Below are 526,460 nucleotides of genomic sequence, written 5' to 3'. Positions count from 1 at the left end.
CCAGGAGGGCTAACTCTAGTACACCCGTCACGTTTTTCTATTGGCAGAAATGGATTCATGGGCAAAGGGCTTTGACAGAATGATTCTGGTGCACCCAGAAGCTACAAACCTCTCGGGCCTTTAGAAGAACTTGAGTTCCCAGGAGTCTACTCCTGAGATGGACGTGTCCATGCGGAGATGTACGGAAAGAACGTGGCCGACTCCCCTGCGTTCTTGCCCGCTCCCCTGTGGATGGGAGCAGGTGACAACCTCAACCTCCCCCTGGGAGCTGGCCAGGGGGAGACAAGCACCTTCACCGTCCCAGAGTGAGGAGACACTGGACTTTGTGCCCACTTTTCTTGAATCTTCAATATTAATGTTGTGTTTACATTGATGAGAACAGGGGTTATCGCCCTACCTTCTGCTGGGCTGTTTGTATTCAGTTGCAATGTGACCAGCAAAAGCTGCAGCAAATAAATGGAAGTACAGACTGTTTCTTCCTCCAGTCCTCTCCCGCTCGTGTGAGATGCTACCGAGGCACACTTTGGCATAGAAAACAAGAGCAGCGTTCCAAAACTGCCCCTTCACACTTGTTCCTCCTCCACGCTAGCTTTCTTATCACTCCAACCTTTTTTCTGTTCCTCTCTTTGTCTGAGTTTAGATCTCACTTCATCCTCTTTCTGAAACCATTTTCAAGATTTTCATTTCACTTCTGCCTCGACACTGATGCTAGCTGCTATCGCAAGCCAGCCATGGGCTAGCCAGGTAAATCATATTCATGTGCTGGCAAGCCAACATCCATGTAGTTGGTGTGGAGCCCCACAAGGACCCGATCTATGAGACCACTCTGGGTTATATGGTCAGATTGCTGCATCGCTGAAATTTACACAAAAATCAGGAAACTTACAGTGAGGACCAAAGATACATTCGGTATATACATAGATGTGTGTGTTTGTGTAAGAGAAAGAATGCACATAGGTGTATCACCAGACAGTAAAAGATGATAAAATTGTTTCAGAATACACGTTGAAGTCCCCTGCAGACTCACAAGAATGAGCTATGCCAGTCTCTTTACAGTTCCCACGTCCGCTGAGCCCTGCTATCCCTCAGGAGCTTTTGAGTGGTTGTGAGCTAGTTACCAGCAGACAACACTGCCTTCTCCCTCCACATACACCCAGAAACTTTCTTCCTTACGTAGGACAAATATTAATAGATACACTGATAGCAGTTTTTGAGATAGTCATACTAACTACTGGAGCCAAGGGAAAATCTACTGGTAGCCCTGGTATCTCCCTGTTGAAAATCAAATTTTTATTCCCTGCAGCTCTTGTCTGATTCTTTTTGGCCTCTCACTCAGGCCCAGCCACGTTGCTTTCACTTGCATTTTTATGGGCACAGCTAGTCACCATATAATCTGTCATCCAAACTGGGTCACTTCTAAAAAGGAAAGAAGGTGCTAATTGCTCTGAGACAATGGGTATAAAAGTCCGTGTCCTTTGGCACACACTGAATTTACCAAAGCCAGAGACTGACACTCCTCCCCCAACAAGAGGGAACCCTCTTTTCCCCAAAGACAGACACCTGACACAATAAGCAGATCTCACTTAAGGCTAACATTCAGACATTGGCTGGTGCCCAAGTTCAACGCAGAGGCTGCCAGCCCAGTGGAGGCTGTTCTGCATAGCCAGCGGCATGAATTGCTTCTGGCCTGCACTGGGCACTGTGTGGGGAGCCGCAGCCATTTGGGCAGAAGTAACTACAAAGAACATCCATTCCTTCAACTCCACTCCCTGGGGATGAGCCAAGCTCTTCAGTGGGTTACACTGATGTCTTCATCCTTCAGTACGCTAGTACCAGCTTGGCTTTCAGTGGCGGAGGACGAACGGGATCTCTTATCGAAGGCCCCTGGACACTCAGTGTCCAGGAGAACAGAGGCTTGCTGAGTAACCTCTAGCACAAGAACCCTCTGCATGCTGCACTCCTGGAACAAGACTGCAGAGCAGTTGTTATTGCGCCTGATGTCACGGAGTGCGCTCTGTGACATGAGCCCCCCCAGAGTCCACACTCGGTGTGTGATCTGACCAGATGTTCAATCCAGACATACTGAATGTAGGCTAGAGGATTTGAACCCAGAAAGGAAGATACTCAGATTTCTAGTCTTCCTCCTCCAACATCCATGCAGTAATAGAGTCCAGACAGCAGTCTGTCCCAGATATTTCCAATCTCGCTATACGCAGACCTGGGTCATCTATAATCTCTCAGCTACCTGGGATCTCCTGGACTCCCTGAATGCTCCTGGTAGAGTCCTTCTTGTAACTTGCCCTCTTGGGAACCATATGCACGTGCTGCCTCCCAGGGGTCTCTGACCGTGTTTGAGCCGATTTACAGAGCACAGAGTTACTGAGTTAACTAATGGCTTCTTTGTGCCCCCTCATGAAAGGACAGACCCGACTTTAACTCTGTCCCTGTCAAAGGCTTTACTGTCTTTCAGTTAAGGCTTCATTTGTGGTTACTAGGCCTTCAGGGAGTTCTGTGTTTGTGGAAGAGACGTGATTAAAATCCCTCTTAGAAACAGCTTCTGCTCGCTTTGGGTTAAGACAACAAGCACTACCATTTATTGAGCCACGTCTTCCATGGCAGTGGGCACTGGTGGACCCTCGTGGTCATCTTACAAGGAAGGAATTATTATCCCTATTATTAATTAAGAGAAGAAATTGCTCTGTCAGAGAAATTCTGTGATTTGCCTCTAGTTCACATAGGTTGCTCAAGAAGGTGCCAGAATTTGAACCAAAATCTGGCTAACTTGAATAACTCATGGCTTCACACCTACACATGTTCTTGCTTGCCTGTCTTGTAGTGGAAGAATTTTGCCTAGTGAACTTTTGCAGTCACAACCTCATACAGTTCATGGCTTCTCTCTTCTAATAATCCTAAGGGTTTTGTTTCCAGTTTAATGCCAGTGAAGTTCACAAGATTCCAGTGGCCTGTCATACACTTTAAAGAGGTTTTGGGTACAGCGATTCTGACATCAGGGACCTCATAGTCTTCATCAGATTAGTTCTTAGTAAGTGCCCTTTAATTTCAAAAACTGGCTGGTGTTAGCTAAGAGGAGGTCATGGGGTGCCACAAACAGAGGACTTGTGATTGAGTGTTCAGTGAACTTGATCATTGCTTTGCTCCAACACATTCAGATAGTTTTAAGAATCAAAGTGTCCTGGAGCAGAAGAATGCTATTAAGTTCTGGGAAAGTTTCCAAAGATTTGGTACCAAGGCCACCTGGTCAGTGAGCCTTTATCGTGGCAGGACCTGATTGACAGGGCTCACTCACGCAAGATTGTGTCCCATATTCCTAAGTAAGCTACGCTGCAGTGATACCAATAGATGTTACAAGGTCCATCAGAGACCACACCAGACATAAAGATGTTAATCCAGACACAAAAGACGGTAAAGCGGAGAGCCTTTATATGCTGGCCAGCGACAGCAGCCCCAGCAAGACGCTGAATACTACTTCGCCAAGCCTTTAATGGAAAGGGGTTTTAAATGCTAAAACCACATCCTGGGCAGTAAGAATAAGATAAGGCCCCGAAAAACAGGACACAGTTTCTGAGCTATGAGCACAGACAGTGCAAGTGGGAGCCGCACAGCTGTCTATGGAAGTGAAACAGCAGCTGTCAGGGTGGAGGTTGATGTGGATACGGTTGGTGAGAACCACAAAGCTGTGCTCTTAGAGTTGTTGCTCGTGGGGGCAGGGCTTGGGTCAGTAGGAGTTTAAGATGGAGTCACAGTTGTTCACAGCCCAGTAATGCCCTGTAATGCAGTGGGGTGCAGGGAGGTGGACCATCACAGATGGACATCAGAGTCCCAGTGACATCAATAATGTAGTTACCCTCCTCATGGTATCTTTTTGATTTCCACAAATAACTTCCCAAGTATCCGATCTGAGACAGGCATCCTGAATGCCAGGTACCGTCCACTTCCATGGACTACACAATTAGACAACGGAAAGTAGGCACTGCTAAGGCAGGTCACACCTGGTTAAAGTCATAAAAGCAATGTTAGGTTACTGTCTATTATCTAAAGCTCTTCTGTTAATTTCCTAACTCAGAGAAGAACTGTGGGAAACATATAATATTTTTATAGGCCTTTCATTTACACTGACCTGTTACTAGAATTTTGCCCTGAGTGCTTCACAGGTCTCCACAATTGTTTCCTGAAGTATTTTGAGAGCGAATTACAGATACCAAGCCCCTTGAAATTGAAGTACTTTAGCTTGCATTTTTTTAAAAAACGCAACATGTTCTTAAGCAACTTTAAAAACTCTGGCAAACAGAGTTCACTGATGAGTTTCTTGTGGTGCAACCAATTTTGAAACCCACACTTTCTGATAACATGCATTTCTGCATGAACACTTCAGCTCACTTTACCCTAATACCAGGATCAAATCCACGATCACACACTACATTGCATTGTCTATAATCAGGAGTAATTTCTCAGTTCTTTTTGTTTCATGGAAATAATTTTTTTTTAATTGAAAAGACAGATATGCAGAGAGAAGGAGGGGGAGAGAAAGATCTTCCATCCACTGGTTCATTTCCCAATTAGCCACAATGGTGAGAGCTGAGCCAATACGAACTCTGGAGCCAGGAGCTACTTCTGAGTCATCCACGCAGGTGCAGGATCCCAAGGCTTCGGGCTGACCTCTACTTCTTTCCCAAGCCACAAGCAGGGAGCAGGATGGGAAGTGGAGCAGCCAGGATATGAACCAGCCCCTGTATGGGATCCCGGCATATGTAAGGCAAGGATTTAGCCACTAGATTATTGTTTCAAGACCTGGTTCTGGTTTTTATTTACTTTCAAGTGAAAGTTACAGAGACAAAAGGAGAGACCTTCCATCTATTTGTTCATTTCTCAGAAGGCCACAACAGCCAAGGCTGAGCCAGGCCAAAGATAGGAACTTCCTCCAGATCTCCCATATGGGAGGCAAGGACCAAAACATTGGGACCATCTTCTGTTTCTTTCTCCAAGCCACCAGAAGTGGATTAGAAGTGAATCGGCCAGGGCAATGACTTGGTGCCCATGCAAATATTTTTAAATGGTAAACCAGTTGTTTGTTTCTTCGATGTTTTGAGTAAGAAATAGATATATATATGCAGGGCAGCCTATAAAATAAATACATATGCGAATGCAATTATTGAGTTCATTAATATTTGGTAGCAGAATATAAGAAAATTGTGGCAGGTGCTGTTTAGAAGGGCCAGATTCAGAAGTCTACAGCCATACCACCCTGAATGCACCCGATCTCGTCTGATCTCGGAAGCTAAGCAGGGTCGGGCCTGGTTAGTACTTGGATGGGAAATCATCCATGTGCAAGTCCAGCTGAAACAGTCCCAAGGGTGGGATCCCAAGACAATGCACACTAACCTACTATGATGTGTCACTTAGTTGTCCTATCCACAACAAAAGTTTACAAGTTTCATAGCAACCTCTCGGATCATTGCATAATGGAAATGTTTGTGTGTGTTTGGATGGGTTTTTACCACATGGGAGTATCAATGTGAACCTTTTCAGCTTTTCAACATTTCATAGCTACTCATAAAATGACAAGGTAAGGGTTGTTGACTCCTCTCAACTTGGTGCATGGGCCCGCATGGGACAGTCCATTAATATTCAGCTTTGAATCTCTGCTTCCACTGGAATGAGTGAACACTTGGGGAGAATTGAGTGACCTGGCTTCTTATCACCTCCCCCCTCCAGTATTAAGATCAGCATTTTAGTATTCAGTTCCTTAGAAGATGAGAAATGTCTTCTAGACATAAGCAAAAGAAAAGTACTTTACTCCATGAATGCCAACACCCCAAAAGTGGCAGGGCTAAGAGGCCTCTTTGTGCGTACTGGGACGGCCGTCTGGCCTAGAGAACCATCTCTTCTCCTGGCCTGTCGGGGCTGTGTCTCGCCAAGCTGGTCACTCAGATTCCTACAACCCAGCAACACCTGCTTCAGGAATACGTTCAGTGTAGTACACACATTTTATACTAAACAAAAGGCAGTTCTGAGCTTGGGAGTTTCATAAACCCTGAGTTATTTGAACATAACCCAGACCTAATCCATTGGGAAAACATAATGAAAGGCCTGAAGTCAATCGTGTTTCTGAACAGTGTTCAATGTTTTGAACATTGTATTGTGCAGAGCTTCCTGAAAGTACTAACAGCTACCACCTGCTATGGGTATGTGTCACTTCTGTGGATTGTAGGAGTCCTGTGAGAGAAGGGATTCTTATATTTTTTTTTTTTAAAGATTTATTTTTATTATTTTTTCATTGGAAAGGCGGATATACAGAGAGGAGAGACAGAGAGGAAGATCTTCCGTCCGATGATTCACTCCCCAAGTGAGCGCAACGGGCCGATACTATGCCGATCCGAAGCCAGGAGCCTCTTCCGGGTCTCCCGCGCGGGTGCAGGTTCCCAAAGCTTTGGGCCGTCCTCGACTGCTTTCCCAGGCCACAGGCAGGGAGCTGGAAGGGAAGCGGGGCTGCCGGGATTAGAACCGGCGCCCATATGGGATCCCGGGCGTGCTAGGCGAGGACTTAGCCACTTGCGCCACCGCGCCGGGCCCGGGATTCTTATATTTTAAAGGATTTATTTACTTTTATTGAAAAATCAGATCTATATAGAGAGAAGGAGAGACAGAGTGAAAGATCTTCCATCTAATGATTCACTCCCCAAGCGACCGCAATGGCTGGAGCTGAGCTGATCGAAAGCCAGGAGCCAGGAGCTCTTCTGGGTCTCCCACACGGGTGCAGGGTCGCAAGGCTTTGGGCCATCTTTGACTGCTTTCCCAGGCCACAGGCAGGGAGCCGGATAGGAAACAGGGCTGCCAGGATTAGAACCAGTGCCCACACAGGATTCTGGCACATTCAAGGCGAGGACTTTCGCCTCTAGGCCACCACACTGGGCCCAGGGATTCTTATTTCAAGAATGAGACCTAGTGAGGTGATATCATCAGTGGAGTCATGAATCAAACTATTTTCTGATCCCAAGACTATTCTGTTCAGCTTTGGTAGATGACAGTTTAGGGTCAATAAGCATGCAGTGCATTGGCTGCTAGGAGTCCATCTGCTATTCTACAGGTGTTCCCAAACCTGTCCTAGACTACGTGAGACCCCACAAGCTCCATCCTCTTTCACAGCTGAGTCTAAACCCTGTCCTTCAGCTGCTTGATGGTCACAGACCACTCTGTATTACACAGAGATGATGAGTCCAGGAATGGCACACCATACGGGCATGCACACACCACGGTGCACACACAAGTCAGATTTGCACAGAGACATCGATGTTTGATCGCCTGCATTGACAGGAAATTATGGTGTAGCAAGGAACTGATTTTTCTCCCAAATAACCTCTGTGTTGTTTAGATGTGTCATGGACAGAAATGGAATCTGCCTTTTCTACCACCTAGCCTTAACATTACTTGTCAGTGCAATTAACAGCAAGACATAAACATGGGAATTAGGTAAAACTTTCGGCATTCCTTAGGATAGAGATAACTTTTTTAATCAAGCCCTGTGTATGCACTGTAGGCTTCGCTCTCTGTCTCTCACCTCACACCTTACTCTGTGCCTTTTTCTCTATGACACAGCTATCTCTCAGTCAGTCTTCAGTTTTCACTTTGAGTGTCCATCTTTGAAGAAAGCAATTGTGGATCCCCTCTGTCCGGGTCAAAACCCATAGGGGCACCTGGCAGCTGTGTTTCCCATCCAGCTCGTTGCTCGTGTCCTGGGTAAGCATTCAAGGCTGGCCCAAATCCTTGGGACTCCGCACCTGTGTGGGAGACTCCAAAGAAACTCCTGGCTCCTGGCTTTGGATCGGCTCAGCTCCAGCCATTGCAGCCACCTGGGGAGTGAATCATTGAACAGATCTTCCTCTCTGTCTTTCCTCCTCTCTGTGTATTTGACTTTCCAATAAAAAATAAAAATAAAATCTTTTTTTAAAAACCCTACACTGTACACTCTCACAGCACCAAGTATTTCTTCAGAACACCTGTCACGGATGAAGTTCACCTTTGTTCGGGTGATATTTGTTGGATGACTGCTTCCCTAAAGCTCTCAGCTCCTGAAGTGGGTGAGAACCAGAACTCTTTTTCTTCCCCCAGGATAGCTCAAGATCCTAAGAGGCAGCAAGCCCTAGAAAAGAAAAGGGCTCAAAATGGAAATTAGTATTAGTGGGAAGTGGAATGAAAAGTTAAGCTTCTTTGGGTGCAAGAACATTTTGAAGCCTGCGCATAGCTGTTTCTCAATACACGTTTTCCAAGAACCCGTTAAAGGCCCCTTGTGTGTGTGAACTGAGTAAATCAAATGGACATGGCGTCTCTGCCTGCCCATCTCTGCACAGCTACTCCTCTTCCAGCAAGCTGCTCCTCTTGCTGAGCCTCCCCTGGCTCCTCTGAGTTGTGGAAGACCTCAGAGGGATGATTCCCAAATCCTGGACAGTCCCTACACCAGGAAGGGCTGTTTAAAGAGTTTCCATGTCCTCAGGGGGAAATGTGCAAGGAAGGGGAGGATTCCTTCGGACGCCCTTGAAGTTCCAGCCGCTCGCCTCCCCTGGCGAGGTTTCTGTGTGTACGGAGTAGGCATACGTACAGCAGCTCTGGCTTCAACTCAGCTTCTGAATTTTGTCTGAACTGAATCTGAATTTACCAGCTGTGACTCTTAGTGGGAAATGATCATTTAAACTCCCCAAGCCTTGTTTGTAAAATTAGCCCAGAAAGACATGACGGTATTTTAAAAATTTGGTGGAAGCTGAAATTAAAGGATGGTGCACCAAATGTATGGTGCACAAATGTATGGTACACCAAAATGATCTTTGGATTCATTATCCACCAGCTTTTTGAATTACCCCTTCAGGTTGCACAGAGCTACCATGAAGGTTATATGACAATGCGCTGGACATGTATCGATTGCAGCACTTAAGATACTGTTTGAGAGACCTGCTTTCATGTCACAGCAGCTGATTTGAGCCATTTGCAACCTAGCATCCTGCGACTGTGTATCACAGGAAGGCAACACATGGTGACTCAAACACTTGGGTTGCCACCACCCACAGGGGAGAGCAGATTAAGTTCCAGGCTCATGGCTGCTGCCTTGCCCAACCCTAACTACTGGGAACATTTTATTTGATGATGCAGCTGTCAAAAGTGAAGTTGGAAAATGGACGTGATTCCAGAAACTCTTCAAAACAGCCGAACTCCTCACTTACCATCCAGGGTCTTTTGTCTCTGTCTCTCCTTCTCTCCATAAATCTGATCTGCCTTTCCAATAAAAAATAAGTTTTTTAAAAAAATCAAAAATAAAAAAGACAAGTATAGCTAAAAACAGCTTAGAATTCTAAGACTCATGCTATGGTTGGAATGTGTACCCTGAAGCTCGTTTAGGTATGTCAGGTTTAGTTCCCAGTGTGACAGTGCTGGCAGGAAGGCCTGGCAGGTGTTAGGTTGTAAAGAGTTTGGGTTGAGTTCCTGGCTCCTGGTTTCAGCCTGGTTCAGTCCTGGTTGTTATCCCCATATCAGGAGTGAACTTGAAGAAAGTGAATGAAAAACCTTTCTTTGTCTCACTCTTTCTTTCTCTGTCTTACCTTCTTTCTTTAACTCCGCCTTTCAAAAATAAAAATTAAAAATATAAACAGTAGCTTAAGAAACAGACACTTCCATAGTCGGTATCTTTCTTTGCTCTTTATGTTTTTTTTTAAGTCTTAAGATTTCAGTTCATAATTTTATTTGCTTGGGGTTGGCACTGAGGCATACTACTTAAAGCTGCCACCGGAAGTGCTGACTTCCCAATTGAATGTCAGTTCAAGAACATGATGCTCCACTTCCGATCCAACTCCCTTCTAATGCACCTGGGAAAGCAGGAAAAGAATACCCCACTGTTTTGGCCCGTGTTCCCATGTGGGAGACTAAAGAGAAACTTTTCACGCGTCTTTGGACTGGCCCCAATCTGGCCATTGGACCAATAAGGGGAGTAAATTAATGGACGGAAGATTTCCATCTCTGTGTCTCTCTATGACCCTGCTCACACCCCACCAACATGTAACTCTACCTTTTAAATGAGACAGATTTTTGTTTTGCTTTTTGAATAAGAGTATTTACCAATTTGGATATTCAAATAAAATATTGATTAAAAAAACAGATTTATCAGTGAAAATTATTTCCCATGTTCCAACAGGATATAAACATGTCATGTGCAAAATTTTAACTTTCATCTTCCAAATGATAGATGCATTTCAATCCACTCTTTGGTTGAATGTGTCTGTGGAAAATATTTCTACATGGTTGGTAGCAGCGTTGGCATGTGATCTCTCAAACAGCATCTGTAATATATTCCCGGTTTCTTTATCTGAAGGAGGGAGGAAACGACCAGCCACGAGGGTTGAAGCTCTTCACATTTTGGTCTGCTTAGAAAGTTATTTTGTGCTATATGTTAGAAAGTAAAGTTCTTTCGACTGGAAATGATAGATTTCATTTACTCAAGATACTGACTGCAACTTTGAAATATAACCAATCTCGTCTAAGTGATTGAAGTAATCAAGACAGGAGGAAATGTCTCCTTCATATTCTCATCCTAAAGAGACAGTTTATGAATCCCTGTGGGTCAGCCTGAAAAATGTTGTCTTATGCGCTTTCCAAACATGTCACACTGAAAAGATGGGCAAAGCCTGGCTGCAATCCAATGGTAATAAAAGTTTTCACAGATTCTTTCAACTTTGGATCAAGACTGAGAGGCATACAGTTGGCTACTGTTTTTTTCCCTGTGAATAAAACATTTGCGAAAAGCTGTGTGCACAGTTGGGCTGGATCATAGTACATGGTGTACTGTCCTCCACCAGCTTGCAGAATTGTTTCAATTTTGAGTTAAGGTTTCCTTTTTTTTGGAAAGTCAATAAATATTTATGGAACCAAACTGACGGATCTCTACAATTGTATCTTGTTATGTGCTTGTCACTACATCGCTATTTTGTTATCTTTTCGCATCTTCCTCTTTTTTGAGAGAACATTTTAAAATGCATTCTCAGTTTTAAACTGATTCAATGTAGTTCATAGGCAGAATTCTAAGAATGTAATGACCTTGCAATTGCAAAAAACACTTTGTAGTTTTTAGATCCAAGTTTCATTTTCAAAATTTATATTTTATGTATATAGTTTTCAGAACATAATGATAGTATACATTCCTTCTCCTTTATGCCCACTCTCTCACTTTCTTTTCTTATGTTTGCTCTATTTTTTAATAATAAAAAATTCCATAACTAGACTTATTTTGCCCTGAAGACACTCCACCCCTTCCTTTTTCAAAACAAACTAGAGGAAAGGCTGGATGTTGTATTAATGAGTTTGTAGACAAAGTTTATAGACAAATTGGTAAGACAGCCATGTTTGAGAGTACTTTGATATAGCTTTTCTAATTGACACTGTGTTTTCTTTTGTTGCTAGATTACTTTAGTTATATGAAGTGAACAAAGTTCATGTAATTCACAATACACATTTAGGACCATAGTAATACATTCGCCCTACGCACCCCCCCCCCCCCGCCTACATCCCTCACCTCTCCTCATCCTTCTTGATGTGTTTTTAAGATTTATTTATTTTACTTGAAAGAATTCTAGAGAGAGGGAGGGAGAGACAGAGACCGATCTTCTATCTGATGTTCACGCTCCCAAGTGGCCATTGTAGTCAGACCTGGGCTGACCTGAAGATGGGAGGCAGAAACTTCTTCCAGGTCTCCCACATGGGTTCAGGGCCCCAAGGACTTGGGCCGTCCTCTATTGCTTTCTCAGGCCATGAGCAGGAAGCTGCATCAGAATGGAGCAGCCAGGACATGAACTGGCACCCATACAGGATACTGACACTGCAGGTGAAGGATGAGCTTGCTACACCATGACTCTGGTCCCTTGGTCTCCTCTCCTCTCCTCTCCTCTCCTCTCCTCTCCTCTCCTCTCCTCTCCTCTCCTCTCCTCTCCTCTCCTCTCCTCTTTTTCTTCCCTTCCTTTCCTTTCCCTTGCCTCAAATATAAATTTCATGGATACAGATTGCTTTTTTTTTGTATTTGATGTCTTGGTTGCCACAGATAAGGAAAAGTACATTATTTGTTAGGGCTGACTTATTTCACTAAGCATGGTAGTCCCCAATTGAATCAATTTTGTTGTGAAAGTCTGACTTAAAAACAAAAACAAAAAAAATTTTACGGCTGAAGTAGCATTCCATCATCTGTGTATACCGTGATTTCTTTATCCAGTCATCAGTTCATGGACACTTGACTGATTCCATATCAGCCTTCGTGATGTGAGCTGCAATAAACATGGGAGTACAGATAATTCTTTCATATGCAGATTGCATTTTTTGGAGGGGGTTGGTAAATTCAGAGGCACAGAATGGCTGCGTCATATAGTACATCTATTTCTAGATTTCTGAGAACTCTCTATTGTGTCTTCCATAATATTCTCTCTAATAGTGCATCAGGATACTTTCCCCCTGCACCCTCACCAGTATCTGTGCATTTTAAATGCTGGATGATCACCATCCCAACTAAGGTGAGGTGAAACCTCATTGTAGTTTTTATTTGCATTTCCCTGATGGCTGTTGATCCTGAACATGTTTCCACGTGCCTTTGTCACTGGGCAGTGTGTCTATTCTTATAACTGCCCTTTGATATGTCTTGAAATCAGGTGTTGGAATGCCTCCAGCTTTGTCTCTGTTGTTCAGCATTTCTTTAGCTATTCGGGATATCTTGTGATTGCATATAAATTTTAGAATCATTTTTTTTCTAGTTCTTAGGAGTCTCAAAACGTTAATTTCACTGATACAGGCAGGTATTTTAATGGGGTGGGACACACTGAATCTGTAAGTTGTTTTGGGTCGTATGGACATTTGGTAATTCTTTCACTTCATGAACCTGAAAGATTTTTTCTTCTTTTTTTTTTTTTGGTATTTTTTGTTTGTTTGTTTCTCTTGTTAATGTTTTGCTATTTTCATTGTAAATGTGTTTTACATTACTGGTTAGATTTACCTCAAGGTACTTAAGTTGTTTTGGTAGCTATTGTGAATGGGACTGGTCTTAGGAGTTATTTCCTATCCATGGCACTATTTGTGTATACAAGGCTATTGATGCCTTCAGTGTTGATTTTGTATCCCACATTTTGCCCAACTCTCTCATGAGTTCCAATCATCTTAGTGGAGTCTTTTGGTTTCCCTTTGACCATATCATCTGTAAACAAGGATAATTCCATTTCCTCCTTTCCCATTTGTATTCATTTGATTTCTTTTTCTTGTTTAATGGCCAAAAGAAGACTTTTCTAACAGATGAGGCTTTTCTTTGGTTAGGTGTCCACTGAGTATTTTTATGTTCCAGTGTGCCATACATACTCAGGCAGTTGATTTAGTGCTTTGATTTGAATGTAAATCAGGTGCTGGAAATTCACCAGCAGCTACAATGCTGCACATTCTACCATTGATAGTACACAGTATGCAAAAGTATTACTCAGTTAAGCAAGTTGCAAAGGGGTTTTTTTCTAAAACTTTATTTATTCTTATTGCAAAGTCAGATATACAGAGAGGAGGAGAGAAGGAAATATCTTTCATCCTATGATTCACTCCCCAAGTGAGCACAACGTCCGGCACTGTGCTGACCCGAAGCCAGGAGCCTAGATCTTCTTCCAGGTCTCCCACATGGGTACAGGGTCCCAAGGACCTGGGCCGTCCTCAACTGCCCTCCCAGGCCACAAGCAGGGAGCTAGATGGGAAGCAGGGCTGCCGGGATCAGAACTGGCACCCATATGGGATCCCGGCGCCTCCAAGACGAGGACTTTAGCCGCTAGGCCACAGCGCCAGGCCTGCAAAGTTTTTTTTTTAAACCCTTATATTTGACAGGCTTTTCAGCGTGAGTGTGATTTGTACATTTTGCACAGTGCCTTTGTAATTTTGAACTCTGCATGTAGATTTAAAAAATTCGTAAGTTGTATTAGAAACATTATTTGGTGCAAGGATTAGGAGGAAATAAATTGACTCACTTGGCAGAGGTGAGGGGTCTTGTGGGCCATCCCCATTGTTGGGTCTCCATGGTGGTCGACCAGCTGCTGGTGGCAATGGGCGCTCTCGCAGCTAGATATCCAAACAAGTTCTTGTTTCATTTGAAAATGCTGCGTGTCTGTGGCTATGCCAGCACTTTGCAAGTTTTCAAGCTTGAAAGTCCCTGGACAGGAGAAATAAATAGATTGAATGTTCAATAAAATACATTTTAAAGATACTTATTACTATCTTTTTATTTATACTTTTCATTTCTTGGCTGGAGATTTACTTTCATTCTGTTGTGTGGTGACTTCTTCACAATTTATAATATCACTACAGTTTTCATTACTTTTGTGCTTCAAGAACTACTTTGAGTCGGCAGTACATTTTTAAAAGAACATGTCGGATCATTGCATAACACAATAGAGTAACACTGAGGAAAATTTAGTACATGAGAACAGCCACTAATTGTGCAAAATATTACATAAGGGTTTAGTGGTACGCTTTTAAAAATATATTGATTTTAAGAAACAATAATATGTCTATAAAAACAATCCTACTTAATATCAAATAATTTAAGAAAATAGTTTCTTGATTTTATTCTGACAAACTGCTTGCAAGGTAACTGCTCTGCTGGGTGAGGAGTGTGCTCTTAGTGCCCAGGGAGGTATGATGGATGGGGTGGAAAAGAGGGAGGTTGGGGCCTGGAAGGCAACATGCCATGGTTGGCCAGGATCAACCTATCATACTTGTACTAAGGGACAGAAAGAAGGAGGTTGAAACCATGACTGGGCCACCAAGTCCCAGGATCTGACAGCATCATTTAATTGTAAGTCTCACCACTGGCAAGGACTGGAGGAGGCCATTGACTATCATGTAGGCCTAGACCTCCCATGGGAGGATGAGAGAGGGGAAAGCCCATGGTGGCTCCGGGTCCTGTATAAAACCATCAAGCCAGGCAAAGAGCCTTTCCATTTCCTCCTATCAGCTTCTCTTCTCGACTTGTGTAGACATAAAGAATATATGTGATTGTGAACTAGAGTCACTAGGCTGTGCTGTGGAACATTTGAACGTCTTCTTTGTAACTAGCCGGGTTTTGGTACCCATTGATCAACCTGCCTGTCACTCTTCTTCCTCTTTTCACAGCCTCTAGTCTTTAACTTTCCCATATGAAGAGAACAGGCAGCAGTTGCCTTCCAGTGTCTGGCTTGTTTCATTGACATAGCAATCTCCAGCTCCGTTCTGCTATAAATGTCAGAAGTTCCCTGTTTGTCATGGCTGAAGAGCATTTCTTTGTGTGTATGTATTTGTGTATGTATTAATTTTATTTATCCTTTCATCTGGCAGTGGATACCTAGGCTGATTCCATATCAGCTGTTGCGGATCACACTGCGATGAACGGAGGAGTGTAGTTACCTTTCAAATGCTGATTTCATTTGCTTTGATCATATTCCCAAGAGAGGAATAGCTGGGTCATAAAGGAGATCTGTTTTAGGTATTTTGAGACATCTCCACACTGTTCTCCACAATGGCTACCCTAACACACATTCTCACCAACAGTGTGTTGGGGTTTCCTTTTCACTACATCCTTTCCAACATTTGTCCTTTTTGTATTTTTGATACTAGACATTCTTATTGGAATGAGATGATGATCCTGGTAGTTTTGGTCAGAATCTCAAATGTACCACAGTATTTCAAAAAGCCCATGGAAATGGTATTTAGAGCTTATGTTAGCACAAACATTTTTTTTTAATTTTTGCATAATTTTCATCATGCACATTTTCCATGAACTTTTTGAAGGTTCCTTCATACCCACAGAAGGGAAATTTGCCATATTAAACTGGAAAAGACAGATTTGAACGAGAAAAATTTAACTTAAGATTATCCTGACAGATTAGAATGATAGGTCTAAATCAACAAAGTGAATTTGTGCAGGATCGAACATGTGTGTCTAGGTTCTCATAATCAGTCATATCAGTTCAATTTGAAGGAGACGTAATTCTTGTAAAAATGAGAAACAGGATATTTGTAGGATCAAAAATCTAGTTTCAGCAATTCAATTTTAGAGTACCAGTAACAGTAAGTTACACAATACTGTTTAGACATTAATATAAATAATGCAATGGTAACAATAATCACAAAAGCACTTCATAATGTAGTGTCATAAAGAAGGCTTCATCTTCTGCTCATCTATTTCCCCCCATTATTGATTTCAATATGAAAGATTTCTCGTGGCCACCTTTAAAAGCACAATGACACAGTAAGAGTAGTCTGTGTGAGATGGACCAACATACTGAAAGCTAGAGTCCAGTACGGAGCCAGCAGCTTAAGAGATGGCAGCAGAATCTCCATGAACTCAATGAATAAGGCTCAATGTGTGCATAAAGACAACCTTTACCTAAACTAGTTCATCCAGTGGAGTCCTCTAGATGCCCGCACCGGTTGGTTCCTTAGCCCTAAGGGCTCACTGGGAACACCACTGTGCTTGGGAAGTCTTCACAGCTCTCTGTCCTGGTCTTCAAAGTCAGATGGTCCTGTTCCAAGTCCTCATTTAGTTTGGTTATTTGTATGTACCTCATGACACTTAGCTTCTTTCTAATGTTTGTTTAGTCATCTTTAACTCCACTGAATAAAACACTTTTCAGAGTTTCTAACTCTGCTGTTTTGGTCAATATTTTATCCCTGACACATTGGAAGGGCTTGGTAAAAAAAAAAAAGGAGGGGGGGACTAATTAAGTTTGGTTAAGTAAATGAATAAGATTGATATTCAGTCTGTTTCAGGAGTTAAAAATCTCATAGTGTGTGAGTAGGGGTACCCAGACATGCATCCAAATAATCTCCTTTCAAATATTTTGGGAAATATTCTTGTGATTTTTAACTGGGCAAAGATCTAACATTTCTTCAAATCATCGAAAAGATTGTTATGTAAACAGAGTCAACATATGTGATGTTACTCCAGCAAACTATTTCCCATCACATATAATGCAGGTGATTTCAGCTCCAAATAGGATTTTTCTTTAAAGAAAAAAAAGACACAACAACATCATTGTGGTTCAATGATGGCATTCAGTACCTTTGCAATTTCTTGTCTTTGGACATAAAACGTAACCGTAAAACAGTCAGAAAAAGGATCCTGAAGAGGAAGGAATAAGTATCCAATCACGTTAGCTCTCAAACTTTTATTGTAGCAGATACATATAATACAAAAGTCATCATCTTTGCCACTGGACGGTGTACAGTTGAATAGTGCTAAGCACATTTGCACGTGAAACAGCTTTCTAGAAAATTTTCACTATACACACATGAACTCTGTACTCGTGACCACAATTCCCAATTTCTGCCCCATAATCACTCTTCTGCTTCCTATTTTTGTGATTCTGGCTTCTTCAGATGTTCCATATAAATCCAATGATACAGCATTCGGTTCCTAATAGCCCAGACAGACGAATGTGCACCTGACACCCTAAGCACAGGTTTCAGAGACATCACTTGTGCCAAAAAGTTACTCTCCCACTAACTCCCTTCCATTTTGACCCAACGGGCTGAATGGTGGATAAAACAGGGCTGGAAGAGTTGGGTAACACTGGATGGTGAGTCAGAAGGCTTAGGGTCCTGTTCTGGCTCTTTTTAAGACAATCACTTGGCCTCTTTGAGTCCCAATTTTCCCACCTATATAATGGGAATGGTTATCCTTGCCTTTATATCTTGGGAGCACATAACAAGAATTGAATTAGAAAACTGCTGTGGGGGCCAGCACAATGGCTCAACCGGTTAATCCCACGCTTGTGAGTGCTGATATCCCAGGTGGGTACTAGTTCGTGTCCCAGCTGCTCCATTTCCAATCCAGTTCCCTGATTGTGATCCTGGAAAGCAGTGGAGGATGGGCCAAGTCCTTGGAACATAGCACTCATGTGAGAGACTCAGAGGTGGCTCCTGATTTCAGTTCAGTTTGCTTGTGGCTATTTGGGGAGTGAATCAGCAGGTGGAAGATCTTTCTCTCTGCCTCTCCTCTGTAAATCTTCCTGACAAAACTTTGGGAACATTAAGCCACTTTACAAGTTCAGACAACTGTCATTACTTCTTCTGGGAATGAATATAACTATGCTTCTCTCTCTTTTTATTTTTTTTAAAACACATTTTTAAATAGGTCTTTTATCTGGGATTGGCAAATTAAGAGACTCCAAGGGTATTTGCTAACTCCAGGAAAGAGCTTGGCTGATGCTAATGCTTTGAAGAATCAGGAGAGTTGACCGCAAAGCTGTTTTTGGGTGACCAAGCCCTTCTGTCCCTAAATATTTATTCCAGAGGAATGAGAACAGATGGCCAGGCAGGCTGCTAGCACATGAATACTCACAGGTGGCTTATTCAGAAAATCTTGAAATAGGAAACAACCCAACTGTCTATCAACAAACACATGTTTGCAGAATTTTGTTGAATGCGTGGAATGAAATACTGTTCAGCAACAAAAGGAGTGGATCACTGATACACATAACAGGCATGGATCTCATCGACATTACGCTTACAGAGGAAGAGAAGCCCAGCCCTGGGGACGGGCGCTGTGGCACAGTGGATTAAGCCACTGCCTGTGACACCTCATGTGGGCGCTGGTGTGAAGCCTTGCTGCTCCACTTACAGTCAGTCCAGCTCCTTGCTAATATGCTGGGAAAGCAGTGGAAGATGGCCCAATGCTTGAGCCCTACATGTATGTGTGATGAAGTTCCTGGTTTCTGGCTTTGTCCTGGCTCAGCCGTGGCTGTTGTAACCTGAACATGCTACTTCATAACCTGAAGTGAAGCAGCAGATGGAAGATCTCTCTCTCTGTTGGTCTGTCTACCTGCCCCACCACTCTCTATAACTTTGCCTTTCAAACAGATCTTCTTTGAAAGCCCCACATTAAAGACAAGTGATTCTGATAAGTACACATAGAGAATCCTAGAATATGCCAACACCAAATAGATTGCCAGAGCAGTGATATAAAGAAAGATACTGGTTAAAAAGAGAAATAAGGAAACGTTCTAGGGTGATGAAATAGTTTATGTCTTGTTAGCTGTAGAAGTTAAATAAATGTGCACATTTGATCAAACTATGCTCTTTAACCTGTTAATTAAATTATGCTAAAGGAGGCTTATTTTGAAAGTATATTTTAATACTAAAGCCTCTCATAAAGTCTTTAATGACTAGTATTATTTCTGTCTTCTAACACTGAAGTCTTAAGCACTGGCACCTTAATGATGTGACTATTTGGAAGTAGGTCATTGTAAATCTGACTAGGAAAACTCAGATGAGGTTGTATAGGAATAAAATGTGCATCTAAAGCAGTATGACCTGAGACTTTCTAAAAGGCAGAAGTGTGCAAAGAGTGACATGCACATGGCGGGATGTGGGGAGGGGTGTGTCATGTGGAGACAAAGGCGGGGACAGGAGCAGTGCTAGCCCAAAGTGCCAACAATGGCCAGCCAATCACGAGGCCTAGATCCAGAGTCATGGGCCACATTCTTCTTGCCAGTCCTTGGCAGGAAACGGCCCTGCCAGTATCACTTTTTTTTTTTTCGTAATTTTAATCCATGTTTAATGTGGATTTTTTGGGGGGTAGGTGGTGGTAACATATTTTTATTTTAAACAGGGAAATCAAAAACTACAGCTATATTGAAATGAGGCATTTAAAGTGGTGGTGCTCTCATCAATATAGAGTTTATGGAATCTGATGTTTCTGTAAGATTTAATTATATATTAGTTTACTTGAAAGGCCAAGTTACAAAGAGTGGGAGAGACAGAAAGGAAAGAATCTTTCAGCTGCTGGTTCTCTCCCCACATGGCTCCAACAGCCAAGACTAGATGAGGCCAAAGCTAGGTTCCTGGAGCTCCATCCAGGGCTCCCCCATGAATGGCAGAAATTCTTGAGTTTAGACCATTTTTTTTGCTACCTTTCAAGGCATGGTAACAGGGAGCTGAGTCAGAAGCAATGCAGCAGAATTTGTTGGCTCTTGTGTGATGCCAGCATCATCCACGGTAGCTTAACCCACTGGCCCCTGGGTCTAACAACTCTAGAACATTGGCATTCAAATTTGGCTATAGAGGTGAGAGCACATTTAGAATTTCCACAAATCATAGCAGTGTACTTCAACTTCATGATGAAATGAAGACTATTAAGGAATTTCTGTGCTTTCAAAATATCTCTTGTTCCCAGATAGAAAATTGCTAACAAAAAGTGTTTGCTATATAATTTGAAAACATTTAATAAATGATCTCAAGGAATCAGGAAATGTTTTAGCAAATTATTATTCTGATCTCTAAGAGGTGAGAGAAGAGATGAATTAAACAGCATTATTTGTTATTCTACTAATATTGTATATTTCTACCCTTCAGCACTATGAGAAAAATACAGAGATGGGAGATCTTCCAGAAATTCATGGAACATGTACCTTATATTTAAATTCTTTTTCCATGGTTGTTTTGGAGTATTTTAGTACATTTCAGCTGACAACCTCCACTCCCTCCCACCCCCAACTATGTGGGACTTTATTTCTGAAGTCTTAGCAAGCTTGTCTTTCCCCTGGGGCTTAGTTTTCAGCCTCACTGCTTGTCAAATCCTATGTGTGGCTGTTGGGCAACATCAAGCTCTGCACGGCAGGGAGGGGTGGGAAACAAAAGATGTAAGAATCTCCCTCCTTAGGGAATGTGTACGTAAAAACATGGAAAAATATTTCAGTTCCTGGAGGGAGTTCTGACAGAATATCCACGTCAATACAAATTGCCTGAGGAAACTTCAAAACAGAGCTGGAGTAGTCATTTATAGTGTGCGATCCACTGGCCAGGAGAATCAGAATGTATCTGCCTTTCCACACAGTCCAGGTGCAATAAGAAAATCTACTTGCTGAGGTACATTAAGATGAGAAGACTGATGGGTACCGATGAATTGTCTACCTTCATATTTCCCCCTGATCCCTCGGCCTCCAGAAATGATCACTCCACAGTCTTCTTCAGAATTCATTGCTGAAGTATTTCACATGTAAATGAGGGCAAGTGGCATTTGTCTTTTCGTACCTGACTTATTTCACTTAGCATGATGCTCTCCAGGTTCCTCTGTGTTGTTGCAAGTGACAGGCTTTCACTCCTGTGAAAAGCCAAATAGTATTCCATTGAAAAGACGCATCATTTTCTTTGATGGTGCACTGGGCCTCCTCAGTGGGAAAGACGGAGCAGTGGTTGGCAGGCCCAGATGTACATGGACAATGTGGAAGCCCATTGGCATCTGCAGAGGTTGTTGGTACCATATAGCAAAGGAAAGAGGGCAGAACAAGTTGGAGAACCACTCCAGCCACACGATAGCAGCAAATGTCTAGGTGAAAGGAGACTCTAAGTCAATGGACACTGGAAGGGTTTCCTCATCCTTGCACTGGAGAGATCAATAGCATTTCGGCGCTATCACAACCACCTGGGCAGAACCCTCAGAGCATGTGCCACATTGGGGACCCTGGGTTGATACTGGATGGCCATTCCCCATCCCCGGGTACTGAGGTGGTTGGGAGGCTGGGGATGTGGCTTCTCCCCTTATCTCACTTCTTCCCCTAGAACCAGGAAGAAAGGATAGAAAATTTGGAAACAGCAAGCATACCCACTTTTCCCTAACCCTTGATCTTTCGTATCCTGATCAACTATGTGAACATCATCAAAAATAAAAAAAAAAACATAGGATGCTGGACTGTCTGACATTGTCTGTACCAGCAATGTCAGGTACACTTAAATAACAGACTGATGGAATTATAACTCCTTATGAAGGACTATACTATTGTAGCAGCATGGGGAAAATCTGTCAGGGATGGAGCTTTGAGGGGAAATCCCAGTCTATATGAAACTGTACCATAAAATTCAAAAATTCAAACTAAAATTAAACAAAAAAAAATCACCTGACCTACAGAGTCAGGAAAAAAATAATTTAAAAAAATACATTATTGTTTCATTTATACACTCCCTTAACAAATACTGATGGGGATCCTTGCATATCCTCAGGAACTGAATTACACACTGGAAATTCAACAGTGAGAAAGGTCATATTCCTGCCTTGAAGGGGCAGGGATTGAAGGAGATGTATTGCTATGAGGGATTGCAAGCTCTCCTGATGAGAGCTCAGAGACATCTCCACCAGAAGTCCTAAAGAATCAGGACAGGCTTCTCAGCTGTGGGATGGAGAGTAACATGATGTACACAGGTCCAACATGAAAGAGGACATGTGTGTTCCAAGAAGTAATTGGCTCATTAGAAATGAGACAGGAATAAAGGGGAATGAGTTTGGGTGATGGGGCTAAAGAAGCATGAAGGAGCCTGAGCATCCAAGGGCTTGCATGTCATAACCTTGTGGATGCTGGACAAGGTGAATCTTCTTGGGAGTGCAAGGCATGCCCCTCACAGCGGCCCATTAAAGTTGGACGTGAGTAGGTCCTGATGCTAAGCCAGGGAGGTCCTACCAGGAAACAGAGGCTGAGTGACTCTTACCCAGGAAAAAGGAGACAAGGCACGAACCAGGAGCCAAGTTGTCTGTTAGGGATTCAAAGAGAAGCCAGGGGTTTCTAGTTCTAGGGGAAGCAGGAGATTAGAACCGGCGTCCATATGGGATCCTGGTGTGTACAAGGTGAGGACTGTAGCCACTAGGCTACCACGCCGGGCCGTATATTTATATTTTTTTACACTGTCTCTCTTTGTTCATTCCGAGGATATTTTTTTCATGTTTGCGCTTTCTCTATCTGCATCTAGTTTGATTTTAACCTAATCACTAACATGATTATTGTAAGAGTTCTTTTATTTCTTGAAGTTCTGTCTGTTGCTATTTTTAAAAACCCTAAATAGTGTTTTCTAGTTTCTCATTTGTTAGTGTTTTTATTTATTATTACTTCATTTGTTTTAGATATACTTACATCTCCTTTAATTTATTAATTCAAGCTTTGGGGAAAGGATAATTTTCTTGTTACCATATGCTCTCATTATAGTTAATTTCCTCTTGCACTTTACACATTTTTTTCTAGTAAATTCAACTGTAATAGGATTTATTCACGTCTCTCTTTTTTCTTGCTGGAGGAAAGAACTGTGATGGCTTATAGCTCTCAAATGTAAAAGATACATGAGAGGCAGAAAAGTGCGTATGTCTTTCTGAGAGACAGAGAGAGAGAGAGAGACTGTCTTCCATCCACTGGTTCACTCTCCAATCACCACAATGCAAAATGAGTGGGGCTGGACTACGCCCAAGCCAGGAGCCAGGAACTTCTGCTGGGCTTCCCATGTGGATGCAGGGTTGCTTTTCTAGGTGCATTAGCCAGGAGATAGATTGGAGGTGCAGCAGTTGGGACTTTGAACTGGTGCCCGTATGAGAGACTAACATGTAGGCATAGGTAACTGATTTACCAATACTGATATTAATATCTTATGGATGACTTTATTATGATCTCTTCTTCCTACAAGTAAATTATAGCAAACTTGAGCCAACAGCTGGATCTTCAACAAGTTCACATGCTTGCGAAGTTTTCTGTCAGTGGAAGGATTCAAGCAAAACTGTATCATGTCTAGGGACTCACTGGAAGGATTTTTTTTTAAGTGTTGAACTAGGAAGATCATATGGTCCAACTCTCACCGTCCATGGTATTTCCTGCTGTCCTGCATTGCTTATGTCTTTCAAAGCCTGTCCACATCCAGATCTCATCTAATCTTGGGATACTGATGACACAATGTCCTCTGAGCTTCTAGTTTTAATTCTCAGCCTCCTGCTTGGACATCTGGAGAGCATTTTCCCTGAGACACATTCAGAAGGCATTGGAGACTTGTCAAAGTATCCCTTTTCCATGCTTGGGACAGATCTCATTTTTGGAGAACCTGTCATAGCTGTCATATCTGCTCACTTCCTATGGTCACAGCTCTTTAGATTGGACTGGTGCTGGTGTTTGGCAGGAAAAGTAGTGACAACATCCACTAGCACCTTGGTGATTAATCTTGGTCCCTTGATCTCAGCAACAGTGAAAGCTCAGAAGTTGTCAAAGCTGGAGTTCAGTGTTCATAGCCTGCTGAGACAAAGGTTTGGAATTCAGTCTAGAAAGAAAACTGCTGTTGTACTGCAAGTTTCAGTCGTAGTACTCATTCAGGGGGAAATATGTCTGGTTTGTTTACACCAAAGAAGAAAAATAGATGCATAGGGGCAGTAAGGCACACATATGAGAGAGACAGAGAGCCAGGGAGAGAGAGAGAGAGAGAGAGAAAGAGAGAGAGAGAGAATGAGACATAAATAGAAACAGAACATATGAATTAAGAAAGAAAACCAAGCTGCTAGCTACTGAGGCTATTATTGCTTTTGCAGGATGATGCTGTTATTAACAGTTGTAGCAGACGGTCTGTTGCAAAGTCAGCCCCACAGCTCCCCTTCCGTCGCTGTTCCTCTCTTCTGCGATGTGCTCTTCACACACGCACATCAGGAGGTGGCGTTTACTTCTCCACCGACGTATTAGTTTCCTAGGCTGCCATAACAAATTAGCACAACCTTGAAAGTATAAGACAACAGATTGTTCTCTCATAGTTCAAGCAGTCTGGAATCAGAGTGTAGTAGAGTTAGTGGCTCCTGGGGACTCTTGGTAGAATCTGATCTGTGCTTCTCTGTCTCAGCTCCTGGTGGTCGCAGCAGTCCTTGGCATTCCTTGATACACATGTGTATGACTCTGCTTTCTGCCATTATCATCACAAGGTCATTTTATCTGCATCTCTGTGCAATTCATCTTACAAGAATATCAGCCATTGCATTTAGGGCCCAACATAACCCAGCATGATATTAACTAATCCCTCTAGCAAAGATGTCGTAAAATGAGAGCAAATCCTGAAATTCTAGGAAAGGACAGGAAATCCCCAAGTCATTTGAGCAAAAGGGAGTCAATTCCATGGCCCCAGGGTTGGGACAAGCTTGGTGCACTTAAGAAATAATAATAAAAGATAGACAGGCATTCTGATCTCAGTTGTACCATTTATTAGTGTTCTCACATAACTTCTCTGAGCTCACTTTCATCGTCTATAAAATGGGTGTTGAACATTCCTTCCAAAAAGTTTTTGAATTTCATTGAGGAGCTGATCTATGAATTGCAAATGCAAGCTCCAACCCCAGGTTTTAAAAATACAGTTATTTTATTAGAACTTGCATCCTCGTAAGTCCTGCATTTCAGAGACATAATCTCAGAACATCTGGGATTCCCAAATTCCTACGTTTTGTCACAAAGTGCTGGGCATATGGATTAATGTTCTTTCATCAATCATTTCTCCTACAAAGGTAGGCCTGACCACGTGATTGGCCTTGGCCAATGGAGTGTGGTCAAATGTGATCTATTACATCCTGGAGGAGCATTGGAAGTTGGTGATTGGTATGACACAGGCTCCTTCTGCAAGCACCTTCACTGTGCAAATACACACTGCAGAGAAGTGTGTAACTATTGGGCTCCTCAGTGACTACAGCCTGCAGAGGCTCCTTGCAATACATACTGGACACTGAGCTCTAGGAAGACTTGTAGATTCATCTGCTGAATAGGGAGGTAGTCATTGTCTCACGAATGATGTGTTTTTTAGGGCATGGGGCCATTTTGGCCTACAGAAGTCAATAGAACATAAGAGATTTTGGCAGGCATAATTTCCAAAATATTTAGCAGCCAGCATGATAAGACACCAATTTGAATGGTGGAACTTGTAGAGATGAAACAAAGGTAGGGCTTAAAGAATCATAGTTAACCCTTCTAGTATGGGATTTCCAGGGAAAGGAATTGGAAATAGGACAGCAGTAGGACAGTTAACAACCTTGGAGCAGAAGCTGTGTACCAATAAATAGAGAAGCACTTTGATAGTTTCACTATCAATGTCAATATAGTGTTGGGCTGTGATTGACTGACAGCTGCAATTAATTGCTGGCCTAAGGTTTGAATGCTTGGAGGTGCATTCCAGCCTACGACCTCTTGGACAAGTTCTTTCTATGACTAGTTTTCTAACCTGTGAAATCAAGGTAATAATAATAACAACCGTTTCCTATAGTTGATACTAGACTTAAATGCTTTAAATTCAGCGGGTAGATTTCTAACAGTACCTAACATGCATGCGTGTTTGTCAATATTGATTGCCAACATTTGTGCTTGCAGCTCCCCTCTGAGATGTCCCTGTGTGTGTCTGACCGAGGAGGCATGTGGCTGTTCCACCCTCTCCTGTTGTTGATAGCCTGTATCTTTCATTCCTCTGCCTGTGTCATGGTTGGGTGCAGACGACATACAGCTACTTCTGCTCTGGGGTCTTGCTGCCCTGCTGTACTGTCTGAGAAAACAGGAATGGCACAAATGTCTGTCCTTGCCTCTCTGTTTGTCAAATGAGTTATGATTCTTTTTTTTTTTTTTGGCGTCCAATTTTCTTTTTATAAAATTTTTTTTTTAATTTTTTCTTGGAAAGTCAGATATACAGAGAGAAGGAGAGACAGAAAGGAAGATCTTCCACCTGATGATTCATTCCCCAAGTGGCCACAATGGCCAGAGATGAGCTGCTCTGAAGCCAGGAGCCAGGAACTTCTTCCAGGTCTCCCACATGGGTGCAGGGTCCCAAGGTTCTGGGAAGTCCTTGACCGCTTTTCCAGGCTACAAGCAAGGAGCTGGATGAGAAGTGAGTCCATCAGGATTAGAACTGGTGCCCATATGGGATCCTGGCGTGCACTGTGAGGACTTTAGCCACTAGGTTACAGCGCTGGGCCCCCAATTTTCTTAAAGATTTATTTATTTTTATTTGAAAGGCAGATTCATAGAGAAAAGGAGAGACAAAGAGGCAAAGAGAGAGGGAGAGAGAAAGGGACAGATATTCCATCTGCTGTCTCACCCTCCAAATGTCCACAATTGCCCAAAGCCAGGAACCAGGAGCTTCTTCTGGTCTCCCATGTGGGTGCAGGGGCCACAGGAGTCAGGCCATCCTCCGTTGCTTACCAGGTTATAAGCAGAGAGTTTTACTGTCGTCAGAGTGTCTGGGACATAAACTGGCCTCATATGGGACGCTCCAGGCAGTGGTTTAGCTTGCTGGGCCACCACTCTGGTTTCACTGTGTCTATTTTTCCTTTAGGAGACTGAATTGTGTTTCTCTGAAATCCATAACTTGACTGCAATGGTCGGAGCTGAGCTGATCACAAGTCAGGAGCCAGGAGCTTCTTTGGGGTCTCCACATGGATGCAGGATCCTAAGGCTTTGTGCCATCCTTCACAGCTTTCCCATGGCTTGAGCAGTGAGCTCAGTGGAAAATGGAGCAACCAGGACATGAATCAGCACCCATATGGAATGCTGGTACTGCAAGGTGGAAGATTTGCCAATTAAGCTATCATGCTCGCCCCAAGATAGTGTCTTTAAGAGGACAAGGACAATTGAGTTAAACTTATGTTATTAAAATAGACCCTTGTTGAATATTTCTTGGCAATCAGAACACTGGCACAGAGAAAAGAAGTCCATTTGAACTTGTGTTGAGAAGTCACTTACAAGCCAGGGGAGAGGTCTGAGAAGCCACTGCCATCTAGTTCTCGATCTTGGGCATTCAACCTCTGTAAGTGTGAGCTTTGGATCCATGCAGGTTGTGACATTTCATGATGGCAGCCCTGACGAATGGGATTCCAAGCTGGGCGGCACCTTCCCCAGGGACTCTCCGCAGCACAGGAGCTTGGCACTGTCTCTGCCTTTATCTTATTTGGAGAGCGCTGCTCTTACCTTCTCAAGCACCTGTCTGTCTCAGAAACATCACCACGCATTCCTTATGGTTGAGTTCCCTCCACAGCCTAGATAAACATGAGGCAAAGTCAACAGGATGGGAGGGATGCAGGTCAGAGGGTGGATGAAAGGTGGGGGAAAAAAGCAGGATTTGTAGAACTATGACATCTAGATGCACAGGCTCAGCAGAGAATAATTGTTCTGCAAGTCGTAGCTGTTATTATTTCTTCTTCATCATTGCCATCATCATCACCATCACCACTAACCTACCACACTGGCTGTAAACAACCTTAGACAACTTTCTGTGCCTCAGAGTTACCGCCCCCGAACGCCCCCACATTCTGATGTCTTTCTTCTCACAGCCTATTCAGTATTTCTCCTTGCACACCCAGATGTCTGCACCTGCTTTAAAAACAAGCTCCCGATGAGGTTTAGCAGTCCTTGGGAAAATGAGAATGTGAATGAGCTGTAATAACTCAGGATTCAAAGCCCATTCTTCCTTGGAGCTCTGACGTTGTTTCGGAGGCCTGGGTGCCTACAGCCTCGTTGATGGATAGTGCACAGGCTTGCCACGTGAGGCATGAGCACGGGATCCTATTCCCTGCTCTCGGAAAGATGGGTTCTGTTTGGTGTACAGTTGCTTCCTCATTTTTCTGCATCATTTTGAAGCACAATCACTACATCTAAAAGACTTACGCTTCCGTAAGTCAAGCACCTTGCAAAATGGTAGCCATTACTCCCCTGTTTTTCACCCTGCCTTGCCTATAGGCCCCATTTATCTGCGGCTTGTGTGATGTGCAGCTCTCTTCTCCTCTCTTTCGTTTTCTCATTTCTGCTGCCTGAGCGCTGGGGAGACCATTCTGTAGGGACATACTTCATCAAAATGGAACACAGGAGCCAAGATGAGAAGGCTGAAGGGGGCAAGGTCTCTTCAAGTCCAGGAGGAAGGAGGGATTTATCATGAGCTGGTTTGCTGCTCACCTCCTGCCAGGTGCCCAGTTTCATGGTGCATTTTGCTCGGTCATTTGTTTGTTACCTTTCTCCCAGAAGATGAGCAAGAAAGAGCTCTTCCTTGCCAGGTCCCCAGATGACATCCACAGACCTGTCATTTATGGGAAATGTTGCAAGTCAGTGGGTGTGAGCCACTTTGATGGCGTTCCAGCTCTTAGAACAGAGGCATCTGCTGGGTGTAGAAAAGCTATCCATCGACCTGTGCTTTTCTGAATCATTAATATACCACTGGCGTTTTGACAAATGGGCACCGAGCTGCAGCCTCCGCCACTGGGAGCAATCTGTTTTGCAGTCCAAGAGAAACAGCTGTAAACTTTGGTAAAAAAAAAAAAAAATCTTTTGTGTTGTGTTCAAATGTGTTTTAGGTAGAGACAGCCTGGGGAACGGAAAAGCATGGTTTGGCGAAGCAGATCTTGGTTGCAACCCTGGCCCTTTTGTTTGCTGGGTGGGGGTGAGCCAATTCGCTAGCAATAGCCTCATTTGTAGAAAGGGAACATGTATAGGCTTCTTTCTGGGTTGTGGTAAGGATTAGAGACAATGCTGTTTAAGTACTTGTCACAAGGTTGTTGTGTAATTCACTGTACGTGGCTTGAGCATTGAGGTTATCACAACAGTGGTGTTAGTGATTGTAGTAACAGGGAGGTTACAGTAGCAGAACAGTCACGCATTACTTAACAATGGCTATACACTCTGAGGAATGCATGGTCTGGCCATTTCATTGTGTCTACCTCACACCATGCTTCCCTGAATGACACAATCTCAGCACACCTGGTCCATGAGGTCTAGCCTCCTGCTCCCGGGCCACCAATCAGTACAGTAGGTTACTGCACTGAATGGCGTGGGTCATTGCAACATAATTGTAGCATTTGCGTATCCAAACATAAATGGGTCAGTTAAAATACAGCATGAAAGATATAAACATTATCCCTCTTGGGGCACTTGTCATCAACAGCGCTTACAGGACTTGAGCGTTTCTGAGTGAGTCAATGAGCAGTTGGTGAGTGGACATGAAGCCCTACGGCAATACTGTTCAATGCTGAAGGCTCTGCACATGCTATCTACTTAGCAAAAAATGTATTTCCTTTTTCCATGGAATAACTTTCCTTAGTTTGGTGTAACTTTTTTATCTTATAATTTTTTTAATCATTTAGCTTAAAATACAAGCAAACATGTTTCCTTTCTTGAGATTCTTATCCAGCAAGCTATTTGCAATCTTAAAATAGTTTACTTTTAGGTTTAAAATTTTATTTATTCATTTTATTATTCATGATGAAGTTCCATAGATTCTGGGATTTTTCCTTCACCCCTCCCCAAACCTCTACCCCTGCTAATTTCCCCCGTGTCGTAAACAATAGTATAGTCTTTCACAATCAGTCATAAGTCCATCATTCTGTTTTTTTAAGTGTATCCTGACATTATAGGCATGAATAATGGCAGAGAGTCCAGCATCCTATTGTCAAGATACATTGAACAATTTCATTGGGAGTTCACCTTTGATTTGGAAATAGAGATGTATACAGCATTGTATCATCATATCTGGATATGATAGCCTTTATTACACAGTTACTATATATCCCTTTAAATGAAAAGCCACAAATCTAAAATAACACAGGAAGAAATATTGAAAATTTACTATGCCATGAAGTTAACATACTACTGAATGATCAATGTGTTGCTGAAGAAATGAAATAGAAAATCAAAGAACTTTGTGAAGTAAATGATGCTATTGTAGCACCTATGGGTCAGTGAGGAAATTAATAGGAAAAACAAAAGCTTTTTTAAATGAATGAAAATAAAAGCAAACATTTCAAAACCTCTGAGATGTAGCAGAAACAATATTGAAAGGGCTATTGATCTCATATTTTGCCTGAAGTTTGCCTTATATCAGAGAGAACATATGATTTTTCCCTTTTGGGATTGACTTATTTCACTGAGCATAATGGTCTCTAATTGGGACCATTTGGTAGCAGATGGTAGAATTTAATTCCTTTTAATAGTTGAGTACTATTCCATGGAGTAGACATACCACAGTTTCTTTATCCACTCTTGTTTCCATGTCTTTACTATTGCAGACTGTGCAGCTGTAAATACAGGATTACAGATCCCTTTCTCTAAACTGTTTTGTAAAAATCAATAACCCGAGGTAGGCCATTTGATACAGGGAAGTCACTGGTTGTGATATCTGCCTTTGGAGTGCCTGGTTTGAGTCTTGGTTCCTCTACTTTCTACCCACTTTCCTGCTGTTGCACAACCTAGGAAGCTGCAAATGCATCCCTACCATTCACCTGGGAGTGCTGGGGTAAGTTTGAGGCTCCTGACTTTGGCCTGGGCCATCCTGGGCTATGGCACACTTTTGGGGAATGAAACAGTGGATGGAAACGTCTCTCTGATCTCTATGCTTACCTCTGTCTCGATCTCCGACTCTAGCTCTGAGTTCCATCATCCTGAAATATGTGTGTGTTTCTGCCTTTCAAAGAATGTGAAAACAGCCAAGTAAAAACACCATTTAGAAGAGACAGATGCAATATCCTAGGCCTACCCAGATTCAAGGTCATCAATATCATTGTCTTCTATTCCCCCTATCGTGTGCCACCGGAGGGGGTCTTCAGGGGCAACCACGTCTGATCCACAAGGATCTGCATCTCTTATAATCATGCCTTCTTCTGGGCACTCTGAATGATCTATCAGAGACTTCCTAAGAGTTAAGTTATATATATAAATAATGACAGGAAGTATAGGATAGTTCTTATGTAAACCAGAAACATGGTTGTTTATTACCATCATCAAGTATTAAGCACCATGTGTCCACATAATTGCATACACTATATTTTTATACCTTGCAGCATGCAATAGGCTTGCTTAAACTAGCAGCACTGCAAACACATGAGTGTGTTTTGTGCTTTATTGTTATGGCTACGACTCAAGAGGTGATGGAAATTTTCCAGGTCTGTTACAATATTATGGAGTATTGCCATTCCGTAGTGGGGGTTCATCATTGAATGAAATGTTGCCATATGCTGCATGGCTGTGTAGGTATTAATAGTAGCTCTTGTTGTAGTGGAAAAATACAGAGTGATGGAAATGCTGTGTGAGAGCCAGGAGTTTTAGATTGTACAAGAGAGGAGTTAATGCACTGAACATTGGACAGTCTGGATTCTTCCAGTGTTCACAGCTCCTCCCATTTTGTGAGTCAGTGTAGGAAAGCAGAAGATTTAATAGTTCTCTCCAAATCTTCATCTGGACTTTTCCCTTACCTGCAATAACATATACGTTGAATAGCAGATGGCTCTCCCTTGTTTTATGTGATTTAACTGCTACTAAAAATAATAGCAATCTGTGGTTATATTGAGCATGTGCTATGTATCAAACACATTTCAATTTTACACATATTGCTTCATTAAACCCTCACAAGTACCTTGTAAAATATGTCTTGATTTTATTCCTATAGTTAGGTATTGAGGCATGAAAAAATTCAATATCCTACCCAAGGTTACAAAGGTAGCTGAGGAAACAGAATTAGAACTCAGGCAACTCAACTGCAAAGCTGGTGTCTAAACACCTGTAGTATGCATGCTTCAGTGTTGCTGTGACGTCTGAACCAAAATGATATCACCTGTGTCAAGCCCTAATTTAAAAATAAAATAAATCAAGCTGGGAAGCTATAAAGAAGAGGATATCAGGTTTACATCTGTTATCAAGACCTTGTTTAAAGACCAAAGCCACCACCACTTGACAGAAAATATTTTTGCAAGGATATCTGTCGAAAGCCAGTCTGTTTAATCTTGGATTGACACCAACCTTGTGATTGATTTTTGCAGCCAAGGATTTTTATTTCAAAAATTGCTTATGGAGGATACTTTGCCCTCCAAAGCTTCCCTTTTGGGATGAGATGGCTGTGCCCGATCTCAAGGCAGCTGGGTCGAAGTCACGGCTCCAGCCCCTGTCTCCAGCCACCCACGAATGCAGCCCCTGGGAGGTGGTGCAAGTGGCTCAGGTCCACGAGGAACCTGGATTCATTTCTGGTACAGTCATTGCCCTCAGTCCAGCCCTGGCCATCGCATGCTATAGAATGAGACTCATTTGATGGGGGCTCTGTCTGCTTGCCCTGCTGTTTCTAAAATGAATAAAAAACCTAAAATTAAATAAAAACTTTGATGCATTTTATTCCCCATGTCATATATGTGATTTGCTTTGCTATGTACATACTCATGGTAACGCTCTTCCTGATCAAATGTATTAATTTTTGGAAACACTCTGCTTCAGGTTGGCAGTATAAAACTTGTGCCAACCTGCAGGTTAGGGCACATAGCTTTTTTTTCATATAGGGAAGATTATTTATGTTTCTGTGTATAGTCTGGTGTCATAATTTGCCAACAGTTGTTTGGCACAGCTGGGATGTCAAAATATAAGGAGATACGGAATGCTTTTATTTATTTAACCAGTCTACCCATCCAACGGTCAACCAATATTTATGTGATACCCAGTTCTTAAAATGTGATTTGTTTTAGAAGGATAGTTAACTGTCCAGCTATTTTTAGGAGAGAGATGATTTTAAGAGCAGGGCATAATTACATTGGAGGAATTATGACATGATACAATGGAGAACAGCCTAGAACTTCATTTCAGGTCATCACATTTGACCATGAGGAGTTACAGATCCCATCTCTGGGTCGTCATTGACCATCCTCCTCTCTTTGAGAGCATATTCAGCTCTTTATACCAACAACGAACTTTAATAATTCCTTCAGTGTTTCTGTGAGCTCATTGAAATCTGTGGCACTTTCAAAGTTCTCTAGGGTAGCCTGGAAAGTATTGTGTCAGGATCCCTCGGACCCAAGCCAATCACTTTCTGTGGTAAAGCTCAGCCTATTTTTACAAGGGATCTTCTCTCAGCGGTTGGCATAGGTTAAGAACTCAAAGCCAGTGCAGGCGTTTTGCCTAACAATTAAGACACAGGTTCAGGTGTCTGTAACCTGTATTGGGGAATGTGGATTGGAGCCTTAGCGCCACTCTAAGTCCCAGCTCCTTTACATGCTGGGAGGAAGCAGCGACGGCTCAGGCGGTTCCGTCTCTGCCACACACATGGGAGAGCCGCATGGCGTTCCCAGCTCCTGCCTCAGTGCTGCCTCCTGTTGTAGGCATTTGAGGAGCAAGATGGTGGATGGGTGATCTTTGTTTCTATTTGTCTCTCTATGCCTATAAGATAAATGAATAAAAACTTTAGAAAAACAACCTAAGATTAGCCCAAATTTACCTACCATAAGCTTCCTCCATTCTTCTAGAAAAAAAAAGCATAATATCATTTTAGAAATGCTAAGTCTATAAGTGCTGGTTCCTGCCCTGACTCTCAGGGTCCTATTCATCTGCTGCCTTGCGAAAACAGGGCCTTCACGCAATCACTATGTACTCACCAGGGCTCCTGAGTAGGAGAGAGGAGGTGCCAGTCTCTAAGAGGTAGCTCTTGGCTTTCAGAACTCTGAAGGTTCCTTCCCCTGTGCCACCAACGCACTTTGGACTCTGCTGGTTGTGAGACTGTTGTCAGTCAAATCGCTTTTCTTTTGCATGCTAGTCTGTTCTAATCTCTTACTGCTGGTAAGGTTTCGGGTTTGCCCTTGATGTTCAGAATTTTTACCACGATGTGTCAAGACATGGGTTAGGTTTTCTTTTATTCTTTTCTGAACTCAGTTACCTTTTTTTAAGCTCTCTATCTCCATCTATAAAGATGATCAGCTGTGATCTGCTGAATTGCTACCTCTTTTCCACCTTTGCTATTCTCTCCTGCTGAAAACTGTCTTTCTGAATTTTCCGTTGGATGGGTTCTGGTGCCTTCTTGCGTCTTCCTTTTCAGATTTCTCACAGTTTTGTTTTCATGAGACATACATCATTTCCTTGTTTGTATTCTGGTTTATTCTGTCTTTACCTGTGTCTAACTTGTCATTTAAATCTCCAATTTATTTCTCAATAAATTGTATTTCTGTATTTCTCAAAGCGTTACTTGAATATTTTTTCTTCTTTTCCAAATATGTATAATTTTTTTTTGCATAACACCTTTTTTATGATTTCCATTCTATCACTTTGTCTATACATTGCCATTCTGTGTTTTCAAATTATCTTCTTCTATTTGCCATTTATGAGGTGCTACTTCTGTTCGGGTCCTTCATGAGTATTCATTTTTAAATTTAATTTACAATTTTAAGAGATATTTGTGCTCATGATGTTGCTCCTTTTATAAGAGGCCCTTTCATCATAGAAATACTGAAGTATTCTGCAAGGTGGCTTTACGTAAGTAGCTGCTCAGATTCCTGCAGTCACCTAAAATCAACAATAGATTTTTGCCTTTCTTTCTGACTTGGTGTTTTCTGGATTCGGGGAACACTGTGCATTCAAAGACCTACCATCCATTAGTCAGGCTTGACATTTATTTTTCTGATGGTGACTTTATTTTCTCATCCACAGTTAAAATCTTCCCTGAACTGCAGATGGCAGATTTTCCCATTTTGTTAGATGAGCTAATTCATCCAGGCTCCTATCAACAGCCCCTGTTAAAAATCATTTCACCCCATCCCACAGCCCAACGTGTGGTTATAAAAATCCCAGGTCCTATTTCTTCAGATCAATATTTAAGATCAGTGATCCCATGGCCCAGTGTAGCAGCTCCTCACTCTTCACTCTTCACTCTTCACTCTTCACTCCTCACTCTTGCCCTAGCTCCCAGCTTTAGGATTTCTTAGATATTACCTTAGGCGTTTCTTCCTTCTCCTTTTGAGCTCAACATAAAAGCCAATGGCAATGCAGTAATGCAGAGAAAGTGTATATATTTAAATAACAATGTGTGCACAGCAAGCTAATCTTTGTTTGCTGTGCTGGCATTCTATATGGGCACTGGTTCATGTCCTGGCTGCCCGCTTCTAATCCAGCCCCCTACTTATATCCTGAGAAGGCAGTGGAGGATGGCCCAAGTCATTTGACCTTATGCACTGAGATGGGAGACCCAGAAGAAACTCCTGGCTTCTGCCTTCAGCCTGGTCCCAACTGTTATGGCCATTTGGGAAGTAAACTAAGCCAATGGAAAGTCGGTCTCTCTATCTCTTCCTCTCTCTGTATCTCTACTTTCAAGGAAATAAAATAAATCTTTAAACACACACACACAGAGTGAGCTGTGATTTTCCCTGGTTTTCCTCTAGCCAACGCTTTTGGCACTAAGAAAGCCCCAATGCCATGGGGCTCCATCTGCTGAATTATTGGAAGAGTCAGAGATACTCGATTTTCAGAGCCAGCATTGATAGGATTTACCAAATTCACATCCACATAACTTCCATCAGGTTACTCTGACTTCTAGGTACTCATCAAAAACAGGTGTGTAGGGGACAGGTCATGTCTGCATCATCACAGACATAGACTGCGGTGTCGCAGGCCTGGGGAGCATCGTTTAATGGGAACTGCAGTCAGGCAACATCTGTCTCTTTATTATGCCACTAGTCCTGATTGTTGTGTGTGGCCATGGATAATGATAAACCCAGCAACTTTCATGGACTAGGCTCTTACCTGAGTGCCAAGTGATGCTCTCAATGCCTCACCATGTGTTTCCATTTCCCTCTTTCTTCTTCTTCTTCTTTTAAGATTTATTTATCCTTATTGGAAAGGCAGATCAGATTTATGGAGAGAAGGAGACACAGAAAGATCTTCCATTCACTGATTCACTCCCCCAAATGGCCACAATGGCCAGAGCTGAGCCAATCCCAAGCTAGGAGACAGAAGCTTCTTCTGGGTCTCTCATGTGGGTGTGGGGCCCTAAGGCTTGTGTCATCCTCCACTGCTTTCTTAAGCCACAAGGAGAGAGCTGGATGGGAAGTGGAGCAACCATGGACACAAACCGGTGCCCACGTGGGATCATGGCCCTTGAAAATGGAGGATTATCCAGTAGAGCCGTCACACTGGCTCGCGATTCCATTTCATCTTCTCCACGTAGCACTGTGGTTCAGCAGTCTACACAGTGTAGAGAAGCAGTGTTTTAATTTAAGCATCCTGATGGCAGAGCTCTGTGCCCACATAAGTGAGCACTTCATTACTTATAAATATCTGTTGAAAGAGTGGGTGGGATTTGGTGGAAGGGAGTATTATTGCCATCATCATCATCATCATCTTTGGAGAAGAAGGATGCGTTTGAATGAGATCCTAATGGATGCTGGACATGCAGGAGTCCCTGGAGCAAAAAGCCCATCAAGGAAGATGCCAGGAATCAGCCAAACCCTAAGGTTTACATTTTCAGATACAAATGTAGCCAATTGTTCTGTTTCACACTGAGCTGCAATCACACCATTTGTGCAGCTCATTACTGTGGGACATTTTCTTCCGTCTGCTGCTACTTCACTGGCCAAATGCCTACAAAGCCAGGGCAGACCAGACTGAAGCCGGGAGTCAGGACCAGGGACCAGGACAGAGTGTGAAGGAAGAGCTCCAGAATCTACTGAAATAGAGGGGAAAGGCCATGAACTAGGGAATGATAGAAACTAAAGTTACCTGGGACTTTCAGGGTGAAGAGACCCCCTCACCACTGACCCCGGTATCTGGGTTACATGCTTCTAGTCTTCTTTCTTCAAGAATTGAAGTTGTAAGTACAAGCTTCCTTGGATGAATCAACATTTGCTAGATATTTACGTCCCAGAATAGCAGCATTGACAATGTATATAAATCTCTGAATAAATCATCCTTCTTACAGAAAAAAAAAAAAAAAGGAGCCAAAATTTGACTTCAAAATGGTGCTTTGATCTCGCCTCAGCAGGAAGCCCTAATAGAATGATCCAGATGCGCAGGGGAAAGAGAGATGACGTGGGGTGGACTGAATGGCCACCTCCTAGACGCCCAGAATGGCCTCTGCTAGAAACGGGAGCAGCACATGCTTTGTTATCACCATCGCGCATGGAAACAACAGGGGCAAGGACAGACAGAGAGCAGGACAGAAAGAGCAGAGGACAGAATGAAGGACAGACAGAGCGGAGGACGGACAGAGCATAGGACAGACAGAGCAGAGGACAGACAGAGCGGAGGACGGACAGACCTTATACGTTTGATACAAGGAAACATCAAAATGTTCACGAGGATAGGATGGGAAAAGAAATGTTTTGGTATAAAAATAGTTAAAATTAGGGATGACTTTATTTCTGTGCATAAACATTGCCATGAACTTTTTAAGAAAAAACCTCTTGATAACATGGATTTCAAAATTCTTGGCTGTGAAATAGACTTGATCTTTATTTTCTCATGGACTTTTTATTTGTTTTTATTAGAAAGGCAGATCAGATTTACAGAGACAAGGAGAGACAGATAATCTTCCATCTGTTGGCTCCCTCCTTCAGTGATCACAATGAGTAGAACTAAGCTGATCTCCCACATGGTGCCAGGTCCCAAGACTTGGGCTGTCCTCTAGCGCTTTCTAGTCTAGTCTAGGCTACCAGAAAGTGGAGCAGGCGGGACACAAACCAGCACCATACAGGATCCCATCGCATGCGAGGTGAGGGTTTAGCCTCTGAGCCATTGTGCCAGGCCCAAATGCTTGAATGGGAATGAGAAAGAGGGTTTGGTGGATTCTGAATATCTGCTTCCACCTGTGTGTGGTGGGAATGTTAATAGGAGCCCTGACTTTCCAGTTTGGGGAAGTCTGTTTCCATTGGGAGTGAGAGAGCAGATGGGGCATAATCGGAGTCTGATGTTGGCTGTTAGCGTGAGAGGCTGGATCCCGGACAGCAGGCAGGTGTGTGTTACCCAGACAGCAGGCAGGTGCGTGTCTAAGACCAAGCATTAGCACTTGGCTGAAAGCATTTCCAGGGGCTAGTGGGAGCCGGAGGAGGGAAGCCAGGAGCGGCTAATAAAACCTGCAAGATCTGGGAATTGATTCTTTCTCTGTGGCTTCCTCCTTGCAGAGCAGCCCCCTGCTCACAGGCTTCTCGGCACAGCCTCCGTGCTGTGCGCAGGCCTTGAAAGCTTTCTAAGATCATCCCTCAATGCCTGTCTCAGGCTCAGAGAAAAGAAGAAACACGGTCACGGGCAATTTTTACAGGTCAGAAAAGCCAAAAGCTTATGGCCAAGCTGTCTTCAGATGGAAAAGGAGGGCGGTAAGGACCTATTTTTTTCTCCCTTTTACTCTACCTGGTACCCTTAGCGCCTATTGTGATTCTTTCTTTATCCTTCTTATTATTTTTTGTTATTTTTCTTCGACAATTTTTTTCCACGTTTGAAAGAGCTGTTAAAACAGAAAAGCAATGCTGACAGCATAACAAACATACATTGTTTTATCACCTCACTTCTGAACTTGTACATATTAGCATAACATCTCTCCCCCAGAGAGATGGTCATTTTTAGAAAATGACTTTTGCTGGCAGCAAACTCAGTGAATTTCATGCTGCCTGAACCACGGGTCACCTCACACGTCCAAAGAGGCCCTTTTTTGGTCCTCTTTCATTCAGACAGGTTAGTGACCCTCCCCAGAGCCCATTGCCATGCAATTCGAGCTCAGTTCCAATTCACAGTCAGTTGTACGACATCAGCGGTTATCAGCTTGTGTAGAATGCTGCAGCAAAATTCAAGGTTACAGTGGACTTTGAGTGGGAAGGAATTTGAAAGTCTTTTTTTCTCCTCTAGGAATATTCCTACCGGTGGGGAGAAGATTCTGGTTTCTTTGTGAGAGATGTTGGCAGAAGGGAAACATGCCATCCCAAGTTTGACCTTGATTGCTGCCCGGAGCTTCAGACTGACTACCTGCTCTGTGGGCCAGTTGGACAAAAGGTCCACCAGACGTGGGGTCTGAATTCCGGCAGTTTGAGCAACAGTCAAGAACAGTAGCGTGGCACTTTTGACCGTGGCTCAGTGCCTATGTTAAGAAGAAATCCCCAGGAATTCCGTCCAGTGGGATTTAGGGAAATGACTGTGGACAGAGAGTCCAGCGTGTGTGAGGGTTTAGGAGTCCCTTTGCCAACACGTGCCTTTTGGCTCACAGTTCTGTTCTTTTGGCACCAGTGAAGTCTCAACAATGAATGCACTTAAACATTTTTCATTAAAGAATAATTAAATACATTATTTAAATAATTTAGGTAAAGCCTATAAATTATTATAAATTGTGTGTAAAACCTATACACAACAGATATACATATATAACTATTGCATATTTAAACACTTTAGACAAGGTATCATGTGAGTATACTATTGTGTATTTTACTTCTTTGATCCATATTATGTTTGAACTGCCTGTGTTGTTGCTCTACTTCCATGTATTTCAAGCTTCATTGTCAACCTGTTTTTTAAAAAGTTTTATTTACCTGAAAGTCAGAGTTACTGAGGGAGAGAGAGAGAGAGAGAGAAAGAGAAAGAGAGAATCTTCCACCTGCTGGTTCACTCCCCAGATGGCTGCAAGGGCTGTGAGAAGGCCAGGGCTTACTTAGCCAGAAGCCAGAAGCTTTTTCAGGTCTCCAATATGGGTGCACAGGTCCAAGCACCTGGGTCATCCTCTGCTGATTTCCAAGCCATGTTAGCAGGATGCTGGATTGGTAGAAGAGCAGCCGGGACTTGAACTCATGCCCATGTGGGATACCTGCATTGAAGGTAATTTCTTGACTAATCATACTGCAGCACTGACCCCCTGGATTTTTTTTAGGATTAAAAAAATAATTTGAAAGGCAGAGTTACACAGATGGATGGAGGGATAGAAGAGAGAGAAAGAATGAGAGTGAGAGAAAGAGAGAGATATCTTCCATCTGTTAGTTACTCCCCAAATAGCTAAAACTTTTGGAGCTGGAGAAAGCCAAAGCCAGTAAACTGGAATTCCATCTGTGTCTCCCACATGGGTGCAGCCACCCAAGCACTTGGACCATCTTCTTGGACCCAGGCACATGAGCAGGACCTGGGTCAGCGATGGGCCTGGGTCAGCGATGGACCTGGGTCAGCGATGGGCCTGGGTCAGTGATGGACCTGGGTCAGCGATGGGCCTGGGTCAGCGATGGACCTGGGTCAGCGATGGTTTGGGTTGATATGGGATGTAGACCTTATAAGAAGAGGCTTAACCCAGTGCAGCACAGCCGTGCGGTGTTCACCGGGAGGGCTTGCTGCACAAACTGCCGAGTCCGTGCGTGGGGTTTCTGACTCCGTGGGTCTCTGGAAGCACTCAGGATCGCACGTGGTTCCAGGCAGTACAGAGATGGCAACTTCAGAGAACTGCTCATCCGTGTCCTCAGATGTGCCGGTCCGCTCCCTTCCTCTGCCACCTTTTATTCCTGATTCTATTACTATTGGTAGGCGTTTAGATTGTTTTCAATGCTTTTTTTCACTAGGACTGCATGTTGCTGCAGGAGCATTTTGCCGGGAGAGGAGTTGCTTGTTTTACTCCGTGCATGCTTGTTACGGAACTGCTCGTGTTCTGTGCTGCCTTACTCTCCCGCCTTCGTGAAACAGTCTCCATGGCTCCACATTCCCAGAACTTCTTGTGAAAAAACTCCTGTGAAAGGCTCGCAAAAGGGGGGCTCCTCTCTTCTGACATGCAAACATAGCCTGTCTTCATTTTTGGACCTCCCAACTTTTTTTTTTAAGATTTATTTATTTTTATTGCAAAGTCAGATATACAGCAAGGAGGAGAGACAGAGAGGAAGATCTTTCATCTGCTGATTCACTCCCCACATGGCTACAATGGCCAGAGCTGAGCTGATCGAAAGCCAGGAGCCAGGAGCCCCTGCCAGGTCTCCCACGTGGGTGCAGGGTCCCAAGGCTTTGGGCCGTTCTTGACTGCTTTCCCAGGCCACAAGGAAGGAGCTGGATGAGAAGTGAGACCATCAGGATTTGAACTAGTGCCCACATCAGATCCTGATATGTGCAAGGCAAGGATTTTAGCCACTAGGCTACTGCACTGGGCCCATGAACACCATTTTTACAAGGCAATTAGTATCCACGTAAGTAATGACATCATGCCAGCCCCAGGTGCTTTATGGAGGTCCCATGTACCCCATAAGGATCAAAATGTTCACAAAAGTAGTAAATCTCCCCGAGAAGTTTGGGGCAGCTAAAATGATCCTGCTTCAAAACCAAATGAGGACTGTGGCTTAGTGAGCTAGTCCTCCACCTTTAGTGCTGGCATCCCATATGGGCACCAGTTCAAGTCCTGGCTACGCCACTTCCAGCCTACCGCCCTGCTTGTGGTTTGGGAAGGCAGTGGATGTTGGTCCAACGCCTTAAGCCCTTTCAGCCACACAGGAGACCCAGAAGAAGCTCCTGGCTCCTGACTTTTGGCGAGGACTTTAGCTGCTAGGATACTGTGCTGGGCCCACCTCCCAACTTTTATGGAAGAGTGCAGAAAAAAAGGGTCTTCACCAAATGCCAATGCCTCGATTTTAGATTTCTAAACCCTAGAACCTGAAAATGTGATTCTAATTGGAGATGGAGTTTTAAAGAAGTGATTGAATATTACTGGCATCCTCATAAAAAGAGATTAGGCTGCAGGGAGATGACTGGCCATTGCAAGCCAGTGAGAGAGGCCTTGAAGAATTCGGTCCCATCGCATCTTCATCTTGGACTTCCAGCCGGCCTCCAGAGAGAATGCATCCCTTCTGTTTACGCCCCTACCCCATGGAACCTCATCATGGCAGACAGCAAAAGAATGCGGCCCCCTTGGGCATCTGCTTGTCCACATTTTGAGATAGTAATCAGCGATAGGAGGTATGCGATACAGGGGGAACTCACGGACAGGTGTGAATTCAAGAGAGCTCCACCTGTCCACCAGAGGGGCCTGGCCAGGTGAACCAGCATGGTTGTGAGCATCTGACGTGTCTCTGTCTTCCAGGTGTGAGAGAGCTGTGGGACACAGGTGCAAGCTTGAGGCGTAGCACAACCAGTCTGTGGTTGTCAGGAACAGCTACTTCAGTGAGCTTGAGGCAAAGTAAATTAAACACTGAGATGGCCAAGGTGAAGTTCAATGCCAATCAGGATGTCTCCCCTGAAACCCTCCACAAATGCAGTTTGGCATTTATATGCAGTTACAGAGGACGGGGAACCAGAGCTGAGCCAATCCAAGCAGCACACAGGTCTGCTTCCCCATCTGTCAGGGACAACTGAAAAGAGTTTTATTTTGTAAGACCACTAGATGTCACTCTTGTGCCACCTTGACCACCATCTTCAGGAAAGCGATGCTACACACAGGGCAAGAGGGGTCAGGACCCATGGGTCCTGTCTAAGTTTGAGAAGGCAGTGATGTAAGGATCCTTGCCACACAGACCAAGGTGGAGAAAGAGTTGAAAGGAAAGTCACAGACTCCTAGATCTCGAGCATAGAGCTCTTCATGACTTTCTCAACTTGGCAGCAGACCAGAAACATCGGAAACACTTTAAACAACTGATGCCTGGGTCCCACCCCCAAGAACTGCTGCTAGCTGGCCTTCTTTCTGCCTTGCTCTTCCATGAGTTCTGGGGTCTGGAGACTCACTCCAAGGACTGTGGGAGCAGGCCTGAGAGCCTGTACGTGTTTCGGTCCCAGGACTCACTGACGTATAAGAAACCTGCCACCGGGAGGTGACCTGATGGAGGAGCTTGGGAAACCCTTCTGTTAGGACACAGTCCCTGAAAGTGAGCTCAAGAAGCTAGACTGGGAGCAGCCCGGACCAGACCAGGTTACAGTGTCCGCAGGTGCATGTGTGGGTCAGGTCTGGGGGCAGGCCAGGCTGGCCAACTCATAGCACTCACTGGAAGATCTGACAATAAGGACGGGATGCAAGACATGCCAGATTGGGCCACAAGAGCAGCCAGATGACATTAGGGCTGGGACTGTGGGCAGTACAGCTGGGCTAGGCTGTAGCACTCACCAGCGTGAGCTGGAACTGTGGGTAGGCTGAGCCAAGCCAGGCTGCAGCACCCAGTGAGGTGAGGTGAGACGCGCCAGACTGGACCACAGCACCCACTAGCACAGGTAAGATCTGGGATCAAGCAGTGGGTGGTAGCGGGAAAGGAGAGAGCAAGACCTGGGGCAGCAGAAGCTCCCCAGTGAGGAGCCACTGCTGCTGGTGAGCCTGAGAACTGAGACCTGGAACAGACCAGGCTAAGGGCTGCAAAGCCTGTTGGCTTGCATGTAAGCTGCGTTGTGGGAAAACCCATGCTGGGTTTAGCAACCATAACCACCAGTGCATGCATGAGCCAGAGTTTGTGCAGGAATCAGCTGGCAAGTGCTGGAGATAGGGGCCAGTCCTGTCAGGTTGGACCACAGAACTACCTGGAAAGTGCAAAACCTGGGGCTGGGATCGGGCCTAGTAGGGAAACCCTGGGCACCCCCTGATGGGCTGTGCTGGGGGCAGCCGTGGCTAGACAGGCGGTGGCACCTGCCAACATAAATGTGGGCTGGATATTGAGGTTGGTTGGGTTGAACTAAGCTCTGATGCCCATTGATGTGTATGATAGCTGAATGGGATGTGGGACAGACTGGAGTTATTGGGAGCCTCTCTGTCTAAGCTGCAGTTCCTACTGGTATGTGAAGGCCAACTGTGCAGTGGGCAGGGTTAGGCTGAGCTGTAACATCCATTGGTTTGCGTATGAGATGGGGCTGGGGACAGAAGTAACCAGGTTGACTGCAACCACCTATGTGTGCTTAGGCTGATGTTGGGATGAACTAAGTAGACCTCCAAATAGCTGCTCACACAGGAGTCAAGTTGGGGTCACCTCTGGCAAGGTTTCTTTGGGGACCCTCCCAACTGGACCACTGGACTCAGAACTCCAACCACTGCAAAAATCATAGGATTTATGGACTCACTGTGGAATGCATGTGTCAGAATGGAGTCTGCACAGTTGTTGGTGTCTGGGCAGTGAACAGCATGCACAGATGTTCATTGGGGACATGACAAACAGTTCACTGAGGCCTGCAGAGGACATCTAGCACCAATGAGGGCAGAAAAAAAAATTGGACAGCTCCTGTTCAAGTGTTGACAGTGAGTATCTGGGCAAGATGGACTATGTCAGCCAATGGACCTTGGAAGGATTTCCTTGTCCCTGGAGCAACAAAATCAACAGCATTTCAGAACTATGGAAGCCACTTGAGCAGTACTCTTGAAGCATACTCTATATCAAGGACCCTGGGGTGACATCGGGTGGCCGTTCCCCATCCCCTGGTCCTGATGCAGTTGGGATGCTGGGTGCAGCTTCTCCCCCTCCTCCCCTCTTTCCCCAAAAGTGGGAAAAAGAAAAACTGGATACGGTGGTTTCTTCCACTTTCCGCTATTCCTTGACCCTTCGCACTCTGGTCCGTGGCCCACATGGGCATGCCTCCTTCTTGGCTGTGTAAACACTACCTAAAATGAAATTTAAAGCAAAACAAAAAAAGAGCTGCTGTTGCCCTGAGTAGTTCGAATGTAGGACCCAGGCTATGATGGAGAATCACAGCTATAGGTTCTGACTGTGACTCCAGACACTGTACACGGGACACAAATTTATCCATAGATTTGTTTCTATGAGCAGACTAGAATAAAGAAATATCAGAAGAGTTTTTAAAAATCAATTCTACCGTATCATATTTTCATGTTTGGATTTGATTTGAAAGGTGTCTACTAAGCGTCCACTAAAAAAATTTTTTTTCCCACTTATCATTCAAGAGGCAGAGAGCCCTCATCTGGTTCCCCTCCCAGATGCCCACAGCACCTGAGGTTGGGTCAGGTGAGAGATGGGATTTAGGAATTCAGTCCACATCCTCTATTTCAACAACAGGAGCACATTCATTGGAGGCCTTGTCAGCTGTTTCCCAGTGCCTGGGTTAGCAGGAAGCCTCACTCTGGAATAGAGCTGGGACTCAAAGCCGGGTGCTGCAACAGGAGATGCAGGTGTCGTAACCAGGGTGTTAACACCTAGGCTACACGGCCAGTCCTGAGCACCTGTTTTGCATAGGACTCTGTGGGAAGCTCCTAAGCTGCTGCTGTCTCTGAGGAGCTCCAGTGGTGGAGGCCGAATGTTGCAGACCCTGTCTGCTACCTCCGTGGGTATCTCTACATTCCTAGCCTTCCTCATACACGGGGGAAGTCAGAATCCTGGGAATAATGTCACAAAATTATCATTTTAAATATGATTCATTGGAATGCTAAGGGAAGTATTACCTTATGATTTATTTAAGCCAGAAATTCTCAGAAGTCAAACTGGTAGAATGCATAGTGCATATTGCATTGCAATATTCTCTGTGAAATGCTGACCTGGGTCATTGTATCTTATGTACTGAGCATAAGGTAACATTGAAAGATCATGCCACACCAATAAAACCATGCAGAAATTTAAAAATCCAACAGTTGGTATTTTGGCTCACAAATCTGAAAGTGAGCAGGACAAAGCCTAAATAATGAGCGCATGCACAAGAGAATGGAAAATAATTTTTAAAATTGTGTATGATCAGCCGTTCTTTGATTTTAAATTTAGCATTAGGGAGCATAAATGTTCATATCTTTTTTTTCCCTAGCAGACAAGCACAGCATATCTCATGAGATAAATGTAAATTACGAGAGAAAATTACAATCTTTCAGAGTGTTTAATTGACAAACACAACTTGATCTGCAGCTTCTGGGTTTAAATTTTAGGAAGCCAAGTGCTCTTTTTCTTTCTTTTTTTTTTTTTTGTCGCAGAGTTGATTTTTTTCAGGGAGACTGTAATTTTTTTAAATGTGAAAACAAGTTATAATTTAGGGAAGTGATTTTCCTGAAATCACACAGCTAATTTATGGCAGAGTTTGATTCCTGGTGTACTGTACTTTACATGACTCTGATTCAAAGGAAATAGAAATAGTTAAATGTAGCTCACACATTCACAGGCGAGAGTCAGCACTCAGAGTAGGCTATCCGCTGTAGTCAAAAGAATAAGAACCTCAAAAACTTTGTGGAAACATGAAATTGAAGTTGAGTTTTAAATTTCACTGACAGTGAAATTAAAGTGCTGCAAATAATTTTGACACCCACAGTTTTTTTTCGTAATATGTGGAAAATTTAAATTATGAAAGTGTTATGCATGGGTTTCCACTTTTGTATGCCAAAATTCATTCTATGAAACTACATTTTCCGTGAACTGTTTGAACTACTCCCATGTGCATCCATATCCCAACTTTGAACCTTCCCTAATCCCCAAAGCTGAACTAGAGATCAGGGGAACTGGCTCTTCCTTGCCGGAGCTGCTTTCTAACTATAATATGATCCTCATTGTCTATATAGGATTAATGTGACAGCATATGAGATCATGGGAGCTTCATGGGCTGCAACATGAAATGTACTAGACCAGGAGCTGTGTTCTCCTACCTAGTCAAAAACATGGCCAGGGCACAGGCAGATTTAGTATGTTAGCAAACCACACATATTGCCTTCTCTTTCTCAATATTTCATTACAAGGAACTTTCCGCTTGGAAAAATTGTACCTCTAGATGCATTGTAAACATTCTTGTAACCGTGCCAATCTATTCAATTATTTTCAGTTAGTTCTGAGATGTGAAAGTTAAAGTTTGTGTATTTTTTTCCTCCGTGATTTGAACTGATGGGCAATAGTCAAGGAAGTGATGCTTGCAAGCCACCCAATGTGCTTTTTCCTGGTACAGATGAGGTGCTTAATAACTGCTACTTTTTAAATGATCATAATATAATTTTTTAAAAATTTAATTTTTAATATTGTTTACAGAATTGAGAAGGATGCATTCCCGTGTGAGTTTCCAATGAGGGCGGGGAGGGCGAAAGGTAGGTGGGACACAAGCTTCAGCATTTTTTTTTCTGTGTCTGGGGAGGGAACTGTGGTTTAGGGAGAGCTGGCCACTCCTTGCTGTCAAACTACATCAGCCCCCAGGGATGGGGGACCATCATTTGATGACCTCTCAGAGACCCCAGTGTGGGGAGCAACATTCCAAGGATGTGGCTTGAGTGGTTTTTTTGATAGTTGTGATACAGTGTTGGTTTCATTGCACTAGAGTTGAGAAAATCATTCCAAGCTCTACTGGCTGACCAAGTCCATCTTAGTGCATCCCCAGGCCCAGGAACATGTTACAAAGCTTGGCCAGAAGAGTAGCCCAACCTGTTCTGCTTGCCATCCTCTGATAAGACACTCAGCATTTCAGCTGACCTTAATGAACTGGTTGTATGTCCCCTGTGTGCATCTGGGCATGTTGACCACTGCTCAGACATCAGCAACTGAGAAGGCGCAGTCCTGACATGTGCACTACAAGGCATACCTTACCATATATTATGATTTTTCCTGTGACCAGGGTTTCAGTCCAGTGATCTAGTCAGGGAATTCCCCAAGAAATCGCACAGGGATGACCTCAGACTTGAGTCTTATGTGTTCCAACCAGTGCAGGGTTAGGTTCACTGCTTCACCTGCACCAACCAATCCACATACTGATAAATGCAGCTGCCTGCCCAGTTCTGTCCCCAGTCCCATCTATCACGTGAATTGATGAGTGTTGCTGCCTAGCCCAGCCCATCACAGGCCTGGTCCTCAATGCACACCAGTGGGTGCCGCAGCCCAGTTGAGATGACTCCCAACAACTCCCACCAGATCCCCTCTCTAGCTCCAGTTTTTGAGTGTGCCAGCATGTGCTGTGGCCTAGCTCAGTCCATCCTGTATCCCATATAGTTCTCATGCACACCCATGTGTGCTGCAGCTTAGCTCAGCCTAGCTTGCCCCCAGATCTGACCCACACATCTGCCATTGGGTGCTAAAGCCTTCTCCAGCTGGGTCCACACACAACTCTGGCTCTTGCTTTTACCAGTGGAAGCAGCAACCTAGCAGCACAGTCCTCAAAGTCCCCTGCCAGGCCTGTTCCCAGAAATGGATCTTGTGTGTGCTGGCAGGTGTTACTTCAATCCAGCCTGGCATGGCCCACACGCATTCTCAGCTCTTGCTGGTGGGTGTTGCAACCTCGCCCGGCAGGGCATGGCCCATACACTGTCCTGGCTTTCCTTTGTGCCAGCAGGTGCTGCAGCCTGGCCCAGCCCACATAAATGCTGACAGTTGCTGAAGGCCTTCTGGACTTGGCTTGCCCCTCAGCCGCAATTATTGTGCTTCCCAGGGGGTGCTGTGGCCTAGTAGGTGAGTTCCCTAGTTACCCTACAAGACCTGCTCCCAGCCCACATCTCACGTGTACTGGCAGGTGTTATGGCTAGGCTTTCATGGTCTACCCTCAGTTCAGGCTTTTGCATGAGGCAGTGGGTGCTGCAGTTCGGCCTCCCTTGACCTCTTTCCAGCCCTAGTTTCCATGAGCATCAGGTGGCTTCCTGTCAGGTAGATTCTATGGACCAGCTTGGCTCAGCCTGTCTGCTCCTCCAGCTCTCCATACAAACTGGTGACTGCTCCAGTCCCACAGAGCCAAGTGTACAAGTCCCCGACAAAATCTACTCTCTATGACGCAGTTGCTATACATCCTCTTAAATGAAAAGCCATAAAGCAAAATCAACAACAGGAAGAAAAATAGCAAATTTACCACACCATGAAGTTACATAACATGCTACTGAATGAGCCATGTGTCATTAAGATATAGGAATGTGCAAGACTTCTTAGAAAAGTCACCAAAACAAAGGAAGTCAAAGATAAAATAAATAAATGGAGCTACAACAAACTGAAAAGCTTCTGGACAGCAAAGGAAACAATCAACAAAGTGAAGAAGCAACCGACAGAATGGGAGAAAATCTTTGCACACTACGCTACTGATAGGGGACTAATTTTCAGGATTTACAAGGAGTTTCGGAGACTAGATGGCAGCAAAACAACCAGAACTAGGAAGAAATGGGAGAAGCCAATGGACAGACTTTTTTCAAAGGAACAAATTCAAATGGCTAAGATGTGTGAAAATTTGCTCAGGTTCCCTAGCCGTCAGGTAATAACTGTTCCGTTTTCCTGGAACGTAGTCATAGGTCTGGTTCATCTACATGTTGCCGATTGCTTCCTAGGCGTTTGCAGGACAGTGGCGAACCCAGGCGATTGCATCATTATTTGAGCAAGTGGTGTTTTACAGGAAAATGTCCAGGGATCGTTCATGGTTGAATTAAACTTCTGCTGTACTATGGTCAATGCTGAGAGCATATCCACCCCACCTCACTTTGCCATATATTTTTGTGAAAATATCTTTCTATACATGTGATATAGATATTAAAGAGGATACTTGTCCTGGACCTTCGGAAGTAAATAGATTCATCAAAGATCAGGGACATACACATCCCAGGCAGAAAGGCCACGCATTTCTGTATAAGTTTTCTTGGTATGAATTATTACATATGCATACATACATATGCAGATATAGTCTTTACTTGACTGTGGTAGGGATTCAGAGAGCTAACACGTGTGTTAAAATACTAACAGAAGCCAACGTTGTAGTAGCTGTGCTGCAGGTTAAAATGCCTTTCAGCTGCTGTGCTTCCTATCCAGTTTCCTGCTAATGTGTCTGGGAAGAAAATGGATGCTCTTTCAAGAATGTGAGCACCTGCCAACCATGTAGGAGGTCAGAATGGTGGTCCCGGATGCTGGGTTTGGCCTGGCTCAGACCCATCGTGGACATTTTCGGAGAGAAACCAGCAGGTGGATCTCTTTCGCTGTATGTTTCTCCTTCTCTGTTGCTTTGCATTTCAAACAAATAAAAGCATCTTGGCAAATTATTGGCTATTATTAGTCAACACAAGCTGCATTATCTTATTCACTCACTTAAATGTGTAGCATTTAATATTGGCTGCCCTTTGCACATTTTTCTCATTAGAAATAGCCCTCAGTGCTGCACGCTTGCTTGGCATTGCCAGTTTGAGCAGAAAGCTGTTAGTGATGCCTCCTGGTCCATGGTGAAACCTGCAGGCTAAGTCTTCAGGAAGAAGTCAGAGGGGGAGGTGGGATGAATTTTGTACTTTGGTCTCAAAAACATCGACAGATATTCCTGTAATAAGCTGGAGGAGAAATATGCAAAAATCTCGGACTTAGTCTGTAATCCTACAAAACCTGACCTCAAGAGCCAGCTGGAGGGGCTGCCCTAAATGTATCTTGTGGGTAAATATTAATCTGTCATCAGCAGGTTGAACCACAAGTCAATATTTGAAGAGACAATGTACCATTTAATTAAGGCCCTCATAGAGAGAACAGTGACAGGGAGCCTAACCTTCAGTCCCACAGCTGGGCATCTCATAAAGACTGAGAGTCAATCACCCACAAGGATAAAGACTTTTGTCCCGAGAATGGCTGGTAAGAGACTGACACAGGTTGTGGGAGCCAATGGATGCTCTCTTGTTTCATATTTTTGCAAATGTTTGGGAGTATCATTTCATTAATTTGGATACAAAGACGTGGTGCCAGAGATATTTTGAGTTTTCTCTCACTGTCTTCCAGGGCTATTGCTTTGGGGGACAGAATAAACAGAGAAAGAAAATACCATCTAGGTCAAGGTTGCCTCTTATGAGCTGCTAGATGATCCAGCTTGGCTGGAAAAGTGAACAGGCCAAGGCAGAGGAAGGATTTGGAGAAATGAGATGGGAGAGAAGTTGGGTAACAAAGAATGGACTAATTAGAAATACTTTTATGTTATTCCTAGTTAGAATGTTCTGTTGGGCTTGAACCAGCGAGCTAGTTCCTAATGTGTACAATGGCGCAGGGTGTTGCCCAGTGTGGGGCAGTCAGTCTTTAGTGGGATGTTTGTTACACGATGCTTTTGCCTAATAAGCACTCAATGATGTATTGGATCTTGAGATGAATGAATCACTGATTCAAGAAACCTTGTTGAGTGCTTATCATGTGTTCTTTCCACAGACAAATGGATAAAAATTAAATTCCCCTTTGCCTCCAGGGGCAGCAACCTTCTTAGCTGTGTGGTTCTTGCTGCCTAAAAAGTTGAGAAGCTTAGATGGCTTCACCACCTGCTGCCCCAGCTCAGTGTTCACCTGACTGAATCGGGTACTGAGGGAAGGGCTGAAAATTCAGTCCGTCTCATTCTAGAGCCTATAACTTTGTTAGACCAGATCATAATTCTACCAGTGCAGCCTGCATGTAAAAATCAAAACAAGCAAGCACTAACATTTCCTTTTGGCTTTTTGAATGAAGGTGTCTGGTCATTGGTCAGCCTTATCCTGGTGTCAAGTGCTGTCTATGCAAAAGGAAGCTATGTTGGGCTCCCAGGAATGACTGGACCCCCTGGACCCCCTGGATTTATAGGACTCATGGGGCCTCCTGGTTTACAAGGTGAGGAATTAGTTTCTTCTGCCTAGTATTTGTCCCCTGATTCTTTAGTTTTAGTGACAGAAGCCCTAACTCTCATCCAGTAACACTAGGTGTTGTGGATAGAAAAAGTCTGGAGATAATGCGCAGCTATAGAAATGGGTCCCCACTCAGGGTGGCAGAAACTCAGTTTAAGGGAAACCACCCTGGTTGTAGATTTATACCAAAGGATTGTGGTCCATATGGTTCCCAGATGGGGGCAGGTGCTTAGAGTCAGTGTCTACTGGTAGATCGCCAGGTAAATAACAAGTAAATGGAATACGATTCTAAGTTCACTACTGACAAAGAGCAAGATCTCACTGGGTCTTAGGATCCCAACAACACTTAAACACTAGAGAAAAAATGAGACTCAGTGCTTTCCAAAGCATCAACCTTCTTTGTAGCTCTTGCCTGGTCATCCAGAGCTTCTGCACATCTCAGTGTGCCTGAGCCATGAGGAGACTCTCAGACGAGTTCATAGCTCCATGCTGTCAGTTGAGTGGCTGCCAGCATTGACTGATGTCTGTGAGGGTTGGGTTTGGCAATTCACACATTCTCTTTCCAATCCCTAAAACCAGACATCCAGGCTCTTTCACTTATCAATATTAGTAAGGCAATGTGTTTGCTTGTTTGTTTGTTCTAAGGTTAACCTTTCTTTTTTAAAATAATATGTATGTATTTAAAAGGTGTGTGGAAAGAGAGAGAGAGAGACTGACTTTCTGGTTCACTCTCCAAATGGTTGCAACAGTTGGAGCAGAATGAGGCCAGTCTCAAACCAGGAATCAGAAGCCTCTTCCAAGACTCCCATATAGTGGTAGGGGCCCACAACCACACAATAATGAAGTGAGAAGTCACTGATGATTAAATGGGGAACTATAGCCCTAGGAAGGCTAACTGACTTTAGCAAGATCACATAGCTGGTAGGTTTCATACTTGGAACCACTTGAATCATGCAGCAAAGATGAATAATCTCTTAACGATGATATCAAAATAAAAACTGGGGAAATTCCTTGCTGCAGATGAGGTATCATCTTCTTATTGACTGCAATAGTCTCCCAACTGACACTTTCCCATGTTCCAATGGCTGCCAGGTAATCCAGGACTTATGGGACCTCCAGGACCTACTACAAAATGCCCCTGCAACAAGTCAGCCTTCTCCGTGAAGCTCAGCAGCAAGCTGCCAACACCTGCTGAGCCTGTCACCTACACAGAAGTGCTGTACAATGACCAGGGGGACTTCAAGGAAGACACGGGGGTCTTCACCTGCAGGGTCCCCGGAAATTACTATTTCCACTTGGCTGCAGAGTTGCAACACTGCAAGATGACAATTTCGCTGAAGAAGAATCAAACTGTAGTCTTAGAAAAACATCAGGCCACTACGAAGGAGTACAGGGATCTTTCTGGTAGCTTGGTGCTACCACTTGGCATAGGTGAGAAGGTATGGCTAGAAACACAAGTGGAATCTGGGGAGACTGAGCAAGCCAAGGTTACAATTTATTTCTCTGGTTTCCTGACATAGTTTTGTCTCCACCTAGGGAAAATGCATGCTTTATGATTTTGCTGCTTAAACAGACAGAAACACAAAGAAGTAGCCAGCTGCTATATACCACATTTAGGCCTCTTTAAGCTTTGCTTGTCTTAGGACTTTATTATGAGGGAACAGGTAGATTTCATCATGGTGGCATTTTGCCTTAGAATTATATTTTAAAATATTAAAGGGCAAGTGTTTCATGCAAAAGCTAAATTGATCCTTGGAACACGCAGTTCCTACATCATAATATCTAGGTTCAAGTCCCACTTCTGCCACTGTATTCTCTAGGACATAGCTCAAGTCCTTGGGTCCCTGACAGCAATATGAAGAGCAGGTTAAGTCCGGGTTTCTGGCCTTTTCTGGATTCAGCCTCACCTATTATACTGAACTAGGAGAAGGAAGATCTCTAATTATCATTCTGTTTATTTTTCTCTCTGCTTATCCAATGAAATCAAAATGAATAAATATTTTTAAAAACAAATCATGGAATTATTTCATTTAAAATCACTCTTCTTAGTTAGCACGGCCGTCTTTCTCCTTGTCCCCTGACCTCTATGACTGGGTTCAATACCTCTACAAGTGAGAAGAGACAACTACACTTTGAAGAGCAAAGGAGGCACCAGTCTGTTGGCATAGTGGCACATTAGGTTAAGCCTGCAACATCAACACCCTGTGATGCTCACCAATTTCAGCTCTGGTCTTTGCTTTCAGAACAGCTCCCTCTTGATGCGTCTAGAGAAGCAGCAGTAGATGATCTAAGTGCTTGGGTCCTTGCTACCCACATAGGGTACCAGTCAGAGCGGCAGGCACTGGCTTCTGCCTGGCCTACCCTTGGCCACTGCGGCCATTCGGGAAGTGAAGCAGTGGATGGAAGATACCGTTCTCTCTCTGTTGTCTCTCTATAATTCTGCCTTTCAAATAAATACATAAATCTTTAAAATAAAAGAATAAACAAAAGCATCTTATAAAATATCAGAATCTGTCAATGATAAAACTCTTACTAAAAAACCCGAAATTCTCTTAGTCTTATAAAATTATTCTCCCTGCCTTCACATTACCAAGTATCAGCAGAACATATCATTCAGTAAGTATAAAATTTCATATTTAAAAACAACATTAGTAGAGCCTGGCATGATAGCTCAGTAGCTCCCTCCTCATTTTGCAAACCCTAGAATCCCATCTGGGTGCCGGTTTGTGTCCTAGCTGCTCTACTTCCCATCCAACTCCCTGCTTGTGGCCTGGAAAAGCAGTTGAGGATAACCCTAAGCCTTGGGACCCTGCACCTGTGTGGGAGATCCAGAAAACGCTTCTGGATCTTGGCTTCGGCTCGTCCTCTCTGTCTCTCCTTCTCTTTATCTGGCTTTCCAATAAAAATAAATAAATGTTTTTTTTTTTAAAGGAAAACAACACTAGCAAACTCACTAGCAACTCTATTCAACACTACACTGGAAGGACTTCCCCACAGGATAGAGAAAATATTAGATATATAAAATTAGAAAGAAACAATCAAAATTTATTCACAGTATAGTATATGAATTCAAGTTATTCCAAATCATCACATTTTCAAATAATTCCAAATTATCAAATTAATGATACCTGCTTTAGTATTTAGGATATAAAATCAACCTAAAAAATCAAGTTATGTTTTATGTGCCAGAATCAGTTCCACAGAATATGAAATAAAAGAATCTCCCATTAAAAGCCCTAGAGAATATATTCAATGTATTTACCAATAAAATCACTCAGACTGTGAGGCCTGTTATGAAGGGTATTATAAGCTTTCATTGAGAAACTTTTAAAAACCTAGATGAAGAGCAACTGTATGCAGAGATGGAAAACTCAGTCTTGTATTTTCTTCAAATTGGTTTACAGAATCAGTGCATTTCCAGTATAATAAAAAAAAAGGATGATATGTGAGTTTCCATAAATATGCTTAGAGTACAGCCTTAGGTAACTTGTGTGCATATTCAAGACAAAGTTGGAATGCTTTCAAATAGGCAAGAAACAAACCAATGCAGGTGTGTGGTAACATCATCAAGATGGCAGACTGGAGGGTCCCATTCCAGTTCCCCCAGAATAAGTATTTTTGCATACATCCGTAGAAACAAGTGAAGGCCTTGAGACTCCAGCTGGATCCCAACATCTCAGAGGCTACACCCGCAGACTCACACCCAGGTGGAAGATAGGTGACATGATCTTAGAGAACCAGAACCAGATATGGCCTCTGTAGTCTGGTGACTGCCCTCTAGCCTAAAATCACCATTTAGCAGGCGCGGGAGGATGCACATACCTCATGTCTTGGGAGACAAACCTACCTATCTCCATCTCAACTGCCGACCCTGCAGCAACATTCTGACCAGCTCAATTCCCTCCACCCTCTACAGCAGCCTCAGTCATTGTGCTCGTCAGGGGACCTGCCACGAGCCACAGTCCTCCGTGTCCCTGGGTCAGGCTTGGATCTCAGCCCCAGCTCAGGGCAGAAGGCAGTTCTGTCTGCCCAGGAACCTGGAGGAATGCATGTTTGTTTATGCTCCCCACTCCATGATGATGACCTGACAGCCCTGAATTAGTTCTGAGAAATCACCAGATCCTACTGGACTGTGGTATGAGAACAGTCCCGCCACACAGAGTCACTTCAGACTGGCCAGCTGAACTTGGTCTTACTGTAGATGTTGAAACAGCTGTAATTTACCTCCAAGATCCTCAGAACTGTGACCTAAGCGCAGGCCTACTGTGACGATCCCCTGGGAAATCTATGCACCTGTGGTCTTACGACAGCGCTAAGGACCTTAAAGCAGCCCTGTGACTCAAACAGAGCCTCTTTTTTTAAACTTGATTAATTTATTTTATTATTCCATGATACAATTCAATAAGCTCCAGGATTTCGCTTCCCCACCTCACTTCCCCCTGCCTTAGTTTCCCCCATACCATCGCAGTAGTAGAGTCATTCACAATCAGCTCTAAGTCCATCTTTCTGTTATGTGCATCCTGACATTCCAGGCATGGATGCTGAGATCCTCTGCTAATGGATGAGAGCAGTACTGCCTGCCCAGACTTATCTAATAATCTAGCAGGAGCTTTCCAAGAGACCTGGAGGGAATTTTCTCCTTTTGTGCACCTGGTAACAGGCCCGCCTTGGGCAGATTCTGAAGTGGCCCCTCATCTTAATCCTATTCTTGTGAGCCATGGGCCTGGAGACTCTTTAATCCACACGGGAACCATACAGGCTTACGAGGTAATCTCTATGTAGCTATTAGCAGACTTCTCAACAGAAACGTGGCATACCAGCTGGGAGTGGGATGATAAACACTAAGTTTTTTTTACAGGTGCATAGCATAAATACACACCATTTTGTCAACTAAAAATACTTAAAAATAGGGGGCCAGCACGTTGATATAGCAGGCTCTTCCTCTGCCTGCAGCACCAGTTTGTGTCCTGGCTGTTCCGCTTCTGACCTAGCTCTCTGCTAAAGGCCTGGGAAGGCAGCAGAGGATGGTTCAAGTCCTTGTGCCGCTGCAGCCACATGGAAGACAAGGCTCCTGGGTTAGCGGTCATTTGGGGAGTGAACCAGCAGAAGGAAGATCTCTCTGTGAGTCTCTCCAGCTCTCTGTAAATCTTCTTTTTAAATAAAAAATATTTTAAAATTAAGTCATTGATCAATTGAAAGTATAAAAATAAAAAAAACAACTTAGAAGCACTTTACAGGAGAATAGATAAAATCAGCCCATGGCATACAACACAATAGTAAAATTCAATCAGTGTTGCCTTCTCAGAAGGCACTACTGCGAAGTGAAAGCAGTGTTTATAAAACGCACTTACCCATCAGCTCCCATTTTTACACATTTGAAAAATAGGCAAATCTAAATGGCATGCGTAAGTGCTTCATGTGTAGGTGTGGAAATGAAAATGAAGATGGAAATAGGTTGGGCCAAATGACCTTTTGTTCTTTAAGAAGGCAGTGTGATCTGCTCCGCGTGCTGTTGCAGTCATTGATTGCGTTGCTCATTCATCATGCTATTCTTTTCTATCTGGGTAGTTCACAGTTTTGTGATTTAGATCTAGGATGTTTGGTCACAACGATGCCTTTTGTGTTGCTTAGCAACTCCGTGCTGTGCTCCCGTACTCACATTGCTTTCACACTTCCATTCTATATCCAGCATCTTAGCACTCGTGCTTGTTGCAACATTTTTTATTTTGCTGAGAGCGGAAAAAAAAAAACAAGCCGTTAGCAGTGAGTTGTCAAAGACTTTCACTCCACTCACGAGTGTGCACCTGTGCCTTCCTTCCTGTTAACTCAGGATGCCTGGACCTCTTTCACTCCACTCACAGGTGTGCACCTGTGCCTTCCTTCCGGTTAACTCAGGATGTCTGGATCCACTCCTTGCAGGATCTCTGCTCACGGGACTTTATCCTGTTTCCCCAAACTACCCATGAACCTGTTTGAGTAAGTCTGTTTCACACTCTGTGTTTTGTTGTCATTCTCTACTAAGTCAATCCTTTTGTGTATAAACACATGGCATTCACATTTCAAAGAAAACATTTCCTCTGGACTCTGGATGATTCATGCCGCTTGACCTGGCCTTGTCTTAAAAGAATGCTTGCAATGAAAGAACCTCAACTGAACTTGAACTGTGGCAACGTAGCAAGGTGGAGGAATCCACCATGGGGGGAGGGTTAGGGAAGAGGTAGGGAGAACCCAGTGCCTGGAAAACGGTGTATCTGGCTGGTTCGTGTTACAGATTTCTTTGAGCCTCTCAAAAAAGTGAGGATCATACTTCCAATCATTCCCATTTTATTTCCAGTCTCACAAACCCAGCATGGCCAACACCAAATGCCTGGTCTGTCCGCAGTCTCCTCCATAGATGCCCGTGGAAACTTTTCAGTACTAAGCCATTCAGCCACACTAATTTTTTCTGTCATCTGCACAGCACTTGTTTGCCAGGAGCCAAATTTCTCTTCATAAGAGATTTTTTTTTTCCCTTCAAAAGAGACTTTTAAGAAATCTCTATACTGCTTTCCATAATGACTACACTAATGTATGTCCCATTAGCAGTGTGTAAGTGTCCCTCTTACTGCACATCTTCAACAGCAATTATGATTCTGTGTTGGATACCAGTCGTTCTGGCTGGGATGAAGTGATATCTTTGTACTATTGGCTTGCACTTCCCTGATGGTTAGTAATATTTTTTTTCCATGTATTTGTGTTTCATCGTTTGAGAACTTTCTATGAGATCCTCTCCCTGTTTTTTTCTAAGTTTAAGTCCCATGGCCTCCCAGGGTCCCAGGTTTCATGACTGCAATTGGATAGATCTAGGGAAGAGCATGAAGGAATGTTTCTGTCTTGCGTGGGGATCCTCCTTAGCATCCACACAGAAAGAGTGCCCGTCCCTCTCCTTCATCATGGGAGAAAAATAGGATTGCAACAGAGCACCCTGTTACCCTGTTTCTGTTTTTATGTTCAAAAGTTTGTGGTTGCGTGATTTGGTTAAGCAATTATTTCCCGAATGCTTATTTAATTACCTCCCAGAAGTGATGGACCTGATTAATTTTTAGTCAGGAAAAAAAATCGAAAGGGTATAAGGTCAACTGTTATTGCAGGGCACATCTAAGAATGAAAGTGCTCATCCTATAATATTTTTATGTGCCAATTCACTTCCTAGTATGAAGGGATTTGATAACATCATTCATACTTTTTCTATCATTAATTATTTTTTCTGTGTTAAGTTAAGTTACAGCTGTGGTTCTGGATACTTTTCCCTGCCTGTTAGTCATGTCTAGCTTTGACTTCTGTACTTTGGAAAGTTAATATCAGATGCACAAAGAAGACCATTGTATGTTCCTGATATGTTGGTCCTTTCATCGTTACGATTCTTCCTTCCTTGTATCTAATAAAATGTTTTAGAATTTTGTTTGAAGCTAAGTTTAACAGCACATTGTTGGTGTGTGCTGTTTGCCTGTATCATTCTCTATTCCTTGGCTCCCCGCTCATATTCCATCTATACCTATGTTAGATCATTTCATATGGTCACAAGGGTCATGGAAGCTTTGTTCTCTTCTCTCGTGGTTCCTCACTCTGTTCTTTGGACACCTGTTACTCTTTATTTATGGGTCCTTTCCCTCTACCATCTGCAATCTGCTTTGAGTCAATTGAGCGAATATTTTCACTTTGGCATTTTGTGCCTCAAACTTTTTTTCTGAATAACATTTTTATTTCTCTGCTACAATTCCCTCTCTCATTTCCTATGTCCCTTCATTTTGGAAATATTTTTACAATTATTCTTCTTCAATCTTTGTGAATTCCAACATTTGAGCCTTGGTGGAAGTTGATTTCCACTGACTGCTTCCCCTGCAGTCATTGAGTGTGAGTCCACGTTTCTGTTTCTCGGTGTGTCTTGTATTTTTTCTTCAAATGTGGACATGTTAAATAGTACCTCCTTGAGAATCTGCATCTTCTTTTCATGTAGGCAGTTTACATGTCAGACTCCAAAGTGTGAACATTAAAGCCGCCTACAATCATTGCTTTGTTTCCATTTTTCCAAATCTTCCTTGTTAAAATCAAACCTCTGTGGATTTCTCCTATGACAGAGTAATCTGGCCATTAGTCAAATTTGTAAGCAGATGTGGTACTCCGATAACTCCCTTGCTTAACTCTCATATTCCCAGACGCCTCTCTTCCTAGCAGATCTATATATATATATATGTGATAGTATGATATATATGATTATTTAGATTATTTTTTTCTACATCTGCAATCATCTGACCCAACTCTTCACTCTTCTCCTCATTCCCATGTCTCCCTTTCCTTTATCTCTGCTTCTCTCCTTCTCTGCATGAGCCCTTTAGCTTCCCAGAAATACATTTTTCTATTCATTTTTTAAAGATTCATTTATTTATTGGAAAGACAGATATACAGAGAAAAGGAGAGACAGAGAGAAAGATATTTCATCCATTGGTTCACTCCCCAAGTGCCAGCAAAAGCCAGAGCTGAGCCAATCTGAAACCAGGAGCCAGGAACTTCTTCTGGGTCTCCTATATGGTTGCAGGGTCCCAGGGCTTCGGGTTGTTCTCCACTGCTTTCCCAGGCCACATGCAGGGAGCTGGATGGGAAACAAACCAGAGCCCATATGGGATCCCAGTGCATGTGAAGTGAGGATTTAGCCAATGGGCGATCATGCCAAGCCCAGAAATTCATTTTTTCTGTTTCTGGGGACAATGTACCACATATACAAGGCCTTTTAAATCTCCAACATCATGTCTCCAGGACCATGCACCTGCCCTGAAAACAAGCTGTTCTTCCTCTGGAATCATCCCCACGCTTACAAAAACCTGGATGTTCAAGTTCTAGTCCACTTCAAAAATCCACAGGTGTCTTCAAGAAAAAATTCGTAAGTGGCAACTTAGAGCTTATAGCTGGTGGAATCTATATCCTGTGTAATCTTAGTCCCTGCAGTACTCATTGCTTCCACAGCTCTCTAAAGCCTTTGACATGTGCATTCCATATTTTATCTGGATCTTACATCATCAGCAGGCACAGTCAGATGCTGAGCTTAGTGTTCTTCCTTAAATACTTTAAAAGTTACATTTATGTGACTTCAAAATTAACTTCTCATGTAAGATGCTTGTATGAACATCAATCAGAAAGATTTATAACACCGCATGCTTATTCTAACAAATGATTGAGATTATGTAATAACTGTTTATAAAAAGATAACATGTCTTTCATTGTAATATAATCTTGGCAAGAAACCCAAAAGAACCAGACATTAACCAATTGGCTTAATGGACAGATGGGCTTGGTTCTGCTCATAGCAATGATTGAGTTTCATTAAATAAGTCAGTTGCTCATAGGCCACACTCTTCTTCCTCATTTTCTGTGTCAGTCAAATTTAAAATTTATGATGTTTCCCTTTCCATTTCAATATGCTTAACTTCTATCCTTCTTCATGTAATATTTTTTAAAGATTCATTTTTTATTTTTATTGCAAAATCAGATATACAGCAAGAGAGAGAGGAAGATCTTCTGTTCGATGATTCACTCCCCAAGTGACATGCAGGGAGCTGGATGGGAAAGGGAGCTGCCGGAATTAGAACTAGCATCCATATGGGATCCTGGTGTGTTCAAGGGGAGGACTTTAGCCACCAGGCTACTGCTCTGGGTCCCTTCATGGAATATTTTAAAAGACAAAACTGGTTACAAATTCTATTTTGACTCTTTTATTAGGAGGTTCATTCTCTCCCCTCAGTGTATACTTCAGTGGTATTTCAGACCTAGAGGGGGCATGCTCTGACAAGCCAGATCTTGGTAAGATTGTCACGTTGTCACCTATACAACAGTAGATAGGAGACAATGAGACTGTATGTTAGAACAATGAGTGGATTCAGAAGCATTTTTTTTTTCTGTGAGCTATAACAGAAGCACAGAGGCCTGTGAGCACGTGATAGTCTTGGGAGGAAGCTGGCTGTGGGTGTAGACAGATGGGATGGATCTTCCCCAGATGGAAGAATGGGGTCAAAATCTGGGACCTAGAGAGGAGGAGCTGCTGAGGATTAAGCAACAACATTCCCCAAAATCATAATCCTCTTCCTCCTCTTCAGACAGAGCTCAAGTATGCATTTTGCACCCCAAAATATGCATGTGAACACATGTATTCAAAAAACATAGTGTGACTTTAAGCAAAGTTGCTACATTTCTCGGGGATATTTGCTTTTACACACTGTATTCCAAAACTGAACTTAGGAACTGCTAAAGGTTGTTGTTAAGACTTTTCGTTCGCTCTTTAGAAAACTTGCTAGCCATGATCTAGAAAAGGAAGGACAGTGCTTCATTTTCCGTTGTGAGACTTCCACTTAGATCTGACTTCTTGCCAAAAGTTCATGGAGTGACATACTGTTGTATACCATGCGTGAATTTCAAGGTTTGTTATACAAAAGGAAACGTACCTTTTAAACCTACTTTTTACACAAATGTCTTTAAAGTCTCCTTATGGTATAATTCTGGACACTTGGTAACTTTCAAAAAAATGGTTCATCAGTCAATGCGATATATATTTTTATTGCTTTTAGGATTACATTCACATTGATAAGAGAGGCTGTTCCAAATGGTATTCATTCAATGGACACAGGGGAAAAGATGAGATTGGGGGTTGTTCTGACAGTTCTGTCTACTGGAGGAATTTAACTGTGCTGTTATTCCTCAGCCAGAATGATTTTCATAGAGCAAATAGCCAAAGAACACACTTTGAATCAATCCTTTCTCAGTCTCCGTAGCATCTAGCTTGGATTCCAGCCAGACCCTATCTCCCATGACCAGCTTTATGATGGCAGTTCCAGACACATGCTGGTTGTTGTCCTCAGCCCTGGCTTCCTTCTCAAGGATATCAACACCATTTTTCACCAGTGCTAACTTGACAGCCTGCTGATCCAAGTCAATATCAAAGCCAAAGTGGTACACGCCAGGGTGGGTGCAGGTGAATACTCCTGTGGTAAGGTTGAAGTGGTCCTCTTGGTTAAGTAGCACTTCTGTGAAGATGATGGGCTGGGAGGGGGCAGGGAAGAGACCCCTCTGCTTCACTGTGAAGGCAGGATTGGGTGAAGAACATTTCTCAATGTCCCCTGGAACTCCAACTAGGCCTGGTAGTCCTGGTAGTCCTGGTAGGCCTTGTAGTCCGGGTAGGCCTGGTGGTCCGCGTGGTCCTGGTGGTCCAGGTGGTCCTGGTGGTCCTACTATGGTTGGTCCTCCTAAACTCTCATGCAAAGAGAAGAAATAAGAATTTTGTTCACACTTGTTATAGTCCACGAGTTCCTTTACTACTTGTCCATGTTGACTGTCACTCGCCCTTCAAGCATCTTTTTAGGCCTGCCTCTCTTTTCTAAAGATGTCTGTCTCTCCCAAGTGCTATCTCAGAGGCAGAACCCAGTGCTTCCTGTACAGAATAGTGATTCTTCCTGTCTGTGTCTGAGACACACACTGATCTTTAACTTTATTATGAGCCAGTGCCTATTTAATTTTCTTTGTAAAGTAGCAGTGCTGAATTGGTACTCATTATCTGAAGCAATGCTTGCATAAATAATTGTTTAACTTGCTGCTTCAAATTCACTGCATCTGTAGGGATCCTATGCTTTTATTATCATAGACACCAGTTACAGGATTCTCCTGGGAAGCATTGAGAGTAATCCAAGAAATGTATCCTATCAGAGATGAGAGATTTTGAGAAATGTTGTCTCAACTGGACTATGTCAGATTCAGCTAAAAAATTTGTCGATAATATGGTGCCCTGACTAGTAATGCTGCGGCATTCTGAATTGGAGTTTGGGTGTAGGAGTCATAAACATAGAAATCAATGGGTTGAAAAAGTGTGCAGATAATTCTGATGCATAGACTGGCTTAGGAACTACAGATGAGGGATCATGTCAGTGAGCAGTTTCCAATGAGGCTCACTGGCCACGCAAGCTCTCAAACCCGAGGGCTGGTCTCCTCCCACTGTATTCGCTATCACCCCAGGATTGGTTCACAGGAAACCCACCAGTGCATCACTGATACTTATGTGTTAGCAAAACCATACGGTCCCAATTTCAAAAGTTCATAGACCTAAATGCCATCTTTTCATGTTGTAGGTCATACATTAGATAAGCCTCAAACAGTGGCTTCTTCAGAACATATTCCTGAGGTTGTTCTGCAGTAAAATCTCAGCATCTATTTTCAGAGACAAGCTGTTCTTGAGAATGAAAATTCAGGACTCTCCCCACTCCCACCCCCAGAAAATTCCACTCTTGGTTGTGACTATAGTGGCACCAGGGATCATGGATGTTTCAGCAAAGGAGAAGCAAGGCACCAACAATGCAGTCTGAAGGAAGTCATTTTCTCACCTCTTGGCCCAATGGGAGCATTACAGGATCTTGACATTTCTGGATCACCAACATCAGCCATGGTGGATAAGACAGACAAAACCCAAATCCACACATCTGTAGCAAAGGGTCAATAGACACAAATGGAAATAAACTCACAGATTCTGCAGCTCCTCTTGGAAAATTACATTCTTAGCACTTTTGTAAAGGGCAAATTCTCACAAAAGCAGCAAGTTAAGGTGGAGCTTGAGCATATCGATGCCCTCCCTCCACCTTCTTTCTTGATGAACTAGAACCCGAATCAAAGGTGACCTATAATTTATTTGTATTTGAAGTTGATATTGCTTACTGAAACTTGAGCTTCTTGTAGCCCCTGACGCTTTTCTCTCGGACACTCAAGCCTCCTGTCTCTTGAGGTGGAATTAAATGAGAGTTCTCCACGGCTCACATAAATGAATATGGAGAATTAACCCAAATAAGCCACTTAAAAATTCCATTACAACTGACCACTTCTAAAAATTGTCCTTGTATTTGCACTGTGAACTTGTTTTCATGCTTTTTTTAGGAAACAGAGGAGCAATCACTCCTTTTGGTGACTTCTCCCAAACTTTCTTCAAGGGCCTGAGGCATCTTCTCTTGTGCTTCACCTCCTTATCTGCTCCTCCTGTTCCATTTACTATCTGGGAGGGTGTTTGAATTAGAGCTGTGTCTGCTTCCTTGAAAGGGGTGACAAACCACCTTACAGGAAAGAGGAAACTACTGACCCATATTGTATTTTGCAGTAAATTTTATTGCTGTACTTATTTCTAGGTGAGTGGAAATAGAACCATAAAGTGAATTACCTACAATGGCAAATTACGTACAGTGAACAAATTCAGCAGTAGCACAGTCTCCAGTTCTCTTGATTCCAAAGCCATTCACTTTACTATGAAGTTGTGAAACACAAAATAGTCATTGGAAATGATGGGTGTTTGGGTTTTGCTTATTTCTTTATTTTAGTAAAGGCATATCACATTTCCAAATCTTGCACCAGGTTACGGAAAATGTAGTCTAAGCCAAAGTGACAAGCTGATAAATGCACAGTCTTCCATGGTGAAAAATATCAGCATTTAACAATTTTGTTAATTCTTAAAAACACTCTTTTCTGGACTTTGACATGGAGAAAGCAAGGGTTGCCTGAAAGGGTTGTGGTGAGGATCACTGACCATTGATGACAGACGAGTTGACCTGTAGAACCTATGTTATATCTTCAGACCACCGTAACCCAATCAATAAGCAGATCTAATACACTTCGATGACTCAAGGTAGCACACGCCAACCTTGGCATCCGTCGGTAATCCTGTGTCTCTGGACATCAAAGCAAGCTATCTTTTAATTCCACTTCTCCACACATTTGTAAGGAAAAATGCGTTTGCAGCCTAGATGGGAGAGTTGGCACCTCTCTTTGGGAGTGACCAGAACTTCCAAACACTAGGAGTTTGTCTCTAAGGGCTGAATCCACCTTTCACATCACGATGCAACTTCTCTAAGCATTAACATTCAACTGTTAACCTTTTTATTGGTTACAATGTCTTTTTGTTATGGCAGAGCTTTGCGGAGGTTGATTTTATGTATCATAAAACTCTGTCATGATAAGCAAATAGTTCAGTGACTTTTAAGTAATTTGAAACTTGTACAACCAGTGCCAACACAGTGCAATTTTTGAATATTTCTATCACCCCAGCCCCTTGTATCCATCCACCTTTTGTAAAGTTTCCAGATAAGAAAGTTGGTTGATTACGACTCATGATTTTTCTGGTGCTTCTTATAAAGCAGAAGAAACGTCATGAGAGGAAAGTCACATTCATCTTTTCACACGTTTCCCAAAACCACCCAGAGGGAAATCCCAACACTAGCTTGGATCCCTTGCTAGGAGCCTAGCCCAGGCTGTCACTGTGTTTCCCCAGGGCTTGCAGCTAGAGCAGTGCTGCGACTGCCTGGAAAGAAACAGCACTGTGTTTCCAACAAAAGTGACTAGATCACCTACCCTCCTCCTAACCTTCCTGGGCACAGCTACCTACATATCTACATAGGGGAAGACTGTGACCAAAAACGTTCATGATTCTGAACATGGCAACCCAAAGCATCTGTCCAAGTTATAAAGGGATCCCATATGGGCATAGGTTCATGTCCCAGCTGCTCCACTTCTCATCCAGCTCCCTGCTTGTGTCCTGAGAAAGAAGTAGAGGATGACCCTAAACCTTGGGACCCTGAACCTGCATTGGAGATCCAGAAGAAGCTCCTGGATCCTAGCTTTGGATTGACTCATCTGTGGCTGTATGACCACTTGGAGAGTGAACCAGCAGATATTTCTTTGTCTCTCTTTCTCTAAGTAAATCTGCCTTTCCAAAAAAAAAAAATAGATAAATCTTTTTTTTTAAAGTTGCAAGGTGGTTATGAAAAATGTGGAGATCCGCTGTCTTCATCTTGCTCATCTATTTTCCATGACAAATTGTCAATGCAGCAGAGATTGGTGTTGCATCCATCACTGTAGAGAAGCAACAGAAACCCAGGAAGGGGCAATGGCCACATTCCTCTCAAATCAACTAGTTCTCAAGGAACCAATCCCTTTGGAAAATCCCTCTCTGAAGTCTAAATTGATTTTTTAAAAAATAAATCATTCAACAGTATCAGGGATCCTGAGTCTAAAGGGAGATACGTAGACTCATGAACCACCCTGCTGAACTCTGAAAACACACACACACACACACACACACACACACACACACACACACACACACACAAAATACCATCAAAGTGCTGACACAAAATAAAACTCAATTAAGGTCCCACTAAAACCATAGCATTAACTTGGTGCAGCAATTTTATCATTGAATTCAGCATATGTTTTAGGATACTTAATACTGAATTTGTGGCAGATGTTTATGGAGGAAATTGATTATGTCCTTTTGAGTCACCTATGTGAAAACTCGGGGAAAAACTTTTGTTCTGTTCAAGACCTTCAAGTCCATCTACCTTTCAAGCAAAACGTTGAATGTATGGGCTTATCTGCATTTAACATATGAATGGTTTTGCCACTGGGACTCTCAGGTTTAAATATTTGGGTAAAATTTCAAATTGATCTACAGACCAAGCAACCAAGGCAAGAACATTTTAACCTGCCAATCTTCTGTAGGTGTTTGTGTTGTCTACATTTTCTTCATCCCTGATTTTTATCACTTCTCATTTCAGTTACAGCTGCACACAAGCGATTTTAAATACTCCAATAGGGAGTATTTAAATGTCACAAGGAAGAGTAAATCTGGGAATGAAACAGGCATAAATATTTTTTCCTTGGTCAAGGAGTGAGAATTTCAAACTGAAATTAGTATTGCAACAAATACCGTCACTGTTCAGTCTTAATTCCACATCTTAATGAGTTAACTAATGAAAGAAATCAGAAAATCTTTAGGAGATGCAAGAGGAGTGTACGAAAAATGCACAGGAGAGAAAAACGTGAAAGGAACTTCCAAAGAGGAAGAAACGACCCAGGGAGAACGCGAGCAATGTAAGATGGACAGAGACAAGGAGTCTCTGAGCTAGCTCTAAAACAGCCCTGGGTACAAGACAGGCCCAGGACTCTGCAGGCGGTGACATGTGTGCTTGCAGGGATCAACATTCCAGTATTTGGTGATAAACCACAGCATCCACTGGAGCACACACGCCCTACTTGAATGTATGGCACGTTTGCTTTGTCTGAGCTAAGTACACACTTTCAGCATAGGTTCTGGCCTCCATTCAATTTCCATTTCCCTCCTCTTCCTAACTCAATATCTCCTTAGGAAGGCGCACATGCCATCTATTGTTTTGTCCTGTGTCTAAGATAAAATGTAGCTCAGGATGGTGAGGAATAAGGACACCTACCTATGATGGCCATGGAGGGAAATCGCCTTCCTTGCCCAGGCATCCTGTAATGTAGATCTGAGTCTTTGCGATGGATCTGTCTTCCGTTGTGCAGTTTCTTTCTCTGCTGCTTGCTTTTGAAAGCTACAGGAAATTATACAACAAATCATTTTTTGTTAATGTTTAATCTGTTGTCAATAATCTTAGCTGGTTTTGGTCCAGACTAAACTAGTTGCACGAACTGAAATTCAAACAGAGGCTCTGTTTGTTATTTTTTCTTTTTCTTTATCTTTTTATTTTGCTCACTTCTTTTGCAATAATTGAGAAGGGTGCTTTTTTGTGACCTAAATTCATTCCTGCTATTGACATTTTACATATGCTTTATTGTTTATGGTTTAAGCATGTTATATTTGGAATCACTGAGTGGATAAACCATTAAAACAGTATTTCATCTCCTTCTAGTCTTTTATTATTATTTTTAATTTATGTAACATTAGAAGATTTCATATTTTTATAATACAGGTTTAGAGCATTTGTTCCTCCTTCTGTCTCTCCCTCCATCCTTTCCATTTTTACCCTTATTATTTTTTCCCAAATTATTACAACAGCACATTCAGTTACCTCACAGTAGCAAGCTTACATTTCCAATATTTAAAGGAAGCCATCTCATAACAAGTAGAGGAAGAAGAAAAAAGTAAGATAACGTCTATTAAAAATAAACTAAAATAAAAACAAATTATGCTATTTCTCATTGACACTTGGTGTGTACAGTTAATTCCCAATATGCTGATCTCATGTCTAGAGATTAGGGTGTGTGTGTGTATGGTTTACAGATTGGAGAAAACATATGTTTGTCTTTTGGGGACTGGCCCATTTCGCTGAGCCTAATGATTTCCGTCTAGGTCCATTCTGTTGCAAATGACAGGATCTTATTCTTTCTCATGGCTGAATAGTCTTCCATAAGGTGTATGTACCATATTTTATCACACTTGATCTTAGCCAAAAGGCCAAGAGGCAATCTCACCATCTTTTTTTCATTCAGTCATCAGTTAATGAGCATCTGTGTTGGTTCCATATCTCAGCTCCTATGTACCACGCTGTAGCAGGTAAGTCTCTCATATGCAGATTTCATTTCTCTTTATGTGTTTTTGTAAGATGTTTTATAAACTTATATCTTTAAATGTTAAAATAAATTATTTGGCTGCTTCTTATCATTATCTTTTTAAAAAGGTTTTTATTTTTATTTATTTATTTATTGTGGAAAGGCAACTATACAGAGAGAAGGAAATACAGAAACAGCTTAGGTCTGCTGGTTCACCCCGCAGGTGGCCACAACGACCAGAATGAAGCCAATCTGAATTCAGGAACCAGGAACTTCCTCTGGGTTTCCCATGTGGGTGCAGGGTCTCAAGGCTTTGGGCCGTCCTCTACAGCTTTCACGGGCCACACGCAGGGAGCTGGATGGGAAGTGGAGCAAGCAGAGCATGAAGTGGTGCTCATCTGGGATCTTGGGGTGCAAGGCAAGGATTTGGCCACTGGACTATTTCACCTAGCCCTTATCTTTTAAAGTAATCACTTGAGAAACATTTTATATTGCTCTACTAATCCACCATTTTTCATTATTTCATAAAAATCTGAATTTCCTTCTTAAATATTTCAGGATAAAGTTTTCTGCATGTACATAACTAGGTTGGAAATTTTCATCACTTCAAAATGCAACTCCATTATCTTCTATATTTTGTAATGTATTTTGAGAAATCAACTGTTGTTTTTCCATTTAAATGTGGTATCTTATTTTTCTCTTCTATGGAATTTTTTAATGTGTCTAGTCAAAAAACCGTAATTAGCATTTAAAGGGAGTATCAAAATGCTTAATAATATAAAATTAGGCCTTGCACACGTTAGCTCAGCCATCTCTTTCTTCGCTGTGCAGCATTGTTGACGGTGCTGTGAAAGGGTACACGGGGAGAGGAAGGTGGTTTTGGGAGAGTCAGGAGACTGTGCAATGGTACTGTGTTGGTGTGAGCATACAAGAGCTGAAAACACAAAGAAGGGAAGACTTCAATGAAGACAGAGCAAAAGAGAAGGGCTGTGACATGTAGAACATTATAAGCCATGCAAAACATTGTGTTTTGAACTGAAAGAAAAGGGAAGCCACTAAAAGATTTTAAGCATGACAGAATGTTCATGTGGAGAAGAGAAGATGCATGGGTGGTAGACTGGCTCTTGGATCTGTCAGTGGATGATGTGAACTGGTTCAGTCTGATCTGCCCCTGACCTGCGCCAAATTATGTTGGTGGGTGTCATTTCCTGGCCTGATCTGGGTTGCTCCCTACCGTGGTTCTTGCGTTCACCTGCAGGCACTGTATCCTGACAGAGGAGTTCCCCAAGCTCCTCCATCAGAACCTCTACTAATGCCAGATCTCGCGCACACCAGTGAGTCCATGGGCCAGCCCTACTTAGTCCACTTCCTGTCTTAGCAGGAACAGTGGTCTTCCTGACCAGCCCTCACCCATTCCAGTTTTTACTGTTGGGTGTTATAGCTCAGACAAGCCTGGCCTATACCCAGAAACAGCTCACATTTGGCTCAGCAGGGGCAGAGAACTAGCCCAGCTTGTTCACACCTATCCTGGTTATCACAAACACCAATAGGTGTTGTAGAATGCTCAGTCGGGCACACCTCAGATCCAGTCTACACTTGTGCCAAGGGACCCTGCAGCCACACCCAGACCAGACAGCAGCCCCCACTCTAGCCCTTGCATTCACCACTGGGAACCACAACCCAGCCAAGGTATCCCCTTAGCTCCCTAACCTGGCCTGTTCCCAGCCATAGACCTTGTGCTAGCCAGTGGTTGCTCTGACCCAGCTTGTCATAGTCCCTCCGCTATGTTGGCCTTTGCCTTGGATGTTGTAGCCTGGCATGACCCAGCTTGCACCCAGTCCCAACTCTTTTGGCAGGTGCTGGAACCTGGCCCTGCTCAGTCTGCTCCCATCCATGGCACATGTAAACCAGTAGTTGTGAAAGCCTAGCCTGGCATGGCCTGTGTTCCAGCCTGGTCTTTGCACTTTCCAGTAAGTAAAGGATTGCTCGGCCCCACCCAGTTTGTCCCCTTCTGAAACCACTCCACACACTTGCCAAAGGGTGGAGCTACCTTGAATGATGGACATTATTATGGGAACTACCAGAACTGGAGACTTCTCAATTTTGTCTACATTGACAAGAGTTGGCAGAATTTGGATGGCATAACATCAGCATGGTCATTCAACAGGTTGAACTTGTAGTTAACATTCATTGAAAAGCTAACATTTTGTGCCAAGATTATTTCAGTCACAAATGTTACCAAATAGTCGAAGAGGAAATAAACACAGAATTGCACATTTACCAGAAAACAGGCATAAACACTTTGCAACTCACCACCCACATTTACCTAATCTCCAAATCAGGTGAATTCTCAGTCATAGAAAATAATCACATCCTGGCTTTTGTAACAAAATGGATGCAACTAAAGATCATTATGCTTATTGAAATAAGCCAGACTCTGAAAGCCAAATATCATACAGTTTCTTTGATTTGTAGCTGAAACAGAGTACAAAAATGTAACATGTGAGCAAAACTGACTTCTTGAAATCTGATTATTGTTCACACTCCCGGAGAGGGGCAGTTGTTTTTCCTTCGGTTTGTTGGATTCTTTTTTTTTTAAACTCGTGACTATAAAGCAAATTGAAATTATATTAATATAAAAATTTAAGCATAAAAGAAGGAAGGGGAGGAAGAAAAGAAAAGAAGAAAAGAAAAGAGAAAGCAAGAGAAATACTGGGGTGTAAAACTGTATGAAACACATGAAATCTGCTTATATAAATAAAACATTAAAATATATAAAAAATAAAACTGCAAGCCAGTGATATGTGAATATCAACAATATAACACACAGACGGATGGGGTTTACTGCAGGAATGCAAATTTGTTTTAGTATGTAAAAGTCAACTACATGAACTGCTTAGTAATAATCTCATAATAATAATACGATAATAATAATCATATAATGATAATATGATAATAATAATCTCAATAGTCACAAAAGCATTCAACTTAGTTCAACTGCTGTTCACAAAAAAATGTTTTACCAAATTAAGAACAAAATTGAACTTCTTCAGTCTGAGAGAGTGTACACAAAACCCTAAAGCTAATATTATACTTAGTGGTGAAAGACTAGATTCCATAAACCCCTCCGATGTGGAAAGGGAGGGGAGAATTCCTCCTTCCCCCATTCAACATAGCACCAAATATCCTAACCAATGGAAGACAGCAACTAAAAGAAAGAAAAGTCATGAATATTGGAGATAAAGGAATTGACTTCATTGTCTATGTTAGTATTTCAAGGTCTCTGCCAAAAACTAGCTAGAACCATGCTATTAGGCCCGACCACTATAAGATCAAAACACAAGAAACGAATCATGTTTCTGTACAATGGCAATAAACATTCAGGAATTGAAATAAAAACACAGTATCATATATTCAACCTCCCCCAAAATGAAATCCATATATAAGAATCTAGTCAAACCTATCCAGGAAATGCATGCTGAAACTCAAGTGCTGATGAAAGAAATAAAAGAGAACTAACTAATACAAATGGAGACATAAAACAGCTAATGTTTCGAAAGACTCTATGCAGTAAAGATGTCAACTGTGCTTAAATTGATCTAAAGCTTTACTACATTTGCTATGCTTCCTACCCAAGTAACAGCAGAATTTTTCAAGGTACAGACAACCTGATTGTGACATTTATATTGAAAGGGAAAGGAACCAGGTTAGGTAAAGCAATTTTGATAGCAAAGAACAAAGGTAGATAAATAATACCTGAGGACCCAAAGACTTCCCAGATGGCCATCTTAAGAGAATATGGTATGACATGCAGGCATTTGTGTAATATAGAAATACACCCTCATAAATACAAAAACCAAGTAATTTACCATTCCATTTGCATGAAATCCTCAGAGTGATAAAGTTACAGCAGTAGGGAGAAGATTGGGGGAGTCAGTGACATGTTGGGGTGTTACTATCTGAGGTCGAATGAGGGCTTTTCTCTGGACTAACAGGACAGAGCTGTGTTCTGATTGTGGTGACAGTCACCTGAACTTACATGTGTGACAAAATGGCATAGAAATATTACCAAAATAGTGCATGCTTAAACAGATGAGAATAAAATAAGGTCTGTAACTAGATTGGTATTCTTCCAATATCAATTTTCTGGTTTTGATTATTACATCGTGTTTATGTAAAACATTATTGCCAGAGATGTGGGATGAAGGTAAATGGAAACTTTTGTTACTATTGTGTAAAACTTTTATGTGGTTCAAATTGTTTTAAACAAAATTTCTAGAACATTGTAACATTATTAGTTATCTGGGAGAAATAAAATAATATCAAAGTGTACCCAACACGGTCACTAAATTGGCTCAAATTAAAATCCTGACAATACAAAAGTTACTTGAGGATGCAGCACAATTGCATCACTCATTTATGGTCCTTGGTGCTATAAATTGGATTAATATCTGAAAGTCTGAAACCAATTTACTAATCTTAAATCTGTATCAATCCAATGATTCTTAAATTCCGCTCAGAAGCTTACACATGAAAGAAGTGAGTCTAAGTTATAAAAGACGGCTGTGATATGTATGTAGCAGCTTTGATTAATAAAAGCTTACTCCTGGAAGTCATCCAACTAACCATCAACACAAGAGTATGTCAGGGTCAATCAGACAACAAGAAGATGCTTAACGGAGAAATGATTTTATTAACCCACACAAGGGCCATCATCCACACTTTAGTGATGACATGCCTTGCCTAAGAACACAAAGCTTCTTCTACCGCAACAGAACCTGGGATGCTAAACAAAGCTTTTATTAATCCTTATGTGGATTTTCCTTGTGATAGCAAAACAAAAGACGAAATGGAGCAGAAGATAAAACATAGAATCTTAATGTGCTGTCATTCATTACTTATAACTCAGGGACAGAGAAGAAGATATGTAATGAAGCCAGGGACGTTCTCTCCCATTATGTGTAACCAGAGAGAGGCACAAAGGAGAGATAGCACTGTGGGGTTCAGTCTGCTGCTTGGCGTTTCAAGGTTACTCACAAGCCCAGGTGTTCCTGGCTTGTAAAGTGCTCCCTTAGGCACCAATGCACTCAGCTCCTTCAGAGTAAATAAAGAAATAGTGATATATTACACAATGAAATACTAGACATTTCCTACAACAAAACACTACACTGCTGTTATATAGACATTATGATGAATGAAGCATATACAAGGTGGAAGCTTATATCCAGATATTATTCACATGAAGTTTAAAAGGCAGAAATAATATCTGATTCTGTTGAAAGTTAGAATGATAGATGAAATACCACAGATGTGACTTTAGACTGGGAGAGAAAAACAGAAACTTCTGGGGTGATGGAGCTGTTTTGAAGCAATGGAACGTCTCTAAATGTTTAAGGTACACTCCTTCAAAAATTTTTTGGTGATAGATGTGTCCTTGATTTTTTTTAAAAAAAATATAACGATTGTCCAAACTCTTGGAAATAATGTTCTTCCCAGTTTAAAAATCAGAATATCAGGTTCCTTAGAAAGGAGTAAGAGTATAAAAGTAGCAAGAAAGAATGTTTCATGAAATATAAAATATATGCTGGATAGTCTCACAAATCATATGTTTATGTAATTTTAAAGATTTATTTATGGTGTCAATGCCATAGTGTAGCAGGTTAAGCCTCTGACTGCAGCACCAGCATCTCATGTGTGCATAGGTTTGAATCCCAGCTGCTCCACTCCCAATCCAGCTCCCTAGTAATGGCCCAGGAAAGCAGTGAAGGATGGCACAAATGCTTGGATTGCTGTATCCATGTGGGAGACCTGGAAAAAGCTTTGGATCAGCACATCTCCAAAGATCACAGCCGTTTAGGGAGTGAACCAGGAGGTGGAAGTTGTTTGTCTCTGTTTGTCTGTCTCCTTCTCTCTCTATTGTTAATACTGCTTTCCAAATAAAAATAAGTCATTTGAAGAAAATATTTATTATTTAAAGGATGATAGATGAGAGCAACAGAGGAAAGGGGAGCTAACAGGGCTAGAGAGAGGGAGAGATTGATCTGTTGGTTCATTTCCCCAAAGGCCACAGTAACTGGGGCTGGTCCACACCAAAGCTGGGAACGCAAAGCTCCCCCTAGATCTCCTACATGAGTGGCAAGGGCCCAGGGATTCAAAGCACCTTGCACAGCCTACCCACTGGATCTAAAGTGGAGCAGCTGGGATTCAAATCGGCATTCTGATATGGGATGCCAGCAGTGTAGGCATAAACTGAGCCCACTGCACCACCATGTGGGACCTGTACACAACATTTTAAAACTTAAAAACTGCTAAGATGATCCAGCACCATTCTACACTTGTGGGTGGGAGAGAAGCTTGGTCAGTTGATGCGGCTCTTCGGCCTAGAGATAGCAAACTTAGGTTTTGAATCCACATCAATTAACTTTAAAAAAAATATTCATTAATCAAAGTTACTTCCTTTCATAATTTCCCTTCAACTTCAGAAGAGCATCATTTGAATCAGAAATTAGGGCCATATTTTATGTTCAGAAAAGGGATTGATGTGTGATTTTGAAGGCTTGTTCTGGGAGTTATGGTTACTGACTGATATGCTCGACTTTCAAAGCATTCTAATTTCAGCACTGTCATCGGTCATGTTCAAGTTGATGGTGTTTCCTCAGCTGAATTGCTCTGGTAGCTTCAGATAATTATAATCTTTACAGTTTATTAAGGAGGGGCAGAAGATTTATTGCTGCCCCCAAGGATCTGATAGTCTCACAGAGGGGACAATAAAGCATATGTATTAATAGAAACAAGTATAATCAAAGTATATTGGTATAATTGGTTTGATATCTTGGAGTCAAACGGAGGCTCCTGTGCTAAATAAAAATCCTCAGGGCAGTGGAAAAGAACATTTAGATAATGCAGTACTTAAACGCTTACTGATTCATTCACCATCAAATAGCTATTCATCATGGATAAAGATACGCTTATTTATACAGAACAAAACATGGATCAGCAAGTATTTAATTATCATAGATTACTCAGTATTATTCAAGCCAACTATTAAAGATAACCACTAAACAGAGGACAGGATGCTGCAAGTACAGAAGACATAACTTCTAAAAATGACATCATTTGAGGAACTGCTGCTTTCAAATAGGGTATTATTAGCTCAGATGTTTTGGTGCTCGGTAGGAAAACATCCCAACTTGAAGTGGCTCATCGTCTTCGGATGAATGACAGCTTTGGCACATGTGCCTCTTGATGGAATCAAACACGAACATAACTTGGATTTCTCGGTACTGGGAAAATACGTTGTTATTTGAGCAAGATGATAATCTTATGTTCTCGAGAATGACTGAGCTGACTCCTAATCGATTTTGGCACTTTGTCCGTTTTCTTCTGTCCCAGGTTCTTGACTCCTGGCTCTGTCTGCTGCGTTATTTGCCGCTCATGTCTCATCTTCAGGACTTCCTCTGCCATGTGGACCTCAGAGACTCCCGGTTTTCCAGGAAAAATAGGCATGCCAGGTCAATAAAATAGCCTATTTGTTCTGTTAGCCTTCCATAGCTTTTCTTTGGTTGAAATGTGTCTAGACTCGGCAAAATTTACTGAGGGACCTGATGACACTGAGGGAAACCACTTCTTGATAACAAATGACCATGAGTTCTTTTGCTCAACTCTGAAAAATCGTAAGATACTGCTTCCCGACCTGTCTCTCCTTTTTGACTTGTCTCCTTGATTTTTGAAATTTTGTAATGATAGGTTGATAGATTGATTCCTCTCAATATTTGTTTTTCGAATCTCTTAAGGCTGAAGTCAAAGTGAACTTTTAACCAGAGCAGTTAAACATTCAAATAGACTAAGGAAAGTTGACATGCTGACCTTTAAATGGAAGTGTTTCTGTTCATTGCCCTTCCAGTAACTACTGTGCATTCTCATGGTCAACCCTGGGTCTCCGAAACTGTTGAACTTTCTATGGATCCTCAACTCCCTGCTGGTTAATTCATCAGTATCCCTCTTTGGCCACATCTCTGACTATTCCAGATCAAAGGAGATAGAAGAACTGGAATAAACCACATTTCCAGTAGCCTCAATGCATAATTTCAGACTGGAAACCTGAGGCTAGGGAGGAGAATTTTAGTTGAACCCCATAGGGGCTCATGTTACTTCCTTCATTGTAGCACATTAACTTCATTTATGAGTATTTCTGTATTCTTGACTACCAGTATTGTTACTCATCTTTGCATTGATAGCATATAAAGATTTTTAGGGAAGTTTGTTCAATTTTAATTTGATTATTATTAAGAAAATAGTAAGTGGTTACCTAATGTGCACAGGCTAAAAGTATTATTGCACTTTATATTCATTAGTTACCGAAAGAAAAACTTATTTGTCTTTTTGGTAGCAGAGTTCAGAAGGCTGGTAAGAATAAAAAGGGCTGGGACCAGAATCTTTCCTCTCTTAATTCAGTTTGTGCTTTAATAATTACTTTCTCCACTGACTGGATTGAACGGATGAATATCCAAGGGATCTGATTTTCTTAATTTTCCCATGTCTAGCCCAATTTTTCCTTTTTCTTTTCACAGCCAAGTCTTATACTTGATCAGCACGTAAGATGTGGCTCGGGATGCCTGGATGTGCGACGCCGCTTAGACCAGAAGTTAGAAGGGCATCGTTGTAGTTGAGATCTTTGGGTTATGAGTCGCATAGCATCATTCTCTCCAAGGCCTTGCCACCTGTCCCTCAGTGGGACCAGGCCCGCACCACACGCTGTCAGCCCTCCGTCCTCCCCGCCCTCCTAGGTCCTCCCCGCCCTCCTAGGTCCTCCCCGCCCTCCTAGGTCCTCCCCCGCCCTCCTAGGTCCTCCCCCGCCCTCCTAGGTCCTCCCCCGCCCTCCTAGGTCCTCCATCCTCTCTGCCGCACACTCAGCGTGAAGGTTTCCCGGTGTGCAGGATGTCTAACTGGAAACCTGCTCATTGTCATCATCGGTTTATCCCAACAAGAAACTATTCAGTGATATGAAATCTCCTCTTCAAATATTTACCTCCAGTTTAAACAGAGACACAAGTGAGGTTAATATTCAAGCACTCCCTCGGTTCAGGTCATTTGCCCTGGTCCTCTCCGGGTCCAGGAAGCCTGAGATGCAGGGAAAGTGTGCTAGGACAGCAGCTGATATCACACGGGGAGCTTGTGTTGCACGCTGTTCGATCCCTGAAGCTTCAGTCCCTCGGCCTGAATCAAGGCCACACAACACATCTCCCCAGGCAGCAATCACGGTGTGTGTCACACAGTCCTGTTCTGGTGACCTGCGCCTGTGTTGCAAAGTCTCTGCATACCATTATGTACAGGTGATACTGCGTATTGAATGCATTAATGAAAGAGAAATTACAATTTTAACAGTGAAACTTCTAAATGAAATAATGTAAGGGGATGTTTAAAAACACTCAAGACATACTTTGTTTGCTATCATGTTTGACAGTTCTGACATCCACAGCTTCTTTTACGATCCATAAAAATACTGAGAGAAAATTTTATTATACCTATTTTCAAGTGGGAAATGAATCCAAAAGAAATCATTTAAAATGCAGAATCACTTAATTCAGCTGGAATGCTGTAGATTCTCTTAACCCAGTCATTTCCCACTACAATCCAGAGTTATTTCTAATTAAAAATGAACTGCCTCGGTCCTGGAGGCATGGCCTAGTGGCTAAAGTCCTCGCCTTGAGCACATCGGGATCCCATATGGTGCCGGTTCGTATCCCAGCAGCTCCACTTCCCATCCAGCTCCCTGCTTGTGGCCTGGGAAAGCAGTCAAGGATGGCCCAAAGCCTTGGGACCCTGCACCCATGTGGGAGACCTGGAAGAAGTTCCTGGATCCTGGCTTTGGATCAGCACAGCACCGGCCGTTGTGCTCACTTGAGGAGTGAATCATCGGATGGAAGATCTTCCTCTCCGTCTCTCCTCCTCTCTGTATATCTAACTTTCTAATAAAAAATAAAATAATTCTTTAAAGAAAAGAAAGAACTGCTGATTGAATCAGGGATATATGCCTGCGACCATACTGGAGTTCTTGCATTAAAGCTTCAGCCCTACTGCCCATTCCAGTTTTTCACTAATGCAGACCCCAGGAGACACTAGGTTATGGCTCAAGTGGTTGGGGCCCTGCAATCATATTGGAGACTTGGAGGAGGCTCCTGGCTCCTGGCTGCAGATCAGCTTAGCTCCAGCCATTGTGGCCATGTAGGGAGTGAACCAGTGGATGGAAGATCATTCCCCCTCTGTCTTCTTCTCTTTATAAACCTGCTTTTCAGATAACAATAATACATCTTTTTAAAATGAGAATAAGAAAGGAGAGGAAGCCATGCAGGTGCAGTGGCAGGCAAGGTCGGTTAAATGGGAGAGTCTGCCCTTTTCTCTCCCTGTTCCCTCCCTGCACATGTCGCTTGCTCCTGGCACATTTCTCTTGCACCAGCAACTGCCTAGTAAGAAAATCTGTTCGCAAGGGCGACAAATCCCTCTGCTGCCGCTAGAGGGTGCTCAGACTCCGCTGATCCAAGCACAGTCCTCTAAAAGCCCTTAAAGTGAACACTGGTGGTTCAAGGAAGGAGCCGCAGAGAACCAGCAGCCTTCACAGCAAGATCCTCCTCTGGCTGGGCAAAGCATCAAGGACAAGGAATTCTCGCAGTCAGCGGGTCCCAGCGTGACAAGCATACGGCTTTCATCTGGTAAGAAGCCTTGGAGACAGAACTGACCCGTGCATTGTGCAATGGTAGGTGCCAAAGTGGTCGCACTATGTAAGAACTGAATGAGTATAACTACCATGACGTGCCCAGCCTCTGTGTGTGTGTGTGTGTGTGTGTGTGTGTGTGTGTGTGTTAGCTTATTCAGGATGCCTAACTCAAATACTATCCCTAGTCTCCACATGCAGTAGGAGGAGTTACATTCTATCACATTTTACGCACATGGAAGCTGAGAGGCAGATAAAATGAATAACCTGCTCAAAAGAAAAGAGCCTCAGGTGTGGCAAATCCTCCAATCTGTGATTTCTCCAACTCACCGTGCAGCCCTTCACTCACGCTCTCAGGAGGTCCACCACTTAATGAAATAAGCGTTGGTTTACCGACCGGAAGCCACAGCAATGCGTGATGGAAATCCAAGAAATGCAACCCTTGGGAGTTCATGGACTCACAGAACGGCAGACCTCAATGTCCACTTGGTGGGCATTCAGTTCACAGCACGAAACAGTGAGTGACTGGGTCACAGGTTCAAAGGAACCTTTGCAGCTCGGCTTGAGTGATGCCTATGGCGAAGCAGCCTCTGCCTCACTGATACATCCCCCATCAAGTTCCTATGTCAGAAGCTGCCGGCGTCCAGCTCCCGTCTGTGTCTAAGGACATCCTTGTGATCCCACAGCACATGGCTACTGTTCATTTGGCACAGCAAACTTCTCATGCACTCAGTGCTCATTAAGAGTTCTTACTCTATGATTTATCATGTCTGGGATAAAAGAAAAATCTGAAGTCTCTCACTATTACTTGACAAGATACAGGTTTGAGTCTTACCACAATTGTAACTGCCTTCCTCTGAGTCACCTGCAAGGGCAGTTGCCAATGATCAGCAAATACCTATTCACGTTCAAAGCAATTGACCCAAACTCCATTTATGATCAAATAAACCAAAGAGTGTGACTTAGATCTGAATTAAAGCTTTTTCCAAGACTCTCTTTTTTCTACAAAGGTGTATTTATTTTTATTAGAAAGGCAGATTTACAGAGAGAAGGAGAGAGAGAGAAAGATCTCCCATTTGCTGGTTCAGTCCCCAGTTGGTTGCAATGGCTAGAGCTGAGCTGATCTAAAGCCAAGAGCCAGGAGTCTCCTCCAGGTCTCTCACATGGGCACAGGCTCCCAAGGCTTTGGGACAATCTGCACTACTTTCCAAGGCCACCAATAGGGAGCTGAATGGGAGATGGAGCAGCTGGGACATGAATCCAGTGCCTATACGTGAATCCTGGTGCTTGAAGGGGGAGGGTTAGCCAATTGAGCCATTGTGCCATCCCTAACACCCCACCCAAGAGATCATTCTATAGTGAGTTAACTGTACTCCTGCTGGAAGCATTAGTTACATGTCACATCTGGGCTGTGACCATATGTCCGTATCTGTCTCATTAACAGGAATTTGAAGGCAGGAACTCCACTCATCTTCACTGACTCAGAACAGTGTGTGATTTACATACTAGATGATCAATAATATTTTAGGTCTCCCATGGTCAAGATCATGCCTATTTCATTTACATATGTGGACCTGACACCTAGCCAGAGATTAACTCATATCTGTGGAATAAACACGGAACATGAATTGACACACGATTTTAAATAATCTCTATTGAGCATGTAGTATGTGCCTAGAACTCTCGCATTGGATGAGATCGGATGTGTTCAGGGTGGTATGGCCATAGACTAGAACTCTTGTATTAGAAACAGTTCTATCAGTTCAACATGAAGTGTCGGTTCATTAATTTGACCATTCAGTATGACCCAACAATCTAAAGTTGTTTACTGTAAACATAAGGTATTAGTCTCTTTTCACAAACACTGCTATCAAGCCACTCCTCCACCTTCTCTGGACTGTGTACCGTTTGGAGGTTTAGCGGTAACATTCTAGATTTATTTCTTTTACATACTTTTTAAATTTATTTTGAAAGAGTTACAAAGACAACAGGAGAGACAGAAAAAAAAATCTTCTACTCACTAACTCATTCCCTGCCTGGCCACAGTGGCCAGAGATGGGTTAGGCCAAACCCAAACCCAAACCCAAACCCAGGAGCTTTATTCGGATCTCCTGCCCGGGTGGCAGAGGCCCAAGCTCTCAGGGCATCTTCCACTGTTCTTTCCAAGTCATTACTTGGGAGCTGGAGTGGAGGTGGAGTAGCCAGGACTTGAACTGGTGGCCATAGGTAATACTGCTACTGCAGACAGCAATAGATTTGTCTAGATTCATTTCTAACACAATGTAACTTGCTCCTTCTGTCTTTTATGCCGGATAACTGATAGCTGAGTGAATCCTGATTCTGTATACAAGCTCTTTGCTCTCACCCCAGTCTTGGTGCATCTTTAGATTTGATTAGAGAGTTACCGTTGCTCATAGGAAACATTGATAATTAGGCTAAACCGTGTAAGACCTCGGCCAGAACCCTGCAACAAAGGTTGCTTTTCTGCCAGCTTCACCAGTCCATGAGTCAGCATTCTCAGTACATAGCCATTTCGTTATGGACAGTAATGCCATCAATATTTTACCATTGATTCACAGAGGCCAAACGAGATTTTTAGTCAATGTCACATTAAAATCCACATGCTCTGTTTCTCCAACAATCCATCTGTCCTTCCTTATCAAAAATCAGTCATTTTAGTGAACTTCTATACTTCTTTGTGAACACTAAGCACTGGAATTTTTTCAAAATTCTGTACCATCTTGATATCCACATCTCAACTCTGCAGAAACTTCCACTAATCTCAATGCTTTCAATAAACTTATGACTTTCCTCTTTGATTTAAAAATGAAAAAAAAAACCATTTTATCTTGTATTCTAACCATCCCCAGTCCCTTCAAGGCCTCTAAGAACTCAGAAGATACTCTAACAATTCCAGTTTCCTTCTATCCACGTATGTCTTACATGATAACTACAATCCTTGCATGATAACTCAAGGAAATGATGTATAACAACTATGACCAAAGGCCTAAACAAAACTGTATGCATGGTCTAGCTAACATCTCTTTTTTTTAAAAAAAAATATTTATTTTTATTGGAAAGAAAGATTTATGGAGAGAAGGAAAGACAGAAAGAAAGATCTTCCACCTGCTGGTTCACTCCCTAAGTGGCTGCAATGGCTACAGCTGAACTCATCTGAGGCCAAGAGCCAGGAAATTTCTCCACGTCTCTCACATAGGTGCAGGGACCCAAGGCTATAGGCCATCCTCAACTGCTTTGCCAGGCCACAAGCTGGATGGGAGGTGGGGCAGCCAGGACACAAATGTGTCCACATGGGATCCCGGCTGTTGCAAGGTGAGGATTTAGCCACTAGGCCAACATGATGGGCCTATAGCTAACATCTTTTGCTCAGAATCTATACCTGCTTCTCTGATGGCAATCCAATGCAATGCCATCCCTCTTGGCTCTCACCTTCCTACTGGGAATGGATATACAGTGTAGTGTTTTAACGTACCTTTTGGAATGCCTCTAGCCCCTATTGATGCGCCTGGGTTTCAGTCCTGACTCTGTTTCTGATTCCAGCTCTTCCTGCCAGTGTGCACCCCAGGAAGCAGCTGAGGGATAACATGCTTAGAATCCCTGCAATCTCAGTTTGGAAAGGCCAAACTCAGTTCATGGCTCCCAGCTTCAGCTCCAGCCCAGACTCATGATTCCATTCTTGGGAATTTGTGGAGTTAACCAATATTCTGACTTCTAGAGTCTACCAGTGTGAAGAAGTCACACAAAGTTTTAGTTGGACAAACCAAGTTTACTGCTCATTGCCAACAGCAACATGTGGGAACTATTGGGTCTTATTACCAAATGGGTGCTAGAGAAGACCTGTAGACCTTGACTTTGGTTGAGTGGTATGGGGAGGTTTTAAGAAGTGGAGTCTTACTCTTGATTGGAAGCTTTAGAAATTAGAGATTATTTTATGCTTGAACATCTTAAATCTCCACAGGGAAAGAAGCCAAAGCTGTAATTGAAAGCTACAGCCTTCACTCACACAACTCAGAATCCTCGACTATTTTTGTGGTCTTGTTTTCATCTTGCTCCATCATTAGCTTAGAATAGCTTTTGCCTGCTGTTGCTGTTTTTTTGGAAATTGTATTCCACACCTACCATTGTGAGTACAGGCCGGCTCCTTACAACCTCAAGACCTATCCGACAGCATCATGTCAGCTTCAGGATGCCACAGATTTCTTTTCTCTCTCTTGCCATGTGCTCCACAACGCTTTCTTGAACATCTACTCTAGGCCAGATACTTCGCATGGATTTGCATTTCATAAAGTGGAAAATAAACGCGTCCATGAAATAGGAAAGGCAACTGCAAAGTTGGCTAAGTTAGAAAAGTAGGAGGCAACATGGATTTCAATGAAAGAGCAACTTTTGGCGGTCACTTAAAGTAAGGTTAGGGAAAAATCTCACTGAGGAATTGATATATGCAAGGAGAGCTTAAGGATGAAACGAGACCGGCATTTCAGGTAGATGCAAGGGCCAGCGTAGGCAAAGACTTGAGATCGCACAGAGACAGAAGAAGCTGTGTGCACTAGAAGATGATGTGGAAGATGAAAAGAAAACTCTGAGTCAAGATTACACAGACCTTTGCAGATTCTTATCGGGGATGTTAATATCCCAACTCCTCATGTCTTCATGCAAAAATACATCTGGGCTCTATCTGACTCTCCCTCATTCTTTTCCATGGGACATAATGCCTTGTCTTATGTGTGCATTTTAATGTGTGGACTGAGCACTGGTCTTTCCTCTCTTCCCTCCTCAGCATCCAGAGCACCTTGAGGAGGCAGACATTCTCTGTTCCTCCTTGTGTAGCCTGCATGAGGGCCAGCCCTTACAGAGGCAGCCTCTGAACCTGCCTATGACAGGGTCATCTTAATCCAGCTGTTGCAGTCCTTAACTGCAGCTGCCACAGAAACAGTCTAGGCACTTCAACAAAGAAACATTCTTAGCCCCCAGGGCTGGAAGTCTGAGATGAAAGTGTAAGTAGCTGTGTTTCCTGCTGAGGTCTCTCTCCATGGCCTGCAGATGGCTGCCTTCTCCCCAACGCCAGGAGCCCAGAACTCCACCAGGGTCTCCCAGGTGGATGGTGGATTTCAAGAACTTGAGCCATACCCAGTCTGTCAGGATACATCAGCAGGAATCCGGGTCTGAAGTAGAGTAGCCTGGACTCGAACCAACACTCCAGTATGGGACCCAGACATCCAAAGCAGCAGTTCAATCTAATATGCCCCTGGAATATTTATTTTAAGCCATGAATCTTTTTATAGAAAGATTTATTTTTATCAGAAAGACAAATTTACAAAGAAAAGGAGAGACAGAGAAAGGTCTTTCAACTGGTGGTTCATTCTCCAAAGAGGTACAGAACCAGGCTAGGAGTTGGAGAGTGGCTCCAGTTTCTGGACATAGCCTCGCCTTTGGAGACGCTTTGAAACCCAGCATGCTAGGTTCCATAAACAACTGGAGTATATACTAAATAAGGGAGGTTACGTGAGTGGCCCAAAGGAGCAAGTCATGGAAATGGCTGTGTGACTCTGAGCAAGAAGCAACCTCTCTTGACCTCAATTCTAAATTGGGTAAATATTAACACCTCCACACTAATTTTGGGTGGTAGGGACACATATGTGCATAAATACTAAGCTGAGTTCCTGCCACATGGTTAGCATTCCAAGCAGCCCCTAATGACAGCTGGAGAACTTTTTCATGATCAACCATTTCTTTCCAATAAGCAAAAATGGTAAAAATGACGCCCATTTTCAAATCTATCTCCCCCTACCACTCGCCCGAGTCGTGAGACCTGGTGCATTCACAGTGCAGCCCCTCCTCTTGCCTGTCTTCCTATCTCCTTGTGATGTTGAGTTTCCCCCACCAACTGTAACACCCGCTCTGCAGACATCATGATTAGTATTCCTGGCAGAGAAGGCAGGCAGTCGGGGGTAGGTTTTGATGGGGGGCTGTGCTTTTCGTGGCTTCCAGTACTGAGCAGAACGCAGCTTGCAGGCTCCCACTTCCTGCCGCTCTTCTGAGGCTGCCTCCTCCTCCAGCTGCCCACAGTTTGCACACGAGCCCCTCTGTGCCTTAAGTGTCAGAAGAGCTCACCATGGAGTGTGTTGGCATCTTTAGACACCAGGCCTTCCCAGCTCACTTCTTTCTTTCTCTCCTGGGTTATTCGTACTCTTCAATCAGGATTTCTTTTCTTCGCAGTGATCTCTGCCTGTGTTCCAGGTCTGTTCTTTGATTTCATTCATTCAAGCAGCACTGCCTGAATGAATCCCATTTCATTCCCAGACCACAGCTTCCACCACCCTGACAAGGGTAACATTTGCTCCCATCTTGCCCTGGCTTTGTATGTGACAGATTCTGTACTTCATATTCTACAAGTGTCATCTCATTTCCTCCCAGCAAGCTCCAGGATGCAGGAACTGGATTTGTCTTCCATAAATAACTCTCAACAATGCAGATCTATACCAGGAGAACTTAAGGAGCTCAAATGAAGTGGAGAAACTGTCTTGAAGTCATAGAACTAGCAAGGAGAACCCTTGCCCTTTGTTAATAGGATTACTTCCAACTTCCTCTCCATCACCTGGACAGGTTCATAGCCTCCTACCTGGGCTACCTGACCACTGCGGCTCCCCGCCACCGATTCTGAATGCAGGCAAAGTGTCAGGAACATAAATATGTCATGTTATTCCCTGGCCTAAACTCTTCAGCTATTCCTTAATGGTGATGTGTCAAATCCTTAAATGAGTTACCCCAAGCTTGCCAGCCTTAACCTCCACCCCATGTTCTATGTTCCAGCTCTACTGAGTTCCATTTGTCCCTCAGCCAAACACTCTTCCTCACCCACCACCTTCATCCCTGGGAGAGAATCAAGGCATTTTTCTTCCTGTTCTGGTCAGACTTTCTTCTTAAACCCCTGAGTTCCCAGGGAATTTCACATATTTGCAAGAGCCTAACTGCAGCATTCAATTCATCTCAACTCCCTGCACACAAGGAGATCGATGGGGCAGCGGACCCCAAGGAACCTGCTCAAAATCAGACATCTCCCATGCAGGTTGGGATGCCAAAGCACAGATCCCTCTGACTGTAGACATGCTGGTCTTTCCTCTGAGTTTTGTTACAAAGACTGTTTTCCAGGTTGCAAACAACAGCAGGCGAATGTGACTCGAGGCGGGGATTATCCATGAGGCTGAAATGAACACAGTTCTTAGAGGGAAGGACACTTCGCCTATGTCTTTGGAAAGTGGGAAGATCACACATTCAGCTCTCACGTCAAGGTTGGCTTCTGCTTTCGGATGCAGGGTCTTTCCTATGCCTACTTTTATATGGCTTTCATTAAAGGAGATGCTTTGCGAATGCCTATGGCAACGTCCTACAAGTTGACATGTCTTTAGCGAGCAGCGGTGGGGGAGGGGAGTGGAGTCAGTTCTAAGGAATCAGAGGCTCAGAAGGGAGGCATGCTGGTGAACAGAATGGACTTTATAGAAGGCACAGGGATCCCAAGGAGGCAGGATTCAGAATGGCCTCAGGAAATTCCCACCATCTCCCCTTCCTTCCCCACCATCACCCTCACCCACTCACTTGGGGGGAAATAACAGAGGTTTAATAATAACCACAACTTTAATAACCCTGGTTAGGGACTAGATGTCAAAGGTCACTAGTGCCCTGCTCAGCTCCTTGTTTTTTGATCCTAACCCGTTTAGCATCCCTTAAAGTATGAGCCACACATCACACAGCCTTCTTTATCAGCAGAGCTTTTCTGCTTTCCTCTGTCTCACATGGAATTTTCCCCTTTGTTGTTTTATTATCTAAGCAATACATATTTATTATGGAAGATTCAGTCTCACAGAGAAACAATGACTCAAACCACCATCGGCTTGGCACTGTGACTGATGACCAAATCTGCTCCTATACCAGAATGCCAAAAACCGCCTGCCAGTTGGAAAGCCTTGAGTAGCAGGACTGTGGCTACAGCCAGCCGTGTAGGAAGGAATGGGTTGGGAAAGGGTCCTGGTGTGGATCTGGAGCTTGGAGTTGGGTTCCTTGCTTTGCTGGAGGTGCAGGAACCATCCCTGGATTCATTAGAATCCTACAGACAGACATTGGTTTGCCCACATAGCTGAAAGCCTCAGGGTTGGCTTACCCAGGAGTCTCTGATTCTAGTTGGTCATGACCCACCTCTGCACCTCAGTCAGGCCATTGAGCAGACCTCAAATCCACACACGACCATGTCAAAGGGTGAGATGCTTTATTTAAAGATGAGAGCGATGTGTGAAAAAAAAAAAGCCCTAGAAAGTTTTCTCTTGCATCTCTTGATTGTAATGGATGCCTGTTTCGCAACTAATCCTTGTGGCCACTAACCAGGACAGGCTAAGTTCTTCCAGAGAGAACTAGAGTGCAATTTCCACGACTGGCCTGGACTAATCAGGCCCTGCTCCCATGCAAATGGTGTTGAGTGCCACACTGAGAAGTCAACAGCAATTGGGTGATCTTGGACTATTCAGTCTCTCTGTGCATCAGTGTTTCCATGTATGAAATGGGCATAGTCTCTCTCCTTCTCTCTCTCACACACACATGCACACACACATAACGCTGTAAAGTACCTGGAAGAATTGATATCAAACAAAAAAGACTATGCTTGACTTTCAATAGGAGCTCTGGAAGTGAAAAAAAAAAAATCTTTGATGAATCCATCCATTAATTATTCAAGGTCCTGAAAGTGAGACCAACCAAATGGATGAACATTTCCTTATCCTGTTTTGCCTGGGCTTTTTGGTAGAGGACTTCAGAAAATCCTTGAGATAAAATCAAAACCCAGAAGTTTACTAGAGGAAAGCCTTCTTCTGAGCACCCACACCTGGTTGGTTTTGGGAAGAGCTTGGCCTCTTGAATAAGACCTCCTGAATTGGAATCCAGAAATGCCATCTTCCTGGGTTTATCATCTTTGAAATGGGATCTCCAATTCCCAGCTTTGTCCACTATGAAATGGGTCAGGGACAGGTAACACTCACTTAAAAACTGTGTTGGAAGACATTAATTTAAACACGACCAGCTTATATATTCCTTGCCGTAATCCCATCTTCTAAGCACTTTCATTATTCCATTATGTAAAGATAAAGAAAAACGAAAGCTTGGAAAGATGAAGTCCCTTGCATGTAAGTGTGGAACCAGGAGTTCAACACAAGTTGAACAAGATCAGGCCCTCACGTTGGTCAAGTTCATTGCCCTTAAGGTCTAATAGCAAATACCCCCAAGAGATTCAATGGCATCACATGTGTATAGTGCTAACAGGCCCTATAAATATCAGCTATTATTATCGTTACTGCTTTCAAGTGCAGTGATGAAAGATATCTCCATGCAAGTTCCACATGTCCACCTCTCTGAGAAAGGAGGCGTCCTCCTAGATATGAGACACTTGCATGGCCCTGTTGGTTCCCGTGTTTCCCACAACAATCCCCAACTCCTTCCCTGACCCCAACCTCCCCTACCTCCACTGTGCACAGGGACAAGCCTCCAGGCCTCAGCTCCTGCAACCGTTACCTCTTCCCTCCACCCATGGGTGAGCTCCTTCCTGCTGCAGACAGATCATTCTATCCTGTAGGCCCAGGAGCCATGGTGCAGAAGCTTCAACAAAGAAGAATGGGCATCCTTTTCAGTAGTGTGCCTTTATCTGCCTCTCTTGTGGATTTGGGATACAGTACCATATCTTGGTTATCTTTGTTTCTTGAGTGAATATGAACCAGTGTGAGGATGGTTCCTGTGCACCCAACAAAGCAAAGAACTCAGCTCCAGGATCCAGATCCAAAACAAGGTCCTTTCCCAACCCGTGGCTGGCTTTAGCCACAGTCCTGCTACTCAAGGCTTTCCAACTGGCAGGCGGTTTTTGGCATTCTGGTATAGGAGCAGACTTGGTCATCAGTCACAGTGCCAAGCCGATGGTGGACACAGTGCCAAGCCGATGGTGGTTTGAGTTGTTGTTTCTCTGTGAGACTAAATCTTCCATAATAAATTAGTGAATTAGAGTCACTACCTCTTGAACACCAACTGTGTGCAAGGTGTCACCCTAGCACCCTAGATATTTCTTAAAAAAATTTTTTTTTGTTTATATGAAAATCAGAGCTACAGTGGGAGAGGGTGGGAGGGAGAGAGAGAAAGAGATCAATATTTTCACATACTAGTCATTCCCCAGACTTCCAAAGACAGCACTGAGCCAGACTGAAGCCAGGAGCCAGGAGCTTTCTTTTAGGTGTCCCACATGAACGGCAGGGACCTAAATACTTGAGCCATTTTCTGTTGCTTTTTACCTAGGCAATTGGCAGGGAACTGGATGGGAAGTGGAACAAGTGAGACAGGAACTGACATGCACACATGATGCTGATGCTGCAGGTAGCAACTTTACCCTGAAACCTTGCAACCATGCCACACCTGCCCACACCTGCCCACACCTGCCCGCACCTGCCCACACTTGCCCATACCTGCCCACACCAGCCCATACCTGTAAAACACCTGCTCACACCTGTCCACATCTGCCCACACCTATCCACACCTGTCCACACCTGCCCACACCTGCTCACACCTACCCATACATGCCCACACCTACCCACACCTGCTCACACCTACCAATGCCTACCCATACCTGTCCATACTAGCCCACACTTGCTCACACATGCCCACACCTGCTCACACCTGCCCATATCTGCACTACACCTGCCCACACTTGTCCACACCTCTCCACACCTGCCCACACCTATCCATACCTGCCCACACCTGCACTACACCTGTCCACACCTGCTCACACCTACCTCACCACCCTACATATTTATTTTTTTAAATAAAGCTTTATTTTATTTTTTATTGGAAAATCAGATATACAGAGAGGAGGACAGACAGAGAGGAAGACCTTCTGTCTGTTGACTCTCTCCCCAAGGAAGTATTTCCTGTCACCAGGAGGAAAGAAACAAAAAGCTAGAAGCACAGCTGGGTCAAGCTTAAAAATATATTCAAGAATTAAAAGACACTATTAAAAGACCAAATATAAGGGTTATGGGAGTCACAGAAGGTGCAGAAAGAGAAGCTGGGTTTTCAAATGTATTTAATGATATAATGAGGAAAAATTTCCCCAATCTGAGAAAAAATTATGAAACAACATCCAGGAGGGGCACAGAACTTCCAACAGGGTTGACCAAAAGCAATCTTCACCAAGACACACGATAATCAAGCTCTCTTCAATCAAACATAAGAAATAACCTTTAAAGTGCACATGAAAAAATCAATTGACATATAAAGGAATGCCAACTAAATTCACAGGAGACCACTCCCAGGAAACTCTACAGGCCTGAAGAGGATGGAGCAACATATTCCAGTTTCTAAAAGAAAAAATTGTCAGCCCAGGATAACGTATCCAGCAAAGCTTCCCTTTGCCTTTGAAAATGAAATAAAATTCTTCCACAGTAAAGAAAAGTTAAAAGAATTTGCCTCTTCCAAACCTGCCCTATAAAGGATATTTAAAGATATTCTCTTGACAGAGAAGAGGAATAGTACCCACCAAAACCAGAGGCAAATGTGAAGAACATCCCAGTAAAATAACAAGAGAAGCAATGAACAACCCATTGCTAAAATGACAGGACCAAATTATCACCCATTCATATTAATGCTGAAGGCGGATGGCTTGGACTCATCCATCAAATGTCATGGAGTAGTAGACTGGATTAAAAAACAAAACCCACCTATTTGTTGCCTACAGTAGACTTATCTCACCAACAAAGATCAGTGGAAACTATATCTCACAGATTTTTATTTTTTTTTAGTCTCATCGCTTCAAAACACTTTCTTACTCATTAAATTCTTCGCTGAGTCATAGTCATACAGTAGCATCATTCTCTTCAAGAAGGTTTTTGATTTTCTTTTTCATTTCTTCAGTGTCACATTAGTCATTCAGTAGCATGTTATTTAACTTCATGGTGTTTTTAATTCCTTTTTTTCTTTCTGTTGTTGATTTTGTATTTTGGTTTTTCATAAGGGGATATATAGTAACTGTGTGATGGAGACTATCATATCCAGATATGAGGATACAATGCAGTATGCATCTCTACATCCAGATTAAAGATGGACTCCCAAAGAAGCTGTTAACTGTATCTTGACAATAGGATGCTGGACTCTCTGCCATTGTCCATGCCCACTATGATGGACATATGACTGCTTATGAAAACTATACTACTGTAATAATAGTTCGGGGGTGGAGTGACTTGGAGAGGGGATAAAGGAAATCCCAGGGCCTATGGAACTGTATCATAAAATGATAATAATAATAATTTTCAAAGAAGTAAAAAAGATTTTAAATATGCAACTTGGGTAAATATAGGGGGTGAAGATCATCATTGCAATATGACCTGAATTTTCTAGGAATTATTCTTGCTGCTGATATTGGGAGTTCTCGGGTCAAGGACCATCCTTGTGAATGATCCTCCCCAAGTGTAGGAATCTATGAGATAAAATCCAATCTGGGGTTATTCCTGCTGTCTTGGAAAAACCATACAGATGTTAAAATGCTGAATTGTCTGAGGAAAATTAATTTTGACCTAATTATTGTGTACTGATTTCTTTTTTTAACAAACTTCAGACAGAAGTGGGGGAATCTATAACAGATTAAAGCAGCTAGTCAAACCCTTTTCACTTGGACAGTTGTGGATGCTCCTCATTCTGAATGCTTGCTCAGAACAGCCCTTCAGGACTTGGTCCAGGGCTTATGCTGTTGGTCTTCTTTCTCTTGTTCACATTCTCCCTTTATACCCTATTCTGCAGGATAGTGAGATTTATTTTAATAAAAATTTTTACTTATTTGCTTTATTTATTTGAGATCTTGAGAGGCAGAGAAAGGGAGAGACAATCAGAAAAATCTCCCATCTGCTGGTTTACTTGCAAAATGGTTATAACACCTGAAGCTGGACCAAATTGAAGCCATGTGTCAGAAACCCCCAGTTTCCCAATGGTTGGCTAACATCCCAGTGCTAGAATCATCGCCTGTTGGCTCCCATGGTGAACATTAGCAGGAAGCTGAACTGGGGTCGTGTCAGAGACTGGAACCCAAGCCACTCCTGTGGGAGGGAGGTGGGCATCTCAGGTGCCCACGAGGCCAAACACCCAACCTGGGACAGAGTTCTTAAACGGACTCTGTCTTCTTCACCTCTGTGTCCTTGGTCATTTTCCAGATGCCTGCACAGGGGAAGTGTCCAACCAGTGAGTGCTGATTGAACTTGACCTAATTGAGTAACAACTGCCCTAGGCCATATCACAGTCACTTCCTCTGCCCTCATCATCACACATCATCTGGATCGCGAGAGTGAGCTGGTGGGGGGACCTAGTCTTTGGATGTCTGTTCAAGTACAGCACAGGAATGCCAGGACCAGAGAATGCCAGGGCCAGGTAGCAGCCCCAACATCATCTGTACCGACATTTCCCCCCTTCTCAGCTGAAAACAGGGAGACCCAGAGCAGTTGTCGAAGTTACCTCATTTGTGGGCAGTGAAGCTAGGACAAAACCTCCCGTCACCTGGCTTCCAGCCCAAGCTCCCTCTGCATGGTCCCCAACTCCCCCTGTTCTTGAAGATGCATGCCCCTCCTTTCACACTGACAGAGAACCTTCATGCTAGGAAGTCCCATGCCCTCTTCAGGCAGGGGAAGCTGCATACGGCCCAGCTGGAAAGAGCTCATTTTGCACTTTACAGCTCCTGGCATAAACAGCTCAACTCAGGGAACAGCAGCCAGTGCTCCACCCCGAGGGTGCTGACTCACCCCTGCTTCAGCTGTGGGGCTTATTTTAGCCCCCACGTTTCTGGAGGAGGGGACAAGAACACAATCAAGGATCTGTGGGAAGAGCCTGGTGCCCTCAGTTCTCCAAGGAAGCCTCCAGAAGCTCCTCTCAGTCCCAGCTGCTGTGGAAACCCATGGGTGGCCGGGGTGGCTGCAGACCTAAACATTGCTCTAAGCAAATCTGATGTTTGGACATTAGAGTCAGGACAAACAGATGGACTTGGGTTGGTTATTGACACAATGAAGAGTTTCTCTTTTCTCTGTGTGTTTTTTATGGTTATTACTATTTTCCATGATGTGATTTTGTAGGTATAAGGATTCCCCCACTACCTCCCTTTCCTCTTTCCCTGTCCTCCCTGCCCCGACACCATTATTTTCTCACATTATTACAATAGAATAGTCCTTCAGCAAGAGTCACAAATCCAACATTCTGCTATTGAAGTGTATCATGGCATCATTGTAAGTATTGGCAATGGTGGAAAAATCTAATATTTTCTTGTTTTTACTTGTTTACTTTCTTCTAGTATCATATTGTCAAGGTATATTGAACAGTTTCATTGGGAGTCCTCTCTGCTCTGATGATTCAGGAGCAGAGATGCATACTGCAATGCATCCCCACTTCCTGACACGCAAGTCTCCAATATACAGTCCATCTATGAGAATATACGTGTGTATATATGTTTACATATATGTCTCTTTGTTTTATATTTTGCATGGCATATGTACCATCTCTCCCATGGGTATTTCCTACTAGCCTAGGACCACAGGGTTCATTCTGCTATCCTCTGTCAAGCCCCTAACTTGTCCTGTGTGACTTGTCATATGTCCAGGAATGGAAGGAAACTATGGAAGGAAAGTTGGAGCTTTCATATTCTGTCTGTACTCACTTGCCCATGTTAGTTTCCTATTGCCAAGGGACACAAATTGCCTCAAACTTAAAGGTTTCAAACAATACCCACTTATCTGGCTTACAGTTCTAAGGGTCAGATGTGCAGATACAGTATGGCTGCTCCTCTGCTCTGATGTCACAAGATGGACATGACTGTGTCAGTACTTCTGAGACATAATGCACTTCTGAACTCATTCAAGTTTTTGATCAAGATCAGTACCTTGAAGTTGTAGGACTGACGTCCTGCTTTCTTATCAGGGTTTTTCTTACCAATGAAGTGACACACCCATTTTTGGCTATGTGGCCCCTAGGTTCATTTATTAACACAGCCGTGACCTCTTCTTCTAGTGCAGCAAAAGCACATCTCTGATTTCCGTTGTGCCCAGTCGAGCAAACATCTTCATCCCAAAAGCCCAATTGTTGCAATCATGCTCATCTCAAATGATCTTTCTTTCTTTGTGTGTGTCGTAGAACACAACCTAGACAAGGGACCCGGGTTGGAGTTCAGCATGGTGTCTGTAAATAGTCCTGGTTCAAGTAACAACTGCTCCAGTTATAGTATAGCTTCCTGCCAATGTGCTTGGGGAAGCAGTGGAGGATGGCCTACAGGTGCCTGAGCCCCTGTCACCTACATGGGTGACCCAAATAAAGTTCCAGGTTCCTAACTTCAACCTGGTTTAACCCCAGTCATTGGAGCCATTTAGGGAGTCAACCAACAGATAGACTCTCTCTGAAATTCTAATTTTCAAATACTTTAAAAAAATTTTTTTAAAGACATAGCCCAATCATTTTTTTGCTTTCAGGGCCAGTTTCTTACTCACCCTTGGCATCTGAAAAATGGGCAGATTTCCATCTGGATACAGTGAGAGATAGCCAGCAGGTGGCAAGGCATGGAAAGGGGGAGGAGCACTCAAGCGGTCGGAGTGTGTGAGCATCAGTACCAGGACAAGGAAGTGATGGGAAAGAGCTGAGGTGTAAGGGTGAGGGTGGGAGAGGGAGGCAAGGATGGGAGCTGCTCGCAGGTGTGAGGCAGGCAGGAAAGAATCACAGAATTTGGTGGAGGAGAAATGAGAATGCGAAAGGGAATTAAGAATTAAAAAGGGGAAAATTTGAGAAGCACTGATTTGTATTACAAGTTGTATCCCCAGGAAACTCTTTAAAACAGTGACAACATAAATTGACTTGTGATAATGTTTATTTCTGGGCTGTCTTTCTTTAGACATGACAGTGTGCAGAGATTGGGCCCAAAGACATATCCGCCGGCTACATGTGTAGGTATGTTATCTTACTAATTAGGCTGGAGAAACACGGAGCAGCAAGTACAAGGAGAAGCAGACATCTTCACAGAAACGTGCCTCTCACAGCACAAGATACCAATTTTATTTGTTAAACCAACTATATGCTATCTCATTATCAAAGACTGATGCCAATTCACCGACATAGACCCCACTTGGGAGCCCTTCAAGGTCAAGAACTGTGACTTGATCATCTGTATAGTTCCTCATCCCTGGCATATTGGAATGCTTAGAAGAAACAGCCCTGAACCCAACCTGATGAATAAATATAACCGCTAACCTTTACAAGAGCATTAATAAATGTAACGACTAACCTTTAGAGAGTCTTGCAGCCAAACCTACTTGATTAATAAATGTAACATCTAACCTTTAAATTACACAGTTTTAAAGAATAGTCTAAGGTGCTATTATTTTCTCTGTTTTAGTGATGGAAGCCAAGGCACAGAGGAGGTGAACTCAGGGCTCAAGTTCCTGCAGCTGGTAAACTCTGAAGCTGGAAACTTAACAGAGGCCTCCAGATCTTTAGCCCACGTGTTTCAGTTGGCAAACCTTCAGTTGGCAAACAACGAGGCGACTCCACTGTAGGTGTGCTGCTTCGGCAGGAGAGATGAGCCCCAGCAAGGGGGGTGAGAGCAGTTCATGTAAGGGCTCCCTGGACACCACCTATCTTTTTTTTTTACAAGCACAGAATGTGTGGTGACCTTTAAGTCCTTACCACGCAAAGGTGCCTGATGAGGCAGCGGCCGCATGTTACCAGTGTCTCAGAATAATGATCTCATCAGGAGCAATTCATTAGATTGTCAGTGTTAATATCCCTGCTGCATTTCGTAAGTTGAACATATATACTCAGTGGTGATACCTTAGGCATTACTCCCAGACCTGACAAATCAAACCCTGTTTTTAAACAAGATCACCTGGTCATTCACGGTCGCATCAAAGTTTGAGCCGCCTAAGCCATATTACCTCAGCAGGTGCTGCTCAACAAAACTTTCTGCACTGATGAAAAGGTTCTGCATTTGTGAATAGTCCAGTAGAGTAGCTTCTAGCCACATGTGGCTTCCAAGCACTTGAGTCATGTTATTAAACACTTACGGCCAGTATGACACAAGGAAGTGAGCACTTTATATAGTTTTGATAAACGTAGATTTACACAGCTGCATGCGGTAAATGTTCACAATATTGGATAGCACAGAGTATAAATTTATTGTGCCCTGATGTTTTCCTCAAATTCAATAGTCCTTTCTGGGGAAGATTTGTTTACTTATTGAAAGGTGGGGCTGCAGAGGGAGAGACAGGAAGAGGAGAGGGAGGTTGCACATTCCTGGCATACCTCTCAGATGAGTGCAGCACCAAGCAGGAGTGGGCCAACCTGAAGCCAAGGTCCTGGAACTCCATCGGAGTCTTCCCTGTGTGTAGTGGGATCCCAAGCATTTGAGCCATCTTCCACTGCTTTCCCAAGCACATTGGCATGGAGCTGGATTGGAAGCGGAGCAGCTAGGACTTGAACCAGTGCTCAGCTGGGCTGCTAACATCACAGATGGCGGTTCATATGTGCAGCAACACAATGCTAGCCCCAGAATTCAATACTACATTAGCAAATTTTAAATGGAAAGTCCAGTCTTGGGAGCAGCCATGATACACAAATACAGTAGAGAATTTTGTCTTCTTCTGGCTTGGACCAGAGCATCAAAGGGGACAAGGAAGAATTGCTCATGAGGCATTTTGAACCCTGACCAGCTTTGTGGCCTGTCTACCACTTCCTTGCTCATCCAGCAGCCGGATATTGTCATGTGATCATCTCCTGGCCACTTCGCTGCAGCCAGTGCTACCTGCCCAGAGATGCCCTCAGTAGCAACAGAAGCTCCCACTTCTGTTGACTCTTACACACTTGGCCATCCTTCAAGATAGCCCTTGGGAGAGTGTGCTGCCAGTATTTCACTCACTTGTTTGTGAATGATCTCACTTCCACCAAGGCTTTATAAAGGCAAATTCCAAGTGCTGAGGACATAAAAAATGGAAAATTGGTTTCAGTGGCTTTGTGTATCTAGTTTTATGGTCATGACTACCAAATAATTAACTCCGTGTTATACACCAGAACCACTCAGAGCACTTGACAAACATTTAGCTTTCTCAACAGCCTTAGAAATCCATGATGCCATACCTGTGATTTCTAGTGAAGAAGTTGACAATCAAAAATTAGTACAATCACCTTCTCTTACTTGGTCTAAACTCTTAATTCTTGTTTTAGCCTAGATGCAATAGAAACCACTGAAATATCAATAGATCTCCGTTCTGGGGGTGCTGGAGCTGCCCAAGCTGAGACCCAGCGAGAATGAATCATCTCTCTGGATAGAGTACCACTCAGAGACTATGAAGATCCAGTGCTCTATACTCACTTATGCTTTTCTTAGCCAAAAACAAAAATCAAATTAAAATTGATTGTCTCTTTTGCTGCTCCCTTCTGCCATATTAATTCTTTAATCTTCATGATAGGTGTTGGATGCACACCTTGGAGCTGTTAACATCAATTGTTGGAGTATTTAACATTCTAAAAGAAATTAGCTGTCTGCTGAAGAGGACTCCAGAGGGTAGAGGAGCAAGGCAGAGGGACGGTGTGCAAACATGCTGCCATTCTTGTGGGAGTCAGAACTGAGCAGCTTTTCATGGTTTCTTTTTCAAACTCACCCACTTGTCGCATCTTCCGTGGCTGTTATGGTTTTCTTGGCTTAAATCTCAAATGGGTGCTCCTCGGCCATCTTTTCCTCTGGTATTATGCTTCCTCTGTGGCTTAGCACATCCATCTGGTGGCTCAGGAGACACGAGGGTCCCAGGTGAGGACACAAGTTAGAACACTGAGGGGTAGCATTTAAATAAACTCTCTCTATTTTGTTGGAAGTCCCGGCACCAGCAATCTCGTGAGAGGTCTTTGGAGAGCCCTCAGCCTTATTTAGCACAGGACTAAAGGCAGCCAGCTGCAGGAGCAGAGTTAATGTGGCTAGCTCTTTCCTGAAAGCACTTAGAGAATTTCAGCATGAAGTTCCTCCAGATCTTCCAGAAGGCTCCAAAACATGAGTTCAGACGCCTCGAGAGAGGTCTTTAGCCTTGCTCACAGCTTAGCCCAGCGCAAGTCTTTAAACTTTCTCCTCTGCATCTGCATGGATTGACAAAAAGCCACAGATGAGCACTCAACCAAAGGCATGCTTCCAGCATCTCAGAAAAGAAGGAGGAAAGTGATTCCAAAATTGATTCCACATCCAGAAGGAAGTAAAGCAATGGAGAATGAGATAAATCCCTGATTACACCCTCAGGACCCCTGGACCCAGCTGTGCTTGAAGCATGACTATGTTGGTGGAACGTCCCAGTGTTAACAGAATTCAAACCCCATATTCTTACTTCTTTGTCTTATTTTGAGTTGAATGAGCTGTCAATTACTGTCCCATTCTAACAAATTCTCTGTCTATATGTGGGTGACCTCTAATGGCATCTCCTATTCTTATCTTTTCATCTGGGTAGTAAATAACCTACTTTCTGACTTCTCTTGAGATCCTCAGTGGTTCTTCAAAAGAACGCGGCACAAACTGAGTGGCCCTCCATTCCCCTCCTCCTCCTTCCCTAATTTATTCCTCACTTCCTATGACCTGCTTCTTTGCCAGTCTTCATTTTCCTGGTCTGGTTTAGTTGCCAAAGACAACAGTTGAAGTTCCTATTAGATATCCCCTATTAAATATCCCCTAACCCTATGAATCTACTACACCCTCTAAAACTTCTGAATTTATCTTCTTATCTTCAATCCCACTTCATTTGGCACCTTAATTTGGTCTATTGTGGCCAAATGATCTTCGACCGTTTTACTCCCAGGCGTGAAACTCTGACTGCTCTCTGCACATCTCCCTAGCTCACATGTCACCTCATGGCATTCAAAATAAACGTCCTGTCTTCTAGCAGGAGTCGATTCCACTTACCATTCTTCTGATCTCCTTCTTTGGCTCTTGATAGCCCCCCTCCACCCACACCACATTATGCCCTTCTTGTCTTTTTGTTCCCAGCATATTTCATGCAGGTCATCTCCTCTGTGCCTTCGCACAGGCACAGGTGAAACTGCACTGGTCACTTGTACCTTCTCGCCAAAGCTCTCTGTACTCTACAATATAGAGTCATTTCTTGCGTGCACCCCAGACACGTTATACGAAATACTTTTTTTAAAGATTTATTTATTTGTATTGGAAAGTCAGATATATAGAGAGGAGGAGAGACATAGAGAAAGATCTTCCATCTGATGATTCACTCCCCAAATGGCCACAATAGCCGGAGCTGAGCTGATCTGAAGCCAGGAGCCTGGAATCTCTTACAGGTCTCCCACACCAGTGCACAGTCCCAAGGTTTTGTGCCATCCTCAACTGCTTTCCCAAGCCACAGGTGGGGTGCAGGATGGGAAGTTGGGCTCCTGGGACATGAACCAGGACCCATATGGGATCCTGGTGAATGCAAGACAAAGGACTTTAGCCTCTGGACTACTGCACTGCCCCCATGAAATATCTTTTATAGAACATTTTTACTCCTTATAATTGTGTTTTATTCAATGTTTTTTTATTTCACTAGGCTTCTGAGAACTGATTAAGCATTTGGACCAGGAGTTATTCATCTTTGTATTCATGAACTAAACATCGGGCACAAAATAGAGGCTCAAGAAAAATTTAATGACTTCAATTGAGATAAATGAGTCACTGGATCTTCTCTCTGAACTTACTTTCTTGTGCTACCTGTTTACAAGTCCTCATTTATGTACATGTCAGAAAATAAAGTATGAACCTGTTTATAAACTTGTACTATGAACATACCACTGAGTCCTAATACCTTGGGTAGCAGAAAACAGTACATTCATTATGTTATCCTTGCCAGAGCAAAATAATATTACCTTTAGTTCCTGTTCCATATTTATCACTTACTATATATAAGAGGTGGGAAAAACCAATACAGATCTTCCTATGCCTGTATCAGTTCCCTCTTTGAAAGGTGACATCGCAGGCCCTCTCTTATAAAACTGGAGGCTCTTCTTTTCCATTTGGACCATAACCTTGGCCATATCCATTCATTGACCAATGAGAGAGCAAAATGTACAATGTAAGCATAGGTTGAAAATCACAAGTAGTGTTACTTGTTCTGGTGACTCTTGTAAACTCTGTGACAACCATCACGTGGACAAGGTTAGCCTACACTATGTCTCTGCATAGGGCTCAATCATCTTTGTCGCCCTCGACAACAGTCAACACCAGCTATTAAATAAACGAGACTCTCCTAAGCAACCAACCCACTGCTGATAGCAGAGTCTCTGAATTACTCCACATGACTACTGTAGACATCAGTTGCAGTAGAGTCTTAAAATCCCTTTCTAAGTTGAGGTTAATTTAGATCCATATTCTATTAATGTATATAATGTGGCACTGTTTCGGGCTGTCTTTTCAAATTATTTATGCAAATGCTCCTGGTCTTAGAAGTCATGGGCAGTTTTTCATTTGCTCAGTAATGACAGAATGTGAAAAGATAGACCAAGTCACTGGGCTCCCAGAGCAATTGGAATGCTGGGAGTATCCCCAGGGAAGCTGGGGTCCAGTACAGTGAAGGAAGAGCCACAAGGGCAAATGCCAATTTCCAATATGCTTTCAACCTGAGCCTGCATCGTATTTTCTGCTGACTTGCTGGCCTGTGAAAATTATAGGCCAAAGTTACAGTTAAGTAATAGGGAGATAAGGTGTACCTTATGATGGGGATAGCTGCCAGTTCAGCCTCCAAAGAAATGAGAATACAGAAATAGAATGTTTGTCATGATGAATGTTGAAAAACAACTCACATTTGCTTCATCCATTTCTTACCCATTCATTATCTCAGCAAAAAATGAGAAATTGGGCATTAGCTCCTCTCAACAAATAAAGAAATGAAACTTGCAGTACATAGGACTGAAGGTGGAGGGCTTGTTTCAAAACAGCACAGAGACTGATTCTGTGTCTAGATCCACAGAGTAGCATCCAGCCATCTTAGGGGAAGGAGAGGCCCAGTGGACTCCCACACTCCTACACTCACTGCCAGGAAGGTCCTGAATTAGTTATGAATGCATCAGTATCAGACATTCCAGATATCTATTTAAAGCCAAAGGACTCAGGGTGAGCTGAGGATTGCAAAGGATGCAGGACTGGAAGCTTGGGCACATCCTGCGGAAAGTACTTAACTTTAAACTTCCACGAGGTGCCAGACAACATTTCTCCAAAGCTGGTCTATTCACTTTGATCTTACAGACATAGGTGCAAAGGCTCAGAAAAGCTAAATCATCAGATAACCCCAAAGATTTGAGCTTTGTATCCTTCTTGATATAATTCCCAAGCTTGTGCCCTCAGCATGGCCTGGCCCAGTCCAAGCAGGGATATTTCAGGTCTGGTCTTTCCCAGTTGGGCACATCTGGCTTCCCTTTTGGGGGTGAAATAGATACATCTGGAGCTGAGTCAGGGGAGACAGTGAAGATGCCAGATGAATTTTTGATATGAGAAATGACGGCAGGAGCTGGAGTCAATCAACTTGGGAAAGAGAAGACTCTAGGGATGCGTCTGCCGTCTTCACATATTTGAAGGACTGTCAAGAGAAGGAGGGATTGTGTAGATTCTGAAAGGCCTCTGGGGACTAGAAATAAAGATGATGGATGGGTGGCATTGACAGGCAGAGAAGATGTCAACTCAATCAAAAGGAGACTTATCTACCAGGCAGAGGCAGAGAGGGGCTGCTTTGGGAAACAGAAAGCTTCTCTCTCATTACCAGAATGGCCAAGGACTAGTAACCGGACTCTATGGCAGCATGGCTATGGAGGACGTTCAAGGATTGATGGTCAGGAGAACCCAACTGCCCGGAAGGCCACTGACAGCTCAGGTAATCTGATTTTGGAGTCTGCTTATCCTGTCACTGTTATGGCCCAAATATGGCTGGACATACCCATGCCGTTAGGAACTGTAGCCATCATCACATCATATGCCCTCAGAAGGAGCAGTCATCTTTACGATGTTCTCCAAGGCTCTGGGTATGGTAACATCTCTAGTGCACATTCTTCGTTGTGCTATAAGAAGGTCAGTCATGTTTCCACATGAAGACTCTGCTCATAGCTGCCACCTTGCCAGGTACACTCTTCACCCCATTATTACCCTTCCAGTTAAATCCCTGATTTCCGTCCACTGGTCCAAAGACCCTACTCTCAATGAGACCACCCCTGAGAGTCTCTACAATTGTTACCCACTCCTACATTTCCCACCTCTGAACACCCTAAGGCTGCCCAAGTATTTCATTGTGTTTATAATTTTCTCATGGCCTTGGTATATAATTATTGATGGTGTTGTGGCTTGCTCTCCATCTCTCCAAACTAAGCTCCATGAGGACAGGGATATTCCTGGTCATTTTATCTATAGTATCAGACACTGAGTCCTCATGTTTAGAAAGAATGATCAATGAATGAAAGGAGCTTTCATTTTTCACTCCCCTATTTGGGAAAAGGCTATTTAGCAGGCCTAAGAAAAAAAAAAGGCAGAAATGAACAAGCAAAATGTTACCTCCACATTTGACTTGTTGCCAAGGAACGGATGAACTTGATGGTCAAAGGCAGCAAGAAGAGTTTTTTGTTTTAAGGTAAGCATCCTCAAGAAAACAAAAACTGTACCATCTGCTGCAAGATTGAGTTGGCTCTCGAAGAACCCTGATGTCTAAGGTGAGGACCAGGACACTGCTGCAGCCTAAGAGAGACTGTCGGACAGTGGAAGGACCTGAGTCACAAAGAGCACTGTTAGCACCAGAACACCATGGTGGCCTAAGCAGGGCTGCTAGCAATCACAAACCCTTTACTGAGAAGTTAGTCTCTGCTGGGCTTGCTTTACACTCTTTGTAAGGACTGTCTCTTTAATCAATGCTATGTGTCAGAACCCACTATTATTCCATTTGATAGATTTTAAAAATGGGGCATGGTAAACGCATTAATATGCCCCAAGTCATACAACTGTAAAAACCTAAACCTTAGTTTCTGGAAGGTTGTATGGCTCTCTAAGCTCGTACTCTAAGCTATCAAGTTCAAGTTGTACCAGCTGCGGGGGGTGGAAGGGGCAAGGGAGGGTGGAAGAGTGGAAGGGAAGGATGGAAGAAAGGAAGGGAGGAGGGAGAGAAGGACGGAGGGCGGGAAGGAGGGAGGGAAGGAAGCAGGAAGGAAGGAGAGATGGATCGAGTGTTAGTCTCTGAACTGTGTGAGTAACCATGACTGTCAGACATCTCTGGGGTGTCTGAGCCCACACCTGCTCTGCCAGGAATGGGGCTTCTCTTCAGTAGGCAGCAGAGCCAGCCTGCTTCCTGGGACATGGACACTTTCTGAATAGTGTGGCATTCAGCCCAAGCCAGATTTCCTACTGGCACAGACAAGAGAGAAACACTAACATTTGGACTGTGTTTTTAAACTTACAAATAGAAATGTTTTTATTTGATCTTCACAGCAAATATGTGAAGTATAATAAGCAGTGTCTGCTGAGGCAGGGAAATCTATGTCACACAGTGAGTGAGCTCTGGAGTGGAGACTCCAGCCCAGCCGTCCTGAACCTGGTCCAAGGCTTTCCTCCATTATAGCGCTGTCTAGACCACGCTGCTTCCAGTCTATGTAACATTGGATTTGAGCATCTGTGTTACGGATCTACAATGGAGAGAAGTTGAATGAGATACAACCATGACTATGTCTTAATTTCCAGTGTTCAGATGTAAAATTGGGGAAAGAAACACCTACGAGTCTTCTTATCCACAGATTATCCGTTGTATGCCATGCGTTGGCCTGTGCCACATAGTACAGCGGCCAGGGGGTCCATGTGACAATTGAGCAGTTGCACGTGATGAATATCATGGAGGAACTTGCTGATTTTCCTTATTTTCGGTTACTCTGATTTTTAAAGGAGTGGATCTACAATGTGTTTTTTCCCCCTGATTTTATTTTACATGTCTGTGAACATAATACTTATACATTTCCGTGGCACACAGTACGATGTTCCCACACAGGGGTGCAGTTTAAGCAGATCAAATCAGGCAATCACGTTCCCATCTCTTTAACTCTGTGTTTGGACCTGCCAGCACTCTTGTAAGCTGTATCGCTGTGAACTGCAGTTCCGCCTCTGCTGCAGACACCATCTCACTGGGTTTACACGCTCTCATCACCCACCACAGCCTTTCCTCGCTCCCCCCGTCCATATCGGTCACCAATAAACACTGTCCCAAATTCAGATCGAATTTTCTGGCTTAATGTCCACGAATGAGGGGGAACACACAGTATTCATCTTTCTGTCTGGCTAATTTCTCTTAATATGACTTCCAGATCCATCCATTGTCCTACAGATTTCCTTCTTTGGGGATGACTAAAATACTTCTGTGTCTGTGTGAGAGAGAGAGCGAGAGAGAGAAAGAGAGAGATTCTATCCATCCATTCATCGACAGACTCCTAGGTAAACCACACACTGTAAATAGTGCCACAGTGATAGGAGGGTCCAGGGAGCCATCTCTGAGAGGATGCTTTCATTTCCTTCAGATGTGTTTTTGGAAGCAGGATAGCTGGATCATGTAGCAGATCCACATTTTTATTTTATGAGGAACTCTTCCGTGTTGTTCTATATAATGGCTAAACTAATTTGCATTTCAACCAAATGTATTTTTGCTAAGCAAAATGTTACTATTTTTATCTAAGTGTTTCACTGTAACCTTGTATTACGTAAATGGTACTATTCCATCGTAATGTGTTTGCTGAGAACCGATATTGTCTCCACAATGACAGATAAATATATCACCGATCTAGACAGGAGCCATGAATTAAGTTAATTTTTTCTGCACAGTAATGCAGTATCATAATATGTATATTTGGCTATTTTAACAAATCCATGTACTTTGATAACCTTGTAAATATTCATTAGTAATTAAATTCAAGTGCTTGCTATTGTTTCAATTATAATGCAATTAAAGCATACTAGTTTTAAAAACACGGTATTTTTCATTTGAAATGAAGGCAGACTACTAATGCCGAAAAAGTAGGAATATAGAAACTAACAGTGTGATCAAAGTAGAAAAACAAAAGCAAACCACTTTAAAAAATAGTAAATTCTACAGCGAATGACAACTGCAGTCCACTAAAGTAGAACAAATTACAGAAGCTCCCTGTTTTGCTTTTTAAAAGCTAATAGGTAACATTGAGAGACATTTAATTTACAGAAAATACTTGGTGAATTTAACAACTTCCTTCTCAGTAATCAAAAACAACTGACAAGATTCGTCATCTGACAGAATAAACATCAATCAAAAAAATTTAAGTGACTTTTAGCAGAATCCAAGCTTATAATTCTGGCCAAGCATTCAAGGACTTAGATTCTATTTTTATTTTATTTTCATTAGAAAGTCAGATATACAGAGAGGAAGAGAGACAGAGAGAAAGAACCTCTGTCTCTTAATTGACTCTCCAAGCGACCTCAATGGCCAGAGCTGCGCCAATCTGAAGCCAGGAGCCTGGAGCCTCTTCCCAGGCTCCTACATGGGTGCAGGGTCCCAAGGCTTTGGGCCGTCCTCGTCTGCTTTCCCAGGCCACAGGCAAGGAGCTGGATGTGAAATGGGACTACCGGGATTAGAACCGGCGCCCATATGGGATCCTGGCTTGTTCAAGGTGAGGACATAAGCTGCTAGGCTACTGCTCTGGGCCCAGGACTTAGATTCTTATTTACACAGAGACACTTGGAGCCATTTTGCTTTATATAGAGATAGTAAAGTGAATTATGAAGACATTCAAAACAGCTCATGGAAATGGAGTTAGAAGGTAAGTTTTACCCTAGTCAAAACAGTGCTTTGAATCCACATGTGTTGTTTTCTTAATTTGCATTCTCAAAAACTTTTAACAAAAGCAATGCATGAGCTTCAAGATTTTCTTGCACCAAAACAAGCATCTTTCATCTCATTTAACTATGAACTTTGTAAAGTGTCCTCATATTTTACTTATGGAAATTTTGGTACAAAACAATAAAAAAAATGCAACATCACTATTTTTGATAAGTGCAAAGTCTTCAGTTAAATCAATAGCCAATAAAAGACAAGACCTCTCCTGTGACATCAGAGATCAGTTCATTTAGATATGAAAAATTACAAGTGCTTCATTTCAGTTTTAAACGATTTGAGAAATAATGGATGCACTGCTAAATCACCACTTCGGGTACCCATTGTCTCAAGTTTTTTATAAAATTACAGAAAAGAGCAAATAAAATGTCCCCCTCTAGACCAAGACATGGATCTTATGAAATATTTTCAAATCTTTGACATCTGTCAAAGAAGAATTTTACGTGCTTTGAAAGAAGTGTCTCTATGCTGGTGAATAACGTACCGGTATCTATTTAAGTAGGTAACTTTAAAAAGTCTTCCATTTGTTGGAACTTTGAGGAACAGGCTGGTTCCGTCTCCATTGCCTCGTTTCACAGATGCATATCAAAATGATCTGCACTACTCAATTTTCAAAAGCATATTCTCAAAATACATCATGCATAACGCTTGCCAAAATGCTTTAGTTCATACATATAAATGTGGTGGAATATTGCCAGCTTATGGGTCTGTTGAACAGAAAAGAAAGGACAGTTGAAATGCGGTGTCGTGTAGCTTTCGCCAGTGGTCAGCATTTGAGCTGTGGACAGTTTGCGAAAATCCTGCTATCTTGTTCACTTCAAGATCTTCTAAAAACAAAATTCGCTAAATCAAAGACAAAAAATGGCAATTATATTATGATTATATTTTCTGATATCACACTACACATGAATAAGCTAGATTTAAAGTTTTATAAAAAGGAAACATTTATTTCGAGATTGAGCAGGACCAGTATAAGAATTTGCTGAAGTTTAAAACGTCATGATAAGAATTAAAAATAACGACGTTATTCATTTTTATAATAATACGAATCAATCTGCAGAAGCTTCCAATTGACTGCATTATGCATGTTGACTGAAAAACTGCAAGAGTTTGAAGATTGTTTTACTGCCATTGGTATCTCTAGGACTGGTGTTTTAATTTATGCAATCCCCTTTTGAGTCCCACATTAATGCTGAATTGGCGTAAGTGTTGGTGAATTTATCGTGGACCAATATCCTTTTAAAATGTATCTGCCTTAGATTCAGAGTCCAATTAATTGTTCTAAAGATGGATGGACCGATTTTATCCGTGTGGACTTCATCAAATGATGATAATGTTTGTTATTTAGCTCAGCATTTAGAAAACTTTTAAGTAGGTCTGGAACAGTTTGAGTATGTGATTCTGCACTTTTGTTGAGAGCAGATTTTATAAAAATCTAAGAGCAGATGAACTATTTCTGTTAAAATTATTATTATTTTGGGGTGGGGTAGCTTAAACAACATAAATTTATTCACTGGTGATCCTGGGGGTCAAAAGTCTGAAGCCACGGTGACGGTAGGCTGATTTAGAGGTAGGGTGGACCTGCTGCCGGCCTCTCCCTCAGCTGCTGGTGCTACCGTGTGTCTTGAGCATCCCTTGGCTTTTGAACACATCACTTGATACCTTATCCTGCCATCACAGCGCCTCCTTCCTTGTGAGCCTTGTCTTTGTATCTTCAAGGGGCCTTTTTTTTCTAATATTCTTTAAAATTTTTTCCATTATATATATACATATATGTATATTTCAAAGTATATATAAACATATTTTCAAATTATATATAAATATATTTTTTCAAATATATATTTGAAATATATTGCATGATTCTGTATAGTCTAGGATTTCCCTCCCACCATTTTCCACCCCCCAATTGATTTTTCCCATGATGTCACAACTCTTCATAAACAGTTACAATTCCATCAGTCTGCTATTTAAGTGTCTAGACAATGGGATGATGGACTGTCTGAGACTGTACCAGTAATGTCGGGGCACACACTTAAAACTATTTTTATGTATTTATTTCTATATTTGAATGCCAGAGAAATAGAGAGAGAGAGAGAGAGAGACATACAGAGAGAGAAAAGAGAAAGAGATCTCATATTTGCTGGTTCACTCCCCAAAGGGCCACAGTAGCAGGAGCTTCATCCGGCTTTGTTCATCTGCATATCTAACAGGGCCACAAGCCCATCCGCTGCTGCCTTCCCAGCCACATTAGCAGGGAACTGGATGGTTATAGACCAACCTGGGCTTCAACGAGGGCTCCCATGTGGGATGCCAGGATAACAAGCCATAACTTAACCTGCCAAGCCACCAGGTTTTAGCACCAAATTTCTCTTTGAGTCAGAAACCTGTCTTTGGGTCACTACTTTAGCATCTATAAAAAGTCTTTTTTCATCCAGCTTGCCCCTCGCATTACAAGACTTGGGGAACTCAAATGTTGAGAAGCAATGATGAGTCATACTGCTTTGACTTATTGGCCTTATGTATGAAGCTTAAATAAAAGCTGGGTTTCTAGACAGCCCACATGCAAATCTGAATTCTGAAATTACTGTGTGATTCTAAAGATCGACTTATGTGCCACATTGATGAGATTTTCCCTTATAATGGAAATAATAATACTCACAGCATGTACTGTTGCAAAGAATTAGTATGCCTGAAGTAAAACAAGCACTCAAATCATTTTAATCTTGATTACGTGGTTTTAAATTTTATTGATAAACCTCCTTAACAAAAGGAGTGCAGAGAAACATTAGTGAGAATTATAGCATGTAGGATTTTCAATGTTTATACTCAACATTCAGGATTTTCGCGTATCAACTCATGCTCACCACAGAAACCCTCCTCTTGGGTGGAAGTGAAATGATTTGTCTGCAGCCACACAGTTCAAGAGTAGTGGATTCAGGAGGACACTCTTGCAGTGTGATCCTGGTGATGACACTCTTGAATCTTACCAGATTCACTTATTTTTCACAATATAGATTTAAAATTATAGGGATTCTACCATTCCTTCCGTATTGTTTTTGTTGTTGTTCCAAAATGATTACAATAGCATATTACTCAGGTCACAGTAACAAGCTTAACTTTCAGATGTTTTAAGGTATCATGATGTAACAACTAGAGGAAGAAAAAAAAAATAGCATGCAATAAAAAATAAACTAAAATAAAAATGAAAATCCTGCTATTCCTCATGAGTACAGACACTTGCTGCATAAAGCAGTGAATTCCGAGTATGATAATCTCACAGATTTCGTGCTGTGTGTATTAGTTGTCACAGATCAGGGAGAACGTGTGTTATTTGGGAACTGGCTTATTTCACTAAGCATAATGGTTTCCAATGGGACCATTGTGCTGCAAATGATGAGATTTTGTCCTTTTTACATGTTTCAGTCTATATGTACCACATCACTTAATGGGCATCTGGATTGGTTTCATGTCTTGACATTGTACCTCTATGATCTTGGAGCCACAGGTAACTCCCTCATATGCAGATTTCTATGTTCTCTTCTTAGAATAATGTGGGAGAATTTATTCACCATGTATTCAAAATAATTTTCTTTGAGAATCTGCTGCAGGCCAAGTCATAATTCAGCACTTGAGATACAAGACTGAAAGAAATCAATTTGATTTCTATGGATATACAGTTTCTCTTAGCATTTTTGTACTAAGGCATATGAATAAGTAATGTTTCTTTGGTATTTGTGTCTTTATGAAACCTAAAAAGTTAGTTTTTACTTCTTTTACCTTCTCCCATTCAAGATGAACATATTCATGTTTAGAATACGAATAACTTGTCCTGTTCAGGAACATGGACAGAAGATAAATCCTCGCGCCCCCTCCCCACCCCCAATCTTCTGACAATAGGAGCATAACTGAAACCAATTTCTTTCACAATCTCTGAAGCTCTGCTTCTTCAGAGCAAACACGCACACATCCAATTAGGCGTCTCAAGGATCTTTAGAAGAGTAATAGACGCTACCAAATACACGTCTCTGGAGCAGAGAAGGAAAATGACATTCATGAGACCACATAGCTGAGGCCAGGAGTCAAGTTCCTGGAACTTGACTGTTTATAATGAATCCCTTCTCAAGTGCACTGTCACCATCAAGCAGAATATTGTGTGCAATTTTAGCGACATGACTACGGTGGCTCCTTAAGTAGGAATTAAGGGAGCGTTCAGAGATTGTGACTTAAAATGCTTTATCTGACTAGAGGGATTTACTTCCTAATTCTATTTGTTGCACACTATATTATATTAATTACCCATTGTATTGGGAAATCTGGGTTAAAAATAAAGTGCAAGATTACATAGAGGACAAACAGATTAAAGTTATTACTTTCCCTGCCTTGGACACGAGATTTATTTGACCTCACTGAACAAATTAGAATTCTTTCCGGCCTATCCACATTATTAGGTTTGATACAGCCTAATTCTAACATTCTGTAGGAAGGTGACTCACTCCCAATAAGCGTGTTATCATTCTCGAAGGACTTGTCCAAGCTGGGTGATATCATCTTGTCTGGAAGCTACATTTTCGGAGAGTAATCCCAGAGCTCAGGAATGGAAAACTTTGCATTCATTGTGATTCTCTGTGTCTGTTCAATTAAAGCAGCTATGAGAGAAACCTTTGAAAGAGAAAGAATGGGATTCTGTGAAGGATAGAATTCTAGATTTAATCACTCGAGTCCATATTTATGATGATAGTGCAAAGCTTCTCAAAGGAATCCTATGGCTATAAATCAGGAACATCATGAATCCTTTTCTTCCAACAGCTGCTCACCAATTACTCAGGTTCTACCACCTACAACCTATGAAATCATGGAAAGCTACTGATATTCTTTGAGCCTCAGTCATCTCATCCGTGTAATGAAGACTTGTTTTACTTATGAATCCTCACTGGGGCATTGTGGGGAAGGATGAAACAATTTGCCACCACGTGGTATAGAAGAGTGGGAGGCAGAAGCAGAGGAAACGAGACACAGGTGACTGATTCTCTTAAGAGAGTTACATTTCCTTATTAAAAACGATGTTTGTTACCATGAAGATTCTCCTTCCACTGCAGATTCAATTCTTCAGCTCTCCTCATGGAATAAGGTCTGACCATCTTTATCACCTGTTAGCTGCCCAATCATTCCCCTTCCAAAGCTTTACTTCTTCAGGCTAAAGAAAGATAGTTTCCCCCTCTGAAGTAATGGTCTTCACTCCATCCTGGTCAAGAATCTAGTTAACTAGTCAAACTTTAAGAAGCAGGTGTTGCATCATGGTTGATAGAGCTGGCTCTAGCCTGGGACTGGGTTCTGCCCTTTATTATGCAAGTGGCTATGGGCAGGCTCCGTAAGCTTTCTGAGTTTGGCATTACTCAGCAATAAGGTGACGAATGAGCCTTGTTGCTATGTTATGATACTTAAAATGCCGATTAGCGTAAAGCTGTTAGAACAGTATTTGAGACACAGCAGGGCTCAATCAAAGTCATAAACACAGAGAACATGCTGGACCAGACATAAAGTAGTCCCGTCTCTTACAGTAAATGCCTCTTTGACTTATTTCCCAGATGTAATTCTAAATAGAGAATCATTTCTTCTCTGTAGATCCGTTTGTCAGGCAACCATATATATTATTCTTTTCTTCAGGATAGTGCCTGTTCAGGTGATGGCTGCTACTGTCGTTGGGATATGGGAGAAAATCCTATCAAAGGTCATTTATGTAAAATCTCTATGGTAAAGAATGAGAGATGAATGAGCATCTCAACAGAGTCAAAAGAAGAGAGACAAAGCAGGTGCCAAACCCAGACACATACCCTCTTCCTAATACTTACAAAATACTACATGTCAGCTGACTCAAGCCAGTCACCCTGACTTCCTGTTGATTTCAGTCTAGAGTGTAGGAACACAATATGAATCACCAGACTCAACAATGAATAGCCTGAGAGAGGTTGAGGTGAGATGGGGAGAATTGCCAGAAGGAAGTCTCCCATTAGCAGAGGCAGTGCTCCCAGGGGAGGGTTATAAGCATTTAGCACCATCGCTGCGTGCACAACTGTGATGTGTAGCGTAGGTAATAACCACCCCTACACACACACACACACACACACACACACACACACGTGATGATAGATTGATCAGAATGCTTATATTCTCTCTTCCATATCCTCCACTCCTCCTTAAACCTCTTGCTTTTAACTTTTTCAGTAACACATGTAGTTTGGCCTTATTATTTCAATGTTTAGGGTCTTGTGCTACAAATTCAAAAGGATGTGCATTTAGAAAGAAAGGCTTAATCAGTTTATGTCCCAGCTGCAACATTTCCAATCCAGCTCCCTGCTGATGGCCTGCAAAATTAGTGAAGGGTGGTCCAAGTCCCTTGGACTCTGCACCCACATGGGAGACCTGGAAGGGGCTCCTGGCCTCAGATTGGGTCAGTTGCAGCTATTGTGGCCATCTGAGAAATGAACCAATGCATGAAGATCTTTCTGTCCTTCTTTCTGTCAACCTGCCTTTCAAATAAAAATAAATCAAGAAAGAAAGCAAGAAAGCAAGAAAGAAAGAAAGAAAGAAAGAAAAGAAAGACCTAGAGGAAATGATAAAAATTGCAAGGGTTGGATATAGGGGGAGCCTAGGGAGAAACTCATGAGATAAGAGAGGATAGAGGGGAAGCTTAGAGATTTTAGAAAATTGATCTTTATACCACAGATCCCTTCTGTTGTTCTTTAAAGGAGCCAAGTGTACCACAAACTTCTTTTGAAATTCCTTTTCACTGATACACTGGACTTCTTTTGAAAAAAAAAAATTTATTTATTTGAAATGAAGAAAGAGAGAGAGATTGTCTGTTGGTTCGCCCTCAAATGGTTGCATCATTTGACACTGAGGCAGTCCAAAGGTAGGATTCAGGAACTCCAAAACCCCACGTGGGTGGCACCTTGGCCATCCTCTGCTACTTTCCCAAGCGGATCAGCAGGGAGCACGACTGGATTTGAAGTTGAACAACCAGGCTTGAACTGGAAACTTAAGCTGTTGCACTAACAATGCCAGCCCCCTAGATGGAACTTCTTAATATATGACATTAAATATTTAGAGATGTGTCCAGGGTCCAGTAATCAGCGTTATGTAAGGGCATACTGACCTGTAAAACTTCAACTAGAGATCAGGATGTGTCAGGCCTTTCATTTTGTATCCAAACTCTACTAAAGAGTTGTTGGGGAAGGCAAATGAGAAAATCTTAATAAAAAGGGTTTTTTTTTTTTAAACCTTGAGTATAACTTTCAAAAGGAATAAAACAAAATCTTCAATCTCTTTCCGAACAGAAGTAGGAGGCGTTTTGCCACCATCCCAGATCCTTAAGGGAGAAGAAAGTCGGTCAATGGATGATGATCCATTTAAATTGGATGAGAGTTGACACACTGTTTCCATCACCAGGAAAATTAGGAGCTGTAATGATAGGAAATGTATATCCCCAGAGACAACTGCAGGAAATAAATGATTTCTGCTTTGTTCAGAAATGCCTGGGCTATGTTCACAGCAGGGTGCAGATAGAGTGGATGCCAGCACTGGAACTACGTGGGACGGCGTTTGACAGCCAGGACCATGAGTGGGTCAAAGCATGAAGGAGACAGTGTCTTGGGACTGTGAACTGTGGCCTGGGTGAATAATTCTGAGCTTGAATTTACAGTTGCTACAGAGTTAGAACTGGCTCCCTAAGAGAACAAGATTATTCCAAGCTGAGAAGTGGTCCATTCACTCACATCAGCCCAGAAGCCCCTCAGTCCAGGCCATATATTGGTATCTTCAGGGAATGTTTATAGAAAGATAGAAGTGACCTCACCCTTAAGAGATCTTATTCAAAACATCTCAAGTGAGGCCCAAGCATGGCATTTAGATAAGCTTTTCAAAAGGTTCCAATAGAGTATATAAGCCAGACTATGAGAATCACAGGTCATGTGATCATCTCTCCTCTCTCTGACTAGTCACTGAAGGAAAGGATTCTCCTTTGCCATAAACTGGTCAACCCAGAATTTTTATCCATTTCTACAGAAAATTTTGTCCCAACAGAATAAAAATCTTCCAGCCTATCTTAAACTCAAATGTAGCCTTATTTTTTCGGTTTGCAAGTCAAAGACTTTCGGTTTGCAAGTCAAAGAACTTCACTGTGGACACAGTAAACACACAAAAGGCAAACGCGAGGAATGTACACTGCCTCATTCATGTCTTCAAGCAAGTCACGCCCTTTTTGACCCAGGAATGAGATGTTACCAATTTGAAGGAGTGGAAAACATTGTGTGAGGAGTACAGGCAGGCAGAGAGCAGATGCAAGAATCCCGCTAAGCATCAAGGAGGGAGACAGTTCTGATGGCTGCTTTCAGAGTTTGGGCTCCAAAGGAACAGTAGTACTCCCAGCTGAGTATAGAGGAGCAGAGCTGAGCCATAAATGCAGGGGAGACAATCCAGTGACTCAAGTGGCAAGAGTCAGGAGTAGTGTGTGCACAGAAGTTGAGGTCTTGGTGTTACTTTGCTATCAGAAAGACATCTCCAATTAGTAGGACACTGGCTCCCATTGGTTACGGAAATATTGAAAATATCTAAGGACTTAGTTTAAAGTACAGGTGCTCAGGAACTGCCATAATTCTGTTCCTTATCATCTCCTTTCTTATTTATGCTAGTTATTCAGTCTGTAAGCATATAAAGTGCCTACTCTGTGTTTACTCATATGTTCATTGTGTGAGCATAGTACCTGCCCTTGTCTTGTTCTGTCTCGTTGTCTAGTGAAAGGCCTGAAGACAATGTCCCTTCATTAGAAAAAGAAAAAAAAATAGTGGTGTGTGTCTATTATCTGCCAGGCCGAGTTACACTGGGATGGATGATTAAGAAGCACATTGCCTGTTCTAAGGAGGTCTAGATCCTAGTGGGGGAGCCATCCAAAGGTAAGTCATAACATGACATCTTTGAGGATAGACTTGACTTACCTACTCTACCCACCTCTACTTAGGAGCTGGATGGTCAATCCTGAAGCACAGCCCAGTCACTATGTTCTTTTTTTTTTTAACCTTCAATACAATGTCTTCCCCCCCACCCAACACTGTGTCATTTGTTGTTGTTGTTGTTGTTTTCTGTATCTGGGGTAGGGGGAGAAACAAAGGGAGAAGCCCCACCCAGCCTCCCATCCATCCCAGGTCCCCAGTGTGGGGCATGCTCTGAGGGTCCTGCTCAAGCAGTTTTCATAATTCAACAGTTCTGAATTGCTGCCAATCATGCCGTTCCAAGCATGATGAAATCTCTTCAGAATCCATTGGCTGACATAGTCTCTTCGTGGTTGGGGTCCTGAGATCAACAGTTCAGTTGGAGGGATCTCCAAAGAAACTTCGTCTGAGGTGATCCCAGACCTGATTCTTGTGTGTGCTTGCCAGTACAGGGTCCAGCACAGTCTGTCACCCCAATCAGCTTATGCACATTCTGGTGGTTGCAATTGTTGGGTCAGTTCTGTTTTCTGCAGCCCTGTCTTCCACACAAATCAATGGGTGTTACAGTCCAGCTCGATACTATATTCTTTTTAAAAAGATTTATTTATTTACTTGAAAGGTAGAGTTACAGAAAGAGTCTCTCTCACACACACACACCCACACACACATTAAGACCAGGAGTGACATTCCAGTTTCCTATGGGAGTACAGGGTGCTAAGTCATTGAGTCATCTTCCCCTGCTTTCCAGTGCATTAGCAGGGAGCAGTGGAAGTGGAGCAGCCAGGACTCTGATATGGGATGCTACTGTAGGAGGTGGTGGCTTAATGTGTAGCACCCAAAACACCAGCAGGCCCCGGTGCTCCTGAAGAGTCAATAAATAATTCTTCTCAACTTGTAGCTCTTCTTTCCAAAGAGATGTCTGTAGACTCCAGTATATAAGTGTCCCAGAAAGATGTTTTAATAGTTAAATACCTTTGAAAGCTCTAGAATAAAACCAATTTTTTAAAAAGCTTCTTTAATGTAGAATTGTCAGAAGCACTAAGAATAAACCAAAATACTTGCCAATCTCCAGAAGGGGTGGCAGTAGCATTAGAGTTTTCTCATTATTATTTAATCATGAACTATCTGTTTCTCCTGATCCTCTTCCTCCTCTTACCCCATGTGGTTGCAGAGTCCCAAGAACGTGGGTCATCCTCTGCTGCTTTCCCAGGCCATAAGCAGAGAGCTGGGTCAGAAGTGGAACAGCTGGAACACACACCGGTGTTCACAAGAGAAGCCGGAGCTGGGGGGGGGATCACCCTGTGACACCACTGCACTGAGCCCAATACATACTATTTAGGAATTTGGCAAAAATTTAAAACAAAATTTGGCATAACACAAGATTGCACACAGAGATGCACACAGGCAATTTTTTCTGTTTTTTATTGTTGTTTTCTGGTTCTTTTTTTTTTTTTTTTTTTAGCGCCCATGCATAAGGAAAAATAGGCAGCATTTCTTTCAGTTTCTGGCTTATTCAACATAATGCTCTCCGGTGGCAACCATTTTGGTGTGAACCATAGATTTCCATTCTTTTTATACCCAAATAATATTTTATTGTATATGTGTATCACATCTTGTTTATCCGTTCATCTGATGACAGAAATATTTTTTTGATTCCTCTTTCGACTATTGTGAGCAGTGCTGTGATATAACCAGATGTAGACTTGCCGTATGAACCAGCAATCCCATTAATGGTATATATCGAAACGCTATGAACACATTGTATCAAAGTGACACCTGCACCACCATATGTGTAAGTTGTCTTTGCAGCCACTTCACTGCTCAAAATGCAAGGTTCCTGAATTCCTGAGTTCCCTTTAGCTTTGGTTTTAGTTCCAGCAACCCTGGTCCTAAGTTGCCGTCTTTCTACCTTGGATTTAAATCAAGTGAAGCTTCCCCTCTGTCTTGATCGGCTGCCTGGGAGCACAGCACTGGAGATGCCATTTGCAGAGGAAGAATGCACGAAGAGCCAAGAGTGTGTGGGGAGCTGTGAACACAGCCTGAGAGGCACGCTGCAGCACCTCTAACTCCTCAGTACACTTTGCTCATCTCGCTGTTGTAATGACACCTCAAAAAGTTTGCAGAAAATGAAATCTAAAGTTAAACTTAATAGGGTGCATTTAAAAAAAATTCATGCATTATTTTGTTCATGTATGAGTTTTCCATGCACTTTTGGAGGAGCTGTTGTAAAGCAGGCTGATGGGTACCTTTGGGAGAGAGGACAAGGGTTGCTGCTTTGAAAGTGATGAAAATCCTTCCATACAATCTCAGGGAAGAATCCACAAGCTCATCTGTCCATGGTGAAGTGACCCTATCACAAACACCTCAGAGATATTTCAGTACCAACCAATGCAAAATTCCCCTCCAGAAAAAAAAAATTACTGTTTCCTGTGTCCCACCTGCCTGGAAAGGTAGACCCAGGTTTGGTATGCCCCAAGTGAGCGCCACGATTGTTATTACAAAAAAAGAACAATATCAGCATGCAGAGAAAACTTCAGAATGCCTGGGAGGAGTGGTTTTGAAATCATGTAGATTCTGATCCAGTTGCTGGCTCTCTTTACAGAGTATGACTTGGAGTGTCGTACCTTCTCTGAGGATCAGAATTCTTGTTGTCTACTCGGAAAATGGGGATCTTAGCATCTACCACAGTGTCATCAAAAGAGATAAATAAGAAAATGAAGAGTGAACAACCTGGTACACAGTGAATCATGAGCCTCACCATTGTCATACTCATTGCTCAGGCTGGGGATGGAGTCCAGGCCTCTGGTAATGCCACGGCAACTTGTTGCTATGACTTGAAAGGAATAACCTAGTCTTCCAACAACTCCTTAGGAACTACTTTGTGATGCTGGTGAGAATCATGTGAAACTTTCACGCAGCATCTGTAGATCTAGCAGCACTGTCAGGTGCATTCACGCAGACACTATAATACACGTGCTCAGAATGGCCAGATGGAAACTGCCACTGGAAGGTAATCTCTGCTCTTCCCTCTGCCCCTTCAGGAGCAAGGCTCCTTCCTTGGTGCCAAGGAGATCCCCAAGGCAGTTACAACTCAGCATCAGCCTCCCAGAAGTTTAAGAAGTGAGTCGGTGTGCTCCCCATAGAGGCCTGGAAATAGTAGTATGCTCACTGTTCAGCAAGAATGTACTCAGTATGACCAGACACCTAGAACTGACTCTTTCTGCTATACCCAAACCAGGTGCTTCTCTACCACCTCCCCCATAACACACACCACAATTCAAATCCGATAGGCTGGTTTCTATTGCTACTTGCGTCTGCTTAAAATAACTGAGCTGAATGGAATCTTAGAAATTTTCTCTCTTCTGTATGTCAATCACAATGAAATAAGGTGGTTTTTTTTTTTCCTTTAAAAAAATCAGTTCACTCTCTCTGCCATTCCCTCCCCGCACCCCTCTTTTCCCTATTTTCTCTGGCTCTCTACCCTAGGCCTATTCCCTGCTCACACTCTGGGCAGTGGCCTCTGAATCATTTCAGGCCTGTCCTAGGGCACAGGGAAGAACTATTCTAAATCACTGACTGATTCAAATCCCTCCTCTTCTACATAGCAGGAGCAGTGACCCAATGAAGGGAAGCAACTAGACTCCCACTATAGGTCTCTTCCTTCTGCCCAGAACTAGATAGGGAACCTCTCTTCAAGTTACCATCCTAAAATTGTTCTAAAATGAACAATTTACAGCACTATTCAGGTAACAAAGGAAAAATGCAAGGATTGAAATTTTGAACTAAGTCTTAATTATAGCAATAACAAGGCAATTTCCCAAAAATTTATTACAGAGAAAGCTGAAGGTCTCCTTTGAAACCCAAACAAAAACTTGTGAAATGAGTCCTCGTTTTACATTTGAAGATCACCATTGGTTGTACTTTTTGTGCCCTTTTAGTATCTGTGGATGTGTGGTTTGCACAAATAGGCAATGCATATTTTCCCTCAATTTGATCAATGCACTCAGAAATATGGCTTAGCCATTGTTCTTATAGATTGGTTACAATTTTTAGTGTTTTCTAGTATTTCACAGATATAGATATGACATTGTGAGCTTGCCATTCCCTTGTTGACGACTGTTAGAGGGTTTAAAACAATGCTGCATTGGATATCATTATATACTGTGCACATGAATGAGCATGTCATTAGGCAAAGTTCTTGGAGGCAAAATAGCTGGGTCACAGGATACAAGCCTTTAAAATTTTAATATGGCCTCACATCCTTTCTCTTGATGCACATTGGTCTCCTGAGGGTTGCTCCTGCCAATTACTCCTTCCACATAAAAGAGGAAATGAGATAAAATATCTGCTTGATTCAATAATGCCACATGCACAGAGGCAGATGGGCCTGGAAACCAGAGCATGCACAGAATGGCTAAGCTTCTGTTGAAGGAATTGAAAGGTGCCCAAAGTTTTGACCCAGAGCCCAACGTCAGTCAGTCTGCAACAATTCCTGAGACCTTTCCTGAGTGTTCGGACTTTGGGTAAAACATCATCTCCTGAGGCTCTTGGGAAAATACCAATATACTGTCTCTAGAGGCCAACACATGGGCCTAAATTAACTCATCAGTTTAGCTAACAAAAAAGTGCAAAAACCTGGATAGACCAATTCACTTGTCTATGCAGCAACGATATTAACTTGCAAGGATTTTATGAGATAAAATATATAAAATGCCCTTGACAGGGCCTGCCAAATAGTATGTACTCAATATAGGGTGGTTTTAAAAATTGGCTCAGAAAAAGAAGGAGTGGAATAGATCAACATCAAACTCAGTAAAGGGTTGGCATTGGAAAGCGATAAGGGAAGGTTCTAAATTGGTCTTCTCTGCATTATTGTCAGCATGGCTCCCGAGAGTTCATCTCTCATGTTCCAAGGCTAATGATCCCTCCGGCCCTGCCAGCTTCATCTTCCCAACGACCCTCAGACACAGCCATTGTGGAGAGGTAAACAATGCAAAAAAGACTATCTTACGGCCCAGAAACTCAGAGTTGAGATCCAAGCAAAGGTTTACATGGTTTCAAAATCCTTCCCTTTTCTTCTCTGGTCTCCAAGTCAAATGTTGAGACTTAATTGGATTCTGGAAATTATCTGTCTTCTCCAATGTAACTTACCTTAAAATAGCCAGAGTTAGTCCTATCTGAAGCAACACAGAGTCGAGGATATTTTCAGAAAAAATATGATCAAGAAAATTGGGAGGCTGGTTTCTTCCCCCTAGTCATAACTTGGAAGGGAAGAATCAGAGAAACATAGCAGGTACAGTGTGAAAGAAGCAGGAAACATGGCCTGGATCTCTAGAAGAGAGAGAAGGACTTGTTGGCCACAGGAAAGAGAGCAAGATCTTAGCTGATAGAGGCCACAATGGACAGAAGTATGGGATCATATGTTTAAGTTCCCGAATCCCTAGATAATAGCTGTGTGATCTTACACCATTGTGTGTCTTTTTAGTTCCCAGTTTTCACACTCCGTGGAATGAGAGTATGAGACCTGTTGCATCGAAGGTTGGTTGGTTGGCAGAAGTCAATGAGCAAATGATGGTAGCATGCTTCTCATAGTACCTAGTGTATATGAGTCCTCCATGGCAGTTGTCACAGTGAGATGATGATTATGATTAACACCATGATTCCAACTGTTTCCACACAGCCTTCTTATGATGCATAAGGTTGCCAGGGAAGATCTGCTTGAATGGGAGGCCACAGTGAGATCAAACCTTCTAAGAGAACCAAAGAAAAGACAAGAGGGAGGACAAGAGGAATTCATGCTGGTATCTTCAAAGCTGGCTCCAGGAGTACAGGAGTAGAGCCTGGCAAATGCCAGACATGGTAGGTGCAATTACGGAACCATGCCCTTCATCCAATGTAGCAGCTGACGTGGTAGGTGCAGTTATGGAACCATGCCCTTCATCCAGTGCAGCAGCTGACGTGGTAGGTGCAGTTACGAACCACGCTCTTCATCCAATGTAGCAGCTGTGCTTGAGATAAGTAAGATAGGAGCCAGTGTTGCACAGTGCTCAGCTCCACGCTCTGACTCACACACTCCCTCATAACCTTGGGCTCCACACTCTGACTCACACTCCCCATCACCTCTCCAGGGGTGTACTGATTGTCTGGGTTTTAAATGGCAAGAGGTTTGCATTCATCCTTTTTTAAGCAATCAGGGAGTTTTTCATTTATTTAGATGAAAGTTATATGAGCAATGATTCCTAGGACCTATTATCTTCCAGACATACCACTAAGAACCTTATACATTTTACCAGGTATCCCCACAACTATTACCCTGCTTTAATGTATGTGGAGCCTGGCAAAGGGTTTTCTCTGAATCAAACACAGCCTAATTCCAGCTTTCATATTCCCAGCCATGATGATATTTGCTTCTCCATGTAGAGGAGGCAAACGAGATCTATTTTCGGGTTTGCCTGGTGGCTAATCTGACAACCGAGCTTGGTTGAAATGACAGAGGTCCAGCTGGAGACCAACATACGCAGAGGCATTAACACATAGATTCATGCCGGAAGGAATAAGACACATGAGGTATTGGCACTTTGGCTATGTCACCCTGTGTTGGAAGTTCTGGGACACTAAAAGTGTCAGTGGAGAGCTAGAAAGATTTCAACCCAAAAGAAATTACCTCTGGATGTCCAATCGCACACACTGGTTCTAATACAAACACAGCAGGTTTTAGGGATGTGGTGTTTGCCAAGCACTTTCATGTCTAACCTTCGCAGCAATTTGGAAAGCCTAGTTAAAGGATCCTATTTTTACAGGTGAAGAAAGACCTCAATGCTTGGTGACATGATGAGAGTGGCTCAAGGCCAAACAAGGAGACAAGGAGCTGTGCATCTGGGACTCTCATCCCAGCTCAGCAGTCCTCAACTTTGGCTGCACACTAGTGCTATCCGGATGGCTGACAAAATAGACATCTTGCCATACCATGGCCCCACTCTCTGTTTTGATTGCCGTGACTGGGGTTTCCAGGGCAGTGGGTGCCATGCAAGTAAAGTTGTGGAGTTGGTGCTAAAGTCCACTAGCTGTGAGACCTGGACTCATTGGATGGTATCTGCTCCTTCTTTGTCCTCCCTGCAGCTGCTTCTGGGATTGGACAATACTTTATGAGTGATAATGCACAATTAATTCCCCCACAAAGAGAAGCACTCACTGACATCTGTGTCTCTCTAAGGGGACTCCGAGGAGAAACTTAGTTCTCTGGTTGCCATGACAACCCTTTGCGATGTCAGCAAAAATATGCTATAAAACAAGCCAGTGCAAAACCTCCCAAAGTCTTCCGTTCAGAATCTACCTCAACTCCAGAATGGGCTGTGTTACAGCTGAGCTTTAACTTAGGAATTCTAGAAAACAACTAAAATGTTAGGAAATTCTAGGCACTCCCTTTCTTTGACCAGGAGTCTGAGATGAATTGCCTCACTTTGAGGGCTGGAGTAATGGTTTTAGTTTTTCTTCTGTTCTATCCTTGATTTGTCCCATCTTCATGAAAGATTTTTTAAATCCAAACAGGAAACCCATACAGGTTCACTGGTTTTTCTTGGTCACCGCTTTTGGACAGACTCCAGAATCTCTTTACTCCTTCATCTGATGGAGTTTTGCATTTTATCACCTGAGGCATGTTGGTGTTTGTATCATCTCCCTTAACCTATACATTTCAAAGTCTAATAAGTCATCTATAATTGTGTGGATTTTAGGCATCATGATGGATTGGTAGGGGACAATGCTAAAAATCTTCCTTATGACCTTGGATATTTTTGCCATGGATGGACAACTAAAATGACTCAGCTGTTGTTCAGTATGGGTTAGCCCTCACTGAATGAAAAGTGTCCTGTATTAGGACCTGGGTTGCAGTAAGAGCTCTGTCACTGGCACAACATGAAGCTGCATCAATCACAAGTGTACTTTGACCATTCTTGGTGCTTCATCACTCCCCAAATGGCCACAACAGCCAGAGCAGAACTATCCAAACCCAGGAACCAGGAACTTCTTCTGGGTCTCCGACATATGCACAGGGTCCCAAGGCCTTGGACCATCCTCTACTGCTTTCCCAGGCCACAAACAGGGAACTGGATGGGAAGTAAAGCAGTCAGGACACGAACCGGTGCCCAAATGGGATCCCAGCAGTTGCAAGGCAAGCAATTAGTTGCTAGGTCATGGTGCCAGTCTCTAAGTTAATTTTCTAAAGAGCTTTGGGGAAGCCTCAGTTTCTTCGTCTCTATACAGAGTTAGTATATTTGGGTATCTGTGCCTGGTACACAAAAGATACACATAAATGATCACTATTATTGCATTTCTGTTTATTTAATATTTATTTACTCATTTATTTATTGCATTATTATTGCACTAAGAACATTTTTAATCTTCCTACCACACAGAAATGTGTATGAAATGAAAGTTATAGGAAAGAACTTTATAAATTATAAAATTTACGTACAAGAGGGATTGCTCATTCTTCAAAAACACATATCATTTTTCGAACACTATCACCCTCATCCTCTGTGGGCTGGATCTTACTCGGTAATCAGAGAATGGGGTTGACCTTTCACTGAGTGAAAGGGAAAGTCCTGTGATGCAGTGTTGCTTCCTTTTGCTGAGTCAATCAGGTTCTTAGAGAAGTAACCTGGGTGTTGCACACAAGAAGGAGTTTAGCAGAGTTTGGCAGAGCTGGGAGATTCACACGGCTCATGACCAGCAGGATTTTCAGGATGCACCTGCTGCTGCCATCACTTTTGTAAGCTGTCTCATGGCCAGTCTCTCTCTTCATCTTTGCCATTCCCTGGAGTGGTAGAATCCTGAGAGTAACATGTAATAGCTCCAATTTATGTGACACGCCGGCCTCAAGGTTTGGGGTGTGTGAGTGGGAATGGGCAGCGTGACTATAAAGGTCTAGGGGATTAGGAATTGCCAGGGCTCCACACAATGAACACACACACATATGGAAATACCAACAGGAATATACAGATCTTCCAGGAAGCCACCATTTGTCCAACTCTCATTTTACTGATGAAGTAGGTTCAGAGAAGCTGTTTATAAAGTTAGTGTCACATCTCCTGTTCCTCCTGAAAACGGAGTGATTTCCAAAATAAAAGTCATTTCTTCTAAAGCAGGGAGTGGAGGGGCAAAGGGGGCTAACGTTAGAGGGTGAATATTTGTGTTTGGTCCCTTTTCATAACCTGAACACAGTGTAAGAAAAAGGAATGCTGGAATGCAGCTGACCTCCAAGTGCTGACGGGAGAATCTCATTACTGCAAATCCCTTGGTGAGATCTACTGAGAACCAGCCACACTTTTCGATATAAGCCATTAAGCTCGCCTGCATCTAATTGCCTTTCTTTTCCTCATTCATAGTGCAATAAAAAGATAATTTTCTATGTCCTCATTTTCCTGGTTTCTCCTGTAAGATTCCGTTTAAGTTTTCTCCTTTCTTGAAACGGCTGGCAATGAGGTTTTCCTGATTCATCGACTACGTACAAACATCCCTTCCACGCTGTCCCTAGTAACTTTCCTGTAGGTGCCTGGAAACCAGCAGTTACAGTTCCTGTGGCTGTAATGTAACCCCAGGTTTGAGCATCAGGAAGAGAGTTGGAGGGGCTCTGCTCCGAAGCCCCGAGGGACACAGAGGCTTAGAAAGGATCTGCCAGCCATGTTGGCAGAGGCAGGGGCTGGGCAAAGACCATCACCAAAGACCATGTCTCAATTGAGATTTTCTTGGTCCTCTTACTACTTCTCTGGATCCATCCAATCTGGACAGAAACTGCGAGGAAGTTTCTCGAAGGGGTCTTACCTGCCTGGACTTACACAATCTCTTTAAGAAATTGAAATAACTGCTAACATGTAAAGACCTGTAGACTGCCTGTCATCTACATTTCTGAACCTTTAATAAAACCCAGCACGTTTGGTAACTCTTGACTCTGTAATGGTCTGCATTGAGCATTCATGTTTTCCTTAGCAAGTGTGCAATCTCTGCTTGCCTCTGCCCCTAACTCTCCTGCCAACTTCCCTTGGCACATTACAACCTCCCTGGTCGTACTGGAGCCTGGGACCTCTGTGTGGTCTTTCACCCTTTTTGATCTAAGCCCGGGGTCACTTTCTCAGGGCCACCAAGAAGTGAAGATGCCCAAGGACCTCTCCCCTCCGCCTTAGCAGAATCCTCACTCCAGGGGAGGCTCATGCTAAACACCCAGGACACGGTCTTCCTTCCTTTCCCACCCTCATCTCCACAACCCAGTCCACCACCACCAAATGTCCTCTGGGGTCTGCAGCCACCGGTCCCCATCTTGCCAGCAACTGCCTGATGTGTTGTCACCCCCCACCCCCACACACACACACCTGGGCTTGTTACAATGCTGCTCCTCTGGTCTTCCTATTCCTGTAAGAGCCCTGCCTTTCATGCAGTTCCACAGGGTTCTAGGAGAAATTTTTGCTCAGTCTACCTGGCCCACATCTCTCTGGTCCCGGTTCAGTTGTCCCTTGCTTGCTGGCCCTACAGTCGCCTTCCCTCTGCCAAGTCACAAGGTCACGTTCTCATTTAGTCAGCTTCTCCTCTCCCCACACCTTGGTGCTTAGAGCTATGGGATTGTTTCACATCACCTAGTTTTGCTTGGGGATTTCTTGTTGTTAATCCTGTATCCCCTCCTGCAGCCCACGCAAGCTCCACCAGGGCGTCAGGCTCTCTTGTGTCCCCTGGAGTCCCTGGCGCCAGCGCCTAGCACGCAGTGCGCAGACTGGGACACCGGCTGACAGGTGGCTGGCTGCTAGCTCTCCCGGAGGGGTCAGGTGACTTGTTCAAGGCTGGCTTCCAAGGACGCTGCACTCTTCGCACTCCCCGAAGGGGGCGTCTGGACGCCCCTGGGATGAATGATGACCTCACTGGATCGCCGGGAGAGAGCGCCTCGAGTGGGGAAACAACTTTGCGTGCGCGCAGAGAGGAGTGCGGCGGTCGGAGGCGGGGCGGGGCCCCGCTGTCTGAGCCAATGGTGCGCCACGACGCGGGGAGGCCGGGCCGCGGGGAGGAGGCGCTGGCGCGCGGCAAGGCGCAGAGGCTGAGCTCCAGGACGGCGAGCGGATCAGCCGCGGCTCTCAGGCAAGCTTGCACGGTAAGCAGCACTCCGCAGCAGAGGGGTATCTGGCAGCAGCAGATGGAAGTCTCCCTCGCCCCCCGCCACAACCCCGTGCTGAGACTGCTGGTGCGTCCTGGCGCCAGGCTGCGTCCCAGGAGCTGCGCGGCTCTGTGCAGGTGCGGGTGCGCCGAGGGCCCGGGAAGGAGGCAAGGAGCTCTCCCTCGAGGAGCCGCGCTCCCTCTCCGGGCTCTGACTGCCAGGACTCGTGGCTGCCCGTGGGCCGGGGAGCCTCTGGGGCTGCGCGCAGGACCGTGGCTCCTCACTCCACCCAGCGGCCCCGGAGAGGAAGGAGCTCGCAGCCCTGGGGGCAGGACTTCTGTGCCCTACCAGCCCCCATCGTCTGCTGACCTCTCTTGACCTGTTGCCTTGGGGCTGGGAGTCAGCCTTGTCACGCCATTTCTGATTTCTATCCCTGTAGGAAGCTACCTGGGCAACAAGCTAGTAGCGGACGCTAGTACTGGATACAGCGAGTTTCCAGGTGCTGCTGCCCTAAGCCCTAGCGGCAAGCCAAAGTGCCTTGGGGCGGGGAGGTGGAAGGGAGTTCTGGGGACTAAAAGAGACAAGAGGAGGAACAAGGCCAGGGGGAGAGGAAGACGATGGGTCGATGGGTCGTGGAGCCCAGAGGCTTCACTGAGGAGGTGACCATTGAGTGGGAGCTTGAAACAGAAGCAGGGTTTGCCGACTGGGGAGTTAATGGAAGAAAAGGCACTGCAGGAAGATTTTCTGTTGTGACCGTTAAGGAACTGACAAGGCCAATGTGTTGACTCAGAACTTCAAGTATTCCAGTAGGGACTGACTCAGAAATGAGCTGCCAGCATGGTTGGGGAGGCTGAGATGCAGGCAGACCATAACCTGTGGCTGGGAAATAGTTAGTTAGACCTGTTCCGTGAGAGGAGCCAGGGTCTGGGAGACAGGCTTCCGGGGCAGGCTTCCGGCCGCTCTGTGGACAAGAGGACGGAGCCCTGAGCTTCAGAAAGCCCACCAGTCGTAGTGACTTGGGGACTGGGGTACAAATACTGTGGCTCTTTACGGCTGGCTGTGTGGCCAAGATGCCTGGCTTCTGGGCCTGTCCTTGTGTGGGGAAATGCCTGCTTCTGCAACCTGCACTTTTTTTTTTTTCAACATGGTTTCTGGAACCCATGGCCTCCATCTCTCTGGACTCTCTGTGGCTTCCTGTCTGTCTCAGATACCTAGTCCGTGCTGTCAGAGGCAGGACTGTGTGTAGGTTGTGGAGTAAAATGAGCAAGAGTTTGCTGGGGAGTCAGACCAGAAACTCCCTTCAGCTCTGTGCCTGGTTTCCAACCTTTCTGAACCTTTGCTTCTCTAAAATCATCAGACCCGTCTGTCCTAAGCCCAGGTGCCCTGCAAGACACTTGAAATCTGGAAATTTGTGTGCAGGCTCTGTTAGGGGCAGTGGTTCCAGGGATGGGCAGAGGCAGTGTTCTATGATGCGATTCAAGAGAGGCCCCCAACCATCTCTTGAAGGGAAGGGGCAGGTCTTGGAAGCATCCTAGCGACAGCAGCTACAGACAGTAGCTACAGACATGGCCGCAGGAAGGGGCATGACTTTGGGTCCCTCCAAAGCAGGTCACTTCCTGAATAAGAGGTCAGCTGTGAGCTGTCAGCAGCTAACGCCACCTGCAGCTGGTGTGGGGAAGGAATGAGGGTCTTGGTCTTGGAGGATATCGAGGGTTGTACCATGGCATCCACAACATTACCTGGCAGAAAGGCCTTGGGATGTCAGTGATGGTGCTTGGTATGGTGGCTGGAGCCTAGCGCACACTGGGGCAATGCTCATGTTTTGGGGGCCTGTGTTGTGGAATAGCAAGTAAAGCCATCACCTACAATGCTGGTATCCCATGTGGGCACTGGTTTGAGACCCAACTGCCCCACTTCTCATCCAACTCTCTGCTAATGGCCTGGGAAAGCAATGAGCATGGCCCAAGTCCTTGGAGCCCTGGAAGACCTGGATGAAGATTCTGGCTCCTGGCTTCTAGGTGCATCTTAGATACACACTTCTCTTCTAGTTGTCTAGTAGGTCTTAAAGCTAAATGCTTTTATTCTCATTTTGTAGTCAACCAATCCTTACCAAAACTTGGCAGTCCTCAGTAAACTCGCAGTTATAGCAATCGCTCGCAAGTATAGACTTCTTACACATTACACAAAGTGCTTTCTTTCATTGATGAGTTGAGGAATTAATAACACATTCACTTAGCCTTTTGCTAATTCAATCAACCTATCATAGGCTTGTCAAAGGCCAGGAGCTGTCCTAGGTGCTGGGGACATTGTGTAGTCCACTAGGGGAGAGAGGTGGACATTAAGTACTTTGATTCCTCAAAAGCAAGCATGAGGGATGGAACATTGCTTTGCCAGGATGTAATAGAGAATAATAGGATCCTTGCCCACTTGAGCCTTCTTATCCTTCTGTTTTAATATAACCTCGGAAAGGCCTTTTGGAACATCCTTTGTATAGCATGCTCCTTTCATTTCTTTCTTCTTGCATAGCACGTCTATATCTATTTAGTAACATCCCTGTTTTTGGTCCTTTTCTCTAGAATATGGACTCCAGGAGGCTATACATTGCTTTATCCTAAGAGCTGAGCACACATTTGATTTTACTTCTATTTCTCGAATAAGTGAAATGAATGGAGGTTGGATCTGCTTTACTGGCTAGTCAAGGACAGCAACTCAGAGGAGCAAAATGTGTATTTTCATCTAAGGGATGAAAAAGAGCCAACAATTCCAGGATCAGGAGGCAGAAAGAGCAGCTTATTCAAGTAGTGGAGGAAGGGAGTCCTTTGTCATGACAGCCTAATGAACATCTTGAGATTGAAATTGATGGGCCTTCAGGGGGGTCGTGCTGAGCTTGGGTTTTATCCAAAATGCAGTGCAGGCATTGATGGACTAAGCCTAGCAGTGATCTGGTATAAAAATGTGCATTTCTTTGTTGATGTCATACCTCCAAGAGGCAAACTCCATGAGTGCTCAGTAGTAGGTCCAGCTTAAATGTATGGGTGGTCTGGTTTATGTTCTTAAAGGATCCAAGCAACTATCAAGTAAAAAATGGAGTGAAGAAAGAAAAGACTTGGATTTTGTTACCAGTTTGGAGAAAAGAGGTTGATGTCTGGGCTAAAAAAAGTCTTGGAGACAGTAGAAGGATTTGAGCTATATTTTGAGTGTCAAATGAGTGAGGCTTGCCTTTGGTTTAGGTTGGGGGGTGCTTGGAAAGACAAGGCCCAGTGATGATGGCGAGGCTCTGAAGACATCAACGCAATGGGGGCACATGAGTGCTGCAATGTTATCACCAAGGTACAGAAAGAAGAGCCAAGTGCTAACTCAGGCCACAGCGGGGATGAGCCTTGAGAATGTTATGTAGAAATGCAGATGGGGGAAGGCAGACACACAAGTCACATTGTGTGTGGTTCCTGTTATAGGAGACAGAAAACAGAAAGGTGTTGGCCTGGGGCAGAGCTGGGAGGGTGAATAGAGTGTGAATGCTTGTTTCTGGAGTGATGGGAATGTTTTGGGACTAGATAGAGGTGGTGGTTACAGAGCATTGTAAATGTACCAAATGTTGCTGAATTGTACATTTTCACATGCTTGTAAATTTCATGTCAAAATTAAAAAGGATTGGGTGGATGGGAACACCACACACTTAATGAAGGAGTCTGGGTGGCATGTAGCAGGTAAAAATCACTTATGTGTGGACCTCTGCAGGCTGCCTGCTTTGCGTGTGAGTCTGAGCTGCGGAGGTAAATATGACGGTGGTCAGCTCTTAGATGTCGACCACCCAAACTGATGCTTTCTAGAGGGACAGAGTCTAGAAGGGAAAGTCACAGCCTGGTTATTGTTTAGTTTGATCCCTGTCACTACCTCTAACAGGTTTCCCTTGACTTCATTTTCAGATGAGAAAACAAACACTCCCCTCCCCCGTCACCCAGATGAACTTGCCCAAGATGGCTTGTTTTGTGGGTCTCCGTGTTTCTAGTCTTTTGCCTTCTCCATTTCAGCATGATGCCATTTAGAACTTTAGCAAACACTTTTTCTTCCCCATCCCTCTCTCCCTCCTGCCTTGCTCCCTCCCTGCATTTCTGAGTATTCATGCATGGCAGGAACCATTCTGAGCATTTGTTGGTGCAGAAAGTAAACATAGTTCTAATCTCCTGAAGTTTACCCAGTAATCCAGCACCTGTAGCCCACTGATACAGGAGGGCTTGAGAGCACAAAGCAGGTGCATCCATCCCAGGCTTGGGAATGGGATGGCAAAGTGACAGTTAAGCTAAGACTGGAAGCTGAAGCGGAATAAATGGTCTTGGGGAAAAGACTGATTCTTTTTCGGGGTGGGGAAGGGGATGTGGGTGGGTAGTTGGGATTCATGATTGCTAACCTGTGCTCTAAGAACTCATTTTCCTCCTCAGGTCTCAGTTCTTCACAGGTGATCGGCTTCTTCCAACATTTAGAGGATCTACAGTTGTTATCATTCTGCCGGTGGCAAACCAACAAGTGGTTTGGTTTGACTTTAAGCGAGAGCCTCAAAGGGGATTATCGGAGTAGGGTCAGACAGCCTGGCCTATAAAGATGTCATCTCTCCAGAGAATGACTTGTCGTCTCTAACCTTGCTTCTGGTGGAGCCAAGGAGGACCGCCACTCAGTATAGGAAACCAATGATGTGGTATAGTGTGTGTGAAAACACGTTGCAAATGCTCAGGGAAAATATCACCTCATTCAGAGAGGAAGGGTGGTTAACAGACCAGGATTCCTGTACCATGTGCATTGTTCAAGACAGCCACATTCTCCCCCAGCATCTGATTTAGATGGCTAGATGTGGGCCGCGGGTGATCTGTATGTTTAGAAAATACCGCTGGGGTTTCTCATAAATCAACTCAGAAGCCATTGCTTTCAGTCCAATAGTCTTTGCTCTGATGAGCTTGAAAGAGTTAAGCACCTAGAAGCAGAGTTTTGCCTTCTAGGAATTATTAGCCAATGACAGTGCTGACCGGTGATGTAATGTCTTTGGCTGGCACTCCATTGGTGAAGTGTATTGTTTCTCTTGTTTCAGCTGTGTGAGGAGCAGAGTTGCAGCACAGGGGTTAATAATTCTCTGGCAGCTGATAGAGCGCTCTCGTTCCCATTGCTCTTCTAGGTGTGAGTGCATAGCAGGGCCTGGCAGATTGTTGCCCTTCTCCTTGCAGTAACAGCCATACTCTCCTCCTCCCAAGCAGAGCACATGTCCCTGTAGTACTACAGAGGAGGAGGAGGGGGAGGAGGAGGGGGAGGAGGAGGGGGAGGAGGAGGGGGAGTATGCTTTAGAGAAAAGAGAGCCCTTTCAAAGTTCCACACTGCCTAGTGTCCTTGCCATCAGGCATGGGCACAGCCCCAAGTCCCCCTGAATGAACCGCGAAGCTGCCACCTGCTTCTGACTGTGGTTCAACCTGCCGGAGTCCTCATAACCAGGAGGTGAGCCCAAGATTTTGGAAGAGGGAATGGGCCTGGCAGGGAGGAGCACTGGGGCAGGGGGAGGAGCAGGCCTTGACTGAAGCTCAGGCTTGGGCTCAGTCCGATGGCTGCCTCTGGCATGCCTGGACAGATGAGTCTCCTGTTTCCAGGTTCATTTGCAGAAGCGCACAATGTGAGGCTTGGATGGAGGCCCTTGGAGTTCTGGCAAACCCTGCCTGGAGCATGTCACCAGGAGCTAGACACAAGCATTTTCTCGGTGTAGCGTTTTGTCAAACCTTCCCTTGAGGTGTGTGCTCTCCCTTGGGACTCGGGGCAGAGTAATGCTGTATCTGCAGCCGTCAGTGACCCAGGTTCCCTCTGTTCCCTTGTTGTATTGTTGGGGCTCCTTCTTCAGTGTTCCAGCTCAGCTGGTGGCCCTTGGTAGACCCTAGGCTGATCCAAGTATCTTGATGGGTCACAGGAACTTAGTGCACGGTGTTGGATTCCTGTGTAGTAACAGCCTTTCCCTGTGTGTTAACAAGCTGTGCAGGTGTGCTTGTGTTCCATGCTGGCCTCTTGGGGCTACGGAGAGGAATCCTTTCTTTCTGTGTGGTGGTTCTCTTGTTGGTGTTTAACAGAGCATGGGCAGAGGCCCTAGCCTGAAATTTCTCACTTTGTTCCAGAAGGGTCCCGACGCCAGCTCCTGTGCATCCAAATGCAGATTGTAAAGAGTACAGCTGGAGTAGCACAGGGCAGCAGAGTAGCAAGGCAAGGCGACTGGCAAGAATTCTGATTTGCATCTCACTGTTAATTCAAGAAATCCTTGCATTTCCTAGACCTGTTAGGATAATTACAAGGTTCTGCTGTTTTTATTTCTCCCAGCTTGGCTTTCAGTGTTGTGTGTGTGTGGTGTGGTTGCGGGGGGATTCTCATTCCTTCAGGGAGCATGAAGCTTACAGAGGGTTCTCTTTGTGTGTTGTGTGACCTTGGCCTTTGCTGCCCTGGGTTCCAGGCCAGGCTTTGCTGAACTTCAAGGTCTTTAGAAGCAAGTACAGAGCCCTTTCTGAGTCTCAGTTCCCTCAGTTGTAAGTCACAGAGGTGAGAGGGAGATGGACCAGACGGCTTTTAGAGTCCTTGCAACTTGGCTGGCTGGGTTTTGGTTTGTGATCTGCCTTTCGAAACTGAGTCTGTGGAAATAAGTTCAGTGGGAAGGAATGCTTGAATAAGAAACATGGAGCTCGTGTCTGCTGGGTGCTTTTACACTTCCCTTCATCGTTTCACCCTCTCAATAACCTTGGAAGTGGGTAGAATTGACCCCATGCTACACGTGTGCAAATCACGGCTGAAGAGGTTCGAGAGCAACCCCTTAGTAAACGTGAAAGTTGACCTGTACACCAGGGCAGGTGAATGAAGATGCTGAGGCAGCAGCACGTGGCGGAAAAACTGTGGGGCTTTGGCTAGAATCCTGGTCTGCTTTTGTTTCCTTGCACGCTCTTCTTTGTAGTGGAAATCATGTACTGATTTTGAGATGGGCTTGCTCAGCCAGATTGTTGAGCGCTACCCAGCTAATGGTCTGGAATGACTGCATATGATCAACAGACTCTACAGATCTTTGACCAGGGACTCTCAAATTGTACCCAAGAGCATAGAGGCCCGCAAAATGAGGTGATTTGCTCTTTGTTAATTGTTAAGGTGAAAGATGGTAAGAAATGGAGACCAATATTTCTTATCTTGGGGGCTTGCAGTCATACTGATTTATATTTTAAAAACCACACCTTTATTTGGAATCTTTGAGACATATTGAAATGTAACTATCACCTCTCTTATAAGGACTGGAGTAGACTGATAGTAAAATTCCCCTGTGTTCTGACCGTGGCATTGTGGCAAGTGTTTGAGTCATGCAGGCAGTAGGCAAGCTGAGCGGAGAGCTGTTCACCTTCCCCAAAGACACTCAGGATGCCCAGGTGTGTTTCCTGGAGGATCCAGCTTCCGAGGCGTCCCTGTGTGGCTGGTACCTCATCTGTGCCACCAGAGGAGCTTGTGCCACATGACATGCGATTCTGTTCTTTCTCTTTCCAGCTGAGCTTCATGCTCCCAGAGCAAAGTGTTGAACATAATTTTGGAAGTTGTGCTAATGGAAGGAGGGTGTCAGTGTCTTAGATGTGCAAAGGTGTATATGCCCCAAAATAAAAGCCATCAGGGCATTAGTCAAAAGTATAGGGCAAATGCTTGCCGCTTTTCAGGACCGATGTAAGGTTAGGAAGATATCACAGCTCTAGGTTTAAAATAGTCCAATGATTATCATAAGAAACAGGCATTATACTCACGCTGCTGAACTAGATTGTGAAACTGGCAACAATGGAGGGGAGAGGAATGGGAGGAGAACAGAGAGCCGACAGAGAAAAAACACATGCCAAGAGTGGAACCGTCCAGCGGGAGAGTCCATCTCCTGTGCCCCAGTTATCAAAAGTGTGCAGAATACTTCAGCTTCTTGGAACTTGATCATGGCTGGCTTGCCTTCTAGATCTAAGATTTGTTGATTGTGGAGCAGGAAAGTCCAGCATTTGCATTTTATGCCCTCTTTGAGCTACAGAGCCAGAGTATGGGGGTAAAAATCATATGCAGCCAGAAGTACCCTTGAACATATTTTAATCACTAAAAAGTACATTGTGTAGGATTTTTGTGTCTGTAACCCTGAGAAGTAATTTCTGGACTAACTAGAATGCAAAACACTGGTGTATAAAAAAGAAGTAGGAAAAAGTCAATGTGCAATTGTCAATTGTCGCGGCAGTCAGAGAAGCTCTGTCTGAGGAGTTAACATGGTCAGCAGAGCCGAGACGTGTGGGAGTGGAAAAAAGTCTCAGGCAAAGGCAATGGCAGGCGAACCCCAGGGAGGCAGAGGATCCTGAAAAGCAGGTGGGATGGAGACTCTTGGCTTTGGAAGAAAGTTGGATTTTATTCTAAGTTGGAGTCTCCATCAACCAGGTTATGTGCTCTTTGATTTCAGTTTAGTTTTTTAAAACTGTTCTGTGGTAAAACCTACTTTGTTTAGCATGTTCTATGGCTTGTAATACACCTGTCGATCCATGAAAACTGCCACCAGCGCAGCGAGGACATGGGACAGTTCCATCATCCAAAATCCTCCCTCGTACTGTTCCTCTGTGGTCACAGACTCCCCACCTCTCACCCTGGGCTATCACTAGCCTATTGTTCACCACTGTAGTTGTGACTCATCAAGGATGAGTCACAGGAGTGGAGTCCCACAGCATATAACCTTCAAAGGCTGGCTTCTTCCGCTCAGCACAGTGTGTGTGAGTTGCAGTGCACTGAGCAGAGCCTCTACTTGTGTGTGACACGAGCATGCTGGATGGATGACGGTTCAGGTCCCACCTGATCTGAGTCAGTTCCCTGATAATGGCCTGTGAAGACAGCACAAGATGGCCCAGGTCCTTGGGTTCTCACCACCTATATGGAAAATCCAGATGGAGTTCCAGGTTCCCGGATTTGGCCTGGCCCAGCCACAGTTATTTCAGCCATTTAGGGAATGAACCAGCAGTTGGAAACACTTTGTATTTCAGATAAATTGATACCTTTAAAAAAGATATTTGGGCCCAGCGGCATGGCCTAGTGGCTAAAGTCCGCACTTTGAACAATCCGGGATCCCATTTGGGCACCGGTTCTAATCCCGGCAGCTCCACTTCCCATCAGCTTCCTGCATGTGGCCTGGGAAAGAGTCGAGGACGGCCCAAAGCCTTGGGACCCTGCACCCATGTAGGAGACCTGGAAGAAGTTCCTGGATCCTAGCTTTGGATTCGCTGAGCTTCAACCATTGCGGCCGCTTGGGGCCGCAATGAATCATCAGATGGAAGATCTTTCTCTCTCTCTTTCCTCTCTCTGTGTATCTGACTTTGCAATATATATATATATATATATATATAGATTCATTTTAAAAAAAGATTTCTTTATTTGAAAGCCAGAGTTTTAGAGCTTGATTGAGACAGAGAAAAAGGAAGAAAGAGAGATAAATGATTCTTTTGTCCACTGGTTCACACATTACGTTAGCCTTCCTAATGGTTTAGTTTTATCTCCTCATGGGGTTCATTTGCATCTCTTCAATTTTAGGTGATGTTGAGTATCTTTTCACACGTGTAGTTGTTGTCCATACAGCCTCTCGGATGGAGCATCTGGATCTGTCATTCATTTGCTTATAATTGAATTTACTTTTCATGTTGCTGAAGCTTTTTGTACTAACTGTAACCTCTGGATACCAATGCTTTGTTGAAAAAGTGATTCGCAAATATGTAGCATGTTTCTAAAGAATCATGCTGGATGATGTTTAGTAAGGAGCTTTGGGAGGAAGGGTGAGAAAGGGCGGATCGAAGAGTGGACCACTGCAGTCCGTGGATAGAGATAGTGATGATTGGTCATGGAATGTGAAAGAGGCAGTAAGGAGTTAAAACTTTAAAAAAATCTATCAAAAGCAGAGGTACCTGAACTTGGTGATGGATAAGATGTGGAATGTGAGGAAGAACTGGCAACACAGCTGGAAGTGCTAAGAATTTAAATGTGACTCTACCATAGTCTTCCCCTTAAACACCTTGTATTCTGGTGATGGTAGCTTTCCTGTAGACAGTTTTTCTGGTGCATGGCCAACGGCATGCTTGGGTCTTGGGTCAAGCCTTTGAAGAGCACAGGCAATGTATGGGATTAAGCTGGAAAAACTGTTCAGCATGCAGGTCGCTAAGCTCCAACTCCCAAAGGAGGGGGCCTGTGGAGAGTGGACACCCAAATCATTCTGTAACAGTGAATGGTTGATTATCTGCCAAAAGAAATCCCAGGGAAAGGCTGGGGAGATTTAATAGAAGAGACCATGTCTGATATGGAATTTTCTCATTTAGTAGCAGCAGAGTTAACCCAGAAAAAGTTAGGGAAGCATAGCTAGGCAGGAGGGGAAGCAGAAACCAAAGCTTGAAAGTATGATAAAGAGTGGCCACCAGAGAGTAGAGTGTGTATGTGGTGTGCTGATGATTGGTCAGCATATGTGTCTGCTTGGTAATGGGATGGAAGTCACATGACTTCCTGTACTGTTTCTAGAGTGAGTGAAGCCATGCACCCGTGTCCTAGGAATTAATGAGGTGCCCACCATGGAGGCTGTCCCTCTAAATCAGATAGGTGTGCAGTGCCATTTACTCAATGCAGGGTCTCAGGTGAAGAAGGGGCTTGGAGAGATGCTGCTTCCTGTGCTCGTTGAGCTGGGTGTGATGGTGTGCAGGGCTTGGCAGAAGGATGCTCTGCTGAGTTCTACTTGGGGTGTTCCTTGAAGCAGATCACACACTGTCCAGCTAAGAATGCCAAAGCTAGCTCTTCCGCTCATGCAACCATCCACGTCTGTGCACTCACTCTGTGCAGGTGTGGGTCAAAGCATTTTGCATGAATTCATGCATTTCGTTCTCTCCACAAGTCTGCAGATGAACTGGAATTATTAGCCCTATTCTATGATGAGTCAACAGAGGCACTGGAAGGTTAATGGCTGGTACAAGCTGAGAAATAGAACTGGGATAGCCAGCAGAGTATTTTTGACTTCAGAGCCCATGTTTTAACTAGTACGTTGTACTAATTTGGCCAGGAAGGGAAAAGAGAATATGTCATGGCCACAATACTACATTTAAACCCATGTAGTATTTTCTTTAAAAAAATTCATTAATTTTTTTTAGAAAGGCAGATGTACAGAGAGAAGGAGAGACATAGATCTCTGTCTACTGATTCACTCCTCAAGTGGTAACAATGGCTAGAACTGAACCAGTCTGAAGCCAGGAGCTTCCTCCAGGTCTCCCACACGGGTGCAAGGTCCCAAGGCTTGGGCCGTCCTCGACTGCTTTCCCAGGCCGCAAGCAGGGAGCTGGAAGGGAAGCGGGACTGCCGGGATTAGAACTGGCACCCATATGGGATCGTGGTGCATTGAAAGCAAGGATTTAGCCACTAGGCTCTATTTTCATTCTTTCTGTGTAGCTAACAACAGCATAGTGTATCTTTTGTGGGGCTTGAAAAAACAACAGAAAGTATTATAATATTATGATACCATTACATGTTGTGAAATGTGGACTATTTTGCCCTTACCCTTTAAATGGCCTGAGATGGCTGTGTTTCTAATGCTTTTCTACACCTGTGTACCCCCACCCCCTGTGTTCTTCTGCTTTGAGCAGCCAGTAGACTTTTCTTTAGGAAAATTCTGTTATGACTTACCATGTCCATTTGACTAAAGTATGTGCCCAGCAATACCTGGGAAGGATCACATTCATACACTTTCATATCATCAACAATTATTTAACTATACCTATCCATTTTCCTTTTTCTCCGAATCATTTTAATCCACCCCTTCCCAACACATCATACATTTTCAACTTATCACCCACACTATTTCTTTAATCCATACCTAACTCCCAACAAACAACACCAACATCCTAATCCCCACACACCTACTTTCATAATCCCATATTCAAATCCTTCCTACCACTTTCATTACTTCCTCATCCATACAAATTATCCCCACCCTAATCATCTCTCTTTCTCTCCTCCCTCAACCCACCTTTCCTTCCCCACCCACACCTACACACCACAACCCTCCCCATCCCCTCCCCAAATAACACCCCAACCCCCCCCCCCCCCAACCCATTTTCCCCTCTATAGATTCAATTTCAGAATTTGAATAATCCCCCCACTTAACCCTAACTTATATCCCCTTCCATCCCTACTATTTTTTTTCTACATCATATCACATATTTACTCCTACAAACTCCCAACCCACATCATCTTTCTTTCTTCATCTCCAAAACCCCTACCTCAATCAACATCTAATCTAAAACACCCCCCCTTAACATATTCCAAAAACCACCACCTACTCTCTTTTCTTTTCCAACTACCTTTCCATCTACCTTCCTCCCATCCTTCCCCATCCCACCCCTTATCCTCTTCCCTTCAATATATTCATTATCCTATTTATCTATACATATTCCATAATACCCCATTGACTTCATTCTACCCCTCCCTCCCATCTCCCTCCTTTCCACATTATATTCCTCTATAAATTCCCATATTACCCTTATCCTCCCTCAAACCATCTTCATTCATACACATACTCTAACAAAAATTAATACTTTATAATTCCATCCCTCTTATATCAATACATCTAACTCTTTCAACCCCTCCTTACCATCCCCCCAACACCTCCCCTACCCTCCACTTCCCTAAACCACATAATCTTTTTAACAATTCTTATCACAATCACCATACCTTGCCTGAACAATTCCTAATTCAGAGCCATCTGAAAACTATTGATGGGAGAAGTAGATTCACTCGGTTCTTGGATTGAAAAATATATTTTCAATACCTGCTGGGTGCCAGCCCCTCCTGGTTAGTGTTGGGGGTAGGGTGGTACAAAATGAAACAGAATCCCCTGTCTTCACATGGACCATATTCAAGTTGGACAAGGGGGAACAGAAGCGAAACACCACAGAATAAAATAGGAAGGGACTGCAAGACCTTCATGGAACACCCAGGGAACGCTTGGTGAGTTAACCAGCAGGCAGAAGGTCCCTCTTCCCCTTTCCTTCACCCCCTTTGATTTTCAAAACAAGTAAGATTTTCTTTTTTTCTTAATGTCATGGAAAAATATAATTCAAATGTAGGTTTATTTTGGTGCCAACATTTTTGAAATACCTGTGGAATTCTTTCATTATACAGTTTCATGAAATGTTGAAGACCCCTCAGTTATAGCAAGTTGGAAGATAGGAGGTTCCTGCTGTGGTGTAGCTGGCTAAGCCTCCAGTTGTGATTCTAGCATTCCATGTAGGCCCCGGCTTGGGTCCTGGCAACTCCGCTTCCAATCCAACTCTGTTAATGTGCCTGGGAAGGCAGTGGGGGAGGGCCCAAGTTCTTCACTGCTTTCCTTGGGCACATGAGCAAGAAGTTGGATTGGAAGCAGAGCAGCTGGGACTCAAGCTGGTTTTCCAGTATGGTATACCGACATCATGGGTGCTGGCTAACCTCACTGCATCCCAACACTGGGTTCCCAGGGTTGCAATTGCTTAAAAGGTGACGTATGAATAAATTCAAAGACAGAGACTAAAGCACCTGTCAGGCAGCAGCGTTGTTGAAGAGCTTTGAGCGTGGACTTAGGGCAGGCCAACCTGAATGTCACCCCTGGCTCTATCTTGCTACCTGGGTGACCTTCCACATGCTCTCTCAGCTCCTTGAGGATCTGTATCCTTATCCATAAAATGTGGTTGGTTTGGGGCTGACATTGTGGCCTAGGAGACCAGACCACTGCCTGAGATGCTGGTATTCCTTAGGGACACTGTTTCATGTCTTGGCTGCTGCATTTCTGATCCAGCTCCCTGCGAATATGCCTGGGAAAGCAACAGAAGATGATCCAAGTGCATGGGCCCTTGTACCTATGTGGGACACCTGGACAGAGTTTCTGACTTTTGGCTTGGTCAGGTCCTGGCTGTTGCTGCCATTTAGAGAGAATCACTGGGTGGAAGCATTTTCTCTCTCCTATCCTCTTTTTAACTCTGCCTTTCAAATAAATAAATCTATGAAAAAAAAAAAAGCAACAAGTGTTATTGGTTTTCCATGAGGCCAGAGGGAGACTCTCTACTAGCTTTGAACTTGGTGCTCAGAGAGGACTCCTGAAATGACCCAGCTTGCTAATGCTGAGTGGGAGCCTGGGGACACACCACTGAGGCCTAGAGAAGGAGAAGGTGCCTGGGAGGCCTGCCCCAAGGCTTAGCAGCTGGATGTCCCAGCCTCAGGCTGCACACAGCAGCACCCTTGGGATTCAGGGCAAAGTGGCCAAAGCAAGCTCGGGCCAGGCCCCCAAGCCCCCTGCGTCTCACACAGCCTGTCTTGGGGCTCAGCTGATTCTGGCACATCCTAGGCCTGGGAGAGGTGCGGAGTTCTGATCCAGCTCCTGACCAAGGGGTCTCCTTTGCCTATTGTGTCACATGAGCTGACTGTTGCAGTCTGCTGGATTCTCTGCTCCACCCCTGGCTAACTTTAATAAAGAGGGGAATCATGGGAGACGAGGCCCAGAGACCCAGGAAAGGTTCCAGAGTTCTGAGAGCCTGCCTTCCTGTGTCCTGGTCTGCCCAGACCCCGTGGTGGAAAGAGGCTTTCTGTGCTTTAGAAAATGAGGTGGAGGCAGAAGAGGGCCTTGGCGGCCAGGTTGGCCAGGCGGGCCTGCCTTCAGCACTGTGGCCAGCAGGTGCTGCAGACAGCACTGCTGGGTGCAGGGGCTGGAGGAGGCTGCTATCTTGGCAGCAGTCTCTTTCTCAGACTGTGAAAAAGCCTTTCCTCGCCTGTCAGGGAGAGTGGCTGGGGGGTATTTGGAGGGAGATCTGATGCCAGGATGTGAACGCTCTGCTTCCGCCTGCCTGTCGCATGGCATCAACCATGAGGTATCATGGTGCCCGGCCTAAGGGGGCATTACTGACGCTTGACTGAGACGCTTGACAACTCCCAGGGCTCACAAGAGGCTCCTAGGAAGGGAGCTGAGGGGGGGCAGAGGAGAGGCAGGGAGCCCCTGCTGAGAAGGGGAGCCAGCAGCATTCCCACTCACCCCTTTCATCCTTTCCCTTTCTGCTTCTATCTGCTTAGTTTTTTTGCTTTTATCCTTGTTGAATTATTTCATCCAATCACTGCATTCTTCTTTCCTTCCTTTTGTCATACCTGTCATCTTTCTTCGTTTCTTCCTCTCTTCTTTCCTGCCTTCATCTACTCCTCTATCAGTGGCTCCAGTGTTTGCTCAGCTCTCGCCTGAGCTAGAGATGTGGGGAACCCCTTCCCTGTCAGCTGGAGGGAGCACCGTTGCTGTGGGAAGAGACGGGAGAAGAAATTGGCCAGGCCCCTGGCCTTGGATCCAGCTGGTTGGTGTTCAGAGGCAGCTTCTGGCTGTTAGCTAGAACCGCTGATACTGAGCCCTCCTGAGCCTTGAATGCTTCTGGATCTTGCTAAGTTAAGTGCAGGGAGTACAGGAGAGCATGCAGGCAAGGTATTGAGCTGCGTGCCTGACACAGGAGTGAGACTTCAGTAAATGTGGTTGTACGTAGAATCTGACAAGTAGAACCACAAGTCAGGATGAAGAAAGGTAGATAAATAAACTGTGTTCCTGTGCCTAGTGCTTGCCCTTGAAAGGGAAAAGCTAAGATATACATCTGAGTCCTTCGTTCTGCAAAGGAGAGAGGCAGCCCCAGGGTGGGTGGGGTGGAATGACTTGCTTGAGGGAATGTACTGGTGTGTGTGTGTGTGTGTGTGTCTGGGAGGGGAGGGTGGGAGCAGCTCAGAGACTGGAGCTGGAGCTGAACCATCAGGTCCAAGTGAATCCACCTTCCTGAGATTCCCTTTTCTCCCTGTGTTGAGCAGGGGTAACAGTGAAGGAGTGCTGTGCAGTGGAGGCACCAGCTCCCTCTCTCCGTCTTGGGTTCACTGGCGGGGATCCTGTGATCTGGACCACCAAAAGACAGACCCACAAGAGAGGAGCAGATGGGAGTTTAGTCATCCTTACAGTGTGTACACTTGTGAAGGACTCAAGATGATTTGCGCTTGGATTGACTGGCATCTTAACATTCCAGCATTCAGAGCAGTGGTAAGACGAAGGCAGATGGCTTTGAATTTCTAAGGTGACAAGTGTGGGGAAGAGGGAAGGGATGGAAGGCGAGAGCCAGTCGGTGTGGGTTCTCCTGGATCCCCTGTGCTGGCAGAGTTGACCATTATCTCCAATGATTGACTTCTGACTTTCCTGGTAGGATGTGCAGGGGAACATCATGACAATATAAGTTTTGTCTTAGGCAAATGGAAGGGGAACAGAAGGTTTCTCCCACTCCACCCTCCTCACACCCAAGATTTATTTCTTTTTGGGTAAAAGGCAGATTTATAGAGACAAGGAGGTATGGAGAAGGTCTTTTGTCCACTGGTTCACTCCTTACATGGACATAACAGTCAGAGCTCGAGCAGATCTGTAGCTGAGAGCCAGGGGCCTCTTCCAGGTCTCCCACGTGGGTGCAGGGGCCCAAGGACTTGGGCCATCCTCTGATGCTTTCCCAAGCCATGAGCAGAGAGCTGGATCTGAAATAGGGTAGCTGGGACCCAAACTGGCACTCATACGGGATGCTGGTGCTACAGGGCAGACGGTTAGCGTGTTGAGCCATGTCGCTGGCCCAAAGGACTTTTGCTTTCAGCTGAAAATAATCCTCATCCCAAAGTGCTCTTTTGCTGAGTGCTGTGTTCCAAGCCCCCGCATCTGTTAGGACTTGTTGATTTCATGTATACACAGGGCTTAGAACACAGTCTAGCACCTAGAAAGCATTATGTAAATATTAGCCTGGTATTATGGCTGCCATTATTATTACTGTCATCTTCATCATCTTTGGAGCCACACAGTGAGCCAGAGGTGGCAGCCATCCAGCTTTCTCTAGCACAAATGTACACACCATCCATACCCACACAGTTCTACTCACAGTGGCCACATGGCTGTGTGCTTCCCCACCTGCCAGAGGGGAATGTGTCCCCATAGTTGTAGTTGAGCCTGCTGTTCCTGGAATTTGCTATCGATTGGGTTTTTTGTTCTCCAAGGTGAAGGGAGCTGCCGATGCTACCCTGGAGGGCTATCCCATAGGCATGGGTTTCCAAGGCAAGCCCTGGCAATCCTGGGCACCAGGAGAGGAGAAAAGAAGGTAGGGCAGCAGGCAGGCAGTATCAGAGCTGCTACTATAATACATAGAATTAACTCCTGGTGGTGTAAATGATAAGTAGTTGCTCATTATTTTGCTAATTTGACCTCAGGAAGGCTGGGAATTGACTAATCTTGGCTGGGCTCATCTCACTCCAAGGTGGAGTCGGTGAGAAAGAGACCGGACCATTATAATCCGATGACCATAATGGACAAAGCAATAAAGCTGTCTCCTTTATTTATACAAAAACCTCACAAGTTTTCACACAGACTTTTTACGTCATGGTCAAGTGGGTGTTTCCAAAGATGATTCTGCCAATCGTTTCACTTTGAAGCATTCTGACCTTGCATCCAGGAATTCCTCAGATGACAGCACCTGTTAATCAGCAATACATTCCTGCTGCATTTCTCTTTCTACAGCTTATCATTTAAGGGAGAAAAACATAAAGATGAGAAACAACAAACTTTAAGTGTAAGTCCCCACTACAACCGTGGGCTTAACAACCCCCTCATTCATTTGAAAGCATGTTTTACAATCTTAGTGCAAACATCCTTGAACTCCTCCAGCCAAAGGGTCATGGGAGTGGCCAAGACAGCATGACTTGTTAACGGCTGGCTCACCAAGACGTTGTTAATGACATTAGTTTCTAAGCTCACATCCGTTACAGAGACCATCTCACAAGGGCGAGCATCATTGCATCAAGAGATTTTTAGGATTTTGTCTGTGAAACTGCATTGAAGTGGCCGGAGAGACCAGGCCTTGCTGTACAGCTGGGAGCACCTTGCAATCAGGCCAGCAAAGAAGCCGTTCTTTCCACATCTTTGTGTCTTTGATCCCAATGACACAAACGCTGGGAGGCCTCCTGGCAAGCTAAGATGCCACGGCTGCCAGCAGCCCTGTTGTGAGCAACGGGCACCAAGGGACCAGGGTGGCCACTGAGCTGCAGAGAGAGCACTGTGTAGTAACAGCTTCCTTGTGGAGTTGTGCTCTGCCTTCAGAGAGACAGCCCTGAGCTGAGCCCCTGGTCTTGGCAGGTGCTGTGAGTGGGGCTCTGAGTTCTCTGCCTCAGTGCATCCCATAGTCACTGTGTGGATAACTCATTGTTACCCTGCGGCCTTAATGTAGATGGCTGGGGGGTTTGGGTTTTTTCTGGTGGAATATATTTCCTGTCATGGAGGGAGTAGTTGCAAACAAAGGGAAGCACCCCCGGAGCCTCTCGCACAACCTGTCCTAACACTCTAGGTGGTTTCAGGAACGCAGAACGAGCTGTTGGTACAGACGGCTCACTGACCTACACATCCTACTTTAGGAAACCCAGATCCTCTGTGTGTGTGTGTGTGTGTGTGTGTGTGTGTGTGTGTGTGTGTGTGTGTGGTGGGGACTCCCAACAAGCCATGCTTAAGCTGACTGATACTGCTTGTAGAAGAGCACAGCCTGTGGAAGTGGATTTGCACTCAGCAAAGACAGCTTTCACGAGGCTGTGGTGGCTGGGAGCCCTATGGATTCTGCGGTCAGCGGTCCTGCATGGGAACCCGCTGCCTGGGTAAATGCTCGTGGGGCCTTCCTGCTGAAGAAGTCATGCATCTCTTAGTTCTGTCACTTGAGCGATGTGACATGTAGCTTCCCAGCTTTCTCCCTGCCTCATCAATATATGGATGAAACTCAGGCTGTGTTATCAGAATGAATTTTTAAACTGTTAGTGTTGCAGTTGAGATACTCAAATGCTGGCACCTAATGGGGGAGACGCTCATTGGGCCCACACTAATATAAAAGCAGATGTTCCTTTGAAGGATTCCAATCTGGGTTTAATTTGGATGTATGTGTCAGACCCCTGTGGTGCCTACTTTCCTTTGTTCAAGCACCCATACAGTGTTTAGAGAGCTGATTCCAATCCTGATATTTTAAACACTCAGCACATACTTCTTAAGCCCCGGCCTTATGCTGGACACTGCTCTTAATGAATGGAATACATCAGTGAATAAATTAGATGGGGGTCCCTGAAGTCAAGGAGCTCATGGTTGCAGCGAAAATAAGAAGGTCACCTGGTCTGTAGGAGGTGACACGTATTATGGAAAAAAGGGACAAGTAGGAAGGATAAAGGAGACCCAGAGAGTCTGGTGGTGGCCGCCAGAGGGGAGCCCTCACGGGGAATGGGATGTTTGAGCCAAGAAGTGAAGAAGGTTGGGGTAAGCCTGGCAGGTGTCTGTGGAGGATCCAGGTGGAGGAAAAGCCAGTGTCAAGGCCACTGCCTCACAGGAACCCTAGCTGCTGGACAACTCCTACTTCTGTTTTCTTGAACACACACTTGACCTTGCATGCAGCCCACGAAACAGTATGAAGTCAACCATTAGAGACAGTGTTAAAGGTCAAAAAGCAACTTCACGGTGGAGGGTAGTGGGAGAGCTGATAAACCAGGTGCGTATCCTGGTGGATTTTACATGAATGTGTTAAAACTCCGATGCCCAGCAAGTCCACTTCACCCTGTGTTAACTTTAAAACAATGCGTCTTGAAAAGCATCACAGGACAGGTCGTAAGTGTCATACTTTGCAGATGTGAGAGGCAGAGCTGCCTACCAGATGGAGATCCATCCCAGAGTTCATGGATGAGCATGTGGTCAGCCTTCTGGCCTTAGTAGCCTGTGGAACAACCAGCACAATGGGCACAGCTCACACCAGCCACTTGCCTTTTGCCTGCTGTTGCCCTAGATACTTTTTGCAAGTACAAAGCCGTTAATAAATCCACGTGAGATCTCTCTGTGTCACCTGCATTTGACAGATGATGAAACAAAGGCACAAAGAGACCAGGTCACTTTCCTGAGGCCAGGGAGGTGATTAATGATGGGGATTGGAACCCAGGGTCCAGTCTGTTAACCTTCCTGCTTTTACTGTCTACATAGCTGTGTCCCAGCATGCTGGGGCTGTGGTGAATCTTACCTCTGATTGATAAGGGAGCTTACGCACTTGGAAAAGCTCCCTTGTTGTGTGACTTGAGTTCATAGTAGGTATAAAGGCGGGGTTTTAGGACTTTTGTATAACCAAATCTTGTGCAAAGAAAAGTCTCCACTTTTTGCCTGCTGGGGTCCCCCAGATGTCTCCATTTGAGCACCATGTTGGGTCTCAAATACCCAGGGAGAGGATGACTGTGAGACCTTGAGCTCCCCCCTTGGGGGAAGAGGTGTGACCCTGCTGAGTGGCAGGTGCGTCGGGGTGCACATCTGGTTAGCCCTCCTCTTCAGGTACCTCTGTGGCATTTCCCTGTGTCCCCTGGCGTCTGAGTTTGTTTTCCAATGACAGTGCCCTGATCTTGACTGACAAGGCCAGAAGTAAGGAAGATGGATGTGGAAGACTGTATCTACACCATCAAGCCTGTTTCCTTGGTAAACCGAGAGGATTGCACTGTGGGATGCTTGGTGGCCTCCTGACCCACAGAAATGATTATGGTTTGGTAATCTCACTCTGCTGCTGTCTGCAAGGTTGATTGATGGGTTAAGGCGGGAGGGAGGCAGGCAGGAGGTGACTGCACTCAGTAGGAGGAGAGATTGAGCAGCATGTGAACTACCATGGGGTTGATGGAGAGGAGAGGAGGATATTCTGGAATTGGCAAGACCCTGTGGCTGAGTGGCGAGATCCCGTGAGGGTTGGAGGGAAGCAGAGTGAGCCGTGCAGTTTCTGGCCTAGGTGGGTGAAGGTGTGGTGGGGCGGGGAGCAGTGCAGACATTGATGAGAGGGCGGTGAGGAAGTGCATCTGGGGTATTTGTGAGGCACTCAAGCAGAAAGGTCCACTCTGCCACCAGGAGGCTCCGTCGCTCACCACCTGCACAAGTCGCTTATGCCACTGTCAGGCAGCCCTGGTTCTTACTCAGTGACTCCTGCTAGCATGTAAAAGCTGCATACATAGAATTTGCACCTTACTACCACTTTATGGCTTATACATTCTGATAATTCTCTAATCCTTTGTTCTGATGAACCATTCCTGGTCATCTTCCTTGTGCCATAGCCTAAGTATGCTTGCAAAGTATGCTTGCCTTAGGAAACATTTTCATGTTTCTCAACTGGAATGGTTGCTCCTGCCCTCTAGTGGCCAGTGGTGGACCAGCATGGGATGTGTTTCATTATCGTGCCTGATACATCTCAGTACCTCTTTCGTTGATCTTCCTTACCAGCATCCCTGTCGTCTGCACCTTGTTTCTCCATAATTTAAGTTTAGCATTATCCAGCAGAAGAATGGCACAAGCAATGATCACTTACCTAGAGGAGAAGACCTTGGAAATTGCATCATCCCCTACTTTTCTTTCACATTTGTCAAAAATGGCTCCAATAGTGTCCTAACTGGTCTGACTACTTCCACACACTCTTGACCTTTGGGGACTATGTTCCAAGACCCCCAAGTGGATGTCTGTAACCATAGATAGGCCTGAACCCTATCTGCACTGTTTTTCTACCCATATACAACCTATGACAAATAGCACAGTAAGAAATTAACAGTAATGGCCAATAATAAAAAATAGAACATAGTGTATTAAGAGTTATGGGAATGCAGTTTCTCTCTCAAAATAGAAGTTGCATTTTCGCCTTTTTCCCTGAAGGAGGCATGTCCTGTTTCTCTTTGGCACAGCCATACTTTTCAGGCACTGTTCAGCAGAACAGGGTGACTTGAAGGCAAGCACTGAGACCCCATGGCAGAGTAGCCCAGGTGACGTGGATACACTGGCAAGGGGACAATTCAGACGCTGGGTAGCACAGAGTGGTATACTGGGAGATTTTATCGTGCAGCTTGGGAAAAGACTTGCAGTTTATAGAGTGTAAGAATTAGTCATTTCAGAAACTTCTCACGTCATATTTTTGGCCTGCAGTTGTCCACAGATAGCTGAAATGGCAGCAGGCGAAACTGCATGAGAAAGTAAAAGTGTGTGTGTGTGTGTGTGTGTGTGTGTGTGTGTGTGTGTGTGTGTGTGTATGTGTGTGTGTGTGCACGCGCGTGCATGCATGGTCTGTTTCCCAAACCATGGCTGGGCCAGTTGGTCATCTCTTGCTCTGTTATCTGCACTCTTCTAATGACATGTCACAGCTGAATCAAAGCCAAAATTATTTTCCATAGAGCCCTCATGATCGGAACGGTCTCTATTTAATCCTTTTCAGGCAGAACTGCCCTTTCTTCAGAGGTGCTTAACTCCTTCCTGTCCGTGTCTTTCAGCCCTTCCTGTGACTCACAAACAGAAGTTCATCTCTTGGAAAGATGTGAAAATGTTTTCTACTGACACGATTTTTTTCTTTTTTTTTTTTACATAATAAATTCATTTTATTTTTGATGTTTACGTAGTTGAGAGGGATGTATGCCCAGATGGACCACTGATTGCAGGGGAGGGTTGAGAAAAACGTGGATGAGACAACTGCCTCCAGTCTCCTTTCCTCCTCCTCTACCCAGCGAAGGAGGGCTGCTCCCAGCAACCCAACTGCATCAGTACACAGGAATAGGAGATGGCCACCCGATGTCATCCCAGGGTCCCCGACATGGAGCACTTAGGAGCTTACTGCTTAAGTGGTTGGTAGTTCTGAGATTCTGTTGATTTCATTGTTCCAAGGTTGAGGAACTCCTTCCAAGTCCATCTGCCAACATAATCCACCTTTCAGTCTCGTCCCAGATACTTGTTGTTAAAGCTTGTCTGTCCGGCAGAGCTGTCCAGTTTGATCTGCCCTCCATGGTATTAGATGTCTTCTGTAGGCCTCAATGAATTGGCATGTACCCCCTGAGTGCTGCGTGTGCTGTCCACTGCCCAGGACTCAGTAACTGTGGAGATCCAGTTCTGACACATGCACTCCACAGTCAGACCACAGATTCTGTGGTTTTCCTGTGGTTGCAGTTGAGTCTAATATTACATTTGGGGAAGGTCCCCAAAGAAATCTCCCCAGAGGTGACCCCAGACCTGACTCCTCTGTGTGCCAGCCAGTGTGGGGTCCGGTTCAGCTCATTATCTACATCAGCCTACTGGTTGCAGTCACCTGGGTAGTGTTCCCAGCCCCATCTCATATGCAAACCAGTGGATGCTATACACTACATACAAAAGTTAACCCAAAGTGGGTTAAGACTGAAACATAAGCTCTGAAACTGTAGAACTAAAGGACAAGTCCGTGATGTTGGTCTAGACAACTTCTTCCCATGTACCCAAAAGCACAGGTGACAAAAGTGTGCGCTAAAGGGGGCTAAGCTTTGAGACTGTAGGGCTGAGCATCAGGGATCCCGTGTGGGGAGAATGGTGACTCTTAAAAACAGTAATGTATTGTTTAGTTCCAAATTGTTAAATGTTGTCATCAAAATTGATAAGTATGAGGTGATGTACTTATTAATTAGCTTGATTAAGCGATTCCAGAAATGTAGACATCTATCACAACTTCTCATTGTACCCCATAAATAGGAACAATTGTGTGTCAATTAAAACTATGATCTAAGCAAGTTCCTCCTCTAGGAGGCCTTCCTTGACCATCCTAGCCCATCTGTCTCTATCGTAGCATCCTCTATGCTGCTTTTCTTTTTGAAGATTTATTTATTAGGCAGAATTACAGAACGAGGAGGAGAGACGGATTATAGCAGATTATCTATCCGCTGGTTCACTCTCTAAATGGCTGTGATGGCCAAAGCTGGGCTGATCCAAAACCAGGAGCCCAGGTGGCTTCTTCCAGGTCTCCCTCGTGGGTTCAGGGCCCCAATGTCTGTAGCCATCCTCAGCACCTCTCCTGGACCATTAGTGGGAGCTGGATGAGAAGTGGGGAGCCAGGTCATTAAATGGTGCCACTGTGGGACCAGCACTGTGAGTAGAGGCTTAGCCTGTAGCATCCTAACACTGGTGCCCACCCTGTGTGTTTCTTAGCGACACTTATCCCAAACCGTAAATGTGTATTTGTTCCTTTTACTGCTGTGTGAGCAGTACTGAGGCCTGGAGTGGGGAGAAAATGCAGGGACAACTTCTAATCCTGGAGTTGGTCAAAAGACCGGGCAAGGTGAAACTGGAGTACAACTGGCCAGAGTTCCTAAAGAAGGGGTTGGGGGATTGTGAACGTGGGGTCATTTCACACTCCCATTTTAGTATCTTTTCCATCCAGGACTTACAATGTGGAGGATGCTTGGCTCCTAGGATGGCTCATGGCTTGTGCTGCACTAACCTTGCATGATTGCAAGTTTGGGGCTAATTGTCTGGAAAAAACTGTGTGAGGATGCTGAGAGAAACAGGTGCATAAGAGCTGACTCTGGGAAGAAGGGAGCAACACTAGGAGGTGGGATCCACATCTGTGGGACTCTTCCCTTGAAAACACCTCCCAGTCACCTGGTGTGAACAGCTGGGGCGAAAGCAGACAAGTGCCACATGTTGCCCTGGCAAGAGTACAGAGTGGCAGGAAGATGGAGAATATCTAAAGAGACGCTGAGCTCTGTGCTCAATACGCTTAAGAGTGAAGACTCGGCAGTAGTTCTCAGTACTTAAAAAAAAAAAAAGAAAAGAAAAAGTTTATTTCTTTATTTGCAAGACAAACTGGCAGAGGAGAGACAGTATTCCGTTAGATATTTCTGTCTTACTGCTTCAAATATAATTCAGTGTGTGATGACCAAACAACATCTGTAAGGTCTTCATCTTTTGACATACACTAAGGTAAAAAATGTTTTTAAAATTTTGAGAAGTAGAGACACAGAAGGAGTTCTCATTTATTGGTTCACTCCCTCAATGTGCTCGGTAGACCAGGCCAAAGCCAGGAGCCAAGAACTCCGCTCAGGTCTCCTAAGGAGTCGCAGCTGCCAAAGCACTTGGGTCATTCACCGCCTTCCAGGCATGTTGTCAGGAAGCTGGCATAGAAGTGTAAACTGGTCAGGACATGAACCGGGCGCTCTGAAGTGGGAGGAGGAAGTCCTAGGTAGCAGCCTAACCCGCTGTGCTGGAACACCTGCCGTGTCAGAGTGCACTGTCTCGCTCTTTCTGCCCGGTTCTGCTTTCTGTACTTGCCCACCCCCGTTGTTCTGCTTGCAGGTTCCTGGGGCAGCCGGACTTTCCCACAACCCTCCCCACAACCGCTCTGTGCCCAGTGGAGAGTACATTCATCAGGATGAACCTCAGTGAATTTCAGATTCTGAGCAGGCAGTGCCTAAGTGGTGAAGACACTGATTGGGGTGTCTATCTTTGCAATTTTGAGATTGACAGAGATTGTTTTCACAGGAAACACAAGAACGTGAATCTTCAATGGAAACATGATAAGTTGAGTTCACTTTTTTATGAACTCTTTTGGTGAAGTCCTACTTCTAAAAAAAGAAAGAAAGAAAGAAAGGGAGGGAGGGAGAGAGAGAGAGAGAAGGAAGGAAGGAAGGAAGGAAGGAAGGAAGGAAGGAAGGAAGGAAGGAAGGAAAAAGGGAAGAAAGGAAGGAAGGAAGGAAGGAAGGAAGAGAGAGAAAGAAAGAAAGAAAGAAAGAAAGAAAGAAAGAAAGAAAGAAAGAAAGAAAGAAAGAAAGAAAGAAAGAAAGAAAGAAAGAAAGAAAGAAAGAAAGAGCTAGAGACTGGGAAAGAATGTTTGCAGTGTAAGTGTCTGTCAAAGCCCTTGCATCTAGAATGTGGCAGGAGCTCCTGCAAACTCACGATGAAAAGAAAAAGGACAACTTCTGCCCAAAGTCATCCGTGGTCTACAAAACTTGGAAAATGTAAATAAGTGGAAAGAAAAAAAGAGACATGTAATTACGTTACCAAGATAGAATCACTGTGCCGTCTTTATTTCCAAATTTCTGTTATTCCGCTTTTGCGTGGTGAAGTCATGCCATGCCTACAATTTTATACCAAGATCTGTTTCAACGTTCCAACGTGACGTTTGTTGAATCGCTCAGTTTGTTGGATCTTGGTTATCCGTTTTTAATGGTCACAATAGGTTCATTGAGCGAGTCTGCTTTGGTTTATTTGCTGATTGTCCTGTGGTTGGCTGCTGAGCCACTTTCCACTTATTTGGTGAGTGTCACTGCCACAATGATAAACACATTTTGCCTCAGGCGTCTTTTCCTGTTGTTTAAATGCTTTCCTTGGAATAGAATTCCAGAAAATGGAAATCAGAGGTTGACAGGGTGTACTTTTCACACATGTGGCCAAATTCCTTTCCCAGAAGATGTCCGGGTGCGCGCTGCTGCCTGCCACAGGGCAGGAAAGGGCTGTATCTGCTCGCAGTCAGGAGCAGGTCATTTCCCCTAATGTGTGTGTTGGCTTGTTTCCAACAGGTAAGCGGAGGCAGCTGAAGCCAGCCCTTGGTTATGCCAAGTTCCCTCTGCTCTGCATGCCCACAGTTTCTCCACTCACTCCGCCCAGTGACCCGTGTCACCCACTCCCGACCACGTGAGAACAAGCCATCTTCAGCTGATCGCAGCCATGAACTTCCTCCGCCGCCGTCTCTCCGACAGCAGCTTTGTGGCCAACCTACCCAATGGCTACATGACGGACCTCCAGCGTCCAGACAGCTCCATCAGCTCCCCTGCTTCCCCGGCCACGGAGAGGAGGCACACCCAGCCCCTGGCGGCCTCCTTCTCCTCGCCAGGGTCCAGCCTCTTTAGCTCCTTCTCCAGTGCCATGAAGCAGTCCCCTCAGGCCTCCTCAGGGTTCATGGAGCCCCCAGTTCCCTCCACACCTGTTGTTCAGAGGCCCCGGGTGCTGTTGGTGATCGATGATGCCCACACCGACTGGTAAGTGGGTTCTACACCTGTGAGGCCAGGACTGAGATGGACTCATCCCGGCGGAGGTGGGAGTGGGAATGGTGGGAGGAAGGACAGGAACCAGAGGGGAGACGTGAACAGCTCAGGTGACATCAACCTGGCTTAATGGAAGGGAACTGACCATTACCAAGTGCCATAATGACTATGGCTGGGCCACACCAAAGCCAGGGACCTGTAACTGTGTCTTGAGTTACCTGCATGTGTTGGGGGACCCAAGTCATCACTTCCTTGGGTGCGTCAGGAGGAAGCTGCTCCAGCGCTCAATCCAGCGCTCTGATGTGGGGTGTTGGCACTCTAGGTGGTGACTGCCCCTGCCAGGCTGGCCCTGCGTTCACGTCTAAGGACTGTGCCTACACAGATCCTCAGTGCTCACCTACAAATGCAAACTCTACTGAGCCCTGGCTGCTAGGAACGTGCTGCAGTTCTTTGGACAGCAAAGCCCAATCAGAAGGCAGGCGAGACTGGGGTGTGAACATGGGCTATTTTTCAGTGTTTTGTCACAATGACAAAATACCCAAGAGGCAACTGACTTTGCGAAGAGAAAGAATTTATTGAGCTCCTAGTTTGGAGGTTCACTGCGTTGGCCTCTGACAGAGTAGCAGATGGTCGTGGTGAGGGGAGCAAAGCAACTGCCTGGACCCAAATACAGCTTATCAAGGAGCCCTCTGAGACCCAGGATCCAAGTGCACACCAAAGAACCTGCCATCAGGCCCTGCCTCCAGATGTTTCCCTTGCCTCCTGATTGTGCTGCCCTGGGCCTTGGGGAGCAAGCCTTCAGGGCATGCACCTTTGGGGGAAATCCAACTGAACCCCAAGCCGTACCAACTTACTTACAGGATGCACTTGCTGCCAGCACCCGAATGTGTTTGCATAGAGCCCACGGGATATGTAACACACTTGGGGGCATCCGTGCCACAAGGCCTTTCTAAAGATGGGGAAATGTCTGCCATCTGTGACATTTGCCAGACTGAGCTCTTCCAGTCTCACTCAGCCACTCCTTGCTCCTACTGTGAGGTTGTTAGGAGGTGACAGCAGCCAATAAAGGCCCCAGCCCTTGTCCTCAACCCTTAGGTCTGCCATACCTGTATTTACAGCCCCATGCTATTGTGTACAGCTGTTCTGCTGGCTCCAAGACAGTCTGCTCCACACCAGAGCTGGATAGAAATAACCACCTTGCAGCCCTCCTTCAGCAGAACACTCCAGATGGCAAGCTTGCAGGGACAGAGCCTGACTCTGATGCTGGGCCAGGCTAATGCCAGGAACCAGGAACTTCATCTGGATTTCCTGTGTAGATGGCAGGGCCCACTACTTTCCCAAACATGTTAGCAGGAAGTTGGATTAGGAGCGTAAAAGCCAGGATTTGAACTACCATTCGTAGATGTCAGCTTTGTAGGCAACAGCGTAACCTGTACCTTATCAATATCAACCTCATTGACTTCCCGATTTGATGTCTTCTCGCCCAACATTGGGCACACCAGATAAGGTGGATCTCCTGGGCTAGGTCATTCCCTGCCGGTGCTTGGGTAACAACATCACATCTTGTTGATTTCTGCGATGTGTGTAGATGCACTGTACCTGTGGTTAGAATACACTGAGTGGCCTCTGCCACTGAGTGAACTTTACATTTGACTTTGACCCCAACTGTTTAACCCACAGGGCTGGCTGACGCATAAGTTTTAGGTTTTGCATGCCGAGATTGGCCAGAGAACTTTCTCACCAGGTAGTTCAGTTTTGTACCATCTACCTACTGTTTGATGAGATGCTTTTTAAAAAGTGCCTCAATTATTTTTCATTGATCATGGCCATTATTTGTTATTATTGTTTGGTTTTATTAATGTGAAAAGCAGAGGAATGGAGAGGGAGATCTTGCATCTACTGGTTCATTCTCCAGACAGCTGTAACAGCTGGGTCGCACCAAGCCAAAGCAGCATCCCAGAAGCTCGAGAGGGTCTTTCCTCAGCTTAGTGGAGGCATCAATAGCCAGGAATCAATTGCAGACAGAGAAGTTTTATTTGTGAAGTGACCAGGCGAATGTAGAAAGAAGAGGGGAAAGGGAATGACATCTCCCAGGAGAAGCCAGGAGATGAAGTGCCACTTGAAAGGACAGCGGGAGAGAGACTGAAGGTTTTCACGAGGGTCTTTGGATTTTAAGTATTCCCTAATTGCTCCTTGTTTAGGCAGGAACCTATGGGGAAGATATTCCCCATCGATGGTCTCTCAGCAAGTTAGGAAATGGCTGGGCAATTGGAGGTGTGGCCAGGATTTTAGCAGGCTTGCACAGGCTCAGTCTGCATCTCCACCTGGGTGGCAGGGTTCCAGTCACGTGAGGTGCACCTGCTGCCTCCATCCCAGGTTGTGCGTTAGCAGAGCCTGGACTTGAACCCAGCTGCTCTGAGACAGGATGTGATGTCTCGAGTGGTCTCTTTGCTGCTGCACCTGCCCTCGTTAGGGCTTCAAGACATCAGTCTTTGGTTCTTGGTGTTGTTCTTGTCCCTCTGAAGGGGAGAAGTGAGAAATTGAGTGTCCCCCCGCCACACACACACTCATTTGTCAGTTGCATCTGCCTATGTGCCTGTGTGTGTTGGAGGTTGGTGGTCTGGGCCTCCCTCCACGTCCCTCCCTTGGCACGTCCTTCCACTCCACACACTCGTGACCTCTCTACAGCGTCATACACTCCCACCTGCTCCAGCTTGGTGCTGGCTGCCTCAGCAGCTCAATCCTGTCCTGTGGAATGGCAAAATACAACCTATTCCAGGCCACCGGGAGTGGCCAGCAGGTGGCAGGCCAGCCCCACGGTGCTTGGACAGCCATGGCGAAGGAGCCGCTGTCACAGTTCAGTCCTTCCCACTGTGAGGAGATTCCTGGTCTGGACTGAGAGGACCCAGCCCCTTTTCTACCCTTCTTGGCCCTGCCCATGACCCCTGTCTCGGGCTTCCAGGGCTGAGGCCTGGCAGGTGTTGCCAGAACCCACTCCCACCAGCCTTCCTGGGGAGTCCGACTTGCAGGACTAGACCAGCCTGAGCCCACCCCTCCCCCCGGGGGTGACCAGTACCTAGCCAGAGGCCTGGGGGAGGGCATTTGTCTTCTGTGAGACATGCTGGGGTTGGTCTAAGACTGCTATTGCTGGCCAGCACTTTGAAGATGTTGCCTGCCTCAAGTTGGGGCTGCCCAGGAGGTTGGCTTGGCTAGGACAACAATGCCAGGGGAGCATGTGGGGTCAGCCCCGCCAAAGGCTGGGCATTTGAAGCTGCTGCCGTGCCCTGAGATCCCAGGGCGCAGGAGCAATCAAACTCAGGAGCTCTAAACTCTATTTCAGTCCCGCTCTGCTGCCCCGTGCCGATCTCACGTCTGGAATCCAGCAGCCTCAGTGGCTTCGGACATCCTACTCCCTACATCATCTAGCTGAAACATACGTCACTGACTCCTTACCACCTCAAGTTCAAGGTCATAGCATGGCCCTCCGCCCTCGAGCTCTGCTCCACTTCCAGAAACAGCAAACAACTTGAACTTCTCAAACACACCTTTGTACTTTAGCATATTCTGTACCCTGTGACCTGACATACCATTCGCCTTTTAAACGTTTATTTGAAAGACACACACAGAGAGAAACATCTTTCAGCCACTGGTTGATTAGAAAGCAACCTTCCATCTGCTGGTTTGCTTCTCAAATGCTGGGAGTACCTAGGTCCGGGTCAGTCCAAAGCCAGGAGTCAGGAACTACTCAGGCCATAACCTACTGCTCCCCAGACATGACAGCAGGAAGCTGGGTAGGAGGGTTAGGTTCCTGGACTCAAACGACACACACCTATATGTGGCTTCATCAGCTGTGTCCCAGTGCCCGCCCCGTCTGTTCCTGTGTTATCCACTGGACTGACTTCCACACATCCGTAGTCACCTGCTCAGGCACCCCCTTTTCTGTGAAGACTTCCCTGCCACACCCCATTCTCCTTGCTATAAAATCAAACCTGCTTATCATTCGAGGCACCTGTCACACTGCGTCACCAGGATCTCTTCTGTGAGAACAAGGCTGTTCCTTGTTCTCTGTCTGCCTGGCGCTGTACACATCTAGTTCTGTTAGCCTATGTCACTGTCCCCGTCTCACTGTGATAGGGATTACGTTTCAGGAATATGATGGGGTGACATGAAATTGACTTTGCCCTTTGGCATTAGCAACATAGAACATTCCAGAGTGCCTCAAAGAATTCATGGAAAGATGGAACTAAAAAATACGTTTGAGTGCAGATATTATTTTTACTCCATAGAGCTCTCCTAAAACTCGTAGGAACCGCTCAACATCATTTCTTTCCATTTTCCATAAACGTCCTAAAGTACTCTTTTGTGTGCTTGAGTGTTTTGTGTTTTTGTTCACCTGCGTGTGAAATCTTGGCTCTCTATTTATTCACTGTAGAGCTGATATCTGAGACTGTTTGAAAAAGAGGCAGGGTTGTTATTGTCTGTAGAATGTGCCAGAAGCCTAGGTTTCATTTTCAAAATAAAAATATTTAACAAGGCTCTCCTCTCCCATTTGCCCGCCCCACCCCCAAAGTCTGTAATCGAGGTGGGGTTGGTCCCTGGTCTCAGCTTTCCTGGAGGAGGGATGTCGGGGACAGGTGGGAGCGCTGAGGGCTTTACCCCAGCCCCTTCCCCAGGGGCTGCTGGAGCCCAGCCTCCTGTCTGCTTTGACTTGACTGGTGGCCTCGTTCCCAGAACGTCTGCTGTTTTCTTTCAAAAATGAGCTATTGTTACCTTCCTTCCCTTGTATTCCCCGCCCTTCCCTCTGGTTTCTGTTTTATGAGTTGGTGAAGAGATGACAAGGGCATCCTCAGTTGGAAGCATTCCTTAACCACCATCCTTCTGGCCTATGGCTTATCCGACTCGTCTTGCCATTGAATGATGGTCGGTGAGACCCGTTCATGTGCACCTATGCCTTTCAGAGTTCCCAGATTACGATGCCAAGTGAGAATGGTGCGTCAGCCTCTCCTGAGTGGTGTCTGTGTGTGCCAGTGCCTGGAGTAAGATGGGTAGCAGGAGTGTAGGGAATTCAGCTGTGGGCTGAATCTTTGGGAGGTAATGCATTGTTGGCAATGATCACGTTGGGAGTGTGACAGGAAGCTGAAGAATGGCCTCAGTTGTGTTCTTAAATCCTTTCCCCTCTCGTCCCCCTGCTCCTTGGCCGCAGTAGAGACCTTTACACCACAGATAGCTGCTATCAGTTAGGAAGAGAACGGGTTGTTAGGCATTGGTTGTGCGTTGGTGCTTCCTGGTGGATCCAGGGGCAGTTTTCCTACTGAGGAAAGAGAGCAGAGTCACCACACACCTGCTTGGGGAAAGCAGAATAGGAGTGGGAAGGCTGGTACATAACCTGGGTTAACGTCTAAAACGAAGTGTAAGGATACTAGGGGATGGGAGCTCCTGTGGCCATGCGTGGTGGCAGTGCTTCTGTTGACCAATCTTTAGCATAAGATGATGCTGAAAAGTATCAGTTGAATAAGTGAAGGAACAATGAAATTAATCAGCTGTGGATGCTTTGAGGATGAGCTCATGTCGTTGTTATTGTCATAGAGCAAATGTGTGTGCAGTTTGTACCACCAGACATTGTGTGCTCATGGCTTTCCTGAATTCTCTAATGTAGTTTTGCTGATCACTGTCAGGGGACTTTTGCTCTTTCATACCTAAAGACTGCAGCTCTCCACCCCACATCCTAACAGATGGTGGCTGGGGTTCAGCTCCAGCTGGACAGAGGAGCAGCCTAGCTTGGCTGTTCTCAGACTTCTCTCCTCATTTCGCCTGAAGTCCAGGCCTTCCTCTGCTGCAGGTGAAAGGACTGTGGCCCATCCCAGATATGTGCTCACACCTGTACGTCGTCGGCACCTGAGAGCAGGATGGAGGAGCACGTGGCCTTGCTCCATGCCGCAGTGTGGCAGCCATACTCAGGATCCAGGTGACCTCACCCTTGGAGGGAAGCACCCCACCTTGATTCAATGGGGCATGCTATGCTGGAATGCTCCAGGAAGCCAGGGTCAGGGGAACTCCTTGGAACCACCCAAGAGATCTCAGATAGGACCTCTGTAGAACTTGTCCTTGACTCACAAAGAAGTGTTTTCCTCCTCTCAGAGTGGCAAGAGTTGCATTTTTCTGCTCTTTTCCATGTGGCTTGCGAGTTCCCAGTAGTATAGACATGTTTCCTCGGAGACGTAAAAAGTAAAGAAATAGTAGTAGTGCAGGGAGAGTAGGGACCTGGGGTTGGCTGAAGGGTCGAAACCCCCACTCTGCTCCTCACCATCTCTGTAATCTTAGCTTTACCTGCCGGGCTGCATTCTCTCTCCTTTATTTAAGATTGATTTTTATTTATTTTGGAAAGGCAGGGTTACTTTGGGCCTCGCATGTATGTAATGAGAACCCAAGTACTTGGGTCAGCTGCTGTTGCTTCTCCCAGATGTATTAGTGGGATGCTGGATCGAAAGTGGGGCAGCCAGGACTTGAACTGTCGCCCATATGGAATGCTGTCCTCACAAGTAGTGGCTTTATCCACTAAGCTACAACACCGGGCCCTGCCTGTGTGTGTGTGTGTGTGTCCGTGCATTTTAAGATTTAGTAATTCACTTGAAAGGCAGCATGATGATGGCTGGGATTGGGGGAAACGGGGATCTTCCAACCTCTAAGTTTACTCCACAGATGTTTGTAGCTAGTCCAGGTGAAAGCAGAAGCCTGATCCTGGAATTCTATTCAGGTCTCTGCTGGCAAGGACCTAAGCATCCCCCAGGTGCATTAGCAGGCATTTCTAATGGCTGTGGGGCAGCCAGGGCTTGAACCAGCACTTCAGTATGGGAGGAAGGCACGCAGCCACTTAACCAGCTGCTCTGTCACACCAGCCCCATTCGCCCATCCCCTTATAGTGGGATTATGACACGACCACCTGCCTTGAGCTACGGGAATCTGCTATTCCTCTGTAACTGACATTCTTCATTTCCCTGTGACAAGGGCACAGTTTACGCCTCCCGATTTGAACTGCCATGTCCTCGGAGCCTAGCACGGCGCTGCAAGGGAAGATAGATGGATGACTTGATGAATGAATGCATGGATACTTTTGCCAAGTGTTGTTATTGGGTTGAGTTCAGAAAGGTCACTCTCCTGGGGCAGGGTCTTTGCAGCTGCCCTGGATTTCATAAAGACCACCAGCCCCTACCATTGCTGTTCCTGGACTTCCCCTCTTCCCTGCCCAGCTGAGCCCTCAAGAGCTGCAGCTTCACCTTAGGGACCTTTAAGTCCCTAAGGGCTTCTGGCTGCTTTGCCCGAAGAGGAGTGTAGCCACCTTGGAATGCCCCTTAAGAATTTGCAGGGACCTCCCTCATTGTCCCCGTGATGGCATGTTGCTCCGATCTGTGCCACCTTGGTGGTGGGATACAGGTGTATAGTCAGAGCTGGCATCAGGTCAGCAGCTCTGGGGAGGGTTGTGAGATGTAGCAAACAGAAATATAGGTGCCCAGTGAATGCCCATCAGATGGCCGGCATGTATAAGTATATCCCATGAGGTATTGCTGCAAGGCTTACAGCACTGCATTCTTTCTCATTCATCTGAAATGTGAATATAACAGGCGTGCTGTGTTTTGCCTGACCATCTTACTGTTGGGGAATGACAAGAAGTGATGCAGCAGGCCTGGTTCACATAAAGCCAGAGCGAGGCAGGCCTTGGAGTGTCCAATGCTTCCTGGTCAAGGAACCAAGTGAGATCTCCAGATTGGCCCATTCTCAGCAGCTTTCCCTGCCCATGATGAGGCCCTTCCATCACCAACAGGGAGGGAGCAAAGCCCAGTGGACAGGCTTGAGCCAGACCGCCTGGGCACTGTGGGCTCCAGTCCCTGGTCTGACGCTCAGTTATGTGACCTTGGGCAAGTCCAACCTCTGAACCTCACATTCCACAGGGCCGTCCAATGTCTTTCTGGAAGAACAACAGTCAGGAGAAGAGGTAAGGGCATGGGTTGGGGCAGAGACATGATTAGCTAGCCATAATGGACCCTGCTGGGGTAACTGTTATTAACAATTAATTGCAATTACTAATTGCTTGTGAACATAATAGATGCAGGCGCCAGGGGGAAGGAAGCCACTTGGCATGCGTCTCAGTGCTGCTGGATGTGCTGAGAGCCAGCTTCCAGAAGCCCTGGGGGAGGTGCGCCTACGTCCTGGCACGCTGGCAGTGGTCACTCCCCTTGCTCCCAGGGGAGACCTGGCTCTGAGTCGGTCCCCACCTCCAGGCTTTGGTTGGGAGGCTTCCAGCCCACAGCTTCCTGTCGTAGTTTGCATGGGGTAGCAGAGTCCTCATGCCTCTCTCCACAGTTTCCCCACCCCTGAGTCTCCTAGAACAAGGGCAGGTATAGGGGAGGTGTGAGGAAAACCAGGGATTTCTGAGATAAATGCTGGGGCAGGGGTGGGAGGGGAAAGGTTAGGAAAGGACCTGATTTAATGGAGGTGAATCTGTCCCCTTCCTAGTCTTCATTTAGTAACCCAGACAAGCCACCCAACACCACCCTGAGAGGCTCAGAGCTTCTGGACCCATTCTTTTGCCCCCGGACACCTGCCCCGCACTCCTGCCCCTCCCTGCCCCCTGCCTTCCCTAGTCCTGGTGCCTGGGGGGAGGGGAAGGGCCCTGGGCATTCTCCAGCAGCCTGCCCAGTTGCCTGGAGACAGCTCCGCTTTCCCAGGCCCGGCCCCTTTTATCGGGGAGACAATGTGCGCACACAGTGAGGGCCTTGTGTGGCACCCCAGCCCCCTGCGCTCTGACTTGAGGAATTTTTCAAGTGCTGACCTCTCTCCGTGAGGTCTCCATGCTGTCCAATCGGAGGGCCTGCTACTCTTGCTGCTTCCTACCCAGCTCTGGTCTGGGGAGAGAGGGCGGGAGGTGGGATAACAGTGGAGGGCTGTTCCCCTCGCCCTGCTAAAGTCTCAGGGGAGAGCTTCACCTTCAGAAACTGGGCCTGGAGCGCTGGGGAAAGGTTTTGGAGCAGCAAGTGGGGGTGGGGACTTTCTGATGGGTTCTGTGTCTTGCTCAGTCTCTCTCCTCTTGCTGCCTTTTCTGAACAACTTGGATGATGATATGGGGGTGCACTTTCCTCTCAGGACCTATTTCCCTGTATGTAAAACAATCAGGGTAGGCTGAGATCAGGGTCCCCCAAAGGGCTGTTTTCATCAGAATCAAATTCATTTGCCTAGGTACCACCCTGCACCTGCTGGATCAGATTGAGGTCTTTGTAAGAGAAAGTAGACTCTGACACACTTAGCTGCAACAGGGCCTTACGGGAAATCCATGGAGAAGTTTCCAAAGCAAAAGAAAGTTAGGAAGAGCTGTTTTGGCAAGATCAGGCCCTGGGCTCCACCAGGGATTCATGGATGGTCTCTGGATGAACCAGCCCCTGGCTGCTGCCCTCCTTGTCCTCTCTGCTCAGAAATGCAATTTCTGCAGAAGCAGAAGCCTGGCTTGTGCTACTCTTAGTTCTGGGGACACTTTGGGACAGTCCCACAGGGAGAGAAAGCGGTTGGTTTCTCTTAGCACAAATGCAAATAGAGGCCTTGCTACCAGACAAAGCAGGAGCGGAGACAAGACAGACCAAACCCAGACGGGTCCTGAGGACCACAGAAACCCAGGCACTGGCGTGCAGTTCAGGAACTATTTTAAAAAAAGTAATGTGAAGCCAAGTTCCGAAACCAACACCCAACTTGTTACAGATAGCTCCCAATTGGTAGAACCAAGACCAGTGGGAGAAACAGAGGGAGACATTTTTCAACTCACTCTGTAGAAGTTGCGTAAGTAGACAAGGTGAGGTCACCCATAGGCCAAGAGGACTGCTTGGGAAGAGTGTGGGCACGCCATTGTTTGCAGGTGTTCGGGCACAGCTTGGTTAACTCACTGGGGAGGCTAGTGGAGGAAGGGCAGGGACTGTGATGGGATCAGGCTGCATACCCTTAGAGGCGATGCGGGCCTTACGCCTTCCAGCTTCCCCTCCCTGACCTGCCTTCTCCTCCTCTCGTGCCCTTGCGCTGCTTTTCCTGGAGAAATTCAGCAGCTGCACTTGCGAGTCTTGCCTCACCCGCCACAGCGTGACTTCCTGGCCCAGGGCCCTCCAGGTGACCTTCCTGAAAGGGGGAGTCCCTCGGATGTGCAGGTCCTCTGGAGCTGCAGTCTTGGAAGCTCCACCTTTCTGTGCTCTGGGGAGGCCGTTCTTGGGACAGATGCCAACCTTGTTGCAGAATGTCTGTTCTTCCCCAGGCCTGTGCAGGCCTGCCTGAGACATCTTTCCTGGGCGAGAGGGCGGCTTGCATGGTGGCGAAAGAAGAGCTACTGCTTCCCAACCTCTTACCCTGGGTTTGCAAGAGGGGCTGGAGTGGGAGTTTCCTGAAGCTTTATACCAAGTGCAGTTCCACCTTCAGAAAGGGCTTAGCTAAATTAAGGGTTTGCTCATGCAGCTGCTCCCCAGAGCCAGTCGGTGATGAGCAGGTGGCAGAAAAAGCACAGGTGTAGAAAAGTACTTGCCTGGCCTGAGGGTAATATCAGCCACATGCTGTGTGACAGGTGCTGTCTGCTGCTGGATTTCAGCTGCAGAGACAACAGAGCTGTGGGGACTGGACCGGGCCTGAAAAACCCATGACCCCTTCAACAGCAGCAGCAGCTGCAAGTCACTCACCCACTTTGTGCCGTGTCGAAAGAAGGGCTTGCTGTTCCAAGTTGCTGATTTTCATGGAAGTCAAAGTCCTGATTTTTAGATGAATCTTTTTGTTTAGAAGTAACAGGGAGCAATGTAAACTCAATAATGTGAGACCTTGACTTCCATGATGTCTGCCACTTGGCAAGTCCTAACAAAGAGTAGTCAGGGTAGCCATTCAGTCCCGTTCTTCTCCTGGGACTATCACCCAGGTGGACTATATGTGGCTGTTTTGATCTGGGCAGTTCCGAGGGTAGGTGAGTGGGTGGATGGATGAGGGAAAGCTGAATGGATGGATGAATTAGTGGGTGAAAGGATGGATGGTTAGGTAGATAGATGAGGGAAAGCCAGGTGGATGGATAGATGGGTAGAGTGATGGATGGGTGGAGAGGGAGGGAAGAGTGACCTGGCGGTTGTGGGAAGGATGCATGGGTGAGAGAAGTGCAGATGGATTGGTGAGAAGTGTTCACAAACACCCCATGGGATTTGACATTGCTCCCACTTCCCTTCTCTAAATATTTTCATGTTCAGTCTTCTCCTAAACGATCAAAATCTCTTTTCTGGAATGATCAGGTTATTAGTCATTTGTACATGGATGGGAATTACTTACTGGTGTTTGAGTTTTCCTGTAGGTGTTTCTGCAGGCTGTTCCCTTAATAAGTGGGTAAAAAATGCAATGACTTAGCTCTAAAACATTAAATTTTGGTGATAGGAAGAGTGTGGAGTTCCAGGCTTTGGGACGAATGAATGTGATCCAGGGTTGTGTCTTTAGGGAGAAGAGTGGAAGAGGCTGGAAATGGCAGGCTGGCCTGGCCTGTGAAATCACAAGGCATGGCTGATGGCTTGTTTTCCCTCATGGTCTGTGCTAGGAAAGACAAGAAACTCATGGCAGGTGGATGGGCAGACTTCCATTGTTGTGGATGGATACAAAGCAAGGGTCTATTCTGGAACAAGCCCAGCAGTGCAGCTTCCCCCTCTTGCAGAGGGAAGGTGACCAGTCCCTTCTCCAGGAGTTCATCCCACTGGATGTGTTGTTCAGGACGGGAGGGAGAGAGATGAACATTAAACACCTGCCATGTGTACAGCTGTGTTCTTCACATTGCAGCGATGTTGGTCTAGGGTGCTTCTTGGTAATAAATAGCAGAGGGACAGCACCTGGTCTATGTCCAGGCTTAGTGGTCACTTAGCCTTTCTGTTCTCTGGGGAACTACAGTGCCACCCTGGCAGGCACCCTGTGAACACACCCTTGGCCTGGACATTAATATCTTCATTTACTTCTATTGACAACCTGTGAGCAGATTTAATTTTTTTACAGTTTTTTTTTTCTTAATTTGAAAGGCAAAGTGGTAGAGAGGGAGAGATACAGATCTTCCATTTTCTGAGTCATTCCACAAACAGCTGCAAGGCCAAAGGCCTGGGTCAGGCCGAAACCAGAAGCCTGAAGCGTCTTATGGGTCTCGCATACAGGCCAAACATCTGGGCCATCTTCTCCTGCTTTCCCAGGTACATGAGCAGAGAGCTGGATGGGAAGTAGAGCAACCAAGACATGAATTGGCACCCATATTGGATGCTGGCATTGCAGATGGCATCCTAACCCACTGTATCACAGCAACTGGTCCCTGATTAGATCTTTTTATCCTTATGCTTCATGGGGGAAAGAAAAACTTCCAATATCATGTAGCATATATCAGAGCTGCCCAATAAAAGCCTGGTCTTATACACATTATTTCTCTGCTTTTAGGGACACACCCTAGAAACATTCATCACTCCCCAGGTGCCGTCAGCAGCTGCCCAACTCCATGGCTTGTGCCTTTCACACATACACATGTATCCAGATCCTGCAAAGCTTGTCTTTATGTTTTAGGCCTTGCCAAAGAGCAGCTACCAGGTATCAATAGGCTGGTGAGAGATCTGGCTTACCCCATCATGAAGTTGGTCACTGACCGAGACAGAGCTGGGTGTTTGTGTGACTGCTGAGTGTGTGCATTGCCCATTTGCTTATCTGCCTGTCTTGCTAGGTAGTGAGCACTGGCATGGCTGGGCATGGCAAAGTCTCACACTTGTTCTTTCAGAGCCTACAGCCTTGGTGCATAGTAGGTGGTTAGTCGTACAGCTTAGTTGTCCCTCGAAGAGGTCTGAGGTTCCCTCATCCTAGCCTGAATCACCCTTTTCCTGGATCAGTCCTGTTTCATCCTCTCTTTACACCCGTGAATGCCTCAAGGGTGAGGTCTGTACCTGCCCTCCCGCTGCCACCCACCCATGCCTGGTTTCTGTGAGGTGTTAAAACAAGGGAGTGAGTAAAGGTCCAGATCCAGCCTGCCAGCATCTCCTTCCCTCCAGCCATCTGTGGCCAAGGAGAAGGGACATCAGTGACATCCCTTGGCTCAGGCCCCATGGGTCTCCCAGGGCAGAGGCCCCATCTCTCGCATGCTCACCAGAGTTCCCTAATTGCACAAGGGACCGACAGGCTGACTTGGGCAGCAGGAAGGGCCCAGGAGGTAAGCAGGCAGTGATGGTTCCACAGTGGGATCTTGGGGCTCCTCTCCGTTGTAAGGGACTCCAACTGGCCAGCCCACCTGGGACCCCCCATCCTTCTAATGGGGAAAACTCACTGTGTGTTGCTGCTCTCTGTCTCCTGCCTGGTCTGTTGTTCCCTCTTACCTATCCTCTGCCTCTATTAAGGTCACAAAGGAACAACAGATATGCAGCACCCCAGATATGAGGCTCTGTGTCTGTCTCCTGCATTGTAATAGGGGTGTCCTGACCCCTATGTCCTTGGAAAGGTGACTGCAAGGCCCAGTCACGTTGCCTGCACCTGGCAGGGGTGGGGGGTGCTGGATTGATTGGAAGTCCCTGCACAGACTCAGGTGGCACCTGTGTGTGCTGATTCTCTTCTTCAGTCCTGCTGCAGGGACTTGGGACCTCCTCCTCCTGGGGTCTCCCTCACATGCCACACCCCACCCCCTTCCAACTTGGGATTTCCCACCACAGGCGGTGCCGGGTTTCTAATATCCTCTCTTCTGGTGCCTCTGATGTGGCAGTAAAATATGAGACCACCCACTGAGATAGAAGCATGGTGGAATCCAGAGTTCTCTCCACCCCTGCCCTGTACCCCTTGGCAAAGCCAAGTTGTGATGGATTGGCTGAGGTGTTCAGGGAGCTCGTTATGAGAATGAACATATTAGGACATGATGAGAAGGCAGCTCTTGCAGGACAAAGCCCTTGGGCACAGTGGCTCCATCCATTTTGCCTAAGGTCAAACAGCCAGTCAATTATGGAGGCAGCAGCCCCAGCCCCCACAACATCTCGAATTCCAGACCACCCCTGCTGTTACCTCTGCCAGACGGTGCTGTTCAGAGGCTGCTCCAGGCTGAATGAGCCCCCGGCAAGGAGGCAGCGGTCTGTGTGGCCCAGCAGCAGACAGACTTCTGACTCCTGGCCAAGCAGGGGGATGGACCGCCTGACCCTCAGCTTCAGCTTGCGTCTTCCTTCTGCCAGTTCCACAGTCAACATTCCAGAGATGGGCAAAACAAAAGTTTCTAAACTGGGAAGGTGAGGTCTCGCCAAGGCCAGGGCTGCCTGGGTGGTATTAGACTCAGGTTAGAATCAAGCTGAAGGCTGCCAGCTGCACAGGTTGGCTGTGATGCACAATGACCCTGCCTCCCCGTGGTCTCTGTAGATCTGTGAACTGATTACAAGGATGGACCAATAGATGGCAGTAAAGTGCCTCAAGGAAGGGATTCCTTGGGGACCCATCTCTGGAAGACTAACTTAGCAGATCAACATTTATGTTTTTCTTTGAAGGCTTATACATGTATTTGGTAAGAGTGACAGAGAAAGAGAGGAAGAGACAGAGATCTTCCTTCTATTGGTTCACTCACCAAATGGCCACAACTGCAGAGACTGTGCCAAGCTGAAGCAAGAAGCTTCATGTGGATCACCCATGTGAGTGCATGGGCCCAAATACTTGGCCCATCTTCTGTGGCTTTTTCCAGGCACATTAGCAAGGAGCTGGATCACAACTGGATCACCGGACACAAACGGGTGCCTGTGTGGGGTAGTGGCTTTGCTGGTGGTGGCTTTCCCTGCTGGCTTCCAATCATTTGTGTTTTTATTTGAAAGAAAGAGTGATGGGGAGAAACACAGAAACAGAGGTCTTCCATTCACTGATTCAGTTTTCCAAAGGGCTATAACAGCCAGAGTTGAGCCCAAACAAAGAGCCTAGAACTCAGTTCAGAGCTCCGATAGGCATGGCAGGGCCCAGGCACATTAGCAGGGAGTTGGATCAGAAACAGAGAAGCCAGGATTTGAACCATTGCTCTGTGAGGGGATGCTGATGTTGTCGGTGGTGATGTAACATCATTCCATAGCCAACAATCACTTGTGATACTTGGGCTTGTACCCAGCTGGAGGTACAGGGAGTACTTGGAGCTTGCAGACTAGATGTGCAGGGCAAGTGACAGACCGGTGACAGGTAGTCAGGACGTAGAGTCATCAAGGATAGAATGGTATGAGGTGGAAATCCTGCAGGGATGCTGAACTGGTTATGGTGCTGTTGAGGAAAGCGTCTCTAAGTAGGTTTCCCTGGTGAGGCTCTTAGAACCTGAGAAGGAGGCAGATGGCAAGAAAGCATGGCAAGCTGTGGGGAGAGTGTGTGCCAAGGCTCAGGAGCATATGAGCAGATGATGTGTTTAACAGATCACAGGAAAGTATGTGTCCATGGAGTAGGGGGCAAGCCAGAGGAGAAGGGGGCCACTGATTAGCAGAGGTCAACTCACAAAGACCCCTGCAGGTCTGAACTGACTCCTGAAGATCTTAACCTAGGAGACCACTTGCAGAGGCTGGGTGGTTTTGAACAAGCTTCTCCATCAGGAACAGGTAGGGCATGAGTTCAGTGGTATCACTTCTCAGCGCTGCTTAGAGAATCACATTGATAGGAGACTGGGAGGGACTTGCAGCTGTGTGTTCTAGTTACCCATTCATTATGGTTAGCAGCAGTCAGCACTCATTTCATCAGAGGGACGGATTGCAATTGCAATTTCCATTGCATAATCCCTGTGAGAGTAAGACGGTGTTGTGTGTGGTTGTGTGTCCCCACCACATGACACTGAGGAAGGAGAGATTGAACAGCTGTTGGTTCTTGATTGTTGTGAAGCCTGTATCAGGACCTGGGAACATCCCGACAAAGGAGGTGTCAGGAACTCTTCCCAGTACCTTGTATACTTGGTTTTCTTCAATACTCTCTATAACCCTAGGAGGAAACTAGATCATCATCCCCATTTCTCAGTTGGGAAAATTGAGGTATCTGGAGGTTGAAAGATTTACCCAAGGTCACACAGGAAGAGAGTAGAAGAGCTGGGGTGATGTCAGCTCTGTGTCCTGTGCCCTCTCCTACCTTGTGGTGTGAATGAATGGACTCTGGGCCCTTCCCTGATAGATGGTGTTACCAGCTGATAAAGGGCACAATAGACAGCTGGGAGGTTGAGTTTTAGGCTGTGTGGGAAGTTAGCAATAGAGCTGAGTTGCCTACGCCTGTGGGACTCCAAATCTGTATTGTTCCAGTATGGCAGTGTTGGTGGTCATAAGCTAGCACACTGAGACCCATCTTCCATCTCTTATATCAGAGCTGGAAGGAAGCCTGTCCTGGTGGCGGGGGTGCTGTGGTCCTCTCTGGACAGATGGGGCAGTCAGCAGAGGGAAGTAGTCACAGCCAGAAGGATGCTGCAGGTACTGTCTCAGTCCATACTCTGTGTTCCCAATCCCAAGAATATCCTGGCCCTATTCCAGGGCCTCCATAGGCTGATCTTGTCTATCCTTCCTGGAGATGGACAAAGGAAAATCGTTGATGGGGCAGGGAAGGGGTGAATAGAGAAGGAATAGATGAAGCTTCACTATATGGTCTGAGCCATCCATGGACTTACTTGCATGAGAAGCTTATCGAGCACAATACAGAGAAAATGGGTGGGCAGGAAATCAGGGAGGGTCAGAGCTTAGGGCTAGGAGGCAAGAGCTGACAATGCTGTGACACAGTGTTCTGGGTCGGACTCCAGAGAAGTCTAAATTCTGAGTCCACAGGTCGTGAGGATGCTGTATTTGTCAAGGATAGAAGAGACATGCTTCATTTGAAGGTTTGCTAGCTTTTCTTCTCCATGTTGAATGCTAGATGTGTAACATACAGGCCTTCACTTTTTGTTCTGCCCCAAGCTCCGTACTTGGTAAAGATGGATCCGTTCTCATGTCTGGAATTTGCCAGTTGTACCTTTAAGGACTCAAGATAAAATGGACAAATCGTATGCAGTATCACCCTTTGAGTGATGCTGGTAACACACAAGTTTTTCTTGAAGGCCATTGCTAGGGGGGGAAGCACAAATTTTGTTTTCAAGTCATCCTAACAGTTTCTGTCCCATTCATCTTCAGCCTCACTGACTTTAAATGAAGTGATTTTACCATTAGAACTTTCCATCAAATCTGAAGTGAGACTTGGGAAGCAGGATTTGTAGGAAGGACCCTGCCCTAAATGCAAAGGCTGCAAATGTGGAACATAACATTCATGTTCCAGGGGAAAAAATAGAAGAAGCCAAGAAGAAAGCCCCTAGATGTAATGTTTATAAAAATCTTGATTAGAACTCAATCGTGGCTGCACCTGCTGGGGAAGTTGGGATATGCATTTGAAGTGCCAGTGTATACACTCTCTTACTGTGGGGAAAAGGGAGAATGAGTGTTGGAAAGCAAAACGCTGGCTATGCCAGGGAAAGTTTGTGGAAGTGCTGAACACAGTTCAAAGCAAGTGACAGAACCTTTCATTTCCTTGCCTTATTTGAAGCTTTATTTTTACTTAAGAGGCAGAGTTACAGAGGGAGGGATGGAAAGAGGGAGAGAGAGCAAGAGAGAACTTCCCCACACTGATTCATTCCCCAAAAGGGCTGCAACAGCCAGGGTTGGGCCAGACCAAAGTGAGGAACCTTGGAACTCTATCTGGATTTCCCAGTTCTTGAACAGGGATCTGGATCAGAAGCGGAGCGGCTGGGAATTGAGCCACATCCATATGGGTTGCCAGTGTCCTAAGTGATGGCTGAAACCACTATGCCTCACCCACTGCCAGCCCCAAGAACTTTCAGTGTGATAATACCAACATCAAAAAGTGCAAATAAGACCTCTCGGCTACTTTTGGTTTGTGTCTGGGAGTGTATCTTGATCTGTAAGCACCCAGATGTTAGGTGCTGTGCAGTTAAAACCCAAATTTGAATCAATTTAGCAAAGTATTTAGTCCCTCTGCGTTCCTATTTCCTCATCTTCAGGATGTCAGTAATGCTATCCCCTTCACAGTAGTTGTTATGAGTATGAAATGAGAAAGGCTATGTATTATACCTTGCAACATAGTGTGGGTGCCAAGCATTCAACAAACATTTATTTATTTGCCAATTTTCTGTTTGTCCATTTAACAAATATTAATTGAGGTCCTATTGGGAATAGGCTGATGAATACGATTAATTGTTCCTGCTGTGTTATGGTTTAGTGGGACACACGTGTCAATTATGGCGAATTATGATTATAATGAATTATGGTGATGGTAGGATAGAAACAGAGTGTAAGGAAAGGAATCTATCGGAGAGAGGAATTGTGGGTGAGGATTTGGGGACTTAGGGAGAAAAACGGACAAGCGGATGCCATCGAGAAATCATTACCGTGTAGACTAAATGGAGATGGGCAGGGAGAAGGGTGCTGGAGGAATGTCTGTGTTTCTTCCTGGAGCCATGGGTAAGTGTGGATAATTTTTACAGATGAGGGCAACAGAGGCAGCGAGGAAAGAGAGTTGGTGGAAAGAAGGATAATGGATATGTAGATGGGTGGAAGGAAGGAAAGGAGGAGGAGCAAAGAAAGGGTGCTTCATTGGACAAGTAGGGAGAGAAATAAATAGATGACTAAATTGGTAATACATCATTGATGGGGTGAGTATGCTGTTATTCAAATACTGCACTGTTTATATAATGGCCTTTATTTAATACTTGAAATAACCTTACCACATGTGGCATAAGTGTTAACATCTTTCTTTGACAAAAGATAGAGTTGAGTCACTGGGAGTCCAAGGGACTTCCTGGAACTTCTTGTGTCTTGGGGCTGGTATTGTGGCACAGCATCTTAAGCTGTTGCTTGAGACACCAGCCTCCTGTGTCAGATTCAAGACTGGTTTTTCTGTTCTGATCTAGCTCCCTGCTGACACCCAAGGACTGGGCACCTGCCACCAACAGGGGAGACAGGCGTCTATTGTCTGGCTTCAGCTTTCCCAGATTGGCTGTTGTGGCCAGTTAGGGAATGCACTAGCAGATTGAAACCCGCTCTCTCTTTCTCTCTCCCTGTCTAGGTTGCTCTGCCTTTCAAATATGCAATAAGTAAATCCTTCTAAAAAATTCTTTCTCTTAACAAACAAAATGAGAGTCTCCAGTCTCCCTCTCCACTCTTACCTCTACTACACACTAACTTCAAACAATGAGAAAAATCAGCAGTTGAGCTGAGAGGAGAGGGGGAAGGTGGAGAATGGGAGAGGGGAAAGGCTTTTGGGCAGAGAAGAAAGTGAAGTGGTGTGCATCCTGACTTAGTAGCTTTCTTTCTCATCTTTGCAGGTCTAAGTATTTCCAGGGGAAGAAGGTGAATGGGGAGATTGAGATCCGAGTGGAACAGGTAGGTGGGAATCTGAACACTTGTTTCCCTCATTAACTGCATCTTTCTAATACATCTGTTTTTCTCAGCTTTAACCTCATGGCTTAGTAAGAGCATCTTACTATACATTTAGTAGAGTGTTTAAATATGTCCCAGCGTGGGGGCCTACTGCGTTCTGTGAGATAGCTTCAGATAAAACACGTCCTTGAGATCACATGCTTCTACACAGTCTGCTTACAGTTTTAAAAGCATCACATGTTGATACTCTATATTCATTAAACCAAGAAACTCTTCAACCTCACCAGAGGACTGGATTTTTTTTTTAATGAATTTTAGCATCTTGCCATTTTCACTTCGCAAGTATGCATATTCAGGCTATTTTTTAAAGCAAAGGTGGATATATTAATATCACATAATGTAGAATTCATGACAAAGATGAAACAAAGTATATATAAATATACAAGGGTATAATTTGATGAGGACAGTGTTTTTATATATCTATGTACCAAATAATAGGGCAACCATTTCTAACTAGATAGGTAGATAAACAAACACAAATGCATACCCACATATATAAATTTATATAGAAATGCATAAATTAAATACATACAACTTTCACATATAAGAGAAGATATGGTACTCGTGTTTTCTGTCTGGTTTATTTCCCTTAGCATGTGGTCTTTATTTCCTTTTATTTAGTTGTGGCTGTCAGGACTTTTTCTCCTGTTGGAGTACTTTTTCCATTGTGTATGTATACCACATTTTCTTTATGCGCTCATCCATAATATCTAACTTGACTCCATCCCTTTGCTGTTTGTGAATAGTGCCTCCATGAGCATGGACCTGCAGGTATCTCTCACATGCTGACTTCATTTCCTTTGACTATTTTCCCAAACAGGGAGTTGAGTGTGTTGCACTGTCACCTTGACCTTTTGTGCAGTGGGGGTCATTCCCATGGGCAGCCTTCATTTCCATCTTGTCCTATTATAATGAGTTAATATTACCAGAAACATTCTTGCTTACGCTAGAGAGTCTCATTAAATCAGAATTATTTGGTTCAGTGATTTTTCAATGTTTCTGGTTTAGCAAACTTTCTCCAGAGGAAATACCAAGTAGAATGTTAGGGCTCCGATGGAAGTGGGCATGGGAAATTCAGGTCTGTCTGTTCCTTGCTGCTTGAGATGGGCCTCAAGGAATCTCCTTGGAGCCACATTTGCTAGGGATTCAGACCCCTGGTACTCTTGTTTTCTAGATGTTGAGTGAGTGACTTAATCTCTTTGTGCTTCAATTTCCTGTTGTTTTGGATTAAATTATTTCAACCCTCAAAAGAGATTGGAGCTGTGAATACTGCCTGTTGTTATTCTCACCATTAATGTCTAGGGCCCTTTGCTGTGTGGAAAGGAGTATGGATTTGGCCAGGTCTACACACAAAGCAAGCCACGGCAGTAGGAGCGAAAGGCCCGGGCTCCTGACTGCGCTTCCAGTGGTCCTCCCATTCCCTCAGTGAGAACATCCCTAGGTCGGCCACTGTACTTGATCTGGGCAGATCCCCACAATAGAACTTAGGCCCTGGAACCTCAGTTGAAGCTCCAATGCCAACGCTATGCTTTTCTGCATTGTCTTTGTCGGGCCATACTTAAGCTCTTTCCATTTTAATTTCTTCATCTGAACCATTGGAGTAATAGTGGCCTCAGCCTATGTTTGTATGGATGTGCAAAGGATTCAGTGAGTTAGTGTAAGAGGAGTGTCTACATCAGTGCCTGCCACATGCAAGGCACCCATACATGCTACCTGTGAGCATCGCCATCATTCCTTCCTCCTTTTCCTCCTTTTCCTTTTTCTTTTTCTTCCTTTTCTTCCTCCTCTTATTTTTGCTCTTCCTTCCTCTTTATCTTCCTCCTATACTTTCTTCTCTTTTTTTCTCCTCTTCCTTTCTACTCCTTCCCCTCACTCTCCTTTTCTTTCTCTTCCGTCATCATCAGCAGCAGCAGCAACAGCGGCAAACAGTTAATAAGGTGACCGAAAGACCATGTTATTAAATGAATCCAGAGGAGTTGTGTGTGTGTGTGTGTGTGTGTGTGTGTGTGTGTGAAAGAGGAGAGAGAGAGAGAGAGAGACTGTTCTCTCTGCACTCTGAGCTGTGTCCAAAGAACAGAAAGGCCTTTTAAGCATCAGACCAACTTGGCTCAGTATTAAAACACCTACACTTTTCATTTCAGTTTGATCCTGTGACTTTCAACTCTGTCCAGTATCCACTGATTTTCCTTTCATGACAAAGGATGGTTATTTTTGTTGGTTTTACAAATATTTGTCAAGTATCTACTGCGCTAGCCTGCTAACATGTGGGGAAGGAGAATATAGGAGCCCTGTCCCAAGAAGCGTTGGTCCAAGAGAGGAGGCAAGTTAGGTCTTGCTAGAACATCAACCCAGGGAAGGCAGAAGCTCAAGCCTTGTGCTGTGCTTGATGGGAGGGTGTGGTGTACAAAATGAACTGTGGGATGGGTAGGATTTCAAGAGCTGGAGATGGTGATGTGAAGAATATGGGAGATGGGCATAGTGAAGACAAAGGCAAGGAGACCAGAAGTCTGGGATATGAATTAGTGGGGAGTCTAGCTTGGTGGCCCCCAGAAAAGAGTGCTTCCTCTTGTCTTGCATCCCACCTGTTCCTCCTCTTTATTGCCCCCTTTGTGGAGTGCCACCGTATACCTTTCAACCTTAGCCAGAACCTGCACAGTGCCCTGGATGGCCCTTTTCTCCCCTTCCCCACCACATCCATTCAATGACCAAATCCTTTTGACTCCACCTCCCATAATTCTCTAATCTGCCCATGCCTATTCATCCATTGCCAAGGCTTTATTTTGGCTAGACCACTGTCAGCTCTCATTCAGTCTTACTAATTACTAGGCTCTACTCCATTTTTCAAAACATCCATTTCCAATTTACTCTTCATTGCAAAGCTGGAATAATCTTTCTAGAAAAGCAAATTCAATCCTTCAAATAGTTGGCTTTAAAGTCCTCTCCTTAAAGACTCCTTCTTGGATTCTTTTCCTGATGTATATCAGATAGCTTGATGACCCCCTCCTTTTGCACCTCAACATTTCCTTCCTAAGTATTATCGAAGTTTAAAAACATATTTAGGGTGGGACTGTTTGCATGCCATTATCACCCTGGCTGCTTGGATCTCACTTGGTTAAACAGTGCAGGACCTGGAACAAACTAGGACTGAGGGAAATATTTGCAGAATGAATAACTGATAGATTCCTCAGATTCCAGGCTCCTTGTCAGTTTCCAAGGGCGATAAATCATTGCTTCTTAATCTCCCCTGAAAAATCTAAGTTTTTCATAAACCATCTGGCAAATGCACATAGCTGGCCCTGTCTCTTCCCATTTGTGGAGTCCCTGAAGCATGCATTCATTTCCCCTTTTCTCTCAGTGCTGCCTGTAGCCCAATGTGTAGCTACAAGAATCTGTGAGCAAGAGTCACAGAGGGAATTGCCCACAAAATAACTTACCCAACGGGCTTGGGGATGCTCAAGATATAGGGCTGCTGTCACGCTGGAAACTTGACTAATCTAGAGTCATCCAAATTGCCAGCTTTTTCTCTCCACAGAGGCCAGAAGATGAATGAGCCAGGAAACCAATTAACGGATCAGTTGGGCATTTTTTCTTTCCCGTGGAAGACATACCTTCCCAAGTCTACATGGGAGCCCAAGTGGCTTGTCTTTTCCTGTCTGGGTCAATAGGTTGGTCACATCTACAGCCTTCCACCCCCAAGAACCTCATCTGCGTCCTCCAGCACTCGGAGAAAGGCCTAGGATGAAAGCCACTGTTTAGTCTGAGCTGGCCTCACATTTTGGGAGCTTGTCCTCCCAACTAAGTCCCAAATTAACCAGATAATTGCACTGTCTGGGTTTTGCTGGACACAGCAAATAAGTTAGTTGTCGTTGGCCTAGAGGAAGCCTCCACCCCTTCTCTCCACCTCTTGCTCCCGATTCAAAAACTGCTTGCCTGTGCTCTTCCTGAACTGTGGTTTTGGGGAGGTCATTCTGGGGAGGTCAGTGCGGGGAGCTGCAGCATTTTATACTCCATTACCCAGAATACCCTTTTGGCTCAGTAGGGCCTTACAGGAGTGTCATAGTGGAGCCAGAGAGGGTGGTTGGCATGTCGGCATCTCAGGTGTTTATATTTGGGACATCGGCTGTTTTTCTCCGAAGGTGCAAGTCACCCTCAGTGGGACTGAGAGTGAGGTTGATGAATGAATTGTCATTAAATTGGCTTGCAGTTGTGAGAGAAGAGGGACTAGGACTTGGCAGGATAGTGTCTGAGGGTCCAAAAAAGAGAAGACTGAGCTAGCCATCATCAGTCATTCCATAGTCTTTACTGAGTGTTCATGGAGTTACAGTTGCTTAAGGAACGGTGATATCATGCTTCAGTCATGGAAGGGCAAGAAGAGGTGCAAGCGTTCCCCATAAATGACTTCAGTTTATCAAGCTGGCCAGACCACAGGTTTCCATGTGGAAATCTGGTAAGTGGCTCCAGTTGAATCCCTCTCCATGTGTTGGAACTGGGATGAAATTAGGTAGATGTGTGTGTTTATCTCATGCTCCTAATATATTTCTTCATCAGAAATATCTATTTTTTGAGAACAAAGATTTGATTTTTTTTCCTTTAGCGTATTTTAAAAAATGGAGACCCCATATAAATTGAGTATTCTTTATCTGAAAGACTTGGGACTAGAACTATTCGAGATTTCTGATCTTTATGTAATAGTTGTAGTACGCCTTCTGCTTCAACTGTGACCCATCACCCAAGAGATCAGGTTTGAAAATTTTCAATTGTAGTGTCACTTTTGGTACTCAAAAGATTTCAGATTTGGGGTTTTGGGTTAGGGTGGGGGTGCTCAATTTGTCTTTTCTCTTATGCCTGTCTTCCTTCTACCTTCTTTGACAATCTTTGTTCAGATAGACCTTAGATATAGATCTTATGTGATCATGATGACAAAGTGAGAATTTAAGAAATGTCATCAGCAAGACGCAGAGATGGAGGTTGGATGTTCAAGCAGCTGAGTGGATTGGGAACAGGCTGAACATTATCTCCATGAAGGGATGGTCACATGATGGAAATACTTGTTGAGAAAAATGTGTCTGATGGTTTGCCAGGAGGCTCTGCCTGAGGCTTTTTTCTTTCTTTTCTCTCTCCCCTCCCTCCCTCCTTCCCTCCTTTTTCTTTTTTCTTTTCTTCCCTTTTATCTTTCTACCTTCTTTCCTTCCTCTCTCCTTCTCTCTACTTTTCTCTTTTTTCTTCCCTTTTCTTTCGTTTTTCTCTTTCCTTCCATCCTTCCTTCTTCTTTCTCTCCACCTTCTCCTCCCTCTCCCCTTTCTCTCTCCCTCTGCTTCTCACATAAATTATTTTTAAATTCTCATTTTGCTCTAAGTTTCTGAAGACCCCTTGTATTGGGGGAAGGACAGATGGCGTGATCATTAAGATTATGGTCGCAGAATAAAACAGGTGGACTCTTAACTCCACCATATCTTAGCTTTGCTGATTTTTTTTTTGTACTTACATTATTTCTGAGCATCAGTTTCCTCATCTGAAATGTGAGAATCATCTCCCCCTAGAGTTACTCTGTGGATTAAGTAGGTTAATGTTATATGCTGAGCATCGTTTCTGGTGCACATAGTAGGTACTCAATGAACAGGAATGGCTACTACCCCCACAAAGCATGAAGTCCATTTGGGATGCATTGTCAAGTACAAAACTTAGAAAGCAGGTTGGTGATGTCATGAGGCCACTGCATGCGTGTAAAGACACTGTGTGAGTCAGGCACTACAGACAGATATCATGGTAGTATCAGACTGTAAGGGAATGGTGGAGGCCTCAGAAGAGCAATTGAAGTAAAAGCTGACTAAAGCCTATGGAAAGAGAGGGTCTGATGAGGGTTGTTGTGGATCGCTCTGACCAGGTTGCAGCTCCCACTGGTTTGCATGAGGGACAAGTATGTGGTGGGCAGGATCAGGCTGGGCTGCAACACCCATTGGTTTGTGTGGAAGAGAGGGCTGGAAACAGAACTGACCCAGCAACTGCAACCACCAGCATGTACATAAGCTGTTTGGGGTGTGACGTATTGTGCCAGACCGTGTACTGGCAAGCACATGCAAGAATCAGGTCTGGGATCACCTCAGATGAAATTTCTTTGGGAATTCCCCCAACTAAATCCCTGGACTAGAACTCCATCAGTGAAGAGAAGTGCAGGTTCCATGGTGTGACCGTGGAGTGCAATGTCAAAGCTGAGCTTCCCAAGTGGCTCAGATGGAGCAGTGGACAGCATATCCAGGTGCACGTGGAGGATATGGCAGTACTTTGGAGCCTGCAGAGGACACCTGGTACCACAACAGAGGATGGAGGACAGAACAACTCGATCAAGTGTTGGTGGTGAATATCTGAGTGGAGAGACTCTAAGGAGGACTCTGTCAACCAGCAGATTCTGGAGAGCTTTCATCATGCGTAGAGTGGCGAGATTGACAGTAATTTGACACTGTCAAACTTCCGAAACCTCTTGAGCAAAACTCCTAGAGCATGACCCAAAAAGGGATCCTGGGGTGGTGTCAGGTGGCTGTCCTCTATTCCAGGGTGCAGAGGCCTTTGGGAGGCTGGGTGTGGCTTCTCTGCTTTTTCCTCTTCTCCCAGATACAGGAAGGAAAAAAAAAGAGAATGTGGAAATAGTGATTTCACCCACCTTCCTGTAGCCCTCGAGACTTATCACCCTAATCAACTATCATCAAAAATAAATAAAATCAATAAAAAAAAGGAAAGAGAAGGTCAATGTAAGGAGCTGGAAATGATTACCCAGAGAGTAAGATTTTGGTCAAGTCTTTTTTTTCTTTTTTTTTAGATTGAGGTACAGAGAGAAGGAGAGACACTGAAAGAGCTTTTCCATCTGCCGGTTCACTCCCTAAATGGATATAATGGTCAGAACTGAGCCAATCTGAAGCCAGGAGCCAAGAGCTTCTTTCTCATTCCTACTGTGGGTGCCAGGGCCTGAGGACTTGCATCCTCCATTACTTTCTCAGACTATAAGTAGGGAGCTGGACAGGAAGTGGAGCAGCTGGGAGACATGAACCCATACCCATATGGGCTACTTGCACCACAGATGGAGGCTTAGCCTACTATGCCCCAATATGCGCCCTTCTTTGTAAGTATTCATCACTGAGCAGATGTTTGATGCAGCAGATCTACCATCTCTTCAGTACTTAAAATCTTCTTACTGCTATGATGGGTACCATAAATGCCTTCCACTTACAAAAAATTGAGACTCAGGGTTAATGACCTTTTGTGGCAGTCCATACTATTGAGTGGCAGTGGCCTGCTGTTCAAATCAGCCAGTCTGACTTCAGAACCTTCCTGTTAGCAACTCCTTGTCCTATGGCAAATAGCAAGAGTGGCAACCTTTGGAGGCAGTGCTGTATCACAGCAGGTGATCACATATTGGCACCCAGTTGGTCCACTTTCAGTCCACATTCCTGATAATGGGCCTGGAAGAGAAGCAAAAGATGAGCCATGAGCTTGGGCCGCTGGCACACACATAGGAGACCTACAGGAAGCTCCTGGCTTCTGGCTTCAGCTGTGCAACCTGGCTGGGGGGAGAGAAGGACACACTTTTCTCTCTCTTTCTCCTCCCTCTCTTTTCATAACTTTGCCTTTCAACTGAATAAATAACTCTTGAAAAAAAAATAGTAACTAAAATGTGTTGGTTGAAGTGTTTTACACATCACATTTCATTTTTAAAAGACATTTTATTTATTTTTATGGGAAAATCAGATATACAGAAAGGAGGAGATACAGAGAGGAAGATCCTCCATCTGTTGATATACTCCCCAGGTGGCCACAAGATCTGAAGCTGAGCCAATCCAAAGCCAGGAGCCAGGAGCTTCTTCCAGGTCTCCTGTACAGGTGCAGGGCCCGAAGGCTTCAGGCCATCCTCGACTGCTTTCCCGGGCCACAAGCAGGGAGCTGGATGGGAAACAGAGCTGTCAGGATTACAACCAGCACCTGTGTGGGATCCCGGGCTTGTAGAAGGCGAGAACTTTAGCTGCTAGGCTATTGTACCGTCCCACACCACATTTAATTTTAACCATGTCCTTTTATCTCTCTGGAGTGGATACTTTGCAATTGCATATGAAGAAACTGGGTCCCAGAAAGGTTAAATAGCCAGTAGAAATGACTCATAGGAGGAATTTGAACTCAGGTTTCTGTGCTATACCACTACCTCGCATTGTTTCTTTGGAGTTAGCATTCAGGCTAACGTAGGAGATGGTGTCAGCTAGTTAACACGGAAGCTGTGGAATCGTACTCAGCAGTGATGAATGCCCATCTTGGGAAGGTAGGGAATCTCCCGTTCTTAAGATGACACGACCTGCAGAAAACTGGGTAGCTGATCTGGAAAGTACTTCATAGGAAATTCATGCAGGTGATGCCCTCGATTCATTTTACAAATTGCTTTGGGGAAGTAGCAAAAACAACACTTTTCAACAGTTAACAATGGAGAAGGGATCAGATGAAAACTCTGCTTCTGATTCTGGAATCCAAATATACTTCTCTTCCCCCAACTCTAGTCCACTTTCATGGAGTGGACTAATTACTAGCTCCTTGAGCAACTTTGTAAGAGTATATTTTAAAAAAAAAAAAGTTAAGAGGTTTATTTTTATGTATTTGAAAGGCAGAGTGAGAGAGGAAAGAAAGGATCTTCCATTGCCTGGTTCGCTTCCCAAATGAGTTCAGGGGCGATAAAGCTGAGGTCAAGGAGCCTGGAACTTTTGGTCTCCCATGTTGGAGGCACCAGCCAAACACTTGGGACTCTTGCTTTGTTAGTGAAATGTGGAGTTGGAAGCGGGGCTCAGACTGGTACTCCCATAGGACATACTCCAACCTGCTTTACTTGTTATTGCTTCTGGTGGAGCATCCCTAGTTACTTCAGAAGCAGAGTACCAGGGAAGTCCGGAGTGATTGTGGAAAATGAAATGAAACGGTGTTCACTTGGGTACAAAAAAAAAATGAGATCCACACCTAGAGAGATTTCTATTGTTCATGGAGATGTATGTTATCAAAAACAATGGCGTGTACATTCACTAAGAATCTGAGGAGTGTAGATTTTAGGTTTTTAGCTGTCATAGCATAGGAGAGAGTGTTAAAGGGTGGGTGTGGGGCTGAGTGGCAATGGACAGTGGCTGGCACCATCCCGTAAGGTACTCGGCAGCCATACATGCCCTTTTGTCTACCCATACTGCCCTGCACTGACTGTTAACACACTGTATCTTGAGATTGATTCCAGGAGCATATGCATAGCCACCTCATTCTTGCAGTAATTGCCTAAGGAAATGGCAGAATAGGTTGAGCTAAAATTTCCTTCAATAGGCAGCAGTAGATCTCTGCTGTCCCATGCAGTTCTTAGCACATCTGTAGTGTCCATTTTTCGAACTACCATTCCAACACTATTGTATGTAGTGGCTACTGTGATATGCCTTGCAGAATGTATGTTGTCATCCCTCCTGCCCCACCACTGTTAGAACTGGTTCTGGAAGACTTCCAGAAGTATCTCGGGTAAGGAGAGCTGCCTTCTTTCTTCGGAGGGCAGCTTGAGTCAATGAGCAGATATGAAGACCCAGCCTTCCCACCAATGTGGGACAACCCTGAAGGCCACCTCAGCATCAGCAAGCCTCATGAACTCTGTGATAGAAGTTCTCAAAGCACTCCCTGATGTGTTTCCTCCAGGCCACTGCCCATCCCAGCCTGCTTTGGAGACGACACCAATTGCAAGAGTGCATTTGCAGTTGGCATTGATGTTGCCAAGTCACCCTCAATCAGGGTCATCTGGATGACCTTCCTTGTGGATGTCAGGGGATTCTCCATGACCTGTGAGTTCTGCAGTCCAGCCTGTAGAGAATGCTTTCCTGGTTCCGAGCCAGGCGCCTGTCTGACCTCTCAGGAGTCTATAATGCGTTCTTCTTCCTGCTCGACTCACTTGTATTTCACATTTACCCGAGTTTGGCACATCTCGGCAGAGCTGGGTCCGGCAGAACCCTGCCTGCTCTGATCCACTAAGCCTTGTTTTGTTAACGCAATCCTGCAAGATTTATTTGTTTGGCATAGCTTGCCCTGACCTCAGACATTCTGTTTTGTGTTATTTGTAAAAGTGTATAGGTCTCCATGGAGGCCTTTTTCTTTTTAAATCTAAGTACCAGCTGAGGGAATAAAAAACACACACACACACACACACAGGTGGGATTCTTGGCCATGTCAGTTGAGACATAACTCATTAAGGGAGCAAGATTTCTCTGTTTAACCGTGACATGCTTCATTGTGGGTTTCTTGGATTCCTGGGTCCTTGTTTAGAATCACCAACTTAAGGAGACTCTAGAAAATGGAGAAACAGGAATAGTGGTGATGGAAACAAGCTTTTGTTGAGCATTTACTGTATGCTGTGTGCCATGTGAAGGGCTTCTGTGCATCAACTCATTTAATCTACATAGTATGCCTGAGGACACTGAGAGCTTACATTAAGTCCCTCTACTGGATGACAAGCTAGTGAGAATATGGTGGAGCTGGATTTGAACCCCAGGCTGGCTGACTCCAGGGTCCTAGTTTTTATCCACACCAGAGTTTTCAGAATAGAAGTTGGTCTTAAATTTGTCTTCAATAAGACTTCCGATCTTTCCCCTGGGTTCCTTCAAGTACATAGCCCACTGTCCCTCCCCATTTAACTCCACTTTTTTGATCTACTGGATAAATTCCTATGGAATGTTATCCCGGCAAAAGATGCCTCTTTTTCTGATTGACGTACCTGGTGCTTGCTCATGGTTTGATGTGGCCAGCTTGTTGCTGCACAGCCTGGCTGTGAACAGTTCTACTTGTTCCTTGTCTCCCCAGAGGGTTAATGATCATTATTGCCTTGAGCAGCTGTACAGCTGGTACCCACACGAGTGGGATGCTGTCAGAGACTCCAATCCCAGCACCGCCTCTTCCTGAGCGAGTTTGAGGACATAATCTGACATCTCTATTTCCTCTTCTTGGAAATGATGATGACAAAAAGAAGTACCCTGAGAGTTGATGAGAAAGTCCTGCAAGCATTGCCTGGTGCATACAAAGTGCTGGGTAAAGGACTACTTTTACTGTGGCATCGTTCTGGTATTTACTACAGAGTGCATTTGAAGTTCATTCTCTTGGGTCCTTCAGAAATGGGAAAGATGTCATCTGCACTCTGAAGAAGTGCATGGCGCATTGGCAGGATGAAAAGTGTAAGGAGCTCATGTCTAGAAGTATGTTTTGATTACCAACATGCATTTCCCCATCAGTGGATAACAATTGGTACCTGATCCAAATAGCTAAGATTTCCTTGATAGCAGATAGGTGTACAAGAGATGCTTATGAGGGCATGGAGCATGTGACAGTGGTGGAAGAGTTGCTGGGGATCACCTCACCAGCTCCCCCTGTTTAAATAGTGGGTAGGTCGGGGAGGGAGGTGAGACAGGCTGGCACACACATCAGGTGGTTGTTGGGGTACAGGGTTTGCAAACCCGGGCCCCCACCATAGATGTCCCTGTTCTTCCTATCCATGACGTCTTTTGTCCCTCCCCTCTTCTAAGGAGCTCTTTGTCCCTACCGATGGCTTTGAAAGCATGAAGTTGCCATTCTCTGCATTTACCAGAAGGCATCTAGGATAGACCACTAAGCCACAGCCAGCAGCCCAAGCCAAGCTGCTGCCATGGAGGCCAGGGAACACTGATTGTAGGCATGGCAGTGACTCCCTTGCCTATTGGCTGATCTTCATGTCATCTCTGCTTTCTCCCCACCCAGCACCTTGGTTTGTCCACACCACCTGTAAGGAACACCTCCCAGCTCGTGGTCCCTGGCCTCCAGCCACCATGTTTAGTAATACACCTTTACCCTGCCATTCCACATCATCCACATAGGTCCTGGCCCTGCTAAGACCACAGATACCTAAGCCTCCAGAGGAAATCAAGCAGACTGTTCTACAAGATGACTCAATAGCCCTTTGACTTTTGCGGGGGGATACATAATAGAAAAACACTGAAAGAAACAGAACTTGTCTTACATCAACCTGCTTCTTCCTTCAAAAAAACACTTCCTGAACCCTGTGCTGTACGTGATGGCAGAGCCTTCTACTATCAAAGTCTTCATTTGGTGGGAAGATACACATGGTGGGCAGTGGCCAGAACATACTATGGCAAAGGACCATCATGGAAGTTGGTCCAGCCTTTGGGTGTTCTTAGGAGAGTCTTCCCTCAGAAGGGGTTAAGGCTAGTCTGTCTTGCAGAGTGAATTCCTTCTCACGTAAATGCACTGTTACAAAGTAGGGAGATGAGGCCACTTGACATTCTTGGCCTCTTCGGCATGTGGCTGTTTTCCTGTCTGCTTCTCCCGTGCTGTGATGTGGTCGGGGAACTCCTCATCAGAGCCAAGCAGATGTTGGTGCTATGAGTGTTACTCTCCAGAATGATGGGCTAAACAACCCTCTCTTCTTTGCATGTTCACCAGCCTCAGGTATTCTGTTGCAGCACTAGCAACTAGGTTAAGAGATCAATACCATTGGAAAGTGTATGCTGGTGCCGGAGTTGTGGCATAGCAGCACCCTGTATGGGTGCCAGTTTGAGTACAGGTTGTTCCACTTCTGATCCAGTTCCCTGAAAATGGCATGGGAAAAGCAGCAGAAGATGGCCTGAATGCTTGGGTCCCTGCCATCCACGTGGAAAATTCAGACAAAACTGGTCATCTGGGGAGGGAGCCAGTAGATGAATGCTCTCTCCTTTTGTCTTCCTATAACTCTTCAAGAAGAAGGCAAGTGTGAATGTCTTAGAGGCAGTAAGGAGACACATACTGGGCTCTTGAAGCTTTGGAGTGCAGCTGCGTCAGTGGTAGTGATGGGTTGGGTAGGAAGGGTGGCATGGGCATGGAGGCAGAGAATTCAGCTCTGGATTTGGAGAAAAGGACACCTGAGCTTTGAATATTGGGCCTGAAGTTCGTGAAAAGGACTAGACGGCTGTGAAGGGACTCAGTTTGTTGTGTCCTTGCTGGTACGTTCTATGACAATATTAGCATTATTTTTCTACCTGTAGCATCTGTTTAAGGGTGACCTACTTTCCTGGAAGTGGTACAGCCCACATGATGTGTTTGGGCTGGCATTCCTTAACAGTGAGTTCTCGCCAGCCTCCTCCTATTCCCTGAGTCTGGCCACTGGCCTTGACCCGTTTCACATCCTGGCTTTGTGATTCCTCAGGCCTACTTGTAGTCTGCTCCCCATCTCCTGGACCCTTCCTTAGACCACTCATCCAGCATTGCCCTCAGCTTTTACCTGTCTGCTCTGCAAACGTTCCACCAGTTCCATTGTCATCGTCACCATCTGGGTCCTGGCCCACTCCTTGGTGAGAAGACTTCCCGCTGGGCTCTTTCCAGGCCTGCCCGCAGCCCTTCCCCGATGTGGTTTCACCCTGAGCTTTTTCATTTCAGTGGGATTCCAGGGTTATTAATTAACCCAGGGTGGAACCTGTTATGAAACATCCCAGAAAACTGGAATGAACCAAAGAGACTTCTGAACTCACAGCAGGGAGAAAATGCCTTGTAATTGACTTGGATGACTTCGCCACAAGAATCTGTCTGGCTGTTATGCTAAACTGGAAACTAATCTATGGGATTGTCTGAAAACTCTCCCAGCCCACCCTGAGCAGGGTCTCCCGAGAAGGGGAGTGGGGCAGACACACAAACAGGACTCATGCATTGAGTGGCTTCCTTTGGATCATAACCAGTCTGCCCAGATTTTCTGGACTGGAGAGAGAGCAGGAAGGCTGAGACCCAGGAATACATTTGTGTGCTTTTTTCTACATGCATGAGAGCTTTATGAGATGCAGTTTACCTTAGAATGGAATTGAGCCTCACCTGGGTTAGTCTTGGACTCTTCTCTTCGAGGTGTGCCAAGGGTGGTGTGAGAGCTCCCGCTGATGGTGTCAGTCCGTAACAGGTGTACAGCCTGGACTCTGATGAATGCAGTCATCATCTAAAGCCACATTGAGTGTCAGGGCACACTCTGAGAACTTTCTGTGTGTTAGCTTCTTGCATCTTCATCACTACCCCGTGGTGAGTAGGTACTATGAGCCCTCTCTATTCTCCAGAGGAGGGCCCAAGGCCACTTGGCTGACAAGTGGCAGAGCTGGCATTCGCAGCCAGTCTGTCTGTAGCTCTAGAGCTTTATGCTCTTTTCTCTGGAATGGTGTAACCTGGAAATATCTGGTTCTTCTCAGACATACAGGCTAACCTGTGCCTTAGGACTGTTCCTGGGCAGGCAAAGCCCTCTGTGAGCCAGCCCGTCTGCCTTCCCTATTCTGTCTCCTCCCACCATGCACCTTTGGGGTGTGGTCCTAGTGAACATCTGTAGCCCACCAGCCCCCATCGTCCTACCACCCTGTAACATTCACTCCCCTTGCACCTCCACAAATGCAAGGCTTTTGTCTCAGCACCTCCTTTTCTAAGCTGTGCTATGAGTTCTTCAGGGTAAGGACATTCCTGGGAGGCTTCCCTGCATCACTTCTGACTAGGCAGGGCAGGGAGCTTGGACAGGAACTGGTGCCCACATGGGATGCTGGCGCTTTCAGGTGAAAAATTAGCCAGCTGAGCTTTAGCACAGATTACTACACATACCTTTAAATCCCCATTCCCCATGAACTTGTTGGAATCTTCTGTTTTAGGACAGTGTGGTATGGTGGTTAGAGCCATGCTGTAGGATCATACAGGCAAGGGTCTGAGTCATGACAGCTGGAAAGAGAGCTCCTTGGGGATTGTACCTCCAGCAATTCCCTAACCAGGAAGTCTTCAGTAGGATCCTCCAGAGTCAGCCAGGCCCTTGAGAGAGGTGTGGTTACCACACCTGTGCAAGGCCAAAGCCTCAGCACATTGCCGCGTTTGAAGACAGTGCTTTAATTGACAATTCAAACTTATGGAAAATCCAGAATTTAAGCAGATCAAAAAATAAAGATGGTTGCTCTGCTAGGTACATAGCTGAAAAGCCCTAAGCCCTTTGATCCTGCAAAAAAACATGTCCTGAGTTGCCTCCTTTGACTGCCTCCTCAGGGCCAAATTTCTCCTGCAGTTCTGCCTCTGCTTGCCTTCCAGCATCTCACTCTGCCGGGATCCCATTTGCGGGCCTGTTTGTGTCTGGCTGCTCCACTTCCATTCCAGCTCCTTCCTTGCTTATAGCTTAGGAAAGCAGTCAAGAACAGCCCAAAGCCTTAGAACCCTGTTCCTGCAAGAAGCTCCTGGCTGCTGGCTTCGGATCAGCTCAGCCCCGGCCATTGTAGCTACTTGGGGAGTGAACCAGCAAATGGATGATCTCACTGTCTCTCCTTTTCTGTAAATATGTCTTTCCAATAAAAAAAAAAACTTAAAGAACTAATTCATACATTCAAAACCCTTCAAATCAATATCTGCACATAGCTAATGTGCTAACAAACTGTTATAGGGATGCGTGTTTGGTGTGGTTGATATGTCACTGCTTGGGATGCCCACATCCCATAGTGGAGTTCATGAGTTCAAGTTCCCGACTCCAGCTTCCCACTGACGTGCACCCTGGGAAGGTTCAAGCAGTTGAGTCCCTGCTATCCATACGGAGTCTTGGAGTGTGTTCCTGATCTCTGCTTTTGGCCCTGCCCCACCTTAGCCATCGCAGGGAAATGGGAGGTGAGCCAGTGGATGGAAGCTTGCTCTGTCTCAGAGAAATCCGTAGCAACAAGAAGCAGGTTGTAAATGTTTCCTCGTCACATAAGTGCATCTTCCTGAATAAGAAGCACAAGCCTGTGTCTGGGGTGATCGCTACTTGAAGTGCTCTGGACAGAGTTGCTCCATGGTCTTCTGTCCCCCTTCCCTGACCAAGTACGTTGGCTTCTGCTACTGACAGTCTTGTTGCTGTTGTTTCTTCACCAGAGGGACCATGGCCACCAGCACTGCCAGCCAGTATGGTCAGTGGAGTCGCAGGTGTCACAGCGCAGGTGAAGGTGCAGAAAGTGGTGTGAACCCCTGTTGCCAGGCCACCTCATCATTCTGGATGAGGTTTTCAGACGCATGTGGCTGCTGTGGGTGAGGAGATGGGGTGGATTCTTTTCCTTCAGGGATTTTCCCCAAGCCTGCAAAGTCATGGCCTATGTCAGTGAGCTGTGGGATGCTGGGCGGTGGGGAGGATATGCACCCCGCCCCCACCTCTCTGGCCCAGCCTTTGCTCCTTGCTATGAATTCCATCGGCTTGGATGGCTCTCTTTCCCTGACAGTCTTCTGCCATCCTCTGTGTGGATGAGGAAGGCGCAGGTTGGCCCTAAACCTTAGCAGAGGCATTCAGACTCTGAACCTCTGTGACCCTTGGGCAAGCAAATGAGCATCTGAAGGGAGGAACTCAAACATTCAAGCACAAGTGCCCGAGGAGGGAAAAACACCCGTTCGCAGGGAGGCAAGTGGCTGTGGAGTGGCCTCCCTCCCTGAGCCCTGCCTTGGTTGGGAGCTGCTGAGCGATGGGCGTCTATGGGGTACCACATGGCCCAGAGACATGATCAGAAGCCTGGAGGCACTTGCAAATCTGCCCTGGGAAGAGAAATGAGCTAGGTCTTGTCTCCGAACTCCCGGAGCTTGCTCCAAAATAAACACATAAGCCACGCCGACAGGAAAAGCAGGGGCCTTTTTTCATCTTCATTTCAGAAACTCCATGTGTGTGTTATTTTAAATAGGCGCCAGCACATGAGGCGCTTTTAACGAGATTGGAAACAGATGGAGCCCCCGAGGCTGTTCAGTAGCTCTCAGCAACTAACATGGGAAGTGCTAAGCTATCCTGGGTCCAGGCATCGTTCATTTTCTTGTTCAAGAACAAGTCCAGCCAGGCCTTTCATTCCCAGAGAGCAAAGTCTGCTTCCTGCATCAGGTGTGCTGGCTGGCCTCGGAAGGAAGTATCTCCTTTGTGGTGTTTAGTTTGTATTGACTTAACCCTTGGGCAGCGTGGGAGGACCGAGTGTTGTCTCACCAGAGCGGTGGAGCTCCGAGCCTTCCGGATTTAGCTTAGCTTCCATGTTGGAAATTGGATTGTGATGGCAGACAACTCACATCTCCCTCAACGCCAGCCTCCTTCGTGTGGCTTAGAAGCCTACACAATCATGCTTCTCTGAGCCCTTCCTGACCCTGTCATCATGCCGTATTTATAAGAGACCGCTTTCTCAGGGGTCTGGAAGACCACGGAACCCATGCTTGGGCAATGAAAACGGTCCAGCTGCCGTGACAAACAGTATGATGATTCTACAAAAATGATACACCATAGAGCTCCTGTATGACCCGGTATTTTCCTCTGCTGAGCATTCTTCCCCAGAGATTTGAAAGCAGGGACTCCAGCAAATAATCGCACACCCATGTTCTAGGCGTGTGGTTGACAAAGTAGAAATAACCCAAATGTCCACCTGTAGACCAGTGGATGTACTGGAAGTTCTATATCCACACCGTGGAATGTTACGTAGTCTTGAAAAAGAAGGAAATTCTGATACATGCTGTGACATGGAGGAAACTTGAAGATACTGGAGACGAGATAAGCCAGATGAGGTGACTGGTGTGTGAAGTACCTGGAACAGCACAATTTGTACACACAGAACTGAGTAGAAATTACTAAGGGATGTGGACAGGGAAAGGAAAAGTTACTGTTTGGTGATACCATGTTTTGGATAGGCTGTTGAGAAGTTTGAGAGTTGGACTGAGGAAATGGCCATATGACAACTCGACCGTACTTCATACAGTTAGGCTGTACGCTTAAGAAAGATGAAACTGCTAGGTTTTACATTGTAAATGTTTTACAACATTGGAAAAATGAAACAACTTTTTAGAAAATCAAGTGAGCACAGCCCAGCCCAGCCCAGCCCAGCCCAGCCCAGGGCCTTTGTTCTCACTGTCCCCTGGCCTAGAAGGTTCTTCCAGCAGCTCTCAGGACTCAGGCCTGTCTTATGGAGGTCACTTTGGGTGTCACATCCTCAGAAATGCTGCCCATCCTGTCTGATACTCCTCAGTCACTGTGTAACACTGCACCTGCTTTCCTTTACTTTTGTGTGTGTGTGTTTACAATTTATTTGAAAGAGTGCATGAGGTTTCTAGAAGTTCCCCCATAACAACCAGGACTAGGCCAAAGCAAAGATAGGCATCTGGTATTCAGTTCACATGTCCATATGGATGGCAGGAGTTCAACCACTTGAGCCATTGCCTGCTGCCTCCCAGGTCCACGTGAGCAGGAAGTCAGGATCAGAAGTTAGGATGGGACTTGCACCCAGGCCTTCTAACATGTGATGCGTACATCCTAACTGGCAACTTAGCCTGTGCACCAGATGCCCTCCACACCTGGTTCATTGGCCACCAGAGTTTAGCTCCTTGCCCCCTCAGCCTGGCAGCCTTCTCACAGTGTCCAGCACTAATGCAGAAGCAGCCTTAGGAGCAGTAGTTTCTTTGTGTTGGCTGTGTTTCTGAGCACCACCCCCCCCAAACAAGAGGAAGTGACCGGTCCTCAGGTGTCCCCTGAGAAAAAGGGTGTCACATGGAGGGGAGATGAGACACCAGCACAAAAGAGCTCTGCAGAGAGGACGTGTCCACCCTGTGAGTTCCAGGGGAAACTGTTCTCCTTCCAGCCAGAAAATGGTTCTCAACCTTTAGATGAAAAACATAGAAATAGGTTTAAGAAGGCTGAGCTTTGAGCTTTTCAGAGTGGTGATGCAGGCAATGTTGTGCTCATCACGCTGTAACTTTCAGTATGGAATATAAACCAAATGACGTAAGCCCAGCCTGAGCCTCTTTGCTTAGTCTGCTTTGCTCCAGTCCACAGGGCTGAAGTCAGAGATTCTGGCACAGCAGTAGCCCTGGTGCATACTCAGCCCAAGGGCTCCAGCCACACGTTCCCCTTCAGCGTCTCACCTACCAGAGATGCTACTGAGAGCTCCAGTCCTAGGCAGTTGGGAGGGCTGTGGGAAGGCTTTCCACGCTGAATATTTGGCTGACTGGTTGACATGAAGCCCTGTGTCAAGTGCACAGCCCCCGCCATTCTTTTCTTTGTAGCTAAGCTGTGGTCTTACACATCTCTGAACCCTCATCCTGTCCATTGCAGATGTCTGAAATTTGTTGTGGAGAACGAAATCTGCCCCTTGCTCTCTCACCCCTATGAGAGCGCTGGGAATTGGAGAGCGATGAGGCCATCGTGGTAATGCCATTCTGACCCCCTTAAAATGGCAACTGTTTTCTTTCTCCCTTCCTCCCCCTCTTCTTCAGGACATTATTAAAAGCTCCTTCATCCTTCAGTATCCCTGGCCTAGAGGGAAACAGATATTTGGCTTTGGTTCTTGAGTGCTCCCTTGCTTTATTCAAATCACTGAGCAAATGCCATCTTTTCCCTGCTTCCTGGCCCTCTGTCCTCTTGACCAGGATTTCTTTTTGCTCCTCTGGCACTAATGGGCTGTCTCCCTGCTTAGCACACAAACTGCATGACCACACAGGTTTTTATCTTATCGTCACTGGTGCGTCACCCATCCCTAGAGTAGCTGTTTAGTAAGAATGTATTAAATGGATGAACTAATGATTGCAGTCAGACTGAAGTTCAGGTTCTAGCCCTTGTGCTCAGTGGCCATGTGATCTTAGCCAAGTCAAATGCACTCTCTCTCTAACCCACAACTTTCTCATCACTTTTCTTGTATCAAAAAGTTGCTGTGGGGCCTGACATAGTTACCTAGTGACTGAAGTCCTTGCCTTGCAGGTACCAGAATCCTATATGGGTGCTGGTCCCAATGGCCCAGTTTCCCTTCCAGCTCCCTGCTTGTGGCTTAGGAAAGCAGTGGATGATGGCCCAAAGCCTTGGGACCCTGCACCCGCATGGGAGACCCGGAAGAAGCTTCCGGCTCCTGGCTTCAGACTGGCTCTGCTCCAGCCATTGCAGCCACTTTGGGAGTTAACCAGCAGATGGAAGATCTTCCTCTCTGCCTCTCCTCTCTCTATATGTCTAACTTTCCAATAAAAAAAATTCTTAAAAAAAAGTTGATGTGATGATCAATTTAAAAAACTTCAATGTGATCTTTACTCAGGCACCTTGTTGAGGGCCTTTGCAAGGATGAGATCATTTAGTGCTTAGCACTGCTGACTGCTGTTAGCCAAGATGCGGGCATAGAAAGGCTAACTGTGACCAAAGATCTATAGCCATAGCCAGCAAGACACAGAGCTCCATGTAAACCCACAAAGCCTGATTCTGCCAACCCCATGGTGTACCAAACTCTATGTCACTGCAAATCATATATACAAATGGCATGGGAAACTGCTTAATTTGAAATATTCTGTTACTTGAGCATTTAGGAATGTGGGTTTTACCATTCTATTTTTTCCTGGGTTTTATGCTTCTTTTGACACATTCATGGATTGTTTGTCTCTCCCACATCCGCAAGAATGTAATGATTTCTGGAGGGGAAGAGCTGCCTTGGCATCCACCCACAGGAGCAGGCAGGTAGGGCAAGACTGGCCGATTAGCCCCACTACACATCCTGACCCCGCAACCTAAGGGGGTTGCTGTCGTGCCGGGGCCACTCCTAAGTGAGATTTCCTTGTCTGGAATGGGCCACCAAGCCAGGCTGCAAACTTTGAAAGCCTCTATTGTCTGCTAGGTGAGTCTCAAGCAATGGAAAAGAGCTCAGCCTCAGGATGCCAGCTAAGGAAGTCGCTGAGCCCACTCCCCCCCAACCCTGGATGCTAAAAATATAGCATGTGGCGGGAAATGAACAGGAAGCAGTTCTTGCTGGCTGCAGGCCTTGGGCAGCTTGCCAAGGGTTTGCCAGTAGCTTCAGGATAGGTGGGAGAGGCAGAGTGGAGAAGGAGGGGCAGGGGTCTGCACTGTGCTGCAGACCAAGGTGCAGAGGATGTGGGGAAGCAGACAAGGGTGACTGGCAGGCACAAGCAAAGAAAGGCCACCGGGAGGCTTTGAGCCAACCATGCCCTGCCTGTTAATAAAGATACTCAGGTAACCAGCACCCTGTGGTGCACTGTGAGGGTGAAAGCCTGGGTTTGAGTCCTAATGGATAAAATCATCAGGATGCTAGCAGGTGCCTCGTGGAGGGCTTAAACTACCTCTTGGGACATCCAAATGCCTCATTAGAGTGCCTGTGTTCTGATCCCAGCTCCGCTCCAATTCCAGCTTTCTGTACCTACTCACCCTAGGAGGCAGCAGGGGATAGCTTGAGTACTCCAGTCCTTGCCACTCATGTGACAGATTCCTATGAAGCTCTGGGCTCCCGACTTCAGCTTTGTCCAACCCTGGCTATTGCAGACATTTGGGGGCTGGAATATTTGTTTACTTATCCATCTGTCTCTTTGCTTCTGTCTTTCAAATAAATTTTCCCCCAGAAAACAAAAATGATCAAGGTGCAACTTTGGGCATTTGGGCACATCTGTGACAACTGTACAATAAAAGTTCATATATTCAGTGGTATAGTTGTCCTCCCAGTAGCCAGGAGGGATTGGTTCTGGAATCCCTAAGAATGCCAAAATCCATGGATGCGCAATGCCCTTTTTAAAGAGGGGCATGGTATTTGCATATAGCCTACATAAACACTTTGTTAGATCTTAGGTCATTTGTATTACTTATACTACTGAAGACGACATAAGCTATATGCCAGTGGTTGTTACACTGTGTGGCTTAGCGGGTAATGACAGGCAAGGCATCTGTGCATGTTCAGTATGGATACAGTCATGGCTTTCCTAACCACACATCGCATATCTGCAACAACAACAACGTCCTAGAAATGTATTTTAATATTTTCTCTCTTGAGTTGATTGACTGGGCAGGCAGAGGACACAGGTGTGGCAATAACCAGGCTTACAGGAGGCAGTGGCAAGAAGCTCATCAGGCACTAGGCTATGTGGGACCCGATGAGCCGCATGGGGCTTGGTTCTTATTATTGCTGTTGCCATTTCTCCTTGTGGTGTATCTGTGGTTCTGAGAGAACTTAGGAAGTGAAAATCATCAGTTCGGGCAGAGTACTGATGGTTTTAAAGAATTTAATGACACAGCTTCATTCCCAAGAGTGAATGTGTCAGTATGCCCAGGATTAGGGTGGAATTTTGATGATAATTTGTGTGGAGCTCAGGAATGCCCACATTCCATCTTGACACCATTCACCACTCCCCCATCCCAGGTTCCCAGGGCAGTTGGAAATGCAAAGAATGGGAGCCAGTAACAGTCAGAACGACATTCAGCACCTGCCTCACTCGGGGCAAGATGCTTAGCCGCAGCTGGGCCAGCTCCCTGAGTTTAGGCTTCAGACCTAATTCCCATCATGGATGTTGTGAACTAGACAAATGGCTCCTCTTACCAAACAGTCACTTGACATAGCAAGTGCAGTGATGAGAAATGGGAGAACAGAACATCCGGCCTCCTGGGCCTCCCAGAATGACTGCTGCCCACTGTGGGGTTAGCAGAGGGAGGTGCTGAGAAAGATGGAAGCAGGAGTTACAGTGCTGAAGGTACTGCATAGGGTAAATTAACACTGAAACCACCAAGCTCAGCAGGCACTCAGCTAGAAAAGGTGGATCCCAGAGTCTCAGCTGACGCTGCCTTCCAGCAGGTGGGCTGTCAAGATGCTCTAAGTCGACTCGTCATCTCTTTGTGGTTACTGTGTGTTACTATGCACAGTTGCTCATGATACACGTTTTTGGTGAACTTCTTGAAGATTCTCTTGTATGCATGCATTTCAATTTTTTTTTTTTACCAGAACTGTGTCCCTTAACTCCATTTTCCATGTGTGTGTATATATATATATATATATATTTTTTTTAAGGTATTCTCGTATGTCTTCACTAGCTGACAGGAATTTTCCATATCTTATCAGTCACCCTTGGATTCCAGACCCATCTGTCCACCAGCATTTTGCCTTTCTCAGAAACTCTGGACAATATCTCTGTGTGTTGAAATCTTCCTTGAGTCTTGCATCACGGCCAAGGTTGATAGTGGCTACCTTCACATTCCCACACATTCTTGTCTCTTCTGTACATTCCAGATAGTCATCCAATTTTGAGTCCCAAATTCAGTTCTTGGCTCTTGATCTGTTAGCCCACAGCCATCCTTCAGCTGATTTTCTCCGTGATGGCACTCGCCACTTGCTAGGCTGTCATCATCATTACTATTATTGTACCTACATTTGTTAGTAACTGGATATGAATGCCTCGTGCTTGCAGGAATATGATCTCCTTAGCCTCATGGACTTACCAGGTGCCTGTGCTGGTGAGAATGCAACCCAAAATCATACAAAAAAGTGAGTACGTTCCATCTCTATTGCCGTGTGTGTATGTGTGTTCCCATATGCATTCATCCATGTCCAGGGGGGCTATAGTGTTATGTGTAGGTATGATTCCAACCTTTTCTATCCTCTTAAAACAGAGCTTGGAACTTAGAAATCCTGCATGCCTGTTTGTTAGGAAGTATCAGATTACTCCACTTGTCTTCAGAGTTTCCCCAAAGATGCCTATTCCCTAATCCTTGGAACCTATGAAAATGAAGTTGTAGATCTGATTATGATTACAGATTTTAAGATCTGCACAATGTCCTGGAGTAGACTTGTTTAAAAAAGATTTTTATTTTGTTTATTTGAAAGCAGGGTTACAGAATGGGGACACACGCACATACACACAGATCAAATTTGCATCCACTGATTCACTTCCCAAATGGCTTCAGATCTGGTATAGGTAAAATATAGGAGCCTGGAGCTCCATCCTGTCTCACATGTGAGTAGCAGGGGGCCAAACACTTGAACTATTATTATACACTGCCTTCCCAGGTGAATTAGCAGGGGGTAGAATCATAAATGAAGCAGCCAGGGTTTGAACCATTTGTGAAATGGGATGCCAGCATCACAAGCATCACAGGTGGTGGTTTAACCCACAGTGACCACAGTGCTGGCCACAAAATTAATGCTGGTCTCTTAAATTAAACTTTCATCAGTTTGAGTCCCAGCTGCTCAACTTTTGATGCAGTCCTTAGTTAATGTGCCTGGAAAATCGGTGGAGGATAACCCAAGTGCTTGGGTCCCTGCACCCAGGTGGGAGACCAGAAAACGCTCCTAGCTGCTGGTTTTAGACTAGGCCAGCTCTGGCAATTTAGGCCATTTTGGCGGTGAGCAAGTAGATGGACAATTCTCTCTAATTTTGTCTTTCAAATAAATGAATAATCCTTTTTAAAATGTTACAGAACTTACTGGTGGGAGATGAAGATGTGGCTAAACAGGAAGTCAGGCAAGTTCAAAGAGAAGGAAGGACTCCATGCAGTATGATATGACCAGGGAGGCAGGCAAATCTGCCAAGAAAGCCAGCACCTCGACCTTGAGATTACAGAGAATGGAGTTCTCCAACAGCCAGAATGATCTCCCCATAGATCCTATCCTAGAGTCTTCCAATAAAAGCCTGTCTGGCCAACACCTTGATTTTGACTTTGTGAAATGCCATGCAGAGAAACCAGCTGAGCCAATCTGACCTCCTGACTTACAGAGCGGTGAGCTAATGCATTGGTGAGATCTGAAGCCATTAAGTGTGCAGTCATTTGTTGTGACAGCTGTAGAGGACCAATATACTCTAGAATGTATTCATGCTCCCTCACGGAGAAATCAGAGTCTTCGTGAGGTGTCTCCAGTCCAGCTTTCCAGCTCTGTCTTCCATCGTGTCCCTGCACAGATTCCCCGTCTCAGCTACACATGGCATCTCATCATTCCATTGACCCTAAGGTTCAATGTCTGACCTGTGCTTTGGCTCACAGCAGTTTAGCTTATGTCTATCCCCTCTCTGCCTGCGAACACCATCTTTATGCTGGTGATCTGCTGCTGAATCTGACAGTCTCAAAAGGCAGGTTGAAGTATAAGCTTCAAAATATACAATTTGCACTATATTTAACAGTTATTGTTAAATACCTGTTGTGTGCCAGGAGCTGAATATAGAAACGTGAATTCGTGCTTGGTATTTCTTCTTACAAGGTGAGCTGTGATAATAGATTTGTCCTTTGGTGATGCAAGAAAAAAATATGTAAAGCTCCAATAATTGAGTCAATTGATGACAACTCTGTCACTATAAAGATGAGAATTTCAGTGAACAAAGTGGGGGGGCTTGTCTAAGACCATACACCGGGTCATTGTCAAACCCACAGTTTAGGATCCTGGTTCCTGGTTTTCATGGCCAAGTCCTGTTTTACTCTGTGTTTATTTCTCTGTGCGCATGTTTAATTATAGTTATAATCAAATAGGAATACTCAGGAAGTCCTGTACAATCAGGTGCCATCAAAATCCATGTTGAAAACCCGCTATGCCTGGTTTTACCAAAAGTAGCAAAATACCAAGAGTCATCTTGTGTATTCCTGTTTATAGCTCATATACAAAGTATTTATTTTCATTTGTCTTTAAAAGTGTGTTAAAATAGTATCCTATACATGTGTACAGCTGTTTTCTCTCCTGAGGCAGAATCTTGGCAGTCAAAATGCATATAGCCATCATAGTTTTCCAAAGCAATATATTATCATATACATGTTTTCCCCTGCTTAAAAATGGAAAAAAAAAACTTTAAAATGCTCCTCATAGAAATAAATTGGCAAAACATGCAAGTGAAAGAGTGGGTTTAAGCTTTCAGCAAGGCGGGAAGGAAGTTGATTAGGGAATGCTTAGAACTGTGATGAAATGAGAAGGTTCATTTGCACAGCAGAGAGAAATTTGTAGGTGTGCATGAGCGTGGCAGCAGTGGGCTGCCGTTGGCTCTGCTGCTTGATGCTGGCATGGCCCAATGGAACACGTAAGCTTGCCGCTTCCTTTAGCTCCCTCCCGACTGGGGCTGGTGCTAAAACGCTGTTGGGAATTGTTTCCATTGTCATGAGCTGAAGTGAATGAGCTCTTCCTTTCCTTTACTTTCCGCTTTCTGTTTAGGAGAGGTGGGGATTTCCTTGAGAAGTCTGGCTGCAGTGCTCTCTGTCTCTCTCTGTCTCTCAGAAAAAAAATCAGACAATGTTTAGAGCCTGTTTGTGAAAAATACAGAGGATGAAGCAACAGCACATGAATTCCAAAAAACAAACTCATCTTTTAATTTCATTGCCTATTAGCATTTCGAGGTACCCTCATCTGAAACATATATTCCTCCTTTTTAACACTGAAAAAGAGACAAGCCAAAGTATAGAACGTATTTGCAAATGTGTTACAGCTAAGAAAAAATTATCTAAATACAAGAAGGCTTCAAAAAGTTTGTGGAAAATGGAACGAAAAGTTTATTTTGTATAAAACTATTTTTAACATTTGTTAAAAGTAAGTGTAAAGTAGCAGAAAGAAGAGCTAAGAGTAGGAGGGAGACAGAGAGAGATCTCCCTTCTGCTGGTTCATTTTGCAAATGGCTGGGCAGAAGCTGAAGGCAGGAATTCAGTCTAGGTCTCCCATGTGGGTGACAGGAACCCACATACCTGGTCCACTCTCCTGTGCTTTCCTGGGGATCTAGAGTACAAGTGGAACAACCAGGACTCAAACTGTGGCTCCCGTGGAGTGCTGACATTACGCCATAATGCTGGTCCCACAAAAATATTTGGAATCCATGCATGTGAGAAATCTTCACGGAGTTTGTGAACATGCATGTTATGTAAAAGATATACATGTATTTCAGTTTTGCACCAAGATACTTGGAGTTCTATTACCATTAACTTCTTGAAGCTCTTCTATATTCTGGTATACCTCATACAAATTAATAAGATAAATTCAAATAAAATACACATAGAATCAGAAGACTTCAAATGGCACTTTGCCAGTGAAGTATCTGTTAAGCTTTCAAAAGCTATTCCACACCATTAGTTATCAGAGAGATGCAAATTAACACCACAATATGCTACATTATGCACTCACCAGAATGGTTAAAATATAAGACATTGACATTCCTACGCATTGAAGAGGACTTGCAGAGCTGTAGTTTGTTCTCTTCGTGCTACCTAGTGAGGAAATGGCCTAAAGGACTTTGGAAACTTCTTGGTTGGCATCTGTCTCGTAAAGCTGCTACATCCACGCCTGCTGTACAGTCCAGCAACTCCACTCCTACACCACAGGGTCAGCCCTCAGACACTGTACTTTTTGTCTCTTGAACTTCTGTTTTTCAGCCTTTTCGGTTTTCTTTCCTTGTGTTAATTTTCCTCTCCATATCCGTGACATATGGAACATATCTGTCATGGTTGTTTGACCTTCCAGTTTGCTCTTCCCCTCATCTTTCATTTCTGAATCCTTCTTATGATCCTGTTTCCCTGTGTCTTTGCATACCTGTTTATGACTGAATGACATCACTAACATTGTGAATTTTGTGTGTTGGGTGCTGGATTTGGCTATATTCCTTTAAATAGTGGTGTGCTTTGCTCTGGGATGCAGTAAGAGTGACCCATTCATGCCTTGCTTTGAAAAGCTTTCCTTGGGACACACTTAGACAAAATGGTAAATCATTCCACTTGATTTGGGACGGGATAGAACCGGCACCCATATGGGATCCCGGGTGTACAAGGCGAGGACCTTAACCACTTGCGCCACCGCGCCAGGCCCCCCCAAGGATGTTTTAATCCCACAAGTGTGAGCACTTTGTGTGTGCTAGCTGGTGAGGACATGTGTGGGCCCTGGAGATTGCCGAGGCTCCTGTTTTCTGCTGGTTCATTTCCTGGTCTTGGGTCATTGGCTTTTTTGCATGCTCTGATCAATCTTCAGCCGCATGCTTTCAGACCCTAGGAGTTCTTATTCAGTGCCGCACCGTCTCTTCCTGCACAGATTCTCTTCCCCCAGCTCCCTGGAATTTCTGTCTCTGTAGCCTCATCTCCGTAAGGCTGATGAGCTCCGTTGGCCCTTCCCACGCTGCCTTGCAGCCTGATTAGCATCTCCAGGTAGTAAGCCTGCAGAATTACAGGGATCACTTCCTTGGCTTCCTTTCTGTCAGGGATTGTATTCCTGAAATGCCTGTTGTCTAATGGCTGAAAAGTGAGACTTTTAATGTATTCTATCTGGTTTTCTCCTTGCTTAAGATAGGTGTGTAAATACAGCCCCTGCAGCTTCACTGCAGCCATAAGCAGAGAGCTTTATATTTTATTCCTCAGCTGTGTATTTTAAATGTTGGAGGGAATTTCTCTCTTTCTGGTTATATAATTTTTGAGACTTTCCGTTTACTAAGAGAATGAAGTATTTGAAAATGATGATAGATTACAGAGGCGCTGTTGCTTTGTCCCAGACTTGTATAGATGTTTCATAAACATAATCTTGAGTCTTCATAAAAACTTTCTAAATGAGATTTGAGTGATCCCACTGTCTCCATTTCAGAAATGTCACATTGAGGTTTAGAGCCGTTAATTATTGACCAAATTCATCAGCTGGGACATTGAACCACTGAATTCTGGGAGTACTCGCTGAATCACATCACACTGCCTGATGTACACGTTAGAAAAGGAATTGTATCAGAGACATTGGAGGACAAAATGACTTTGAAACCATAAGGCTAACTCCTGCGGAAAACTTAAGTGATTCTCATAATTATATTCTCTGGTATTAGTGAGTAACTCATTTGTTACTCTGTGTCTGTGTGTGTATGTGTGTGAGAGAGAGAGAGAGGCATAAGTGCATATATTTGGTGAAGTCAATAATGGAGCTTTACCTGTCCTCATTGTTTCTTTCAGCCCTGAATGCAGTACTGAATTAGCAGTAGCGACTTGGTACGCAAGATACCACCATAACAAATGAAAACAAAAATAGGAGCTGAAAGCAACAGTAATCAATTATCTAGAAATCAGAGGCCAGAAATCCTAAAAGAAGATGTCAACACACCCCCATCCAGTCTCCAGGGAGTGAATCCTTCCTTGATTCTTCCGGCTTCTTCCATGGCACCTGCTCCTGGGCATGACCTTGACCTCTGCCCTCCATCTTAACATGGCCTTCTTTCCTATGTCTTTGTCTATGTTCCCCTTTGTCATCTCTCATGAAGCTTTGTCATTTGCTTTAGGGATTACCCCGATCCAGGATATATTACCTCAAGACCCTTAATTATGTCTGGGAAAAATAGTACTATTTTCCCCACACTTTGCCTTCACAAGTAACAGAGCTTGGGAACTGGACCTATCTCTGTGGGGAACACAGACAGTGTAGTCTGCTAGATTTTCTATGAGACTCATGAAAAATGACTGTTCTCTAAAAGACACTGCTAGAAAACCATCAAACCGCCTTGAAGAGACGTCTTAGCCACTTCTGTGTTCATTCCTGTGATTGTTGAAGTCTTTGGAACGTTAACTACAGAAGAAATCTCTTTTTCTTTGCTGCCTTGATTCTCTGCTTTGCCCAGTAGAAGTCTGCTACCATGCACCCCGGACATTTGCTTGCTGTAATTATTCATAAACTAAGATGGGGAGATAGTGCCAGACACCCAGGTCTGCAGGACGGGAGCTGATTGAGCCTTGCCACCTCGTGTGACTTCTCTGCAGTCATCCCTCCTTCCGCTGGGGTGGCAGGAAGCTCTGCAGTCTGTGTCACTTTGGAGTCGGAGGCTTCTCCTTCAAGCTTCTCCTTCACTCCCTCCATACGCGTGGTGACCAGCTATCTGGTTCTCAAACTTTCTTCTGGCTTCTCTTTCTCGACACACACAAGAGCAACTTTGCTTCTTAATTCTTTGTGATCTGGCCAATTATGTCTCTTGAGCGTGATGGGACTGAATTTCTGAAGCATTAGGCATAATAACTAGGTCATTAGCACTATTTACTAACCTGGACTCATTAACAGTCATCTTTTCTTTTCACTTTGCTGCGGCATAATGAGGTTATTAATTAAAGCCAGAGACAGAAGGACTCTGGGTTTGCTTAAATGCCATCTGGGGAGCTGTGCAGGGCTTTGGTTGATTTCTGTTAAATGACTCCAGGGGGATACATTTAAATCCCCGTGAAATATTTCCTTTCCATGTACACTCGCTTTGTTCCTTAAAGAATTCTTTGCTCCTCCTTTTTGGCGCCTGAAACTCCCAGTTTTAGAACCCACCTCATGCCACAGGCGCCTGAGTGGCAGAGGCAAGGGAGAGATGCAGGCAGTGCAGGCTCTGGAGCCAGTCGGCCTGGGTTTGAATCCCGACTCAGCTTCCTGCTGTGTGGCACTGTGCAAGTCAGCGGATCTCCTTCAGCCTCAGATCTCTGCTCTAGTCTAGTAGGAGGAATCTGTGAATTCTCACATCAGAATTCAGGTGCTTAGACTAGGACCTGGCACAGACTCGTGGGTGTTTGTGTCATGCTCTTTCATGAACTCTAAGGGCGTTGCTTCGGACCTCTGCTGTGTGTGAGGCACAGTTTAGTGTTCTGTACTTCGAGTGATGATGTTACTGATGGCTTTGTCACTCTCCTTAAAAATCTGTATGTGGATCCTAAACCCTGGTTCCTCAGAGTGTAGCCCAATTGGAGACAGGGTCTAAAATGAAATCATATGAACTAATAGGAGGCTGGTAGTGTAGTGCTGTAAGTGGAACCACTGCATGCAATGCTGGTATCCAACATCAGAATGCCAATTTGAGACCCAGCTGCTCTACTTCTGATTCAACTCCCCACTGATGTGCCTGGGAAGGCAGCATTTGACAGCTTGGCCTGGATGGTATTCCAGGTCCCTGGCTTTGGCCTGCACCTGTCTGATCCATTGCAGCCATTTGGGCAGTCAACCAACAGACACAGGATATCACTCTGTGTGTCTTTCCTTCTCTCTGTCGTGTTGTCTTTCAAATCAATCCGTCGGCAAATCTTTACAAATAAAAGGTAACCAAGTTTAACTGAGATATTTAAAATCCAGTGGGCATATGACTGGTGTCATAAATGATAGCATTGATTATAGAGATGTGTCTAGAGTGGAGACATCAGACACAGGGCGAAGATAGTCATCCATGAGGCCTGGCACTGCCCCTTTCCTTCCCGTCCCTCAAAAAGAGCCACCGTTGCCAGCACCTTAACCTTGAATTTCTCCCTCCAGAGCTGTTGAGGACAACCAACATTCGGGCTGGCACATACGACCTCCTAGACAGAAACTTCATGAACACTCAGTGTTTTCAGAGCCTCAGGAAAGGGTGTTTCATTCCTTCTCACTGAGTTGAATGCCTACTTAGACAACTGTGACACAAGGCAGTATGTCAGTGCACAGACATGGCGTTTCTACCATAAATGTATGGAGGGTTGAGGGTTGTCGGGCTGCTCATGGGAGGAGGGCTCTGTAACCAGAGATCCTTCACCGCAGGGCATGATCCGCACCACTGTGCAGAGTGAAGCTAAAGAATCAGATGTTATGTTGAATAGTTTACTGACTTGGGAGTTAGACTTGTTTCTTCTACCTCCAAGGAGACAGGAAGTGTGTCCTTCTATCAGACTCATGTGGGTTTCAGTTCACTTTTTCATTTTATTTTTTAATTAACAATGTTATTTATTTGAAAGACAGAATGAGAAAGAGTGATTGCTTGATGTTCGCTCCACTAGTTCACTCCCCAGTATTCCCCAGGTGGCTGCAGTAGCCCGGGCTGGGCCCAGCCAAAAACAAAGAGCCTGGGACTCCATGTGGGTCTCTGGCATGGGCAGCAGAAGTCCAAGTAGTGTGCCCATCATTTTCTGCTATTTTTCCAGACACCGTAACAAGGAGCTAGATCAGCAGTGGCTTAACTCACTGTACCACAGTGCTGGCTCTATTTTTTTAAGCTTTAAAAAAGATTTATATATTTGGAAAGCAGAAGAAGGAGGAGGAAGAGAGAGACTGAAATAGAGATTTTCAGCACTGACTTAATCCTCAGATGCTATAATAGCCAGAACTTGGCCAGACTGAAGCCAGGAGATAGGAACTCCCCCTGAGTTGCTGCGATGGGTGGCAAGAGTCCCAAGATTTGGACTCTCCTGTCTCCCAGGAACGTTGGCAGGAGGCTGGCTCATAAGTGCAGGTTGCAGAAACTCAAGCCAGGCACTCCAAAGCAACAGTTGAACCTGGGGTGCCACAATACCCTCTCCAATTTCAGCTTTGATTGTGTTTGTGAACATGTCACCATGGCTCACCGCACCTCAGCTCTATCATCTTTCAAAAAGGAGATGATAATCGCATCACATCACTGATGTTCCGTGGTTGTTAGGAGGTTCACGTGTGTCCTTGGCAGGTGTCAATGCTCAGGGAAAAGTGAATGGTTGCTGGTACCGTTGGATCTGACTGATCCTCTTTGGGTTTTCTTTCTCTCAGGCTGAATTCTCTGAGCTGAACCTTGCCGCCTATGTGACCGGGGGCTGTGTGGTGGACATGCAAGTCGTCAGAAATGGGACCAAAGTTGTGAGGTAAGCAGGAATGGACTTCAGAAAACCTGCTGACAGGTGTGCCTGGGATATGTCACAGAGCCCAGCTGCTGCCCACTGCGGCCAACCTAGCTCCTGTACCTAGTATACTTTACAGTCCAGAATTTGGAGGTGATGACGTACGTAAGAGGGGGAAGCAGCTGTGTGGTCCTGGCTTCCAGTTGGGCTCTATCCTATCCAATTAGTTCGTTTCCATTGTCCTCTGCTCATTGTGAGGTTAGCCACAGTAAAGTCAGAGGCTGCCAGTGTTTCTGTCAGCTCATGTGTATGGCAGTCCACACAGTCAATTCTAAAGAGCTGAATAAACATCAGGTTTTGTTAGAACGAACTGAACACAGCAAGAAGGCAGACTAAACTTGAGAACTTCTCCTGCAAGTACATCAAACAGAAAAATACTAGTTAAGAAATATCTTTCTTTTCAATCTGTTTATAATGAGGGACAAAATTGCAAGAATTCTGCAGAGGTCAGAAATGACAAGAAAGTAATAAATCCATAGGTGATACAAGGGTGTGTATAATCCATTTCTACTTTGTTGGGGAGAAATAACACACCAAGTCTTATAAGGCTCTAGTTTTGGAAAGGAGGGGAAGTTTGAGGAAAGGCTGGTATTGATGGCAGAATGTAGGCATTCTCAGGATGTGGGTAGAGAGATAAGACCATCAGCCTTGGCAAATGAGGGAAGGCCCCTAAATGGAACCTGTTTGCGAGATTGTGATGATTCAGCTAATTCCACCATCAGTTACTGAGTTCCTGCCAAGTGCCAACAAGGGCATGTTGTGGCTTTGTCTGTTTTTAAGTAATTGTAGTGAGAAATGTGATGTGACAGTCAGAATTACCCAGAGAAGAATGATGGGCAAATGGAAACTTGTCTCCTGAGAGCATTTGCCAGTCTGCCAAGTTTGAAGCATTTTTTGTTCCTGGGGAGTGTAGTGGGGCAGGGGAGACAGACACTTGCTTCCAGAGGCACACAGGTAAGGAGGCTACTAGTGGATCCTTGTTTCCATAAGCTGCGGGACTACAGCTTGAAGGGAACATGAGTTAAAAAGAACTGCAGCTTGAATTTCCATTTGAATGACTTAGGCACTCCAGGGCAGAAATTTGAAAGATGAGGTAGGGAAGCTTCTTAACCCAGTATGGCTGGTGTCCTTGTAAGAAATGAGAACTTTGAACACAGAGACAAGACAGGGGTTGGGGGTGGAGGAAGCGAGTGATGACTGGAGATAGAAATTGGAGTGATGCATCCATCAGCCAAGAAATTCCTTGATTTTCTGGCACTCGCTGAAAGCGAGGCCATAACCGCGGAACACTTCTTCCCTCAGACCCTGCGTGCGGAAGCAACTCAGCCAGGCCTTTGGCCTTAACCTTCTAGCCTCTAGCCCTGTGGGAGGATACATTTCTGTTGGTTAAAGTCAGGGCCAAGTTTGTGCTACTTCATTACCACAGTTCTGGAAAACAAAGGCAGAACTGCTGCTTCCGTTTTTAACATGTAGACCTCAGGGAATCTTAAAACCTCATCCCTTACTAGGTCTTCAGGCAGGGGCTGAGGCACTGAATCGTTTGTGGGTTCCCCAAGTGAGTCTAACCACTGCTGATCCCAGAGAGTCAGTTGGAGCAGAATGAATGTGCACCAACTCGCAGGTGCTGATGCTGCTGGTGATGGTGGGAAAAGACCAAACTTTGAGTAGCCAGGCCTGTGGAGACAGTGCCATCAGAGATGAAGCCCTGGGTTCGGGGTGGGAAATTCAGTAGACTCTTTTTCCAGCTTACTACCCTTTCCGTAGTAAGTCCTGACTGTTGAGCAGTACATTCTTTCAGAAACACCAGCACTGTGAATAAGGCCATGATCTTGAGTAGTCTTAATCTCCAGGGAAAATGATGTGATAGTTAATGATGTGACACCTGTACCGGGCTAAGGAGCACTCATGTAGCTGGAGCAACATTATTTCTGGCATGTCTGTGGGGTGTTTCTGGGGGAGGCTGGTATTGAGAAGATCCACCCTCACCAGAGTGGGGAGGCACCACTCAGTCCATTGAAGGCCTTCCAGAATAGAACCAAAGGCACAGGAAGAACTGAATCCCTCCCCACGGACCTGTCTCTTCTTCCTGTAGGAAATCCATCTTCTGATGCTCTCAGCCCTGGGAGTCCTGCATTCGGGAGACTGGTCTGGTGGGGCTCAACCCTGGTGTTTGGACCAGCAGAGCCACTGGTTCTCAGCCTTCCGCTGTGGACTGGGAATTACACCATTGGACCCCCTGGTTGTAAGAGCTATGGACTTGGACCCAATTGTACCATTAACCTTTGTGGTTCTCCAACTAGAAACTAGCAAATCATGAAACTTAGCCTCCATCATCCTGTGTGCCCATCCCCATGAGTCTCCTGTTGTATACTGTCTATTGTTTCTGATGCTGTGGAGATCCCTCATGGACTCAGGTGAGCAGAATGAGAACAGAGAAGACCACTGCTGCTTTTGTTCAGCCTGCATTCTTTCTGCCTAAGAGAACAGCACCTAGATTTTCCACTGGATGACACCACCTCCCCTCTATGTGTTGTGTACAGCCAACAGCACAAGGCCAGGCTTAACCAATTGGACTATCACATGGTGACCTAACCCAGGCCCATGAGGCTCCATGGTGAGAGTTGCTGAACTTGGGGAGGAGAGGCACATGTGTGCTGGAGGGGTGAATGCATGCAGCTGCTCAGGTGGCCCTCTTTCTCCTTGAGAGAACAATCTTGCAAGAATGAAGCCAAGGCAAAGCACAGCACAGCCAAGAGTGAGAGAACAACACCCGATGATGTTATTCAAAGCTCTGGACCTAGTCTCATCCCCAGACCGGAGCCAAAGCAAATCCTTTTTTGTTTAAGCCAGCTTAAATTGCACACTCAAAATTCATGAATTTTTATTTATTCAACAAACACCTTTGTTGTATTTCCTACGTGCTAGGCACTGTTCCAAACAATTAACATAGATTAACTCATTTCATCCTTTCGACAGCCCTAGGAGGGGTGTACTATTATAATCCCTGCTCCAAAGATCAAGAGGCCCAGAACACCAACAGACTCAGTAACAGAATCCAGGTCCCTAGCCAACGAGTGACAACACCAGGATTCCAGCCCAGGGAATCTAGCCTCAGAGCATGAAGAGGCAGTGAGTTCATCTCTGAGAGTGGTACCCAAGAGGACAACTGAGCTGTAAGAAAAGTGTAGAGGAAAACTGGACATATGACTTTCAGATGGGGAATGAGGCGCACTCAACTGCCACTTACTGCTGATGGCTCCTTGTATCCTGGGTCTGTACAAAGTGCTTTATGAAAAGCATGATCTTATCTAGCCTCTACTAGTCTGTGCACTTGTCTAACATAGAGGGGCAGCATTGCCTGGTGGTGACAGCACAGACCACAGGGCAGACAGCAGGGCAGGGGTAAATGCCCTGGAAGTGCCATGATGAAAGCCCCTCTATGAACATGGGACGAGACTCTGGAATAATACTTCTGATAGTAACAGTACTGCTACTATTTATCATCACGATAGCACTGCCCCTGATTATCATGATACTGCTCCTGATGGCACTAATACTGATACTCCTGTTCAAAACAATACTACTACTGGTCGTCAGATTACTAATGATAGTAATAATACCACTGATGATCACAATGCTAATGCTATTGATAACAGCACGATTAATCATCACATCAATTAGTACAACCATTATTAAAATTATTAAGTTAATCAATAATAATTATTATTAATCACCACTGTTGATCATCACTCCTACTGATAATCTCAATACTTTCACTGATAACAATAATGTTACTGCTGTTGATAGCAATATAGCTCCTGATGTCAGAGAACTGCTGATAGTAATAATACTACTAACTCTACTACTGATAGCAACAACACTACCACTCTTGGTCATTGCAGTACTGCTACTGGTAGTATTATTACTCCTGCTGAGAGTAACATTATCTCCTAAGAGGACTATAGTGAAAATTAAATGAGTTGGTATATGTGAAGTGCTTCGAGCAGTGTCTGTGATCAGGATCATTGCTAAATTAAGCACTAATACTTGTTAGTATAGCTCCATTTGACGGAGAAAGAAACTGAGGCACAACAGCTGAATCATTTCTGGAGCGTTTAAGTGATTTACCCCCAAATCACACTTTTAGGAAGTGGTAAAATTGAATTGGAATGCGGATCTCAGAGTCTGTGACTTTCCAAGTATCTTGACAGCCTTGCATTTTGCCTTTGCCCGCTCTGGCATGGGGTCCTGTGGTGCCCACACTAGGCTGGCTTGAGTGGACGTGGAGTCTGTAGGACAGGAGCGGGAGGTGCAGATTTCTGCAGGTAGCAAGCACCCAGGACAGATGTGTGGTCCTTGCTTAGTCGTCTAGGGCTTAGCCCCCAGGAGCTGGCTCTCTGGGCTCTCTGTGTGTCATCCCCTTAGCCCTTAGAGGTATATGCGATTCCGTGTGTTTTTTGTAAGGGTTAGAGGAGATACATGTGTTTGTTCCTTCGTTACACAAACATTTACTAGGTGCCGTGTTTCAGGAGTCATTTAGGGTGCTGGGATTGTATGTGACAGACATCACACAATAGACAGAATAACCTCCGTAGGGTTTACATGAAGACTTGGCTGGGTAGCTACTTGCAGAAGGGTGTATGTGGCTAAGAGAACATGAAACATGGAGAATCTGACCCAAGAGGTCAGACTGCGGTAGGGCTTGGGTCAGTGGTCCAGTATCACACACAAACTGGTTATGTTGTCAGCATTTGCAGCAATTAAATCAAATGAAATCCCACCTTTCACCTAGGCCAGGATTGGGGAGTAGGAAATTGCCAGCTCAGCTCAAGTGCTTCAGAGAAAACCGGACAGCCAGGGTATCGGAAAAGTCACACATTCCATTTAGGAAGCAGAGTAGGGGCCATCCCAGGCCATGCTAAAACTCATGCTTTGTGGATGATCCTTCTGGGCCCACGTTCAAGTGTTGTTCCATCATGGAGTGGCTGTAAAAAAAAAAGTGGGGGTAGCCGTGGCCATCCAGACAGATGGTATTGGAAACACAAGACAGAAGAAACCAAGAATGAAAAACACACCCAGGGAAGCAGGCGTTAATGAGGCCCCAGCTAATTACAGCAGCCCTGCTCTGAGTTGGCAGCATTAGCCAACGCTAAATTACAGGCACTTGTTCAGACCACAGTGACAGAGTGTGCATCCGTTCATTAGAAGGTTGAACCTTGGAGAAGGAGCCAGAGTGCTTTAGGAACCCAAGACCTTGAGGACAAGCGTCAAAGGTTCCCCCACCCTGCCGCCCCCTCATCCCCAGAACCCCTGGCCCAGGCTTGCTGTGTGCAGGGAGGATATTTGGGGGAAGAAGGAGGTGCCTGGGCTTGTCCCAGTGACAGTGATACTTCATAAAGTATTAGCATGCCAGAGAAAGTGGAGTCCCATTGACTTCTCTGCATATCCCTATTGTATAGGTGGCAGAACCGAAACCTAAGAACTAGGGAAGGATGACTTGTTCAAATCCTAGCACATTTAGCTCCTTAGCCAGGATTGGCTGGAAGGGCAGTGGGGCTGCCGAAATACGAACTGGCACCCGTGTGGGATCCCAGTAAATGCAAGACGAGGATTTTAGCTATTAGGCTATCACACTGGGCCTGAAAAACATTATTTTTATAATCATTTTCCTTTTTCTCTTTTCTTTGCATGTGTGATTTCCACAGTTTTGTGGGCTTCTTAAACTGAGATGACCATTCATGCAACAAGATTTGGCTTTCCTTGCTTTGTTTTTGAAAGACAAAGAAACAAATAAAAAAAAAATCTCTCATCTACTGCTTTATTCCCCCATCGCCTGCTGGGCTGAAGCCAGGGCAGGCCCTGGAATTCTGTCTGTGTCTCCCCACGTTGGTGGCATGAAGCCAGCTACTTAATCCACCAATGCTGCCTCCTAGGGTTTGCATTCGCAAGGACGCAGGAGTCAAGAGCTAGAGCCGGATCTCGAACCTGGCGACTCCAGTGTGAGACTGGATCAGTCACCTGGCTAAATGACCAGCCTGACCAACATGTTCATATTGAGCCAGTTCAGAGTACCAGGCCGATTCCAGCCAACAACAACCACTGCATACAATTCCTGCCCCCGTTTCTGGGCATGCATGTTTGAAATACCATTCCTTTTGCCTCTCAAGGTTTCCATGCCCTGTGAGCTGCTTCTTACTTCCCTGTCCTTGATTTGTTAAATATGTGGCAGGCACAGAACGTCCATTGGTGGACACGAGGTCCCTTGTGGATCAGAGGTTTCAATTGCAGAAAATAGACCACAAACAGTAGGCAAGTGGATATTCTAACAGCCAGTCCCTGGAAAGTAAGTGAAGCAGAGGGCACAGAGCTGCTGGCTTTTGAGGTGAAGCAAGCAGGGAAGGCCTCCGTGAGGAGGGGACTTAAGAAGACAGTGAAATAGGTTGAGTGGAGCACCATGTAGCTGGTAAAGCAAGAGCTACCCTGCCCATCTCATGTTGTTGTGTAGACATGGGCACATCTTGGGTGTCAGAAAAGGACAAAGAAGACAGTGGTCTTCTGAGCTTGGCCTGTCTCACAGCCCGCTAGGGTCAGGCTTCCATGGCCCATCTGTGCACCCTGCCCTGATGTAGCATTCTTCCCCTGAGCTCCCAAAGCAGCCAGCTCCCACCCAGGTAGGCATGAGACTTCGGAACCCAGAGCTCCCTTGTAGAGGTAGAGTAGCTGACCTTGGTGGGTCCCGGCACTGCATACTCCAAGCTGCAGGTCCTTGGTTAAGTCTTTTTGCTGCATCTTTCTAGCTCTTGGCTTCTGCAGCTATAATATGGGGACACACACCTGTTTGTGTGTATGTGTGTGGTGTGTATACAACAGATGGAAAAGTGTCTGCCACATAATTCTTAAACTCACTAAACCTTTGCACTGAAGCAGGTCTACACAGCTGAACATTCTCACCCTTCTACTTCTTCTCGAGTTTCTGGATTGTCCACTCTGGATTGGAGTGCCCACTCTGGCTCTACTGCTAATTTCCAGCTTCTTTCCAGCCCAGGCACACTCTGGGAGGCAACAGGTGATGGCTCAGGTTATTTGGGGCCCTGCACCACATGGGAGGGAGACCTGGATTGAGTTTTGGGCTCCTGGATTCAGCCTAGCCCAACCCAGGTGGGTTTGGGCATTTAGGAAATGAACTAGCATACGGGAAATCTCTCTCCTTCTTGCTTTCTATCTCACTTTCAAACAAAGAAGTAATGGAAATTTTTAAAAAACAAATGTTTTCTCCGTGAAGTTACCTTGCTAGTCCATGCCATTCCCAACTCTAGCTCCAGCAATGCAGTTTTTCCCTTTTCAGTATTTGCCACTGCGTAAGATGATAGAAAGATAAGGGCTGACATTTTGGCAACATGGATTAAGATCCCACCTGCAAAGCTAGTGTTCCAGTCCTGGCTGCTCCACTTCTGATCCAGCCTCCTGCTGATGTGCCTGTGAAAGCAAAGGATGGCCCAAGCACCTGGGCCCTTACCAGCCACGTAGGAGATTTGGATGGTGTGCCTAGCTTTGGCCTGAGCAAAACCTGATTGTTGAGACCAATTGGGGTATAAACCAGCAGATGGAAGATCTTTCTCTCTGTGTTTTTTTGGCTTCAAAATATATAAGTAAATACTAGATTAAACAACTAAACAATATAATAGGTATATTGATAGATCCATACATACAGAGGTTATGAAGATACATGCAATAGACTAAATATGTTCTATTATAGATTTCATAACAGGGCTGCAGCAAAGGTATAGTATAGCTCTATGCAAGACAAGTTCAGGAGATTTTATTGGAGACAAGGCGCATGGGGACCAGGAGTTGGTTGTGTCTCCGCCGTGTTCCTGATGTCTTTGCCCATTAGCTTCCTGGTGCTGGAGTGTGCAGCAGGTACAGCCATGCACCAGCACTTCCCCACAGCTGTGTGTTCTTACTGCCCTGGTCTCACTCGGGGGGGAAGTTGTTGTTTGCTTCTCCACATCGTCTCCTGGACAGAGCCTTCCTGGAGGCTCAAGCTAAGAACTGTTTTTTTCTGAATCATGGCCCCAGCATCTGGCACGGGGCCCAACTCTCTGCTGAAGGCATTCATGACTGTTCGCATGAATAAGAATCCCACAGTTTTGCAGAGTGAAAAAGCTCAGTGCCCAAGCACTCTCCAGGCTCAGGCACCAGACTCGCAGATAGCACTGGGCCCTTTTCCTTCTGTCCCTACGATGGGAGGGGCGGGGTCCAGAGGCCAGGCACATCAGGTCATGCAGGGGCCTGACAGGGCAGCCTGAGGGTGGTGGGAGGGAAGCCCTTAGGAGTGTCTCCGCCCAGGGCCTCTGCCCTGACCACAGCAGGATCCCTGGGGACTGGCAGAGGTGGGGCGTGGGAACGGGAGGGAAGCAGCACAAGAGAGAGACAGTGTGAGTCTGGAAAGAAATGCCAGGCTCCGTTGCCCATGCCTCGGAGCCAACAGTCCAGCCGCCAGGTCTGCCAACTCCCCTGGGAGAGGGAGCCTGGGGTTGGATGAAGAAAAACAGTGTCGCTCCTACTTCCCAGAATCGCATAAATTGAGGATGAGAAGGACCTGGGAGGCTTTGGGCCAAGCCCTGCTGACCCCGTGCCCTTTCCCACGTGTTCTGGCCTCATCCTGAGATGCCTCCACTACCTTCAGGGGACACACTCCCACCATGATGGGCCCATGGGGGTGAGAATCAGTCCAGGGGCCTCTTCACCCCTGTGGTCCTGGTCTCTCCTCATTCAGAAACGATCACCTTTTACTAACAGGTTCTTGGCTATCCAGAACTTCTCCACGGCAGGTAACTAACTGCATCCCCTTGGAAAAGGAACTAGGAGTCCTTCTGCTGAGTTCACACAGCTGGCAAGGGGAGGCATGGGGCCCCAGCTCTGATAGGGCTACAGAGATCCTCTGTTTTCCACCTGCATGGGATGCCTCGATGCTGCAGGAATTCTTGTGTAGGTGCCAGGGGTCCCGGTGTGAATGTTGAGTCTCCACTTGTTGTTTGTGGGATTTTGCACATGTAGGCATGTCTCTTTGACCCCCGGCTTCCTCTGCCATGAGATGGAAGCCATGCCTGTTTGAGGACAAAGTGAGGAAATCTTTCCACTGCTAGTATTCCCCACATAGCAGATGTGTCCTCATTAGTATCCCTCTATCCCCATCTGACCTTCATCACTCCCTCACACACCTGCTCTTGCTTACCCTCCCGGGAGAGATGCCTTAAGCCTCCACTTGACCTGGGCAAGACCATGCAGTTATAAGAGCCTCTGATGGCATGAGGGTGAAGGGGTGGTACACTCAGAGTTTACTCAGCCTGACTTGCTCATCATTTAAATACATTTATTTGCTTCTTCAGGACTGTTGGCACACTGTTGTGATAACTTTAAACTTTCCTCTGACATGAAAAATGTAGGGACTCCTTGTCCTACTTAAGAAAATGCAGATGCTAAGGCTTCATCCTCAGACAGACCAGTTCCTGGATGGGAAACAGGAACCTGCAGATGATTCAACTCTACCAAAATGGCTCAAATACCAGGAAGAAACACTATGAAACCACAGAACAGAGAGCCCCAGCAGAGCAGGTGGACGTGATCCACTCGGTTGTTTGGCTCTGTATGCACTTAAAAGAAATGGTAGCAATTGTAACAAGAAAAAAAGAAATGAACTCACCGAGCAGAAGTTATAGGCTAAAAGGCTGGCTTGGGGCAGTACTGCGACACAGCAGGTTATGCTGTCAACCTGTGATGCCAGCAGCCCATACAGGGGCTCTACTTCTGAGTCAGCTCCCTCCTTCCCACATGAGGGCAGGGACCTAAGCGCTTGGGCCGTCTTCTGCTTCTTTCCCAAGTGTTTCAGCAGGGAGCTGGATCAAAATGTGGCAGAAGGTGGCATGAGTGCCTAAGCCCCTGCCACCCATATGGGATGCCCAGATAGAGTCCCCGGAACCTGGCTTCAGCTTGGCCTAGCCCCTGTCACTGTGGCCATTGGGAAGCGAACCAACAGAGAGAAGATTGCCCTGTCTCTGATTTTTTTTTCTTCTGTAACTCTGCCTTTCAAGTGAATTATTTAATCTTAAACAAATTTTAAAAAATTATGGGTCAAGCAGCTCCTGATGGGATTTTAGCCCGCAGTGTTGTCCTTTCGGAGTCCATTTCCTCGCTTGTGCATCAGGGATGGCGATTCCGGCTCCACAGCCTGGTTCATACAATCCAAGGAGACAACATGCATGAGTGTGCTTGATAGAGCAGAAATTGGCACAGAAACATCAGATGTTCAGAAAGATGAACAGCTTTCTCCTGGGCCAGTCCATCTGTTTGCTAATGGTTTTGTTGCGTTCAGCCTTGTTCCTGGCATTCTGGAAGACACCTCGTGACCATTGTAGGGCTCATTTTCATGGTAACAAGATGGCAGACAGTCAGCCTTTCCTTGAAAGAGGCAGCATCAAACACCCCTGGGCAGGGTCTTTGCACCTGTTATTCCTCATCCTAGGAGCCTTGTCTCCTGCGCCTTTCCAGGGCTCATCTCTTACTGCCTTTGCACCTTGCTCTACTGCTAGCACTCTCTTCTCCGATGTCCCGTCCAGACTGGCCTCCACTCCTTTGCTTATCAACTGCTCTCACCGTCACTGCCGTGTCTGTATCTCCTGGCCTGTTTCTCGTGGGAGGATGTAAAGTGTCTGAGGGCAGAAATCTTTCCTGTCTCACAGATCACTCCAGAATGAATAGCAGATTCTTACAGCTTGCTTTTTAAAAATTCTCTTTGCCTTTGAGATCACTTCCCGCTACTGGGAATCCCTGCTGGCAGGCAGAGGTCAAGTTGCTTTCATTGTGGGCGTCAGCAGCCACCAGCTCTTAACACTGTGTTTCATATTATTGGTTGAGTACTTGGTCTGAATCCTTTGCCTTGAAGCTCCAGGTTGGCTCTTTGGCAAATTCCTCTCACCTGTCTGTTTTGCACAACCAAGTCTCCTGTCCATTCATGCGCTAAGCTGGTGAACCACTTGCGTTTCTTCTTTAGTCCTCAAGGTCAGCCCTCAAAAGGTGAACCGATCCTGTCCCCCCATCACAGCTGTGGTCACTGAAGCACAGCTGTTAGTTGCCTGAGACCACTCCAGATGTGGAGGGGGAGGCAGGTTCAGGCACAGACTAGCTTGTTGCAACGCTGTGGTCTTAAGTGTGCTCCCACACTGATGCCTCCTTGGAGCTCAGTCTGCTTTCAGTTGCACTGTGCACATTCATCGTATATCCTGTGAACTCAGGTTTTTTTTTTTATCGTTTTGGTCCTTTAAGCCAGCTCTGTCACTTGCGTGGAGCATAGCGTCAAGCCTAGGAGGCACAATCTGAGATGTCTTCTTGCCTTTGTGGATGAACAGTGAGCCCTGCTGGGAACCATCACCTATGGGTTCCCCTACCCCAGAGAGGGAGCGCCTGTGGCCGTGCTGAGCCTTTCCATGGGGTCAATATAGAATGAGCCCCTACCCTGTACTGGGTTTTCTGCCAGCCTTTTCCTCACACACTGTGTTACTTCCTGGCCTTTGCCCATTTCACAGATGAAGAAACTGAGGTTCCCAGAGCTGTGTCACTTTGCTTTCAAGGAGCCCAACAAGACAGTCAAAACACCTGATTGGTCCCTTGTATTTTGCCCTCTATGCCTACAGTCCATCCTTGACATGGCAGCTATAAGGAGAGACTTTCTTCTCACCTTTTTTTTTTTTTGGTAATGCATGTATTTCAAAGAAGTTTGAGGTTCATGGCAGAGCTGACCAGCCTATGCCAAGCCCCCATCCTCGCTCTGCCCCATACATGCACAGCCTCGCTCACCATTCACTGCTGAAGCAGTCCCTCTGGCAGCCTGTGTGAACCTGCTCTGAGCCCTGACCGTTGGTTACCAGCAGTCCTGCGTTTCCACCAGGGTCCTCCCCGGCATGGCATGTTCTGTGCATCTGGATGCATCGTGCCGTGGGCTCTCCGTTAGCATACACAGCACCTTCACTTCTTCTCCCGAGTCTCCTGTGCTCCACCTGCTCACTTGCTCCACCCCCACCTTCCTCCACTTTGGGCAACCATTGGTCTTCTCGCTGACTGCATAGCTTTGCTTTCCCAGGATGCCCTGTCATTGGACTCATCCGATGTGTAGTCTCTCCAGAGTGGTAGCTTTTAAACCTCTAGTTTGATTGTGTCGCTCCATCAGCTTCAATCCCTTGGCACCGCTCTCGTACTCCCAGGGGAAAGAACATGTCTTTCCTGCAGTTGCAGTGCCCTCCCCAGTCTGCTCTCTTAGCTGCCACCATGCCATCTCTTTCTCCCTTGTCCCCCATTGTAGGCCCCTTCCCAGATTCTGTTCACTTTGCCTGGAAAGATCTTCCTCCTTCATAGAAACTGCTTATGCCAGTCACATGTCAGCAAGCATTCACTTGGGCTACAGCCAGTGTGTCCAGCACCTGCTGTGTCTCAGGCAGCTGGGCACTTGGCATGTCTTTTTCTAGTTCTCGTGTGTTCTTTGCATGATCAGTTTCGATCAGCTGCATTTCTTAGATGTGGGATTAAGGCTCAGAAAGGTTCAGTAGCTTGCCCAGCGCACCACTGCTTCTGCAATCTGGAATTGGTGTTTGAATCCAGCTCTGTCCACAGCTGAAGCATGTGTTCTGACGACCGCACCATACTGCTTGCTTTTTCTTGCTACTAAGGCAGGTGTCTGGGACTCTGAGGGTGCCATGGCATGCAGGGCACGCAGCTTTCTGGATGGGTGGGCTGGCGGCTGGTCAGGGGTCATGGGGAGGTTGGTGCCATCTTAATGCTGTACAGCAGTAGCCCTGCTGTTGAGCCCCCACGGCGTTTGTTCACCACATGATGGTTTGGCTTCCATTCAGCTACCCGGGGAGAGCCATGCAGCCATCCTTTATTACCTCCTTTGGCGCTGAGAGAAAAGAAACATCAATAGATAAAGTGACTTGCGGTTGGCATTTGCTTCCTGACTGTACAGCCTGCCTCCCCTCCCACCCCTGACTCGTTCCCTCACCCAGAGCCAAGCTGAGATCATTCTTTGTCTCCCTTGCAAATTCATTCTCTCCCTGCACTTCTCACACCAAGACAGGAGGCAAGGTGATGGTGTCAGGTGGTACAGCTTGTGCACTGCTCCACGACAACAGGGTACCCTCCAGGTGGGCACTGAAAGGCCACCTGTGCTCTGCTCACCTGGGCTGCAGCTGGGCCTGCTTCTGTACCATTTCTGCATTGCACGAAGGAAGTTGTCTTTTAACTCAGCAGCAGGATACAGCTTAGAGCAAAGGAGCATCAGATAGCCCAAGGCCCTGACAGCCAAACTCTGCTTCTCTGTTTGGAGGTCCTCATTCATGAAGAAGCCTCTGCCCTGGCCCCTGCTGACTCAGACATCCTGTATGCCTGAATCCCCAGAGCCGATTTTAGCCACCCTTCTGTCCAGACTGGGAGTTGCTCAAGTAGGTCCTTGCAGACAGTATGTTGCCCTCTGAGGTCAAGAGCAATGAGGTTGAGGCAAGAGCTGAGACTACAGGTGGCCGTGCAGCTGACCACACCTGGATTCAGGGCCTTCCCTCTGCCACTGACTTGCTGTATGACCAAAGGGCACTCGTCTCACCTCCCTGAGCTCCTTCATTGAGAAAATGCCTGTGATCTGTTGCCGGCTCTGTGGTGACCAGTGTCCTAGACAGTGGAGAGATGAATTCTGATTTCTGGAAACAGAACTGAAAACTCAGAAAGGTTATCTGAGTGAGTCAGCCCGGGTCACAGGATGCTACATTACCAAGGCTGCGCTCTCAAAAGACTTTATTTTTAACAAAAAGATTTATTTTTATTGGAAAGGCAGATTTACAGGGAGATATTCCATCCGCTGGTTCGCTCCCAAAGTGGCTGCATCAGCCAGAGCTGAGCTGATCCGAAGCAAGGATCCAGGAGCTTCTTCCAGGTCTCCCATGAAGGTGCAAGGTCCCTGGGCTTTGGGCCATCCTCAACTGCTTTCCCAGGCCCCAAGCAGGGAGCTTGATGGGAAGTGGAGCAGCCGGGATCTGAACCAGTGCTCATATGGGATCCTGTTCTTTCAAAGGAAGAATAGGACCCTGAAAGAACTCTTTAAGGATGCAGAAGGGAAGAGAAAGTGCCCAATAAGCACCAGCCAGCGATGTCAGTGGCAGCTCCACCTTGTGAGATACAAGTCCGCCCCACTGGAGGGAGTGTTCCACAAAGCTTCTCTCTTTCATGTAGTTCTTGAACCCTGACTCACAGAGGCGCCTCCTGCTCCTTCTTAGATTGCTGAGGGGTGGTTGTTGAGTGGGTAGGAGTCCAGCACCCCTCCTCCATATACTGTACCCAGATCTACTCTAATCTGTGTCTGAATTGCTGTTCTGAATCAACAGTTGCCTGAAAAAGTGCCCACAGCCTCATTCCAGCCATTTGGTTTCAAACAAAGTGTCACAGAGAAGGCAATTAGTTTGCATCAGACCCACACTGATGGGGGAGCAGGAGCCTGTGCCAGGGCAGGACAGTTTACAGATTCCCAGGGCAGTGGCATTCTGCTAAGCTGCCCATGAGGTCTTCCTTTCTTGCTTCCCCCAACTCAAGCACAACCCACAGAATCCCTGTTGCTCACATACCCAGAACCCCTCCTTCTAACGTGCTTTCTCCCAGTCTCTGAGTACACTCACGCCTCCCCCTTCCTTGCAAGCAGATGCTGACAGGTACCCCAAAATTTCAGGCCCAGCAACTGAGGCATCACCCTGCTTCACAAAGGCGAGTCATGGAGGTCAGCCTCGCTGGACTCGGAGGGGAGCGCTGACAGGTTCGTGGGACGCATTGGAGAAATGCTAGACTATCAGCATTTAGAAATTTTGGGCTATCAGCCAGGCACAGAGCCAGCCACATTTCTGCCGGTGGCATAAGGAGTAGATACAGCAGAATGAAGGTGTCTTTAAAAGCCAAATGAAGACATTGTTCATTGAAGACTCTGGGAGTGCAGATAGAGCATGTGTAATGGACTTGGGGGACTTGGCAAAGACAGCTCTTCTGAAGTGTCTCTATGATGAATCATTGCCATCCACTGAGGCCTACTGCATCTCCCGAAGCCCACTATATGCTGGCTGGTTCTGTACAGTTCTGTGTCCTGGGATGATCCACAGGAGGAAGATTAGAAGTTGAGGGTCAGGGGATGCTTCTCATGGTCATACAAAGGAACCAGGATTTGACCATATTTCCCTCACAAGTTTCTACCTTTTTTGTTCATTTCTTTAAGATTTAAAGGCAGTGTGATAGGGAAAGAGAAAGGCGATTCACTCCCCCCAAAGTAGCAGCAATGGCTGAGGCTGGTCCAGGCCAAAGCCAAGAGCGTCTCCCCATGAATGGACAGGCCCAAGTACTTGCAATCTCCATCTGCTGCTGCTTTCCTGCAGGCATTAGCAGGGAGCTGGATCCGAGGCAGAGCAGCCAGGACTTGAACTGGCAGTCTGATACGGAATGCTGGCATTGTAAACAGCAGCTTGATTGTAAACCCTACCTTGATGACTTCTTATCAAGACAAGGTCCTTAGTCTAAGATTCTAAGATGTAAGGACAAAAATAAAGCAAGATGGTGGATTTTGATGAAGAATTTAAAAAATGTTGAAAGAGTTAGGGAGAAGCAGAGAAAGAGCCTCCATCTGATAGTTCACTCCCCAGATAACCATAATATCCAGCACTTGGCCTGGTTGAAGCCAGGAACCAAGAGCTTCATCCAGGAATCCCATGTGGGTGGCAAGGGCCTCAACAATTGGACCATCTTCTGCTGTTTTTTCCAGGCCATTAGCAGGGAGCTGGACCAGAGTGGGGCTTCCAGGACACCAACCAGTGCTCATATGGGGTGCTGGCATCACAGATGGCAACTTAACCCACTGTGCCAGAACACCAGCTCCTGATGGTCACTTTCTAGATACTGTAGTGTGAGGTGTACAGAATGCAAAGCATGGGGATCCTTAAGTCATCTTGAAAATCTCTAAGCCTACACATTAATTTAGATTGTTAGAAGACATTACCATAGCAATGAGACCCCAAGGGTGTTGGCTTGTAACAGATGCAACAGAAAGGCTGGGCATGCCCAGGAACAGTCCACCGGATGGTTGCTTTAGGCTCGACCTGCCCTACCTTGATATCATATGCTGAGGCTGGCTCATTCACACCTTCACTGACCTGGGTTCACGTTCCATCTCTTGTCCCATCCGACAGGAGTGTGGCCTCCCTCCCAGAGCATCAGTGTTGAATTCTGGGGAATCACTCAGCAGCCAAGGCCAGGGTTCAGCAACAAGCTTTCTCTGTACAGGGCTATGTGGCAAATGCTTTCAGCTGCCACCGTGGTGCAGCTGTGTCCCTGTTGGCATGAAATAGGCATATGAGTAAATGTAGTTGTGTTCTAATCGCACTGAATCTACACTCACAGGTGGTAGGCAGGGGCTGCCATGTGGGCCATTGCTTTGCCAACTCCTGGGAAAAGGTGTAACTTCTTAGATTTGGGCCTCTTGGATTTGCATCCTGGCTCTGTCCCCTACTGACTGTGTGGGCTACATTGTAAAGCCTCTATGCTTCCCACTCACCATTTGTATAGATGGGGGCAGGGTGTGTGAGTAATAACCCTTTTCTTAAGGAAAATTGAAAAGAATACAAGAATACGATGAAAACCCATGTCTGGCACCCTATAATTGTCAGCCTGTGTAGCTGTGAGTTGCCCAAGAAGATGGTGCATGTGAAATAAGTCATGGTACCAGTGCTCGCCTTTTTTGGTAATGACTTGTAAGGATCGGGTGAGGTCATTCATAAAAGACCTACTTGGGGTGGGTGGGAGGGGGTTTACATGGTTCTGATGCCATTTTCTAATAAAAACACAAAACCAGGTGGCCAGACTGCAGGCCATAACTTGTTAACGCGATCTCTTAAAATATTTCACTACAGTGCTATTTTCGTGATTGCTTCGTTTTCTTGGCACTCTCTTCTTCTTGGGTTTTGTGTCTGGACTGAGTGGTTCACTCCTCTCCCAGCCCAACAGAGCTAAGAGCTGTCCCTGGCACATGGCAAGCGTTCAGTTTATGCTGTTGAACTCCTGGGAATGGAAGCTAGGATGCAGAAGCTCTTCAGGCCATGGGACCTGCCACTACATGAGCCACCATGCTTTTGGGCTCACGTGTAGGAATCACATCTCTTGGGTCCACATTCTAGCCCAGCCTCTAGCTTTGTGACTTCATTATTTTTTTCCTTTTTGGGAAATATTTATTTTGTCATTACTTCTTTGAAAGAGTCACAGAGAGGGATAAACAGATAGATTTTCCACTTGCTAGCTCACTCCCCACATGGCCACAATGGCTGGGGCTGGACCAAGCAGAAGTCAGGAATGGGAAACTCCATCCAGGTCTTCCAAGTGGGTGACAGGGGGCCAAGTACTGGAACTGTCTTCTGCTGTCTTCCCAGGTGTATTAGCAGGACTCTGGATTGGAAGTGAGCAACTGGAACTCAAATAGCACTCATGTGGGATACCAGCACTGCAGACAATGCTTGACTTGCTGTGCTGGAGTATGGCCTCTGTGATTTCCTGACCTTTCTGTGTAGTTCTCTTACATGTAATAACAGGGTGATTGCGCCCAGCCTGTAGAGAGACAGAGGAAATTTGAAAAGGCTGGATTAGTCTGAAGTGCTTCAAAGTATCTGGCATACATGGTGAGCCTACACTAGATACTGGCATCTTTAGGGGCACTGGTGGACAAAGTGACAGAAGTGAGTTAGAACCACGGGAAGCACTGGGTAGAAGGCTTCCTGAGGAGGGGATTTGTCACTGTGTAATCCTTGGTGAGTGTTGGAAGCATCCACTGAGCTTGTCTAAAATCAGGTTCCTGTTCCTCACTCCAAAAAGGTTTTCTAAACACACTCATTGAAGGTGGTGCCGAAGGTCCCGGGAGCACAAGCTGAGAAATGCCAGAACCTTGATTTCCAGGCAAACGCTTTGGAGCCTCCTGAGAACAAGCAGACTGGCTCCTTCCTGTCCAGCTCCTCCGAGGGGGCTCTGCCTCCAAGTGGAGGGGGCTAGCATCAGCTGTTCCCAGGGCCCCCATGAAACCTCAACCCTGTTGTCTCTAGGGGCAGCTTAGGGTATTAAGGGCCCACTCATGAGAGCAACCCTGCTGTATGCCCTCAGTGGACAGGGCACTTGTCTGCCAGCTAAGGCAGCTAAGTGGTCCGTGACGATTGCCGGGCAGCACACCCTCAGAGGGACAGACAGCTGCTTTTCTTCCAGGCCTGGGGACGTGAAGGCTTCCTGAATCTTGGGCTGGAGGCACCTGTACAGGAGGGAGTGGTAAGGAGGAAGGCGGACAGGCTTTGCAGCCATGTAGACCTGCTTTGAACTCTGGTGCTCTGGTACTTCTCAGCTAGGTGGGAGCCTGGGATAAGTGGCTTCCTGGCCCTGTGCCTCCTGGAGGCTTTTTTCTTTAAACAGGAAGAGTTTTGCATCAGCCCCCTTCCTCTCTGCTCCCCTCCACGCACACACCCGGCAGAGCATCGTGACAGCTTTGTGCATTCAGAAGACAAAGCGCCCTACTAGCATCTGATACACAGCACCTGCTCAGAGCATTCAGGGGTCTGGAGACTCAGGAAGTTGATCTGGGCATGGGATGGACAATAAGGAGATCATCTCCTCAGTGCCCGACCTGCCTCTTCTTGACCTTATAGGTTCTGTGCCTTTCTCTCTGTTCCTCCCAATCGGGGGGGGGGGGCGGGTAGGCTCAGGCCACAAGCTAGAGTCATCTTCCACATCGCTCTGTCACTCAGGAAATTTGCAGAAAACTAAAGGCAGAGAACTGTAGCTTCTCCCTTGACTCTGAGTCCCTAGTTGCACCCCTGTTTGTTTGGTGATTGCATGAAATAACACAGAAACATGTCTGACATATAGAATGCTGCCGTCTCCTTTGAGCTGATGGCAAATTAGAGACAGCAAGACGCACCAGGCGCATCCAGTTCTACCCTGTGGTTTTAAATGGATGAGAAAACTGAAGCTCAGGGGGAAGTGGCTCAACTTTGGGATCCTCGTCCAAACAGCAGAAGGCAGAAGGTGGAGATGGTTTTCACAGTTCTAGAAACAGTCCATACCTTACACATGGACAGATAGACAGGAAAGAAGTGAATTTGTTATGTGCAATAGCTCCTGGGAGCTGTAACACCTGTGTTTTCCCCCAACACTGATTGCAAAAGGCTGAGCTCAGGATACCAGGGTCGGAACATATCCCACAGTTGGGGAGAACCAGGTCCCACGGGTAGCAGAGAGGAAGGAAGAGATTGTCCTACTATCAAATCTAAAGACCCTACCTGCCTAGGGGACCCTTTCTGCTTGCTTGGAAGAGGGTCAAAAAAAAATGTACTGTATATGTAAACAGAAGGCATCTGAAACACACACTCTGTTTCTGCCATGTCTGCCAGGCTGGTGATCTGTTGTGAACAGACAAAACAACTGTCAGGGTCCGGGTTTGTCAATTTCCCATTGAACGACAAAGAGCCTTACTGATAATGCAAAAGCAAGCAGAGCTTATTGTGTCAGCATGCTGGAGTCAGACTGATCTTAGGGCACGCAGACCAGCCAAGGAGGGGTTAGACCCTGAACTAGCAAAAAGCTAGAGATTATATAGGCCCCTTCGGTCATTACATGCATCATAGCCCGCGCAAATTCAAACGCAGCAATCAGACACGTCAGCTTTAGGGCTTCCAGGTGCAAACAGTCCACTTCGTTCCCAGACACATTATCTTTAAGGCCCCTCCTCTTCCTGGGACTGTATGGTTGTGCGACTGTCCTCCTGCACCTGGGTGCATTCTGCAGATAAGGCTTGTGACACTGTTCACAAGGTCACAGAGGGACAAGGAACACATTTATCGCTAAGGTGGAGTTTTCCCATGGTCCAGACGCATCCCGACCTAGCAAAGCAGCAGCTTCTTGGCACGAAAGGGCCTAACATTGCCTAACGCTAACATTCTAACATTCTAACAGACTAACATTATACTACCATCCTAACAAGGCTCACTTGGCAGTTCCGCCTGGCATTTAGCAGATGGTCCAGGGGTCCATCCTTTGGCTCTCTCACCCCTATATCTTCAAAATCCTGTATCAGTATCTACACCTGCTAACAAGCAGAATTAGTGAAGGCCCAGGAAGGCTTGGAAAGACTTTTATAAGTCAACCCTGACAGAACCATGTGGTATTTAGCACCCACATTCCATTGGCCAGAAAAGTCACATGACTGTACCCAAACACAAGGGCTGCTGGGAAATGTAGTCCAGCCAGATTCCTTAGTGTGGTGGGGAGTGGAAGGAAAACATATTTTGCTGATGAGCCTCCAGTCTCTGTCATATTTTGTAATGTTGAACAGGTCTCTTGTATTACTCATCTTTAAATGCAAGAAATAAAGCCTGCCTGTGGCACAGCCTTATGCAGAGGATAGAGGAAAATAACCATTGTGACACGCTCCAAAGCAGTAAATGCAGGTGAACTGCAATACATGCATTTCACCTCCTCCAAAATGTCTGGCTTAGGGCCAAGTCTAGTAGGTGCAAAATAAACCATTGTACCACTGGTGGCCTTCCCACCAGCCTCCTGAATGCCCCAGCCAGCCGGCACTCGGTTCACACACACATCTTTTCGACGACTTGCCCATTGCCATCCGTCATTGCCCATTTCCTTTGCCAGCTATGCGCTGGGACACAGGAAGGGTTTTCTCTGAAGCTGGAGACATCCTGAAAGGATGAGGCCTCCCTTCTCGGGCCTCTGGATGGCTGCCCATTGCACCTCACATTCTTTGCAGCCTGGAGGCCGATGGTAACCATGAGCTCCCTGAGGAGTAGCCAGGCAGCCGGCGATGGAGGTGGCTGTGGAGTCCGAAATTTGGGGCCTGGGTGCTTCATTCTTTTCCCTAACCCACCTCCCCCATATCCAGTGTTGCTCTGAGCTGCTATCAGAACCTGAGATCATTGGCGTGCCTGGCTTCCTGTACCATGTATTGAGTTGGATGCAACTGACATAGGCTGTCCTTGCTATGCAAATAGCTTCTGCTTATTTAATATTGGCCATGCACTGGGCACAGCAACTGACTTTGCCTTTGTGGCTTTTTGAGATAGTTAAGAATTCTGTACCCATTTTAAGGAGGAGATGACTAAGGCATAGGCCATTCTCTGGCATTATGTAAGGTTGGTCATAGGAGCACACTTCCAGTCAAGGCATGGGTTCTGATCAGCTGTTGTCCCCGTCATTCGCAAATGTCCACCAGGCTCAGGGCCTGAATGTCAATGATTCTGTCTTTGCTTGAAAAATAGTATAGATCTGTGGTTTAAGCTTGTAGCTACTGAGTCCGGACCACTGCTGGTTAAAGCGTGGTTCTGGCACTGTGAACTGTGTACAGAGCTGGGAAAGTTATTATTATCTGCCCTTAGCCTCAGTTGCCTGCTCTGTGAAATATGTCTAAAACCACCAAGTTGTTTTTTTTTCTTTGCCCTGCCAGGACCACTTAATTCAGTCTACCAATCTATGATCTCTGCCTTGGGTATATGCAGATCAGCTCTGTTTGCCACTAGACATTGAAATGACCTTGTGGCAGAGGCCACGAGGAAATCGGAAATTGGAAATGTGGAAATTGGAGTTCAGAACATTTTAGTAACTTGCACAGTCTCAGGGTGTACCAGATCTTTGGTTAGAACATAAGCCTATAGATCTACCCATTGACCTCATCCTTTTCTATTTGCATGCTTTATAAAAGCTAGTCTTTTCAGAACCTAATGGAGATACTTCATAATGGAATGCTCCACTGTGAAGCAGCCTGTTTTCTCATTAAAAAAAAAAAACATGTGCTTTTATAGAAGAGTTTCTTGTGCTTGAGGTTGTGGAGTTTGACCAAGAGCAGGTGTTTGGAGAAGTTGACCAGTCTTGTCTGGAATACCCCAGCCTCAGTGTGGCATGACTGTCATCCCGATCTCTTTGACTCTTTGTTACTGCCCTCTAGCACTTAGAAACATTCTAATTTCAGTCTTGCTCCTGGACGCAACCCAGCCTGGGAACAGGGAGCTGTGCAGCCTAACCTTACTACAGTGGTTTGAGATGGCTTATATCCTGGCTTATCTGCCATTGCTATACTAGACTCCAGGGTAGCACATAGCTTGCTTAGAAATTTATCCCCAGAGTCAAGCCCTGTGCTCAGGCAGTGAATGCTTGCTGGGAACAGCAGCCTCCCAGGGGATTGCGTGAAATGTGACTCCATTAGCTGCCCCTTGGTGAAGAATTTAGAGCAGAATTGAGGATGGGGCTGGCTCCTGATACCTTCCTTACCTTCTGCAAGCTGTACAGCCTTGAAGACCTCATAGAAGTCTCTAGACCCCTCCTAAGAGATGAGCTACATAGTTATGCGATTCAACTCTCCACAGCAGCACAACGATGCTGCCTGGCATGAGCCCAGCTGTCCCTAGTGATTTCAGCTCTAGCCAACAGGGAGCCCAAGGAATGATTGGTTAACCTTGGAAGGCAGAAAGTTCGTACAGCCCTGGGGAACCCAAGTTCAAGGTCTGGAAATAGACTGCTTAAATCTGACTCCTAGAAGAGCCACTTCCTGGCTGTGTGCCCTTGGATAAGTCATTGCAGTCTCGCTTTCTTCACCTGTAAAATGGCAGCTGACATTTGAGGGCTGTTCTTGGGATTCAGAACAGGCTGTGGTGAGTATGCCATTGTGCAAAGAGTGTTTGCCACTTAGCAAGATATCTAGTACAGCAGGAGGTGTGGCTGAGCAAGATGAGAGCAGCAACCAGAGGGGAAGGATGGATGGCTGCTGGCTATGTGATCGGGCCAAGCATTCACCAAAGCCAAAGAAAGGACCAGGACTTACCAGGACAAAGAGGGTGGCTTCTGAGGCAGGAAACACTAAGGGCTGGTACTTGTGCAGCACCAGCTGAAAACCACACACTCCTCTACCTGCTTGAAGTGCATTCAGGGATATGTACCCAGGGAAGCAGCAGATGGTACGTCGATTATTTAGGTCCCTGCCACATGGGAGACCCAGACCAAGTTCCTGACTTTCCTGGTCCTTTGCCTCAGCCTGGCGCAGTAGCACATGTTGCAGGCATTCTGGAAAATAAACCAGCATATGAAAGATCTTTCTCTCTCTCTCTCTCTTTTGTCTCTGTGCCTTTCAAATTAAATTAAAGACTCAGCAAGTACCACTATTGAGAATTGAACCCAGCTCTCTATGGTTCCAAAGGCTATTTTCAAACCCTTTTGTGCAGCAAAAATGTGTCATTTTGTTACAGTTGTCAATGTCTAACTACAACTGCATGTCCTTAAAGTGCCTTCCTAGACTTGTCATCCACCACACTTCCACTTAGGTTGACCAGCATGGAGACTGCAAGTTGCATTATTTTATCACCTGTATTCTCCTCTCCACCTGCTGCTACACACTCATTGTTGAGTGTTATCAGTACTGAAAAGAGACAGCAATTGGATTCTGTCTCTACATTGGTAAGTCAGACATTTTCCCTTGCCATCATGTAGCTTATCATCTCAGGGGCAAAAAACAAGCATCAATCAAGTAACCAAATTGCCATCTTAGATTCTAACTAGGAAACAAATAGGCAATGAGTCTTACCCTTTGAAAATACCAAGTAAATGCTGTTCTCTTGTCTGGGATGGGCTGATCATGCTGATAGCATACACTGGCAGGGCTTTATCTCCTCAGGGGAAAAGTACTGTGTGCCAGACATTTCACTGGGAAACTAGGAGCCAAGTATGTATATGCAGTCTAGAACTTGTAGTGTAATGGGAAAGCTTATATGCAATTTAAGACATAAAAGTACATTTGCAGAAGTTTCTGTAAGGGGTCAGTTCTCTAGAAACATCTACCCATGTTTTGTTCACTGTTAAAACCCTTTAGAGGAATGCCTGCCACATGGTAGGCATTTGGTAAGTCTTTATGACCATGGGTTTTGAAGGATGAGTAGAAGTTTGTCAGGAAATTGGCCTAGGTCCTAGCCGTGACTAGGATGTTAGATTCCATTAGGGCTGGAAGATGGAGAAGGGTCTACTCATAAGAAGTGTCTGAAAAGATGGTCCTGGGCTGAGACACTGTCCTCAGCAGCCCCTCACTCTGGCTGCCGAGGACCATGATTCAACAGCAGAAAACAGACTTGTTCAAGGCCTCTGATTGACACTGTCAAGGTCAGGCTAGGAAGCCAGAATTTTGTCTCCACTCCTGTGTCCTTTCCCATTGTATGCTTGGTTTCCAAGTCTTTACGTATTGAACTTTAAGTAGCAGAACACTTTTTTCCCCCAAATAAGGGTGCATGTGGATGGCCCCAGGGTTGCCTGAGATAAAGCTTGTGTAGAGTCCATAGTCGCCATCTCAGGCCCCGGCTGCCCACTCCCTGCATGTATTTGCTTTCTGTGTGCAGACTGTAAACACTTCCCAGTCTTAGGAAAGTTCTGTGTGTAGGCTTCTGTCATTCCCCAGCCTCTCCTTAGCAGCAGATTTTTTTCTGTGAAGTCACATTGCTAAGTGAAGTTCTTTGCACAGTGCCTGGAACACAGTGAGTGCTCAATAAATGTTCATTATTATCCTTGTCCTTTTATATTGGCTCAGTTCATTGAAATCAGAACAGTGGAGAGGGGAGTGCTATTCTAGAGGCCACTTGCTGTGAAACAGACCTAGTGCTATGGACCAGTAGGTCAATTTCCCCAACTGGTTTAATCCATCTTTGTTTTGAGGCTGGGGGCACTGACACTCGGAGAGGTCAGCCACTTGGTCACACTAAGCTAGGACACGAACCCCAGTTTCTTGACAGAAGGGTCCGTGTACTGCAGGACACGCATACAGAGGCACATGCACACAGAACACCTGTCGTTCTTTCTCTGACTCAGACTGGACTGTCTGCCTCTGTATTCAGTTCTGACATTGATGCAACTTCTGTATGCACCGACTTTTTACTGGGCACCTACTGTGTGTCAGGTACTCTTCGAAGTCTTGGGAGTCCTGAGCAGATAAGAACAGAAGACCCTGCCAAAAGCCAATGCAGTAAAAATAGATTGACAGCTCCCAGGTGTGTCATGACAAAGGTAATGGGGTTACCACAGGAGAGGGGAGAAGGAACTCTGGGTGCACGTTACTATTCCCATTATACAGAAGAGGTAGATGAAAGTCTTGGTCCCAAATCACACAAGCAAACCATAAATATAGCTAAAAGTCATCGTGTGCTAACTCCATGCCAGGCATTTTGCATTCATTCACTTAAATCCTTCCAACACTCCTGTGAAGTTATAATTTATTATTATCTTCATTTTCCAAGAGGGACCTGAGTCATGGAACATGAAAGTCGCTCACCCGAGATGAAGGGCCAGGAAGTGGCCGAGTCAGGCTCGGAGCCCAGGCTGTCTGGCTCCAGAGCCTGTGTTCTCAAGCCTTTGAATTCTGCTCTCACCGACTCCTCGGCTGCCCGAGTTTGTAGTCATTGGGCACCTTCTCTCTGCGTCACTGTGTGAATGTCAGGACTGCCCTGGGAAAGCCAAGAGCCACTTCCTGAGCAGGGACAGCCTGCACACCTCCACTCCTCCCTCCCCACCCCCTTCCAGGAAAGCAGCCTGGATCAGAAAGCTCACCCCTACCTGTCCGTTAGTGTGGGCTTTGCAAGGGTGGGCCTTGGGTCCCACGAGGTCACAAGGAAATTCATGCCCCAGGAGTCCCAGGGCTCCCAGGAGGAAATCAGCAGCCCAGCCAGCACCAGGCCATGATACTCCTATTCAGGAGAGAGAAGAGGGAAGGGCAGGTGCCCCGGCGAGTGGACAGTTTAAAGATCCACAGAGAGACAGAAATCTGTAGGGGATCCCCCTCAGTCCAAGATCTTAGAGAAAGAAGGAGGGTGAGCCAAGCCCTTTTCTGGTTGGCTGCTGGGTGGAGAGGGGTGGACAAGTTGCCAAATGTCCCTGGAAAATGGCGACGTCAGAAGCCACAATGCTGTGGTGACCTGAGGAATGGGAGACTCACCACAGGCCAGCCTCCACAAGTCTCTGCTTTGCAGAATGAGACCTGGGCCCCGCCTTGGATGAAATGAGGTTCTGGATTTGGAAAGAGATCAGAATTCGGTGGGATCAAATGTGGAAATAATTTCACTTAATGTTTGTTCTTTCTTCACAAAGTAATTCAAGGTCATGAAAAATAGGTAAAACCTGTTACCACAAAAAGAGAAAGCACGAATTATTAGCTTTTGGCATTTTGTATTCAATCAATTTCAAATCCCGAGGCCGTCTTTAGAAGACCTAGCTTCTTGACCAACCATATCATTATGGTTTTGTCACCTTCTACTTTATCTGCTTCATCCTCTTTGGGTAGCTAAGTTTTAAGCTGCTTATCTCCAGCAATAATGAGCTTCTAACTTTATTTGAAAAAGCAGAAGGGTTCTTTCATTCTCAGCCATCAGTGCATGTCTTAAAGTTTCAGAGGCATGTGTGTGTGTGTGTGTGTGTGTGTGTGTGTGTGTGTGTGTGTACGCTAAGCCAGACTAAACTCCCAGAGGTTCTGATCCATGTTGAGTTATTAGCAATAAATTCCACTCCTTGAACATTTTTCTATGTGCCAAACACTGTGCTGAGTGCCTTACTTGGATAACTCATTTACTCCTCCTGTCATCCCTGTTGCTAGTCCTGCCATGACCCCTGCCTGTACACGGAGCAGAGAGATTAAGGAGCTGTATGGGTGAGTGGTGGACCTCAGGCTGCCTGGCCCCACAGTCTCCGCTCTAAGCACTGACCCTACTGCTTCCCTTTGAGCTCTGCATCTAAAGAACGCTTGGAAATGCCCGGTGGTTCCCCTCTGAGCTGCTCCCCGCCCCACTCCTTCCTCTCTTTGTATTAGGGAGAAAGGATGTTCTGGGATGTGAGGTGGTTCATGGTCGGGAATATTCTTGGCTGTGAGCAACCAAAAACCTGACATGTGCAGGAGGCAGAGGCAAGAAAGACATGTCTTCTGTGACAACAGTCTGGGTGTTTCTAGATTGAGTGCACGAGAGCATTTGCCACTGAAAATCCTGGCTTTTTGTGTCTGTCTCCTTGGGCATGTTAGCATATTGAGTTTTTGGTTTCATGATTGACACTGCAGTGTCTGTGTTAGTATGGATTCTCCAAGTGAAGCATGGCAGCAGTAGATAGATAAGTAGGTAGATAGAATCATGCTCACGTACATACATACATATCTAGGGATGTGATTTACTGTAAGGCATTTGTTCAACAATTGTGAAATCTGAGCCTAAGAACCGGGAGAGCTGATGATGGAACTTCCGGTGTGAGTCTGAGGCCAAAGTGGAAGGAGACTGAGAACTCAACTTGAAGACAATCAGATGGTGAGAGTAACTTCTCCCTTGGAGTCTTTTATTCTGTTTGGTCCCTGAAAGGACACAGCCAGCAATCTCCTTTCCTCAGACCACGCTTTCAGTGTTCATCTCAGCCAGCAAGATGCTCATCTGGGCACCGCACGGCCATGGACCAGTCAAGCTGACACGTTGATATAAGCATCATACTGTCCCAACCTGGTTTCCAGTGCTGGAAGAAGCAGGGCTAGTGCCTGGTCACTCCTCCCTCCTCATGCTGCTTCTGTTTGGGGGAACGTGAGACCGTACCTGGAGATCACTAGATCTCGACTTCTGCCTCGCTGGGCAAAAGGAAGTCGCTAGCTTTGAGAGAGCTTGGGAGAAGTCAGTGTCTGTGTTACTGTCCTCTACAATCAAGAGACAAAGTGGCAGCAGGTTGAGTTGTTGGATTAGGCAACCAACAGCATTCATCACAGTCTCTTATGCAGTTGAAGAGTCAGTAATAGCAAAGTCGAAGTTAGGACCCTGAGCTGTTTGCTTCTTTCTGTAACAGATACAAAAAAAAGAAGGACATCGTACGTGCCAGTTTCTAATTTGGCGACTGAAGCCCTGGTTCCAAGGTGGTCCTGTTTCCTGTTTCTCAGCAGTGATTCCCCCACTGCTTGCTGTCAATAAAGTGTGTGCGAGAACAGAAGCCTTGGTCCTGGGGTCCACTCTCACTGGCTACACAGATGAGCCAGCCACAGGGACCAGGGTCTAGATCGCTCTAAACTAAGACTGCCCACTAAAGCAGACACTTGCTGAGCACCTACCGTGTGACCATCACAGTAATAAATGTGCCAGTGTTGCAAGAAAAGAAGGTGTCATCATTGCTTTTGGTGAGCTTATAGCCTGGTGACACCTGAGGAGTAAGGCAAATGCGTTTCACTAGGGGCAAGAAGCCAGGAGACAGAAGTATATGCAGTGATGTAGATGGCCAGGCTAGCTCACCTGCCGCCTCAAAGAGGCTTTATTATTATTATTGTTGTTGTTGTTGTTACTATTATTATTTTTACCAGGAAAAAAGATGTTATGCTGAGTCTGGGAGCATACATGAGCATTGCCAGGCAGGCAAAACAAGAAAGAGCATCCAAGCCAAGAGAAGACCCGGCATGAAAGAGTAGACCAGTGGGGTTCACTCGGACCTCACCCAACTCAAGTAAAAATGATCTGTCTACACCTGCTTATGCTCACATCGCTGTCAGCAGCCTGCACAGGCTTTCCCTCATGGGAATTGCAAGATTTCCAATCTTTTCCTAGTTCTACTCATTTTCCTAATTCTCACTCATTTTTAAGATGCTATTGAAGGATTCTCTTCTCAAAGGAAACTGTTCCCAACCAATGCAAGCTTTCCCCTTTAGGCTCCTGTGTCAGCTCTGTCTTTTCCCTTGATGTGACTGCGTGAGTCTCTTTCAGGACTCAGTGAGCACCACACAGGGAGACGTGTATCTCTTCCACGTCCCCAAGATCTGGTGCAGCCACTGCTCAGAGTGTATTCAAGGAGTGGTGTGAATACCTAAGCCCTGATCATGCATAGCAGACACTCCTGTCATGTAGATGAGGGAGCCCTGATCATGCAGAGCCGACACACCTTTCCTCATGTAGATGAGCAGTGATCAGAGTGCTGGGCTCAGCTGAATCTCTTGTAAATTCCCACCACCTATGAAAAGCTAGATAATAAAAATTCTAGATGCCTCTATGTTGGCATGCATGTACTTTCGAAAACAGTAAGTGAAAAAAAAAAAGATTACAAACTGATACCTATGTGTGATTCCATTTTACTTAGAAATATATCCGTTTCTGGGTTTGCTTACTTATTGAAGCATGGGAGGAAATGCATTAATCTGTGACCACGACCTTCGAATTTTGGTGCTTATCCTTTCTTTACCCTCCTGGTCTGCAGACTTTGCTATTTTTCCTTTGAATAAACACATTGTCGTATTTATTAGCAGAAAAATCCCTATAGAATTCACTTATTATTTTTTCCTTTGGGGGCAGAATTCTGGACCCTGAGCAGTTTGTCATACTCCCCTCTGAGCTTGCCAGCTCTGGAAAGCCAGCTCCCGGGAGTCCCTTTGAAGTAAGGGTATCTGGGACCAAGGGAGGGGGCACAGGGCAAAGGTGGGTAATTGGAGTTGGGACCAGGGCAGCAGTGAGAAGGGAGCTGTGCTAATTTTAGCTTCTCTGATAGAGACCGGTTCCAAGATTCCTACGATGTCCCCTCGCACGTGCTTAGCTGTGACCCCCGCTCCCACGCCAGTGACTGCAGCCCTGACATAGACACAGCCGACTTCAGATTGCAATAAAATGCTTGAGATCTCGGCTGCTTTAAATAGAGGTGTTGCGCACCCTTTGGGATGCCAGGTCTGGCCGAGCTGGGGGTCTCAGCACTTAGCCCACCTTGAGGCTCCCAGCTCAGACTTCCACCTCACTGTCTGGTTGTCCTGGTGCCCCATCCCTATGAAGTCTTCCGGTTTGACCCTGGGATGCTATTGTAGGCATGACTCGCTCCCTTTGTCATTGAACCACTTCCCTCTCCTCTCACCTTTAGGATGCTGAGTTAGAACAGATTCTAAAAGTCGATTTTACAGGCCCTTTATAGAATCATAAACAGTATCTCTAAGTGACCTTAAAAATAACATCAAACATAACAGTTCTGTTTTATTTAGTGTCTGTTACATGCCACTCATGTTACATACACCATGCTTAAAATAGCCCTGTGGATGGCAATATCTGTAGATTGAAATAGGCACCTGCCAGAAGGCGGTATATGGAAAAACAGCCAGTAAGTACATGAAATGATATCAAGAGTGTTCATCACCAGAAAAGGGAAATAAAAACTGTAAAGAGATAGTAAATTAAGAAGACTTAAAGGGATAGTAAATTAAAAAGACTTGATGTAGGAGTTAAAGTGCCACTTCTGGTGGCCATGCATTCCGGTCCCAGCTCCACTCCTGGTTCTAGCTTCCTGCTGACATACACCCTGGGAGGGGGGGGCGGGAATGCCCATTGTTGGGTCCCTGCCAGCCATATGGGGCACCTGGATTGAATCTGAGCTTCTAGCCTCTTCCTGGGCCACTCCTGGCTGCTGCAGGTGTTTGCAGAGTGAATCAATAGATGGGGTCAAACTTTGCCTTTCGACCTCTATGTCTCTCTGCCTTTCAAATAAAACTAAATAACTAAAACGTAAACAAAAATAGTAATATGGTGCAAACGGTTGGCAAAGATGTGGAACAACATGAACTCTCCTGGATGGCAGGAATGTGAAACCGTAGAACAAGACATATTAGCTCACAGTTTCTGTGTCCTGGGTGTGGTCTGAGCTTTTTGTTCTGTACACATCCAAACCGGCTCAATGATTTCCTTTCACAACTTACTGCTTCCATGGAATGGGGGGTCCTAAACTCATTCTTTCCTCTCAGTGTCTGTCACATAGGATGCTCCCCAGTCTGCACTGAATACTGCCACAGTTCTCTTGGCTGCTGTTCTTTGCAAAGAGCACCAGGTGGGAATTCCCAGCTGTGGTTGTGTATTGCAGTTGACTGGAGATCTACCCCAAGCCCACCTCACACCACTTGTATCCGAACATCTGGGTGTAGGTGAAGAGTGGGTAGGACTAGGTGTGAATGGTTGAAGAGCTCCCCCAGAAGATTCCAATGTGCAGCCAAGGTGGAGAATGACTTGGCATTGAAGATGCTTGACCTGTTGACTACCAACCCTGGCCAAGAGTCACAGCCCCAGACACAATGGGTAAAACCCAGATGGCTTGTTCCAAAGCTGCCGCTGCTGCCTTCTGCTTGTGTGATGGCCATGCAAGGTAAGCTGGAAGCAGCCACATCCTGTCTAAGAAGCTCTTGTCCACAGTTGAGGGTGCAGCTGGAAGTGTTTATGCTGCAAAGCTGCTCCGGGTGATGCTTCTAAAAATTATTGCCATATGTCTCTGGGAAGGAGGGCAGTTGCCTGCACCCTCCACAGCCTCTTACCAGAACTGCTCGGTCTTTGCCTGCGGGGCCCCTGGGGAGCTCCCTGGAATGGTTTTGCTGAGCACCCTAAACACTGACCAGACCCTAGAAATGCAGGTATAAAGATTTATTTATTTTTACTGGAAAGGCAGATTTACAGAGAGGAGGAGAGACAGAGACAAAGATCTTCTGTCTGCTGGCTCAATCCCTAAGTGGCCCCAACAGTCATAGCTAAGCCAATCCAAAACCAGGAGCCAGGAACTTCCCCTGGGCCTCCCACGCAGGTGCAGGGTCCCAAGGCTTTGGACTGTCCTCTACTGCTTTCCCAGGCCACAAGCAGGGAGCAGGATGAGAAGTAGAGGAGCTAGGATATGAACTGGCACCCACATGGCTTCCTACACATGCAGGGTGAGGATTTAACCACTAGGCTGCTGCATTAGGCCCAAAACATAAATAATTTTAAAAAATCTGAACTATTTCAAGCACAAAGAAAGACACACCACACATACACACACACACACACACACACACACACACACACACACACACACACACACACGGTGACAGACTGAGGAATTCTCATTCTGGAGCCAGGTTGCCTGTGATATTGGAGAGGTTACTTAGCCTTTTCTGTTTAGTTAGTTGGTTGATTGATTGGTCGATCGATTGATTTGGCAGTCTGAGTGGCAGAGAGGAAAATATCTTCCATGCAGTGATTCATTCCTCAAATGGTCACAACAAGCAGATCTGGCCATACTAACGGTAGGAGCCAGAAACTCCATCCTGGCTTCCCACGTGGGTATCAGAGACCCAAGTTCTTGGACCATCATTTTTGCCTTCCTAAGTACATTAGTAGGAACCTGGATTGGAAGTGGTACAGATGGGATTTGAATTGGCAAGTGCCATCTTAAACTATATGTGCCAAATCACCAGTCCCTTGGTCTAGTTTGAGCACACACATACAGCACCTGCCTCAAAGGGCAACTGGCAGAATGCAAGAAAAGCTCTTAAAACAAGTGCCTAGTGCTGCTAAGCACGGACTACAGTTCTCTTTGGTTCATAACTGACTTTGTCAAATCTTAACATTTTGTTGCGTTTTAATGTTTGAAAAAAAAATTATCAAAAGATGAAGAGAGAGAGGGACCAATCTTCTGGCTCACTCCCTAAATGCCCACAACGCCTAGAGCCAAGCCAGGCCAACGTCAAGAGTCAGGAACCAGGAATTCCATCTGAGTCTCCCACAAGTGTAGGGCAGGGACCCAAGTCCTTGAATCCTCCCCTGCTGTTTGCTGGGGTGTGCATTAGCAGGAAGCCGGGAGGAAGCAGAACTGGGACTGAAACCAGGACTCTGATACGGGATGTCCCAAGTGATGCCTTTGCCATTGTACCAAATGCCCACCTCCTTCATTGATACTTATAAGGACCTCTGTGTATCACTCCCCCTATGCTGCCCACTAACAAAGAGTATACTTTAGCCAGACAGGAAGGGTGGCAGAATCTACCACAAGGCACAGGGCATGCTCCGGCATCTGAGACCCTCTAGGGTGGTAGGAGGAAGTTGACTGGCATCAAGAAGAATGTGAGTACAACGTGAGAGCTCAGGACTCTCGGCCCTCTCCCCTCTGCCAGGAAGCTCTCGGGGTCCCTTTGAATGGTTCCCTCTAAAATCCAAGGTGTACAGTAGAGAAGCCTCACTCACTCTTGTTCCTCAGCCTGGGAAATGCCGTCATGAGTGGACTTCACTCTGAGAGGCGGAGGGAGGCCGAGGACAGCGGTGGGAAGGAGCTTAACTCACGAGGCCCGTGCCACCTCAAAGCCTGGAGACCAGATGTGCGCCATTTAGATCCTTGACCCACACTGGACCCTGGGCCTCTCTGGGCCCCTGCATCTGTGCACAGCAGCCACCTTGGCATCATGGTCTTTTCTGGAAAGTCAGCATCCTCCTACCACGTGGACGCATCCTGCTGAATGAACTGATAAGCAAGCCCCAGCAGAGCACACATGAGGTTTATCAGACCTCATCGGGGGGGGGGGGAACAGACCGAGGGTCTCCATGTGTGAGCGCCCTGCCTGGATTTGTACTACTTTGCTGTCACCCCCCGGCACTGCCATCATTTTTTATCTCAGAATGGGCTCCCCCACTCCCGCCTCAGCCCCTCCCACATCCGTTCCAGCCGCTGCAGAGGAACAGCTGCTCCGGCCCGTCTCTCATCAGCTGCCTTATCTCCCTGATGAATAATGTACCTCTTCCCTGTACAGCGGCAGCCTGGCAGGAGGCCCACCCAGGGCCGAGCAGGCTGCTGACAGCTCATGGGCCCAGGCAGCTGTCGGAGGGGGGAGCTGCCCCAGAGCTCTGCCTGGGTGAGAGCGAACCCTTCTGTCTCCCCAGAGACTAGAGAGTGGCAGCCCCACCAGCTTGGCCATCCCCAGCACATCCCTCTGAACCACTGGGCTGGGTGCTGAGAAAATCAGAGGCCCCAGAAATGGCCCTGCCCTTCTGGGGGTGGAAGCCTCTTTATGGGAGATGAGGCTTGCACCTGACAGTACTGACCTCTGTGATTACTAGTTGTTTATTTAATGTTCACTTTATGTGAGATGCAGAGGGAAACAGAGACGTCCCGTGTGCTGGTACATTCACCAAAACCCCCGCAGCAGCCAGGGCTGGACCAGGTCAAAGCCAGGAGCCCAGAACTCAATCCAGGTCTTCCACGTCGATGACAGGGATGGCAAGCACTTGAGCCACCACCTGCTGCTTCCCAAAGTGCACCTTAGCAGGAAGCTGGATCAGAAGCAAAGAAGCCAGGACTCAAGCCAGCCACCCTGATCCAGGATGTGGAGATCACAGGATACCGTAAATGCTTTATCAGATCCCTGCCCAACGAGATTAGGAGTTGTTGAGAATGTGTTTAACCACACAGGTCTCTGTGTTCTCTGTCTGCACAATGAGCTCATGGGAGTGCTGTGGAGATACTGAGGGTTCTCCACTCAAATCTTCTCTGCCTGCCAGTGCACTGGCCCCATGAGGGTCATGGTCACATTGTCCCCAGGGCCTTCCCCATCACCTCATTCTGATGTTAATTGCATCCCTGAGACAGCCACGAGGCCAAGCTTCCACCTACTTGCAGGGGAGTCAGCAACTGCTTGTCACTTGGACATGGCTCAGGCCTAGGCCAACATTTACCCTGGACAACCTCCCCCACGGGCTGCTTCTCCTTCCTCAGCTGCTTCTCTCACGCTGTGAAGCTGCCCTCCAAATTTCTCTGTTGGGATCCACTTCAGCAGAACCAGCCTGAGAGAAGCAGCCACTTCCTAGGGCTTCAGGGTGAGTATTCTGTAAGGTAACGTTGAAAAGCTTCGCAGCGTGTTCTCAAGCCTGGGCAGCATGGGTGCTGCAGGTCAGACCATGTGACAGAATGTAACATGGGAGCTCAGATGCAGAGATAGGACAGCCGTTGATAAGGAGCTGGAAGCCTTGGCTCACATTCTAGAATCAGAACCAGTTATCCCAGGAAGGGCGCTCTGGCGTCATTTAGCCCAACTCTCCTCCTACCTTGGAGCTCAACACAGACTCACCGAAGGTAGAGCTGGGATTGGACAAGATTCTCACTTCTGTCACTCCTTGTGTTATTTTGCCCTTGCTGGTAACTGTTGGCTTCAGATGCACGGGACACTGACACATTCCCCTCATGGATCCACTTCCCTATGGATTCCCCAGGTGTCCACTGTATGCTTAATATATGCCAAATGACTCCAGGAAGGAGTCACAAACACATATGCCTATCCTAAATGGCGGGGGTTCTGAAAGTCTGTGTGGGCCCCCCAAATCCCTGTGTCAAGTACTAATTCTAAGATGGGACATCAGGAGCTGAGGCTTTTGGGAGGAGGCCAGTGCAAATAGCATCCTTCAGAGAACTTCCTTGCCCCTTGCACCACACAGGGATGTAAGGAGAAGGCACCACTGTGACCTGACTGGCCCTCGCTGGTCACTGCATCTACTGGTGCTGGACCGTGAGCTTCTGGCTCACGTGAGCTTCTTCTGGCTTCTGGCTTAGAAGCTGCCTGGTCTAAGGTGCTTTGTGCTAGCAGCTCTAATGGACAAAGAGTGAATTGTCAATCTTTAAGTTTGAGAATGTCCTCTGAATATCCAGACTTGGGCTTTCTTAGGGGCATCACCAGGGTCACACAGGGTCCGTGTTCCTCCCCAGCCATAATGAGTAGAGCTCGGGCCAGGTCCACATCTTGGCATTTGTCAGTGCCCACCCCACAGAGGCCCATGCTAAGTGCTGTGAACAGTGGAGGTTGTGCCCTCCTGTGCTAAAGCAGTGCATTTCACACAATCCAGCCACTGTCAGCAGTGGGGAAGTGCAAGATGCACTAAGAGGAATGCATATGTCCAAAAATGGACAGAAGGCATTGTGGAAATTGAGACCATTTCATGCATATAATATGGAGAATTGAGAAAGAAGAGACTGCCAAAGGTGCCAGAGCAGCCCAGGCCAACTTCCCCTGCCTGGTGTTACCTGCCTGGGCCCTGTGAACATCTTGCTTGGGAATCCCCTGAGGCAGAAGTGGGGCAGTCCCTTGGCAGCCAGAACACAGAAGATGGACCTTGGGCTATTCTACAGAGAGCATGCAATCAGGGGCTTAGGAACTCAGGGTTTGTGGTGGTGTCTCAGGCATGTGACAATGGGAGAAAAAAAAATGAGTGAAAATATGGATTGGGGAGTGTGGATGGGCCACCCTGCATACTTCTGAAGGGAAGACTCTGGAATTCTGGTGGCTCCCTACCTGGAGAGGGAAAGACCTGAGGTCTGGGAGTGTGGAGGACCCTTTAACAGAAGTCAGGAGTTCCACTCTGGGACACGTACATAACTTGGGGTCCAGGCACAGTGAGTGGGACATGAGAATGACAGGTGTATGTTGGGGACAGGCTCAGCTGATGCACATCATCTATGAAACTCCAAGCCTGTGCTTGAATCTCAAGGGAAGTTCCTTCCCCAAGTGCCTCATCTTGCTTTGCCTCATTTACTTGAACAATGGGATTGTGCATAGTGTCTCTGGTAGGCTCGTCTTAAGGATTAAAAGTAGCATAATTATGGGCTGACTCTGCGGTAGAGTAGGTTAAGCCACTGCCTGCAGCCCCAGCATCCTAAATGGGCACCAGTTCAAGTCTCAGCTGCTTTACTTCCGATCCAGCTCCTTACTAATGTCCTGGGGAAACAGCAGATGCTCCAAGTGCTTAGGCCCCTTTACTCACATAGAAGACCCACGAAAAGCTCCTGGCTCCTGGCTGCTACAGCCCTTTGGAGAATTGGAGAGTGAACCAGTTGGTGGAAGATTTTCTGAATTAGTGTATCTTAAAAAAAAAAAAGCATACTTGAAAGTAACACTTGTGTCAGGCCCAGAGAATATGCTCTATAATGTAAGTCACTTTTGTTATTGCCTGTGAGCGCTTGGTAGGGGTGGTGAGGGAAAGAATCTGAGATGGAACCAATTCCATGGAGCAAAGAAGCAGATGCTAGACCTTGGGTGGGAGCCTTGGGGAGGGAGATGGTGATGTAGGCAAGGAGGCAGGGAATACAGCTGAGAAGACTGGCTAGAGGATGTTTTTGAGAGAAGGAAGAGATAGGGTTACAAGGAGCAGGGGACAGGGACCGTGCTGCCAAGGCCGCCATGGATGAGTCAGACTCTTCAACAGGGTTAGCCACCCAGGGTCCTTGGCTGTCACATATGGCCTGGGAGTGCTACTGTGGCAGAAGCTAGACATGAAGCATGCTCTTAGCATTTTACAATCCTTTGGACAACCCCTCAGCACATGGAGTTTAGCAATCCCCCATCTGCCATGCCAAGGTTGGAGGTCCTGGCTTCAGTCCAGTGGGCTCCATGGTATTACCCCAAGTTGCTGTGGAACCTATGGCAAGTTCCTGAACTGCTCAGTGTCTCTATTCTAGGGTTTTCTTTCTGACTTCTGAAGAATGGCAGAGTTGCAGAGGACTAGGGCTAGGGCTTCAGAGTTCTCAGCTATAATTAGAAACTGGGGAAGGTGAGGATGCAGAAGCAGCCAGTGGAGCTAGCACTAAGATGTGACTTTAGTGCCATTTGCTTGAACACAAAGGGGACTTCCAGCCAGGAGTAGAGGGCCATAGAGATGGGAACCTGGGAGCTGAGATTGGCAGACATGGACTGCTATGGAGCAGGTCACGGGAAGGAAGCAAGGAAATGACAAGCTGTGGCCGAAAGGCCAAGTGGAAGGGACATTTCTTTTATCTGTGCTTGCCTCTCAGCTGAAAATTTTGGTTAGTGCTCCAACCACAAAGTGTGGGAATTTTTATATGCAGAGTAATCACCTGCCACCACCTTAACAGATGAATGGTTTTCCATTCCTCCCTCCAGGCCCATCATTCTCCCAGGGCTTTAGTCATAAAACAGGTTTTCCTCTATTGTTTTTACACCATGTGAGATTGTACTGGAAGCATTTTCCGTGATGTTACATCATTGTTACATTTGTCATTTTTTCCAGAACAAAGCTAACATTACTGTTTTTTCCTGATTGCAAAAATGCTCTGTGCTTTAAAAAAAAAAAAAACGCGGACAACACCAGAAGACAATAATCCCATTTCCCATCCCTCTGTTCAAACAAGCAGGTTGACCTTTGGACGAACATCCACCCAAACAATTTGCCATGCCTTTATTGCTTTCTTGGTTTCATTGCTGTTTTAGTTGGATATGAATTAGTTAACTGCTGATTCATTTTCAAGCATGAATGAAAGCTTTTCTTATGTGACAAGTGGGAGTTTTCTGCGGTCTGAAAGTTTGAGCCCCCTAAACTTCACATGGAAATCTAAACCCCAACATGATGCTGTTGGAAGCAGTCAGGGCTTGAGTGTAGAGCTCTCCTGGAGGGAGGGGCTGTGTCACCCTACCTACAGTGGATGCCATGTGTGAGCCAGCAAGAGAACTCCCACCCTCAGAGCCTCCTGCTCTTGATCTTTACAACTGTGAGGACCAAACCTCTTTTGTCCTTAAGCCGCCCAGCCTGTAATGTTTTGTTATGGCTGACCAAAAAAGGCTGTTGTTTGGAGGAAGTGGGGAATGGAGCTGCTGATGGGTCTACGTAAGACCCCCAGGAAACCAGCTAGGCCTGAAAGCTGCTACAAAGGGGTGATATTGCAGTGTCCCGCGAATTAGTCTGTAAAGGCAGGTATCACAGAGGTATTCAGGCTGGGGGATGTCCATGGAAATGCTTTCTCCTGTTCTAGAGGCTGTATATCTGAATTCAAAGGCTCAGGGGGAATAGCTTCCCTTGCCCCTCACTGGTTCAGATGACTGTCAGCAATCCCTAGTAGCCCTTGTATTGTGGACACTTTAGTCCCTGGGTCCTTTGTCACAGGGTAGTCAGCTCTTGTGTCCTTAAAGGCATTGGGGTAGGGTCCACTGTACCCCCAGCATGATCTCAGCTTGATAGTGTTGGCCGAGCCCCTTGTTCCATAAAAGGCCATGTGCATGGGCCTCAGGAGTTCAGCAAACCTATTTGGTGAATACAGCTCAAGTTGTAACATGTGGGTGCCCATGGGGATGGGGAAAGAACACTGAGCAAGGACACAATGTTAAGGGCTTGTTCTCTGGAGTGAAAGGGAGGAAAGGGGCCAGACTCAAGGGCTGGAGCTTGTGAGACTGAGAAGAGAGTACAGGAAGCAACTTCCTCCAGCAAGGCAGGTCTGTTCTTTATTAACCCCTAGTCCTGTAGAGAGAGGGCCCCAGGATTCATCAGAGAGTCCGGCTGTCCATCATCCCCTCTGGGCCCCTTCCCCACGGCTTACAGCTGGCAGCTGCTGGGTGCTCCGCCACCCCCAAGCTTTCCTACACAACATCCTGTTGTCTGCTGCTCGCCAAAGTCTTGGGTAGTTGCCACCTGATTTCTTTTCAGCCTGGACTCATTGCTAGCAGTCCCAGGCTGGCAGCAAGCATCACTAATTCCCAAAGTCCTTCCATACGGCCAGTTCAAGCCATCTCTGCACAGAGCACACACACACTGCCTCTGGTGTAGCCCTGCAGCGCTGTCCTGAGCCGTTTGCACAGTCACTCTAAGAGCTTTGGAACTCCTCTGCCCACTCCGGCTGCTTTGCCCGGCTTCCTTAACCACCCTTTTTCCACTTTGGTACCCAAAATTAACTTTTCAGAATGGAATAGACTTGGGGGCCAGGGAATGCAGAGTGCAGAAAGACCCTGACTTCTTGCTGCTGGTATACATGGCTGTCAGAACACCCGGAAGGATCCAGGGCTTGGGTGTGGCAGGCCAGCATGTGGTTGTAATCGGCAACATCACCGCCTTTGCCATCTCGGCTCTAGGGGAGCAAGGTATGATTACCAAGAAGCAGGCAGGCATCTAAGAGAAGTAATGCTCATGAACTTCGACCCCAGGAAAAGCCCGCTAAGATCTATCCTGGCCACTCCAGGTTTATGCATCTTTGAGTGCGTTGACACTTCTCTGATGTCACTCTGCTTTGGGCTCCTCTTGATGCTGCCTGGAGGATTCACAAAAGCACCTTTGCTACTTTATCATATCTTTCCCATTTAATTATACAGTAGTCTGGGTTTCCTCTTGAGGCTGCCAGCCACTTCTGAGAAAGACCTGGGATCAGACACCCAAATAACAGCTCCTGTTGACTTGAAAGCTCACAATTACAACAGCACAAACCTGCAGCAGAACCTCAGGCAAGCCTACCACCAGGATGTGCCAGCTTGGGAGGGAATGGAAGAGATCTTGCCCAGGCAGGGAAGACTCCAACTTGGGCCTTGGGGGATGATGGAGATGAGGCAGGAAGGACCTAACATAGAGGTACCTGGAATATGTTACCCAGCCTTACTTTTTGCTGCTGCCTCAGCATATTTTACATAGGCAATCCTTGTTTTATTGTACTCTACTCTGGGTTGGTATGCAACCCAGATATTACAGGTTTGTATTTAATTAGTTTTACATGTTGAAAACTTGGGGCAACCACAGGCCCAGCAGGTCTGTAGGTGCCATTTTTCCAACAGCTCAAGTTGCACTTCTTCACAAGAAAATTCAGGTATATATTTTGGAGACATAATAGTGGTATTGGAGTCTTTGTGATAATTTTATTAATATTCATATTAGTTGTCATATGACAATAATTTCTTAAATATTCATCCGTAGTTGAGAGGAATGCATATTCATGTGGGCTTCTGATTGGTGTGGGGAAGGTTGAAGTGTGGAGGAAGATGGATGAGATGCATGTTCAAGTTCTTTTTATTGGACACTTTTAGACCACAATATAATGTAAACATCATGTTTCTAAGCCCTGGGGAAACAAAGAACGTTGTGTTTCCACTTTATTGCATTATCAGTGTCTTGACTTAACTGTTCTGGAACCTCATCCAGCATGTCATTGGGGTAAGCCTGCACTGCAATCGTAGACCAAGTGCAAACCTTGTCCCTTCCTCCCCCATAGCAGCCCAAGCCACAGACTTGGGCTTGGACACAGATCAAATCAGAGCAGGCACAAAAAAAAGGTGGCTGTAGGGGGTGGGAGTGGGGGAGGGTTGAGGGGATGGAGGGGAATATGGCTCAAGGGTTCACATAATTCAACATATAAAAGATGGTTCTGGAATCAGGCTCTGGGCTCCTTCTGTGTGTCTCCCCAGCCAACAGCTCTGCTACAGATGGACCCATCCTGCAGCAAGACAACTATCTCCAACAGTGCCAGCTCAGCCCACAGGCCACTTCTCATGCTCAGAGTTCCATGGGACACCCAGGGAGGGATTCTAATGGGGTCATGTAACATCAGATCTCTCTCCTTCGACTTTCTAGAGAAAATTGGATCTCCGATTGCAGAGATTACCTCAGACCATTTCAAACAAACAAAATAACACACTGAGAAAACACGCCACAACACAGCATCATCTATAGCATCCCCACAGAAGGGACCATCCATTTAGTAGCAGGCGCCATTCTCTCTGCTTGCATCATCCTCCGATCCCTGCCTTTTCTCCCAAGATGCAGGTCTTTCATACCTTCATCCTTAATTGCCACCAGGCCATGTGCACAACACTCTGAGCCACCCTAGCACCTGTCACGATGCTGCCATTCTTTGCCTCACTCCCTTGTCTGTTCACTGGGCAGGTCCTTCGTGCTTGACACCCAGTATCTCTCAGGTGGCAAGTGTCATGTCCCAGGCACAGGAGGATCCTCAGCTTCCACCAATACATTTGGCTTTGTCCCTGCTGGAAACCAGTTCCTGGAAGTCTGGGTTTTTCCTCACCCAAGGGCAGAGTCTACTTCGGAGTGAGTAGAAACCAAAGCCTCCACTAGAAGTCATGGTCCCACAAACTAGTATGTTTGCACCACATAAGGAGATCACAAGGAATCATCCCCTAAGCTGTGGTTCCCCGAGCAGGTGGAGGTGGTCATCTTCTTTCTTAGGGGACTGAAGCTACATCAGGGTAAGTTTTTGACATTGTATGTGAGGGCGAGAACAAGCTCATGGAGGTGCCATTCTGAAGTGTTCTTAGGTATACAACACATGCCTTGGTGATAAGCCTCAAGGTCCTCCTAGGGCAGAGATATTAGCAGAAAAATTGGGGGAATGTTCTTTTGGGGTTCATTTTTGGCCACATGTGCATGCACCATTGTCTTGGCTGTGATCATGTCTGGTTCCAGCTAGATTCTCACTTCCGTCAAAATTACTTGTTTCGTTCACCTGGACCTGCAAGACACTTTTGGCTGAGTTGTCCCCAGACTCTTGCAATATGGGTCATAGGATGACAAGCGGAATTTGGCCGTGCCCTGACTGGATGGAAAACCCAGAGCCCTGAGTTTGGAGGGTCGCCTGGCTCACATCACCAATATCCACGTGTTCGTTGCAAACCTCTCAGACCTCAGACTTCCAGGCAGGGCCCCATGCATTCTGGGTAGCCATAAATGACAGGATTTAAACTATAGCATATGTCTGCTTTGCCCAGATGGATCACATATGGAAAGTGCTCGTCTTTCACACACTGGATCTGAGATTCTTAAGAGGCCATGAGAGCCAAACTTGAACTTGCTGGGATTTAAAGCTCCTTGGCGGTGCTAACATATCTCCATAAATGCCAAGCTTGTCAGTTACCTTGTAAAGCAGCCCTGGAGTTATGAAGGCCACATGTTATCTCCCTGATGCTGTGGCCAAGAGGCCTAGTTCTCCTCAGTAAGTCCACAAGAAAAGGGGTATCTCCCCTTTAGCCAATGTCCACCCCGTTGCCTCTGTGGGTGCGTGCATGTAATCAGTAATCTTTTGTTTAAACCTTGGGCTATTTCATCTAAGACATTCAAGGGAATGAAGGGAAATGCTTGCACTATAATAGAACGTAGAAGAGGACAAAATCATAATAGCGTGATGTCAAGGATCAAATCCATCAAAACAGTTCAGGGGGGCAAAATATACATTTCTCTGCATTCAAACATTATGAAGTTTTCTGTTTACTTCTTTGTATGTTCCAAGCACTGTTGTTATTTTGTCTCTGTGTCATAAGCATGCACTACTTACAAAACAATGCAAACATGCAAATGGTTACATTGACATGGTTGCTCCCCAGGTCCATTAGAAACACACCTAGGCCCTCAAACCCTTCCTTCTTCCATCCCACTCACTCAAATCCCAAGATTCTTACCTAGCCCTAAGCACATGATCATTTGTCTGTCCAAATTCACCTTCAACCATCTGTGTGAAGAGGATGCCACAGTCCAAGTTACCCCCTTGCGACACATTGCAGCTTACTCAGGAAAACACAAGCCATTTCCTGTAACAGTGAGAAGAGAGATGGTGTCCTCATCCATCAGCCATTCCTTCTACCCATTTTTCCTCCCTTGCCGTTGTGGTATCAGGCACCGGGTGCCCGACGAGGCTCAGGTTCAGAGTGGCTGGACTAGTCTCTGTGCCTGCAGCACATTTTCCTCTGTCATCAGTTGAGATAAATCCCTTGCCTTTGAGAGTTAATTTATTTGCCTTTGAATCACGCTGAAGATATGCAGTGTCTGACCCTAGATGAGTGAAATCAATTAGTTATGCCCATTTGAGTGAAAACCTCAGGCCTATAATGGGGTGGATTTTTCCATGTGGCTTTGAAGATGGGAGCCCAGAAATAGTTTGAACAGCAGCAGTGTGAATGGGCCTGCAGCCACGTGGTGGAGCGACAGGCACATGGACTTGGAGCTGGAAGACCTAATTTCCAGGGTGGCTGTCTTGCTCCCCAGCTTTGTGATTTAGGGAACATGATAACTCCTCAGAGATTCTGTATTCTTTGGTATGCAATGGGGAGATATAGTCATGCATCAATAATGCAGTATATTAAAGAGCAATGCAACTTAGCAGATTTCATCTTGTATAAATGTGAGAGTTGATGTCTACAAACCTAGGGGATCTAGATCAATCACTGCACATGAATTCCTCTAAAATGTTATTGAATTAATTAACAAGAATGAAAGGGGGAGGGACAGGGGCAGAAACAGAGATATTCCAGCCACTGGTTCACTCCCAAGTGGCCATCACAGTCAGGGCTGGGCCAGGCAAAGACCAGGCGCTGGGAACTCCATCCTGTTCTCCCACATGGGGGCCTGAGTACTACTTAGGCCATCCTCTGCTGTTTTCCCAGGCACATTAGCAGGGATGAGTTGGATTAGAAGTGGAGTACCTGGGACTGTAGCCAGCACTCATATGGCATCCCTGTGTCACAGGCCATGGCTTAACCCACTGCACAACACCAGCCCTCAACAGGCCCTCTCAACGTGATTCAGAGGTGTCAAACACCAGCTATAGCATAGCATAGCACAGCACACTGTCTCATACTAAACCTTTTATAAATAGAAGGATGGTTCTTCAAGCTAATCATAAAAAAAAATACAGTCCTTGTTTATGTGCTATGTGTAATTGTATGTGCTGTGCCTTGTAAGACTAGCTGCACAGAGCTGACACAGTGGCATAGCGGTCTAGTCCTCCCATTTCTAGCCCCAACTGCTCCAGCTTCCAATCCAGCTTCCTGCTAATGGCCTGGGAAAGTAGCAGAGGACTTTGAGCCTACTCACTCCCCATTGCAGCAATTTGGGGAATGGACCAGTGAATGGAAAATTCATTCTCTCCCTCTCTCTCTCCCTCTCTCTCTCTCTCCATCCCTCCCTCCCTCCCTCTCCCGCTCTGTCTCCCTCCTTCTCCTGCTCTGTAACTGACTTTCAGGGAAAAACTAAGCAACTTTACAAAAAAATATTTTTTTAATAACTGTGCAATTGAGGGTTTGTTTACACCAACATCATCACCAAGAGGAGGGCAATGTGTTAAGCCCCCAAGTGACGAAAACATCATTACCCAGGAGGTAACCATACTCCTGCTGTCCCTTAAGAGTCTTAGCATACCTTCAACAGGCTCATGTGTTCAGAGAGGCTCAGCCACGCAACCATCACAATGACATTCTGACCACTTCCCAGAGGTGGCCACTTGAAAGACAGGCAAAATGCATTGTTTAACACCTTAGGGAAAGACGCTAGGCTCTTTGGTGATGAAAAGGCAGCTCTGTGAGACCCTGTGGAGCTGTCACTGCCCTTCCTCTGTGCCAAGGAATCAATCTGAGCCTTGGGTGCCCATCTGTATAATGGGAGTTCATGGTGACAATACCCAAAGCCGTACCTGCATGGTCGTTCTCACACATCTATTAGGATGATGCATCTCAGTCAATCCATGGAGTTGCTCCATGCATTTTTTTTTCAGGATTGCAAATGAATTAGATGTTCCTTGTCAAGAATTTAGAAAACAGGCTGAAAAGCAAGCATAGGGAAGTATATGTTTTGGGTCCACACTTTGTGGTTGGCGGCTATGTTTGCCTCTGACCCTCCTCCTTCACACTGCTCCCAGTCTCTAGCAGAGAGCTCTTTGCTGAGAGCTCCTCGCAGGCATGCCTGTCCAATGCTGCACAAGTACATGGTGGCTACCCTACCGGTCCATTGACAAAACCATATTGTGACACTGCTCTCAACCCCTCTCTTGGCAGATCCTTCAAGCCAGACTTCATCCTGGTCCGCCAGCATGCCTACAGCATGGCTCTAGGTGAAGATTATCGCAGCCTGGTCATCGGCCTGCAGTATGGAGGGCTGCCTGCCGTCAACTCCCTCTACTCCGTCTACAACTTCTGCAGCAAGCCCTGGGTGGTAAGTGACAGGCAAAGGGGAGATAGTCCTCAAATGAATCTTATGTAAACAATAGTAAAAATAACTTGGTTCCTAGATATTTCTTGGGGAATTGTCCAACAAATGAGCCAGTATTGTTATGATCATACAAAATATTTAATGTTATATAACGACAGTAGGCAATAGTACATTATGGTAATACGATATAACATAAAATAGTCATATGAGGTCCCTTATCGTTTTCACTAACACGCTACCATTGTTCTATCATTCTGTCATCATTGTTGTTAGCAACAAGTAGCATTTATTGAGCACTTACTATGAACAGTACATGGCTTGGGCAATCCCCTTGGCCTCTGTGAATGGAGCTTTCTTATTGGGAAAGCGATGTGGCAGGGTGAGGAGTTATTATGGGTAAAGTGCTGCAGTGCAAAATCCAGTCAGTTAGCAGTGACAGTTCTTAAGGTCCCTGGTACCTGAAACAAGTCTATGCAGAATTGGCCTGCAGGAGTTTTTGCAAGATTGCTTGCATCCGTCCAATAGATATGGGTAATGCTTACCACTACTGCCAAGGCCCCGATCTTCTTCTTGTGCTACCCTACAGAGCATTTTGATCTGTGACATTGAAGATTTCAAGTCCTGCCCTTAGAAAAATGTCCTAAACAGTACTGCCCTGCCCGCCTTGCTTTTACATATAGCTGTAGTGATGGTAGCTGGGACCCTCACTATGTACTGTCTATACAGGACTGGATATACACATTGGCAAGCTTCTCCGACACCCTGATGAGCAGCTGTTGCTGATCTGTGTGAGAGTCCTTCAAAAAGTTTCTAGGAAAAATTGGAATTTAAAAAATGAATTTATTCTGGCGGAAAAAAAGTTGAAATCCAAGCATAGTTTTTTTTTTTCATCATGCACATTCCCTTGAACTTTTTGGCGACTCTTCATGTGTGTGGATTTCAACAGTTGCTTTCCATTAAAATATATTTACGTTTTAGTGCTATGTTCCATGAACTTTTTGAATTCTCAGCTAGACCTTCATGGCTACCAGTATTGGTGGAGCTGGGTCTCTCCAAATCTCATATGCTGTTTGTGGCATCACTGTACCTCTCTGGACCTGTTTCCTTGTGTGTGCTGTGAGGAACTCAGCCAACAGATCATTTCCCAACTTTCTTAATGTCTCACAAACCCTCCAGATTAACCCCAGGTGAAACTATACCTGTAGGTTCACTTTCAGAACTTTGCACACCCAGCATAGGCTGATGCTGAAAATTCCCAAGTTGGCATTCTCTCTATGATCTCGACTGGGAGTCGCCCCCCCATCAGATATGTGACCTGCCCCTCCTTCCGACCACAGGCATCCAAGGTCAACCACAAATTGCAGCTTATTTTTTCCCCCTCTGGATCAGAACCTAACTTACTCTCTACTGCTTGTATTCCTTTCCTTCTTCTGGGTGAATTCTAGTCCCCCTGATTAGGGCTGCCAGGCCCTTGGCACTGTCCTCCTCTGGCACTGTCCTCTGCCCTTGGGGCCACAACCATGGCAACCGCTGAGGCTCTCCTTCACTCAATTATCTCCCTGAACATCTGGTGCCCTTCCTCCTTCTTAAATCTTCTGTTCCAGAAAGTCTTTCTGACTCACTACTTCATCACCTTTCCAGGTCCCCAGACTCCACGTGCCATCCTACCCCAAGCAAAACATTGGTATCTGGACACTGTACTGCAGCCCATCTTCTCTCAAGCTGGCCTGGCACATTCATGATCAAGCTATTATGATTTAAATAAGACTGGGCTCCTGATACCATATAGACACTTAAACTCCAAAGTCATAAGATGATGACACTAAGACAGTGGAAAATTAATTCCATCATGGGGTTTAGATATGGGTCTCAAGGGAGGTCCTTAAGTCATTGGGCTGTTCACTTGGAAGGCAGTTCTGACAAGAGAGTTGATTATGAAAGCCAAGTGGAGGCCAGCCACACCCTGCTTCTGAGCTCATCATGTGATCCTCTTTGTGCAAGTGTCCCATCATTGACATCCACTGTTCTGTCACCAGATGCCACAACACCGATGGGATGGTCCGATTTCAGTCTTTCCAAGCCATGAACCAGAGTAAACCTTTCCCATGTTGAAGTTAGCTTCTCTTGGATATTTTCTCGTCCTAACACAAAGCAGAACAATATGCAAATGCAATGCCAGGCACCAAGTGGGCCCCACAGGGTGCTGTGGGGTGATGGAATTCATCCTGTAGCTCTGGAGATGAGAGCTGACCAGTGAGCAAACAAGAAAGCATGGAAGCAGGAGGAGCACAATGGGAAGGGATGGGACTTTCAAGTGTTGGAAATGAGGAGCTGTAAAAGGAAAGATGGGTTCATAAATGGTAATACTGCCTCATGTGTAAGTGCTCCTGTGGACTGGGCTCTGCCCCCACCACGTGCCTTCCAACAGCCAGCCCTCCAAGAAGGTCTCTCTCATGCTCTCCGATTTACAAATGAACAACTTCCCACAGTGTGCAGTTGGGTAGGGGCAGGAAAGTCCAGGAAGGCTGGAGTTGGAGTCTGCACCTTCCTTGGCAGTGTTGCCTCGCTAAAAAGGCAGGCAGAAGCAGAGGAACAGCTGGACTGTCAGCCAGTTGTGCCAAGCCCAGAGTTAGTGTTCATTTGATCCTGGTCAGCAGAGCCCTGTGTTCTGCCTCCTCACTAGATCTTGACCAGGAATGGAGGGGTAGCTGTAGCTGAATGAGGGAGAAGGTGGATGTCCAGCCAAGGAATCTGGCCTCTGTCCTGTAGGCAGGAACCGTGATACAAGCCCAGCTCAGAAATGGTGGGTCCAAGTTGGGATCAAGTAGCAGGTAGCAGTGATTGACTAATTCATGTTCTCCCCATTTCTGTCCTAGTTCTCTCAGCTCATTAAGATCTTTCACTCCCTGGGCCCTGAGAAATTCCCGCTGGTGGAGCAAACGTTTTTTCCCAATCATAAGCCAATGGTGAGTGCCAGTTTTCACTCTATTATCATGATGTAAACCAGTGCAGACAGTGATGCCCATCTCCCCTTTGGACAGGGGGGGATGGGCTGAGGGGCCACTCCCTGACCACCTGGGCTCCTAAGAAAGAGCCATAAGTCCTGTGGCAATACCTGACTTTCCTCAAGGAAGAGTCATCTCTCCAGGGGAAATTCAGGCAGAAAGAATGACAAGAGTCAGACCTCACAATTCTTGGGATCCTGGCAGTTTTCAGCAAATCAGGGAACAACTTTAAGTAGCATGGCGGAGCCGAAGGTCAATGACAGAGGTGAAAAATTTGTTTGAGGTGGGGTATTGTTTCACTTGAGTCCTGTGTGGGACATGGTTCCAACTCTGGTTTTAAAAGAAAGAATGAAAAGTAATGATGTTTTTGTATTTGCATAGATTGTTGATTATTGTATTGGTGTTTGCACTGATTGTTGATTGTAGAAGATTGATTGTGATCCTGGTTGTCCAACTCGTGAATATACCTGGAAATTGTCTCTGGGAAGTGGTTGGGACTTAGCTCAGAGTACACTGTGTGCAGTGTCTTGTTTGGAGGGCACTTTCCTGGGAGAGACTAATATCCATTGGAATGAGATGGAGAGTTTTCCATCCATAGCTGGAAAAAAACTGGGTGGAAGAGTTCTGGACAGCTGGGAAAAGCCCATGATATGCCTGCTTGTGTGGTTGGTGGTCTCCTTAAACTGAACATTGGAATGCAGGGTCATGACCCTATGATTGGCATGATATATGATTGGGAAATATGATCCTTTGGGCATGGGATAAGTCCCCAGGGTATCCCATCTTCCTGGCCAGGGACTGTGATCTGTTTGTAGACTCCTGAGTTCATTCTGCTAAACTGGACCGCCCTGCTTGTTGGATGGCAAATTCCAGGTAGGAAGCAGTGTAAGCAGGCAGAGGTTTTCCTGTGTATCTGATCCAATGAGAGTCACAGAATCCAGGGTGTATTGGCAGCTGGGCTAAGGATTCATATGTGACTTGGCATATTCAACAAAGTGTGAATGTAGCAGGGGAAAATTCAGCATTGTATCCATTGACTGTGTCTGGAGCAATGACTTCATCTCTGAGTCTTGGCTTCCTTAACTGGAAATGATAGTGGAACAAACTCGTGTGGTTGTTGAGATTACCGACGCTCATGTGTGCAAGGCACTGTCCCGGACATATGGTAGAGTGGAGAAGCTGTTCAATAGAGGTGAAAGTTATAATGCGGAACCTTGTGGAGGGTGGCATGAAAGTTGGGTGAGGGGTCTGCAGCCAGCTCCATCTGTTACAGGTCTTAAGTCCAGCTATAAGCCCTGGGAGGGGCTTTCCAGCTGTCATGGGGTTTCATGAGTTCCTGGAATTCTCAACCAGGCCAGGCAGTTGGAATTTCAAGCAGGCAATTGACAGGGGGGAATGGCTATTTACAGGTTCTTCCTCTCCTTGTACCTGCACCAGATTGGGAATGGAACAAGCATAGCTACATTAAGGCCTCAACCTGGGCATACTTGAGCTACCCACAGACGTTGATCCAGATCCAGCGGAACCAGGGAAGACCCAGGCAGCAGTCAGGGGTGAAGTTAAGGCTGGACTAGTAACTGGAGGGGAATCTAAAACCCTCCTGCCCATGGTAAGGACCAGGAGCTATAGAAATGGTTCAATACAGGCCTGGAGTTGGGACAGGCACAACAGGCTTTCAGGACTCCCCGGTGTTTCTAATATATAATAACCCCCCAGTGACAGGACACAAGAAATCATGAGACAGCAGGTGTGTGATAGAAATAAAACCAATTTACTGTTTAGAATAAAGGACACACTATAAAAAGTGAACATTATGCAACATTATAAGACAATATACATTCACGGAATATAAAATTCATAAATAACATGGAGGAAAACTGTAAACAGCGCTACAAAATTTAGCAACAAATACATTCCTTCCAGACAGGGTTTTCTCTGGTTGGTTTCTCTCCATCACTTCTGGGTTTCAGGACAGTAGACTGGCCAAAAAGAATGGTGGGAGATTAGAACAATCAAGGATGACCTTACCCCAAAGCAGGAACCATTTCCTAAGTTCTTTTCCTCTTATCTCTAAAGAGCCAATGTGGAAGTTGTTAATATCTACTGCCTCAGTACCTCCCTATTTTGTTTTGGCTTTTGCCTTTAGATTGTTTGATGTTTCTAAAAAAAACAAAACAAAACAAAACTCCGGTCAGATATTTAGCTATCCAGGAGTATGGGTACCATCTTGGGGTCATCCACATTGTCAATTGTCTTACACAAGACAAAGAGGAAGGGATGGGATAGGAAAGGGTATTGTCTCATAGGGGGTCAAATGAGCTCCTAGACAGCTGTTGCAAACCAGTTAATTCTCCAAGGTCTGTGGCATAAACAAGGATGCTTGTGGCTGCACATGGCAGGTCTGGAATTGGGCAAGCATGAAGGACAGAAGTCCCTAGTGCTGTTACCTTTCATGTCCAGATGGCAGTGCTCACTTAGAGGCAAGAACTTGGACCTGGGATGACCTTGATTGGCTGGTAGGCAAAATAGATGTCCAGAAGAAGGAGCAAGAACTTGTTTAAGAGAAGTGGGCCCTGGAGTTTTGGGGGGAAATCATGACTTTCCACTTTGCTGGGGAAAGGGAACTAGGGGGTTGGGAGTGAAGCAAGCTCTCCAGGGCCACTTGACCTGAAGCAAGCACACGAAGGTATTTGCTGCATTTTTTTCTGTCTCCTTCCAAGAGTCATTTTGATAAGCAGGGACTGCAAGAATCTGTCACTGCTTCCTTCTCATCCCATCGGTTTGCCAGTCTAGCTGCCTGCCCAGTAGAAGTGTTCTACTCTCCAGTCCACTGTAGAATTTGATTCAGGAAAATGGTGGCATGTGGGTTTCATTGTTTTTTGTTTTTTCTCTTAAACACAATGTACACATATTACAGCCTACACATGACACAAGATTTAGCAAAATAACACATTCACAATATGATTGAAATACAGAAGTGTCTTCTCAGCTACATAAATGACTTTAAATTATACAGTAAGTGAACAGGTGAAATAAACAAAGCTATAGCTTATAGAAAGCTCAAAAACCGCCCTCTGACACAATCGCTTTGCAAAAGACCTTTCTTTGCCCAGGTTCTCCCTGACCAGGGAGCCTAGCAGATGGGGCTGTGGGTCCTCCATTTGAGAGCTTCAGGCGCCCCCTGCTTAGGCCTTAACCCAGGTCCCTTGACAGTGGGGTGATCACAGTAGGGGACTATAGGACTGAGCCCAACCAAGTGCCTCACGTGGGAGATGCTGGTGTCCACTTGTGTGGGTTGGGTCAGACTTTAGGGTGGAAGCACAAAGTCTAGGGATTTGCCCTTAAAAAAAAAACCAGTCTAGTGACCAATTGACACTGGTCCCCGCCCCCCCCCCCGGCGAGGGTTGGGCGTCCCATTTCTACCCTGCTAACTGGCATCCACACAAGGGGAAGTGTACAGGGTGAAAAAAAAAATCAATCTCAAGGAAATCCAACACCTGCACCAGTCTTCCCAGTATGTGTTTTAGCCAAGCACCCTGTCTGGGCATGTGTGTGTGTGTGTGTCTGTCTGTCTGTCTGTGTGTGTGTGTGCGCGCACACAAAACACTACAACCTGTTGTCTACTTTTATTTGCTCCTGTTTCCATTGGCAGCTGTTTCCTAAAGTGGAATGAACTGAAGATACAAATGCTAAGAGAGGATAAATAATCGCAATCTGAAGAGAGAAACAGAGGGCAATCATGTTAAATGTCCCCCATCCTACCATCCCCACCTCTGCAAAATACACATTATCACCTAAGCTTGGCATCTTACTTTCAACACTAAAACTTAAAATAATCTTGTTTCATAGTTGAATTTATATTATAGTTTTATTTCAAAGAACACAACAAAAGCCCTCTACAGCTGCTTGCAAGAGTCAGCCTTCCCAGGTGACTCCCCCAAGTCTAAGTTCCTAAGGTCAGACCTCGGGAGGTGGCATCTTCCCCTCAGTGGGCTGGGGCAGGGCAGCGGGTGGCCATCGAGCCACTCTGCAGCTCTCGCTCCTGTACCCAGGCCTCCAGCCCACACTCTCAGAAAGGAAAGCCCCAAATATGAAGCAGAAGAAAAGCAGAGGTCAGAGGACCCCAGGAATGGGGGCAAAATGGGTGATCATTTTTTTTAAGTCAACTCGGAATGTAATTTCCTTCCCACAGGCAACAATGAGATCAAACTATTGGTGCGTTCAACAGCTTTGAACAGAATTCTGTGTCCTGTAAAAAAATTAGCTTATTTCCCCTATGGGTATATATGCCAAGATGTGTATATGAACACATCCCCTAGGTGAACTAAATACTACTTTGGAAATAGTATTCTCTACCCAAAACTACTGGGCTATAACTGTGGCTAGTGTGTGGTTTTTCTCCAATTCACATGAAGGCACATGCCCAGCCATGGTCACCCAAGAGATTTCCAGGAGGAACTCTCGTGGGAGGTGGGGAGAGCAAAACCATTTCTCTCCGGCTTTCCACTCGAGCCCTTTTAAGAGGCCGGAGCACTACCTCCTGACCTCAGGCAGATGTTTAAGTCTTCAATTGGAAAAGTGCTATCATTCAGGCCTGACTTCTTGCTTCAGACTCAAACATCTGGTCAACCCAAGCATTGCCAGGCAGGGGGCAGTTCTGTATATGTCTGTGTGTCTGCATCCTCTCTCCCTTTCTCAAAGTCTCTTCCTGCCCTCCCTTGCTCATTCACTCATGAGCTCTTAGGTGCAGACAGACACAGGTTGGAACATGTCGGAGCATGTCATTGGTGTGTGAAGTCTTCCACACACTTCAACCCTATCTGACCCTAAAACAGGTGCCTTCCTTCCAGAAACTTCTTTGTGTCCTTTTTCTGCAGGGGTAGAGGGGAAGGGCATGGGGCAGGGAGAAAAAGGAGACAGCAGGAGATGGTGAGGTGGGGAAAGAAGGAAGAGCAGTAGGGATTACAATGCCCAAATGGGATAGTTTTTCGATTTTTGTTTTCCTAAAAAAATATAGATTATATTATCAAGAAGAAGAGGCATACGCTGGCATGGTACCAGGAATTCCCAGGTGGATGTGGGTGAGGTCGAAACCTAAAAGAAGAGATAGGGTAGAGCCAGGAGACGAGTTCCAAAATCGATCCCATACGACAGTATAGATTTGTCTTTTAAGTGTTCCAAGTGCTAAATTTGCAAGAAAGCAGGCACTAATTTCGTTGTCATCATCCGGGAAGAGTTAGTGTCTGAGGGCAGCTCAGCGGGAAGGGAGGGATGTGAGGTGGGGCGGGGCCTGGTGCTCAGGGGTCGGTGGCGTTGATGATACTTTTGTCTGGGGGGGCCCAGCCTCGGTACCAGCTGCAGTATCCACCCTTCTGCCGGATGCAGGTGTAGTGTTTGGACTGATAGCCGGGGTAGCCGAAGTTGGAGAGCATGTCGGTCCAGAGGCATTCGTTCTTGGAGGTCACGAAGCAGGGCAGGTAGTAGCAGGACTTGATCTGCAATTAGATCACAGCCAGACACTAAGGGATGTTGCCACTGTGGCCTCCGGGCACATCAGCCCCTTTGCAAGGATGGAAATATCCATCACACCAGCTTCTGCTTACTGAGTACCTGCTGTGTACCCAGCATCCTGCCTCTAGGTTATTCCCCTTGAACTCATCAGTTTTATCTCTCCCTTCTTGCAGAAGGAGTAAGAGGGTGCAGCCCATGAGCAGTGGAATTCAACATGGGAGAGTCTTTCCCTCTCAACTGGAAACAGGGAGAGGTCAGGGAAAGGGTCTCCGCATACATTCTGGGGGCCCAGTTGCCCTGGGTCGGAAAGCAGCCTCAGTGAGTGTGTGACCCAGGGCATGTTCTAGCTGGTCTTTTTCTTCATCTGGGAAATATAGGGATCCCTCTGCAAGGAAACCCAGGCAGACCCGCCTTGAAGCTCAGCAACCTCCCACCGCAGCAATGCTCTGCACTGCTGCTCAGGCACAAGGGGTTGGGACTGGCTGAAGAGCAGCCTGAACAGCATCTGGCCTTGGCAGTGCTGGGCCAGCTTCCCTGTTAGTGAGGGGAGCCCAAGGGACAGCCCGACTGGGGACTGTGTGACAGGACCTGCAGCCTAAGAGTCCTGTCCCTGCTGTAGCCCCCAGTCACCAGAAGAGGTTTAAGACCCTCGTGCCTGGCATCTAGAAACAACAGTACGAGGCATTCTTTCCCTCAACTTTCTTCACCATCCAGCCATACCTGCTTGGACCTGGCTCTTTGCCCTGGCCATCACACAAGACCTTCCCAGCATAGCACCTAGCTCAATAGATCCTCCCCTCTTCCCGCCCCACCTCCACTCCCACCAGACTTACCTTGCAGTTGCAGCCCAGGTGGTAGCGATAGTTCAGCCCCTTGCGCTGGGAGAGAGTGAGCTGGTCCCACCTCTCCACAAAGTTGCACAGCCCTGTATACATCTTGCCATCATAAACGCGGCCTGTGGCAAGGAGGAAGAGGACAGGGGGAAGGTGTTTCATCCAAGGGTCCAGCCAGAGGGAAAGAATTCCCTAGGGACTTGTGCTAGGGACTTTGCAGCTCCCAGGAGTTTATTTCATCATCCTTAGCGTCATATGTAAGGTGGACTGCAGCCCCTTTTCCTGATCATGATAGTGAAGGTCAAAGAGGTCAAGTTATGTGGCAATGGTCCCCAGCCCAGCCTCCCACACTTAGCTCTGGGCAGGCAAGAGGGGCCCATCACTGGCTAGTTCCTCCCAGTTGACTATGCAATGACTGGTGTCTGCAGGACCCTGGGGACCTTGGCCAAGCCCAAGCCTCAGTGCTGGAGCTGGCTGGCTCTTACCTGTCAGTAGGTACTGGTACTTGTTGACCTCTAACTTCAGGCCGCAGAGACTTTCAGAAGCTTCTGTGTAGATGTACTGCACTTGGGGCATCTTGCTAAAGCCTCGGTACATCTGTGGACAGAAGGAGCTTCATGAAGGGGAGGGTCTAGGCTACAGCACTTGGCTTCAAGGCCTCTGGTTGCCCTTGTCATCCTCCAACTGGACGGCTGCCCATCTGCACCCCCTCCCTGATAGGGGCCCGGTTGGAGCCTTCCAGCAGAACCTTCCTAGGTGGCTCCCTTCCACTTGCCCGGTGCCACTGCTCCAGCTACACATTCCTTGATTCCACATCCAAGCAAAGTGACGTGCAGATGGCCCCTTGTCAGTCTGGGCCCGAGTTCTTAAAGCACAGCTAGCTGACACTCATGCCACACCTATGCCCAGTGCATGAAAGCTTTTCCTTTAGATTTTCCTTATCATCCCATTTTACAGAGGACTCAGTATAAAGGCAGAATTCAACCAGCTAAAGTGGAGCTTGTGCAAGGGGTTTCCTCCATGTTTTTCTTCTGAGGGTCTTTGAAACTCAGATGGTGTATACGGGGCATGCATATGGAAATCCCAGTTTTTCAAGAAGCTGCTTTAAGCTGTCACACTGAACCAGCTGAAATTGTTATGGCTAAACAGGGTCAAGTGTCAGCTATCTAATGCAGTGACTGTCAACTGAAGGTAATGTTCTGGAACATTCAGCAACATCTGAAGACATTTACAGGCTGTTCTACCTGCCATTGGATAGAGGGGGTAGAGGAGTTGCTAAGATCTTACAATGCACAGGGCAGCCCCCAGAGCAAAGTAAAACCTGGGCCCCAGAGGCCAAGAGTGCCCCAGTGGGAAAACCACGCTCCAGCATTAGCCCATGTCATCCTCATGATAATTAGGAACCATCATGAAGAACACCAGGCATGGATAGGCCAAATGATTTGTGCAAGGCCACACAGGCAATCAGGGCAGAGCTTTCGCCACCCTCCTGTGTTGGCTCCTCCTCTGGGTGACTCCTGGCCCAGGGTCTCTCAAGCAGTCAATGCCATCTCCATAGATGCTGCTGCTTCCTTGTCTTTCTCAGCAGGTGCTCAAGTGCCTGGAGGGAACCCTACAGAGACTAACTCCACTCTGGGAGTGCAGGAGTGTCAGGCAGGCTGGGGCAGTGGTGTTAAGGGTGTGAGCCAGCAGGAGCGAGCCGGGGTGGTCTCTGGACCTGTCCCAAAACCTGACAATGGGACAGTGTTTCTCTGCTTTCATCCCTGGCATGCGTGATGAATTTGCTTGTGGTCATTAATACACAGGCAGACAGCACCTCCTGGGTGTCTCGTCTGCAGGCCTCCCATTCAGCCCAGAAGGCTTTTTTTTTCTCTGTGTCTTCCCAATGAAGGAAACCTTTCACTTCACAAAGCCACCAACTGGTCCTGCCTGGGAGCCTCTGCCTGAGGTGAGGGGCACACTGTTCACATGGACTCAAACTCCTCTGTGTCTTTCCCAGCCCCACTACCTCCCTGAGGAAGCACAGCCAAGAACCAGGAAGGGCCCCCCTTGTCCATCCAGGTAGGCCAAGTCCCACTGCCTACTTGCTCGATGAGGTACAGGGCATTGTGGGCTTGAACCACGCCACAAGCATGACCTTCACACATGCTTCTGGGCCAAGAAACATCCCATTTTTGATGTGGCTGAAGTTCTGGCTAAGTAAGGGTTCCACTGAGCCAGGTCAGCTCATTCTACACTCATCTTCCCCCTTGAGCAATGCTTAGTCTTCCGGGTAAGACGCAGCCCTCTTTAGGGTCAGAGACTTGAACCACTCTAATAATACAAAGGGGCAGAACCAGCTGGGCATCCCTGCTGCCTTTTGTATTTCACACTGCTTCTAGCACTTGAGCAGAGAGCCTGGATTTTGATACATCACTAATGACCAGGTCCTGCCAACTCAGGGTCACACCTGGAAATAACATGGTCAGGCAGATTTTGCTCATTGATTTTTCTTTGTGGCAATCCTTTCTCTGTCTCAACACTGATCCTCAAAGTGTCTCTGCAGTTGCAGCCATAGATAGAGACATTGGTTTGCCAGGTCTAGGAGCAGTGTGAAAGGGTCATGGCATTGAAGGTTGATAGTATGCTGGGGGCCGACGTTCAAAGTCACCTAATCCAGTGCCAGGAGCTCAAGCCGCAAGAAAACTCAGTCCTTCCTCCCCCAGTCTTTCTCATGGAGCATCCTGCTCTGCTCTATGGGCATGACCTTGAGCCCCTGTTTCAATTCATTATAAAGTCAGGTTTCAGAATTTAAATATTCCTATGCCATCTGTTAGCCCCCTGGTGCATACATTCCTTAACCTCTTCAGACTTCAATTTCTTCACCTGAAAAGTGGGATACAGTATTTGTTTTATCAAGTGGTTCTGGGAGAATGAAGTGACATAGGAGGGGCCTGAGCACACAACATTCAGTAGAAGTGAGTTGAACTAACAATCCTCCTGCAACTCCTAAGGACAGAGGGAAGCACCCGGTCCTGTATGTCCTAGGGTTGTGTTTTCCCAGTTTCATCTCTCAGCCAAAGTAGCTGAAGCTCGTTCAGAGTTCTGGTCCTAAGCAAGTCTTTCCCAGCTGTACCCCACAGGCCTGTGAGTCCTTCAGAAGTATCGAAGGTGCCAAGAAGTTAGCATCCCTTGGGGGTGGGGGAGGGCGAGTCACATAAAAAAGCAGTTTGGGAGTCCGAGGACATTTGCATATTTCTCATGAAGTGTCTGACCTTGGCTCTGTGTGGACAGCAAGGTGGGCCATGTCAGGTGTTTCCGGCACACCTGCTGGGACCAGCAGGGCTCTGGAGGCTGCTGAACAGCATGGACTCACAGAAGCCCACCACATCAGGCTCACTGCAGAGGTTTGCAAACATTAGGAATCTGCCTGAGGCATCAAGTACATGGCCTGGCCAGTCTAGCCTGGGAGCCAGGATAGCCAAAAATGGGATGCGGAGAGCAGCTCTGCATGGGCTGGAGATAAGAGAGACTGCCCCCTACTATTGCTGGTTTGTCAGACAAGCCACTCAAAGAAGAGCATCCCTGATGGCCTGGTGGACCTGGCCTGACCACAGTCAAGCCATACAAAGGACATGACCAATAGGTGTCCCCAGAAACGCTCCCAGAACCGGCTGGGGCATGAAGTCCTCTGTGTGCTGTCTGTCCCCTGCAGCCCACTCCAGAGCAGGCTCCCTCTGTACAAACAACAGCTCCTGGCCAAGCAACCACTTTTCCATGGTCCCAGTGGGAGATGAGGCCCCTGCACGTGAGAGCTGCTGCTTCTGAAAACTTCTGTACATGCACGACAGCCCAGGACCCGAGACCCCACTCCATTCCAGTAAGTTGTCATGGCATTCGAATGGCCCAGGTGCCCTCACCCATACTCCATAGGTTGCTGGCTAGTCAGGTATGCCCCAAGAGGCAGATCCCAGGCCCTGGAGCTAGCAGCTGTGCTGGGCAGGGAGCAGCCTGCCTTTTATCAGGGGTCAGACAGGCATACCAGGTCATACATTCTCTAAGCGGCCCTGGTCCTACTCGCAGGGAGCCCTTGCTTCCCCGGCTGCCTCTCCGGGGTACTCTTGATCTTGTGAGAACAAAGCCAGCCAGGGAACAGTGCCAAAACTCCTGCAAGCTAGTTTCTCTGGCCTCCCCACTTCCCTCCTACAAAGCTGTTTCTGGCATGCCCTTTCCAGGATGTTGTGCGTCAGATGTTACATGATCAGATGGCAAACCAGCAACATGCAAACCACCCACTTTCTGTCCCCTGGCAAAAGTACAGTGGGGTGGGAGCACCCCCAAAATGACAGTCTGCTCCTCGGCTATCACCTTGGTTTTTTTGTTTGCCATACCCTTAAGCCATATGGTTTTGACTATTTATCTTATAACCTTGCACATCTCAGCCACTTCACCTATAAGCTTCAGGATCTCTCCCATAGATCTTCCATGGAACTCATTCACCAAGCTGGCATGATCTATGCCAAGGCTTGACAGAATGCCTGGCACCAGGAAATTCTCGGTCAATGTTAGCCTGGATTAAAGGTTTCTAACAAGTTAACAATTACCTTTGCATCCCCAGCTTGGAGCACTGTACTAAGCACTGGGGGCAAAGGGAGGGATGCAGGAAGCAGGGGTGGCAGGATGGAAGAAGGTGCTTCAACTCTTGCTCCTAGCTGCACCTTCTCAGACTTGCAGGTTGGTACCTACAGGCCAGAGGAACCCAGCAGCCAGTCTGGGCAAAACAGCACTGACCAGTTCTAGGGATCCTGAACCCATGCTGATAGGAATCCTTAAAGGGCCTGAGGGACCGAAGTCCAGGATGGAGAGGGACTCCTGAAGCCTCCAATTTGTCTTCCCACATGACTATGCATCAGTCATCGTCCCTCTGAGACTTTGGCAGAGTGAAAGGAAGAATTTGTGTCACGCCCAACAGCCTGACACCCCTCACCTAGGGGAATGGGATGCCTGGGTCTCCCAGCCTAAGATGAGTGTTGTGCTCTGAAGCTGGTGGTCTGCTACCAGCAATAAGCAGGGAATGGGATACACTCACTACCCTGATCTCTGGGCCCTGGAGGTAGTGGAACCTATGGCAGCTGCCTCTAGCCACTTGGCTCGCAGTTCTATAACAGCCAGAGCGTCCTACCGAGGCTGCTGGTGAATGCATTTCATGCTAACAGGCTTTGGCACTGCCCCACCAGCTGCCAGAGGTTGCACAGGGGAGTCCAGAGGATTGTTGTTGCTCTTGCTGGCTTCCCCACCTCCGCCCACTATTCTCTCCCCAGGGCTGTCTGAAGACATAAGCTGGTCTCATGACCCAGCTTAGGCAGCCAAGGGCAATTGGCCAGGGCTGACTCTGGACATTACATAACCAGGAGGCTGTGGATGTTTCCAAAAGGGAATCCAAAGCAACAGGTTCCATGAATTAGCACATCTAGCCCATCGGGCCTCGGGATACAGGAACCACACAGCCTGGAGGGCCCACCTGGGAGCAGCCTGCTGCCCCCACTCAACTCTCCCAGGGCATCAGGGTCACTGTCTCCAGGGAGTTCCCAGGCCCAGGTGTTCTCTCCCTACCACTTCCCATTAAGTAAGTACCCACTGAGGCCTTTGTGCAGGCCAAGTCCCATATTGCTTGCTTGGGATGCAAACAGGAGCAGAAATCAAAGGGTTGTAGTCCCCTTGGGCTGGTGCTTAACAGGCATGCAGTTCCCCAAGATATGTTCCCTATCTTCCCAATGAGTGCCTCAGCTCCCAGCCCAGAATTCCATGCATAAGGAGGTGCTTACAACAGCAAGGTGATGGATCAGGTGCTGAGTCCATCAAGGTTTTGAGGCCCCCCCTTCTCCATGTTGGAGCAAAAACAAGTGCACCCTTCCAGGAGCCTCCAGAAGCTCCCTCTTAGCAGCCCAGGGCAATGAGAATGTCTGGGCCAGAAGGACTTTAAAGGCACTGCAGTCAATCCTTCCCTCTTTCCAGGGGTCAAAATCGAGGCCCAGGGAAAGGGGAACAGGCTGTGGTTGAGGAGTTGAGGATAGAACAGAGAACACAGTGTTGTCGGTGCAGGTGCACTTCTTTCACGGACATCATGATTCTCCTAGGAAGAGGCTCATGAGCATCACTCACTCATGGGGATGGGAGAAGGTGAGCAGAGCGAGGGAAGGAAAGCAAGAGGAAGGCAGCTCCTAGGGCCAGCACAGGTTCCACGGGAAGAGCTGAGAGGACACAGATGGGTCACATCCTCAGGGGCTGCCTGAGACCTGTGGGAATTGCTGAGTCCCAGGATGAACTCAGAAGAGCCCAGGGGAGAGACCCTGCAAAACCATCTCCTGGCTGGCTGGCTGCACCACTCAGCCTTCCGACAGGTACCTCCAAGACACAGTTCCTGCGCGGGCTCTGTGTGTAACAGCTACCACTCCCTCCCCAAGGGTGGGGGCATCAGACACCAAACAGATGCCTGCACCAGTTCCAACCCACTTTGCCTCTTCCTGGCCAAAACCCAGAAGCCCTCCTGGAGTTAGACCAAGATGGCCACTTACCTTCATCTGTTTGACGGTGTAGACCAGCGTACCAAAGGGTCCTTCCTTCACCAGCTTCTTCCCCACCACCTTGGCCCGGATCACTGCAGAGAAAGGAAGGCAGAGATGGTGAAAGGGGCACACAGCAGGGGTAGCATTTGGGGTGGGCATGCCTAGCTTCATGCTGGTGGTCAGGGATTGCACTTTAACCTCTGCACCTACTGGACTAGATGACAATGTAAGACTGAGGATTCATAGAGACACCAAGTGGGAGGGAGATGCAGAGCCAAGAGCATTGGTTTTTGAGTTGCACATTCGTTCACAATCACCTGCCTTGGCGAGGCATCATTTACCCCCATCCTAGGGGAAGCAACAGTCTTGACTCTATGCCTTACCACAGCCCAAAGCCATTTCCCTGTTAGAAACTCTTGTTCATGTGCCAAGGCCATGGCCCCCCAAACCTATATTCTTGCCAAGGCTCTTCCTCTGCCTGTAACATGTCAATGATATGCATGGGATATGACCCAGCCCTCAGTCCTGCCACCACACACACCCAGCACTCATCTGGCCCCAAGCACCCAGTGTTTAAATAACAGGGGATGCATCTGCTCTAGCTCACGGAGGATGCAGTGAAAGAAGTGATGGGCAACCGGGTTTGTGGGCTGAACCCAACAGCTGCAATCCCAGCCTTGCTACTGTGACCACCGCCAAGCAACTGACCTATTCCTCTTCTATAACACAGGACTTGTGAGGATACCACTGTTCTGAACTGAAAGACTAAACAGATGTCATTAATATCATCGGCTCTACCTCTGGTCCAACCTGACCACAGAAGGACTGTTGCAAACAGCTCCCGTTTATTGCACACCTACTATGTGTAGGACTACATTTCACTTATGTATTCCTTGCTGCTGCCTTCCAGGGACAGAGTTTGTGTCCACAGGATACAAGGAAGGAAACAGAGAAGTGAAGCCGTGTGTGTCCTGTGGCAGCTTGGTCCTCTCGTCTCTCAAGAGGGCATAACTGTCTGCATGAGAGTCGGAATGGGATTAGACCAAAGAGCTTGTGCCATGTCTTACTGTGAGGTCTGGAAGGGAGGACTTTCTCTGTAAGGGCAAGTCAGCAGTGGGTAAGAAAAAGCCCCAGTGTGGGCAGATTAGAGGCGGGCATGCATCCCACACAGGACACAGCTGAGGATGTGGGCACAGATGAGGGCATTCTACCAGGCTATGTCTTCTCTTCCTACTTTATGTAAAGTTGAAGAGGCATCTCTAGGGTTTGGAAAACTGGCACATGGAAGGGCACCTCCATCAGCTCAGTGCCCTAACAACAAGACCTAGCAATTCAAAAAGGGGCTCCAGCCCAGGGCCAGAAGCACTGAGGTGGAAATGCAGTGACTTTGCTTGGAAGGCACAAAGAATGACCTGCATGTGGGATTCTGTCTGCTCCAAGATCCAATCACTTCTCCCTATCTGAGCCCAGATAAAAGGCAGTATCCTATAAGTGCTTGTTAAAACATTCACACCCAGTATATTCAATCTACTCAGACCCAAGCCTGTCCTGCAGACTCCGTCATTCTCCCCCCTTGGGATGCCCCATGCTATTTCCCAATTTTGTGCCTCCCGGCTCTTACAGAGAAACATCTTTACGGAGCCACCAGGCCCCACCCTCCTTGGCCTTTGGCCTGTTCTTCCTCAAATGAACTTGCAATCCTGTCCTGCAAGGAACCGTGAGGTCCGAACTCACTGCTGCTCCAGACCTTCTTTGCCACAAATGGCAGAAAATGGAGGCCACAGTCAAAGCTGGAAGCTAAGCTCAGGAGGCGGTGAGGGGGCTCTTTGCAAGTCTTCTGCACCAACAAGGGGTAGGCACGACACCAGCCAATCTCCCTCCTGCTCCTGCAGTCACCCCTGGGTCTGGCTTCACAGCAGCCTCCTGGGCAGCCAGCCAGCCAGCCAGCCATCCTCTCAGAGCTCTTCCCAGCCCCCTGGGGGGTCGGGGAGGGGAGGAGTGGCGCTGTTTCCTCTCCCCAAACTCCAGAGGCAGGTTCTAACAGATCAACTGCTGAGCTCTCTGCCCACCTGCCTGGGCTGGACTATTGCTTCTGCCTGGTGATTTGGCCTCTCCTCCTGCTGCTTTGTGAACATTGCAGATGAACCAGGGAGGGACTCTTGGCCCCAGCAGGGAAGGATTCCTTCACAGAGCAACATCTGCCCCTTGCGGGTTGCACTGTGACCTGATTTGGACCTCACGTGTCCTATACAGACGTGCCCCACGAAGCAGGATACTTCGGGAGGCTTCTGCACGTATAGTCAGCCAACTCCTTCCTAACCCAAAAACAGCCTGAGCTTGGACCCCTTTCCACTGAGGACCGTGTAGTGAGAGTACACTTGCATGGCCGGGAAGCCACACCACAGTTTGAGCCGCACCATCACCAAGTGACTTTGGCCATGCTCTTTCCTCCTGCATCTGTCCAGCTCTTTGGCCAGATGCTAATCTCTACCTTCCAGGAGATGTTTTCTTCTTAGAACCGCCACAAGACCTAGCATGGAAGAGCCAGCCCTGGTGCTGTGTCACCTTTGGGAAGTCACTAAACTTCTCTGAGTCTTAGCTGCTTCATCAAAGTAAGAATGATAATAATACTGTGTCAAGTGGTTGCAGGGGTGAAACCCAAGCAGTGAGCTCCATGTGCGTGGCCCCTCCCAAGTCCAGGAGTTTGCTCTCACTGTTCCTAGGATAAAACCACCACACCAGGAAGAGCCACAACTCCCACTGCTATTCGCCCATCCTAGAGCATGGTCCAGTGTCTGCTACACATTCTAAGTTAAGGCCTGGCCTACCTTCCTCTCCCTAGGATGAGAAGCAAGGCAAGCTTGAAATATCCCAGTCCTACAAAATGTCAGGCAACAGAGAGGACGTGCCCAGAATGAGGGTAGTGTCTGTTTTGTGGCAGGTTATACTTACTCCATCAAAAGTGCATGGCATGTTCCATTGCATAAACCGAGAGGGGCTGACTGAGACCAGCCCAACAAGAAGATGTGTGTGTCCCTGCACACAAGACAGAATCAGGGTGGTGCAGCGGAAAGGCCACAGGCGTGTTTTCCTTACCAAACTTCTCTTTGCTACATTTCTGAAGCATTCTGGTCTACAGGATAGAGCTGTGACGTCCTCCCCAAGATACAGGATAGAGCTGTAACGGCCTCCTGACCAGCCCTGAGGCCACCTGTTTGGCTCTGCTCCTGCCCTCACATGGGTGTTATTTTGTACTTTCCTGTTTGGCAGTAAGGGTGCGCCGGAGGCACTTAGGCTGGCCCAGGGATCACAGGGAGCAAGGAAGGTGGCCACAGGTCCTGGCTCTCCAACAACAACAACAGGAGATGAACTTTGCAGCTTTGGTATTGGCAGCAGGGTCAGCCCTTCCCTGTACCCTAATGGGGCCGGGCTGGACACAGTTTTTCTTTATTCTTGTTCACACTTGGGAACGATTTCCCCCAGCAGCTGAGCCACCAAGCGTGTGGGCAGGGTTGGCATCTGCGGAACATCGACCTGGCTGCAGCAGGGGATGGCAGCGAGAAACAGACATCCTGTTTCCTGCTGCCACAGGTTGCAGTCTAGCAGCGAAAACCAAGGTTTACAAGTTCCCAGCCAGAGGACAGATCGCCAAGGTGCAGAAGCAACAGGCAGTAGAGGGGGAGGGATGAGGCTCAGGATCTGTCTTCACTACTGAGCCCCCTTACCCCTTGGAGCTTCTCCTGCTGAGGGCCTGTAAGCTTTTGGGTGTGGTGGTGAAAAGCAGGACGAGCTTCAAGAGCCAAGGAATGAATAGTGATTTAAGTTAAAAGTAGCCGGGGAGGGACTGACCAGGACGCGTGTTTATGTAGCTGGCACATCGTTCTGTAAATACAGAATACACCAGAGGATCGATGGGACTTATTCTAAATATCTCTGGGGGGGAAATGAGTGAGTTTGCCAAAGCAAGGCAAACAAAGCCCACCCCTTAGAGAAATGTCCCTGGCTGCTGCCTCTCCCCACTTTTGTGGTATGCAGTCACACCTGCAGACCTTGCCAGCTGGGGCATCAGATTCCCTCCCCATCCTGGGCTCTTCCAAGACCCTTGCCATCTCCCTGCACCTGCGCCACCCAAACAGCACATGTTTTGAATGAAAATGCTGCCGACAAACAGGATTGTGCCTCCAGTCCCCTCCCTGGTGTGGTCCCACCAGCTGCACATCTGTTATTCATCAGCCTGGAGCTGCCCCTGCCGGCCTCTCTCCTTCCATCCCCCAGCCAGCCATCACCAACCCTTTGTACCCTAGTCTAATGCTGAGACATTCTTCCTGGTAGGTAGGTTAGGTGGTGGAGCACAATATGCCAGTTAGACTGGCTCAAGGAATCAAGGATGCATTCTTTGAATTTGCTCACACCTTCTCCAGCTGCCAGATTCTCTCCAGTGAGTATACATACACACGTACACACCCATCCACCCCTTTCTATCCTTTCTGAAAGCCCTATAGAATGTCTCAGGAAAGGACAGCTAGGGGAAGTAAGGCACACCTGCCTGGCAGGTAAGTTCACCCAGCCCAGTGAAGGGGCTGACCTTGCACCAGGCAGCCAGCAGGTCAGATTCAGGCCAACAAAAGCCTGAATTTGCTTATCTTGTGGAACTTGGGTGTAGGGGAAGAGAAGGTTCTGGAAGTGTCAGAGCAATGCTGACCCCATGAAAACTTAACATGAAAAAGGACAGATCCTGGGAATAAGCTCCTCTTCTGGCACCTTCACAAGATGGATCTGCTCTAAGGCCAGAGTGCCCATGGCAAAGACAGAAAGTAAGTGACCCCAGAGGGAGCCTGGCCCAGAGCATGTTAATTCTCTCTTCCCATCTACTTCACAGTACGGGAAATAACCTTAGGAACCACAGACCATACGACCCTCGGGTTTCTCCCCACCCAGAGGGTCATAAGACTGATGGATTAGCTGAGCTAATGGCCGGTGCCATGCAGCCTGTAAGCTTGCTTGGGGTGCTGATGTGCAGGCTCTTAGGTCCTCTTCCAGGGTCTGCTGTCTCTTTAGGGACACTTGATGAAGCCCATGTGGGAGGCAGGGGTAGTACGAGTTAAAGATGGAGGGAAGTGGCCAGAGGAATTTTCCCTAACTGGATCTCTCACAGAGCCCTGCGCTCCCCCAAGGGGGAAAAAAAATCCTTGCCAATGACTCAGGAGGTAAGAGTTCATCAAGAACCCCCTAGAGGAGTGGCCATGACACAATGAGACAAAGCACTGGCAGAGCTCAGGGGGAACCTGGATAAAGTCTCTGGCCTAGTGCCATGACCTTGACCATCACTTCCCATCCCAGCATAATTAATTACAGGTGATCACCCACTTCCATGGGTTCTTGGGATGGCCCAGGTCCCTTCCCCAACCCCTCCAAAGCCACCCAGGACCTTCCTATAACTCAATCTGGTGGGTGTTGGGTTTTTACACCTACTTATATGCAGCTGTGCCATTGACCACACCTATATTTTTCCTGCAATCAAACCTAGAGCCCCTGTGCCCTCCATGCATGTGTCTAAGAGTACACATTTGCACCTTGACATCTAAAATGACACCTCATTCTCAGCACATTCCATGTTGAGTTCCTGACAAGGGAGCTCACCCACCCTGGGCCTCCGGCCACCATTCAGGAGATGCCAACCTGGTTGTTGGGTCCTCGCCTTCCCAACCCCTGTAGTTTCTCAGCTCCCTTACTGTTTACCATCTGACTGCTAACATAAGTTGCCACACCCATGGAGGGCAGCTTAAAAAAAAAAGATAAGCAACTCCTAAGTAATCTCTGCAAAACCACTGGGCCTGTGCGAGCCTTACTTGATCCAAGGTTAATCAGTTTCTAGGGTCCGACAAACATCTGGTCAACAGTCCTTCATTGTGTCACGTGCCCAGCTCACAGGATGTTGAGCTGCATGAGGCCTCTAGGAACTCAGGGGCCAGAGTCCCGAAAAGTGGGCAGTGCAGTGAGGTGTGACATGCACAGCTCCAAGAAGCAAGGAGCCAAAGGACATGAAAGGAGAGGAGGCTGGTCAGGGCAGAGGCATGAGCAAAGCTCCTGAGGGTGGCGTCGGCTCTGGGCCTTAGCCCATCCAGTTTGCTGCCTGCATAGCCAGAGGAAGCACAAGTTTGGATCAGATCCAGCTGGGGGGAGAGAGCACAGAAATGGAGAGGGAGGAACGGGATGGGGGAAGGGTGGAGCCACAGCCTGGATCTCAGCAAAGCTAGGGCCAACTGCCAGCCTTCTCCAGGAAGAGGTCCCCTCCCCCACTCCCCAAAACAGGCTCTTCCTACCCCGGTCCCCACGGGGCCCTTCTCTTGTCAGCTTCCAAGGCCCTTTTTGTTGATGGCAAAGCCAAGGCCAGACATTAAAACACACTCCCCATCAAGATAAGGAATCTTCAGTTCAAAGCCTGTCCCTGACTAACTCTTTCCGTTAGGTAAAAATATGAATCTTGGTTTTATCTAAGCAGGTCTTTTGGCAAGCAGTGAACGCCTGCAGCTAAAAATAAACCCAAACACACACACACACTCACTCTCCAAAAAATCTGGAAAGCTACAAATCATTTCAAACCCAAAGTTTCCATCTCATGGAAAGTTATTAAAACCCAAAGGATATTAAAACTTCACAGCTGGCCCAGTGGCTGCTGTTCCTCAGAGCTTCTTTCTGCATTGGGGTCCCCCTACCCCTTTCCGGGCATGACTGTCCTGGGCCTCATGGCAAGGGGAGGCAGGCCCATGCAGATTCCTGGCCCTGCTCACCTTGTACCCAGGGAGGATTTCTGCCCCAACAGGCCAGGATGCTGTTGGGGGGCCACACTGACATCTGTTGCATATGAAAGGAAGGAACCATGGAGGGCAGCAGTTGAGCAGAGACTCCAGAAACTTGCAGTTGCCTGGAACTTGGAGATGATCCAAAAGCACCCAACGAAACCTCCCTCCCACGCCTGCTTTCTTGTCCTAAGGAGTGACCTCAATTGTTTTCAACTACTAAACACAGAACTTAATAGTTACCATCTAGGCAAATGCTTGGGAGGGGAGGAAGTAATGCATCCTCCTATCTGATCTAAGTACTTTGAAAATCAACCACCCTCACCTTCCCCTTGGAGCCGCTGGCTGAGCCAGGACAGGGCACAGGTGTCAAGGCTGGCTGGATCCTGGATCCGGGCTGACTCCTGTGGGATGAACAGACTCCACCTGGCCTGCACCTTGTACATTTATGATCTGGCTTTTCTAAGGGGCAATGAGGGTGGCCAAAAATGTCTGCCAAAGCCTGCTGAGGACCCCAGAGGCTTTGACGCTGCTAAGAGTGGTCAGCTGGGCAATGTCTGAGCCCCAAAGACAAAAAGTGAAAGAGGCACTTCTCCCTAACCACCCCCCCATTCTCAGAAAAACAGAGGTCTCCTCAACCCCACCCCTTCCCAAGGCTTGTTAGCACCTACAGCATTCTCAACATCTGAGCAATGGATGGCACTCCTGCTGCTCAAGTTCCACCAGCCCCCTACTCTCATTTTACCAACCAGTGATGCCCTTGGCCTTGGAGAAAAGGACTCCCTACTTAAGCATCTGCCCACACACTTCTTCCAGGAAGTCTGCCTTCCCCTGGTCAAGCTAGTCCCCCTCCCTGGCTTTTGGCACATATTCTAGAATGATCAACCATCCTTGGGTATTCACTAATACTACTGAGTACCAGATAATAGGGACCCCCTGGGATCCCAATCTGACATTCACATCCTAGTCTACACCTGGCATACAGTTCCGTGGAAGTAGTAGGACTATCCCCTCCCCCGACACACAAATGCTTTTTGAATGAATGAAACTATGGAAGAGAACCAAAGATTAAACAATCGAGGAACATGGGGTGGTCTCATGTTTAGCCACTTGCAGCAAAGGGTCAAGAGGCCCAGCTTCTACAAACACCCCAAGAAAAAGGAAGCACTTCAAAAAAATAAAGGAATCTATTCCCAAATATTAAAGATTCACCACCCAAGAATGGCCAGTCCCAGGACCCTGTTATAGCAGGCCCCTGTTATCTCTCAGGGATTCTGAGGAAGGGCCACCCCCTACCTCACCAACAGGTGAGAAGACGAGGACCCAGTAGCCTAGAGGCTCTTCCTTTACAACCTGCTGCTGGCTCTGTGGGACCCTGGGTCCCAGCGGTCCTCTTCTATCACCTTTCCCTGGGATCTAGAGCAAGCGGCTCAGGCTGTCTCTTCAGGCCCTATTCCCTGTCCCTCTGCCACAGCGTGTTGTGATGGTCTCATTTGGATTTTTGTGTTGCCACTCTTCTTGCTTGCTCCTGGATTTCTTTGGAGGTTTTTGAGGGCCAGGATGTTTCAGAGCCTGTGCTATGTCTCAGCCAGTTCGGGAAGCAGCAGGTAGGCAAGGTCCCTCCCTTCAAGAAGCTCGTTCCCCTGGTGAGATGAGAAGGCAGGTGGCTGGGGCCATAATACAGGAAGCCAGGATGCAGGTGCTGTGGCCATGTGCTGGAGGGAGACATCAGGTGCAGCAGGAACTAGGGCAATCACCAGAGGAGTCTGTGGGGGGCATGCAGGGAAAAGTGGGAGGGGGAAGAGGAGGCTAAGACCAGGAGACTGAGTGGGACAAAGGCATGGGGAGCCTTGACCACAGAGGCAGTGGGGATGCCTAGCTGGGTCTTCCTGCATCAGGTACTGCCTTTTCTTACTTCTCTCCCCATCAAACTGCCCATCACTTGGGCTGAGATGAAGGCCTCTGTGCCCATAGGGTTGGCCAGAGGAGTGCCCCTTCAGTCCATTGACAAGCCCCCAGGCCTCAAGGAACCCAAGAGACAAATCTGGCTTCAGCCAGCCCCGCTTCACAGCAGCCGTACCTTTTGGTCCTCATCTAAACGCTAGGTACCCTCATTCTCCTCCTTGGATTTTCAGGGTTGGCCCAGGGCACAGAACCCTAGCAAAACCTTGAGCCTCCAGCAAGCCCAAGCCTACAAAGGGGCCTGAGACACCCACTTGCTCACGACCACCCAAGTGTACCCAGTAAGGCAAGATGGAGGAAGGGGTGCTGGTGCTGGGACCGCTCCCCAGCCCCCAAGCCCCAGCGCTCCTGCCCCTTCCTGGGGGCCCTGGGAAACTTCATCCCACACAAGTGGCCACCAGAATAGCAGCCTGGTCTTCAACCACAGCCCCTTTGAAGCAGTGCCCAGGAAAATACCGTGCCCTGCAACAGTTCTCAGAGCTGAGCAGAGCTTTCGGGTCGGGTCAAGCTGCAGGACCAGCATGGCTGGCAACATCTCAGCAGCCCTCTGCGGCGTTTGATTTTTCTCCTAATTGGGATTGTTTTTGCAAGGAGCACCAGAGACCACAGGATTGGTCTAGCATCCAGATGGCTGCTGCTCAGTGGAGGGATTGCCCATCCCCCATCACACCCCCATCTGCACACCAGCCTTTGCAGAGGCAGCCTGCAGAGATGGACATGGTTCCCTGGGTGCACTGGGGAGGGTCGGGAGACGCAGCTGTGGCTTGGGCAAGCAGGATTTGTGTGGCCAATTCTGGGACAACCCTGGCACTTCCATATGTTACCCTAACAGCCTAGACTTAACCCAACCTTTGATTTCCACAGGTGCAACCAGGACCCCTATGGGTTCCAAGTGCACATGGCTCAAATGGGACAACTCAGGAGTAGGTGACCCCTGCCCTGGTTGAGCCAGAAACACCACCCTCCCCTGCCTTGAGTAGCTGACAACCATGGTATCCACATCCTGAGCACTCCACTCCGGTGGAAATGGGCAAGGAGAAAACCAAGCCCAGATGCTAGGTGTTCAAGCTCCAAGACAGCTTATCAGAAACAACTAACTCTAAAATGGAGAGAAGAACCAAGAACACCCCTGAGCCCCCAACTCCCCTCTCAAAAGAAAAAAAAAAAAAAAAAAGGTAAAGAATTAAACTGCTGCCCCCTTTGGTCAAGATGGGTAATGACAGATTTACAAAACCAACCCCTGCACCTGTGCTGGCCTGGCAGTGTGAGGAAAAAAAAGACTTCCTACCCCTACAAATGCCTCCTCTGTGCAGCCCCCTGTGCCTGCACCTCTCATTCTATTCCCATTTCTTGAGTGCCTACTACGTGCCAAGCCCTGATGGGTGGTAGAAAGACAATGATGAACACATACCTAAAGTGTAGCTCATCCTAAAACTAGACTTACAAGATGTGCAGCAGTAGTTCCACTGCTGCATAAGAAAGAAACACTCAGGATGGTTAAGAAGCTTGGGAGAAGTGGTAAAGCCAATGTGGAATTCAAATACACCCAACAGCAAGGCTGCTCCTCCTGGCTCTTATGTCATAAGCCTGATCTTGCAGCCAACAGGCCAAACACATCAGAAATGCAGAGGGGAGGGGGACTTCCCAAGGCCAAATACTCAAAGATTTGAATAAGCCCGAGTTGGTGAGAGCTGTCGATTGGGGTCCACTCCCCAGCAAAACCCTTGTGATGTCTAAGACTCTCATCTAGCAGGACTTGAGTCACACGTTGGCTGGGCCAAGAGGCCCTCAAAGCAAGGTCAAGGACACTCCGGCAGGCAAGCAAAGGGTGGCTGGGCCAAAAGGCAGAGGCTTTAGGAGCCAAGGAAAATGGCAAAGAGAACAAGAATTCACCTCTCTGAACACTTGATCTTTAGCCTTGGCCTAATTCTGCCTGGTTTCAAGGTCCCACAGGCTTTGTAGGCATCACATTTCCCTTCAGAGGACTGCCTCTCACTTCCCTTTGCCTTGCATTTCTACTCAAAGGACCCTTCCTTGCAGAAAGGCCTCCCTGGCCACCTCCCCATCAAACTAGAACAGAAACCCTCTTCAAGGGTTTCATGATCCCAGTCTTTTCGTGTACGTCTGTGTGTTCATTTGAATAATGTCTCTTGCCCTGCGAGAACACATTAAGTTATGCTGGGACCATGTCTTGTTTCACCATTGCATCCCAGCATTTCACAGAGCAAGTGCTCATAGTTATTGGGTGAGATAAGATAGCATTCTTGGCTTGGCACATCCTGACTGCTCCTGCATTCGTCTCTCTATCTTTATTGTGACCTGCAAATGGCCGGCTGCAACCTTCCAGGACCAGCTCCATGGCCATGCACTGACCAACAAGAAGGCATTAGGTTTTGATGATGGGAGGGAGAGGAGGATGGCCCAGGACGTGCGAATACCAAGGGTGCAGCCTGGTCTGCCAGAACTCACCTGGTCAAGGGCCTGTGAAGACCCTGGCTGGAGAGAGCGGAAGAGGCTTTCCCTAGCTTCAGCCTGAGCTGGGCAGATATTAAATTCCCTAGGTGATAGGAATTTGCCCTGCCCCACAAATCGTGGAGCCAGTGGCAACCACATCTCCTGCCACTTGCTCCTCCAACTGCCTGGTTATGGGACTCGTGCCTGATGACCTCATGGGCCACCTGGACCGTGCCCCACAAAAGCATTGGTCAGGTCACTCCAGAAAGCAGCCACAGCCACACTCAGGACAGAGACCTTCCTGCATGAACCTTCTCGGAGCACCCATTTATCCACAGCACACAAAGATGGCCCCCTTCCACAGGCCACAGATGCTGCATTGAGTGGAATCTTCAGGGTCACTCCATGTCACCTCTTTCGAATTCTTTAGACTCAGCCCAGGGTCATCCTGCCCCTTGGGGAGCCTTTTATTTTAAGATGTTTATTTTAGGCCCAGCACAGTAGCCTAGCAGCTAAATTCCTTGCCTCATATGCACTGGGATCCCATATGGCTCCGGTTCCAATCCCAGCAGCCCCGCTTCCCATCCAACTTCCTGCTTGTGGCCTGGGAAAGCAGTTGAGGACAGCCCAAGGCTTTGGAACCCTGTACCCTTGTGGGAGACCCAGAAGAAGTGTTTGGTTCCTGGCTTCAGATCAGCTCAGCTCCAACTATTGCGGCCGCTTGGGGAGTGAATCAGCGGATAGATCTTCCTCTCTGTATATCTGACTTTCCAATAAAGATAAAATCATAAAATGTTTATTTTTCTCTACCGAAAAGACAGGGAGATGGGGAGCTCTATCCATTGGTTTACTCTCCAAATCCCCACAACAGCCAGAGCCAAGCCAGGCTGCAGCCAAGAACCCAGAGCTCCTTCCAGGTTTCCCATGTGGGCGGCAAGGGCCCAAGCACTAGAGCAGTCATCTGCTTGACCTCGCAGGTCACATAGTCAGGAAGCTGGATCAGAAGCAGAGTCGCTGGAACACAAAGCAAGCATTCCAACCTGGGATGTAGGCTTCCCAAGCGGCAGCTGAACTATCTGAACCACAACATGCAACTCTGACGATGAGAAAATGATCTGCGTAAGTGCCTGCCCTTGGCCTTCACCCAATCAGTTGACCTCTGGGGCTTTAAACCAAACCGCATATTGGAAGAGTGCAAGCATGCTCCCTCGGTCATCTGGTTGACTTCAAGGGTCCTTCCCCACTGGGACACAGTTTCAAATTGCAGCCCTCTAAGGGCGGTGTACAAGGAATCCTTTTCCTACTGAAGGTTCCTTTACCACTGATTCTGCAGCTCTGGACTTTACCCACTATACACTCACAACCCCTAGTGTGAAAACCCAAAAAGAGGAGATTGCGTGTTGAGTGGCACCCTAACAAAAATCAAAAAACAAAACACCCTTGTGTTTTCAAAATTGTCACCCGATTTTGCATGTGACTTAACAAATTACGCACACTCTTAAATGACTGTGCTTGCATTTGAGTTAAGTACACAGGATTTTTTTTTAAGTAAGTCTTCGTGCATGGAAAGGATTAAATAGCCAGGGAAGTCCCGGACAAGGAGAGCTGGAAGCTGCATTCTGCTTCTGACTCTCCCATTTATTTCCTGTGTGAATCTGACAAAACCAGTTTCTTCTCAGAAGAGTTGGACGGGATATATTTGGGCATCCCTAACCATGCCTGAGGTTATTTTGGCATCACCTCGTAATTCCACTTGATGCATTTTTCTCCAACACTTATTTGGCTCTCCATCAGTCCTCTCCTAAGGTGTCAAGTCTCTCTGCCCTGTAAGAGTCACATTGCTGACAAGCTGACCACGCTCGAGTCATTAGGAAGCTGCAGGGACCTCTCTCCGGCCTTATCTTAAAGGTCTTTCTCGGTCTGTTATCTGTCAAGATGACCTTCAGCAGAGAGAAGCAAGACAGGGTTGGTGCCTCATCCTCCCACCTGCCCATCAGCTGTACCCTGGAGCGGACAGGGCTCGGTTGCTAATGAGCTGGGCAGTGCACACCTGCCATCCAGCTGCTAGCAACTGCCTGACCGTGCCCCGCCCCCCCGTCAGCTCCATTCCTCACATTAGTGGTCCTCCCCAACTCACTAGCTACTCTTTTTTTTTGGGGGGGGGCGCCTGGAGCACCTCAGCCTGGCAAAGGGCTTATTACTAAAAATGTAAACCAACTTGAAATTATTTTCATCATGTAAGTTGTGGCCCTGAATGCCAGGTGGGAATAGGTGGATCCTAATGTTCATACCAGCAGGCGGCTCCTGCTCTCCACATCCCCACATCTACCCACGGAAGACTCTGAGGCAGTGGTGGCAGGGAGTCTGTGCTCTCCCACTTGCAGGAGAGCCCTGGACCTCAGAGCTGCTTCCTGATGGGGATTGCACTGAGGCCTCTAACATGAGGGGATGGGCCAAAGCCAATGAGAAGGAAACTGGGCTGCTTCTGCCTTGGCATCCCATGTCCAGTGATCTCCAGAACAAGGGGACGCTGTGGAGCTTATGGTCCCACTCCAGTTCTATGCGCTCACCTCTCCTCCTATAGAATGGGGTCAAAGACACCATCCAGACCATCCATCCACTTGGCAGGCAGTCTAGTGCTTCTCCTCCCCCAAACTGCCATAGAGAAACTATTCATCATGTACCTCCGCAAATGCTTATTTACAAGAGCCCTGGTTAGGACCTCAATCCAAGTCCCCCTTAAGGTGGGAGGAACCCAGTGCTTTAAGCCAACATAACTTCTTTCCACGGTCTGCTCTAGGTAGAAGCTGGACTTGGGCCCCAGAGCTGAGAGTTAAATCCAAGCAGTCCGATATGGGACACAGGTATCCTGCCTCATACCTTCCCCTTTAGCCACACTCGTTCCAGCCCAGCCCCGGGCCCCCCCCCCCCCCGCACCCCCAGCTCCTCAGAACAAGCTGTTCTTAAAACAGGAAGGAGCTCCCTTTAGCCCAGACTGCCACACCCTCCCAGGCCATGCAATGGAGCTCAAGGGGGCTCTTGATCTCTGTCAACCTCAGTCTGACGTGAACCCAGCCAACCTGCATCCTGACCACACAAGTTTCTATTTTTGAAACAGGAAAAATATTCACTACTTGCCACTGTCAGTATTTTTACCTTCATTTCCCTCCTCTTCTCTGACCCCTATCCCCCTGGTTGAGACCCCTCCCCCCCCAAAAAAAAAGAGTATCTTTTTTTTAAGGCCAAACACATAATAAAACCCTGTCCAGATTGAGGTCAGCAGCTTGTGCTGTTCTGGACAGACTTTGCTCCCTGCCAGCAATGAATGTCACATAGTGTACAGGAAACACCTTGCAGGATCCACCGGGAGAGGCCAAGAGACAGACACACAGGGGTCCATGGGACTGGCTGGCTGGCTGTCAAGGCTAGCTACAGGAAATGGCCGTGGGATTCCGGGACCCATGAGTGCCAGCACACAGCAGGGGCTTGTGGATCCCAGCTATGTGTGTATTCCCAGTTTTGCGCTGTGCAGGATCTGTGCTGCAGGGGGTGCTCAGTGAGGCCAGGGGCATCTTCCCAAGGGTTCCCAGTTCCTGTGTGGAGCAGGAGTTGTGTTTCTACAAGAGGGAAACCCAGGTCAGAGGTCAAGGACTCCAGGGACTTGGACACACAAGGACCTGCAGCCGAATCTCAGCTCCAACTTCTGATATGCTCAGGCGAACCACACGTGACTCCACCTTAAAGAGGAAAGTGCTGTCATGCGTGCCTAATGCGAGAACTAAGTGAGTCCTGGGTCCTGCTAGTGTCCTGGGATCTGGCAACAACAACCATGAGGGTTATATTACCATAAGTCCCTCTCCCCAGGCAGTGCAGAGGTGAGAGGGCAGCAGGAGAAAAGATCCAACCGACTCCAAGGAGAAAAGAGCATGTGAAGTGTTTCCTGGGACCCATGTGGGGCCCCGTGAGCTCACAGCCTTGCTACCAGCTGCCGCCACCTCCCCTCCACCTCCTGCAATGTCGGCTGCCCCACTTACTCTTGTGCAGGACACTTCAATTTCAGGTCAGGTTGAAGCAAAGAACATTGACTGGTCTCCGGCCAAGTGGAATGAACATCTCAGAGCAGTGCTGAGAGGCAGGCAGAGGAAGTTGTGGCTAGAAATGCTAATTCCTAAATTAAGTCCTGTGAAGAGGAGCTGGGAGGTGGGGATGGAAGTGGTGGTGGTGGTCGTCACAGTTTGGTCCCGTTCTACTTGGAGACAAGGGAATTTGGAGCGGGCCCAAGGTGGAATATCAGCACCTTTCTTCCTGCCCCTTCAACCGTGCTATCTTTCTGGAGATGCCCCGGGGAGTAAAAGCCAGCCCTGGTATGCAAGGTGAGTGCTAGGAGCTATGGGGTTGGCAGGCCTGCCTGAGCCAGGGTCAGCAGCCAGAGCCCAGCATTGTTCTGGCTGGAGGAAGGGGAGCCAGCAGCCCAGTGTGCTGCAGGGAGACCGCAGCAGAGTGAGGGCCAGACCGGTCCAATTAGGGGCTGATGGAAAGCAGGCCGTTGTTCACAAACCAGGAGGCAAGCAGCCCTGCAACAATGGCGGTGGCAGCAACAGGGCTGCTGGCTGGAGGGCACATCTGTCCCAAATTCATTGGCAGGCCAAGCCACAAACCTGCATATGGGTGCAGGCACAGAGAGCCCACTGGGGCCAGGCTGCCTGCCACCCCTCCCCTCACCACATGTCTCTTTCTGAAGTACCAGTTGGGAATCAGCTGGGCAAAGGGGACATATTTTCACAATCTATCCACTGTTTGGTAGTCATCACAGGCCTGTGCTTGGCACCAGTAAGAATAGTAAGCTAGGGCAGGGTGGGTGGGTGGGTCTTTGAACTTCCAGGTGTGGCCATGAAAGGAGGGTTCAGATTAAAGAGTCCATCAGTGGAACATTCAGTGCAGCCCATGCTTCTCTGGCTTGGGACTGAAGTCAGCCCTGGGAACAGGGAGCTGCTAAGTAGCAGTCTATTTTCTTGTGTGTGTCCCTGCCCCCCACCTTCACAGTACACAGTATTGTGGTGCCAAGGAAGGATGTCAAGGTCAAAAACACTCTAGAAAAGCAGCAGCTGATCTCCAAATCCCAGAGCTACCTCTGGGTCCATGGAAAGAGGGAAGAACCCGTTGGCCCCCAAAGAACTCCCTGTGTCCTTTCCCATTAGGGGAGTCCATCATGCCTGAGCAGTGTGACTGTTGCTGTATGACAACGTCTCCTCCAGCCTGGCCATTGGATGTCTCGGCCCCAGTGTTAGTATCACTGCCAATGCCGGGAAGACTCCATCCAGCATGCCAAGGAGACCAACACATAGGACACCATCTCCCATGGCCAGACCAGAACCCCACATGAGTCAGCAGGAACCCTAGTCCTGACTGTCTGTGCTAGTGCTGCTAACACCTGGGGGAGCCATGGGCAAGTCACTTCCTAACCTGAAGATCAGTGAGGTGTAAGTCTTGCCTGGGGGTCATCCGGGGACTGGTGTTGCAGCCTAACAGGTAAAGCCTGCAACACCAGCATCTCCTATGGGTGCCGGTTTGAGTCTGGGATGCTTTGTTTGCAACCCAACTCCCTGCTAATGCATATGGGAAAAACACTGGAAGAAGAGGGCCCGCGTACTTGGAGACCCTGCACTCGCACGTGAAACTTGAAACAAGCTGCCTGCTTCAGGCTGGCCCAGGACCGGCCACTGGGGCGTGATCCAGTAGAAAGAGGAACTCTCTCTCCCCCTCTCTCTCTCCTCTCAACTCTGCCTTTCAAATGATTAAAATATTTAAAACAAACAAGCAAACAACAACAGCAAAACAGAAAGCTCATCCAGAGGAACAGAAAGGCTAAATCCCAGTCCTTCCTCTCTGGTTACACACCCCCTGCACCTGGCAGAAACACTAACTTCGTTTTGATGCTCACTCCTGCCCTGTGACCAGCAGGTGACTGCATCTCTGCAGGGCCTGATAACCTCAAAACATCCAAGAATGCTGTCCCTAGAGGCTGTCTGCTCCAAAGTGGCCCTGAGAGTACTTGGCCTTCTTGAAGCCTAGAAATCAGGAGCCCAGCGTAGCCACCTATGCTCGTCACCGGGGCCAGACACTCAGCCTGTCTGAGAGCCTCTACATCCTGCTTCACCCAAAGGGAATTCCTTCATGCATTTCACAAATAGTCAAGTTCCAAGGATGCTCTAGGCAGGGAGCCAGACCTGCCGGATCTCGGCCCTCCTGGTACTTGTACAACGGTAGCCACAGACCAAACATGCAACCACACCCAGTATGATGGCAGGTGCTGGAGAGAGCGGATGGGGCAGGGTGCACTTTAAGACAGAGTAGGCAAGGGAAGGTGCTGTGCAAGTTGAGACCTTGATGAGAAGGAAACAGCCAAAGACCATCTGGGGACAAGGTATTCCAGGAAGAGGGGGCAGTCAGTTCCAAAGCCATAAGATGGAGATAGACTTGGGCACTTTAGAAGTAGCTAGAAGTGGGAGACAGAGACCATATCCCTTAGAATTTAACGAGTTGACAAGCCCATGGAGGACTTTGAGCTCACCCCGGCTGCTTTTTGCAGAATGGATTCTAAGGGGGATGGAGTGGATGCAATGGAGCCAGTAACATTCATGGCCGCCCCTTCCCCTGCCCACCTCCTGGTTCACTGCGAGGCTCACAGGGGATTCACACCACCACTCAGAAAAGCCCGGTGGCACGAGATGAGGCACCTTCCCTCGTCATGTGTTTTCAAATCCATTTGTACAAGTAGGAGCTTGTACAGCCTGGCCCAGCGCTGTTTGTTGGATCGGTGCTCCAGTGTGGATTTCAAGGAAACTGGGTAGGGTGTCAGACTGCCTGCCTGATGATGCAGCTGTCCTGGCCCAGCTGGGCTCGGTTACTTAAACATGAACACAGAGCTCCACAGTAGGCCACGCCTTGCTCCATTTTGGCTGCTGGTGCCGGAGAGGGGTAAATGAACACCCAGCAATGTGGAGAAGCTGATGCTCCAAGAAGGACCTAGCTAAAGTCCCACTTTCCTGGCCTCACACACAAAGAGCAAGAGAGTCAGAGATGTGTTGATGTGGGGGGCTCTTCCAAGGAAGGTGCCCTGTGAGAAGGGCCAGGCATGTTCTCACATCCCGACAGATGGTAGCATTGCTCCTTGCACTGTTATCCTGTCCCCACATCTCAGTTCCTTCAGGCTGACCAAAGAGGACCATGACAGCAACATCTTAGGGCTGTCGTAGGAACCAAGTGGGAGAACAGCATGACAAACCCAAACCCTGCCTAGTGCCTGCTTCATTCACTGACATGCTTGTGGCTGTGCAGATGACAGCCCGGCACTTAGTAGGTACTCACAGACATGAAGACAGGTGGTCCGTTGTATTCTTGATCTTAGCCAAAAGGCTAAGAAGTGATGACAGGTGGTCCATTATATTCCAGCTGAATTGTCCTTCCATCGAAAATGCCAGGGCATTCAGAGACTCGAGAAGCCCATTGAAGAACAGATTCAGTGTTAACTTTTCAGTCATCTGTTCCCTGTCCACTAGGGACATCGAAGTTTCCCGAAATTGGACAGAAGGGGCCGAAGGGATCTGGTTTTCTACCGTGGCTCCAAGTCCTCAGACTCCCCGTAAATTTTCCAGGACTTTTGCCAGGCTGTGTTTTCCTGTTTATTTCATTTTTCTATGTAAGACATACAACTTCGCCGAACAAAAAAAAAAAAAAACGGAGGGAAAGAGGAGGTAAACAAAAAGCAAATGGCAAGGCTTATTTTTAAATAACCTACCCTCTCACCACCCGGTTACAACTAGGTTTTGTATTTAGGTTATCTTCAAGACTGTCTCCTATGCTAATGTAAACACATGGGCGTGTTCCTTGCTCCTACAGACTCTCAGAACATACTTGCCGGTGATCTGGAATTTTTCAATCCAAATATGTCAATTTGTATAGCTCTGCCTCACTGCTTTGAATAGCTGAATGGTTTTCAATTGCAAAGATATAGCACGACTGATTGGAGGCTTTTATAAACGATGATGCAATCAACCTCCTTGTGTTTGTGTATTCATACGTACATATGTTCAGATACATGTTTATACACACATGCACAAACACAACCCTTTGCGTGCTTCCTGTGGATTTGGCAGTCACCTCTTCTTTATAAACCTGGCATGTTAGTAGTCGCCAACTCCAAGTCAGCTGGCCCCCTGCGTGAATCAAGTGTAGCAATCAGCTTACAAAGGGACCTCAACATGCAGACAGAAAAATTGAATGAAAAGTTTATTTTGATGCAACATTTTTGAAATCTATGCCTGACTTCTTTTCATCATATGCATTTCCATAAACTGAAGAGCACTAGTAGGGAAGGAGGCTTTTGCTGCAGTTTCTCGGGCCCCACAAGTTCACTACCTCCCTGCCCCATATCCTGTGGCCACAGCCCCTGTCCCCAGCTCAACAGAGGTCAACTGATGACCAAGCTTGAGGAAATCTGAGTCCCAATTCCTGCTGTTTCATAGCTACAAGTTTGGTGCTGGGGTACAGTGGCAGGAAGAACATCCCAGGCAGTGGAACAAGGAAGAATATAAACATGCATGTCACAAAGTCACCTATCGGGGGTCCCTTCCTGACTCTGCATGTTCTCGCACAAGCGCTCTGCCTGCAGTGGGGCTGTGAGGAGGCTGAATACTCAGGAGCATGTGTTTTGGTTAAAGCACACTGCAAACTTCCTTCCACTCCCTATGCCCAGTGTCTTAGAGGCACATGGCTCACACAGCGGTCCTGAAGCAAGAGGTTATCCATGCAGGTAGAGGAGGTGGACCCATTTCTGGTGAAGGGGGCTGTGGCACTGAAGAACAGAGCTTCATTTTAAATGGCTACAGGACATGCCTCTGGCTGGTCTGAAGTCAGAGATGCCACAGATGGGAGATATGAATTGAAGGAGTGGGTGCCTAGCCTGGCACTTAGGATACCTGCCCCACACCAGAATGAACACATTTGTCTCAGTCCTCGACTCAGGCTCCCAACTTCAGCTTCCTGCTAACGTGGACCCTGAGAGGCAGTGATGACAGCTCCAGTAGTTGGGTTCCTGCCACGTAGCCAGGAGACCTGGATCAAGTTTGCAGCCTCCCGGCTTCTGCTCTGCCCAGCCATCCCCATTGCCAGTGCTAGGGAGTGAATCAGAAAATAGGAGCCCTCTCTCTGCCTCTCAAATCAATAACAAAATAGTAACATGGTAAGATATATCAACTAAAATGTGATGCATCATAAGATACAGTGATTGTGCTAAATTAGCATTTTCATATGTATTTTCCATAAACGTTTTGAAGACCCTCATTTTATATAAACATGTCTAGTTCCTGTGGAGAGAGATTTGCTGTGGTCTCAGGGAGACCACATCCTCTAAGAACTGTGGGGCTTAAGGAGATAGCACAAACCCATATCGTCTCACTCAGCACCACTCCCAGCCCCCAAAACCAACTCCGCCACTCGGGCTTAGACCCCACACTGAGAGCAGAGCCAACTGGGACAGAGTTCCCAAGAGAGAACTAATGTGTTTTAGAGGCAGTTCCAGGACCAACTCACTTTCTACTCGTGACTTTTTTCCCCTGTCTTTGTGCCAAGTTCTCCAGTTGTCGCTCCATGGACTTTATATCTGCAGGTCTCCCAAGGCCTTCACCTGCAGTTACCCAATGGCCAGGGACCCTGGGGCTGTGAACCACAGTGGCTCACCTAAGAGGAAAACAATGGTGTAGGAATGGCATCATGGCTGCAGCCCACACATTTCCCGGTCCGGAATTTCCTCCCAGTACCCACTGTGCCTCGTAAAGTCCCGCAGGTGGCCTGTGCAGAGCCCAGCCGCCAGTTCCTCTGGGTGGTGTTTCCCATTTCCTCCACACCTGGCAAAGGGCGAGAAGTGCTTGGTCCATCCCAGTGTGCCCCTGGACAGCTCCAGGCCGATCCACAGGGTGCTCGTGATTCCTGGGCTGGGACCAGGAGGACCCTACCATATCCTGGTTTCTCAGAGGTGACTCTGGCAACCCACCAGTTATAATTCTGGTCCCTGAATTTAGAAGAGAAGCCGAGGAATCCCATCCCACCCACAGCCTCCTGTGGCAGAGATGGGAACTTTCTATTTCTGGGGACCACTAGACATATATAACATCATTCATGGGCCATGTAAACCATCAACTGAAAAGGTAGCCTGTTCTAGACATGGTGACTTTAGAGTCACGTGTGCACGTGTGTGTCCACTGCCCAGCTCCCTGCAGTTGCTTTAGCAAGGTCAGATCAAAAGATTTCCTGTGTACTATTCCAGCCCCAGCCGTATAGGTAGCTCTTCTATGAAATGTCCTGCCTACTGCAGCTGCCTTGGGGACTGAGGGGCTCCAGTTTGAAGTCTATAGCAGCCATTTGGATTTCCAGGAATCTGACCATGGGGGCGGGGAAGGGCTCTAGGATCCAAAGCCCAGCCGTTGCCTCTAGACCCAAAGATGGGGGGCAGGGGTGGCCAAGGCCTTGCTTTCCCACCATTGTTCTTTTTATCTGATGAGAAGAGTAATCTGTCACCATGGTGAAATTTTATTTTCCAGAGAATACTGGTCAAAGGGACAAGCACCCAAACCCCACACACTTGACGTTGCTAGAATTAATCCTTTAGTATACACACATCCAGGCTTTTCTGTAAGCGCCTACATACACACCCAGCTCGCTCTTTCTTTTTATTCTTCCTCACAAATCAGCTTCTGTTATTTCAAATAGCATTCAAAGGCCACATCAGGACAGGCTGTTTTGTAGCTGCCCGGCCATCCACTCTGCCGGGGCACCCTGATTTGGGCTATCTAGCTGCATTAGAGCTTGAGATTTCATTGTCAGGTCATTATAAACAACACAGCAATGGGCTCCACTGCCTGGTTATAGCTTTGCACTACATACTCGATGATGGCCGAACACTATGCACCGTTTTGAGGTTCTGACTGCAGGGCTGGACTGTGCTCAAGGTGGGGTGCCAAGGTGTCTTTCTTGGCACTAGCCTGTAAAGGTGAGACGCTGAAGCTGGCAAGGATGAGACAGGCTCTGCCTAGGATTTCCCCTCTCTGCTCTGCCAAACCCCAGGGACATCATCTGGAAACCCCCACAGCACCAGCACATGCCATGAGTCAGTTGTTGGACACTGGGGAAAGATGGACAGGTGGTCAGGAGGCAGCCGAAGTGACCTCACGAGACTCTCTCACCCTGGACGTGTCCCTCCACTGAGTGGGTAGGTGGCTCCAGGGGCTCCAGAGGCCAGTAACAAGTGTCCTCTGGAGTCCAACCTCTGAAGGCTGCACCTCCATACTGCTTAGCCTGCTGTGTGACTCCAGCAAAGGGCTTCCCCTCTCTGGGCCTTTGTTTTCATCTAACCAGTCTCGCCTCTCTGACCTCACAGCTGCCTTAAGACCAGGGCACACTGGTTTCTGTGCCACCCCCTCTCTACTCACCACACCAATTATCCTTACATTAGAAAGCCATTTTCAGGAACTCAGCTTTCCTACAGGGCCACGCCAATCTTGTGTGATGCTGCTTAGCTCATCTCTTTCCACAGCCTCTACTGTCTTCCTATGCCAGGCCTACAGAACAGCTTAGGCAGCCACACAGGGAAGATTCTCCATCCTCTTACGGCAGGGATTAGGGTTCACAGAATGTGGACAGGGCCAGCATGGTGGTGCAACGAATAAATCCGCCACCAGCCAGTCGAGCCCTGGCTGTTCTACTTCTGATCCAGCTCTCTGCTAATGTGCCTTGGAAAGCAGCAGAGGATGGCCTAAGTGCTTGGACCCCTGTACCCACCTAGGAGGCCCAACTGGAGTTCTGGACTCTTGGCTTTCACTTGGTCCAGTCCTGGCCATTATGGCCATTTAAGAAGTGAACCAGCAGATCAAAGATCACTTTGTAACTCTGCCTTTCAAATAAATCCTTAAAAATTGGGCTCGGCACAGTAGCCTAGCAACTAAAGTCCTCGCCTTGCAAACACCGGGATCCCATATGGGCACTGGTTCTAATCCTGACAGCCCTGTTTCCAATCCAGCCCTCTGCTTGTGGCCTGGGGAAGCAGTCAAGGACGTCCCAAAGCCTTCGGACCCTGCACTGGTGTGGGAGACCTGGAAGAGGCTCCAGGCTCCTGGCTTTGGAACGGCTCAGCTCTAGTCATTGCAGTCACTTGGGGAGTGAATCAGTGATGGAAGATTTTCCTCTCTCTCTCCTCTCTGTATATCTCTCCCCACCTCCCCCCCCAAAAAAACTGTGGAGCTAGCTAAATTTCTCAGGTAAATCACACTTGGCCCAGAGATCTTAAAGTCAATGGGATATGTCTGCCTAACTTTTCTCATCCTTAAAACAAGCAGTGAGTGATTTAGTTAGCAATATCTAAAAATTTGCTCAGCCTCTTCGCCATGTGTACAGTGCTTCCAGTCTATTCTCCCCTCCCAGCACTAATATCTGTAGCTTCTGCTTTCAACCCAGCGTAGGTGAGCCTCTGTGCTCCACCCTACCCCACATGTAGCCCCAAACGCCAGGCTTCCCCTTGGTTCCAGGCACTCCCTGACTTCAGGGAGCTTCCCTAAGCTAGACTGCTGCAGACACAAGAGGTAACCAGGAAACACGAGCCTCCAGACCACCCCCAGCCTAAAAGCAAAGGGGCTAAATACGTATAAGCCAGCCAGCTGGGTGCCTGTGGGTCCTCTGCTTTGGGCTCAGCTATGCCCAGTGCCCAGAATGAGAGGACGGACACAGTAATAGGAGGACACTCACAGAGGAGAAGTGGGGAAACTGACTAGGGTCCTGCTGACGGCAAGGGATGATGGCCTTGGGTACAGGAACAAGCTTCAGAGACAGCCAGGGCAAGAGGGCTGACCCATGGTTGGTGCCGAGCTGGGCGTGGCATCTCTATTTGCCCTTCATGTGGATCGGAAAAACGCCCCGACTAGCATCCCACACCCCATATCAAAGCATCATGGCAAAGCAGCATCCAAGCTAATGGGCTTCTCAGGAAACTAGACAGAAGGCAGGGGAGCACAGAAAGTAGTCACGGCTGTAAGAATTTGCCTTGGGCCCATAGCAAGAGAGGCAAGTCGAGCCATGGGTGGGCTACATAGGGAAGGTTACGCAGGGACTCCTGTGGCAGCCACCTTCTGTGTGCTGTGAACTTTTGAGAGCAAAAGAGGAGCTGAGACACAAGGTATGCCCCTCCTCCCCATCTTGCTGGAGTGCTTGAAACAGGTCCTCAGTTGTCCAAGCTAGAACTGGGGAGGAGAGAAGGAGGAGTCCACAGCCAAGAGCTGGACAGGCTGAACTGCCTGGGCGAAGGCCACAGCTCCTCTACCTCCGTGCCCTCCCATCTAGCACTTTGCCCACGGCTTGGGTGCACTGTCAGTCTTCATTCAAGGACTACCTGTGTCCATGGCACATATGCCCATCAGACCCTTACAGAATTACCAGACACGATCCTTGAAAGTCATGTACCCAGCTGAGGGGGTAACAGCCCCTTAGGGGAGATAGTCATTAAGGATCCCAGCTGGTCTTCTTAAGGACCACCCTGTTGGCAGCCAGGAAGTAGGGAGAAAGCGAGGCACACCCTTTGGCAGTAGGGCCATCCACCTGCAACCAGATAGGGGTTTATGAAGCAGCCTAGAGGTCCTGCCAGCCATGGCACCCAGTCCTCCCAGTGTCCTGAGTTGCCTTCTTTCTCAGCCTCCTTCTAGGCCTTTGGGCCTAGGCATCTGGCTGTGCGCAGAGAGGCAGCTCCTCACAGGTATAACCTAGCACTGAGCACGGGTGGCCAAGCCTCTTGGTGCCAACACAGATGATTCCATCTTTCACTGCCTCCTTCCAATCAGCAAACAAAATTCCCCGAAGCAGTCTGAAACCCTGTGACAACCTCCCTGACTCCCGGTCAAACCAACGAGGTCCAGCTCCATATTCTATCCCCTCGACTCCGCCCTGGCTCACCTATTCTTAAGGCCAGCAGCCAACCTCGGAGGCTATTTATAACTGTGTCAGAGGAGGAGGCGGCAGGAAACAGGAAGTATGAAGGAGGGAGGCAAAGAGGAGCTGCAGAGGCCAGGTGACCCCGCTGGCTTGGAATCCACCGCCTGCCTGGCCCATGGCGTCAGAGCCCCATGGCAGCGAACCCTGACCTGGCCTAGATTCCTCCCAGCCACTCTCCTGCCGGCCACTTCCACTTCTCCAGGCCCATACTTAGGGCTCAAGGCTGAATTGACCGAGAATCTTCAAGGGAGAGGCACACTTGCCCAGAATCACACAGGAGTAAGAGTATAGCCAGGACTGCGGCCCCTGCCCTGTTTCTCCACCCCAGCACGCTGCCCCTGTACACTGGCGAGCTCAGACTCCAGAACAGGGCCTAGGTGCACCTGCCACACTGCACAGGCTGGGAGTGTCTGGCCTTGCTATGCTTGGAGCCACATGCAAAGTGATGGTGGATCACACTTGACCAGCTCAAATCCTGTTCAGACCATGGCAAAACAGAGAATGACTGCTTCGCTGAAACTCCAAGCTGCTGCTGAACTGCGAATGTCATGAGAATCTTTCAAATGACCACGGAGAAAGTTGGTGTAACTCTGCAGGTTGTGAAGGGCAGATTCTGTTGGTGTTTTCAGTTTTCACACAAACACAGCCTGGACTATTACTAAGATAAGTATTCTAATGGTCACAGGTGACGGCCTTTTAGGCCCTCTGAAGTGCCTGAAGCTTGAATGCATAGCTTTCATCAGGCCCTCAGAGCATGTACCTCCCATACAGTGAGGAAAACACAGGCATAAAGGATCAGAGAAGCGAGAATTCAGGCTCAGAGGGCAAGGGAACCCGAGCGGGGGGTGAGTCCTCCTGCTGCTGCTCACTGTCTTTCCATCATGGCACCTGTCCCTGGACTCTCAAGTCATAAACACATCACCTTCATCCTACCTCACGCCCCTCGTGGTACAAATGAGAACCTAGGACTTCCAAGTTGGGTGTGCACCCAGAACTGAGCCAAGGAAAATGTTGAAAACAAGTCGCATGCCCAGGCAGGGACCTTAAATCTTGAAGGTCACTGTTGCCTTCCCGCTTTTGCTCCTGGTCCCACGACGTGGTCACTCACACCACTGGCAGCCGGCAGACACTATTTCTACTTTCTCCTTCACTGTTCTAGCCATCACAGGGCAGACAAGGGGGCTATAGGAGGTTCTTAGAGTCCTTGCCTTGGCATTGTCATGTCAAATAGCTTTCTAGGTGTTTCTTAGGGAAGGAAAAGAGTGAGTTACTTGGCCAGATACATTTAGCAAACACTGGATTATTGGAGCTAACCAGGTTAGCCTGCAGCAGGACTTCTCGGCGTTTTTTCCAGGCCAATAGTCACAGGTTTCCCCAAGATAGGCATGCAACAGAGAGCTTTCCCAAAGAATATCACCTAAGATGGCAGCTAGGAAAATTCCACCTTGGGAAACACCTATCTGGGCCTTTTTGCAATAGAAGGGACTCACCTCTGCACCTGTTTTCCCAGCTCACTTGGCTGCATTCTGTAGAGTGGGGAGTCTTCTGTAAGACCCCAGGAGCTTGGCATTGGAAGATGATCCAGGCTTGTGAGCAAACTTGGAGACCCCCTACCTTGATTCAGGGGGAAACTGGAAGTTGCACAGAGCTCGAGGGCACATGAAGACAGGGTAAAAAGGAGTCCTTCCAACCAGGCAGGGAAGCAGGCCACAAGTCAGAAATAAGGAGAAAAGCACACTGAACATGTATGTTTCCCTGGCCTTCTATGTGCTGGTCTGCTGCCCCAAAATAAAAACACTGGTTTTAAAAACAGTTAACACAGTGGAGGACGAGCACTCACAAGGATCTCCAAGAACCTCAGGCTGAAGTTCCTTTGACAAGGAGCAGTTTGACTGGCTATGCACTTTTCCAAAGATGCACTGTTTGTTTAGTCCAGTGCTTGAACTACATCTACTGAGCACCTACTAAGCATGATGACCTGTGGGCAGGAATAGCCATCCATTTCCAGGCAGCAAGGCTATTCTTAGCTTGCTGGTGTCTATTTAAAATGTGTTAATCCTCTTCTCCACTCCTCCCCGCAATTAGATGCATTCCACTTCCCAGCCTGGGACACTGACTCGCCCAACTGGGAAGGTGGAATGGACAAGTGTTCTCACCCTGCTTAACTTGGCCAGGAATTTGGCCATCCTGGGCTAGGGCAACAGGGAATTAGCCAAATCCAAGAAGATGCACCCACTTGGCCTGCACCCTCCGATTCTTCCAGGAGCCCAGAGCTTGTTTATTCTACTGCCTCCTGGTATCACAGTGGCCTAGAGTGGGGGGCGATCAGACCTATCAGCCCTACTACCATGCAAAATCTGTGACCAAGAGCTCAGACTCTGCAAACAGAAAGCCTGGGCACAAATCTCGGCTTTATCATGCCTGGGATATATAGGAGGCGGCTTACCTTTCCTTTTCAGAATCCATATTCTCATCTGGGAAGTGGGACGATGATGATAGCAATTCCTAACGTGTATGATTACAGTGAATCATATGCATAGAAACGGGTCTTAGAATAGGTGTTAGCGAGCACTGGCTGCTTTACTCTGGTTTCTCTCAGTCTCCACCTCTTCATGCACAAAACACATAGGGATAAGAAGGCCTACCTCGGGTGGTTATGAGTTTAAGGCACTAACCCATCCCTTAGGCCAGACTTTTCTGCTTTTCTTGAACTGTTTCCCCATTTGTCAAGTGAGAAAACAGGGCAGTTGACCTCTCCAGTTCACAGCATGTGGTGCTGGGCACAGAGACCCACATAGCCTTAAGGCTCTTGTCACAAAATGGAGTATGTACTATACACCCACCCCCAGCTCCCCCACAGCCCCATATACAGCTCACAAAACAAGCCACAAGCCTGAGGAGGGGGAGAAAGATGCCTTTCATTGCTAAATCCCAGCCTAATCCTGACCACCCACAGGTGGCTAGCTGCAGTGCACCGGAAATGTGACTATTCCACAGAGAGAGAGGCTGAGTGTAAGAGAGTTTCAGAAACTTCATAAGAAAAAGTAAAATTTCACCAATAATTTTTAAGCTGCTTATATGAGTGAGGATATTTTAAGAGATGCAAATACTGGCCTAAAGTTAAACTCACCTATTCCCACCCCCCTCCTTTTAATGGAACTGTGAGGCTATTTATAGCTGTAGGAACATACTTTAAGAAGTTCATGGAAAGGGGACTTTAAAGTTTTGGTGCAAAAAATATTTGACATCCATGCATACCTTCGGATAGTCCATGATAAATGTGTATTATAGAAATATGATGCATGGATTTCAAATAACTTTTGTGCTAAAATAACTTACCTTTTCAATTCCATTTTCTATGAACTTTCTGAAGGGCCTTTATATTTATGCCTCGCAATAGGACCCCTGGGCCAGGCCAGTGTCACCTTTCTCTCTCTTTCTGTCCTTCTGACCAGAACCCTCCTCCTTGTAAGAAAGTCTTCTCCAAGGGATACCAGAAGGAATTCAAACTATTTGGGGTTAACTTTTTCAACCAAATGAAACCCAGATGTTAACCATCCAGGTGGGGCCTTCAATGTTAGAAGCCTTTAGGAACCTCTTCTGACATAAAAGAGCCCCAGTTAGATTAATAAGATCCAGGAAGCTTGCAAAACCCTCACCCCATCCCAGGGCACTGGCACAGTGGTCACCTCCACCCAACTTTCCAAGTCACCTCTGATATTCTCTACTATAATAGTTTATCATCCCAACTGCCCCTGTATTTGTCTTAAAATAAGGAACTAATTTTTAGAACACACTGATCCCTTCAAAGTGGGAAAACAAAACACTAGAAGAACACGTGCATATAATTAGCTGACATAATATTCCCATGTTGACTATGCCTACACCCAGCCTCCAGGACCGGTCCCTGTAAGTACTGGGTTTGTGGTGGGGCCTGGATGACAGATGATTCGCTTTGGCTTGAGTTTCCTCATTTGTCCTAACAGATGAGACACCAATACTTTCATCCAACTCCAGTCATGAAACCACATCTTCATGAGTGCTTGCCTTAGCCACATCCTAATCTGGGAATTGCAGGGACCCTGACTGAAACAGCACTTTCTCTGGAGGCAGCAGGGATAGCTGGTACTTTTGCCTTCTTGAAAGCAAGGAGGGATTAGAGATGGGGAGGAGGCAAAGGGATAATGGGTGTGCAATATTTAAGGCTTACTGATTCAAGAAGTCTCTTGGCCAGGATTTCTCTTCTCTTTTACTCCAGCCTCCACACCACTCCTTCATCTCAGGGCTCTGTTTTTCCATCAGCTGAACTTCACCTTGAGATGTCTAAAGTCAAATCATACAGCTTTTCTTTCCTTAACTTCCAGCCAACACACACACACACACACACACACACACACACACACACACACCTGAAATCAAGTGGATATTGCTGTAGACCTAGGAATACTTCATCTGTTTTCTAAGCCACGAATGCCACCAGTAGGTGAAAGTTTACATGAACATAAAAGATGACTCCGGAAAGTTGGTGGGGAAGAAAATGGAATTAAAAAGTATACTTATTTAGATGTAAAAATTTATTGAAATCCAGGGCAAGCATGGTGGCACAGCAAGTAAAGTTGCCATCTGCAATTTTAGCATTCCGCCTGGGCACTGGTTCATGTCCCAGCTGCTCCCCTTCTAATTTAGCTCCTTGCTAATAGCTTAGAAAAAAGCAGAGCCCAAAATGAACCTCCTGGCTTCAGCCTGGCACAGCCCTGGCAGTTGCAGTCATTTAGGGAGTGAGCCAGCGAATAGAAGATCTCTCACTCTCTTACACTGTGTGTATAACTCTGAAATGTATTTTTTCATCATATTCATTTTTCCATGAACTTCCTGATTAGCACTTGTGAATCAGAGCTGGGGGTTGGGACAGCAGGGACCATCACTTCAGCCCTACAACTGGCTTTTAAATGGGTGTGGAAGGGTTTTCCAGGCTCCCCCTCCAGCTCCAGACACTACGTTTTAGTAACCATGCCTCTACCTCTCTCTTGCAGCAGCTGAGATGGCCACGGCATGGCCCCCTGTCAAACACTGTGTAGTGTAGCCCTTTTCTTGGGACAATATTTTAGTAATGTATAGCAGAGATGAACACTGAAAAAAAAAAAACCTGAGTCTATGTGCCCTCATCTGAAGGGGATACTCCTCAACCAGGAAGCAACAGCTACCTGCCACCTCAGCCATGCCCATCCACAGCACTCTAGGAAGTGTGGAGAGAAGGCAAGGGGGGGAAATGCCTAGGACTTATCCCACAAGCAGAGTGGTAAACTAACATGAAACTGAAGAGCCAGTCTCAAGAGGGACTGGATATGGCAGTTTAACTAAGGGGTCCATGAGCTATTTCAGGCATGAATAGGAAGTCAACCCACATCACACATTTAATCATTGAGGAACCCACGAGAAAGCTTCCCAAGTTATGGAAACACTGTTTCCTTAATTTGGGCTGTAGCCAGTGTATTATCTGATTATGTCAGATATATCTGGTTAGTGTCAGCAGCTGGAATTCTGTATTGTCTCCCTCTCCATGAAAAAAAAAAATCATCAACATTCAACACATGAAGTTGCAATGAGTAAGTTTTTGAAATAGAATCCACTGAAAGGAAGTTTGAAAAAAAACATTCTTGGATGCTGAAAAATCTGGGATCCACTGGTAAGAAGAGCACGTCTTAGGAGTGCAGAGTTGGCGGTGATGCTTGGTTTTGTTCAGGATCCCAGAACTGACCACATGTTGATCAAATTGAAGGAGTGGGGAGGCAGGGAAGGGAGAAGTCAGTAAGAGAAAACAAAGTTAAGCATGACATTGGGGGAAGGGAGTAAGGGAAATCACCGAATAGGAAGTGGTGAAGGATATAGAATCTTCCAGATCTTAAGGGTTCCAGTCCTTGACTATACGGGAGACTAATAGGAAATCCAGGTTTTAGGAAGTTCAAGCGTGTATTACTATCTAACCATGGGCTAGTGGCTTTCTCTCTTGCCCCAAGCATCAGGCTGCTAAGCCTGGGTAACCCTCTAACCCTAACCCTTTAGGATGGTAAAGAGTTTGGAGCCATGCTTGGCACACAGTCAGTACAGCTCAATAAAAGGGCATTTCTTTCTGGTGATTTTTCTACCCAAGTGGCATTTAGAATTTTCACTTTTCTCTCTGGGAAGGTGGTGGAGGATGGAGTCTAGAGATCTGCCAGGTAACCCAGACAGCACAGCAGGCACCTCTCTTCTCAAAGGGCTGAGGTGTGTTCCCTGGGAACACAGCCCCCCAAAACTGCTCCCAGTCCAGGCACAAGCCCCTCAGGCAGTTCTCCATGGAGCCTCAGAGACTGTGTGCTTGCACATGTTGTGTTGAAGTAAGTCTGACTATTCTTTCCCACCTGTGTCAGGAAAATGGGACCAGAGGTGAGATCTATTAAAATGCTCCCATCGGCTTGGCATATAGAACCCTAACCTTTGCTTCCTGTTAAGGGGCAGAGGAGAAAGCAAAAAGAAAAATCTCTCAGCAGGTCACTAGAAAATAAGTTGTTTTGAGGGTGTTCCAATGGAGACCACCACACAGGCCAAGAGCCAGAGGGAAAATGGCTGGAGCTGGAAGGGCCACCGCTGATGCTAAAGTGGGCAGGGTCTACACCATCCCTCTTCAGGCCATGTTGCAACAGGACAGAATTCTCTCTTGAGCCAACCCTCCCAGTTTGCATAACAAGACTTTAGCCCATTTCTTGGCTTGAGCCAACCGGCACACAGCCCCTCTTCTTCCTCCAGGCTGTGTCATCACCACCCACCCATGCCTCAGTTTCCTCAGCTGTAAGAGGAGGATGCCAGTCACATACCTGCCTCTCTGGGCTGTTGTTAATCCTTTAGCATAATGCTTGGTGCAGAGCGATTGCTCCCTAACCACTGGCTTTTAAACATCAGAAGCCTGTGAACTAGGATCCATAAGACTGATGACCAGCTATATGTGGAGCTGTTGAAAAAGAGGACAAATACACTACTAACACTGCTGAATGAATAATTGGCTATGTGGAATTCTGCAGTGTTAAACTGTGACAAAATTCCTACAACTTTCCTATGGGTATCTATGTATGGGATGTGCAGGGGGAAACAACTTAGAGAAGGAGCTACAATTAATGGGAGGGATCATGAAGGACTTTGCCATTCTGAAGTTAGATGGATGGGACTTCCAATGAAGCTATTAAATGTGCCTTGACAAGAGGATGCTGGACTTCACACCATTGTCTGTACCTACTATGTCAGGATACACTTCAATAGAAGAATGATGGACTGATGAAGGATTATACTATTGTTATAATATAGGGGGAAAACAGTGAGGGGGCAGAGGAATGGGGAGGGTGGAAGGGAACTGTATCACGAAAAATAAAGAATAAAAAAATGAGAATTAGATGAATGTTGTAACTGGATGAATGGGTGGACGAGGGAGGAATCCATACAGACACATATACCTAGGCAAACAGATAATACAGATAATAGTTGTCACTTGTGTCGATTAAAAAGAGACTGCAGTGATATGGATTATTATCCCTTTTAAAAACTGGGTAACGAGAAGTTGGAAGACTTCTCCAATGTGCCCAAGCACATAGCCAGCAAGCCCTAGGGGAAGGACAGAATTCCTCCTACATGATGCCCCCACCCCCACCCTCACTCAGCTTTCCCAGCACCCCACACTGCCTGCTGAGGCCACCCAGGAGCTGCCGAGACAAAGGCTGCCAGAAGGGGCCTCCTTGTCCACACTAGCCGGAGCGGCAAAAGGCAGATGCAGGAGAGAATCGTGTTGATGTTTGGGTCTTTAACGAATGAACCTGTTGGAATGTGCCATTCAGCAATGCAGCTCAATGGTTCCTGCTGTTTCTACAAAGCAAACAAAGCTCTCTGCACCCAAGCCCCTCTCCAGGGCCACTCTTCCAGCTCCATCCATTCAGGGCCTGTGACAGGAACACACATGTCAGAGGGGGCACCTTCTCCACCGGGACCCAGGCACGTGACTCCCCATCCTGATGTTCCCACCACCCCCACCTGGAAGGGGAAGCATCTTGAAGCCCTGTCTTGCATTGGAGAGCTGTACTTCTGCCTGGGCCCCAATGACACAAACCGAATCATCTTTGAACTTGGATAGTCCTGTCTTCTCCAGTTCTCACTTCCAAAGCACGTCAGAAATTTCCCTTTGGTTTATTCTAATGCCCTGAAAGAACAATCGCAGCCTGTCTCCCTGAAGGTTCAAGGAGAACCTCTGGCTATCTTTGCCATCTCGATCTTTTTCAAGAAAACATCCCCCACCAAGTAGCCAAGCATGCTGCAGACTTTACCACCCAGCCCATCTCCGCCTGCAGAGAGAGACCTGTTTGGGATACCGTGGGTCAAAGCTGTAGCTTTCCCCATTGAGTAGCTAGTGGCCTCCAGCAAGCATGACCTCTCTCAACCTTGGTATTCTGCATCCGAACAACAGGTGCACCTTCTGTTAAGTTTCTAAGTGGGTCAAAGGTCACCTAAGAAGTTCTTGCACCCAGGATCCAAGAGATGCACTTTCCTTCTTCCAGCCCAATCTCCTCTCACCGGAAGTTCCCAGGATGGCAACAATTTGGGTCCCTCAGTCCATTTGCTGCTACCACCACCCCAAAGGCCTGCCTCTTCTCCAGGGCCTGAATCTTTTATCTTCTTAAAGTCACAGAGCCTGGTGTGGAGGCCGACCTATGTGTGGCAGAGAGGGAGTGAATCCGATTTCTCTTGAAAACGGCTTCTTGGCTGAAATCGCCACCTCAGATCTGATACCAAAGGAATCCGCTGGCAGTGACCCCTATCAAAACAATTCCGAGGGCTCCATCACAGCCCAGCCTTGCTCTCAAGTTCCCAAAAGGCTCAGGGGCAGGTCCCCACCCCTCCAGCCGCACTGCTCTGTGCAGAGAGGGCCAACGAGCAGGTCTTGGCATTCTGAGACAGAATTCTCTCTCCACTAACCTCCAGCTCTGCAGGAACCTCACATGTGCGCACGCGCGCGCACACACACACACACACACACACACACACAGAAATTTTCAGAAAGCTCCTAGCATTGCCTGCCCCTGCTGCAGCCAGCGGGCGCTGCCCCAGCAGGATCTGCCTGGCTAATGCTGCCCCCTGCCCCTCCTCCCAGGTTTCAGGAGCAGTGACTAGGAAGCAGGGAGGGATGCCACAGACATCCTGGCTGCGGCCAGGCTCCCCTTCTTCCCCCACCCCCAGTGAGTTTTCTAAGCCTGCGTGTAGTTTATTCTTCTCCTAAACACTGCCCTAGGGTGCAGGGCCCAGGGTTGCCATAGAAACATCTTTTAACTCCTCCTCATCCAGAAGGCTGTGCCAGTCCCCCTTTGGCTTTGGGGATGAAAGTCTGTGGATGAGGCACAAGGCCACGACAGACGGCCCTGGAAGGGGTGGGAGGCATTCCCTAGAGGGGGCTGTGCCAGGCAGGCGTGCTGGGTCCTTCCCCAGGGCACCTTGGCGCACAGCCAGGAAGAGAGAAGCAGCCGGTAGGTTCTGGAAGGCAATGTGAACAGGTCTGGCTCAGCACCTTGAGTAGCCTAGAGCATCCATTCAGTGAGGCTGAGGGGCCCCGGGTGGGGGCCGGAGTATTGGGACTGTCCTACAGGGGTAAGATGGCTCTGAGCTTCAGGTCCGGACTGGAAACCAGAAAGGCTGTGAGCAAGGAGAAGCGGGCGCCACCTACTGACCATCCGCGGGCGCTCTGCGAGGCCCAGGGAGGTCAACAGGCGAGAGGCCCACACCCACGCCTCCCATTTTTAAAAGCATTAGCTCATCGTGGCCGCCAGTGCAGTGCACCAGACCCAGGCCCGATGGCTCTAGGTCCCCGCCGCCGCTTCCAAGCGCTCTCCTTTCTGGCTTTTTTTTTTTTTTTGAAAGAGGGAGGGGATTACTGCCACAATGTTCTGATCCTTGCAAACTTCCTGCTAACTTACTTTTTCTCCCTGCACTTAATTAAAGCGATTAGGAGGAGTTAAGACCAGAGAAAATTATGCAAAATGTCCGCATCTGTGTAGACCCCCAGCAAGCCCCCTTGGTGGGAAGCTCAGCTGCGGATGGCGCCACAGAGTCCTCCCCCTCCCTCACCCTACACATGGGAAGTGCAGTGCACTGTTAGCCCCTATTTCTGCCTTTTGCTTGGGGTCTCTCGGGAGCACCCCCTCACCCTGCCAGCAAGGGGCAAGCCCAAGGGATCAGCTCTTCCTCTGCCTGAACGCCAACCCCGACTCCGCAGCTCCTTCCCGTGCAGAGCAGCAGACCCAGCTGAGAGTCGGACCTGCTTGACAGCACCTGTTGGACGCCCAGCCCCACCCCATCCGTGTGTGCTCCGTGCAAGATCAGCACCACCTCGCAATAAGGACCTGATGGGAGGGAATGCAAGTGCAATCAGATGGGGCACTGGTCAGGAAAGGACAAAGCTAGGCCACATGCAGCCCTGGAAAATGCCCTCTAACACAACTCTCGGACCCAGGGCCAGGCCGGGGTCTCCCAGGGTAAGGAAGGGCGTGCAGTACAGGCTTCACAAACCGCCAATAAGGGTGAACCGGGTCACCCAAACACCCCCAGCTGCCAACCGGACTGACCCTGGTCACCAGGACCACTTCTCTGCTCTTCTGCAAGACTGAACCCCCGCAGTGCCCCCTCCTTGCCACCCACATGTGGAGTCCCTCATCCAAGACTCAGTGAAAGATTTCCTGACTGTGCTTAAAACACACATGCTCCATTCTTCGCCTCTGAATCGACACCGGCAGAGGGGCAGCACTTCCCGGCACACACACACACACACACACACACACACACACTCACACACACATGCCACGCTCGGCCCACAGACTAGGAAAGATGTTTTCCATCTGCCGCTCCACCTCCAGCCATCCAAATCCGAAGGTCCCACACACTCCCAGACAAGTTTTCCCAGGACACCTTCAAGGCTTTCCATAAAAACCAGCCTGGCTTCTTAGCCTAGAGACTCAAAGTCCAGTTTGGGAATTGTCGCTATGACATAACCCTGGGCATCTTGTGTTCCTTCAGTGGCAAGTGTTTTCCCATGCTCCCATACACACCACCCCCAACAAAAATAGGAAATAAAATAGCCTTCCAACAAATTTCTCAGCTATGTGATAAGTGAGTCCTGCGCACAGCCACCTCCCACCTGCTATCAATACTCTCAAATATCATTCCCCCAGGGAAGGGTCAACCTCAGCGCTCTTCCTCTGCCCCTCCAATCCACCCAAACCTCGCACCCCCAGAAGTTCCAGCTAGCACTGGCTTGGGGCACTCCTGGCTGGGTTAGGTCTCAGTGAGAAGATCTATCAGGGAGAGGCGGCCAAAGCTGAATTCTTCAAGTTTTTCCCGGGAACTTTGCACGCAGTTGGCTGGCAACTTTGAACAAGTCAACAGCTCAGCAGGTTGTGCTAGCGCGCCGAGTTTCAGGAACCTTTTCCCTATTCCCCCCGCCCCCTTTCAGCCTCTTCCTCCTTTAATCGAGAAAGGCAAAATGGTACTAGCTGTCAAAAGCCCCCTGAAGGATAGCGAGAGTTACAGAGGGAATACGTCTGCCCCGCAAGACATTTTGGCCTTCCGCCCTGCCCGAGGAGGTTGAGCCCTGCCACCCCGCCCCTGCGCCCCGTGCCTGGGGCGGAGACCAGGAAAGGAGTTGCAACCCGGGGCTGCAGCGCGCGCTCAGCTCGCTCGCTCGCTCGCTCCGCGTACTTACCGATGTCGGAGTTGCAGAAGGCGTCCTGGGGGTGGCTAGGCGAGCATGTGCACGCCTCGGCGCCCCAATCCCCGAGGCCCCAGCTGCCCAGGAGTACCACGAGACCGAGCCACGGAGTCATCGCCGCCGCCGCTGCTGGGACTGCCTGCCGCTAGCTCTTCTTGCAAACTTGCGGGGCGCGCTTGCCGGCACCGCTTGCAGCAGCCGGAGCTCTCCCGCCCAGCCGTGCGGCAACTTTGGCCTCGGAGTGTCCCGTGGGACGGGCGCGGCGCAGCTGCTTTGGGCACGGGCGCACAAAACTGCGCGGGCTGACTGGCTTCTCCCGCGAGGGAACCGAAGGAGTAGAGGAGCCGGAGCCCGAGAAGCAGGATCCACCGGGCGCCTGCGCCTGTCTGCTACCCCGCTCTGCACCGCTGCCCCGGCTGCCCGCAGCTATATAGCGCGGCGCCCCGGGAACACACGCCTCGGGCGCGCGGGGCCGCCCCCTCCGACCAATGGCAGAGCCGCATTACCTCATCGGCCCTCCGAGGGGGCGGGGCCGGGGGCGCGGGCCGGCGGGGCGGGGCCGGCCCTGACCGTTCAGATCCTTATAGGGAATAATGCGGCCCTGGGCACGCGAGTGGGTGGGCTGGGCGCGCCCGGGACCCGCGGCCCATCCGCGGCTCTTCCAAGCGCGGCCCGGCGCTCACTCAGCGTCCGACCCTGGTTCCGCGTCCACCCCACCCTCTGGGTGCCTGGGACCCAAAACCAGAATCAAGTCTGAACCACTCAGTCCAGTCAGCCCCCTCCGCAGGGCAGAGAGAGCCCCTGTCCGGGAGACCTTGAACAGGGACCCAGAATGACTCCTTCTCTCCTACTTTCTTGCCCGCGAGGAAGTCACCTGCCATTTGGGAGCTGGCCCTGATAGCCCTTGCGTCCCTGGGCAGGCTGGGAACACCCACAGGTTTGTGCATTTAGTCAACAAACATCCTTCCAAGAATGCTGTAGTTACACAAATTACACAAGCCCATGCCCCTGCTCCCATGGACGTCCTTGAACTCAGAGGGTAATTTTCAGACAGCAAAACCAGAGTCATGGGTGGAGAAGCACAGAGAAAAGGAGCCCTGTGCCACCTGGCCAGCGAGGACCACAGGCAAGCAGGCCAGCCTGAGGGCGCACACGCGCGTACGCACAAGGAAGTGTGGACAGACCTCCACTCTCCTGCAAGGAGCTTTGAGGATGAACTTGATCTGAAAACCGTGATCTGAAAACGGGGCGAAAACCGTGATGGGTAACCGGTGCGTCCTTGGCGAGTTTGACGATGAGGCAACCACCTGATTCCACTACATCTTTTTCGATAGAAGGCTCCGGCCTCACTTCATAGTCTCTTTCAAGAATCCTGCCAGTAGAAAAAGCCAGTGCACCGACGTCACTGGGTCTTTCCAACCTAAGGAAACAGTGGTGGAAGGATTTGGCAACTGGCCAGGAAGTGGCTTCAGTCTGTTCCCAGTGACTCCTCTTCTTTACAAGAGATGGTTATCAGCCAAGCCTTGAGCGGCCCTTCCAGCCCTCCGCTGCCCAGCACCCTTTCCTGGCTGGGGTCTTGCACCTTTTTTCATCCTTTTCCTTTTGGTTCTATTGCCTCCTATTGAGAAGGACACACACAGGGCGGTCTTCACAAAGACGCAGCTGATGGGAGAACCAGGTGTCGTTGTTAAACCACATGTATAGCCACCTAAACTTACCGTGACATTCCATTGGCCACGACTCTCCTATGATGTGCTGGAAGAATGCTAAGTAAACGTTTGGAGTTAGAACTGAAGAGGAAAGCACGTAGAGTTTCTTTGTTGTCTGCCTATACACCTCCAAGAGGTGACATTGGCAGGAAGTGGCATGGGTGATGCAATTTCCATAAACATTTAAAAAAAAAAAGTCTTGTCAGCTTGAACATTTAAGGGAATTCAACATTCAGAGAAAGCCCATTCCTGGGCCCAGTGCAATAGCTCAGTGGCTAAATCCTCACCTTGCATGTGCCAGGATCCCATATAGGCACCAGTTCATGTCCCAGCTGCTCTGCTTCCCATCCAGCTCCCTACTTGTGGCATGAGAAAGCAGTGGAGGATGGCCCAAGGCCTTGGGATGCTGAACCCATGTGGGAGACCCAAAAAAAGCTCCTGGCTCCAGATTAGCTCAGCTCTGTCCATTGCAAGAACCAGTAGACAGATCTTTCTCTCTGTCTCTCCTTCTCTCTGTAAATCTACCTTCCCAATAAAAATAGATTTCCAAAAACTAAAAAAAAAGAGAGAGAAGCCGACTCCTGCATTCTCCAGTCCTTTTCCCACCCAGCTTTTGAGACCCTACCTACTTGCACTCTTTAATAACAGCCTGGCTCAGAGAGATGTTCCCAGCAGTGGGTTTTTGGTTTGGTTTGGTTTTTATCAGCACAGTGTCCATGGTCTCGCGAGATGTGGCCATGTTATTTAGCCCTGCTCATACCAGCAGTGTGTGGATGCCTGGATATTTGGCCAGATGCTTTGTAGCCCTCTGAGAACAAAACAGGACCCAGGAGACTTGGGCATCAATAGCTCATAGAGGCCAACATACTTGGTAGGATTTCACCGAGTTGCTTATCCCCACAAATGGCCAGTCATGTGGAAGGTTTTATCAAACTTTCCAGGCCAAATCCACCTTGGATGGGCAGCTCACATGACAGAGGCCCCCTCTCTTCTTTATTTCTATGGTACAGTTTGACCCCAGGTACCCAGAATTTTCTCCCAGGGAAGGTCTTGCATGGAATAAATGGGGCAGATCAGTTCAGCTGAGCGCTGATTCTCCTTGTAGAAGGCACCTGTGGCGCTCGATCCCCGCCACTACTTAATTATGTAAGCAGGACATGTGATCTGATTGCTTTTTTAGCTGAGAGGGTGTTACTTCCCGTTGTCCCCTATCCTAAGCTGGCCCATACAGTGTCTCTCGAGTCCATGAACCCCAAGAGCGGTGCAGTCGGATATGCTTGTGTCTACACCTAGGCTCCCATCTGCCCCTCTTTCCCCCGTGTGAGGTCAGCTCACACTGAATGTTCAGCTCACATGCTGAAGAGAAGGCGCCAACTCCAGAAATCCTGGATTAGGATTGATGCCCGGGCAGTCCTCCTGCTCAATCGGCCCTCCAGCAGGCAGACCTCGCAGCCATCCACCGGATGTCACGGTGCCCATGGGCCTAGCAATGTGAGGGGACTTTCAAAAGGTCATGGATGATACATATGTGAAAAAGCTATGCATAAAAAAAAACTTTAAAAAAATATTTATTTATTTATTTATTGGTTATATAGAGAGGAAAAGAGACAGAGAGGAAGATCTTCTGTCTGATGATTCACGCCCCAAGTGAGCGCAATGGCCGATGCTATGCCAATCCAAAGCCAGGGTCCAGGAACTTCTTCGGGGTCTCCTGCATGGGTGCAGGGTCCCAAAGTCTTGGGCCATCCTCGACCTCTTTCCCGGGCCACAAGCAGGGAGCTGGATGGGAAGTGGAGCTGCCAGAATTAGAACCAGCGCCCATATGGGATCCTGGTGTGTTCAAGGCGAGTACTTTAGCCGCTAGGCTACATCGCCAGGCCCCGAAAAAAACCTTTTTATACTGACATAACCCAATTGCTGCATTTAATTTCTCATGAACTTTTAAAAAACACTTTTTAAAGTAAGGATTGCTTCTTTTTGTTTTCAAGCAAACTTTATAAGCTACATGGCATGTACCTGGGACTCATGGATTCATGCAGTGTAGGAACCATGTGTTCCATTTGCTAAAAACAATGATAGGTTTTGTCCATCTGGGAGGAACTGAAAAAATTGCAATTTGTAACTGGGCTGTCCTGAAACCTCCCCTTTCTTAGAATGTTTGTATGATAGGTGAGTCCTTGTCCAACCCCTTTCTACAAAGTTATGGGTTGCTACAGTTAGGGGTGTGTGTGTGTGTGTGTGTGTGTGTGTGTGTGTGTGTATTCCCACTCACTGCAGAGAGGAGGCAGGGGAACCAGGAACCCAATCCAGGTCTCCCATGTGGGTGGCACTTGACTTGTCACCACTACCTCCCAGGGTTCACATTAGCAAGACACCTGAACTTGAAATTGAACTCAGGTTCTCTGAAGAGAGATGCAAATATCTTAGTTACTAGGCCAAAAGTTCAGCCCAATAGGAAGTGTTTGTATGGACATGTGGAGATCACGTCAAGGAACTCAGAGAATGTTTCATAGGTGGGAAATGGGCAGGTGCGGGCAGGGGCGGGGATGTGTCACAAGTCACGGTCACCTGGGGGCAAGGTCAACACTGTGCTCGAGCCACTGGTGGCTTGTCTGGCTCCATCACAGTCCAGGGGCTCTGTCTTCCCCACTGCGGAGTAGAAGCCAGTGCTTGCAACCTGGCCTGGGGAACCAGAGCTATTCACAACCCCTGGATCCCTGGACAAACTCATTTCAGAATCGCTTTGTACAGTGTGCAGGCCCTGAACAACTTCTCCCCGCCATGATGCGTTTGCTCTCTCTGGAGGTAATCAGCCCCCTCTGAACCAACAGAAACAAAAGCAGGTCTGTTCTCCTAAGAGGTTGATCCCTGGCCTGTTGGCTTTTCCTCCATCCGAAACGACTCTCTAATACCTCCCGAAGACATTCCGAGCATTTTTCCACAGAAAGATGCACGGACGGTTCCTCTCCGAGGGACAAAGGAAGGCTAACAGAACAGAATCCAAAGCCCTGAGATTGGTTTCACAGGTTACTGCAAGACCGTCGTGTGCCTGCCTTGGAAAAGTCGCATCGTTCATCTAGGCCTTAGTGTCCGTGTTTATGAGATGAGACAGAAAATTCAGTGGGGCCCAAGATCCTGCTCAACCCAACAGGCTCAGATCTCATGGGAGAGTCTTAAGGACAAAAGTACTTGTTTCCCAGGATGGGGGGTAGCGGGGAAGCAGATGTGGCCAAACCTGAAGGAGGTCCAGCCAGCTCTCAGTCAACACCGAGTCTCTATTCTGCTCTCTTGTCTGAGACTCCAGGCTGAAAAACCAAAAGAATATCAGAACAGACTGCAGTGGTGAAGGTCGCAAAGAGAGGCTGAGGACTGTTGCAGGCAGAGTCCACTGCAGTCCCTTGTTCTTACATCTGTGTGGCTCTGGGAGCGTAAGCACTAAAAGGTTGCCAAGCCTCTTTCTTCTTTTTTTTAATTTCCAGAATCCATTGAACTCTTTCATATCCTTCATGTTTCAGAAGTCCCCTTCTCCAGGAAATTTTCTCTGGTCCCCCTTCCATCTATCATGGTATTTCCTTCTTTTGCCACACTTAGCTGACCCTAACAGGGTTGGCTCCATCTCTATTTTCCTTCTGGGCTGCAAGTCCTCGGAGGGATAAGAGCACGCAGGCCATACATCTTGGTTGAATGGACTCAGTATTCTTCAGCACCACCCAAGGGTTCCTGTGTTTAGACAGGCAGGTGGCTGCTCCTTGCAGAATTCACAGAGCCCTATCCCACCGGCTAGTGCTAGGGGGCACCATAAACCAGAGAACACCCATTCCACTCAGCCTGTAGCTGGGAAGATGGGAGAGGCGTGATTGCACACTAGCTGATGGGGTGCTGGTGTTTGTGACCACTCCCGTCTGCAAAGGCCAATGAGTTTTCACTCCACATCTAACTGTCAGAGCCTCTCCATCCTGGACTGGCCACATGGCAGTCCAGGGAAGATACTCTCTAAGGGAAGCCATTTGAGGGCTGCGGGAGATGGCTGTAAAGCCTCTATAGGATACCATGGGGCTCCTCTTCCTTGGCAGAGCTGGGCTCTGGACACTACAGCAGGAGAAAGTGCTGGACTTGATGTGGTCATTTCTGCTGTCTTCCAGCAAAGCACCTCTTTACCTCCCTCCCTTGTTACCTCCAGATCCTCAGCCACATACCGTCCCATAAACCCATGGTCCATGTGAAAGTCATTATATTCAAAACAGCCTTTTCCGAACAGCAGACATCCTGGTCCACCCATCAGTGGGAGCCCTGGCCAGACCCTCAGTGGGAGCGCAGCCCAGCACAAGACAATGATGGGCCCAAGATGGTAGGCACTTGGTGTCTGGCACCAGCAGGAAGTCAACACCTTTCTTTGCCTCCATCTGGAGCCAATTTCACAGCAGTAAAATTGTAGGATGCTCCTAGCGTAGCTCCCCCCAGCCCTGCCAGCAAAGGGAAGACCCCTCCATAGGCGTCTCTGGAGAAATTCATGTGAATCGTGTGGGGTTTTTTTTTTTTCTATTTCCACAAGGAGCTACTCCCGGGGAGTTTTAAGCCAGAAAACATGTGCACAGTTGGAGATGTTGCGTGTCCTGTGTTTTCTGGGGTGCTGGGAGATGGGAAGCAGAGTTAACTAGTCCAGCCCTTGTGTTTCTGGTTTTAGTTTTAATGGCTGTATACCCAGGCAAGTCTGTGCATTTCAATGAAGGTTAATATGAGGTGGGGGCAGGAGAATTTCTTCTCCTGCACCCTGGTTCAATGTCTTCCTTATGCCTGTGGCATTCATGTGTTTTTCCTTCATGCATGAGTCACTCCTGTGTGGATGCTGTGGAGGTGGCATGCTCAGCCTCAGATAGACAACACACACAAAGCCACAGCCAGGTGCTCCCAGGGCTGGCAGGGCATGAGATGGATGGACGTGTGGTTGGTGTCTTCTTGGTCTCGGCTGGAGAGCTTATTCTATGATGGCTCTTGGGCTGCTGTTGCAGAACCTCCTGGGGCTGAGCTCATCGTGTCCTGTGCGGTGTTGGGGACTCCAAAGACAGTGGATCCTGTCTGTCTTTGAACGTGGCTGCGGAGACACCTCTGTCTCAGGGCTTTCCTGCGGCACCTCTCCACCTGCACCTTGACAGGCTTCCTGACATGATAACATAAACCATTCCCTTCTTTCTCTTCTTACCTCATTACTCCCTACCACCACCTAGTCCTGTGATCTCGCCCCTTCACCACTCCAGAATAGTAGAATTGGCGTAGTAAAAAGCAGCACCCCTCTGATCTCCTGTCCTCTCTATTGACTCCATCCTGAACAATTTCATTGTGTGGGGAGGGAGGGACATGTCCTATGACCTCCTTGAAATCCAGGAGTGCCAAGCCTGTTGTCTCCACCGCCTGGTCTCCTCCAGGGTTACCATCATTCACCATCACCTTATAGATTCTCACTCTATCCATCTCTTCTAATCATCTCTTTCTCATTTCTACTGCTTTTGCCTTGGATTAGATCCTCATGGATTCTTTTTTACAGTTTCGATAGTAACCTCAAGAGTCACCCTGCCCCAAATCTTTGTCAAATTCAACCTTTGCATGGCTACTCCTAGAAAAATGACTGATTGTAATCCTCAAATTACACTGTCTTTTGCTTGCAATTCCCTTGTTCTCAGTGGCTTTCAGAACAAAGTCTTAAACTCGAAGGACACAGATGAGAAAGATGTTCTGTAGTCTGGCTCCTTCCAGGGAGCCATGGCCTGGAACTGACAGGAGCTTCGTTCCTGTGGAGCATAAAGCGACTGCTGGCCTTGCAGTTAAGGCACAACAGTCTCCACCCTTGCTCCTCTCCCAAAACCTTCACTGCCCTCATTCCTGTTTCTAACCCTCTACACTCCCCACCTCCTCCACCTCACTGGCCAAGAATCACTTATTCATTGCTCAGGATTCTCACTAGAGTCACCACCTTGGGAATGTTTTCCTGCCTCTCTCTCTCTCTCCCTCTCCCTCTCTCGCTCTCTCCCAGCAAAAAAGACCACCACCCTTATGCCCATATGTCTCTCCTCACTCACCTCCCACCCCTTACCCCCCAGGAGCACCCAGACTTCCACCCAGGTACCTCACAAGCCCTTGCCCTTGTCAACTAATGTGTCTGATTCTTATCTGGACAGCCAGCAAATGTAGGTGCTTCTCTGATGCCTAGCATCTCACTTGCACAAAACAGGCACTTCCCAAGTCTTAGAAAGTAAGAAACCAACTAATGAATGGCAGGGGAAAAAAAGATAGGTGGGTAGGAGCAAAAGTTTCACAAGTTCACCACAATAGAAGTTCAGTGAAACCCAACTTCCTGGATCCAGAAACTCAACCAGGTAAGACTCAATTGATTGGAATGAAGGACACAGCAGATCTGTAAGAGACCAGAAATCCAACCACAATTCCATTCTTCTTGTTCCCCATGATATATATTACACTGTCACATAAAGAATTCATGTCAATGTGACCCCATATTGTTCTCCTGAGAGTCAGCCAGAGCTCTTTGCAAAGCTCGCTTCTCCTCAAATGAATGTTCTGGTGTGTGTGTGTGTGTGTGGTGTCAGAAGACAAGGACTGAGGTCATCATAGGGATCCAGCTAAGATATACGGGAATCTTCCCTCAAATGGAAGCAAAATGTCTACGAAGTCAGTGACAGTGCTCACATCTAGTAGCCAAAGTCCCTGTTACTGGACAGGGTCAAGGCCAAATCATTCCAGTCTTCTTGCTGCTCTACTCCAGACCAGCATCTCTTCTTTCTCTCTACCCCAAGTTTTTCTCCACCAGAAATAGTGCAGATCCTTGGTTTCCAAATTTTAGATGACAATCAGCAGTGATCATACCTGAGTCAAATAGTGTAGGTTCTGAGTATTCCCATACAATCTGCCCTCTGTGTCATGACTTAGTGCCACAGATGGCTGGGCACCTTCATGGCATGTGAATTTATCTTCCTGCTCCCAGAGGTGAAATGGCCTCTGTCCAAGCTGTAAGCCTGCCCTTCACCGTGGGTACTCCCTTGATGTTCTCTATTTGCCTGCCAGCTTGTGTGTCACCATGACTGTCAGCTCTTTGAAGGAAGAGCTGAGAAAGGAGTCTTCCTTTGCTTCTGACTTCAAACATTTACCCAGCATGGATAAAGTCACCACTCTATACTAGATAGAGCAGTAAATGAGGTCCAGACGATCCTTGAGAAGTTCCTACTCCTGCAGTTAGCAAAGAGAAAGGAACAGTAATTCAGAGTAAAACTACCAAATGATGGCAAGTGTGCCAGGAGGTGACGGAGCAGAGCCATCCTATCAGAGAGTAGGGGCTGCGTGAGGAGCCCATAATGCAGAACTGAAGAGAGTTGTGGGGTCAAGGCCAATGCTCCCATTTTCCTTTTTGGAGATTTATTTATTTCTTATTGGAAAGGCAGATCAGACTTATGGAAAGAAGGAGAGACAGAGTAAGAGCTTCCATCTACTGGATCACTCCCCAAATGGCCACAATGGGCCACTTGAAGCCAGCAGCTGGGAGCTTCTTCTGGGTCTCCCACACAAGTGCAGGGTTACAAGACTTTGGGTCATCTACTGTTTTCCCAGGCCATAAACAGAGAATGGAGCAGCCAGGACACAAACCAGCACCCATATGGGATCCTGGCACTTGCAAGGTGAGGATTTAGCCATTGAGCTATTTGGCTAGGCCCAATGTTCTGATTTTCAAGAAATGAAGACAGGCCCAAGAGACAGAAGTTCCTATGATCATATGAGATTATTAAAAGGAAGATGACAAAAAATCTACCCCCCGTTTAGTACCTCTTCCTATCACTCCAGATAATGCTCTGACTCAATGTCATGCCCTTTGGAGATTCAACGCTTAATTATTACCAGGATAGTAGGTTGAAATGGAATGATAAACTGAAATATTTATAAGACAAGAAAAAGAATACTGGGCTGGCACCGGGCATGGCAGGTAAAGCCATCGCCTCTGGAACCAGAACCACAATATGAATGTTGATTGGAATTTTAGCAACTCCACCTAAAACCCAGCCCCCTACTAACGTGCCTGAGAAAACAGCAAAAGATGGCCCAAGTGCTTGGGACCCTGCAACCAACCACATGGGAGATATAGAAGACACTCCAGGTGTCTGCCAATGTGGCCATTTGGGGAGTGAACCAGGGGATGGAAGATCTCTCTCTCTCTCTCTTCTCCCTAACTCTGTCTTTCAAATAATTTTCCTGGTTGGTGGCATTGGGAGTGCTGGAAGCCTCCTCTTGGTCTTTTGGGTTCCTGTTGAATGCTCAGAAGTTCCTGATCATTGCTTGCTACAGCTAAGCAGAAAGGAACAGGGCATTTACCTCCAGAGACTTGGAGGGGACTTTCTCAACAGATGGTGAGATGCATCTCTTGTTTTGTCTAGTTTGCAGCAAAGAGAAAGTAGGCGAGATAATTTGGCAGACAATTTCTGGGGGTGTGGGTGTGCCCTTCTTTACTCAGAATGTGGATAGAAGCCACAACAAAATTACATTTGTGTGACAAGGGAAGGATCTGGCCCTTGAGGCAAGCTAATCGCTTACTGATCAGTACCTTTTAACAGCCATCAAACAGGGCTTCATTTCCTTTAGAAATTTCAAACATAGCCTTGAGACATAACCACCCAGGCATCTATGAAAGTTCTGCCCTGCCAACCTCGCTCACACAGAATAGCTGACCCTGAGTGAATCAATGAACCCAAACTTTGGGGGCAGGATTTAATGATCCTTCAAAACCTCGCCATGGAATATGCTGGCAAGTAGCCTGACAAGAAGGTTCAGGACCAATGCCTGTGTTGTTGGCAAGCCTGGGTCTTAATCCTTCTTCACTCATTCGCTGTGACTTGAAAAAGTTCCATTACCTCTTTCAGTCTTTGGTACCTCATACTAAAATAGGAGAGTCATGGCCAGTGGGATTTTTACAAGTATCAAACAGTATGAGAACACAGCACATGGCTCCATGCTTGGCACATGGTGACTCTACATGGAAAACCTGTGTGGGGCAGGATGGGGCCATGGGGAGATAGAGATGAATGAGACCAGCCCACAGTCTTGTGATTTGTTGATAAAGAGGAGCATATTCCCATATCCCCTGAGGCTGTGGTAGGCAGTGGAGGAAAGCAGAGGACAAGAAGAAAGTCAGCTAGGAATAGGACTGCTTTATGAGGTCCCTGCTGGCCATCTGGCATCCTCTAGGTGGTTGGGCTGTCTTCATTCCTACTCCTCCTTGGAGCAAAAGTTGTGTGATCAATTAGATGACTATTGCCACCCTGTTTGGCAGACATGGAAACCCAAACTCAGAGATGTTGTTCATTTGCTGACAAGCCCAAGGTCAGGCTGCTACAGGGCTAGCATGTAAAACCAGAGCAATTTGGCCCAACAACCCATGCTCCTCATCACTTCACCACCCTGCCTCTGAGTGCAGGTGCTGCTGTGGAAGATAACGAGGGATGCGAGGGGTGGCTGCTGGGTTTCTATCATCAGAAGGATCCTCTTTCACAGAGTTCCTTGGCTGGCCCCCGACATTCAAGGTGTGTGAAAATGTGTGTTACAAAGGGCCCTCTCTGAGACACTGAAAAGCAGGGAGGTTAAAATCCCAGCACCCTTATTTCCACATAGTAATTTTCTACCAAGTGAGCATGAATTCACAGAGGGAACTGTTGAGATCTGATTATAACAGAGAACTGACATCTGAGTGCATTCTGCATTGAGTCCTCCTATGGGGACTCTATGGCATCCATGTGTTTAATTCTTGTAAAAGTGATGATGTAGGGGTCATTTGCATGTTGGAAAAAAAGTGAAAGCTGGGACACACAGAAGCTTGTCCAAGGTCACACCAGATCCAGAAGTTCAGGGTCTGGGGATGCGTTAAAAACATTTGGTAAAGGACTGCCAGTTATTGCTTTTTCTTTTCTTGCCTATCCACCGTTATTCCCACAGTTTTCTCATTTTCTTGACTTGATTGTCCTTCTCCACACACTGGGCTGTTCTTCCTGCTCTTGCAGGGAGAAGGGAGTGGAGTGTAGGCATGATTTCTGAGACTCTGGGCACCCCCATGCTCAGTTAGGAGCCCACTTTGCCTTGTGCGAACTCACTGTTACATTTTCTATAAGTTTCTGACCCAATTCTCAAACCCTGCATCATTAAAAATGTAAGATAATTTACACTGAAAACTCATCGCTTCTTAGTAATCTCATCATATAATCTCTTACCCAGGCACTCAAAGTTGTTGCCATCTGTAAGGTGGAACTCTTATGTCCTGGTGTGCTACCGCATTCTTCCTGACTCTGGATTCACTGGAATCAAATCCAGAACTTAGAATTGGCATGATCCTGTGGAGTATTTACACCATAGACATTGGCAGATACCACACGGCAGAGGGTTTCTTGTTTGTTTTGTTCCAGGACACTTGCTAGCTGAGTGAGTGACATTTTCTATTTCCTCACTGTGTGACCTAGAGCCAGTAACCTCACATTTCCACAGCTATTTCCTCATCTAACATAGGGTCAAACCTAGTGCCTCCTTCTTAGAACTGAGAGGACCACATCACGATCCGTGGAAGAAGTGCCCCGAGTTTCTGACACACAGTCCTCCTTCAGTGGACGGCTATTGTGAGGATGGCGATGAAGGCAGCCTTGCCCTCAGGCTCCCTCTGTTGAAGACGCCTCTCCTCCCACCCACGATGGGTGCCCCCGGTCAGAGATCACCAGTCTTGGCACTGTCAGCTTCTGCTTCAAATTCAGTCTTTAGAAAGTAAAGTTACTGACCATGGCTAATTGGGTTTTCACTTCTAAGTACTCAGAACAATGCCCATGACAACAGGTCCTGCACAAAAGATCAGATTAGATGGAGATGAGAGCCCAGAGGCTACAGCCTGAGGAAACAGGGAGCTTTTCCCCAACCCTGTATGGCTCTTCTCCATGATGAACTGCAGCCATTGTGTTTGGAGTTCACACCTTAACATCCCTTACAGTGAAGTCTCGGGACCCAGACAGACCCACTATACAGTGAAGTCTGTTTTGTAACAAAGCACTCAGAGTGGGTAAATGAGGCCCTGGCATAGGTTCAACCCAGCAAGGACCAAGACAATCAGGAACTTTCCAGACCTCTTGAAGGAAGCTAGAACTGCTTTAGCCTCAAATATTCGGGGGAAAAAATGTCCTTGATGTCACATCAACAAACTTAAGAAAAAGAAAAAAGATTGCACATACCCGGAGTGTTTCTCCAGGCCTGGGAGTCAATGCCTACACACTTGTTTCAGAGGGAAAGGAGGGGAAAGGTGGAAGGCATGTTAAAAAACTTTTTTTTTTTTTCCGGTCCGCTGTTCCTTTGTATGAACTGGTTGCTGGCTTATGCAACGCCCAGTAATTAAAATTTCTGGGATGCTTTGCATTTTTACAGCAACGTGAAGGCCGCTAGGCTTGGAGTCCCGGAGCTGGAGCCAGCTGGAGGGGGGCCCAGCCATCCTATGCTGGTTGCCCCTTGGCCCAGCAGTAGGGCTGGCATTAAGCTTTCAGGGGAGAGGGAAGGAGACAGGAGGAAATCTTGGAGGTGTCAGAAACTGCTGGGGGCTCCTCTGTCGCTTCCCAGGCATGTGCACCCCAGAGCAGTACCCCTAAAAAGCAGGCAATCCTGGGCCACCCAGCTTCTGGAAGTCCATCATGATTAGTGGTGACGCCTAGGAATGAAAAACAATGATAAAGCTGTCCTTTATGAAATATAATCTGCCATGGGTCAGGTCATGTATTAATAATATTATGTATATATTATCTTATTTCAAGCAAAAAGGAAAAAAAGTTGACTCAGGACACTGTCTTGATGTCTTTCTTGGAGACCAAAGCAGGGCTGCCTTTCTCTGCCTCTCTCCTCTTGCTTGCACTGCACTGGCCCTCTTCCCATCCCTGCACCACGCCACGCTCAGCCCCCGCTTCAGCACTGCCCTGACGCCTCCCTCGGCCTCTCCCTGGTCTGCCAGGATGCCCCCAGCTCACAGAGGTGCTTTCTGCCTGAGGGGTCTTGCCATTCCCTGTGACTGATGCATCCCACTGTAGAATTTTTCCAAGTTTGTGTTTTAGGACTTTGCACTGTCCGAAAAGATCTCATTTGTTTCGGTGTTTGGCTAACTGTGTCATTCAACTGAGCATGGCAAGTGTACTACGGCGGGGCCTGAGTCTGTCTTGTTCATTGTTCCAGCCCTAGCACCTAGATCAGGATAACATTCATCATTTTGGAAGACTCAGAGCCTCACAATAGCCCAAGAAGCCAGACGTTCTTGTCCTTATTTCCAGGTGGGAAAGTGGAAGTGTGGCAGGTTGACTTACCTGCCCAAAGACATGTTGTGGGAAGACTCTGTGATGCCAAAGCGTGGAAAGGTGGTATCTGCATTTCAAAGAACCAGGACTGAGGGTGACTATGGGTCCTTCAGTAACAGAATGATGGAGGAGGAAAGAAAAAACTGTGAGCACTTGGGACACCCTACATATACACACACATATGTTCTAGTCCAGTTCTGCCACCTGGTCTGTGGCCTGGGGGGATCTCCTGTCTCTGGGCACATTTTGGAATGTGTGGGATTGTGGTCTTGCTCTTCCCTGAGGACAGCCATGTGACAGGGCAGGAAGCCCCAGTACTCAGAGGGTGCTGCCTAGCCCTGGGATGGACAGGACGTGTGCTGCCTGGACAGTCAGCATGCAGACCATCTGATGGGGGTCACAGGCTGCCTCCGACTTGAGCATGTGCAGCCATGGGAGCAAGCAGGTAGATTTGGAAATTGGCTTTAAGAGCCTTCAGGGAGAGCCTCACCTTGTACACACCAGGATCCCGCATGGGTGTTGGTTCATGTCCCGGCTACCCCGCTTCCCATCCAGCTCCCTGCTTGTAGCCTGGGAAAGCATCGAGGACGGCCTAAAGCCTTGGGTCCCTGCACCTGTATGGGAGACTCAGAAGATGCTCCTGGCTCCTGATTTTGGATAGGCTCAGCTCAGCTTCAGCCGTTGCAGCCACTTGGGGATTGAATCAGAGGACAGAAGATCTTCTCTGTAAACATGACTTTCCAATAAAAAAAATAATAAATCTTTTTTAAAAGAACCTTCAGGGAGCTCAAGGCTGGGCAGATGAGTGAACTGTAGTATCACTGTGGGTTCCATCAGCATGGCCCCTGCCTCCCTGGCCCCACCATGACATCTGGCCCGCCAGCCCCCAAAGTCAGCCCCAGTTGCCCACAGCCCACTCCCTTCATCCCATGGATCCCTTCGTCCATGGTACCAGTCATGTCGTCTTCTCACCATGAGCTGTTATCTGTTGTATGTGGACATGAGCCAGACTCTGAAAAGCTGTAAGAACAGCTCCAAGGATTCCCAGAGAGTTTGTACCCAGACTGCTGTGATGAGGTCAGCATAGGAACTAGCTTCCTCCTGGTCTCTGTCCCCTCTTCCAGGGGAAGCTGCGGGCGGGAGGCCCCCTTCCCTCTGAAATGTTTCCATGTATATTTCCTAAGTCTCAGGACACCTTCAAACAGTCCCAACCAGGAGCAAGAGGCACACAGGCTTGCTACAATCTGACACTGCTTCTCACTGTGAGTTCTGGGTGCAGACCTTGACCTTCTTCAGACCTCAGCCTCCTTGTGTATGGATTCTGGGCCCCTAAGAGCCTCCATGTTCTGGAGCCTGTGTAAGAATGAGGACCCTGTTGCATCAGGACATGAAAAGAGAATCCTGTATAGGTGGCCCTGTGTTTTATTTCTTCTTTAAGTGTCCTAAATCCCTTGGCTTGCTCCTGCTTTTTTTTTTTTTTTTTTTCCTTCTTGGGGCAGAGTGTCCTGGCCAAACAGAATGATCTGCCATCCATCCCATCTGCATTGCCTGGACATCTACCGTGGTATTGCCCTGTTTCGGCGGGGGCGGGGGGGGGCAGACCAGACAGACGCAGAGGTGTATGTGGACGCTGCCAAGTAGACCATCTCACCGGATCTTAAGTGCAAGGAAGATGATAAAAAGAATGGTGCACAGTAAGCTGCATCTGCACTTTAACACCATAAATTGAATTTTCAATGAGTATAATTTTATGTCATTTCCACTCAGGGCTATTTCAGGGGTAAAAAATCCAGATACCCCAAATCTACTTGGGGTGATCTGCTTTAGCACGGTACCTAAAGGCCTCGTACTGGGAGCCAGCCAAGTGCTTCTTGACCACTGCTTGGAACCCGGTACTTTAGTGAGCCATTCCAGCAGCATCCCAGGACTTCCTGTAGCGTGAGTGCTATCCTCCCACTTAATAGATGAGGAGACTGATGCTCGCAGAAAGAGGCTCAGTTGCCAAAGAACAAAGAAAAGAGGGGAGAATCCCTCTGGCATCACGTAGCACCAAGGCTCTGTAGGTGCTCAGGAAGACATAGCCTCTCTGTGCTCAGGAAGAAAATGTAAGATTTAAGTTAAAGAATAAGCAGTGTGCAAGTGTCAAAAGATGCTATCTACCCTGACCCTACCATTTATATTCTAGTGCAGTGCTACCCTCGCCACCTCCACCAAAACAGAGCGTTGCTGGCTGGTCCATCACATCTACTAGGCTGTAGCAGACCAGAGAAGTTCACCTTTTGTCTCCTCTCTTATGGAGAAGAATAACACAAAGAGAGAATTAAGAGGGAAGCAGACAGACTGCAAGGTGTCCCCTGCACTCTGTGTTGGCCAGGGGTTGTGTGTGATAAATGAGCTGAGAGATCTTGAAACATTCATCACCACTGAGCCTTGACCCTGGCCCAGCCAATCAAGAACAATAGTAATAGCTAACACTTGAGTGTTGCTTATTGTGTGTCACTGATTGAAATCTCATATCCTTAATTCTGTCATGCCTCAGCCCAGCCCCTTATCACAATCATCTATACACAGGGAAGCAAATAGAGTGGCTGGAACCCTTGCCCAAAGTTACACAGCTCTTCCATGGCAAAGTCAGGATCCAAACCCACAGAGCCTGGCTTATGATTTGGCCCCTTATGCACTCCCTCATCCGAGTCTCCAGGGTTTATTGCACATGGACTTGTGTAAAGCATCGTGCTAGGTACTTTGGGGATGAGAGGGTGGAAGATGGAGTCAGGAAGGAGGAGAAGCCTAAACATTGAGTCTTTCCAGATAGGCTCCTTTTCGGCTAATAGGTCCTTAAGACTATGTGAATTGAGTAGATTTTGCAGGGCCTGATTGTTGCAATCTCTTGGATTTTTTTTAATGGTTTCAATAAGGAAGAAAGAGGAAAAGAAGAAAGGAAAGAGGGTAGGAAAGAAGGAAGTTAGGCAATAATAGTGATAAAAACCAGCTCTCACCAAATGCTTTTCCAACAATCTTTTAATCCTTGTAATAACACCCCTAGGGTGTGGTAAATATTCCTGCCTCCATCATAAGGATAAAGAAACTAAGGCATGGGAAATTCAGAAGCAGTGGGTGAAGGAAGGAGCCAGGATTCCAAGCAGGCAGAGTCACTTGAGTGCCTAGCCTAGTCACCAGTGACAAAGGCAGTAAGTATTTGAGGACAAGAGGGAACCCTCCAGTTGTAGGTTACTTGGAAGATAATACAGCTGTTGGTGGTAAGGCTCGCTGGGGTGGAGAAAGGGACAGGGTCCTCAGCTCACGATTCTGTCCCAACCCAGAGGTGGGCAGTACCAAGCCACAGCTAGTCACACAGCGGACAGTGCCCTGCCCAGAGGCCACCCACACGGTAGCCTTCCTCTTGCACCTGTAATTTCACTCACCAGGCCTGAGACATTCATCCATCTCAGTTACTTCCTGGTCCCCATAGTCTGTGAAATCCTAGCACACAGGTCAGCAAAACGCAAACCAGACATGGGTCCTCACCCAGGGTGCCAGCTGCTGTTTCAGTGTATGACCTCACAGGTGGGCAGAGGAAAGCAGAGATCAATGCAGAAGGTTTCAGGGTAGGGGGAGGGAGCTCAGTCAGGGCCCAGGAGTCCTAGGTCACATCCAGGGCATTGCACAGCCTTAGCCCCATGGTGAGCTCTGTGTGCAGGCCCCTACAAGGCTCAGTACTTGGATCCTGGTTGTCCCCTGGCTGAATGGGGGTTCACTTACCAAGTCTGTATGAACAATACTAAGGATTAAAGGGGAAACACCACATGACACCATCGTTGTCACCTGCCAGGCTGGTAGTCTCACCTGTTCATCTGCTAGAGTGGCAGTGTCTCCTGGGGAATGGGACCAGCCTGAGTCACCCAGATCCGGGTCTGAGTCCCAGCACTGCCACTGGACAGCTGTGCACCTTGCCCCAGGGAGGTGGGGGAGTCGCTGGCCTTCTCTGTGCCAGGGTTTCCCTCCTGTGCAGTGGGGACCGCCATGCCAACTTCAGAAAGCTGTAGCAAAGATGCAATGAGTCAGTGCCTGGCTTGTGGGAGTGATGTCATGAGGACCAACTGGCAGTGTTTCCAATTCGCCCACACCATGTCTTAGAGCCCCAGTCCTTGGTCGCAGCCATTCTCTCAGGGCAGCCTGACCTGTGGTTCCAGAAGGAATCACAATTGCAATCCAGCCCCACAGGGTACTCTCTGTGGCTCAGTTTATGTTCTTCTGCAGCATTAGGTGATTAATCAGCCTCATTCACTAAGCCCTAAGGAGGCAGAAACAGCATCTGTCTCAGGCCATCGCTGTAACCCCAGTGTCTAACTCAAGCCCAAGAGAGAACAGGTGCTCAACAAAGGCTTGTGGAATGAAGGCAATGGGTAGTACCCCGAAGCACTGCTGCATTCCATTTACTTGGAAAGAGCCTTTATAAAAAGTTGCTATTGAGAATGAGAATGCTTGAGTTTGTATAGCATTATTTTTTTTAATGTGTTCCATTTATTTGAAAGGCAGAGTTACAAAGAAGAGAAGGAGGGAAAGAAAAAAAAAAGAGAGATCTTCCATGCATTGGTTCACTCCCTAAACAGCTGCAATGGCTCCAAGCTGTGCCAACCCAAAGCCAGGAACTTTATCCAGATCTCCCACGTGGGTACAGGGATTCCAGGACTTGGGTCAGCTGTGGCTTACCCACATCCATCAGCATGGAACTGGATTAGAAGCAGAGCAGCTAGGGCTCAAACCAGTACCCATTGTAGGAGACTGGTGTCATGGGTAGCAGTTTAACTCATTGTGCCGCAGCATCACCGCACACACGCCTCCCCAGCCTGGGTTTCTTTCTTAGCATCCCATATGGAAATGCCAGTCTGACTCCAATCCAGATCTCTGTTGCTGTGCCTGGAAAAATACCTGTGAAAACAGCAGAAGATGGCCCAAGTGCTTGGGCTCCTGCCACCCATATGGGAGACCCAAATGGAGTCCCAGTCTTCCAGCTTTGGCCTGGCCCAGACCAGCAACTCTGGCCATATGGGGAATGAAACAACACACAGAAGGTCTCTTTCTCTCTCTCTCTCTCTCTCTCTCTCTGCCTTTCACATAAATAAATAATCTTAAAAAAAAAAAACAACTAATCCAGCTTTTACCAAAAGAAGGAAACTACATTCTAATAGCTTTCAGGATGATGTCACCCTCTTGGGTGGGGCCACGGGAAAGTGCAAACCCTGGGGATTCCAGGGCACCCAAGGAGAACAGCTCCCTGAGGAATATCATCTGTCACTGGCTGTTGATGGCAGAAGCTTGGAAAACATGGTGTTGCTTCCTAGATCCCTTTGGCCTGTAGCCTTGGTAGAGAGCACAGACAATGACCTTGAATCCCACCCAGATGGCATGAACGTTGAGAAGTTGATACTTCTGAGGTGCTCTGGTGAGAGGCACAAATGCCCCTGCTTCCTGTCCGGGGACTCTGCTTAGCCCACTGTGAACCCTACTGTGTCTCCACCAGACCAAGCAGGGTCTAACAAGAGAAAAGCCTGTTCCTTGTGCCATGGCAGCCCCCAGTCCTCCATCCCAGCACTCACAGGGTCTCTTTGGCCATGGGTCAGTGTTTCCCACCAGTGGCTCACACACCTGCAAGTATAGCACAAGATGCTGTTAGGTGGGGTCCTCACAAGCATTTTATTAAACAGTCAACTTAATATAATACATAGTAGAAAAAAATAACAAATTAAATCCATGAATGCATGCGTATTACTGCTTAGGATGAAGCCAAAGCTGGCATTGAAGGAACAGAGGAAGAAAATTGACTTGATTCAGGAAAAATAGTGAGTAAAAACAGATAAACCATTCCAAGAAATTGGTAAAAATCACGGCCGTGAAATGCTAATGTGTGTGTCTTTCGGGTTTGTTGCAATGATTTCTTTCCTGTGTCTCTTCCCCTACATCTGGGAATTCCTTTGATTCTCCACATCCCAACAGCCAGCACGATATCTGACAACCAGGGACACAGGGAGGGCAAGCTGCAGGGACACACAGGGGAGTGGATGGGTGATAGAGTACCAAGACAGACTCAACAGCCTGGGCTAGCTCAGCCCACTGAGGTGGGGAGCCTCCCTGTGCAATGGGGAGAATACCAGGCACACTGAGTGATAGATGGGGTGCCCCTGGACCCCAGCAGGTTTCTCAGTGATGAGACGGGAAAAAGAAGACTCAGGCTGCATCCAAGAAGGAAGTACAGTCCAGCATGCCCAAACACCAACTTCTCCCTGCTCAGATTCTCTCTTCCAGACAGACTTCCAAATTGTCTGGGATAAATAGGGAGATAAGAAGATCCAAATGCTAGGACATCTTGGATGGGATCCACTAGCTCTGGGGTCTTGGATGGGTCGTCATCCGCTTCTCAGGGGTCATGGCAGCCAAGGACATTTCCTTGGGGTCTGAGTTGGAAAGGCACCAAGCACATTCTGGGAAGAGGTGCTCACAAACGGGAAGAATGGATGCCTTGATGTCCTGGGTTCTGGGTGGTGACATCTTGAGTCATCCAGACTTAACGCTCCCGCGTGTGTGCTGGGGTGGCTGGAGTGGCTTCTGCAGGTCAGGACTGCTGGGCAACATTCAACCAGGCAAGCAGGCTGGCTCCCACCTTAAATTCTCGTGCTCCCCCCTTGAAACACATTTGCCAGGATGCTCTTCATGTTGTTCAATCCTTGTGAAATCCCAGAGAAGGCCTAACACTGCCCGGGGATGTGTTAACCACTGGTCAGGGAAGGCTGTGTGACAATGTGACTAGGATTTCTATTCTCATGTAGAGAATATGCCTCAAGTTGGCCCAGGGCAGGGTGGCTGGAGTCAACCCCTTGCATCCTGCATCCTGGGTGCCAGCTATGTGCCCATTAGACCAGCTGCATCACTCCTCTGGGTTGCAGTCTCTGAATCTGTGAAATGGGCTAGGGTAATGTCTGCCTTGTGGGGTTACCATGGAGGCAGGAGGACCAGGGCAGCAGGCTTTGTGGAACCTCACAGGTGGCAGGTGGCTCAGAGAATGTTGGGAATACACACCGTTGCAGGGAAAGCCCAGCTGCCAGGGCGGCTGTGTTTGGAGACAGAGCCAGAGGGAGATACGGAGGCAAAATGAGGCCAGGAGGGTTGGGTGCTGATCTGATGGGAACAGTGTCCTTTTGAAAAGGGACTCCCGAGGGCTTGCTCTCTTTCACTCACCTGCCTGTGCACTGAGGAAATGCCATATGAGGGCATGGTGAGAAGGTGGCCACTTGAAGCCAAGAGAACTCACCAGTTGAAACCTTGCTTGATCTCAGGCTTACAGTCCCCAGGCCCAGGGGAAAATAACATCCGTTGTTTGAGTCACACGGCCTAAGGTGCTTTGTTTTCGTGGCCATTCCCTGAGACAGGAAAGATCAGAGGAGAAGCTAGCCAGCCGGTGTGCTCTTCAGGACCTCTCTTGTCTCCCTGATCTCTGCTCTCAGAGAGCATTTGTTGAATATGGGATTGGACAAAACAATGGTCCAGTTTCCAAAACTTTCTCTCATTTACAAACCCAGGGGCAGGGATTTGGCACAGCTGTTAAGACACCGCTTGGCCAGCCTACATCCCATAGAGTACACAGATTTGTGTCTTATCTGCACTCCTAACTCCAGCTTCCTGCTCATGCATGCCCTGGGAGGCAGCAGGTGATGGAGAAAGTACTTGAGTCCCTGCCACTCATGTAGGAGACCCAGATGTTATTTGAGGCTCCTGGCTTTGGTCTGGCCCAACCCTGTCTGTTGTGGACATTTGGAAAATGAAGCAGCAGGTGGACGATCTCTGGCTCTGTCTCATTCTATCTCTCTGCCTTTCAAACAAGTAACAAATATTAACTTTTAAAGATGCACAAAGCATAGAGTCGAGGAGCAGGAGAAGCTATGAGAAAGTCCTCCAAGGAGCTTACCGGTACAGCCAACAGAGCCTCACACCCACACCAGCACCTGCTGGTCTTCCTGCCTTTAGATCTAACCCTCTATTCCACACTCTACCTGCAGCTATAGCGAGTTCTCTCAAGTTCACAGCAGATCTGGTCAACCCCTGTATTTCCAATCCCTAGGACTGCCACAGTAGAATACAACACCTTGGATGGTTTATACTGTCAGCAGTGTATTCTCTTGTACTTCTAGACCCCTGCATGCTAAGAAGAAGATGTGGGCAAGACCTGTTCTCTCAGGAGGCTCTGGTAGAGGATCCTTTTCCCTCTCTTCCTTCTTCTGTGTTCCAGTAGTAGCTGTCCATCCTTGGTGATTCTTGGAAGGCTTTTATTTTCTTGACTCCAGTGGCTATCTCTGACTGCAGGACACTGTCTGTATATGTCCGAGCCCAAGTTTTCTCTTGATGTAAAGACACCAGCCACTGCATTGAGGCCTGCCTTCATCCAGCATGATCTCATTTTGACTTGACAACACTTGCAAACACTCCACTTCCAAATACAGTCACATACAGGTACCGAGGTTCAGGACCTGAACATATCTTTTTAGAGGGACACTGATCAACCGTAACAAACCCTTGCGGCCTCCCTGGCCTCAGGCTACAAGATCCGTTCCTGGCTATCTCATCCAGGCACTCACTTCCTCCGCCTCCAGGTCCATCTAGCACTGCCCTTCTACTTTCCTGTCAATGGTGTCAGCACGCAGGAACACTGTTTTCTTGCATCTTCCTGCCTCAGCTCTTGCCGGTCCTGCCACCAGCAGCTCCATCCCAAAACGGAATCCTCTCTCACGGCTCACTTTGGGCCCGAGTTCTGCCTGCCGCCCTTCCTAAGTTTCCCTTCTTCCTCTGCAGGTAGAAGCAGTATTCCCATCATCCATGTACCCTCCACCTGACTCTCCCACAGGCTCTGTAATGCTTCACAGCAATCAGCGTGTTATCCCGCTCTTGCAACCAGGAGCTGTTAAAGGACAGAACCAAGTCTTCAGTGGCCAGCCCATGGCAAGACATAAAGATGAGAAAGTGCAAATTGAAGCCTCACGGGCTATGTGTAGTTGGATGCGTGCATTTTTAATTCAATCTACATGGCACTGGCTCTACTTAAAATAGTTAACCAGAATGAAATCCAGAAAAGTTCTTTTAAAAAAAAAAGTCCTAAAATTCCAGCTTCCTGTAAGAAACTGGAGGATCTGGTCATCTCAGCTCTTGATGGCATCGACTCACTGCTCTCTGGAGCTGGACACCTGCTTGTCTCTTGGGACAGGAAGAATAGTGGAACAGGTCTGTTAGTTAAGCGCATTCTCCAAGGCCGAATTAGCACTACAACCCAAACTGGATGGCCCAGGTGTTTACTACCTGGCTGCTGTGATACGCAAGCACAGAACACATGGCTTAAAATATTGTACTGTCCTCTCATTAGATAGACATATGGAGGCCATCATCAATGTCATAGGCTGTAATCCAGGAGCTAGAGGGAACACATGCCTTTAGGAAACTAGAGAGGAGATTATCAGCCTTCCCTCCACCCTTTTCTGATACCTGCCAGCATCCCTGCGCTTGTGGCCACATCGCCTCCATCCCTTGTGATCATCTTGTCTTATATCCCCTTCTATCAAAAAAAACAACAAAAAACAAACAAACAAAAAACCTCCCTCTCTGGGCTGCTGTTATAGCATAGTAGGCAAATCCACTGCCTGGGTTGCCTGATTTTCATATGCGTGCCCTTTTGTGTCCCAGTGTACTCCAGTTTAAATTCAGCCTCTGGCTAATGACCTGGGAAAAGCAGTAGAAGGGGCAGGGAGAGGGGAGAGAACAGTGTGGTGGTATAATAAGCTAATCCTCTATATGCAGTTGCTGGCATCCTAACTGGGTGGTGGTCCGTGTCCTAGCTGCTCAACTTCCTACCCAGGTCCGTGTTATGGCCTAGCAAATAGTGGAAGATGGCTCAACATTAGGCCCCTGCATTCACATAGGAAACCTGGAAGAGGCTCTGTCTTCAGATCAGCTCAGATCCAGCAGCTGCAGCCATTTGGGGAATGAACCAGCACATGGAAGATCTCTCTGTGTCCTTCTCTTTTTAAAAATATGCCTTTCAAATAAAAATAAATAACTCTTAAAAAAAAAAAAACAAGCAGAAGGTGACCCTATGCTACCCACATGGGAAACTCAGATGATGTTCCTTGCTCCTGGTCCTGAACAGGCCAGCATTGGCCACTATAGCCATCTGAAAGTGAGCCAGAGGATATCCTTTTTTTCTCTCTTTCTCCCTAACCCATGTCTTCTCCCTCTCTGTCTGTACCTTTCAATAAATAAGCAAGTATTTTTACAAAAAAAAAAAATCCTTCTGTCTGCCCTGCCCCCTTTTGTGTAAAAAAATAATAATAATAACAATTAATTCCAAGTCACGGTGACAGAGAAAGAACTTCAGTTCAATTCTCTAGTCCACAGCCCAAAGGTCTTCAACATCTAGGGCTGGCCCAGGCCAACGTCAGGAGCCAGGACATCCATCTGGGTCCCCCACGTGGGTGGAGGGACCCAAGGACTTAGGTCATCACCTGCTTCCTGCTCAGACTTGTTAGCAGGGAGCTGGATCAGGAGCATCTGGGACTCACACCTGGGTGCTCTCATATGGGATGCTGGCATTATAGGTGCACCCCAATGCTGTACTCCAGTGTACCCCAATGTCAGCCCCTCCTATCGCTAGTAGAAATGTGATTACATTTTGAGCTTGGAGCATTCATGAAAATCTCCTCAGTTCAAAGTCTTTACCTTAATTATATTTGCAAAGATCCCCTTTTCCCAAATATGGTGACACTAAGAAGTTTTTGAGGATTAAGATTTGAATACGTGTGTGTGTGTGTGTGTGTGTGTGTGTGTGTGTGTGTGTGTGTGTGTGTGTAGAAGGGCATTGCTGGTCCCAGTTCTGGAAGGACAGGGCAGCTGCATCCCAGCTGGACCACATCTGCCCTTCTAGATACCTGAGGGCTTATCTAAATTCCCAGCTGACTCACACTTGGGTTCCCTCCTTGTCGAACACTTTCAACTACTGCCTTTGACCCCTTGTCCCTGAATCCTTCTCCTGCAGCAATGTGTTTGGCCCTTCTGGTCCTACTTTTACCACCCTGTGGCTCTGGTCCTATTCCCAGGGGCAGAAAGAATGGGAAGGGATTTCAGCAGAGACAAAGGCTGTTTCCCAGTCTAGGAGCCTTTCCTCGCCTTTGCTTTCAGGCCTGATGCCTGAGCCTTCCAGATGTCCTAGGAGGGCTCTGCACCATCCATGCTCTCTGGAATATTTCAGTCCAGCCTCACATAGTCACCCTAGCGTGCTGAGTTGCTCTGCTCTTGGCGCCTCACACAAGTCTGCCCATAGCAATGATCCTGGAAGAAATGTACTCTGCACCTCCTTTGTAAATCTGAGCAAGGAAACAAAGATCTGCATCCATTTCCAACGTCCTTCTTGGCTGGGAAAACTCAGCAGGAATGTGGGGATGAGAGAGACCCTTGTAGCCCGGGGTTTCACGGACCATCAATCTGTGGGCTGTGCAACTGTGCCCTCAGTCCCCAAGCAGGAACGGATGGGGGACACTGTTATTCTCCTGGGGTTGTGCTTAAAAGGGTCAATCCTAAGCTTTGAATGGGTCCATCCAAGTTCTCAGGCATCCATGTGTCATGCAATTCTTCCCCTGGGATGGAATAGGTAGTTGTTACCTCTGTTTTAAAGGAGGGAAACACAGAGTCAGAAAGGTCAGGGAACTGGACAGATGGCAGACAGAAAGGAGGCCGTGGACCTGCTCCTGGAACCTATTCTGCAACCGGAGGTGTCTCTACCAATATGAGTGGGATCTACCATGCATCAGAGGCAGGGATGCTGGAGATGGAGAAGGTCAGACTACTTAGACCCTGGTATCCCATGGTATCAGAACTGACAACTGACTTTTGTTTAGAGTGAGATGGTAAGCCATCCCAGGGCTCATAGAAGAAGAGCAGCAACTGAGTGACATCGCAAAGCATCAGTCTTCTGCTATGAGCAGAAGAGACTGTCAGACGCTCAAGGACAGATACAGATGGAGGCCACTGCAGTGTCGATGACTTGGACCAAGGGTCAGCAACAGACATGGCCAAGTGTGGTCAACTCTATTTATTGTGAAGGTGTAGCTTGCAGAATTTGTTCAATGTGGAGAAAACAAACAAATTAAAAAAAAACTCCAAAATGACTTTAAGGCTTTGGGGGTGATCAAATAAAAAGTTTCCATTGAGTGAGATGGAAAAACCTACTCATTGAGCAGCCAGAGAAACTGAAAGTCAAATGATGCTGACATATTAAACTAGTGAGGCCATGTTAGGAACCCAGGCTTAGATGCTGAATAGGTGAGTGATTACACCTACAGCCAGCAGTTATTGGCACAGACATTTGAAGCTGTCAGACTGAATGACATCCCCACGGGAGGAGGAGAAGGTGGGGGAGCTCCAGTGTTTATGGATCCAAAAGACAAAGAAGGAAGGATCAGCCAAGCTGACTGACATTATGACAGTAGGGAGAGAATGTACCAGAAGCTGAATGAAGATAGTGTTTCAAGTAAGTGGATTGAATGACTTCTGAAGCTTCTTTGTACAGAAAATGAGATCTGAAATTTGGCCATTAAATCTGATGACCATGACAGCTCAAGGGGTAGGGGTGAATTCAAGAGAATGAAAGAAAGAAACCAAAGTCCAGAAGTATAGACTTTCTGCTATGAAGATGACATTAAAATGTGAATGGTAATTGGTGAAGAAAACAAGGTCAAGGGCCCAGCACGATGGCTCAATGGCTGAATCCTTGCCTTGCATGTGGGGATCCCATATGGGTGCCGGTTCGTATCCACACGGCCCCACTTCCCATCTAGCTCCCTGCTTGTGGCCTGGGAAAGCAGCAGAAGATAGCTCAAAGCCTTGGGACCCTGCACCTGTGTGGGAAACCCAGAGGAGGTTCCTGGCTCCTGGTTTCAGATTGGCTCAGCTTCAACCATTGAGGTCACCAGGGAAGTGAACCGGTGGATTGAGGATCTTTTGCTCTGTCTCTCCTTCTCTCTGTGAATCTGTCTTTCCAATAGAAATGGATAATTTTTTAAAAAAAGAGTTAAGGGATGACTTTCATTTCTAAAGTAGATATTATAATGGCAGATTTAAATGATATTTGGAATGATCTACAGAAAAAGCAAAGAACATGCAGTGTATAAGGGTGAAGCTGGTGGAACAATATTCCAGAATTCCAGAATTGATGAGGAAGAGTCATCTGTAGCACCTAGAATAAGAGAAAGGGCAGAATGTATGGGGAATACATACTGTAAAATGGACAGATGTGGTGGTTGGACATTCTCTTTCAATTACATCAATGTGTTCAAGGATATGAAGCAAACCCAGCATCCATGAGACTCTAGCAAAGGAAGACATACAAGATGAGTAGGAGGTCAGGATACAGTACTACACAGAGTATTGTACATTCTCAACAGAGAATGGGGAATGGAAGGTTGGTAGGATGACAGACTAGTCCTGAATTCATGGTTATGTTTTCCCAAGTCATGTTCAGGTATAGTTTAATCACCTTAATTTCTGAAAAGAAAAAATAATGAGATGAATGCCATTTGTAGTAGTAAAGCATTCTGAGTATGTGTGTGGTGTCTGTGAGATGCTCATAGCACTTGGCCAGGAGGCAACTGATTATATATGTGGTCTTGAAAGAAGGTAGACTCCTCAGAAAAGAGGTGACAGCTGAACATGAGAAATAGGAAAGGATTCTAAGGAGGGAAGAAAAAAATTGAAGAGTTGGGCATAAACTTAGGAAATATCGCGAGAGGTAGGGGGAAGTAGGTGGAGAAAGGAGCTGAAAACAGAGATGCAGCATGCTTTGCTGACACCTAGAAATGAGACAGTTCAAAGCAGAGGACTGTAAAAGCATGCAAAGGGCCAGCATTAAGGCCGAGTGGATTGAGCCAACACGTGCACTGCCAGCATCCTACATGGCAGCTGTCTCATCTGCTCTACTTCTGATATAGGACCCTGCCAGTGCTCCTGGGAGGCAGCTGGATACGGCCCAAGTGCTTGGGCCCCTGCAATCACATGGGAGACCAAGACGAAAGCTCCTAGCCTCTGGTTTCTGGCTTCTGGTTTTGATCTGGCCCAGCCCTGAGCGTTATAGCCATTTGGGGAGTGATACATTGGGTGGAAGGTTTCTCTCTCTCTCTCTCTCTCTCTCTCTCTCTCTCTTTCTCTCTCTCTCTCAGTTTTTCTGCTATAGTTTTGCCTTTTAAATAAATAAAAAATCTTTTTTTTTCTAACAAGGACAACAATAACAATAAGCCAAGAACAAGGAAAAAGATAACTGAGATCTTCCAGAAGTAAGCCTGTGCTGGATTATCTCGGAGAACTTAGCAAAAATAAAAAAATAAAAAATAATTTTATGATCAAAAAGATAAGGCTAATGAAGTAATAAAAATTGGGTACCATATGAGCTTTACCTGGACTCTGTTCTTTGTAATAATGTTGCATTTACAGAAGTATAATACAAGGTTTGGAAGGGGCGAAGGATTAATTGGAAAAATGATACTTTACAAACATAATGGAAGAAAATGTCCCAACACTAAACTCTAAACTCTGAATCATCAGATCAAAAGGATTCCCTAAGGCCTACAAAAATTAGCAACAAATTCCATACAAATCCTATAATTATCTTGAGTGCTAAAGGGATCTTAAGCTGACCCTTGGGATGTCTGCATCACGTATTGAGCAGCTGGGTTCAGGTCTCTGCTCCATACTCCCCACTCCATCTTCCTGTTAATGCAATTCCTGGGAGGCAGCGGGTGATGTCACTACTGAAGCCCTTGGGTCCCTGTCACCCATGCAGGAGATCTGGATTGAGTTCTGGAGTCTTAGCTTCAGTCTAGCCCAGCCCCGACTGTTACAGGCATCTGTGGAGTGAAACAGCTGATGGAAGATGTATTTCTCTCCTGCACTTGCGCTCACTCTTTCTTTCCCTTCTGTCTCTGCCTCTGCCCTTTATAGAAAATGAATAAATAGTGGGTGAAAATCGAGTAACTTGGGGCTCGCTGTGTGATCCAATGAGCATGGCCTTTTGAAACAAGCAGAGACATACATCTTGGCTCTCATCCACTGTGAGCCCCCGAAGACATGATTCTGCTTCTCAGAGCTTTGAGCTCATCATCTATGAACATACAACAACAACCCTAGCCTTACATGGCCTCTGTCAACATCACATGCCCTTGGCAGGTGTTGTGGGAGGCCTACTACATGCCGGGTTTTGTTGGTTTGTTTGCCTGAGGTGTTCATTATTGGTGATCAGAAAAGGGCAGAACAAGAAAAGCTATGGTCTCAGAGCTGGGGCATGACAAAGTGTTCAGAAGATACCCACTTTCTCCTGACCCTTCCCTGAGTGGCTTTTCCAAAAGTTTCAAATCGCAGCCTTTCTTCTTGGAGTTGGACAGTCTGTATACCTCCCCCAACCTCCATTCCACCAAAGCACAAGTGATGTCACTCTTTAACATTCTGGAAAACCCAAACTGCCCTCTGCACAAGGAGCCAAATGAGGACACTCATTGCTTAGAGCCCCCCTGGGTTGCCAGGATGGCTCCCGGTAGATTCCTGTCGCTGTAGTCTGGCTCCCTAGCCCTCCATATAGTCTGTGCTCCAGTCATTTGGAAACAACACCAAGTGCTCAGTAGTATTTGATCCTTTGAAAAACACTGAGTCGTTGGTGCAGGCCTGGGATACAGAAGTCGGGACACCCATATCCCATACCAAAATGCCTGGGTTCAAGCCTCGGTGATGGCTCCAACACCTTTCTCCCTGCTGCCCACATGAGAGACCCAAATTGAGTTTCTAGCTCCTGGCTTTGGCTGGCCCAGCTCTAGCTATTATGGGCATTTGGCAGGGGGGTGGGGAGTGAACCAACAGATGAAGCTCTCTGCATCTCTCTGCCTTTCAAATAAAATAAGTGCATGCATATTTACAATAGCCACCCACTCTGTATCTGTACCCAGGGCTGCACACTCCCCCAGCCTTCTTCCTTCCCTGCTCTCCCATGAGCCTCTCCCAGGCCATTGCCACATCAGCCATGCTGGAGCTCTCTATCACATGTCTGGCTCTTCCAGATGGCCTTCCTGCATGCGGAACACCCTCCTCGCCACATGACGCTCCCCTACGGTCACCCTTTTGTGCCTGACTGGGCCTGTCATTTTCTCATTATCATCACCACCCCAAACCCAAAGTTGTCCCTCTGTTTTCCTGTTTCCAATTAAGTACTATCCTATCAAGCGTCCTTGGCCACATTGTTCCGCCGTTGCCAGAGAGGAAAATGAAAAGCAGGCAAGGGAATTTCCTACTGCTGGGACTCGCCGACTTGGCTAGAGGTGGCCAGGGAGGGAGGGAGGGTGGCTGTAGGCTGTGCAGACCATGGGGAACAGAGGGACTGCCGTCTTGGGGGTGAATGTGGGGTGAGCCATGTTTGCTTTCTGTATCTTGGGCTTTCTTTTTACAGCTGCTGCTCCTTGCAGACCCCAACATTCCAGTTCCCAGAGCTAATTTTAGCTTCCTGGGACCGACGCGTTCCGCATGACCCTCACCCCTGCCTTTGCCCTGTGCTCCGCGCTTGTTTCTGCCCTTTGCTCACACAGTCCATACTCACACACCCTCCTGTTCTCAGCCTCTCAGGTTAGTGAGGAGTCACCATGACCGTGACCCAGGCCTTGGAAGAATGAGGTGCCCCCGCCATTGACTCAAAGACCCCCAGGAAGCCGGAAACTGAACAGCGAGTTGGGGAGCGGAGCAGGGGTGAGGATGTAGGGTGGGGAATGGTTTCCTCTCATCCTGATAAGGAGATCATGCTTTCATGATCTTCCTGGCGCTTGGGAAGGAGCAGGGAGAAAGAGAGTGGGCAAGGGAGCTATGATGGAGGACAGATAGATGGAAATATGCCATTGTACTCCCACCTCCTCATTTAAGCAGCGCATGAACTTAACCTGCTGGGGATACTGAGTTCATCTTCTCATTGAGTTCTCCAATTGCCAGGGAGACATCATGCTGAGTTTAAGGTGCAACACACAGATGTCTCCTCCTTTCTAGCTCTCGAGCCCACAATAGGGATGCTGAGGCTCAGAGATGGGATGTGATTGTGCCAAGCTATGATGTAGGAGATGTGAGTCCAGAGCCAAGGCCAACATTGAACTCCTGAACTCCTGCATTCCAGCCCATGGCTCATTAAGGCCATTGAGCTGCCTCCTTCTGTTTGGTCGGTTCCCTGAGACATAGGCATAGGTCAGATTCCTCCAGCACCTGCAGCAGCAGGGCTGCGGAGTGCCTCTCTCCCAGACATGCTTCCTCAGCCCAGCCTCTTTGCAAACAGGAGGGAGTGGGCCACTAGCTGTGAGTCCCCAGCGGGGAGCCATGAGCAGTTAGGGAGATCAGCGAAATCTGCCTCGGTGCTGGTTCCTGGACTCTGCCAGTTCTTTGGAAGAGGCTGACTAGGAACTCAGCATTCAGAGCGACTGCTAGGCCTGGCAGTTAAGCTACCAGCTGGGACAACCACGTCCCATATTAGACTGCCTGGGTTCAAGTCCTGGCTCTGCTTCTAATCCCAGCTTCCTATCCATGTGTACCCTGGGAGACAGCAGGTGATGGTTCAAGCAGGTGGGTTGCTGCCACCCATACTGGAGACCTGGATTGAGTTTGTAGCCACTGGCTTCAGCCTAACCCATCCTTGCCCTTTCTGGCCATTTGGGAATGAACCAGCAAATGGGTGTGTGCTCTCTCTCACCTTCTCCGTCAAATTAATTGTAAAATATGAACTGCGTCTTTTATCCCCAAATTTGGTGGCATCAGTCACCAACCTCCCCCACCTGTGGCCATCAGCGGTCACTGTCCCCTTCCCTCAAACTCTTCTCTGACTTCTGGAGCCTGCTTTCTTATAACCTGTTCCCTTTCTTGCCTTCCATTTTGGACCCGGAGCTTTTCTTTCCAGGGGAAGTAAACACAAGTTCCTACTGGGACAGACTCTTCCACTGGCTTCACAAGCATCTTGGAGCATTCTCTTGATGTGCCAGGTACCCAAGAAAGTACCAGAGAGGAGGAGCTCACAGACAGGCTGTCTGGATTTGAATCCCAGCCCAGCCTCAGCGTCCAAATCAGTGAAATGGGAATGAAATAGGTAGGGTGATTGTGAGGATTAACTGTGTACACACATAATTTGTGTAGAGGTAAAATGTCATCAAGAAACGCTTATTTATTTAGTGTGTATATTATATATCTGTGTAAACACATAATGTGTTTATACATTTAACTTCATTCATTCAAAACACACAAAACAGTGTCTGACTCGTAGTAAGCATTCGATAAATGATTCTTCCTGTCTTTGTTGTGGCTGTTACTCTTTGCCACTGGTCTCTCTGAGGGCTGTGCTCTTCATGTCCCCTGCTCCCGAGTGTTTGGAATAATGTTCATGTTTCATATTGGATTTCTGCTCTCCAGCTGGTTGTGTGCACTTTCCTATGCATTCTTCCTGCAGCTGTTTGAGCTGGGTACCATTCACCCCACTTTAAAATGGGGGATGCTGTGATGCAGAGAGATTGAGCTGAAACACCCTCAATCCTGCAACCAGTAAGTGGAGAACCAGGGTGTGTCCCCAAGTCCGTGCAAAGCCACCCCTCACCCTACTCTGCCCATCAGCTCCTCCCTGATTTCTTGGCTGCAGATGACACCAGCTTTCCCTGACCCAATTATCTCTGTGTTCTTAGAGAAATGACCTACCCTGGGTCATGCAACAAAGAAGAAACAAAACTTCAGGACCACTGAATTCACTTCCAGGCTGGCACTATCTCCACTGCACTTAATGTTCTTGGTTTAGTTACAATGTCGATGTGTTAGAACAAAGACAAGGTTGTTCTCTGAGTGTTTGCTGGTTGTTCCCACTGCCTTGGGACCTAGGATGCATCACAGCGGAGGGGGCCGGGGACAACATGTGGTCAGGGTCAAGGGGGGCTGACTAGTGCTACACTATTGTAAACATAGTGTCCCGTGGCTCAATTCACAGAGTCTTGGCTCACTCCCTCTTCAGGAACACAGCACCTTCTGGAATGTTTGAGATGGGAAGTCCAGTACTAAGACACCACCACAGCCAATGCTGTGGAGAAATGGGCTCACAGCAATCCCTTGAGTCCTTCAAAAGCTCCCCACCCCCACCCAGGCCTCTGTCTCCAGGGTTCTCCCTCCTCACCTTCACCTTGGCCAGCTCCCAAGTGGTTTTTTAAAAGAAGTTCCACAAGGCAAGAAGCCTCATTAGGACATTGATACTTGCAGGTTTGGTTTTTCCTACCTTCCATCAGCATGGTTTGAAGGTGGTTTTGCTGAATCACTTGACCAAAAGTAAATAAATACAGGGAGGAAGGAAATCTTGCTCAAAAGGAATTCTGCTGCCATCCCCCTGGCCCTAAAGAGAAAACAAGAAGCTGGATTCTACAGAACCTGGTTCTTGGGAATGACACCTCATTCTCGGAGTTCAGAGACACCCCACACTGAGCCCCTTTAAGAATTTACAGATCTCCAATCCCCAGGGTAAGCTAATGATCTCTCAGCCTCTGGGTGGCCTGACCTTGTCACTGCTCTCCCCTCCCCTCCTTCCAGGTAGACAAACTCCAGTGACTCATTCTTAGGCTCTAACTCCGTGTGAATCTGGCAAGCTTCCTTGGGGACCTCCACCCTTTCCTGTCACCTGCATTCCTCCACTTCATGCAAACAACATGACAGGGAACCCTTGGTCGTCAACTGGTCCAATCCTCTCACCTGACCAATATGGAAGCTGAGACTCTGACAGCTACAGTGCCAGGCCATGGGACACATAGCCCCTTTGTAGTAGCGTTAAAGCCAGCATCAGAAACATGTTGTCCTGCAGTGAACTCCAACTTTCCACCACCCAACCTCCCTCTTGCAGATTGCATTAAGGGTTCAACGCCAAGTACCCCAAGAGCTCCCCCTACTGGGGTGAAACAGCTGAGAAACAGGAGGTTGTGCAAAACAGTCTAGGATCTGTGCCCCAGAACCAGCACAGGACCAGGGTAGAAGTCTCCTGACCTTCTTAAAGCATTTCACTCAGCTTTGGTCTTGTCCTGCTCAAAATCCATCCCTTGCCTCACTCCCAGCCCACTCTCCAGATATCCAGCACTTGAAAGATTTGGGTATCTCCTCCAATTTCTTGCCCTGCCCAATGCCTCTATGTATGGGCAAGGTGGATGTCCTCTTTGTCAACCTCCCTGATGGAGGGGCAAGGAATGACTGCGTTGGAAGGTTCCACCTCCTGCTGAGATCCTGACAAATTAAATAGTCCAAGGTCTCTGAGCCTTGTCTCCCCGGCTCTGCCTGCTGTGGGGTCGAGATTTAATGGCACAGCTTAGAGGAAAGTAAAGCACCAAGCAATTGCTCTCTCATTGATTGCTTTCCCCTTCACCTGAACCACAGGGCAGGGAGCAGAATGAAAGACAAACTGAGCCAGGACTCAGTGAAGGAAGAATAACAGTGTTGCCCAAGGCGCTGGCCAATGGTGGGTACAGCATGTGCATGAAACACCATCAGCAGCAGTAAGTGGTAGGTAAGGACATCTCTCCTCACCACCAGCTCTGCGAGAGAAGAGACTCAGAACTGCAGGACCTAAAGGTTAGCATGTGGCTCCTTTCCCGAAGTTAATGGGCACAGTTAGTGATAGGCAGATCTGAAAACACTCAACAATTGCATGACCCAGAATTCCATCCCAGACAGATCATAGCAGGATTGAAAGTTTCATTGTTAACTGATAGTTATGGACTCGTTCTTGTATCTGGTTTCATTTAATTCTCTCAAAAGCATTGGATTATGCTCATCAATCTATTCACTAGGAGGGGCTAGAATCTTCAAGAGGGCTAATTCATTGCCCCAAAGGCACACAGTGACTCACTGCATTTCCCAAGGAGACTTGCCTTGGTGAGTAAAGCAACCTGAATTGCCACTCTGATCTATAGCTCTTCTCATCTCTTCTTGCTCACTGCCTGGACACCACAACTGGATACCATGCTTCCGTCTCTTAGAAAGATGTCAAGAGGTTGGGAAGTCATTTAAGAGGTAAAGCTTAAGCCAGTGGCCCTCTATGGTGGAAGTTTAGAAACTTTGGGAAAGCTATTGGTTAGCATCACAAACAAAGAGCACCCCTGGCATGCTATAATTTGAGTTTGCCTCTACCCCTCAATGATTCCTGTACTGTAATCTTGGTCACCAATATGATAATGGAGCCTTGAAGAGTCGGGGCTCAAGGAAGGTAGTTAGGTCATTTGAGTCTGCAACCATTGGAAGGAATGAATGTAATTCTCATAAGATCCCAAATGGTTCCAGTGAGACTGGGTTGTTCTCAAATGAGCAAGCCTGGCTCTTGACTGCTTGTCTTCTGTCTTGCCATGCAATCTGTCTTCTCACATTCATTGCCATCTGCCAGGTTGTGACAGCTTTAGTCAGGAGCCCAGCAGATACCAGCAGCATACTCTTGAGCCTCCAGGGCTGTAAGCTAACTTGACCTCTTTTCTTTAAATGTGACCCAGCTTCAGGTATTTTGTTTGAGCAACAGACTCAGAACATTTAGTTGGTGAGTCTAGGAATGTACCCCGGGCAGCCTGCACACTTGAAAGCCACCCTGCTTCCATGGCAGCCATGGCTGTCCTATCATACACCACATAGATTAAAACCCCATTGACAACTAGCTGAGACAAAACCCAACTCCACACTACATTCAAACACAAAATGTTTCGGTCAAAAGCATTTCCACTCTTCACCCTCGTCCTTAAAAAAAAATAATGCAACCATTATAAATTAAGGGACAATATTCCTTTGTCTTATATGAACATTAGCAATAGTTGCTGACCATTTCAAAAAATTTTGTCACTCATGGTAACCCTACTTGGGATACATGAGTTGCTAACAGAGACAACAGAATCTGTCCAGATTTGTAGCTGTAAACTTTGTGGTCATTTTACGCATAGGTACAGGAATCAAACAATGTTTTAATTATTTCTATTTGACTTTTTCTTTAGTGTTAGCACACTCAGTTTTTTAGAAATCTGTGCATGTGTGTTAATCACAGATTTCAACCTAGCACAAAGGGGATCACATGATTTTCATTAGAGGGACTGTGTGTGAGCAGGTGAGTGTAGTGGGAGGAGGGGAAGGGTTTCCTTCCTCTTCACTGCAGTGAGTGAAGGGGCTCCTGCAACACAACAGCTGTGAATTCTTTGTTGTCACACCATGAAGGATGGAAAATGGAATCTGCTTATTGGGACTTGGAGTAGACTTGGGGCATGAATTCCTAAACAAGAAAGATAATTGTCATCAGAGTGTTTTGATAAATGAATGGCAGGAACATTGAGGCTGGAATGAGAAGACCTGAGTGTAAATCTTGGTTCTGTCACTTTCTCACATTGAAACTGGACAAACCTCCTCAGCCTTTGTCTCTCTTTGTGGACGAGAACAAGGTGACCTTGCGTTGTAACTTTTCCTGGTTCCAAGAGTGATCTTCAAGGACATCCAAGATTGCTTATGGTTCTAGAACAGTCAGTGTGGTGGGCCTGAAGGCAGAGGTAGAGGGTGGGTTGAGGGCTGGGTGGAAGCTATGGGAGCACCTACCACCAGCTGGAACTGGGGCTTCCACCTTGTGCAGAGAATTCTGTTTCTCTGACCCTTAATTTTAGTTTTCATAAAGTAGAGATGACAACAATAGCCTTACCTCAGTGGGCTTAGGAGGCTTAGCAAGATGACATTTACAGAAAGTGCTGGAACTCCAGAGTTCTCAGGAAATGTTTGATGTTAGTGTCCTTCTCCCAAACTCCCCCACTTCCTTGACTTCTCAGGGTTGATTCTCAACCTTTGCTCCAGCCTCTGGCTCCCAGAGCGGGGCCTTCGGGGGGAAGGATGTGGAGCACTGCTGTGATTGCACAGGGAACAGAGGTTGGGAACTCCTTCCTACGCAGGGGAGTTCCCATCTCCCTTGCTGAACCAGCTGTGGGGCCCACAGGGAGAAATGTGACTAACACGGAGAGAATTTCTGGAGGCCTTTCTGGCCCTGACCCAAGCTCCACCCCATTCCAACCAGGAAAAGCAAAGGAAGTACTTTCTTAGCCTGGAGCCTCTATAGGAGAAGAAGGGTGTGATCAACAGTAGCTGGCAATGCTGGCCTTGCCTTTCAGTGACTGTTACAGGTGCAAAGATACCAAGGGGTAAGAACATAGGATGAGTTCCAAGAACATTTGGGAACTTGTTGGGACTCGTGATGTAGACCAGAGTGAGGGGGAAGGAGAAACCTAGTGGAAGAGCCAAGGCAAGGTTCAATTCCCGAGAAATTTCTGAGCCTTGCCCAGGGGTACAAGGACTGTGGTCACAGAATAGGCTGGTCCCTTGGCTTTTGGGATGGCTCAGCAGTCTAGGATTGGCAGGATAACCAGCACAAGAAAAGGAGAACAGGCACGGGCACCCACTATGGGCAGCCCCTCTCCTGCAGCACCCCCTGTCAGGCACCTTGGCAGCAAACCCTGCAAAAGTGAGTTCTTCTACTCACTCTAGGAGCCCTGTTCCTATTGAGAACCAGAGACTCAGGCCTTTCTATTCCTTGGGAGAAATCAAAACTTTCCTCCCAGGGTGACGGCCTAGAACAAGAGGAGACAAAACCAATAAGCCTTGCCCACTCCTTCCCCTATGCCATCTTGATTTACCCTAAGTTATTGGTGATTCAAACCTGAGAACACCATCCAGCCCACAGAGACCCACTAGTGGAAACCATGGTCACAGGAGGGCAGGAGCAAATCCTTTGATGACCCTGGCGCTGAAGAGTTAGCAAAGGAGTGAGTGGAAAGGGGCTCTTCCACCAGCCCAGAGGGAGTAGGACATAAGAAAGCTTTCCAGAGTGTGGAGGAGACTACAAAAAGAGAAAAGAAGGGACCTGGATGTAGGCTGGGGCTCCTGATGCACAGCACTTGGACCAGAGCACTGTGTTCCCAACGTTCATAAAAGTAGATCTTAGATATTCTCACCATAGAAAAACAGGAATGCGATATAACAGGTGAGCGAACCAGCTTGGTGGTGGTAATCATTTCATAATGGGCATGTATATCAAAATGTCCTGTTATGAACCTCAGATGTACACAACTTTCATGTGTTACCTGTACCTCAAAGCTGGGGATAGACATTGGGCACAGTGGGTAAGCTATTAGCTGGGATGGCTACACCTCATATCAGAGTGCCTGACCGAGTCTCCCATCTTCTCCATCTCCAATCCACCTTCCTGCTGATGTGCACCCTGGGGAACAGCAGGTGATGGCTCCATTAGTTGAGTCCTTCCCATCTGAATGGCAGACCTGGTGAAGTTCCTGGCTCATGCTTCAGCCTAACCTAGCCCTGGCTGTCATGGGCCTTGGAGCAGGCAACCAGTGGATTAAAAAAAAAAAAAAAAGCCTCTGTCTCCTCTAATTTTCAAATAAAATAAAATAAAGAAATATAGGTAAATGCTTCCAAAAATCTAAAAACAAAAAATGGAGAGGGTCATTTTATTGGAGAAGAGATAAAAAGGACATTTCAGGCCAAGGGAACAGGTGTAAAAAGCCCAAAGGTGTGGAGGACCCCAAAGGTGTATGTTGCCTTCAAGTGCTCCTGAAAGAATATGGAGAAGAAAAGATGTGTTTTGTTGTCAAATGCATGTATGTTCCATCCACTGCTGTGCTGCCTACTTGATTCTTTGAGCCTCTATTTTGTCTTCTGCAAAAATGGGGTACTCTCTTTACATTAGACTTCAACTGCATGAATGCAGGCTCTCGCTCTCTCTGCTTCAGTCCTTTTCAGGCCAAGGTCTGGAACAACACCTGGCCCATGGTCATCCCTCTACCTGTGTTTGGTGAATGAATGTTTGGGTGAAGAACCTAGTGCCTGCCAAGTGGTTGACAGAAAGCGATGCCCAAGAAGAAAGATGCTTGTTAAGTTTAGGTTGGCAGTTCTACAGAGGAAGAAGAAGAGGTGGCTGGGGATCTGGGATGCCAGAAACTAGAGGGAACCTCTATCTATGGCTCTGGAGAGTAGAGGAAGGTCTTTTCGCTGGGTGAGTCCCTCAGGAAGTCTGTTGGCCCGGGGCCTTTCCCAGGGTGGAGTTAATGCTTCCCGTGACCCTCGCCCATGAAGGTCCCTATGTGTCATTGTCACGGGATGGTCAGCAGCAGCCCCTCTGGAGACAGCCTGAGTCAGGAATCAGCAATTTCTGGAGGTGGTTGATGCCTCATGGGGGTTGCCTCGGACAGGAAGGAATACTGAGCCTGCCTTGCTTGGAGTCACGTGGGTGGCTTTTGCAGACTTACTGGGCCCACGACTTTTAGCCCTTCTATGTACCCTGACCTCTTGGTTCTGTCAGGTTCAGGATGAGTTGGGGAGGGGCACCAGCATGTGGTGTCTGACTCAAGGGCCCCGAGGCATCCATGGGTCTTGATGCTGGAGCCTCCGGGGCTAGACTCATGGCCAGGAGGTAGTCTAGCTTGTTCCAAGCCATCGTGAGCTTAAGTGCCTCAGGAGAGGCTGCAGCTTTCCCAGGGTCCTCAGCTTCCCCCAGTGGGTCCAAGGGCTTCCACTCATTTCCCTCTGCTTCTCCACAACCCACACCTGCTCCCACTGCAAACCTGGTTCTCCTCGCCCTGTGTCTGTCCCATGGTCATCTCTTCCTCAGAGTTGCTCCTAGATACAACACAGATTAATCAAGAAACAAGGATCTCAGAGGGAAGTCAAATTACTGGCAAAATCAGGGGCCACTGGCTTTTCTACAAGTCCTGAAAGTGCAGTGAGGATGGATTGAGACAAGGCTGAAAAGCGAGACAGCAGAGAGCTGCACCTGCTCAGTAAAAAAGTAGCTAGAGGTAGTGGTAGGACTCATTTTATTTATTGCTTCATGCAATAGAGACTCCAGGGAAAGAAAATTGTGGAGACAGGCAGCACTGCCGAGGCAAGAGGGCAACTGGCGACAGAAACAGGTAAACCCCATCAGAGGGGACTCCGTGGAGAAGATGGGCTCATAAGTGTGTAGGGGAGCAAATGCTTTGTGAAAAGGGGAGGAGAATAGAAAAGATCCTCTTCAGTAAATCAGTGGCCAGGAGAGAGTAGCCCCAAGGTGGTTGGACACGGCTCTACATTTGGAAGGCATAAGCCTGACACTTGGCATACAGTTGGTGCTTACTGAAGGCTTGCTATTATTCGCTATGTTCCCTCACAAAAAATTCATAAAGGAGACTTATCAAGTCCAGTGCCTAGGGAAGTCTCACTTGAGTGCTCACTCAAACACAGTGGACTGACTGAGTACCTATTAGATGCCAAGCACTGGCCTGGGGGCTTGGGAGACGGCAATAAGAAATCTTGACCTCATGGACGCCACTGTCTAACTAGGGAGAGATGAACAATAAGCAGAGAGCCCAGAGAAGATATAGGGTGCTTCGTTTTCCCTCTGGGAGGGATTCTTTATGCTTTAGAAAAATTCACAACACACATAAAGCGCCTAGTGTCTGCCCAGCACACAGTGAGTACTCAATAGATGGTTCCTGGTATTCTAACTTCCACCATTCAGCTGCGAGTTCCACTGAGTTTACTTCCACTGTTTAAGCATTTTTAAGAGTGTGCCAGGAGACCCTTTCACAGGAGCTCTCAGGATCTGCCCTCTTGGCAAACAAGTGCCTTTATTCCTCCCATTCTGATTCTTCAGCTCTGACTCAAAATAGTGACAACACCTCATCAAGGTCGCCTCCAGCAAACTGCCCACAGGCCAGTGCTGCTGAACACCCCCTGAGGCTGCTACACAATTCGGAATCACAGGATAGGCAATGGATATGCCAGACCCAAGAGTGTGATCCCCAACCTTCCACCACCAGGTTTTCCCAGGTCCTGATGGAATATTGAAGAGGTCCATTTTGGTCCTTCCTTACCCCACTCCTCTAAATAATTTATCTGCCTCACCATGCATCTCTGAGCAGAGGAAGGGGTACTCTGACCACCCTGACCACCACCAAGCAATGCCATTTATGGCTCCCCTGCCAGGGGTGCTGTCAATGTCATGGTTAACTTCAATGTTTGCTGTTCAGTATTCCCTACAGTCGGTCCTAAAAACAGTCCGTTCACTCACCAAGAGCCTCACTGACACTCCTCGGCCTCTCCTACTCAGCCAGAATCCTCTCACTACCTCCTCATGGAGGCTAGGCTCTGGGCCAGGGGACCAGTGCTCCCTCCACCTGCACTATGCCTGGGTCATGGTTTGAAGAGCCAGAATTCCAGATTTACATACCCAAGCCTGTAATGCAATAGCTTCCCTCAATATCTGATAGACATTCAAGTTCTCTTGTCCCAAACTGAATTCCTGATCTCTCTCTCCCCAAATGTGCTTTGGCAGCTGTGTCTTGAGACCCCAAACCTTAAATGTTCCTTCTCTTTCCAGTCCCTTATACAACTCCCATCCAAGCCCATTCTGAGTATCAGCATCTCTCCCAAGCCTAACTGCTTCTCACCTGCTCCTCAGCTGGCCATCCTGCTTCTGTCCTCGCCCACTTTCAGTGTCAGCCTTCTGTATCCATGTGGTCCCCATTCATAGATTCAACCAACCACAGATTGAAAACACTGGGGGAAAAGCATTGCACCTGTACTAAACAGGTACAGGCCTGTTTCATTTGTAGCAATGCTGCATTTGCTAGCATTTATATTGTTTTAGGCATCAGAAGTAATGTGAAGATGATTTAAGCGCACAGGAGGATGTGTGTAAACTATATCCAGGTACTATACCTTTTGTATAAGCGACCTGAGCACCCACACATAGCCGGGACATGTCCTAGAGCTGACTTCCTGTGGACACGGAGAGATGGCTCAATTCTTAGCAGGTGCTGAGAACTGTGGGTCCACCCATCTACTCCCTCAAACTACTGCAGGACTTCCCTCTCACATGGAGTCAGAGTTAACACTGCGGTCCTATGAATGCTATATGTTCTGTCCCTCTTGCTATGCCCACACCACTCTGTTGCTTTTCTGACTTTATCTCTGCCATGGAGAGGAGTATACAGCAATAGAAATCCAGATACTGGCTGTGGTTTGAACACAAAAGGTGTGTTCTAACTCCAAGACTATTGCCTTTGCTCTCTCCCATTTAGAATAATCGCCCCCCTCCTACCCTTGCCAGGCATCCATGTAACCCTGTCCGTCACTTAGCAATGATTGTTACTGAAATGTCACTGTTATAGTTTAAACAGAATTCAGCTCCCCAAGCTCATGCAGACAATGAAGCCTCAAAGTCTTACATGAACACGTAATGGATTAATGCTTATGGTGGGTGGATGAGAGTGGATCCAATACCATGTCTGAAGGTAGGGCCTTTGCAAAGTGATTGGATTCTATCCTGTTGCTCGGCTGGAGGGTGCTGTGATCAAATCATGATGGCTTTCTCAGGAGAGACCACACAGAGGGTAGATGAAGTGTACTCACCACCGCCTGTGTCTCTCTGCTTCCTGGATCATCATGGAATCGTCCCTCTACACACTGCACCATGGTCTGCTTTATCAGGTGATACAGTAACAGAGCCACCTCATTTTGGCCTGTGAGCCTCCCAAATTGTAACTTTAATTGAACCTCCTCCCTTCAGGTCACAAAAAGATGGCTAATACAATTCCTTTCTCAGAGGCCTTCCCTGACCACACTATTTAAATTTGAACCCAACTCTATCCAAGGCATTCTCCAACTTCTCCTTTATTTTTCTCTATAGCATACATCCCAGTTACTATGCCTTTTTTTTATGACATGTAGGTGTCTAGAACTTGTTTCCCACCTCCTCAACCTCATGCACCACTGTGTCCCAGCATCTGTCATAGGACCCAGCAGATAGATTTCTACAGAATGGTCAAACCCAAGGAGGAGCTACAGGAACCAGTGGCCAGGGAAGTCCCAAGGCAGGTCTATCTCCCTGTGTGGTGAACCAGAGCCAACAAGAGGCCTCTTCGGTGACGATGGCTCACAGTCTGGCTCCGAGCACTGGGATGACTCAGGTGTGATTCCCATATTGGTATGGAAAATGCTGCAGGAAGGTGAGTAGTTGAGAGATGTGATTCTAAAACCTGAGTACTTGAGTTCAAACCTGAGCTCTTCACCAGCTGTCTGACCTTCAGCGGATCTCCCATTCATTTGGAGCTCTACTTTTTCTCATCTGTAAAATGGATCTTGCTCCATAAAGTTGTAGAACAAAATAAATGAAATGGGTTGAAATATATATGCTAATATAAATATTAAATATATATTACATATATTTTAACACAGATGGGTTAAGAAAAACTGGACACACCAAAGTCACCAGTGATTGGGGAAAATTATTCAGACTTCATGGGCACCACCACTTCCCGTTTTCTCTAGACTTGGAGGTACGATGGTCCCAATATCCAAGAATCTAACTTCAAATCTGACCATGTGACTTCTCCCTCAGCCTTGTCCTATGCATCTGAGAAGGAAAATCAATGATCTTTGAAGCTGCCTTTCCTAACCCTTAGGATTCCTACAGGCTCAAAGCAAACAGTGTCTGTGGAAACATGTTGCAAAGCACAGAATGCTGGAGAAATGTTATCTGGATAAGATTACTCCCCTCCGATCACTCATCCCCCACCCCCCGCAACACTCACACTCACCAGCCAGGAAGTCTACCTCACCCTGCTTCAGCAGCTCTGGAATCTCGGTCAGCTCTCAGGAAGGGTTTGGAGCACTGCATACAGTGCTCACCATCCTAAACCTCTGGTGACTGAGCCTGGCCCCAGCCCTTCCTCCATGGAAATGCTGGTGGGAAGGAAACGTCCAATGGAAGGGAATGTGGACTGACATTTCAGCCCCATTTGGGTCCACAGCACGTACAGAATGCCTGCTGTGTGCCACCCAAGTGAATAGGCCTGTGCCCTCTTTGGGAGTTAATTGATCAATCAGAAAGTCACACCACAGACAACCACAATACCCACTCACGGTAAGACAGCACTCCAAGGTGCCGAATACCTCTGCTGTGACTAAGTCAGGATGGATCAGAAGCTGCCTGTCACAGACCTGTCTGGGTCCCCAGCCCCCAGTTTTAGCAGCAGTAGGAGGGGAAAAGCCATGAAGGAAATCTGACAAGGCCCCTACCCAAAGCTGCCCACTTCCTTGGCAAGAAAGGAGAGAAGATTTCCAGAATAGAGACAAAGAGGAGGCGTTGATCAGCAAGTCTGCCTCCCAGACCCTCCACCCCACCCCCGTTCCTCCCCGACCCTGAAACATCTGGGGAAGGGCAGAGTCCCACCCTCCAGATGTGCACCCTGAGGTTGGAACAGACTTGAAGGGAGACAGACAGTGACATCACCACCCACTTAAGCAAGGGACCAAAAGGAGGGAACATGGACCCGAGGCGGGCCTCCAAGGAATGTTGCAAGTTTCCCAGTCTCCAAGATGGAAGGATGGGAAAAGGGGCAGAGGCCAACAGTCCAGGAGGGACCTTGGAGCTCACCTAAGTTAAGAGCTCATAGGGAGGGAGAGCTCAAGGCAGCTAGCACCCACGCCTCAGCTCATTCTGTGTACTACTGCATTCCTTTCCAAACAATGAGACATTTCACTGAAATCCGTGGGGCCTGGGTCTTCAGTCTCCCCAAGCAGACCAGCAGCAGCCACTAGTGAATGAATGGTTGGATCGGCCTCCAGCCTCTCTCCTCTCTCTCTCTCTGTCTTCCCATACTGCTCCTCCCCTCTCTTCTGGCTCCAATCTTGCTTCCTTGTGTCTGTTGTCCCTCTCTGGCTTAGGGCACTAGGATGACTTGCAATCATATGGGAGCCAGCCAAGGATTACCCCATAAGTCTTGATCTGACATTGAATGTGCCAAAGACAGAATGCTAGGCATTGGACTTCTGTGACTTTCAGCAAGGGCCCGCTTCCCCTCCCAGCCCTCAGGAATTCATGAGCTATTTCCTATATTTCCCAAAGCCACATGTGAGTCATACACTTGTCCTCATTCAGGGAGTTACTGGAACAGTGTTTAAGATGCTGAGGATCTCAGATCAATCAACCGATTGACACTTGTGGAAGTCTCTGATGAAGCTAAAGGGTTGGATCGATTTGTTATTATTCATTACTACTTCATGGACAATCCCCTGTGCTATGCTGGGTAAATTATTTAGTTTCTTGAATTATTTTTGCTATGAATAGAGAGGTTATCACACTCCACAGGGTCCCTGTGAGCATTCGATGCATTAATACTTACTGAGTGCCTGGAATAGCTCCAGGGCCATGGTACCTCTTTATCATTCACAGTTTTTGTTATCAATGATGCTGCCTGTGCCATGATTTGATCGAATATCTTCACTCACTCTTTGCACTGTGCAGAACAGCTGATGGTAATGTCCACTTCTCATGTTGAAAATGGGAAAGTGAGACTAAGGGGAGAGAAATGGGAAGCCATGGGTAGGGCTGAAGACACAGGAGAGCTAAGTTCAAATCCCAGCTCCTCTGCTTCCTCACTGGCTGACCAGGGGGAACTACTCATCCTGTGAGCCCAAGTCTCCTCTTCAGCAATGTGGCATAAGACATGTTGTGTGACACGGGAGAGCACCAGATGGTGGTTGACAAGGTGATGACCACCAGGTCTCCCCCATCCCCACCTGATCTTTCTCAGCTAGCAAATATCAAAACTCTGAATTTGAGCCAGATCTTCTCCCCTTCTGTCCTCTGCAGTTCCAGATGTTTCCAAAAGAGTCTGTGAGAGCCCATACCAAGACCCAGGAGCCCTTCTGGACAGAGTGGTCAAGAACTTGGGATTTTATCTTCCTACCTGGCACAGTGGAAAATCTCCAACTAGAAAACTGAATACCTGGGTTGAAAAACTAATTTCCTGTTGTCCTTTTCCTTCTGCTTGTAATTGGTTATCGGTCGGAACCCATGAGCTTGAGACATCTTACTGTAATCTAATCATTATTAGACAAGCGACAAGAAGCTACTGACAGATCTGGGGAGAATTCCCCCCACAAGGGACAACAGCCTCCTGCCAATGTATCTATTGGCAAATGCTGCTTTGCATCCTGTTTAGTAGTTTTTGAAAGTCTGTCCTGTGAGAGCAAGGGGTACAGACTAACAGGGCATGACCTGGTTAGGGACAGAGTTCTAGATTCACGGTGCTTGGGTTTGAAACTTCTCCCTGGCATCTTGAGCAGGTTTCGTACCTCTCTGTACCTGTTTCATCATTTGTGACATGAGGGTATCATAGCAACTGACCGAGTGACCCAGGTAAGTCGCTCAGAACAGTCACAGTATCATACTATGTCAGCCTGTGATTGTCACCTCTGACTGTCTTCCTCTCCACGTGTTTCCAAGCACGTAGAATCTCCATGGGGAACCTGAACTGTCCAAGATCAAGGGCCAGTGTCTCTCTCTCTCGTTCTCAATTTTCTGGAAATGGAATTAGTCAAAGCCCAAATCTCCTTTCATCCCCTTGGCCAGCTGTCCCCAGGAGGCTGACCCATAGCTACCAGAGAAGCCCAGGCTGGAATGGACATCAGGTGATCTCTTCTGATCATTGTGGACCCTGAGATCTGCCAACCAGCAGCCGTTCCATTTCTCCTTCATGCTCCTGGTGACAGAGAGCCCACCACATCCTTAGGCACCAGACCTCTATATGGCTCTCATTTTTAAAAGTTCCTTCTGAACTGAGCTGAAATCAGTCACTGGAAAAATATCAACCAAATCCTGTTGAAATTAACATCCACTTAGTTTTATTATTATTATTATTATTATTATTATTATTATTATTATTATTTACTTTTATTGGCAAGGTAGATCAGATTTACTGAAAGAAGAGAATGATCTTCCATCCACTGTTTCACTCCTCAAGTGACCGCTATGACTAGAGCTGAGCCAACCAGAAGCCAGCAACCAGGAGCTTCTTCCAGATCTCCACATGGGTGCAGGTTTCCAAGGCTCTGGGCCATCCTCTATTGCTCTCCCAGGCCACAAGCAGGAAGCTGAATTGGAAATGGAGCATCTGGGACACAAACCCAGTACCCATATGGGATCCCAGTGCTTGCGAGGTAAGGATTTAGCCATTGAACCATCCTGCCAGACTCAGCATTCACTAGTTAATACCCACTCTTTGCTCATTTCCTTCAAGGTTTGGTACAAATGCCCGACTCTTTCACATCCAAGACCCTTCCTGTCAATTCCAGCTGCACTTCTACCCCCATAAGTCTATTATTGCAGCCACATCTCTGCTCTCATCTCTTTCCAAGGGTTGAACAGTGCTTTAAAATTTGTGACTTTTCATGACTCACCTCCCTTCACTGACTGAAAATGTCCCACTCATTCTGTAAGACTCAGATCTGAATCCTCCCACAGAAGCCCAGCCAGCCAGCTTTCCTAGAAGCCTTCAGCACCCAGTCCGCAACCCTCCCAGTATTTCTTTATGAGTCTGCCTCCCCAACTAATAACACCTTCCCTTACTCATTTTCAATATGATACATTCCAGGCCTCCTTTAGCACCTGTGCAGACAAGGTGTAAAGAAACTATTGACCCAATGAATAAACCCACAAGATCTGAATTGGCTGGTAATTCCAGTCATAAGAGCCAGTTTTATGCCTAGTTATAACCCTGTGGCCACCAATGCCTTCCACATATTTGAAGACAGTTCTCATGATCCCTGGGTCTTGTCTTGGGGTTAAGAGCCCTGTCAATCTCCTTTGGACAACTTTCATGTATGTAGTGCTCTACTCAATGTAAGTCTTCCAAAGCTGTCCTAAGCCTCCAAGGCAATCCATCTTGGACAAGGATGGCACACATCCCTTACCACCTACCCCCTTGCACTGAGCATGAAGCAGCTCTTAGCATAGAAGGAACACTGGCCTCTGAACAGCAAGTGTTGGCTTTTCACACTAACTCATCACCCATCACCCTTGTCACCAGAGGTGACACTCAAAATATTGAACAACTGACATGGTCCAGGAACCAGTCCACTGAAGCTTTAGAACAGAATCTAGAAAGCCTTGCTGGGTCTAGTATTACCCTCTGAGTTTCTGGATCTCAAGGCAGGAGTGAACATGGGAGAGTCAAGGCAATAGCTCATTAGTAAGCTGTTCAGAATTATCTGGATGTATTTCAACAGCAGATAAGCCATACCTGTGTGGAACGGGTGGGTCTCTGCCTCGGATATGAACAGATTCAAGTTCCCACGGTGCTCAGGGTGCTTTCAGCTCAGTTTCCTCATTTCCTCAGGAATGACATGAAGCTGGGAGTAGTGCTGACTCAGGATTTTTGAAAGGATCCAATAAATAACATCTTGCTCCCCTGGCAGAATCCAGAAATAAGGCATAAGGAAAAAGAGTGAGTGTGTGAGTAAGTGAGAAAGAAATCATCACCTTTGCTCCCTGAGCAAAGTTAGGCTTCTACCTACAGGAAAGTGAGCTCTTCCTGAACCCAGGGTCAGGCTAGCCCACCCATTCAATGGACAATGCCAGGCTGCATGACACATAGGATGGGGAAACCTATAATTATTTTATAAAAATGAATAGGATCTGAAGCTCAATTCTAAGTGAACATGTTGAACTTAGAATACACAGAAATAACCTGTGTGATCTTCTCTAGGTATTGTTTGGATGCAAGGTTAATTTTTAGGGCACTGCATCTGCCTGCCCACAGATATGCCTGGCCCTGAGCTGACGCTCAGTAAGTATTAGACAACTAAACAATAAAAGAGCCTTTGAACAACAGCAAGCTTCAAGCAACAGAGGAAGGTGTCGGTGTGGTCTCTGAGCCCCCTTCAATGGAGGCGACATAATATGCTGGGAATCTGAGCCCTTGCACTCTCAGATTATTCTGCTGCAATGGGACATTAATCCTGGTAAAATCACTTCCTTCCCTGCCTTGGCTTATCCATGTATAAAACAAGACAGTAGAGCTTAACTCTTCAGGATATAGACTCTGGAGTTGGGTGGCCTTGGGTCAAATAGAGACTCTAACTTTTCCCTGATGTGTGTTTTGGAGACAATTATGTTACCTCTATTTGAGCCTCATGAAAAGGGGGTAACTAATCACACCCACTCATAAGATTGGTATAGAGACTCAGGAAGAACATTTGTAGAAAATATGAGCCCTGTGCTTGTCTGACATGAATCCCATGATGTTGAATAATAATGAAAAACGGAGTGGAAGGTCTAAACCACAGCATGTTAATCAGCAACGAGAGGATGAACTACGCTTACAAGCAACAATATGGATGACTCAAAAACAATTTCATGCTGAGCAAAAAGTCCAGATGCATGTAATTCCATTTATAGGAAATACTAGAAAAGTTAATTTCCAGTGGCAGAAAGCATGTCAGTGGTTGTCTGGGGCCTGGGTGATGTGGCTTTAGGGGACATAGGGGGTAATGGAAATGTCCCATGTCTTGATTGAGGTCATACACATGGGTGTATCCATCTGTCAAAATTTGTGGGTTTGAACACTGCAAATCCATGCCTTTAGGGTCTCTTAGCTATGCTTTAGTAATGTAGCTTTGCCAAATAGACAAAAAATAGAAGATGAGAGAGGTGGGTTAGATGCATGCTCGCTGATTCTAGGAAAACCTGTCCCTACTCTACTTACCTAACACAGACTCCTGTCCAGGAGTGCTTTTTCCTCTGTTCCCCACTTCTTCTAGGTTTCTGCCCAGTCTGTGCCTAACCTGGCCCCATTCTCTGCCCCCACTCACCAGCCAACCAACTCAGCTTTCTGCTTCAACAACAGATCAAGATAAGGGAATGAGTTGGGGTGGTACAAGGCCCCTAACATGAGTGGGAGCCCTAGATATTAACCCATAATGAAAAGAAAATGTGGGTATGTGCCTGCTGAGCCTGGGAAAGCAGTGACCCCGACCCCTCTGGATCCAGGGGCTGCTGGTCAAGATTTAGGTCAATGTGGGCGGCAACAGTCACCAGCTAATGGTAATGCATTAGGGTCTGGTCCTCTTTTGCAGAAGATCAACTGGCATGTTGGGGGAAAAGACAGAATTTCCTTTTTGGTACTCAGAACTTCCAGAACCACCAAATTCCAAGACTCGACTAGATGTGGAGGAAATCTGGGCTCGAGCCTGCTTAACCCAAAATGCTCTTGCTTCTCATTGCAAAATTCTGCGCTGGAAGTGCTAGGAGCAGTGACAATGGTAACAATAGCAAATGTTAATTGAGAATGTATCATATACTAGGCACTTCCTGAAGCATTTGGCATTGCCAACTCAGCTAATTCTTTTCATCATCCTGCAGGTGTCTTTCTTAATCCCACGTTGCTGATAAGGACACAGAGAGGTTAAGTCATTTGCCTGAGGTCTTACAGCTGGAACTGGTAGGGCTGGGACTAAAAAGCACATCTGATGCCAGCGCCTGCAAAGACCAAATACCTCCTGGCCTGTTGCTTACCATACATAGACCAGGTGATCAGAAGGAGGGACCTGTGTCGATGCTTCCTCATGCCCTTCCCCTCACTTCTGCCTCCCAAATCTTGCAAAATTGCACCTCATCAGGGATCCCTAAGTCACATCTCAAGTCTTAGCTCCAAGGAAGTCTAAGAGAGGAGTGTTAGCTTATCTAGTTCTTACCAGAAAAAGCAAGTACCTTAGAAAGGAAAAGGAAGAGGACATGGATGATGAAGATCCTATCTACCCTGAGAGGAATTATCAGGTTGGGGAGAATCAAAGGCAAAGAGGGTTGTGCTCAAGGTATTAAGTTAGGACCCCTGGAGAATTAGTAGGCAAAGCCAACATAAACACGCTTTAGAGGGCACTTGGCTCCCAACATATGGTAACTGTCTCATGGAGCCCAAGGGCAAGAGCAAATCCAAGAATGTCCTGAGACCAGAAAACACTGTCAGGACTTGCCCTTCCCTTCAGATCTCAGCTCCACTCCATGCATCTGCTTTATCTATTTCCTTCCTTGCCATTGGGGTTACTCTGCTTCTCCAATACAGGAAGCAAGGAGTGTGGCCACAACTCCAGGGCAACTGTCCATCAGCTTCTTGTTTTTTTTCTTGCCACCAATTCCAAGTTCCCCAGGAAGAGGCTTTGCTGAGCTTGGATGTCTCTGGTGGCATGTGTGAAGGCCTGGGAAGCCTTGTCCCCTGCCACAGGAGAGGAGACTGGCAACTAAGGAGATTGAGAAAGGAAAGCGTTGGCCTGCAGGGTAAGGACATTCCCTTGATGAATCCTACATCCATCCATCTACTCATCGTAATCCCAGCCTAATGAGGGCTCAGGAAGCTTCCAGATTGCTCCCACGTGCAAAGACGCCTCCAAGCTGTTGACACTCAGACACCAGATGAAGGATTGTGTCTACTCACCCACCCAGGCCCTTCAAGGCAGCAGGCTCAGCTTCTCTCCATACGCCCACAGACTATTGTGGCAATGGCCTAGACAGTCTTCATTTATTTTTAGACCCTTTCTCACTCGGATCATTTCTCTTCTAGAGTTTTGGCTCTCTGCTTAGCTCAATCGTAGCTTCTGGCCTTTTCAACTAATTGTCCATCCTTGGTCTGTTCTCCCAGCCAGGCTTGGACCAAGCTTGACTCTGTAATCCTACACTGCCCTTCCTTGTCCAGAGCTTTGCCCCAGGAAGACCACTGCCTCAAAGCCCAACCTCCAGCTCTTGTTGCTTAACCTGGCCAAGCATCTCAACAGGAGATATCCATGCAGGACTTTAAGAGCATCTCATAGACATTGGCCATTTGTACTTGGCCAAACACTTGGACTTTGGCTCAGCATTCTGTGAGTTTGGGCTGTATTCCAAACCCTGGGACACATGCTAGGACTCAATCAACAATGGTAGGCTACTTCCTCCTAAAGACCACAAATATGGAAAAGTTTGAACTTCTGCAAGTGATACCCATGGTAGTCACTGGAGAGTAACCAAGAGTCACCTTCAAGGACCCACTCTCTGGCACACAGATAGGCCCAGGAGAACTCACAATAGCCCAGAATGTGGGAGATAAATCTTCTCCTAGCATAGGAAGCTGCAAGATAAGAACTCTTGTTAGTGCCTACTCTGTGGGTACAATGAGGTATTCATGCCATTCCCCTTGGGACTTGGGAAGCATTTTAGGCTCAAGTAAGGCCCCTGCGTCATCACAATTGTGCAATATTGCTGCCCTCTTTCCGTCCCACCCTGACATATCCTGGTCAGGCTAGATAAAGTTCTGATGCTGCTGCTGCCGCTGCCATGGCCACCATCAGTCAAGCTTCTGTCAGAAGCCTTACATTGAAATTTCCAAGGAGCTGGAAGTCGAGGGTGGGGCAGAGGGAGGAGCTGTGTCTTTCCATTGCCACCACCAGTCAATACCCTCAGCCACAAGGTCCAGTGATCACCCAGGTTCCCAGGGGCTTAGGGGGAAGACTACCAAAAGCCTTTGTATGGAGAAGGATGTGGCCATTGAAATGTAACTGCCATGAGTCTGAATGGTCCGCTGTGAAGACTTCACGATTTAGCCTCTTTAGTTCTTAGCCTCTCTGAACCTCAAGCCTTTGTTTTATTTGGATTCTACCCTGTGGATTCTCTAAGACTTATGGAAGCAGCTTTACAGAGTTATTGTTTAGATGAAATGAAACAGAATATGGAAAGCCCCTAGGACGTTGCCAGGAACTTATTGGATGCTCAAAAATTTTATTTCAATCATGAGGTTCTATGAAAATGTGGCAAATTGACATAGAATTTACCTTCAAGAAACCTGCAATGTTTAGCAGTTAAACTACCCTTTGTGAAACAGGCTCCTCTGTCAGACAATAAGAGCTGTGCCATAGGATACAAGGCCACTTGTTCATCCCCATTTCATAGACGTGATTAAGCGATGCAAGTAGATTACATGCTCTCACCATGATACTGTGCTATTGGCCTCATCTTACAGGGCTTAGTGAGTATGAGAGTCACCAGGAAGCAGAAAGTGGTGGAAACAGGGTTAGATTTGGAATCGAGCAGGTTGCAATCTGATTTTACAGTCATGACTGTAGGAAGTCACTCTATTTTCTCATTTGCAAAATGGCATCAATAACATTTCCTGCATCTGGAATTCTTGCATCAATTCTGTTAAATCCATTGGTTCAGCAAGTATCCGTGTGGCTGCCATGGCCGTAGTTGCTTGGGAAGAAGTAAGCCCATGATGTGGTCTCAAAAGAATTGCTGCCCTTCTGTTTGATGAAAGAACTGGGTCTCCATGGAACTTCAGACAGCCACTTGTCATTAGTACTAAGACTGCAAATTGCTTGCAGATCTGCCGGACTTACCAAGAGTAGAACAGCACTCAACAGCAAATGATGTATATTAAGCATTCTCTCTATGGTAGTCAACCCTGCTAAGCTGTTGGCATGGATTTTTCTCAATGAAAAATCATTGATCCCTATCTCCTACATGAGAAAGCTGAGGAATGAAAAATTTGTCAACAGAAAATGGAGCAGTGGAGCTGGTTTTCAAATTCAGTTGGTTTGATTTCAGGGCACCTCAAACATCACTGCTGTGGCTTCTATTATATCTCAGGACAGTCTCTGGTTATCCATATCACAGTGACATATTTAGAAACATCCTGAATTGTTGGAAATGACTGTGAGGGGTTCATCTCACAGGCTTCCATGCCTGGTTTTGATCTTGCACCAACTTTGGGCATAAGGACTGATGCTCAGCTGAAGGCTGGAAGCAGAGCACCATGGTGCTGGCTGCCGAGACCCTCACCCCCAACCTTGGCAGTTCCCTCACCACTGGCATTCACATCACTGCTGGCCATGCCAAGAGCCTGGATTGAGTTCTAAGTCTAAAAGCCTGGCCAGAACTTCTGTGAAGCTGTATCTTTCTTCTTCTTCGTCTTCGTCTTTGTCTTCTTCTTCTTTTTTTAGAAAACACCTATGTTTATATTTTATATTTTTACTTATTTTTTCTTTCTCTAAAATTATTATTATCATTTAATGATACAGTTCCATAGGCCCTGGGATTTTCCTTACCCCCTCCTCAACTCTTCTCTACCACCACTGAGTTTCCCTATATTATTACTACAGTATAGTTCTTCGTAAACAGTCATATGTTCATCATAGTGGGCATGAACAATGGCAGAGAGTCCAGCATCCTATTGTCAAAATATAGGAAACAGTTTAATTGAGAATCCATCTTTGATCTGGAAATAGAGATGCATACTGCATTGTATCCTCACATCTGGATATTTATAGTCCCCATTACACAGTTACTATATATCCCCTTAAATGAAAAGCCACAATACAAAAGCAACAACAGGAAGAAAAATAGATTTACAACACCATGAAATTAAATAACATGCTGCTAGATATGATAATCTCTATTACACAGTTATTATACATCCCCTTAAATGAAAAAACACAAAACAAAATAAACAACAGGAAGAAAAAATAAATTAACAACACCATGAAGTTAAATAACATGCTACTGAATGACTACTGTGTTGCTGAGGAAAGGAAAAAGAAAATCGAGAACCTTCTTGAAGAAAATGATGCTACTGTATAACTATGAGTCAGTGAAGAATTTAATGAGAAGAAAATGTTTTGAAGAGATGAGACTAAAAAAAAATTAAAATCCATGAGATATAGTTTACACAGATCTTTGTTGGTAAGATATGTCTCCCTATGTAGGCAACAAATAGGTGGGTTTTGTTTTTTAATCCAGTATACTACTCCATGACATTTGATGGATGAGTCCAAGCCATCCGCATTCAGGATTAATATGAATGGGTGATCATTTGGTCCTGTCATTTCAGCAACAGGTTGTTCATTGATTTAGTCTTCTGTTGTTATTTCACTGGGATGTTCTTCATATTTGCCTTTGGTGTTGATGGGCGCTATTCCTTTTCTCTGTCAAGAGAACATCTTGAAGTATCCTTTGTAGGGCATGTTTGGAAGAGGCATATTCTTTTAACTTTTCTTTATTGTGGAAGAATTTTATTTCATTTTCAAAGACAAAGGAAAACTTTGCTGGGTGCATCCCAGGAATACAGTTTTTTTTTTCTTTTAGAATCTGGAATATGTCATTCCATTCTCTTCTGCCCTGTAGAGTTTCCTGTGAGAAGTTTCCTGTGAGTTTAATTGGCATTCCTTTATATGTCAGTTGATTTTTTTTTCACATACACATTTAAGGATCTTTTCTTTATGTTCAATTGAGGAGAGTTTGATTATCATGTGTCATGGTGAAGATTGCCTTTGGTCAGCCATGTGGGAAGTTCTGTGCCTCCTGAATATTGTTTCCCAATTCTTTCTCTAGATGAGGAAATTTTTCCTTATTAGTTCATTAAATACATTTTTAAACCCAGCTTGTCTTTCTGTAACCTCTGGGAATCCCATGACTCTTATATTTGGCCTTTTAATAGTGTCTTTCAATTCCTGAATAAGTTTTTGGCTGACCCATCTCTGCTTCCAGCTTTTTGTTTCCCCCTAGTGACAGGAAACATCTTCAGATTTTGAGATTCTTTCTTCTGCTTCCTTCATTCTGTTTTGGAGACTCAACCATACTTTTAATTCACTCCACTGTATTCTTCATTTCTGATATATCAGCTTTCATTTGATTCATTTCCTGTGTGACATATTCCTTAAATTCCTTGAACTCCTGTATTACGTCCTTCTGATTGCTGATAAAAAGGTTTATAACAAGTGTTTTGAATTCTGTATTCCCCATTTTCTCGATGTCTTCCTCAGTTAACTCTGAGGCTTTTGCTCCTTTGCAGGGGAGTCTTTAGCTATGTTGACTGTGCCTCTGTCTCTTCTTTTGCTCTTGGTCATTGTGCTTCTAGTTAGCAGATTCTTCTCCTTGGGACAGATTTCTAAGTTGTGTCACCACAGGTCTACAGTTTGATTTTACTTATCACAGTTGGTACATGGCTCTTTGTTTGCAGTCATTTGTACTCCCTCCTTCTTATGTTACTTACTTCCACCATGGTCTCCGTAGCCCCAGCTCCTGGCTCACCACTCTCCACCTCCCGCACCATTGTCTGTACAACCTTTCTCCCAATTCTGGTTCAACCAGTTCCCAAAATTAGGGAGACACCAGGTGTCCTATATAGCTACGTTGTTGGTGGTGCTGATCTTGTCAGAACCTGTTGACCATTAGGTCTGAGGGTCACATGGACCTATTTTGACTCGTACAATGCCAAAGTCAGTATTATTTTCCCTGTGGGACCAGTGCAATGCCATGAGCTCAGTGAGTTCACTCCCAGCTCAGTGCATGTGCAGTTCACTGTTGTCCCTGCTGCCTTAAAGCCTTTGCCACACTGTACAAAATGGCACCTGATGTGCCACTACTAGAGCCTTGATCTGCTGGTTATTTGGGGTGGAAGCTGTAGGATGCCACTTTGTTGCAATTCATTGAGCCAGTACTGTGCATGCTCACTACTGTCCTATAGCCCTTGCCTCCCTGCATGAAATGGCACCTGATTCAGCTCTAGGGATTGGACTGGGCTGTGAAATCCACCCTGTTCCCACACTACCCATCTGGAACCTGCCTCACTGTCTCTGTTCCTGGTCAAGTCAAATAGACTAGCAGAATGGGCAGTTCTTTGTCTGGTTTCACCTCCTGAACTTCCCACCTTGCTGCTGATAGAGTTCTGGCTGCCAGCGCAGCTCAGATCTCTGCTCACAGAATGCCGCTGGAGTACTGGTCACTGCAACACCACACCATTGTGTCCACTGCTTCCTGTGTCTGTCAGTCTCCAGGTACCCCTCTGCTGTCATTCTGTCCTCTCCTGTTTCCTGGAATGTGCCCTCTCTGCTTCACACTGGCTAATGTTTCTCCATCTGTTTAAATGTGTCCTTACCCTCATGAAGCTGTATCTTTCTGAGAACTTCCTGGAGCATCACCTCACTGCTCCGGCAGCATCCTCAAAAACCATGCCTGCCAGCCTCATCCCAGATTCGTGCCTTTACAGAGCTAGAGAAATCAGAAAGGAAAAAGTGGCATTTTCTAGGTCACCCAGTAAAAGTGGATGCAGAAATGCCCCTTTTAATATTCAGCTTTTCTGAACCCCAGTCCCAAAACTTCTGAGGCCTTGATGGTCAGAGCACTTAGATCACATACCAAGGGATGGTGGAGATTAGATTGGAACAAGTATGACTCAGAAGACTTTCTCCTTTTCACAGCACTACATCCATTCTGCTGCTGAAAGGACAAGTGTGGATCACCAGCGATGTGCCAGGAGCTTGGCTAGGTACAAGGAATATCATGATTGAGGAGATACCATGAGTGGTCTGGGTCACTATGGAGCTCAGTGGCCAGGAGGGGAGACAGCCAGGTGACAGGGAATTACAGCTGCAGGTGAGTGTTGTAAAAAGCAACAGGGAGCTGGGGAGTCATCTATCAGGTGAAATGCCCTATCCAAGGGGACAGAAAAGACCATTCTAGAATACTTTAATGACACATGAAGGATGAAGAGACTCCCAGGTGACTTGGGGACCCATTCTCCAGGCAGAAGCATGTGCAATTAGACGAGGCATCCCAGAAACCAAATACAACGAAAGGTGAAAGAGTAGCAAGTCTGGGCTGATCATCTCTGTAAAGACAAGATGAGGACACCCTGGAAGTTCTGTATTGGGTTTCCAGGCCATGTTAACAAATCACTGCATATTTAGCAAAGGAAGGCAATATGGCTTTATAACATCCCAAGGGGTCAGGAGCCTCTAGAATCTGAACTCAACCCCAGCCCCGAACCAATGCAGCATCCTGGGGTGGATATATGTTCACCAAATGCTACATGCTACATATCACCATCTAAAAGTGACATGAGAATCATCACCAACAGGTAGATCAGAATATTCTAGAAGATGCTGTCAGTTCATCCTCTCCCATCAAGATATGCATAGAACTCAAATCAAGATCAGAATGCCAATCTATTAATTGAGAAAGTCAGCTGAAATGAGAAATCCTGGACTTTGCTTGTCTCACTGAGTTTTTCCCTGTCTCTCTCAGTCAGAGCAAGTGACTAGTGCTATAATATTTAACAGCCTGCCACAGTACCCTTAGTAAATTCAGCCACAGCAATGGAGTGGTCACTCTTCAAGACGGGCATTCAGCAAATGGCAGGCACTCCGATGATTAGTCTTTGCTTTTAAGCAATGTCATTCCTGGACCATGGGATTTCCATTGTGGTGTGATTATAACAGCAATTGTCCCATATCCAGGGATACAGTCGGGAACCTGCATGCTTCCGTGTCACAAACAGCCTTCTCCACCATTGTCCACATCGAGATCCTCAGGAGGAGTGGAATGGGAAGCAGCCATGACCTGCGAACTCTATCAAGGCACACAATAAAGCACTGCCGAGGCTCACAACAGCCCTGAGCAGTCACTTCTATCACTCTTGTTTTGTAGCTGACAACAGAATAAACTAAGGTTCAAAATGGTAGTGCAGCTTGCTCAAGGCCACTCAGAAAACATATGGAAGAAAAGAGAGTCCAGTGACATTGGACACCCCTTTCCCTTACTGCACAGTGAAAATGTGCTTCCCCGGGCTTCACTGGCCTGCTGAGCAAGGACAGACTATAAATCCAACCCTCTTCTCTCCCACTTAAGACAGAGTAGATTGGATGGCAAGTCAGTGAGGGTGATGTCATCATAGGGGTAACCTTGAACCCACTCTAATTTATTGAAGGAGGAAGTGATTGCACAAACATCAGCATTCCTCCTAATAACACAGTGACTGCTGGTGTGAAGCCAAACCCGTAGCAGTGAGATTTCAGTTCCCATCATGGTAATCCCCAGCTGGGCTGGACAGTCCCCTAAATGTGCCTCCTCTCCACCTGGGGGACAAGGAATCAGCTGTACACATGTATGGGTGAGAGCCACCCTTTTCTAAGCCCCACGTGTCCAGGTCCACTACCCACCTGACTGTGGAGAAAACTCCTCACCAAACTGGGACCATGCATTGGCCCTGGGGCCATAAAGCAACACCTTCACAATCTCCCTCACTCACTCATTCAACTGACATTTAGAAGGATCTGCATTTATGAGACCTCCAGCCTGGTGAGCGAATGATGAAGCAGACCTGAAAAGGCCCCTCTCTCTCATAGCTGATGTGGTCACCAGGGTAGGAAAAGCAGCAGGTAATGAACTGATAGGTAGCATGAAGAAGGAAATATATGCACATGTGAACTATAAGGAGGAAATTAAGTGCAGAATTTCAGTAAGAGAGCCTAACTGGAGAAGTACTGGAGAGGATGGGGAAGACCCACCCATCTCCTTGATCTTTGAGTTCACTGGCACCTTGCAATGGCCAGTTCCCAAACACAGGCCAGCATCTCCCCTGTACTTCTCCTCTTCCCCTTCTCAGGCTTTCTCTGGTCACAAACGGCCATGCTCTGAGTTACACTGAGTCTCAGACTTCTGGAAGTCAGGAGCCTACAACAGGTTGGCAGACTTAGTTCCTTCTGGAGGAAGAAGGAACTCCAAGGGGAAAATCTGTTTCCTTGTCTCTTCCAACTTCCGGAGCCACATACAATCCTTGGCTCCTGGTCCCTTCCCTGCGTCTGTCTGAGACCTCTGCTTCCGCCATCACATCATCTCTGACCTTGGTCCGTTGGCCACACATGAGGACCCCTGTGATCCACTGGGCTCGCTGTTCTTCCCCTCATCCTCTCCCTGTCCTGTCTCCAGGTTTTTACCTTAGCCACATATCTGGGAATTGGGGCACAGACGTCTTTGCGGGAGTGGGAGAGTGTTGTTCTGTCTGCCCTACTTGTTCAATGGGTTATGTTGTCATCGTTAACATTTATTTACTTCAAACAGAGAGAGAGATTGATTCTAGCTGCTGGTTTATTTCCCAAATGGTCGTAATAATCTGGTTTAAGACAGGTTGATTCCAAGAGCAAGGGACTCCATTTGGGCTTCACACTTGGGTGGCTGAGCAATTGGCAGCTTAACCTACTACACCAGGACACTAACCCCCATAAGTTTTTGATGTGGAAAATGGAGTCTAAGTTTTGTGCTGAGCTTTATAGGAAATAGATTCAGTCTTATGGACCCAGGGGACTCCCAGCACTCAGCCAGAAACCCAGGTGACAGGCCAGAGAGTGGCTGTGGCTCTGAGTCAGGGTATGCTCTGTTGGCATCCTGTTCAAGCAATAGCAAACCTGGCATGAGGGGGCAAGCATGCCAGGGCTGGGTTGAGCCCAATGGAGCAGGTGCCTGGCAATTGTGGAGCCCACCCATTCGAGTCAACACCCCCTTCCCTGCCTTGCTTCCCTCTTTCCTGGTATTTCCAGCGATTTTACAAAATTCACTCCTTTGGCTTTGTTTGTCTCCCCCACTGACTAGGCTTGGGGGGGAGGGGATAAAGTGTCTGTCACTTACTGGGTATTTAATGCATTAGAAAAATTAAATGCATTGAGCTCTGCCTGCCAGATACTCCTAGAATGTCATATGTACTATCACATTAAATCCTTCCGGAAATCCTATTAAGGAATCTTACTAAATCCTACTTGAGCGGGGGGGAAAAAGAAAAGAAGACACTGAGGTATAGAGAGAGGTTAAATAACTTGCCTGAGAGTCTCCAGCTAGGAATAGGCAGAGCCCACACTGGACTTCGAGGTTTATGCTGTTTAACAAGTGCCCTAGGTAGGAAGTGCTAAATGTAGGGCTGGTCCAGTGATAGGTTGACAAGCAGGTAAGTATGGTTGGATAGCACGGGATTCAGAACTAGAAGATGCAAGATCTTTTTTCGCATGGCTGGTCACCCCTCCTTGCTGAGTGATTTGGGCTGGCCAGCTCCCCTCTCTGGGACTGTTCAATCTGAAGGGTTTGCACAGAGCAGAGCAGGTTTACTCTGACACTTGCCTTCTGTGTTTCCCATGCTGGGAGCCTGTCTGGACCACCCCACCTTGCTTTGAGCTTGGAATCCATGTATAAGGACGTATTTGCTGTCACATGGTATGTAGGGTCAGCGGCGGCAGCAGCAGCAGGGCCAGGTTTCCAAGGCCCCTTCACGTGGCGTAGCCTGCTGCTCTCCATCCACGGGGCTCACCGGCAGAGATCCAGGCAGCAACCAGCCGTTGCAAGCATGTGCTGTTTCTGTGGTTTCTACACAGCGCAGTTTCCTGCTTCACTTTGCCAATTCCTTAAAAGCATCAGACTGAGGTTTTGCTTGGTGACTCTGCTCTGTTTCCATAAAGGGGCGGAGGGGCTTCTCTTGGGAGCTGAGCCCACAGCAGAAATTCCACATGAATTGAGCATCCAGAGAGCAAACACAGGCTGGATGGGGGGACTCTGAGGGTAAAGAGCGTTAGTTCTTCCAGCAGGCAGATGATTAGGCCCAACTTCCTCAGGATACTGCCTCGCTGGTCTTCCCTGGGCTTCCATCTCTCCATCTGCATCAAACAACGGGGTTCCATTCTCCCTCTAGGCTCTAAGTAGTCCACGGGTCTCGCTTCTGCATGAGGGCTGTGACGACCATCCTCCGGATCCTCCTAGCTGCCCTCTGACATGGACGCCACATGGCCCTGTCGCAGGCCACAGTCAGAAGCAGGTGCACATGACCCATCTGCCCCCAGACATACCACCTGTCACTGTTCAGGTTAGAACAAGACCCTTGCTCCAACTTGGGAACCCACACTATGGACTCCCTCAAGGCACACATCTCTGGGTGCAGACTGCATGATGTTTGGAAGCCAGGATTGTAGTTCTAGTCCCTGAGGGCCCAGTAGAATCCTAGACTCACCAGTGCGGTCTTGGAGAAGTCATTCAATTCACTGGACCCTCGGGCTCCTTACCCATGCAATGGTGCTTCCTGGGCCCACTGCTGCTGACCTCCCAGACTTCTATGGGGAAGCAAAGGCCATGTGTACCCCTCAGCAGTTGAACAGAGATTTCCACCATGCCTGGCTCAAAAGCCCACAGCTCACACCCTCTATTTTCATGGCTGCCAGTAGCTCTGCTTCTTTCAAGGAGGAAGCCAAGGGTGGAGGGCCAATTGCAATCCTTATCATCCCCCAAGCCTGACTCCCTGGCCTGGAGGACGGGAGAGGGGCTGTCCCTTCTCACAGCCTTTAGTCAGCTGGGGCGGGGGCTCCATCCCACCCCTATGCGATGGTATGCAGGCATCTGTTTATGGGTGGAGCTCCGTGGGAAACATGCATTGGCCGCCAACACCAGCCTTGCAGCCATCTGCCTTCTTGGCATTGTCTGAGTGTCTTCAAGGCATCTCTAGACAGGACTCTTGACTTTCCCCCTGGAAACCTGCTCTTCATCCCCTCTCGGCCCAGGCCACAACCACCAGCCCAGGCTGCTCCACGCTAAGCCTCCCCACCCTCTTGTTTCTCTCGCAATCCATATCCAAGCTGGTTGTATGGCTTCTCTGCAGTCATCTCCAAAATCATTTCTTGACTCTGCCCTCTTCTGTCCACCTGGCAACCACCCACCCGAACCAGTTGAGAGCTGGTGACTGTCATCGTCTTCTACGCAGTTCACCCCGGGACCCTCCAAGTGGCCTCTTGCTCCCTTAAGTCTACTCTGACAGGACCACAGGGATTTTTCTGAGAAAACCATCCCTGGCTCCCAGCTGCACAAAGGTTAAACTCCTCACATGGTTTCTAGAAGCACCAGGATGAACCTAACTTTCCCCCTGCTTATTCTCTGCTACCACACCAGCTCTGCTTCTGAAGCAAGCCAAGCTGGTGCCCGCCTCATGGACTTGGCATCAGTAGCCCCCAAGCCTGGGATACTCCCCTCCAGTGTTCCCCTAGTCACCTCTTTGTCCTCACTCAGAGTCTGGCTCAAACATTTCCTTCTTAGAGAGCTTGTACCGACCACCCTGTCTAAATACATTCCCTAACCCTGCTCATCTATCTCAACACCTTGGTGTGGGAGTCCAACAGCTGCCATTCTCTGCCATTATTGTGCTGTTTGCCCCCTCTACAAGGATGATGATGATGCCTAAGACACATAAGCATTTTTGTGGTGTGTCCACCTGCACCCCACTTGTACAGGAGACGGGCTCTATCAATATTTAAGCCAATGAGCTTGCAGTGTTTCCTGGAACAAGTGAACTCTCCAGGAACTCCAGCTTCCTTGGTAGGAAGATGAAGGGAGATAATCTAGCTGCTCACATCAAAGATTCTCCCAGTTCTGGCATTTTCTGACTCTCTGGACTTACAAGTTCCCATCTGGTCAGTGGGTGGATAGATGGTAGATGGATGGACAGAGGAACAGAAGGAAAGATGGATGGAAGGAAGAAAAGAAAAAGGGAGGGAAGAACTGATAGATCAATGGATGGGTGGGCAAATGAGGTGGGCAAATCTGGGGTGGAGGGAGCGGTTATTGAAACTAGCCAGGATAGAGGAGGTATGAGGAGAAAGATGGAGCAGGGAGAGGAAGCAGATAACTCCAGTCAGAACGCATGTCTCATCCCCATTGAGAGAATGGCAAGGTCCCCTCCCTCCTCTCCCACAACCTCTATTCTGCCCTCCCCTTGCATCAGGGGAGGTGGCAGCAGCTGCCTGCCTGCCAAGAGCTCTTGCCCAGGAGATAAAAGGAGCCCAAGGAATGTGCTGGCGCAGCCGGCCTCCCTGTCTTCTCAGGGGTGTAAATGGCTTTCCTGCTCGCACAGGTTCAAAGAGCACTTCATTTCACAGCAGAAGTACAGCTAATGAGAAGCAGATCCTCTGGCTCGGGACACTACTCAGAGAGCCTGGGCAGCCAAGGCAAGCCCCAGGAACCTGGATGTGGACTTCTGTACCAAGGGGCCCTGCCCTACCCCTCCCGGGGGCCACAGGGCAGTCTCCATGGTGGGGGCAGGGCAAGAACAGAGTCCCCGCAAGTGGCAGGGAGAGGCCTTGAGGGTTAGGACTTCTGAGCTGTGGGTCCTGCAGTCCCGCTGCATTCTTCCTACGTCTGGGAGCCAATATGTGCGATGCAGCACAAGAACAGTAGCTCCTGGGGCTTCCAAGGTGTCCCCTGCACCTCCGCCATGGGGTGAAATGGTGGGAAGATCCCTGCTTATGAGGCCACAAGCTGCAGACCCCAGCCCTGTGGATCCCCGCCCTCCACCAAGGGAATACACTGGTGATGACTGGTGACACTCCCGACATGGTGTCCACTGGGCTATGGAAGCAACACCAGCCCAAAGGCCAGGAGACCTGCGTTTAGCTCAGCTGAGGGGTGACCTGTCGTTTAGCTCAGTTGAGGGGTGACCTGTCGTTTAGCTCAGTTGAGGGGTGACCTGTAGCCGGGGGAGGAGGATGGGCTGAGATGATGAATCTCAGGTAATTGTTCTCAGGCCTATGTTCTAATATCAGGAAGTGCTTGAACTGGTCACCTGGCATCTCTGAGCATTTCCTCAGTGGTAATCAGCAGCAACGATATTAACATCACCAGCACGTGGTAAGGATCAAATGATAAGAGACACAAAGAGAAACACTTAACAGGTGCTAGGGGACAGGGATGGAGCCAGCTTCACGCCAAGACCATTGAGGAATGGGAGAGTCTATGAGCAAACCAGATGGCAAGCTCAAGCCATGCTATATCACAAAGTCAATCATCAGTAAGTATAACAAATGCAATATCTATACTGTGTGCTATGGGCCTAAGCAATGCTCTCCAGACACACCTGTGGCAGGCACTACTGTTTTACTTACATAGTTAAACTCTAGGAGATGTGTTCAACTCTCGCTCAAAGCTTCCCTCAGCATCCTCCTTCCCTCTGCTTTCAGTGTCTTACTGCTTCCTGGAGTCCAATTTCCAGGGAACTCAAAGGGACCAGGAGGATGACCACCGACCCCCACATACCCCTTTCCCCCCAAGGTGTCACCAGGAGTAGTGCCTCGTTCTGCCAACATTTCTTGAACTCTTATGACATGCTGGGCACTTGGGAGACAACAGCCAAAGTAAATCCCTGTCCTCATGGAGCTTTCATCAGGGTTCCTCAAAAAGTACATCCAAAAATGAAATTAAAACCCAAGTTTACTTTAAAACAAAAGTTTTTGAAGCCCATTCATGTGAGGAGGTCTTCCAACAGTGTATAGAAAATGTATATTATCCAAAAAACAAAGCTATTCCTGGATTTCAAATGTACTTTATACCAAAATAAACTGAGTTTTGAATTCCATTTTGTCACACATGTTTTGAAATACTGTCATATTCTGGTGGGGTGACAGGGAGAAGATAATCAAATTAGCAAGTCAAATATTAGGCATCAAGTCCCTGTTTCACTGGGACTGGCTGATCAAAGGTTACTGAGATACTTATCTGTGGACCCTCAAAGGAATTTGGTTCTTGCATTATTCATTAAAATTTTAACACAAATTGTGTGGCAGACACTAAGATTAAAAAGATCAATAGCACATGTTCGCTACCTTGGGTGAAGTTCTGTTCTAAGCAGGAGAATCAGACACATTAAATAATTTTAATGTATGGGTCAAAGATGTTTTTAAGAGCAATTGCCCTCCCCCCATTGCTTCAAAGAGGAGATGAGGAAATAACAAGGAGAAAGCTCGGGAAGGTTAAGAGAGAAGGCAACATTGGCAAAGGTCCTTGATTCCATCATTGGAAATAGAAGAGAAGGTGTCCTGGAAAGAAGAACAGAGGAAGCTTCAAGAACATGCACAGCATGACTGGGAATATGGAGTGTCGCCTGTGCACATGGCGAACATGTTGGAAATTTAGAGGCAAGATGAGATTGGAGGGTTTGAGAGAGCACTGGGTGCCATTGTAAGGAATGAGGCATCATGGGAGATCATCTGTGGGCATAACCAATCAACACATTTTTACCCACCTAACTTGCTGTCCATTGAGCCTTTCTTCAGCTGTATCTTCAGAGTACTTAAACAACTTGTTTGTTCTTTCTGTTTCCTAGGGTTTTCAGTCAACTTTTTGTCAGTTTCTCTTTTCTATGGCAAATATCCAGGTAGAATGTTTTGTGGGTTCTTCTTACGTTATCTACTTTCTCTCTCTTTTTTAAGCCCATTGGTCTTATACTGATACTATGCTTGGCTACCCCTGGCCTCATGACCACCCCTTACTCAAAGAAACAATCTGGAGTCTTTTCCTGTACAGTACATTGAGGGTAGAGCAGTGTCCCTCCGACAAGTGAGGTGAGCACACCCCATGCGTTTGGTGGGGGCAGAGCCTGGGCATCTCTGATGGCGAGGGCAGGACAGTCAGGAGGAGACCAGTGGGGGATGTGTAAGGATGGACCTCCCAGCCTGGGCCCTGTCTGACATCATGGCCTTCCAGCCAACCCGACAGTAGCAGAGCTCCACCCTGTTGCAGCTGGAAGAGACATCCTGCCTGTGTAAACCAACCTTGTGAATCTAACTCCAAGGAATTTGACAGGAAACAACACAAGCACGTCGCCTCAGTTCTCTGTTTGGACTTGACGTGATTGGATCCGAAATAACCTCGGCCAGCTTCATTCTTGAACATTCCGAAGGCAGCAGTACACACATACGCATGCGCTGGCATACATAAGAGGGTGAGACTGTGGCCAGCAGAGGAATGAGGCCACACAGGCCACCACATAGAAACTGAGAACCAAGCTTTCACTTCATCACATCCCCAGAGAAAGGCGTAACAGTCTTGTCAGTCAGATTCTGTGAGTCTCCACAGCCAAGGGCCTTCACCTCCAGCCCTACGCCATAACCTACTGGTTCCTGGAAACTGGAGGCAGCTTAGAGTCTGCTCTTAGGGGCTCATCACCGCCAAGAGCTTGTCATGCATGTTGCTTCCCTGGCCTCAGCACTCAGCCTGCCCAGGTCTGATGTCACTCTAGGCTACCCAAGAATAAAGAGCCATCACAGCGACTATCATGACAGCTAGATCTGGTTCCAGGCCTTGAGCATGGTGAGTGGACAACTCTGAGAAAGCCAGCATCCCTCCCCTTCATGCACAGCCTGCCCTGCTCAGGAAGCCCGGCTGCCCGACCTCTCCTTGTAGGGGTTTCATTCATCTGATGCCATGTGCTGTTCCCCTAAAGTCTGAGCCTCCCTCCACCCCTGCCCACCTACTGCCACATGCACACACTCTAAGCCACCAGGAGCCTCTCATCGATTCTGGGATGAAGGAGTTCAGCCTTGAACCCAGAGACTTCATAGCATCATGCACTCAGGGGTCAGATCTAGCAGTGGTAGCATTCTAATTTCCTGCTTGCTGGCTCTGTGGCAGATCAAAGGAGTCAACGGGGTTAAGTTTCTTAGCTCAGGGCTCATGATCCAATAACTGGCCACTGAGTAACAGCAAGTGAAAAGAGGTGAATGGAGAGTCAATATTGAATGGGTACAGAGTTCCAGTTTGGAGCCATGAGAAAGTTCCAGAGATGGATCGTGCAATGGCTGCTTAGCCATGTGAATGCAATGAATGTCACTGGACAGTACAATAAACAATTGAACTGGCAAATTGTGTTACCACCAGAATAAAAACAGTAACAGCTGTTATTCTTCCTAGATGGGGCCACCTGCAACTCCTGATGGAGCTTGCAGGTGAATCCTTGCCAGCTGGAAGGAGGAACAGCTTCTCCTGGGGTGGGAGAGTTTAGCCCCATTGTCAGGCTCCAGCAACGTCTCTCACCTGGGAGAATCACCTCCTGAAGTCCTCAAGAGGTTGCCCCCGCAGATGTGCTGCCAGAAGAACCCTCTGAATTGTGGGTGGTTAGACACATGAGCACACAGATAGATGTCCAGTTCTGGAGAGATAAACAGAGAGAGAGAAACACATCAGGGGAGGCTGACGGCGGCAGGGGCTTGGTGACAGAAGAGCAAGGGCCTTGCTCTTTGGAGTTGAACACTCTAAGTGCACCAGCACAGATCTGGAGGGGATCTGGAGTTGCAGGATGTCACTGTCCTCACGGTGTCGGCCAGGTCTTTGCTCAGGCTCTCCCCGATTTGCAGGACGCGTTTCCCTCCAGCTCTCTCTAGCACCACCTCTGGCAGAGGGCTGTTCCTGCTTCTCAGGCCCTGTGGGCCCCTTCTCTGCACGGAAAATCAATGCCTCAATGCTTTACTTTACCATGGTCCAGCCATTGTTCAGGCATTATTTTGTGACTCAGCCATGCCTACCCCTTCCATTGTGAGCCAAGGCCTTTAGCCCTTGCTCCCTTCTCACTCCTTGAACTCTGCCCCTAAATGTGTACAACACACTTCCCCATTTTTAAACAACGGCAGGTTGATGAACATTAAAGCAAACACAGAAGATATCACATCAGCAATTCCCAAAGTGTGTTCCAGGAAACACCTGTTCCCTGAGATGCCAGGAGATATTAGAAGATAAGGGGAAACAGAACTAAACAAACCTAAACTGGTCTATTTATGACAGGACATACCAGAGACTATGGCATGCTAGCAACCATTTTAATTGTGTACTCTTAACATTCAAACTTGGGAACCTGAACCTGGCCATGCATGATGAGAGGATTCATAACATGGATATCAGCAAATTCACAAACCTGGAGTTTATTTGTGTGTGTGTGTGTGTGTGTGTGTGTGTGTGTGTGTGTGTGTGTGTGTGTGTGTGTTTTAAGGTTTATTTATTTGAAGGAATGACAGGGAGTGGGAAAAAGTTTCCATCCGCAGGCAGGTTCACTCCTCAAATAACCACAATGACTGGGACTGGATCAAGCTGAAACCAGGAGCCAGGAACTCCATCTGGGTTTTCCACGTGGATGGCAGAGGCCTAAGCACTCATGCCATCTTGCACTGCTTTCCCAAGAACAGTAGCAGAGAAGTGGGTCAGAAGCAGATCAGCCTATACTTGAACTGGCATTCTGAAAAAGGATGTAGCTGTTTTTATTAGCAGCTTAACCCTTTGTGCCACAACACCACCCCCCTCTTTCATTCATTTCTTTTCTAAAGGGAGCTAGTTTACCAGCATGTGTCTGAAAACTGCTTCAAGAAGATAACAATTTCAGGGCTGGTGCAGGGTTCAACAGACTAATCTTCTGCCCAGTGGTAACCCCAGCATCCCATTTGCACTCCAGGTGTGTTCTGGCTGTTCCATTAGTGATCCAGCTCCCTTTTTATGTCCTGGGAAAGCAATAATGGAATATCTCAAGTTCTTGGCCCCTGAACCCACATGAGAGACCCAGAAGAAGCTCCTGGCTACTGGCTTCAAATCAGTTCAGCTCCAGCCATTGTGGCCACTTGGGGAATGAACCAGTGGATGGAAGATCCCTCCTCTCTTTTCAAATAAAATAAACCTTTAAAAAAAAAAAAGAAGAGACCATTTCATGTAGACTATCCTAATATATTTGACCAGAAAATTCCTTTTAGCATCCAATGGAAAACATCGTGGAGGAAGCAGTGATCTACAGAGCACACTTTGGGGAAGGTCATCCTATGCCAAGACACTTCCACTAAATGCCAAGGTAGACAAGTGGGAGGAACTGATACTGACTGAGCATACCAAGCATGATGTTGAGTGGTATACGTAAGTTACTCCATGCGGTTCTTCCGTGTGCCATTAGGAGATGTTTAAATAGTACACACATCTTGCAAATGAAAGGGCTAAAGGTCAAGCAAATGTCCTTGGAAGTAACAGCACAAAGCTTATTCTCTGTGGGAGATTAGAAAGTCCGGGGAGGTGGTATTTGCCACAGGGTTTGGATAACAGCTTTAGAACAGTTTGTTCAAGGACTGGCAGAGGGTTGATCAGTTATACTTAGAATCTGGTCATCTAAATTTGCCAAAGATGCTTCTAGAAAATAACAGAGAAGTAGCAGCTGGTCTGCAGTCCTCAGTCTTCCTTCCATTTGTCCCTGCCATGGGCTGACATCCCAGGAAATGGCAGATTTCTGAATCTCCTGCTCACTTTAAAGCGTGCCAGGGCTGGAGCTTGAGCCACTCCTCAAGGCAATCCTACCCTGCAGCCAGCATGAGGAACTACTGAAAGTGACAGGAAAAAGCCTTTGAAGAGCAGTCAGCCATTTCACAGATGAAGCACCTGAGACCCACAGCAGGAAATGACCTATCCAGAGTCCCACAGCAGGTGGCTGCAGAACAAGACTGGAGTCTAGCTCTGCTCAGTGCTTCAGCCCTCACTGCAGAACCCAAGATCTGTTCAGGAGAGCACTCTGCCTCTGTCCTCAATTGCACGTGGGATCCAGCTTCATGGTTCGTTCCGTGTCGCCTGTGCTTATCTTTGTCAAGATTTATTTTTGTATTTACTTGAAAGGCAGAGTTACAGACAGACAGGAGAGACTGAGAAAAAGCTCTTCACCTGTCAGTTCACTCCCCAAATGGCCACAACAGCTGCAGCTGGGCCAGTCCAAAGAAGCCAGAAGCTTCTTCCAGGTCTCCCACATGGGAACAGAGGCCCAAACACTTGAGCCATCTTCAGCTGCCTTCCCAGGCCACATGCAGGGAGCTGGATCAGAAGCAGCTGGGAGTAGAATCAGGGTCTACATGGGATGCAGGCAGTGGCTTTAGCCGCTATACCAAAACACCAGGATCCTACTCTGTGCTCACCTTTAAAAAGCAGACACTTTTGGGGTTCCTGGGAAGGTCACCCCAGAGAATTTCTTTTTTCTACACTGTGATTGCCTCTGTTAGTGAAACTAGTGCTCCTTGGAATATCTATTGGCCGGGACATGTCTCAAGTCTGAATGGAGGGTTATTCACATGGGTAAGAGAGTCAAAGAGCCCCAAGACAGGGCCCACGTGATCAAAACAAGCTGTGGGGCCAGCGTTGTGGTTTAACAGCTTAAGCCACTGCTTGCAACGCCAGCATCCCATGTTGGAGCACCAGTTAGAGTTCCCACTGCTCAGATACCAATCCTGCTCCCTGCTAATGCATTCCATTCCTTGCTTAGGCGTGGCCTAGCGCCACCCCCTAACAGACATTTGGGGAATGAATAGGAAGATGAAGGCATGCTCCATCTCTCCCTCCCCCTCCCCCCTCCCCTCCCCTGGTCCTCCTCCTCCCCTCCCCCTACCGTCTGGATTTCAAATACATGAAACCCATAAAACGCTCATGTTTGAAAGTCCCTGGACAAACTGGGATAGTTATCCTTTGGCTGTGAGTAGGACTGTCCCATTTGGAGCTCTGGAAGTACAAATTGAATCTTGCATGCTGTGGCTGCCCAGGGTACAAAGAGATTGCTATTTTTATTCATTCATGGTGGCAGTTTTTTATGACCCCCCAGAGGGTGGATTTCTGAATATACATATAAATAGTTAAAAAAAAAAAGGAGGGAGAAATATGTTCTTTGGCTTAGAAACACTTGGATGATTACTTCAAAATAATCAGTTCAGGGTGAAGTTTCATAAGCAAAGCTGTCTACTGGAGCATTATTTGTAGAAGTAATGAAAATAACCTAAATAGTGACCAATAGGGGATTAGTGAAATATACTAAGTCAGTTCAATGAAATATCTGCAAACTGTAAAACTAAGTATAGCTTCCTAGGTCATGATATGAAATTTCCCATGAGATAACAGCAACAGGAAAGGGCAGGTGACTAACTAACTTTTATAGTATGGTCATATTTATGTAAAAATAAGTACACGGGAAAAGTTGTGAAGATGCCCTACTGATGGGATTATAGGTGAGACCCATTGTGAGACTATTTCGGTTTTTCTAAGTATTCTGTACTGAGTGATTATTTTCAGATTTGGATTGTTTCCTAATTTTTTTTTAATGATATACTAAAAAGAAGTCCCAATCCAACAAGCCCAATGGATTTGTGTTTCCATTCAGAAAATGTTTTTATGTTCCAGCTTTGTTCTGATTCATTAACTTTAGAACACACAGAGATCGGATTCAGGTTCCTACTGGCCCACTTGGGTTTTCCATGGTCTGAAATCCAAAGTGACTTTGATGGCATTTGAAATGCATTTACACAACATTCCTGTTGGGGTGTGGGCCAGGTTTAGCCAGTGGAGTAGTTGGTTTCCCATTCTCACTTGACAGTTTGAAGAAGCCCAAATCATTCCTCAAAACCCCCACAATCACCATAGAGTCATTGGAATGAAGACAGAAAGACATTTGGAACTTGAATTATCCAAAAATATTACTCACTGTCTCAGTCTGCAAGGGCCTGCAAGAGGCCATTTTCCCCAGGGGACAGAAAAAGCAGCATCTGGGATATTTGCAGAAGGCCCATTGATTTGCCCCAGCCCGCAATGTAGCCAGAGCCACCCTGCCCTGGGACTTTCACCCTGCTGCAGTTTTAACCTCTGTTGCCCCCACACTGCCAGGCGGAGCTTGGGCACTCCAGGCTCCTAAGTAGCTCCCAGGGAAACCACATCTGTCCCATGCAGTCTTCGGTAAAACATTTTCGGCATGGGGCCAGCGATGGGCCAAGCTAACTGCCCATGCCAGGAAATGGCTTATTTAAGGATCGTCAGAGCAGTGGCCAGAACGCTTCATCCATAAGACATTCACCTTGCTCCTTTACAAAGGTTGTTAAGGTCTGTCACTGCCTGTCTGACAGATTCAGGCAGTGTTCTCTTGGAAGGAGGCGTAAGGTGAGAGGATGGCAAGTGGGATGCTTGGAGAAGGTACACCTGGGAAGTAGGCTGGGCTAGCCCTTTCTCCCTACACAGCCAGACACAGTCCCCAAAGAGCCCCAGAAGAGACCTTGCTCTTGAAGCTGTTTTGGAGGCACCAAAGTGGTTTTAGAAACATGTGTCTTCATGTGAACCTCAGTTTTATTATTGACAAACAAGTGGAAAAGAAGCCCACCCACCCCCCAGGGCTGAAAGGAACAGTCAGTGAAAAATCTTATGCAATTGCTCGCTCTAGTGCCAGCCCCCAGTCAGAGGGGATGAGCTTCCTAGGGTACAGGGAAGGGGGCTACATTGTCTGTAGATCATTTCACAGCCATTATAAAGCTGACATAATCTGGCTGCTTCCTATTATGCCCACGCACCCACATTTCTAAGCAATGCCAGCGGCAGATGCTGGTCATCATGTGGACCACTCCAGCCACCCCCACCCGGGCCCACCACTGCCTGCCACAGTGCGAGCACTCCTTAAATGGAAGCAGATGTTCTGCCCTTACTAGAGGCTGTTCACCAGCAGGACATATGATCTACCCTCACTCATGGACGGCAGTCCTCTGGTTTTCAGATGTGGATCCTAAGCTACAATGGCTGGGGTAGGGGAATTTGAGCAGATTACCTAATGGCTCTCCCCAAGCTCCTGCCCAGCCTGGTACACACTTTCCTCTCTGCTCTGCCTGCCAAATGCCAGACTCCGAAGGGAGGGACTGACTTCATTGGTTGTGTGCTGGATCAAGACTCTTCAGGTTGCATTTTTGCTTCATTCTTTCTCTCAGAGGCTTAGGCACGTAAAGTGACCAGCTCAGGAGTATTGCGCTTCCAAGTCCTTTCCCACATCAGACTGCCTTGATGCCAATTGTAATGAAGCACTGTCTCTCAGGTCTCAGGACACGACAAGACACTGCCACTTGGAGGTGACTGGTGCAGGCTAGAGGAGAGGGAAGAGTTCCTATTTCATGCCAGGTGCTCCCATGTGGGTCATTTGATCCTCACAAGGGCCTGGAGACGCAGACACTAAAAGTCTCAGTCCACAAGAGAGAATATACCAAGTCTCAGGAAGATCAGGATGACTTACCTAGAGGTACCCAGGGAAATAAAAAACCAAACCAAAACGTAACACCTTGTCCATTCGAGAGGGTCACCTGTACCTCCCAGGTTAGCGCAGTGGTCCTGAGCAAAGGAAGTCTTGGCCACAGGCTTGGCAGGGGTGGGCGTAAAAGCTCTGAGCTTCGGAGATTATCCTGGGAAAGGCAACCCTGGGAAAAGGCAAGCCAAGGCCCCGGCTTCTCAGGGTCACTGGTGGCTCCAAGCTGAGGTCTCAGGGAGAAAGAGATGACTAAACTTTGCTCCATAAGATCTGGGTTTTTCCTAAGTTACACCAACATGGTTTCCCGGCTACTTGCATAGCAAATGCCCCTGTCTCCTAGGGAGGCTAAGAAGCGTGCTTGCATCCACTCTCCAGCCTGTAAGCTTTCGTTCCTTAGATACCTGGGACTGGGACCTTCATACCTTCATTCTTTCCTTCATTACCTGTCATTAGTTCTCAATGTCATTACTATTGTTGTTACTATGACTGCATCAATGTGTTCCTGTTAAAAATTCAAAAGGTACAGAAAGGACAGAAACATAACTGCCACAGCAGGGACTTAAAGGGATGGGGGGATGTCATCATTCGCATGGGGATAGGGTATAGACAGACATGGGGAATGAGGTGGGGCATGGCAGAGGTCAGGGAGGAAGATGAAGTGTTGGAGGAAGGCCACCGACATTGAGCTGCTGGGGTCAGGGAAGAGGAGAAAAAGCAAGCTGGCACAAGATGCAGAAACCACTGTGGAAGAGGCAGAAGGTAAACATGGGGAGAAAATCTGAAGTGCATGGCCAGGGACCAAAAACAGCTCAGAACCAAGGGGCTTGAGATCAATTATTTTTAGACTTATTTATTTGACAGGTGGAAAGAGAAAAAGTGGGAGGGGAGAAGAAAGAGAAAGAAAATCTTCCATTCATTAGTTGACTTCCCTAAATGGCTGCAATGACTGGGGCCAGCCCAAGCTAAAGTCAGGAGCTCCAAGCTCCATCCTGGTCTCCCACATGGGTGCAGAGACACAAGCACGTGGGCCATCCTCCATTGCTTTCTCAGGCACATCATCAGGGAGCTGAATTGGAAATAGAGTAGCCAGGACTTGAATCAGGACTCATATGGAATGTTGGTGTAGCAGTGATTTAATGCACTATGCCACACACAGACCCCTTAAAATCAACTTGATGAATATCCATTTGCTATAGTTCACTTCTTTCTGGACCTTTCTCCTCAGTCTTCTGTCTGCCCCTCAGCTGTCCCCTCCTTCTCCTCTATCTTCTTTTTCCTACCCTTTCATCTCCTTCCCAAAAAACTCTAAAATTGGTTTCACTGCAGGTCTGCTGGCAATGAATTCTTAACTTTTGGGATATGTAAAAGGCTTTGCTTTTCCTTGTTTATTTGTGACACACAGAGATGGAGAGAGAGAGAGAGAGAGAGAGAGAGAGAGAGAGAGAGAGAGAGAGATGACTGCCATCCATTAGGTCATTCCCCTAGATACCTAAAATAACTCAAGTTGGACCAGGTAAAAGCCAGGTATCTGTAACTCCATCTGAGCTCCCTACGTGGGAGTCAGGGGCCAAAGCACCAGAGCCACCATTTTCTGTTTCCCAAGGTGATTATTAGCAGCAAGCTAGAAATGGCAATGGAGCCAGAACTCAAACCCACATATTCTGATGTGGGATGTGAGTGTCCCCAGGGAGGTCTTCGCTGCTCAACCAAATGTCTACCCACTTCCTTACTTTTTAAAAAAAATGCTTGTGGAGAACTAAATTCCAACTTGACCCCTTAAGTATTCCATATTGTGGCATAAGCCCCCAGATGTGATTCCAGCATCTTGGATGTAACTCCAACTCCAGTTGGAGTATTTGCTGCTCTAGTTCCAATCCAGCTGCCTGCTAATGTGCCTAGGAAAGCAGGTGAAGATGGTCTAAGTCCTTAGTCCCTGCACTTATGTAGGACAGCTGGATGAAGCCCCTGGCTCCTTTCAGCTTGGCCCAGCCCTGGCCACTGTGGCTATTTGGGCAGTGAATCAGCACATGGAAGATCTCCATGTTTCCTTTTCTCTTGGTAACTGTGTCTTTCAAATAAATAAAATATTCTTTATTAAAAAATATACCGAGCATTCTTTATTGGCTTGGGTGACTGCTGATGAGAGGCCTTTTGTAATTCTTTTCTTTGTTCCTGTATATTTAAGTGCCTTTTTCCACTCTTTGGCTACTTTTTAAATTTCCTCTTCTTCTCTGGTTTCATGCAATTTGATTTTAAGTTCTTCAGCATGGTCGTCTTTAATTTTTTCCACTTGATGTTCATTGATTTTCTTGAGTTTAAAGTTTCCATAGGAGCTCAGGGCAGGCGTCTGACCTAACAGTTTAAGCACCGGCTGGGATTCCTACATCCCACATTGGGGTGCCTGGGTTCAGTTCTGATTTCACTTCTGATTCCAGCTTCCCATTAATGTGTACCCTGACAGATACAACATGGTAGCTTACGTATTTGGGTCCCTCTCACCTGTGTGGGAGACCTGGATGGAGTTCCCTCCTGGTTTCAGCCTGGCCCAGCAACCGCTGTTGCATTTGAGGGGTCATCCAGCAGGTGGGATTTTATACCTCTTTTTCCACCTCTGCCCCCAAATAAATACATACTTAAAAGTTGTCACCAAATTTGGAAAACTGTGTCATTGCTTTTTCAAACTTTTCTATATACTCCCTTCCTTTAGCATTTGAATTACATGCATGCTAGACTGCCCGGTATTTTGCCACACCCAAGCAAGGTACTATTTGCTTCCTTCTTGTTCCTTGCTTTATGTGGGTTAGATCCTGCTGCTACAACTTCAGGTTCACTGATCTTCTGCAACACATAATCTGCTGATGATCCCATCTAGTATGTGTTTTATTTCACATACTTTATTCTTCATCTCTAGACATTTCAGATGCACTCTTTTGTACCTCAACTTTCTTTTTTCATTACCTTCATATCTTCCTTTATCCCTTTGGACATATTTGTGAGACTTAATAGCCCTTTAATGGCCCTTGTATATGAAGTCAACCATTGCTATTATTTCTGTATCTGATTCTACTGATTTTCTGTTGGTTATGAATAATGTTTTCCTACTTCTTTGCATACCTAGAAATATGAATTTTATTTCATAAAGAATGATTGCATTTTCCTTTTTAAAGATTTATTTTAGTTTTATTGGAAAAAGCAGGTTTACAGAGAGAAGGAGAGACACAGAGAAAGAGTTTCCATCTGCTGGTTCACTCCCCAAGTGGCTACAATGGCTGGAGCAGAGCCAATCAAAAGCCAGGAGCCAGGTGCCAGGAGCTTCTTCTGGATCTCCCATGTGGGTGCAGGGTCCCAAGGCTTTGGGTCATTCTCTACTGTTTCCCAGACCACAAGCAGGGTGTTGAACAGAAAGTGGAGCAGCCAGGACACAAACAAGCACCCATGCAAGGCGAGGATTTAGCACTAGGCTATTGCACCATGCCCGGGTACTTATACAAGAGCATTACATTTTGTATTAGTGAACAGTTTTGTAATTTGGGATAGGTCTTGTCTTTTAGGAGCTTCTTCTAAAGCTTTTTCTAAATGATGTATCCAAAGCAGAATGGTGGGGGGAATAATTTAACATCATTACCATGTACCAGCCTTCTGAGGAGTCTAGCCAAAGCCTCTGAATTACTGCACTCAGCTTCTTGAAGACCTGGGAATTATTTGACCTGTTGCTCTCCAAGACTCCCTCCATTAAACAGTCACAAAGCTGCTTGTCATGAATCTCAGATCACTTTTTACATGAACATTCTAGGGAACCCTTACACAGATTTTCAAGACCTCTCCCCTTCCCTCTTCCTTTTTGCTCTTTTCTCCAATCCTCTCTTCAATTTCTCTTCCTCCCTTCTCTTTCTGTAGCTCCCTCATCTCCAGTGTTTTGCATACAAATTCTGTCTCAGTCTCTGTAAACTTTCACCTCCTTAACTACCACTTCCAACTTGTATTTCAATGTGCCTTCTGGATGCTGCAACTTGGCTACTGGCTCCAAGCAGGAAGCCTGCGCCATGATGGCCTCACCTTGCTTCTCCCCTCTAGGGGACTACAGTTCTATGTTGTCTGTTGTCTAATGTCTAAGAGCCAATGTTTCACACGTTTTTCCCAAATTCATATCTAGTTAAAGTGAGAGGACAATTCCCATAATATTGAATCATTCAAATTAGGATCACAAATCATGAATGCAATTGAATTGGGGGTGGGAGAGGAACCAGCTGTCAGTACTATGTAGCGAGTGGAGCAGAACAAATAGTTTAGTCTAGAAGGCTGCTTCTGGGTCTGCTGAGGCAAGAGCTTCCATTGACTTGCATTCAGGAAGGCAGCAAATAAGACGGGAACAAATCAAGGCAAATTTAAAACATGTTTAATATTTCTAAGACTTGGTGATTGAATATAAGATGTTGATGAAGAAGAGGGCTATTTCCATTTCTGGAATGTGCGAGAGCCACTTACTTGTGATGAAGCATTGAAAATGTGCGGCAAAAGGCTACTGTTTCTGTTTAAAAGACATCATGTCACCTATAAGACATCCAGGCAGAGAACATGCTATGTAGCCCATTGTCTGCAGCTCAAAAGAGACATCTGGGTCAGTGCCACGTAACATTATACAATGTGGAAAGCTGAAGGGGCTAGAAGAGATTCTTTTCATTAGCCTCTTGGAAGCGTTATCTCTGTGTGTGCTTGTCTAACCCCGTTAAATTGTGAGGTCTAAGAGGGCAGTCATGATGAATGTTCTGTGTGTCCTACAGAGTGCCCAATATGTTGGCTGGCAATGGGAGGTGCTTACTGAGTATCCGTGAAGGGATAATAGCTATTGAGGGCTCCTTTCATGTCTTTTGAGTTTTCCATTGCCGTTTAGTTGTCTAAAACGCTATCTCATGTTCCAGTCTTGTTTGTTTTTCCGGTTGCAGGCATTTTTTTTTAATGAACATGTTAGTCATCAGGACAGGATTGTGACCCTCTCCTTCACATTAGGCTGTTTCATGTCAACTTTGAGGTCTTATCCTGGAGCTGGAATTGGGAATAACCATGCAGGGTGCCATGTCCCTTCGAGCAGGGATGGAGGACGTGGAGCTGTCCCAAGTTTGGGCTGCTTGGACAAAATGTCCAACATTCCCAGGGGATGCTTAAGCCTTTGGAATTTCATGAAGACTTCCCCGAAGCCTAAGATTCTCAAAGTCGCTGAGCAGTTGCTCAGCTAACCCTGAAAGTTACTCAAAGAAACGAAGAGTCAAATATCTTTTAAAAGAGGAAGGAGATGAAGAGCTGAAAGTCTTGGAATTCAGACACCTTGCATGAAATCTCAGGCAGAAAGTTTCATTTGCAGAAGGGATTGGTTCTAGGATGAGAAAATCTGAGTCCCAAGCCTGAGATTTATTGTGTAAAATTAAGGACTGTCTTTCCTTCCCTGGTCACTTTGCCCCCTCCTAAAACTGAGAAGACTGGACTGGCTGCTGTCAAAGTGCCTTTCCATCTATTCCATTCAGAGGAATTCTATGTGCTGGGCAATATGAATCATGGATTCTGTTTCACGATGCTTAAAATCCTAGAATTAAATTGAGGGGTGCATGGTCTTCCTGTTCTAAGGCAGACATCCTATTGCCATGAAGACACTGTTTCCTGCAAATGTGTTTGTAAAGAGAGCCGTGCACTGGCACCAGGAAAAGCAATGTGAATTGAAATTTAAAAATCTTACCTTGGACCTCACAGCTAAAAACAGCTCTTAAATCTTAGAACTTGTGATTCTCAACAATGGTCAGACCATTTAAATTACACTGAAATGGTACCTGGAGGGTGATTAATACTGAACATTCCAAGTGCATGGTAAAATGATAACTCTATTACACTCCACTGCTTCACTCTCAGATCATTCTCTTTATTTCTGTGTAATACAATTGCAGCCAGCAGGTTTCAAGGGAGCAACTTTACTAGAGAATATAAGTAATCAAGGTGCCTTTGATTATGTTTTCAAATAAAGATTCATAATTTTTTTAAAACAAATCTTAGAATTTTATCTTGAAGTACAACTTACGTCTGTTTTTAGTCTGTCCTCCTGTTCTGAAGAAGTGGGGTCCTGGAAGGGAATGAAACTTGCCCAAGGTCACACGGTGGGTCTATGGTAGACAGTAATCCAGCCCTGCCCCTCCACCCTCCCAGCGTCGCACTCCCAGCATCCTTGCCACACACCACCCTAAATCCCATCAAAGCTGTGGCTCTCCTACCCCCTCCCTTTTGGCACTGCCTTCTGTCTCTACAGTGGAACATTCCTGCACAGAGGGATTAACAGAGCAAGGGTGGAATGCTAAACGTCTCTGCCCATTGGCAATAGTCTCTCTCCTGAATGGAGCCCAGCAGGTCTTGGCTCAGGGAAACCCAGCAGTTGACATGGAGCTCTGGGTTGTCAAAACCAACTTGAGTTCACATGCTGGAGCTGTCTACACCTGGTTTGTGACAGGTCCAGCCCCCTAAAAGTAGTGGCCTGTGGCGGGAGCCCTGCAGCCTTTGGGTGTTGGCCTGGAACCTTTCCGGACCAGCTCTGTCAATGTGCCCCGCCAAGCTCATTGGAGCCATTGTGGACCCTGGGCCAAGCCTGTGTGAAGCAAGGCCAACTTTCAGAATGTCTGGCGCCGAGGCTGCATGTCTGGTCCAGTGGGGAGAAAGAGGTCCAGATGGTTGTCTGCAGTCGACCTCTTGTTGGCATCCTGACCTTGGGCCTACATGGTCTGTCGGAGCCTCCCAACCTCATGTGGACAAAACACAGACGATGTGCCGCCTTGCCATCCTGGAAACACATTATCTTCTCTCTCTCCTATCCAATGTCCCTGAGCGCTTGCTCAAGTCTCATGTCTTATGTCTTCTGCAAGTGCAGAGTGGATAAACATTTTCTAGCCAATTCTTACCAACCTACCAAAGAGTGATATGAAGAATATGGCTGGGTCTAAAATTCTCCTCAGAACAGCGATAATTTCCAACTACATCTGTTAAGTGCCTGAAATGACCCAAGCACTCTGCTAGGTGTTAAGGATAGCAGGACTAAAAATGCATCACCACTGCCTTTAAGGAGCTTTCTAACAAGGAAGAAAATCAGGGATTATTATTATTATTTAGGAACCACTGGCCTCAGTGAGGGTAGAGCCCACACACTGAAGGATATGCTACATGCATGGGTTTGAACTCTCTGAGTCAAGCTGAATTATTCTAGGAAGAAAAAAATGCTAGGGAAAACACACACACACACACAAATGCACAAATATAAGATAGCAGAGGTCCTATTTGGGAGCCAGGGGACTAGAGAAAAAGCCCTGGTCAGCATTCCAGCCAGAAAAACAAAAGAACAAAGCATCGATAACTGGATATTCATGAAGCTGTGTGATGTCAAAACTCTTTCAGACTTCCCTGGATATCTTCAATAAAATCTACCATGTGGATTCTTTCCTCCTGAGGGAAATGAAGAGATACAAAGAATTCTCTTATGAACTAGAGAACTGGAATCCAAGACAGGATACATCAGTTATCTATTACCACAACGATGGCGTACAGCAAATAACCCCTAACCCTCCAGATACAACAATAAACACCTATTACACATGAATCTGGAATTGACTGGGGTTGGCTAAGAGGTTCTTTTGGCCTTGACTGGTCTTGCTAATGTCTGAGGTCAGTGAGATATGGGTTGATGTACGAAGACCTTGACTGATGACTGGGCACCTTGGCTGTGCTCCATGTGTCTTTCTTGAGCTAGCTCAAGCATGTGTTCATTCTGATGCATGAGTTAAGGAGCTCAAGCAGACGTGTGCAAGTAGTTGTTCAAGTCTATACATGCTTCAAGACTATTAATACTTCACTGGCCACAGTAAGTCAAATGACCAAATCTAGAATCAAGGAGTGGAAAAATACACTTGGACTGTCAATGAACAATGATTAACAGCATTCCAGGTGGTAGCCGTTCCATCATCCTGGGGAAGACTTGAACCAGAGTCCTCAAGTAATCCTCTGCGAGCATGTAGCATGTTCTCTTAAGACAAGAAGAGGAGGTTGTTACTACAATAAACATAGTAAACTTAGCCTGTCATTATGGATGTTCAATCACCTTACCCTGATTTATTATAATGTTAGAGACCTAATTAGACGATTAATCTGCATTTGATACTTACTCATTTTTAAATGTCAACATTTGCACCTATGATTGAATTCAATTCATCCTCAAGACACACTAGCAAGAGATATTATTGCCTTATAGTTATCACACATGAAGATACTGAAGCTCACGTGGCCAATAATTACACAGAGAGATATTTAAGCACAGGAATGTTAGATTCCAACGCTCATGCCTTTAGCTACTTCATTCAACTACTCCTTGTCTACCAATGTTCCTTCTTGAGATCTGTTCGCTTTTAAAAAGTCACACGCCAGGTGAGTTTTAAAATGTAGGGTCCTCTTAAGCCAGGGCCTTTAAGGAAGGAGATGCTGTATCCTTGGTCATAGTTGACCCACACCCATCTGGGGTGTAGAGCACCTGGCACCCTAACCGGCAAGTTATGCTTCCCCAGGCGTAACAGAGATTTGTTTTCCCCAGGATCAAACATTGCAGCCAAGCTGCAAGGAGACACATTGTTAAACACTGGCTTGGCAGCTTGCTGAGCCATGGGCCAGGCTTAAGCGGGACTTCCTTCAAGGGAGGAATAAATCAGTGCAAAGCGACAGGACATGGAAGTCTTGAGCCAAGCCATGATGGGAAGGGCAAGTGCAGCAAAGAGAATGAAGCTGCCCTGACAATTTCCCTTCTTGACTCTCACCTAAAGACAGAGGGAACATAAAAAATAGGTTGAAAATGAAGACCAGGAGAAGAGCAGTTTTCACCTACTCTGGACAGGAATTCATTGTTTCATCCGAGAATCACTTACTGAGCACCTACTCAGCATCAGCCACATGTATGGCTACGATAAATGTGCTGCTGTGAAGTCAGGGTTCCCATTCAAAGGAGAAGCGTGGGAAAGGCATTCTTGGAATCACATATGAAGATGTTACCGTGGGGCTAGCATTGTGGTATAGTAGGTTAAAACTGCTACCTGCAACAATGGCACTCCCATATGGGCCCCTGTTTGTGTCCCGGCTGCTCCATTTCCAATCTGGATCCTTGCTAATAGGAAAAAGCAGCAGAAGGTGGCCCTGCTACCCACATGGGACATCTAGATGAAGCTCCTGGTTTCTGGTTTCAGCTTGGCCCATCACTGGCTGTTACAGTAATCTGAAGAGTGAACTAATTGATGGAAGCTCTGTTTTCCTCTCTGTGTAACTCTTACTTTCAAAATAGTGGATCTGCTACCTAGGGGCCAGCCTGCCTGGTGACCCACATTGACTTCATGCTCATAAGAATGCTGGAAAACCCCCAGATACATGCCGTATGGCAGAGCATATTCGGTAACAGATTCTGAGAGGACAAACGCAAGGGGAGCTGGCTGGTGGCCCAGCTCATGCCTCCATCCCATTCATATCCCTGAGAAATAACCGACCAAGGCCAAACATTTTTCAAGTGAAACTACAAAAAGGCAGGACCCATTGCAGTGTTTTTTCCCCTTCAAGATTTATTTGGTCAATTAGTAAGAGGAGTATTGATGGGGAAGATGGGCTGAAGGAGAGACAGAGAGCATCAGACAAGTACTCTCTCCACTGGTCCATGCTCCAAGTGACTACAACGACCATGGTGGGTCAGACCAAATCCAGGAGCCAAGAACTCCATGTGGGTGTGCAATGTGGCTGGCATGGGCCCAAACACCTGGGTCATCCTTTGCTACCTTCCTGAAGACACCAGAAAGGAGCTGGATCTGAAACAAAACAGCCAAGAGTCGATTCAGTACTCCAGCATGCGACACCAGCGTTGTAAGTGGGACCCAATCCACTGCACCACAACACTGGCCCCACTGTGGATTTTTGTTTAATATCAAAATAATTTAAAACATTATAGAGGGGGGAAATGAGCAATAGCAAGATACAGCATTTATTCAGTTGAGAAGATAGACAGTAATATATAAAAAGTATAAAATCACAGAAAGGCAATGCTTATAAAACACAAAGGAGATTCAAATGTGCATACTGATATTCCCAAACAAAGGGAACAGGATGGGAAAATTTTTAAAAAATATTATAGAAGAAAATTTGTCTGAACTAAAGAAATTCCTGAAGACACAATGAAAAAAATAAATGGCCTCAATATGGCATAGAATTGTTAGAAACACTATTTAGATGAAGAAATAAGAAACACTTTAAAGGGAAAAAACAGAATGGCCTCTAACTTCTCTTTGTCCTGTAGTGGCAAAAGACATGACAAAATCAAGTACCAAATTCTGAAAGTAATTCATGCATCCTAAAATGTGATCACCACAGGGTCAGCATTGTGGGGCAGCTGACTAGGGCCACTGCTTCGAGTATCAGCATCTGATAATGACTGGCTCAAGTCCCAGCTGCTCCATTTTTCGTCCGGCTTCTTAGACAGAAGATGTTCCAATTGTTTGGGCTCCTGCCACCCATGTGTGAGACCAGGATGGGAATCCTGGTTCTTGGCTTCAGCCCGGACCAAGCCTGGCTGTGTGATGCTTTGGGAAACAAATCAAAAAAACAGAAGCACCTCTTTTTTTTTTCTCTCTCTCTCTCTCTCTCTCTCTGTCTCTCTTTCTAGCTTTGCATCATAAGTACAAACATCTTTTAAAACATAATAACATAGCAACTAGTAACAAGTCTAGTTGTCCTTCGTATATAAGAGACTGGAAGATATTTCAAAAACAGAGAACACAGCACATAATGCTCATTAAAGGTCACAGTGGGGAGAGTGGCATTTTGAAGATGTGATCATGAAATCTAGCCTCCCAAAAGATACATTAAAACCATGAATTTAGGAATGAAGAAGTTATGAAATGCCAGAGCTGGTGAGTAAATTATTTATGTAAATACAGAGCTAAGGTTAAACAGCTGTGGGGCAGATAGTTCTAGAATAGCATGTCAATTTTCTAAGCCTCAACAGCATAAAAGGAAACAGCTTAACCCACAACAGGAGCAGAGGAAAAGCTGTGGAGAGGAGTGTATATGCCTTGGTGTCTACATTTTTCATGGTGGAGAGTCTGTGGATATGGAATAAAATTGGTAAATCAAGAAATAGATGCTCAAGTTTACTGTTTAAAGCAAAAGGACAGCCATCCAAATGGGCTATAAACCTTTTCAACCTTTGGAGGCAGGAAGAGTGGGGAAAGATCCTCATAAACAAAACAAACAATTTTTTAATCTAGCAAAAAATAGAAAACAAAGTAAACATTCCATTTAAAAAAAAAGAGCTAGGACAAATGATAGATTTAGACCAGACATGTGACAGAGCCTTAACGGAAACAGACTGTCCTCTTCTGTGACAGTAAAGATATCCAGTGAGTACGAAGCTCAGCTTGCAGGAGGATAACTCTACATGACCCCCATTGAGGTTAAAAACAAAAAATAGCTGCACATCCTTATATGCACTTATTTGCTCATGAAAATTTCTTGCATTCCTCCAAAGAAATGAGTAACCATGATTGCTTTTGGGGAATGGTGCTGGGAGGATTGGAAAGGGGTGGGAAGTTTTGGTCTTCATTGGTTGCAGAAAACACATGTTACATCTGTGTTTTAAGAGTTTCATAACACAGCATGAAAAATGCTAGCATGGCTGAAGGTGTAAGGGACTTCAGGAGGTGAAGAGGAATGAAGGAAGGAGTTAGAAAGGCTTTGGCAGGTGACATGTGGCACCTGAGCTGGGCCTGGAAAAAGGACTGTCATTGACTGAGGAGCAGCTTAGAGACAGAGGAGAACAAAGCAGGGATGTGCATGTGACTTCTCACACATGCTGAGTTCTGTGGGGATCAGCATGCCTGGAATGTGTGTGTGTGTGTGTGTGTGTGTGTGTGTGTGTGTGTGTGTGTGTCTGTGGGGGGGGTTGGGTCTATCCTTCACAAGGCCTAAGTGAACACACACAGACTCATTGACAAGTCACGCTAACATCTGAAATGGACGCTTGAGAAAACAAAAAATGCTTCAACCATAGTCTGACCATCAGGGAAACAGGGGTGCAGAGGTGGGTTCTCCAGGTCTCACCAAGCTCCTGCCAGCCTGGTACCCACTTTCCTCACTGCTCTGCCTGCCAGATGCCAGACTCTGAAGGGAGGCACTGACTTCGTCGGTTGTGTGCTTGATCAAGACTCTTCGGGCTGCATTTTTGTTTCATTCTTTCTCTCAGGGTGGCTTGGCTTTGTCATTCGCTCCTCACCCCAACCCTGTAAAAATGGCAAACAGTGACCATGCTCACTCTAGAAAGATGTCATTTTTCTGTAGCAGGACTACCAAGCATCCCATTAATATGAGTCAGAGTCCAATGTGCTGGACCAGCTGGGCCCAACCTGATGTCCAGGAGTTAGAAACAGCTCCAGCAGCCCACCCTGCAGATAGATGAAAGATAGTTTTGAAAAATCCTGGCAAATGCCTGCAGGTGTCTTCTAGACTTCACACTGATCTATGGACATCTGAACAGGTAGCCACTTTCCTTCTCCCTGCCCACTTGCTGCTCGTTTTCCTCTGTCAAGTATAGACAGGATGCTGGGGGTGGTCTAAACCAGCTGTGCTTCTCCTGTAACTACCTCCCTCCCTCGTTTTCCAGACTGGACCGCTCCCTGTCAAGTCCTCAGTTGCACTGAGATGCCTGGGATGGCTTGAGGAGCGATGTAAGAATGATCATGCTTTCCCAGAATGCAGTTGGCCCCCAGTCCTTGATGACCATGAGCTCCACAGTCACAGACTCAGCCACCCACATATCAAAAAATAAGCAGAAAAAAAATACTTCTGAACAGATATTTGCAGGTTTTTTTCTATCATTATTTCCTAAACAACACATTATAACAACTGTTTGCATTGTGTTAGATGTAATAAGTAACCTAAAGATGTAGATTGAGTATGGGTTTTGTGCTTCTCCTAGTCTATCCAAGAAGCTAGAACAAAAAATACCACAGATTGGGTAGAGTGAATTGCAAGCATTGCTCATAGTCCTAGAATTTGGGAAGCCTAAAGTCAAGACACCAGCAGACTCATCAGGTGTCAGGTAAAGGCCTGTTTCCTTGCTCCTGGATGGCACCCCCTTGCCTTGTGCTTGGCATGAGTGAGAGATCTTTCAGGGCCTCCTTTATAAGAACACTGACCTAATCACCTCCCAGCGTCTAACCTCCTACCACTAGCAGAATTTCCGCATAAGTTTGCTGGGGAGGCACACACATGCCATATATAACAAGGCCAGTTCATCTCTCTCCTTGACCTTCTTGATGACTTTGGGCATCTGACATCAACCAGGTTCAGACACCTCATCTATGAAATAAGATGAAAGACACCTGTGCTCCAAAAACAGTGGATGCTATATTTTTGCTACCTATGGAACAGAGAAAAGGCAGATATACATCCCAATCCCTGTCTGTCACCAGGAGATTCCTTCAAATAAACTCAGGAGTAGTTTACACTCCAGTCCTTCAGAGCAGGAGAGAATCCACAGCAATGGTCAGTGGTCAACAGGGGTGGTCTCCTGTAGCTTGGCTCTAATGCTCATGATTAATAGGAGGTTTTGTTCCTATTTGATGGATGGAACAACTGAGGCTTAGAGCAGTTAAGTCCCTCAACTATCAGGCAACAGAGCTGGGATTTAAGCCAGATTTTTCTGACTCTGATGTCTAGAGGTTGATCAAGTTTCATTCCTTGTTAGTGCTAACAGTCCATGAGGGCTACCTAAGCCACTGTACCGGACAGCTGTATAGCTGCCCAGTTTTAGTGGAGATTACCCCTTTCCTGACCCATTTCTGAGACCCTCACCGCACCCACAACCCCAACTGCCCTAATCCACCAAAAGCTAGAAGAAAGGAAATGATGCTTTAGTTGTCTGTTCTTTGCTCAATGTTGCCATCCCAAAGCCTACAAGGCAAGATTTTGCTACTCCCGTCTTGCAGTTAAGGAACTTGAGCCTTGGAGTCTGAGAATGATTGCCTAGGGCCCCTCCCCCACCGCCGGGCTAGTACAGGAGCAGGCATCCAGATCATAACTTACTCATTCCAGCCTACTGGCCGTGGCTGCCTCTCACTGGACACCAGCCCAAGTATTCTGCCCACAAAGGATTGCTTCATGACAGCCTCCAAACTCACATGGGCAAAAGAGGGCATCCACCCAGCCAGGGAATCAGGAAACCAGCATGGCTAGACAGCTCTCAGGTGGGGAGCTTGGAGGAAATGGGAGCACCAGATGATGGCGCTCTGCCTGGCAGGCAGGTGAATCAAGTCTTTCTGAAACACTGAAGCCTTGGAAAGGAAACACAGGCTACCATCCAAGCCTCAGGATTTAGGAGTTGTTTTCCAAATTCCTATCAGAAATCCCATAATCAAGAGGAACTGAAAGCAGGTCATTATGTCCCAAGTAGCAGACACTGAGGATCAAGTTTCCAGGCTGTCCAGATCCCAGCTAACAAAGAGAAAAACATTTCTATTTCCCCAGATGTTAACCAAGTCATGCTTCCCCAGGCAAGATCTCCTGTTCTGACAAACATGTATGTTTACTGACTTCAAGCCAGGAAATAGCAGAAGTAAATATTCAGCCAGCAAGTGGGACAGGGCACCACACTAAGAACTCAAGGATGGGGGCTTGGCATTGCCCATGCTACAGGCCCAGGCCACTTACTGATCTCCACCCTCCTCGCCACCTCTGACTCTCAACTTCCTCATCTGTATCATGAGCAACCTGGCAATGGGACTGGGGCTCCCGCTTGGCCCCATGGTTGATACAGGTGTACAAAATAAGTCTTTGAGTCAGCATCATTCAACAAAAGCCTGCTGAGTGCTATCACGTGTACTCTGCTATTTGCTGGGGGTGCTAAGGATTGAATAAGACTATCCCAACGTTTGTCCCAAGGTGGCACTGGCTAGGAAACACATAGCAGATAGTTTAACAAACAATGTCGCCATTGCTATGAAATTGGATCACCTGACTTGGGAGGGACTTGCAGGGACAAGGACAGTGTGTCTCATAGTAACTGGTGCAAGGCACTTAGAATAGACCAGCTCAGGTCTGAGTGCTCAGGAATCCTCCGGAATTAACAATAGGCAGTGATATGGAGAGAATTTCAGACAGATGGCCTGATGTGAACAAGTCTTCTAGAGGAGCAGGCACAGCAGGTCTCAGGAGTTGAAACAGCTGGAATAACGGGGACAGCGATACAAGGGAAGGTCAAAGAGTATGATGGCATCATGCAATAAAGCAGAAAAGTTAAAAGCAAGGAAGTGCCAGGACCCAAGAAAATGATAAGGCAGCTGTTAAAGTGGGCCAGGGATTAGTAGCTGGGACTTCGACTTAGGGAAGAGCAATGGGAGGGGGAAGGGAAATCAGAAGAGGACAGATACTGTGGAGGCAGACCGTGGGTTTTCACAGGTGACTGGTGATGTGCATAAGCCGGATCCCTGCAGGAGACACTGGTGTCAGTTCGTGAACCGGAACACCTGTGCTCTGACACCAGTCCTACTGGTCTGCTGTTGCCTGACCCTGGAGGATTCATTTGAACCACATCAATACCAAGTGCAGCAGCTGGACTAGGTCATCTGTGAGTGTTCCTTCAGCTCTAGGAGTCACACAGTTCCAGAGCAGGAATTCCCACCAGCGGGAGGTGTGGTCGGAGGGAGGGGTTGGCTGTAGTCAGGCCCATGGAGCATCTTACTGGACCCAGATAGCCTCTTGGTGTTAGGTCGGAGCCCCTCATGATTGCAGTAAGCATGGCAGAGCATCAATGGGCAGCACATGGGGCCCAGGCTCTCCCTCTGGCTCCAGTGCCCACTCATTTCTTCCATTCATGCACAGGCCCAGCCTGGCCCCTGTTCAGTCCAACACCCCTTTTTTCTAGATAATGACATGAAGGTAAGCCAAATCATTAGCTATCTCTCAAGCTCATCCAAGCAGTAATTACTAAATTATTCCTCTTCTGATTAAGAAGAAATTGAAAAGCAAAAAAAAGTGAAATTAGCATCCTAAAAGTCTCTTGTGATTCCATTACCCAGAGAAAATTATGAAGTTTGAGCATGCTTCCTGCTAGCGTTGCTTGATAAAATTTAGATCATATTAAATAGGCTGCATTATGAAACTTGTTTCACTAATATTCTAGCAGGAGCATTTTCCTATACTATGGGAGTACTTCAAAACATTCATTGAAAATATAATTAAAAGATAAGTTTATTTTGGTGCAAAAGCAATTTTGAAATCCATGCATATGAGTATTAGGGATTCTTTGAAAAGATTCAGATGGACTGTATAATTGCTGGATAATCTGTAATTATTCTACCATCATTTCTTAACTTTGTAGACATGTGTCAACTCTGGTTTGTTTTTTAAGACAGTCAGAGTAGCAGGATGATGAGGTCAAAGAAAAAGGTGCTTTTTGGTTTTTTTTTTTTTTAAAGCTTGTGAGGAATGTTGTCAGTTTGCTCTCTGCAAAGCTGGCTCCTGTCTTCACCATCCGTCATCCACCATAGTTGGAATGCTGAACGTTATCACGTTAGAAGAATTCCCTCAAGGAGGTTTCCAGGTGGGACCTGAGAAGGCACACAGGAAAACATGTCTTGCTTTTGTAGAATTTTCTAGAACAGGAAGTAGCATTCCGTAAAGACCAAGGTGAAGGGAACGTTCCCTTCACACGGTGTCAGTTTTCCGCTTGTAAGCCACACACTCGCAACGCTACCATCGCCGTAAAAGCAGCTGTAGATACTAGAGAGACAATGGAGTGTGGGTGTGTTCCAATAAAATTGCATTTTTCAAATACATGATTTTTTTAAACAATGGGTCATATTTGGCCTTTGAACCATGGTTTGCTGCTTCCTGCTTTATCTCATTTAATCTTCACAACAATTTTGACAAGTAAATAAAGCAGGAATGAGTGTGCCTCTTCTGCAGAGAGAGAAACTGAGATTAGATTGAGAATACCAGAAACTTGTTCATAGTCATGCAACTGGTAATGGAAGAGAGGGGGGTTGAACCTGTGTCTTCTAGATTCTAGTTTAGAGCTTTCTCTAATGCACAAGGAACCCCAATGAGAGGTAGATGAGCAACAATACATTAAAGAATACTCAAGGAATTGTACCAAATGCATAATCTACTGTCAGGCCTCAGAGTTCAGCCATGGGATTCAAAATTCAGAGTCTTCAAGTTTGTGGAAGTATGTTATAGAGTATCTTGTATTATGAAGAGTTAGTGTTAATATCAGTGTTTGATGAGAAGATCGCTCTTTCAGAAAGAACTGAATGGTGATGGAAGGCAGCTGAATGAACTAACTCATTCAGCAAAAGATCAAATATAAGTAGTAAAGGAAAAAAAAGAAAAGTTCATGGGTCCCTGTATGTCAGCGGTCTAAATCTAATGGCTTTAGAAACAGCTGGATCCAGGCGCGGCACGGTGGCGCAAGTGGTTAAGGTCCTCGCCTTGCACGCCCGGGATCCCATATGGGCGCCAGTTCTATCCTGGCGGCCCCACTTCCCTTCCAGCTCCCTGCCTGTGGCCTGGGAAGGCAGTCGAGGACGGCCCAAAAGCTTTGGGACCCTGCACCCATGCGGGAGACCTGGAAGAGGCTCCTGGCTTCAGATCGGCATAGCATCGGCCGTTGCGCTCACTTGGGGAGTGAATCATTGGTCGGAAGATCTTCCTCTCTGTATATCCGCCTTTCCAATAAAAAATAATAAAAATAAATCTTTAAAAAAAAAAAAAAAGAAACAGCTGGATCCAGGACCTCACATGGTGTCCAGCACCTCACGTGGTGTCCAGGACCTCACGTGGGATCCAGGGCCTCATGTGGGATCCCGGGCCTGGTCTTTCTGTTCTCTGTGTACTCTGTTTATCTTCATTCTTTAGTTCATTTTATGTGGTAGACCAGAAAGCCCATTTCAGGCTCAATTATGTTCAAAGAAAGGAGAATTGTTCCCCTAATGCAATGTCACCACATTCTCCAGAAGGCTCCTCTTCCTGGGTCAATCACTGAGCATAAGAGCAACGCAGTACTCTTAGAGAAACACATAGCAGATAGTTTAACAACCAGAGGACCTACACATCATACTGAGGCTCCATTAGGATCACCTGGGTGGGATGAATAATAGTTGACCAAAAGACCACCCAAGCAGCAACACAACAGTTGGAAGAGAATCAACAAGAGAACCTGAACGTTCTCCCAGAGACAATGGTGACTTCCTACCTTGCTCATGCACTTCTAGACCACAAGGAAAAACTAGGAAAAGTCATTATCATTATGAGTTGAATTGGGTCCTCCCCAAAAAGATGTGATGATCCTCTGGGGCTCAATATTTCAGAATGTGATTTTATCTGGAGAGTCACTTACAGACGTTATTAGGCAGGTGGAGGTCACGGTGGAGCAGAGTGGGGCCCTCATTCAGTACAAGCGGTGGCCTCACCGGGAGACAGCCATGCAAGAACAGGTGCAGAGAGTATGCCATGTGACAATGAAATGAGAGAGCAGAGCGGTGTGCTGCACACCATGGGAGCAGTGAGGACTGAAGTCAACCGCCAGCACTAGGAAGAGGCTGCCCTGACCAGGTTCGAAGCATGGCCCTGCTGACACCTGGGTTCCAGGTGATCAGCCCCTAGAAGGGTGAGACTGTAGATTCCTACTGTGATAAGCTGCCGGTCTGTGATGCGTTACTGGCAGCAGCTCTAGGAAGTGAATATGAGAATGCCCGGCAGAAGAAACAGGGTAAGTAAAGGCTGGAGGTAGAAAGACAGGGCCATGAAAACCTTGAGAGGAGAGAGTTTCAGGAAGAAGCTTGGTCATCCTGATTGTCTACCCCAGGGCAAGCCCACAATTATTAAAAAAAAAAAAAAAAAGGCATTGGCACATTGACTGCGCTAGCCTTGCTTCTCCAGTGCAGGCGGAGCAGGACTGTGGGAGCAACAAGGCTGTGAGCTCTTCTGTCAGCCCAACAGAGCTCACGTTGCACCACCTGTGAGTCGCCATCCTGGCATTCCATTGGCTGAAACGTTCCTCTGCAGCCGTCTCACAGCTCCTCATCCTCCCTGATATGGGCAACTTTCCAGTCCCTGGAGGAAACACCTTAATCCAGGGATGTTGAGAGCTTGTCTAACAGTCACCTGTCTTCAAACGCCTAGTGTTAAGTGTTTATTCTTCATGGAATGTGTCACAGATGGCTTGCCAAAGCACCTCCAAGGGCCTGTCTGCTGAACGATAACCCACAGGCAGCAGGAGAGAGATCTGCCTGGGCACCTTCATGGGGTGGGAGTGAGGTACATCTTCATGTACCTCGAGAAGGGCATGTGCCTACCTGCGGCACAGGCACGATCCCTACTGAAAAAGAAAGAGTAACATCTAGAACAAACAATGCATGATCGTAGGGTGTGAAAGAAAACACCCTCTTCTTCCTACTCAAAGCCTGGTATGTATGCAGGGCTGTCCAACTCCACTGTAAGTTCTGAGGCTAATAAAGATCAAACAGGGTCAATGGAGACAACAACTATGAAAACCTGGCACCTTTTAATGTTCAATAAATGCTGCTCTTCCTCCATGGCTTCAGCACCTTCCAGCCTCAACAGACATTAGTCTCCCTGTATCTGATGCCTGGCTTCCTATAGCAACCTCCAGGCTGACTGTCCGTGGTCTATCTATTCTCAACCCAGGGCTCCAAGACTGTCTTTGATGTCGAGTAGATCATGTCAGTGCTCTTCAGAATCCTCAAAGGGTGCCCCCTTTATGCAGCAAAACCAATATCCTAAAAGCTTTTGCACTAGTTTCTCAATCTCAATACCACCGATGCCTGGTGCTGGGTAACTGTAGGGGTTGTTTTGCTCAACCTGAATTTCTAGAACTAGAACATCTTGATCCAATGTTACCAATAGACTAGATAGATAGAAAGAAATTCAAGAGAGAAGAAAAGCGAAGTTTGAAAATATTTTGATGCTTGACTTTAAATGTTGATTTCTGAAATATGCCATCAGCATAACAAGAGAGGAAAGTGATGGAGCTGGGTTTGTAGCTTAGCATTGAAATTTACAACACCAAACACACTGGAAAATTTGAACCCAAAGATTTGGTTGGATCCAAGTTGGAGAGACTGACTACTCTCTAGAACAGAGAGACAATTTGGATCTAGGGTGGCTTTGTTGGTCAAAGCAAGTATATCAGTTGGCCAGTTTGTGTGCACAGTGCTATGAAGGAGCTGTTAGATTCTATTCCCTCTTGGGATACCCACATCCCATATCAGAGTGCTTCCAGTTTCTTGCTAATGTGCATCCTAGAAAGTGATAGTAATGGGCCAAGTACTTTGATTCCTGCTGTCCATATGAGAAACCAAGATTGAGTTTTGGCTCCTAGCTTCAGCCTGGCCCAGCCCCAGCCATTGCAGGCACTTGAAGAATAAACCAGTGGATGAAGATTTCTCTCTCCCTCTCTTTTTCCTGTCTCTCTCGCTCTCTTTCAAATAACTAAGGTTTTATTTTAAAAAACAAAAGAACGATATGGAGAAGGTTGACTTTAATCTGGAGCCACAGAAAAGCAAGCAGAATACCTGAATATTTGGCTTGAGTGAGAAATGTTCCTTAGAAAGCATAGGAGACTGTGGTTTAGAAGCAGGTGCTTCTGACATTTCCTTATTAAAATCAAGAGTCATTCATTCGTTGAAATACATAATATTTACTAAACTCCTAAAATTTGTCCTGTGTTGGGAGTATAAAGAGAAACAAGGCAGGTGAGGCACCTGCCCTCTTTGAGTTTAAGTTTTAGTGGAAGAGACAAAAAAAAAAACCAAACAGCAAAAAAACAAAAAAAAACAAAAAAACAAAAAAAAAACACAAAGATAAAGACCCACAAGGCTATTTCAGAGAGCAGTAGCACCAAGAAAACCACTTTGGAGGCTCTGTTCCTCTCCCACGCTTAGCAGGTGAGTACCACACTCCATCTCTGCAGGACAGAAGGGAGTGAGACGAGGCTTAGGATGGTTTAGAAATGTTCCGACTCTTATAAATAGGAATGAAGAGTCACTCTTCAACACTCCTCCCAAAAACCCCTGTGGCATTCCCTTAGGGTGGTAGTAAAAGGCTCACAATCACAGCAGGAGCTGTGTTGTTGTGATGGTTGTTGTTACTATGTTTAAGATCTATTTGGTTTGAAAGTCAGGGAGGGGCTAGGGGAGAAAGTGAAGGAGAGAGAGCTCTCCAACCCACTGGTTTACTGCAATAACCAGGGCTGAGCCAGCCAAAAGCCAGAAGCCAAGAACTCTACCCAGACACCCCACTTGGATGACAGGAACCTAGCAGGTAACTGCATCAGAAGCGGAGCAGGGCCCAGCATAGTGGTGTACAAAGCTAATCCTGCACCTGCAGCACCAACATCCCATTGGGTACCCATGTGTCCTGGCTGCTCCACTTCCAAGCCAGTTCCCTGCTGATGGACTGGGAAAGCAACAGAGGATGGCTCAAATCCTTGGGCTCCTTGCAACCACACAGGGACCTAGAGGAACCTCCTGGCTCTTGGCTTCAGTTCAGCTCAGCTCCAGCCGTTGCAGCCTTTGGAGAGTGATTCAGCAGATGGAAAATTGGAAGATTCTCTCTCTGTGTGTAACTTTGCCTTTCAAATAAAAATAAATAAATCTCTCTCTCTTTTTTTTTCAAAAAAAAAAAAAAAAAGGAAGCGGAGCATCTTGGGTTTGAATAGGTCCTTACATGGAAGGCCAGGGTCGCAGGCAGCAGCTTAACACATGGTGCTGAAATACTTCTCCATAGTGCATTTAATGTAACTTCTATGTTCTTCCATGCGTACTTTAACATCCATACTTTTTTCCCAGCTTTCTTTGAAATGTAATTTGTGCCTTTAAAAAGCTGCAGTATTGTATACAATCTGATCAATTTTGACATACGTGTACACTTATGTTACCATAACCTCCAAATCTTTTTTATGTCTCTTTTGAGGGTTGTTTGTGCCAAAGATACTGATCATGCAATCCATCCCTCTTGATAGATCGCAAGTACATAATACCTTATTGTTACCCATAAGCACTATATTGTACAGATTTCTGGGACTCATTCATCTTGGATGATTGCACTTTCACACCAATTGAACAAATATTCACATCTCTCCCCCACTGCCCACCATTCCATTGCTTACTTCTATTCTTTTTTTAAAAATTATTTTTTATTGAAAAGGCAGATTACAGAGAGAAAGAGATACAAAGAGAAAGATCCTCTATCAGCTGCTTCGCTCTCCAAGTGGCTGCAATGGCCAGAGCTGAGCCAAGCCAAAGCCAGGAGCTTCCTCAGGATCTCCCAGAGGGTGCAGGATAGCAAGGCTTTAGGCCATCCCTCTTCTGCCTCCTTCCCAGGCCACAGTCAAGGAGCCAGATGGAAAGTGAAGCATCCGGGACACAAACTGGCACCCATATGGGATACTGGTGCTTGGAGCTGGAGGATTAGTCAATTGAGCCATCACACCGGGCCCTACTTCTAGTCTTTTTACTTTAATCCTAGCAATGATTTCTTAGACACAGTAACAAAAGCAAAAGCCAACAAATGAAATTCCATCAAAGTACAAAGCTGACACGTGACAAATAATAAGTAGGGTGAAAAGGCAACCTGTGTCAGGACAGAACATATTTGCAAGCAATCTTTTACAAACAGAAAATCTGCAAAACATGCAAGCAATCCCTAAAAACTTAAGCAATGAATAAATATAAATAAATAAATAAATAATGGCAAAGATCTGAGCATGACATTTCTCCCAAGAAGACATAAAGGGCCAAAGACGCTCAACATCATTAGTTGTCATGGAAACACAATGAAAACTACAATGAAATATCCCCTCACTTCTGTTAGCATGACTATTGTGGCTTTTTTTTTTTTTTCTTGTAATGGCAAATGTTGGTGAAGATGTTGGGAAGTTGCACTCTTGTTTGTCAAAAATAGTAATGTAAAAAAGTGCAGCCACTGTGGAAAAATAGTATAGGACATCCTTAAAAAATTAAAAATAGAACTGATATACGATCCAGTGTTTTAGAAAACCCAAACATATATGAGAACTAGCCACCAGAGGCAGAAGGCACCACTGAACTGAAGTAAAAAAGATCCAACATCACACAAAATACAGTTTCTTGAGGGGACTTGCAGATAGCAACATGGTCTCTGGTGACCATGAAATAAATGGATCTGCATTTGAGGCAAGAGAAAAGCGATCTCATGACAAGGGCGGCCCATGATAACCAGCATGCCCTAGAACTTTTTCAAGAAATAATAACAACATTCATAACAGAGCCAGCCTAGACACCAGATAGGAGCAGAGGGTAATCTTAACGACTGTGTCCATCCCATTAAGTTTGGGATGACCATGGTCACATGAAGAGCAGGATTCTGGTTACAACAAAGATAGGTGGTCACATCAAGCTGATGTCCTGCATTCAACAGTTCCATTTCCTGAGTTGTATCTTTAAAAAATGAAATTAGGCCCTCAAAGAGATGCCTACATTTCCATGTTCTTGCAGCGTGAGTCAGAAAAACCAAAATCAAGATAGAAAAAATAACCCAAGTATCTATCTCTTACTGAATAAAGAAAATGTGGGATGCTTGTAAGATGAAATATTATTCAGCCTTTAAAAAGAATAAAATCTTGCCATTTGTGATAGTGTATATAGATTTGGAAAACATTACAGTCAGTGAAATAATTTGGTCACAGAGGGATAAATATTGCATTATTATTCTTATAGGAAGCATCTAAAATTATCGAAGAAATAGAACAGTATTTAGAATCAGACAAAGAAGGATAAGCAAGGACAATCAAGGAAGAGAAAAACTCAACAGAGTTGCCCAGCCCCACAAGCCAAGACTGAATTTCATTTTGCAAAGCTGAGCGTGACTCCTGAGGGAAGAAGTGAGAAGGTCTTCTGGGGACATGGGTGAAATTAGCAAAAACACTTTGATGGAGCAGTAGGGATAGGGAGAAATTAAAGCGCCTTGTCCTAGCTGGCCTAGTTGTTGAAGGTTCTGTCCTGGGTATGGTTAGTGGTTCATGAATGGTTCGGCATCCTACACTTTGAGAAAATTGGAAATAGACAGCAAAGTTCTTGAGATGGGAAGAGACTTCAGAGAGCCCAAAATTCTTGTAGACTGAGCCAGGCCACAGGTGCCTGTGTTCCACTGCCCCATATCTCAGCCAGATGGACCACACTTGACTCCTGTTCTAGGTCCAAACTCAGTTTTGTCTGCCACTCCATGACAGTGATTACTGCAACACCACACCCTAATCTCAGCTCTGTCTCTAGTCTTTCCAACTCAGGCCAACACCCGAAGATTCCTGTTCAATGGCCAACTCAAACTTCATCCAAACACAATCACTTTTCAGCCCAGGGACCCTTCTGCTTCCCTCGGAGGCCTCATCTTTCTTGAGAGCCCATCAGAGTGCAGCTCTCTGTATTTCCCCGAACAGAACGGAGTACCCCTTACATCTATCCCTGCTATGTATACTGAAGGGAACTCTAGCTTTGATCTCACAGCAACACATGTGTACATGTATCAACCGCATCTCTGCAGTTTGTTTTTCCTCCAAGCTTGCATCATTTTTATGTCACTCTAACCCATTTGTTTCAATGAATTTAAACTATTCCTTGATGTGTTTGAACCTAATTGATTCAGCCATTCCCCTTAACTGCACCTTCCCGTAGTCTTCCTTGAAAAATGATACAACAAACATCCTGGTATGGATGTCTTACAAATCAGCTCATCTGGAGAGTTCTTCTTCCCCTGGCACATGCCTACTCATTGTTGAAAGGCTGACTCAAGGAACACTGTTTTTGAAAAAACAAGAATTATTAAATACTAAGGACAAGGGTGTCCCTCCATTCTGTATGCCTTCCTTGTTCTACTTGCTTATGACCTAGCTATAAGGACATGCTGAAATTTCCAGTAAGATCCTCAAGAATTAGAACAGCATTATTGCTGAATCTCAAGCCTAGCATAGACTCTACAACAAGGTTTATGCTCAATATGTATTCCTTAAATTACATTGCAAAGAGTTGAGGTTTTGAAACCATACTGGGGAACTAGCACTGTAGTATACCAGGTTAAGCCATCTTAATGGGAGTACCAGTGCACATCATGGCTAATCTGTTTCTGATCCGGCTCCCTTCTAGCATACCTGGCAAGAGAGGGAAAGGTGACCCAAGTGCTTGTTTCGCTACCACCCACATGGGAGACTAGGATGAAGTTACTGGCTTCTGGCTTTGGCCTGGCCCAATTCCACCTGTTGCAGACATTTAGGAAATGACCAATAAATAGAAGCATTTTCCTTCTCTCTCTCTCTCTCTCTCTCTCTCTCTCATTCTTGCTTTCAAATAGATATCTTTTTTAAAAAAATCTCAGATCTACTGGAGTTAGAATTTTTGTGATTTCATCATTCCCCAGCCTGTGAGATCAGTGCCCTCACCTATCCATGCAACAATCCTCCCCATCCACTACTGGAAAGCTAAAATGAGACCATGTGAAGTTCCCAGCATAGGACTTGGTACATGAATAGTGTTTCAAAACAGAAACTGTTTTGATTGATAAATGTTCGAGAAAGAGGTTAGACTGAGACCTTGGCCTGGCCTTGAGTGCTGTCTGTGAACATCTGGGCTTCTGCAGATATGGGAAACTCCTAGGACAAGTTGGCCTTTCCACGCCAAGTGCCCCAGGAAACCTTGCCAGTGCCAAACTGTCTGGGACCTGTTGCCTCCCATCAGCTTCTTTCCAAACTGTGCCTTGGTGGAGAAGACTGACTTCCATTCTCCATGTAAGCCACACCTTGAGAGGTGAGTGTGTGGACATCACCTGAAACCTCTCCATGCTATGAAGGGAGAGGCCTGTTAAAGGACAGTAGGTGGTACTGGTCTTGACACAGACACAAGAAGGGCAGGGGGTAGGGTAGAATCCTGGGATGGAGCCATGTAGGACACCTGTCAAGTGTTGTCTCAGTCCCATCACCACCTTCTCAGAGGTCAGTCTGGGGCTCAAGAATGCCCTGAACTGCAGGGGAATTGATCTCACAATGAGAATTTGGATGACACCTGAACCATGTTTTGACAACCAAGATTTCTTCCCACTGGAAGTCCACTCATGCTCCTCATGGGACAGCAACAAACAGGACACCTGGGCACTGCCTGGGCATTGAGCCACTCATGGGATCAGGGTAATGGCACAGTCTGCGGTCTTCCTCTCCTCTCTGTAATCACAACTCAAGGAGGTTTTCCCCAAGTTTGCAGTGAGAAAAGGAACCCAAACAGACCAGTGAGTCTGTCCACCTTCTCTGAGCTTAACCAGCTTTTTCCTTAATACTCTGGAACATGGTATTTGTGGTTGAGTTCCATAGTAACCACCTTTCCCCAAAGCAGCATGACTCATCTCTCCATGGAGGGTGCTTCGGGGTACAAAAGAAGAAAATCAATGTCATGGGCTGGGTGGAGAGGCTGAGTGGTAGAGGGGTGTGAAGTGCACTGTTAATGACATCTCTAGTGCTGGCCCAGCCCAGCAGCAACACCATCCAGCCTCTCAGCGGCTTCAGTCACTCTGCCCCAAGTGGCCCCACCATGGGCAGCAGGACAGCAGCCTGAGGTCACGGCACTGTGATTCTCCACAAGTCCCTGCTCCTGGCTCTCCCCAGGAGAGTGCTCAAAGCTGAGAGTGGTTTTGGAAAGAATCTATGCAGGATTAAGTGTGGTGTTAGGGAAGGGTCTCTCAATATTTTGTCAAGCCTGCCAACTCTCTGGCAAGAGTGGATGCTGAATGAACCAACCACCAAGGCTTCCTGCTGACTGCCCAGCACAGTGAGGAACTGGAGCAAAGTTCCCCAGCCTGCCGAGCTCTGACAAACCTAGAGGCCTCCTTGCTGGAGAGTTTTCTCTTTCTGCCCACAAACTCTGCTTCAACCCTATTTTTGTGTCTCCCATAAAATAAGAGCTCAGAGTGGAGGGCAGGTGGCTTAGAGTCTAAGGAATTGCCCTTGACTTGGTGCATGCAGGCTGTGGACATGGGCATTTCCACTGCCTCTCTGAGTGTCCTTTTCTGCATGAGTCAAACTGTGATCAGAACAAGGTCCACTTCCCAGGGACACTGTGACAACTGGGTGAGCTTCGCATCATTGCTGGTGCTTATTAACACCTGTGAAAATACGAGTGAGCTTAGTGACCCCGACGATGACAAGGAAGCCATGTCAATCCATTCTCTTTGTAGGTTTCATGCATTTCAGACATTTACTTGTGCACACAAAGACCATCAGCCCTCTTCTTCTCATTCTGGTCATTTCCACCATCCTAGTCACTAACAAAGGGCATCATGAAACCGGAACCGTTTCTGGAACACATCAAAGGGCACTGAGCACTCCTTCCTCCCAATCCAGTATCTGTAATCTCCATCATTTTCCTAATCAGCAAACAGTAACTGGGAGCCCACTGCGTACCAGGTATTTATTATTCTAGCAACTGGGATACAACAGAAAACAACACAGGCAATGTCCCTACCCACATGACACAAACATTCTAGTGGGGGAGACAGATGATGAGTCTACAAGCCACAGTCTAGTCTGTCTACCAGGATCATTGCTTTTTCTGGAACTTTCTTTTCCCTAACTCCACCCTCTCCAGCCCTCTGTTCATGACTCCAGAACTCTCTCTTTCTCTCTCTCTCTCCTCTCTCTCTCTCTCTCTCTAAGGGACGATGAGCAATAGGACTGACTTCACCAAACCATATCCATTCAGCCAAAAACTTGGAATCACCTGTGTGACCTTGCTTCTTCCTGTGTCCACCGCCCACACAGCATGCATCCTACTGCCACCACTCATGCTCACCTCGTGGCTGTCTCTCCCCTGGGTTTCTGTAATGGCCTCCTTCCTTTACTCTTACTTCCTTGACCAACTCCAGTGGAATAGCCACAGTGAGTGTTTGAAGGCTCACATCTGATTGCACTCGGTACTCACAAGGGCTTCCTCGGAATCGAGTTCAGACTCCTCACCCCATCCTGCATGCTCAGGCCCCGGCTCATTTCTCGACCCTCCCTCCCCTTTCTTCAACATGCCTACATGGAAAGCTTCAGTCATGTTGGACTCCCAGGACTCAGCCTCCTGGCACCCCACAGCTTCCACTCTTGTTAAAACACTGCCCACAAGCCATTCTTCAGAATCTGACCAAGCCCAGCCCACCCTGGACATTCAGTAGAATCATCCTTGCTGCACAAAACCCATCCCAGTTCCCCAGGTTTTGACCCCTTTCATGGCCTCATCATGCGCTACCATGTAGCCATTTCATACTTGACTGACTTCCCTACCAGACAGCTAGTTTCCTGAGGTCAGAGCAAATCCCTTGTTCAATGTGCTGGGTGTGCAGACCACAGACTCGGTCATTTCTTCCATGTGCAGCAACCAAACAACCAATGCGAGGCTCCCAGTGGTAAGGGTTCTGCTCAGCTGTGCTGGGCTCGGGCTACTGGAACCCTCCCCAGCAAGGGGATGACGAGGAAGGAAAACTCATGTTCCCCTCCATCTCCAACAGGCAGTGTGGAGGCTTCCCCAATTCTCACCTCCCCAGCAATCTTGCAGAGGAGCCCCCCCCTTTCCAAAGCATGACCGCTGTCAGCCCCCACCACTTTGGTCCCCAGAAGCCATGTTTGTGTTGCTGAACTTACTTCCTTCAGGAGTTTTTTGATTTCTCACATCACTCAGGACGCCACGTCTGACTGTGCATGCAGATCCATTGTCCCCCACTCAGTCACCTGCCCCCACACAGGGCACACCCAGGGCCCACCAAGGGTCATGAGCCCCCACCTAACTAGGTACAGGCCCTGATGAGCCAGGAGCACTTCTCTCTGCTTCCATCAGCGCCAGGGACTGGACCAACCCATCCTCGTGCTGGTGGGCGGGGCCACTCCACAAAGCTCTCTTTCTCTGGCTCTTTCTGTTTTCTATAGAATTCCTAGGGAGGGGCCTGGTCTGGCTTCTTGACCAAGGGCAAAGCGCTCCACAGGCCCCACCCAGTTTCACAGTGTGGGAACCAAGCCGCCTCCCTGGCTTGCAGGCGGAGGGCAAAAAGAAAGGACTGTTGAGCGTGCCTTCACATTCCCATGTGGGAAGGTGCCAGCTGCACACAGCCTGGCTTTGTGCTGGCAGAATGTGTCTTCTCCCCAAGCAGAGGGGCGTAGTGCTCTGTGTGGGGCATCAGAGCAGGCCATCCCTGCCCCAGGCCACAGACAAACTGGAAGTACACATAGACCCTGGGGTGAAGACAGTTGGCCCCAAACTTGACCCTCAGACTTCCCCAAGGTCATCAATCTCTCTCCAGCCCCATCCATCCCAGTTTCTCTACTTCAGTGACTGTTCATTGAGAAAATAACTCCAAACCGCAAAATACCATTCATCTTAACATTATTCCATATCTACATATATTTAAGGGCACACCAATGGATGGATATGTTCACAGACAAGCAAGAGCACCCAGGCCTCTGCATGCTGTGGTTTGTGAAAGCACAGACCCAGCTGCCGGCCACAGCACTTGGTAGGGAACAACCAGAGGGAAGTCTCCAGCTATAGTTGGCTCTCCAGGATTCTTCTGTATCAACTTTGTTCTCCAGAACTGAGGGTTCAAATCCCCAGATGGTTCTCAATTTGGATAAGCCCATAAACATGTAGAGTTTGCAAGGGGTGTTTGAGATCATCCAATCCAGGAAATGATGGGGGATAAAATGACCGGGGTGAGTGAATGGGGGTGGGAGAATGCACACACATGTGAGTGTAGGGGCAGATGTGAGCGAATGTAAGAGTGGATCTGGGTGGGTGTGCACACGTGTGAGCATGTGTAAATGAGGTTGGCAGGCATGTGTGCCTGCATGCATGTGCATGTTGGTGTGAAAGTGGATGTGTATTTTTAAGAAATACAAAAAGAAAAGAAAACAAAGCCGGTGGGGATCCTTAGCACCCAGGCTCATGTCCCTCTGTAAAGTAAAACAGCTTTGCAAACAATGAAGCTAATTCACGGTCCTTTCACGTCGTCACTTGACAAACGTGGAAACTATGACTGCTTAAACAGAGATGTGCCAAATATCTTTATGGTCCGGAGCTGGAAACCAGCTCTTATAAACTTCCACTTGCCTGCCAGCTTTGTTTCATTGCCAGTACAATTGCTCTCACCATTCCAGAACACCTGTAGTGGGTAACTTGGCTGTGCTGTCAACCCCTCCTTTTTCAGGAAATATGCCTCTTGCCCTTGTGCCCACCTGCTCCTTGTATCCCTCCCCTTCTCTCAGTACTCCAGGCACTGATCTCATCACTCCTTATGAGAGGATTACGTGCACATTCAGCATAAAACCCATGTTCAGCTTGTATTAGAATCCATACATCCACGCTTCTATCACCCAGCGTGCTCCACAGTTGTGACTGGTTGGATTCCAGTTGAACCAAGAGGGGCCAATCCGAATTCTGCTCTGAGAGAATTGATAAAAGAATGTAGAAAGGAGTGTTATGTCTCCAGTGGCTACAGCTGTGAGAGGTGAAACATGCCTTTTGAGAGGACCCAGCCTGGAGCAACAAAGACTGAATCCCAAACATGGATGTGTGTTAGGAACCACAGAATCTCTGTGGCCAGCTCCCTGAGTCCAGGGCATCTCTGGACCAGCTATGACTTGAATGTTTAACCCTCATTTGGGTCTTGTGAACCAGTATACTCTCCTTTATGCTTAAATTGAGTAGTGTCTATCCTCCCTAGAAACCCAAAGCCAAAATAAAATGATATAAATATACCCTTTACATTTTTTTGGCACCTACTACCCAAATCTCTTTTTTCTCTTCTTATGAAGTGCATTTTACTCTAAAAATCAATGCATGTGGAGGAATTATATTTCATTGTAACTTCTATATTAGGAAGAAGAAAATTTAGAATCCTATATTAGCGCCAAAAGGGATGTAAAATAAGACTTCTTATTAACAATCCTAAATTATTTCCAAGAAACCGTGACAATTTATATTTGTTGCATCAGTTACTGAGGCTCTAAATACTATTCCTTAAACATGATGAAAGTTTCATTTTGCTATGCATTGAAGTCCAGAATAAGCAGTCCAGGACTGTGATAGAGACAAGTCTTCCGTGAGGACCCAAGAGAGACCAGCCCTTTTTAGCATGTTGTCTTCATTCCATTCCCACTTCCCGTATCTGGACACTGCAGATGTTGGTATGTCTGCCTCATGACCCCAGATGACTGTCCAGACCCTGCTATCACATCTACATTTCAGCCAGTGGAAGGAAGAAAAGGCAAAGATGGGGAAAAGGCCTGTCTCAGATCTCTGTGAGGGAAGCTTCCTGGAAGTTGTTCTATGAGTTTTCCACTTAAATTACATGTGTGGGAACAAAGCCATTTGGCCACATGTAATTCTTACAGAACCTGGAACATTAATCTTGACTCTAGGAAGCCATTTGTCCAATTATAAATTAAAAGTTCTTAAGCCATGGAAGAGAGAGAGACTGGGCATAGGAGAGCAATATGCCCACCATTATGTTGGTTTTTACTTTTAAAAATTCTGCCCTTTTTCTAGTGGCTATTCCAACTGCTGCGTGTCAGAGGAGTGGGACTCTAACAACGCCTTCTCTTTCCCGCACCTTCCTTGTATGCCAGTGTTTACAACTCCAAGCTTGAGAAGTGGTTTGTTGAATTGGGAAGATTAGAATGTACCTGACTTGCAGGTTGGGGCCAAGTGGATCTGTTAGAGAATTCTGGAACAGAACACATGGTTCCTCTTGTCTCTCTCCAAGGATGTTTTTGGCCCTCACCAAACCTCCTGGCTCATGGGAATAACAAGCTAGAAAGTGTGGATGACTCAGGTGCCCCAATACCACATGTACCCCTATTTTGTCAGAGAAATATCTCCTGATAAGGCCTTTAAAAGAGCAAGTCTAATGCACTCATTATTCCTTTGTTCATTCAACACATAGTTTTTGGAAGCAGTCAAGAATAATGGCTCCAAGGACAAGACTTAGAGTTTAACAGCCTTGATTCAAATTGAGATTAACAAACCTCAGGAAATGACTTAACCTACCTATAGTTAATCTCCTTATCTTTAAAATATGGATTTGCACACTTGCCCAGTGGGATTTTGGGTGGGAATTATAAAAGATAATCCAGATCTAACAACTAATAGTGAGAGCTCAGTCACTGCCAATTGTGTTTAATCAGTGTCTCGCATGTTCCAGAACAATGCTGAGAATGCTGAGTCTAAGAAATAGAGGGCAGCCCACGTTTGAGCCCGTCCAAGGTATGGAGGGCCTGGGGCAATCAGCAGCAGTAGCAAATTGAACCCTCAGGCCCTTGATGGAGCAGATGGCAAGATGTTGGGAAGCAGAGGGACAAAGTACAACTCAAGGCCAACCTCCCTGCCCTCCTCCCAAAATAAACTCTCCTGGGGCATGGGTTGTGCACCAAGCATTCTCTCTGGATAGTCCTAATTTCATGCTCAGTGACTCCATTTGCATCCACTCTGCAAGGGGCCCCACCCCTCCTTGAAACACCTGCAGAGTCCAACAGCAATGGCAAATGACTTTGAGGGCAGAAGGGGGAGGAGAAGGAAAGGGGCAAAACAGACTGTCATTGTCACATTGAAAACTGTAACAATTTCGCAATCGATTAGCCGTGTTTCTCAGTGTGTGCTTTGTATTTCTGTAAATCTGTAAATCTGAGGTGACCTTTTCAAGCACCTGTCTCGCTCTTCAAGATGCTACAAAGAGACAAAGAGCCATGGGGAGCACAGGGCAGGGCAGGAAGGCAGATGTGCATGGGGCGGGGCCAGGTCCACAACGCCCAAAAAAGATGCCTTGGGGAGGCAGCCTGAAGTAATGCTTAATAAACAGCCTGTGGAGGGGAGGAAGCGAATCTTTCAGATCTTGTGGGAAAAGATACAACAGGAACAAAAGTCCTGAAGTAGATGGTGCTTGATGAGGTGGAGGAACCACATAGCTGAGGCAGCAAGAGAGGACAGGGGGAGCTCTAGGAGTAAGAAGTCTATGAGACTCCAGACTGGCTCTGGAAAGTTCTGTAGCTTGCATGGCTGCTTGCTTGGGTTGGGCTGTTTCTCAGCATGAGATGAGAAGCCCCTGGGAGGTATTAAGCAAGCAGCAATCCAGTCTGGCCTGGGTTTGAAAGAGAGCATTATGGCAAAAGAGAGGAGAGAGAGAGAGAGAGATGAGAACCAAACGGAGATCTGGCCAGAGGCAAGGGAGTAACCCAGGTAGAGGATGACAGCAACTTGGACGAAGTCATGGTGATGGAAAATAATTAAGAGTCAGGGTGTATGCTGAAGGCAGAGCTGGTGGAATGTGAGGTGTGAAAGAGCCAGAGCCAGAATCACCCTCAGGTGTCGACGGGTGTGACAGGAGGGAGTTACATCCCATTACCTGATGTGGAAGGCAGACTGGGGAGCAAGAGAGTCCAGGGTTGGGTTCTGGAGAGCACACGTATGCTTCTTAGGAGAGAGCGGAACAGAGATGCTGAATGTGTAGCTAGATGTGTTAGAAACAAATCAGGGAGACTTCAGGGTGAGGAACCTAAGGGGATGAGTCATCAGGGGGGTATCGATAGCTTTAAGAATCATTAACTGGGATGAGATCATTGGAGGTATAAGTGTGGACAGAAAAAGGGAAAAGGTCTGAGAAGTGGCCTGGGGTCCCAGGGTGTTACATCAGGAAGGGGTAGGAGTCAAACAAGCAAGGGCAGCCAACAGGTGGGGCGGTAGATCCTGCAGCTAAGCTGGGGATGAGAAGGGCAAGAACTCTGGGCCCGTGTGTCCACCTGTACGTGACATTCCTTTTAACCAAGACCCAGTCAAGTGTCCGTGGTCTTGGATGGGAAGGCATGATGTTTCCATATCACCCACTAAGTGCTGATGGAATGTTCACTTGTGAAGCAGAACTCCCAAGGGGAGTTTCCTGACAGAAAGAAGAGCACCTGTCAAGTGAAAATCACCAGGCTGCAATGCGAGGGGTCAGGCAGGGTCCTGGTCACAGCTGACCAAGGGACTCCTTGGATGACCTTGGCACCTCCTCTAATTCTCAGCTACCTCCCTGGAGAGGAGGTTTGGTCAAAGGACCAGGCCCACTAAAGGATTTGCCATGTCCCTGTCTCCTCTTCTGTTCGATCTCTTCAGTTAGCATCTTCCCTGTGCTCCTAAGATCCACCCAAGTCTGGAGAGAGGATACACACTGACGAAGTTTGTCCACTCATTCAATTCAGTATCAAACACAGTGTCTGTTATACAACATGCACTTGGTGAATATTTGTGATGGATAAGATGCATAAAGTCTAAATGGAGGAGGTAGATAATTTGGCATTGAAAGTGGAGCACAGCCGGTTGTATTGTGGGCATGCATTGAAGACACTTTGGAGGCACAGAGTAGGAATAGAAGAGATTGTCTGTTAGAGGCTAATGTGCCCTAAGCAGAAGGAGCAGCATAGGAAAAGGCACATAGATCCTTCTCTGCAGGTGTGTGGTTGGAGCTGGCTGTGATGCACAAAGCAGAGAGGGATGGAGCTAGAGAGCTGTATATTTAGGACCTGGGTATCACATGCTACATTGGCAGCAGTCTGCATAGAGAGTGCCATGAGAACAAAGGACGGGGCTGTCAACTTCGAGGGGAAGCAACAGTTGAGGTGCACCTCCGGTGAGAAGGAACTTGTCTCTGCTAAGTGTGTCCCTAAAGCCGAGAGAACGGCCTGGAGTCAGCTTCTTTAAGAACTGTTGAGAACCTGGTGTGGCTCGAGCAGGAGGTGCTGAGACACATCATAAAAATAGCATCTCAGCATTAGTTGATTGCACTCCAGGCTCTGTGCTAATGCTATTGTATTAACTCATGTCCTCTGAATGACAGCCTTATGAAGAAGGTATTTTTATTACCCTCATATTACAGATGAAGACATTGGAACGTTAAGTAACTTGGCCAGGGTCCAGGAACTAGTTAAGCGGCATATCTGGGAGTAGAGCCCAAGTCTTGTAAGATGGCAACACTTGGGCTTTGGAACACCAGCTCTACTGGAGCCTTGGTTGCTTGGCAATAAAAATCAAAGGAGTCGGTGGGGGGGGGGGGTGGGAATGGTGATTCAGTGTGGGCCAGCCAAAGAAGGTGCTGAGAAGGCAGCTGTGTGTTCACATCAGGAAAGATGAGCAGACGGTAGAGAGATCTGGGAGTCCCTCCGCTAATGGGTAGCTGCTAAAACCATGACCATGGTTATGAGTAAGACAACAAGAGGGCCTGAGCCAGGTCCTCACGGAGCCTGAATGTTTGAAAGCCGGGTAAGAGGTGCTGCAGAGACAGGAAGGGAAAACAGAAAGGCGATGCCTGGAAGCCCACACGCACCCGTGTCCCATGTGCCAGGGTGACCCGTTAGGTGAGAACAAGGCCCTCAGATGTGGCACGCAACGAGGCCGAACAGTCTTGTTTCACTGGCAGACAAGAGGAAAGGCACCCCTGGTAGACTTGTAGTTAGGCTTGGTATGATGTCACATCTTTCAGAATACACGGGGAAAAAAAATTGTCCTTAAATTACATGTCCTGCTATGAGATCTAAGAAACAGTAGTCACAATGCCCAGTGCAACTTGACCTTGGCAAACCACTAAAATCCCCTCACAGCACATCGGGTTCCTCATCTGTAGACAAAGGTATGAGGAGAGACACCATTCCAGGTGCTCAGTGAGGTTGTTGATGGACGGTGATGACAAAAGTATAGTAGAAGAGAAAGGTGTCCCTGCCTGGTGCAGGTCCCCTTGTGTCCTGTGCCCTCTCTGCCTTGCCTTCTCTTCCGTCCTTCAAGGTGGCTGCGGGGAGTTGCTGATGAGAAACACATGTCTCTGGGCAGTCTGGTATTGCACAAGGCCGCCAAGGGAAAGGCAAGAAAGAAAGGGAGGGAGGAAAGAAAAGCGCTTTGGTATTCTCAGCCTCCACAGACAATTCCCCATTGATGTGCAGTGAGTCACAGCGGGCCGCCAGGCCATCGCGGTTTCTGAATCACTTCCTCTGAGAGGGGCTCCCCTCTGGTTCCCCAGCAGGCTTTGGCCAGGACTGGAATGCAGAGAGGCTGGGGCCCTTCCCAGCGGCTCTGACCGCCCTGCTCTTTACAGGAAGATGGAGCTGCCAGGTGGTAGGGTGGAGGAGCTTCAATGGAAGGTGGTGGAGAAGCAGGTCCATGTGTCCCAATGGGTGGACACTACAACTCAAGCCCTTCTCCCTCAAGAGAGACAGAATGAACTACAACTTGGATTTCTCCAGTGGGCACCAGATCTGGGTTTTCCATCTCCCCCAGCTAGTCGGTCTGGCAAATGTGGACAAGACTTACACTTTTTTACTTTTTTTTTTTTCTGTCAAGTTCACCCATAGCGGCTCAAACTTAGACCTCCCTCCTGGAGTCCCTCCCACCAGCACCTGTGTGGGCTAGGCTGTTTGCCCTCCTCTCTGCAAGGGACCTTCCTCCCATGAACATTTACCCTCCTGGTTCTGCCTGAATCACAGAAAAGTCACCCTACTCTAAGCAATAAAGGGAACTCTACGTCCCACCTCCAGATATCTGTAGCCACCTCTGTAATTAGGAGACACACATTGCTGCTGAAGGCAATTACAAACTCAGAAGCTCCAACTGAGTTTGAGGCCCATCCTTCCCAAGACAAGCACATGCCAGGCAAGCAAGAGGAAGGTGCCCCCAGGAAGCACAAAAGCAAAGTCATCCTACACCAGGCTTCAATGCACACATCCTGGACAAGCCACTATCATCCATCCAGCCAAGCACCTGACAGAGAGTCTGTCACCTCTGCTCCTTCTATAGCCCAAGGGGCGGGGTCTGCTGGTTTCCCGTTTTACAGGTAAGCAAGCTGAGACTTTCTTAGCCTGAGATCAAGCAGTGTGGACAAGGCTGCTTCAGAAAGTTATTGGAAAATGGAATTCAAAAGATAAGTTTGTTTGGATATAATAAAAATGCAAAATTATGCCTGATTGTTTCATGTGAACTTTGTAAGAACTCTTCAAAGGCATGGATTTTAAGGTTTGGGTGTGTGTGTGTGTGTGTGTGTGTGCAAATATAAACTTGTCTTTTAATTCCATTTTCTGTGGACTTCCTGAAGCTCCTGGTTCAACCAGAGACAGGCAGAACTAGAACAGGGGTTAGTCTGGCCATGGCCAATGTGCTGAAAGGTGAGACTTGCCCTTGAGAAATTTGCAGGACGATGACAAGATAGACTCATTGTGTTTCTCAGTCACCACACCACAGACTGGTTAAATGGTAAAGGGAAGGTTTATTTTGGCTCACAGGTCTGGTCAAAGATCAAGGACCTGTGTCTGGTGACAGTCTTCTTGGCCAATAGAGTCCTGAAGCAGTGCGAGGCAAGGCATGGCCAGAGTGTGTCTCCTCTGGCCTCTCTGGCCTCACCTGACAAAGCCACCAGGATTCAGGATTCAGTCTGGGGCTCCACTCTGATGCCCCGATCTAACCCCACAGGCTGCACCTGTCAACCTCAGAGCTGGAGGAAGCATGCTCCTCTTTAATACCACACTAAGGAGCTTAAATCTCAACACATGCAAATCTCTTAGGACATTGGCACCTCCTCCAAGCCATTGCAGTCGTAAAACAGTAAATGATGGTGCAGGGAAGCTTCAAAGGTACTCTCTGAAGGATGGAAATTCCCTGTTCCTTCTGTAGCTGACACTTCCATGTGCCATGCACTCCCATCTCACAGGAGAGGCAGAAGGCTGCCTTGAGGACTGTCAGCTACTCAATGGTCACCAAGTGACAGCTAAAATGTGTCTTGGTGTCTCTTCCTGCTGCTGTAGAGAACAGAAAAATATTTCTCATGGTCTTAGAGGCTGAAAAAACCAAGGCCACAGCAATGGCAGTGCCTGGTAAAAAGCTCTCTGTTTTCAAAGCTGCTGCCTTGGGCAGTGTCCTCCTGTGGCAGAGAGACAGATGGCTCAGGTAGCCCCCAGAAGCCTGTGCTCTGCAGGCATGAACCCCATCAATCGTTGCAAAGCCCTCAAGGTCTAATCACCTCCCAAATACCCACCCACACCTTCTCTTAATCCTATCGCCAGAGCCTGCAGTTCCCACCTATCCACTTTGGATGAGGACACACAAGTACATTCAGGCTGGGGGTTGAACGTTTGGCCTAGCCATTGGGATGCCTGCATCACATCCCAGCCTCATTCCAGATTCCAGCTTCCTGCTGGTACACACCCTGGGAAGCAAAAGGTGATGATTCAAATACTTGGATCCCTGCCGCTCATGTGGAAGAGCTGGGTTGACTTCCCAGCTTCTGCCTTCAGCCTGGTGCTGTCCCAGCCCTATGGCTCTCCATATGGGGAGTGATCCTATAGATAAATGCTTCTTCATTGTCTAGCTGAGGGAGGTGTTGTGGCACAGCAGCTGGGTTGCCCTGCTTGTAAAGCTGGTATCCCATATCAGAGTATTCCTGGGATGGCAAGGAAAGACAGTCCAGGTGCTTGGATCCTTGACAACCATGTGGGAGACCAGACTGGTGCGCCCAGTTCCTGGCTTCAACCTTGCTTAGAGATCTAACTGCTATGACCATTTGGAGAGTAAATCAGCAAATGAAAATTCTCTCTCTGTATAATAAAATATTATTATTATTATTATTATTATTATTATTTACAAATCATAGCAGGTTTGAACCCAGGCTCAAGTAATTTCAAGACCTACTCCTCTGCTTGCTCTATAATTAGGCAGGACATGGTGCTTTGCTTTCTGCGTTGGACTTTGACACAGTAGTTAAGACACACCCTGAGGGGACGGCACTGTGGTTCATCAGGATTATCCTCTAGCTGTAAGTGTCAGCATCCCAGATCCTGGCTGCTCCACTTCCCATCAGCTCCCTGCTTGTGGACTGGGAAAACAGTGGAGGAATAGGCCAGATCCTTAGGTCGTTGTACCCATGAGGGAGAGCCACAAGAAATGCCTGTGAGTGACTCCTGTCGTTGGATCAGCTCAGCTCTAGCCATTGCAGCCAAACGGGGAGTAAACGAGAGAATGGAAGACCCCTTTCTGAGTGTTTCTCCTCTCTGTAAATCTCAAGTAAAAATTAATATTTTTAAAGATTTCTTTTTCTTGGAAAGGTAGATTTCATTTTCTAAGTGGCTGCAACAGCCAGAGCTGAGCCGACCCAAAGCCAGGAGCCAGGAGCTTCTTCCAGGTATTGCATGCAGGTGCAGGGTCTCGGGCCACAGGCATGGAGGTAGATGGATGTGGAGTAGCTGGAATATGAACCGAAGCCCATATGGGATCCCAGCACATGCAAGGTGAGGATTTAGTCACTGAGGCATCACACTGGGCCCAAAAATAAATAATTGGCTTTTTAAAAAGTCATCCCTTGAGGTGCCTGCATCCCATATCAGTGTGGTCAGATTCAATCCTCAGATCCAATCCTAAATTCCAGCTGCCTGCTAACATGTACCCCAAGAGGTAACAGATGACAGTTCTAGTCCTTGGACCCTTGCCCCTCACTAGGAGACTTAGATGCCATTCCTGTTCCTGGCTGTTGGAGGCATTTGGGAGAGTAAACCAGTGAGTAGGGAATGCCTTTCTGTACCTGTCTCTGTCTGTGTCTCTTTCCCTCCACCTGCCTTTCAAGTAAACCTTAAAAATAAATCATATAAAAGTTGAGTTTCAGCAAAGTTGAGACATTTTCTCAGGTTCACCAAACTATTAAATGAGAGTGAGAGTTTGAATCCATGCCTTCCTGACCTCATCCACTGAACACTCTATCTTCTCCGAACCCCCTTCCTACCCAACTCCTGATCTCCAACTCAAACCCTTCATACCTGCTGGTCTCAAACTGCCTGTCATGTCTTGTATTCAAAACCAGCCTAAATATCAGCCTGGTGATCCCAAATCCTGTCCCCAGGAACGCTGATCTGTGTTTGGTTGAAAGTGGAGTCCTAGCATTTTGTTGCTGCTGTTGTTGTTACCTTGTTTTTTTTTTTTATGTTTTCTTTATTACCTTTTTTGTTTATGATTAGAAATATTATCAATTCACTTTTATTCTTAAAGTTAAGGCACAAATCAACTTCATAGAATATAGGGGCCTCTTTAGCTGACATTTTGCCATTCATAGAACATTCTAGAGTCCAGAGGCTGCCTCGTGGTCTTTCTCACCTTGCTTTCATCCTTTTTAAGAGGGAGAAAATGTGTCTCAGCTGAGAAAAAGTAGGAGTGGGAAGGCAACTTGATAACCAATGATTTTCCGAATGCTTGGGCATGATGGAAGGCACCAGCTGTAGCGTATTGGTTACATGGAAACCATTAAGTCATTCTGGGAAGGGCTGACAAGTGTGTGCACTTGTGTGTCTGCAGGAGACATGCGTTTATGCATGGAGGAGGCACCTAGACAGGGAATTGCTTCAACATTGCTTCTGAGCCAAGGGCGGGGACCGGGTGGTAAAAAAGATGTGTCTAGAAGTCCATGGCAGGAAAGGATTCCAAAAATGGAATTCTGGGTTAGTGTAAAGAGTGAATAGACTCCCCTTTGCAGGTGGTGGAGGATGGCCTTGTGGGTTCTGATTTCCTGCTGAGGGCATGACCCCAAGCAAGCTTCTCCCTTTGAGATTTCAGTTCCTCCCCACTTTTGAGTCTCCGTTTCTCAGTTTGACAAGATGATGCCTGATGTCACTTCCTGCTTGGGGATTCTGTGGGAGATGACTTTACACGTAAGTGCCAACTTCAGAGGAGTTCGTTGCATAAATTTGCCCTAGATTCATTTGCATAAGTCTGGTGAGTTTCTCATCCCATGCCCTCTCCTCCATCCCAAACTCTTTGCTTTGGTTAAAAAAAAGAAAGAAAAAGATATTTTGTAAACCTCATTTGCCTGGTTGTTGAATATAATCATTTGTTTTTACAATTATGTCCCCAAACTGACTCCCTAGGGTATAAGACAATGAAAGCAAAAACAATTAGTCACTTGCAGTAAAGGCTTTCCCATGGAAGTGCATAGAAGGGCTGCAGGGTGTCCTGGCTTCTGGAGCAAGCACTCGTTGGTCTGGGCTCGAGCTCATGAGGATAATACACAGACCTGCCGGCACCTGGACCCCCACAATGTCTGTCCCTGGGCCAGAGACCATTTGGAATGCGTGTTTGGAGTGGGAACTGGTGAGTAAGAGCTGGCAGAGTCAGTCAATTCCCAGGCAGGTACACTCACCACCTATGTCTTTGAGTAGCAGAGTTTCAACTCAAATCAGGTCTCTCAAATTCCAATAAACATACTCTTAACATTGATGACCTCATGCAGGGCCTCTGGGCTTGAGTGCTATTAGCATTTTGGACAGAACAATTCTTGCTTGCTGAGGTTTGATCTGCCTCTTAAGGAAGTTTAGAAGCATACCTGGCCTCTACCCACCAAGTGTTAGAAGCAGTTCCCTTTACTGATTGCCCTGATCCCTCTCAATACCCTAGACATTGCCCACAATCCTCCATTTCTTCCCCATGCCCTACCAGGACAAACCCTGGTACCCATGAGGCTTTCACTCCAGCAGATTAGAACCTCCTTCTATACCAATCACTTTTAAAAAAAGATTTTTAAAATTTATTTGAAAGGCAAAATGACAGAGGCGAGTACAGAGAGATCATCCATCTGCTGGTTTGTTTCCCATAGGGCCACAATAGCCAAGACTGAGCCAGGCTGAAGCCAAGAACTAAAACTCCATCCAGGACTTTCACGTGACTGGCAGGGCTCCAGGTACTTTTGTCATCTTCCATTGTTTTCCCAGATGCATTAGCAGAGCATCCAGGAATTGCATCCATGATCCATGCTCTGATATGGGATACAAGTGGCAGCTTAACATACCGTGCCATCTTGCCGTTGCTATTCCCTATAATGACTCCTCCTTAAGGAGAACTGTGGGAGCAGTTACTATCAAAACTCGTTGTAATACAACACATATTGTAATTATACTACTGGCCTCTAGTGCCGGGCAGTGAACTAAGTGCACGGCATGCATTATCTCATTCAATAGTAGGCTCAGACTTTCACAATGCTTTGCTATAAACACACAGCACAGGGACCCAGAACACGTCCTCTGGAATGCACATCTCAGCCCATCTCCCAGCAGCCGAGTGTGAGTTCCTGGGCTTCCTGTTTGAGTTCTCCACATCTCCAGTGTTGCCTTCATGTGTGTAACAAGGAACGTAGGAGTAGTTCCACTTGGGGTTGTTGTGTCGGGTTAGCAAGTTCATAAAGGTGCAGAGCGCAGAGCACTGTCCAGTGGCACGTACGTGCTCATCGAACACTGGCTGTTGTTGTAATCATTCAAGGATAAGAGGAGGTTTGGGATTCTATCTTAAGACATGGACAACTCACAGGGCTGGGGAGCTTAGGGCAGCATTTCAGGGACTGAGTAAGCGGGCATGTCCAAGAACTGTGGAAGCCCTGCATTCTGTGAAATCAATCCCTGCTCGTCAACCTTGTCAGCTTTCCCTCTTGGCTCTTCCCACACCAACTTTGTATTCCCACAAGGCTTGGTGAGACACTTGGGAAAATATTTTCCAAAACAAATCCCAAGTCATTATTTGACCTAAACCACCCAATTCTGGGACCCAACCTCGTCTACCAAGGTTACCGCGCTGTCCCTATTTAGACTGAGGTTTCAGAACTGACCAGCCGCCCACCAGGGCTTCCCTGTCTTGCCACCTCCTGCCTGAGTCACACTGTGATGTCACCATCCTAGATTTACAGTGTTTGCTGGTGTGGTCTCGGGGATGACTCGAGATGGGTCCAGCTGTGAAATCAGTCACATTGTGTTCCTGCTCCATTTTCCATGACGTAGTGGGGTCAGCCAGAACAGGGTCACCTCCACGTTCTGCTCATTCCTTTTCTGGGTGGCCGTGGGCCAGGAAGATCTTTGCAAAGTCTCAGTTCTCTTACAAATAAATGGGGATGTCTGGGAAAGTGGTTTTGCTTGGTACCTAACAGGAGGGAGTCATTAGCATCTATTTCACAATGGTGGTGCATAAAATCCTCCCCAAACTTTCTGCCTCCAAAAAACTAACCATCCTTGCTCCCATGGGTCATTGGGAACGAGCTGATCCTCGCCTGGATCCAAGGGGGCTAGCAAGCTACATACAAAGGCACAGGTTGCTTTTAGAGTCAAGTTAAAGTGTGTTTTTCTGCCATCCCCAGACCCTCAGCTCAGCCTGATGCTTAGGCTTTCAGGAAGATACTGGACCCCAGGTGCCTATCTTATCTTCTCTAAGCAAAACACCCCAGGGAGGCATGTCACAGTGACAATGCCCTGTGTACCCCCAAGTCCCTCCCACTTCCGCCCATCTTGCAAAGCGTTCTCTCCTCCCCATGTGATCACCTCTCACCAGAACCCTTACCCTTGGTCACTTCACATGTGACCTTGCAAGTCTCTCTTGAGACTGGAGCTGGGGTTGGGTTGGGGTGGGCAAGCCCAGAGGGCTCCTAGGCACCTGTGATTCCCAAATCAAGGCCTGAACTAAGGCCCGGGTCCCCTGCGGTGGCCTCGCCTTTGCAGGAACAGCCAGCAGAGGAGAAAGTTGTCAAAACATCAGTGCTGCGAGGCCCCTACAGCCCGTGAGAGGCTGGGGGAAATGGGGGTAGGCGGGGGCTGCCTGTACTGGTCCACAAGGGATTCCTTCACTTCCTGGCAGCCTCCAGGACACACACGTGTTTGTTTAGGATGGAGAGGAACAGCACTGATTGCTCTGGTGGTGAAGAGAAAACAAAAATAATCTGTGATTGGCTCACTTGCTTGTGTGTGTGTGTGTGTGTGTGTGTGTGTGTGTATCACAGCCTGGCAGGCGCCCTGTTTGTAAGGGCTGGAAGGGAAGTTTGGGAGAGTTCTACAGAGCCCTGGCCACCTGCGGGGTCGGGGACACTCACCTGGCAGGACAGCTGACACCTGGCACCTAGAAGAGGGGCCTATAATCCTCCATGGCATCTGGGACTGGTAGGAGTGCCCCTTTACCTCCTCAACCTGGGCCTGCTCCCTGCCAGCCCAGTCCCCTAGCCCTGAAGTGCTCATGTATGTAAGACTTGTCTCCTTCCTAAACTCTGCTACCACGCCCCTACCCCTTCAGTTTGTAGCAACTCTGTGAATTCCACTTGATCTCCCCACCCTAGACAGTCTCTGACACATAGTAGACGCTTAATATATACTCATGGTATTGGACTCCATCCCCTAGCTGCATCCTTTAACAGTTCTTTTCTTGTTTTAAGATTTACTTATTTTAAGAACAGAGTTAGAAATAGAGAGCAGTAGAGAGAAAGAGAGATCTTCCATCTGCTGGTTCATTCCTCAGATGGCCACAGTGGTCACAGTTGGGCCAGTCCAAAGCCAGGAGCTAGGAGTTTCATCCAGATTTCTCCTGTGGGTGCAAGGGCTCTTGTACGTGGGCCATCTTCTGGTGCTTTTCCAGATGCACTAACAGGGAGCTGGATCAGAGGTGGAACAGCTGGGACATCCATGTGGGGTGTCAGCACTACAAGTGGCAGCTTAGTGCCACACCACCATAGTGCCGGCCCCTCCCTCAAGTTTTACTTTATTCTTTAAACACACTCTTGCAGCTAACGCACTGAACAATCCTATGCAAGCATTGCCCTTTATCCCAATGAGAATGCTGAAGATTCATCCACTCCAGAGGTACAAGACTGGAACCCTGAGGCCTTGGGATTTGAACAAATGATTTCTCTCTCTACTACTGTGCTCTATGACTGACTCAAACCACGGTGGCCATAAGAAGGGATTTGGGGATGAACAACTTTATTGAGATATAGCTCTCATGTGCCATGGAATTTGCCCACATGAAGGGTACCATTCCGTGGTTCCTAGGGTATTTGTAAGGATGTACAGAGGGCATTATAATTACCCCATTAAGAAAGCACACAGGCAGTGGGCAGTCTGTCTCCAGCCCTGCTCCCAGGGTCAACGCCGCCCCTATGAGCATTGAGTGCAGGTTCTAGTGTGGGTTCTAGGTTTCCGTTTCTCCGGGGTAGATAACCTAAGGAGGGGATTTCTGAGCCAAGAGCTCTTGTTCAATCTGCAGATTCCTAGAGCTCCAGACCCTGTGAGTCAGACTCCCTGGGAAAGGACCAAGAACGTGCAGTGCAGCATCTATCTTCCCAGGAATCCCCGAGGGCGTGGGAGCTTTGGAGGTGCTGGATTCAGGGAGCCCGTGTTCCCTGTGGTACCCAGATCACAGGTCAGAAAGAGGTGAGCATGGCCCAACAACCTGTCATTACATCCCAGTGTCAACATTTGTGCATGGTGATGCAGCATCACCACCACATGTAATCTTCTCACCGGTCCATGAGACTGGCATGCTGCGCCCCAGTTGCTGCTGAGACTGGGAGGATAGCCCACGCCCAGGCTCACCCCACCGTAAGCCACAGGGCCACCCAGGGACTCCCAACTTAAAGTCCTGCTTTAAACTCCCCGTTGACTGTTTCTACCTGCAAGATACATCCACGGGCCCTTGGCAATAGGGGCACATAGCAGGGGGCTACGAGGAGTTGGGGGCTGGGAGTCCCACCACTCCAGCTCTCCTCCCATACCAGCTAGTTCTCTCCAGGGAGCACAAGTTTGTAAACCACTGATCTAAGAGCTTCTGGTCATCCCTCAAGAAGTTTTCATCTGCTCAGGTTAGTAATGCTTCATTGAGTTATCAGACATTCCTGATCAGCTGCCTTGTGTGTGACCTTGGGAAACCAAGGAAGGCTTCCTGAGGGAAGTGAGGCCTCACTGTACTTCGCCTGTCACCAGGAGCAGGGGGAGACATTTCAGCCAGAGTCAGCAGGTGCAAAGGTCAGGACACCTGGACACATGTGGGGAGCAAGTGGGTTTTGTGGGCCTAGAGCAGGTGAGCAGCCAACAGGAAGGACTCAAAGAGCTTGATCAGGATCTGAGGGGAAACGGATGGAGACACTTCGGGCAGACTTCAGGGCCGTCTAAGCCACAGGCACAGACAAGCATGCTCAGCTGGGATCAACAACTTGATCCACAGCACGAAGAAGCGGGAGGACCACAGGACATGCAGGAGAAGTGTGATAACTCCTGACACAGCCACAGTGCTGGCTCTGTGCCTGGAGCACATCAGAAGCACGAGTGGCCGGACATGTACTCACTCACCCCCTACCAGAGTGGATTGCTGTGGCACAGTGGTTTAAGCTGCCATCTTCAACTCCAGCGGCATAGTGAGCACCAATTTGAATCCCAGCTGCTCCACTTATGATCGAGCTCCCTAATGACGCACCTGGAAAAGCAGCAGAGGTTGGCCCAAGTGGTTGGACCTCTGCCACCCATCTGGGAGACCCAGATGGAGTCCCTGGTTCCTGGCTTCTGCTTGGCCCAGCTCCAGCCGTTGAAACCATTTGGGAAGTCAAATAGTAGATAGAAAATCAATCTCTCTCTCCTTCTCTCTCAACTCTGCCTTTTGAATAAATAATGAGTAAATATTAAAAGCCAAACAACCAATGGCCTCATTCTGGAGCTAAGGAACCCAAGGCCGAGAGAAGTTAGAAAACTCGCCCAGGATCACACAGAAAGGCAGCAGGTGGCCAACAGGTATAACCCAAACCACCTGGTTCTAGAACTTGTGCTTCAGCTCTTTTCTTTGATTTCTCCAGGATTTAGGACCACTTACAGGCCATTCTGAAAGCCAGATTCTACCTGGAAATGGGAACTTACCACCAAGACCCAGCGCCTTTTCCACCCCCCCACCTTTCACCGTGAACTCTACACCTGCTGTCCTAGGGGTCCACTCCCTAGGCTTCCCCAGCCCCCTATTCTTTCCAGAGTTCGGAGCTCTTAGAAGCAGCTTTGCCTTGGAGACATTTCCTCCAGGACCACCTCATTGCATGAAGCAGGGTTTGTTCAGCCAAATTCTGGGGTCATAAAATTTCAGCAGCCCATGGGTGTATCCCATCAGAAGCCAAGCATGAAGGGCTCCATAAACACCACGGCTGATGCCTTCCTTATGACTGTGGGCTGGCTACTAAGTGCTTTAGGTGCTGTCAGGTCAATTTATCTCTAAGCAAGTCCTATGCAGTGTGATGCTGCGATTTCTCCCATTTGATGGATGAGAAAACCGAGGTACCATGTCGAGAAGTCATTTGCTAGACAAAAGCCATTACGCGTTTTTGCAGATGAACTGGGTGAAAACCCTCCTGTCCACTTTGTTAACTGTGCAGGGCTGGCCAGGCCAACACTGTGTAGTCTTATCATTCCATAGCTACCCAGTGAACTCATGGGAGCAGGAACCAAAGCCATCCATGATGGTGCTCAGGCCTTGCAAACACTGTGGATATCACAGAGCAGGAAAGGAGATGAAGAAACCTGACAGGCAAAAGTGTCCTTGGACTTCTGGTTTGTACCTCTACCCACATTAGAATCAAACCTGTGAGCCACAGGGGAAATAAATAGGACACAGAATGGTCAGGTGGGTGCTTGCCAAGCAGCTGTTGGGTGCCCCAAGGGCTTTTGCCCCAGCCCCAGCTTCCTGTTCCAGCTCCTGGGCACCCAGGCATGAAATCTGGGCAGGAAGGCATTTGGAGCTCCTGTGGCCTGACCCCACATGCCTCCTGGTGAAAGAACAAAGCCCACTCCCCTCCGCTTGCCCATCTCCCCACCCCTGCCGCCACACACACATGCCCAGGAAAGGTACCATGGCCAAGGTCACCCAGCAACTTCCCTTCAACTGGAGTCTACTCAGACCTTCATAGGTGTGGTCTTGCTTATGGACAAAACCCAGATATCCAAGGCCACTCAATAGGGAACGTCAGACCTGGTACTCCAAACGCCCAGCTGCCCAGCATATTGCTCTGAGGGGAGCAGAACTCTATGTGCAGGCTGCCAGTCCAAGCATCTTTCTCCAGTGCATTGCTGCTGCATGCCACATCCTGGGACACCGGCCTACCCCTCCCCACTTCCCACTGTGTGCCAGGACACCCAGGCCTCCGCACTGCACCTGCTGATAAGGAGGCTGGCGCTCGCATACCTCTGCCACCCCCGCATTCATTGTGCAACAGGGCCACCGGTCCAAGATTTGCCGCCACACCTTTATCTGTCCAGCCCAGCCCCTGCTGTCTGCCAGCCCGCAGCGTCTCTCCGGCGCCGGGTAAAGCAACAGGAGGAACGAAGTGAGGCCACTGGCCCTGTACTATCTGACTTGTTTTCATGGGAAGTAAATCAAAGAGCCAAAAGCAAATTCCTCACCTCATAGAGTCTTCATTCTCTGCCTTTGACGACACACATGGGTTCTGGCTTGAGCAAAGCACTGGCTTTGGGGCGGAGGTGCTTCAGACTGAGCACCCTGAGTTCAAGTGCCGCATCACCATTTGCTGCTGTGAGGCTGTAGGCAGGTTGCTTATCATCTCCGGCCTGAGTGTCTTCACCTGTGAAGCAGCAATCAGGATAGTACTCCCCTCAAGTTGTGGCAGGGGAAATTAGGTGAGACAATGACTGTAAAGCACTTGGGCATCTGACCTGTAGCAGCTGTTGAATAAGAAGTGTAACTTGCCACAGAGACCCCAGGAAAGACACAGCACCTCTGAGATTGCCCATCTCGGAAGGTGCACAGTCATACTGGCTGAGTTCCTAAGGTCCTTCCTGCTCTGAGGTTCTGTGGCTTTGCTGGGCTCCAGGGGACTCTTGATTCTCTCCCCGATTCAGTGCCTGAAGGAACTTGACCATCTCCAGACTTAAGCTCTGAGCACAACTGTGCCAAAGATGAGCTCAGATAATAGTAAGAATCCAAACAGAAGAGGGTTTCAAAACAGCACAGAACATAGCCCACCCATCCCTTGGCCTCTGAGGGTGAGTATAGGGGTAGGATCAGTGCTGCTGTTAAGTTCACAGCCAAGGTCAACCTTGACAGGCTCCAAGGTGGTGTGGCAGCTGGACTTCACATTCGGGTCCAGCACACCTGTATTTGGCTTCCTACAGAACAAACTTAAGGACTATGAAGGAGCCAGGGCAAAAGGCCTCGGTCTTTATCTGGACAGCAGTAAAAACCAATTGAAGGGTTTCATGCAGGAGAGGGCAGCCAAGAGGGAACTTGGTGCAGTGACAGAAGTGACCTGTGTCTTTATCACATGGTGGGCACATGAATGGACACTTAGAAACATTGGTGCATCTTTAGAAATGTGAACGTTTCGGTGCATCCATTTTACTATAGGCATTCCACCCATCAGATTAGAAAGAAGGGTGCCTCAGCTGAGAAAGAGGCAGCGTTAGGGGAAGCAGGGTCACGCAGGTGCTGTCAGAGAGCCCATCGTTGTTTCACTACTGTTGTCTTTTATTTGCTTTTAGCCTGAAATTCTTCATCAGCTTCCTTTTGGATTCTAGAATCCAGCAAAACTTAATTCTGGAGAACAGAGTTCGTTTTCCTCATCCCCCTTCCTCCTGCCTCCCTTTATTCAACATGTTGGCAAATTTTGTTCCATGTGGGTGTAATTATTTGCATGGATTTTCATTTTCGTAGCTATCACCTGGAAAGATTTATTTGGACGAGTCAGTTTGAGAGTGGCTTCTTTATTTCTCATTTCGCTTTTATTTCTCTGCATTGCATGCTCACGTGACTGCCAGACGAGCGCCTCCCTTCCTTTTCCGAGTCCTGCTTAGCCAGCACCTGCCCTCTCCAGGGATCTGTCCCTGCTCAGGTGGCTTCTCCTAGTCCGGGGTGGCACCATGGGGACTTACAGAGCTTCGGTGAGGAACCAGCCCAGCCATGCTTGAGACTGGCAAGCTAGGCAGGCTGGAGGATTGTAAAGAAACTCCCAGAGAGTAGCCCTGGCAGAATACACATATTTTCAGGTTTACAAAGCGTTGCAATAAACCCGTGGGTGACAGAAAAGATAGTGGAAGGGGGTACTGTAAACACCCCACCTGCCACCCTCCTGAGCTAGCCACCCCAGGCTGCCGGGGACTGACTGTCCTTGCCACCCATTCTGGCTCTGCATGCATTCTGCATGAGCATAGTAATGAGTGCAGGCCTCTAACCAGGCCAACAGGTGGGTCCCTGTGGGGCACAGAACCTCAAGTTGGTAAAGCTTCCCAGGGGAGTTTCCGGCGGTCACACTATGTGATCTAGACGGCTTGTTCTCAGACCTTTATGCATGTGTGTCACCATGTCCTGGTGGGTTCAGGCTAATTCCCGGGGTGTGGGGAAAATCAGAAGCCTCCATGTCTACCTCCAGGGCTGCCACTCCTGTCGCCGACCTAGATCCTGCACCCAAATCCCAACCGTGTGGATGTTGCAAAGGTTTGGGGAGCCTGCTGGAAAGGCTCTCTGCCCACAGCCTCACCGTCCACCTCCAGGCTAAAGTCCTTCCCCAGCCTTCCCCGGTGGCTGAGAGAGTTCCAGGTTCCCTCTGGGATAGGCAGAGAAAACGCACCTGGCAAGGTGGAAGGGCCTCTGGGGTCTGGGTTCCCTCCTAGTGGAGTCCGGCAGCTGAGTATGGAGCCCAGGGAAGAGTAGCCCAATCAGGAAGCATTCCCAGCCCCAGCCCAGGCTCCTGGGAGAAAAGGCAGGTGTCTCCGGGCTGACTTTCCCCTTCCTCTCTCACTTGTCAGAGTGGTGAAATTCCAGAGCCCACCTCTTCCATGCTCTTTGATTGGACCCCTTTTGGGTGCACCTGATTGGCAGTACCAAGCTGGGGGGCGGGGGGGTGACTCAGCTGCCCCAACAGGCCCTGGAATCCTGCTTCTTGCCCCTTCCTTTTCTTCAATGTCCTTGTTCATACCCAATTGACTTTGGGAAAGAAAAATTCAAATTGTTAAATGATACAAAGACTCTTGGTGGAACCTTCTAGAAGCATGAGCACCATGAGGGTGGGAAGGCAGGATACCCTGGGCCCTTTGGAAAATGCCCCAGGAGCAGAAGGCTTGTACCTGAGCATGCTCACTCTGTGAATCTTTCCACAAGAATGGATGTCCCAAGTGTTTGAGGGAGGGTGCCTCTGGTATCTGCGTGTCCAGTGTATCGGGGTTCGTTCAGGGAGAGCTCAGTGGGTCTGGAAGCACGTGCACGTGTGTGTGTGTATGTGTGTGTGTGTGTGTGTAAGCTTCTGCTGGTCTGTGGGTGTAGCTGGCCTTCTGTTGCTAGGTCTGGGAGGTAGCTCTCTGGACAGGAGCCTCAGCATTGGTGCGTGCTGCCCAGGGTGTGGGTGTCCGATGTGCAAGCAGGTGCATGTGTGTGGGGCAGGGGTGCACAAATGAACCCTAGCTATCTTTGCTGGGTAAGTCATCTGTTTTCCTGGTTTTGTTTTTCTCCTCCCCATGGGCTCTGAACCCTCCTTGGAAACAAAGGGAGCTTAAAACACACGGCCCTTCCTGTGTTCCCAAATGTTCAGAATGCTGTGGTGGACTTGAGTGGTGCCAGTTCGGATGCCCAGCCCTGCCGCTGCTGCAGGAAGCAGCCACGAGGCTGGCCAGGAATGCCACCACCCACTTACATAATCATCTAGGGGGAGGGGGCAGGAAAGAGGAGCTGCACAGCTCGCTGCACCTCAACGCCCAGCCGATGGCCCACCCTCTCACTGGGCATGGGGGTAGGGAATAAGCTTATCATCTGCAGGCTTCTCCTAAGGTTGGTGGATGAGCCAGCCCATTTTCTGTCCCAGAATAGCTGGGACTGGGTGATTAATAAAGGAAGAGAGGCTGACTTTGGCTCCTGTCTGTGTGGGCTGGGAAGTCTCCAGAACCTTCATGGCATAAACACGTTGGCTTCCAGCGAGGGCTCTGTGCGGCTTCGACTCATGCCAGGGAGTAGAAGGGCAAACGTGCAGGTGAGGGAAGCCTGGGACCAGCAGCTGCTGACCCAGACCCAAAAGAAAAGCATTTGGTACATCCTCTTCACAGTCTAACCACCTTCTGGAAGCTTCTCCCAAAACCTGCACCCATGACAGTCAGATTAAAGCACAAATGTTGGGAGGGGATTAGCCAGCTGTATGCAAACCACAGCAGCCCCTTCAAAGTGAAAATTACTGCCAAATGACCAGGTGTCTGGGATCTTCGCATGCCACTTGACCAAGTCAGACAAACACAGAAATCAACATGGTCATCAGGCAGTGCACATTGACTGAATGTCAATGCAACGCAGCTTTTGACACCATGAACTTCGTGAAGACTGCTCAATTCTGCCAGTCCTGGCCTCTGTGACTCCTCTTCCCGGCTCAGGGCCTCTCCGTGTCCTGTTCTGTGACATGAGCCTGTTAAACTAGGTAGCCTCCTCCATTTTTGGAAATTTGATAACTCACACTGCAAGAACATGACTCCACGCTCCCACGGCTTCTCATGGCTTCCCCTTCTCTTCCATCTTCCAGTTGGACCCCTTTCATAGTGCCTGCCCCCCATCCCACCTCTGATCTTTTCTCCTCCTTTCCCTTCCCATGCAGAACACTCTTAGTTCTTGTCTAATCAGAACTAAGATTACACTTCGGTAGTTTCCCAGCCTTACTGGCTCCCATCAGGATAATCAAAGCTCCCCCAGAAAGTGGCTCCATTCCACCATCCTGACCTCCCTCCCACCCACCTGCCTCTGTGCCCATTTCTCTCCCCAGCATGAAGAAGCCTCAGCACAGACACACCCGTCCAATCCCAGCAGCTTCCCACATCTCTCCTTCTGTCTGTTCATTGCATCATTTCTTCTCTCAGCGCCCAACACACTCCATCCCTGAAGATCATTATCATCCTTCAAAGCTGGTCTCAAACAACTGCTCCTTCATTATTCTCTCTGCATTCCTCCCATTTCCCCACCCCAAGAGATGTAAGTGCTAGCATTTTTTTTTTTTTGCATCTTTCACAGGATGCAAAGTATCTGGCTTTGAGTGAGTCAATCATGTGATTGCCCATTCCCTAGAACGTGACTTAAATCTTTATAACTGAGAGTTAGGGAATGTGTCTTTCTCAAGGTTGAATCATCCTGCATCCCATCACAGGAGCTCAGTGGACATCCACACCATGCAGTGGTCTGCTTGTGGCACTTGGCCATGGGGTATCAAGTGCTAGTTAACCTGCTTAGGTAGGATGGCACAACTCAGGGGAGGAGATGTGCACAGGAAAAGTCACAAGGAGTGACTTGTGGTGGTCAAGGAGTGCTCGTAGTGCCTCCAGGCTGGCTGGTGATGGAAGCCAGCCAGGGAAACACAGATCGGTGGACACTCATGGCAGCCTGTGCCCCACCCATGAGGCTCTGACTGCCTGCAGAAACAGGACACATGGGCAGCTGGATCTAACCATCACCCAAGCAAAACCCCAGGGAAGGCTTTTGCAGCAGTGACTAAGACACCGCTTGGGACACTACTTCGCATGTCAGAGTGCTTGGAGCAAGTGCTGGCCCTGGCTGATCCCAGCTTCCTGCTCAGGCTCATCTGGAAGGAATCAGGTGATGCCTCAGGTGCTCTGGTCCCTGCTGCCTTTGGGGGAGATCTGGAGTGAGCTTCCTGCTGCCACCTTCCACCTCACCCAGACCTGAACCAATAAAGGAAAGGTCTCTCTTTGTCTCTCTGCCTTGAAAATGAGTGAAAATAAATAAATATTTTCACTTTTAACATTTATTTTTATTTGGAAAGGCATATATTTTTAATAGAGAGAGAGAGAGACAGAGATCTTCCATCCACTGGTTCACTCTAAATGAGTGCAACAGCTGGAGCTGAGCCGACCCAAAACCAGGAACCAGGAGCTTCCTTTAGCTCTCCCACACAGATGCAGAGTCCCCAAGACTTGAGTCAGCCTCTACTGCTTTCCTGGGACATAAGCAGAGAGCTGGGTTGAAAGTGAACATTAACAGACAGAGGCTTGGCCTACTATACCATGGAGCGGGTCCCTTTATTTCTAATTTTTTTTTAAAGAGGGAAGCCCATATCCAACTTTTAATACGAAACCCCCCACTTTATATATACATCTTAAGAGGCCAAAAACATTGTGTCTAAAGAGCAGAGACTAGGGTCTGTGTTGTATTCTTGTGTGTGTGCTTGTCATTGACTCCCTGCTGAGGCCTATTCTAAAATGCTCTCCATCTGGAGACAACATTTACATCTTAGCCTATTTTGTGTGGCTGAAACAAAATGCCTCAGGCTAGGTAACTTACAAAGAAAAGGGTTTTTTGCTCAATATTCTGGTGGCTGGAAGATCTAAAACCGATGCTGCCAGGGTCCTAGAAAAATCCCCTCTTGTCTGCATCACAATGTGGTAGAGAAATCAAGATGAACCCGGTGTGCAGAAGGAGCCATGTGTTAGGTATTATAGCAATCTACTGTCCTGAAAACTGACCCAATCACGCAAGACCTTAACCATTCCAGAGCTCAACACTAATATTCCCGTGTGTGATGCCCACACAGCCTTCCACCACGACCTACTTGTTAAAGGCTATGCCATCACACCGGGGACCAAGATTCCAACATGTGAATCTCTGGGGAACAAACTACAAGTAAACCATAGCAGTCAGGTTTCCCAATGCAGAAATAAGGCACAGCAGGGTGCTGGAGGGTCTTTGTGGTCTTTAAAGCTGAGGCCTTGCTCATCTTGGACGTGGCAACCTAAGGGAGAATCCACAGACTCAGGGTTCCCACGAACTTGCTTTACAACTTGAGACAGTGATTTCCGTCCTTAGCTTTAGGCTATCCTCTGTACAATGAACTGGCTGTACTACATCCCCCTAGCAAAGGAAATAAGTTTCAGTTCTGCAGGCCTGGGCTCCCCAGGGGCAGGAGGAAATTCCTATTGGCAGAACTTAGTCAGCAGAGTCTAACAAGTTAGCCTTTCCCTTCTGCCCTGGCTGCACCTTCCAGCAGGTACCCAGCCACCCACAAGTCACCTCACAGTCTCGTCCCCTCATCCTGAAGTCATGGCCAAGCTCTCTAGCTTGAGGTACAGCAACCTGAGGGCTGCCAGACAAGTCCTGGAGGTGCTGCTTGATAGGCACTGTGGAGTCAGCTCAGGGGGAGAACAAGGCAGTGGAGGTGACAGGAAGACATCCCAGAAAATGCTAAAGATGGAGATAAGAGCATTTCCGCATTCAAACCATTATTATAGCTAAGCAGGTGCATCTCCATTGAACATCAGCTCAGCCCACACCCTGCGTACTGCTAGGCAGACCCCAATGTGATCAATTGATCTAAAGGTGAGCCGCTTCCCAGACCCTGGGGATCACACCCCCCCAACAAGCCTGTTCCATTCCAGGGCCCCCCAGCTCAGGCCTCCCTGGGCACCAGCGAGGAGTGGGCATCACTCCAAGCACTGACTTCATGCTGACCATCAAATCTCCAAGCCAGGGAGGGAGCAATGATGTCATTGTCCCTGCGTTTTATAAAAGCAATCATCAGACTCGAAGAGGATCAACTTCCAAGGCACAAGGCCAAACAGTTGATCTTGGCAAGGGCCTTCAAGGATTGCCTCATAGATGGAAAGGGCTGGCACAATCACGTACATCATCTGTCAGGAGCTGGGAGGCAGCCATGTCCTTGGAGTCAGGAAAACCTCAGAGATGTCGAGCTGGAAGCAAATGAGAGGCAATGTCATCTCTTCCCGACAGAACCCTCCCTTAGGGTCAGAGGAGACCCCTCAGTGGCCATGGGACAGCTTCTTTCTGAGAGTGGTACTACCCTGCCCTGCCCCAGAGTCCCCACCTATTACTAGATTTCTCCATTTGAGTTCGTTCCATGAAGATGGGGACCTTGCTCATTCCCATCCCTGTTGGCTGGATGAATGCATGGCAAGGGGAAGGAGCTGGGAAGTGGCATGTCTGGTGCCAAGGCTCCAAGCATGTGTCTGCTCTTGCCAGCTGGGCCTGCCTGGTGACCAGGCTAGACAGGCAGGCTGGCTAGATGGCTAGCAGGACTGCCACTAGGAGGTACATAGGGGTGCACATTCTGCCTGTAGGAGGCGTTGTTCTTGCTGAAGCTGCCCCTGTGGTTCACAGTCTTACCCTTCCACCCCTTCCACTGAAGTCTCTCGCCAACTGTTTTCTGTATTTAAGATTGATTTTATGCATTTGAAAGGCAGAGGTGTGAGAGAGCAAGAGAGGAGAAGAAAGAGGAGAAGGAGAAGAAGAAGAGAGATCCTCCACTTGCTGGTTCCCACCCAAGTGACTGCAACAGCCAGGGCCGGGTAAGACAGAAGCCAGGAGCCAGAATTTTCTTCCGTATCTCCCACCTAAAGGCAGGGGCCCAAGCATGTGGGCCTTCTTCCACCAATTTCCTAGATGCAATGGCAAGGAGCAGGATTAGGATTGGAGCAGCCAGGACTCAAACCAGCATCAATGCGGCATGCCAGTGCCACACGCATCATCTTTGCCTTACTACATACACCACAACACCCGTCCCAGCTTAATAGCATCTTGTCAACCTATTGTGGCAAACACTGTTGAAAAGCTCAACCTTGGGGAAAATGTGGAGGAACCAGCCCTAACCTACTTTGTTGTGTCTTATCTCAGCTCCACCATGTCTATGACCCTGAACATAGACATGTAAACATGTGAGCATCACATGAGACCAGGTCACATCCCCTCCCTGGGCCTCGTTTCCCATTCTGTATAGCGCATAAAATAAGCTCAAAATTCTTAACTTTAGGAAGATTGTCTCCATTTCCTTTACTTTAAAAAAATATATAATAATTAAGGAAAAAAAAAAAAACCCAGAAGGAGCTGTAGAGACGCTCCCTGCCAAAAATGTTCTCCCTAATCTGTGCAGAACGTTTTCACACCCAAGTTTTGGATGTCTGCAGTCCCCATGCTGCCCAGCAGGGGAGCCAGGCTGGAAGCTGGGGACTTACCAAGACGTGAGTCCCTTCCTGCTCTGACTTTCTGGAAAGTCACTGGAGTGTGGCTGTGAAACAACACATCCCAGCTGCTTTTCTCTGAAGCCACCCCTGCCCGGCCCCCGCTTGCTGCAGGTCAGGAATGAAGAGGCCCCTGAATCCACGCATGGCCCCCAACCCAGGGGCTCTCACTTCCTCCCACCCCAGGCCCCACATACACCTAAGAGTAGACCTGGTGGAAATGAGACAGGAAGCTAAAAGGAAATGCAGGCAGCTCAACCTGGAAGGAATTTCCTTTTTCTCTGTCTCTCCTTTCAAGCTCCTCTTTCCGGAGTTGGCCAGAGTTAGGGACGGGGTGGAGGAAAGAAAAAAAAAAAAAAACAAGAAGGCCAAGAGCTTTTGATGGTTGAGCCCTGGAGAAGGAGGGGAAGAGGTCCATGGCACAGACAGGTCAAGGGCACTGATGAGTGTGGGTGGGCCCCCCATCACTCTGTAGGATCAAGTGCTCTTTTCTGGCCTGCTGGGTTTTCAAAGCTGTTTCCTGAGCTGGCCTAATGGAAGCCATCTGTGCAGACTGCAGGTCAATAGGGCTTTGGGGGATGTTGAGGCCCACCCCTAATCTGAGACTTGGAGAGCTTGCCCCACCCTTTCCATGGGGGCGGGCAGCAAGGTGTGGACTTCAGGCAGGTGAACCTGAGCTGAGACCAGGACGCAGCCCCATCTGTCATCGCTCCGAGTCCCACATGTGAGGACACAGAGGGCCTCACTGTGGCCTCAGCATTGTCACGCAGGTCTGAGCTGAACGCTGCTACTTCTTGGCTGCACAGACTCACCTGTGTTTCATTAATTTCTCTGTGCCTCAGTTTCCCAACCTACAAAATGTGTAGAGTTGCCAGGTGGGGAAATTAGAAAATCCTAAAGTGTACATGGGACAGAGATGTGTTGCCATGGAGATGCAGGGGCTCGGATGCTGACTCTGGACCCAGAGGATAAGATGGATTAGAACCACTGCAGCAGATTCCTGGGCCAGGACTCAGATTACTCTACAACACACGGGGGTTCAGTGACCCCTGAAGGTTCTAGGAGCCCCCACTCCTCTTCGTTCCATTATACTATGGCCTCCCACTTGAATCTGGTCCTTCTCTAGGCAGGTCAGGAGTGGGAAGCGACTCACAGGTGAATCAGGACAAAAAGGTTCCTGCGTGGTGTGGGGGAAGCTGAGACCCACGTCTGAGTAACATCCTTCTCTTTCCACTTCACTCCGTCAGAGCAACCCAGACGCAAAAGGCAGAGGTAACTTGTTCAGGTGCAAGTTAACGAAACGAAGCTGTGAAGTCCAAAGACAGCTGCCAAACGGACAGCGAACGGTGCCGTTGCCCTCAGCAGCTTTATAGCAATTCAGATTTAGCAGCCATGAAAGCCATGAATCTTTCTCACTTCACAAATGAATCAAATCCAGAGGTAAAGCTACTCAGCTACTCAGCTAGGTAGACCAGTACCCTCAAATTTCAACGTGGGAATACACATGTGTACACATACACACACACACACACACACACACCACCACCACAGCATCCTTTTGAAATGCTGATTATAATCGGTCGGTGAGGGGTGCAGCCTAAGATTTTGCACTTCTATTTTTTTTTAATGTTTTTTTGAAAGGCAGAGTCTAAGGAAGAGTTAAGTATAGAGAGAGAGCGTCTACCCTCTGGTTTACTCCCCAGGTAGCAGCAACAGCCAGGGTTGTGTTAGGCCAAAGCCAGGAACCAGGGGCTTTGGGACATCTTCCATTGTCTTTCTCAGATGCATTTAGCAGGAAGCTGGATCAGAAATAGGGCAGCCCGTTCTTGAACCAGGGCCCAAATTGGATGCCAGCATTGCAGATGGCAGCTTAACCCACCATGCCACAATGCTGGTCCCAAGATTTTGCATTTGTAACAAAGATCCAGTGATGCTGCTGTTAGTTCTGTTATCAAGTTTTGATCATTAACGTGTTAGACCTCATGGGTTCTACAGAGAGCGGGGTCAGCAAGGAGGAACTTGTAGGTACAAACACCGTGTTCAGAGATGTTCAGAAATGTCTGCTCCTTGGTGGCCCTTTGGCATCCACCCACTATACAGATAGGTAAACTGCAAGGTCGGTCAAGGAGTAAGCAGCGTTGGATCCTCTTCCCCGAAGCGTCACAGAGAGGGACCTCACCACTCTGTCATCAGGCACCTCTCCAGCCCCACCAAGAGGTGAACTCAGGACATGGTGACCCACTCCGGACTCCAGGTGGAGTCCTTTCCCACCGGGCGCCAAGGTGGGAGCCACCCTTTCACTTGTCGGGGACTTGGTTCCTGCTGCTGCTGGCGCGGGGGTCTCTGCAGCCCAGCAGCTGAGATGGCCCCTTCTGGTGAGTGATTTAGGAGCTTGGCAACCTCGCTCGTTCTATTAGGCGGCCCCTGAACATTCCGTCCAGAGGCCTCTTGGCACGACTCGCCTCTCAAGAAGGAATGGAGGAAAAACCCGAGCGCTGCCCTCGCTCATTTGCCTAATTGAAAAGCATCTCGGGGCTTTTTTTAGCAGGAGGGAAAAACACGCGTCCATCTAAGTCGAAGGAAGCACCCCATCAGGCAGCCAAGAGAAAAAAAAAATAGAGACATAAGCTCCGAGTGCTGACATGTTAATGGACAAACCTTGTGTCTGGGTTGTTTTTTCCCATCCAGACTGGAAGCCTGGCAGGCACTGGCTTTTTGGAAGCTCTTGCGCTCAGAGGAAATTGCTTTTTCCTGGGGGCAGTGGCAGGGGGCGGTGGGAGACCCAAGGTGGGTCTCTGCTGGGGCCCCGGTATCCTTACACACTCACTCGTAGCAGCTCAGTTCAGCCCGAGACCTCAACTGAGGAATGACTGTGTGACTCAGAGCCAGGCCCCGCACAGGCTCTCTTCATTCCATCACCACGGGTGTTGGGTTGGGGAAGGCCAGTGCTGTAGATACATGCTTGTATTCATCCAGGGATTGGCTGCCACTGAGCCCAGCACCCAGACTAAGAGGGGATCGAGAGATGGATGACATGGCTACACCTTGCAGAGTGACACAGACCATTGGGAACCTTTGTGACTGTTATCACGTTGAGCACCCACTGTCAAGTGTGATGTTGGGACAATCTCACACTCAGATGCACCTGCCTCTCGACCCACGCTCACGGCCTTGGCTTGGGTCCCTCTCGCCGCACCTCCTGCAACAGCCAAGAGCAGAAGGCAGGTAGCCCACGTCACATTCACTGCTGATCTGGCCGCCCCAGGCCTGGGGCTGGGTCCTCTGCATAGTCCAGTCCCCGTACTCCCACTCACCACCCACTGAATCGCAGGAACCCACCAAAGATAGCTGCCAAACGGACAGCAAATGGTGCCATTCCCCACCTGCAGCCACTTCACTAGTCTGCCTCCCATGGGCAGGATGAAGTCCAACCTTCTCAGAATAGGCTGTTTACTTGTTCAGGCCTTTGTGCCTTTTCCTGTTCGTTCATCCCTTCTCTCTCACTGTGGGGAGGATCTGAGGCTTACCAGGACCACTCAGACAGAGGGGGTCCTGTCTTCATAAAACAGTAAGTTTTATCATGAAAATGCCTAGGCCGGCACCCAAGCAGAGAGCTGCCTGGGCTAAACTTTTACCCACCTGGCCCATGCTTGCCTCACTCCTTCTCCCACCCATGCCAGATTATCATAATGACATGGTGTCTTTGCGCTTAACCATGCTTCCGTATATAATTCTGAAAGGGGAAGGGAGACCTTCTTTTGCACATAGCTTCACAATATCCTGGCTCAGGGGTGGGAGTGGAAATGCCAAAACAGGGCAACTACTAAATCTGTGCCACCGTTTAAATGTGTATATTCAATCAACCAATATTTTTATACTCACACCCACACCCTCAGAGTACGGCGACTGTGTGTCTCCCCTTTGTTTGCAGAGTATAGAAGAATCCAAAAGCCATGTCCTTATTGACTATAAATCCATGACTGGCCCTGCCCTTCCAGGATCACCTCCAGCCTGTGGCTGCCCCCTGAGGTTTCTAGAATCTGCCAGGAGGCTTTGCACCTTCCCCCTACCACCACCTGGAATGTCCCTTCCTCTGTTTGTAAAACTCCTGCTTGACTGACAAGGCCCAGTGCCAAATGGCCGCTTGTCCATTGTCAGTGACAGATTCTTCCAGCATTTTCTTCCTAACACTCTTGGATGCCCATTGCCCTAAGTGGACATCACTCCTGCCTCTGTTTCCTCTCTCCCCCATCCTGGGAGCCCCTTGGAGAGACGAGGCCTCTCTGTGTTCACCCAACCCAGAGTTAATGTCCCAGGGCGACAGGTCCCCAAACTCAGCTACCAAATTTAATCTCCCCCGGTTAGTTTCTTGATTCCATCTGCTTATTCTGGTTTGTGAGTCAGGGATGGCAGGACATTTGGGGCTGTGTCTCATGCAGATTCAATGAGATGTGACATGGCCAGAGGCACGGAGTAGCAGCCCTTGGCCGGGTCATCAGGTGTCAGCAGCTACTCCTCCCTCGGGGGCCCCTGCAGCCCGACATGCCTCACCCCTTGGCACCGGGCCGTGGTCTCTGTTTGGGTTCTGGTAGTTTTCCCCTTTCTGGGAGTTGCTGGAAGTTTCCATGCTCATCAGGAGCCCCAGAGCCTGCTGTGGAGATGTGGACCACCCCGCACCCTGCACCCCCACAGCCATGCCAGGCTGCCCCAAACTCTGCCCTTCCTCTCCTGCTTTCTAGGTCCTGGGGATCACACGCCCTTGCTCAGAGTCTACTCCCAGTTGCTCAGCCTCCACTCTTCCTCTAGCCCCGGACTGAGGTCCCCTTTTCCCCCAGCAGCTGATAAAGCATTACTATCAGCCCACATGCAGGAAGGTTCTGCCATGCCAAGCCAATTGTGACTTGAGGCAGGGAGCACTGGGCATCTCTACCCCGTCCAGCTATTTCTACACCTTTACCTGAAGCTGCTAAGGAAACTGTAGACCCTGTTAGGCCCCCTTCCCTGTGTCCTTGAGATGATGCTCCTGTCCCACCTGGACACTCCTTCTCCTAGGGGTGCTCCTGTGTGGGGCAGCATGGCAGGAAACCTGAGGAAGAGCCCCCGACCTCTTGTCCCCAACTGTCACTTCCTGCATGCTGAGAGCCACCATCTGACCAGGTAACTGATTCCACTTCCTTCAGAAGGACCCTGACACTTGCCACCCTGTGGCTCCTGACCCCATTTCCCCATCCGAAGATCTCACAGAGTCATTACAAGGTTCATGAGAGGTCAGTACGCATCAGCAGGGTCCCTGTCACTTGGTCATTCCCAGGCGTGTTTTCAACTCCATGATAGTGGCTACTGCTGGATGGTATTTTTTGTGTGTATCTTGAATTTGTAGAAGAAAGGGATGCTTAGAGAGTTGGGCATCAGGCACAGCACTTAAGATGCCTCTTAGAGCTCTGTGAGTTTGAGCCCTGGCTCCAGCTTCCAGCGCATGTGCATCCTGGAATGGTACCCAGTGCTGCTGGCTTAGGTACTTGGGTTTCTGCCCATCTGTAAAGATGCAGATGGAGTTCCCAGCTCCTGGCTTTAGCCTGGCCTGGCTCCAGCTATGACAGGCATTTAGAGAGTGAATCAGCTGACAGAAGATGTCTGTCTGTCTGTCTGTCTGTCTGTCTGTCTAAAAATAGACTGAATGCCATCAAAAAGCCCTTACTGAGAAAGCAATAAACAGAGTGAGTCCTGTCCTTGCCCTCAGGAAACTCAGACAAATGCACATGGAGATGACTGTGGAAAGGCAAACCCGGCATGCACTTGCTGGTGAGGTGAGGTCCATGCCTCAAAGTTGCCTCTCTGTATGGCTTCCAAGTTGGCCATGTTCTAAAACAATTTGGAATTAAGGTCATTTTCAAAAAGAAATTCTCTCTCATCTAGCCCATGGGTACCCACTACCAATACATCTGACACTTCTTTTGGGTCCCCTGAAGGAAGGATGTTTGTGTATCCCCAACATTTCCAACCCTAAATGTGTGTTTTCCACTCCAGCCAATGCTTCAATTCTCTGTAGATACCAACAGGGTTTCCCACAGTTCAATCCAATTCTGACACAAACAGGTTAAGGGCTCAGGTCTTTGTGACGGCCCCCCTATTTCTGATGGCAGTTGGAAGTACTGAGCACCCAGGGTCCCCATACTTCTTCCTGACTTGGCTACAATGTGTGGGTTTCTCACATGCCTTTATCATGTTGGGTCACTTGCTGTAATGACTCATGTAAGTCATAAAGACAATTGACTGACTTTTGCTGATTGATTATGTGGAATATTATATTTTTTAATTTTTCATTTACTTGAAAGGAAAGGAGATAATCAGGGAGAGATCTTCCTTCCCTTGGTTCACTCCTCCAAATGCCCACATCAGCCAGAGCTGGGTAAGGCAAAGGCCGAATGCCCTAAACTCCATCTTGAACTATCTCCTGTTGCCTCCTAGGGTGGGCTTTCCTTAGCAGGAAGCTGGAATCAGAAGCAAAACCAAGACTCAAAACTAGGCACTCCATTCAATGTGAGACACAGGCGCCTCAAGCATGGTCTTAACTGCTTATCTCAGAAGGGATCTTATAAAGGATGTAAAGAATAGTTGGATAATGTAGTACACTGGGCAAGGTTCTAAAGAGTCTCAAGCCCAGGAGTTCCTACTTCCATGAAGCTGGGGTTCCTCCACACTCTCCCACCGTCATCACCCTGGAAGCTCCTGGAATCTTGCAGTCTGAGGGTTTCTTCAAAGGCTTTATCACTTACGCGTGGCCAGTGATTAACTTATCCTCCAGGCCCTGGCCTTTTCCCACAGGGATGGAAGAAGGACCTCAAATATCCAAGCTTCTAACCAGATTCCCTCCTCATCACCCCAGGAGCTCCCCAAGAGTCACCTCATTAGAACAAAAGATGCTCCCAGCATCCCTGTCACTCAGGATCTACAGAGGTCAGAAATGGGTAGCAGAGATCAAATATACCTTTCTTACTATGTCAAAGGCCCCAAAACAATCTTCCCCCTGGCCCTTCTCTTGACCAACCCGTTCATGGGATGGCAAAGCCATGATCCAGCTCAAACCCTCTGCTTGCACAGAACTACGGAAGAGATAGAAAATGAGGCAGACAGAATTTGACACACACCGGACTCAAGCACCTGCCAGCTAGTGTCTGTGAGGACCCATCCTCCTCACTTCCAATGGTTATAAATCCAAGAGATGGCCCTGTGACTACTAGCAGGATTGCCAATCCAAGACATTGCTGAAATATCACCCATGTCCCTAAAACTCGCAGGAGCATTTGTCTGCCTCCATCATCTACAGTCACTGGAACCACATATCCAGAGATGGAAGTCAGACAGCACCTGTTAGAGAGAATGTTATACGGCAATAAAAAGGGAACAAAGTCCTGGCGCATGCTATGATATGGAAGGAAGAGCCTTGAAATCACGCCAAGTGAGAGAAGCCAAGCACAAAAGGCCACGTGCTGTATGATTTCATTGACATGAAACGTCCCGGGAGAGAGAAATTTAATTAATGATTATCAGGAGATAGAACAGGGAGGAAAGGGGCATTACTGGTAATGGGTATTGCATTCCATTTTGAGTCATAAAAGTGTTCTCAGATTAGATGGTGGTGATGTGTTTGTGAACTGTAAATACACTATAGAGATTAAATTATACAAGTTTGAAAAGGTAAACCTCTGTGTGAATTGTATCTCCCTCAATTTTTTTTTAATCCAGGCACCCCCATTGTATTTATATTTAGATTTGACAGTGTTAAATAAATGTTATGTAGGATATATAGGGTTTTTTTAAAAATAGGCAAAAATACCATCACCAGGGACAGGCATTGTGGTGTAGCAGTACAGCTGCCGTCTGCAATATTAACTTGCCATACAGGCCCTGGTTTATGTCCTAACTGTTCCACTTCTGATCTAGCTCCCTGCTAGTGTGCCTGGGAAAAGCAGTGCAAGACAGCCCAAGTCTCTGGGCTCCTGCACTCGAATGGGTGTCCAGGATAAAGCTTTCGGTTCTGGCTTCAACCTAGCACAGCCCTGGCCATTGAAGTCATCTGGGAGTGAACCAATGGGTGTAAAATCTGTGTGTGTGTCCTTCACCCTCTTCAGCTCTGCCTTTCAAATGTTTAAAAAAAAAATCAGAGTTTGGGTATATTTTTGCACAGGAAAATAAATCCATGGAATCATTCTGTAAATGAGGAATACAGAATGATCCTATGTCCGGTGAGATCAGTGAGTGCTAACATTTTAAATCACTTCCCAACAGAGTTTGGGTGTATTTTTGCACAGGAAAATAAATCCATGGAATCATTCTGTAAATGAGGAATACCAGATGATCCCATTCCATCAGTTGAGTGCTAACTTTTTAAATCACTTCCAAACAGATTTTTGCAATAGTACAAGCAAAAACACTTTTTAAAAATCTTTGTAGCTTAGACAAGTGCAGTGATATAACAGGCTAACCCTCTGATTGCCAATGCTGACATCCCATATGGGCGCAGGTTCATGTCCCAGGTGTTTCGCTTCCCTATCCAGCTCCATACTTATGTCCTGGGAAAGCAGTAGAGGATGGCCCAAGGCATTGGGTCTGTGCAACAACATGGGAAACTCAAAGCAAGCTCCTGGCTCCCGGCTTTGGACCAGACCAACTTTGGCTGTTGCATACATTTGGGGACTAAAGCAGTAGAATGAAGATATTCTCTCTCTCTCTCTCTCTCTCTCTTTCTCTCTCCAAATAAAATAAATATATCTTTAAAAAAAATCTTTGTAGCTTTTGCAGGTGGCATTGGGCAGGGGAGAGAGAATTGGATTTGTTAAAAGTGAGTGTCAATTTAAATGACCCCCAATTTCTGGCCAGAATGCATAACTATGTGACAGGTACTCTGCCTGCAAACTCAGGTGTCACAATAGCTTCAATTGATGGTGTACCTAACCCCACTTCCAGCTAAATCAAGGAAGACTCAGGGCCAAGGAGCTTGTCCAGGGTATTCTGTAGGAAGTGACACAGACAACATTTGAACCCGTCTACGTTCACTCCTCCATATCGTTCCAAGGTGTGCCATAAACAGCACTTCGCTGAGCCACCACCCCCTGCCTGTTGCCCTCCTGCCCCACCACCCAGTAGTCTAGGATTCTTGTACCCATGACCAATAAGAGCCCCCAACACAAGATTCCACATCTGCCCTTTTTCACCATTAGACATAGTGGCTGATGAGGGTCAGTAATTTCCCAAGTTCAAGATTATCTGCCTTTGAAAAAGGATTTTTCTTCTCCTACCTAGAATAGGACCTGAAACAAGGCTGTCAGGAAAAGTAGATTTCAGTGGAAAACACCCAAGGAGGCTCAGATGGAGTCACGCAGGCTCCCCAGGGTCACAGTGTCGCGAGGGGTGCAGCCTGCAGTGGGAGCATCACCCAGGAGGGCTCCAGCAGGAGAGGACCTGGCAAACAGCAAATGTTCCGTGCCATAAACAACGCACAGGCGAGACCGAGAAAAGCCTATGTGCAGACAAACACTACCATCCTATCAGCTTGTTTATTTTTGACGATTCCGTTTCTCAAGGAAACAGGAAATGGAAGAGAAAGGAATGTTTGCTTCTTGCCAGAGCAGGTTTAATTGAATTATTCTAAATATGCTCCCAGTAGTTTTCCAAGCCACACTAAAAGTAGCAGGAGGTGATGCTGAGGACTCAGAGGTGGTGGCAGAAGGGCAGAGAGCCTGCCCCTGGGTGAGCTGACCACAAAGCTCGCTCACCAAACATTTCTAGGGCCCTCGTGTGTGCTGGGCCTGGGTGTTGGGCAGGTGTGGCAGTGAGGAAGGCAGGCAGACTCTAGCCTGGGCCCATGGGAGGGTGGTATTTATGATGGAAGGTTCAGAATTTGTTTGGGAATACTGAGCTGGAGGGGCCTACAGGCCAGCTAGCAGGCAGTTCCAAGGGATCTCTAACTCAGGAGAGGCCTGAGGGTTTAGCCAGGAGCAACTCCAGACACAGTGCCCCGGTTCCTTGTGGAACTTTGAGCACAGCAAGGCAATCAGACATTTGACTGAGCAAGCACACAAATCAATCAAAAACAGTAGAAGTGCTCAAAACAAGGAGTCTTGCTGGCCGTGGCCGTGGCCGTGGCCGTGGCCCTGGTCGTGGCCATGGCTGTGGCTCTAGTCGTGGCCGTGGCTGTGGCTCTGGCCATGGCCTCAGCAGGGAGATGAGCACCAGCTGCTTAGGGATGTTGCAGTTGTAACCTGAAGCATGAGTGGAGAAGAAAGAGCAGGGATTGCAAGCCAGGCCACGGGACAGCACATACAAAGGCCTCATGGCTAGAACAAGCAGGGTTAGGATTGGAGTTGGAAAGAAAGTCTTTGAGACTGAGATTCAGAGAGGGTTGATGGGTAGGTCACTGTCCACATAGAAGAAGGAAGCTGGACCAAGCCAAGCCTGAGAAGTGCTGCTGAACTCTGCACACACACCACTCATCTGGGTTGCATTGGGCAGCTCTGCAACACCAAGGGATCAGGAAGGACGTTCTAAGGTCACAGTGTTCATTCTCCCCCCTCCCAAGGGAAACATCCTTGTGTACAGAACTTCCAGTTCCACAGGGAGCAGGGTAAAGGTTTGTTAAACTGCTGTCTGTCAAGGGGCGCCTACCCCCTTTTCGAGGCATCTTTTTTCATGCCTGCACTGCACTCCTTCTCCAGGCTGCCCCCTTCCTGTCAAAGGCCTCATGATGCCACCTACTCCCAACCTGGGACTGGGACTTCCTCCCCTCTGCCCTTCCTGTTTTCCAGGCAAGGCCGAGCAGCCCTTGGCTGCAGGCTCCTGGCATCACAGCTGGGGAAAGGATGGAGGTAAGGAGGCAGGGCTGCTTGCTGCCTCCCCTAACTGCTCTGAAGTGTCTCCATGAGCCAAGATAATAACAGATACCTCCTACCCCTAAATGATCTTCCTGTTTAAGGAATGTGGAAGCTGAGTTGCAGAGAGGTCAGTGGTGAGTGTGAGGGTTAGCTGTAAATACCCGTCCTTCTTGAGTCCACCCTGTGCTTATTCAGTTACAGAAGCAACCAAGCTGGTCCCAAAGGCTCTGCTAACCACCATGCACCTGCTTCAGTCCGGCCGAATGAATGGGCACAGTTCTGGGGACATAGGAAGCACTTGACAATGGAAAGCTTAATTCTCCAGAGAAACTCCATGCAGAGCAAGGGCAGTGGGCTTGGGCTACCTGCACCAAACCACCCCCAAGTCCTAATTTTCCAAGTCCATGGCCTGAGGACAGGGTTGGCTCAGTGCCCATCCTGGTTCATACTGCTCAGACTCCCCCGCCTTCTGAGCACCGGCTGCCGCACTTATTTTGGGTTCTTTGGATACTTTTGAATAAGCCCTTATCAGGGTAGGGAATCTCTACTTTCAAAGATTGATCTGCCAATTCTAACAGGATGTCAGACCTCTCAGGCCACAGGCCAGTGCTGAACTCCAGAGCGCCTAGGGGCATGTGAACAAGAGACAGGGGGCCTCTGCGACAGGCTAGTGCAGGCCTTGGCCATCCTAAGAGTTACTAAATAAAGCTATTGTTGGGAAAGGAAGAGAGAAAATAGTCAACAAGATGTTTTTTGTCCCCCATGACCTGTCTGTGTTTGGGGAAGGGCTGGCATGCTGCAGAGGGTGGAAGTGGCAATGGCCTTTGAAATCCACTGGGATAGCTTGGGAAGAGGAGGGGACACAGGGAAACAGCTCGGGTGACAGCACAGCAGCTGCCCTATTCTCTGCTGCCTGACCCTGGGCAAACAGCCTGCCTGATGTCTTGTCTAGATCATTAGGGAAGAAAAGAATGCTAACTTTTACTAAGTCCCTGGTCCCCTGCCCCGTCCTGACCACATACTCAGTAAATGTCCTCCTGATGAGCCTGGGAGGTGGAATGCTGGGCGGATTGACTCACTCACTGTGTGCTGCTGTGGTACCCACTTCCAGATCTTGGACAATTGTCTTTAGAAACTTGTCAGAAGGTCCATGTTTGGTGCAGCAGCTGAAAGACGCTGTTTGGGATGCCCACCATCGTATTTTTAGAAAACCCGAGTTCAAGTCCTGGCTCTACTCCTAAGTCCAGCTTTCTGGGAATGGGCACCCTGGGAGGCAATGCTTATGGTACCTGGGTTCCTGCCACCCACTGTGGAAGACCAGGGTAGAGTGTCAGGCTTCTGGTTTTGGCCTGGCACCACCTCAGCTGTTGCAATCACATGGAGGATGAACCAGCAGATGGAAAAGTTGGCTTTGTTATTCTGTGTGTGTACATGCATGTGTGTGTGTGTGTTTCAAATAAATAAAAATATAAAAAGAAAAGGAAAAGCAACCTATCAGAATGTCTCCAAGTTGTATCAGTTCAACCTTTGAAAAGCTCTTGGCCGGGCTGTAGGAACTGAAAGCAAAGTTCATAAAGACATGAATACAGATGTCTCATAAAGTCTTGCTTAGAGCAGCAGGGCAGGCGGCAGAAAGGAAACACACACAAATGTGCATTTATGGGAGAGTGGCTAAAGGCTTGCAGCCCACATGAACATGGAATGGCCTGCAGCTGCTACAACTACATGGGGCTGGGGGCGGGGGAGAGCCATTTCTGAATGAGTAAGAATCAATTCAGCCATTTCTATACCTGTAGCTATGTCTGCAGAGTGACTGAAGGACACACAGCAGGCAGGTGCAGCCAGTGGCCCAAGTAGGGAGAGGAAAGACGAGGAGCAACATAAGGGGGAAATCTACAGAATGGCAAAAACAAAACAAAAAAATGCTTATGGTATGAGAGGTCTGCAAAAAAAATCCATGGAAAATGCACATTAGGAAAAGAGTTGGCATTAACTCAAAAAACGTGTGCATCAAAATGATCTTATCTTTGAGTTCTGCTTTTCCACAAACTCTTTTGAAGTATCCTTGTAAAACATTCAATGAAAAGAGAGTTGTAAAATTTGTTCTCTAATATTATTGCAAAAAGCTCCTGGACTTTTCAAATAAAATGTTTAAAAATTATTAGAGAGGTGGGAATGGGCAGTTCTCACCTCTACTGACTCACATTCCAAATGTCCTCCATGGGAGTTGGATTGGGTTGAGCTGCAGCTGAAACCAAGAGCTGGGAGAGCAGAACGAACCCAGCAATGTGAGCCATCACCACTGCCGCCAAGGGCCTGCATGAACAGGAAGCTGGAGTCAGATGCCAGAGCTGGGCATCAAGCTGTGTTCTCTGATGTGGGATGCAGACATTTTAATCAATATCCTAGCTGCTAGTGAAATGCATGTCCCCAGATTGTTTTTCAATTGAACCAACCAATGAGAATGATAGATGAGGGTGGGCCCATGGAAAAACTGGTTTGACTCATTGATGAAGTCATGAATGGTTGTCATCATGAATGTGTATGTTGCACTTAATGTCACTATGTTGATCCAGAAACATTTAAAGGAAGAAAGAAGATTTCTGGTGGTGCTCTCACTCGCTCCACCACCCGCTCCAGCCTAGGCCCAACCAAGCTTGTCATAGTCAATTCTGCTCTGGTCTCTAGCCGGACATTCTCTCTGGGCAGTTTGTCCTGCTGACAGCTGACAGGTCACCACTGTTCAGAGCCATCCTGCTGCCCTGCTCTCACTAAACAACCCAACTCTTCCCCTTGGTTTGGTAGCCCCCCGGGTTTGTGGTCCCAAATGGGTTGTTCCTTCTCCCCAACACCAGTCTGGCATCTTGTCGGCCTCTCCAGGGCTCCAAAGGCAATGCAACTCTAACAAGTCAAAGGAAAAAATGACATATATACCCCTAAAAAAGTTTCTCCCTGATGTCAGGAAAATTCATTGCTTCAAATACATTTTCAAAGTGTTTCTTTTGACATGTCCTCTTTAAAAATGCTCAGAGCTTTTAAAAATGACCTTCTGTGTCCTACAACTTCAGCCACAGCTTCCACTCCTGCTATTTCTGACAATTAATCTCATCCTCCAATCTTGTTTAAAGAGGCTGGTGAAGGGCACACCTTTCAAAGATGTCATTCTGTTTAGTAATCGTGCCCGAAGCAGTGTCTTCACAGACGCAGTCATATTAAGCATCATGGAAGAAACAACTTCTTAGAGGGTCTCTGTTTATTAGAGCCCAAACAGCTACCATGGGAAGACCACCAGATTCCACATCATTTGCCTTGGGGATTCTGCGCCTTTCCTCCCCCACCCCCACCTCCCTTCAGCATCTTTATTGGAACTTCCTTCATTCCTGCTGAAAACCCGGCCATGACTCCAAGCCTCCCCAGGCTGGCCGACCCTGTGACACTTTGTCTCTTTAACCACATGACAATCCCTTTAGAGACAGACACCCCAGGCCACCCTTTTCTGTGTGTTGCATGTAGCCATCTTGTAACTGTCATTCGGTTATTGCTCATTGATTTGTTTTGCTATCATTGTTTTGATGATTATCAGGGAAAGGGCTATGTGTGGGATTCTCAGGGATGTATTCCTTGGTGCAAAGGATGCTTGTCTGGGAGTCAAGCCCAAGAGCTTGCCTTCAGCTTCCCTATTAGATCCCACAAAGACAATCTGTTCACACGTTGAGTTTTGGGTTCTGAGTGGACACACACAAAAAAAGATATTAGCTTTCTTTGGTTGCCTAAAGAGCCCCCAAAAACAGAAGCTTAAAGGAACACCCCACATCATTTCACAGCCCTATAGATCAGAAGTCCTATGGTGTGTGGGGTGGAGACACGAAAGTCTCATAGGAACAAAGCAAGGGGCCTCTGTGCTGGGTTCACCATACAGCCTGAAGTCCTCCCCCAAGCTCAGACTTAACCACTGGTGAGGTCCAGGTATCAGGACTGTAGGTCTGACACCCCTGATCCCTTATCCAGCAGAGAGGCCCCTTAGGATCCTGGATGCTGCCCCATTCCTTCATGTGTGGTCCCTTGGGGTCCTGGATGCTGCCCCATTCCTTCACGTGTGTCCCCTTGAAGGTCCTGGATGCTGCCCCATTCCTTTGTGTGTGGCCCCTTGGGGTCCTGGATCATGCCCCATTCCTTCACATGTGGTCCCTTGAGGTCCTGGATGCTGCCCTATTTTTTCACGTGTGGCCCCTTGGGGTCCTGGATCATGCCTCATTCCTTCGCGTGTAGCCCCTCGGAATAGCAGTAGGATGCTGTGTAGTCTTTCTCATGCGTTCAGCCTTGTTGACCTCCTCTCCTGTCGTCAGTATAAGAAGGTGCTCTAATTCTCAGGGCTCAGGGTACCATCCAACAGGCATCATCTGACACCATTATCCCATTCACAGTCTCCAGAGAGTATGGCATAAGATCTCAGCTGGAGAGGAAGGCAGTTTTTCCAGAAATTCCACCACAACCACAACACCGTAACATGGGGTCGGGTAAGGTTACCAATCAGGTTTCTTCGGATGAAAGCTGCCTGCCTGTAGTCACCTCTGACCACGCCCCCTATGCCATCCCCTGATTTTCTTCCTTTGGACTCACATTCCTTCCCATCTCACCCAGATGCTGCCAGGCCAGAGCCTCAGCATTCCTTCCTCAGTCATCCGTTCCCCCTTTATGTCTCTTCTTTACCCCCAATAAAGCCAGAGTTAGATCCTCTCCCTCTCCCTTCTACTTCCTACTTTAGATCTCAAATAATTTTTCAAATTTTGCTTCCCTTATTTCTTAATCCTCCAACGATCCTGTGTGGTAGGGATTACCATGTCTGTTTTGCAGGTTAGAGATAAGAGGTTTAAAAAAAAAAAAACTGACCCAAGTTGAGACAGAGAGGAAGTGACAAAGCAACCAGTGCTCCAGCAACTATCCTCTTTCCATCCCTGTCCAAAGGTGCATGTGATCAGACCAGAGCCAGAGTGGGAGATGGAGCACAAAGTGGGGGGATGGAGCACGGAGTGGGGGGGTGGAGCACAGAGTGTGGGGTGGAGCACGGAGTGTGGGGTGGAGCATGGAGTGGGGGGTGGAGCATGGAGTGGGGGGTGGAGCACGGAGTGGGGGGGTGGAGCATGGAGTGTGGGGTGGAGCACGGAGTGTGGGATGGAGCACGGAGTGTGGGATGGAGCATGGAGTGGGGGATGGAGCATGGAGTGGGGGGATGGAGCACGGAGTGTGGGATGGAGCATGGAGTGGGGGATGGAGCGAGGAGTGGGGGATGGAGCGTGGAGTGGGGGGTGGAGCATGGAGTGGGGGTACCCCCACCCTTGCATCATGCTGCACCCTGCAATAAAGTGGAAGTGAAGCAGGAGCATTCTGAAGATGTCTGTGACCTGTGTGGATGCCTGGGTCTTGCCATTCTTCTCTCTGGTGAAAACATACCCTTGGATTGTACTACCTATTGCCCCCATTGGTCAAATGTACATCTTCCAACCAAATGTTGGCAGCTCTTTCCCCACACCTGAGAGCAGAAGATGGTCTGACTACTTTGGAAAGCAGTCTGGCAACATATAGCAAAGCTCACACAGAGCAGTTCCACTCCCAAGTGTGTGCCCTGACATGCTCAAAGGGGGTGATTTCAGGAATGGTGCTTGTAACTGGAAAAGCAGCAGTCATCTAAATGTTTGCCAGCAAGGCAGGGACAACGGCTAATGCAGTCATGGAACAGAATACTACACAGCAGGAGAAAAATGACTCAGAAACATACACATCCATCTTACGTGAGTTTCACAATCATGATATGGAAAAAATGGTGTGGGCTTGTGTCCTTTGACATCACTTACTTAAAGTTTAGAAGTGTATCACCTGTTGCTTGGGAATTATGTGTAATAGAAGGATGGCAAACAAATGCAAGAGAATGATAAACATAGAAGCCATCAATGGTTACCTGTGAGGTGAGAGGGCAGGGAGCATGACCAGAAAGAAGTTTATCTGGGGTTTCAGCTGTTCATGCAAGGTTTCATTTCTGAAACAAATTGATGTTCAGAATATCATATTTAATTAACAAATGGCCAACGGAACATTCTCCTGGCATAATAGTAGATGGAAAGAGCGGGAAACAAAATCAGATATGCACTCTACTATCAATTTTGTAAAACAAAACAAAACCAAAAGAACAAAAGGAAAGTGAAGATGAGATAAGAAGGCTGGCCAATAAGACACCACAACCATTAGAAGTTAGAGGATGTGCTATCGTCTTGCTTACAGCTAGCATTTACTATTTTTGTCCAAAATTTTGTAGTGAGTACGAGTTGGTTTTAGAGTCAAAATCCAATACTTCTCTTTTAAGAAAAAAGAAATACATTTCTTCATTTTAAAGGCTAAGTGGTAAAATTTTAGCCTAAAATCCAGAAAATAAGTTATTCATGGGCTACGGTAGGCAGCCCTGCATTAAACCTCAAAGGGAAGGTTCACACCAAGCCCCGATCTGACACGCCCCAAGTTCAGATCCTTAGTCCCACCCTTCCCCAGCAGCTGGCTATCACAACGCAATCATAATGCCTTCCCTGATGGGCTCCTGGACCATCATGGGTGTAAAATGGGATGAGATCTCTCTCTGGAGTGGCTTTATGAGCAACAACAACTGCACATGACAGCCTGGACCCAGGAGGGAGAGCTGAATGCTGCAAAAAGCCCACGACGTGAGGGGCCACGCAAGGCAGCTGCCTTCGAGCACATAACGCCTTACGGGAGCACATCACTCCAAGTGCTCCCTCAAGGCGGTGTCCGCGGGGTGCAGCTCGGAGATGCTTGTGCCACAGAGATCACGATTATGAAGAAGCTTCCACCACTGACCTCAAAGGGTACAGCGGAGATGGCAGGAGGGCTCAGATCGTTAAAGTATCATGGGAAGGAAGGACAAGAAGCAGAACTGTGCCAGGAATGGGGAAGCTGCCACCCCCTTGTCCATGCACATGGGAACACGCATGTCCTCTCCACAGCGACCCTGTGATGTGGGTACCATGATTATCAACCCATTGTACAGATGAGGAAAATGAGGCTTGAATCAGTGTCATGTTTCATTTATAAAACTGCATAGTGGGAAAGTCAGGATCAGAAACCAGTCAGCTCGCCTCCCTTGAAATATCTTTGCAGGCTGGTAGAGGTCCCAGGCAGACTGGTTTTCAGAGCTCAACGCTTCCTTTAGAAGCCAAAAATGCTGACATTTAGCGTGTTAGAAACATGGCAGGATGACCATCTGTCACAGCGCTCTGAGGATTCCTGGGGACATCAGTAGACTGTACCATTCTATACACTGCAGCGCCCAGAGTCCCAGTGGAAACACTCGGAGATGCTAAGATGCTAACAAATGATCTCTTGTCTTTCAGCTCACAGCCCCGCACTTCCCTGTGGTGGTCAAGTTGGGACATGCCCACGCCGGTATGGGAAAGGTAAGAGAAATGGCCCCCAAGGGATACACCTAGGGCCAACCCAGACCACCCGTTCCTGACCCCTTAGCACAAGCACCCAGATCACAGAGTTACAAGGAGTCCCCAGGAGATGGTCCTCCCCCCGCCAACACCCCTTGCTCAGGGTTCCTGTTGCCTGGAAACTTCTCCCAGCTCGGTTCCCACTTGCAGATCCCCTACCTGGAATTGCTGGTTCACCATTGTCTGTGGTCGTGGCTTAACAGAAACAGATGGAAAGCATTTCGTAGCGTAGGATTGTTTTATGAGCGGTTTTGCTGTCAACACCTCCACAGCTGCATGGCACACTCACATCTTACAGATTCTGTGTCACCTGCAGAGCTAGAAGGGTGGTAAATACGCCTGGCTCCGTGGGAGAAGCCCCAGGAGCCGGTTAGCTTCTACAGGGGTGAAGACTAAACTCTACACAGCTGCAAGCAACATCCTGACCATCCATATGGGGCAAGTGTTAAAACCTGGCCAAAGTTAAGGAGAAAACAGTAATCCCTGGTTAGCATTGAGAGTTCTTGATGGATTCAGGCAGAGTTGGGTCCAGAAGCTCAACTGGTGTAGTCAGATCTCTGTCTCTCTCTGATCTCTGTCTCTCTCTCTCTCACACACACGCGCGCGCACGCACGCACACAGCTCTCCTTCACAGGACGTGTCCTCCTGTGGCTGTCCCCTGAGTCCACGCTGTCTGGTACTATCTCCTACTCCTTCAGCTTCAACAGCTCTCCGCATGCCGACTGTCCCCAAAGTTGAGCCGCTCCTATGGGGCACCCAGCTCTTATGCCCAGTTGCTTCCTCTACTTCTCCACTTTGTTTCCTAGGGAAACCTCAGCCTCTAAATGGCCCAGGTCTTGCTCTACATCTTCCCAGACAGCCAAGTCTCCATCCTTCTCTTCTTGCTTCCTCCTGCTGTCACCTCCATCTGTGCATCCAGAAATTTGGGTGCCTTCTCCCATTCTCCACCATGTCCCATCAACTACCCCTTGCTACTGTTCCTTTCACACGGTCCTGTCTCTCCAATCAATGCCATCAACTTGGGTGTTTGTTGTTCATAAAATTAAAACATTCCCAAGAATCGAATTTTGTCTCTACAGCTTAAAATAATCCTAAACAGGAACTGGAAAAAAGAAAATGCTTAGCGACAGTGATGCAACACCCAAGGGTGGGAATGTCTCTGAGAAACATAGGCCCCAAAGGGATTCCCAAGATGTGGGGAAGAGGGCACCTCTCCAAGGATAAAAACAACGACACAACTTGGAAATAAACTGAGGTTTGCAGAAATGCTGAGCTTAAGGGAAAAGAACTTTTCTCCTTATTTTGGGAATGAGAAATCGTGCAGGAATGGCCTGGGCATGTTGACTGAGCAAATGACATCATGTTCAAGGTTGAGAGGGAGAAAAGCCAAGTTAGCATCTTCCACAGTTCTTCTACCTTGTCTCAGGGAAGGGGTTAAGGGGGTGTCTGCCTGGAGACCAGCAAGGGAGCTTCCCTGGAAGAAACGGGGCACAGAGCAACCCATGGGTACTATACTGCTCAGAATCCGGCAGGTCTTATGGATGTAGCTGCTGACCCATTCGCAACTAAACTTGACTCCTTTGGTCCTGTGCATTGAGGATGCCTACGCTATCCTGAGAGTCAGGGGAGCCAATAGGACCTCAAGGAATTAGGAAAATTGTCACACACATCATGTGTGGTCAGGGTAAGCTAGAAGGCTGTGCAGAGAGAGTGGGGCTTAAAGGAAAGGCCTGAATCCTGTTTAGGAGATGGCTGAGAAGATGGCAAAGACGCCTGAGAAGGGTTGAGGCTTAGTTGGGAAGGACAAGTGGATTGCATTGGTGGCTGCGGTGATGAAAGGCCCACAGGGAGAGGAGCTGACTCAAGCTCGTGTGGAGTACATGAAGCATCAAGGATGTGCACGTGCTGGCAGCACCTGCAGGCAGAAGGAATCCTAACAAACAAGAAATACTAGCAAATAAGATGGACCAATACACCCTTGTAGGAAAGCAGCAAAAAATGGGTGTCACCACACATAGAAGCTAAAACATGAAACGAAACGCTTTTCTTCCGTTTCAATAAGACTTAGCTGAAGCATCATCCGGGGAACAGCCAGACAGGTTAGACCAGTACCTGGGGGTGGTAGGGGAGGGGGGAGCGGCATGGAAGACTGGAGACTGGGATGCTGTAAAGTGCCTAAGACCATCCCCACCACAAAGAATTGTAGAGTTGAAAATGCCAGTGGTGTCAGGTTGAAAACGTCTGGGCAAAACTAATTTCCTTTTCCTTCACTGAAGGTTTTACCAGACTAGAAATCAGAGGAAGCAGTAGTGATTTGTAGAAGTCAGCATGTTTCAAAGAATGTTCCAAAGAATTTTCATTATTCAGGGTGCTAAAGTCTATTTGAGTCCAGCAGATTGGGGAAAGGTGTGTTAAGGTCAATTTTCAGTCCAGAATTTCTGGGTCACAAATATGTTCAGATACATTTTAAGGGGACAAAAATGTGGGAAAGTAGGCAGAAGCTCCCAGGCTTATCAGAGCCCAGAAACCTTTGACTGGCATGTTTTATTGAGATAGATGCTCTTGTATTAACTTGTAAAAACTCTTCACTTACGTACAGATGATCTTCCTCTCTCTCTCCTTCTTTCTGTATATCTGACTTTACAATAAAAATAAAGTATTTTTTTAAAAAAACTCTTATTATAAAATGAATCTTCTATAATATTTTGAAGCTATTTTTCTCCCTTTGGCAACTCCATTTTGATTTCATTCCATTTTAATCGTTTTAAAGTGCTTTTCTAATGTTCCCATCTGAGAAGATAGTATAATAGAAAAGGAATGTGGGTCTAAATCAAAAGTATATACTTTCTTGTTGTGAGAACTTAAGCTATTTAGCCTACCCTCATGCATTTCCTCTTACGTAAAATGCAGATAGTAATGCTACCGACCTCATCGGTGGATTGGGACAATTTAGAGACGCTGTGTGCCTAAAGCAAACACACACTGAATGAACGTCACAATCCAGGATGTTCAGACCTGCTCTGGGGACTCAAAACCCATGGAGGCAATGCAGGAGAGAAGACTAAAAGGCATCCTAGGTCAGACTTCATCGCCTTTTGCTCTGCATTCACTATGAGTCAGATGAGTATGGGGGTGCCAACAGCTGGGATCAAAAATGCCAAATAGGGGCCAACGTTGTGGCACAATAGGTTAAGATACCACTTATAATGTTGGCATTCTGTATGAGCACTGATTCGAATCCTGTTTGCTCCACTTTTGATCCAGCTCTTTCCTGGGAAAACAGCAGAGGAGGTCTAAGGGCTTGACCCTTGACCTGTTCATACGAAGACCCAGGTGGCACTCCATGTTCCTGTCTCATGTGCCTGAGCTAGTCCAGCAGTCTGGGAAATGAATCAGTGGATGGAGGAGTCTCTCTCTCTCTCTCTCATGTCTGCCTTTAAAATAAATAAAAATATTTAACAATATGCCAGGTAAATCCATGAACATGGCTTCAACTTCATTAGTCATCAAGGACTAATGCAAATTAAAACTGAGATGCTACTGTATAATCAGAACTAGTAAGAGATTGATTCCATTAAGTGTTGGTGAGAACACACAACAATTGAACCACAATCACACACAACACAATAGGATTTAGACACGTTGTGTGCATCAAGCACGTAGCTCTGCCTAAAGCGAGGTACAGTTAGTGAACTTGGGAATTGCTGCATCTACTTTGGAGTAAAGACGACTGTCGTTCACTAAACTGAAGTTACACAGGTGTTCTCTTGGGTCCACCCAACCTAACTACAGGCATGGGTGCACCAAAACACGTATTTACAGCAGCTTTATTCATAAATGCAAAACCTTTGTATTTATTAACAATAGAATAGTTGAACTACAGTATCTTCATACAGATGGATAAATTTTCAGCAATAAAAATGAACTACAACTACACACAACAAAGCTTATGAATCCCACAAACTCACCATTGAATAAGACAAGTAGATACAGAAGAATGCCTGTTTCTATAGTTCCATTTTTGCAAGAAAATTATAGTGTTAACTGGATACAAGTGATAAAATATTTGAGAAAAAGCAAGAAATTATTACCTTGAAAGAGTGGAAGTTACTGGTGGGGACAAGAGTGGGTGATCATTGATATAAGCTACAAGTGGGGAGGGTTTTTTTTTTTAAAGATTTATTTATTTTTATTGGAAAGTCAGTTATATGGAGAGGAAGAGAAATGGAGAGGAGGACAAGAGACAGAGAGAAAGATCTTCGTCTGATGATTCACTCCCCAAGTGACCGCCATGGCCCGATCTGAAGCCAAGAGCTCTTCCGGGTCTTCCACAAAGGTGCAGGGTCCCAAGGCTTTGGGCTGTCCTCAGCTGCTTTCCCAGGTCACAAGCAGGGAGCTGGATGGGAAGCAGGGCTGCTGGAATTAGAACCCGCACCCATATTCAAGGTGAGGACTTTAGCTGCTAGGCCACCACACCAGGCCCAAGTGGGCATGTTTTACGTGTGGACTTGGGTGATCTGTGCTGGTTTGTGATAGTTCACTGAATTGTTGTTTCTATTTTGTATTCTCCTACATAGTTCCCTTGCATTTCAAAATGATATTTTAAAAATGCAGTCCCCTCTTAGGGTAATATATTGGTGGAGACAGGTGATCTGTAACAAAGGCAGAACTCTGCTGGTGATGAGTCTGCAGTCAGCAGGTGGTGTGGAGTTCTGGGCTTGCGTCAAGAGAGGGACCTGGACAGGGAAGTGTGCCAAAGAATGGACCAGCTAGTGAAGAAAAGAGACATCTGGCCTAGGTCAACTAGAGGCAGAGTGATCAGCATCTTAAAAACATGGAAAGTTGTCATGGATTGATTCCAAACAAGACCTCATGGAAGAACTGGGACCAAAGTCAGGAAGAGTCAGTTATGCTGAGAGCAACCTTCTAACAGTCAAAAGTAACTAAGTAGAATGGACACGCTCTTTCTGTAGGAGGTTCTCACACCTAAGACAGCTGGAGTGAAAATGAACACTTAGTGGGGAGATTCAAGAAATGTTGGAACCCCTGAAGTTCAGAAAGATCAGCATGTGTTTCTGTGTGGCTGCAGTGTGAACCCTTTGCAGCGAAGATGGCCGTAGCTTCTTTGAACTCTTGCAGAGGCCCCTAATCAAGGCATCCAGAGATGACTCCTGTATTGTCTTCCAATGATAAGATTCTGTGGCTTGAATCAATAATGTGAGCACTCCGTTGAAAGGAATGGTATGATGTCATGTTAGCATCATGGGATTGGAAGTCAATTCCAAGGTCCATTGCCAGTATAGTGTGGAGCTGAAGGCTGTAGAAGCTGGTTCCAGGGTTTCTGGTTTGTTTTGTTTTGTTTTGGAGGTTTTCACGGAAGTCATTTTCTAGTTCTATGTTCTTGGACAAGTTCCTCAAACTCTCTGTGCCTCAATTCCTCAATTCCCTCACCTGTAAAGTGGAGATAATAACCTCCCTCCGACAGTTGCCATGATGATAGACTGCAATAATCCAGACTTGGGAAGGTGGCTGATAAACATTCAGTGAACAGCAGATGTCAAAACCCACTGCTCTTCTGATTGCTTAGCCACTTGTCTCAGCTAAGATGAGATAAGCAGTTGGCCCTAACGGACAAGAAGTCCAGAATGATTGAATTAAACTTGGGAGAAATTCCTTCAAGAAAGTGGCTTCTAGCATCCCCAGGAGAGGTGGAGATAAGGAGCTAACTCGAACTCTACCCTGGGACCTGCAGTATCCTTTGTTTCATAGATCAGACTTGCATCCCAACACCTTCCAGCAGATAAGAACTTGATGCCGGAGCAAAGGGGCCCACCCAAGGGTGAACATCTCCAATCACAGAGCAAGAAGAGAAAAGAAAGACCTTTGAGATCACTCAGCCCATTGCATACTGATAAACAGGAAATAATGTTGTTCACAGTAGCAATAATAAAAGTCAATGCTCTACAGAGCATGCTAGGTACCGCACAGTATTCTAAAATGTGTGTGCACTCACGTAGCACAGTCCTCCCATGAAGCAGTTACTATCAGTCCCTCCATTCTACAGAAGGAGAAACTCAGACACCAGCAGCAAGAGGCAGAGCCGGGGTACACACCCAGGCACTCTGTCTGTAGCACTCAAGCTCAGAGGCGTGAAGAGACAGCCCTGGCCCCAGGGTGATAAGCCCAGAGCCAGGTCTTACAACACTTCCCCCCTGCAGGCCCAGGGTCCAGCTGTCCTCAGAGGAGGCTGAAATAATGGTTCTGAGAGGCAGCTCCAAGACAGGACAGGACGTGTCCAGCAGCCCCAGGCAGCTCACGCAGCCCAGCTGGGCCAGGTTCGCTGCTGTCATCAGCTCCGAGCAACCTGGACTGCGACGCTTCCTCCGAGACTGACTCACACCTTGAGCTTTCCCAGCACAGTCCCTGAGTTTCAAGGGTGAGGAGGTGGCTCAAGAGCTGGAGAGAGGGCGGACTGGAAAATGAGCCAGGGGAGGAAGGGAGGCCAGGGGGAGCAGTCAGGGAATGGAAAGGCTCTCTGTCACTGGGAGAGGAATCACTCACTCTGCTTCTTGCTCAGTCGAAAGAGAGAGAGAGAGAGCAAGAGAGAGAGAAATGCAGAGCCCCCAGACTGCAGTGCCCAGAGAAAGGAGAGGCTAACGACCCTGCTGGGCTGTGAAGGAGGAGGCGGAGGAGGGACCACACACACTTTGCAGCCCTCTCTCTATCCCACCTACTTCTATGTCCTATCCCATCTTCCCTGCCCATGTTCTGAGATAAGGCATTGGGAGGGACCAGATCAATTCGTCCACCACCTTAGAATTGCTGCCTCCAGCACCTTCAGTGCAGCACAGAGCAGCAATGCTCAGAACTCTCCATTTTGTGTCTGCAATTCACCTGCTCACCACAATGTGCTTGGGGCTCCAAAATGACCCCTCACTTCACTTCCACAGTCACTTGTGGATATGCACGGTGTGGTGACAAACCTGAGTCAAGGGGAAACTCTGCCATCTTGGGTTAACTATCTTATGACACAATCTACTGGCATCACATTTCCATATTTTTGTGCTTCCCCTGAACCCCATGGATAGTCTCACTGCTTAAAATGCTCACGCCAAGTGGAGGTGTAGTTCTAGAGTATTGTCTGAAGTTCCTGAGTGATGGCTCCTTAACGAAAAGCTACAGGTGGAAGAGATCTATATTTCACCTGGGCATGAGTTGTTGGAATATTGGCTGTGAGTTCAAAGTTAGTGAATCAATAGACATCACATAAAATGTCTTTATTCTTTAAAAGGCTTATTTATTTTTATTTCAAGGATGTATGTCGTAGAGACAGAGAGACAGAGAGAGGTTTTCCAGCTGCTGTTTCACTCCTCAAATGGCCACAATGGTCAGAGCTGCTCTGATCCAAAGACAGGAACCAGGGGTTTCGTCCAGCTCTCCCACATAGGTGCAGGGGCTCAAGGACTTGGGCCATCTTCTGCTACCTTCCTAGGTCATAAGCAAGGAGCTGAATCAGAAGTGGAGCAGCTAAAACAAGAAACAGTGCCCATATGGGATGCTGGCGTCACAAGTGGAAGATTAGGCTTTAAACAGAACCTCACATAAAACTAGGTCATATACTGATTGGTCAATGTAAAGATTGTCCCCAGAGGCTTAAAAGTGCATAGCCCTATATTTCTGTTTGGAAAGATGGATCAGTATTGATTAAGTCAGTGTTCATCGCAGCTCTATAGAGCATAACACACAGAGAATGCGAATCAGCAACTGTGTATATATGCACCCATACACACATCCATCCTGCAAAGAATCCTCAGGTTTTCTTTCTGCCTTTGAATACTAGGACACCATATTCTTTTTAAAAAGAAAAAGGTGTTTTTCCCTTACTTGAAAGGCAGAGTGGCAGAGTGAAAAGCAATGAGAGAGAAAGAGAGAGGAGAGATCTTTCATCTACTGATTATATCCCCAAAGACCACAACAACAGGAGCGGGGCCAGGCTGAAGCCAGGATCCAGGAACTCCTTCCTGGTCTTCCTCATAGCTGATAGGAACCCAAACACTTGAACCTTTCCCAGGTGCCTCAGCAGGAAGCTGGATCTGAAGTAGCACAACAAGGACTCCAACTGGGATGCCATCGTCACAAGCAGTAGTTTACCCCACCACACTCCCCAAACCTGGCCTCTAACATGATTCTAGACACAAGCAAACAGAAGCAGTCATCCGCTGGCTCCCTCTACTGACATGTGACATGCTGAAGGCATCAGTGGATCATGGATTGATCTTTTCTTGCCAAGGTTTAAAATCTCAATTTCCCCCTGCTGCCTCTTACAACCTTGCACCACTGACACAAGCCTGGGTTTGTGTCTGGGTTTAAGAAATCTGGATCCTCACCCTCCCTGGGGCCAGCAGGACCCGCCTGGGCCAGTCACTTCAACACGTACATGCGGTTTCCCCATATGTCCACTCTCCGCGATTTCCTCCCTCTGAGACTTGGAGGAGCGGGTGAGTGACGGTGCCTAGGAAGGCAGGAAGCTCCGTGTCAATGTGAGACACGGAGGTAAGCACTTGGGACTCAGCTCTGAGCTAGGCTCTGCCATTTGCCAGCCCAGTGGCCTTGAACACCCTGCTCCGCTTCTCGGTGACTACTGAAGGCAGATTAGATGGATGAACAAGGAGAACAGGAAGCCTTGGGCACGTGGGCAATGCCTCTGTCTGTCTCTCTAATCCTCAGAGGCACCTGCAGCGGCATTGCTGCTTCTAGATTTGCAAAGGTTCCCCAAGTTGTTTTGTCCAAGGTCACAGCTAAGTGGCAGCAGCAGCAGGAGTTGAATCGAGGCCAGCAGGTCCTTGGGACCTTTTCTCCTTGCTGCCAGGGACCTTGGGGAACAGTCGGTGGAATCGTCTCTTCCCCTTACAAGGCAATGAGCCAAGTTCCTTGCAGAGTTGATTTATAAAGAATTTCACGAGGTCCCACCCAAGAATCATGACAGTACCTCTGAGACAAGGCTGACCTTTCGCATATGAATTGCACTCAGCCTTTTTTGTTCTGCTGATCTCACAGCAGGCCTCAAGCCAAGATCATGAACACTCATCCTAAGAGGATGAGAAGGACAGCATCCCCTGGCACACTGCCCTGCAGACCTCGCACAGCCCACCACCTGCACACACCACTTTGGCAAGAGGGGCAGAGATGCAGGGAGAGGCTTGTGGGAAGGAGTGAATTAGCTGCTATACGGACACTGGTGCGTGTAACTGTGAGAAACACAGGGTTTCATGATTTATTCCAACTGAAAAACATTGAGAAGCAGTTCAGTTTTCTTTTTTCTTTTCTTGCTTCCTAGCTGAGTCTATTCACTCATTGTGCATAACAAAGTTTTCCTCTTAGAAGTCCCTCTGTAAGGGCAGCATCCCTTGTGGGTGGTGGACGTGTTGTCAGCTGACACTCCCTGGTGACTGGCTCTTGCCTTGTCCCTGGCATGAGACAGTCCTTTGATGTGGGTATTTCTGTCATGACACCCATTTTACAGATGATACAAGCAGAGACCAAAGAGGAGAAAAGATATGCACAAACCTGCACCTTGAATGTTCATTTTATTTCCATGGATGCCTGGGCCATTCGCTTCTAGAGAGTTCTACCAGCCCATTGGCATCACAGCCTGTGTGTCTGTGGAGGCCAGCCCCGACCCCAATGCTCAGCCACAGCCCTGTCTTACTACAAGCAGGGCAGAAGAGGTGACAGGAGACAGAGGGAGGCCACCTTCCTTGCTGGAGACACAGGCACAGCTGGCCTTGCAACAAGATCCCTGGAAGGAATACCAGTCACCTGTCTGGCTTTCTGGAGCTTCCCTCGGGCATGGCTGGCACAGTGGCTGACAGGTGGCAGTGGCAGTGTTGTCTGTCCAGGAAGACCAGTGAAGATACAAACAGCTGGTGGCCGACTCTAATTTGTGGCCAGGGCTCCCCCCCGGCCCCCCGACTTACAGACAGCTGCCACCTTGCTGTGTGTAGGGGAATGCCTGCATGTGTCCCTGTGCATTTGGAGATGGACAGAGCTGTGACCTTGGGCCCAGGCATCCATCAGAAGCTTCTGTGAAGCCTCTAGATAAAGGAGCCTTTCTCTTCCTGCCTCCTGGCCTTCAGCCCCAAGACAGCTTCAACAAAACACAGGGGTGCACTTGAAGATGTGAGACTGGCAACATGGCAGGGTGGTGGGTGAAATGCAGCCTTTTTTATCTTGAGGCACTCAGAGAAAGTGATGGTAGTGATGACCTAGCAGGTACATGGAGGAGGCTGCTGGCCCCTGCAGAGAAGGGCTGTGGACTCCCAGCCCCAGTAAGAAACACAGGATCTATAGGAAGGGCACCTTGCAGGATGCTTCAGACCAGGTGAGCTGAGCCCTGGAGTCAGACAGACCTGAGCTCCTCCACAGCTTTGCTTCCTGCAGAGCGCTCTCTGGGGGGATGGCTGCAGCTGTATTCCGTCCCCCACCATCCCACCCCATGCCCTGCATCCCCAGGGGTCTTCTTAGCAACTCAGACCTGAGCCCACACCTGCTGAGTGAGCCTCCAGGAGGCCTCAGATCCACGTGCTGCTCTGTGCCACCTCTGATGGAACCTGAAGATGCCACCTCGGATGCTCGAGGAACCAGCCAGGAGCCCAGATGGGGACTTGGATAGCCTGAAAAGGCCATGGCTGGCCTCTGAGCGGGGCCGCATCGCAGCCCGTGAGAGACTCGGCAGCCCGGCAGCAGCTGCTCTGACTTGGACCAGAAGCCGACTCTGGATCTCCCACATGCACTCTCCTGATTTTAAAATATTGGCAACTGATTTCAAACTCCTGACACATCGAGAAGGCCAAGTGAAGCAGCTGGCCACTCAACCCTGGGGTCTGGGACTTTGTTTTGCTGTCTCCAGCTTCAAGGGAAAAAAGACAGGATTTTGGCCTCGTCCTTCCTTTAAAGAGGGCGGAAGAACTGAATAGTTAAGGCTGTAGGCTGTGCGAGGAACTCAGGAGTTCAAATCCTGACGCAGCCACTTGTTTCTATAGAAGGGCTCTAGCGAATCCCCCTAGTGGCTGGGAGTGTCCCTGCAGGCTAATGGAGATAAAACACCTTAAAAAAAAAAAACAAAACGGTAGCTTTGTAGGGGCTATGGATTCACTTCTTCTAGGAACTGGGAGCTCCCTAAACTTTCCTTGCCCCCAGATTCCCTCGAGGATCTTACTAAGCAGAAGACTGTCCTTTACTGGGTCTGGGGTCTGGGGTGCGGCTTATGGGGGGTTGTGCATAACTGGTGAACGCCCAGGTAAGGCGAACACCCTGGTCCATGAGCTAGGTCAGAGGTCAGCAAGCGTTTTCCCACACAGAGCCACATGGCAAATATTTCAGGCTTTGTGATTCGATCTCTGCCACAGCTACTGAGCCTGCCCTGACAGTGTGGAATAGCCACCGACAGTCCAGAGGTGAAGAGGTGTGGCTGCGCTCCCAACTTAACTTTGGGCACTAAAGTTTGAATTTCAAGTCATTTTTTTTACGCATCATAGAAAACTGTTCTTGTAGGAGTCATTCTGAATTCATAAGCTACACAAAGCCAGGCCTGACCACCCCCACCTCCCACCCCAGTCTCAGATCATTTACAGCCTGGTCATGACATGCGCCCCACCAGAGTGCAAGCTCCTTGGGGCCCCGAGCGGCATGCACCCACTGACCTCAGCTGTCTACCCCACCCAGGACAGGGCCGTGCTCAGCGGAAAGCCTGCGCCTTGTCCCGCACAATGAGCAGCAGCCTGGGAGGATGCGGTGCTGCCCTTCGGGTCTGACACTTAACGGTGCCTCCCTTCCCCTGCATGGGGTCTCACAGTCATGCCGCAGCTCTGTAAACATACTGGCAGAAGCTCAGTGAGCCGGGAGCTCCGTTACAGCAGGAGAAGTTTTGATTTATTAGTGGGGAGAGCAGTGGGAAGGAGCCGGCACACTGATAAGCAGGATGAGTTCCTAGAACCATCCATCAAACCCTGTCGTTCCCATCACCACCTCTTCCGCCGCTGGTGGCATGTGACCAGCCAAGACAGGGGTTCCTTCTGACCTCCAGAAAGGTTGGAGGGGGCAAGGGCTTTTGGGAATTTGAGGCCCATGGCACCTGGTGGCCTGAAGGCTGATGTCCCCCTAGAAGTGACAACAAGAAGAGGATCCCGCTCTCATGACCGAGAGTGTGCCCCTAAGAAAGCAGTTCCAGGGAGGGGCAAAGGTTCGACCCCAACAGACTCAGGCCTCTGGGCTTCATTCAATGAACACGGATGGGTTTGGCGCCCAGATGTGCTGAGTGAGGCAGTCAGGAAGCATTCGCGGGGCATTTTGAAGAGTGCCTTGTGAGTTTGTGCTGCACACGAGCGAAGTGCTAGAGGCTCAGCTGGAGGTGCCCCATATGGAGGGAGTTTACACACCAAGGACACAGACACACCAGACCACAGTCCAGCAGGGTGGGTTGTGGTCCTCTGCCACCTGCAGGCCAGTTGCCACCTCTCCACCCTCCTGTCGTTGTAAATAAAGTTTTATTGTGACATGGCCCTACCTTGTTGTATACACATACTGCCTCTGGCTGCTTTCACACTGCGATGTTTATCACTGGACTCTTGATAGAAGAAGTTTGCCACTCCCTGACCTAGTACAATCATTTTCCCAAAACTTGAAACCCCAAGAAATAATACATTTCACCTTAAATACATTTCATCTTAAATACTCTGTGTAAATCAAGATGAGCTTCAGCACCTGACTTGCTCTGCTTCTGCACTAGGTATTCTGATTTTTTCTGCCCCAGATATTCTTTCAGTGTCACTTACGATCCAGTCCATTGACTGGATGACCCATTTCACACTCACACTTTGGATAATACTGGTTTACTGGTGGGGGGCGGGGCTTCATCATATTTATTCATTTATTCAAGAAATGTGCATCAACCCAGTGCTTCTTCCATTCCCTGGACACTGGATGTGCAATGCCAAGCGGGGCAGATGTCAGTCCCCAAAGGCAGAAGCAGGTGATGGAAGAACAGCAGATGAAGCTGTCATGTGCTAAGGAATGAGAGGGGCTCTGAAGCAGAAAGCAGTGGCCGAGGAGCCAGAGAGTGATGGGGCATGGCCTCTCTGTGCAGGAAGGAAGGCGTGTGTAGAGGGAGACAAAGGCCCCAAGGCTGGAGCCCGCTCCTGGTGTTTAGGATCTATACAAGAGGGCAGTGGGGCTGGAGGGGAAGTGGCAGGAAGCCACAAGCTCCAGGAGTGAGGAGGACCGTGCAGGCCATGGGCAGCGAGCAGTGCAGAGGGAAGTGAACCCCGAACCAGAAAGACAAGCGAGTACTGAGCAGAGTGACCAGATGCAGAAGCCTCTGTCTGGACTTACTCATTTGTCCAAAATACATGTCCCAGGGACAGCATCGTGGTGCAGCAGTTGAAGCACCCTCAGCATCCCATATCCAAGAGCTGGTTCAAGCCCCCACTGTTCCACTTCCCATCCAGCTCCCTGCTAATGCACCTTGGAGAGCAGCAGAAGATGGCCCAAGTGCTGGGGTTCCTGCCATCTTCATGAGGGACTCAGGCTGAGTTCCTAGCCCAGCCCTGACTATTGCAACTATTTGGGGAGTAAAGCAGTGAATGAAAAATTCTCTCTTCCTCCTTCCCTCTCTCCCTTTCTCTCTGTCACTCTGCCTTTCTAATGAAGAATATGTTTAATGCAACAAAAAAAAATTCACGCAGTATGGTGCAGACTCTGTGCTGAGGCATACAAGCATGACATGTGGACTGATAAATGCAGAGCCTTCCTCCACAGTGGAGTCAGCAGCCCTGTCAGCTGCCACAGGCTCAGGCTCTCCTATGTGAAATGCTTAGTGTTTCACAAGTGTGTCTGATTTGGGATTTTTTTTCCCAAGTCTTGGAATATTTGTATATGCATAATGAGATGTTTGGGGAATGAGACCTGAGTCTAAAGATGAATTTCGCTCTCGTTTCACAGACACCTCACACTCACAGCCTGCAGATGAGTTGATATGTAACTGGGACAACTCGGTGCAGGAAGCTGAGGTTCACAGGGTGGAATTTTCCACTCGGGGCAGTCAAGCCTGGATCTATAATGAAACTGTCCTAACAAGGAAATGTGCGGGCAAGCAGAAGCACCTTCAAGGGGTTTTAGGGACACTTCCGGAAGAGGAGAAACTTCCGTTGTATCAGGTGGGTACAGCAGCTCCAGGCGCTCCAGGCAGCAGGATCTGTAAGCAGAGGTGTGAAGGCCCAGTGTGGCACGTGGAACTGTGACCCTTCACCCTGGCAAAACAGCCAAAGAGCCCAGCAAGCTGGTACCTGCCGCCCGAGACTCTGATGTGATTGGCCGGAGGAAAGTGCAGGTGTCAGCATTTTTATCCCTCCGCCCCCAGGATGTTAACCTGAAGCTCTAGGCTGGAACAACAGCAGGAAGAGCAGGTGAAGCAGATCAGGAGCTTGAACTTCATCTTTCTGGTTTCTTTTTTTAATGATTTATATGTTTATTTAAAAGGCAGAGTTGCAGAAAGAGAGGGAACAACACACATGTACACACAGAGCGACTGTCCATCCAATGCTTCACTCCCAAAGGGGCCTCAATAGCAAAGGCCGAGCCAGGCTGATACCAGGAGCCAGGAACTCCATTCCAGTCTCCCGTGTGGGTACAGGGACCCAAATACTGGGCTATTTTCCACTGCTTTCCCAGATGCGTTAGCAGGGAGCTGGATCTGAAGCGAAGCAACCGGGACTCCAAGCAGTACTCAGAGGGCATGCTACATCCAAGGCAGCTGCTTAACCCACTGTGCCACAACATTACACACACACACACGGTCTGAATGGTTCTAAGTGAAGAATGGACTTGGTTGGACTTTTAGGGGAAAAAGGGTCCTCTGGCAGTGCTGTGAGACAAGAGGAGGAGATAGGGCCCCCCGGAGGCCCATTAGAAGGAAAGCAGCAATCCAAGGAGGAGGGGTTTGAGCCCAGGCAGATGCGAAGCAGAGGAACAAGCCAAGGATGTGCAACTGACTGGGAGCCAAGCCGAAGGAACAACAGTGGCCTGGTGAGCCCAGCCCCGAAACGGAAAGTCACCAGGAGCCGACTTGTAGGCAGGGCGATCACAAGCCGGGTCCCACATTTGGAATGGGAAGAACCTATGGAAAACATCAGCAACAGTCATAAAGAAACCCCTTATGGAACGTCCTGGGTGCCAGGCCCCAGGCTTCCTGTTGTGTGAGTGTTCTCACTGCAGCTCTGTGACACGGGTGATCCCGTGAGTCCCATTGTACAGAGTGGAAAGTGGAGGCTCAGAGAAGCCTCGTGGATGGGAAGAACAGTGACAGGCATGGCAGGGTGCACAGGCTGCTGGGCGTGAGTGTGGCACACGGTGAGTGCTTGGCCCATGGCAGGATCCTGTGAGCCATGTCAGTTTCTCCCCACTGTGGGAGGGCCATGCAGTGGCGAACCAGTGGTATTTAGGGGCCCATGTACACACTGGGGCTTCTGCTTTCACTCTGGGCTCCTGAATGGGGACTCTGAAATACCTCTTGACCTTGCCCCTTCATCACACCCCCTAGCACACCTCGGCTCTTCTTTATTTTGCTTTCTTTTATTTCTTCTTGTAAAGCTAATCAGTCTCATCAGGGGAATTCGAGCTATTGGCCATGTAGCCAGAAGAGGTTTGGATTTTTTTCTTATTTTATTCTGGTGGAAGGAAGGGGAACTTTAGTATTATTATGTTTTCGTGTAGTCGCTCTCACCTGCTCCAATGCCAAGTCAACAGAGCTGCCCTTTGGGCCTTCATCTCCCATGTCCACGGTGCCAGAGTCATTTTATCAACACAGCCACTTGATCTGGCTCTCTCCAAGAGCCTGGAGTGCTTTAGGTGTCCTGAGAACAGGACACCAGCGAGTGACAGCCTCAAGGGTGCAGCCGCTGGTGGCTCCTCTGGGTGAGTCAGGGAGCAAACATCCCATGTATGGTCATGATGGGAAGATGCCATGGCCTCAGCAGAAAGCAGCAGCCAGAGCATCCCTGGTTCACAACACAGGACCAAGAAGCCACCACAGCCACAAGGAGAACTTAGAATTTCCATCTTGTTCCATAGTTTTTTAATTTCTATCCCCCACTCTCCAGGAGACATTCCCCACAACCCCATTCTCAGGCCTGGGGATCCCCTGGATGGTTCAAGGGAACTTTAAAAATTCATGAAAAGACAATGGAATTGAAAGATAATTTTATCGTGGTACAAAAATAATTTGGAAATCCAGGCATGGCTTTGTCATAATACACAGTTTCCATGTCTGCCATGGTCCCACTGTGTTTGCTACCATTTCTCCATATTAAAGCTCACTGTGTCCTGTGCGTGGACTTGAAAGTGTTGGGGTTAAGGAGGACAACTCCCAGAGACAGGATGTCTGACCCTCCACCCAGAGTTTTCCTCAGCCAAGACCCGGCCTTGAGTGGTTTAATGAGCAAGGGGGACATTATGTGTGCAAGCAGGCTCCTAAGGGGGAGCTGTTCTGCATGAAGGAAGGGCATCCAGCAGCTGGCTCCCCTACCTCACATGCACACAACTTCAAGGGATGCCAGGCTTCACTGGGGTACCTTAAGTATGCTGGATCCCGGTTGAAAACCACTCCTTCAGGTTGAAAGACTGCCCAGGTGCTGTGGTCAGTGTGTACAAGGAGTTCAGGATAACACCAGTGAACTTCACAGACAACTGCCAACTGTCATGAAGATTATTACTGGGGATGGGAGGGGTAACAGAAAACAGCCAGATCATATGAGACAGGGACAAGAAAGAGGAAGGACACAGGACAAGGGACTGTGATGGATGGATGTGATGGGGTGGACGAGCTGCTTTCGGTAGCAGCATCCCTAGGGCTTGGTGAGAGGTGACACTGAAACGGAGATCATGACAAGAAGCCAGTAGGCTGTGTGGCTCTCTGCAGGAAGACCTCTGTGGGCAACACTGCACCTGGGGTGCCCTAGGAAGTGGGAGAAAGAGTGATGGGCAGGCGGGAGGAGAGGAGGTCAGAGAACCAGGTGGGGCTCAAGCATGTCAACCCCAGGAGATGGCTGTTCATCAAAACACAGGCGCCCAGCGTGATGGCAGGAGACTCGGATGTATTTCTTTCTCATAAAGGAAAGGGTCCTGGCAGGGGAGCCAGGTGTCTTGCAATAAAGTCCCCTCTCCCTTTACCTTTCCAGGGGCACCTCTAGGGGCTTCTGCTTCCTCTTCTCCAGCTCTGGGCCACGGTAGCACCGTGCTTTCACCTGGACGCCCACGTGCCCAAGCAGGCACCTGTGAGCTGCAGTTCTGTGTGATAACTTCCCCCATAATTCTAAGTTAAGCAAGGCTTTCTTGGATGTACTCGGTCTTCCCTGGGTTTGGGCACCTGACCTGCCTTTATATCAGGATCCTTGGGAAATATGGCATTGAGGCAATTCTCAGGGTTTCACCTGCTCATTCTGCCACCTCCAACGACTCTCCCAAAAAAAGTCAAGATGGAAGGAAGAGCCTTACTGAAAAGTGTTGCCTTCTAGAATGCTTTGCAATTAAGCTTCAAAAGGTTGATGTATTTATTTGAAAGAGGGAGAAATGGATCATTTATTAATGACTCACTCCCCAAATGGCCCCAACAGTCAGGAATAGACCAGGCTAAAGCCAGGACCCAGGAGCCTCATCAGGTCTCCCACACTGGTGGCAGAGACCCAAACACTCGAACCATCTTCCAGGATTTTTCCCAGTTGCATTAGAGGGGAGCTGGATTGGAAGCGGAGCATCTGGGGACATGCGATGCTGGCATCACAGGCGGTGGCTTTACAAACCATGCCACGATACTAGCCCTTGGAGTGAAGCTTCGAAATGTTCTATTTTAATAAAGCAAACATCAAACGTTTGCACAGCACTCCAACTCCATCCTCAGTGCATGGAAACATAACTCCCTAAAACTATCTTCCAGTCAAAGATGTGATGACGCCTTGACTGTGAAACTACGGGAAGTGGGGCAAGCCCTCATCGGTGTTTACCCTCTTCTGGGGTGGAAACACTCCCGCCACAGATGACTGTAAGCTCACTAACACTAATAACTGGCTCACAAAGCTTCCAGTGAGCAGTCACCTCTCATAAAGCAGCATGAGCCAGCACCAGGACACCACGCTCCAGCCCTCCCTCGTGCCTCGTGTTTCCAGGTGGAGCCCCCCTGAATGTCATCGCCCAAAAACTATCACCCAAAGTGGGGTTCCAAGGTCCTGAGAGCTTCAGATGGAGCAGTCACAGCAAGGTGGGGGGGGGGCAGAGTAATGGAAGTCCATGAGCTGGGGGTCACTGAAGTCCAGGGCTGGATTGTGATTAGAAATGGCCATGGTACAAGGTCATGTCCCTGGACAGGAAAGCTGACACCTTCCTAAGTCAAGTCCCCCCAAACCCACCTGTGCTTGACACACCTCAGAACTTGCCCTGGGTGGGGACTCCTCCTTGAGACGGTCTCTGACTCACCCACGCTGGACAACTCATGCCCGTTCTTCAGCAACTGTGGACCCACAGCCCTCTCCATTGCACCCTCTTACAGTTCTTTTCCTGGACCTGGAGGGCGGACACACTGATTGGAGCACCCAGTTTTTGGCATGTGACTTGATACTTTCATTTACTCAATCACTGCTAGTTGCCTCCATCTTTGGATGCTCTAACAGAATACCCTGGAAAGGGTCACTTATTGAAAACCAGAGTTACTTCTTGCCACTCTGGAGGCTAGGAAGGCCAAGGTCAAGGGACTGCACTTGCTCAGCACCTGACAAGGCAGAGGGTGAGACAGAATGAGTGCTAGGAAGAACTTACTTTTATAGCAAAGTCATTGCCTTGATAATTCATTAATCTATAAATGGATTAACCCATTAATGGGGGCAGGACCCCCATAGCCCAATCACCACCCAGAAGGCCTACCTCCAAATACCAGTACCATATGATTTACAGGATTAAGTTTCTGACATGTCAAACTGCCCCCTGGGTTGCTTGGGACAAGCAAAGGCCCTGTCCTGTGGCAGGCAGTGTTCCGTGAAAATGCAGCAGGGAACAGAGCCAAGTCCCTGCTTTCTCGAAAGTTCTGATTCTGAAAAGCACCCTGTAGACACAAGTGTCCCACGAGTCCCTGGGGATCACTCACTTCTCATGGGGAGGCTGGGGAGAAGAGTGTCCATTCCCTTTAGTTTAACCCCATGTAGAACCCACACATAGGCAGGACCAGCCTGCTGGGTCCTTTAATTCTACTTTTTTAAAAAGATTTATTTTATTTTTATTGGAAAGTCAGATTTACAGAGAGAAAGATCTTCCATCCACTACTTCACTCCCCAAGTGGCTGCAACAGCAGAGCTGAGCCTATCCAAAGCCAGGAGCCAGGAACTTCTTCCAGGTCTCCCACACAGGTGCAGGATCCCAAAGCTTTGGGCTGTCCTCGACTGCTTTCCCGAGCCACTAACAGGGAGCTGGAAGGGAAGTGGAGAGCCATGATGCAAACCGGCACCCAAATAGAATCCCAACACATACAAGGCAAGGACTTTAGCCACCAGGCTACCATGCTGGGGCCTAATTCTGCTTTTTAAGTGTTGACTTAGGGATAAGGAGACGAAGGCCTTGGAAGGTATCACTGTCATACGCTGGGAGTTGTGCTTAAGTATTCATCCTGGTAACCCGTGAATATTCTGAGCTGAGTTATTCCACAAGTCAAGCAACTCTAGGAAGAAAACAGATGAGATAAGTCTGAGGTGTCCTAGACACAGGATGTGGAAAGGCTTTAAGCCCCAGCTTCCAGGATACATGGGTAGAGAGAGTCAGCCTCACAGATGCACTGGAGCCAGCCACTCCTGGTGCCCACTTGATACTCTTTGGATGGAGAAGCAGAAGGAAGAAAACAGAGATGGAGGAAGAAAGAAATGGAGATACTGAGAGTAGAATGGACCCTGAAGTATGTTCTTACTCAGACATAAAAACCCCAAATTCCAGAAGCTGTAAAGTCCTCCCTCGTCTATCCTTGCAGCGCCATATGCCCAAAGTATGGCATTGACTAGTCACGATCTGTGATACCCTACAGGTCAACTGCTTTTGTTATTTATACAACTCAATCTCTATATTTGAAAGGCAGGGTGGAGAAGAGGGGGACAGACAGAGGAGATCTTCCTTTGACTAGTTCACTTCCCAAATGACTGTAATGGCTGAGGCTGGGTCAGGCCAAAGCCAGGCGCCAGGGGATTCATCTGGGTCTCCCATGTGAGTGCAGGAGCCCAGGCACTTGAACTACCCTCTGTTGCTTTCCAAGGCGCATTAACAGTGAATTGGATCAGAAGTGGAGCAACTGGGACTCAAACCAGCACCCATATAGGAGGCTGGTATTGCAGGCAGCAGCCTTACCTACTAAGCCACAATTCTAGTCACTATACAGGGTTTTTTAGTTTTGTTTTTAATCAAACACACACATACACACACACACACACACACAAACACACACGTCCCTCTCTCCTCTCTCTGCTTAGATAAATGTATTCCAAATGGTATGTTGTGTATGTCACTACCACAGATGATGAGTTTTATGGGGTTGCATCATTTTTACTCACATGTGTTGAAATAAACAAGTAAGTTAATATTTCAATTGCTCCTTTATGTGCCCTCTGTGTCATCCTGTGGGCCACCAGTGTCATGCACAGTGGATCACAGGCATAGAGAAGTTAACACCCTGGTGCCAAAAAGACTGGAAGCCAGTCGTGGTCCTTGGCTTGGGAGTCACTCAGCACCTGTCACCCAGCCCTCTCCATACAGCAGTTCTCTCATGTGCAGAATACGAAGGTTTACCAGATGCCCCTTCCAAGATACAGTGTCAAACTGTCCTTTTATAAATGTGAAGTTATTCAGGATTATATTCCATGAAGAGTTCTCTATAACTAGTCTTCCACCTACCTGAGATTCTTCCCACCATCTCCACTACCCCTTCTTTTGCTATTGTGAAGCAGATCTACCTGGGAAAGCAACTTGTAAGCTTCCATTCATTAACATTCCATTTTATAATTAGGGGGGGAAGAGCCTGCAATTTTTTCCAGACCTCAGCACAGTGCTCTCACCCCTTTAACCTGGTGGAGTGAGTCACATCCCAACCCACACACAAAAATTTCCTTATTGTTTTTTAAAAATATTTACAATGGCCTTTTGCATCCCTGTGGTTCACAAGCGAGCCAGACAGACGAGGAGTTGGACCATCTCCTGGCAGGACCCATGCCCAGCGCCCTCCTCCTCGTCTGTCTTCTGGCTGTAGACAAATACCTCCCCAGTCTTTCAGGAAAGTCAGCAGGTTTTCAATTCCTCCCTAAAAGGTTCTGCATGGAGTGGGGTTTATTCCATACCGTGTACCATTTCATCAACCTCAGAAATTGCACATGAGCAGGATGGGGTCTGGCCATTGTTGCCCCTAACACACCTGCAGCATTACCTGAACCAAACACGCTGCAGAGTCCAGAGTCCACTACCAAATATAAGGCACCATCACCAGAAAGCTAAAGCTAATAGCTTAGTGCTGTCTGTGTGTGTTGAACCTCACAAAAGCTCTAAACACCCTGTTAATGAAGGTGTTTCTAAGTCATAGTGACTTAGAAACCACTTTGTGCCGGCCACTATTCAGACCACTTGACTTGGTTTATTTCACTGAATCTTCTTCATAACTCTGTGGGGCAAATGCTATCCTAAACACCACTTTGCAGATGAGAAAACTGAGGTCTAGGGAAGTTAATTAAGCTTATTAAGTAGTTAAGCCTGACTTTCAAACCATGCTCAAGCCATGTGGGAAGTTCCCTGCATTTTTGTGAAAACTTTTGTGCATGTAATAATAACCACTTCATAGAAGAAATAGAATAAATACATTGTATAAAAACATAAAAATGGCACATCTCAGAAAGCTCATGGAGGGGCTTCTGTTATGGCATAAGGGGTAAAGCTGCCATGTGCAGTGGCTGGCATCCCATACAGGTGCCAGTTTGCATTCTGGCTGCTCCATTTCAGATCAGCATACCCGCTAAAATGCCTCAGAAAGCAGCGAAAGTGGCATTTTCAGAACTTGACTGGTCTCCTCAGGCTCCATGTTCTTCCCCCATCTGGGACCCACCGCCCCTCTTTGGAGCTTGCCTTCCTAGCCCACCATGCCTTGCTCACACTCTTTCTCCAGCTCAGCCATGTCTCATCTACCTCTGAGCCCTGGCTCTCGTCTCCGCCGTATCCTCCTCTGGTGTTGGCTTCCTATCCATTTTTTCTCATCTTTAGCTCTCCAAACTACTTCCTGACTTGATAGTCTTTTGACATGGAAGCATATTCTAGCGTCAGATTTTACAAGAATAACATACATTAGTTATTGCATAGGTCTTTGCTCCACCCATGTTCCTACCTTGTCACCCAGATGTTACATTTTCTACTGTTCACTATGGGATTGTTGTGATCAATCAAGACAGATATACAATGTACAATGATCCAAACAAGATGATTTGCCTTCTCCTCACCTTGAATTTGTATTGCTCCATTGTGTTAGCAAGTTTCAAACTCCTCCTTTGTGGTTCTGTATAAAATAAAGTGATCAGCTGTCATGATCTGTGATAGTGCCCAAAGCAATTCAGCATGATAAAAAATGAAGTCTTGAGCTCTGCTATTGGGGAATGAGGCACAGTTCTACTCTTCATGACCCGAGTGACCTTGAGAAAGTTAGTTACGATGCATGAAAAACCCTCAATAAAGGTGGCCCCTGCTACAGAGGGGGCCTTGCCGTCATGGCTGGGGCCTAGGTAGTCAAACTGTCCTCTGCCTACCAGCTATGTGATCTGGAAGCCATCACTGAGCCCCCGCCCCCCTGCCCAGACTTCAGTTTACTCCTCTGTAATGGGCAGGACTCCCAGTGGAAAGGACTCTGCAAACCCTCAGCAGGGTGGTTCTCTTGTTGGTCCCCTGAGGTCTATCTGCTGGTAGGTGGAGTCCTACTGCCTCCACCCCAAGCCTTTGCTGCCTTTTCTGACCTCTGTTCTCATTGTCTCAGGTCAGCTCGACTCCACTTCTGTTCTCAACTACAGCACTGCTGCCTGAACAATCCCTCAAGCCCCTGTCTTAGCTGTTCCCATCCATCTTCTTCCACAACCAGTGATGAGATGAAGGTCCTGAAACCCAGTACCGGTGACCTCACTCCTTTGCTAAAATGAACCTCACATTGGCTCCCTGTTGTCTGTGAGGTCTACAAGATCCACCCCAATCTACTGACTCCCCAAGAGTCCTTGCACATTGCACATCACCTCACCCCCTTGATCCCACCTCCTACAACAAATGTTCTTTTCCTCCTGTGGGTGGGTCATGGGTCCTTCCCCTGAAAGCTCAGGCTGCTGCCAGAGCAATGGAAAGACGAGAACCTAGGAAGCTCACCTGCAAACATGGCCCAAAGAAACAGCAATCGAGGCTTAGACAAGCACGGGATCTGTTTGCTTAGGTTGGTCTGTTTTCATTACAGATTAATGAAATCCTGCCTGGGAAGCCCTGGGGCTTCTTTATTTCTCCAGTTGGGCAGGAAAGGGAATAGGGCGGAGCTGCTCAGTGAGCAAGGGTTGACTAGGACAAGTTCAGCGTCAGAGTATTCTGTGACAGACCAGAGTATTCTGTGGCAGACCAGAATTAAACTTATATACCACATAAGGGTAGCATTATGCCTCCCTATATGGAAAATCGGCCTGAAAGCTGAACATCTGGGGGACAGAGATTAAATAAAAGGAGAGATAAAGAGAGAGAAATGAGGATGCTTTCCCATTTTTCCTTCAAAGCTGCCCATCAGAATGTCGCCCTTGCCCCCTTCATGTGGAAGGAGGCTGTAAGAGTTTGCAAATCATAGCTTTCTTCTAATGTCTTCCTCTTTGTCGAAAGTGCTATGCTGCCAAAGGAAAAGACTCAAGATCCCCAAGTCTCTCCAAAGTGAAAAATTTCAGCAGCAGCAACCATCTAGCCATTCAAGGATATCTTCCCTAGAGACTTAACCCAGGGACCAGCAAAGCTAGTTTGGGCAGCGAGTAACCAATAAATGCACTGACCCTGAATCAAGATTATTTGGCAGCAAAATCATGGAAATTTCCACCTCAGACCGGCTTTAATGCTCTGAAGGCCTGGGGCTTAAATCTCAGAGAAGTCGCCAAGGCCACAGGCTCATTCCATTCCTGCTGTTGGCCTTAGGAACACTTTCCTTCTTGGGCTGCTCCTCTGTCCTATGTCTGGGATGCATGGGTCCTGTTCACATCCTCTCAGAAAACAGGAACTACCAGCAGGAAGACTGAGTCTCCTCTGTCTGATTGGCCCAGACCCATAGAAAGGGGAAGGTCGCTCGTGCTTACAGTGGCCCAACCCAGAACCTCAGAATCATCCTCCTTCGCTCTTGCATCTTTCACACCTTCCACCATCCCAGTCAGCAAGTCTTCCTCAGTTCTACCTTCAAACCTTTCTGGAGTCTACCATGCTAGTGCAAACTATAGCCATCTCTCACGTGCAATGTTAAGCACCTTCTAACAAATGCCTTTGCTTTTCAGCCCTTGATCTAACCTTAAGCCCACACTGCTCTCCAAGCCCAGTTGTAGCATTTGCTGTCCTGCGCCATGGACTGTGGCTGGTCCCTTTACTTCCTTTAGGTCTCTGCTCAATGCCCCTTACTAGGGATGACCCCAATAACAGCCACATCCTGACCTACTTCCCTGTGTCTAATTTGTTTTCCCCATAGCACTCATCTCCACTTAACACACCTTGTGTTTGTATACTAGTCTCTCCTTCAACCCCACCAATGCGTGGCCTGCCTGTGTCTCCAGCCCACAACACACAATAGTGCCTGACTTGTAGTATGGGCTCAATAAGCATTTGTCTGGTGAATGACTGGCCTGCAGAGTCAGATTTCCATGGAGTCTCAGCACTTGTGTATGCCAGCTAGGAGTCCTGCAGCCAATTACATAACCTTGCTGGGCCACACTGCTTTCCTGTATTAAACAGGAACATAATAGGACTTACTTCATAGGATTGTTATGAAAACTAAATGAATTAATATCAGTTCATAGAACAGCACCTGGCACTCAAAAAGCACTCGCCAAAGGTAGCTGTCATCATCCATCACTGTTGTTATTATCGTCGTCATCTCCATCATTACTATTATTGATTCACAGGCTGAATCACATGGTCCCAGCCCAGTGCCCCACCCTGACTCCCAAACCTCTTCTCTCCAGCCAAAGTTGGTGATTCAGGTGGTGGCAGCCTGCCCTGTGAGTCAGCCCTGCGCCCTAGCCGGGGTCCCCTGGCACAGACTGCCTTGGCCAAGAGGCCCTGGGATTGAATCATCATAGCCCCAACTCCAGCTACAGGGGGCACCCCAGCCATGGAGTCTGGCTGGGAGAGTTTACCCTCTTGTGTCCTTCCAGCAAATAATCGGGCACCTGCTCCTGGCACTCTCAGGGACTGTACTCTGCCAGCTCATGTCCATCTGGCAGGCATGCTGGCCACAGAACCAACTGTGGGCAAAGGAAGAAAGATAGAAAAGTTGCATTCCACTCTCTGCTTCCACATTAAGACATGATCTGGGACAAATCATGACATTCAGATTCCATCGGACCTAGGGTCAAGTCCCTGTGACCTCCACTTACCCAATTTGGCGACCTTAAACCAGTTTGTCTCTCCTCTGAACCTTAACTGTAAAATCAGGAGACGTCATCTCCCTGTCAAGATAAGTAGGAGGACTTAGTGGGTCTAACTTCCACTAAGCTAACTTCCAAATCTCAAATTCGCTGGCCTTCTATGTGCTACAAGGTTTGTAACGGGGAGAAAGGACCTCCTTCCCCCAACTTTCCTCCTAATTCCCATGCCCAACTTCCTACAGGAAGAGGAAGGGCAAATTAAGTCATTCTTTCCTATGTTGCTTCAAGGGTTACTTACCGAGCACAGACTAGATGCTATGTGCTGCGTCAAGTCATGGGTATAGAAGTCGTGGTCCACCAGCATCATGGCACAGTGAGTTCAGCTGCTACATGTGGTGCCAGCATCACATATCAGAATATGGGTCCCAGTCCTGGCTGCTCCGCTTCCCATCCAGTTCCCTGCTAATGCAGCCAGGAAGGCAGCAGAAGATGGCCCAAGTACCTGAGCCCCTGCTGCCCTCAAGGAAGACCCAAATGGAGTGCCAGGCTTCTGGCTTCAGTCTGGACTGACCCCTGCTGTGTGACCATTTGGGGAGTGCACTAATAGACAGATATCTCCACCCACCCCTTTCCAAATAAGTAAATAAAAAAGATTTACGGTCTAGCAAGAGAGAGAGGTGATTTATAAATGATCAAATAAATATCCAGTTACAAGCTCTCCCCATTCACAGGCAGGAGCGGAACATGTTGTTGAAAGAGAGAAAAATGAGCTATCAGAGGAAACTTCTGAGGTGGAGGTGTTTGAGCAAGGGCTTCAAGAATGAGAATGAGCCACGTGCTGAACAGAAGGGAAGACTCTCCCAGACACCCAGAACGGGGCTTGCAAAAGCCCAGACAAGGAATGAGCGTGGGCTGTGCAGGAAGCGCCAGGGGACCGGCATGTCAGTGTCAATGGCATGGGCAAGGGCAGAGCGGCACAGGCCGAGGCTGGGAAAGAGCTGGGTGAGCCCGGGTTCCCCTCCTGGGCTTCCCTCCTATGAGGCAGCACAGCTGTGCTTTGCCTGATGCCATTGTCTGTAAACAAGTTCACCTCATAAATTCTCTCCAGTTTTACAGTTGTTTACTGGGTCGAGGCTTGCCTGGATACATCATGGCCAAAAGCCGCCTGGGTCTGTTTCCAAAGATTAAATGAGATAATACACCCAAAATGTGCAGTGACATTTCCGGCCCAGCATGAGTACTGGATACAGACTAGGTAAGACCCTCTGTCGGAGCAAATGGGAAACCAGTAACATCTGCAAAGCCAGTGGCCCCGGAGAATGGGGAATTTGCAGTTTCCTCTGTATCCGCAGCACAGAGGAAATCAAGACCACGCCTTCGGCCAATCGCCTGCAGCCTCCTGCGCTGGTCTGTAACGCAGTCCTACAGACCCCCGACTGAACCAGCTGTGACTGTGAACCCCTCAAGAACCATGCGGCTACCTTACTGTCCTATTTTAGTCCAACGCTCAAAGACTATTATCCTTTCAGACTTCACACAGTGAGTTTATCCTTGCTAACAAACTCACCCTTGCTAACTAAACCACCTGGCAAACCACCCCCGAGAGGCTGAGTCCATGATCGCAGCACATCGATCCTGAATCCTCCTCCGATTTCCCTGAAAGATACCTGGTTCAAAGTGTCACATGGCTGTTATTCATGAAGATCGGGCAGTCTGCTCCAACAGAGACTTAGGTCAAAGCCCCAAAAGTTGTGCAGTGGGGTTCACAGTTCCCAGAGAGCCCTGAGACACCCCCAGGGGACCACAGGCTGTCACAGCCAGTGCAGGATATTCTGCATATTCAAGGGAGACATGACAGTTCTCAGCCACTGTCAGAAACCACGCAAATTGCCACCCAAAGGAGCCCAGCATTTCTAATTTAGATGGCAGCTTCCTCTCGGTGCTGTTGTAGCTCAGTGAGGACTGAGATTTTGAAGGTGGTTGTGCTCAACAGCAAGCATCAGGTGGCCGTAGCCTCAGAACAGAAAGCAAGGTGCTAGCATCTAGTCTGATCCCAGGGTTGGGTATTTGTGCAGTGCCCAATAAACATAGCCATCCCAGGAGGAGGGAATTGTCATTATCTAGGACTGAAGTCAAAGTAGTGTGCTTTTTTTTTTCTCACCAATTACTGAGCGATTAGGACATAGTTGCTAAACAAGCTATTCAGTGCTTAACTACTTAATACATTCAACTAGTATTTCTTTTGGCCCAGGAAGACGGTGAGAGGGGAAACACACACATACACACACACTTCCTGAGATGGTCTTTGGGAACATGGGAAGCCCGAGACCCTCTCTGTGTCAGGGGTCTATGATCTCCGAGTCCTCCGACTCGGATCCCTGATGCCAAGCTCAGGGGTCATTCTGAGCTAAACTCCACAGCCCAGCTTGGTGTTGAAGTCAGAGACCTTCGCTAACTCTGCCTGGCAAGGCCAGGAGCTGCATGCCTGGTGAAGAATTGACTGGTACATGAAGCAAACCTTGAGCAACGCCCCCCGCTGCCCCTTTTCACCCCATTTAACCAGCTTCTTGATGAGCTGATACCATTTTGGAATGAGCTGGATGCACACCTTCCTGTTATAAAACAGAAAACAAGCACCCATGGGTGTGCCAGGGTTCTGGGCCCTGGCAGCCCCATGTTGCCAGAAAGAAAGCCCACAGAACAACTAGTCTGAACTTACTATTATTTTTGGTAGATGCCTTCCTGATGTTCCATTGATTGGTCAATAACTGGTCCACTATGTGACCCCACGCAGTTAATCTGCATTGGAGATAAGCAAGTGTTTGCCAGCCACACACAGCAAGATGGATCATGCTCTAAGTGGGCCCCTGATGAAGACATGGTACACATGGGTTTGGCTGGGACAGCAGCTGCTCACACTCACGTGAAATGTTTTCTAGGCAATTGAAGCAGGGCCATGAACTTGAGTCACTCATGCGTTTCTGGATTGGGGTTGCTTCCAAGCCATTTTCTGGGAAGGATCTTGGCTCCATTCCCCAACTTCCTTCCCAAAGGAAGATGGAATTGCCACTTTCTCAAGCACAAAGCTCAATGAGCTCTCAATTTCTATGAGAAGATTTTAAGGCTCAATTTTCTGTTAGGGCTGTGAGCTCCCTCTGATGTTTCAAAATCAAGGCCCTGGCATTTCTTTGTCCCTCTCTGCCTGCTATATCTCCCCAAAGCAATTCCTGTGACTAGCCCCTTCTTTCATGCTTTCTGCAAATACACATTGATACCTACTGTGTGTTGAGACCTATTCTCAATTTATGTGCATTAAGAGGACTAATCATAATAATCATGTCATTTACTAGATGCTTGCAATGAGCCAAGTATTTCTTTAAATGACGTGTTTGTAACACCTGATTTCATGCTCAACAAGAGAACTTTCACAAGGTCACATAACAAATCAGAAGTGGAGCTGCAATTTGCACTTGCATGCTATAAGTATTTATTTCCCTTAAAAGCAAGAATTACTGAGAGAGTGAGGGACAGAGAGAGAGAGAATCTTCCATCCATTGGTTCACTCCCCACGGGGAGTAAAGCTAGAGACTGATCCAAAGTAGCGAGTCTGGAGTTTCTGGGTCTCCCACATGGGTATAGGAGCCCAAAGAATTGGAGCATCCTCCCCTGCCTTCTCGGGCCATTAGTAGGAAGTTGGATCAGAAGTGAAGCAGCGGGGCTAAGACCATATGAGATGAATGCCCAGATGAGATGCCAGCACTGCAGACAGAGAATTAGTGTGTTCCACTATGACACTAGCTCCATGACATTGCATTCCTAAGCACTCTGTTATGTTGGCTCCCTGCTCCTGCAGGTCTACGTTTTAGTATAAGACAAAGACCATAAACACAAGTAACAGATGAGTCATTTCAGATAGGTACTGGGGGTAAGAAAAACAATGGTTGTCAGCCAGAGGAGTTTAGTAGAGATTTCCCAGAGCAGACAGAAAGGAGTAGCTGGAAAAGCCTTCACTGAGAGGTCCTCCAGAGGCAATAAGGAGTTTGGGAAAACTGTCCCAAAGCACAAGGGCTGAGAGGCAGGGACCACTGTGACTGAAGGCAGCAGAGATGACGAAGGTTACAGCTTTCAGCCTGGACACTTTGACCCCTGGATCTCAAGAGCACAGATGGCTCGGCCCACTGGCACACATGCTCAGGAACCCAGCAGACACGTGATCCTGGGCAAGAGGTGTTTCAGAAGGAAGCGGTTGCCTTGGTCCCATGGGAAATCATGAATGCCTGAATGATCGGACAGAGATGGCTCCGACTCTCCTTCAGCTGCAGCCCCTTCCACTTCACCCCATCACCCACAACCACCATCAAAGTTGGCCTTTATGCTTCACAACCCACCCCTGTGCCCATGGCAGGCTTTGCACTCTGAGGCTGACTAAATTTGAGGGCAGGTCAATCCCAAAACCTTCAGATGTCCCAGGAGTAACCAGCACAGATCCATAAAGTCCCATCTCACTGCTTGGCATACATACAAAGCCACATCTAGAAGCTAAAAAAAAGTTTATTTTAGTGCAAAAGGCTTTAAATCCATGTACAGAACGAGCTTCAAAAAGTTTATGGAAAAATGTGCATTATGAAAATACTGCATGGATTTCAAAAGGTTTTTACACCAAAATAAATTTGTCTTCTAATTCCTTTTGTATTACTTCTTGGAAATGCCCCTCTGTGTTCCGTGGGTGCTCCTAGCAGAGAGATCATGAGGAAAGAGTAGGCGGATACAATTTTCTCCAGGGAAATTCTCATCTCAAATATTTCCTCTGATGGCAATTGATCAACATAGGGGAGTCTGTCAGCTCTGGCCATGGCAAGGTCCAGCAGCCTCTTTGTTGTCTTGCCCCAGCTCAGTTAGATGAGGCCATTGGTACATCCCCTTTTGTTATTGTGTTCATAGAATGTTTCCAGAGAATACAAAGAACTCTTATCACCAGGAGGTATGTTGGAGTTAGAGAGACATTTCCTTTGAAATATATTACTTTTGTAAATGCAAAATCCCACAACAGAAAACAAATCAAATTTGTCTCTAGATTGCATAGCCACCTCAAACTGTGTTCCTCAAGTCATGGTTTAGGACAAGGATATGGCATGCCCTTGCTGAGCTCTTCCACCTTAGAACTCGTTAGTTTAAACCCTAATCCCTATGCGATGGTGTTTGGAGATGGAGCCTATGGGAAAGAATTCAGAGACATGAAACCACAGGATCAGGCCCTTGTGATGGGATTAGTGGCACTGTGAGGGACACAAGACAGGGAGGGACCTTACCTGAATCCTGCTCTCGGGCTACCGAGCCTCCAAGTGGGGAAAACAAGTGTCTCTCATTTAAGTCCCACAGTCCGTGGGATTGTGTCATGATAGCCCAGGCGGACTGGGACGATAGCCCACACAAAGGAATATTCTAAGAAACATGTAATCATGGAAGAGCATTGTTGAGGCTGCCCTTCATATTGGGTCATGGTATCCTATCTAGGAGTGACTCAAGAGTGTTAGGGTGATTTTACTCTAAGAACGTTCTAAGTCTCTGGAACTTAGAACATGTGGTTCCTGGTCCTCCCAGGGAGCCGGAATCCAGTCTCCTTTTCTTAGGGAAACCCATGAACAAGGAATCTGACCCAGAGCCACACCTTACCAAGGGCACTTTCAACCTCGTTCCCAATGCAGTGCAGACCTCACCCTTATCCTCAGTCTCCTTTCTGCTTGATTTGAACGTTTGATTATGGAAATGTTCAGTACATGCAAAAGAGGAGAAAATCTTAAGCCAGAATCCTGTGGGCCTATCTCTGAGTTCTACCATTGTCCACTGATGACCGATTTTATTTAACATAAGCCTCCACAAGTCCTCAAACACCCCTGGATACTTTTATCAGTTTTTAAAAAATAAGAGCTAACTCTCATAAAATGCACATTTCTAAAGCAGATAGTTCAGTGGGTCTTGTTCAAAAGGCAGAGTCATCATCACTGAATAATTTCTGGGCACTTTCATCACCCCACTCTGCCATTAGCAGCCTCTGTCCACTCCCTCTTCAGCTAAGTCCTTGGCAGCCACTCCTTAACTTCATCTATGGATCGTAGATAATATTAAAGGAAATCCCAGCTATTACATCATTTCACCCATAAATATCTCAGAGTGCATTTCTAACACATAAAAGCTTGCTTTTTTTCTTTAACATAGCCAAATGCCATTGTTGCGCGTCAGTCGTCATAATTTTTTAATCTCATCTGACACAGAGTCAGTGTTCAATAGCCCCTGTCCACTTACATAATCTCATCATATAAAACACAGCCTTGCTATTCATACAATTTACATCATTTGGATCAGTAGCAGTTCCCCTTCCTCTGCTTGTTCTTTTCCTGTCATCTATCTGTTAGACAGGATGTCACTTTTCCTATAGAATTTCCTTTCTTCTGAGCTTGACTGATGGCTGTTTCAGCTTGTGCTTGCACTGCCTGCGGTTCCTGTCAGCCAGTGGTGAGGGATGGATGCAAGGTTCTGGGTTGGCTACAGGTTCTGGGTGTGGGCAAGAGCACTGCCTCCGTTGAGGTGTGCATTTCCCTTCCGTACCTGGGTGCACAGTGAGGTCTGCAGGGCTCTCTTTGGGGATGTCAAGACTGACCTGTGAGTTCAGATGTTGCCTGTTTGGTCCACACATTGTGATTTTCCAGCTGCTCTCTCCTTCCCCCACCTCCACCCTCACCCCACTGTCTTGGCATTGATCACATCATTGTGTTGGGGGCTGCAGAAGGAGAATGTTCTTAATCCTGCATGTATCGGGTGGAATTCATCATAAAAGAACATGGCTTCATCTCTTTATTGACCATTTTAAAATAGTGAGATTGTGCCTTAACCTCCTCCAAAGGTGACCAAGGGCTTGTTCAAAGTCACTGGTTATTAACAATTTGGTATATAATTCAACCCATTGAAGTCATTTGTTTTTTTCTGATACTCAAACGATCCCATCTTTGCCTGACTGGAGGCCTTTCAAGTTGATTCATGTGTCATCCTGGCACGATACTGACTCCTTCTAGTAGGCTAAGATATTCTAACGGCATCTTATGCATTTCCTGCCCCAAACCTAGAATCTGCCATTCCCCCAAAGAGCCCTGATTAAAATCATTAAAATAAGGGCTTTTAGAGACTGCAATCTGAGTGCTAAATATGTTCATTACGATCTTGTTGGCTGTTGCTTCTAGGCATTAATAAACTCAAGAGAAAATGTATTTCTTCAAGAAAAGTGCACATCATAAATCCATACTGACATTTTGAATTAAACTTTCAGATTGTAAAATTATTCTAAGTTCTTTGATTTCAAAATTGCATCTCTCTTTCCTTATACTTAAAAAATCTGGCGTCTACTAGCATTAACATTATTACTATCATAATAATTTTTAAATAGCACTACCATCATTACTTGTATTCCTTAGCAATTTTTTTTAAATTCTTGGTCTATTTTCCACTAGAGACATACTGTTACTATCGAATTTCCTTTTATTTTCCTAGACAAATAACTACTTATGGACCATTTGCTGCATGCCAATAACTGACCAGACAGATGCATGTAAAATCACACTTTACAATCCATTCCTCATACGAACTGGTTCCAGACCCTTTCCTACCTTGAAATGCCATCATTTGACAATCACTTCAACTACATAGTGCCAGAATAATTCAATGTACTCCGAAAATAGTGTCAGCATAAATCAGATAAGCCAGTCCCCTACCTCTATCAAAATTACCCACCACACTCCCACCCAGGAGCCTTGACACTTGCTGTTCCTGGTCCTATATGGTTCATGCTCTCATTTCACCTGACTTTCTGCTCCAGCATCAACTTCTCAGAACTGTCCCCCCAAGTCATCGTCTGTGAAGTCATCCCTCCTGCTCAGCATTCCTCACCCACCTGACCCTAGAGCCCTTCCACCTCGCCCAACCCCAGCATCTCGGGTCCTTCTTCCCTGGCTTTCCACCAAAACATGAGCTCTTCAAGGACACTGTTGCATTTTATGCACCTGTAGGAGCACCTGGGGAACCAATACTCAATCCATTTGGGTGATAAATGGATACACACAGTATTATTAGGTATGTATTGAGTGCCCATTCTACCCAGGTCATGCCTGCAGGCTTCTTCCAGACACTGTGCTACTGGAGGCCAGAGATACAACAGGGAATATGATATTTATAATTCTTAGATAAATGGAGCCTGGAGCCTATTCATCACCCTGTAGCCATGAATGTGGCTGAATGTGAAGTCAGCTGTTACAAGACCTGCATGAGCTTGTCCTCAGTTAATATCCCCGGGTCATTTTACACACAAGATCCTGGTACTATCCATGTCCCAGCAGAGGACTTCACACTCACCATGCTAATGGCCAGCTCTCTTGTGTTCACCTTGGTTCTGTCTTCTGACGTGTCCACCACTCCTCTCAGCTCAATGTCACACATGACTTTGGTCAGCTCGCCTATCCCTAATTTCAGCTGTTTGGGCTTACTTAAGGCACCTCTCCAAGATTCAGTTTCCTGATTAGTGACATGGGATAATAAAAAGTATCTTGCAGTGTTTTTATGATTTTTAAATACAATTCTAGCAAATGTCAAAGGACCTGCCTGGCACAATGTCTTGCACCTATGATGTCTTCAATAATCTCTATAGTTTAATAGAGATTCTTTACTTACATTGGAAGATCAATAAACACTGTTTGATATACTTAGTTATCCAGCCAGCTACAAGTCTATCTCCTTTCTGATATCTGCGGGATATCACGAGGATTATCCAGCCCATCAGAGTTTCTGGAATATGTTAGATGCTATCCAAATATCTGTGGGATAAATAAATGACTTGGCCAAATGGCCAAATCCATCTGGGTTTGTCCATCATAGACAAGGAGTAGATTCATTCATTCAGTCACTTACACTCTCTAATTGTTGAGCTTTTGCTAGAGGCCAGACATTGGACCACCTGTTGAAGGCCCAAGATAAGTATTTTACACTACTTGTTCCTGAAAGGACATATGGTAAATTTCTAAGACACATTACATACAGGATACTCAAGAAAAAGCTGGGCAATGGCCATTGCACTTGTAACTAAGGAAACAGAGGCTGACATATGAAAGAGTTTGTGTGCAGGAGGCGCCTCGTGACAGCATTATTTGTCCAAGAAGACTTTCATAGACACAGGGGCCACAGTTTGTATTCTCAGAGGCTCATCATTTCCATCAGAAGTCCCTCAGAACTGGGAGAGGGTATAGACTCTGCAAAAGGGGCATACAGCCTGGAGAGAGGGTGGGTAGAGATGGACAGGTGTTGGGCTGCTTTTCTGGCTGTAAAGGATATTTGGCATCATGAGGCTGTGGGACGTGTTCCCGTGAGGATGGTGTAGAGACTGCAATCCACACACCACCAAGGGACTGGCTGTGTCAATAGCTATACAGTCCACAGTGTAATAGTTTGCTGTTATGGAATGATATGGAGTTGAGTGCCTGATTTCTGCTATGCAATGGTCTAAACCTTGTTTGGGACGAGACAAGGAGAGTGCAAAATGATGAGCATGCCATGCTACTAACAAGAATTTCTGGCATGGAAGACACATATTTGCTCAAAAAAAAATGCAGTGACAGAAGAAACCAAAACCACTGGTCACCTCCAGAGGGAAGAGAAGGTGGAGGACCTCTTGGTATATGGGTGGCTCCTGTTTGTCTGACTTTTGCATCAAGCAAAATGTGGTTGCACAATACACAATAAAAGGGGCGGAGGCTTTCCTGAAAATAGAAATCAAAATGAAGTGACTTTAGCCTCACAATGTATCAAGCTGGTGGCTTACACCTACAAGAGAGAATCACTTCCTGAAACTTTGAGATAAAAAGCCGAGTGTATAGACCTCTGTGCTATTCTGGTTTCTTGAACAAATTGATTATCATCATTGTCCATAAGGCAGGAGCTTGCAACTAACCTGCTTGACTGCCCTGTCCACTAGACAATGAGAGTGGCCCAGGTGGGTGACTGGTTGTTGTGATGCAAATAACAGCACGCTGGACACTCCCAGATCGGCTGGGCACTGCCTTGTGCCACGGTGAACTTCCTGGATCAGAGCCATTCAACCAAGCAGAGGACAGTGCATCCAGCTGACAAGCAACGCTTCTTCTCTAAGCTGGAATTCCACTTAGGAAGCATCAGAGCAGAATCCCATTCAGAAGTCTGTGAATTGCATCCCAACCACACCCTCTAATGTCTCGGCCCCTCTGCTTCCATGCTTCATTCACTCAGCCTCAGGACAGAGCACACATATGCACACATACGCATACACATCCAGGAAGAAGGCAGAGAGAGCAGTGGGTGTGGGAGAAGCAGAAACGAGGAGAAGAGGGAAGGTAGGCAGAGAGTCAGATAGAGAAGGAACGAGCTGAAGTTGAAAGCAGGGAAGAAAGGCAACACTGAGCAGGCCTCCAGGAGATCCAAAGGCGGGAGAAGGGAGGGGAAGAAGCAAAAGAAGGAAGAGGAGAGAAGAAAAGCAGAAGAGGAGGGAAACAAAGGGACAAAAAGGGCAAGAGGTGGGAGTGCGAGAGAAGCAAGCAGAGGTGGATGGGCAAGGGGGAGGCGGAGGAAGAGGAGAGCAGGGTGGGTAGGCATGACCCTCGGGAGCCAGGGAGTTCACAGCCGGTCCCCTTCCCCCGTGGCAGCTCCTCTGGGCAGCACATGGGTGATCTTGGATCACAGCTCATTTAGGACTTCCTGTTTTCAGTTTGTCTTTGTGAATGCTTGGAGGGGTTTCCAGCCAACAAATCAAGCCCCATGCCAAGTCGCCCTGCCCAAGCCAGCAGCCATTTCTCCAGCTGCTGTCCTTAACGCCCTCTCACCCCACCTACCCTCTGGGGCCTGCCCACTCTCCCAGGCCCCACCCAGACTCCACAACACTTGCCCCTTTTCTGGAGTTCTCCAGGACTCCTGCTGGGAGCCAGGGCCCTCCGAGAGGGTAGTACCAAGCCCAAGCACCTACCGAGAGCTTCACCTCATAAAAAATCAGCATTCCAGAGGCACGCGGCCCTTACCTGTTTCTGAACCGCACCCCCCCCCCTAGTTTTCCTCCTGCTTTCTCCTCCCCTTCCCAAATTACAGCTTTCTTATATTCACTCCAGCAAGCACATCTGAAGCACTTGCAGTGTGTAGAACACATTACAGGGAGTGAGATAATTGTCCTTAAAAAGCACATAGTCTCATGGGAAGATAGGTATGGCTAGATGGATGCAGATATTTGGAACAGGGATTTTTGGAGCCTATTTGGGAGGTTTTGGGTAAAGAAAACAACAGAAAATGATAAGGAGCGTCTGGTCGGGGCTCTGAGACTCTGGGACAGCCAATGGAAGAGAGACCTGGGTTCTGATGTGCTACTTTGGAGAAGGGAAAGATGGCAGACCTCCCCCGATACCACTTAGACTAAAGCAGGAAAGGAGGAGGCTACCAAAGGGAGGCTAGGCTGAAGCTCATGAATTAGTCTGCTCTGTCTGCATGTCATCTCTTCACTTTCCTTTGTCCACCCTGTGAAAGAATGCATGATGCACTATTGGGCTTCTTTAACACTTGAGACAAAGTCCAGCTGCCAGAACTCACACTTACAATGGCTTAAATCAGCTGAGACTTTGGCTCCCACCCATGGTCTGGGCAAAAGCAGCCCAGGCCTGGTCTGAGACTTCCTTGGTTTCTGGAACCCAGACTTCTTCCAGCTTGTTTATCCTCCACCCTGAGGTATTGTCCTCAGCCTCAAGGCCAAAGATGTTCCACATTTCACTCAAGGGAAAGGGGGCCTTTCCCTTCCCTGGAAAGTTCAAGTCTTTCTTCTACTCACATCCCATTGGCCAAAGCATGATCACGTGGCCACAGAGAGATGCCAGGGTGATGGGGAAGCGAACTGGTCATCAGATGCTTTGTGACTGAGAGGAAGAGGGAAATGGATGCTGTGGACAACTTGTACCTGCAAGGAAGCCGACGCTGCATGTGCTGTGCTGGAAACCCAAGATATGGATGCTGTAGTGCCTCCCAAAACCACCAGTGAATGACAAATCAGTGAATGAGACAAACCAACCTTGCGAGATCTCACCCACATTCTTTTATTTTGGCAACTGAAACTCCCTCTACCAGCATCCAAATGTTGGCCAAGGATGCAACCCCAGGACTGTCAAAAGAACATGAAAGGAAGAAGAGGTAACATAAACTGTGAAAAAGTTACCAGAAAGACAAGAGACCTGGAAGAGATGGACAGTACAGAAGTCAACCTCCAGAAAGTTCACTGGAAAACTACAGAGGGCTAAGGCAGGAGGTCAAAGCAACTTTATAGTCTTGGGCAAAGTTGAGCTTGGCCAAACTCCTTTCCATGGAATGGTGGGGAATGAAATCTAAAAAGACTGACTTAGGGGATGGGATATCCACAGAGGCCAGGAGCAGACAGAAGCTGATGGTCAGGGAGGTAAAAATGGTGGAACAAAGAACCAATGACAACTAAGTGATTGAAAACACACTGCAGAAATATAGTTGGGGCTGCTCTAACAAACACCAAACTGATGGTCGTGTGAACAACATTAGGACGGGTTTCTCTGTAAGAAGTCCTCTAAAAGGCTGAGTGTACACAGTCCAGGGCTTGGGGGTTAAGGTGTCCAGGGCTTGGGGGTTGAGGTGTCCAGGGCTTGGGGGTTGAGGTGTCCAGGGCTAGGGGTTTGGGGTGTCACAGTGTTGGGGATACAGATCATGTTACTACCCAACCCTTCTCACCATGTGGCTTTCATCTCCTGGTCCTCTCTGCCTACTCATGCTCAACGCATCATGTCCACATCCCAACCAGAGGACAGAGGGAAAAGAAGATGACCTGCACTTTCACGTCCCCACCAAGCAGTTGTTCACATCATATCCATGTTCATTTCATGTTCATATTCATATCATGTTCGTATCCACTCAGCCTTCCTTGGCCAGAAATTGGAGACTTTATCACACCTACCCATAAGGGAGACTAGAACGGCATAAGCTTGAGGAAGGCGACCAGGAGTACAGCTTAAACTGAGGGGTCTCATTCCTCAAGAAGTGGGCATAGTCAGCCATCGTAGCTTAAAAGCCTGGCACCAAGGGAGGAGCCAAGCCCTACACCGCAGCTTGGGAGCAGAAGTAGGCTTTATGCAGAGCTCCAAGGGAGGAGGAGCCAGGGAACTCTTGCACAGGTGCCTCACCTACTCTGCAGAGTAGGACCTAGAGTTGCCAGAAAGGCCAGGACTCCTGGAGGGCTGGAAGAGAGAGGGCTTGCTGGGTCTCCCTCCAGCCATTGCTCAGTCTGTTACCATCAGACAACAGTGATAGATCAGGAGCCCATTCGAAGCAAAGCTGTGCCTTTGGGGTCTCAAGTGCATTTTCCAGCTCTGTGCTTAGCTGCTTAACGCCCTAGAGAAGTCAAGAAGGCAAAGTTTCTCCATCCAGGCTAAGGGCCACAGGAGAACTGCAAAGAACTTTGCAGGCTGTGGTGCTGGTGCCAGTGAGAGTGGGCTTGGTGGTGGGAGGGATGCAGGCAGGGAAGTGCCGGGAGAGAGCTTGTGAAGTGAGAGGGTGGCACCTGGAGGATCAACCTTCCTACCCCACTGCTTCCCATCCCCGAGAGGGTGTGGGCTGTGCCAGAGTCTGGCATGGTGTCAGCACTGCCTTGATGTAGGGGATGAGGGTGGCCAGGAAGAGTAACCCCTTTTGAAATATCAGGGCCCCACAGCCAGCAGGAGGGGCAGCCGCCCAGCTGTCCACAGCCGCAGGGAGACCGCCTCTGTTCTGTCCTGAGATCACTATCACAAAGCTTGGCCTCGTCCCCTGCACTTGGCCTTGTAAGCTTTCCTGGGGCCTCACCCTGACCTCAAGACACCACCCCATGTTCCTGGCCTTAGCCCAATAAGCAGCGTGAGTTTCTCCCCTCTCCCTACCCCTGGAACCTTTGGTCCATACACACACACACACACACACACACACACTCATACACTACATACAAGCATAAGCTCCACAAACTGCATACCCCACAAGCAACACAACACGCAACAAACACACCACCCAGGCATCCAATGTACCACATACACACACACACACTCCACATGAACACCACAAGACATCAGTCACGTGCAGGCCTATCTTACACATAATCTGCCACACTCGGAACACATCCTAATCTCTCTGCACCTCAAATCATACCCCTCCCTTCAGTTCTCTATACAACTGCTTAAGTGATTTTTCTAAAACATGAATGCAACTACTTTTCAGTTTAAATTTTTTCAGTGACTTTCTAGAATCTTCAGAACACAATTCTAGTTCTCTCTCAGAACCATCAGGGCCCTGCACGACCTGCTCTCCCTGACTCCCCCTGCCCAGCCGTCCCCACCCTCTCCCCCTCAGCCAGGGGGAACCTCCATCCCTTTCCTACAGGTCATAGTGCCCCCCCCCCACAGCATGGCCCCCATAGCACTCCAGAGAATAACCTGCTCTTTGGACTGTCTGCAAGGTGTGTTCATCCTCCCAACCCCCACCAGAGGTCTCTCCCCAGGTGGAGTGGTTCCCTTCCTCTCTCTTACCTTGTCCAGGTACCTAGTGGGCAATTAGCCTCCTGTGCCTATCTCCCTCCTGCCCCACAGAACAGGTGATCTTCTCACAGGCCTTGTCCCTGGAGATGGAGCTGCCACTCCTGGCATCAGGTAGGTGCACACAGTGAGTGCTTGGTGATGGCACTCACCCTCTCATCTCCCACAGATCAAAGTGGAAAACCAACATGACTATCAGGACATCACCAGTGTGGTGGCCATGGCCAAGACCTATGCCACCACTGAGGCCTTCATCGACTCCAAGTACGACATCCGAATCCAGAAGATCGGTTCCAACTACAAGGCTTACATGTGAGTCTTGAAATATGGGACAGACAGGTATGGTGGGAGAAGGGCATGGGAGGGACAGAGATGGCAGGCTCAAGTGTCCTGGCCTGGCCTTCTCCACCCAAGGGTCATGCCTCTCCTGGTTCCTCTCAATTCTCTATGGGTCTTGTCTCAGCCTTCTTCTCCAGCCAATGCAGCTTAGGGCTGTTCTGTCTTAACTTCTCCCAGAGAATTGTTCTCTCTGGCTAAACAAGGGCAGGTTCCTTCAGAGAAAGAAAGATGAACGCCATGTTTGGGGGAACTGCAAGAACATACTGGATGCCTATATTCAGAGTCAAGGCTGAAAGAGAAATTGAAGCCAAATCAAGGAGGGCTTTGAATGCCTTGGGTGAAGGGCTGGGCTTCTCTTCCAGGCAGAGGTGGGGTGGTGTAATCTGCACGGGGACTACACGAAGTTCATGGAAATTGGAATTAAAGGATACGTTTGAAGAAAGCATTTGGCCTACATCCCACCTCAAAGTACTTTGGGCCAAATCCCAACTCTGCTTCAGATTCCGGTCTCCAGTGTCTTACCGATGTGCATGCTGAGAGGCAGCAGGTGTTGGCTCAGGTGGTTGGGACTCTGGCACATCCATGGGAGATCTGGATTGAGTTCCTGCATCCCAGATTCTACCTGGCCCAGCCTCAGCTACTACAAGGATTTAGAAACTAATCCAGTAGATGAGACCTCTCTCTCTCTCTCTCTCTCTCTCTCTCTCTCTCTCTCTCTCTCTCTCTCTCCATTCAGTTCTCTTAATATACACATTTATTATGTTACCAAAAATCTTGAAATTCATATATAGTTTTTTTGCATAATACACTGGCACTATTGAAGACCCCTAGGGCCTATAAAAATGATGAGTCTGAGGCCATCAGCTGCAAAGGGCTATCTACAGGACCCAGTTAGGAAGTTACACCAGCTATCTATGGCTGAAAATAACAGAAACCACGCCTGACTAACTTGCCAGTGTTCTTAGGGGAATATATTAGAAACTTGTAGGTGATCAGAAACTTAAAACAAAAATTCCATTGAATTATCAATTCTGGAAATAGTAGGATCCAGGGAAGCCCCAGGAATCTGGATAGGCAGAAATAATAACCGATTTCAGCAGAAGTGTGGCATCTAGAGGAAAAGGAATGAATGCCAGGTAGCAAACACAGCCCACCTTGATGGGTTAGCTAAGGTGAGGTATCCTGGGACTGCAGCTGTAAGAATGAACATGAATCCTAGAACAGCTGCGAGGTTCCAGGCTTTGCAGCAATCTGATCTGCCCCATGACATCTCTGCCTCTCACACTGGGAGGATTGAGTTGGTGTCACTTTAAATGATGATATCCTTGGCAGCTGACACTGCCTGGTTAGCATGCATTTAGGGAGCACTGACTGTGTACAAGGCTCCATATTTAAGGACTGCCTTAAATATGATTCCTGGCAGTTGAAGCCTTCCCTGTCAGTGTGCTTACATGTGGCACAGCATGCATCCTAGACCAGGGCAGGCCAACACCAGCTCACTCACCAAATCTAGCTGCCACCTGATTCTGTCAGAACAGCCATGCACAGCCATTTATGTGTGGTCCACGGCTGGTTTTGCCCCACCTGGATTTCCTAAAACGAGCCAGAGGGTCATTTGCAAACTGTACTGTCTCAAGCAAGTGGGATCTGTCAGGAGACGGGCAGGTGACCTAGAAAGAAATATTCCCAGGTTTCCAGGATGGAGCCAGCTCTCAGAGGAGAATGCTGCCCTGTCTCTTGTCTCCCCTTGCCTCCCCTGGGCAAGGCCAGAGCCAGCGCCACCCTCAGATGCCCCTAAAAAGCTCCCCTCCTCCCTGTTGTTCACCACATGCCCCCAAGGTCCCCTGCTGTCCACCATGCACTCCCAAGGCCCACCCCCATCCACCGTGTGCTTCCAAGGCTCCTCCACTGTCCACCATGCACTCCCAAGGCCCCCCGCTGTCCACCGTGACATCACCGTCCTCCTCTCATCACTGTTCATGCTTCCACTAGACTTAGGCGACGTCTCGTCCCCATTGCCTTTCTTAAGCATGACCTCACTGCTGTCGCCTTTATGTCTTGCATCCCACGCCTGACAGCTCCAATGTGTCATTTGTCACCGCGTTTCCTGGATCCCTGCATTGGCCCACATCCAAGAAAAGAGGTCCGGGTCAGACCTCAGTGGAGAATGTCCCCCCTGCCCTGACCATTCAACCCGCTCTCGGGCCCACTTCCGCCCTGCACGTAGGCCTTCTGCTGGTTGCTACAGGGCTGCCATTGTTCCAGGTCTTCTTCGCAGACACAGAGAGGAAGTCACATGTGTTTCTCACCCGTTTAGACAAACACATCCTTAGGTATTTCTCTGCATATGCAGAAACATCCATGTCAAGCTAAATCGTGTCACACAGATGGCTTCAGTTTGCATCCAGTACCTCAATGCTTCTTCTTTAAGAATTTTTATTTAAGGGGCCCAGCCGCGTGGCCTAGCGGCTAAAGATTTTTTTATTTAAAAGGAAGAGTTACAAAGAGAGGAAGACAGAGAGCTTCCCAAATGGTCACAATGGCTGGGTTGGGTAGGAGCTTCTTCTGGGTCTCCCATGTAGGTGCAGGGGCCCAGGGACTTGGATCATCTTTCACTGCTTGCTCAGATCATCAACAGGGAGTTGGATTCAAAGTGGAACAGCCAGGACTCAAACTAGAATTTATATGGGATCCCAGGTTGTAGGTGGAAGATTAGCTTGCTATGCCATGCCACTGGTCCCTTATGGTTTCTTTTACCCCCTCCTGAATGTATCCCTATAATCCCCTACTCCAACAGGAGCCACCATCCATTGACTTATTTGTTCAATCCCAGTGCTTGTGGGCAGCTTCAAAATCCTGAATTCTTAGCTCTAGGGCAACTATGGTCCAATGCTTGCCTTTAGTCATCTGTCTCCACTCAGGTCCAAAGTTATTCAGGTCAGCCCCATTCCCCTCCATCCCCAGGCCTTCAGAGAGCTCTAGTCATGCACCTGTCCTACCATGATCTGAATCTTTGTGTCCCTCCCAGAATGCTTGTGTTGAAATCGGAGCCCCTCTGTCCCCTGCCCCAAGATGACAGAACTAGGATCGCTGAAAGGTTCTTAAACAAGAGGAGGAGGAACCCCTCTACCATCTGAGGACCCAGCACCACCTGTGAACCAGAAAACAGGTTTGCACCTGCCAGTGACTCTTTTGGCACCTTAATCTTGAACTTTACGGCATTAAGAACTGTGAGAAATAAGTGTGTGGTTGTTCAAAAGCCACTAAGCCCGTGGCATTTCCTGACAGCATCCTGAAGACACTAAGACAATGTGTCACATGGTCACAGTCTGTGTTCTCTCCTGTATTCCACCTGCTGCCTCACATTCAAACCCAAGACACTTAGAATGCTAGGAACAGAGTCAGGTCTGTCCTCTGCCCCTAGGCCTTCTCCTTCACCGGGGTGCTAAAGCAGCCATCACCCATGAGAGGAATGGCACTGAGCATCAGGGTGGGGGTACAACAGAGAAGGAGGGCTGGACAGAGGACTGAGCGAGGTAAAAACAGAGGCAGTGCTTGCGTGGGGTGACAGAAGCAGATGTGGGGCTGAGGAGGAAGGGCAGCAGAGCACAGTTATGGAGGCTGGTTGCTGCTGGAGCAGAAGAGGCAGAGGGACAGAGAAGGTCAAGAGGCAGGCGAGGTCTCCCCACGGAAGTTCCTGCTCTTCCCTGTACAAGAGACGGCCTGGGGGCAGCACTGGGACGCAATAGGTGAAGATGCCACTTGAGATTCTGGCTTCCCAATTGGAGTGCTGGTTCAAGTCCCAGCTACTCCACTTCCAATTCAGTTCCCTGTTCATGTGCCTAGGAAAGCAGCAGAAGATGGCCCAAATGTTTGGGCCCCTTGCCACCCAAAAACAGGTGATGTGGCCACTGAGCCACATGGGGATTGAATCAAGGACGAAGATCTCGTGTGTGTGTGTGTGTGTGTGTGTGTGTGTGTGTGTGTGTGTGTGTGTGTACGCACACGCCTGCAAGGGTGCATTTTCATCCTACTTCCCTTCTCCCTGAGGATGGTTTGTCCTACATTTAAGGGCCCTCAGAAAATTCTGCAATCACTAAGGGCCACACTTGCCCTAGCTCATCTCAAAAACAGGACAAAGTTTGGTGAATTTTATCTGCTGATGTAGGCATTTTTTGTTTGTTTGTTTGTTTAAGATTTATTTATTTTTATTGGAAAGGTAGGTTTACAGAGAGAAGTAGAAAGAGAAAGATCTTCCATCTGCTGGTTCACTTTCCAAATGGCTGCAACAGCCGGAGCTGAGCTGAGCTGACCTGAAGCCAGGAGCCAGGAGCTTCAGGGTCTCCCATGTGGGTGCAAGGTCCCAAGGCTTTGGGCCATCCTCAACTTCTTTCCCAGGCCACAAACAGGGAGCTGGAAGGGAAGTGGAGCAGCTGGGACATGAACTGGCACCCATATGGGACCCCAGTGCTTGCATAGCAGAGGATTAGTCAATCAAGCCATCATACCAGAGCCTGGTGTAGCATTTTTTTAATGAGCTTTTTAGATTTCAAACATAGCTTAAGATACAAGACGTGAGATCCAACAAAAAAAATAAGGCAATCATCAGGAAAGGGAATAAAAACAGAAAATCAAGCTGATGACAAGAGTGTTCCTAAGAGTACTGTTACACATAGCTTCAGTCCAATGTTTCAGTCAAAACCTCCTAGCAGCCAGTGCAAAGAAGGAGAGCAGATTCAAGGACAGGCATGCCTCATGTCCTCAGTGCGTTGTTTGTTCTGACACAGGAGAACCTCCATCTCTGGAAACTGGAAGGCCAATACAGGCTCTGCCATGCTGGAGCAGGTGGCCATGACCGAGAGGTAAGCAACAAAGAAGGGACAGGAAAAAGCAGCAGCCGTGGTGGAAGCCAGCGGGCGAGCCACCCCAAGGAGCCATGTGCCCACTCCTCACCAACCCCAGGCCTGATCTTGTCTGCTGTCCACATAGCCTGCCCGATGGGCTACAACAGCCACCACTTACAGGTGGGAGAAGGGGTTCTGAGATGGGGGAGGGTCGCACGGCAGACTGGGGACAGAACTGAGTCCTTGGGTGATTCTAGCCTTGCCTGCACCGCTCCAGGAAGAGAGAGATGGGATCCCTCACCAGTCCTTTCTGTTTTCTGACCCCTGTGTGCTCAGACCTCCATCCACCTCACTAGGAATAGGGACAGGAGGATTTGCCTTGAATCACATCGGTGCGCCAGCTGAATGTCCCGCAGGCCTTCCTCCCTGTTGGCCTCGCTGTGTGCCTTCCTCAGTCACCAGCTCTCAGGCCATTCTTTTCTGTATGCCTGGTGACCTGGGCTGGCAAGCATGCAATCATGCACACAGGGTGCAGCCTTTGGGGTTAGAAATCTCTGTTCAGTAAACTACAAAGGCCAGGGTTAAAAGATCCAGTGCTGTCCTCTAAACATCCTGATCAGTTACACGTTAAACAGATGTATGCAAAAAGTAGGGGCTTACTGGCACTGTGTTGCTGAAAACTCCAGAGGCCCGGCCTCAGGTAGGGGTTGCGTACTCCCCTATCCATCTCAGCCAGCTTCCTTCTGCATGATGCCTCATATGATGGCCCCTTAGTACCCCATGTTAACATGCTCCCAGCTACAGTGCCAATAAGCAAACTCTTCCCATCCCTCTCAGAACCAAAGCCTGGAAAGAAGCCTTATTCACTAATTGGTCAAGCCCGAGTCACGTCATCATCCCTGAACTAATCAGAATGGCCCAGAAGGCTGCACTGCTGTGATTGGCTAGGCCTACATCAAGTCTCTGCCCCTGCATAGTAATAACAGCTGAATGAGACTCTGGGAGAGAAAAACACCCAGGAGTGTGAAGAAGGCTTTACTAGAAAGGAAAAATCAATGCAAAGCAGACTAAAATAGCAGCCGCCATTGCCTAGCTCCCCAGCTAGGGCAGGAAACAAAGAGACAATTCCAGTGTGGTGTGGGAATGAAAGGGTGACAGCAAGAGCCTCGTGCCTGCAGGGGGTCACAGAGAAGGGGTATCCAAGGCAGAGGAGGGAGGGCTGAGGTCGGGGGAGGCTTCCTGGAGGAGGTGGTGCCAGAATGAAGAGGAGGGGAGAGGAGCAGGCATTCGCGTCGTCTCTTCGGCAACTATTTGATGGGCACCAACTGCAAGGCAGTCACTGAGCAAGATCCTGGGGAAACCAAAGCAAATGAGAGAGCCAGAGGCCCTGCCCTCCAAGGACTCCCAGTTCAGCAGCTCTGAGCTGGGGAAGCAGCGCGAACAGAAGTGCCCGCTGTGACCCTGCCTGAGCTCACTAAACCGCTGACCATCTCGAGGGGTACAGCGTAGGCAGTGATCCTCAAGTCAGAACGCTATCGTAAGGCCTGACTAGCAGAGGAGTATGCAGCAGCTGATACAAAAGAGCTGCAGCAGGGAGATGCACCTTCCCTTCCATCATCCCAAGGGCAGCTGGGAAAGCCCTTCCTGCTAACAGGTGCCGTGCAGGCAGTGCATGTGGCTTGCAGCCACTCTGTCCCTCGCCATGGGCATTCACGGAACATGCCCCATGCTTTTTGCCACTGCCTCTCTAAGAATGTGGGCCTAGCCTTCTCCTGAGCTTCTCAAGCTGCTCCCAAGCTGCTCACAGATGCCCCCCGCAGGCTGTACTTATCCCTTGGCCTCGTGGGTCATTCCAGCAGGCACACACCCATAGCACACATGTGGCTTGGTCATAGCGGGTCCCACCCCACTGGAGAGCAGCAAGGGCCCAGTGTCTCTGTCCTGGTGGTCATTCTAACCTTGACCCTGGGTGCCTGTCTGGAGGTCCCTCTAGCTTTGACCCAGGGCACCTGCCCTAGGCGGTTCAGCCAGCAATGCTGGCAGATGCCCATCACTTGAAAGCAGCAGTGCTTCTCAGGGTCTGGATCCAGACTTTCAGAGAAAAACCCTGACCGGGAGTAAGTCAGGGTGCACTTGCATCACCTCGCAAGCAGCCACTGGCGCCCAGTTCAGAGCTCCGACCAGAGACTTGAAGCCACTCTCAGAACTCGGGAATCTGATGTTGCCCCAGCTACTGTCGTCCCCAGGTATCACATGGGATGCTTTTGACAAACTAGAGAATATTCTAATAGAGCAGAGCCCCCAGACCAGGCACTTCTGTGTTTCCTGAATTCTGTAAAGATAGGACATGCAGACACAATCAGATGTGGTCTTCCCATTTTGTGGATAAAGAAACTAAGGGTACACAGAGGAGCAAAAGAGGCTCCCATGAGTTTCTTCACGGAATTCATAGCAAGGATGCAGCAAGATCCGAGTCTCCTGGCCTCTGTTACTGCCTTGCTGTGTGACCTGGGCAAGACAACCTCTCTGGGTCTCGGTGGGCCTTGCTGGCTGCGAGGAGAGAGAGCTTCAGCTACTGTGCCTCCTCATTCCAGGCTACACGGCTCAGAGACACAAATAGATCTGAGAGCGGGCTGTGCCCTGGGTGACCCTGGAAAGTGGGGGAGAGAGAGAGCAAGAGCACAGACACAGAGTCCCCTGTGACTCCCGCAGCCAGCCCACGAGGGCAGCCGAGTGCAAGCTGGGAAGATCTCTCCAGAGACAACCAAACCCTTGTTGCAAGGTCAAAGTCCAGGGTTGAGAACTGTCCCCGGCAAAGCAAACTGGCTTTGCAGCCTTCGAGTGGCTGGAAAAGGAACAAAAGCTGCAGGTCCAGAGGGCCAGGCCCTCGGGGCCAGGCGGGAGCTGCCTGCCAGGCTCCCTGGCCTGCCCCTGGCCTGCCCCTGCCCCTGCCCCTACCCCTGGGCAGGCAGGCGCAGGAGAATACACCCTTTGTCCCTGGAGGCTCTGGTCTGGCTGGAGGCTCTGCAGCGGGGAGCATGTCTGCGAGGGAACCCAAGAGCAGCTTTCCCAAGGGAAAAGGATCTGGATGGCTGTGGGTGGGGGCAGGGCAGCTCCCCAACCCTGTGCAGCGGGCCAGGTCCCAGGACTGGCCAGCTGGCATCCCTGAGCTCCCCACCCCGCGACACCTGTGCTTTCCCACCCTCGCACTCCCTCGTTCTCTGTGTCCAGTGACCCTCTGTCCTTTTAGCTGGCCTCTACCTCCCCCACTCCTCCATCACATCTCTGGCGGCTTTGTGTTGTTGTCTGGTGCCACCTGTGTCTCTCCCCGTCTCCATCTCGCCCCTCTGCATCTCTCTGCCTGTGCCCCAGCCCAGGCAGTGTGTCCATCCCTCCCTACAGGTACCGGCTGTGGGTGGACAGCTGCTCAGAAATGTTCGGCGGCCTGGACATCTGCGCCGTCAAGGCAGTCCACAGCAAAGATGGCCGAGATTACATCATCGAGGTGAGCGCATGCGCAGCGAGAGAGCCGGGGCACACACAACCCAAACCTCAGGGGCCCTTACCCCACCACCACCTTCACACCTGCTCCTTCCACCTTGCTGGTGGTCCTCAACTGGACCTCCAGGGCACTGGGGCTCCGCAGTTCAGGCATAAGCGTAGCTCTGAGGAGACCTGCGGGTCAGACATAAGCATGGCTCTGAGGAGACTGGCACGACCGCCACAGTAGCCCGGTGTGTGGATGGCAAGAAGAAATGTGACGGAAAAGGGATGTATGACAGGTGTTGAGGAGTCCCAGGGGACAAAGCAAGTGGAGGGAGAGCTGCAGGACAACATAATAAAACGGCCAGGAGGGGTAGGGCACCCAGATTCCAGCACCTGCAGCTCCGTCTCCCTCACGTTTCTCACACTCCCCCACCCCACACTTCCTTCCGGGCCCCCAACTCCCACACCTCATCATCTTCGTGGTCTTCGCTGCTTTCCTTAGAAAATGCCCAGTGGCCCGAGCTCTCCCTGTCTGTCCAGTGTCACAGCACCGTCTTCCCCAACACACACACACACACACACACACACACACACACACACACACACGCCATCCCTTCCAGCTCACTCCTTCCATGAGCACTCACTCCTTAAACCACAACCGAGGGGTGGTGCTGACACCAGGCCAGGGCAGGCCAGGGGGAGCCCTGTGGCTGCCGCCCCCTCCCCACAGGGGTGTGGGCGGCTAATGGGATGCACATGGCTGGTGTGACCACAGGAGCCAGCCAGCCCTCCAGTCCCTCGCGTCTGTCCTGCTCCCCGGAGACCCGTGGTACAGGCAGCAGCAGAACCAGGTGACTCAGTGGCTGGGATCCCAGTCCTGCCCAGGGAGTGGCTGCTTTGAGGTAGGGGAGAGAGCCCCTCTGGTCACCCTAGAAAGATCAAGAAGCCCCCACAGGATGATATGCATCTCACTAGCCCATGTCTGTTCCCAAGCCAGGTGAGCAGCACTGGGGAGGGAGCTGGGGAGCAGGGGTCCTGCCTGCCAGAGCTCCCTGGACACCCTCCACCCCCACCCCATATACACACCCACATAGCCTTTCTCTCTCATATTGGCCTTTTCTCTGCTTCTCTTTCCTCCACTCGAAGGAAGGAAGGAAGGAAGGAATATTTTAAAAGTCTATATCCATGGGCCCAGGCTCCCTACCATCTAATACTTGGAGGTTCAGGGATAAAAGACCTTTCAAACTTTAGAAAAATCAAGTAAAAGGAGGGAGCTTATACCTCAGAAAAAAAAAAAATGGAGAAAACAAGTTTTCAGAAATGTTCCAGGAAAAAAAGAAAAAAAAAAGATAAGTTTTCAGTGGGTTTTTTTTTTCTCTCCAAAACATTACAGGCTTGTTTCCTTTGCTTTGGGGTTTGGGGTGGGGTCAGGGAGCTTGTGACCAGGAATATAAAAGGTATTTTTCTCCATTAAAAAGAAGAAGAAGACTAGAACAATCCAGAACTCCTGGTTTTCTCTGGCCAAATGTGTATGAAATGCTTTATGCAGATCTTTGCGGTGAACTAGACAGGGGGCGGACCCCTAGGCAGCCCCCCGCCCTGGGGCCTATCCCGGGAATGTCATTGCTCACTGGAAGAAAGCGCTTCCCTGGGGAGAGCCAGTGTCCACTTCCTCCAGCCGTGACCGCAGTGGGGATTCCAGAGTTCTCCGACCTCAGGTTCCTGTGGCGGCTGTTTTCCACACAGCCAATGTGGGAAACAGGGACCAGGATGGAAAGGCGTGGGCAGGAGCAGGGGGGAGGAGGACAGTGCATGCTGGGGACAGAGTCCACAGTTAGCCCAGCCAGTGTTGACCCAGGGTCTGTTCCCTGTACAAGGTACAGGGAGTCCCGCGCAGTCCACCAGGGGCTCAGTGTCAGTTGCAGAACTAGCCTGGCACTAGCACTCGTGTCCTTGAGTTACAGTCCACAGAGACCCCCTAGCGCCCCCAACTGGAAGAGTCCTGGCAGCTGCCTTATGTTTGTAATAGAAAAATAGGTCCCAGACGGCAAGGGCTTTCCCAGACCCGCAGCGCAACCTCAGCCTGGCCCCTGGTTTCCTCCTCCCAGTTCCTACCCCAAGGAGCTGTCTCAGAGCTTTCACAGGCCTGTTGGGACAGAAGGATCGTGGATTGCCTGCAATGTGTCCTTGAACTTGCTACCTGCTTGACCCTCCATGTCTTTATCCTTCTAACAGCGTAAATAGCACCTGTTTCCAAGAGTTCTTGTAAACTTTATATGAGATCATCCTTGGGGATGAGAGCCATGCCCATCACACAGCAGGTACTCCATGACGCCCAGCCCCTTGTATTAACCTTCCGGTCACCAGAAGCAGGGCTTCTTCACCGAAAGGCGCTCTCATTCCTTTGAGCACCAGGTATTTATTGCAGGCACACCTGTTCCCAGAACATGGGGCCCATCCCTGACCTCGGGAGCTCACAGCCTTGTGTGGAGACACAGTAAACAGGAGGTGACAGTGCTAAAGGATAACTCCTCCAAAGCAGCCACCCAAGCAAGGACGGGGAGCACAGGTGCAAGGTTAGCAGTGCTTGCAGTCAGAGAGGGCTTCCTGGAGGAAGGGGTAGGAAACCTATCCCTGAAAGGTGAGAGTTAGCCAGTAAAGTGTATGAGCAGGAAATGGCCTGCCTGCGGTGGAGAACCCCATGGGTCCAGAGCTTGGGGAAAAGGAGAAAAGAAGGTGGCTTGAATGGGGCTGGGTGGGTGAGAGAGAGAGAGGAAGACAGACTGAGCAGATTCACAGATCTGCCGAGGCCTCACGCCTTGAAAAGCACCTTGGTGGTCTGCTATGGGGACTTCCCATCTCCCTGTCTCAGTTTCTCCAACTGCCATAAGAGCAGAAGGGATGAGTCTGATCCCCCAGGCCCTCCTCCACACAGAAGCACTTTGCTGGGTTTGAGAACAGCCCAGCTCCCAGTCGGGTGAATTTCACCCCCAGCCGGGGCCTTAGAAAACAACGCTTTCCTCTCCTCATTTCCCACGGAGCCCTGGGTCAGTTCCAGCCTCTGTCATTTTTGGGGGGTCTTCACTGAGCCCCCCACCTCCACCATTTCCGGCTTTGTGGAAAGCCTTGACCTTGGGCCAAAGGAGAGGAAGTAGGCCTGCAACCCTGGAAGGGAGCAGAGATGGGAAAGGAGGGGGCGGAGACCAGCTCCACAAAGAACGTAGCAAAGGCCAGCAAACGCCCCTTAGCTGCAGGTGTCCCCTTGCAGCCCAGCCTCTGTGGGCGGAACTGAACCAAAGCAAGCCAGTGTAAGAGGACTGAAGGGAGCTGGAGCGGCTAGCTCTATGGAGCCCTAGCTGGAGGGCAGGACTGAGTGGTTTGTATGGAGGACATCGCCATCTAGTGGTCCCTTCTGCCCCCAGCCCTGAGTCGGCGGTAGGTTGAGCTCCCCAAGCTTGTTACAGCAAAGAGGTCCCTCAGCCCTCGCTGTGTCCCAACAGGTGATGGACAGTTCCATGCCCCTGATTGGAGAGCACGTGGAAGAGGACAAACAGCTGATGGCCGACCTTGTCATCTCCAAAATGAGCCACCTGCTGGCGCCAGGGGCCACAGTGCCCTCGCCTCTGAGACCCTGGGTAAGATCCCTGACAGCAAAGGAGATCTGTAGCCAGGGGACCCGTGGGGCTGTCCAGGGGTGGGGAGACAGCTGGAGGAGATGCCCCCAGAGGAGACCACTTTGGGGAAGAAAGGGCCTGAGTGCAGACAGAAGTCTGGGCACAGGGAAGGCTCTCCATGCCCCCCTCCCACCCCAACTAGGAGGGCAAGATCAGGGGTAAACTGGGAGGCTTGTCAGCTGTCCTGCCTCCCCCCCACCACCACCCTGGAGAAAAACATCATGTGGACCACTGTCCCTCCCATGTCCTCTGTCCTAGCTGAGCAGCGTATGTGAGCATGCAAGTGCACACTGCCCTCCGTGTACCCTGAGGCACCAGCCAAGGGAGGCCATTGTGCCTTCTGTTGCCCATTCCCAACCCCCCGAGCTCCCACAGGACTCTTCTCTGCCATGCTCCCCACCAGGGATAATCAGATCCTTCCCCCAAGGAATTGTCCCGCGGCCCCAGCTGCCTGCAGAAGCAGAACTCGGCATGCCTCCCTCCGCCAGGCCCCTGCTTTCCCCACAGATGCTCGTCTGTGAGCACAGGTGTCAGATACGGTTCCACTCCAGGGACTTGCCAGCCAGAGGCTGGAGGCTGGAGCTCCAGGGCAGGCTTCCTCTCTGGACAGGTCCAGGCGTTTGATCTGGTTGGTGACCAAGCACCTGTACAGACACAGGAAGGTACACCTCAGAGAGGGAGCCTGCATGGTTTTGGCTGCCTGCCTGCCTGCTGCCTGCCAGGGTAACATTCAGCCATGGGGAATCAACAGGCTTCTCTCTTCTCCCACCCTAGGCTCCACAGATTAAGCCTGCGAAATCCCCTGGGCAGGCCCAGCTGGGCCCTCAGCTAGGACAGCCCCAGCCACGGCCACCTCCACAAGGTATGACCCAGGACAAGGTACTGAGAACCTGACAAAATGCATGCAAGGAGCCAGTTGTTGAGTCAGGGAGAAGGCATTCCAGAAAAACCCATTTTACCCCTTTATGCACAAAATGAGTCATATTCATTCCACGTGTAGTTTTGTCTCCCATTGAAACCAGAGGAGGAAAAGGGCTGGCGCTGTGTTGTAGAAGGTTAAGCCACCACTTGCAATTCCCTTATGAGCACTGGTTTGAATCCCAGCTGCTCCACTTGTGATCCAGCTCTCTGCTAAGGTGCCTGGGAAGTCAGCGGAAGATGGTCCAAGTACTTGGGGTCCCTGCTACCCACATGGGGGACCTAGACGAAGCTCCTAGCTTCGCCCTAGCCCAGCCCCTGTTGTTGTGGTGATCTGCGAAGTACACTGGCAGATCTTTCTAAATGTGTCTCCCTGTCTCTCTGTGTGACTCTGACTTTCCAATAAATACATCTTAAGAGAGAGGGAGAGAGAGAGGAGAAAGGGAAGACAGCGTGAAGATCCCCTAGGTGCAGACACTGTGACAGGGGCTCGACTCTCTGCTCGTTTTTGTCCTCCCGGCCACTCCACAGCACAGACACCAGCACAGCAGAGATGGAAATGGAGGCACAACAAGGAAATGACAGGTTTACAAATCTGGTGTTTCGGACCTTCTAGAACATGTTTCTTTCTAGCCATAAGTAGTCCCTGATGATAGACTGTGATTTACCCAGCTTGAGGGAGTGAAGAGAGACAAGTGGAAGATTACAGAGAAAACCTTGTCAATTGCTATTCTTTCTCAAAAGGATCCGGGCATTCCCACGTAAATGCCACCATTGTTTCAGACAATGGAGAAGCTGTGGGCGACCAGCTGAGAGCTAAGTGTGTGTCTGCAGCAAAGTCAGCTGCTCTGGGCGCTCTCACACACAGGCCCTGTAGTAGGCACCACCTGCTTCTCCAGGTAACCGTCAAAGCCTGGTGGGCTCCACACTGCTCTAGCCCCACCCCCAGTCAGGGCTGGCTGATTCAAGGCGGTCTTGGAAGGATCCATTAAAATGCCCTTCAGATAAAAGCCGTGACAGTCCCGTCGTGGTCTTCCCAGTCACTTATGAAAGCAACAGAAAAAGCAAGGAGCCTCCAACATTTTCCTCTTCTGCAAGTCTCAGATAAAATGACCAATTACCCAGGTTTCTTTTCCAAAAAAAGGGCAACTGCCCCAAGTGCCTGCCACCAGCTCTGAATGAGCCTCAACTGTCTTTCTTTTGTGCAGGTGAGTTTACAGCCAGCTCCAAGACCTCAGTGCCCACAAGGATGGGGGGCGGTGGTCGGGAGGGCTTGTGCAGGAGATAATTCCAATGAAGCAGTTAGCCAGCAAGGTGCCTGACCCAGCGCAGACTTAGGCACTTCTTGTGACGACTGATGCACTGTTAATAACCGGTCTATGATTGTCACCGCTGATGACTTCTGTCTTACCAACAGTTCTAACCTGCACATGGTCCTTAGTGATTAGAACCACCCCCAGGAGCCCCTCTCCTGCCTGGCGTCATCCTGCAGTTGGCAATGTTGCAGAACTCTATTTATCACCCTCCCATGTTCCTGGCTGTGCCTCCGCCCTGCCCCCTCCCTTCCCGCTCAGCCTCAGGACTTACTTTTTAAAACCACAGTTGACCACAACCTCTTGAAAACAGAGAGCTTCTGTATTCTCATTTCCTCCCTGGCCCAAAAGTAGGAACATGCTTGATAAAGACATATTATATTCAGGGACGCCAGGCTAAACCCACATTTGGTGAGTTGAAAAACAATCAATTCGAAACCAATTAAGGGCATGGAAGAAAATGTAGAGTGAATTAACATTCAGATTAAAAATAACAAGGCTCATTTTAAAATGTCACTTTCATGGAGTCTTCAAATAACAAGCTCCCATTATTAGCTTATTTTGAACTCATTGTTCATTTTCAACTCAGTGAAAGTGAAATTTTCTTTTAACAAAATGTATTTTTTTTTTTGCACCAGACCTGTGCTTAGGCAAAGACTACCTATATGTTAAAAAGGAATGTTTGTTTTATGTGCTTGAATAAATAAGAAATAGTTTGCTTTGCCAAGAAGTTGAAATAACTAAAGCATGCTTCTTGGTGCGCCTAGGGTGTATATTCAGAACTTAAGAGTTAAGGAATTAATGAATGAGTATTTAGATTTGTTTTCAAGATATTATGGTCGGGGAGAGTACATGAGACAAAAGTTAAAAGTATGTGTTTTTGTTGACTGTAGTAAGTTTAAAATACCAACAGTTGCCAATTGGGTGACTTTTACTTGAAATGTAGATTTCCACCATCTCTTGAAAGAGCTCACAAAAAAACAGCACACATGCATCCAACCACATGGCACCTTCTGCTGGCTCCTTGGCCACAGCAAGCATTATCCCACATTCGGCACCATGCTCCTCCCTGTTGTCACTTCCATAGGCAAAGGAAGTCAGCTATTTCTTTTTTTTTTTCCAAGATTTATTATTTACTTATATTGGAAACACAGATTTATAGAGAGGAGAGACTAAGAGAAAGATCTTCCACCAGCTGGTTCACTCCCCAAGTGGCTACAATGGCTGGAGCTGAGTCAATCCAAACCCAGGTGCCAGGAGCCTTTTCCCACGTGAATGCAGGGTCCCAAGTCTTTGGGCCGTCCCCCCAGGCCACAAGCAAGGAGCTGGATAGGAAGTGGAGCAGCTAGGACACAAACCGGTGCCCACATGGGATCCCAGAACATACAAGGTGAAGATTTAGTCACTAGGTCATCATGCTGGGCCCTTACTATTTCTTTATACTTGATTCTCTCCAGAGAACTAGACCTTATCTAAAGCTATGTGACTTCTTTTGCTCACCCATTTGTTTCTTTATATACCTGCCCAGCCTCATCGGTGTCAGAGTTTCAGCTCAGTATATCCTCCGATCGACTGCGACATACAGACTGAAAGGGGGAAGTCACTCAAAGCCTTGGGCCATCAGTAGTTACATGAGTACTGTGATGTGACCCAATTCAGAACATGCCCACAGCAGCACACAGTGTTCCAATGGGGAGGGATATTGGCTGTGCCGTCCAGTAACCTCATTTTGGAAACAGAGTCCAGAATTCTGGAGGAAAGTGACTCATTCACAGTCACACAGTTAAAATGCAAGGCTTGAGCCAGGTTCGGGGTTTCAGGATGCAGTGTAGAGTCGGGTTCACCAGACAGGCAGGTTGGATCTTCCACAAACATGCCCTGATGACAGGATATCTGCTACCTAGTTCTTCCTCCACGAGAGGAAGCCATCTTCCCTTAATCCACACAGACACCAGGACGATCCAAAGAGAAGAGGCAGATTTGAAGGGCAAGACTTCCAAGTCAGAGGTGCAAAATGGAGCCCTGACTATCCCCTGTCTTAGAAATGGCCCCTTGGGCAGCCCACAGGCTACTAGTACTCACTGCCGCTGCCATGCCATGCCCAAAGCGGCTGCAAGGCTTCCCAGTCCCCAGCGAAGGGCGTACTGGGTACTTCCTGGAGACTCACTAGGCGTGCTCCAATGACAGATGGTGGGCTCCCCCTCCTTTAAGCTCTCAGTCTCCAAAGCGTCTAAAGTGTCCCCTGAAGAGCACAGCCAGACCTCACCATGGTGCCTTCGGATTCCACAGGGGCAGGCTTACAGAGGAGGAGGGCAGGCTCACTGGGCAGGAGGGAATGCTGGGCAGCCTGTCTGCCTTGACAAAATGCAATCTAAAGTGGCCAATCCCAATACCAAATGCTTCAGGCTGAGGGCAGCTTGCTTGCTTGCTTGCTCAGGGCCTCAGAATTCCACTCAAAGCCATTCCTAGGGACTCCAGCATCACCAGGCTTATGAAGCCCTTGGCTTGCAGGTAGAAGTGCCTGTGCTCTGTGCAATGGCAGGGAGAAGGCACTACCCCCTTAGGAGCTCTCTGTGGCTCCCCTTCCTGGTGAGGGACCTGTCACAAAGCCCAGCTTCCCCTCTGGGTGACAGTGACACCTTCCCTTACCAGTCTGGTCTACCTTGGTCATGTAAGACGCTGTTTTGGGGATAACACCTTTTGTTGCTCCCAGGGCAATACATCTTAAGTGTCACTGAGCAAAGAAAGAAAAATTAATATCCCTCAAAGTTTCCACATTTTCCCAAGCGTGACTCAGAGCCCTTGTTACTATGTGGGACTACAGTGCTCCCTGGGAACCTGTTAGAAATGCAATCACAAACACTGCCAAAACACTAGACTGGGCAGCTTCAAGCACAGAGGTTAGTATTTTCACTGTTACGGAGGCTGGAAGGTCAGGATCAAGCACCGCAGGCTGTTACTGGCAGCACATCGCTCCCTGACTTACTGCTGACAGCTTCTGGCTGTGCCCTCTCAAGGCCTTTCCTCTGTGCCTGATGTACACACACCCACTCCTGAGGTCTCCTCCCATTCTTACAGGGAAAGCTGCCCCATCAGATCAATTCCCCACCAGTCATAGAACTAGCTGTGTCAATTGGCTTGTTCGTGATTGGAGTTAAAATACCCAAATGGAGCTTCTTGGGAAGGAAAAGGATTGTTTATAGTCTGGAGGTTCTAGCTCAGGATCGTGTGACCCTATAGCCCAGTGTCTGATGGAAGCCAGTCATGGCAGGTGTGGAAGGACCATCACACAGTGAGGCAGGAAGGAGAGAGAGCAGCTGGACAGAACCTGGGCTCCTGTGAGATCCAGCAATCCAGTTGCAGGTCAAGCATATCAGTGACGGAGTGCAACCTTCTAGCCTTTCCTATAGCTCTAATGTGCCAAGATGGAATAAAACTTCATGGGAATCGTGTGATAAACCTTATTTCTCATTACAATACCTAGTTAACCAGGATACCTAGAATCACTGAATTCCTCATTTGTTTCTTATCATGCTGCAGTATCATTCAAAATGACTGTAACATTTTCTCTTCTATGGATGGAGTCCCACATCCCTAGTCACTGTCTTTGTGCTTGGTTAGACATTTACATTGTTTTCTGGTTTCATAAAAAAAAAAATCACGTAATAAATATTTAAGAATGAACTTCACTGTTTATGTTTCCCCGTAGGGAGCCCTCGTCAAGCTCAGTCTCCCCAGCCCCCAAGGTCCAGAAGCCCCTCCCAGCAGAGGCTCTCCCCACAAGGCCAACAGCCACTGAGTCCCCAATCCGGCTCGCCACAGCAGCAGAGGTCGCCAGGCTCCCCGCAGCTAGCCCGAGCGTCAGGTGGTGGCTCCCCAAACCAGACAGCCAAGCCGGGTGCAACCCTCCCCTCGCTGCCCCGGCCCCCGGTGCAGGGCCGCAGCACCTCCCAGCAGGGCGAGGAGCCCAAGAAGGCAGCGCAGCCCCATCCTCATCTCAAGTAAGTGCTTGGCCCATTGGGAAGGGTATGGGAGATGTTGGGGTACAGGCAAACCCCAAGTCAGAACTCAAGAGCACACCCAAGGGAATCTCACTCAAACTTAAACAAGGAGCAGCAGGTCTGCGAGAGGGGATTTTTGTGGGACAGAGCCAGCGTTGTGATGGTATAGATGAGCCCCCATGGAACCCTCCATAAATGCACGTATTTGTTCTTTATAGCTACGTAGCAAGCTGCCCCAAAACTTCACGGCCTAAGGAAGCAACCATTGTCTTTGTGCATAGTCTTTTGACTCAGCAGTCTGCTCTCAGTGTAAGATAGTCTGTGGCCTTAGGATAAAAAGTTCTATATATGTCTACTAAGTCCAGTTGTTCTATTGTTTGTGTGAGCTCTGTTGTTTCTTTGTTGAGTTTTTGTTTCGTAGACCGGTCCATTGTTGTTAGAGGTGTGTTGAGATCGCCCACAAGAATTGTCCGGGTGTCTATGTCTTCCCTTAAGTCTGTAAGTAATTGCTTTACGTAACTAGGTGCATTAAGATTCGGTGCATAAACATTAATGATGGTGATTGCTTCTTGATGGATCATTCCCTTCACCAGTATAAAATGGCCTTCCCTGTCTCTTTTGATGTTAGTTAGAATGAAATCTATCTCGTCTGAAATTAGGATAGCTACCCCAGCTTTTTTTCCTTGTCCATTAGCGTGAAATATCTTTTTCCATCCCTTCACTTTCAGTTTCTTTGCATCCTTTCTGGTTAGATGCGTTTCTTGTAGGCAACAGATGGTTGGGTCTTGTTTGATGATCCATTCTATTAATCTCTGTCTTTTGATTGGTGAATTTAGACCATTTGTGTTGAGAGTTAAAATTGAGAGTTTGCAATTTTGCCTTGCCATGTGATTGTGTTGTGTGTGTGTTGTTGCCTATGTAGTTGTCTTGTTTGTGCAGCTTTTAGTTTGGAGACCTTCTTATTTGCCATCTTTGTTTGTGATTTGCCTCCTTTTTGTCCGGGACTAGCGCATTTCTAAGGAGACTTTGCAGAGCTGGTTTTGTGTAGACATATTCTTCTAGTTTTTCTTTGCTATTGAAGTATCTGATTTCGTTCTCATATACAAATGAGATCTTTGCTGGGTAGATTATTTTTGGTTGACAGTTGTTTTGTTTCAGGACTTGGAAGATCTTTGTCCATTCTCTCCTTGCTTGTAGGGTCTCTTCGGAGAAGTCAGCAGTGATTCTGATGGGTTTTCCCCTGTATGTGATCTTTTCTCTACTTCGTACTTGTCTCAGGATTCCTTCTTTGTCTTCATTGGAGTAGAACCTGAGCACCGTGTGTCTGGGTGAAGATCTCTTTGGGTCATGTCTGTTGGGAGTTCTCTGTCCATCCTGTATGCGGGGTGGATTCGTGTTCCAAGTGTTTTGGAAGTTTTCCTGTATAATTTCATCAAGCACTGCTTGCATCCCAGATTCTCTTTCTACTCCCTCAGGGAGGCCGATGATCCGAATATTCAGTTTTCTAAGGTAATCCTTCATCTCTTGCATCATTTTATTAGTTTTGCTGAGGTTTGTCTCCAGCTGTTTAATTCGCTGGGCACTTTCATTTTGTGTGTCTTCTGTTTCAGAGATCCTTTCCTCTGCCGCATTTATTCTGTTGATGAGGCTTTCAATTTTATTCTCTTGGGCATCCAGTTTGGTTTTGATTTGTTGTATTTCGGTGATTATGCGGTTCTGGTAGTCTTCCAGCTTTGTGTCCACGTCTCTGAGAAATTTTAGCATTATTTTCATCAATTCCTTTGCTGGTAACACGTCCATGTCTTCATCTCGCATCGCCGATATTGATAATGGCTTTTGGCCCATGTTTGGTGGGGTGCTGGCTCTTTCATCTGGAGCACAGCTCTTTCTGGTGGTTTTTCCCATTGCGTTGGTGAATTCTGGTGGGGCAAATGAACCCGTGTGTTGAGGGGCTGTCAGATGCTTTCCTGTAGAGATTGGAGCCTGCAGACGTGGTGTTGTCGAGCGTGGTAATTTTCAAGGCACCGTTGGTGCGTTCTCAGGGCCCGGGGCTGTAGAGCACCACCTTGGGGGCCCAGTGGATTCCAGGCACACTCTGGGCACCTCTTCTACAGGTGTGACACCCCAGGGCGTGGAGGGATGGAGGCGCTCTCTGGGTGTGCCCCCTGCACGGGAATCCGCAGGACTTAGAAGGTTTTATGTGCTTTCTCCTTGCGTTCTCCGTGTCAGGGACTGCAAGGTTTTTCAGAGCCCACCTGGTGCGTCTCCCACACACGGGACTGTGGGTGAGGCACTTTCCAGGCGTGGCTCTTGTGCAGTGAATCCACCACTCGTGGTGTGTGGATGTTCAGAGCCCCTGTTCCTGTGTGGCTCTCTCACACCGGCCCTTAGCGGAGGAGTGGCCCAGGCGCCCTGTTATAATTTCACGGCAGGTTCGCACCGTGTCAGTGTGATGCAGGAGTTTTCAGTGCTCTCCTGGTGGGTCGCCCACGCTCAGAACTGCAGGGTGGGAGGCGAGAGGTGAGCAGTTCACCCTATGGGAGTGGTACCTGCGTGTCGGGGACACACAGCACTACACTTCCCAAAGCTGGGCAGAGCTCTTCTGACACCTGACACCTGCGCTGTGGAGGCGGCTGCTGCAGGCGGGGCCGCCTAGTCCGCTCGGCGCAGCCGCTCGGCGCGGCGACCAGGGTCTTCCTGATGTTATCTCACTTCCACCAGGCAGGATGTGGAGGACTCCAGATCCTCGCCAGCAGCCTCTGCGCACCGAGACGCACTGGCCCCCCCAGTGTAGGAACACCCGAGGCGCCCCCCCGGGGCCCCCTCAGCCACCAACACCACTGCACGCAGTTCCCAAGGCACAAACCCAACAGTTTCAGTCCGTCTGCCCCGCGTTCTCAGAGGCTAAAACCTCGGCAGGGGTCTAGGAATGCGGAGGCTGCCACGTCAACCCCCCCGGCTCACCAAACGTTCGGCCGCTGCAGTCTGCCTCCACCGCTGCCGAAGGCCTCCCGCCGGCGACGATCCGCCCGATCTCCCCGCCTCCGGGCTGTCCGCGTCTCCCGTCAGGCCGTTTTCAAAAGTGACTCAGCAGGTCTGGAGTGGGATGTCGGTTTCTCTACCTTTGCCCTGCTCCGTTCTCGCTGTTCTTCCGAGTTGTGTGGATCTTTTTGGCTCCACACTGTCCCAGGGAGCCTCACGGACCTCTCCCTGCGATTCCCTGCTGTTCCTCTTTGCTGCTTCTGTGACTTTCTATCCCTCTTTCACTGGAGACTCCCTCACAGCCTTCCTCCTACGTCGGCCATCTTCTCTTCTCCCCAGCTGGCAAGTTCTTCTGCTAGTATCTACAAGATAAAATACAGGATGCTCAGTTTGATTTAAATTGCAAGCAATGGACCATTTTGAGTATAAGTACACTCCAAATATTGCTTGGGACATTCTTATATTTTTTTAAAAAAAAGTGGTTTTACATAAAATTCTGATGCAACTGAGTATCCCCTATATCTGGCAGCCTACTCTCCTGAGGTCACTGTAGTGGTCAGGTTATCCAGCAGCGTCACTGACCAAGACGGGCTCATGCATACAGTGTGGTGGTGGTGCCCAGTGTCAGCTGGGCCTCGCTTCCCCCATGGCTCCTCCTCCTCCCCCAGGGCCAAGCAGAACATCCTCACCTGTTGAATTCCTTTCCAAGAGGGCAAAAGTTGAAGCTCACAGGCCACTTGACACCCAGCCCAAGGAAGCTGCCCAGTGTTATTCTAGCACATGTTTTTAATCAAAGCAAGTTGTATGGCAAAGTCCAGATTCAGGAAATAGGAAGACATACTCTAGGTGGGAGGAGCTTCAAAATCCTCATGCCCAAGAGGCAGCCGAGGAGGCAAGAGGAGTTGACATCTTCATTCACAGCACAGCACGTGCGCACACACACACACACACACACACACACACACACACACACACACACACACACACCGTTTGTTCTCAGACCTGTCTCATGGGAGATCAGAAAGGGAGGTCTCAGTCACGTTTTCTCTGGAAAGCTTCCACCTTCCTGCAACCCCAAACACACATCTCTTCAATCATAGTTTCACACCTAATACTTGTTGCCCACTTATTGGGAACCAAATACACACCTAGATGTTTGGTTAGTTTTGTTTTGTTTATTTAAGTTCTTGCAATCGTAGGGGTTAATTCCCATTACACAGATGAACAGAGAGTGAAATGACGTGCTAGTATTTCCACTGTTAGTAAGTGGAAGTGCTGAGACAGAACCCAAGGACCACCCAAGGCAGGGAACATGCTGACATTCTTGCATAAAGGGTGTCTTGAATAGTTGATAGCTACACGTAATTCAAAGATCTAAAGACAGCAACAATATCAAAGCTAGGCATAGAAAGCCTCATTCTTCCCCCATTCCCACCCAAAGGCCTAGTGGTCTGGTCATCACATTAGCAAACGGAAGTCTTCATCCCTCAGTGCCTACAGATGACCGCTTTTGTTATTCCTTGTATCTCCCTTCAGTAATTCCTTTTGCAAATATGAAAATACGTGTATGCTCTGATTCACTCACCCTTTTTCTTACACAAATAGTGACTTCACCATCCATATCAGTCTGTTGTGTTTTGTGTGTGTAACAGTACGGGCTTGGAGCTCTTCCACACTGCTCACTGAGAGCCTCTCCTCTTCATGACTACACAGGATTCCAGTGTGTGGCTGTACTATGATTTATCCAAAAAACCCACTATGAGCAGAAACAGTTTGATCTTCTAAACAATCCTGCCAAGTAACCTTGAACACCTCTTTTTATAATTGCAGGACTCACTGTAGAGAAAACATGCATGAAATGGTATTGTGGATCAAATGTTGGGTGTATTTTTAGTTTGATACATGTTAGCAAATAACATTTCAGGCATAGGGGTCAACAGTACAGATTCCAGAGCCAATTTATTTTGAGTTCAAATCTCAACTCTACCCCTTAACATCTGTGTAACCTCTCTGTGCTGGCATTTTCTCCCAGGCAAACTGATAATGACCCTGGAAGGTGTGTGCATAATTAAGGCTTGGGATGCCACTGGCACTAAGCAGGCGTATCTGTGTATAGCCTGTACCCACGTAGCAAGATCAGCCCAGCTAATCACAAGACACACGGGGCTTTGAGACTTGAGCCAAGCATGGATGCTGAGTCATCGTCGGGTCTGTAGAAACATCTTAGTCTCCTTCCTTACAGCATTAAGGGCTTAGTTCCCCTCAAGTCAGCAGCTTTGAACCAGATCTCTGCTCTGTACCACATCCTGGCAGGGAGTGCAATAAAGTCCATGCTTGGAAGAGGACTTCAGTTTTCTAATACGATGACCAGAACACATGCAGGTGTCTCCCACTTGTGACCCAAGTATATCTGCTCTTCCTGTCACACCCTGTAGACTGTGAATCCCTTGAGGGCAGAGCCTGCATTGTCTTCCTCCCCACCCCTGTCCACCCAGCCCAAGAGGACAGGTGCTGAGAACTGCCCAGAAAACAGTCACTGCAGGGATCATCTTTGAGCTACCCTTGGGAAATGGCACACTGCAGTTCAAAATGGCACAAGAAGAATCCCAAACATGGGATGGGGGAAGACTGGGAAGAGGCCCCAAAGGCTTCAAGGCGGAGGTGGGAGATGAGGCCCCAAGTGTAAGAGTTAAAACAGCAATGGGGGCCAGCTGGAGCAACCCTGCATTTTCAAATGGGCTAGAGGCACAGCAGTGAGTCGCTCACCCAAGGCCACAGGTGTCAGATGGCAGAGTGGGGTCGGAACAGGTGGAGCACATCTTTTCTGCCAAGGGTCATGTAGATATCAATGACATCATTCATGGGCCATACCAAATGATTCTCTTACCAGTGAGCCTGCTCTAGATGTACTAATTGTGAGTGCTGTCTACAGTTGCTCTGGTAAGACCAGACTGAATGACTTCACAGATCTGGATGTTCCCTTCCTGTGAGCCTCTTGATTTCCCCAATTGAGTGCCTGATGAGATAGCATGATCATGACTTGAAGCTGCTTACAATGTGCGTTTGTCCATGCAGGTGGGAGAAGGAGCAAGCTATCTTCCGATCCCACCTGTGCCTGCACAGCCTAGCAAAGCAAGGAGAGTGTGAATTTGGGGCATACCTCATTGTATGCTGTGAGGGCCTGAGCAGATGGCATAACTCTGTGAGCCCTAGCCTGTACCCAAGCCATGGGGACAGATTCAATTATCTTACCACCAGATGTGGAGGTGAGGGACTGGCATCAGGGGTCACTACCAGGTGTTAATATCTGGGCTCACTCGCTGGCCTCCCTGCCCTGTCTTCCCCAAACCCTTACCTTTGTGTTTCAGCAAATCTCAATCCCTGACCAACAGCCTCAGTACCTCCGACACCTCGCAGCGCGGGACTCCCAGTGAAGACGAGGCCAAGGCCGAGACTATCCGCAACTTGAGAAAATCCTTCGCCAGCCTGTTCTCTGACTAACCCACCCAGGTCAGGGGTGGGGATTAGGGGAGGGCCACAGGGCTCAGGTGCACCTGTGCTCTCCTGGCTCGTCCTGCTCCCTAGCCTGCTGGTTCCAGAATGGGGGCTCAGAACACATTTGCTAAATGCCTTTGACCCCGGAACTGATTTGCTACCATTTCTCTTGACCTTGACCATGACATTCCAGTGGCACTGTCTGAGCCTCCAGGTTCCTTGGGACAGCCTCCATCACAGGCATCCCATGGCTCTGCCCACTCTCATGCTTGCTCCCCTGCCTCGGATCACCAAGCGAGACATCTGTGTGTAGCTGCCTGCCACATTTCTGGCTAGGATTTTGCTTCCCTTTGGGTGCAGGCCCAACTCAGACTTTGCCCTACCTGCCTCATGCACAGGCACTTGTGGCCAGACCTCAGTGACAGAGGAGGCAATAATCTTGCCACAGTGTTTCACACACAAAAAGAGACAAGCCCACCTGGAGGACCCTCCCCTGCCCTCCCCTCTTCTGTTCTTGCTAGACTTCCCCCCGGAGCAGGCAGGATAAGTACCCATCACAGCCAGCCCCCAGTGGGAGTCTTGGGACAACAGGAGTCCTATGTAGTGGGTGGGGCCTTTCAGGATACAACCCAAACAGAGAGGGGATCCACCTTGGAGAGGCCACTCACCCAGGGCATTATCGTCAACGAACAGCAGCCAGCAGACTCCAGGTTCTGGTGGGGATCACGACTGGTTCCCAAAAGGATAAGGGGCCCAGAACTTCCCATGAAAAGGGTTAGGTTAGGGCTCCTGTGCACGCTCTGTGTGACATCATTGCTTGGTCCCTCTGGCCTGCCACATAGAGTGTCTCATCTACAGGTACATGTCAGGAACCTGCATGAATCAAGGGGTCAGTGGCCCGGGGTTAGGAAGTGCGACGATAACCATCGGGTTCCATGTTTTGCAGACTGTACAGTGAGGCACAGGTCAAGGATGTCTGGAAGCATGAGGCCTATGTCTTTCGGGACATATGCAGTGCATGACACAGGTCAGGTCTTTGCAGTTTGTGCAGGAAAGAACTCAGTTTTGACTTTATTTCACCCAAACTTATCTGACAAAACAAGTGAACTGCAGAACTGGAAACTGATTTTGACTCCCTTCCCAGGACTCTCCCCCTTACTAGGCAGAGAGCAGCCCACGCAGGGCATCCCAAATCACCAAGCACCAGGTGCTAGGAACATCATAGGTGCCAACAGCATCCTCCTGGTCCTGAAAGATGCCAGGGCATCAGTAACAGCCATGTGACTCAGCCCCTATTTGTCATCTGGAGAAGTCGTCCCCTCACTTATCTTGAAGACCTTTCTAATTAAACCCAGGAGATGCTGATTGCTTGGTAACCAGCTGAGACCTGTCCAGGTTCCTGAAGCATAGACAGCCACCACCTGCTTGGCTCTCCAATCCCAGAAACCCTCTCCTGCTGAGTGATTTAGGTCACTTTGACCTTAGAAGAACCCAGTTGCCAGCTGGTTTCTAACCATTGACTAGAGCCTGGCTCAGGACTCAAAGTGATAGGTTAACACCTGCCCACCCAGCTGTCAGAGATCCACTTGGCACTCAGGATGTCACTCTCTCTCGCCCTCTGCCCTCTGTCATGATCAGGTCTGGAGAAGTTAAGGGTCACTAGTGTAAGTTACACCTGGAGGTGCAGGATTGCGGTGGGGAGAGACCAGTGCACCTGTCTGGTGAGCTTACAGGCATCTCTCTTCTCCCCTGACAACAACAGGTGAGGTGGCCCCAGGGGAAGGATCAAGGATTTCTTTACAAAATCAAGAACAGAGCTGCAGGAGTCAACATTTGGTTTCTCCTACCTTAAAAATACATACATACATAAAGACTCCACTGCTCAGGGCGATGTGTCACAAATCACACTGTGTTACAGCCTGCATGATAGGTGGGAGAAAGCTCCTAGGCCAGGCGACAACTGCACCAAGCCCACGAGCTTTAGAGGAGTCAGAAGACAGGAAATATCTGTGTGGCCTGTACTCCAACAACAGGCTCAGCTGATTCTCAGCTGGGTGTAAAACAGCGCAGACACACCGCTCAGTGACTTGGCCTGGATAAAATCTAAGTGGGCTGTGACCACATGCAGAACCAGTTACAAAGGCCAACAAAGCTTCTTTTCAGACCAAGGGAGGCCCCAAAAGAGTCCCCGAATGGCCCTGAATGCACGTTGAGATCAAAGCAGCAGCCTCAGGCTGATCTGTATGCAAATGAGGAAATAATACTGATATGAATGCATTCAAGCCCCAAACATAGCTAGGGACCAACTCCTTTATGACTCCATGATCAATTCATTCCTCCACTTTCTCCTACTGTGTCCCTCCTTCCTAGAAACATCTCAGCACTCAGACAGTACCTCGCAGATATTCCACCTACAGCAGCACACTCAAACCCTGTCCCAGGCCGGCCAGCCTGACTTTATAACTATGCAGAGTTATGTCTAGATCCATGGCATACGCTAGTTCATAAACAACACACTGAGGAATTTTCCCTTTGCTCTGTGTATGTCTGAGTCTCACAGAGACCCATAGATCTCCAAAATGAATTTTTTTTCACACGCACCAGTACATATTGCTTCCAAAAATCTAACCTTTAATAACTGTGACATTTTGAAAGGGCAGAAAGGGGCGAGAGTCACACTCTGTATAGATTCTGAAGGGTTGTGGAGGTTGTTTTATGCTTTGTTTCTCAACTCTGACCAGAAGAAAGGCTCACATTTACCCTCCACACAACTTGGGGAAGCTGGCATCCAACAAAGCCCTTTGGTCTAAATACAATGAGCAGAGTTTTAAAACACCTCTCCCAGCCAGCAGGACAAAAAATGAAACTTCTTATAGCTCTTCTTCCTACCAGCATGAAAGCAGTACTGCACGTGGGTTCACCAAATATTCTTGAGGACCACACTTGGGTTATATGCAATACCCAGGATACTGTGCTTTGGTTAAAATGTAAGACTCCCTCTGTGTTCTTAGCATCATCATATCCAGCCCCTCCTCACATTCAGTCCCTGTTGGGAAGACAAGGGACTATCTTGCCAAGATGTGAAGGGTGAAGGGGCTTAACCCACGTGGGAGCTGATACAACCTCAAACCCACAAACTTGAACTTGAACTACTTTCGGAACTGGGCTGAACTTGCTGAGTCCGAGGGAAAGCAGGCCATAGCAAGGATCTTGTTCCCAAGCCATCTTGTGTAGAGGATGGTACTCACTGCCTGGCCCCCGCTGAGTATTGTTTGGGAGATGGTCTAGGTGGGTCCTCCCAACAGATGAAATGAATCAAACAGAAACAAAGTGTTAAGACAGAAGCAAAGAATCAGTATAAAGGATTCTCTTGCCCCAGAACAGAATGAACCTAATAAAGAGAGGAGCAACATGAGACAAAGAGGCTGAAGAAAATCAACGGCAGCTTCTGACCTTGAGTCTGAAAGGAGAGGGCAGGAGAAGCAGAAAGGGCACATGAGATCACCCACATGCAGCCATGGCCACAAGCCCGACAGTCACACAGTCGGGATAGGTCAGGGCAGACCACGACAGTTTCCAGGCTGCCATTGCACAGGTCCGGGTCCAAAGAAAGGAAGTAACCTGCTACAAAAAGTCCAAAGTCTTCATAAAGTTTAAAGGTATACTGGGATGGGGCGGAGGGAGGGGGTGGGCGGGGGTTGGGGTAGGACCAGGCATGGGCTTGCCAACACGTTTGAACCCAAATCAACAGCTTTGGCTTCCATTGGCCAGGCAAGATAGACCTTAGTGTACCTCAGAGGCACTCTGGGTACCCCACCCCTTCCTGTACTGGAAACCAGAGAACCCCTTGTACTTTGTTCAATCTAATGAAATAGCCTGGTGGTTTGTCTGACGCACATACAACTAGCAACAGAAGGCGGGTTCGAGTTGCAGGTTGAGCTGGGGCAGCCAGCCTCACAGAGGCCAGTGGGAACAGAGTCTTGCCTAGGAGCACTTCCACACGAGGCTGCCAGAGCTGGCTGGATACTAACCACACTGACAGTTGTTGACACAGTCGCAACTGTAAAGCGGAGGAGGCGAACATGGCTGGGAAACAACATTTTGAATCAGGAAGGTGTTCCCTTTAAGGGAAGCAGATCCAAAACTGCACATCCCTTCCACCAATGTGTGTGTACACATAAATCACTTAGATCATAAATATCTTTTATTCTGATGAGTTTTTTGTTGTTGTTGTTTTTTGGGGTTTTTTTGTGAATGCTCCTAAGTATCTGCTCCCCATGGTCTTTCACTAAAGTGAGCTAGCATTTCCTTGCCACCCCAATAGTACTTTACCTTTTGGCTCTGGAATAGCAGAAAATTAAGCGCTATGACTTATGGGAGAATCCCAAGAGAGAGAGAGAGACAGTCAGTTAAAATTCTTGATTTTCATTGGATAATCTTATCCAATCAATTTTCAGCCAACTGGAGACAAACTAAAGGGGTCTTTGCCCATGCTCACCACCCAGCAGGACACAGGGGCCCGCACCACTATTTCACAGCCTCTGTGTTAGACATCTGCTCAGGTTAAGAGAGGAACAAGACTTGGTGCTGGGCCGCATGTCTGCATGTAGGGAGGGACAGAAGGCATGGCCATCTGCCTCACAACAAGAATCACACACATATTAAGCTAAACAGCGACCTCAGGACTTGCAAAGAGCCAAGCCGAGTTGGAAAGACAATCATTCAACAGAGATTCTATACTGGGAGCTACAAAAACTAAGTTGGAAAGAAAGAATATCTCCTATGATTTGCTTATCAGCTGTCAGATCTTTTATAAATCTGTAATTCATTTCTAACTGGAAGCGACAGACAAGCACTTGTTGATGAAAGGAGGTAAAGGTGCCACTGACAGTCATTAAGGCCGCAAACCTTTGCTGTATGCAGAGCTATCTCTTAGTAAAAAGCTTGCCATGGCTCTCTATACTGTCAGCATCCATGACCGTCCATCAAGCTGATGTGAAAGAATCACGTGGTAAATGGACTACAGCCAAACCATAATATACTCATTATACACCAGCAATACCTAAAGCTCCAGTCACAATACAAGAATGTATACTGTTGGGATCCTGGCTACACTGAGCTATTCAAGAGGGCAAGCTTTGGGTGGGTGGCGGTTCAGAATTTATAATAGTTGCAATAAACTATAGTTTATTATAAAGGTGTGCAAATTTAGGTTTACACCACCAATATCTTAAGCTATAAGAAATGTAACAGCATCAGCCAGAAAGCCTGAGGTGAGGTTGGGAAGCAGTACCTGTATCCACAGCAGGACACCAGCACCATCATGGACCTTCTAAGGAATATTCAACAACACCTGCTTTCTGAGCGCATGGTTGCATAGTATTTGGTGCTTCTGGTCTTGTCCCCCCATGTTCCCCACACACACAGAGCGCAACCTAACATAATGAGACCACAGAGAACACATGACAACTGTGGTCAGTTTGGACCCATCATGGACCCATCCAAGCTTCAGGGCAATCCCATTAGCCATCCCAATCAAAGCCATAGGGCAATCAGTGGACATTTGTTTTTAAAAGGCTGGCCTGTAGTTTCGATGTTATGAAATATTATGGAAGGAAAATGCCAACAGTCCCAACCTTCTACCTATACATTATTAAGCTACTAAAAGTGGCATTGGCCTCTAGAAAACCATGTTATGGACTGAATTTTCTTCACTGTGATGGAAAAGACTCAGCATACATGTGTAGCAAAAAAAAAAAAAAAAATCACTTGTACATATAACTTGAAATAGTCTTGAAGTACATACATTCCAAGCCATTTCCTTATATGCAAACGGTTTTTTAAGAAGCAGGAAGACATTGGCAATATTCCTAACTACTTTCAGCAGATGTTGATGCTGTTCTATTCCTGTGTTGTGATTCTGACCTTAGTTTCTGTCACTCTAGCATGTTTCAAGTTGTTTGTATGACAGGTCATTTGTGTCTGGCCTCTTCCTTGTTGTAGAAAAATAAATCAATCTTGAATTTTATATATTTTGTCTTTTTAAAACTTTTTAATTTTCTCCTTAATATTGTTCACGTAAAGAGGGATACACTCCCATGTGGGCCTTTGATTAGGATGCAGAGGATCAGGTTTGGAAGATGGACAGGGCAGTGTTTCCATTTTTGTGGGTTTTTTTTTTTCTTCTGTGTCTGCAGGGGAAGAGAGGGTGGAGGGCCGCTCCTTGCTGTCAAACTACATCAACATCCAGCGATGGGAGACGGTCATTTCTTAGAGGCCCTGATGTGGGGAAGAGTGTTCCAAGGTTGTTGACGGTTTTGATAGTTCTGAGACATTGCTCATTACACCAGAGTTGAATCTTCCCAAGGTCTCTTGGCTGACCAAGTCCACCTTAGCGTATCCACAGGCCCAGGAACACGTTGCAAAGCTTGACCAGGAGAGTAGTCCTACCAGTTCTGCTTTCTCTCCTCTGCTGTCCTAGATAAGCTGGCCATCATGTTCCTCATGTGCATCTGGGCATGCTAAACACTAAATAGGCCTCAGCAATTGAGGAGGCTCAGTCCAATACACACATAGTTGGGACCACGTGTCTTGTGATTTTCCATGGCCAAGGTCTAAGTCCAATGATCTAGTTGGGCAGTCCCCCAAGAAACCTCGCCTGGGGTGACCTCAGACTTGACTTTTCTGTGTGCCAGCCAGTGAAGGGCCAGGTGAGATCTGTCACCTGCACCAGTCGATGCATATACTGGTGGATGCAGCTGCCTCGTCAGTTCCACCCCAGCCCCATATCTCACGCTGACAGGTGCTTCTACTGCCCAGCCCAGTCAGCCCACCACAGACCTGGTTCTTATACATATTAGCAGGTACCAGGACCTAGCTGGGGCATCCCCAGTATCTCTCAACAGGCCCAACCCCAGCCTTGGCTTTCACGCAAGCGCCCATATCCCATCCAGCTCTCATGCATGCCCATGAGTGCTGGAGCTTAACTTAGCCAGACCCATTCTCAGACCCGGCCTTCACATACACCAATAGGTTCCATTACCTTGTCCAGCCTGGCCCACCCCCCGCCCTAGTTCTTGTGTTCATCAGTGGTAGGAACAGCATAGCAGGGGAGTGGTATACTCTACCTTAAAAGTCAAATATTCTTCAAATAAGAGGCAGCTATGTTGAATGAGGATTTGACCAGCACTCAAGACAGTAAAATAGTTTTGTTAGACAATGTCTTCTACTTCAGATTGTAAATTAGGCATGAAAAGTGTTCAAGACAAAAGAGGGGAAAGAATCCTAACCATCTCCCTCCACAGGGAGCCAAAACAGCTCTGCTTTTATTCATTTCACAAATACTTCATTTGGAGGAAAAGGAGCACCATCAAACAAGGACAGACAAAATAAAACCTGGGAGTGGGCATCTGGGCTGCGGGGGCTAAGATGGCACCCAGGATGCCCACATCTCACATCTGAATGCCTCGGTTCAAGGCCGGGCTCTGCCCTTGACCCTGAGAGACAGCCATGATGGCTCACATGGTTAGCTGCCTCTCACTCACCTGGGAGACCTGGGCTGGGTTCCTGGGTCCTGGCTTTCACCAGGGACAACCATCACAGGCATTTTGGAAGTGAACCAGCAGAAATGGCTGAGCCATCTCTCAGTGCCACCCAAATAAACAGAAATTTTAAAAATTAAAATTCCTGGGCCCAGTGTGGTAGCTTAGTGGCTAAAGTCCTCACCTCATACCCGCTGGGATAGCATATGGATGCCAGTTCTAATCCTGGCGGTCCTGCTTCCCATCCAACTCCCTGCTTTTGGCCTGGGAAAGCAGTGGAGGACGGCCCAAAGCTTTGGGACCCTGCACCCACAGGGGAGACCTAGATGAAACTC

At 47.2% G+C, this 526,460-nt stretch overlaps 3 protein-coding genes across 4 annotated transcripts; 1 reads left to right on the top strand and 2 right to left on the bottom strand.

Annotated features, from left to right (window-relative positions):
* Window positions 1–62,688: 62,688 nt before the first annotated feature.
* Window positions 62,689–64,422, bottom strand: LOC121161578 (protein HP-25 homolog 2-like). The gene is made up of 2 exons (XM_040988052.1): window positions 64,362–64,422; window positions 62,689–63,065 (listed from the first exon to the last, which is right to left on the bottom strand). Exons 1-2 carry the CDS (start codon window positions 64,420–64,422, stop codon window positions 62,689–62,691), a joined length of 438 nt encoding a protein of 145 aa, XP_040843986.1.
* Window positions 64,423–153,625: 89,203 nt separating this feature from the next.
* Window positions 153,626–518,592, top strand: SYN3 (synapsin III). 2 transcript variants are annotated; one of them, XM_040985156.1, is made up of 14 exons: window positions 153,671–153,981; window positions 173,327–173,384; window positions 205,661–205,752; window positions 212,713–212,715; window positions 251,219–251,375; window positions 254,249–254,338; window positions 453,119–453,181; window positions 493,702–493,844; window positions 498,659–498,733; window positions 502,118–502,220; window positions 505,702–505,836; window positions 506,650–506,737; window positions 511,816–512,107; window positions 518,458–518,590. In XM_040985156.1, exons 1-14 carry the CDS (start codon window positions 153,671–153,673, stop codon window positions 518,588–518,590), a joined length of 1,743 nt encoding a protein of 580 aa, XP_040841090.1. The 2 variants fall into 2 exon arrangements, with proteins under 2 accessions (XP_040841080.1, XP_040841090.1); XM_040985146.1 differs by lacking the exon at window positions 212,713–212,715 and having other exon boundaries at window positions 153,626–153,981; window positions 518,458–518,592.
* Window positions 256,128–304,655, bottom strand: TIMP3 (TIMP metallopeptidase inhibitor 3). Its single transcript, XM_040985169.1, has 5 exons — window positions 304,281–304,655; window positions 267,276–267,358; window positions 261,207–261,318; window positions 260,722–260,843; window positions 256,128–259,872 (listed from the first exon to the last, which is right to left on the bottom strand). Exons 1-5 carry the CDS (start codon window positions 304,399–304,401, stop codon window positions 259,675–259,677), a joined length of 636 nt encoding a protein of 211 aa, XP_040841103.1. The 5' UTR covers window positions 304,402–304,655; the 3' UTR covers window positions 256,128–259,674.
* Window positions 518,593–526,460: the final 7,868 nt, after the last annotated feature.

This window comes from Ochotona curzoniae, unplaced genomic scaffold (assembly GCF_017591425.1).
Source record: "Ochotona curzoniae isolate NIBS_2020 unplaced genomic scaffold, NIBS_Ocur_1.0 contig_1014, whole genome shotgun sequence".
NCBI lineage: Eukaryota > Metazoa > Chordata > Mammalia > Lagomorpha > Ochotonidae > Ochotona > Ochotona curzoniae.
Note: the sequence above shows the minus strand (reverse complement) of the source record. Positions and strands in the feature narration are given on the sequence as shown.

Excerpts from the sequence above, each read along its gene's own strand:
- LOC121161578 (XM_040988052.1), bottom strand. The coding sequence starts at position 64,422 with ATGGCTGATGTTGGTGATCCAGAAATGTCAAGATCCTGTAATGCTCCC. Across the intron at positions 63,066-64,361 it reads TGCTCCCATTGGGCCAAGAG|TGAAGCAGAGGGGTCTCTTC; the intron begins GTGAGAAAATGA and ends CTGCCTTCACAG.
- SYN3 (XM_040985156.1), top strand. The coding sequence starts at position 153,671 with ATGAACTTCCTCCGCCGCCGTCTCTCCGACAGCAGCTTTGTGGCCAAC. Across the intron at positions 498,734-502,117 it reads CAGGTGGCCATGACCGAGAG|GTACCGGCTGTGGGTGGACA; the intron begins GTAAGCAACAAA and ends CCCTCCCTACAG. Across the intron at positions 502,221-505,701 it reads GCCGAGATTACATCATCGAG|GTGATGGACAGTTCCATGCC; the intron begins GTGAGCGCATGC and ends GTGTCCCAACAG.
- TIMP3 (XM_040985169.1), bottom strand. The coding sequence starts at position 304,401 with ATGACTCCGTGGCTCGGTCTCGTGGTACTCCTGGGCAGCTGGGGCCTC. Across the intron at positions 261,319-267,275 it reads ACACCGTCAAACAGATGAAG|ATGTACCGAGGCTTTAGCAA; the intron begins GTAAGTGGCCAT and ends TTCTGTCCACAG. Across the intron at positions 260,844-261,206 it reads GTACCAGTACCTACTGACAG|GCCGCGTTTATGATGGCAAG; the intron begins GTAAGAGCCAGC and ends TCCTTGCCACAG.